Below are 576,716 nucleotides of genomic sequence, written 5' to 3' on the forward strand. Positions count from 1 at the left end.
CAGTGATGAGAGATCTATTTAAACTCACCAAGAATGAGGAGAGTTGTTCGAAAATAGAATGCTATTCCAGAGTAGTTGATTCAGAGAACCATTACAGTAAGGGGAAAAAATACTGGAGCAGAGGAAGATACAGGGCTGAGGAAAGAGGGCAGAGCAGTGGGATTAGTTTTGGATTTCTCTAGCAGGAGTCAGCACAAACAATGGTTCAATGGCTTCTTTCTGTACTATAAACTTTCAAGTGAGTGGATGCTTCAGATTTCTGATGTAGCACATGCTACCAACATTTGCTCCTTTCAAAACTCCATTACACATTCTGGAAAGGTAAAACACAGAACAGAATAATTTGTCCAATTTCCCATTTAGCACCAACTCCAAAATATCAATACCCTCTTAGAATCATAGAAACCTGAGCTCAAAAGGAGACTTCTCCCAGTGCTGTCCTTATCACAGTTTGTACCAGACCAAACCAAAGTCAGTGGTCCTTTCTTCATGACCTCCCTGCAGATTAGTACTTGACTTCTATATGACTAACTGACCGTTCAGGTTTTTATGTAAATAAACATTTGCATTAGTTACTAGAGTGAGAGCAATATTGGCCATGGCAGCCCATACTGACAGGAACAGTTCACCAAAATGGGACATCATGAAAAAGGAAGAAAATGGTGTTTCTGTAGCTCTGTTACACCATAAGTTGTGTCCCACCCCCATCAGTCTGAATGTGAGCCTGTGCAGCCACACAAGTCCAGCAACTTCTAAAGCAAATGTATCAGCTCAGACCCAAGAGTTAGTTTCTGGAACAAGATCAGTGAATGTTTTAATCCTTGAATATCCTTCCTTTTTGGCCTCCTCGTCTCAAAAGACAATGGGTAAGCGCCTAGAGGTGGTCAGTGGTTTGTGGAGCAGTGCCTGGAGTGGCTATGAAGGCCAATTCTAGAGTGACAGACTCTTCCACAGGCACTGCAGATAAAGTTGGTTGTCGGGGCTGGTACACAGTTGGCTCTCTCCTTACACTGCCTCTTTTCCTGTCAACTGCTAAGTCTCCTCGACTTGCCTCTCTTCAGCCCTGCCTTTATAGCCGTCCGCCAGCTCTGGCGATCGCTAGCAACTGGCTCCCACGACTTGTAGTCAATGTCACAGGACTTCATGTCACGTTTGCAGACGTCTTTAAAGCAGAGATATGGACGGCCGATGGGACTGATACCAGTGACTAGCTCGCTGTACAATACGTCCTTGGGGATCCTGCCATCTTCTATGCGGCTCACATGGCCAATCCATCAAGCACTGCTGGCTCAGTAGGGCGTACGTGCTGGGGATGTTGGCTGCTGCAAGGACTTCTGCATTGGAGATACAGTCCTGTCACCTGATGCTAAGGATTCTCCGGAGACAGCGAAGATGGAATGCATTGAGACGTCGCTCTTGGCTGACATACTTTGTCCAGGCCTCGCTGCCGTAGAGCAAGGTATTGAGTACACAGGCTTGAAACACTGACTTTTGTGTTCCCTGTCAGAGCGCCATTTTCCCCCCACACCCTCTTGGCCAGTGTGGACATAGCAGCAGACCCCTTTCCCATGTGCTTGTTGATTTCTGCATCGAGAGACAGGTTACTGGTAATGGTTGAGCCTAGGTAGGTGAACTCTTGAACCAATTCCAGAGTGTGGTCACCGATATTGATAGATGGAGCATTTCTGATGTCCTGTCCCACGATGCTAGTTTTCCTGAAACTGATGGTTAGGCCAAATTCGTTACAGGCAGCTGCAAGCCAGTTGAGTCATAAAGAATACAAGGGCGGCACAGTGGCGCAGTGGTTAGCACTGCAGCCTCACAGCTCCAGGGACCCGGGTTCGATTCCGGGTACTGCCTGCGTGGAGTTTGCAAGTTCTCCCTGTGTCTGCGTGGGTTTTCTCCGGGTGCTCCGGTTTCCTCCCACAAGCCAAAAGACTTGCTGGTTGATAGGTAAATTGGCCATTATAAAGTGTCACTAGTATAGGTAGGTAGTAGGGAAATATAGGGACAGGTGGGGATGTGGTAGAAATATGGGATTAGTGTAGGATTAGTATAAATGGGTGGTTGATGGTCGGCACAGACTCGGTGGGCCGAAGGGCCTGTTTCAGTGCTGTATCTCTAATCTAAAAAAAAAAAAGATGTACTATATTTCTACTTTGTAGATTTAGAATCAAAGATTTTCAAATCAAATCTGCAACCATTTTAAAAGATATTTCATAAGGAAGGAAACATGAGTAACCATTTGGTTGGAAGATGCACAATTTCTTCCAGTTCAGTTACAACCAAAGGACTGGATGATGGTCTGTCCCTAAACCTCTGAGCACCCTGAATAGAAGACATTGTGTGTCAGCCGTGGTTCAGTTGGTAACAATCTCACCTCTAACAAAAGGTTATGGGTTCAAGTCCCACTCCAGGACTTGAGACAAAAAAACAAAGGCTGATACTCCAGTGCAGCAATCCTTCAGTACTCCACTGTCAGAGGCACGGTCTTTCTGATGAGGCATTAAACCGAGGCCCTGTCTGCCCTCTCAGGTGGATGTAAAAGATCCCACGACACTATTTCAAAGAGCAGGGGAGTTCTCCCTGGTCTCCTGCCAATATTCATCCTTCAGACAACATCCCAAGAACAGATTATCTTGTTATTATCACATTGCTGTTTAGGGAAGCTTACTGTGCCCAAATTGGCTGCCACATTTCCTACATTACAACAGTGGCTACACTTCAAAACTACCCCATTGGTTCTAAAGCATTGAAACGTCCAGTGGTCATGAAAGTCACTCTTATAAATGAAAGTCTTTCTTCCTTCATAGAAAGAGCAGACTAGGAATGATTCTCTTGGTTTTCCATTTTCCAAGATGTTCGACCTTTGCAAAAGCCTCTCCACAGCACACTTAGAAATCAAGCTCGTGCTGCCCAAGATGTTATGTGCAGCATTTTCTTTCACCTATGTTCAGAGCCACCACCTCTACTCTTCAACAAAAAAGTTTTACAGACCGCATCACAATCCATCTTGATTTAAAATGTCAAGGTGGATTAAGGAGTGGGGTAGAAAACACAGCTGCGGTTCCCATTATCGATTAACATGCGCATGCTGGATGAGGACAGGATCAGGCTAGATATGACGACATCCCTATTGAACCATACCACTAAAAACAAATATAAATTGCTCAAGGGAAGATAGGAAGAGTAGAACATTTATAGAAAAGGGAAAACTCTAGTAGTAAAACAGTTGATTAAATCAATTAAAAGCAAAATACTGCGGATGCTGGAAATCTGAAACAAAAACTCCGCAGTTTCATCTCATCTTTCATCTCATCCGACGCATTAACAAAAAACTTTTTTTCTTCCTTTCAGGTGTTAAGGAACGCAAGCTCCAGCAGCTGATGGGGACTAATGCCCCTCCAGATCCTCCTTCCGCTTCACTTCCCTCTGACCCCACCCCTTCTGATCTGACCCCTTGCCGTGTATTCACTATACCCTCTGACCTCCCCCTCTCTGATGCTGAGCGTTCTGTACTCAGCAAAGGTCTCAGTTTTATCCCCTTACGCCCCCACCTCAATGAATTTCGTGCTCGGCATGACGTTGAGCTCCTCTTCCGTCGCCTCCGGGCTCACTTCTTCGACCAGGAGTCCTCCCCCCGACCAGCAGACCCATTCACCCGCCTCCAGCATTCTCCCTCTACCTGGACCCCTCCCCCTGGCCTCTTACCCGCTCTTGATCTCTTCATTGAAAACTGTCGGCGAGACATTGGTCGTCTCAATATCTCTGCCCCCCTCACTCACTCTAACCTGTCCCCCTCTGAACTTGAGGCACTCCGTTCTCTCAGGTCTAACCCCGACATGGTCATCAAACCTGCAGACAAGGGTGGTGCTGTTGTTGTATGGCGTACCAACCTCTACCTTGCAGAAGCTCAACGCCAACTCACGGACACTTCTTCCTACCTCCCTCTGGACCATGACCCCACCACCGAACATCAAGCCACCGTCCAAAGGACTGTCACTGACCTCATCTCCTCTGGAGATCTTCCCTCTACGGCTTCCAACCTCAGTCCCACAACCCCGGACAGCCCGCTTCTACCTCCTTCCCAAAATCCACAAACGGGACTGTCCCGGCAGACCCATTGTGTCAGCCTGCTCCTGCCCCACTGAACTTATTTATTCCTGTCTAGACTCTATCTTTTCCCCGCTGGTCCAGTCTCTTCCCACTACATCCGTGACTCTTCTGACGCCCTACGTCATTTTGACAATTTCCAGTTTCCTGGTCCCAACCGCTTCCTCTTCACTATGGACGTCCAATCGCTCTACACCTCCATCCCCCACCAGGATGGTTTGAGAGCTCTCCGCTTCTTCCTGGAACAGAGGCCCAACCAGTCCCCATCCACCACCACCCTCTTCCGCCTGGCTGAACTTATTCTCACATTGAACAACTTCTCCTTCAACTCCATGCACTTCCTTCAAGTAAAAGGTGTCGCTATGGGTACCCGCATGGGTCCTAGTTATGCCTGTCTTTTTGTGGGATATGTCGAGCATTCTTTGTTCCAGTCCTACTCAGGCCCCCTCCCCCAACTCTTTTTCCGGTACATTGATGACTGTATCGGTGCCGTTTCCTGCTCCCGCCCCGAACTAGAAAACTTTATCAACTTTGCTTCCAATTTCCACCCTTCTCTCACCTTTACATGGTCCATCTCTGACACTTCCCTTCCCTTCCTCGACTTCTGTCTCCATCTCTGGGGATAGGTTGTCTACCAATATCCATTATAAGCCCACTGACTCCCACAGCTACCTCGACTACACTTCTTCACACCCTACCTCCTGTAAGGACTCCATTCCATTCTCCCAGTTCCTCCGTCTCCGACGCATCTGCTCTGATGATGCTACCTTCCATGACGGTGCTTCTGATATGACCTCCTTTTTCCTCAACCGAGGATTTCCCCCCACTGTGGTTGACAGGGCCCTCAACCGTGTCCGACCCATTCCCCGCACCTCTACCCTCACCCCTTCCCCTCCCTCCCAGAACCGTGACAGGGTTCCCCTTGTCCTCACTTTTCATCCCACCAGCCTCCATATCCAAAGGATCATCCTCCGCCATTTTCGCCACCTCCAGCGTGATGCCACTACCAGTCGCATTTTCCCCTCCCTTCCCCTGTCAGCATTCCGAAGGGATCGTTCCCTCCGCGACACCCTGGTCCACTCCTCCATTACCCCCACCACCTCGTCCCCGTCCCAGGGCACCTTCCCCTGCAATCGCAGGAGGTGTAATACCTGCCCATTTACCTCCTCTCTCCTCACTATCCCAGGCCCCAAACACTCCTTTCAGGTGAAGCAGCGATTTACTTGTACTTCTTTCAATGTAGTATACTGTATTCGCTGCTCACAACGTGGTCTCCTCTACATTGGGGAGACCAAGTGCAGATTGGGTGACCGCTTTGCGGAACATCTCCACTCAGTTCGCAAGCAGGACCCTGAGCTTCCGGTTGCTTGCCATTTCAACACTCCCCCCTGCTCTCATGCTCACATCTCTGTCCTGGTATTGCTGCAGTGTTCCAGTGAACATCAACGCAAGCTCGTGGAACAGCATCTCATCTACCGATTAGGCACACTACAGCCTGCCGGACTGACCATTGAGTTCAATAATTTCAGAGCATGACAGCCCCCCATTTTACTTTCATTTTTAGTAATTTTTTCTTCCTTTTTACATTTTTTACAATCTTTTTTTGCATTTATTTCATTTCATCTTAGTTTGTTCAGTTTGCTTACCCACTGGTTTTTTTCAGGTTGTTTTTCTTCAGGTTTGCACTTGCTGTTCAATATTCAGTGTATTCACACCTAATCTGTACTAATGCTTTGTCTTTCAACACACCATTAACATATCGTTTGCCTGTTCTCCGTGACCTTTTGGTCAGCTATGTGGCCTGGTCCAATCTGCACCTTCTCCTTTGTTATCTCTTGCGCCACCCCCACCTCACTTGTTTATAATCTGTGACTTTTCTAATATTTGTCAGTTCCGAAGAAGGGTCACTGACCCGAAACGTTAACTCTGCTTCTCTTTCCACAGATGCTGCCAGACCTGCTGAGTGATTAAATCAATTCACTGGCTTACATCAGAAATCCTTAATTCATGTTAAACATCATTTGCATGATAGGGGTGACTGTAACTTAAATTATAAATCAGATTTTTTATTTTAAGAATAAATGCCTTCATGCCCAACCTATATTCAAATTGCTAAACAATAATTTTTAATAGAGTACAGGCGCCTACTGCTTTTCAATGCAATAAAACCTTGCTGACATTCTACCACATATGAAACATGTCAACTTTTATGACAAACATTCGTCTTGTGCTGCCACAATAGACTTAATTAGAATATACTAATGTTAAGTGTGTGAATAAAGTTTAAGGTTATATGCACATTGATTTTATCTCTGATCCTGTAAGCATCAGGTCATTCCTTGGTATCCCTTCCTCTCAAGCAACAGTGGGAACTCAATATGTAAGAAACATGGTGGACAGCAACTTATTACATCACTAAGCTACTACAATAAACCCCAATTGTCACCCATTATACACAAGACAGACTTGAACTGCTACTAATGGAATACATGATGCAGAATCTGTAATTCAGTGAGTAAAGTGTTTGTTTTAATAACCTGTAACTAACACGACAATTAAGTCAAGTTGTTTCAATCACCAGCTGTTAAAAAAAAGTTGATGTTTGAATCGCAAAAAAGTATAACTTTAGTTTTGTAGTTGTACATTAGGAGAAAATAATTCATCTTGTGGAATCAGGAAGTGCATAAATCCTTTGGCCTTATGAGCTACATTTATCTGACAAATAGTAAATTAGTTTTCACATTGCACCAATCCCTGAATTATACCAAAATATTTTCTTCACTTCTCTATTCCCAATTCTGCTGCAGCAAGCACTGCACAAGATGTTCCCTTACTATTTGCAGTGCTTGAGAACAGATCACAAGATAGTACAGTAGTGCATCGTCATTCTTTTCCTATGGACATCACCACCTTCAATATTGCAAACTTGCTATGAAATTACAAGTGCCAATCGTGGAGACCTCATCAGCTGTACTATAAATTCTATTAAACCAAATGTGAACCTTTTAACTTGATTGTCATCTTCAGCGCCTACCTCAAGCTCCAGGCCTTTGCCACCAAATGCATACTCCAGCCCAGCCAATCTGAGGTGGAACCAGATATCACAAAAATCAACATTTTATCTGACACCAAGCTGAGCTCCCAACACCTCATCACAAGGACTGTCCCTGCCTCAGCCCATGTGCAGCTGAAACTCTCACCCATGCCTTTGTCACCACCAGACTTGACTAGTCTGTTGCTCTCCAGGCCAGCCCCCCATCCTCCATCAAATTCAACATATCTAAACCTCTACCTCTTTCCTTAAATCCCACTTCTTAAACCAAGCTTCCAGTCACCCCTCCAAATAGCTCCTTCTTTGGCTCGACATCCATTTTTGTCTGATTACACCTGTGAAACACCTTAGGACAGTTACCTACATTAATGCAACTATATACATGCAAGTGGTTACTTCATCAGCACATGCAGCAGACCTGAACTAAACCTCAGCTCACCAAAACCTGCCCCTCTCTACATGAGGGTTTTGCCATTTCATGCTACAAACCCAAGAGCACCTACAATGAATCCTCATATAACCAGCCTTGTTTCTACATAATGCAAATGATCTCCTGTGCAGTTGTGTCAGCATATGTAGCAAAAAACCTTATGGGATATTTCCACAAAACTAATTCACCAGTGATGTTAGTTATTTCCCCAACTAGATTTTTCCCACATTCTACTGTTCCCAAGCCACAGGAGCAATTTATTTACATCACTTTGGTACAAAACAAGGAAGCAAAATGTTTGGGACACACCTGCTGGGTCCTAACAGTATTCTTAGTCCTCTATATTCCTATTTACAGCAAACCGTATGAGCCTGCCGCACCTTCAATGTACATAACAGCTGTTTATTTTGTTTAATCAGATGTTTCTGGATGGGCTATGGAAAATTTAAAACAAATATGAAATCAACCAAACCCATCCAAGCCTTGAACTTTCAATGAATACAAGACAATGTAAACCAATGCCTACCATTTAGCTTCCACTTATAAACCTTGCATAAGTTTTCATGGCTGTATGTGTGTGTGTGTGTATATGCATGCATATAGTAGGTGAGAAACTGGGAGTGGGTGTGTGGAGGAGACGACAGACTGGGGGTGGGGGTGTGCATGAGGAGACAGACAGCATTGGTGGGGGGTGGGGGAGAAGAGAAGGGGGGAGGTGTATAAGGAGACAGACCAGAGTGGGTGGGTGGGTCAATGTGTGTATGCGAGGAGACAGCTAAGTACAGTGATATGTGAGGAAACAGCCTGGGGTGGGGGCAGGGTGGCATAAGGAGACAGATCAAAGTGAATGGGTGGGTGGGGTTAATGTGTGAGGCGACAGCTAAGGAGTACAGCGGGTGTACGAGACGACAGACAGGGGTGGGTGTGTCTGTGCAAAGCTCCCCAGGTGTTTGGGGAACAGCTTCCCCCAGATATGGGCATAGGTGTTGGGGGTGGGGTACAGATCCCCAGGGGGTGGGGTTGTGGACAGACCCCCCCCCCTCTCTCCTTCCCTCCCTCCCCTCCCCCAGCTGTGCAGCCGCCCTACCTGCACCTGTAGCTCGGCCACCTCCAGCTGCAGTTTGCTGTTGCGGGTGGACAGCATCCAGTAGTTGAAGCTCAGGACGGCCATGAGCAGCAGCAGCCCGACCAGCAGCAGTGACGGCACCCGGCCCCCGCGCCGACTGTTCCCGAACATCACCACCGCCAAAACACCGAGACACAGGAGCGGGCGGAAAACAAAAAGCGACCTCGGCCTCACAGGTATGAAAATAATCTAAAGGATAATCAATCGGATAAGTACGCGGGACCCGCCGCCCACCTTTAAACCACAGAACATAAACCCGGGGCCTGAGGCGGTAGATGACAGAAACCTGACGCTCGAAATTACTTCATCTCCTGAAGGATAAACGAGCGATTTTAACCCTCCCAGGCGAGCGGGAGACCGGAGCCGGGGCCGAACCCGCCGCTCATCGCACTCCAACCGCCACTTGTCGAACAATCTCCTCAGCCTCGCGCCGACAATTTTTCCTCCCCCCCTTCAGTGCCCTATCGATTTGCCCCTAATAGTGATGTGATTTAAAAAAAATATATATAATCTCCCTCCCGACCCATCCGCTCCTGCTTCTCTGCTCTTGAATCGTCCAAGGCCCACCACCCACTCTCTTGTGCCCGCCCGCCTCCTTCCGACCTCCCCGGTTATAAACTGGGTGCAACCTAACCCAACCGCGCCGGGCATTGTGACGTCATCAAACGACCTGGGGGAGGCGGGGTTCGCATACCGGCTCCACCAATCAATTTCCGGAACCGTGCTTTGTTATTGGCTGCTCAACGCCCCAGGGGAAGGTGGGCGGGTCCGATGCCGTAGCAAGTTAGTGAGAGTGAGCAAGCAATACTTCCGCATTCGTCGAGCTTGGTTTGCTGTGAAGTGGCTCTTATTCCTGCGGGTATGATTGAGGCTACAGTGGCATATCAGCATTCATGTTCCGAAGAAGGGTCACTGACCCGAAACGTTAACTCTGCTTCTCTTTCCACATATGCTGCCAGACCTGCTGAGTGGTTCCAGCATTTCTTGTTTTTGTTTCATGTTTATACGGATGTGACACCTTGAATGCATGTCTCGCCAGCACCCAACCCTTTCTTACTTTGCATTTTGCAATTTTCTGCTTCCTTAAAATATGTGGAAGTTTGGCAGAGCATCCTTGCCTTAAGCAGGTGGAATCAGCAGGGATGTCATGTCTGGTGTAATTCATATATTTACATTCCCATTGCATTCGTTACTTAATCCTCAGTTATTTATGTTACACATTTTCAATGACAAAATTTTACCCCCCCCCCCCCCGATAAATTTAAGTATTGTTAATGCGGATTGATGAGAAATATTCATTCCTCCACTGAATGGATAATTATGAATAGTCTGTGGCACACAATCCAGGATCAGATTAAAAGGGATATCTCTTTCTCAAGCTGTTTGGTGCACTTAAATTTTGATTAAAATCCTTGAGTTACATGTTAACGAAGAGGCACCATAATCTTGATATATTCGTAATAAAAACAAGAAATGCTGGAACCACTCAGCAGGTCTGGCAGCATCTGTGGAAAGAGAAGCAGAGTTAACGTTAACTCTGCTTCTCTTTCCACAGTTGCTGCCAGACCTGCTGAGTGGTTCCAGCATTTCTTGTTTTTATTTCAGATTTCCAGCATCCGCAGTATTTTGCTTTTGTATTGATATCTTTGTATGTCTGCGGAAGCAGTTATAGTTCGATATCAAGATTAACAATCCATTCAACAGCTTCAGCTGATGCAGTGTGAGTGGTTGTGATGCCATCAGGAATGGTTCTCTCAGGGCATGAGTTCAATATGTGGTCAATGGTCTGACCTGGATGGCCACAGTCCCAATTTGAGTTGGTCCTCATGTTCCACTGTGGAGCAAGTGGCCACATCTTCCGTGGTCCGTCCTCAAGTGGTTGAGGGTTGACCAGATTTTCCGTGGGAGATTGAAACCTTGAACTTCACCACTCGGGTCAGTTACCAGGTTGCGGGTGGTGATGTTAGCAGTCGACCAGGAGGAGCTCCAATGAGCGGTGGGCTGTCTTTGGTTTGTTGGGTGTGGAGTGTGTTTCAGTAGGGGCTACAAGATTTCAGATGAGTGTGCGTGGATATTTATTTGAGGTCTGTATCATTGGGAGTGCTTCATTAGCTGTCAGCTAATGAAGTGTGTTCTTTGAAGAGAATGTTTTCCCTGCGGACAACAAGGGTTCAATGTGTGCTAGCACAGGAAGCCACTTGAGCTGTGTTGGTCTCAATATTCCAGAAATAATCCTCATGATTTCCTGGAGGTGGAAACACTTGCCCTCTTCTATATATATATATATATATATATATATATACACCAGCATCAGAAAATGGAGACTGACCAAATGCTGTCAAGACGGTCATTTCAACCTTCCTGGGTTTTTACTGTTTGAATGAGGAGCCCAGAGACCAGGGTTTGGTCGCCTTCTTAACAGCATTAGTTTGCAGGTTTTCTAGTTGGAAAACTTACTTTAACAGGAGGACCACATGAAGGTTGCTGTCACTTTAAAACCATTTGCTGTGGGAAAACCCTACAACTAATCAACTCCATCAACAACTGACAGTTCCATGTGCACCTTGGAGATAAAATCAGCTGTCCACATGTAACCAACAATGGGCTCCCATAGGGATCAGTTCTCACACCGACCCTCTTCAATATATATACCAGTGACCTCCCTCCCACAAAGTCATGGTTCTTCATATATGCTGACAACTTGGCCCTGGTTTTCCAGGCTAAAGAACTTCAGGACATTGAGAAAACACTCACTGAAGATCCATGTTCTCTGGAAGTCTACTTCAGAATATGGAGACGCCAAGCAAATGCCGCCAAGACTGTCATTTCCACCTTCCACCTGAACAACTCAAAAGGCCAGGGAAGAACGTCATAGCCAGAGAAGAACTTCACGTCCAGTTCTGCAACCGATCATTCACCCACAACCCAACACCAAAATACCTTGGCTTCACTCTTGACTGTACATTGACCTATTGGCAACACCTTCAAAACACCGGAGTCAAGGTCAAGTCAAGAGTGAATCTAATAATGTAACTGGCGGGTACCAACTGAGGCAGCAGAGCCAGCACACTACGCACTGCTTCACTCGCCCTGGTCTATCCATTAGCAGAGTACTGTTGCTCGACCTGGCACAGGAGCTGCCACACAAACATGGTAGATAATCTTGATGAAGGATGAAGATAACTTAAAATTGCAAATAAATAGAAGAAATTCTGAATATTCATCACCAAGAGGATAATATAACATTGATTTATTATTATTTACCGACTTCAGTCTTGGGTGGAAACTCAGTCTGACCGTGCGTGTCGTAGGAGCTAGGAAAGTAATGAATTCATGGCTCAATAGGACAGGGCTGTGGCTTATTCAATCTGCAATTTTAACAACAACAAAAAGAAAAACTTGCATTTCTGTCGTGTCTATCACAACCTCAGGATATTCAACAGCACTTTGCAGCCAATTAAAATACTTTCCAAAGTGTAGTCACTGTTGTAGGAAACATGGCCACCAATTCTGCACAGCAAGCTCCCACAAATAACCATGTGATGATGAGAAGATTTCTATTTTAATGATGTTGGTTGAGGAATAAATATTGGCCAGGACACCAGAGAGAACTCTGCTATTCTTCTTCAAAAGAGTGTCAAGGCATCTTTTATGTCCACTTAAAAGAGCAAACAGTCCCCTCTGCTTAACATCTCATTGAAAGACAGCACATCCAACAGTGCAGCACTCCCTCAGTAATGCACAAGGCATGTCAGCCTAGACTTGATGCTCAAGTCTCTGGTCTCTGGAGTGGATCTGACCCACAGGCTACTCACTGAGCCTGGTCAATAAATTCTGTTATGACATGTAACTTATGACAGCTGGCACGTATACCACACTTCTCTGTGCAGGAAGATCTTTCAAAATACTTTACAGTAATAAATAAAGGGATACAGTGAGCAGCAAACATATGGAAAAGGAAAAAGAGATAGAGAATCAATGGCACGGTTGAAGAGGAAAGTTTTGAGGATGTTTTGATAGCAGAGAGGGAGATAGTAAGATGGAGCATACTGAGTAGAGAGTTTCAAAGGGCAAGAGATTAGTGGCTAAATGAGTGGCCACCGACAATGGAGCCAGGGACCAAAGGATGAGATGTCCTTTTAGAGGATTGGACTGTGCATGTGGGAAATCATGAAGGTAGGTTGACATGAGTCTATGGAAGCACATGGAGAATTTGTTCAGTTTGATTTTGTTTCTTTATGAACATTGGAAAGCCAATTGTGGACTGAAAATAAGAATGACGTGCTCACTCTAGGAAAACAGATTGAAGCCAATTGCAACATCCTGCTGAATTAAAAGGACCTGAAAGCTTTGGATGACATGAGCAGCATTTACAACACAGTGAAATTGTGATCATTTTAACATGGCACATGGTAACTGCCTTTCAGTACATTTTAAAATGCAAGAACTCTAGGAAGCCACTGTAAACCTAGCTTGTGTGACAATCCAAAGCAGGCTGTGATAGTGGCTGGGAGTAAGTGAAGCGACTGCCCCTCAAAGACTGACAGTCGAAAGGTAAAAGATAAACATTTCAGTTTGCATCGAATTACACGGAATGTACAGCACAGAGGTCATTTGACCCAGTTGGTCCATGCCAGTGTTTATTCACATACAAGTCTCTTGCCACTCCTCTTCATCTAACCCTATCAGCATATCCTTCCATTCCTTTCTCATTCATTATGGTACAGAATATTGACACATTGTGCACCTTTGAATATTAAATAGCAATCAAGAACTGGGGTTGGAGAGGATGCAAGTATCTTTTCTTAATAAATTCAACTTGTAGCCTCCAAAAATGAATGTCATATCCCAGCTCCAACAATAGAGCAGCAGAAGGCGCAAGGGCAGGACAATGAAGCTATCAGTAGGCATTATACATGTATAACTTGCTCTCTGTGAATTATTGGGATCATTTTCAGATAATGAGCAATAGATGTTTAAAGAAAGGAACAAGGGAAACTTGCTGCTTCAAAGAATGGGCAGGCGATCAAAGAAGTTTAATTATGTAGCAAGAAACAAGTTGAAACAAAAAACAAATTGTTTATTGTTCTAATGGATAACCATAGCCATACATAATTCACTATGATAGTTGTTTTCTGTCAGGCTTGATACAGAACATTCTCTCCTGTAAAGTAACAAATCAACAACAGCTCGGATAGGCCGCACTGTCCATTGAATTAGTAATATTGCTGCAAGATTGTTTTGGAATTGTTACAGACTGTTTATCTTTTATACTGACTTTTGTTTAAGTGGATAATGATAGAACAGGATTTAAGCAGTTATGTAGAATGAATCCAAGGGACATGAAATAATAGACCCAATCTGAGGAAGGTTTTTATTTACCAAGTACCATCTTTGTTCAACAGTTGCACTTCTGCCTCTAAACCAGGACTTGAGCACATAATCTAGACTGATACTTCAATGTAGTACTAAATGGGTGCTGCACTGTCAGATGTGCTGTCTCTCAGATGAGGTGGTAAAATGGGGGCCTCACCTGCTAGTTCAGGTAGATGTAAGTTATTCCAGGGCATGACTTGAAGAGCAGAGGAGTTATCATAGTGTGCTAGTTAACAGGTATTCCTCAAGCAACACAAAAACAAATTATCTAGTCATTTATTTCATTGTTGTTTGTGTGATTTATGCTGTGGACAAATTGTCTGCACTTATTTCCCTACAAAGCAACAATTTCAGAAGTCATTACATTAAGACAGGTATAGTAGTGTAGCGTAGCAACAATGTCACTGGACTGGTAATCCAGAATGCTGGAATTTTATTCCAGAGAACATGAGTTGAAATCCCAACTTGGCACTTTGGGAATTTAAATTCAGTTTTAAAAAATCTGGAAATAAAAGCTTTTTTGTTCCCACAGGACTATTTTGAAAAAGAGCACAGGAGTTCCATCCGGTGTCCAATATTTATCCCTCAATCAACATAATTAAAACAGGTTATCAGGTCAATATCACCTTGCTTTTTGTGGGAGGTTGATGTGTACAATTTGACTGCCACTTCACCTAAATGACAACAGTGACAATACTTCAAAAGTGCTTACCTCACTTCAGGACCCCTACAAAAATACACACCTATTATTGATGGGATAGTCTTTCATTTGAGCATCTGGGATGGTGGGAAGGAAGTTGTTGGGGTGTGGCTAGGTTTATTGAAAGTCCAATCTTGGGCAGTGAACTAGATAGTTTAATTGATAGCCATGCTGGTCAATCCCTGGGCAGGGCAAGGGGCAAACCTCAGCTGCTAATTTCCTGTCCAGTTGAGGAAGGGAAAAGCTGAAAGACGGCACCTCCAACAGTGCAGCACTCCCTCAGTACTGTACTGGGAGTGTCAGTCTGGATTAGTAGGGCCACATTGTAATTCAGAGGCGTTTCTTATTATCTATTTTTGTGCTGCTTAGTATCATGCCTCCTGATCATCTTTAAGAGGAATACCACAGAGTTAGGGAACAAAATTATTCCATAATTCCACACCGTGATTCATAATCTCAACTGTGACCTCCTGGGGAAATGGCAAAGTTTAGTGTTTGTGAATGCCAACTGGGGACAGGATTGAAACTACTGGGAGGAGCATCATGGCCAAACAGATTGCTGACACATTCTCTAGGATCAATGAGAATGGCCACTTGAGAGGGGCAGCTATAAGCCCCCTACAGAACCATCTCAAATCAACATCATCCTAGGCAGGAAGGAAAAAAATTAGGATTAAGATTAGAGTTTCTGATGTTAATCCACCATTCTGGATACATACAGATGCATTTAAGGGGAAGCTAGATAAGCACACGAGGGAGAAAGGAATGGAAAGATATACTGATGGGATGAGATGAAGTAAAGTGGGAGGAGGCTTATCTGGAGCATAAATACCAGCATAGACAAGATGGGGCAATTGGCCTATTTCTGTGCACTAAATTCAATGACATTCTATGTACAGATGTTAAGTACTTAAAACCCTCAAATATGCTTTTTTCAAATAGGTGCATTCATTCCAATTTTGCACTTTCCCAGCTTCACCCTTTCATTAAGAGGTCAAGGGATTATGGAGGTAGGTGGCTAGCCATGATCTTATTAAATAGCAGAGCAGGCTCAAGGGGCCAAATGTCCTACTCTCCCACCTATTTCTTATGCGCTTGTCACAATGGAGTGGACTTTAGACCATTTCCCTATTTGAATATGCTCTTAGCTGGTTGTACATCACTTAGCAACTTACTAGCATACTTCTCAATAGCTACTTCATAAATTGTAATGAGGAGTAAGCTGCGAGTTAGGTGCGACACTACGAAGGTGCAGCGCAAAGGGTTACAGGTATTCTCCTGTTGCACACAACTTTCAAATAAGGAGCTGAGTTTGTATTTAATCTTCTACATGATAAAGCAAACATAGCATTTCCATAAAAAGAAAAGTTGTTTACAAATTGAGAAGTATTAAGTGGAGGGCCAAGACACCATCAAGGTTAAGAGTAAAAGAGAAGATTGGAGTAAATCAGAAAGCAGTAATTGTATTCTGAAAGGCTGCAACGTGCTGGAGGAAGGAAAGAGTTAGGAGGCAGAAGGAAAGAGTTAGGGAGGCATGAGAGTTTCAGATCTTTGAGACAAGTAAGTTATTCTTGATTTCAACAAAGTGAGGATGCAGGAAGGGGGAGAGAAAGCAGAGGGGATGTACAGGCATTGGTCACATACAACTGACATACGGGTCAACCAACATCCATACCATAGCTCAAGGGCTGTGTTGCCTGTGTTACTCGACTCATCCTTTCTTTCTGTGCTAAGCCATTATTTTTGCTTAGAATCTATCTCATTACTGTGTGTAAAAGCATGCTGAATAATTTTTGCCTCTATACGGGGCTATTAAAACCACTTTCAACACTTTTCAGTTTTAGTTTTCCAAAATTCCCTAGATTCGGGGAAGGTTCCGTTAGATTGGAAAATAGCGAATGTAACTCCTTTATTCGAAAAGGGTGGGAGACTGAAAGCAGGAAACTACATGCCAGTTAGCTTAACATCTGTCTTAGGGAAAATGTTAGAAGTTATTATTAAAGATGTTATAGCAGGACATTTAGAAAAATTCAAGGTAATCAGGCAGCATCAACATGGTTTTGTGAAAGGGAAATCATGTTTAACCAATTTATTAGATTTCTTTGAGGGAGTTACATATGCTATGGATAAAGGGGAACCAGTTAATGTATTGTACTTAGATTTCCAGGAGGCATTTGAAAAGGTGCCACATCAAAGGTTGTTGCAGAAAATAAAAGCTCATGGTGTAGGGGGTAACATATTGGCATGGATAGAAGATTGGCTAGCTAACAGGAAACAGAGAATAGGCATAAATGGATCATCATTTTCTGGTTGGCAAGATGTAACGAGTGGTGTGCCACAGGGATCTGTGCTGGGGCCTCAACTTTTTACAATTTATATAAATGACTTAGATGAAGGGACCAAAGGTATGGTTGCTAAATTTGCGTATGACACAAAGATAGGTAGGAAAGTAACTTGTACAGAGGACATAAGGGGGCTACAAAGGGATATAGATAGGTTATGTGAGTAGGCAAATACCAGGCAAATGGAGTATAATGTGGGAAAGTGTGAAATTGTCCACTTTGGCAGGAAGAATAAAAAGGAAGCATATTATCTAAATGGTGAGAGATTGCAGAGCTCTGAGATGCAGAGGGATCTGGGTGTCCTAGTGCATGAATTGCAAAAGGTTAGTATGCAGGTACAGCACGTAATTGCAAAAGCTGATTGAATGTTATCATTTATCGTGAGGGGAATTGAATACAAAATTAGGGAGGTTATGCTTCAGCTATACAGGGCATTGGTGAGACCACATCTGGAGTACTGTGTGCAAGGATGTAAATGCATTGGAGGCAGTACAGAGAAGGTTTACTCGACTAATACCTGGAATGGGTGGGCTGTCTTACGAGGAAAGATTGGACAGGCTCAGATTGTACCCGCTGGAATTTAGAAGAGTAAGAGCCGACTTGATTGAAATATATAAGATCCTGAGGGGTCTTGACAGGGTGGATGTGGAAAGGATGTTTCCCCTTGTGGGAGAATGTAGAACTGGGGGTCACTGTTTAAAAATAAGGGGTCGCCCATTTAAGACAGAGATGAGGGGAAGTTTTTTTCTCTCAGAGGGTTGAGAGTCTTTGGTATTCTCTTCCTCAAAAAGCAGTTGGAAGCAGAGTCTGAATATTTTTAAGACAGCGGTAGATAGATCCTTGTTAAGCAAGGGGGTGGAAGATTATCAAGGGTAGGCGGAAATGTGGAGTAATCAGTTCAGCCATGAACTTATTGAATGGTGGAGTAGGCTCAAAGAGCCGAGTGGCTTACTCCTGCTCCTAATTCATATGTTCGTATGTACGTTGTTGTTGTAGTTGTTGAGTTGGCGCATTCCCGTCCTTATTTTCTTGTTCTTGTGTTGTACAAAACTAATCTGCAGAACTGGTTCTGTTTCTGTACAGTGACTGATAGTATCACAGGATACATAATTGCCAGCTGTGTAATTGTCAAACGTTTCCTTCTAATTCCTGTTTTCATTTTGTAACATCCTGGATTTCAAAATAAAAATCTGCCTTGCTTGTTTCTCTTGCTGCCTCTTTTCTTGCTCACTACATTTGGCTTGTAGAAACCACAAGGTATCATTAATTTTCTATCCTCCAGCTAATTTGTTAAAATCTAACTGTATCAGCTCTCCTCTTACTGATGCACATGATGGTGCCAGTGAGATTTCCAAAGTCTCCATGCATCACTTTCAAGGTCAGACTTTAATTCATAAAATGACAGAAACAGTAGACAATGGCAGTGGGAGTGACATAAGACAAGGAAATTACATTTAAAGGATTGATACATCGAGAGTCTTTTTTTTAATTCATTCATGGGATGTGGATGTCGCTGGGTAGGCCAGCATTTATTGCCCATCCCTAATTGCCCTTGAGTAGATGGTGGTGAGCTACCTTCTTGAACCGCTGCAGTCCATGTGAGGTAGGTATACCCACAGTGCTGTTAGGAAGGGAGTTCCAGGATCTTGACCCAGCGACAGTGAAGGAACGGCTATATAGTTCCAAGTCAGGATGGTGTGTGTCTTGGAGGGGAATCTAGAGGTGGTGGTGTTCCCGTGCATTTGCTGCCCTTGTCCTTCTAGGTGGTAGAGGTCGCGGGTTTGGAAGGTGCTGTCTAAGGAGCCTTGGTGCGTTGCTGCAGTGCATCTTGTAGATGGTACACACCGCTGCCACTGTGCGTCGGTGGTGGAGGGAGTGAATGTTTGTGGATGGCGTACCAATCAAGCAGGCTGCTTTGTCCTGGATGGTGTCGAGCTTCTTGAGTGTTGGAGCTGCACCCATCCAGGCAAGTGGAGAGTATTCCATTCCTGACTTGTACCTTGTAGATGGTGGACAAGCGTTGGGGAGTCAGGAGGTGAGTTACTTGCCGCAGGATTCCTAGCCTTTGACCTGCTCTTTTAGCCGCAGTATTTATATGGCTACTCCAGTTTAGTTTCTGGTCAATGGTAACTCCCAGGATGTTGGTAGTGGGGAATTCAGCGATTGTAATGCCATTGAATGTCAAGGGGAGATGGTTAGATTCTGTCTTGTTGGAGATGGTCATTGCCTGGCACTTGTGTGGCACGAGTGTTACTTGACACCTATCAGCCCAAGACTGGATGTTGGCCAGGTCTTGCTGCATTTCTAGACAGACTGCTTCAGTATCTGAGGAGTCGCAAATGGTGCTGAGGATGACCTTAGTCAAAGAGATGAGTTTTAAGGAGCGTTTTAAAGGAGGAAAATGAGGTAGAGAGGCGGAGAGGTTTAGGGAGAGAATTCCAGAGCTTCGAGCCTCAGCAGCTGACGGCACGGCCACCAATGGTGGAACGATTAAAATCAGAGGGCACTAGAAGCCAGAATTGGAGGAGTGCAGATATCTGTGAGGGTTGTAAGGCTAGAGGAGATTAAAGAGATAGGAATGGGGGAGACCATGGATTTGAAAACAAGGATAAGAATTTTAAAATCGAGGCATTGCTCAAACAGGAACCAATGTAGGTCAAAAAGCACAGGTGTGATGGGTGAAGGGACTTTACTTATTTCTGATAAACCAAGCCATTATGAATTGCTTGTAACTATCTTATTTGTATCCCTTGGTGATTCATCTTCTTTAGGATTAGTTGAGACATTGAAGTAATTATCCAGGAGGACATAGCTTGTTTTCTTATAATTGTTTGATGCAGTTCTGTAACTATGTCAAGCAACAGCCTAGAATAGGCCTACTCACAGAATCATACATTTCATCCAACGTTCCAGACTCCTCCATCACCATCCCTGGATATGTCCCGTTCCAGTGGCATGATAGACTCACCAGAGATGGCGTCACAATGGTAATCAGTCGGGAGGGAGTGGCCATGAGAAACCTCAACATTGACTCTGGACCCCATGAAGTCTCATGGAATCAGGTCAAACATGGGCAAGAATTTGCAGGGCTATGGGGAAAGAGCAGAGGAGTGGGACTATTTGGATAGGTCTTTCAAAGAGCTCGCATAGGCACGATGGGCCAAATTACCACCTCCTGTGCTGTATCATTCTATGAAATGACATCGCACTGTTATCATTTAGTTGCGTTGACAAACTCAGCGCATGGGGGAGTGGGAAGTTGTCAGGTCGATCCATACTGCAAAACTTTTAGATGCTACCCAAACTGCTAATACCCATTTTAAAAATGGAATTATTAGTTGACCTGGAGAAAAGGGATGATGATGCAAGGCAAAAGGAGATGGTAATGGGACAAGTAAAGAAACAAAAGATAGGTATAGAGGAGGTGTGAATTGTGACAACAGAAAATAATTAGGAGCAGCTAACATGGATATCAGAAAGGAAGAGTTTGACAGACCTGAAGGACATCTTTGAGGAGGTGGATGGGGAATGCAGTAGATGTGGTGTGCATGGACTTTCAGAAAGCCTTTGACAAGGTACCACACAGGAGACTTTTAGAGAACATTAAGTGGTATGGAATTAGGAGGAGAATAGAAAAGTGAATCAAAAACTGGTTAGAACATGTGGAAACTGAAAGCGGGAGTTAAGGATGGTTTTTCTGAGTGGTTAGAAGTGGATAGTAGTTTCCTACAGGGTTCAATTCTTGGGATACTTCTGTAAATTGTGTATATCAATGAGTTGGATACAAGTCTAGGGGGAGTGATGTTGGAATTTGCAAATGATACCAAAATAGGAGCTATAGTTAAGGAAGCTGCAAAGAGATGTTCCTAGGGGTCAAATTTTGTTTGATAATGCTCCTGTAAAGTGCCTTGGGACATTTTACTATCTTAAAGGGGCATATAAATACAAGTTGTTTTTGAAGATTGAGGGATGAAGCCAAAAAACACATAGTGAGCCAGAAACAGAAATGAACCATGTACACTGCAACCACAAAAATACTTCTTGGAATTGCGTGGCATTAGTCTAATTTGTTTAGCATTTTTATACAGTGACTTATATGAGTTTACCAAAGCTATAAAACTAACCTGAAGCAAATGCGGACTCCATTTTATCGGATAAGGATATTAAAGGACTCAGTATTTTCCAGCTCCCTTTCACTGTCCAGGCAATAACACAGCAATAATTAGGAACCACAGTAAAGAACTAAAGGAAGTGAGAGTGGAAATTGTGGAGGCACTGGCCATAAATTTTCAATCTTCCTTAGACTCAGGGGTGGTGCCAGAGGACTGAAGAATTGCAAACGTTACACCCTTGTTCAAAAAAGGATGTAAAGATAAGCCCAACAACTACAGGCCAGTCAGTTTAACTTCAATGGTGGAGGAACGTCTAGAAAGAATAATTGAGGACAAAATTAATAGTTACATGGACAAGTACGGGTTAAAGAAAGCCAGCATGGATTTCTTAAGGGAAAGTCATGTTTAACTAAAATAAAAGCAAAATACTGCGGATGCTGGAAATCTGAAATAAAAACAAGAAATGCTGGAAATACTCAGCAGGTCTGGCAACATCTGTGGAGAGAGAAGCAGAGTTAACGTTTTGGGTGACCCTTCTTTGGAGCTGGCAAATATTAGAAATGTCAAAGGTTATAAGCAAGTAAAGCGGGGGTGGGGCAAGAGATAAGAAAGGAGAAGGTGTAGATTGGACAAGGCCACTGAATAGCTGACCAGAAGGTCGTGGAGCAAAGGCAAACAATATGTTAATGGTGTGTTGAAAGACAAAGCATTAGTACAGATAGGGTGTTAACAGACTGAAGATTGAACAGCAGCAAGTACAAACATGAAAAAAAACAGTGGGTAAGCAAACTGAACAAACTAATATGAAATGAAATAAACATACAAAAAAATGCAAAAAATGTAAAAAAGAAAAAATAACTAAAAATAAAAGTAAAATGGGGGGCCCGTCATGCTCTGAAATTATTGAACTCAATGTTCAGTCCGGCAGGCTGTAGTGTGCCTAATTGGTAAATGAGATGCTGTTCCTCGAGCTTGCGTTGATGTTCACTGGAACACTGCAGCAAGCCCAGGATGGAGATGTGAGCATGAGAGCAGACGGGAGTGTTGAAATGGCAAGCAACCGGAAGCTCAGGGTCTTGCTTGCGGACTGAGTGGAGGTGTTCCGCAAAGCAGTCATCCAGTCTGCGTTTGGTCTCCCCAATGGAGAGGAGACCACATTGTGAGCAGCGAATATAGTATACTACATTGAAAGAAGTACAAATAAATCGCTGCTTCACCTGAAAGGAGTGTTTGGGGCCTGGGATAGTGAGGAGAAAGGAGGTAAATGGGCAGGTATTACACCTCCTGCGATTGCAGGGGAAGGTGCCGTGGGAAGGGGATGAGGTGGTGGGGGTAATGGAGCAGTGGACCAGGGTGTCACGGAGGGAACGATCCCTTCGGAATGCTGACAGGGGAAGGGAGGGGAAGATGAGTTTGGTAGTGGCATCACGCTGGAGGTGGCGGAAATGGCGGAGGATGATCCTTTGGATATGGAGGCTGATGGGGTGGAAAGTGAGGACAAGGGGAACCCTGTCACGGTTCTGGGAGGGAGGGGAAGGGGTGAGGGTAGAGGTGCGGGAAATGGGCCGGACACGGTTGAGGGCCCTGTCAACAACAGTGGGGGGGAATCCTCGGCTGAGGAAAAAGGAAGACATATCAGAAGCGCTGTCATGGAAGGTAGCATCATCAGAGCAGATGCGTTGGAGACGGAGAAACTGGGAGAATGGAATGGAGTCCTTACAGGAGGCAGGGTGTGAAGAAATGTAGTCGAGGTAGCTGTGGGGGTCGGTGGGCTTATAATGGATATTAGTAGACAACCTATCCCCATGGATGGAGACAGAGAAGTCGAGGAAGGGAAGGGAACTGTCAGAGATGGACCATGTAAAGGTGAGAGAAGGGTGGAAATTGGAAGGAAAGTTGATAAAGTTTTCCAGTTCGGGGCGTGAGCAGGAAACGGCACCAATACAGTCATCAATGTACCGGAAAAAGAATTGGGAGAGGGGGCCTGAGTAGGACTGGTGCTCCAGCAGGATCATGTTTAACTAACCTGCTGGAGTTTTTTTGTGAGGTAGTATAGAGGGTTGGTGAGGGCAATGCAGTTGGTGTGGTGTACATGGACTTCCAAAAGACATTTGATACAGTGCCACACAACAAATTTGTGAGCAAAATTATAGCTTACCAAATAAAAGGGGCAGTGGCAACATGGATACGGAATTGGCTGAGTGACAGGAACCAATTCTAAAGGAGGTGCAGGAGCAGAGGGACCTGGGTGTATATGTGCATAAGTGGTTAATTGATGTTTTTCAGGATGGAGGTTTGTAGTGGAGTTTCCCAGGGGTCAGGATTGAGACCCTTGCTTTTCCTGATATATATTAATGACCTAGACCTTGGTGTACAGGGCATAATTTCAAAGTTTGCGGATGATACTTGGACGCATGGGGAATTGTGAGGGGGATAGTGTAGAACTTCAAAAGGACATTGACAAGTTGGTGGAATGGACAGACAGGTGGCAAGTGAAGTTCAATGCGGAGAAATGTGAATTGATTCATTTTGGTAGGAAGAACATGGAGAGACAGGATAGAATAAAGGGTACAATTCTAAAGGGGGTGCGGGAGCAGAGGGACCTGGGTGGCTCATCATCCACCAAGTCCTTCTCTTTGGTGAAGTACTCATTTAGCACCTCGCCCATTTCCTCTGGCTCCACACATAGATTCCCATCTCTGTCCTTGAGTGGGCCAACCCTTTCCCTGGTTACCCTCTTGCTCTTTATATATGTATAAAAAGCCTTGGGATTTTCCTTAATCCTGTTTGCCAATGACTTTTCATGACACCTTTTAGCCCTCCTAACTCCTTGCTTAAGTTCCTTCCTACTGTCTTTATATTCCTCAAGTGCTTCATCTGTTCCTAGCCTTCCAGCCCTTACAAATGCTTCCTTTTTCTTTTTGACTAGGCTCACAATATCCCGTGTTATCCAAGCTTCCCAAAACTTGCTAAACTTGTCTTTCTTCCTCACAGGAACATGCTGGTCCTGGATTCTAATCAGCTGACGTTAGAAAGACTCCCACATGTCAGATGTTGATTTACCCTCAAACAGCCGCCCCCAATCTAAAATCTTCAGTTCCTGCCTAATATTGTTATAATTAGCCTTCCCCCAATTTAGCACCTTCACCCGAGGACTACTCTTATCCTTATCCACAAGTACCTTAAAACTTATGGAATTATGGTCACTGCTCCCGATATGCTCTCCCACTGAAACTTCGACCACCTGGCCGGGCTCATTCCCCAATACCAGGTCCAGAATGGCCCCATCCCTAGTTGGACTATCTACATACTGTTTCAAGAAGCCCTCCTGGATGCTCCTCACAAATTCTGCCCCCATCCAAGTCCCTAGCACTAAGTGAGTCCCAGTCAATATAGGGGAAGTTAAAATCACCCACCACTACAACCCTGTTACCTTTACATCTTTCCAAAATCTGTCTACATATCTGCTTCTCTATCTCCTGCTGGCTGGTGGGAGGCCTGTAGTAAACCCCCAACATCGTGTCTGCACCCTTCCTATTCCTGAGCTCTACCCATATAGCCTCGCTGCATGACCCCTCCGAGGTGTCCTCCCGCAGTACAGCTGTGATATTCTCCTTAACCAGTAATGCAACTCCCCCACCCCTTTTACATCCCCCTCTATCCCGCCTGAAACTTCTGAAGCCTGGAACATTTAGCTGCCAATCCTGCCCTTCCCTCAACCAAGTCTCTGTAATAGCAACAACATCATAGTTCCAAGTACTAATCCAAGCTCTAAGTTCATCTGCCTTACCTGTTATACTTCTCGCATTGAAACAAATGCACTTCAGACCACCAGTCCCGCTGTGCTCAGCAACACTCTAGGGTCGGCACAGTGGCGCAGTGGTTAGCACTGCAGCCTCACAGCTCCAGCAACCCAGGTTCAATTCTGGGTACTGCCTGTGTGGAGTTTGCAAGTTCTCCCTGTGTCTGCGTGGGTTTCCTCCCACAGCCAAAAGACTTGCAGGTTGATAGGTAAATTGGCCATTAGCAATTGCCCCTAAGATAGGTAGGTGGTAGGGAAATATAGGGACTGGTGGGGATGTGGTAGGAATATGTAATTAGTGTAGGATTAGTATAAATGGGTGGTTGATGGTCGGCACAGACCCGGTGGGCCGAAGGGCCTGTTTCAGTGCTGTATCTCTAAATCTCCCTGCCTGCTCTTCCTCTTAGTCCTACTGGCCTTATTTACTATGTCCTCCTCATTTATTTCACTAGCTGTCCTACTGCTCTGGTTCCCTCCCCTCTGCCACACTAGTTTAAACCCTCCCGAGTGACGCTAGCACAACTTGCAGCCAGGATATTAGTGCCCCTCCAGTTTAGATGCAACCCGTCCTTCTTGTACAGGTCCCATCTGTCCCTGAAGAGAGCCCAATGGTCCAGATATCTGAAACCCTCCCTTCTACACCAGCTGTTCAGCCACGTGTTTAGCTGCACTATCTTCCTATTTCTAGCCTCACTGGCACATGGCACAGGGAGTAATCCAGAGATTACAACCCTAGAGGTCCTGTTTTTTAACTTACTACCTAAGTCCCTAAACTCCCCCTGCAGGACCTCATCACTCTTCCTGCCTATGTCATTGGTACCGATGTATACCACAACGTCTGGCTGTTCACCCTCCCCCTTCAGAATGCCCCCTGTCCGTTCAGAGACATCCTTGACCCTGGCACTAGGGAGGCAACATACCATCCTGGAGTCTCTTTCACGTCCACAGAAGCGCCTATCTGTGCCCCTGACTATAGAGTCATTGCTCTTCTGCGCTTTGCCCCTCCCTGCTGAACAACAGTGCCAGCCATGGTGCCACTGCTCTGGCTGCTGCTGTTTTCCCCTGATAGGCCATCCCCCCAAACAGTATCCAAAACGGTATACTTGTTAGAGAGGGGGAGAGCCACAGGGGATTCCTGCACTGACTGCCTGCCCCTTCTAGCGGTCACCCATCTATCTGCCTGCACCTTGGGTGTAACCAATTCTCTAAAACTCCTGTCTATGACGTTTTCCGCCACCTGCATGCTCCTTAGTGCATCCAGTTGCCGCTCCAACCGATCCATGTGGTCTGTGAGGAGCTGCAACTGGGTACACTTCCTGCAGATGTAGTCGTCCGGAACGCTGGAAGCTTCACGGACCTCCCACAACTCACAGGTGAAGCACTTCACCCCTCTAACTGACATTTCTAGCACTAATTAGTTAATTAATATAAAATAAATAAATACTTATTAAATCCTTACTAAATTGTTATAATTAACTATATGGTCCCTCGTGCTAGATTTCTACAATAAATACTAAATGCGAACTAAATACTGTAATCTCCTCCCTCTGGTTTAGTTACTCTACTTATTAATTAGTTAATTAGTGTTTTAATCAATTTTTATCAGTTTTATTTTCAAATTCGGTACAGATTCCCTACCAGCCAATCAGGTCACAGCTTTCCTGTGACGTCACGTTTTCAGTTTTTTTTTTCCCCACCTGAGGTAACTTACCACTCTTGAACTTCGCCCTCCGAGTCTGCTCCGAGAATCCCCGAGGTAAGTTTTTTATACTTACCGCTCTGGAACTCCGCCCTCCGAGTCTGCTCCGAGAATCTCCGAGGTAAGTTTTTTATACTTACCGCTCTGGAACTCCGCCCTCCGAGTCTGGAGTACAAGAGCAAGGAAGTTATGTTCAACTTATAAGACACTAGTTTGGCCTCAGCCGGAGTATTGCATCCTGTTCTGGGTGCAGCACTTTAGGAAGGATGTGAGGACATTGGAGAGAGTACAGAAAAGATTCACGAGAATGGTTCCAGGGATGAGAAACTTCAGTTACGAAGATAGATTGGAGAGGTTAGGACTGTTTTCCTTGGAGAAAAGAAGACTGAGAGGAGATTTGATAGAGGTATTCAAAATCATGAGGGGTCTGGACAGAGTAGCTAGAGAGAAATTGATCCCACTCATGAAAGGATTGAGAACGAGAGGGCACAGATTTAAAGTAATTCGTAAAAGAAGCAAAAATGACATGAGGAAAACTTTTTCATGCAGTGAGTGGTTAAGGTCTGGAATAGAGGCCTGCTCAGGTGATGAAAAAAAACCCGACCCGAACCCAACGGAACCACATTGGACCTGAGCCCGACCCGGCCCGAGTCCCTCCATTTTTTTCTTGCGCCCAGCCCGACCCGACCCAAGCCCGACCCGACCATCGGAATGTTTCCTTTACTAACCTTCAAACTCCCAATCTGCAGGAAGCTGCAGCATGAGCATGATGACGTCATAGAGACGCTCACTCACTCACTGCGCAGACTCAGAGTTTCCCTCTTTGACGTCCCGGACTCCCAGCTCAGGTAGGCTTTTTTACTTTTAATACTTCTTGCTGTGTGTGTCCGACCCGGGCCCGGCCTGACCCGAGCCCGAAAGCCAGACCCGGAAGAGCAACCCGACCCGACCCGGACCTAACGTGTCGTCGGGTCCCGTCGGGATCAGGTCGGGTGGCAGGCCTTTAGTCTGGAATGTGTTGGAGACAGATTTAATTGAAGCATTCAAAATGGAATTGGACTGTTATAGGAATAGGATGAATGTGCAGGGTTATGGGGAGAAGACGAGATGAATGGCCTTCTTCTGCACAGTAACAATTCCGTGATTCTGAGAACAATTAGAGTCATAGAGTCATAGCGTTTTACAGTACAGAAACAGGCCCTTCGGCCCAATGTGCCTGCGCCGACCATCAAGCACCCGTCCAAAACTAATCCCACTTTCCTGCACTTGGCCTGTAGCCTTGTGTGTTCAGGCATTTCAAGTGCTCATCTAAATACTGCTTAAATATCGTGAGTGTTCCTGCCTCTACCACCCCTTCAGGCAGTGTGTTCCAGATTCCAACCACCCTCTGGGTGAGATTTTTTTTCCTCAACTCCCCTCTAAACCTCCTGCCCCCTACCTTAAATCTATGCCCCCTAGTTATTGACCTCTCCTCTAAGGGAAAAAGTTTCTTCCTATCTATCCTATCAATGCCCCTCATAATTTTGTATACCTCAGTCAGGTCCCCCCTCAGCCTTCTCCTCTCCAAGGAAAACAACCCCAGCCTATCCAGTCTCTTCATAGCTGAAATGCTGCAGCCCAGGCAACATCCTGGTGAATCTCCTCTGCACCCTCTCCATTGCAATCACATCCCTCCTATAGTGTGGTGACCAGAACTGTACACAGTACTCCAGCTGTGGCCTAACTAGCATTTTATACAGCTCCATCGTAACCTCCCCGCTCCTATATTCTATGCCTTGGCTAATAAAGGCAATAGGCCCTCCTAACCACCTTTCTGCTGATTCTGCTTTAAGCTTTCAACATTTGTATATTCTTGAGCTGGGTGATATTTCAGAGCTTCCATATCTGGACTGATAGTGATGTCAGTCCAAACCAGTCCCTGGCAGCACCTGCCAGGAATATGGCATCATGCAGTTTATGTCAGAAGGTCAATTAATAACCCCATTCCTGCACCAAGTGGAAATCTTGGTGGAATGGGTCTAGCTCAATTGAGATCCTAGCTATGGATCTAACTGTTCAGGCAAACCAGTATGAACCCAGCCAGTAGCCCACTCCAAGAAAGGAAGAATTTGCATTTATATAGCGTCTTTCACATCCTCAGGACATCCCAAAGTGCTTTACAGCCAATAAAGCAGCCGATGAAGTTCTTTTGAAATGTTGTCACTCTTTGGCAGCAGCCAATTTGTGCACAGCAAGATCCCACAAATAGCAATGTGGTAATGAACAGATAACCTGTTTTTATTTTAGTGATGTTGATTGAGGGATAAACATTGGCCAGGACACCAGGACAAACTCTCTACTCTTCTTCCAAATTGTGCCGTGGGATCTTTTACATCCCCCTGAGGGCAGGCAGGCCTCAGTTTAATGTCTGATCCGAAAGACAGCACATCTGACAGTGCAGCAGTCTCTCAGCACAGCACTGGAGCATTAGCCTAGCTTTTGTGCTCAATCCCTTGTAATAAGTATTATAGTGCTCTTGAGTATAGACAGTGCTGAATGTTGATGCTCCAGTGGGATAAGATGTGGGATTGCACACATGATTCCTTACACATTGAACTTTGTCTGGGTGATGCTTTGTGCAGGAAAAATTTGAGCATAGGTCATGTAAACCCACCGCACACATCTTACTGAGAGCAAGTTCTAGAGCACCACTGACATAGGGAGGCTCTTGCAGAGTCTGGAACTAGGGGTCATATTCTCAGGATAAGGGGTCAGTCATTTGGAACTGAGATGAGGAGATTGTGACTTGTTGGAATTCTCTAACCCAGAGGTTGTGAATTGTCAATTGCTGAGTAGATTGCAGCTGGAGATCAATAGATTTTTGGGAATCAAGGAATACGGGGAGTTGAGTTTGAAGATCAGCCATGATCTTATTGAATGGTGGAACAGGCTCAAAGGGATCGTACTCCTGCTCCTATTTCTTGTGTTCTTAACTTCATTTGTACGGGTCAGCAGCTGATGGCAGGAGAGGAAGAAACCTAAAAGTGGGCATGAAAATAGAAAAAAAATGGAGAAGTTAATTTTGAAAAGAGCGAGCAAGCTGATATAGAGTAACAGACCATTCCAACACAATCACTTGGGTACATCTAAGTCCTTGAAAGGCACTCCTACAGAGTGTCATATTGATTTTATCTTCAGATCCTTTAACAGGTCAATTAACAGAATTTGTTTTTGTGCTCCTGGCAATCCTCCAAAACCTTTCTTTTGTTTTCTTTCTATTTCATCTTATCCTCTCAGCCTGAGAATCCTTCCTGCCAATGGAAAGAGTGATTTTCCATTGTGTTCCCTTTTCATTTTCTGTGCCTTTTGAACATGTCCACCAATTGACCTGCAGAAGCTGGGTCAGCACATACCATCAGTAATTGACAATATATTATGTAAAGGAGGTCCTGTTGCCATTCACTGAGTCAGTTGCTGCCTGAGATAATATAGTAAGTTAGAAAATATAAGGGGAGTTAATATTAACGTAACCCTCCCAGTGAGAAACTGGTGTAATCAGACTGATTACCCGCTTTAAAACCCACCTGATTTTATTTTCAACTAAAAAAGACAAAAAGAACTTGCATTTATATAGCATCTTTCACAGCCTCAGGATGTCTCAAAGTGCTTTACAGCCAAAGAAGTACTGCTTTTGAAGTGTAGTCACTGTTGTAATGTAGGAAATGTGACTGCCAATTTGCACGCAAGGTCCCATAATAATCAATGAGATAATTTTTTTTTCAATAATGTTGATTGAGGGATAAATATTGGCTAGAATGCAAGGGAAAATCCCCCCACCCCCATTTCTTTGAAATAGTTCCATGGGATCTTTTACATCCACTTGAGCGATCAGACAGGGCCTCAGTTTAATATTATCTCTTTCTTGTATGATCCTCCAAAAGCTTCTTTTATTTTGCTCTTTAGTGCTGCCGCCAGCTCTGACACACAGCCAGCAACGTACTAGCCCAATTCACCATGATACTGTAGTGATTGTGTGACAATCCAGTATTTCATTGACTGGGAAATGCCTCAGGAAGTGCTAAAGTCATGAAAGGCGCTTTATAAATGCAAGTATTTCTTCATGTGCATATGATATTTAATTTGCACTGAGGACACAGATCTAAAAGTACAAAGCTTCACACAAGTCATGGGATTAGAAGATCTTCCCATGTGCTACTGACTGAGGCACAGCTAACATCACATCCACATCAACTCTACCATATGGCATTAAATATTGGCACAAGGCTATTTTAAGCACCATATAACAATAATGTCACTCCTATTCACAGGAGCAACTGCTGGCTGTGACTTCCTTGCTGCCGCCACTTAAAACACAAAGAAAATCCTTTCAGACGCCAGTCATCAATTTGCTTTTGACAGTTCTAAGATTAGCCTCTGCCAACAACAGAGGATACTGTTTCTTTAATATTTATTTTTGGGATGCAGGCGTTGCTGGTAGGCCCCATTTATTGCCCCATCACCAATTGCCCTCAAGAAGATGATGGTGAATGCAACTGAGTAGCTTGCTAAGCCATTTCAAAGGGCAGTTGTGGGTCTGGAGTCATGAGGATGGCAGATTTCCTTCCCAAAAGGACATTAGTGAACCAGATGGATTTTAGGAAAATCCAGTACTTCCATGGTTACCATTACTAATTTGAGCTTTTTATTCCAGATTTATTTATGAACATAAGAAATAGGAGCAGGAGTAGGCCATTGGAGCTTGCTCCGCCATTCAGTAAGGTCATGGCTGATCTTCTACCTCAATTCCACCTTTCCATACTATTTCCATACTTTAATTCCCAAAAACCTCTCTTTTGAACATGCTCAAGGGGTCTTCTGGGGTAGAGATTCCAAAGATTCATATCCTTTGAGTGAAGAAATTTCACCTCATCCAAGTGGAGATGAGGAATAGTAGGGGAAAGAAGTCACTAGGGCCCCCTAATAGTAACCATAATGTAGGACGAAGTATACAAGAGAAATATCGGGTGCTTGTGATAAAGGGACAGCAGTAATCATGGGTGATTTTAATCTACATATAAACTGGAAAAATCTGATTGGCAATAGTAGCCTGGATGAGGAGTTCATAGAATGCTTTCGGGATAGTTTCTTAGAGCAGCACGTTCTGGAACTAACCAGAGAGCAGGTTATATTAGTCATGCTATTTTGTAATGTGACAGAATTAATTAATTACCTCAGAGTAAAGGCACCTCTCGGCAGCAGCGACCACAACATGATTGAATTTTACATCCAGTTTGAAAGAGCGAAGAGTGGGTCTAAGACTAGTATTTTAAACTTAAGTAAGGGCAACTATGTGGGCATGAAAGCTAAGTTAGCTGAAGTGAACTGGGCGTTTAGTCTAGGAGATGGATCAATAGAGAAGCTGTGGCAGACATTCAAGGGGATATTTCAGAATACTCAGGATAAGTATATTCCTACTTTAAAGAAAAATTCCAAGGGGAGGGCCCACCATCTGTGGCTTACTATAGAAGTTAAGGAAAGCAGCAAACTTAAGGAAAAGGCATATAACTGTGCAAAGATGAGTGGCAGGTCAGATGATTGGTCAGAATATAAAGAATGGTAGAATGACTAAAAGGTTAATCAGGAGAAAGAAATTAGAGTATGAGAGGAAGCTAGCTAGAAATGTAAAAAAAGATAGCAAGAGTTTCTACAGGTATTTAGAAAGGAAAAGAGTAAATAAAGTGAGTGTTGGTCCTCTAGGGAGTGAGAATGGGGAGTTAATAATAGATGATAAGGAAATGGCGAATGAAATTAACAAATATTTTGCTGCTCTCTTCACAATAGAGGATACAAAAAACATTCCAGTAATAGCTGTAAATCAGGAGGTGGAAGGAAGAGAGGAACTTGCTGAAATTACAATCACCAGGGAAGCGGTAGTGAGCAAACTGATGGAGCTGCGGGCAGACAAGTCCCCGGGTCTTGATGGGGGCTTCATCCTAGGGTCTTAAAAGAGGTAGCTAATGAGGAAGTATATGCGTTGGTGTTAATTTTTCAAAATTGGCTAGATTCTGGTAAGGTTCCATCAGACTGGAAAGTAGCAAATAAAACCCCTCTAGTCAAGAAGTGGGGGAGGCAGAAAACAGGTAACTGTAGGCCAGTTAGCATGACATCTGTCATGGGGAAGGTATGAGAATCGATCATTAAGGAGGCTATAGCTGGGCACTTAGCAAAACTCAAGGTAATCGGGAATAGTCAGCATGGCTTTGTGAAAGGGAGGTCATGTTTAACCAATTTATTGGAGTTCTTTGAAGGAGTGACATGTACTGTGGATAAAGGGGAGCCTGCTGACGTACTGTACTTGGATTTCCAGAAGGCATTTGCCAAGCTGCCACATAAAAGGTTATTGTGCAAAGTAGGAGCTCATGGTGTAGGGGGTAACATATTAGTATGGATAGAAGATTGGCTGGCTCACAGAAAACAGAGAGTATGCATAAATGAGTCCTTGTCTGATTGGCAGGATGTGACGAGTGGAGTCCCGTGGGGGTCTGTGCTGGGGCCTCAACTTTTTACAATTTATATCAATGACTTAGATGAGGGGAGTGATGGCATCAGGTCATACATGGGCAAGGAAACCTTCTACTGATTACCACCTACCGCCCTCCCTCAGCTGATGAGTGAGTACTCCTCCATGCTGAACACCACTTGGAGGAAACACTGAGGGTGGCAAGGGCACAGAATGTACTCTGGGTGGGGGACTTCAATATCCATCACTAAGAGTGGCTCAGTACCACCACGACTGAGCGAGCTGGCCGAGTACTGAAGGACATAACTGCTAGACTGGGTACGTGGCAGGTGGTGAGGGAACCAACAAGAGGAAGAACCTACTTGACCTCGTCTTCACCAATCTGCCTGCCTTAGCTGTATCTGTCCATGACAGTATTGGTAGGAGTAACCACCACACAGTTCTTGTGGAGACCAAGTCCCGCCTTCACATTGAGGATACCCTCCATCGTGTTGTGTGTCACTGCCACCGTGCTAAATGGGATAGATTTCGAACAGATCCAGCAATGCAAAACTGGGCATCCATGAGACGCTGTGGGCCATCAGCAGCAGCAGAGTTGTACTCAACCACAATCTGTAACCTCATGGCCCAGCATATCCCCCACTCGACCATTACCATCAAGACAGGAGACCAACCCTGGTTCAATGAAGAGTGCAGGAGGGCATGCCAGGAGCAGCACCAGGCATACCTCAAAATGAGATGTCAAACTGGTGAAGCTACAACCCAGGACTACTTGCGTGCCAAACTGCATAAGCAGCATGTGATAGACAGAGCTAAGCGATCTCATAACCAATGGATCAGATCTAAGCTCTGCAGTCCTGCCACATCCAGCCGTGAATGGTTGTGGACAATTAAACAGCTAACTGGAGAAGGTGGCTCCACAAATATCCCCATCCTCAAAGATGGGGGAGCCCAGCACATCAGTGCGAAAGATAAGGCTGAAGTATTTGCAACAATCTTCAGCCAGAAGTTGATGATCCATTTTGGCCTCCTCCTGAAGTCCCCAGCATCACAGATGCTAGACTTGAGCCAATTCGATTCACTCGCATGATATCAAGAAACGACTGAAGGCACTGGATACTGCAAAGGCTATGGGCCCTGACAATATTCCGGCAATAGTACTGAAGATCTGTGCTCCAGGATTTGCTGCACCCCTAGCCAAGTTGTTCCAGTACAGCTACAACACTGGCATCTGCCTGGCAATGTGGAAAATTGCTCAGGTATGTCCTGTACATAAAAAGCAGGACACGTCCAACCAGGCCAATTAGCACCCCATCAATCTACTCTCAATCATCAGTAAAGTGATGGAAGATGTCATCGACAGTGCTATCAAGCTGCACTTGCTTAGCAATAACCTGCTCAATGACACTCAGCTTGGGGTCAGCCAGGGCCACTCAGCTCCTGATCTCATTACAGCCTTGGTACAAACATGGACAAAAGAGTGAAACTCAAGAGGTGAGGTGAGAGTGACTGCCATCGATATCAAGGCAGCTTTTGACCGGGTATGGCATCAAGGAGTCCTAGCAAAACTGAAGTTAATGGGAATCAGGGGGAAAACTCTCCGCTGGTTGGAGTCATACCTAGAACAAAGGAAGATGATTGTGGTTGTTGGAGGTCAATTATCTGAGCTCCAGGACATCACTACAGGAGTTCCTCAGGGTCGGGTCTCAGGCCCAACCATCTTCAGCAGCTTCATCAATGACCAGCCTTCAATCATAAGGTCAGAAATGGGGATGTTCGCTGATGATTGCACAATGTTCAGCACCATTCGTGACTCCTCAGATATTGAAGCAGTCCATGTAGAAATGCAACAAGACCTGGACAATATCCAAGCTTGGGCTGATAAGTGGCAAGTAATATTCGTGCCACACAAGTACCAGGCAATGACTATCTCCAACAAGAGAGAATCTAACCATCTCCCCTTGATGTTCAATGGCATTACAATCGCTGAAGCCCCCATTATCAACATCCTGGGGGTTGCCATTGACCAGAAACTGAATTGGAGTTGCCATATAAATACTGTGGCTACAAAGGCAGGTCAGAGGCTAGGAATCCTGTGGCGAGTAACTCACCTCCTGACTCCCCAAAGCCTGTCCACCATCTACAAGGCACAAATCAGGAGTGTGATGGAATACTCTCCATGTGTCTGGATGGGTGCAGCTCCAACAACACTCAAGAAGCTCGACATCATCCAGGACAAAGTAGCCCTCTTGATAGGCACCCCATCTACAAACATTCACTCTCTCCACCACCGACGCACAGTGGCAACAGTGTGTACCATCTACAAGATGCACTGCAGCAACGCACCAAGGCTGCTTAGACAGCACCTTCCAAACTCGTGACCTCTACCACCTAGAAGGACAAGGACAGCAACTGCATGGGAACACCACCACCTGCAAGTTTCCCTCCAAGCCACACACCATCCTGACTTGGAACTATATCGTCATTCCTTCACTGTTGCTGGGTCAAAATCCTGGAACTCCCTTCCTAACTGCACTGTGGGTATACCTACCCCACATGGACTGCAGCGGTTCAAGAAGGCAGCTCACCACCAACTTCTCAAGGGAAATTAGGGATGGGCAATAAATGATGGCCTAGCCTGCAATGCTCACACCCCAATGAATGAATATTAAAAAATAATTTTAAAAGTTTGCACAGAACACCAACCACAGAGTTTAACCTAAACTTCTCTCCTGTCTATCAGCTCTCCTAATCTGCTGCATAGAATTACATAGAATTTAAAGCACAGAAACAGGCCATTCGGCCCAACTGACCTGTGCTAGTATTTATGCTCCACATGAGCCACCTCCCACTCTTTTTCATCTCACCCTATCAACACATCCTTCTGTTCCTTTCTCCCTCATACGAACATACGAATTAGGAGCAGGAGTAGGCTACTTGGCCCCTCGAACCTGCTTCGCCATTCAATAAGATCATGGCTGATCTGATTGTAACCTCAACTCCACATTCCCATCTACTCACGATCACATTTCACCCCCTTGCTTATCAAGAATCTATCCACCTCTGCTTCCACCACCTTTTGAGGAACAGAGTTCCAAAGACTCACGACCCTCTGAGAGAAAAAACTTCTCCTCATCTGTCTTAAATGGGCGACCCCTTATTTTTAAACAGTGACCCCCAGTTCTAGATTCTCCCACAAGAGGAAACATCCTTTTCACATCCACCCTGTCAAAACCCCTCATAATCTTATATGTTTCAATCAAGTCACCTTTTACTTTTCTAAACTCCAGCAAATGTACTTATCTAGCTTCCCCTTAAATGCATCTATACTATTGACCTCAACTACCCCATGTGGTAGCGAATTCCATGTTCTCACCACTTTCCGGGTAAAGACGTTTGACCTGAAATCCTTATTAGATTTAGCAGTGACTATATGGCCCCTAGTTGTGTTCTCCGTCACATGTAGGAGGCCTGACCCACCTCTGGGGCCTTCTGCAATTGCCTGGCCTGAGTTACAGCAGGACTGCTGAAGAATTTCCAATCTTCCTCACATGCCATTTAATGTTGTCAGTCCCAGATCCTGTGCAATTAGGTCCCTATAACACTGGGAGATGTTACATAGTGCTAAGATTGGCAAGCACTAAATGTACCAGCATTTATAACATTCTGAATAGAGTCAAAAGGTAAGTTAATAAATCAGGATTCATTTCTGGCACACCCAGGCAATTAGTCAGAACAGGATTTCTTGCCCTGGGAGGATGTGTTACAAGGCTTATTCCTTATGGCGTGACTTTTCTTTTTATGGTGGCAGCAATGACTCGACCTCGTGCCAGATTCTTGGGTAATTCTAACCCAAGTCACCAGGCAGGAAACCCACCCATGATAGCGGGTGGAATCCTGGTTTCACCACCCCCCAGTATTGCTCTCCGCGATGGAGAGTAAAATCAGACAGGGTGTAAAACCCCCGTTGCACCCAATCTTGTCAGCCAGATTGGCTGGGTGCAATATTTCAATGCTGTAATTTCTATGTAATCCTTGAACCACTGTTGTCCTTGAGATTACACAAAACAAAATGAGGAACAAACCTAGTAAATATTATAAAATGTTTGTTTAATAAAACTAACAAATTCAGGGTGATGATACTGTATTCAGTCACAGAATGAGAGCCATTCTACATTACAACAGTAACTACTGTACTTCATTGGCTGTAAAACACTTTGAGAAGTCCTGAGTGAAAGGTGCTACAGAAATGCAAGTTCTTACTTTTATCGGGCAGTGGACATTATATTGTCCTTTCGCTCTTGGTTTCATCACAATTAGCTACAGTAATCTTTTATGAGGTGCATGGTGAAGTTATTAATCCCACTGTTTGCTGCTATTAGAACCAATTTGTTTTGTCTGTATCTGTTCTGAGAATTTTATTTTTCAAATTCCTCGTTCACTCTTTCCATTTTACTTGAGTCCTTGACCTCCTGATTGCTGCCACTTGATGGCACTATGCAGGAGTGTGCTACATTGCGTTTTGAGTTTTCAGCACAGTCCCAGCCAGTGGCAGAACTGGAGAATTCCAGCAATAGGCTAACTTGAATTTTAAACGTTTAAAATTGTTGCAGTAATCCCCAGTAGTAAGAATTAATAGCCATCAATATAGCTAAACTCACTGAAACCTCAGGGGTTCAAAGAAAGACTCTTTGTTGGTCTGGACAACAAAACCATTAATCCAGGTCTTGGATTATAAAGTTATAGAGTCATTACAGCACATAAGAAAACCATTCAGAGCATTGAATCCATGCCGGCTCTCTGTAGAGTAATCCAGTTAGTCCCATTCCGCTGCTCTATCCCCGTAGTCCTGCAAGTTTATTTCCCTCAAGGGCCCATCCAATTTCCCTTTAAAATCATTGATCATCTCCGCTTCCACCACTCATAGGCAGTGAGTTCCAGGTCATGACAACTCACTGCATAACAAAAAGACTTCCCCACATCCCTCCAGCATCTCTTGTCCAAAACTTTCAATCTGCGTCCTGTAGTCCTTGTACCATCAGTTAATAGGAACAGCTTTTCTTTCTCTACCTTATCTAAACCTGTCATAATCTTGTAAACCTCTATCAAATCTCCTCTCAATCTTCCTTGTTCTAAGGAGAACAACCTCAGCTTCTCCAACCTAAGCTTGTACCTAAAATCCCTTTTCCCTGGAACCATTCTGGTAAATATCCTCTGTGCCATCTCCAGGATCCTCACATCCTTCCTAAAGTTGGTGACCAGAACTGAACACAATACTCTAATTGTGGCCAAACCAGAGTTTTATAAAGGTTCAGCATAACCTCCCTGCTTTTCTACTCAATACCCCTATTTATGAAGCTCAAGATCCCATATGCTTTGCTAACTACACTATCAATATGTCCCGCCACCTTCAAAGATCTTTGCATATGAACTCCCAGGTCCCTCTGTTCCTGCACACACTTTAGAATTGTGCCATTAAGTCTATATTGCCTCTCCCTATCCCTTCTGCATCACCTCACACTTGTCTGTATTAAATTTCATCTGCCACTTGTCTGCCCATTCTGCCAGCCTATCTATGTCCTGTTGCAGGCGATTGTTATCATCCTCACTATTTGCCACTCCTCCAAGTTTGGTATCATTGGCAAATTTTGGAATTTTACTCTATATTCCAATATCCAAGTCTTTTATATATATCAAAAAAGTAGTAGTCCTTGAAGTGAACCTTGGGGAGCACCACTGTTTTTTAATCTAAGCTGATACTGATGTTCCTATTCGTATGAGCCTTTATTTTGTGAAGCAGCTTTATATGTGGTACTTTGTCAAACACTTTCTTAACAACCATATGAACAAAATCCATTGCATTTCCTTCATTAATCTGCTCTGTTACTTGATCAAAATATTCAATTAGATTATTCAAGTATGATTTGCATTTTACAAATCCGGATCAATGGAGTTTTGACTTATAGGTTTTTTATATGTTCTATTGGTAAAAATAAAGTTTAATGGAAATGGAACTATTATGGAAACCAGAACTTTACACAGCACTTCAAGTGTTTTCTAACCAAGGTTCCACAAGAGTTTAATATAACTTACCTGCTTTTTAATTATATTCCATCCCATCCATCTCAACTGATGTGAGATTACTCCTATTAGCAGATAAATAATTCCCTTGATGCTGGGGCAAGATTATATTGTTACTGGATGTATCTTTTGTCAGATCCCTTCTAATATCTCCTTCTTTGGATCAGGATCCACTTATTTGATTGTGCCTTTGTGAAGCACTTTCTACATTAAAGGTGCTAAATCATTGTAATTCCCCATAGAATGTACAGCATAGAAACAGGCCATTTAGCCCATCTTGTCCATACTGGTGTTTATGCTCCGTAGGAACCTCCTCCCACCCTACCTCATCTCACCTTATCAGAATATCCTTCTATTCTTTTCTTCCTCGTGTGTTTCTTTAGTTTCCTCTTAAATGCATCGATGCGATTCATAGGAACATAGGAACAGGCATATGCCATTCAGCCCATCGAGCCTGCTCCGCCATTCAGTACAAGTATATATTCGCCTCAACTACTCCTTGTGTTAGCGAGTTCCACATTCTAAGCACTCTCTGAGTAAGGAAGTTTCTTCTGAATTCCCTATTATATTTATCAATGACTTTCTTATATTTATGGCCTTTAGCTTTGAACTCCCCACAAGTGGAAACATCATCCCTACGTCTACCCTAGTAAACCCTTTCACAGTTTTAAAGCCTTCTTTTAGGTCACCCACCAGCCTTCGCCTTTCCAGGGAAAAAGGAGTTCTTCTTTAATTTCCTTCCTGATGTTGTCTCTGATCAATGCACCCTCTGCCAACAGAGAGAACTGTTGTGTTATTGCTTTTATGTATCAATAAGGAACAAAACTATCTTAAGTTGAGTGGTCATAAACTGTGGATTCTTTATTTGTATGGTAACACATTTGTAAGAGAGCTCTGTCTTACACGTGCGACTAGATGTCTTGCTCAACTTCAACGAACTGATCACATGCAGAGTGACATCAGTTCTTGTGATGCTGTGTGGAGTACTTACATTGTTAAAGCAATATCACAACAAGAACAGCTGAAAGTCTGATCCTAGATCCTATGTTGCTCTGTAACTGAGCTGTTGGAAAATATACAAGAGTGACCTTGATTGTTTGGCACTCTGATTTTTCACAAATCCATTTAAGAAGCAGTGTCACAGCTGAGATGCATAGAAACATAGAAAATAGGAGCAGGAGTAGGCCATTCGGCCCTTCGAACCTGCTCCGCCATTCATTATGATCATGGTTGATCATCCAACTCAGTAACCTGTTCCCGCTTTCCACCCATATCCTTTGATCCCTTTTGCCCCAAGAGCTATATCTAACTCTTTCTTGAAAACATACAATGTTTTTGCCTCAACTGCTTTCTGTGGTAGCAAATTCCATAGGCTCACCACTCTCTGGGTGAAGTAATATCTCCTCATCTCAGTCCTGAAAGGTTTACCCCATATCCTTAGACTATGACCCCTGGTTCTGGATTCCCCCATCATCAGGAACATCCTTCCTGCATCTACCCCGTCAAGTCCAGTTAGAATCTTATAGGTTTCTATAAGATTCCCCCTCGCTCTTCTGAACTCCAGCGAATATAATCCTAACTGACTCAATCTCTCCTCATACGTCAGTCCTGCCATCCCAGGAATCAGTCTGGTAAACCTTTGCTACACTCCCTCTATAGCAAGAACATCCTTCCTCAGATAAGGAAACCAAAACTGCACACAATATTCCAGGTGTGGCCTTACCAAGGCCCTGTATAATTGCAGCAAGACATCTCTGCTCCTGTACTCGAATCCTCTCGCTATGAAGGCCAACATACCATTTGCCTTTTTTACCGCCTGTTGCACCTGCATGCTTACCTTCAGCGACTGGTGTACGAGAACACCCGGTTCTCGCTGCATATTTCCCTCTCTCAGTTTATAGCCGTTCAGATAATAATCTGCCTTCCTGTTTTTGCTACCAAAGTGGATAACCTCACATTTATCCACATTATACTGCATCTGCCATGCATTAGCCCACTCACTCAACTTGTCCAAATCACCCTGAAGCCTCTCTGTATCCTCCTCACAATTCACCCTCCCACCCAGTTTTGTGTCATCTGAAAATTTGGAGATATTACATTTAGTTCTCTCAACTAAATCATTGATATACATTTTGAATAGCTAGGGTCCTAGCACCAATCCCTGCCATTCAGAAAAAGACTCTTTGTTTCCTGTCTGCCAACCAATTTTCTATCCATCGCAATACACTACCCCCAATCCCAAGCACTTTAATTTTACATGCTAATATCTTATGTGGGACTTTGTCGAAAGCCTTCTGAAAGTCCAAATAAACCACATCCACTGGCTGTCCCTCATCAACTCTACTAGTTACATCCTCGAAGAATTCTAGTAGATTTGTCAAGCATGATTTCCCTTTCATAAATCCATGTTGACTCTGTCTGATTCTACCACTGTTCTCCAAGTGCTCTGCTCTAAAATCTTTGATAATGGACTCTAGAATTTTCCCCACTACTGACGTCAGGCTGACTGGTCTATAATTCCCTGTTTTCTCTCTACCTTCCTTTTTAAATAGTGGGGTTACATTAGCTACCCTCCAATCTGTAGGAAGTGTTCCAGAGTCTATAGAATCTTGGAAGATGACCACCAATGCATCCACTATTTCTAGGGCCACTTCCTTAAGTACTCTGGGATGCATACCATCAGGCCCTGGGGATTTATCGGCCTTCAATCCCATCAATTTCCCCAACACCATTTCTCTACTAATATTGATTTCCATCAGTTCCTCCCTCTCACTAAAGTCTGTGTTCCCCAACATTTCTGGTATGATATTTGTGTCCTCCTTTGTGAAGACAGAACCAAATTATGCATTTAGTTGGTCAGCCATTTCTTTGTTCCCCATAATAAATTCCCCTGTTTCTGACTGTAAGGGACCTACATTTGTCTTCACCAATCTTTTTCTCTTCACATACAGAAGTCACTGTGTCTGAACCTTGGCAACAAGCCTATGTCTTATGGTACAGTGCAGATTCACCAGAATGAGACCGAGCCTAAAAGGGTTAAATTATGAGGACAGGCTGCATAGACTAGGCTTATAATCTCTTGAGTATAGGCGATTAAAGGTAATCTTATTTCTTAATCTTCATTTGGCATTCAGGATGATTTTTAAAAATCTGGAATTAAAAGGAAGTCTAGTGGTGACCATGAAACTATTGCCGATTGTCGCTAAAGCCCATCTGGTTCACTAATGTCCTTTAGGGAAGGAACTCTGCCGTCCTTACCTGGTCTGGCCTACATGTGACTCCAGACGAACAGCAATGTGGTTGACTCTTAACTGCCCTTTGAAATGGCCTAGCAAGCTACTCAGTTGTATCAAAACACTATGAAGTCTAAAAAAACGAATGACACAGGACGGACCACCCGGCATCGACCTAGGCACTGGAAACGACAATGGCAAAACCAGCCATGTGGACCCTGAAAAGTCCTCCTTACTAACATCTGGGGGCTTGGTGCCAAAGTTGGGAGAGCTGTCCCACAGACTTGTCAAGCAACAGCCTGACATAGTCTTACTCATGGAATCATACCTTGCAGACAATCACCCGGACACCACCATCACCATTCCTGGGTATGTCCTGTCCCACTGGCAGGACAGACTCACCACAGGTGGCAGCACAGTGGTATACAGTCGGGAGAGAGTTGCTCTGGGAGTCCTCAACATCAGCTTCGGACCTCATGAAGTCTCATGGCATCGGGTCAAACATGGGCAAGGAAACCTCCTGCTGATTACCACCTCCCGCCACCCACCCCGCCCCTCGACTGATGAATCAGTGCTTCTTTTTTGAACACAAATTGGAAGAAGTACTAAGGGTAGCAAGGACGCAAAATGTACTCTGGGTGGGGGAATTCAATGTCCATCACGAAGACTGGCTCAGTAACACCACTACTGACCAAGCTGGCTGAATCCTAAAGGACTTAGTTTTGATTTAGATTTTTTTTTTTAGATTTAGATTTAGAGATACAGCACTGAAACAGGCCCTTCGGCCCACTGAGTCTGTGCCGACCATTAACCACCCATTTATACTAATCCTACACTAATCCCATATTTCTACCACATCCTCACCTGTCCCTATATTCCCCTACCACCTACCAATACTAGGGGCAATTTATAATGGCCAATTTACCTATCAACCTGCAAAACTCTAAACACAGTGTCCAACATTAGACGTGATTCTGCGATTGGACAACATTTGCCAAATAATCCACAGTGTGCTAAGAATTACGCTGACGACCAATTTAAGATTGTCAGTAGGGCTCGCAGTGTGGTGCATTTGCGTGTACTGGAAGCGACATATGTTAATACACAGGGCCCTATTCTTTGCAGACAGAAAGAATATATACAAACATTGCGCCTGTTTCAGCTGAATAAAATAAGTGACAGCCATTCGCTGGTTCATTCTTCAGGGCAATGCCTTGACCAATCAGAGTCAAGCTGCCTGGTTTAAATTTCAAACAAAGCTTGGCAGTTAACTATTAGTCACCATAAACTGGTGCATTCTCCGTGGCAAAGCCTCTACCGATCAGAGTTCACTTGCCAACCAATCAGCACTCTCTTCTCATGCAATATAAGTTTTTGTTTTCCCTTACATTGGTTATTCTTGCGGAGTGTCCTGATGAGTGCAAGACGAAAAACTTTGACCACAGGAATCTATTTTCAGCAATAATCTAATTAAATTTTGTTTGGAGCATAAATACTGGCATGGGCCAATTGGGCCAAATAGCTTGTTCCTGTCCTGTACCTTCTGTGTAATAGAGGAGCAGGCTGAATGGCTACCTCCTGATCCTATTTTCCTGTATAGAAATAAGCCTCGGACACCACTGCAAATAGGAAAACATTCCAAAATCCTCAATGTTCCTAGAACTGTCCTTTACATTTGATAGAAGTTTTTAGCCTGTTAAAAATACTTAGTGCCAAACTAATGTCTTTATACAGTTAATAACTGGCATGATTGCTTTTTCATGCATTGTTGGGTAAAGTACTGATATTTCCAGTAGGGGGAGTGTTTCTCACACTCTCACTATCTCGGTACCGGCTCACTGACAATGGGAGCAGGGCAGGTCTGAGTTCGATAAATTCCACTCAAATTATTTTTAGACCATGAACAAGGGTGTCCAAAGCGAAAGACTAAGCAAAAACAACCCAATTGCAAGCAGTAATTAAAGAATTTAGCAAACTTTATGTCTTTGAGCAGAGAAACAGTTGAAATAAACTAAAGACTGCCTCCCCCAGTAATAACTGGGTGAATTTCACTGAGTTCATCAAAAGAGCTGATTTGCTATTCTTTTTTCTTAAAACAGTAAATAATTTTCAGACTTAAGGGTACAGGAGCCTAGTGGTTGTGTTACAGGACTAATAATCCAGACAACATGAGTTCAAATCCCACCATAACAGTTTGAGAATTTGACTTCACTTTAAAACAGAATCGGAAATTAAAAGCTGGTATCAGTTAAAGTGACTGTGAATCTGTCAGATTATCCTGAAAGCACAACTGATTCATGAATGTCTTTAGGAAAGGAAACCTACTGTCCTTACCCAATTTGGCCTGTACGTGACTCCAGTCCCACTCTAATGTGGTTGACTCTTAACTGCCCTCTGAAGTAGCCTAGCAAGCCACTCAGTACCTTTTCAAGAGCAACAAGAGATGGGCACTAAATTACTGGCCTTGCCAGTGATGCCCACAGTCCAAGAATCTAAAAAACTGCCACAAAGTTCATTAAAATTTTATTTTTTTAAATTTAAGCACCTGGGAGAATCCAAATGCAATTCTTAATCAGTTTGCATCAATTGCCAAACTCTTGAGACTTGAGCACAAAATCCAGGCTGACAGTCCCAGTGCAGTACTGAGGGAGTGCTGCATTGTCAGAAGTGCTATCTTTCAGATGAGACATTAAACCGAGGTCCAGCCTGCCCTCCCAGGCAGATGTAAAAGATCCTATGGCACGATTTTAAGAGCCACCCATCTGCTCGGGCCAGTATTTATCCCTCAACCAACATCATTATCTAATTACTATTTGTGGGATCTTGCTGTGTGAAAATTGACTGCTGCGTTTCCTACAACAGTGACTATGCTTGAAAGGACTTCATTAGCTGTAAAGCATTTTGGATTTCCTGAGGTTGTGAAAGGTGCTATAGAAATGCAAGTGTTTCTTCCTTTGTTGTCCAGAATTCAGCCACACGCACTCAGAAATGAAATAATTGTGCCTCTATAGCACCTTGTCATATCATTAAGCATCCCTAATCACTGCACACTTTGAGTAACTTGTAGAATGTAGCAACTGTTATCATGCAGCCACCAAATACAGCAGCCAATCTGTGCCAGCAATGTTGCATTGACACCAATGAGATGAATGACTGACTAATCTGGGATTGTTTTGGTTGAACTCTCTATTCTTCTTTATCAATATTCAAAAATGACAGGCGGCAAAGGAGCAGCTGCTCCATCCAGCCTGCCCCACATTGTGATACCATGATAGCCAGAGAATTGTGACTAAATACTTCCTACTCAGCCCACTGCCCCTCCCCTCCCTCCAGCCGTGTAATCTCCCAGGAGAGGCAAAAACATACAGGGAAAAATCCAAAGCAAGTAAAAGGAACAAATACTCTGGAAAATACCTCTCTGATCCCTTGGGTGATTGAAACCAGTCGAAGAGATTGATAGTGAGTGAGTGCAATGGGATATTCAGCATGCAATAGACCTGGAGTGTCAGTCTAGGCTATGTACGTAAATCCCGACAGACACTGGGGGCAGAATGTTTGTTCCGATATGGGTGGGACAAGAGTGGAGGCAGGCAGCCGTGTAATTTCGCGTTGCCAGCCAGTGTGCCAGTTTGCCAGAACCATCCCACTCCTGAGCCATTTTGCTGGAGGCCGGTTCGGGTGCGGAAGAGCCACCTGCCCACAAACTGCAGGTAGCTTATTTAGATAATTTAGAGGAGAATTAAGGCCAACTATCAAAAGCCAACTGAAATTTTCCGGATGGTCTGCGGGGCCCCCCACGGCAGCGGGAGCACGGAGGCTGCTTTGAAGGCAGCCTTCCGGTGGCAGACCAGGGGGGCCAGTACTCCAGGATTTTTTTCCCCCAAAAATATACTTTATTCATAAAAATCTGTAAAAAAAATACATTACAAAACAGTTCAAAACAACACCAAGTTGACATTCCAAAAACTGCAAAGGAAATCAGTTTTCTTCAATGCAGGAGTGAGTTGCCTCACAACCCTTCCATTCCATTTTACATGCCATGTACATTTTACAGCAAACCCTTTGAGGCCACCGCATGCCTGGCCTCACAGCTGCGGCTACAGGTCGCCCTGTGGAGGAAATAACCCATGAAGGTGGAGGCGCCCTCTCTCCCTTAGCTGTAATGGCAGGCTGCAGCTTCTTTCATGCTGGGGGACCTCCTAATGGTCCTCCTGCTTCAATTGGACAGCGAGCGTGCCCTCTGGCCACTAATTGGCCAATTCAGGTGTTACGACCAGGTGAGGATGGGGTCTAGGGCTCCCCTCACAGACCATTCCTGGTTTGGCCATAACAGGGTTTAATTTTTAAAACCCCATGACCTCCTTGTTAGTTATTCTTTGTGACGCTGTCCTATCAACACCTTCCCTTTTGTTCTCTTTTGCCCCACCCCCGCTTCATTTGCTTAAAACCTATTACATTTCTAACCTTTGCCAGTTCTGATGAAAGGTTACCGACCTGAAACGTTAACTTTGCTTCTCTCGCCACAGATGCTGCCAGACCTGCTGAGTATTTCCAGCACTTTTTGTTTTTATTTCCGATTTCCAGCATCTGCAGTATTTTGCTTTTAATTTTTAAAACACCATGTTTTTAGCTTCCCCTCAGTGAATCCTTGCTCACTGCTTACTAATTTTAACGGCAAGGAAATCAACCAGACAGGTTTTCTTAGATTTAAACAAGAAAAGTGTATGTTTATTAACCTTAAAATTCTAATTCGGTTAAAACTATTAAAAGTATGCGACGCGACCATGCCAGCATGCATATGCGATAAACACACATGCAAATAGAGACAGAGGAGGAGAAAGAATTAAAGAGGAGAGTTTTGAAGTAATATGGAGTTCAGTTACTCATTTTGGGATTCAATGAAAAGCAAGTCTTGCAGTTCTCGTTGGGGCCCAGTGCACACTTTCACTTATTTAGCTGGTAGCAGAAGGCTGCAGGAGTCTTCTCTCTTGAGGCTGGAGTTACTTCCATGGGTCCCTGGAACTTTGCATGAGAGAGAGTGAGAGAGAGAGAGATAGGTGCTCTCTTCATCAAGTTCAGTTGCAGTCTGTTCTCCAACTGTGTGGCACAATTCAAAAAACTCCAAGTTGGTCAGCAGGTTAGTCATGTGACTAGCTCCTTATTTGGAACAACCTGCCTGGCGAGGTTTGTGGATTTTCCCCCAAGCTTGGCAGACACTCCACTCTCAGTATGGGGGGGCGGGGGTGTGGGGGTCAAATGCCTTTTACACATTCAATGTCTCTTGATCAAAATCCATCTGGTTAATTGAATCAGGGAGCAGTTCCATTGTCTCTCTTATTCAACTGTCTTTTCGAATGCAAATGTGCGGCCATGTTTTCAGCCACTACTGTGGTCTCTTTAAACAAGTTATTTCAAATTCAGTAACAGTTCAAAATGTTCCACATGATGAAATTAATATGTCCCATTTTTGGTAGGTCTGGTTTTTGTCACACCTCCACATCCAGCGGAATAAAATGCGATATTAGGAGAGCATTTCATTATAAAAATAGAAAGGAGTCAAAGTACAGGAAAACACACATGCACTTCTCTCATTCATTTTCATTCATTCAGAAATCCTAAAAATTGTTACTGCCTGTCTTTCCTTTGTAGCAGGGCTGCTTTAAACTGCCCCTTTTGACTTCCCAATAAACATGTGATTTTTGGGGAGGTTTGCAGTTTGCACATTTCCATGACTGCCTAGGGTGCCTTTGTTCCTGTTGATGTCTGTAGGGGGAGGGTTAGATTTAATTAGCCCTGGTTTGGAGTTCTGCTGATGTGAGTCCGCAGTGGGTGGATCCATCCTGAACACTCTCTTTCAGTGCTTTGATGAGTCATGCAAGGGCTTTTCACTTTAGGGGATGTTTGGTTCCCTTTTCTCCTGACTGTGGTGGGTGGGGTGGGGGGGGGGGGGGTGGTGGAATTCTTTGCTAATATTCCCTTTGTCCTCTGGAACACCCCTGTTTGCAGGTATTTGCAGACTCTACTGCACTCCACTGTGGCACTTCGACTAGATGAGGCATCAGGGTTTTTCTGCCCTCTTGAGGATTTTCTTTGTCTCTGCAGGTTTCTGTAAATGCTGTTAGCAACTCTGGTGGGGTGCTTCTGGTGTCTGCATTTACGTAGGAGGATGTAGGGTATAATTTTTCCAACATTTTGGGGTTGGCTGACCGGACAGTAGGGGTTTCCATTTGGGATTTCTCTCGGATATCCTTTAACCTGTTATCTTTGTCCCTTTTACCCCTTTCCTCTCTAATTTTTTGCCAGCCCTGTGTCTGTCTGTCCCCTTTTGTTCTCGGTCGGGGTCCCTTACAATTCACTAGCCCTCTGCTGGAGGGTCCTCCAAACGGCGGTACAGGACTTAGGAGTCCAGGTTTCACTGTGGGTTGGGGTATCCCCTCAACCTGGCACATGTGGCAACTCCTACAGTACTCCACCACATCTTTGTGGAGTTTTGGCCAGTCAAACTGCTGCTTTATGTGGGCTTTGGTTTATCATATACCGACATGTACAGCCATTGTAATCTCATGGGCCATTCTTAATATTTCTCTCCGGTACCTCTGCGGCACCACTAACTGGTGAACCACCGTCCACTCTTTGCCCTCAGGTCTGTGAGGAGAACTCCACTTCCTCATCAGTACCTAATTCTTTAAATAGTAGCAGTCAGGGACTCCCTCTGCTTCAATTTCAGACTGGGCAGCCTGTACTAACTCTCTCAGTCCTGGGTTGGCTTGCTGAGCCTCAAATAGGGGAGATCCATTTAATTCAGTACTTTCTAACAGGGAAAATCACTGTTGGGTGCCTGCTGGGTCGGGAGCTGCATTTGACCTGACCCAAAATGCTAAATCCTGTCTGAGGTAGTGTTTAGAGCAGATGTGGGATTATGCACTAATATTAATTCCATTATTCAGATGATCTTGGGGGATCATCTCTGTTAATTGTCATGTTTTGGGCTTTTGATTGGTTGAAAGACTAGCTCTTGGGACCAATAGAAAGAAAGTACTGCATTTATATAGTACCTTTCAAGACTTCAGGACATCCCAAAATGCTTTACAGCCAATAAAAGACTTTTGAAATGTAGTTGCTGTTGTAGGAAACACACAGCAAAATCCCATAAGTAGCAATGTTATAATGACTAGATACCCTATTTTAGTGATGTTGGTTGAGGGATAAATATTGGCCAGTACACCAGCTTAATGTCTTATCTGGATGCCAGCACCCCTGACAGTGCAGCATTCACTCAGTACTGTACTGGAGTGTCAGCCTAGAATTTGTGCTCAAATCTCTGCATTGTGGCTTGAACCAACAACCTTGTAACTTACAAACAAGCATGCTACCCAATGAGCCCTGGCAAACACTAATGAAAGACTGTGGTTTTGTAAGTTGTTCCTGTTGTATGTTTGGTTAGTCTAGCTAAGAGAGATTACTGAGTCTTGGGTAGGTTTTAACAATAACTAGTTTATTACATATTAAGGAACTATATACAGCTTTACAGAAGTATATTATGCTACTTCGTCTTCAAGTCTCTGTCTCTCATGTGATCTCTTACATCATCATAGTGGGAGGTATTACTCACACTGTCCCAAACTTTAACCCCTTCAAGCCCTTATACTACAGTTCCACACAAAAACAGATAGTTGGGCCCCGGGTGAAGAAGAAATGGGCTTATCTTTAGATGGACCAAATAGACAGAAAAGGCCAGCTTCGATCCCTGGTCTATGTTGAGTTACAGATCTCAGACAGGCTGCAGTAGGATTGGCCTCAATCATTGTCTTGTCTAGTCCTAACCTCTGCATCAAGTCTAAAGGATGTAGATTCGAGCGCACTAGTTTTACAGCTGATGAATTACTTTGGAAGTGCAGTCATTGTTGTCCTGGGATGAGAATGCTAAATCTAACACTCCCTACCACAGGCAAACATCAAGTACTTTTCCAGCACAGGTTGTATTTATTTCAAACCGAGCTTTATTCTAATTGAAGATTTGTGACTGTTTCTATAATAAACATTGAATATCTAAGAATGATTGAAAGCTTGCAATCAGTTAGAGTGGTTCCCATGACATCATATGTCACAGGCTTGAAGATTTTATAGTTTAGTTTCTAATAATTAAACGAACCATTTCTAATCATGCTCTGGTATTTGTTATAACTTACAGTATATCATTTTAATTAGATCTGTAGAGTTTATTTTGTTTTTAATCAAGCTATTGAACTGATGCAGGTACCAACCTGCTCACTCTTAGTGATGTGTGAAGATTTTCACATCAAGAGATGATCAGTCTGAAATACTCTGCATTTCCTTACCAGGAAACTCTAGGTCCAGGACAAAAATATATTTCTTAAATGCTAATTTTTATGTGTCTATCAAGTTCTCCTGCAGTGATGTTTGAATACAAAAAAGGAAGTCATACTAAACCTTGGTAAGCCCTGAGCAGCTGGAGTATTGTGTACAATTCAGGGCACCACACTTTTAGGAAGGATGTCAAGGCCTTGGAGAGGGTGCAGGGGAGATTTACCAGGATGATACCCAGGGATGAAGAACTTCCGTTATGTGGAGAGATTGAAGAAGCTGCAATTGTTCTCAACCTTGATCCTTGAAACTCCTTCCCTAACCTCTCTGCCTCTCGACCTCACTTTCCTCCTTTAAGACACTCCTTAAAACCTACTTCTTTGACCAAACTTTTGGCCATCTGATCTAATAACTCCTTTTGTGGCTCGGTGTCATACTTTGTTTTATCATGCTCCTCTGAAGCATCTTGGAACCTTTTATTATGTTAAAGGAGCTATATAAATATAGGTTTTTGTTGTTGTTGTTAGAGCAGCCAAGGTTAAGGGGAGACCTAATAGAGGTATTCAAAATTATGAAGGGTTTTGATAGAGCAAATAGGGGAGAAACTATTTGCTCTGTCAAGCAGGTTGGTAACCAGAGGTCACATACTTAAAATAATTGGCTTGAGCACGAGAGGGGAAATGAGGAGAAATTTCTTCACACAGAGGGTTATTATTATCTGGAATGAAATACCTGGAAGTTTGGTGGAATCAGATTCCATAGGAGCTTTCAAAGGGCAATTGGATATGTACTTAAAGAGGACTAATTTATAGGGCTATGGGGAAAAAACTTGGGCGTGGGACTAAATTGGACAGCTTTTTCAAAGAGTTAGCACAGGCATGATGGGTTGAATGGCCTCCTGTGCTGTAAGATTCTTCTTCTGGTGAAGTGTAAGGCTGAAGCAGAGATATATTGCGACAAATAAAAATGTTCATAATATAATATAACTACTTGATTAAAGACAATAAAAAGTTACTATTGTTAATAAAGTAAATGGTGTGCTGAGTTAATCCCATTATAACAGAATTATTTGGATTCCATATTATGGGATGGGGTAGGCAAGCTTGGGCCTGTGGTTGCCACATACTGTATCCCCAATCTCTACCATGCCAAAAGAGAGGAGCCGCCTCCCTATCTCTGTAATCACCTCCAGCCTTACAACCCTCCCGGATCTCTGCGTGCCTCCAACTGCATACTTCTTGGGCATCCCCTACTACTCCCTGCATCCTACCAAATGTGGGGGAGGAGAACTTAGAAGGGTTCCAAACAAAAACTTGTGTTGGAACAGATACTTTGGAAATCAATTAAGATCTGAAAGATTGAACAGGTTGGGGTTTTTTTTTAGAAAAGAGAAAACTTAGAGGTGAGTTGATAGAAGTTTTTGAAATTAGGAATGGATTGGACAGGATAGATGTGGAGAAAACATTTCCATTTGTTGGAGAATCCTAAAGTAGGGAATGTAAGTACAAGATAGTTACTAATAAATCCAATAGGGAAATAAGAAGAGATTTCTTTACTCAGATAGCGGTGAGAATGTAGAGCTTGCGACCACAGGAAATGATTGAGGCAAATAGCTTAGATGCTTTCAAATGGAAGCTAGACGAGTGCATGACAGAAAAGGAATAGAAAGATATGTTGAAAAGCTGAAATGAGGTAGGTGGAATGGGAGAAGACTCATGTGGACTATAAATATCAGAACAGACTTGTTGGACCAAATGGCCTGTTTCTTTCAGGGGTTGGCAACATGTCCGTACACGGGCACCAGTGTCCATGGTAAAAATTTTGATGGCAGTGGTAATTTAGTCATAAAAATTGAGACTTATTGTAGAATCTTAATGACATGGAACCAAAGAAGCTTTGTTATTCAATCAGACAAAACGTTAGCTCCGGTCACGTTTTTCCCGCTTTTATTCTTACCCGTGAAAAAACATGGTGTCGAATTTGAAAAAAAATCAAGCCCAGCTTGAGTGCAGCCATTGTTGGTTGTTTGGAAAATGACCAAAACAAGTATGCTGTAAAGAAAATTATGGGCTTTACATCAGATAGGGCATCTGTAATGCTAGCCCAGCTTGTAAGTGTTTCAAGGCGACTGAAAGGTCGTTATGGAGATTTATTCATTCAGCACTGTATGACCCATCGCCAAGTCTTAATGGCTAAAGATGCTGAATCAATCATACCTGACTTTGTGGAAGACAAGATCAAAGCAACACTGAGACATTTCAGTGAAGCTGCGAGAAAAAAGGAACTTAGACAGATTTGCGAGCTGAACGAAGAGGAATACTCAAACCTGGTTGGCCGCAAAAAATTTGCTGGTTAAACTTGGCTGCCTGCATTGAGAGGTTTGAGCTAATGTGGGATTCTCTAGTGCAATACTTTGAGAGAGAGGCATTTGAGAATGGGTTAACAAATTATAGAAAAAATTGCCAGAATATCCATGACATGTTACAATCTCCAAAATTCATTCTGTATCTCAGTTTCTTGAACTGGGTTTTGCCATTTCTCGCATCAATGAATTTGACACTGCAGAAAGAGAATTCTGATCTGTACAACGCATACTGCTCTCTGGAGAAGTACTTCAAGATCATTTTGAAGCCAATTAAACAGTCTTCAAATGAAGATTCTATGCTGGAATCTTACGTATCTCCAAGCTACCTGTCTGTCCCCAGTGCCAAGGTCACAGAGATGCTGTGGGAGTGTAACGAGCAGCAATACTTGCCAGAAACCAAGATTGGCCAGGCAAAAGCAACATTCATTGGATATGCAAGGAAACTTGAACAGGCATTCAAGGCCAGTTTTCCTGAAAAAGCGCTGGTGAAATGCATGCTTTACTTAGACCCCTGCAACCAAAAGCCACCAGTCCCAGAAATTCAAAAACTTGATGCAAGATTTACATAAGACATTGACTCCAGCAAAGTTGAAATGCAATATACATTGAACTGTGAAGATGAGGCTGTCAAGATACTTTTCAACTCAGACTGCTGTGGCAGTGATGTTACCAAATTGTGGTGTCTTTTGTTTAAGTGAGGTTGAATACAGTGAACTGGCAAGGCTATCACTTTTTTTTACTGACACTGAGCCCTGACACATATTGCTGCGAACAAGGGTTCAGCCACTTGAACACATTCAAAACATCCACAAGAAATTGCCTTGAGAACTGTCGGGGTGATGCCTGTCTACGTATTGCAACTGCAACAATGAGCACAAAGGACTTCGATGTAGCTGTGGTGGTGAGGTACATTTGAAAACATTATAGTGAGTTGAATTTATAATTATTATTAGCTTGCTAGCTAACTAGGCCAGCTAGCTAATCACTTTTTCCAGTGTGGAAAATTATTTGCTATTTTACTGGTCGAATGACATAAAGTTTCTTCTCTGTCCTGGTTTTTGTTGCACAATGGTTTAGCTTGCTGGCTACATGCTAATGCAATGTTAGCACATGGTGTAGCTATCTCTATTCTGTTTTGCTTGCTAGCTACAGTCGTGCTGCTCTCCATTGATGCTTAGCAACTTTATTTATAGGGAGAAATGTGTTTTAAATCGGTCTGTGTTTTGATGGCATTAGGCTGGCTACACACTTTATATACAGATTAATTGCCCCCATGTCCATGGCTGAATCCAATAATTTTGTCAAATGTCCCGTGGTGCAACATGTTGATGCTGATCCCTGGTTCTATGCTCCATATTGTATGTAATTCTATGTAACCAGAAACCCAAGCTCGAATATAACGTGTTTGAAATCTCTGGCTAAAACATGCAAGGTTTTGTCATAAATGCTTGGTTAACTGCTTGTTTAATTTTTGTTAATATTAGTTATGATTGTATGCTTAGTAAATCTGTGACATCTAACATTTAATGTTGTGGACCCAAGTATGTTGAAGAATGCGTTATAAGAACATACATCCTCTAACAAAGCCTACTGCGAGTTAAGTAATAGCATTGATTCTCTTGAAGCTAAATAAACACCCCTGGCAACATAGAAGGTTAAGATCTGAATGTTTGCTCAACTTTGATTTGAATATTTTAGCCAACATACTGACAAGAAGACTGGAGGATATGTTGAGAAATTTATCTAGAACAAGTACATTTCATGAAAAATAGATGATCAAGAAACATTCTCCACAGGAATTTTTTTCCTTCTATCTAATACAAAAGAAGGGAGGATATTCTTGCTGGTTAGCTTTTTAGATGTTGGGGGCCTTTAGAAGACTTGAATTGAAACCTATGTTTGACATATTGAAAGAATTGGGAGTTTAGACAAGGAATCATTCAATGGATTAACAAGTGTTCACAAAGCTCGCTCCCACCGAATGTTTTAATCAACTGCTTCCTGTTTTCTCTCTTTTTCAATTACAACAAGCCATGAAGCAGAGAACTGGGAAACTAGCTTCTTATGTAAGGCACTGGAGAATGGCCCAGGTGTCTGGGAAGATGGGCAAGGACGCCCTTGTACGCAATTAACATTCGCGCAATGAGCCATCTCTTTGTACGGGTTCTGTCCTCAAACTCTGAATTTAACTGGAGCTCCTGGCTGTTTATCAGAGCATAAAATTACAAAGAATGACAGAATGTTTAGCACTGAAACTGACCATTTGACCCAATTGCTCCATGCCCGCATTTATGCTCCACACGGGCCTCCTCTCACCCTTCTTCATTGCACCCTATCAGCATATCCTTCTGCACCTTACTCCCTCATGTGTTTATCTAGCTTCCCCTTAAATGCATCTATGCTATTCATCTCAACTACTCCCTATGGGTGCAAGTTCCACATATTCACCACTCTCTGGGTAAAGAGGTTTCTCCTGAAGTCCCTATTTAAATTTTGACTATCTTTTATTTATGGTCCCTAGATTTGGTCCCACCCATAAGTGGAATCATCTCCTCCGTGCCTACCCTAGCAAACCCTTTCATAATCTTAAAGACCTCTGTTAGGTCACCCCCACCTCCCCTCCCCTCCCCTCCCCTCCCCCCACCCCCCAGCCTTTCCTGATAAGTATATCCTCTCAGTTATCTGAATTGTTTGCACACAGAAACACTCTGTTAATTGAAATTGCATAAAGGCCTTGGTCAAATAGCTGGCATTCAGTGCAGAAGCCAGAATCAATAACATACATATGTACTCCTATCTCAACATGATCCACTGATTAATTTACAAGAACATTCTTATTGAAATGAAACTGAAAAGATGCCCCAGCAATCATTAGTGCCATATTTATAAGGTATTGTTTGCTTGATACAGCTGCCTCTGGCTGCTCCTGCCTGCTTGTTTAGTCACCAAATATGCAGCAAAGAACATATCTGGATAGCCATAAAATAACCTTGGGAGATATTGATATTAATAGATATTGGTAGCAGAAATAATTGAGGGAAGAAGCCACAGGGGACAGAATGAAGAACAAGGCATAGTTAGTTGCTATTGATGGAAGATGCTTTCCATAGACGAATTGTGGATATATTGTGCAATTGTGGAGTTTTCAGATATGTTCTGAAAAAAAGGCATTGGAGGAGGTTGCTGTGGTCAACTGTGTCAAAAACTGCAGACAAGTCGAGGAAGGATTGTTGTTAAAGGATTACACTGGAGCCAATCTTGCATTTATTTTACAAAGTAAAAAGATTACAAACATGCAGCTCCTCACTGAAACCTTCACCCAGTTTCAGTAAGTGTCTCCTTGTATGTACACAAGGAAGATCCTAATTAACACCCTCCACCTGCCTATGATTAAACACAATTAACAACAGTCACATAGAATGACGAAAAGATTGATAAGAAGGAGAAAATTAGAGTACGAGAGAAAGCTAGCTAGAAATATAAAACAGATAATAAGAATTTCTACAGATATTTAAAAAAAAGAGTTAACAAAGTGAACGTTGGTCCTATAGAAAGTGAGTCTGGGAAATTAATAAGGGAAAAAAAGGAGATGGCAGATGAATTGAACAGGTATTTTGCATCGGTCTTCACTATTGAGGATACAAGTAACATCCCAGAAATAGCTGTAAATCAGGAAATGGAAGGGAGGGAGGAACTCAAGAAAATTACAATCATCAGCAAAGTGGTATGGCTGAAAAGTCGCCAGGTCCTGATGGACTTCATCCTAGGATCCTAAAAGAAGTGACTAGTGAGATAGTTGATGCGTTGTTTTTAATTTTCCAAAATTCCCTAGATTTGGGGAAGGTTCCATTAGATTGGAAAATAGCAAATGTAACTCCTTTATTCAAAAAGGGAGGGAGACAAAAAGCAGGAAACTACAGGCCAGTTAGCTTAACATCTGTCTTGGGGAAAATGTTGGACGATATTATTAAATGTTAGTAGCTATAGCAGGGCATTTAGAAAAATTCAAGGTAATCAGGCAGAATCAACAAAAAACTTGTGAAAGGAAAATCATGTTTAACCAATTTATTTGAGTTCTTTGAAGAAGTAATTTGTGCTGTGGATAAAGTGAAACTGGTGGATGTATTGTAGTTAGATTTCCAGAAGGCATTTGATAAGGTGCCACATCAAAGGTTATTGCAGAAAATAAAAGCTCATGGTGTAGGGGTAACATATTGGTATGGATAGAAGATTGGTTAGCTAACAGGAAACAGAGGGTAGGCATAAATGGGCTATTTTCTGGTTGGCAAGATGTAATGAGTGGTGTGCCGCAGGGATCAGTGCTGGGGCCTCAACTTTTTACAATTTCTATAAATAACCTGGACAAAAGGATCGAAGGTATGGTAGCTAAATTTGCTGATGACACAAAGATAGGTAGGAAAGTAAGTTGTGAAGAGGACGTAAGGAGACTACAAAGCGATATGGATAGGTTAAGTGAGTGGGCAAAGATATGGAAAATGGAGTATAATGTGGGAAAATGTGAAATTGACCATTTTGGTAGGAAGACTAAAAAGAAGCATATTATCTAAATAGTGAGAGATTGCAGAGCTCTGAGATGCAGAGGGATCTGGGGTCCGAGTGCATGAATCGCAAAAGGTTAGTATGCAGGTTCAGCAAGTAATTAGGAAAGCTAATAGAATGTTATCATTTATTGCGAGGGGAATTGAATACAAAATTAGAGAGGTTATGCTTCAGTTATACAGGGCATTGGTGACACCACGTCTGGAGTACTGTGTACAGTATTGGTCTCCTTATTTAAGGAAGGATGTAAATGCATTGGAAACAGTTCAGAGAAGGTTTACTAGATGAATACTTGGAATGGGTGGGTTGTCTTATGAGGAGTTTAGGAGAGTAAGAGGCAACTTGATTGACACATATAAGATCCTGAGGGGTCTTGGCAGGGTGGATGTGTACAGGATGTTTCCCCTTGTGGGAGAATCTAGAACTGGGGGGTCACTGTTTAAAAATAAGGAGTCGCCCATTTAAGACAGAGATGAGGAGAAGTTTCTTCTCTCAGAGGGTCGTGAGTCTTTGGAATTCTCTTCCTCAAAAGGCGGTGGAAGCAGAGTCTTTAAATATTTTTAAGGCAGAGGTAGATAGATTCTTGATAAGCAAGGGGGTGAAAGGTTATCGGGCGTAGGTGGGAATGTGAAGTCGAGGTTACAATCAGATCAGCCATGATCTTATTGAATGGCGGAGCAGACTCGAGGGGCTGAGTGGCCTACTCCTGCTCTTAATTTGTATGAAAGAGGCCATTCAGCCCATCGTGTCTGCACCAGCTGAAAAACTAGGCGCTATGTTCGTAAGTTCATATAGGATGTCATTTGTGACTTTGATAAGGTTTCCTTTTCATTACTGTTGATGTTGCTTTGGCTGCAGTTTTCAAAAATAGATTTTTTATCTTATTTGTTAGTTCACAGAAAAATTTAATAATATCGTCAACCAACACTGATACAGACCAGTTATTGTATCATTACAATCCTGGCGGACTTTGCTCCTGTGTGTTAGGGTGGTGGGAAAGAATGTAACATCTGCAGGTCAATGCATTGTTTCCACCTACATAACAGTCACCAGGCTTCAAAGGTGAGAAAGCGGTCTAGGGTTCCCTTATAGTTCACCAGCCCTCTGCTGGAGGGTCCTCTGACACCGGTACAGGACTCGGGGTGCAGGTTTCACTGTAGGTGGGGTTTCTCCTCACCTGGCATATGTGGCAAACCGGCAGTACTCCACCAAACCTTGTGGAGTTTTAGCCAGTCAAACTGTTGTCTTTTGCGGGTTTTGGTCTTTCACATACCGGTATATACAGCCACTGTAATCTCATGGTCCCTTCTTAGTATTTCTCTCCAGTACCTCTGCAGCACCACTAACTGGTGAACCACTGTCCACTGTTTGTCATCAGGTCTGTGAGGAGAACTCCATTTCCTCATCAGTACTTCATTCTTTAAATAGTTGCAATCAGACTCCCTCTGCTTCACTTTCAGACTGGGCAGCCTGTGCTAACTCTCGCAATACTGGGTCAGCTCGCTGAGCCTCAGCTAGGGAAAATCCATTTAATTCATTCCCTGGGTCTTCTAACTTTCCAAATAAAGTCTCGGACAGGCAGACCTCATGGTCATTTGCCTGCAGTGCCAATTCTGTCTCCTCTGGGGTAGCTGGTTTGATCATGGCCTGATTCACTACACATTCAGGAAAACTGCAGGGGACCGTCTCCTGCCATTGCCCTGTCTCTCTGACCTCCTGCGGTCTTTCTTTCACTACTAGGGGGGGGGCTACCACCTTCACCCCCGCCAGATCATTACGTAGGAGCAAGTCAACCCCATCCACAGGCAAACTAGGGACAATCCCTACGGTCACCGGTCCCAAAACTAGGTTGCACTCCAGGTGTGCAGGTACAGGCATACACTGCCCTCCAATACCATTCACCACCATTTTGGTGTTCACGGCACTCTCTGGGGGAAAGGTCAGGCCTTTTCCCAGTAAAAGGGATCTGGTGGCCCTTGTGTGCCTGCGAATCACTATGGGCTTGATTGCCCCACTTGAGGGGTATGGGGCTACTCTCCTTCAGACACAATACCCTGAGAACCCTCAAGAACCCTATTAAATTTGCACTTGCAACGGTAGACTTCCTGGATCTCACTCTTAGTGCAGTTAAAGCCACAGCTTGTTCTGCTGTGCTTTCCATCAGGGTCTTTTCTCCTTCACTGAGCCGGTGTGCCCTGATTAACCCTACAGGTTTTCCCTTTAGTTTCCAGCAGTCAGCTCTTAAATGCCCTGCTTTATTACAATGGTAGCACACAGGTCTCCGCGTCTCACTCTTGCTCACAGCACCTTCCTTTTTAGCTAGTGGACGGCCCCCTGTGTCCCCTGCTTTCCTTTCTCTCCCAAGACAGCTTGGGCTCCTATCACCTTCCCACCCTTTGTCCCTTTCGGTTTTGTGGGGATGAGTATGAAAGGTTCTCCCCTGGGAAACCGACTTATAAATTAAAGCAAACTCATCAGCCAGGACGGCTGCTTGCCGGGCTTTCTAGACCCGCTGCTCGTCTACATGGGTCTTTATGGAAAGTGGAAGAGAGCGTTTCAATTCCTCTGACAGAATTACTTCTCTGAGATTCTCATAGCTGAGCTGTACTTTAACAGCCCTCAGCCACTGGTCAAAAGCCAGCTGCTTACTTCTTTCAAACGCTAGATAAGTTCGATTAGCTTGCTTCTTCAGGGTTCTAAAATTTTGGCGACAGGCTTCGGGTGCTAATTCATATGCCCCGAGGATAGCATTTTTGGTCAGTTCATAATTTGATGAACTCTCATCTGGCAACAGGGAATAAACCTCATGGGCTTTTCCAGTTAGCTTGCTTTGCAGTAAAAGAGGCCAGGTATCAGCTGGCCATTTTAGCTGTCTTGCCAGTTTCTCAAAGGACACAAAAAATGTTTCTACATCTTCCTCATTGAATTTTGGAATTAATTTAGCCTGTTTTAACAATTCTGTACCGAGCCCTGAATTACACTCCTCCATATTGGCCATGCTTTCACTGGGGTTACTCTTTCACCCCCGAGTTAATGCAAGCCGCTTCAGCTCTCTTTCTTCGCATTCTTTCTGGAATATTCTTTCTCTCTCTCTTTCTTCACTCTCTCGTTCCTTCTCCTGTCTTTCTCTCTCTCTGTCCTCTCTTTCTTTCTCTTCACGTTCCTTCTGTCCTCTCTTTCTCCCTCTCCTGTCTCTCTATTTCTCTTTCTCTTTCCATGTCTTCTAATTCAAGTTTCCTCTGTTCCAATTGTATCTTTGCTAACAGTACCCTGTCTGGGTCTGCTTCTAAACCTGTTTCTGCTTCTTCAGGTTCAAGGGAAAAATGGCTGGCCACTAGCCTTAGCAGTACTGACTTCCTAGCCTTGCCACATACAGTGATCCCACACTGCTCAGCCATTTTCCTCAACTCCTCCATAGACAGTTCTTTTATCCCAAGTTATTTCACCTGGCTTGGGGAGCTACTAGCTTCAGTTGCAAACATGTTAGTATTCAATCATACACAACCACAAGAAAACCTGTATTAATCTTGCTCTTTTTTGATTGGGAACAATTTGGCTTCCCACTTCCAATTTCTCTCATTTGTCTGTGGGTCAATTCCGGATGCTAGCACCCAAATCTCTGTTACGACCAAGTGAGAAAGAGTTCTAGGTTTCCCCTTCAGCCTTCACCTGGTCTTACTGTAACAGGATTTAATTTTTAACACACCGTGTTTTTAGCTCGCCCTTGATGAATCCTTGTTCACCGCTTTCCAATTATAAGGCAAAGAAACCAGCACAAACAGGCTTTCTTAGGTTTAAAGAAGAAAAGTTGAACTTTATTAAACTTAAACTCTAATTCGGTTAACGTCTATGGATACATGCCGCGCCCCATGCTAGCATGCATACGCGACACACACATGCAAATAGAGACAGAAAAGAGCAGAAGAAAAATAAAGTGGAAAGGTTTGAGACAATATCTGAAGAGTTGTTACAGTTCTTCGAGCTCACTGTAGAGTCCTTGAGTGTAGGTAGATCTTGCTTTTCGTTGGGGCCTAGAATTCTTGTTAAACCTTGTTCGCTGTAGGATACTTTTCTCTCTTGGGGTTTATGTGTCTTCAGTGGATTTGGGATTCCGTGAGAAAGAGATGGGAGCAGACAGCAGAGATCTTCTCAGTCCAGGAGCAAACAGCTTTCTGCCGAAACTGTTTGTACAAATTCAAAGAACTCATCAGGTCTGGCAGCATCTGTGGAAAGAGAAGCAGAGTTAACGTTTCGGGTCAGTGACCCTTCTTCGGAACTGACAAATATTAGAAAAGTCACAGATTATAAGCAAGTGAGGTGGGGGTGGGGCAAGAGATAACAAAGGAGAAGGTGCAGATTGGACCAGGCCACATAGCTGACCAAAAGGTCACGGAGCAAAGGCAAACAATATGTGATTCCAGCATTTCTTGTTTTTGTTTCAAAGAACTCATGTTGCCCAGCAGGTTAGTCATGTGACTAGCTGGTTTGACCATGTCCATTTGTGTATTCGGCCATCTTAGCAGTCAACCTGGAATGCAAGCTCCCCCACCTTCAATATCTGGTGAGCAAAAGTCCATTGTGGGTGAAATGTCAGGGAATGGCTGCTTTGGCCTTCCAAACACCGTCTGTTAATATGCAAATGTCTTTTCCAGCCACGGCTGATCTGTTTAACAAGTCCTTTCTTCACTCCAGTAACAGTTTAAAATCGATGTTCATGACAAAATTAATGTGCCTCATTCTTGGCGGGTGGGGGCCTAGCATGACAGTACAAATAGGCTGCTGTGTTTGCTAGATAACAGCAGTGACTACATTTTCAATGCTCGGCATCTCCTTGCTTAATACAATTGGGAATATGGACTTGAATTTACATCTTTCCACATTTTCATCTATTTCTTAAGGTCTCCTTGTACTTGTTTCTTGCTGGAAAGGAAAGGAAGGGAAGGTGGGAGGGGCACTTCTCTTTTATACTGTTAATACAAAATTAAAATGAAAATAAAATACACTTATGATTATAAATGGAAGTGCCAGCGATGCTTCAATGGCAACTCTCACCCAGGCTGTGGGTTCAAATCCTACCTGTCAACTTGAATACATAAACTAGGTTGACACTTCAAGGTATAGCGTAGGAGTACTGTGTCTTTCAGATGAAATGTTAAACTGAGTCCTCATCTGCTTGCTTGGATATAAAAGATCCAAAGGGTTTATTGAAGAGGAGCAGAAGATTTTTCCTGGTGTTCTTCCACCTTCAATGAACACCACCATTTTACTGGCTCATTTATCTCGTTGCTGTTTGTGCGATCTTGCTGCCCGCAAATTGATTGTTGTGTTTGTCTGCAAAACAACAGTGACCCCACTTCAAAGGTAATCCATTAGCTATGAAGCATCTTGGAACATCCTGATGATGCAAAGAGCACTATATAAAGTGCTGGGGTTTTTTGAACATTGAAATGTTGCATCTAACATCTACTCCAGCCATAAAACTACAGAGTCGCAAAACATGAATACAGAAAGATCCTCATTTTAGTGTGGTGTTTGATTTGGAGCTGGAAATTCAAAAATATCTGGCCATATGAAAACTTTCCTTTGCAATTAAACTCTAAGTAACCTCATGCTGCATTTACTTATTACAATTAGTCTTTTTTGGCCTGAAAATGAAAGACTATCTTAAACATGGCTCTACCTAGCAGCAGAATAATACATTGTGAATTATATCATACAACGTTCCTGTTAATTGAAAAACATGAATTTACCATGAGCAGTGCCATGGGAAATCAGCTAGTCAGAGAAAATATAGGGATGGCCAGAGATGGAGCTAATGTCTGAAGATTGGTGGGGTGTGGGATTGTGTCGAAGTCCAGATTTGGCCAATTTGGCACAGTGATGCCTCCAATGCCACATTGCCATTTGTGTCTGACTTAAAACGGCACTGCAATTGGGAATTTGAAAGTTAAGTGAATAAATTATTTTCCAAGTTTTGGAAGAGTCCTGACATACAAAATAAGCTGAATTTGTGGTGATTGGGGCAGGGGTCATGACCTCTCCCCCCCCCCCCACCCCCCATACCAACCCCACTGATGGAGCTAAGACATGCAGGAGGGTTAGTACCCATCGACACAGATTTGGGGTGAACAGAGAAAGTACTAGAGATGAGATAAGGAGAATGATTTTTTACACAGCAAATTGTTGTGATCGAGAATGCACTTCCTGAAAGGATGGCTGAAACAGATTCAATGATTACTTTTAAAAGAGAATTGGATAAATTGGATATTGAGAAGGAAAAAAATGCAGAGTTGTGGGGAAAGAACAGGGGGGAGAGGGACCCATTAGATAGATGTTCAGAGAACTGACTCATGGATTAAATGGCCCTCCTCTGTGCTGTATGATGCTATTTGGATATCTTTTATCAAGCTCAAAGCCAGGTTGTGGTCATTTTTGGGTATGGAGGGGGTTCCAGACCAGGTTGATTGGGCAGAAGAAGTTGGGGAACTTTTTAAGAATTGCATTAAGGCAAATGGTTATTTATTTATGTTTTATTAATATTTGAAAATGATTTTTTTTGGCAGACTCTACCACCCATGTTTGGCACCTCACACACTGCAATGTGCTTGGCATTGCCTTGTTCACTTTGATATGCTACAGGGGATCTGACTTTTTCTTTAGGTGAGATATTTCATGGTATTAGTAATCATGACGTCTCTGAGTTTCGGCTTGAGCTTTGTCTGCAGTTTGACTTTCCAGTCGAGTTCTTTATGCCTCCCCACCGAAATGATTTTGGGCATTTCGCTTTGCTCACTCAAGTCCGAATATATTTATGTATGTAAATTGATCTGCCTTTGGCTAGTGATTACCCAACGTGATAACTCATTCAAAGGCATCTGTGCGCTGTGCTGGAGCTGGTTGGAGCTCAGCCCGTTTGATGCTTCCTTTTTTTGGGATGTGGGTTTCTTTGTTTTGTCCTCTTTGCTGTTCTGCTCCCCCTCAGTGAGACCCTTACCCTTGGGGAGAGTTCAGGAGCTAACCCAGTGTTTGTGTGGGCTCCACCCCATCTTGCTTCGCTCTCTTTCACCCGGACTGTGTGCTAATAAAGGGAGATTTATGCAGAACAGTCACTGAGAGATGTACGGAGGCGCTGCAGAGAGACAGAGAACAAATTAAACCCAGTGCTGTCGGTGCTCTCATTATGCAGTATTTGCAAGGCAGTAAGCACAATAGGAAACAGGAAAAGCGGATAAAATGCAACGGACAGGTAAAAATCCTGGGATGCACAATGGGCAAATGAGTATTTATTTATTTGATGCACTGCATTTAAAGATTGTTGAAATTTGTCTCCATTATTAAATCCGCGCCTATTCCTCCCCAATGAATAGACTCCCTCTCCCGGGCCGGAGACCCGCGGGGATGCCGCCCAGCACCCGCCCCCTCTCACCGCCTATTGACTCATCCGCCGGAGCCTCAGGCCCCACCCACTCGCCACCACTATTAGCGCAGGTCCACGCTAGTCACAGAGGGCCGGGCGGTGATTGGTGGAATGGGCCGTCAGTCAGCGCGGATGAGGCTCCGCCCTCTCCCCCGCTGATCGGATACTTTCTCCCGGCTGCTGCTACTCGCTGCGATGTTCCAGCATCAGCTGCAGCGACAGACAGGGGCAATGAGGAGTCAGCCCTGGCACAGGGATCCGATCCATCCCAGAGGCAACAAGGGGCTGCAAACTGCAGCAGGAGGAGGAAAAATAAACCAACCATTAGAATAAAATCTTGAAAAAACCCAATAAAAAACAACCTTAAAATCCGCTCGCTTTTGTTCTGTTTCTCGCTATATAAATCCGGCGAAGATGCTGAGCAGGTTGAGGAGCGGCAGCATCAGGAACCTGGACCGGGAGTTCGACTGCACCGTTAGGCTGCTGGACGATTCCGAATATGCCTGCACCATCCAGGTCAGTGCCACCCTGGGAGCTGGGACAAGGGCATTCGCTTCTTCTTCATTTGCAAGATGCAACTGCATGTATCTGTGAAACACTTTGCACCTTTTGTAACTGCATGCATGTTTTGCTGCTCTCTGTGTGTGTATTTTGAATATATATTAGTTATTGTATGTACACAATACACTGTCTTGGCTGCACTGCCAAGAGGATAACCCACATTAAATGAATGAGATTATGGTCATCTCGAACCCTGATTGTATTCAGAAATATGCTTAACTTTTTTGTTAGTATGTTGGTCTCCATACCATCCTCCTAATAGTTGTTTTAATGATTGTTGACTAAAGTGGGCTTATCTTTTGCTTTAGTGCAGAACACCAGTGTTGTGGGAGAAGGAATTAACTTACATCAATTACCATCCGTGTAAAATGCATCTGTCGTAGCAAAGATCAGTTAATAATCCCTCTCTTCCTTGTCAGGCTGTAGATAACAGTGAGAAATAGAAGGTATACTGGCTGCCTTATCCCAGTGCTAGGGAATGGTGGGGTGGTCAGAACAGTGGCAACTCCTGGAAGATTGGATGGTAACGAGGAGCAAATTCAGCCAGGATGAGTAGAAAATCTTGATTTTACAAGTGTGGTGATTCCGATCCTATTAAGGGACAAAAAGGATGCATATCTTTCTGAATGAGTGCAGGCTAATTTAAGACAACTAGTTGAAGTACTGTTTATTTAATACTGAAACACCCAGATTTAACATGGTGAAATACAATACGTGTGTCCTTATGTTGCTCCTGTGATGTCTGTCCGCCAGCACTTTTTGCCACTCCTCTTACCCTCCCAAAAAGAAGCAGATGGAGGCTAGCAGTCTCATGAATGAACATGTGTGAACTACTTTAACCACAATTATTTTGATGAAAGAAACTTTTCTTTAGTGTGATGGGTCCCTACACATGTACCCACTGGTGGAGGAAGGACTGGTATCTTTCTGCATTAAAGAAGTATTGTTGCTGGATGAAGCATCTTGTGTAAGGTTTTACTGAGGAAATAGTAAAATGCCTGTGGTAGTGACATCAGGCGGCGCAGCTTAACCCTTTTGAGTACTGAATGTCTTTTGGAACTTGCATGTTTGTTAACTTTCACTGATGATATCTCCAGGTGTAAATGATTAAAATCTTGAGTGAAAACCAGGTGGAAGGCTGTGATGTAAAAATTGGCACTTCAGCAGATCAGGTTTGTGGTATTCTATAATTCAACAACAAAGTCTGCATTTATATAGCGCCTTTAACATAGTAAAATGTCCCAGGGTGCTTCACAGGAGTGTTATCAAACAAAGCCATATAAAGACACTGAGCCACATAAAGAAATATTAGGATAAGTGACCAAAAGCTTGGTCAAAGAGGTAGGTATAAGGACCATCTTAAATGAGGAGAGAGAGATGGAGAGGTTTAGAGAGGAAATTCCAGCGCTTTGGGCCGGAGAGCTAAAGACATGGCCGCCAATGGTGGAGTGATTAAAAGGGGGAATGTGGAAGAACGCACAATTGGAGGAGCACAGAGATCTCCGAGAGTTGTAGGTCTGGAGGAGATTACAGAAATAGGGAGAGTTGTACGGCTGGTGGAGGTTACAGAGGGAAGTGGGGGTTGTAGGGCTGGAGGGGTTTACAGAGATCTCGGAGGGTCATAGGGCTGGAGGAGGTTACAGAGATAGAGAGGAGTGTAGGGTGAGAGGAGATTGCCGAGATCATGGAGGGTTGTAGGACTGGAGAAGGGGATGGAAAGATGGATCCACCCCAGCAGGCAATGCAGTATCCCCCCCAGAAGAATTTTTGGAACATAGGAACAGGAGGAGGACAGTAAATCACTCAAGCCTTTTCCACCATTCAATCACATCATTTTACACCTATCCAACTGTCATGGCTCCATATCCTTTTAGAATCTTGGCTAGCAAAAATTTATTGATCTCAGACTTAAAATTATTAAGTGAGCATCTTTTTTTTTGTTGGAGAGTTCTACACTTCTACCAAACTTTACATGAAGATATGTTTCCAAACTTCTCTCCTAAATGGCTTGACTCTGATTTTTAAGGTTCTGTAACCTTGTGCTAGACTCACTTCACCAGCAGAAATAGTTTCTCTCTATCTACCCTATCAGTTCCTTTCAAAATCCTAAAAACCTTAATCAAATGGGAAGTATTCAGCCTGGAGCTCGGTGACCAGTGGTGTTCCGCAGGGATCTGTTCTGGGACCTCTGCTCTTTGTGATTTTTATAAATGACTTGAATGAGGAAATGGAAGGCTGGGTTAGCAAGTTTGCCGATGACACGCAGATTGCTGGAGTTGTGGATAATGTGGAAGGCTGTTGTAGGTTGCAACGGGACATTGACAGGATGCAGAGCTGGGCTGAGAAGTGGCAGATGGAGTTCAACCTGGAAAAGTGTGAAGTGATTCATTTTGGAAGGTCGAATTTGAATGCAGAATACAGGCTTAAAGACAGGATTCTTGGTAGTGTGGAGGAACAGAGGGATCTTGGGATCCACGTCCATAGATCGCTCAAAGTTGCCACCCAAGTTGATAGGGTTCTTAAGAAGGCGTATGGGGTGTTGGCTTTCATTAACAGGGGGATTGAGTTTAAGAGCCGCGAGGTTATGCTGCAGCTCTATAAAGCCCTGGTTAGACCACACTTGGAATATTGTGTTCAGTTCTGGTCGCCTCATTGTAGGAAGGATGTGGAAGCTTCAGAGAGGGTGCAGAGGAGATTTACCAGGATGCTGCCTGGACTGGAGGGCATGTCCTACGAAGAAAGGTTGAGGGAGCTGGGGCTTTTCTCATTGGAGCGAAGAAGGATGAGAGGTGACTTGATAGAGGTGTACAAGATGATGAGAGGCATAGATAGAGTGGATAGCCAGAGACTTTTTCCCAGGGCGGAAAGGGCTATCACCAGGGGGCATAATTTTAAGGTGATTGGAGGAAGGTTTCGGGGAGATGTCAGAGGTAGGTTCTTTACACAGAGAGTGATGGGTGCGTGGAATGCACTGCCAGCGGTGGTAGTAGAAGCAGATACATTAGGGGCATTTAAGCGACTCTTGGATGGATACATGGATGATAGTAGAATGAAGGGTATGTAGGTAGTTTGATCTTAGAGTAGGTTAAAGGTTCGGCACAACATCGTGGGCCGAAGGGCCTGTACTGTGCTGTACTGTTCTATGTTCTATGTAACCTTCTATATTCCAGGGAATACAAGCCTAGTTTATTTAATCTCTACATAAAAACTAACCGTTGGAGCCCTAATAATAATCCGATTATTCTGTGCTGCAGTCATCCCAAGGCAAACATGTCCTTTGTAAGTTTCAGTGCCTAGAACTGTACACATTATTCCAGAATGGGTCTAACCAGGGCTTTATATAGTTCTAGCAAAACTTCCTCCCTTTATATTCTAACCTTCTAGTTATAAAAGCTAACCTTCCATTAGCTTTCTGAATATTTTTTGTTTTCAACTACTATATTATAATTAACCATGTTGAACCTCTAAATCTCTTTGGACCTCCACTATTCCTAGATTTTCACTATTTAAATAATACTCGTATCTGTCTCTTTTTTTTATTTGTCAAAAGTGGATGATCTTTCACTTACCTGCCTTGAAATCCATTTGCCACAGTTTTGTCCACTCACTTAATCTAGCATTGTTGCTTTGTAATTCTCTGCTCCATTCCACATTACTTACTATACCACCACTCTTTGTGTTACCAATAAACGAGGATATATAGCTCTCTATTATGTTATCTATTGTGGCAATCATAGAGTATCAGCCTGATCACAACTCTCTTACAATGACAACAGGCCCTTAAAAAGAACGGCGACAGCATGTAATGTGGATAAAGAAGCCAGAAAAGGACCCAAGTGCAACCCAGAAGAATATTACCTTTGCTGTTATTATATTGCCGTTCATCTGTGTGATGTTGCTGAGCGAGTGTGTTATTGATCCATAGTTGACATTCTGATATTACAGTGCTCTTCCTGGTGCCTCAGTAAAGGCACTGCCAAGATTGAAACTCAGAAATGTCCTTAATTCAGCTTCTGGTCTTTGCTGAGATCCAGGAACATAGGAGCAGGAGCAGGCCATTCAGCCTCTTGAGCCTGTACCTCCAATCAGTTAGATCATGGCTGATCTGTATTTTAACTCCATCTACCCGCCTTGGTTCCATAACTGTTAATACCCTTGCCGAATAAAAATACTATTGACTTCAGTTTTAAAATTTTCAGTTGGCAGATAGCCTCAACAGCTTTTTGCAGGGAGAGAGTTCCAGATTTTCACTACCATTTGTGTGAAGAAGTGTTTCCTGACATCACTGCTGAACGGCCTAGCTCTAATTTTCAGGTTGTATCTCTGATCACAGGAGTGGTTTGATGATAATTGGCTTCAGTGTTGTGTTCAATATTTTGCCTGTGCTGACCAGCTTACTGAAAACCCTTCATTTATCTGGGCTGTGTGAGGAAAATAACTAGCACAGTCACAATGGATCCTTCTCATTGAAATTCCACCAACGCTCAATATCCAGGCACACATGTGTTATACTCCAGAAAGCCACTTGGCGAAGGATAGAACTGGAGCTAATTTGTACATACTTTTATAAGCATTTATTTACAGAGTTACACATTACAAGCATGCACCTCCTAACCAAACAACTACAGTTTCAGTCTGTGTCTATTTATAGGGGCGCAAGTGAATCTCCAGTTAATGCCCACCACTGGCATACAATTAAACACAATTAACAACACAGGGGAGGGCATGATCACTAGCACAAGACACAAGAGAACATTTTTCCCTGGAGAAAATCGGGGCTAAGTGGTGTTGTCATTGAACCATGGCCCAAGATTGTCACCAGGCCTCAACCTTCAAAAGTGGTGGAGACACAAGGACAAGGCTTCAGTTACTATTACTAACCCGCACCAAGTGCAGTTCACCCATCACTCGTGTGATTGCTGACCTACTTTGGCTCCCGGTCCAGAAGCACCTCCATTTTAAAATTCTCACTCTTGTTTTCAAATCTCTCTGTGGCCTCACCTCTCCCTATCTCTTTAATTTCCTCCAACCCCACAAACCTCCCAAGATATCTGTGCTCCTCAAATTCTGGCCTGTTCAGCATCTCCAATTTTAATTGCTCCACCACTGGTACTCGTGCCTTCAGCTGCCAAGGCCCTAAGCTTAGAAATTCCCTCCCTAAACATCTCCACCTCTCTACCCCTCTCTCCTCCTTAAGATGCTCCTTAAAGCCTACCTCTTTGACCAAACCTTTGGTCCTTTTGTGGCTTGATGTCAAATTTTGTTTGATAATGCTCCTGTGAAATGCCTTGGGGTGTTTTGCTACATTAAAGGTGCTATATAAATGAATGTTGTTGTTACAAACAAGAAAACAAATGCAAGAAAAAGAAATTGGGCACATTGGTGCCCATTTCATTTACTGGCTATTGTAACTCACATACTGACCTCTTCAACCACTGGTGATGTTGACCCTTGTAGGAGGTGCTGGAAGAGAAAAATGACCTGTGGTCAATTTCAGGTAAAACTGGAAAATTCTTTCCTAACTCCATAAGGCCTCCAGGAGACTAAGGTTGCTCCATGAATCTTCTCTAGGGGAATTTAACTAATATACCCTACCCTCTGATACGTACTCATGTACCTCCTTCTTCAAGAAGTTGTTCAATCCCTTATCAAAAGACTGTCGTCTGCCCATAATGGGCACTTTATTTCCTTAATGATAAGTACCTGATGAACTCATTGAGATGCTTGACAAACAGGTGCTAATTAATTGCACGCATTCTTGTGGGAGATTGGCAGGGGCTGAAATAGCAGCTACATAATTAAAACCCTAATCATATCAGTTTTCTAAAACTAATGATAAATGAATTGTAGAAATATTACAGTAGATTCCACCCCCACCTTAGGTGCTTACTGCATAGCTACTTGTTCAGTTTTCTATCATGATCACTGTTTTAGGGATTTTAAACAAATCACTGAGATGGGTGCCATTGTCATGAGTTTTACATGTCATTTGTATTGACATGTCCAGGAGAATCTCTCAAGGCTATTTGTTATACTGTGTATATCAGCATTGCAAGGACAAGTCAGAGACATTCTTTGTGTTAGAAACATAGAAAGTTTAAGGCACAGAAAGAGGCCACTTGGCCCATCGTGTCTGCACCAGCCGAAAAACGATCCGCCTATTCAGATCTCACCTTCCAGCATTTGGTCCGTAGCCCTGCAGATTACGGTACTTGAGGTGCATATCCAGACTCCTTTTGACTGAGTTGAGAATTTCTGCCTCAACTACCCTTTCAGGCAGTGAGTTCCAGACCCCCATCACCCTCTGGGTGAAAACGTTTTTCCTCCTCCCCCCCCTAATTTTTCTACCAGTCACTTTAAATCTATTCCCCCTCGTCACTGACCTCTCTGCTAAGGTGAATTGACCCTTCACCTCCACTCAGGCCCCTCACAATTTTGTACATTTCAATCAGATCTCCCCTCAGCCTTCTCTGTTCCAAGGAGAACAACCCCAGCCTATCCAATCTTTCCACATAGCTGCATTTTTCCAGTCCTGGCAACATCCTCGTAAATCTCCTCTGTATCCTCTCTAGTGCAATTACATCCTTTCTGTGATGAGGTGACCAGAACTACACACAGTATTCAAGTTGTGGCCTGACCAATGAGTTATACAGTTCCAGCATAACCTCCCTGCGCTTGTGTTCTATACCTTGGTTAATAAAGGAAAGGATTCCATATGCCTTTTAACCACCTTTTCAACCTGTCCTGCTATCTTCAGGGATTTGTGGATTCACTCCAAGGTCCCTCACTTCCTCTACACTTCTCAATATTATCCCATTAATCGTGTATTCCTTTGCCTTGTTTGGCCTCCCCAAATGCATCAGCTCACACTTCTCCGGGTTGAATTCCATTTGCCACTTTTCTACCCATCTGACCAGACCATCAATATTTTCCTGCAGCCTACAGCTATCCTCCTCGCTATCTACCACACGACCAATCTTTGTGTGTCTGCAAACTTCTTGATCATGCCCCCTACATTTATGTCCAAATCGTTTAATATATATACCACAAAAAGCAGGGGACCCAGTACTGAGCCCTGCGGATTGCCACTGGAAACAGCCCTCCAGTCGCTAAAACAGCCGTCAACAATTACCCTTTGTTTCCTGCCACTGAGCCAATTTTGTATCCACCTTGCTGCATTTTCCTGGATCCCATGAGATTTTTAATTTTTTAACCAGTGTTCCATGTTGGACCTTGTCAAAAGCCTTGTTAAAATCCATGTAGACCACATCAGCTGCACTAGTCTCTTTTATCTTCCTTGTTACTTCATAAAATTTGATCAAGTTGGTCAAACGAGATCTTCCCTTAACAAATCCATGCTGATTATCCTTGATTAACCTGTGCCTATTTAAGTGACAGTTTATCCTGTCTCTCAGAATCGATTCCAATAATTTGCCCACTACTGAGGTTAGACTGACTGGCCTGTAATTATTCGGTCTATCCTTCGCTCCCTTTTAAACAGGTACGATGTTAGCAGTTCTCCAATCCTCCAGCACCACACCTGTATCCAGTGAGGACTGGAAAATGATGGTCAGACCCTTTGCTATTTTCTCTCTTGCCTCTTTTAAGAGCCTAGGATACAGTTCATCTGGTCTTGGTGATTTATCAACTTTCAAGGATGCTAATCCCATTAATACTTCCTCTCTCCCTATGTTTATCACATCCAATACTTCTCACTCTTCCTCCTTAACTATAATATCTGCGTCGTCCCCCTCTTTTGTGAAGACAGACGCAAAGTATTCATTAAGAACCATACCAATATCTTCCGCTCCTACACATAGGTTACCTTTTTGGTCTTTTATGGGCCCTGTCACCAGGCTCGCTAAGTCATTGATGCCAACAAACTTTCGGAAAAAGTTACAGTTAAGGTAATATAATAAGGTAACTTCTGTGCCAAAGCAACACAAAATACGTTGTCGCTACCTCTCGATCCTCCTTTTAAGATCTTCCATACCTGGTTGACCAAACTTTTGTTCACTTGTTCTAATATCTCTAAGTGGCTGTGTGTCAATTTTTGTCTGATAAGGTCCTGTGAAGCCATTTGGGTTGTTTTACTATGTTAAAGGCATTATATAAATGCAAATTGGTGTTGTCAAGACGTTCTACAAAGGTGGATGCTGTACAAAGTCTTGTTTGGACCACACCTGGAGTATGTGTTGAGTTTTGGGCACCACACTTTAGGTCTTGAAGGGAATGCAGCACAGATTGACCAGAAAAAAACCTGGACTCCAAAGGTTAAATTACAAGGAGTGATTACACAAACTCGGGCTGTATTTAACATACCCTCTAATTTTTCTTTGTTATGCACAGCCTGTTTGTTAGACTGCATTGTCCTTTAAGATCGCTTTGCGACTGTGCTCATGCTCATCTTAAAGGAACCGTTGGTGTATTTGGCCAGTTTGTTACCCTGCATGATAAGTTTCAGATTGTTGTGCAAATGTGCACCCGTGCAGTTTAGAGGTAACATTGTTTGTATTCCCTGGAAATTAGAAACTAGGAATCACTTCTATACATAAAGGTTGGTGGAAGTTTGAAACTCTCTTCCGTAAATTGATACGAGATCAAGTGTTAATTTTAAATGTGAGATTGATAGATTTTTTTTGACCAAAGGTATTAAGGGATATGGGGCAAAGGCAGGTATGTGGAGTTGGGTCGCAGATCAGCCATGATCTCACTCAATGGTGGAACAGGCTCGAGTGGCTAAATGGCCTGTTCCCATGTTCCTGTGCTGGGAAGGGATATTCCCTGCTTTCTGGTTAAGCCTAAATTTATCCTATTAAATTGGATTTTTCTGTCATTTGCTATGATATGTTTCACGTGAGAGGTATAATATTTTTTCCACACCCTGAATTAACTTGCCCCTCGTGCGCTATAACTTTACATATTACTGCATATGGGACTTTCAGATTCCACCCTTAATCCTTGTTGTGATCTAACAGAAGAGTAATCTGTAGAAATGGATTGTCTGTTTAATAGATTTAGAGGAGCGGATTGCTGGCTGATATCCCTTGATGTAGCTCAAGGCCAAGATAGTTCTTGCTACGTATGTTTTACAATGGCAATAGATTGATTTATTGATCCTGCAATGAGACTCTTATGTGTGTAATTGTGGTTAGAAATTGCATAAAAATTATGACTTGCCAGTAGGCCACTTGGCCCAACTGGTTCATGTTGGTGTTTATCCTCCACACGAGCACTATCCTAATCCCGTGTTTCCAAATCCCTTTATCTCACTTTACTTCAACCACCTCTAACCTATTTGTAAATGTTGACTTCTTCAGTCACTAACTCCTGTAATGCATTTCACAGCACTCTAAAAGTACGTCTGTCCTGCTGTCTGTCTTAAATCTCTTACATTTAACCTTTCATCTCTGTCTCCTCCTTCTAGACTCCTCAAACCACTGGAGTGGATTGCCCAAGCTCTGTAGAACCTGCTCTGTTCCTGCTCTGTGAGGCTTAGTTGCTCACTCTTGCACAACCTCAGGACGTCCTGAAGCATTTTACAGCCAATGAAATACTTTTGAAGTGCAACCACTGTTGTAATGTAGGAAATGCGGCAGCCAATTTGCACACAGCAAGCTCCCACAAACAGCTAGGTCCAGATAATCTCTTTTAGTGATGACAAGTGTTTCCTCTTGTGAAGCTCCTTGGGATATTTTAGACCATTAAAGTCGCTATATAAATACAAGCTGTTATAGTTGGGCAGATCACTCACCAGACTCCTTTAGAAAGCCTGCACGTGTGGAGATTGGTTGAGAATAGGGTTAGTCTTGCCTGTGATGCTTTCCATGGGTGAATAACCTGCCAATACTCACTGCCTCGGCTTGCATAACAAATAGCCAAATGTTGGTGAAGTACTGAAAGTGTACCGGCAGCTGTGGAACCAGAGGCCATAGGGCCATTCCAGTTTGCTTTTTGAATCATATCCAGAAATTCCTTGGTTAAGACTTTTTGTGAGAGAATTTATTTTTGCAAGCCGTGTTCAATTCTGCTACCACCTGGAATCTGGGCTGTGTGTTTCCTCTACGTGTCCTAGATCATTTTGAGGTCAAAATTCCTCGTGAATTTTGCTCCATTATTAACTCTTTCCCTCTTCGCAACTCTTTCTCTCCAGCCAACCTCCCCCCTCCCCACCGCACCAACCTTCCACGCCATTGCAAACTGCAAAAGTAGCCCTCAAGGAAAGAGGTAAAAATATCACGAGATGTCTTCTGATTTTCACAAATGTTCCCCAAAGCTCCTTTTAATTTCACATTTTGAGCCCTTTTGTGCCCTAATCCCTTGAGTCAATCTATGAAGATGCAAGGAGCATCATTAGATTAGAAAACCTTTCCTCTAAGTAATGCCGTTCACCCCCTCCCCCACACATAGACCCTCCACTCCTCCCTGCCCCACCATCCCCCGAGCTGGAGATTTCACTGAGTCATTGTCTTGCTGTAATGCCTTTCCCCAGAGCTGCTGTCTCCGTGTCAGTGTTTTACTAGGATCACTGATCCCATTAATCCTGTCCGAGGCAATACATTGCAGTCTTCCTTCGTCTTAATAGCACAACTCAAGAAAGAAATCAAACTGGTAAACAGCTAGAAGGTGCAGTTATTTACTGTAGTCTTCGCCAGAATATAAATGAATGTTTTATTTTGAACAGAACTTGAGACAGATGATATTAGAAGCTAAGGGCAAACCTGGGAGGATGCTTTCCCGAATGATAGATAAGTTTGTCTCTTTCATTTTCCTGTTGTTCATGCCTTGTCTCAGACCATCTGGATCTCGGGATTTGCTGATGAATATGTAGGTCACCAAACATCTAGTGTTAATCAGTTAGTACAGCCTAATAGCCTTGAAGGTAGGGAGACACTCACCTATTCAAGATATTTAGCGATGAAAGAAAGATTTTGCATTTATATAACGCCTTTTCCGACTCAGGTCATCCCAAATTGCTTTATAGTCAACAAAGTATTTTTGAAGTGTGGTCCCTGTTGAAACGTAAGAAGCACAGCAGCTAATTTGTGCAGCAAGTGCCTATAAACAACAATGTGATAATGACCTGGTAATTTTTTTTTGGTTGAGGGATAAATTGGCCAGGATATCGGTGAAGCTCCCCTGCTCTTTTTTGAAATAGTGACCGTGGTATCTTTTACATCCACTCGAGCGGGCAGATGGGGCCTCGGTTTAACATCTCACCTGAGAGGCACAGGTGAAGTAAACGCCTATAAAAATGTGGGATTTAGGATTAAAAATGTGTCAAAGGCAAATGCATTTTTTGTCCGCTGCTACACCTTATTGTGACAGTGCAGGATAGCATGTTCCTGTAATGTCCCAGTTACCCAGTTACATTGTTTTATTTATGTAATCATTGAGGAAATCGCACGCAAACAAGCAATTGAACAACAGCATCAGTTCTTGTGGGGGTGGGCGGGAGGAGGAGGTGATGAAGGGAAATTAAAACTTAACGGTACAGTGTGTGCAGGCGGAGGGGGGGAATTTCTCCTTGTTGCACCTGTTTTCGTGGAATAAAATGGGTGTAATGGGCATCAATTATGAAGCCAGCGGAAAAGCCCCTGGGAAGGACGGCATTACCCCTGAAATAATCAAGAGTGCCAAGCCTGCTATACTCTCAGCACTACATGAACTGCTTTGCCTGTGCTGGGACGAGGGAGCAGTACCTCAGGACATGCGCGATGCCAACATCATCACCCTCTATAAAAACAAAGGTGACTGCGGTGACTGCAACAACTACTGTGGAATCTCCCTGCTCTGCATAGCGGGGAAAGTCGTTGCTCGAGTCGCTTTAAACAGGCTCCAGAAGCTGGCCGAGCGCGTCTACCCTGAGGCACAGTGTGGCTTTCGTGCAGAGAGATCGACCATTGACATGCTGTTCTCCCTTCGTCAGATACAGGAGAAATGCCGCGAACAACAGATGCCCCTCTACATTGCTTTCATTGATCTCACCAAAGCCTTTGACCTCGTCAGCAGACGTGGTCTCTTCAGACTACTAGAAAAGATCGGATGTCCACCAAAGCTACTAAGTATCATCACCTCATTCCATGACAATATGAAAGGCACAATTCAGCATAGTGGCGCCTCATCAGACCCCTTTCCTATCCTGAGTGGCGTGAAACAGGGCTGTGTTCTCGCACCCACACTGTTTGGGATTTTCTTCTCCCTGCTGCTCTCACATGCATTCAAGTCTTCAGAAGAAGGAATTTTCCTCCACACAAGATCAGGGGTGGCAGGTTGTTCAACCTTGCCCGTCTAAGAGCGAAGACTAAAGTACGGAAAGTCCTCATCAGGGAACTCCTCTTTGCTGACGATGCTGCTTTAACATCTCACACTGAAGAGTGTCTGCAGAGTCTCATCGACAGGTTTGTGGCTGCCTGCAACGAATTTGGCCTAACCATCACCCTCAAGAAAACGAACATCATGGGACAGGACGTCAGAAATGCTCCATCCATCAATATCGGCGACCACGCTCTGGAAGTGGTTCAAGAGTTCACCTACCTAGGCTCAACTATCACCAGTAACCTGTCTCTTGATGCAGAAATCAACAAGCACATGGGAAAGGCTTCCACTGCTATGTCCAGACTGGCCAAGAGAGTGTGGGAAAATGGCGCATTGACACGGGATACAAAAGTCTAAGTGTATCAAGCCTGCGTCCTCAGTACCTTGCTCTATGGCAGCGAGGCCTGGACAACGTATGTCAGCCAAGAGCGACGTCTCAATTCATTCCATATTCACTGCCTCCGGAGAATACTTGGCATCAGGTGGCAGGACCGTATCTCCAACACAGAAGTCCTCGAGGCGGCCAACTTCCCCAGCTTATACACACTACTGAGTCAGCGGCGCTTGAGATGTCTTGGCCATGTGAGCCGCATGGAAGATGGCAGGATCCCCAAAGACACATTGTACAGCGAGCTCGTCACTGGTATCAGACCCACCGGCCATCCATGTCTCCGCTTTAAAGACGTCTGCAAACACGACATGAAGACCTGTGACATTGATCACAAGTCGTGGGAGTCAGTTGCCAGCGATCGCCAGAGCTGGCGGGCAGCCATAAAGGCGGGGCTAAAGTGTGGTGAGTCGAAGAGACTTAGCAGTTGGCAGGATAAAAGACAGAAGCGCAAGGGGAGAGCCAACTGTGTAACAGCCCCGACAAACAAATTTTTCTGCAGCACCTGTGGAAGAGTCTGTCACTCTAGAATTGGCCTTTATAGCCACTCCAGGCACTGCTCCACAAACCACTGACCACCTCCAGGCGCTTACCCATTGTCTCTCGAGACAAGGAGGCCAAAGAAGAAGAAGAAGAATGGGCACCAATTATGAAGCGCAGCATTCCAATTTTGTGCCAAGGTTGGGGCATGTTGGTGAAAGAGGCTTCCCAGATCTCCATATTACCTGCTGCAAACAGCCATTTTAGATGACCGAAAGCTTGGACAAAGAGGTAGGTTTTTTGAGGAACGTCTTAAAGGAGGAGAGAGAGGTGGAGAGGTTTAGGGAGGGAATTCCAGAACTTAGGGCCCAGGCAGCTGAAGGTATGGCTGCCAATGTAGGAGTGAAGGAATTTGGGGATGCACAAGTAGCCAGAACTGGAGTGCAGAGATTTCAGAGGGTTGTGAGGCTGGAGGAGGTTACAGAGGTAGAGAGGGGCGAGGCCATGGAGAGGATTTGAACACAAGGATAGTTTCAGGACCTCTCTGAGAATCTCAGCAGTGCAGATCAGATCACAACGCTCCTTGTTTCTCTAAAGCACCACTGCAGTCTGTGCTAAGCCCCCATGCTCGACCCTTCCTTCCTCATCCTGCATAATGATGTGCAGCCAGGAGGATGGAGAACCTCAAGTTGGATTTTAGCAAATGGGTGAGCTGCCTGAGCAACAGGCAACTGCAACTCACCACCAATATTACAACGAGATCCAATATCCATTGAGCCCAGGCCTCCCGGTACAGAGGTTTTATTTATTTATTTATTTTTTATTTAGAGATACAGCACTGAAACAGGCCCTTCAGCCCACCGAGTCTGTGCCGACCATCAACCACCCATTTATACTAATCCTACACTAATCCCATATTCCTACCACATCCCTACCTGTCCCTCTATTCCCCTACCACTTACCTTTACTAGGGGCAGTTTATAATGGCCAATTTACCTATCAACCTGCAAGTCTTTTGGTGGTGAGAGGAAACCGGAGCACCTGGCGAAAACCCACGCAGACACAGGGAGAACTTGCAAACTCCACACAGGCAGTACCCAGAATTAAACCTGGGCCGCTGGAGCTGTGAGGCTGCGGTGCTAACCACTGCGCCACTGTGCCACCCTATCACAGGTTGTACATGGGCTGACTCGGGTTTCTAGCCCAGTTGTGCGAAACTTTGAATCAGGCGGGTATTAACCCCCTGAGCTTATTGGGTCAATCCTGTTGTGCTTTGAGCACCCTCAGTACATCTGTAAAACAGGAAGTAGGGTGTTAAGGTGTTTACCGTCTTTTTTATTGGCTTGAAGACAACACAGCTGGTAAAAAACTGCCATGAGAAGATTTACAAAGGAACCAAGGGAAGGGAGGACAGTGTAAAGCTGAATGCTGGCCAGCCTGCAGAATTTGTCAAATGCTAATAGCAGCTCATTTACACACATTCTTTCTCTGTAATCTGGGGTCTTGTCTTTGGCAGCTCGTGAGGACTTTAACCCTTTTGGTGCTGTGTGGTTAGCAGTTTCAAGAAAGATGTTGTTTTGATGAGGTTTTATTGTCTTGAAAGAGAGAAAAAGCCTTTGTTCGAGATGGCTTCTGTTAAAAACCATGCTTCTGAACAGACTGAAGCTGTGTCCAAAGAAATCTCTTTTCTTCAGAAACATTTTATGTGTGTTTGGCTTGAGGTTGTTTGAAATAAATGTAAATCAATGCAAACCAACATAACAACGATCACTGGACTCCAAAATATGTGAAGGGATTTGAGATGTTAACTGAGAAATGCAAAGACGAAAGAAGAATCTTGCAATTATATAGCACCTTTCACAACATCCTAAAGCGCTTTACAGCCAATGAAGTACTTTTGAAGTGTAGTCACTGTTGTAATGTAGGAACTGCAGCAGCCAATTTGTGCACAGCAAGCTCCCATGCACAGCAATGTGATAATGACCAGATAATCTGTTCCTTTCTGGTAGTGTTGGTTGAGGGATAAATATTGGCTGGGGCACAGGGAAGGAATCCCCTGATTGTCTTTGAATAGTGCCATGGATAGTGGACAAACCAGGCCATTGTTTAAATGTCTCATCCAAAAGACAGCACCTCTGACAGTGCAGCACTCCCTTAGTACTGGCTCTGGTGTGTTAGTCAGTAATGGACTTGTGTCTCTGGAGGGGAGCTTGAACCTATCACCTTCTGAATTTAGATGTGAGTGTGCTACTCACTGAGCCACAGCTGATACTTTGTTCTTTGGGTCATAAATACTTGTTCCTTCTGCCTTCCCTGCATGTCTGACAGACATTACTGAAACTGTTTATTAGCTGGGCTGGGGGAGGCCTTAGTTGGTGATATTTGGGCATCAATTGCACACTTTTATGAATCTGGATAGCAGTGACACTAAATCAGAAAGAGACAGCTTGGCAATTAGAAAATGAATTGGACAAAATATGCAGGTGGGCTGAACCAGAACAGATTAAATTTTACACAAGTGTATAGTACTGCAGTTTGGAAGGGAAGGAAAAAGATGAATGAAGTAAGTATTGCATGAATGGTGTTGAAATAACTGGTAGGTTAAGTTCGACACTCATTGTGTCCAACCAGTGAAGCCAATGGAATATTGAACTATAATCACAACAGGAGTGTGTGGAGGAAGTCATGCTCAAACTGTATAGTGCTCGGCTGAATCCAGGTGCAGTTTGAATGCCCTCATCTTGCGTTAACGGGACGGTAACGCCTTTCATTGGAGGTTGGTCGCCTTCCCGTCCTCATTAACACCGGCAATGTGACCAAACATCGTTTTGAAAGGGGCCTCCCATAGAGTCATTTACAGCACAGAAGGAGGCCATTCAGCCCATCAAGTCCATGCCGGCTCTCCAAGGTGTCCGAAGCGCTCACCTGTTTCAGGCAACGGGCCCTCGTTTAATATGAGAATTGGAGTCCTGTGATGTAAATAGGACTTTGATTCCCATTTTGCGTTGGAACTTCCTAGCTTGTGCCATTCCCACTCTGACCAGTCCCATGGCGATAGAAAAGAGACTTAGCTAAAAGTCATTGTCAGATTACTTTTCTGGATCCCGGGCTATTCCAGTGTTTCTTTTAGACCGACAACACTCCATCGTAGTAACGGATGCTATACAAAACTCAGATTCTGTTAATGTCAGCAATTTGTACATTGAGGCATTTGCAAGCTGGTGTGTAATGCAGTTGATATGTTGTTATCCGCTGTTAGTATTAATCCTCACCGACTTGCGCAGTCATTCCTACACAGTTTTAGCAAGCTGACAGTAGAGATACTGGTTGTCAGGTTGTGGGTATTGTGCGTTGAGATTCAGTGACACCTTTTACAGGATGATTGCGCACCAAGGCAAAGATGATTCAGTGTCAGGAAGACGGCCAATATAATCCATGCTGATCAGGCCCGCAGTGAGGCAACTGGTCAGACAGATCGAGCTTGCTGCTGATACAAAAAAAAACCTCAAACATTGGCAATCTAAAAATAAGCGCAGAAAGTGCTGGAGGTGCACAGCAGGTCTGAAAGAGAAGGAAAGATTAATGTTTTAGTTGGGAACCTTCATTAAACAACCCTCTTTTTAAATATCTGTAGCCTTTAGGGACCAGTGTCGAATGTTGATATGGAAACCAACAATAACAGCTTGCATTTATATAGTGCTGTTAACATAGTAAAATGTCCCAAGGCTTTTCAGAGGAGCATTATTAGACAAGATTTGACTCCGAGCCACATGAGATATTAGGTCAGGTGATGAAAAGCTTGGTCAAAGAAGTAGGTTTTAAGGACTGTCATAAAGGAGGAGAGAGGTGGAGAAGTTTAGGGAGGGAATTCCAGAACTTAGGGCCCAAGCAGTTGCAGAGATGGCCGTCAATGGTGCAGCGATTAAAATCAGGGATGCTCAAGAGGCCAGAATTGGAGGAGCGCAGATATCTTGGAGGGTTGTGGGGTCGGAGGAGATTAAAGATGTAGGGACTGGCGAGGCCTTGGAGTGATTTGAACACAAGAAAAAGAATAACAGCCTACAACTACAGGATTTCTTTCATTGGTCCTACACTTCCACCATCCCTCCCCCCACACCCCCTTCCCCAACACCTCCAAATGATTTGCCAATCATCAGGTAAATATGGATATTGGATGCCAGTTCTGCCCATGCTAAGGAAGAGCTGTGCCTAGCATCATGATCAATAAGTTACATACTTGTACCTGAGAGGGAGTTCTGTGCAGGGTAGGACTGGTCTGTTTCTTCTGACTCGCTACATACACTAGAGCCAGCAGGATGTTTCAGTTATGATAATCTATACTTGCATTTCTAAAGCACCTTTCACAACCTCAAGACGTCCCAAAGAGCTTCACAGCCGATGCAGCGCTTTTGAAGCATAGTTACTGTTATAATGTATGAAATGTGGCATCCAATTTGTGCACAGGAAGCTCCCACAAACAGCAGTGAGGTATTCCATTTTATTGATGTTGAGGGATAAATGTTGACCCAAGCACCAGGAAGAACTCCTCTGCTCTTCTTTGAATTGTTCCAACTGGATGAACATAAAAATTGGACAGCACTACATAATGGCTAGATATTGGCATTGTCGCCTTCACCTTGGGTGTATGCAACCATCTAACGTCAACAATACGTCAACACTGCAGTGAACAACCAACCACTCCAGTGTGTAAAGGACTGGAAAGTAGGGAAGGTGCATAAGAGCTGGAGCTGTAATGACGTATTCCTTACCTGAGGAATTCAGGTTGTTCGTGTGATAAATGTGTAATTCAATGACCAAGAAATGTTATGCTTGGATCAGGATTTCTACAAGGTGAAAAATAAAAATATGATTCAGAAATTCAGCATAAACAAAAGTCAAGAGATAGGTACTGAACAAATAAAAACCTTTTGCTTTTCACAAAACGCTGAGACTCCTAGAATGTTCTGCTGTCACCAGGTGAAATTTAACAGTGCGTCAACAATGCTGTAACTGATAATTAAGTGCTGAATAATTAAGGAATTATTTTTCACTTGATCAGCAATTCTACATCCTGAGTGTAAATGGATTGGATTTAGCCTACTGGGAGGCTGTGCAGTGGGAGTAAATTTGAAGGATCTGGTCATTTGAGAGCGAATAGGGAAGATTCTGATCCATTGGGATTACAAGCAATGGGACCGATTGGGATGGGATTTGGTTCATTGGGATTCTTTTGTAGTGGAATTAGATAAGCAGAGATGTAGCCTATTGGAGTATTGTCACCAATTCTGGGCACCACACTTTAGGAAAGATGAGAAGCCCTTGAAGGGGATGTAGAAGAGATTTACTAGAATGGTTCCAGGGATGGAGGACTTCAGTTACTTGGAGAGACAATAGAAGCTGGGATTATTCCCCTTAGAGCAGAGATGTTAAGGGGAGATTTTATAAAAATGTTCAGAATCATGAAGAGTTTTGATAGAATAAATAAGAAGAAACTGTTTTCAGTTGCAGGAGGGTCGTTAACCAGAGGACACAGATTTAAGACAATTGGCGAAAGAACCAGAGGGGAAATGAGAATGTTTTTTACACTGCGAGTTGTTGTGATCTGGAATGCACTGCTTGAAAGAGCAATGGAAGCAGATTCAATAGTAACTTTCAAAAGGGAATAAATACTTGAAAAGGAATACATTTGCAGGGCTATGGGGGAAAGAGCAGGGGGAGTGGGACTAATTGGATAGTTCTACCAAAGAGCTGATGGGCTGAATGGCTGTATCATTCTCTGATTTTATTGCAGTTTTGTACTTGAATATGGCCTATATTTTTGCAGTTCAATCTGTGTTTCCTTCAATGCAGGTTGGCAGGAGATTTCCATGACAAGGTGATGCCAATATCATCAATAATGATGGTCATGTGCTTACAGGTGGAGCTGGCTTCCTGTGCTCTGCCTTGGGATGTTATTGGCATGGTAATGTGTTTATTACTGGCTGTTGGCACACTGGCAAATCTAATCCCCCTGCACTCCCCACTTCCCATGAGTGTTCCCTAATTAATGGCAATGGGATTCTAATCCATCAGCGTAAAGCAGTTATGAGTAAATGGTGCTAAAGCATGCAGATCAGAGAGGTCCAGGTTTAATCCCCAATCTGGTCTGAATTTCAGCCACGAATCAGTGGCAATGAACCTTCAGTTTGAAATTGTCACTGAGAAAATGAGTTTGGAGTTTAGGAGAAATTTCTGATGTTGAAAGTTGTTCGGGGATGGGCTGGTTTTCTCTAGGGATTAGTTGAGGCAGAGACCATTACATCTTTCAAATGAAACATAGATAAACATTTGAAACAGAGAAAGATTCAGGGCCATGGAAAAGAGCAGTGCAGTGGCATTAGCTTTTGGATTGTTCCAGCAATGAGCCTGCACACACATAATGAACTGTGCCGTAAACCTCTATGGCAGAGGATGGTGTTCAATGGAAATGCTCGAAATTATGAGGGGTTTTGATAGAGTAGAAAAGGAGAAACTGTTTCCACTGGCAGGAGGGTCGGTAACCAGAGAACTCAAGAGTTAAGGTGATTGGCAAAAGAGCCAGGAGGAAATTAGGAGATTTTTTTTTAACACAGTGAGTTGTTGTGATCTGGAACACACTCTCTGAAAGGGTGGAGAAACAGTTTCAGCAGTAACTTTCAAAGGGAATTAGATAAATACTCAATGGAGTGAAATTTGCAGGGCTATAGGGAAAGAGAAAAATGGGACTAATTGGCTAGCTCTTTCACAGAGCCAGCACAGTCAGAATGGGTGGAATGGCTGCCTTCCGTGCTGTATCATTCTCTGATGGCAGTAGGTGTGTTATAATTGGCGTTGAGGCTTCTGGACTAGGCAGCAGGAAAATATTCAGTCACGTTCCCTGCTACTGATCTCCATCTTGTAGCCTCAGTCGGAACATGTATGTGTGTGGGTGGCTGGCGAGGAGGCGATTGCACTAAGCTCAGGGTCGCTTACGGCCAAGGAGCTTGTCAACCAGCTGGTGCAGAAGAATGGCCTCTTGATGAAAGATTCTAGTGAACCAGCACCCCAGGGTGACTCAGTGCCTCCAAGGCAGAAATTAAAAACATCCACAAAAGAACTAACAAAATAAATTGATGGTGAAAACTACACTGAGCAGGTTGGAAAATCATTGGGAGTGGAGCAGAATAAAACAGCAAATTCAGCAACAATTTTTAATCTTGAGCAGCGTGAGGCAGAAAATGAAATAAAAAGCACAATTGAAGAATAAAAATGAAATTACAAAATGGTTATATGTAGAGTGAATATTTAGATGAGAAATATCAATATATGATTTACTCTTGAATATAGCCAGTTGTTCAGCAGCATCTTGTATATTGTGTGGCTGTGAGTTGCAGCAAAGGGTTTGTGAATTTGCTGAGTCAACTCAAGTTTGGTGCCAAGTTTGTCACTGTTCCTATGTTGGGTGTTTGTTGAATTGCAATTTAAAACTGGACCTCAGCAAACAGAAAGCAGATCTGTGAAACAGTTTGGTACTTGAATTGTTAATTGTGACTTAGTGAGTAGCAATCTTGCCTCTGAGTTTGAAGGTTGTAGGTTCAAGTCCCAATCCAGAGATTTGAGTGTAAAATTTAGGTTGACATTCCCATTGCAGTACTGAGGGAGTGTCTTTAAAGTGAGGTCCTTTCTGTCCTCCCAGGTGGATGTAAGAGATCCCATGGCATTATTTTGAGGAGGGAGGGTTCTCCCTGGTGTTCTGGCCAATATTTATCCCTCTACCAACATCTCCAAACAGATTTTCTGGTCATTATCACATTACTGTTTGTGGGAGTTTGCTGTGAGCAAATTGGCTGTTGTGTTTCCTACATTACAACTGTGACTACACTTCAAAAAAGAGCTTTGGGACATCCTGAGATAGTGAAAGGAGCTATATAAATGCAAGTCTTTCTTTGGCTACAGTGTTGAACATTCATGGTTGGTGATTAAAATGCAGTTTCATACAAACAGTAGGGCCTGGCCTGTGAACCATCTTTTGAACTTTTGGCTCAACCATCTCTAATTGTGGTTACAGTAGGGAGATTCCACAAAGTTCACACAAACTAGGATTCAGCGCAAGGACTTATTTTTGGTTCTCATTTTTAAAAGAAATAACATATTTCTTATACAACATATTTCACATTCTCACTATGTCCCAAAGCAGTTCACAGCTAATGCATTACTTTTGATGTGTGGTCACTGTTTTGTAGGAAAATGCAGCAGCCAGATTGCGCACAGCAAAATCCTATAGGCAACAATGAGATAAATAACCAGTTAATTTCTTTGAATAATGTTGGATGAGGGATAAATCGTGGCCAGCACATGCGGCAACAATGTCAGTGCAGTAGGATTTCCTTCTGCTCAACTTTCAAGTATTTTTTGAAAGAATCTGTGGCGAAGACAGCACGGTCATTAATCATCTTGAGTGAATGTCAACACAGTATCAGTGAGTGGCTCAGCCAGTTGTCATTCACACTGATGGTCATTGGCAGCACAAAAATTGACTCAGGAAGGAATAACCAATCATTCCTCGACAAACCAAAATGCTTTATATTATCAGAACAAGCAACAAATCTGGCAAACTCCTTGCTGCACCGTGCACACACTGATCTGATGTCTGAGTACTGCAGTTTGACTACAAATGAGGCCGTGAAATAGTTTTTGAAGAATTTATTTCCTATTCTCTCTCCTCACTCTCAGTGCTGTTTTTGAATGAATGAAAGAACTTGCATTTGTGTAGCACCTCTTATGCCCCAAAGTGCTTTACAGCAATGAATTATGTTTGAAATGTAGTTACCATTGTGATGTAGGAAACGTAGCAACCATGTACACAGAAAAATCCCACAAATAACAAGGAAATAAATGACCAGATCATTTTTTTAAAAGTGATAGTTGAGGAATCAATATTGGCCAGGACACCAGGGAGAACATCCCTCCTCCTCTTCAAATAGCAGCACAGAGTCTTTTATATCCTCTTGAATAGGAAGATGCAGGCCTGGTTTAAAGGCTCATCCAAAAGCTGACACCTCTGACAGTGCAACACTCCCCCAGTGTTGCACTGCAGTGTCAGCCTAGATTATGTGCTCAACTCCCCAGAGTAGGGCTTGAACCCACAACCTTCTGATTCAAAGTGAGAGTGTTTCCAACTGAGCCAATGCTGACACCTATAAATGACTTATCATCATTGATTGTCTAATCAAAGTGAATAGTTTCTTCCTATTCACTCTATTTAAAAACCCTTCATACTTTGAAAAGCCTCGATTACATCTTCTCTTGGCCTTCTCTGCTCCATTAGGAATAGTCCCAGAGTATCTCAAGTCTCTCCTCATAACTGTAATTTCTCATCCCTGGTATCATATCTATCTACCAGATTTGTAATCCCAGAAATTCCAACCAAGAGTTCATTGAAAGTTATCTTGGCCTATGACACTGGCTTGTAATCATTCCCAACGTCAATTAATCATTGCTTAAACCATCTGAATCCTTTTATTAAATTACTGTCTATTATCTCTCCCAAGTATCTATTATTCTGTGGTTAAACTATCTGAATCTCTGGGTTAGATTACACCTTGTAACAACTCTTGGGTATCAATTATCCCCGGTCTACAATTTTCACTGTTCACTATATTGACAAATTGATGGCTATGCGCATTATTATATAGCATTGTCCATGTCGGCCTCACTGGAAAGGGATTCCATGGGCTTCATTTACATTGTCAGTTCTTGTTGCTGAATTGGTGTTGCTCAGAAACTGATTGAGGGGAAAAGGAGAACTGGGTGAAATGTGAAACCTGTCTGTTTTGGAGTTTGACCATTTTCATGACTGACTCTTCTCCCTGCCCAAGGCCTGTAGTGCAAAGTCTCCTCTCACAGATTCTCCAAAGACTTTTTGTCCAGTTGATTATTTGTTTTAAACACCTGCCCTTATTCCTGCCAACAGCTGGCAAACTAATCAGGACTGTTCCCTACGTCCTTGTTAGAGTAGCACAGCAGAGGTACAGATTTACTCACCAATATGGTAACTCACAGTCCATAGTGGCAGGACCAAAGCACGCTAGTCCAGTGTTGTCCAATATGTTAAACATGAGCTACATATGGATAATTGAATTTCTGCTTAGTAAATAAAAAATGATTAATAGAGACCATCGTTGGACATGTGATCTCAATACTCCTATTTGTGCATATGAAGTTTAACCTTTTTGTGTGTTTGCTGGTGAAACAGTAAGATTAAAAAGCAGAACATGCAAGTGGTTTTTCTGATTGTTCTGAATGCTTTACTTCTTTGTTTACTGAATGGTGGCAGTGGATTACATTTACCAGCGCTGTGTGTAAGGCAATACCGACTAAAACTAGTGCCTGTGGCTAATATGGTTGGCCGCACCGGGGGCTAGTCAACAATTTTAATGCAGCCGTTAATCTGTTTAGAATAAAAGGGCCGAGGGCAGCATAAAATTAGATGGAGTATGGACACATTGAACATTTATACATGAAGATCGCCATCAGAATTTCTCGTCTTTTATTTATAAACGAGACATGGTGACACAGGCATCATCTTCAGCGTTGTGCAGTTAGAATCATAGAGTGATGCAGCGCAGAGGAGGTTCTTTGGCCCATCCTGCCTCTGCTGGCTCTCTGAATTAGTCCCACTACCCCTGCTTTTTCCCTAAAGCCCTGCAAATATTTCCTTTTCAAGTATTTATCCAATTCTCTTCTGAAAATTACTATTGAATCTGTTCCTACCATCTTTTCAGGCAGCGCATTCCAGATCATCATAACTTGCCGCATTTAAAAAGCATTCTCCTCATCTCCCCTCTGGTTTTTTTGCCAATTACCTTAAATTGGAGCTGACAGGAACTTAGCATCGATGCATCAACATAGTATTTTACAAAGAGCACAGAGGGCAATTAAAACCTTTCAGGGTGATTTCAAGAAGCTTCTTAAAGTCATGAGGAAGAAATTTGACCTTGAAATATAGATTCTTTTTTTATTGGCTACTCTTTGCTAATATTGTCTTTTGCCATCGTTCCCATTTACTCCATCAGCAATTTTTGCCTGATTCAAGTCTTGTGCCCAATTCCCGAGGGACCTGCATGTTCACAGGACATGACACTCTGACCATCACCAACAGGGAATCTGCGAAATTTTTAAATGAATATTGTAACATAAAAACAGAACTAAATTAAATGAAAGCCCATAAATCACTCTCCTGCCATACTCATTGTAACGCTAAACAACCATTCTGGAAGCACTTTGATCATATGTCCTGATTTTAAGTAATATATTCCAATTACTATGGTGAGTTGCACTCAGTCAAATTACTAGGCACGTCATGGATACAGTTTGATGAATACTTCATCAATAAATAGTTCTGTTAAGAGAATAGCAATGGACTTTTCCAAGTGCAGATGGATTTTAATATGAAATGAGATGACGTCTGATAGCAAAAGTAGAGAAAGAAGAGGGTTCAGATGCAATGATTGATTTTTGAAGATTTCCAGTTTGTGTGAAGCTCTCATCAGCAAACTAATCAAATCCTGTGATCCAACTCAAGCGTATTTAGTGCCATAGGATGATATCGCACAGAAGGACCAGCTCTCTGAAAGCGTCCCAATTCACCTGCATTTTCCCAAAATTAAAACACAGAAACAGACATTTTGCCTAGTTTGGTTGCATGTGGAATGTTGTGTACAATTTTGCACATCCTACTTTAAAAGAAAATTGATCCTTTCAACATGGACCTGTGAAGAACAATGAGGATGATACCTGAGGCTTGGGGCTCTGAGGGCTGCGGATCGACTGCTGGGAGAAAAGAAAGAAAGACTTGCATTTATATAGCACCTTTCACAACCTCTGGATGTTCCAAAGTGCTTTACAGCCAATGAAGTACTTTTTGAAGTGTATTCACTGTTGTAGGAAATGTAGCAGCCAATTTGTACACAGCAAGCTCCCACAAACAGTAATGCAATAATGGCTGGATAATCTATTTTTATGATGTTGGTTGAGGGATAAATATTGGGCAAGACACCAGGGAGAGCTCTGTTCTGATGAAGGGTCACTGACCTGAAACGTTAACTCTGCTTCGCTCTCCATAGATGCTGCCAGACCTGCTGAGTATTTCCAACATTTCTTATTTTTATCTCAGATTTCTAGTATCTGCAGTATTTTGCTTTTATTACCAGGGAGAGCTCTCCTGCTGTGCTTCAAAATAGTACCATGGGATCTTTTACATCCACCCGAGAGAGCGGACAGGGTTTAATGTCTCATCTGAAAGACAGCATCTCTGACAGTGTAGCAATCCATCTGCACTGCACTGGGAGTGTTGGCCTGGATTTTGTGCTCAAGTCTCTGGAGTGGAACTTGAACCCACAACCTACTGATGCAGAGGCAAGAGAGTGCTACCCACTGAGACATGGTTGACTGTTTCACAGCTGAAGATTGAGAGAGACACAATTCAATTCTCAGCATACTGAGAGACGCGTGTAATGTGTGTGTGTGTGTGTGTAGTTTTTTTTATTCCTCCACACAGAATGGTAGACTTGTGGAATCAGCAAAAGCAGCAGAGGCTCAGACTATCAGCTCCTCAAATATAGGACTGATGCACAGGCTGAGATAATCAAATTTTACATGGATACAATGTTTGGGGCCGGGATGAATTGATAATTGTGGAATGCAGCAGGTTGGGGTGGAATGCTGGAGATGTGAAAATAGATAAATGTTGTGGAGATTGTGTGACTGTCTGCAGAGTGCAACCCATTCGTGGTTATGGTACTGGACTAGGACCCAGAACTTGTGCATTCCATTCCCACTGTGGTGAGTAATGAAATTGAATTCAATAAATCTGGTCATTTGGGGGCTGGTAATGGGAAAATGACCTTGAATGCTGCTGAATTGTGTTTAAAAACCCAACTGGATGATGAATGTCCTTGGGGAAAGGAAGCTGTCACCCCTGCCTGGCCTACATTTCAATCTAGTCCCATACCCTGTGGCCAACTAGGGATGGGCAATAAGTACTGCTAAATAGCAAGAACAAAATAAGTATTTGTGCAGGTTTATCCCTCAGGAGATTAAATAGGTTAGAGACTCTCCGTCTGCAGAAATAATAGGTTTGGAAATGGTCTACTATCATTGTGTGCTGTCCTAAAGACAGGACTCATTCGCTCTAATTGAGTAGTTCACTGTGTGTGAAAATTCTATGCCAGACTATCCAGTCAGGCCTATGATTGGAGTTATTTTCCAAAATCTTCCATTGCCGTTTTTAAATGTGTAAGTATTGCCCAGCATAATATTTTTTAATAAGGTGAGTTTCGAATGCAGAAATATACAATGAATAACTTAACACAAACAATGGGTGAGCTTTGCTGCACTCTGCTGGGTGACGAGGGAGAGGCTTGAAGGGTGAGACTACAGTGAGACTCTGCTTGGTTTTCATATTAAATCACAAACACAGGCCCAGTGTTTCAACACTTTCCCATTTCTGCCATCTTCCCTCCACTCATTGAGTTACATTGGGTTTACAGCACAGAAACAGGCCACTTGGCCCAACTGGTCTTTGCCGGCATTTAACTCCACATGAGCCTCCTCCCACCCGACGCTAACTCTTGCTTGAGGGCAGGGTGATTTACCGTGAGTTCTGACAGCCCCCTCAAAACCTTGCTCACCTGCCCATTCTTTAAGCATGAGCCTCGCCATTGAGCATTGGCAGCTGTTCAGTTACTGCAGCACATCACTGCCTGAGGTCCACACTCATACACTTTCCAGCAGTGAGCTTACTGAATATCAGTTGGGATTAGGAACCCTCATTAATTTTTTTTTACCTCATTCAAAGTTACTGAGGTACGGCGTTAGTTTTCACATGTATACCAATGACTCTCAGCTCTACCTCTCCACCACTTCTCTCCACTCCTCCACTGTTGATAAATTATCAGACAGCTTATCTGACATCCAGTACTGGATGAGCAGAAATTTTCTCCAATTAAATATTGGGAAGACTGAAACCATTGTTTTTGGTCCCCACTCCAAACTCTATTCTCTAGCCACCGACTCCATCTCTCTCCCTGGCAACAGTCTGAAATTAAGCCAGTCTATTTTTGACCCCAAGAAGAGCTTCCAACCTCATATTCGTGCCATCACTAAGACCGCCTTTTTCCACCTCTATAACATTGCCCGACTTCGCCCCTATCTTAGCTCATCTGCTGCTGAAACCCTCATTCATGCCTTTATTACCTCTAAACTTGACTATTCCAATGCACTCCTAGCTGGTCTCCCCCATGCTACTCTCTGTAAATTTGAAGTCATCAAAAACTCTACTTCCCCTGTCTTAACTCACACCAAGTCCCGTTCCCCTATCACCCCCTGTGTTCGCTGACCAACATTGGCTCCCAGTCAAGCAACGTCTTGATTTTAACATTTTCATCCTTGTTTTCAATTCCCTCCATGTCCTCACCCCTCCCTATCTCTGTAATCTCCTTCAGCCCCACAAACCCTCCAAGATATCTGCGCTCCTCCAGTTCTGGCCTCTTGTGCATCCCTGATTTTAATCGCTCCACCAATGGCGGCCGTGCCTTCGGCTGCCTAGGCCGGAAGCTCTGGAATACCCTCCCTAAACCTCTCCGCCTCTCCACCTCACTTCCCTCCTTTAAGACACTCCTTAAAACCTAACTCTTTGACCAAGCTTTTGGTCATCTGACCTAATATCTCCTTTTGTGGCTCAGGGTCATACTTTGTTTTATAATGCTGCTGTAAAAGGCACTATAATAAATAGAAATTGTTAATTAGTGCTCCTAACAACTGCACTAGCTGATTTCAGTCAACTGAACTCAAACTGAGGAAACTAATGGATTAACTTGACTGATCAACTGCTCACCCTGAGTCATTGTGGACTTGCATAGTTCTTTATTGTGCTTGTTAAGTTAAGGCTGAGGTTACAGCTAGGATATAGCCAGGACTGGGCAAGGCACCGAATGATGATCTACTGATATGTAAGGGCTTTCTCTTGTGAGCAATAGTGAGATCTAGCACAATGACATCTCACTCGGGTACATCTCACACCCACTACGTGACAAACGGGAATAAATTAAACAGGATCTGACTGTGGCAGGTTTTATAAATAAATATTAATGTGCTAATTGGCATCAGCTGCAGCTTTCATTGTGGCATTGTGCCAACTTGCTGTTGGTACATGTGTTTTTCAAGTAAGTTTGCTCTGCAATTGGATGATGCAAATCCTAATCACGGTCAGCTAAATACTGATATGCCTGCTTAAAATGGCCAGCTCCAAACACTGCTCACCAGTGCTTTCTTGGGAGTGACCGGTTGTCCAGTTTAACCGGCCAGTGAAGAGAAAATATAAATAAACAACAAAACACTGTGACAAACTCACAAGATAAAAAGAATCCAGATGTTTATCTTGGTCCGTCTGTGTTGATTACAAGCAAGGACCAGAATCTCAGAACAATTTGTCAATAAGCCCCAATTATAATTAAGGAAGAATATACTTGCATTGGAGGCTGTACAGCGAAGGTTCACTTGTTTGGTTCCTGGGATGTGAGGGTGGTCCTATGATGAGAGGTTGAGTAAATTGGGTCTAAGCTGTCTGGAATTTAGAAGAATGAGAGGTGATCTCATTGAAACATACAAGATTCAGAAGGAGCTTGATAGAGTAGACACTGAGAGGTTGTTTCCCCTGGCTGGAGAATCTAGAACAAGGTCACACAGCCTCAGGATTAGGGGGTCAATCATTTAGGACTGAGATGAGAAATTTCTTCATGCAGAGAGTTGTGAATTATTGGAATTATTTACACCAGAGGGTTGTAGATGCTTCATCGTTGAGTCTGTTCAAGACTGAGGTAGACAGATTTTTGGACTCTCAGGGGATATGGGAGCAAGCGGGCAAATGGAGTTGAGGCAGAAATCAGCCATCATCGCATTGAATGGTGGAGCAGACACGATGGGCTGAATAGTCTACTCCTATTTTTTATGCTCTTATATTTTTAATTTCAACAACCACCATAACGTGCTCTTATATAGTGTCTTTAATGTAGTAAAATGTCCCAAAGCACTTCTTTGTGCATAGAGAGTTTTGGGATGTTGAAGTCATTTGAATTGGAACACTTGTCCCCTTACTCACTCACAGTGGGTGTGAATTGTTACTCTTGTAGATTCCTAGCAGCTCTCTGAGAGTACTTTCACCACGTGGACTGCAACGGTTCAGGAAGTGGTCCCATTACCTTCTCAACAACATCTAGAGATAGGAAGCAACATAGGAACAGGAGGAGGCCATTCAGCCCCTCAAGCTTGTTGCACCATTCAGTTGAGTCATGACTTATCTGTATCTTAACTCCATTTACCTGCCTTGGTTCCATAACTCTTAATACCCTTACCCAACAAAAATCAATCAATCTCAGTTTTGAAATTTTCAGTTGACCCCCAGGCTCAACAACTTTTTAGGGGAGAGAGTTCCAGATTTTCACTCCCCTTTGTGTGAAGAAGTGTTTCCTGACTTTACCCCTGAACAGCCTGGCTCTAATTTTACGGTTATGTCCCCATGCTCTGAACTCCCCCCACCAGAGGAAATGGTTTTCTTTATTTACTCTGTCAAATCCTTTAATCATCTTAAACACCTCAATTAGGCCACTCCTTAATCTTCTATACTCAAGAGACTACAAGCCTCGTCTAGCAACCAGTCCTCATAATTTAACCCTTTTAGCCGGCTATCATTCTGGTGAATCTGCAGTGCACCCCCTCCAAGGCCAATATATCCTTCCTGAGGTGCAGTGACCAGAACGGAACGCAGTTACTTTGTTTTTATTCATTCATGGGATGTGGGCATCACTGGCAAGGCCAGCATTTGTTGCTCATCCCTAATTGCCCTTGGGAAGGTGGTGGTGAGCTGCCTTCTTGAATCGCTGCAGTCCATGAGGTGTAGGAACACCCACAGTGCTGTTAGGGAAGGAGTTCCAGGATTTTGACCCAGCAACAGTGAAGGAATGGTGATATAGTTCCAAGTCAGGATGGTGTGTGATTTGGAGGGGAACTTGCAGGTGGTGGTGTTCCCTTGCATCTGTTGCCCTTGTCCTTCTAGATGGTAGAGGTCGCGGGTGTGGAAGGTGCTGTTGGAGGAGGCATGGCGAGTTGCTGCAGTGCAACTTGTAGAATGTAGATGATACAAACTGCTGCCACCATGCACCAGTGATGGAGGGAGTGAATGTTTGAGGTGGTGGATGGGGTGCTGATCAAGCTGGTTGCTTTGTCCTGGATGGTGTCGAGCTCCTTGAGTGTTGAGTCTAACCAGAGTTTTTACACAAGTGTAGCATAACTTCCACATCTTTGTGTAGCATAACCCCATGAGATAAATTATATTAGCCTTTTAAATTAATTTTTGCACTTGTCCGCTAGTATTTACTAACTTAGATTCCTAAATCTCTCTGCTGCTTCACAGTTCCTAGCTTCTCACCATTTAGAAAGTACTGTGATCTAACTTTCTTGGGCCCAAAGTGGATGGGCAATAATTGCTGGCTTTGCCAGCAACACCCACATCCTGAGAATGAATTGGAAAGAAAGCAAGCTCCCTCTTGGTTTTCTAAAACAATCTTAGAAGAAAATAAACTGGAGCAAAGCATGCAAAGATAGAAGGTGAGAGTGAGTGCCATAAGGCACATCTGAAGAGTGTACTTGAGGCTGGTGTAAATACTTCCATCCATTAACAAAAGGGAAAAAGAGCTCATCATATCCGCTCCCAGTGACTTTGCATCCAACATTTTCCGTCAGCTAATTACTCCAAACAATTCTGCTGCAGCTGGCTTCTCATTCCCTGGAGTCTGACAGTGGATGGGACTAGATCATCCTGATTAGATTCTCAGGGCTGGATGACACTAAATTATATCTTGTATGGCTTAAATTCCTAATCAGCACACAGATTGACGCAAACTGCTGTTTGTCAGACCAGCATTTTAAAACTGCTTTTAATTAGAAGCCTTTTCGCCAGATTGGATGCATGAATTTCCCCATCAGTCATGCCTGGAGACCACACTGCTCTAAGTGGCTGGGATTTATTTTATGCACATCATTTATGTTATGTAACTATCCTCCACTGACTGCATTTTAATGGAGAAATAACCCTGCTTTTGTTGGGAGGCTTTGCTGTAGTTTCGGCCATGAATTCTTTTTGCTGTAGCTCATAACTAACTCGCATCAATTTCCATTTTCCCATCACCCCTGTGCTTGCTGACTTACACTGGCTCCCAGGTGCAAGTATGTAACTTACTGATCACAGGGTTTGCTGCTCTTTCCTCAGCGGGAGTGACATGCAGTATTAGCATTTACTCAACATTGGCAAATCATTTGGTGTGGGGGTGGTGGTGGGGGGGAAGTGAACCAGGGAAAGAAATGCTGTAGTTTTAGGCTGTTATTTTCATTCCTTGTTTCCAAATCCCTCCATGGTCTTGGCCCCTTCCTATCTCTGTAACCCTCTCCAGCCCTACAACCCTCCAAGATCTCAGCGCTGCTGTAATTCTGGCCTGTTATGTATTCCTGATTTTCATCCCTCCACCATTGGTGCCTGTGCTTTCAGCTGCTTGGGCCCTTAGCTCTCGAATTCCCTCCTTAAGCCTCTCCACCACTGTATCTCTCTCTCTTTTAAGATGGTCCTTAAAACCTACCTCTTTGACCAAGCTTTTGGTCACCTATCCAAATGTCTCCTTACTTGGCGCGATGTCAAATTTTGGTTGATAATAGTCCTTTGAAGCACCTCGGGATATTTTACTCTGTTGAAGGTGCTATTAAAGTAGGCATTTCCTACATTACAACAGTGACTGCACTTCAAAAGTACTTAATTGGCAGTAAAGCACTTTGAGACATCCGGTGGACATCAAAAGTGCAATAGTCCTTTTTCTTTATTGTATAAATGCAGGATTTTCTTGTAAATAGACTTTGCTGAGGTGCATTGTTGAAGTAGATGTTGTTTGCTGCAACACAAAATGTGTTTGGCGTAAATTCTGTATTGCCTTCAGCTGATTGGCTGCCACAGTGGTGTTAATACTCTCTTCATAATGGTCAACTGTAGCTTTGTTTCAATGCTGCTGTAATGAGCAGGTGGCTCAGGCCGAGGTACAGTAGCATTTACAGAAATGTAAGATAAACAAGGGAAATCATGAATGGAACCTTCTACAGCTGGGACTCGAACCCCTTCCGTTTCCTCAACAATTTTTTCCCTTTCTTTTCAGGGTTTATTGGTACAAACTGGCCAACGTCACTAACTGTACGGGGTGTCACTGTCTCCTGCTCCCAGCTGCAGAGAGTGCTATCCATTCGTGCGGAAAAGAAGCTGTTCTTGACATCTAAGACCATTTATTTCCCAGTGGTACACTTGCCCATTTAAGTACTGGTGTTTAAGGCATTGATAACATGATTAATATTAAAGTATGATTTATTGTGCACTGGTGCTTGTTAAAGTAAATTCAAGTGCAGTGTCAACAATCCCACAGGACCCCTTAATGCGATACATCGATAATAATTCAGGTGCTCGCACAGCATCTTGCTGTTGTAGTGATCAGACAATAATGATGCTTGAATTTGCACGGTGCCTTATCATGTCAGAACAACACGATGAATTACTTTTGAAATCCGGTGACTTGTAGACTTGCCAACTCTGATTGGACATATTTCTAGAGGTGTCATCATGTCACCTCTTCCCTCCAATCACCTCGCCTCCACACTCATGCCATTGGTTGCCTGACATGTCCATCCTCGCAGCGCTCCATTAACCCATGACCAATCGGAAAGCAAATACACTTCATGACCTGATTTGGTGATTCTGGACTGTCAGTCAAGCAGTCTTTTTCTCCCCAATGGCCGACATTTTTTTAACTTATAAACAAAAGTGTTTGAAGAATTTTTATAAAAATACAATTTTTAAAAAAATTCCCCAATGATTTTTCTCCCTGTTATTCTTTCTCCCGGCTTTTTGCTCACACTAGTGTGCTGAAAATTAATCTTTAATTCCTGGAAACTCCAGGCCAAAGGATTGACAACTCTAAGTGATGCTATGTTATTGTGCAGGGCGGAGGTTTTCAAACTAGGATCTCTGGATTTCAGGGCAATCCCAGGGAGTTTACAAAATTTCTATTTGCTAACTCACGAGCACATTATTTGTACTAATTTGAGGGAAGGTGGGGATGTGGTAGGGAACATGGGGTTAATGTAGGATTAGTATAAATGGGTGGTTGTTGGTCGGCACGGACATGGTGGGCCGAAGGGCCTGTTTCAGTGCTGTATCTCTCTATGACTCTATGACTATAATTAAACAGAAAACATTTTCTGCAATGTTAGCACTGTTTTTTAACACTATTTTTGGAAGTTAGGACAAAGCCTACATGGGAACGAGTGAATATTTGCATTTCAGGCAGAAAGGTTTGCACGCGTGTTAAGACTTCTTGATTTGCTAACTTGCAATCAGATTCACAAAAAGGAGCATGTTCAAAGTAAAGCAGCAACAACAACAGTGAACTGCAATAAAAAAAACACAAAACAAGTGTTGCGCCCCTCCCTCCATCACTGAAATGAAACAGTGCACATTAACCCTTTTGAGTACTTGATGTTATAGAACTTGCACGTTTCTTAACTGCCAAAATTATAAGAAAGTACAGCAGTTATTCTGAACCTGTAATATCCAGGAGATGAATGACAATCTGTTGTGAGCATGATCTTGGTTTAGGGAGGAATGTTGGCTAAGACAGATCAAACTCCTTCTGTTTGAAATGTGTCACAAGATCTTTGACGTCTAGTTGATACTGTGGATAAAGAGTTAGAAAGGAAATAAAAACTTGCATTTATATAGCACCTTTTATGATCTAAGAAAGCTCCAAAGTACTTAGCAGCATAGTGTAATGTCTGTTGTAATTTAGGAAACGCAGCAGCTGATTTGCACACAGCAAGCTCCACAAGCTGCAATGTGATAATGACTGGATAATCTGTTATTTTAGTGATGATAATGGAGGAATAAATATTGACCAGTACACTAGGGGGAACTTTTCTACTCTTCAAAACAGTGCCATAGGATCTTCTACAACTACCAGACAGGACCTTGCTTTAACATTTCACCTGAAAGGCAGTATCTCTGACAGTGCAGCACTCTCTTTGTATTGCACTGGGAGCATCAACCTGGATTTCTGTGCTCGGGTCTCTGGAGTGGGATTTGAACCCACAACCTTCTGACTCAGGGGTGAGAGTGCTGCCCGCTGAGCTGCAGTTGGTTAAATTGTGAGAGAGGTTTGCACAGACTAGGCTTGTATTCTCTTGAGCATGGATGATTAAGAGATGATCTTCACCATTCATGGATACGTTTGTGAAGTTTAGTCCTTGCTCCTCGTGTGGTTGCTTATAACTGTGCCCGTTTACTGCTCTGGTCCTAGGGATTTTGTGCAATCCAGATGTTGCGGGGGATGGTTAAAGGGAAGGGAAATGAAACTTGATCAGAATTAGGACAGGATGGGACTATCAAAGCCCCCCAATGAAATAGTTCTTTAATCAGCCCGGTGCTCAACGACCTACATTGACTTCTGGTCTGGCAACACCTTGATTTTAAAATGCTCCTCCTCTTGTGCCAATCTCTCCATTGCCTCGCCCCTTCCTATCTCTGCAACCTCCTGCAGTGCTACAACCCTACATTCCTCCAGTTCTGGCCTGTTGCACGTCCCCGATTTCCTTCGCTACAACATCGGTGGCCGTGCCTTCAGCTGCCTGGACCCTAAGCTCGGGAATTCCCTCCCTAAACCTCTCTGCCTCACTACTTCTCTTTACTCCTTTAACATGCTCCTTAAAACCTAAAAGCTTTTGGTCACCTGTCCCAATATCTCCTTATGTGGCTCAATGTCATTCTTTTTGTCAGATTGCTCTCCTTATGAAGCACCGTGGGATGTTTTACAACATTAAAGGTGCTATATAAATGCAAATTGTTGTTGCTGTATGTATGACCTTAAAGGAGAGAAACATTTGCTTCTTTTTAGAAATGTGGAGCTTGTCAAGGGAAACCCAGCCACAGCAAAGTGAAATCAGGTCACACCTGCTTGTGGCAAAGCCCTGGTGCTTTGTGTTCTACTTACATTCACATTCACTTTTCAAACTTGAAGCATTAGCTGGGAATCCCTCTGTTCAAAAGGTTGGCACACTGGCCTCGATCCATGGCTTTCAGTCATAAATTAAAAGCTGTGGACAACACTTATTCTCACAGTAGTGGTGGCACATCACTACTGAGTCAGCGGCGCTTGAGATGGCTTGGCCATGTGAGCCGCATGGAAGGTGGCAGGATCCCCAAAGACACATTGTACAGCGAGCTCGCCACTGGTATCAGACCCACCGGCTGTCCACGTCTCCGCTTTAAAGACGTCTGCAAACGCGACATGAAATCCTGTGACATTGATCACAAGTCGTGGGAGTCAGTTGCCAGCGTTCGCCAGAGCTGGCGGGCAGCCATAAAGACAGGGCTAAAATGTGGCGAGTCGAAGAGACTTAGTAGTTGGCAGGAAAAAAGACAGAGGCGCAAGGGGAGAGCCAACTTTGCAACAGCCCCGACAAACAAATTTCTCTGCAGCACCTGTGGAAGAGCCTGTCACTCTAGAATTGGCCTTTATAGCCACTCCAGGCGCTGCTTCACAAACCACTGACCACCTCCAGGCGCGTATCCATTGTCTCTCGAGATAAGGAGGCCCAAAAGAAAGGTGGCACATCGAAGAAAGAAAGACAGAACTTGCATTTATATAGCGCCTTTCACAACCTCAGGGCTCCCAATGTGCTTTACAGTCAGTGAAATACGTTTGAAGTTTTAACACTGTCACTTCACTGTGGAAAGTCCACTGACGTTTACTCTCAGAGCTCATGTGAGGAAAGGGCCACTTGGACACAGTACTCGAGGGTAGTCAGTGCATGTGGAACTTGCTCAGTGCAACTCAGTGCCTTCAGGAGAAGATGGCAGGAAATTGGAGAAGGAAAAAAATACCTAAGAAATCATCACAATTTTTGTGTATCAACCTATATTCATCCTTGATAATCTATCTCCTTTATGAAAGATTTTATATCTGTAAGGGAGTAAATAACTCAATGATACCAAGAGTATATTGTCTGTGATCAATAACACTATTAGCAGAATTTTATCCCCTCTGCCATTTTCTGGGTGTTGTTGCCCAACAAGCTGACCTGGAGTCCAGTTTCTGAAGGTGCAAATGGCAGGAATTCATCCAGGCCGCGTTGCCTTATTTTGCCTGTAGCTGACATTTAGCAGTAAGAAAACCAGATCCAATCCTCACTCCCCTGTGGACTCATTGTGGCGATTGTCATTAAATCCCTGGCCTGCTCACAATTTAAAAATTAAGGACTCTGATGCCACAGAGTGAACAGTTTCCAAATAAACATTCTTACTATCAGGCTTCAAAATTGCACTGTGGGAAGCTGGTTGGTGTGGCTCATGTGGGTAGCACTCTTAACTCTGATTCAGGATATTGGTGGGCTGAAGGCCCATTCCAAAGACTGAAGCACATAATCCAGATTAACACTCCTGGTGTCAGTACTGAGAGAGCACTGCACTGTCGCAGCTGCCATCTTTCAGGATGAGATTGTTAAACTGAGGTGCTGTCTGCCCTGTCAGGTGGTTGTAAGTTGTCCCATGGCATTCTTCAAAGAGCAGGGGAGATATCCCCAATGTCCTATCCAATATTTATCCCTTAATCAACATCACAAAAACAGATCATTATCACATTGCTGTTTGTGGGATCTTGCTGTGCGCAAATTGGCTGCTGTGTTTCCTGCATTACAACAGTGACTACACTTCAAAAGTATTTCATTGGCTGTAAAGTGCTTTGGACATGCTGAGGTTGTGAACGGTGCTGTAGAAATGCAAGTTCTTTGTTGTATCGCATGAACGCTTTATGTTTGTGTGTAATTCCATTGCCTACTATTTTACTGGTGGCATTAACACATTTACCTTAAACAGATACAAAGGGGATTGAACAGCATAGAGTCATAGAGTTATACAGCACAGAAAGAGACCCTTCGGCCCAACGCGTCTGCGCCAACCATCAACCATCCAATCTAATCCTATTTTCCAGCACTTGGCCTGCAGCCTTGTATGCTATGGCGTTTCAAGTGCTCCTCTAAATACTTCTTAAATGTTGAGGGTTCCTGCCTCTACCATCCCTTCAGACAGTGTGTTCCAGATTCCAACCACCCTCTGGGTGAAAACATTTTTCCTCAACTTCCCTCTAAACCTCCTGCCCCTTACTGTAAATCTATGCTCCCTGGTTATTGACCCATCCGCTAAGGGAAAAAGTTTCTTCCTATCTATCCTATCAATGCCCCTCATAATTTTGTATACCTCAATCAGGTCCCCCCTCAGCCTTCTCTGCTCCAAGGAAAGCAGCTACATCCTCTTTGTTTCTCAATGCCACCAGTTCTTTCACTCCCTGTCGCTGTGTTGTAAGTGATGTGTGATGTGTACCTCAGCCTGTGGGGCAACGTAGAAATGGCCTTTTAATTAAGTCCGACAAAGCTTATACTGTTCAATTTATTTGTTATTTGTTTTAAGAAGACTTAATCTTCTGCTCCAGCTGTGCCACCCTCCTAACTGAATTAACTGTGGATTATTCCTGAGAACCCAGAGGTATTTCATTTGAGTCCGCGCCTGAGAGGGGTGAATGTGGAGAATATGTATTCAGGACTATTTAATACTAATTTTACACTCCATTAACATTCACAATCAGAACTTAAGTCTGCGTTTCAACTAATTCCAGGCTTCCAGCAGTGTTGTTTTTAAAAAATTTCTCGATCCAGAAAAGGCTTTTGCCGTATTTGCCTATTTTATCTCTCTTCTCTCTCTCTCTCTCTCTATATATATATATATTCTGTCTGTCTGTCTGTCTCTCTCTGTCAGTCCATCTGTTTATCTCTCTTTGTCTATCTCACTCTTTCTGTCTATCTGTTGGTCTATCTCTCTGTCTCTATCTATTCTTCCCTCGATCCATCTAGTCTAATGGAAACCTCTTTTCATTGCACTTTTTAAGTGTGATGTTGGCATTTGCATGTATGACACCTGAAGTGTGATGGACCTGGTTCTAAATTTATAGAGGAGACTTTGGAAAGAAGGTCAGTCATTTCTATTTGTCAGTGAGAGTGTTAATACATTGCATTTGCAGCTGTGTGAAGTAATTGTTAATTACCACATTGGTGTTTATAGCTGTGTTTCTCCCACTGCTCGAATCTGTGTTGCTGTGTGGATCCTGGAGCGTGATGCTCCATCAGTGACCCACAGCCTACAAATCTTGCACCCCTCAGATGTTCCTTGCAGTGGACCATTGGTTCTTAACTGGGCCTTTTGAAATAACACACAATCCTCAGGAGCTTACTAAAGCATCAACTTCACATGCATTTACATTGAATTAGAGCCATAGAGTCATTTGCGGCACAGAAGGAGGCCATTCGGCCCATTGAGTCCATGCCTGCTCTCCGCAGAGCTATCCAGTCAGTCCCTCTCCCCCGATTGATCCCGTTGCCCTGCAAATTTATTTCCTTCAAGTGGCCATCCAACTTACTTTTGAACCACTGATTGATTGTCTCTGCTTCCACCATCCTTGTGGGCAGCGAGTTCCAAGCCATTAGCACCCACTGCGTATAAAAGTGCCTCCTCATATTCCTCCTGCATCCTTCAATATATGTTCCCTATTCCTTGTATCATTAGTAGTATTTACAGCACAGAAACACGCTTTTCAGCCCAATACATCAATGTCAGTGTTTATGCTTCACATGAGCCTCCTCCCACCATAACTCATCTCAGCCCATCAGTATATCCTTCCATTCCTTTCTCCCTCATGTGTTTATCTAGCTTTTCCTTAAATGCATCAACTGGTCCCTATGGTATCAAATTTCACATTCAAACCACTCTCTGGGTAAAGAAGTTTCTCCTGAATTCGCTGTTAGATTTATTAGTGACTGTCTTATATTTATGGCCCCTAGTTTTGGTCTCTCTCACAACAGCAGCCTTATCAAACACTTTCTTCATTTTAAAGACCTTCATCAGACCACCCCTCAGCCTTCTCTATTCCAGAGAAAAGAGCTGCAGCAAGAGCCCACGTTGTCAGTTGGGCATCGGCTGCAGTATAATTGCACCTGCCAACGGCAAATCGTTAATTCATTTATAGAGAGTTTTTACAACCTCTGGGCCTCCCAAAGCATGACTTGAGCCCATAATCTAGGCTCGCACTGCAGGGCTGCCACGTTGGAGGAACCGTCTTTCAGATGAGATGTGAAATCGAGGCCTCATCTGCCCTCTCGGGTGGTTGTAAAAGATTCCGTGACACTATTTCAAAGAAGAGCAGTGGAGTTCTCCCCATAATCCTGCCCAATGTTTATCCTTCAATCAACATCATTAAAGCAGTCAACTGCCTGAAAAGGTGGTGGAAGCAGCATCGATAATAACTTTCAAAAGGGAATTGAATAAATACTTGAAGGAAGGAGCATTGCAGGACTTAAATGAAGGAGCAGGGTAGTGGGGTAATTAGATATCTCTTTCAAGGAATTGGCAAAGATATGATGGGCTGAATGGCCTCCTTCTGTGCTGTACGATTCTATGATCATCACATTGCTGTTTGTGGGAGCTTTCCATGTTTAAAATTAGCTGCCATATTTCCTACATTACAACAGTGACTGCACTTTGAAACTACCTGATTGGTTGTAAAGTGCTTTGGGACATGCTGTGGTTATGAAAGACGCTATATAAATGCACTTCTTGTTTTTGGAGAGTCTAAACATGGCAGTAAAGATCCTCTTGAGATCATTGTTACTACACTCTCCATATTGTCATCGCAATAAAACTGTGCGTTTGAAGTTTTGTTTCAAAGTTTTCCCATACTCAGCACCACCATCTGGACAAGCGTGTGGGAAAGTGACCCACTTTCACTTCTGACCAATGCCTGTAGCAAACAAAGATCTCTGTCACAGTTGACTGTAGTAATCTACGATCTAATTTCCCTTTCCTTCTGGTGGGGAAACCCTCTGCCCTTAGATCCCCATCTTCCATGACAGCAAGACCAAGAACAGAAGCTCATTGAGTGGAGACTCACAAGTACTGACCCGTGTCCTACCACTTTATATTTAAATGGAAGGAGAAAGGATGAAACCTCCATCTGATCATCCCCAGTAAAGGTCGCCAGAGTTTCATACCAAACATGATACCAGGACTGGACATTAAATAGCAGATGTCACCTGCTCTCGGAGGCATCGCACCCATTTAAAGTAGATGGGGGTCCCACAAATTCTTCTTGTGATTGGCCATTTGGACCTCTCGTCATGTTTACAAATGTCTGCATTACATTTTGTGTTTTTGAGTCAGTTGGTACTCTGTACAATAAAAAAGAGGAGACTTTCATTCGTGTTCACAAGGGCTTTCATTACAGCATTGCCCATTGTGCAGACACACAGCTCAGCAGCTGTGATAGAAAGCTCCAACAATGCCAGCACCAATCTCTGCTGCCTGTGCTCAGTGCAGAGCCCAGTCCAGCTGCCTGTCTTGTTGGGAGTACTGCAACACTAGAGATGGGCTCGCCACTCTCACTGCACGGTCATTAAAGAATGTCTGCTCCCTACCAGAACCGTAGTACAAAACTTTATTCAGACACATGACCCACCAAGTTTGTAGCCTTTGGAACAACTGGTCAAAGATTAATCTTTATTTTCTCAGAATATATTGACATGGCCTGGAAGGAAGAAATCACAAGTGGAGAGGTGACCAGTGTTATGGTGTAAAGTATTAACGTGATCACAGGGCAGGCTGCAGGCTGAATGTTTGATGTGGTCTTCAGTTGGTGGGTGAGAGTTGTGGCCAGTGACATCTCTGCTGGTTTTTCCATCTGCCCATATGAGGAAATGTCTCAGTCCTGCTCACTCATTTCCACCCCCCCCCCCCCCCACTCACCTCAGCACCTTCTGACATCAGAAGATTTGACGCATAGGAATTGTCAGAATAAATGTCCTCACTGCATGGGATAACAGAGTATCGGAGCAGCACTGAAGCATCTGTCCTTCAGTTTGTTGTTTAATTCTTTAGTTTTTCATTCTTCATCCTTATTTTACTCACTTTCTCTCTCCCTCTGTGTGTGTGTGTGTGTGTTTCTCTTGCTCCCTGTGTATGTGTCTCTCTTTTATTCTTGCTCCCTGTGTGTGTGTGTCTCCCTCTCCCTGTATGTGTGTGTCTGTGAGGAAAACCACACCTGCCAAGAATGAGGCATATTAATTTCATCATATGGAATATTAATTTTAAACTCTTACTGGACTGAAAACATGGCTGCACCTGCATTCTAAAAGGACAGTGGCTGTAAATATTTGCATTCTAAAAGACATTGCCTGGAGAAGACAATAGAACTGCTCCCTGATTCAATTAACCAAATAGATTTTGATCAAAAGACATCGAATGTGTCAAAGTCAGCATTTCAGCCCCCTACTAAGATTGAAAGAATCCACAAAACCTCGCCAGCAGGTTGTTCCAAAAAAGGAGCTAGTCACATGACTGACCTGCTGGCTCAGGTTTGGTTTGAATTGTGCCACACAGAAAAAAATGTGACTGCAACTGAACTCGAAAAGAGAGCATCTCTCCCTCTCTCTCTCTCTCCCTCTCTCCCTCTCACACAAAGACAGGGACCCAAGGAAGAAACTAAGCCTCAAGACAGAAAACCATCGAAACAAGTTTGAAAGTGTGCACTGGGCCCCAGTGAGACAGCAAGATTTAACTGCATTCAAAGACTTTACATTGAACTCAAAGGACAGTAAATGAACTCCAGCTATTGCTTCAAACCTTTCCCCTTGATTCTTTCTCCTTTTTTGTCTCTATCTGCATGTGTGTTTATCGCATATGCATGCTAGTGTGGTTGTGTTGCTCATTTTTAGTAGTTTTAACCGAATTAGAGTTTTAAGGTTAATAAACCTACATCTTTCTTGTTTAAATCTAAGAAAACCTGTCTGGTTGATTTCTTTGCCATTACAATTACAATGCCTTGGGCGCTATGGCATTGGAAGGATGAATGAGAATGGACAGAGAGTGCTTGATTTGTGTACCTATCATAACCTCTGCATCACCAACTCGTTCTTTCATACTAAACCCTGTCACCAGGTTTCTTGGAGGCACCCAAGATCATGTCGTTGGCACCAGCTGGACCTCATCGTCACAAGGCGAGCCTCTTTAAACAGCGTTCAAATCACACGCAGCTTCCACAGTGCGGACGGCGACACCGACCACTCCCTGGTATACAGCAAGGTTAGACTCAAACTAAAGAAGCTGCATCACTCCAAGCAGAAGGGCTGCCCGCGCATCAACACTAGCAGAATTTCTTATCCACAGCTGTTACATAAGTTTCTAAATTCACTTGAAAAAGCCCTTCAAAACACTCCTACAGGGGATGCAGAGACCAAGTGGGCCCACATCAGAGATGCCATCTGTGACTCAGCAATGACCACCTATGGCAAACGTGTGAAGCCGAATGCAGACTGGTTTCAATCTCACATTGAAGAGCTAGAACCTGTCATAGCCGCTAAGCGCATTGCACTGCTGAACTACAAGAAAGCCCCCAGCGAGTTAACATCCGCAGCACTTAAAGCAGCCAGAAGCGCTGCACAAAGGACAGCCAAGCGCTGCGCAAATGACTACTGGCAACACCTATGCAGTCATATTCAGCTGGCCTCCGACACCGGAAACATCAGAGGAATGTATGATGGCATTGAGAGAGCTTTTGGGCCAACCATTAAGAAGATTGCCCCCCACCCCTCCCCTCAAATCTAAATCAGGGGACACAATCACTCACCAATGCAAGCAAATGGACTGCTGGGTTGAGCTCTACCTGGAACTGTACTCCAGGGAAAATGTTGTCACTGAGACCGCCCTCAATGCAGCCCAGTCTCTGCCAGTCATGGATGAGCTGGACGAACAGCCAACAAAATCAGAACCCAGTGATGCCGTTGATTCTCTAGCCAGGGGAAATGCCCCTGGGAAGGACGGCATTACCCCTGAAATAATCAAGAGTGCCAAGCCTGCTATACTTCCAGCACTCTACGAACTGCTTTGCCTGTGCTGGGACGAGGGAGCAGTACCACAGGACATGCGCGATGCCAATATCATCACCCTGTATAAGAACAAGGGTGACCGCGGTGACTGCAACAACTACCATGGAATCTCCCTGCTCAGCATAGCGGGGAAGGTCTTCGCTCGAGTCGCTTTAAACAGGCTCCAGAAGCTGACTGAGCGTGTCTATCCTGAGGCATAGTATGGCTTTCGAGCAGAGAGATCCACCATTGACATGCTGTTCTCCCTTCGCCAGCTACAGGAGAAATGCCGCAAACAACAGATGCCCCTCTACGTTGCTTTCATTGATCTCACCAAAGTCTTTGACCTTGTCAGCAGACGTGGTCTCTTCAGACTACTAGAAAAGATCGGTTAGCCACCAAAGCTACTAAGTATCATCACCTCATTTGATGACAATATGAAAGGCACAATTCAGCATAGCGGCGCCTCATCAGACCCCTTTCCTATCCTGAGTGGCGTGAAACAGGGCTGTGTTCTCGCACCTAGGCTGTTTGGGATCTTCCTCTCCCTGTTGCTCTCACATGTGTTCAAGTCTTCAGAAGAAGGAATTTTCCTCCACACAAGATCAGGTGACAGGTTGTTCAACCTTGCCCGTCTAAGAGTGAAGACCAAAGTATGGAAAGTCCTCATCAGGGAACTCCTCTTTGCTGACGATGCTGCATTAACATCCCACACAGAAGAGTGTCTGCAGAGACTCATCGACAGGATTGCGGCTGCCTGCAACAAATTTGGCCTAACATCATGGGACAAGACGTCAGAAATGCTCCATCTATTAATATCGGCGACCACGCTCTGGAAGTGGTTCAAGAGTTCACCTACCTAGGCTCAACTATCACCAGTAACCTGTCTCTCGATGCAGAAATCAACAAGCGCATGGGATAGGCTTCCACTGCTATGTCCAGACTGGCCAAGAGAGTGTGGGAAAATGGCACACTGACACAGAACACAAAAGTCCGAGTGTATCAAGCCTGTGTCCTCAGTACCTTGCTCTACGGCAGCGAGGCCTGGACAACGTATGTCAGCCAAGAGCGACGTCTCAATTCATGCCATCTTCGCTACCTCTGGAGACATCAGGTGGCAGGACCGTATCTCCAACACAGAAGTCTTCGAGGCAGCCAGCATCCCCAGCATATCCACCCTACTGAGCCAGTGGCACTTGAGATGGCTTGGCCATGTGAGCCGCATCAAAGATGGCAGGATCCCCAAGGACACATTGTACAGCGAGCTCGTCACTGGTATCAGACCCACCGGCCATCCATGTCTCCGCTTTAAAGACGTCTGCAAACGCGACATGAAGTCCTGTGACATTGATCACACGTCGTGGGAGTCAGTTGCCAGTGATCGCCAGAGCTGGCGGGCAGCCATAAAGGCGGGGCTAAAGTGTGGCGAGTCGAAGAGATTTAGCAGTTGGCAGGAAAAAAGACAGAAGCGCAAGGGGAGAGCCAATTGTGTAACAGCCCCGACAACCAATTTTATCTGCAGCACCTGTGGAAGAGCCTGTCACTCTAGAATTTGCCTTTATAGCCACTCCAGGCGCTGCTTCACAAACCACTGACCACCTCTTGGCACTTACCCATTGTCTCTCGAGACAAGGAGGCCAAAGAAGAAGAATAAGAAGACAATTGGAGAGCAGTGAACAAGGATTCACTGAGCGGGGAGCTGCTAAAAACATGGTGTTTTCAAAATTAAACCCTGTTATGGCCAAACCAGGAAAAGGCTGAGAGGGAACCTCTAGACCCATTTCTCACCTGTCGTAATCGTCTTTCTCGTTCTCCCTCCCATTTGTGTGTATCTCTCTCTCTTTCACTCATTCTCTCTCTGTGTGCAAGTGTGCATGGGTCTCTTTCAATCTCCCTGGCCAGTATTTTACTGAGCTCCCGACATCGGGCTCCAGGTGGGGGTGGGGGGGGTGGGGTGTGGTTGGTGCCGGAAGATTGTTCCGGCAGCAGCCCGCCACGGAGCCCGACGCCGGAGTGCCGGGCCCGATCTTCCCGGCGACGGCGAGACTCAGTGGCGGACCCCTTCCCCCCCCCCCCCACCGCTGCTGGGCGACTGCACCTGGATTAACCTATTTAAATTAATGAAATGAATACATTTAAATAAAATCGACAGCGATCTTACCTTGGGTCCGTGAGCTTCCGAGCAGCGGCCGGCACTCTGGAGAAAGCAGGTGCCACCATGGTGGGGAAGGGGGGAACTTATGGTTTTTACTGTAGCGGAGAGGTGAGGGGGGAATGGACTCTACTGCAAATTACTAGTGTAGGGGAGGGTGGGAAGAGGGACCTCTGCACTTTGATCGGTTTTGGCGGTGGGGGAGGGGGAAGATCAAGTGTTGAAGGTAAGTGTTTTGGGGAGCGGAGAGGGCAAATATTGAATTTAATCGTTACGAGGGAGAAAGGGGCAATAGATTTATCAATAGATAATAGATTCATTTCCCTCTGTGCTTGTGTGTGTGTGTCTCTCTCCTCCCCCCCCCCGTATGTGTGTCTCTCTCTCCCTGTGTGTGTGTGTGTATGTGTTTCTCTCTCTTCTTTTTCTCTCTCTTTTTCTCTCTCTCTCTCTCTCTCTCCCTGTGTGTGTCTCTCTCTCTCTCGCTCCCTGTGTGTGTCTTTCTGCTCCCTTTTCTCTCTACTGGTTCCTGCCAACTACTTTTGCTATAAAGAGGTTCAGGAATAATCTTCCTATGGTGGGACTGATGGAGCTGTGAAGATAATGCCTTTGGGGGAAGAAGGAAACAGCTTGACTGAGCTAGTGATAGTGGCCTGGCTGTAGTTCTCAAACTTTCGGTTTGGGCAAGCTGTTACAAAACGGCTGGAGGTCTGAATTCAACCAACTACTACAAAACACCCAGAACCAAGCACTGCCCCTGGGTTATCCCCTGGCATTCTAATTCTAATTCTAATTCTAATTCCCCTGATGTCAGGATTTTGATTTTTCCTTCCTCCGCATCCTCACACCCTTTCCCATCCCAAGTAAACAGCAGAATTTCTGCAAGGGCAAAAGCTTCGACAAGAGTTCGGCTCATGGCACTGACTCTGTAGAAAGAAAAAAAGAAGTTGCATTTATATAGTGCCTTTCACATCCTCTGGACATCCCAAAGTGCTTTATATCCAATGAAGTGTGGTCACTGTTGTAATGTAGGAAACGTGGCAGTCAATTTGTGCACAGCAAGCTCCCACAAGCAGCATTGACCAGGTAATGTTGCCCGGGACACCAGGGAGAACTACCCTTCTCTTTGAAATAGTTCTGCAGGATCTTTTACATCCACTCTAGAGGGTAGATGGGGCCACAGTTTAACACCTCATCCAAAAGATGGCATCTCTGACAGTGCAGCACTCCCTCAGTACTGCACTGCGAGTGCGAGCCTTGATTTTGTGGTCAAGTCTCAAGTGGGGCTTGAACACACAATTTTCTAATTCAGATGTGAGTGTGACCCAGTGAACCACATACTTCACCTCCTACATTCTGTCTTGTTATCTGTGTTATTTTCAATCTCGCTTATTAGAGCACCATCTGTGTAAAACAGAAACTTACAGAGTTAGTGGGCGATTTGCTTTATCCAGTAACTGGGCGGAGTTGGGAGTGGCCGCTCTATTGTGGGTGATAATGGAGGATAATTAAAAACATCACAGGATCAAAGTATCAAGTCATGGCAAAAAGAGCTTTAAATCCATTCTGTTTTCAAGAGATGAAGCTGTCATGTTTGTAAACAGAGGGCGTTGACTGAATTAGCAGCCCCAGTTCGACAGAGTAAATCGTACTCTGGATTAAGTCCAATGAGTATTTTTGTATTTGTAATCTGAGGCACTTTTGTTGAATGGGAATGAATATTATATATGAAGCCAAGCTGTCGTACAACTTCAAGCTTCAGGAAGGTATGGACTGAAGGCCTGTGTTTGACATATTGCTGCAAGTATCACGTCTAGTGAACCAGATTGCAGGCAAAATTCAAATTCCTACACACTGGTATGGAAAGAGGCTGTACAGTGTGGGATTGCTTATTGCTGGTGTGATGATATAGGCTGTCACATTTTCCAGGCATACTCCTGGGCTTACATCATTTGGTGCACATTCAGTCTTCTCAAATTTACCTGGAGAGCCCCATGCATGGAATTCCAGGATTGTAATGTCTTTTAATATGGTCAGCTGAATCATCCATGGATTGTCCAGAGATTCCCTCCCCTCCAACCCTTAACTTCCCTTCCCCAAACACACAGGAACATCACACACCCATGCACATTACAATCCTGGAATTCATGCTTTGCAATTAAATTCCACATTATACTTGTCTAACAAAGACGCTTCAGATTACAAATGCCAAAATACTCTGTGGACTGTTTTGGTTGTGACAATCTGCAGAGATTGTGTTCTGAACAGAATGTTACAAAAAGACACAGATATTAATTTTGCTTAAACAATTCCAGCTGTTATAAACCTGCAACCTGACTCTGTCTCCTCATCCTATTCTTTCTGCATTTACAACTGCTCATTGGTCAGAGGTAGCCTGACTCTGATAGTCACGTGACTGGAGGTGGCAAATCCTTGAGGGTAATTTTAACCCAAAGCAATGCAGAAATCTAGCCATTCAAAGGTAAAAGTCGCCTTTAGTGCCATTATTTATTTATTTGTTTATTTTTATTTATTTAGAGATACAGCACTGAAACAGGCCCTTCAGCCCACCGAGTCTGTGCCGACCAACAACCACCCATTTATACTAATCCTACATTAACCCCATATTAGATTAGATTAGATTAGATTAGAGATACAGCACTGAAACAGGTCCTTCGGCCCACCGAGTCTGTGCCGAACATCAACCACCCATTTATACTAATCCTACACTAATCCCATATTCCTACCAAACATCCCCACCTGTCCCTATATTTCCCTACCACCTACCTATACTAGTGACAATTTATAATGGCCAATTTACCTATCAACCTGCAAGTCTTTTTTTGGCTTGTGGGAGGAAACCGGAGCACCCGGAGAAAACCCACGCAGACACAGGGAGAACTTGCAAACTCCACACAGGCAGTACCTGGAATCGAACCCGGGTCCCTGGAGCTGTGAGGCTGCGGTGCTAACCACTGTGCCGCCCCTAAAGATATGACAGAGACACCTTATGTCATTTGTATTTAGATATCGGTCAATCTCGGCTTCAGACATACTCAATGACTGAGTTTCCACATTTCTGCAGAAATTATCCAGTGGGCATTTCTGGGCAAATTGTAAGTGTGTTATAAAAGGAAAAATGAAGGCCTTAGTGGAATCGCTACACTCCGAGACTTCAGAGATTTCGCTCTGCATTGCCAACTACTGGCCAGAGCCTGGAACTACCTCGTTACAGGCAACTGTTCACATACAGAATTTGAACATGATAGTTAATTGGACGTGGCTGGAATATTCTGCATATGGGGTTCTTAGAATTTTTATGAGTCTTTGAGTCTCACTTTATGTTGTTTAATTTGGCGGCACTAATTCCTACATTACAACAGTGACTACACTTCAAAAATTCATCATTGGTTGTAAAGCGTTTTGGAACATCCTGAGGTTGCAAAACGTGCTATAGAATTGCAAGTTCTTTTTTGCTCCTCTGTTTACAGACATCTTTTTTATGAACATTTATGCATGAGATATACAAGAATATAAGAAATGGGAGCAGGAATAGGCCATTTGGCCCCTTGAGCCTGCTCCGTCATTCAATTCATGGCTGATCTTCTACCTAAACTCCACTTTCCCACTCGATCCTCATAATCCTTAGTTCCTTTGGGTCCAAAGATCTATCGATCTGAACCTTGAATATACTCGATGACTGAGCATCCACAGATCTCTGGGGAAGAGAATTCCAACGATACACAACCCTTTGAGTGAAGAAATTTCTCCTCACCTCATTCCGAAATGGCCGGCCCCTTAGTCTGAGACTATGCCCCCTAGTTCTAGACTTTCCAGCCAGGGGAAACAGTCTCTCAGCATTTACCCTGTTGAGCCTTCTCAGAATCTTATATGTTTCAATTAGATCACCTCCCTCTCTTCTAAACTCCAGAGACTATAGGCCCATTCTACTCAATCTCTCCTCATTGAACAATCCTCTCATCCCAGGAATCAATCTAGTGAATCTTACCATTTGAACGTACCATTTGCCTTCCCAATTGCTTGCTGTACCTGCATTTTAACTTTGTGTTTCTTGTACAAGGACATCCAAATTTCTCATTTAATCGTTTCACACCATTTAAAAATCATAGAATCATAGAATGTTTACAGCACAGAAGGAGGTCATTTGGCCCATTACGTACATGCTGGCTCTCGGCAAGAGCAACTCACCTAGTCCCGCTGCCCTGTCTTTTCCCCATAGCCCTGCAAATTTTTTCTCTTCAGATAAAAATACTGTTTTTGTATTCTTCCTATCAAAGTGAATAACCTCACATTTCCCCACATTTTTCTGCACTTACCACCTTCGTGCCCACTCACTTACCCTGTCTACATCCCTTTGTAGCCTCTTTGTGTCCTCCTTACAGCTTACATTCCCACCTAGTTTTGTATCATTAACAAACTTGGATACATTGCACTCCATAGCAAGAACATCCTTCCTCAGATAAGGAGACCAAAACTGCACACAATATTCCAGGTGTGGCCTCACCAAGGCCCTGTATAATTGCAGCAAGACATCCCTGCTTCTGTACTCGAATCCACTCGCTATTGAAGGCCAACATACCATTTGCCATTTTTACCGCCTGTTGATCCTGCATACTTACCTTCAGCGACTGGTGTACGAGAACACCCAGGTCTCGCTGCATATTCCCCTCTCTCAGTTTATAGCCGTTCAGATAATAATCTGCCTTCCTGTTTTTGCTACCAAACTGGATAACCTCACATTTATCCACATTATACTGCATCTGCCATGCATTAGCCCACTCACTCAACTTGTCCAAATCACCCTGAAGCCTCTCTGCATCCTCCTCACAACTCACCCTCCCACCCAGTTTTGTGTCATCTGCAAATTTGGAGATATTACATTTAGTTCCCTCATCTAAATCATTAATATATATTGTGAATAGCTGGGGTCCTAGCACCGATCCTTGTACTACCCCACTGGTCACTGCCTGCCATTTGTAAAAAGACCCATTCACCCCACCTCTTTGCTTCCTGTCCACCAACCAATTTTCTATCCATCACAATACACTACCCCCAATCCCATGTACTTTAATTTTACATGCTAATCTCTTATGCAGGACTTTGTCGAAAGCCTTCTGAAAGTCCAAATAAACCACATCCACTGGCTCCCCCTCATCAACTCTACTAGTTATATCCTCGAAGAATTCTAGTAGATTTGTCAAGCATGATTTCCCTTTTGTAAATCCATGCTGACTCTGCCCGATTCTACCACTTCTCCAAGTGCTCTGCTATAAAATCTTTGATAATGGACTCTAGAATTTTCTCCACTACTGACGTCAGGCTGACTGGTCTATAATTCCCTGCTTCCTCTCTACCTCCCTTTTTAAATAGTGGGGTTACATTAGCTACCCTCCAATCTGTAGGAACTGTTCCAGAGTCTATAGAATCTTGGAAGATGACCACCAATGCATCCATTATTTCTAGGGCCACTTCCTTAAGTACTCTGGGATGTAGATTATCAGACCCTGGGGATTTATCGGCCTTCAATCCCATCAATTTCCCCAACACCATTTCTCTACTAATACTGATTTCTTTCAGTTCTCCTCTCTCACTAGGCCCTTTGTTCCCCAACATTTCTGGTATGATATTTGTGTCCTTCTTTGTGAAGACAGAACGAAAGTATGCATCTAGTTGGTCAGCCATTTCTTTATTCCCCATAATAAATTCCCCTGTTTCTGACTGTAAGGGACCTACATTTGTCTTCACCAATCTTTTTCTCTTCACATACCTATAGAAACTTTTACAGTCAGTTTTTATGTTCCCCGCAAGCTTGCTCTCGTACTCTATTTTCCCCTTCTTAATCAATCCCTTGGTCCTCCTTTGCTGAATTCTAAGCTACTCCCAATCCTCAGGTCTGTTGTTTTTCCTGGCAAATTTATATGCCTCTTCCTTGGATCTAATGCTATCTCTAATTTCCCTTGTAAGTCATGGTTTGGCTACCTTTCCCGTTTTACTTTTGCGCCAGACAGGAATAAACAATTGTTGCAGTTCATCCATGTGCACTTTAAATGTTTGCCATTGCCTATCCACTGTCATCCCTTTAATTAACGTTTCCCAATCCATCATGGCCAACTCGCGCCTCATACCTTCGTAGTTTCCTTTACTAAGATTCAGGACCCTTGTCTCAGAATCAACTACGTCACTCTCCATCTTGATAAAGAATTCTATCATATTAAGGTCGTTCATCCCCAAAGGGTCTCGCACCACTAGATTGCCAATTATTCCTCTCTCATTACACAATACCCAGTATAGGATGGCCTGTTCTCTAGTTGGTTCCTCAACGTATTGGTCCAGAAAACCATCCCGCATACACTCCAAGAATTCCTCCTCTACAGCATTGTGATTAATTTGTTTTGCCCAATCTATATGCAGATTAAAGTCACCCATAATTACAGATGTTCCTTTATCACATGCATCTCTAATTTTCTGTTTAATGCCATTCCCAACATCACCACTACAGTTTGGGGGTCTATATACAACACCCACTAACGTTTTTTGCCCCTTAGTGTTTCTCAGCTCTACCCATACAGATTCCACATCGTCAGAGCTAATATCTTTCCTCACTATTGTGTTAATTTCCTCTTTAACCAGCAATGCAACTCCACCACCTTTTACTTTTTGCCTGTCCTTCCTAAATACTGAATATCCCTGGATGTTCATTTCCCATCCCTGGTCACCTTGCAACCATGTCTCCGTAATCCCGACTATATCATACCTGTTTACATCTATTTGCGTGACTAATTCATCCACTTTATTGTGACTGCTCCGTGAGTTAAGGCACAAAGCCTTAAGGCTTGCCTTTTTAACATTACTTGTCCCCTTCCCACTATTTTTCACTGTGTCCCTGTTTGATTCTGGCCCTTGATTTCTCTGCCTATCACTTTTCTTATTCTCCTACTGTCTTTTGTTCTTGTCTTTGATTCCCCCCTCCTCTGTCTCCTTGCAAAGGTTCCCATCCCCCTGCCATTTTAGTTTAAACCCTCCCCAACCACTCGAGCAAATACTCCCTCTAGGACATCAGTCCTGGTCCTGCCCAGGTGTAACCCGTCCAGTTTGTACTGGTCCCACCTCCCCCAGAACCGGTCCCAATGCCTCAGGAATCTAAAATCCTCCCCCTCACACCATCTCTTCAGCCACGTATTCATCCGATATTTCCTGCTATTTCTACTCTGACTAGCACGTGGCACTGGTAGTAATCCTGAGATCACTACCTTTGAGGTCCTACTTTTCAACTTACTTCCTAGCTCCTTATATTCTGCTTTTAGGACCTCATCCTTTTTTTTTACCTATGTCATTTGTACCAATGTGTACCATGTGTACATAGGCACTGTCTATTCCCCTTACAATTGAATCCCCTATAACTATTGCATTCCCACACTTGTTACTCCTCCCCTGTGCAGCAGAGCCAACCGTGGTGCAACGAATTAGGCTGTTGCTGCTTTCCCCTGAGAGGCCATTCCCCCCAACAGTATCCAAGGTAGTATATCTGTTTTGCAGGGGAATAGTCACAGGAGATTCCTGACCTGCCGGCCTAGTCCTCTTGCTCTGCCTGGTGGTCACCCATTCCCTTGCTGCCTCTGGGTCTGAGCCTGCGGTACTCTCCACCTCGTGGATGCTCCACAGTGTCCCCAGCTGCCGCTCCACCTCCGAAACTCGGGCTTCCAGGAGCTGCAGCTGGAGACACTTCCTGCACACATGCTGGTCCCGGGCATTGGAAATGTTCCCGGTTTCTGACATGGAGCACGAGGAGCACACCACGGCTTTGAGCTCTCCTCCCATGACTTAACCCTTGAAATTAAATTAAACCTTCTGGAAGATCTTAATATCCAATAATATCAGTTACTCTAGGGCCCTTCTTCCCTGGTCCTCGTTACTACAGAACTCCCTTAAAAAAAAATACAACTTACTATATTTGAAATAAACTTTAAACTTTTAAGCTTTTCTTACCTGAGATACTTACCCAGCTATTTGGAGCTATTCCCTAACAGCAGTGATTCACCAACCAATCACCTGGCAGCTCTCCTGTGATGTCACTGTTGGCTTTTTTTTCAAAACTCCGGCCCGCTGCTGCTGCACTTTTAAACTGTGCCGGTCTTTCTTCATAATAATAATGAAGAAAGCTGTAGATTGCAGGAAGATCTCGATGGACTGGTCAGGTGGGTGGAACAGTGGCAAATCGAATTCAATCCGGAGAATTGTGAGGTAATGCATTTCGGGAAGGCTAACAAGGCAAGGAAATACACAATAAATGGTAGGATACTGAGAAGTGTCGAGGAACAGAGGGACCTTGGAATGCATGTCCACAGACCCCTCAAAGTGGCTGGACAGGTAGATAAGGTGATCAAGAAGCCAAACAGAATACTTGCCTTTAGTAGTTGAGGCATAAATTATAAGAGCAAAGTGGTTACGCTGGAACTGTATTGAACACAAGTTAGGCCACAGCTAAAGTACTGTGCTCAATTCTGGTGACTGCACAATAGGAAAGATGTACAGAGGAGATTTGCGAGGATGTTGCCTGGAGTGGAGCATTTTAGTTAGGCTGAATGGATCCTTGTCGGCCAATGTGGACATGATGGGTTGAATGGCCTCCTTCCATGTAAATTTCCATTTTCCTTTCAAGCAGTACATTCCAGATCATGACAACAGATATGCAGTGCCCTGGGCTATTGCTGTTTTTAATGATTTTACTCCAGAAATATGTGCTCAACTATTGTTCTAAATCCCATCTGTCCACTGTTTGTACAAATGGCTATTTCCTCAGTAGTTGACGCTGTTGACTGATTGAGGGCCATCACTACAACAAAACCAGTCTTCCTTCACCAACTATCGACAAATTATAATGACTCCCAGACTAGTAGCATTAAGTAATAACATGCCTGCTCACCACATCCAATTAAAAAAGATAGATGCTTTTAAACCTTTAATCATTGAAGTTGTCGCTTCAGATTGAGGTGTTCAGTGAGGTTAGTGATATTTGGAGTGATCTTCGCTGTTGGACAGCGGCTGTGCTCAGTACAGAAAGAATACATTTTGTTTGTTTATTCTTCCCTCCTCTCAGTGGTACCGACTGATGCTGAGTCTTGCTCGCCAATTGAACCACAGGGGCATCCCAGCCAAGCTCGAACCTATTCTCCATTCAATGTCCATACACCCATCAGTCATTGGCTGGAGGCATTGCTGGAGGTTTGATCACATGATGTTCTGACCAATGATATCTGCCCATGTGAAAATTGATGTCATGGGATCATATGATTATTGATCACATGACTTCTAAACTTATTGCATTTACCGTATAAGGGTTGGTTTCCCCGGGGTTGGTGCTCTTGCTCGTGGTTTCGCGTCAGCTGTTTTTGTGCGACAGGTTTCAAGAATCAGGAGACCACTCAAGGACAGGTGAAGAGGGGCTACCGGAGACCCCACCCACCATTTCAGAGATGCCTGAAGCATTGCTGACTATAATTTAACATTTTACCCGTCCTTCCTCCACAAATAAGGGATAAATATTAGCCAGGATACTGGGCTAACTCTCCTGCTCTCTTTAAAATAGTGCCTTGGAATAATTTACATCCGCCCCTCAAGAGCAGATAGGGCCTCGGTTTAACATCTCATCTGAAAGATTGTCCGTCTGACAATGCAGCACTCCCTCGGTACTGCACTGGGAGTTTCGGCCTGGATTTTGTGCTCAAATCTCTGGAGCGGGATTTGAACCATTAATTCCGCTGATTGGCAGCCCCTCAGAGTGAGGTGGAGGATAAGGTAGAAGGATGCCTGTTATTTTAACCTGGTTAATGACAGTTAAAATAGTCCATGCGGGAATTTCGGCAAGGTCCCACATAAGAGATTAGGATGTAAAGTTAAAGCGCATGGGATTGGGGGTAGTGTATTGCGATGGATAGAAAATTAGTTGGCGGACAGGAAACAAAGAGTAGGGATAAATGGGTCTTTTTCCGAATGGCAGGCAGTGACTAGTGGGGTACCGCAGGGATCGGTGCTAGGACCCCAGCTATTCACAATATACATTAATGATTTAGATGAGGGAACTAAATGTAATATCTCCAAGTTTGCAGATGACACAAAACTGGGTGGGAGGGTGAGTTGTGAGGAGGATGCAGAGAGGCTTCAGGGTGATTTGGACAAGTTGAGTGAGTGGGCTAATGCATGGCAGATGCAGTATAATGTGGATAAATGTGAGGTTATCCAGTTTGGTAGCAAAAACAGGAAGGCAGATTATTATCTGAACGGCTATAAACTGAGAGAGGGGAATATGCAGCGAGACCTGGGTGTTCTCGTACACCAGTCACTGAAGGTAAGCATGCAGGTGCAACAGGCGGTAAAAAAGGCAAATGGTATGTTGGCCTTCATAGCGAGTGGATTCGAGTACAGGAGCAGGGATGTCTTGCTGCAATTATACAGGGCCTTGATGAGGCCACACCAGGAATATTGTGTGCAGTTTTGGTCTCCTTATCTGAGGAAGGATGTTCTTGCTATAGAAGGAGTGCAGTGAAGGTTTACTAGACTGATTCCTGGGATGGCAGGACTGACGTATGAGGAGAGATTGAGTCGGTTAGGATTATATTCGCTGGAGTTCAGAAGAGTGAGGGGGGATCTCATAGAAACCTATAAAATTCTAACAGGACTTGACAGGGTAGATGCAGGAAGGATGTTCCCGATGGTGGGGGAGTCCAGAACCAGGGGTCATAGTCTAAGGATATGGGGTAAACCTTTCAGGACTGAGATGAGGAGAAATTTCTTCACCCAGAGAGTGGTGAGTCTGTGGAATTCGCTACCACAGAACGCAGTTGAGGCACTGTACCCGCTCTGGGTCTCACCGCGCTGTACCCGCTCTGGGTCTCACCACGCTGTATCCGCTCTGGATCTCACCGCGCTGTGCCCACTCTGGGTCTCACCGCGCTGTGCCCGCTCTGGGTCTCACCGCGCTGTGCCCGCTCTGGGTCTCACCACACTGTGCCCGCTCTGGGTCTCACTGCGCTGTGCCCGCTTTGGGTCTCACCGCACTTTACCCGCTCTGGGTCTAACCGTGCTGTACCCGCATTGGGTCTCACCGCGCTGTGCCCACTCTAGGTCTCACCGCGTTGTACCCGCTCTGGAACAACTTGATTCTGACATTGAGATTAAACTTTAGAAAAATGCTTCACTTCTTGGTGCTGACCTCCCCCAATTTAACAAGTATGAAACCGTTTGCATTAAGGAGAAAAGCATTTAGATTGAATCATGAACAAAGTGCATTATTAATTTAAAGGGTTTCTGTTTTAGTTGTAAACAGCCATTATATCCTGGATGATCTTCGGTCATGTAGTCACAGATGTTTTGTCAGTTCAACTTGCTGTTATTGAAATGTTTGACCTGTCAACTTTTTCCTGTTTTATTTCAAATAGTGAGAGACATGCTGCTGTCAGACACATTTCAATGGGAATATCAGTTGTGGGTGAGTGCAGTGATAGAAATCTGTTTGGGATTTTAGGTCGGTGGGAATTTACTGTAATTTTCGTGAATAGGTCCTACCTACCAATTCCCTTATTATTAACTGAAAAACAGGCCATGCAAGCATAAGGAAATCCCAAATGGAATATATGGGAGAAAACCAGTATAGCTACAATCCGGGAGGTGAATTAGGACCTTCAAACTAGGATTTTACAGAGTGAGTGGGATATAATTTAATACTTGTGAGACTGCCATTATCAATTAAAAACTATTTTTTTTTCTCATTTGACAATCAATTACTGAATAAATTTTAATATTCGGTCGTAAAATCGACAGCCTCAGCTGTGGCAAAATTATGTTGTCTGTCGCTGTGAAATGGATTGTTCCAAAATTACAAAAGGTGATGTCATTAATCGAAGTGTCCATTAAAGTCTATGGGGACCAACATTAATTTGATACCAAGAAAAGCAAGACTAAGGTTTATACTGAGCCTTATCATGCCTTTCAGAAATGCCTTTAAGCACCTCATGTATTGTGGATTACATTGAAGTGCAGTGATGGTTGTTGTGTGGACAATCTGTATGGTGCCAGGGACGAGGGACTTAAGTTATTTGAAGAGACTGGAGAAGCTGAGGTTGTTCTCTATGGAGAAGAGAAGATTAAAGATTTAACAGAACTGTTGAAAATTATGAATGGTTTTGATGGAGTAGATTGGAAGAAACTGTTTCCAGTGGCAGGAGGGTCAGTAACCAGAGGACACACATTTAAGGTAATTAGCAAAAGAACCAAATGTGAGAAGAGGAGAAATTTCTTTTACGCAGCAAGTTGTGATCTGGAATGCACTGCCTGAAAGGGCAAATTCAATAGTAACTTTCAAAAGGGAATTGGATAAATGCTTGAAATTGGGGAAAGAGCAGGGGATATGGGATTGATTAGATAACTTTTTCAAAGAGCCAACACAGACATGATGGGCCGAATGGCTGCATTGTGTGCTGTAACATTCTATGATTTATTTTTTACACACAAGATCCCACAAACATAATAAGATGAATATCCAGTTAATCTGTTGAGATGGTGTTGATTGAGGGAGGATTTTTGGCCAGAACATCCTTCCCATGCCATCCCATCCCGCTCTTGCAACCCACATCCCAACCTTTACAGAAACAATCTCTCCAGCCAAAGTAACTTTGTTCCGAAGAAGGGTCACTGACCCGAAACGTTAACTCTGCTTCTCTTTCCACAGATGCTGCCAGACCTGCTGAGTGATTCCAGCATTTCTTGTTTTTGTTTCAGATTTCCAGCATCCGCAGTATTTTGCTTTTATTAAAGTAACTTTGTTGTTGGGCTCCCCTTACTTTCCGCTGTTTGTGTCCTCCACCGACACCACCCCACCCACCCCTCTCCCACCAATTATTGGCAGCCACATGTGTGTCACGTGCTGTAGCCCTCCACGCACACCACCTATTTCCACGTGTGCAAGGCACTGCCCATCAAATAAACCCACCAACAGACGCGCCCCTTAAACTGACCAATCAAAACAGTGTCATGCAGGCCCCCACCTGCCAAGGATGAGGCACAGTAATTTCATCACATGGACATTACAATTCAAATTGTTGCCAGGAAGAAGAGAAGGCCTGTGATAAGGGGTTGCCAGGCCCTTGGCTGGAAAGACATTTTTGCATATTAACAGTGTGTGGGACAAAGGAGCTATTCCCTGCTCCAATTCAATCCACAAACAGACCTGGTCAGACCAGTTAGTCACATGACTAACTGGCTGTTGCAGAGTTTGAACTGAGAGTTTTAAATTGTAGAGACAGTGTTTGAACTGGCAGAAAGCAGAATGCTCCTGGACTGAGAACAACTCTCCTGGCTGGCTCGTCACAGCCTCTCCTGCCTGTCTGTCTGCTCCCATCCCTTTCCCATGGAATTCCAAAAATCCTCTGAAGACACATGAACCCCAAGAGAGAAAAGTCTCCTACAGTGAACAAGGTTTAAGAAGAATACTGGGCCCCAGCGAAAAGCAAGATCTACCTACAAGCACGGACTCTACAGTGAGCTTGAAGACCCGTAACAAAAACTCTTAGATATTGCCTGAAACTTTTCCACTTTATTTCTTCTGCTCTTTTCTGTCCTTATCTGCATGTGTGTATTGCGTATGCATGCTAGCGTGGGCGCGTCGTGTATCCGTAGGCGTTAATCAAATTAGAGTTTAAGTTTAATAAAATTTCACTTTTCTTCTTTAAACCTAAGAAAGCCTGTTTGTGCTGGTTTCTTTGCCTTATAATTGGAAAGTGATGAACAAGGATTCACCAAAGGGGAGCTAAAAACACGGTGTGTTTAAAAATTAAACCCTGTTACAGTAAGACCAGTTGAAGGCTGAAAGGGACCCCTAGACCTCTTTCTCACCTGATCGTGACAACAGTCTGGATGGACAAAAACTGAATAACCTAATCATTATAGATTTAAAATTGATTTAAAAATCACCATTTGTACCTGTTCTGAGAATGTTGTTGTATTCAGAAGTGCTTATTTTAAGTGATTACATTATATATTACATAGAATTACACAGAATTTGCAGCACAGAAACAGACCATTGGCCCAACTGTTCTGCGCTGGTGTTTATGCTCCACATGAGCCTCCTCCCACCCTACTTCATCTCACCTTTGAAATAGTGCTTTGAGATCTTTTGCCTTCCATCTGAAATGGGGCCCTTGGTTTAATGTCTCATCCAACAGTGCAGCACTCTGTCAAAATGGCATTGGGAGTGTTGGGCTGGTTATTTATTCAAAAAGGGAGGGAGACAGAAAGCAGGAAACTACAGGCCAGTTAGCTTAACATCTGTCATAGGAAAAATGTTAGAAGCTATTATTAAAGACATTATAGCAGGGCACTTCGAAAAATTCAAAGTAATCAGGCAGAGTCAGGTTTTGTGAAAGGGAAATCATGTTTAACCAATTTATTGGAGTTCTTTGAAAAAGTAACATGTGCTTTGGATAAAGGGGTGGATGTACTGTACTTAGATTTCCAGAAGACATTTGATAAGGTGCCACATCAAAGGTTATTGCGGGAAATAAAAGCTCATGGTGTAGGGGGTAACATATTGGCATGGATAGAAGATTGGCTAGCTAATAGGAAACAGAGAGTAGACATAAGTGGGCCATTTTCTGATAGGCAAGATGTAATGAGTGGTGTGCTGCAGGGATCAGTGCTGGGGCCTCAACTTTTTACACTTTATTAAATGACTTAGATGAAGGGACTGAAGGTATGGTCACTAAATTTGCTGATAACACAAAGGTAGGTAGGAAAGTAACTTGTGAAGTGGACATAAGGAGGTTACAAAGGGATATAGATAGGTTAAATGAGTGGGAAAAGATTTGGCAAATGGAGTACAATGTGGGAAAATGTGAAATTGTTCATTTTGGCAGGAAGAATAATAAAGAAGCATATTATCTAAATGGTGAGAGATTGCAGAGCTCTGAGATGCAGAAGGATCTGGTTGTCCTAGTGATTGAATCACAAAAACTTAGTGTGCAGGTACAGCAAGTAATTAGGAAAGCTAATAGAATGTTATTGTTTGTTGTGAGGGGAATTGAATACAAAAGTAGGGAGGTTATGCTTCAATTACACAGGGCATTGGTGAGACCACATCAGGAGTACTGTGTACAGTATTGGTCTCCTTATTTAAGGAAAGATGTAAATATGTTGGAGGCAGTACAGAGAAGGTTTACTAGACTAATACCTGAAATGGGTGGGCTGTTTTATGAGGAAAGATTGGACAGGCTAGGCTTGTAGTCACTGGAATTTAGAAGACTAAGAGATGACTTGATTGAAACATAAGATCCTGAGGGGTCTTGACAGGGTGGACGTGGAAAGGATGTTTGCCCTTGTGGGAGAATCTAGAACTAGGGGTCACTGTTTAAAAATAAGGGGTTACCCATTTAAGACAGAGATGAGGAGAAGTTTTTTTTTCTCAGAGGGTCGTGAGTCTTCGGAATTCTCTTCCTCAAAAGGCAGTGGAAGCAGAGTCTTTGAATATTTTTAAGGCAGAGGTAGATAGATTCTTGATAAGCAAGGGGGTGAAAGGTTATCAGGGGTCGGCGGGAATGTGAAGTCGAGGTTACAGTCAGATCAGCTATGATCTTATTGAATGGCGGAGCAGGCTCGAGGGGCCGAGTGGCCTACTCCTGCTCCTATTTTGCATGTTCGTATGCTCTTTTGTACATGCTCAAGTCACTGGAGTGGGGCTTGAACTCATGACTTTCTGACTTAGAGGGCACCTGATGCCAGTGGCAGCAGCTTCCTAAGTGGCGAGGAGAGAATTGAGGAGATTTGGGGAATTCCAGAACTAGCTGGAACTCTGTGTGTGTAAAGGCATCACAGTCATATGGCCAAATGAAAAATGATATATTAGCTCTTACAATAACAGGAAATGTATTGAATGAAAGGCTGCATACAATAATGCTTTAATAAATTATTTATTGATGAATGGATATCACCGATGTGGCTTTGAAACCAGGCTGGTTGTCAGTGCACATAAATCTGCACAGCGGTGAACAATAATAGCACAAGTTTAGAAGGACATATCAGCTGTCTTTCCAGGGCTGGCCTACTATTTGCCCCTTCCCTATCTGTGCATCCTCCTCCAGTCCAACTACCCTCTGAGAACTCTGCACTCCTCCAATTCTGGCCTCTTGTGACTCCCCAGTTTCCTTCATCCCACCATTGTAGGCCTCATGTCTGGGTCCGCTGTAGACTGACTGATTTCTGTGGTTAGTCAACAACTCCCATTATTGGTATATCAAGGCTACCTGTATGCTACCTATACTGTCTGGAGTTTAGAAGAATGAGAGGTGATCTCATTAAGATATGCAAGATTCTGAAGGGGCTTGACAAGGTAGACGCTGAGATTGTTTCCCCTGACTGCGGAATCTAGAACATGGGGCACAGTCTCAGGATACAGGGTGAATCATTTAGGATTAAGATGAGGAGAAATTTCTTCACTCAGAGGGTTGTGAATCTTTGGAATTTTTTTACCCCAGAGGGTTGTGGATGCTCCATTGGTGAGTTTATTTCAGGCTGGGAAAGACAGATGTTTGGTGTCTCGGAATCAAGGGATATGGGGAGTGGGTGGGAAAGTGGAGTTGAGGCAGAAGATCAGCCATGATGGTATGGACCAGTGGAGCAGGCTCGAGGGGCCGAATGGTCTCCTCCTGCTCCTGTTTTTAGTGTTCTGATAGAAAGTGAGTTAGATGGATGTTGGTCTTTTTGTCCAGAAGTTCCTCTGTCCTTATCCCTTGTTCCCAGAAGAACTGATGAACAGGGGCACTCAGTCCCAGTTACCCTCAAACCCAGTTACTTCTGATTGTCAATCTGTCCGTCAAATGGCCTTGAAAGTATCATACCTTCCCTCTCAGAAACATGTCTCCAGCTGACTGAGGGTGCAGTAGTGTAATGGTTATGTTACTGGACTATATTCCCAGAATGTGAGTTCATAATCTCATTTTGGCAGTTTTTGAATTTGAACTCAGTTTATAAAATTGTCACATAAACCTAAACTGGTTCACTAATGTCCTTTAGGGATGGAAACTTACCATCCTTACCTAATCTGGACTGGATGTAACTCCACTCCCACCTTGACTCTTATTCTGCCCTCTGATGTAGCCTAGAAAGCCCATCCCTGGAAGGCTCGCCATCACCTTCTCAGGCCATCTAGGGATGGGCAATAAATGTCGACCTTGCCAGTGACACCCACACCCCAAGAGTGAATTATTTCTAAAATGCGCACACGTCAATGCTGAATGAGGTCAGAGCAGGCTCTGATTAATGCCCTTCCATGGTTGAATATGCTGTCTGGTCTCAAAATCATCAAACAGCCACCTGCACTGTCACTGAATCATAACCCAACTCGAGGGGAAAAAAATGAGAGAAAAAATAAAATGCAGTACAATCGGGTTGCAGATCTGTGTCCTTATGTAATGGATGCTTTTAAATTTCTTTCAGATTGGTTTCATCAAATTTTAAATTAAATGCCCATTGATTGTGGCTTGCTCAGAATCAATTCAGGCAGTAAATCGATTACTGCAATAAGAATTAATCCGGTTTCCCGCTTGTTGTTCTTTCCTTGCACTTGAAGCTGCTAATTTATGGGACAGGGGCGCCAACAGATGCAGGTGCTGACTTAGTCAAAACCTTCTGAAGGAAAATGGATGGTTTTCAGTTTTAACAGGGAGCAGAGGAATGTGGGATTGATGTAAAGATAGGAGGCTGAGGAAAGATTAGAACATTAGAACATTACAGCGCAGTACAGGCCCTTCGGCCCTCGATGTTGCGCCGACCTGTGAAACCATCTGACCTACACTATTCCATTTTCATCCATATGTCTATCCAATGACCACTTAAATGCCCTTAAAGTTGGCGAGTCTACTACTGCTGCAGGCAGGGCGTTCCACGCCCCTACTACTCTCTGAGTAAAGAAACTACCTCTGACATCTGTCCTATATCTATCACCCCTCAACTTAAAGCTATGTCCCCTCGTGTTTGCCATCACCATCCGAGGAAAAAGACTCTCACTATCCACCCTATCTAACCCTCTGATTATCTTATATGTCTCTATTAAGTCACCTCTCCTCCTCCTTCTCTCCAACGAAAACAACCTCAAGTCCCTCAGCCTTTCCTCGTAAGACCTTCCCTCCATACCAGGCAACATCCTAGTAAATCTCCTCTGCACCCTTTCCAAAGCTTCCACATCCTTCCTATAATGCGGTGACCAGAACTGCACGCAATACTCCAGGTGCGGTCTCACCAGAGTTTTGTACAGCTGCAGCATGACCTCGTGGCTCCGAAACTCGATCCCCCTACTAATAAAAGCTAACACACCATATGCCTTCTTAACAGCCCTATTAACCTGGGTAGCAACCTTCAGGGATTTATGTACCTGGACACCAAGATCTCTCTGTTCATCTACACTACCAAGAATCTTGCCATTAGCCCAGTACTCTGCATTCCTGTTACTCCTTCCAAAGTGAATCACCTCACACTTTTCCGCATTAAACTCCATTTGCCATCTCTCAGCCCAGCTCTGCAGCCTATCTATGTCCCTCTGTACCCTACAACATCCTTTGGCACTATCCACAACTCCACCGACCTTAGTGTCATCCGCAAATTTACTAACCCACCCTTCTACACCCTCTTCCAGGTCATTTATAAAAATGACAAACAGCAGTGGCCCCAAAACAGATCCTTGCGGTACACCACTAGTAACTAAACTCCAGGATGAACATTTGCCATCAACCACCACCCTCTGTCTTCTTTCAGCTAGCCAATTTCTGATCCAAAGCTCTAAATCACCTTCAACCCCATACTTCCGTATTTTCTGCAATAGCCTACCGTGGGGAACCTTATCAAACGCCTTACTGAAATCCATATACACCACATCCACTGCTTTGCCCTCATCCACCTGTTTGGTCACCTTCTCGAAAAACTCAATAAGGTTTGTGAGGCACGACCTACCCGTCACAAAACCGTGCTGACTATCGCTAATGAACTTATTCCTTTCAAGATGATTATAAATCCTGTCTCTTATAACCTTTTCCAACATTTTACCCACAACCGAAGTAAGGCTCACAGATCTATAATTACCAGGGCTGTCTCTACTCCCCTTCTTGAACAAGGGGACAACATTTGCTATCCTCCAGTCTTCCGGCACTATTCCTGTCGACAATGACGACATAAAGATCAAGGACAAAGGCTCTGCAATCTCCTCCCTAGCTTCCCAGAGAATCCTAGGATAAATCCCATCTGGCCCAGGGGACTTATCTATTTTCACACTTTCCAAAATTGATAACACCTCCTCCTTGTGAACCTCAATCCCATCTAGCCTAGTAGCCTGAATCTCAGTATTCTCCTCGACAACATTTTCTTTCTCTACTGTAAATACTGACGCAAAATATTCATTTAACGCTTCCCCTATCTCCTCTGATTCCACACACAACTTCCCACTGCTATCCTTGATTGGCCCTAATCTAACTCTAGTCATTCTTTTATTCCCGATATACCTATAGAAAGCCTTAGGGTTTTCCCTGATCCTATCCGCCAATGACTTCTCGTGTCCTCTCCTTGCTCTTCTTAGCTCTCCCTCTAGATCCTTCCTGGCTAGCTTGTAACTCTCAAGCGCCCTAACTGAGCCTTCACGTCCCATCCTAACATAAGCCTTCTTCTTCCTCTTGACAAGCGCTTCAACTTCTTTAGTAAACCACGGCTCCCTCGCTCGACAACTTCCTCCCTGCCTCACAGGTACATACTTATCAAGAACACGCAGTAGCTGCTCCTTGAATAAGCTCCACATTTCGATTGTTCCCATCCCCTGCAGTTTCCTTCCCCATCCTACGCATCCTAAATCTTGCCTAATCGCATCATAATTTCCTTTCCCCCAGCTATAATTTTTGCCCTGCGGTATATACCTGTCCCTGCCCATCGTTAAGGTAAACCTAACCGAATTGGGATCACTATCACCAAAGTGCTCACCTACATCTAAATCTAACACCTGGCCGGGTTCATTACCCAGTACCAAATCCAATGTGGCATCGCCCCTGGTTGGCCTGTCTACATACTGTGTCAGAAAACCCTCCTGCACACACTGGACAAAAACTGACCCATCTAAAGTACTCGAACTATAGTATTTCCAGTCAATATTTGGAAAGTTAAAGTCCCCCATAACAACTACCCTGTTACTCTCGCCCCTGTCGAGAATCATCTTCGCTATCCTTTCCTCTATATCTCTGGAACTATTCGGACGTCTATAAAAGACTCCCAACAGGGTGACCTCACCTCTCCTGTTTCTAACCTCGGCCCATACTACCTCAGTAGACGAGTCCTCAAACGTCCTTTCTGTCGCTGTAATACTCTCCTTGATTAACAATGCCACACCCCCCCCCTCTTTTACCATCTTCTCTGTTCTTACTGAAACATCTAAATCCCGGAACCTGCAACATCCATTCCTGCCCCTGCTCTACCCATGTCTCCGAAATGGCCACTACATCGAGATCCCAGGTACCAACCCATGCTGCAAGCTCACCCACCTTATTCTGGATGCTCCTGGCGTTGAAGTAGACACACTTTAAACCAGGTTCTTGCTTGCCAGTGCCCTCTTGCGTCCTTGTAACCTTATCCCTGACCTCACTACTCTCAACATCCTGTACACTGGCACTACAACTTAGGTTCCCATTCCCCTGCTGAATTAGTTTAAACCCCCCCGAAGAGCACTAGCAAATCTCCCCCCCAGGATATTGGTACCCCTCTGGTTCAGGTGAAGATGGTGGCTAAAAGACTCTGGTGAAGGAATGGTGGCTCATCAGTCTTGTCCCCCTCTACCTCCTGATCTTGGGTGCTTATTCACCACAGTCTTCAATCATTGCATCACTCTCTCCCTTCCCTGTAGTTGTATGATGACACTGGGTGATATTCATCTCCATATGGAGCACCTTTATAGCATTTCCACCTCTGTAAAAGTGCCAGTCCTGGCTTAGTGGGTAACACTCTTGCCTCTGAGTCAGAAGGTCATGGGTTTAAGCCCCACTCCAGAGACTTGAGCACAAAATCCAAGCTGACGCTCCTGGTGTCAGTAATGAGGGAGTGCTGAATTTTGAACAGCTCTATCAAATCTTTTCTTAACCTTCTCTGTTCTAATGAGAGTGCCCCAGTTTCTCTTGCGTACCCTCTCCATATACTTGACAGCTTTCCAGAAGTAGAACTGGATGAGATAGCCCTGATTTTAACCTAATCCACCCATTAGGAATGAATTGCAAAATGAGTGGAGATGTAAAACGGCTGTTCAACTCAAACCTGCCCATTTCTGCCCAGTGCATTGGGTTAAAATTAGGTCCAGTATTCTCGCTAAAGTCATAGCAATCATTTGTACAGGTATAGCTTTATATCTTTGCTTTTGTGCCCTGTGCCTCTATCATATAAATCTTGGACTCAACTCCATTTTCCCACCCAATCCCCATATGCCTTGATTCCCCTCGAGTCCAACGATCTTTTGATCTCATCTTTGAATATACTCAGCAACTGAGCATCCACAGCTCTCTGGGGTAGAGAATTCCAAAGATTCACAACCCTTTGAGTGAGGAAATTCCACCACATCTCAGTCTTAAATGGCCGACCCCTTATCCTGAGACTGTATCCCATATTTCGAGCCAGGGGAAACAGTCTCTCAGCCTCTACCCTTTCAAGCCCTTTCATAATCTTATGTTTCGATGAGATCACCCCTTATTCTTCTAAAATCCAGACAGTATAGGCCCATTCTACTCAATTTCTCCTCATAGGACACCCTATCATTCCAGAAATCAATCTAGTGAACCTTCACTGCACTGCTTCCAAGGCCAGTATATCCCTGTATATTCCCCTGTTATAGGAGGAGGCAAGGATAGGAATGTTTGTTGGGTGAAATTTCTGATGTATCCCATCGATCCAGGCACCTAAAACAAAGCCAATTTATAATTTCCCATTTTTAAAGTTATAGTCCCCTATTCTATTGTAATTTTATCTGAAATGGCTGGAATATAAGATCCACATAATCCCCACACTTAATGTGGCATTGGTAATAGAATTTGAAAAATCTACAAGTCAAAACTACAAGTCAAAGCAATTAATTGATAAATAGGAAGGTTTTATTTTGTCTGCCCTGTGCTATTAATCTTCTCACTGCTAAGTCATCAAGGGTAACATCATGACTTGAGGCAACGTAGGAAGTGAAATATTGTTGGTATGTATTTATTCAGTAAAATAATCATCTGAACTCCATAATCTTACACAAGTAATGAGAAATGAAGAGAACCATAGGAATGTTGTTTGACTTAACACTTCATTTGACTTTGATCTATGATTTTCATTTATGAGGTTTGAAGCCAGTGACAGTTTCCAAAGACTTTGAGAGTATGTTGGCACCCCAGTGGAAGTGGCTGGTTATAATTTCCATCATTGCAGACCTCTTTGTCAATATAAGTGATTGTGAAAGTTTGAATGTCAGTGTACTATAGGAGGATGTAGAATAACTGTTAGGTAACGCTAAAGAAGGAATTGCTTCTGAAGAAACTGGAACGGATTCTCATCATATCACGGTGATGTTCATCTTAGGTTGAGCCAGTTGGGAGTTATCAGTGGCTCTTAGCACCATTTTTCAATCCTCTTTTGATATATAATTTGTGTCTGGGGATAGGAAGTCAGCCAATACAATATCACTGTTCTAAAAGGTTGAAGATGAACTAAGTATAAAGCAATTAATCTTGGGCCATTTGTGGGCAAACTCCCGGAGGATAATTTTGACTTTATATGATGGTATAAGATGGGTGATGGTGAATTGGCAGCCATTTTCTATCTCTACAGAATTTCTGTTGTATTCGATGGAAAAAGATATCAACAGAATCAGGAGAGTGTGAAACGACTGCCGATTCCCTGTTACCCCTTTCACACTATCCCACAAAGGCAACATTACCTCTTACAAAACCACAATTCAGGAGGAAATCAGTGAGCATTTAGAGATGCATGAAATAATCAAGGGCAGCCAGCATAGATTTGCTAAAATCTCAAGGCATGTTTGACAAGTTTAAGAGTCTTTATTTGAAGAGGTGACTGATTGTTTGTTTGGATAAAGGGAATGCAATGGATGAAGTTTAAACGGAATTTTAGAAGGTGCTCACTGAGATGTCTCACAAGAGGCTTGTCCCAGAAATCCAGACACATGATGTAAGAGGAAATGGTGCAGCAAGGATAGAAAACTTGTTAACAGAAAACAAAAGGTTAACCATCCTCGCTTAGATTGAAAAAGGATGGAAATGGTGTATCCCAGGTATTACGGTCAAGTGAGGAGGGGTCGAAGGGCTTCCCTCTTTTCCCTCTCCTTGTTAGACCACAACACATTTAATTCTTTCTTAAAGTGGATGTACTGGCCAATTTGGTAGGTGTTTGATTACTTACTTGCTGTAATCATAATAAGAACCAATCGGACAGCTTTTCTTGAGTCAACAAAGAAAGAGGTTCACTTTATTGTACCTAAACCGACTAATAAAATAATAAACAATGCGCTATTATTCACTCACACACACTCACACACTAAAGGTTACACGAACACGAATAGGTTACAGAGTGGGGAAAGGTAGATTGGTTGAGTTAGAGTCCAGAAAAAAAGGTATACAGTCTGTGGAGTTTGATGATTTGGCTAGCTTCTAGCTGAATTCGGTGGTCCTGAGGCTTTTAGTTTGAAGAGGTAAATGACTTGTTCAGTGAATCTCTTGGAGACAGTGATGCGGATGATTTCCTCCAACGGGGTTTCTGATTGTAGCCAGAGTATGCAAAGGTGGTTAGTCAACAAGCAGGATTTGAAAACTTTCAAGCTGGAATGGAGAGAGAGTGAGAGGGGCCCCCATTTAGGGTCTGCTTATGTCAGAGTCCCGTTGCTTCTCCTCTGCTGCAGAGAAAAACACCAGCTTAAAACCACAGGTGGGGGGGACTTGTCACATGACAGTCACTCAGTGATTCCAAACATAGCAGTTAGCAGTATTTCTCTCTTGCTAAAGAGAACAGGTAGTTCCTTTAAACTTCCTGGGTCTTGATTCGTGGTGGGATATGCAGCCATTTCGTCTCCCTCCTCACAGTCCGTTGCAGTATAGGATACAGTATTGTAAACTAGATAGCCATCTTAAGCTTCCAGCAAAATCATCCATTTAGCTGGTCTTTTTAAAGTGTCTTTTAAAAAAATATATAAATTCAGATCTCCAGTCAGTGGATCAAAAAAAAATTATTTGACAAAGCACATTGGCGTAACACAGGGTTGAGTGTTGGGTTAATATTTGTCCTCAGTATGGATGATTTGGAATTAAACATATATGCACAAAATTGAAATTTGCTGATGGCGGAATAGAGACACTGGTGGCAGTTGCAATTGCATACAGAGAAGTGCAAGGCAATGCATTTTAGGAGGAAAACTGAAGGCTGGGAATATAAACTCAATGGAAAGAGGCTAAAGGATTTGGATGAACAGAAAAACTCAAGGATTCAAATACACAATTTGTCAAAAGTCCAAATGCAGATCTGTAAAGTCACAAAAAGACCAGGAGCACTTTGGATTTTATAAACAGGGAAATAGAATACTAGGATAAAAATATTTATATACATTTGTGCAAGACCTTTGTTAGGCCACAGTCAGAAGGCTGTGTGCAGGTTTGGAGAAAGGACATAAACTCATAGAGAGCATACAGGATAAATTTACCAGGATGAAGCCAGTGATGGCAAATTATAGTTATGAGGAGAGACCTGAGATGCTGGGATGGCAGCAGAGAAGGTGAAGAAAAGAATTAATTGAGGTTTTAAATTTAAAAATATATATATATAAAATTCTCATGAAGGAAGTGAGGAGAGGGGTCAGGAGAATTTCTCTAGACAGAGAATAGATCATGGAATGCTTTGTCACTGTGAATAATTGAGGAAGAGACCGTTGCATCTTTTAGGGAAAAATAGATGAGGTTTGAGGCTGAGGAAATGCAGGGTTTGGAGGAAAGAGTGGGAAATTGGGATTGGATTTGGATTGCTCTGGCATAGGGACAGCACAACCTACATTAAGCCCACTGGCCTCCTTCTGTGCTACGATTCTATAGTTCTGACACAAAAAATACTGGAAACACAATATCTACAGCGTCTTCCTGACCTCACTCAGCGTTTACTTTATAGCATGTTTATTCATTTCTTCATGAAAATGGCAGCCTTGATTATTTAATTTATTTTTTTATGCCTGAATGTCACTACTTCTCTTTTCCTTCCTTTCATTCTCTCTCTCATTCTCTTTCTTCCTCTCTCTCTTGCGCTCGCTCTTTCTCCTCATTGCCAATTGATAGTCTCTGAATCAATTATGAGAATGCAGTATTTTCTCTGGACCATAACCAGTCTCTAAGTGAATGGACAGCTTGCAGCATCTTCTGTGGATCAGAGCCAGATTATGGCAGCACGTTGCCAGTTCAGTTATAGAGAGCAGACAGCTAAGCTTGAAATTGCTGTATCTTCAAGATTGGTTCAAGAAATCCTGCACCTGACCCATCCTATTCTCCCTTTGCTCCCCAACCTACATGAGGATCATTATTGGTAAGGTGACTGGCCCAAATTGGTCCTGGTCAAAACCGCAAGCTGCCTCTGGGTGCCTGCTGAATGCTCACGGCTCTCCAGAAATATGCGGATGAGGCCTGAGGCCCAGTGAACATCAGATGAACATCAGGTCTTTATCTTCTGGAGCGTGCTCTCAGCGCGTAGTTAATGCAGTATGCGGAAGTGGACCGTAGTGAGTTTTTAGCCCATGGTGTCTTCCCAGTGTTTTGTTAAAATCATAGAATGATACAGCACAGGAGGAGCCATTCAGCCCTATGCCACCCCATTGAAAGAGTTATCCAATTATTCCCCCTCCCCTGCTTTTCCCCATGGTCCTGCAAATTCTCTCCTCTTCAAATATTTATCTAATTCTCTTTTGAAAGTTACTATTGAATTTGCTTTCACAGCCCTTTCAGGCAGCGCATTCCAGATCACAACAACACACTGCGTAAGAAAAATTTTCCTCAACTCCCCTCTGGTGCATTTGCTAATTATCTATGGTTATGAACTGTCCTGGCAGTAGAAACAGTTTTTCCCGATCTACTCTATCAGAACTGAGCATCACTTTGAACATTCCTTGTTGGAATGAAAATGTTCAGAAGCCTGAATCATTGCTAGATCTCCTCGCTCAGCCATTAGTATTACAATTGATTATTGACAGACCAATTCACACAAGTGCAATCTGGGGACTATCCAATGCCATATTATGTTGTATTGGCGAATTTGATAGTATGGATAGTGATGATTAGAAGGAAGGCTGGCAATCAGTGAAAAGGAAAAGAAACATCTCAGCAGAATTGGTGCCAACACATGTGAAAACAGCGCCGGCTGTGGGGAATGAATCTTCATAAGCTGCCTGGTGCTTGTCCAACTTTTTGCCTCTCCTGCATTCTTCTCACTTCAGACTAATTTCACTGTTCAGAGGTTGAGGTTTGCAAGCACTTCGATCGCTGATTAAAGAAAGAACTTGCATTTTTATAGTGCCTTTCATGACCTCAGGACATTTCAAAGTGCAATACAGCTAATGAAGTACTCTTTTGAAGTGCAGTCACTGCTGTAATACACCAAAGAGACTAGTTAATTTGCACACAGCAAGATCCCGCAACCGGCAATGTGATAGTGACCAGATAATCTTTTTTTATTAGTGATATTGATTGAGGGATAAATATTGGCCAGGGTACCAGGGAGAACTCCCCTGCTCCTCTTTGAAATAATGCCACGGGATCTTTTACGCCCAGCAGTGTTTGTCCTCTGTGCCATTAGTATGTCTTCTGTAGCCGGTCCAGATCCTAACTCACACCAAATTCCATTCTCCCATCACCCCTATGCTTATAACCTACATTGGCTTCAGGTCTGGCAATGTCTCAGTCTTAAAATTCTCATCCTTGTTTTCAAATCCCTGCATGGCCTCACCCCTTGCTATCTATGTAATCTCCTCCAGCCCTACAACCCTCTGAGATCTCTGTGCAATTCTGACCTCTTGCTCATCCCTGATTTTAGCCACTCCACCATTGGCAGCCATGCCTTTAGCTGCTTAGGTCCTAAACTCTGGAATTCCCTTGCTAAACCTCTCCACCTTTCCATCTCTCTCTCCTATGTCCACAAATCATTGAAGGTGGCAGGGCAGGCTGAGAAAGCGGTTAATAAGGCACATGGGATCCTAGGCTTTACAAATAGAGGCATTGAGTGCAAAAGCAAGGAAGTTATGATGAACCTTTATAAAACACTGGCTCGGCCTCAACTGGAGTATTGTGTCCAATTCTGGGCACCACAATTTAGGAAGGATGTGAAGGCATTGGAGAGGGTGCGGAAAAGATTTACAAGAATGGTTCTGGGATAAAAGACTTCAGTTATGTGGCTAGATTGATGAAGCTGGAACTGTTTTCCTTAGAGAAGGTTGAGTGGAGATTTGATAGAGGTGTTCAAAATCTTGAGGGGTCAGGACAGAGTAAATAGGGAGAAACTGTTCCCATTGGCAGAAGGATCCAGAACCAGAGGACACCGATTTAAGGTGATTGGCAAAAGAACCAAAGGCGACGTGAGGAAAAACTTTTTTACACAGCAAATGGTTAGGTTCTGGAATGTGCTGCCTGTGAGTGTGGTGGAGGCAGATTCAATAATGGCTTTCAAAAGGGAGTTGGATAATTATCTGAAGAGAAAGAAATTGCAGGGCATGGGGAAAGGCGAGGAGTAGGACTAGCTAAGTTGCTCAGAGAGAAAGCACGGACGCAACAGCTGAATAGCCTCCTTCTGTCCTGGAACCATTCTATGATTCAATGTTCCTGGTTTACGGCGCTCCTTAAAACCTGCTTCTCCGACCAAGCTTTCGGTCACTTGACCAAATATTTCTTTGTGTGGCTTGGTGTCAGTATTTTGTTTGATAACGTTCCTGTGAAGCACCTTGGAATGTTTTTCTATGTTAAAGGTGCTGTATAAATTGTAGAATTAAGTTCACTTTGGTCCGAAAACACCCGTCTGGCTTTCGTCGATTGAGGTGTTTCTTAATGAGGAACAATGATGGTGAGAAAAGTGTTGGCCAGTTAGAACACTGACCCCTACGTAATAGGAGTTAAAATCAGATAGTCACTTTGTAGTTATCTTTTATTGAGGAGCTGAAGGGATCTTCCTTTACTCTGTTAGTTTTAACGAAGACTTGCTCCATTGGCGTAAGGCATAGGATTGTGTCCACAACAGCACACACTGTTACTGTTAGAATCCAATTTTTTTTTAAAATGGATCCATAATATTTTATTGTAGAATCTTGCTCTGTTTTACTGTATAACTTAGAAGTCTAGGAACAGGAAGAGGCCATTCAGCCCTTCAAGCCTGTTCCAACATTCAGTTAGATCATGGCTGATCAGTATATTAACCCTATTTACCTGCCTTTGCTCCCGATTCCTCAATACCCTTACCCAATAAAAATATATTGATCTTAGTTTTTAAATTTTCAAATGACCCCCAGACGCAACAGCTTTTTGTGGGGAGTTCCAGATTTCCAGTACCACTCGTGTGAAGAAATGTTTCCTGACATCACCCTTGAACACCCTAGCTCTAATTTTAAGGTTATGCCCCCTTGTTCTGGACTTCCGCCACCTCCTCACTCCCACCAGAAAAAATAGTTTCTCTCCATATTCTTTCTCCCGCACCCCCCATCACTGTCCCTCTCTCCCCTTTCCAGCCTTAGGAGGTTCAGTGTCTTGGGATCTTAGAGAAAAATGTATAATCTTTTTGCATGTTTCTGTTTTTTGGTGTAGAACAGTCCCTCAAAGAGTGTCTCAATATATTTGTTGCCATTCATCCTTTGTGCTAATCCTATTTTCAGGATCCATTTCACTGATTACTGGATTGAACTTGAAGTGATTACGGCACTGTTCTCAGACAGTGCTAGGATCTGCTGACTGCTGTTGGGGAGGATCCCAGTCTAGTCCCCTATATAGATCAGTGCAGCACACACAGTGATGCCTGTGACTCGAACACTGAAGCGTAAAGACTTCTTGAGAAGCCTTAAAGCAGGAGCCAGACTGATTTCACAGCTCATTGCTGGAGAGTTGGTTGTTTGAGGGCAGTGTCCCAGTGAGCTTTCCCTTGCCAAGAATCAGAAAACTGGTGAGAAGGAAAAATGCAAGCGGAGGAATGTAATAAGAACATAGGACAAGAACATTAGAAATAGGAGCGGGAGTAGGAAATATGGTCCCTTGAGCCTGCTCCACCATTCAGTAAGATCTCGGCTGATCCTCTACCTCAACTCCACTTTCCCACCCTCTCCCCATAACCCTTGAATCCCTTTGAGTCCAAAAATCTATCTATCTCAGCCAATGATGGAGCAACCACAGCCTGTGGTAGACAATTCCAAAGGTTCACAATAATCTGAGTGAAGAAATGTCTTCTGATCTCATTTGTGCTCAGCTCCTGGGTGGGGTTGGGAGGGTGAAGGTTGAACTCTGAGCTAAGTATGCTGTTAATGAGCCATACTGACTATAGGTCCAGTCCCAGTTGTATAGAATGGGGCTTTGCTGTGAGCGTTGACACTAAAATATTGATTCCTGGAATGACATAACTTAGATTTAAAAAACATAACGCATGAAACCATGGGTACAAACATTTTATCACCCCATGGTGCAATATGATGGAAGCCCACAGTGCTGTTCCTCTCATATTCCCACCTCATGTTTTATAGTGAGTTATAGTTGTTATATTCCAGAAAGCCGGTTGGCGACGGATAGAACTGGAGCCAATCTTTATACACTTTCATATTTATTTACAAAGTTACACATTGCAAGCCTACATCTCTTAACCCAAAAACCACAGTTTCAGTCTGTGTCTGTTTATAGGGGGCTCAGAGGACTGCAGTTAATGCTCACCACTTGCATACAATTAACCACAATCAATGTACAATTAACAATAGTGACGGATGAATGTGAGCTATAGTAACAGAATGTGAGCTATGGTGACGGGTGTATTGAGAGTCATGCTAGATAAACTCAGCTGACTCTTCAATGTGCGGTGATTTCATCGTGTTTATGCAATGGTGAAATGCTTATCGTGGACTCCAACGCAGCCTAATAAAGTCCAGTGCCCTCAAATGTCACACTCTTGGTACAATAACCTTTTGTTGTTGTCACTGTAAGGAGATTGTTCAACTGGTAAAGGGTTGGCACATCTGGATTGGAATTCCTCAGTCGTCCCTTGCATAACCCATCTGATTCATTGGGTTGTTCTTGTAAGAAAAACAAAAATAATTTTAACTACTTTGAGTCAATATAATTCCAGCCTTAGTCTTTACTTTTGAAGGGTGCAGGGGGAAATTGTTCTCCCTCAGTTTCTATTGCTCCACCTTTGGCAGCCATGCCTTCGGCTACCTGGGCTCTAAGCTCTGGAATTCCCTCCTTAAACCTCTTCGACTCTCTACCTCTTTCTTCCTTTAAAACCTGTCTCTTTGACCAAGCTTTTGGTGACGTGTCTTGGGATGTTTTTACAATGTTTTAAACACTTTTTATCAGTTCTAAAAATATTGGAGATGGAAAAGGAGGCTGTTTGACTAACTGTCAAGAATCATGCAATTGGGTAATCAAGAGTCTGTTCACTTTTCAATTGGCCATGGGAAGGCGGGCGCGTGAGGATGGACGTGTCAGGCAACCAATGGCGGGGGTGTTGCGGCGGGACAGTTGGCGGCAGGAGGTCATGTGATGAAACCTTCTGGGGTACGTCCAATCAGAGTTGGGAACCCTGGGTGTGCTCTGAGTCCAGTTCCCCTCTGGATGGGAATAAACAGCCTGCTTGGAAATTGAGGCCAAATCTGATCTTTCAAACTCGTGTGTGAGGTCTTAAAAAAAATTAAGCAGTACTAAGAACATAGCAAAGTGGAAATTCTGCACACAAAACTAATGAAATTGATCAAATAAACAACTTTAAGAGACCATATTGAAAGTAGAGGCCGGGAATTTCCCTGGAGCTGCTCCCAATCAGTTGCCGTAACTTCCCCATTTTGGAACCTTGGGTTCTGCATGGCACCTGAAAAAAAAAGTTCTAACCAGAGTTTATCTAGTATGAATCTCAATAGTCTTACCACTAGTAATATTATGGTTTCAATTATGAGTTTATTTTTGTTGAATTGGAGTTGATGCTTAATTATGTTAGTGAAGCCTCCTCAATTTGAGGGGCATTTGTGTAGTTGCCTGTCTGTAGGTGAGTCTGGGGCAAGCCCAATTGGTTTATTTTTGAATAGGAAACTTTTTTTTATTCATTTATGGGATGTAGGGGGTTACTGGCAAGGCCCAGCATTTATTGCTCATTCCTTGTTGCCCTTGAGTAGGTGGTGGTGAGCCACCTTCCTGAATACAACTGAGTGGCTTGCTCGGCTGTTTCAGAGGGCAGTTAAGAGTCAGCCACATTGCTGTGGGTCTGGAGTCACATGTAGGCCAGACCAGGTAAGGAGAGCTGATTTCCTTCCCTAAAGGATGTCAGTGAACCAGGTGGGTTTTTACGACAATCCAGATGTTTCATGGTCACCATTACTGATGATAGCTTTTTATTCCAGATTTATTTGATTGAATTTAAATTCCCCAGCTGCAGTGGTGAGATTTGAACACATGCCTCCAGATCATTAGTCCAGGCTTCTGGATTACTAGTCCCTTAACATAATTATGCTACTGTACCCTGGAAACTGAAGCTTCTCTGCAAACTCCTCATTTGAATAACAAAGTGAATGACAACATCAGACAAGGTGAAACCTCAGAAGGCCCGAGCGCAGAGTTAGATGATTGCAGTCAGTGATTTATTGCAGCGCTTCTCAAAATATTTGATTTTTTTAAAATTGCGTTTTCTGATCACCTGAGATGTGCAGCAGCCGTCAACACAAGTGAGATCCCAGCTGTTGGATTCTCAGTTCTGAAGCACAGAGCTGAAGCTAGAACTCACAGTTAAAGTATAAACTCAACTATTGTCAAACTACATCTTGGCACAGACTGCAGGGAGCAGTCGGACATCTTTAACGTTCTCGCTTATCCGCATCTCCCTTTTTCTATTTCTGTCTCCTGTTCTTTCTCTCTTCACTGCCTTTGTGAGTATTTTGCCTTGAAATTACAAAGCAATAACTTGAATTTATAAAGCGCCTTTACTGTAGTAAAATGTCTCAAGGTGCTTCACAGGAATGTTATCAAACAAAATATGACACTGAACCACATAAAGACATATTAGGTAAGATGATCAAAAGCTTGGTTAAAGAGGTAGGTATTAAGGAGTATCTTAAAGGAGAAGAAAGAGAGACATGGAGAGGTGGAGGGAGGGAATTTCAGAGTTTGGGGTCTAGACAACTGAAGGCACAGCCATCAATGTTGGAGCAATTAAAATTAGACATGTGCAAGAGGCCAGAGTTAGAGGAGCACAAATATCTCGGAGGGTTGTGGGGGCTGGAGGAGGTTACAGAGATGGCTGGAGGAGGTTACAGAGATGGCTGGAGGAGGTTACAGAAATAGGGAATGGCGAGGCCATGGAGGGATCTGAAAACAGGGATGAGAATTTTCAAATTGAGTCATTACTAAACCTCTGATGGCCCAGACAGCAGTCCGTGACAAAGCTACAGATTATGAGGATCTGGGAGCTATCTTTTCTGCACACAGTGGGTAATTTTCTGAGTACACTGCTGTGAACTTCACTCCCCTGAGGAATATTCCACCCTCTGTCTCCAGTGCAAATGGCATCTGCTGCAATCAAAGCAAGGGGCATTGAAGAGGAACAAGAAAAGTTGTAAGCATCTTATTGAGGTCTTTGCTACCTTCTATTATTATTCCATCAGTGAGCAGCACAGAGATTCTGGAATATGTAAATACTAGATCAATATTGGGAGGTTCAACCCATGATGCAATGTGACTATATCTCATTGTCTTCCGAGATAAACCAGCTGAAATGTCCTTGAAATGCTCTTTTAAGGATTAAAGCTGACCCCTTTGAAAGTGCTGCAATCACTGAGTTTAATATTTTTATTCGTGTAATAAACACACTGCAATAATGTCCTTCCAGGTGATGGATGATTGAGTGTTTTCTTGGTTATATTTCTTGGAAAGGAACATGGGGGAATGTATAATGGGCGTCCGATCTGATATTGTCCATTTTACACAATCGCAGGCAGTTCAAAGGCACCCACCCCCCCCCAACCCCGTGTGCTTTTAAGTTGCCTGAATAACTAGGTGAGTTAGTTGATGATCACAAGTTCTTTATTTTTGTAATTGTATGTAAACAGAAGTTATACTGATTGTACCTCATCATACTCATCTCTGTATGAAAGAAAGAACAAGATTGGCCCTATATTTGCAGCAGTTTCGAAGAGTGAGAGGTGATCTCACTGAAACATATAAAATTCTTAAGGGGCTGGACAGGTGCTGAGAAAATGTTTCCCCCTGCCCAGGGAATCTAGAACATAGAGTCACAGTCTCAGAATAAGGGCTCGACTATTTAGAATGGAGTTGAGGAGAATTCCTTTTACTCAGAGGGTTGTGAATCTTTGGAATTCTCTAACCCAGAGAGCTGTGGTTGTTCAGTTGTTGAGTATTTTCAAGACAGACATCAATAGATTTTTGGACACTAAGGGAATCAAGGGATCTTGGGACAGGGCCGGAAAGTGGAGTTGAGGTTGAAGTTCAGCCATGATCTTATTGATTGGTGTACCAGGCTCGAAGGGACAATTAACCTATTCCATCTCTTATTCCTAAATTCTTATGGATTTCTGTAGCACCTTAGGATGTCCCAAAGTGCGAGGTTGAGGGATAACTATTACTCAGAATACCAAAGAGAACTCCACTGTTCTTCTTTGCAATAGCACCATGGGATCTTTAACATCCATTTGAGAGAGAAGCTCTCAGCTGAAAGGCAGCACCTCCAACACTGCTGCAGTCCCTCAGTACTTCCATCGGCAGTGTTGGCCTACGCTGTGACGCATAATGCAGGAAATGTGTGTAATCAGTACGCTCACAGAAAGGTCACTGGCAGCTGTTTCCAGTCCGTGAATCGAATTCAGCTGTTTTCAAATGAGCTGGTAAGTTGCTGAACAGAAGAGCTTCGAGCACACCGAGCGAGTCAAAGCCACAATGCAGACGTGAGGAGATTTGCAAGGACAAGCATTGTGATAAAAGTCATGCTGAGCCACAAGGGACAGTGACGGTTTTACATATTAAGCCTGCGTGCAGCCTCAGGCTTCACTGCTGCTTGTCAGCCTGATGGTAGCACCAAGACAACCTAAACTGAGTACAAGAAACAGCCCAAGGCACCTTGTAGGGACTGATCAGCACACCTTTATTCCAAAAAGAATTTCAAACATTCAGCTGTTCATTCTTAACAAAGAAACTGAAATTTCTTTTAAAAGCTGAACATATTGAGCTACATTGGGGTCTATAATGAGTAAAGGTGGTTTGCTGTTTTGGAAGTGGACCCTCCATCATTACTGTGTTCATTTCTGGACACTGCAGCTCGGGGAGAATATATTGGCATTGGAGAGGATACAGTGCACATTCACCAGAATGATACCCGGGTTTCGAGGGTTAACTAAAATAAAAGCAAAATACTGCAGATGCTAGAAATCTGAAACAAAAACAAGAAATGCTGGAAATACTCAGCAGGTTCGGCAGCACCCGTGCAGAGAGAAGCAGAGTCAACACCTCAGGTCAGAGACCCTTCTGGTGTTCGAGGGTTAACTTATGGGGACAGGTTGCATAGAATAGGCTTGTATTCCCTCGGATATAGAAGATTGAGATGTTTAAGATGATTAAAGGCTTTGATAGGGTAGATAGACAGAAACTATTTCCTCTTTTGGGTGGAGTCCAGAACAAGGAGGCATAACCTTAAAATTAGAGCCAGGCAGTTCAGGGATGATGTCAGGAAACACTTCTTCACCCAAAGGGGAGTGGAAATCTGGAACTCTCTCCCCTAAAAAGCTGTTGAGCCTGGGGGTCATTTGAAAATTTCAGAACTGAGATTAATTGATTTTTGTTGGGTAAGGGTATTAAGAGTTATGGAACCAAGGCAGGTAAATGGAGTTAAGATACAGATCAGTCATGATTTAATTGAATGGTGCAACAAGCTCGAGGGGCTGAATGGCCTCCTCCTCTTATTTTGCTATTAGAAATTGGAAGGTTGGAAGCCCCTCTATAACACTGAGGATAATGAGGAATAGTCAACAATTCTGCCTTTATCCCATGGGAAACACAGCCAGGGATTGAATATAATAATGGAGCACAGGGAAACATAACTGGGGAATTTTGGATGCTTTAGTTAAGATTCTTAGATTAAATTAGATTAAAATCTGTAGCAGGAACTTTACACGATGAGATAGGTGGATGCAGCCGGTATATCAGAATTAATCTGTTACTGTCCAGTGATGGTTGGTAGTTATTTTTTATTTCTGAAGCACTGACAGCACCTTTAATTCTCTTGTGTGCAAATCTTCACGATTCAAGGAGCTGACACCAAGGGAGCAATGTTTGGACATAAAGCTAATGTGCTGTTTACTGAAATTGGTGTCAGTAGGAACACATGCACAGATACATACACACACACAAATGCTCAGATACATGCACGCAACAGCGGCACAGACACACGCACACATGCACAGATACACACTCACACAAAAGCACAGACACAAGCATGCACAGATACATATACACAGACACACACAGATACACAGGCACAGATAAATACACACAAACACACGCTCAGTGATACACATGCACAGATACAGACACATGCACATACAGATACGCACTCACATAAACAGATTCACACGCACACATAGATTCACACACACACACAGATTCACACGCACAGAGATACACACATACACGCACAGATACACATGCACGGATGCACATTCACACACGCACAGATACACACACACACACACACAGATACTGATACACAGATACACAGAGTCACTCATAGACACTGTCACAGACACATTCACACTCACAACAACAACAACTTACATTTATATAGCACCTTTAACATATTAAGAACATCCCAAGTGCTTCACAGGTGTGTGATAAAGCAAAATTCGACGCCGAGCCACATAAGGAGATATTTGCATAGGTGGCCAAAATCTTGGTCAAAGAACTGGGTTTTAAGCAGTGTCTTAAAGGAAGAGAGAGAGATAGAGGGGAGAAGAGGGAGCAAATTCCTGAGCTTAGAGCCCGGGAGGCTGAACGTACAGCCGCCAATGGTGGAGCGAAAGAATTTGCTGCGATGAAGCTATGTGCTACCTGGCCTGCCCCTTTAAGACCAGAGGTATTCTCTGCAGGGACATGGACTAAATAGGCACATCTTGGTGTTAATTAGAAGCTAATTACTGAGGGAAATTTCTGTAAGTTAGCATCTGCTTGTAAACTCCTGGCTCCTGGCCTGGGGAGAGGTCACTTATCAAGGTCAGAGAAACCAGCTGGAAATTACTGGATTTTTAAAAATAGGTCTCAGGCATTTTGAATTATGATTGATGCGCACTTAACTTGCATTTATATAAAACCATGTGAATAAACGTCTCCAGGCACAGCACAGAAGTGTAATCAGAAATAAATGACCACTGAGCAAAAGGAGGAGATATTAGGAGGGCTGATCCAGAACTCGGTCAGTGAGTTGTATTTTAACAAGGGCCTAAAAGAGAGGAAGCTGGAGAGGCAGAGGATAGAGTTTATAAAGTTGGGTATATTAAAGTGTATAGGTGCAGTACCCTAGTGCTTATAGAAATAGACTAGCAAATTGCAGGTGGTGAGTTCAAATCTCACCCTGGCTGGTTGTGAAATTTGCTGTTTGTGAACAGGTATATTTATATAATTTACCTTCTAGGTGAACACTTGAGTGCAGTACTGAGGGAGTGTTACACTATTGGAAGCGCTGTCATTCAGATGAGACATTTGAGGCCCCATCTGCCCTCTCAGGTGGATGTAAAAGATCCCATGGAACTATTCTGAAGAAGAGCAGGGGAGTTCTCCCCAGTGTCCTGTCAATATTTATCCCTCAACCAACATTACAAAAAACAGATCATCTGGTCATTATTGATTGTAGGAGCTTGCTGTGCGCAAATTAGCTGCCCCGTTTCCTACATTCCCATAGTGACCTCACTTGAAAAATAATTAATTGGCTGGAAAGCACTTTGGTACGTCCTCCGAATGCAAAAAGCGCTATAGAAATGCAAGTTCTTTCTTCTGACATCTCTCAGCAAAGTCTCAAATGGCTTCCTATACAATGAATTACTTCAAAATGCATTAATTTCTGTTGTGCAGTTTAAATCCCACTGGGGCGAGCAGTGAAACTTAATAAAATCTTATCATTGTGGAGCGACACTAGAAATAAATCGTCATTAGAAGCTGCAAATTGTTATGAAAACTCTCCTGGTTCACCAGGGGACGGCACCTGCTGCCCTTGCCCAGTCTGGCCAACATGTGAGTCCAGTCCCACACTTTGTGGTTGCCTCTTAATGCCCTCAGAGCAACCAGGGATGGACAGTAAATACCTTCCTGCTCCTAGCACTACCCACATCTCCAGAACAAGTATAAAAAGCTTGTCAATTGAGTGACTCTTCATTACCCATGGGATGATTCTTGACTTGCCAGTCAAACAGACACGTTGGGCTGGATTTTACCAACCCTTCGGAGACAGGCTGGGAGGCCTGATAAAATGGCGGAAAGTGTTGGGAGGGAAGACCGACGTCTTCCCGCCTCCACGGCATATTCCCAGAAGCGGGAGTGGCAGCGACTGGAGGTTGGCACTTACAGCTCCCGCGGCATTTTTAGCACTCAGCCTCTTAATTGGCTGCCGCTGGTAAAATCCCCCATGAACTCCCGCCGTCTGCCTGCGTGGGTTTGGGGCCTGCTTTAGATCTTGGCAGCAGGACTTCAGGCCTCCTGACAAAATTTCCAGCCGTTCCCCCGCACCCCCCCCCCCCCCCGCCCCAAAATCTCCAATATCCTTATTACGAATAAACAGAAGTGTTCAAAGAAAATGAAAAGAACTGTTAATTGTTTTCAATGCCCCTATGATTTTCCTCCCCTGCTCACTCTCAGCACTGTCCTGGAGTTTAATCTTCAGTTCCTGGAGACTCCTGGCCAATTCTGGAGGGTTCACAATTCTAATGGGAGGCCGAAGTTGGGGCACTGGAGCTTTTGGTAGAAACTGATTAATCCGCAAGTGCATAGAAATGTTGTACAAATGTGGTCATACAGGAACGTTCCACCTGATGGGCGCAGAGATTGTTCTTTGTTCAGTAACATTCGCACTAAGAGTCCTGGCTCCTTAATCAAACAGGCAAGAATGATCACTGGGCTTTGCTATCCTCGATTGACGGAGCCTCTGCTCTTACAGAAGAGGTAACTTTCCTTTGAAGTGACAGTGTGGTGATCTTTACATGCAGTCCAGTAAAGTCATTCAAGTGCCCTTTATCAGGCCAGGAGCAAATCATTTCCCATTCTTTCATTTCTTGTCCTACTGAGTATATTTACAGAGACAGTTCCTGTCAAGTAATATGTGAGTAATCATTCTTGGCAGTGGAGTTTTGCGTCAGAAGAATTAAAATTGGATTTTATGGATAAGGACACATTTTGTTCTCGAGTTGACCAGCTACATTGCAGACTTACTGAAGCATGATCCTAGCTTGCATTCATGGTTTATATAAATATCTCACAGCACCTAAAAGGGTTCTTGTTTTTCCTGTTTTTGCTTTGGTTGCTGCTAGTTTAAGTAATTCTTGCACAATTATCGAGTCTAGTGGCGGGCTGTGTTTATATTTTATGCTTTGCTGTTTGATGCTCTGGTTTATTGGAAGCATGGCTGGACATATTTCTGGAGGTTTCTTCACATGACCTCTCACCTCCAATCGTCCCACCCAGCCAACCAACCTTTCTCCCCCAGCTCCAATATTTCCGTAACTAATAAATGAAAGTGTTTGAAGAAAATGAAAAAAGAAACACTTTTTGCTTGCAGCAGTGTCTGGGAGATTAATTCCTGGAGGGTTGGCAACCGCAACCTCGAGCCAAATTCTGCCAGAACTGATGTTGATAGTGGTCGCTCAGGGTGAACGATGGAGCTCTTGTCGTGCTTGTTCAGGCCAGTGATGTGCCTTTGATCTTGCTGACTTATCTAGATTTTCCCCGTGACATTGAGAAGCTTCACAAGCCAGAAAAAAATAAAGTTGTGAACCTGATTTCCGGGCAGTCACAGCTTCGTGACGGTGCGGATGCCCAGTTGCTGCAGGTGCTGTGGATCTGCTCCGGGTTAGAATCAAGAGCGTTAATACACCTCATCCCACTATGGTCTTGGTAATGAGGAAAGATTCTTCCCTGCCCTGCCTTCTGATCACATAGTTGATGATTGGATTATTCAGTTAGCTGCTATTGTCAGGAGAAAACATTGCAGATGAGGCTAGCTGATTAAAAATATTTCTTTCTTTTCTTTCTTTTGGGCCTCCTTATCTCGAGAGACAATGGATACGCGCCTGGAGGTGGTCAGTGGTTTGTGAAGCAGCGCCAGGAGTGGCTATAAAGGCCAATTCTGGAGTGACAGGCTCTTCCACAGGTGCTGCAGAGAAATTTGTTTGTTGGGGCTGTTGCACAGTTGGCTCTCCCCTTGCGCCTCTGTCTTTTTTCCTGCCAACTACTAAGTCTCTTTGACTCGCCACAATTTAGCCCTGTCTTTATGGCTGCCCGCCAGCTCTGGCGAATGCTGGCAACTGACTCCCACGACTTGTGATCAGTGTCACACGATTTCATGTCACGTTTGCAGACGTCTTTATAACGGAGACATGGACGGCCGGTGGGTCTGATGCCAGTGGCGAGGTCGCTGTACAATGTGTCTTTGGGGATCCTGCCATCTTCCATGCGGCTCACATGGCCAAGCCATCTCAAGCGCCGCTGACTCAGTAGTGTGTATAAGCTGGGGGTGTTGGCCGCTTCAAGGACTTCTGTGTTGGAGATATAGTCCTGCCACCTGATGCCAAGTATTCTCCGAAGGCAGCGAAGATGGAATGAATTGAGACGTCGCTCTTGGCTGGCATACGTTGTCCAGGCCTCGCTGCCGTAGAGCAAGGTACTGAGGACACAGGCCTGATACACTCGGACTTTTGTGTTCCGTGTCAGTGCGCCATTTTCCCACACTCTCTTGGCCAGTCTGGACATAGCAGTGGAAGCCTTACCCATGCGCTTGTTGATTTCTGCATCTAGAGACAGGTTACTGGTGATAGTTGAGCCTAGGTAGGTGAACTCTTGAACCACTTCCAGAGCGTGGTCGCCAATATTGATGGATGGAGCATTTCTGACATCCTGCCCCATGATGTTCGTTTTCTTGAGGCTGATGGTTAGGCCAAATTCATTGCAGGCAGACGCAAACCTGTCGATGAGACTCTGCAGGCATTCTTCAGTGTGAGATGTTAAAGCAGCATCGTCAGCAAAGAGGAGTTCTCTGATGAGGACTTTCCGTACTTTGGACTTCGCTCTTAGACGGGCAAGGTTGAACAACCTGCCCCCTGATCTTGTGTGGAGGAAAATTCCTTCTTCAGAGGATTTGAACGCATGTGAAAGCAGCAGGGAGAAGAAAATCCCAAAAAGTGTGGGTGCGAGAACACAGCCCTGTTTCACACCACTCAGGATAGGAAAGGGCTCTGATGAGGAGCCACCATGTTGAATTGTGCCTTTCATATTGTCATGGAATGAGGTGATGATACTTAGTAGCTTTGGTGGACATCCGATCTTTTCTAGTAGTCTGAAGAGACCACGTCTGCTGACGAGGTCAAAGGCTTTGGTGAGATCAATGAAAGCAATGTAGAGGGGCATCTGTTGTTCACGGCATTTCTCCTGTATCTGACGAAGGGAGAACAGCATGTCAATAGTCGATCTCTCTGCACGAAAGCCACACTGTGCCTCAGGGTAGACGCGCTCGGCCAGCTTCTGGAGCCTGTTCAGAGCGACTCGAGCAAAGACTTTCCCCACTATGCTGAGCAGGGAGATTCCACGGTAGTTGTTGCAGTCACCGCGGTCACCTTTGTTTTTATAGAGGGTGATGATGTTGGCATCGCGCATGTCCTGGGGTACTGCTCCCTCGTCCCAGCACAGGCATAGCAGTTCATGTAGTGCTGAGAGTATAGCAGGCTTGGCACTCTTGATTATTTCAGGGGTAATGCTGTCCTTCCCAGGGGCTTTTCCGCTGGCTAGGGAATCAATGGCATCACTGAGTTCCGATTTGGTTGGCTGTATGTCCGGCTCATCCATGACTGGTAGAGGCTGGGCTGCATTGAGGGCAGTCTCAGTGACAGCATTCTCCCTGGAGTACAGTTCTAGGTAGTGCTCAACCCAGCGGTCCATCTGTTTGCGTTGGTCAGTGATTATGTCCCCTGATTTAGATTTGAGGGGGGTGATCTTCTTGATGGTTGGCCCAAGAGCTCTCTTCATGCCATCATACATTCCTCTGATGTTTCCGGTGTCTGAGGCCAGCTGAATATGACTGCATAGGTGTTGCCAGTAGTCGTTTGCGCAACGCCTAGCTGTTCTTTGTGCAGTACTTCTGGCTGCTTTAAGTGCTGCGGATGTTAAATCGCTGGGGGCTTTCTTGTAGTTCAAAAGTGCAATGCGCTTAGCGGCTATGACAGGTTCCAGCTCTTCATTATGAGATTGAAACCAGTCTGCATTTCTCTTCGCACTTTTGCCGTAGGTGGTCAAAGCTGACTCATAGATGGCGTCTCTGATGTGGGCCCACTTGGTCTCAGCATCCCCTGTGGGAGTGTTTTGAAGGGCTGTTACAAGTGAATTTAGAAATTTTTGTAACAGCTGTGGGTGAGAAATTCTGCTCGTGTTGATGCGCGGGTGGCCCTTCTGCTTGGAATGATGCAACTTCTTTGGTCTGAGTCTAACCTTGCTGCACACCAGGGAGTGGTCGGTGTCGCAGTCCGCACTGTGGAAGCTGCGTGTGATTTGAACACTGTTTAAGGCGGCTCGCCTTGTGACAATGAGGTCTAGCTGGTGCCAACGACGTGATCTTGGGTGCCTCCATGAAACCTGGTGACAGGGTTTAGTGTGAAAGAACGAGTTGGTGATGCAGAGGTTATGATAGGTACACAACTCAAGCAGTCTCTGCCCGTTCTCATTCATCCTTCCAACGCCATACCATTGCTTAAAGGGACATTGCTACCCTTGTTATTTAACTGTGGAGTTTGCAGAGAAGGACAAGCCTTCATTGCCTATTCTAAAATAAAGCAACAGTGTTTGCTCCAGCGTCACTTACTGTAAGGCAACTGCACAAATGCCCTTCAAACTGAGGAGGCCCCACTAATAACCATGCTTTTGTTACCTCCAGACTCGGCTATTCTAATGCTCTCCTGGCTGGTCTGCCACCTGGTACCCTGTGTAAACTGGAGCTCGTCCAAAACTCTGATGCCTGTATCCTAACTTGCACCAAGTCTCGTTCACCCATCGCCCCCTCTGCTCTCTGATCTACATTGGCTCCTGATCCAAAAATACCTAGATTTTAAAACTCTCCTTGTTTTCAAATTCCCCCATGGCCTCACCCCTCCTTATCTCTATAACTTTCTCCGGCCCCACAACCTTCCCAGATCCCTGCACTTATCAAATTTTGGTCTCTTGCACATCCTTGATTTTCATCGCTCCATCACTGGGGGACATGTCTTCATGTGCCTGGGCCCTAAGCTCTGGAATTCACTCCCTAACCCTCTCCATCCCTCTACCTCTCTCTCTCCTCCTTTAAGACCCTCTTTAAAACCTACCTCTTTAACCAAGCTTCTGTTCCATTATCTCTTTATGTGGCTCGGTGTCAAATATTTGTTTGATAACGCTCCTGTGAAGCACCTTGAGATGTTTTGCCGTGTTAAATGCACTATATAAATGCAAGTTGTTCGTAAACATAAACACTAATTAGATTAAAATAAACTGATAATTTGACTGACAAGGTGCAGTCTGTGTTGCATCCATTCACATTTTGTGTAACATTTCTACTTGCGTCTGACTTACTTCAGGTACCCAGACTTCCTTCTATTTTTCCTGTGGCCAGAGGGAGTGGTGTAGCTTCCCTGAGTAAAAACAAGAAATGCTGGAACCACTCAGCAGGTCTGGCAGCATCTGTGGAAAGAGAAGCAGAGTTAACGTTTCGGGTCAGTGACCCTTCATCGGAACTGCTTCCAGTTCCGATGAAGGGTCACTGACCCGAAACGTTAACTCTGCTTCTCTTTCCACAGATGCTGCCAGACCTGCTGAGTGGTTCCAGCATTTCTTGTTTTTATTTCAGATTTCCAGCATCCGCAGTACTTTGCTTTTATTTTAGCTTCCCTCAGTACTTCCCTGAGTACGTTGCCCTATATCTACTTGTGTGACCCAGGGGTGTAACAATCTCTGTGATCTAAAAACAGATATTTGTCTCATCCATGTGTATTTCTTCAATCTCTCCAAAGGCGGATTGAGGTCCCACTGGGTGAGGCAAGGCCAGATCTAAATTGTTCAGTTGCTTTATTTCACACTAAGGTGAACACACAGAGCAATAGTTATTAGATTCACTTTGTTCAATTTTAACAGCGATTCTTCATGTAATGATACAAAATAAAGGACACAGTGTACTTATCCTGCTTCAGTGGGATGTCTTTCTTGATTTAAATCTAATTTTCTAACTTGTGTCTTGTGTGTTTTCCTCTGTCTCTGTCTGCCTTTGTCTCCTTTGGCAGCCTCCCTCTCCTTTTTTAAAGGGTCAACTTTTCGTCAAAACTGACTCTAACCCACAGGCCCTGCCCCAGGAGCGGAATCCAATAGCCTAACTTGGCAATGACTCCTGCTGAGTTCAAATGAATAGGATTGTCATGGCAGCGATGTGTATAAACAATCATTGGAATGTTAAATTGTCTCTCATTGTCACATGATACTGGTTCAGGAATGCCCTCTGAAAGCTAATCTACACCAATGTGTGCTGCGTCCTGTGAATTTAGCCCCTTGAGAGCTAAGTTTTTACCTCAATGGTAGCATTCTTAACATACACTACACCAAGGTTCACCCCTCCCAATCTGTGGCAGCGTAGTCTGAGATACTGAAATGTGACACAAAAGTTTTCAAATCCACCATCCAAGCTGCTAGACTATTCAAAGAGTTGATCACTCGTTGTGTGAAGATACTCCTGGTATCTCTCATTTCAGCCTACGTCCCCATGTTGCAGTGACTTTATTTACATTGAAGTAGTTCCCTGGATTTACCAGTATACACCCAGAACCTTTATACAGTTCCCAGTGGCTTCTTTCAAGGCTAAAGATCCTGCATTTCTCCAGAAGTTAAACCAAAAAATGCTTGAAATACACAACATGCCTGTCAACATTTATAAAGAGAATAGACCAATGACCATTTGGGATCTAAGCCTTTGTTGAATCGCTTTATTTTGATGAAGGGTTAGAACCTGCAACATTAACTGGTCTTAGTACAGATGCTGATGGACTTGTCGTGATATTTCTGCTACTTGTAGTTCTTTTTCCTTGTTGTCTGGTTTGTAATCCAGTCCTTCAATGGTTCTGATCAGCTTTGTGGCTCTTCCCTGCATCACCTCTGTACTTTGAATGTTAAAATTGTCCTCAGATTGGAAGGACTGCCTTAATTGTGACTGGGGTCTTAATTCATGACGTCACATCAAAGGGAATATTACATAAAAAAGCTGCCGAGAGAGAGAGAGAGTTACTTGACTTGCTCTGACCTTCAGTTTAAAAACATAAAACACAGAGACAGCAAATGATGACTGAGAGATGCTGGTAAATGTGCTGATATCTCCTTTCAGAACTGTTCGACAATATGTGGCAATTTAGGAGAAAAGAAAACCTCTAACAAAAACTGTAGCTTCAGAAATTATTGCTGGTCAGTCTATGACTGTTCTCATTGCTCTGTTCTTTAACCTTTACATTTTGAAAGATAAATACAAGCTTTGTTGTAAGATATGATGCATCAAATAGGGAGAGTTCAGATTTTAAAAAATTCAAACATTATTACATAAAAGAATCCTTGATTGATACAATTGGGGGATAAAGTAGAATTATACAGCGCAGAAGAGGGGCCAATCGGCCCATCGTGTCTGTGCCAGCTCTTTGAAAGAGCTGTTCATTTTGCTTAGTCAGCTGTGGCTCAGTGGGTAGCACTTTATGCCTCAGTCAGTAGGTTGCGGCTTCAGGTTCCACTTCAGAGACTGAAGCACAAACATCTAGACTGACACTCGAGTGCAGTACTGAAGACAAGTAGAGGAGCTCACCCCAATGTCCTGGGGCTGGGGCCACTATTAATCCCTCAGCCAACATCACAAAAAGAACAGATTATCCAGTCATTAACACATTGTGGTTAGTGGGATCTTACTGTGCACAATTTGGCTGCCACGTTTCCTCCATTACAACAGTGACTACACTTCAAAGGTACTTCATTGGCTGTAAAGTGCTTTGGGACGTCATAAGGTTGTGAAAGGTGCCATAGAAATGCAAGTCTTTCTTAAACTGCATCTTTTGGATTGATCAATGTCTCCTCAAAAATAGACAATAAAGGAATATAACACAGACTCGAGCATGGCTACCCAACCCGAACCCGATGGGACCTGACGACATGCGTTGGGTTCGGGTCGGGTCACTTTTCCAAATCTGGCATTCGGGCTCGGGTCGGGCCGGGTCGGACATGATAGCAGTGCTGACCTTTGGTCAGGGAGGGAAAGGGAAGTAAGAGTAAGTGTCATTAATTTCTGGTAGCCGAGTCGGCTCGGGCGTGGGAAAAAACCAAAGGACTCGGGCCCGGGTCGGGTTCAGGTTAGATGTGGTCGGGTCAGGCCCCGGTCGGGTTTAAATTGCATACCTGAGCAGGCCTTTATTATAGCCACGTTTAGGATTCGCCACTAATATTGGGCACTTTCATTTATTGCCTAGTAACTTCTAACTATGATTGGAGGAGTTAAAGAACCAGAGACACTGAGGAAAAGCTCTTTTACAGTATAATTTGGAATGCACTGCCTGATAGGGCGATGGTTACAGATTCAATAGTAGCCTTTAAAGGGAATTGGATAAATACTTGAAGGAGAAAAACATTTCAGGGATATGGGGTATGAGCGGGGGAATGGGACTAACTCTTTAAGAGAGCCAGCACAGACCCAATGGGACGGGTGGTCTCCTTCTGTACTGTACTATTCTCTGATCCTGAGATCACTGGAGTAGTGATGTGAAACCAAAAAACTGGACTCTGAGGCTAAAGACAGAGATTTTCTGTCTGAAAGTATTTATTTGGTCTGCAAAGTGTACAATACTTTAATTAGATACAATACACAAAAATATATCAAAAAGCAAGATCTGTTCACAAGGCTGCTATTGATTAAGAATGAAAAGAGGTCGTTTCAACTTTGTTACCAAAGTTGACTTAAAATATATATTTAGAAAAGTTACACTGCCTGCAGAAATTGGTTAATGCATGGATTACTTTTCCTAAATTAAATGCACAACAGCCAGCAACAGCAAAGCCAAGTTGGCATGAAAATGTTTTGCAGGGTATCCTCCGGGGCATTTGTCAAAGGGCATCGTCAGAATCTATTTTTATGGCTTCCCAGAAAACGAATCACAAAGATATTCAGCATGCTCATTCAGTTGCCTTCGCTCGAAGTCAAAAGGGGGAGCTGAAGCTCCTATAGTCGTCAGAAACATAATTCCAGTCTCCAGTGATTGTTTTCCCAGTCCTGACCCTGGTTCTCTCAGTTTGCAAGCCTTTTTCTTACTTGCCCTCCGGCTAAATTTGACCATTTGACTTGCTTCTTTCTGGCCAATTAGGAACTTTCCCTGCAATACCGCTGTAGCTGTTTGAACCTGTTGTTTTTGGTTTTGGTTCTCTTGCAGTGACAAGATGTTGCACGCTGACCACATATTAAGCTAACACATGTCCCTTCAACACATTCATTTAGATACATTTTTCCAGGACTAGTTGTCCCCTTATGGACACTTTTGACTTGGGGGAATGGGGTGAGGATGGCAATGGTCTCGTCCCTCCCTATCGCTGTAACCTCCTGCAGCCCTACAATCCTCCCAGATCTTGGTGCCGCTCCAATTCTGGCCTCTTGCACATGCCCAATTTTCATCGCTCCACTATTGGCGGCCGAGTCTTCACCTGTCTGGACACTAAACTCTGGAATTTGCTCCCTAAACATCTCCACCTCTCTCTCCTCCTTTAAGACACTCCTTAAAACCTACCTCTTTGACCAAGCTTTTAGTCACCAGTCCTAATATTTCCTTATGGTGCTCGGGTCAAACTTTTTCTGATTACTCTCCTGTGAAGTGCCTTGGGATGTTTTAACTACGTTAAAGGTGCTATGTAAAACAAGTTGTTGTTGGACCTATCCACTGTGTTGCATTACAGACTGGAAGGTCAAACATTCATCCCTGCAGGTGATGACCTGATCTCCAGTCCATGTCCTTCATCTGCTTTTTGGATAAAATGTTAAATGAGGCATTGTCTGCCCCCTCAGGTGGACATAATAGATCCTACAGCACTATTTCATAGAAGAGCAGGGAAGTTCTGCCCCGGTGTCCTGGCCAATACTTATCTTTCAATCAGCAGCACAAAAACAGATTAGCTGGTCGTTGTCGCATTGCTGTTTGTGGGAGCTTGTTGTGCACAATTCTTTTGGTAACCTAGGAGAGAAAATTTGCTCACTTCCCAACAGAGAGGGTGTTTTAAATACCCTGTGCCTGGGGTGGATTGAGGTGCATTTGTTTTAGAAGATTGCAGCCAAGGTCAGAAGGTGGTTCTCCCACTAGCAATTGACCGTGTGAATTTCAATCTAATCATCAGTGTCTTGAAGACAGCGGAAACTCAGTTCTTTGTGGGCCTCGCGATCTTTCGTCTGGCCATTGTTCAATAGCAAAGTGCGGAGCTGGCTTCTCTCACCTTTATAAATAGGAATGGTGGTGGTCCAGCTGCTGAAGATATTTCCTTCAGAGCAACAATGCCAGGCAAAATAAACGGAGACATCCAGTGCCACTCCCAGGTCACAGGTCTCCTTTTGACTGGCGGACCATCTTGACATTTATTAGTAACAGGAGGTCTAGAGGTGAGGGTTAATTTTCTTAGTGATTGCACCATTCATCCATTCAAGCTGGAGTAAAGGAAGAAAGACTTGCATTTATATAACGCCTTTCACAACCTCAGGATGTCCCAAAGTTCTTCACAGCCAATGAAGTACCGCTGAAATGTAGTCACTGATCTAATGCAGGAAACGAAACAACCACTTTGCACACAGCAAGATCCCACAAATGGCAATGAGACAAATGGTATAATCGTAGAATCTTATCGCACAGAAGGAGGTCATTCAGACCATCTCATCCGTGCTACTACTTTGAAAGAGCTATCCAATTTAGTTCCAGGTAATGACCAGATAATCTGTCTTTTTAGTGGTATCAGATGAGGGAAAAATATTGGCCAGGACACTGGGGAGAACACCCCTACTCTTCTTCAAAGTAGTGCTGTGGACCTCTGACAGTGCAGCACCCCCTCAAGACTGCGCTGAACGGTCAGCATGGATTATGTACAGGTGGGGCTTAAAACCACAACCTTCTGCCCCTTTGCTGCCCCCTGAGGCAGGGCTGACACCTCATAGGCCTTCACTGGACAGAGATCCAGTAACACAGCTTCAACGAGTTATTGCTCCAATGCCCTTTTTCAAAGATGCTCTGATCCCACAAACTGCTTTAATTAGTACCGAAATTCAATCTTCACCCCCACAATAGTGAAAGCACTTTACCTTTTTTTGGTTTTCTAATGAACTATAGCATGGGTGTGTGATGAAATCATGTTACAGGTGACAGTCAGTTGTTCATTAAAGCTGGCGGGCAGCCATAAAGACGGGGCTAAAATGTGGCGAGTCGAAGAGACTTAGTAGTTGGCAGGAAAAAAGACAGAGGCGCAAGGGGAGAGCCAACTGTGCAACAGCCCCGACAAACAAATTTCTCTGCAGCACCTGTGGAAGAGCCTGTCACTCTAGAATTGGCCTTTATAGCCACTCTAGGCGCTGCTTCACAAACCACTGACCACCTCCAGGCGCGTATCCATTGTCTCTCGAGATAAGGAGGCCCAAAAGAAATGGATCTCAGTCAGGAAGAGGGTGGTTCATTAAAGTGAACACCCAGACTCCTACCAAAACTCTGCTAATATAACATCTTTCTGCCAGATTACAGTCCCTGCACTTTGGCTTTAGGTTCCACAGAGGTTATTTACTTCAAGGCTGAACTGCACAGTTTTCTCCTGTGTCTACTGGGAGAGTGAAACCTTAAGCAAGAAACCTGGTAAATCACAGTAATATTTGCAGAAGACTTTCTTAATTGGAATAAAAAGCTAGTCTCAGTAATGGTGACCATAAAACTACCGATTGTTGCAAAAACTCGCCTGTCTTTTAGGGAAGGCAATCTGCTGTCTTGCCCGTTTTGGCCCATATGTGACTCCAGACTCCCAGCAGTGTGGTTGCCCTCTTAATTGCCCTTTGAAATTGCCTAGTAAGCCACTCGGTTATATCAAACCACTACGATAAAGTCTAATAAGAATAAAACCTGATGGACTACGCAGCATCAGTCTAGGCACTGGACATGACAAAGGCGCACACAGCCCACTCACTCACTAACATAAGGGCACTTGTGCCAAAACTGGGAGAGCTGTCCCCCAGACTAGTCAAGCAACATAGTCACTGAATCACACCTTACAGCCAATGTCCCAGACTCCTCCATCACCATCCCCGGGTACGTCCTGTCCCACCGGCAGGACAGACCCACCAGAGGTGGTGGCACAGTGGTATACAGTCAGGAGGGAATTGCCCTGGGCGTTTTCAACATTTGACTCCTGTTGATTACCACCTACCGCCCTCCTTCAGCTGATGAATCAGCACTCCTCCATGTTGAACACCACTTGGAAGAAGCACTGAGGGTAGCAAGTGCAGTGAATGTACTCAGTGTCCATCACCAAGAGGGGCTCGGTAGCACCTCTACTGACCGAGCTGGCCATGTCCTGAAGAACACAGCTGCCGAACGGGGCCTGCGGCAGGTGGTGAGGGAACCAACACAAGGGAAACACCAACTTGACCTTTTCCTCATCAATCTAACTGTTGTAGATGAATTGGTCAATGACAGTATTAGTTGGAGTGACCACTGCACTGTCCTTGTGGAGACAAAGTCCTGTCTTCACACTGAGGACACCTTCCATTGTGTTCTGTAGCGCTACCACCATGCTGAATGGGATAGATTCAAACTAGATCTAGCAACTCAAAACTGGGCATCCATGAGATGCTGTGGGCTATTATCAGCAGCAGAATTGTATTCCACCACAATCTGTCAGTCTCTGTCTCACCCACATCCCAATTTCAGCTTTCTGACTAAGCTTACCAGCAATTAGTGGCTCTTAAAACAAGGACTGGTTTTGTTTGATCGTGAGTGTGTATTTGGGAACTAAATGAAAAACTAGGATAAGCAATTCCCCACATGCCCTTTCAAATCCTCCTGTGGCTTTTGATTTATAACAGGTCAAGGAGAGCATAAATGATTTGACCTCTTTTTCTACCTGAATTACCCGATATTTACAGCTGGATAATGTTGACTATATGCTTCATTGTCAAGGACATATTCCAGTTAAATTTTGCCTCTTTTCTTAAATTAATATAAATTAATATTAAGTGTGCCTTATTACAATACCAGGAGATACACCTTGCTGTCTTCAATAAGAAGCATTCACTCTTAGCAGCTGGACAGTGTGACAATAGACTATCGGGGAGTTTTCAGCCAGTGGCACCTAGTTGGGCTAGGTGAATGCACATTCCTAAATCCCTCATGAAGGATGTGCCTGCAGGACCATCCCATAGACCATTTAGTGTGTCCAGGGGCTGCGACAGACGCTAATGCAACAACAACTTGCATTTATATAGTGCCTTGAACATAGTAAAACATCCCAAGGCACTTCACAGGAGTGTAATCAGACACAACTGTGACACTGAGCCACATGGCAGATATTATGACAGGACACCAAAAGCTTGGTCAAAGAGTTAGGTTTTAGGGAGGAGAGAGAGGTGGAGAGGTTTAGGGAGAGAATTCCAAAGCTTAGGGCCTAGACATCTGAAGGCACGGCTGCCAATGGTGCAGCAATCAAAATCGGGGATGGGCAAGAGCACGGAATTTGAGGAGTGAGAGATCTCAGAGGGTTGAGGAGATGGAGAAGATTAGAGATAGGGAGGGGCGAGGCCATGGACAGATTTGAAAACAAGGATGTGAATGTTATAATCATGGTGATTCCGGACAGGGAGATCATGTAGGTCATTGAGCACAGGGGGGCGATGGGTGAACATGATATTGGGGGCGATGGGTGAACGGGACTGGGGGTGATGGGTGAACGGGGCATTGGGGGTGATGGGTGAACGGGACTGGGGGCGATGGGTGAACGGGGCATTGGGGGCGATGGGTGAACAGGACTGGGGGCGATGGGTGAACGGGACATTGGGGGCGATGGGTGAACGCGACTGGGGTGATAGGTGAACGGGACGTTGGGAGCGATGGGTGAACGGGACATTGGGGCGATGGGTGAATGGGACATTGGGGGTGATGGGTGAATGGGACATTGGGAGTGATGGGTGAACGGGACTGGGGTGATGGGTGAACGGGACATTGGGAGCGATGGGTGAACGGGACTGGGGTGATGGGTGAACGGGACATTGGGGGCGATGGGTGAACGGGACTGGGGTGATGGGTGAACGGGACATTGGGCACGATGGGTGAACGGGACATTGGGGGCGATGGGTGAACGGGACTGGGGTGATGGGTGAACGGGACATTGGGCGGGATGGGTGAACGGGATATTGGGGGTGATGGGTGAACGGGATATTGGGGGTGATGGGTGAACGGGACTGGGATGATGGGTGAACGGGACATTGGGGGTGATGGGTGAACGGGACATTGGGACGATGGGTGAACGGGACGTTGGGAGCGATGGGTGAACGGGACGTTGGGAGCGATGGGTGAACGGGACATTGGGACGATGGGTGAACGGGACGTTGGGAACGATGGGTGAACGGGATATTGGGACGATGGGTGAACGGGACGTTGGGACGATGGGTGAACGGGACGTTGGGAGCGATGGGTGAACGGGACATTGGGGCGATGGGTGAACGGGACGTTGGGAGCGATGGGTGAACGGGACATTGGGGGTGATGGGTGAATGGGACTTTGGGGGTGATGGGCAAATGGGACTGGGGGTGAATTAGGATTCAGGCAGCAGAGTTTTGGATGAGCTCAAGTTTATGCAGCTTGTCAGGCGGAGGCTGGCCAGAAGACCATTGGAATAGTCAAGTCTAGAGTTAACAAAAGGAAATGATTGAGGTTTGCATCGAGCATGGGAAAAGCTACACTTGGATACAATATCAACTGGCGAGCTAATTGGGGACTTATTTACTGCAGTCGTTTATAAATCCAAGTCCCCTCCGTTGTTACTGTCATTGGTTATTAGGGATTTGTATTTCTGATTATTTTTAATACTTTTGGGAGAGGATTTATTTTCCTGAGCTGGTTATTTTCCAAGGCTTAAAAGCCATGAAGTATCTTCCTTCCCTCAGCTTTCCTCATCTCCTGCTATCTCCAAGTTAGTAAAGCCTGAGCTGTTGACGCCGTCTGATATGTATTGGTACTTAGACATTGTTAGCTGAGTACTAGATGGACCCTTTATGGGAGTAACCACTGCTGTTAATCTCTGACAGAACATCCTGGTGGGTCTGGAAAACAAAAACTTTAGTTATTACCACACCGATATGAGTGTTCACCTAATTACTTCTTCGTGATTTATCTCAACCTTGCTCATGTCCTGCAAGATGCTCCTTGTCGCTCGGCCAAATTCCTCAATTCTAATGGAAGAAAATTCCATTTCTCACATTGGCCATTCCAGTGTAACCAAAGCCTGCACAAATCCCAGAATATATTCAAAAGCCAGATTTAAATTTCTATAGAGCCTTCCACAATGTCCCACAGCATTTTATAGCCAAAGAAGTAATTTTTTGAAGTGTAGTCACTGTTGTAATGTAGGAAACATGCCAGCCAGTTTGTGCACAGCAAGATCCCACAATCAGCATGTGATGATGGCGGCCAGATAATCTGTTTTAGTGATGATGACTGAGGGGTAACTATTAGCCACGGCAAACTCCCTGCTCTTCTTTGAAATAGTGCAATGAGATCTTCTACATCCTGAAAGGGCAGACAGGACCCCATTTTAACACCTCATCTCAAAGACATCATCACTGACAGTGCAGCACTCCCTCAGTACTGCAAGTGTTTGCTTAGATTCTACACTCAAGTCTCTGGAGTGGGACTTGAATCCATAATCTCTGACTTAGTAAGTAAGAATCCTACCCTCTGAGCCACAGCAGACACCTAATGGTTGGGAACTGGATTTGGATGTGAGAGAGGAGCCTTGTAATCAGTCCAGGAATAATGAAGGTGTCTTTTGAGGCACTGCCGATTGGAATGAAACTTGGGGCTGACTTTTACCCGCCACCGGATGGCAGGAACAGAGACACGGGTGGGAGGGTGGCTGGTTAAAGCGGGGAGCAGCATCGGCCCAGCTTCCCGATGTTGTCCTGCCATTGGAAAGTTTCCCAGCGATGGGCTGGATGCAGGCTGGGGCGTGGATCGGCTGTCCACTCCACGATTTGCATAATTAAGGCACCAACTAGAGGCCATTAAGCAAAATGCCAGCAGCGGATCTGCCCCTGCCACATGGGGAGGTCGCCAGCTTCATAGAGGTAGACTCTTCAGTCTGGGGAGGTCATTAGGGCCAGAGGCTGTAAGGCCCATGCGAGGGGCCGCAGGCAGAAATGCCAGCATCTGCACCCCCCCCCCACCCCCCAGCCCCAGCGATTTCCCCCGTGGAGGGCTTTCCCCTCCAATCAGTGGCCCTTCCATCCTCAGTCATCCTGAATATTTTACTTAAATTTCCTGTCCAAGGGTGCCTCCATTTTGAGGTGCCCCCAAGGTTGCCGACTTTCCTCAGCAGCGACCACCTTTCCCTGAGGCTTCAGAGCTTAATTGGACAGGAGGCAGCCAATTAGCCACCGCCTCTGGTAAAATTGCCAAGCAGGTCCCGCTGCCAGCAAGCGCGGGCTCGGGACTCCAATTTGATCCCAATGTCACGACCCCAAAGCCAGTGGGAAAATTCACCCCTAGGTTTTTGTGTATTTTCTGGTGTTTGCTCAGTGTTGTTTTGTCTAAACTTCAAATCGTACTGGTGTACCCAATAAATACTCTGAAATAATCTAAATTAGTTGTAAAATGAAACAGATGGGAGTCAATTAATCGACATTAGAAGCAGGCTCTGCCTTGTGTTTGCTTAGTGCCAGCTGACAGGGAAAGTGCAGCTTGGTGAATCACCTTTGGGCATTTTTCTCCCCGCAGAAATTAGCTGAGGAGTTGAAATTGAAAGTGGTGGCATTGGGTTTAAAAGCCTTATTTAGCTGTGTACTTGCTGTAGAGAGGATGGCAGTGAAATTGTCTGATATGATAGTAACATATAAACACACTCGTGTGAAATCTCTCTGATATTTTAATGAAAATACTAAAATGCCAAAGGAAGTGCAGTTGAAAGTGGTTCTCCATGTTTATATCCTATCATCACTACTGTGACAGTCAGAGAGTTCAGTGTGGGTTATGGCAATTATCTTTCAGCTCAGGAACCTCGGTTAAAATCCAGTCCAGATTGGCGGAATGAGATTCTCCACCTCTGCTGGCTATTTTATCTGTGTTGTTTCATACCTTAAATCGTTCCCTCTAAGTTCCCCAGGAATCATCGTCTCTCAAAACGTGTCAGCTCTGCACTCACGTTCCTTTCTTTTTGTCAGTTGTGGCTCAGTCAGTAGCACCCTCTTCCCTCTGAGTTGAAATTTGTGGATTTAAGTCCCACTCCAGAGACTGGTGAATAAAAGCTAGGCTGATGCTCCCAGTGCAGTAATGAAGGAGTGCTGCACTGTTGGAGGTGCCGTCTTTCTGAGATGTTAACCAGAGGTCCCATCTGTTCTCACAAGTGGGTGCAGAAGATCCCATAGCACTGCTTTGAAGAGGAGCAGGGGGTTTCTTCTTCGTGTCCTGGCCAATATTTATCCCTGAAGCACCATCACTGAAACAGATTATCTGGTCATTATCACAGTGCTGTTTGTGGGAGCTTGCTGTGCACAAATTGGCTGCCATGTTTCCTACATGACAATATGGCATACACTTCAAACTTAATTTACTGTAAAACATTTTTGGACATCTGAGGCACCATAGAAATGCAAATTCTTCCTTTATCTTTTGTTTTTGTCGGGAGGGCTGCAGCTCATACGTACAATGTGTTCCTTTGTTAAGAGCTGGTATGGTGACTCGGATCCAATCTGGGTGATCAGTGAGCTGCAGCAGCCTCCCCTCTGCAGCCTGTCCTGCTGACTGTAAATCCCATTAATCCACATTTTTTCGAGTGAGTATTGGGGAAATAAAATTGTGTTTGGCCTTGATTCATTCATTCCTGTAAACACGTACCTTTTGGATCTAAACTCCGGTTCACCTGCTGCATTGATACCTGCAAATAAAATTATTTTTGGTGTAAGTTGCTGTTAGACAGAAGGATGGAGGCTTTGAATCCACATCATAACATATAGAAGCATTTCAGTTTCCACAAAGAAAGAAAGGCTTACATTTATCTCGCACCTTTCATGACCTCAGGACATCCTAAAGTGCTTTACAGCCAAAGAAGTACATTTTGAAGTGTAGCCAACAGCAACAATTTGTATTTATACAGTGTCTTTAAAGTAGTAAAATACCACTCGGGAGTGTTATCAAACAAAACTTGACACAGACATGAGAGGTTAGGGCAGATGACCAACAGCTTGGTGCATTTTAAGGGGTTTCTTAAAGAAGGAAAGTAGAAAGGCAGAGAGCTTTAGCGAGGGAATTCCAAAGCCTTGGATGGCAGCAGCTGAAGACATGGCTGGCAGTGGTGGAGTGACTAAAATTGGGGATGCGCAAGAGTCCAGAATTGGAGGAGCACAGCAATCTTGGAGGGTTGTGGGACTCGAGGAGGTTAGAGATTGGGAGGGGCGAGACCGTGGAGGGATTTGAAAATAAGAGGAGAATTTTTAAAATTGAGGCATAGCTTGACCGGGAGCCAGGGTAGGTCAGCGAGCACAGTGGGTGATGGGTGAATGGGACTTATTGTGAGTTAGGACATGGGCAGCAGCATTTTGGATGAGGCTGGCCATGAGTACATTGAGTCACTGTTGTAATGTAGGAAATGTGACAGCCAATTTGCATACAGCAAGATTCCACAAACAGCAATGTGATAAATGCCCAGCTAATCTTTTTTTAGGGTTTGTAACTTAAAAATCTTGCGACACTTGAAAGGAAAGGAGATCATCTGTTGGCCCAGCCAACAGTCCTTCCTCAGTTTATGCCACCGAGTATTAATTGGTAACTGATCTCATTGCTGTATCTGGTTATTTATTGCTGTTTGCGGGTACCAGTTGACTGCTGCATTTGCTTTTGACTGGACACATAATTCATCTTGTGAAACACTTTAAGATAACTGATATAATAAGACAGCATTTAATTGCCAGTATTATTATCTTTTATTATGATAATTGACATAAGAAAGTGCCCACAACGTGGTAGTAATTTTAGATCAGAGTTTAGAAATGATGGTTGATGTTCCAGTGATGCAGTAGGAACAGCAGTAGGCCATTCAGCCCCTTGAGCCTGCTGCATTGTTCCAATACATCATGGATGATCCATACCTGTCCACGGTGTGGTCTTTTGAAATTTGTGTTTGGACACGCTCTTGCGACAAGAGTGAGTGTGAGCTTGCTGTGCCTCCTGCCTGAATTAAAACTGATTTGAGAGACAATGTTGATGACAGTAAGTGCAATAACAACAACTTGCATTTATATAGCATCTTTAATGTAGCAAAAACATCTCGAGGTGCTTCACAGGAGCATTATCAAACAAAATTTGACCCCGAGCTACATAAAGAGATATTAAGATAAGTGGTAGGCTTTAAGGAGCACTTTGAAGGCGGAGAGAGAGGCCGAGAGATTTAGGAAGGGAATTCCAGAACTTGGGGCCCAGGCAGCTGAAGGCACGGCCATCACTGGTAGAACAATGCTAAATTGGGATGTTCATGAGGCCGGAATTGGACAAACATGGAACAAACGTATCATTCCCTAGTTTTGACATGCTTGACTTTGAGAACAAAATAATCACGAAGATTGAGGGGGAGAACAGGATACTTTTTTTTGTATATTTCCCCCTTCTCCCAAACTGCTTCGATTCCATTGCAGTTTCCATTCTGGAACTAATTTGTCCCTTTGATCAGGAATTTTGAGAGATTGTTCATAAGTTGTTAAGACATTTAGAGAGAGTCTTCTCTAATGCTGCCTAGCAGCTGACAAACTCTGTTTCATAACTGCATTACCAGGCTGTCGGACAGCATTTGTCATTCAGTTGAAGATCTCTACAATGTTCACATTTTTGTCACATTCTTACGACAAAACAATAATCTGCATATCCTAAAATAAAGAGACTTGTCCTTGGGTCCATGAAAACTACAATCCAGGTCAAATAAGCCTGTCTAACTCAACATTGACTTAATTATTTTTCGTGAAAAGTCAAAGTCAATTTGTCAGTGTTCTTTTGGACCTAATTTCCTCTTAAAGTTCTTCACCTGCATCTTAACATCCTTCCGTGGCCTTTTCCCCAAGTCAAGCAATCAAAAATGAGCAACACACAGAGATGCTAAGAGGCTGTTTCTGCTGCCTGGTGAGTCTAGAACTTGGGATCATAGTCTTAGGATCAGAGTTTTGCCATTTAGGACTGGGATGAGGAGGAATTTCTTCACTTGGAGGGTTGTGCAATTTTGGAATTCTCTACCCCAGAGAGCTGTGGATGCCCAGTCATTGAGTATATTCAAGACTGAGCTTGATTGATTTTTGGACTCATGGAATCAAGAATTATGGGGATCGGGTGGTAAAGTGGAGTTGAGGTTGAAGATCAGCCATGATCTTATTGAATGGTGGGGTAGGCTCGAGGGGCCAAATGGCCTCCTCCTGTTCCTACTTCTTAATTTCCTATGAGGCAGCTCTGACTGAACCACTCTGCCTGTCTGGGAGATGCTAGTCTCGTTGGAAAGTTCTTCCTTTATGCAATCTTGGCAGCAGTAACTATGACTCACTTAAGACAAGGAATAGTGGGAGATTGTCAGAGTGCTGTAGCCAGAGGCTGCCCCTTAGCCATTAAGCTATATTTACCCATGATTCCATTCCTTGGCAGTTTTGCCATGAGGTTCCTTTACCCCTCTAATCTTCTAACCACTACAGTAACAGAGAATCCAGACAACTTTCACACACAGTTTACAGGTGCCAGAACCCAATGGCATAAAAGCATCTAAACCATTATGGCTTCTGGACTTCTCCCAGGTTCTGCTACAGGGTGTCATGTCAGACCCCTGCTCAATATGCAAGCTGCTTGCTGTCACATTCAGGGAAGCTGGAGACTAAACCCTGAAACTCCAACATAGATACTGTTCAACAAATATATTTGATATTGATTTCATTTCCAGTTAAAGTTGGTTTTTCCATCTTGTTTGACTGAATTGAATGTGAATCTGCGAGATTGATTGCTGTGAAACTAACCTACATAGAATGTACAGTACAGACAAAGGCCATTCAGCCCAGCTGGTTTATCCTGGTGTTGATGCTCCACACGAACTTCCTCCCACCTCTCTTCATCTCACCCTATCAACATATCCTTCTATTCCTTTCTCCCTCATGTGTTTATCTAGCTTCTCCTCAAATGCATTATCTGAGAACATCAAAGGTTAAACTCACTTAATGACTGTGTCTACTTTGTAGCTTTTAAAATGCACACATCCTTTCATTCTAAACAGTCTGTAAAATTTTATAGTGATAAATCTTAACGTATATTACAGGCCCACACTGGGCGAAACTATTGTAATAAATTATGGAAATGATACTTAAGCAATAAGGGGCACAAGGGAGTACAGCAGTTTGCAGCCGAGGAGAAACAGCTTTGCTGATAGCTCAAGTGCAAGCTGAGTTTGTTAATCAACTTTGCATTCCTCAAGAATAGCCTTCTCTGGGGCTATAGATTACTGTGTTGAAGGGGAACTAGCAACCAGTCAGATTTGAATGTTGTAATGGAGAATGATTGAATGTATTATGAACCAAATAGGACTCTGCATTCCTGTTATCAGACTGATATACAACTTATCATTCAGCCCAGTGTATAAGCCCCAAGAGCCTGTTCTACCATTCAGTTAGATCATGGCTGATCTGTACCTCAACTCCATTTACCCACTTTTGCTCCGTATCCCTTGATACCCTTACCCAACAAAAACCTATCAATCTCAGTCTTAAACATTTCAGTTAACCTCCAGCATCCACAGCCTTTTGGGAAAGGGAGTTCCACATTTAAATGTAATTGAAGTCTTTCCTGATTTCACTCCTGAACGGCTTAGCTCTAACTTTAAGTTTATTGCCCTTATTCTGCACTCCCCCACCCCACCAGAGGAAATAGTTTCTCTGTATCTACCTTATCGAATCCCTTTAATCATTATAGATACCTTAATATATTTTTCACAATGCGGTTGACTCTTAACTGCCCTCCAAAATGGCCGAGCAAGCCACTCAGTTAAGGGCAATCAGGGATGGGCAACAAATGCTGGCCTTGCCAGTTACGCCCGCATTCCGCGAATGATTAAAAACAGAATCAGGTCACCCCTCAACCTTCTAAATGAAAGAAATACAAGACAGGTTTGTGCAACCTGTCCTCATAATTTAACCCTTTAAGCACCAGTATCATTCTGGTCAACCTGCGCTGCACCCCCCCCCCCTCCAAGACCAATATATCCTTCCTGAGGGACAGGTGCGGTCTGATCAAGGCTCTGCACGACCGAAGCCTGACTTTTGAATTTCAATCCCCTTCAGATAAAGGCCAGCATTCCATTAACCTTTTTGAATACTTGTTGTATCTGTGCACTAGTCTTTAGTGATTTAGTATCTGGGCATTTAAATCCCTTTGCTCCTCCATACCTCCTAGTCTCACCATTCAGAAAATATTCTGATTTGTCTTTCTTGGTACAGAGTACCTCCCGGATTCAGTTTGTTATCCTCTTTAATGTCACTCTGTGCCACGTAAGATGACTCCACAAGTAAGCCTGACTTCTCTTGTACTTTGGAATCTTTTATATTAGTAATTATTTTCTGGACATTGTCTTCAGTATGAACAATTAAACCAGTCAGACACCCTGTGGGATATTCGTGGAGTCTTCACCCATAATGAGGAAAGAATCTAAAATGTAGATCAGAGTCTCTGCATTGAGTGCTCAGTTCCTCTGTCAAAGGCATTGTGGCCACTAGAAACTCTCACATGGACAAGGACTGGATTGAACATGGTTGTGGTTTGCCCACATGTTTGAGTAACATCTCCAAAGCCTGTAACATAAATGTCCAAGATTCTAAATACTTAACGAAAGCTGAACTTGAACGGAGTTCTACAGACTAGCTTTGGGCAATCTGAGAGGAAGCACTGTTAATTTTTTTATTCTTTCTTGGGATGTGGGCATCGCTGGCAAGGCCAGCATTTGTTGCCCATCCCTAATTGCCCTTGAATTGAGTGGCTTGCTGGGTCATTTCAGAGGGCATTTAAGAGTCAACCACATTGCTGTGGGTGTGAAGTCACATATAGGCCAGACCAGGTAAGGACGGCAGATTTCCTTCCCTAAAGGACATTAATGAACCAGATGGATCTTTACGGCAATCAATGATAGTTTCATGGCACCATTACTGAGACTAGCTTTCAATTCCAGGTTTTCTGTCCGTTACAAAGCTACACCTAAATCTGATCTGGATATTTTCCTTGTATGTTGCATGTTATTGCCCCTGTTTGGAATTCTCTGAAGCAAACTCATCAATAGAGAGCACTCCAATCAGAGCCTGCAGAAAGAATGTTAATTAAGTAAGGAATTATAGACAGTTGGAAGTAATGAAATGGTGATTAAAGCAATGTGTTCAGTATCTGAGAGAAAAGCAGCCACAGTTTTAGACACATCTGTTGAACCATTGAGATTCATTAAAAGTCTCTAACTCACTTCCAGCTCTCTGGTCTATTTAATCTACATATATATGAATAGATACACTTTTTGAAACATATTTCTTATGCTTCAGGTGTCACATCTAAGAAAGCAATTGCATTTACATAGCGCCTTTCACAATCTCAGGATGTCCTAAAGCACGTCGCATTGAAGAAGTGCTTTGTGAAGTGTAGTCACTGTTGTAGGAAACATGGCAACCAATTTGTACACAGCAAAATCCCACAAACAGCAATGAGATAAATAACCAGATTATCTGTTTTGAGGAATAAATATTGGCCAAGATAGTGGGGGAGGACTTCCTCGCTGTTCCTCAAATAGTGTCATGGGATCTTTTAGGCAGACGGGCCTTGGGTTACATCTCATCTGAAAGACAGCACCTCTGACAGTGCAGCACTCCCTCAGTACTGCACGGGAAGTGTCAGCCTAGATTTTGTGCTCAAGTCTCTAGAGTGGACCCACAACCTTCTGACTCTTGAGATGAACTTGTTATCCACTGAGCCTTGGCTGACATGTGCAAACATTTCTGCAATATTTTAAAAAGTATGAACTTCACCAGCGACGGGGGATAGCTTTTTTGTAACCTCAGGCTGTACCTCAGAGCAGTTAGCCTTGATTGACCTCAGGGTTTGATTATTTGCGGCATTAAGTCCTTAAAGGAAGTGGCAGCAGAAAAATAGATCACGCGTTACCGAGTATACCACTCTTGACTTAAAACAGTGCATATTCTGGAGAACAATGAAAAACAGGAGAGTGAGGGTATTTTATAAAACGTACAAGAGAGCTCAGTAAAATGAAAGCCGCATTGATTGAAGACTGCGCGATAATGTTGCCAACTGCAACCCCCTGCCCAGTCAAACATCCATTTTGTTCCCATCTCCAATATTTTTACAACTATTAAACAAAGGTGTTCAAAGGCAATGAAACACACTTTGTTTTAATGCCCCTGTGATTTTTCTCTTGGTTTGCTCACAGCAGAGTCCAGGAGATTAATCTTTAATTCCTGGTGTGTGAGCTCTCACTGCAGAAAATGATTTCCAGCTGCCCCATTGAGGGACCTGATGGCTGTATGAAGAATTGTGCTGCTTCCCATCAGCTGTCTGGGGCTCCATGAGACTGGGGTTAAACGAGGCTGTATAGATTCAGTTATTGATCTCCCAGTCGTACTCACAAGTTAAGGACCAATGCTTTTTCAAATTAAACATCCTTTGTGATTCTGGTTGTGTAAATATTGTCACACAGTTGCCTCTGACCCACAACACCTCCATTTTTGATTTTGTTTTCCTACCAGCCTCCTTTCTCAGATTTATTTGCTAAATGCCTGTTCTCTGAAGGTGTTACCTTGTGCTGGGTGATGGGTCCAGGTACCACCCAGGGTTGCCAACCCTCCAGGATCGGCCTGGAGTCTCCAGGAATCAAAGGTTAATCTCCTGGACACTGCTGCAAGTAAAAACCCCAGAGAAAAAAATCAGAGGCACGTTAACCATTATTGATAAATAGTTTGAAAAATGTTGGAGGTGTGAAAAATAGGCTGTTTGACTGAGTGGGCAGTTGGAGGTCACGTGATGATACATTCAAACAGAGTTGGCAATTCTAGTGCTACATTCCGATTCCTCGCTCTAAGTTGCCATTGTGTCTGGGCGAGACGGGACGGACAGTCCTGATTATATAGGAATGTAGAAATAGGAGGAGGCCATTCAGTCCTTCGAGCCTGTTCCGCCATTCCGTTAGATCGTGGCTGATTTATATCTTCAATCAATTTGCTTGCCTTGTTCCATATCCCTTAATACCTTTTACCCAACAGGAGCGACAAACAACACTGAACCCAGAAAAAATTTCACATAGGCCCCAAGAATCTGCAACAATCCTTGTATGATGTCTCTCAGAAATATCTCAAAGTACTTCACATGCAGAAAACTACTTGGAAATTAAAATTCTGTGATTCTATAATAATTTGCAAGGCTCTGGGGGGAAAAGCTGGGATGTGGAACTAAATTGGACAACTCTTTCAAAGAGCCAGCACAGATGCAATTGGCAGAATGGCCTTGTTCTGGTCTGTAAGAGTGTATGAAATGCTATGGCTGTCATTATGTAGACAAATTCAGCAGCCATTTGTACACAGCAAGATCCCACAAACAGCATCGAAGCACCATCTCATCTGTTTTTTGTGCTATTGGTTGAAAGAAAAATGCTAACCTGGACACTGCGAGAACGCCCTACTGTCCTTCACATGGAGCTATGAGATCTTTAACATTCTCCACAATCACTGCACCAGGCAGATGGGACCTCGGTTTAACTTTTCATCTGGAGAACAACACCTGTGAGAGTGTAACGCTCACCCAGTGCTGCACCCATGTCTCATGCTAGACCATGTGCACAAGTCCAGGAGGGACGGTAACCAATCTATGATTCTATGGTTCTCATCAACAACCTGTTGCAACAGATCCATAGAAATTTGTTTAATACAGGGCCTGGAATAGACCCAGTTGTTGTGGTTTATTACTAACACAAAACCACCATGTTTCCATCCTCCTTTATTTAGTTGACACATGTAGCAGGGACCTAAATAATTAATAAACATTTTGAAATTTGAGTTGAGTTGAGTTTGTACACAGGGTGCTCACAGTTTATGAATCAACAGGACACATAGTCCAGTGACAGATTTTCCTGATTGGTTCAAGCACAGCGTAGTGTCTGGTCAGTAAACCACACTGAGGGAGCATCATTTATACATTTTCTATATTGTCTGTAAAGAGAATGAGAAAGTGACAGTCCCTATCTCTCTACTCCCTATTAAATCAGCTTTTAACAGTTGTTAATTTGGAACAGACTTGTACTGGACTGACAAGTTCAAGAGCTTTCATCAACTGTTGGGTTTTTAGGTAAAACTGGTTTGCCTCCTGTGACATTGCTCCTGGATTGAGAAGCAGAGATTCATACGAGATAAAAGTTGGAAGCACAATGGTGCTGAAGCCTGCAACGGAAAAGGAGGCACAGGGAACAAGTGGTAGGAGGCCCAGGGAGTGAGGTCTGGGTGAGGTTTGTTGCTCCGTTACCATGACTGCCTACTTCCACCTCCATAACATCCCCTGCCTCTGCTCCCGCCTCAGCTCATCTCCTGCTGAAACCCTCGTCCATGCCTTTGTTACTTCCAGGCACAACTATTCCAATGCTCTCCTGGCTGGCCTCCCATCTTAGATCCTTCATAAACTTCAGCTCATCCAAAACTCTGCTGCCCCGTGTCCTAACTCGCACCAAGTCCCGTCCACCCATCTCCCCCGTGCTTGCTGATCTACATTGGCTCCTGGCCTTGAAGTTAAAATTCTCATTCTTGTTTTCAAATCCCTCCATGGCCTTGTCCCTCCCCAACTCTGTAATGTCTTCCAGCCCCACAACCCTTGGAGATCTCTACACTCCTCCAATTCTGGCTGCTTGAGCGTACCCAATTTTCATCACTCTACAGTTGGCAGTCGTGCCTTCAGCTGCTTGGGCCTTAAGCTCTCGAATTCCTCTCCCCAAACCTCTCCGCCTCTCTACCTCTCTCCAATCCTTTAAGATGCTCCTTAAAACTTACCTCTTTGACCAAGCTTTTGGTCACCTGCTCTAAAATCTCTTTATGTGGCTCAGTGTCCACCTTGATTTGATAATCGTTCCTGGGAAGCGCCTTGGGATGTTTTACAACATTAAAGGTGCTATATAAACGTGGGTTGTCGTTGCTATGTGCAGATTCACAGATGTTGATAAAATCTGAGCACGAAGCTTGAGTCATGAGCACAAGTGCACACAAATCATTCACCCCACCATAGTAATGCAAATGTAGCATTTGAGCCAAAATGCACAGAGACCACACACCACGTGTGTCAAGCTGCAGTGATACTAATTGATTTTAATGAGGTCTGTTTCAAGCGCGCAGGGCACATCAATAACCTATTCGTTCTAGCAAGAGGTCGCACATCACTTTCCACAAGATCCACTGGGTTGATTTTCTTCGACGTGCTAACCTGCCTTATTCCTCAAACAACATTAAGGCTTGAAATACATGTGCATTTGAGGAAAATGCAGTATTTGGCTGTCTTATCTTAATGACCATTGCCTCATCTCACACTCACAGCTTGAACTATTGCTGTGGCTGGGAGTGGAGACATTTGGACCGATGAAGTCCAGCCGCGTGATGCATGTTTTTCAGGCAATACCCAGCCTACTAAGCCTCCAATATGGCAGACAGGAAGCATGCGCATAGTTCCAGTCACAACTGTGCCGCTCACCATATTGGGAAAGGAAAATGTAACAACGGGCAGTGCCCATTCCTGAAACAGGCGATAAGACCTTTGCATGTATAAGCCTTTTGGTGATTTGCCCTGAGGCGGCCAGCACCATTGCACGCAGGAAAGCCTGTGGCCTAATGGCCGGTCCTTAAAGGGACCACTGTGGTCTGCTGCCAAAACCATTAGTGTTTAAAATATACTTACATGAAATTGGAGCCAGGAGCAGGAGGAATGCCCCCATGCTTATAGAATGAGGCTGCCACACGCCTCACTGCCACCACCACCAGCACCCATCCACCACCCCACCATCATCCAAACTCTTGCACCTGCACTTCCTGACCCACCAGGGAATCTAAACTAAAATTTAAACCTAGGCTTTCTGTGCTCCCCACTGGCCAAGGAACCCCATCCTGGCAGCTCTGGCCTGGGAGGGTGGGGGATGAAGCTGTCACTCTCTCCACCCCCACCTCCCCCCACCACCCACCCAGGCCTCTGACTGCAATCCCTGTCAATTCCCGATGGCAACGGTGGTCTATTTAAAGTCAGATCCCACTGCGTTACTGTGGGTGTCCTGCTCAGCTGCTGAGGATAGCAGTATAATATTGAGACACGGCTGGATCAGAGTGGGGTAAGTGACTGCCCGCACTTTATCTGCACCACCGACCTCCCGTTTTCCTCTATATGTGTTTTTACTTCAAAATCCTTGAGTGCTGTGAATGTTTCATTTTGTTCTTCAAGTGAGCGGCAGCATTCGCTGAAGGTTAGTTATTTGTCTTCACCTGACATGCTGCTGACGTTTAGTCCGTGTGCCATAAATCCCAGGGACACGGTGAAAGTCAGCACAGCCCTGGCAGCTGATCCTTCACTCCAGTGCGAGCTTGTCATTCCAGCTGTAGACAGCATCAAATCCAATTTACTGTCTGGACCACTGATGCTTTATATAAGCTGACCCAAGGAAAAAGCAAGCAACTTGTCGAGGAGGGTGGGGAGCATGAAACACAGGGAAATGTGAGACTCAATGGTTGATACTCTCCACATCAATATATTGATCATCTTTAAACGGCAATTATATTAGAATTTGTGTATCTTCTAAATAATAGAAGATATTTCGACAGCTGTTAATTAATTTGCATTTATTTGGCACCTTTCACAACCTCAGGATGACCCTAAACACTTTACAGCCAATGAAGTACTTTTGAAGTGTAGTCACTGTTGTAATGTAGGAAACACAGCAGCCAATTTGCGCACAGCAAGATCCCACAAACAGCAATGTGATAATGACCAGATCATCTGTTTTTCGTGATGTTAATTGAAGAACAAGTATTGGCCAGGGGACCAGGGAGAACTCCCCTGCTCTTCAAAATAGTGACATAGGATATTTTACATCCACCTGAGAGGGCAGACAGGGCCTCAGTTTAACATCTCACCTGAAAGACAGCACCTCTGACAGTACAGTGCTCCCTCAGTACTGCACCGGGAGTGTCAGCCTGGATTCTGTGCTCAAGTGAATGGAGTGGGGCTGGAACCCACAATCTCCTGACTTAGGGGTGAGAGTGTTGCCCACTGACATTCCATACACTCGGACACTGTTTATCATCACCATTCACCAAAAGGTTAAAGTTTATATGCGCTCACCGTGTGAAGATTAGTCTTGAGATCACATGACAAATGATAATGTCTATTACTCATTTTTTATTTAAGAATCAGTTCTGCAACTGGCCACATCTGGATTCCCAATTAACCTCCTGTGGCTAACATATTGACAACACTGCATTAGCCATTAACTGCATTCGGCTAATATCACTCTGTGATTTCACTGCCAGTGATTCAGAACCTTGAAGCTACGTCTGATGTGTGGGCAGAATATAAACTGATAGACTTGAATTAATCACATGTCAAATGGATAAGAGAGAAGAGTCATGACTTAGGACCAGTCCATAACTACATCAAACCTACCTCTTTAACCAAGCTTTTGGTCACCTGCCCTGATTTCCCCTTATGTGGATCAGTGTCAAATTTTGTTTGATAATCGCTCCTGTGACAGCCTTTGGGATGTTTTACTGCAGAAAAGGCACTATGTAAATAATTGTTGTTATATACCCAGATTTTCAGGGCCTTATACCAAGGCCTCTACTTACTTAAGTATATATGAAGCAGCTCCCATTAGGGTCCAGCTTCTTCCTCCAAATCAGTAAAACAATTGTGGGTGCTTCCACCAAGATTGTTACAATCAGTGCAGTTTCGTACTTTCATCTCTGCACCATTGGTGGCTGTGCCTTCAGCTCCCAAGGCTCTAAGCTCTGGAATTCCTTCCTTAAACCTCTCAGCCTCTCTCTCCTCCGTTAAGATGCTCCTTAAAATCTACCTCTTTGACCGAGCTTTTGGTCACCTGTCCTAATATCTCCTTACGTGGTTCGGTGTCAATGTTTGTTTGATGATCTCTCCTGTGTAACACCATTTTTATTAGATTAAAGGTGCTAGTTGTTGTTACATGGTGGATCAAACTGTGATGAACAGATGCACAACATAAGCTTGAATCTACTGATCTTCACATCAAGGATTTTAAATCTCCTTTGGTTTGGTTAATAAATTTACAAAGTTTCATCTTCTGAAATCTAGGTTGATTCATTTTAAAAGTGTGACTGTGGAAATAATTGCTGTTTGTTGATGGATTGTAGGGGTTCATTGCTGGATCCAGCACCACTGACGTGTAGAGGGGTAACGAACACTCTGCAGACTCTTGGGGCACTTTTGCTGTTGCTGCCCCTTGAGTCAGACGGCCTATAATTACCCTCCGTTGTAGCTGCGTGTGTGTCGGAGCGCATTCTGCAAATCACATGGGCTTGGTATTGAAGCGACAGAACAAATTCTCGTCAGCTGCCCTGCAGTCCAGTTTACTTGTGCAGAAAAGCTCAGAACGACTCAACCAGCAAATGTTGTCAGTGTGAGCAGAATGGTCCTTAACATTTATCAAACCCGAATCCAAAACTTCCATTAATTTGTTTGCCTTCTTTCCTCTTTGGTTGCCAGTCAGATCTCATTACTGGCACTGTCAATGATTTGCATATCCAACTTCTCATTCTCTTGGCCAAGGAGTTCTTGTTAATTAACATAAATTTTACACAATGTTGTTCTATTTTACAGTTAAATCTAATGGAGCAGTTTAAGGACTCTGTGGTCATTATGTTGACCATGTTATTCATGTTAATGGTAATGAAACCCTCAAGACATTCAAAACTCAGAGGTTTCTCTGGAATCCTGTTGCTTCCAGCTGCCATCCTGTATCTATGACTGCCGCATAACTTACCTGCTTTCTGTTTTTAAATGTGTTTTTCCCATAGATTCTCTCACTGATTGTGTTGGATAGAGCAGGCAGTATAATCTTTCATATTAGATACAGTGACATTATTGGTGTTAGGTACCTTCTCTCTAGCTGGCCCACTAACCAGATCTTGGTTGGGTATGAAAATAAAAATAGAATTATGAAGAGATTACAATTGCCAAAGTTCAAAAGTGAAGCCTCTGCACTGGTAAATTCAATGTGAATTAAACTCATTTAACTTGTTCTTGTTTTTAACAGCGGGATGCTAAAGGCCACTATCTAATAGATCTCCTCTGCCATCACATGAACCTGCTAGAAAAGGACTACTTTGGAATCAGGTTTGTGGACCCTGACAAGCAGAGGGTAGGTTCTGGGAGATGCTGTTGGACAGTAATGTTGTATTGCCAGACTGTAATTGGGGCCCTGGCTTTTTCCACAGGAACTCTTCCCCTTTTATACACTCATAACACAATTTGTTGAAGAATTGCCACGTAGAATGGTGCTTTTATCAGCAGTGATTCTTCACATTGCTGAATCCTTTCTTATAGCTGGAACAATGGCATTACTGTACTCTTCCATAAGAACAGGCGGAGGCCATTCAGCCCCTCGAGCTTCTTCTATCATTCATTTAGATCATGGCTGATCTGTATCTTAACTCCATCGACAAGCCTTGATTCTCTTAATACCCTTGCCTAACAAAAATCTATCAGTCTTAGTTTTGAAATTTTCACCAGCCTTAACAGCTATTTTGGGAGAGAGTGTTCCAGATTTTCACTCCCCTTTGTGTGAAGACGTGCTTCCTGACATCATCCCTGAACGACCTAGCTCCAATTTTAAGGTTATGCCCCCTTGTCTGGACTCCCCCCACCCCCCCTGCACTGCCCCCCCTCCACCTGAGGAAATACTTTCTCTCTCTCTCTCTCTTTCTACCCTATCAACTCTTTATAATCATCTTAAACACCTCAATTTAATCACTTCCACTGTTAATGAGCAATGAAAAGTAAGAGTGGAAGAGGTGATAGTTTACGGAGAAGCCAGCCCATGCTTGAAAAGGCAGCCTGTTCTTCTCTTGTGTGCACAAACGCTATTGTTGTATTCAGCGATTTATTCTGAAATTAATTACGGAGAACAGGCTGTGTCTTCAAAGGGAATAGTCATGATATTGGGCCAGACTTTACTGGAGTGGGACATCTCCCAGTGTGCCCCATTAGTTAGACTTGTTCGTACACATTTAGGTTTTTAAAACGCTTTGCCCACACAGTTGTGGGGAAGCTGGAACAACAGGCAGTGTATTTCCTTAATCAATGGGGTTTAAGATTGAGAAATAAACAGGAAGGACTGAGAAAGAAATTTGATAAATTAGAGTCAAATCAGGTACGGAAAGAGAAATAAAGAGAGGGAAACAAAGATTGGAATAGGAGCAAGAGAGAAAAAAGTGACAGAAAGGAAAAGTAAGAAAAAAAAGAAACATTTGACATTTTTAAAATCTCTTAAAGCAACCTCAAGGAATGAGACTCCACACTTGTAATAGTTCACTTTCTGGGCAAGAGAGATTGATTGGCAGTCATTAAAACTTATCGTGTTGTTAAAAGATACTTATGCTGTTAATTACTAGACTTAACTTTCTGTGACAAATTTTGTGGTTAATTAATGTGAAAATGTGCAAATTAATGTGCAACTTCATGAAACTCACAGGGAAGTACAGGCTGGGGAAGCTGCCATTTTCACAAAGGTCGTGGAGAAAATTGTCCCAGCAACTTGTGGCGATTCATCATTCACAGGTTATCTCTTCCTCGCCACAAGTTGCTTCAGATGCAGTTATTTCTACCAGTAAACTCTGGCCCATCACCTCTAATCGCAATGTTCCATTGTTATTGTGTTATATTTTACTATGAGTGCCATAAAATCTGGTCTTTTGTGTTGCATCTTCATGTCAATTTTTGAGGCTTTCAGAGCGAGTTAGTGGAGCTTCAAGTTGATACTAAAGTGTGCTTGAAACATGAAGAGTGACTAGAAATTCGTCAGTTGGATTATCTTTTAATAAAATACTGACTCCAAAAATATAAATGACTTCTTCACAAGTGTGAGCCACTGATTTTATGGTACAATGGGCAAACTCTAAACATTTGTTTTCTGTGCCAATGTTTGCAGAGACACAGCTCATTGCTTACTTTTATTATGATTAATTTATTAATACACCATTTTAGCCCCACTCTTTAGCACCTATGGGAGGCATCAAGAGTCTGCTGGTGACCTGCACCCTCTCTAGTGCCACTCTAGAGCTGCCAAGGCCGAGGATTGGTAACTGGATTTAACTCTTCCTCCCACTTGACATCTCTCATATGACTCACCATCTGACATTGAGAGCTCGATAAGTGAGGAATTGGGAGCCATGATCTAATGTCATGGCGCAGTGCGGCACACTCTGTTGGTACACCAGCATGCTACACTCCAGAGTGACCTTTATATGCCTCTTCAGTCAAAATGCAATGACTGGCATAGACTCAGTGGCTGCTCATTAAAGCTGTATCTCTTCCAAGTGCTTAATCAACAAGGGTTAAAGTCCCTGTGTTGCCATATTGGAGAGTCTTCAATCAGAATCAATTCTTCCAAACAGCAGGAGCAAGCTAAGCTGAAAGTTTCTCTCAGACACTGTGGTGCTGAGGGTTGGTGCATCAATGCCGTAACTGTGCGAGTGCAATTAAAAAAAAATTAACTTGTTGAATGTTTAATCTTAGTGTTTTATTTTTAAATTTTCATTTTTTATGGGTGATTCGGTACTCTCCAACGTGAGGGGTGTATGTCACTGTTGGGAAAGGGATCATTCTCTGCCTTTTGGGTGCCCATTCTCACCATTAATTAATTCCAGTTCAGGCACAGCACAGATTAAATATGGAGAAAATCTTTTCTACTCCACCCTGACACTGCAGTTTAACCCCAATCCCAGTAAACTCCTCCCTCACACTGCACCATAACACCAATTACCTCAGCTCTGGGTGAGATTGATAATTGTTGGTGCTGTTTTATGGGCAGTTTATGGAGGGGGCGCAGGTCTGTCATCGTGGAACTGGCAAAGACAAAAATAGATTTCTTCTTAGGAGTGGAGATTTTCATTCCATTGGATTAAAACTGTAGAATAAGAAGCGAGTGGACAGTATACTAACCTCTGCAGTGCCCAGATCCTTCTCAGTCCAAGTTTTCCTGTAAGCTTTCATTTATTTCAAAATAAAATTGTGACCGTCCCAGTTTTCACAGAAAGTAACTGGAGGTTCCTTATGAAATTAGGGTTGCCAACACTGCAGGCTTGCCCTGGAATCTCCAGGAATTGAAGATTAATCTCCAGGACACTGCAGCCAGTAAACGTGGAAGAACTATCATAGGGGCATTAAAATAAATTGCGTGTTATTTTTTCATTTTCTTTTGGCACTTTCATTTATTCATTATAAACATGTTGGGGATGGGAAAAGAGGCTGTTTATCTGAGTGTCAAGGTTCATCCAATCGGATAACGAAGAGTCTTTTCACTTTCCAGTTGGCCCTGGGAAGGCGGCATGCTGCAAGGATGCATGTGCTGGGCGACCAATGGCAGGAGTGTGGGGTGGGGTGGGCAGGGCACTGCGAGGATGGACATGTCATGTGACCAATGGCGGGCGGGTGGGGTGGGCAGGGCACTGCGAGGATGGACATGTCATGTGACCAATGGCGGGCGGGTGGGGTGGGCAGGGCACTGTGAGGATGGACATGTCATGTGACCAATGGTGGGCGTGTGGGGGGTTTCCACCATTGATGAGGTCATGTGATAAATCTGCAAAGAATACATCCAACCAGAGTTGGCAACTCAACATGAAATAGCTTGAATAAATTCAATAAGATTCAGAGTTTACTGGAGCAGAATTGCGATTCTGATGGGTTAGAATTGGATGATGAAACAGGTTGGAGGACAAAGGCTGGCCGTCAGTGAATGTTAGCTTAGTAACGCTGATGGTCAATCACAGAGGGCAAGCCGTGATGACATCATCCCAGTGTGACCCCTATTAAGGGAACGTTAATGAACTGGAGAAGCTGGGATTGTTCTCCTTGGAACAGAGAAGGTTAAGTAGGAGATTTAATGGAGGTGTTCAAAATCACAAAGGATTTTGATAGAGAAAATCAGTGGGAGAAGGGTCAGTAACCAGAGGATACAGATTAAAGATAATTGGCAAAAAAGACGGGGGAAAATAAGAATTTTTTTTATGCAGTGAGTTGTTGTGATCTGGAACACGCTGCCTGAAAGGGCGGTGGAAGCAGATTCAATAGTAACTTTCAAAAGGGAATTGGATAAATACTTGAGGGGGAAATATTTGCAGGACTGAGGGGAAAGAGCAGGGGAATAAATGCTAGCCTGGACAGCAACGTCTGCATTCCAAGAACGATTTTTAAACGTTTATTGCCTGTCATAACAGTGAAAGTTTTTATAAAGAATTTGCGCTTTTATGGCCCCTGGATCTCCCAAAGCGCTTTGCAGCCAATGGATTGAATGAAGTGTTGTCGCTGTTATTCTACATGCAAATTCAGCGGCTAATTTGTGCACAGCAAGATCTCACAGCAAAATTAATAAATGTCCCACTTTGGTGATGTTGGCTGAGGGATTAATATCAGCCTAGACACCATGTCTTATTCATACAGTGGTCTTGGATCATCTCTGTCCAGTAGCGCCCCAGTTTAATATCTCACCGAAACAATAGCACCAAGCATTGCAGCTTTCCTTCAGCATTGCACACAGAGAGCCATGCTGGATAACATTCTCAGATGCTGGAGTGGGGCTTGAACCCACAGGCGTCTGACTCAAAGGCAAGAGGGCTACCCACGGAGCCAGAGTGGTATTTAGTCACGGCTCTGGCAGCTTGTTATAAAAGAGATAGGCTGATAATGATGGGGACATTTTTTTAATGCAGTTACTTATTAAGTGTGAGGCAGTGTGCTCGCGCTCGTGTCTCATGTTTGAAATATGCACACATCACTTAAAAATGTCTGATTTATTCATTCCCTGACAGTCCACAAAGACTTGCTGTTGGATCTGACATTATATGACTGTCATAAAACATTTGCTTAAGACAAGTTAAAGATGTGCATTTGTTTGACTGAAAGCATCAAGCAGATGTGTTGGTGAATGTTGTGATGTAGCCATTGCAGAGTGCAGGCTTCAGCGACTACTGTAATCTTTCTGATCAGGTTAACTGTTAAAGAAACCAAAAGGAAGTCACAAATGCTGCAAAACAAGCCTCTGCTGACAGCACCTTGTGAGTGCAGAATGTATGGGACATTTTAGAAATAAAAATTGGGCAGGCGTCAAAACCAACCCTCATTAATGTCCCCTCCCATCAGTAAGGCAACCCCCAGTAATGCCCCTCCCAGTAATGCTCCCCAGTAACACTGCCAGTAATCCCTCCATGGATTTACCCCAATCTAACCTCCTCCAGTCTTGTGACCCTCCACGATCCCTGCGCTCCTTCAATTCTGGAATCTTGCGCATCCCCAACTTCCTTTACCCACTATTGGTGGCCGTGCCTTCAGCTGCCTGGACCCTAAGCTCTGGAAGTCCCTCCCTAAACCTCTCCATGTCTCCACCCCTCTCCCTTCCCTTAAGAGACTCGTTAAAACCTACCTCCTTGACAAGGCTTTGGTTCACTTGTCCTAATATCTCCTTATGTGGCTCAGTATCAAAGTTATTTGTCTGATTACATGCCTGTGATGCACCTTGGGACATTTTACTACGTTAAAGGTGCTATAGAAATGCAAACTGTTGGTGTTCAGGCCATGCTCAGCGGTGGTACAATTGGTGATTGGTATCCATGGGGCTTCACTCACTGAGGCAAAGACCAGTGCTGGGATACCAGTACCTCACAGTGAGGATACTGACCAGTTAGTCAGTCATTCTGAGGGGCTGCAAACTAAGAGAGAACCATTATAACCAGGATTAATGTACTGTGTCGTCTTCTCAAATATTAGTTGATTTGCTGTAGTAAGGAAAGGATTCATTCACTTTATAGAATCTATACAGGAGTTGATAGAGAGAATACTTGCCTCTTTACCCACCATACACTGTAGATGTACAGGACTTGATACATACACAAAGCAGGACGTCCCAAACATAAACCCATTGCCAATCTGATACCTTGGAGTGCTTGAGATTGTTACTGTGTAGAAAGAGGAAATTTATTCCAGTTCATAGTGCTTTCAAGCAGATGCATAGTTAAAAACTATTTAAGTGGCACAAACATATCTTTTAAAGCTGAGGGATGAATAGGGAGACTCTGAGCTACAGTGGGGTGACTTTGTAATTCGTTTGCTGATCTCTTCAATACAAGTGTGAAGTTACCCACTTTGGTTGGAAAATGTTGGAGGAGAGTCTGGTTAGAGGGAAGGGGGAGGAGGTAGTTAGATGGGGGCCTGGTTAGTGGGGAGGAGAAGGGGCAGGTCAGAGGAGAGGGGGAGGGGCTGGTTAGAGTGGGGGAGGGGCTGGTTAGAGGGGAGGAGCTGAGGGGAGGGGGAGGGGCTGGTTAGAGGGGAGGGGCAGGGCTGATTAGATGGGGAGGGGCTGATTATGGATGGGAAGGGCTGGTTGGGGGGAAGGGGCTGGTTAGATGGGGAAAGGGCTGATTAGATGGGGAAAGGGCTGATTAGGGAGGGGGAGGTGCTGGTTAGAAGGGAGGGGAGGGTGGGGGGGGGCTACTGGTTTGCTCCATAACTGGTTTCAAGTGTGGTAACTAGCGACAAGGGCAATGGAGCATTCGGGACCATGATGGTTCCAATGGTCTATCTCCATAACCAATGAGATTTAAAGAAACAGTAACAGTGGAGAAGGAAATGGGATGAAATGTTACAGAAAGAAAAATAAAGAAAGGGAATTAGAGGGAGTGGATTGAGAAAGAGAAGAGAAAGGGACAGAATGGAAAAGTAAGAAAAACATTTTAAAATTTTGAGGACCGCCTGAAACAATTTTACTACCTGCAGGATTAAGATTCCACAATTTTACTTGTTGAAGCTGATTATCATGTCAGGACCAAAAATCATGTCAGTACATGATCATGACTTTCCAATCCTAAATGACTGTGGTGAGATTGAGACATTAAAAATAGGAGCTGGAGGAGGCCATTCAGGCCTTCGAGCCTGTGCTGCGATTCAATACGATCATGGCTGATCTTCTACCTCAATTCCACCTTCCTGCACTGGCCCAACATCCCTTAATTACCTTTGTGTCCAAAATACTATTGCACTTTATCTTTATTATACTCAGCGACGGAGCACCCACAGCTCTCTTGGGGTAGAGAAGTCCAAAGATGCAAGACCTTTTGAGTGAAGAAATTTCTCCTCATCTCAGTCCTGAGTGGCCCGCCCCCTTATCCTGAGACTGTGACCCTTTGGGCAAAGTGTGAAGTTATCCACTTTGGTAGGAAAAATAAAAAAACAGAATTTTTTTTGAATGGTGAGAGACTGGGAAATGTTTGCATTCAGAGGGACCTGGAATTACTTTATATTGATGGTGTAAATCTGGCAATTTCATGGTATACAATGCACAGGCTCACTTCCAGTTGGCCATTTTTCTTGGTTTCAGTGAGGCAAATCACCCAGTGCTTTATGGAGAATGGGAACTCATGCCATTTCTTTTCCTCTTCTTCCTCGCTACCAATTACTGCACTTTTTTTTAATGCCCTAATAATGACTGGGCGTTGTAAACTCGCCATGAATTTTTCCAGCAATTTCTGGGCTGGTATAAACTCAGCGTGCTGCTGTATGTGAGAGGGGAATTAATCCTGATTACCCACCTGTTAAAGCTGACAGTGCCTCTCTCACTGAGAGGGATTTGGTTTCACAGAATACTACAGGAGTGAAAACTCATTACATGCTACAGTGAGAGGATGAAAACCATCGCCTTGTCTGAGAACTACTGACAGATGTCATCCAGTTTAATAAATTATCATCTTATTTCTCGAGTTCGTTTCTATTCTTGCTGCCTGTGGGAGTCTGCGAATGAAGTGAAAGGCGTTTTAATGCCTTTGTGGGATTTCAGATTAAGATGTTCTGAAATTTCAAAGTAAGCGCTTGAGTTTTCTGCTTTAAAAAAAAACCGAAATATTACACTGTAATCGATACCATGGCAACACTATGTATGTATTTAAATTACATAATCTGTTGGTGAAGGTCACTTTGGAAAGGGGGTTTGGGAAATGATTCATGGGTAAGGCCAGAATAGAATGACTTTTGGGAATCAAATAGCAGCTACTGAGTGACTCGGCCCCCAGAGCTTGATGCGGAGGTGATTTCAGACTGCTGATGACATTGATCGGGCAGACTTTACAGCCGAGGGAATATTTGACTCGGCCATGGAGACAAGCTGCATGTTCCTGGTTCATTGTACAAACTGTTGCCCTATTTGCAGTGGAGCACACTGCACCTTTGCTCTTAATTGGCATCCATGGAGGGGCCTAGCATGGAGGCGAGCCTACTTGAGGGTTGCCATGGTAGCGTTAAACCTGATGAATATTATTTTCTTCCTTTTAAAGAGGAGAGGCTTGTGATAACATTTTGTGAAGGAACTAGAGAAACTGGGATTGTTCTCCTTGGAGCAGAGGAGGTTAAGGGGACATTTAGTAGAGGCGTTCAAAATTATGAAGGAGGAAACTGTTTCCAATGGCAGGTGGGTTGATAACCAGAGGACACAGTTTTAAGGTAATTTACAAAAGGACCAGTGGGGAGATGGGAATTTTTTTATGCAATGAGTTGTTGTGATCTGGAACGCGCTACCTGAAAGGGCGGTGGAAGCAGATTCAATAGTAACTTTTAAAAGGGAATTGGAAATACTTTCAGGGAAAAATGTTTCCAGGGCTATGGGGAATGAACGAGGGGGGAAGAGTGGGACCAATTGGATTGTTCTTTTAAACAGCCAGCACAGACACAAAGGGCTGAATGGTCTCCTGTGCTACAAGTCAATTCTATATAAGTGAAGCAATGTCACTGCTGGAGAGTAGAGAAAATTTCCAAGCTTCTAAACATTCCAGGTAAGGCACAGCATGTGATACTGGGTGTGGTGGTTATGTTACTGGAGCAGACTCCTCAGACACTGAAGCAGCCCCTGTCCAAATGCAGCAAGACCTGGACAAAATCCAGGTTTAGGCTGATAAGTGATAAGTAACATGCGTGCCACACAAGTGCCAGGCAATGATAGTCTCAAACAAGAGAGAATCTAATCATCTCCCCTGGATGTTCAATGACATTAGCATGCTGAAACCCTCACCATCAACATCGTGGGGGGTTACCATTGAATAGAAACTGAATTGAACCAGCCACATAAATGCTATGGCTACGAGAGCAGGTCAGAGGCTGGGAATTCTGCGGCGAGTAACTCACTTCCTGTCTCCCCAGTGCCTGTCCACCATCTACAAGGCACAAGTCAAGAGTGTGATGGTATATTCTTCACTTGCCTGGATGGGTGCATCTTCAACAACCCTCAAGAAGGTCAAAACCATCCAGGACAAAGAAGCCCGCTTGATTGGCACCCCATCCCCCACCTTAAACATTCACTCCCTTCACCGTCGACCCACAGTGGCTGCAATGTGTACCATATACAAGATGCAATGCAGCAACTCACCAAAGCTGATACAACACCTTCCAAACCCGCGACCTCTACAACCTAGAAGGATAGGTGCATAGGAACACCACCTGCAAGTTCTCCTCCAAGCCACACACCATTCTGACTTGGAACTATATTGCTGTTCCTTCACAGTCCTTCAGTCAAAATCCTGGAACTCCCTTCCTAATAGCACTGTTGGTGTACCTACACCCCAGGGACTGCAGCGGTTCAAGAAGGCAGCTCACCACTACCTTCTCGAGAGCAATTAGGGATGGGGTTCCAAATATGGCAGTTTGAGAATTTGAATCTGTTCTTTAAAAAAAATTTTAAAACCTTGAAATGAAAAGTTGTTGCCAGTAACAGTGACCATGAAGCTTTTGGATTGTTGTAAAAACCCAACTGGTTCACTAATGTCCTTTAAGGAAGGTAATCTGGGCATCCTTACCCGGTCTGGCCTATATGTGACTCCTATCCACAACAGGGTGTGTTGAATCTTAACCTCTCACTGAAATGGCCGAGCAAGAACATCAGTTGTGTCAAACTCATGGGCACTAGGGATGGGCAATAAATGCAGCGATGCCCTTATGCCAAGAATATATTTTTTTGAAAAACTGAGAGATACTGAGTAGGGCTCCTTCTAATCTGCCTCAACGATATTCCTGAACTCTAAACTTGGCATTACTGCTCTGTGTGAAATGTCCATTTTCCACAGCAACAAACCTCACGGTCTCTGTGAGGGAACCTGACAGCTTCCATTGTTAATTGGCATTGAATAATGGGCACTTTGCTCTGCTGAATCACAGCGCGACTCTCCAAAACTCATTTAATGCAAGTTCATTTAAACAAAAGGAGATTTTGTCTTCATCCATTTGTCTGGTTTTAAGTTTAGGATTAAGAATGAGCAGGTTCTGATCTAACATCCCAGGAACACCGATTCACAGATTCAGCTGCTGCAGTATGAAAATAGCAAAGTCTTGACAGTGTCTAATGACATTTTAGTATGTGTTGTTGGACCCCAGGGTTGCCCTGGAGTCTCCAGGAATTAGATAGAAAGCAACCCAGGAGAAAAATCATAGGGGCATTTTAAAAAGTGTATTTTTCTTCATTCTGCTTGAACACTTTTGTTTACTAGTTGTTGGTGATGGATTTAAAAAAATTCTGTTTTACTGACAGTCAAGAATCATCCAATCTGGTATTGAAGAGTATCTGCTTTCCAATTGGCTGTAAGTGTCAAGATGGACATGTTGGGCAGCCATTCGACCAATGACAGGAACATAGGGGTGGGCCAATTGGAGGTGGGCAGGTCATGTGATGAAACCTCCAGGAATATGTCCAACTAGAGTTGGCAACCCTACCAGGCCCTAATATTTTAAGGCTCTATGTTGTCTGCCCTGTGCCCAAATTTAGCAAGGCCTAAAGGGATCTGTCAACAAGCTGTCTACTTACCCAGGTATCATTCCACCACTTTCCAAAGTAACTCCTAAGGTAGCTAAATGTCCCTGTGAGTTAACTAATGAAGATGAACTTTAAAATGCTGTTTACTTGAGTCTGGAGCGAGACGATTGGTAACATAAGGTGATATGGAGCATTAAATAATTCCTGCAGTAATAAAAGCCTTCATTAAAACTAAATAATAAATCAGTAAAAATGTAATTTAAGACAGGGCTTTCCAATATCTTGTGAAGGTAATGGATTTCCTTCATACAGAATTGCACAGGAGGAGGCCAGTCAACCCATCATGCCTGTGCTGGCTCTTTGAAAGAGCTTTCTGATTAGTCCCACTCCGCTGCTGTTCCGCCATAGCCCTGTAAATTTTTCCCCTTCAAATATTTATCCAAACCCCTTTTGAAAGTTATTGAATTTGCTTCCACTGCTCTTTCAGGCAGCACATTCCAGATCACAATAACTCAGTGTCAAAAAAAATCTTCAGTGCTGTAAGATTGTATGATTCCAAGTCGTGGATAGCCAAGTCTCATAGCATTTGTTTAATGGTCGCAACTTGGCACTTGAGCAACAGGCTGTCCTGCACGGAGGCTCCTAGTGTTGCCTGACATGGGGAAAATTACCCCACTTTTGATCATGATCCATCAATCTCTGCTGAAAGTCTGCATGCAGTGATGGGATTGATCATGCTATTATATTTCCCATGGTCTAACAGCCTGCCAAATCTCAGTATATAAAGTGACACGTAGCAAATGGCCACATGACACCAGAGGGAACCAGGAGAATTTACCTCAGAACAGAGTTGACAAGAACAGGAGAAAGAAGGTAAGAAGCCAGACAGTGCAATCAGGACAGCATTTACTACTGGCGTTTTGTTTTGTATCTTAAAAAATTAACACGGGAATAATTTGTTTTAAAAAATTAAAGCCTGCCCAAATATTTGAGGATAAGGTCACGTGAAGCTCCGTTTTGTCATTCTCCTTTAAGCATTCTACCCTCAACCAATATGATCATAAATAGACCTCTTGAGCATCCCTGATTTTAACCACTCGACCACTGGCGGCCATACCTTTAGCTGCCAAGGACTTATCTCTGGATTCGATCCCTAAATTTTCCACCTCTCTCTATCCTTTAAGATGCTCCTTAAAACCTACATTTCTGCCCAAGCTTTTGGTCACCTGCTCTATTATCTCCTTACTTGGCTTGGAGGCAAATTTTGTTTGATAATGCTTCTATCAAGCACCTTGGGACATTTTACTACATTAAAGGTGCTATGAAAATGCAAGTCGTTGTTGTAGATTAACATTTATCTTATAGCTGTTTGATGGACTTTGCTGTCAGTATATGGCTGCTGTGTCTAAATACCAATAGTGGCTGTACATCAGAGTAATTCATTATATGGGATATTACTCGGGTGTGATAAGACACTATATAAATCCAGCTCCTTCATTACTCATTGAATAGAAGTTAATGGGAATCATTTGTTCTTTCTATGCATGAAACATAGGAATAGAAGGAGGCCATTCAGCCCCTTGAGTCTGTTCCACCATCCAATTAGATCATAGCTGATCTGTAACTTAACTCCATCTACCCACCTTGGAATGTTGTTGAGATGCCTTTGTGATACAGGAGAGTAGAGGAACCCTCTTGTTAATGCTGCACATCAATTTGGACAGAAGATGAAATCATCCTGTGCCAATCAATAAGAGTCGTGGTGAGCGTCATATCAGACCTGTGTATGCATTGATGTTTCTAAGTTCTCAAATTCATCTTTTGGGGCTAATTATTGCATTTTATTGTACTAGTTCCTAAAATTGAGACTTACCCCTACATAGCTCGTGACTATTAGCTATTCCTCGTGTCCAGCTTCCCTATTCCACATCCTACGTTCTTTAGCAATCTCCGGTGATTCTATTAGTTGGATAACTAGAAGTGGCTTCAGATCGCTAACGTCTGCCAGGGCCCTAAAAACCAACATTATGAGCCATAATGGTCTTGTGAAGATGGCTGCCATGGGTAACTTATGCTGCGGAAACAGGAGTTTTTCTTGCAATTATGATGCTAATTGTATGCTAATTAAGGCCAATTCTGATGACAAAGTGGTGTCAGCCTATGTGAAGCCATCTTACCTAGGCACAAACCCGGGCTGATGAGCACCCTGTTAGATCCTCTACACCACTGCATTAATAGTCTAGAATACTGATTCCAGCTTGGAACCAATATGGAAAGATATTCTGGCTTAAGCCTCAGACAAGTACCTGCCGAGTGCAGAGATTCAGAATAAGTAGTATTGGTATTCCAGCAGCCTGGTTATAATAAGCAGGCAATAAGAAACTTTTCCTCTCCTCCTGGCTGGTGAGACTGGTGCTCTGAAAGGATAAAATCAGATGGCTTCTTTCTCAAAACCTATCCTGTAGACCCAATTCAGACTATTCACTTATTAGAGAGAACCTGTTATCAGCAGCACAGCCTCTGGTCTGATCAACAAACAGTGGCTCCCGAAATCTCCTAGGGGGCTCCGCAGGTCTCCTGCCCTAACTTTGTCAGGGCTGCCAACAAAACAACAGAAGCAGTGTTTCCGGAACATTCCTTGCTGTCTTGTGGTTACAGAGCAAATAATGGTGAATGGTGGGGGGGGGGTGCGGGGGTGTGTGGTTTGTGAGCCGAGTCTCCCTAAGCCAGGAGTTCCTGATGCTCCGGGGTGTAGCAGTAGAGGCTGAGAGACCTGGTGCATGGAGACCTGTTGGCCACAATACAGGCTTTTGTGAGTCCCACCTCAGGTACAGGCCATACTCATGACCTGGAATACCAAAGAGAGGAAATTTTACTTGGGGGGGGGGGTGGGGGGAGGCCTGGATATGCCACCCCTTAACCCCCCCCTTAACCCCTCAAATGGGCTTTTCTGTGGGTTTTGAGGCCAATGTTCCCTCTAAGATGTGTGCATGCATGACCACGCAGCAATCTGGAATGTACTGTGCATTGAAATAAACAGGCCACTCACAACTTTGTCAGTTCGTTGAGAGAAATTTCCAGCATAATGTAAGTCATGACTTTTAAAATGTAAACTGTGAAAATTTAGAGGGATCATGGATTGGGACAGGTGTTTGCAGATGTTCTTACAGTGGTCCTTGTACTCAGTGGCCTCATTGATACTTAGATACCCTGTCCCTGATCGCACAGACTCCGGAATGGACAGTCCATCCCTGTGGGAATCGCTGCATTCAGTCGTGGCTGTTTTACAGCCTGAGGAATTTCAGGGCCAGTGTGGCCAGGGCAAACTGTGATCTTATCAGCCAGGAATTACAGTGAAGAAACTGTTCAATGTTGAATATCTAACAAAATGGCTAATATGACTATTCCATTGCAGATGATTTTGAGCTTCATGGTTCATTTCTGTACTTGTTAGATGTTAATGACTTTGCTTCTGGGATACTTGCATTGCAGATTGGTTCTGTTGAGAGTAATCAGTTTAACATGACTGATTGGATAATATTTTAATCCTTCTGAGAAAGGATCAGAACTCACATACAATTATTTTGGTAGTTTCTAATCTTGTGAATTTTTACGCCAGTTAGTCTGTTTATTGACAAGAAATTGAATTTCAGGGCATCTGTCAACTTTATAGAACATCCAATTTTTGATGAACAATTAGTGGCTGAAACTCAAAATCTGGGAATCCTGAAGGAGGTTTTGAAAGCTTCTGGAATTCTCCGTTGCCTCTGGCTCCTGAACATTCCAGCTTTCAGGAAATGGAAGACAAGATCTCTGGTCTGGAATACGCTCCTGCAGCCAGAAAGCATTCCATTCTCTGGGCTGGTTTCTGAAAATGTTTGCAACAGTGTTCGAGGGCACTTCCTACACGTGCTGTGTTCCAGACATTCTTGGGTAAAGGTTGGGTTAGGTGAATTGGCGCAAAGTATTCTCGATCCAACAGCGTGTGTCGTTTAAAAAATCTTGTTTGCAGAAGGCAATCTGTTGACTGATTGTGTTTGTTTTATTCTCAGTACTACCATTTGTACCATGTGTTGTCCTCACCTTGCTCCAAGGCCATTGTCCGTTATATCCAGTCATGATGAAGGGGCAGGGAGACTCAGTACTCCCTCAGGCTTTCCTTTCCACCAGCTGGGAAATGCTTGGCCTGTTCTTGGCGTCGCTGAGACTGAAAGGCCATGATATGGCAATAGGACACTCAATCCCATATCCTCCTTTTTTCCCTTCCTGTGAGTGAGAGCTCCAATACACTGCACCGTTGAGTGACTGTGCTGGTTTTCCTTCCATTTGGTTCAAGATTCCAGACCAGGGATAAGGGGAGCAGCAGATCCCTCTTAACCATGAGACTCACCTTCAACTGTCTTATAAATGTGCATCTTTGGTGCGTTTCAAGGCTATGATCTGGTGGTGTTTAACCATGTCTATCTGTTGTTTTTACAGCATTGGTTGGATATCTCCAAGTCCATTATTAAACAAATGAAATGTAAGTTTCCTAGATTTCGGGAGCTATTTCTAGTTAAGACAACATGCAGTTAATAATTGTAAAATCTGATGAATGTGTCACATTTTCATCATACTCTTTTTTCCAGTCTTCGGGTCTTTTATTCTATTCTTTTTAACCTTGGCGGTGGCCTAATTGTAAGCCTTAATTTCTGAAATCACACATGAAAAGAGTGGAAGAAAATTCTAGATCTATATTCAGATCCATGCCATGCTGCATTGGGTAATGCCGTGCCCCATTCCATTGGTAACCTTGTGTCCCATTCCATTGGGTAACCCCATGCCCCATTCCATTGGTTAACCCCGTGCCCCATTCCATTGGTTAGCCCTGTGCCACATTACATTTAATCCCATGTCACATTCCGTTGGGTAATCCCATTCCATTGGATAATCCCATTCCCCGTTCCATTCCATTGGATAATCCCATGTCCCATTCCATTGGTTAACCCTGTGCCACATTACATTTAATCCCATGTCCCATTCCATTGGGTAACCCTGTGCCCCATTCCATTTAATCCCATGTCCCATTCCGTTGGGTAATCCCATTCCATTGGATAATCCCATTCCCTGTTCCATTCCATTGGGTAATCCCATGCCCCATTCCATTGGTTAACCCCGTGCCCCATTCCATTGGTTAACCCTGTGCCACATTACATTTAATCCCATGTCCCATTCCGTTGAGTAATCCCATTCCATTGGATAATCCCATTCCCCGTTCCGTTTCATTGGGTAATCCCATGTCCCATTCCATTGGTTAACCCTGTGCCACATTACATTTAATCCCATGTCCCATTCCTTTGGGTAACCCCTTTCCCCGTTCCGTTGGGTATTCCCATGCCCCATTCCATTGGATAATCCCATGCCCCATTGCATTGGGTAACCCCGTGTCCCATTCCATTTAACCCCATGCCCCATTCCATTGGGTAATCCCATGCCCCATTGCATTGGGTAACCCCGTGTCCCATTCCATTTAACCCCATGCCCCATTCCATTTATCTCCACAATCAAATAGCCTGATGAAACTCAGTCCCTTGGCCCAAACCATGAAGGATGACGACATGGCCAGGCTATATGGATCTGATTGTAACGTGAGTGTTCACTTTCATGGAAGGAGGGGAGATAATTGGAGAGGGGAGAATAACTTGGTGCAGTATCAGGCTTTTGGTATCGAGTCTTAGGCTTAGTGACAACTCGGAGTCAGAAGATGCAGCTTTTGATTTCCAGTTCTGGGAAGTGGAGACCGGAGCTTGAGTCCGGTGGGAGTGGATGGCCTAATCCTAATCTTAATCCTAACCTCCCCACCCTCATTGTATGGGTTGAGGAAACCTGTAAAACCTCCCCGTGTATAGGATTAACCCCCTTATTGGCTTGTGTAATGATGGTTAATCATCCTGTGAATCTTCACACTACTCTCCAAGGGAAGAGTGTGAAGATATGACAACTACAGTTTATAAATGATCATTGAGGGCAAGTTATCATTTCTCACTGGCGTGGTCTTATCACAAAAGAAGGCAGTAGGATCATTGGTTATTGTGGGATGTTGTTACATTGATCTGGATCATCTTAAACAGCCCGTATTTTACAGTGTAGACCCAGTGTTCATATAGTGAGCATTTAATTTCTCTCTGTTCTGTTTGGCAGCTCAGCCTCCCTACACCATGTGTTTCCGTGTCAAGTTTTATCCCACTGACCCTTCAGCGCTGAAGGAGGAGATAACCAGGTAAGTCGCCCGTTACTGGGCTAATTGTTCGCGAGTCTTTGCTCTGAAAGGCAGCTCTTGGTATAATAGTTCCCTAACCAGAGAGAGAGGTTGTATCTCATGAGCTGAAACAGCAATCTTAAGAGCCAGCACTCAGAAGGCTTTTTAAAGCCTTTAACCAATAACTGGATTCCTGCCTACATCCACTAAATCCGCTGAGGTTTATTTTCAATGTAATACACTGTTCAGACCAATCAGCAGACACTACTGTCCTTGCAGTTTTAGAAGCCAATTCTCGTCTGGCTTTTAACTGTAAATTCTTCTGTGATGAAATCCAGCAATCCTTTCAGTAATTTGAACTTATACAAACCCTGGTGATTCTCTGAGCCTCTGTAGTAGTTGCTGCTGATACTGACTGACGTGATGCATATTTCCATCCTTTTCAGTTTTAATTTCAGATCTGCAGCCTCTGCAGCTTTTCAGTTCTATTTTAGCATGAGAGTGTGAATTTCCAGCAGTTTACTGGGAAGATCCCATTGTCTGTGCTTGTTCCAGCAGTAGGGATGTATTACAGATCTCCAAATTTTGGGAATGAAATGGAAAATGAAATCTGCAGATCAGAGAGATGAGTAAAGAAAGCAGAACTATTTCTTGGGAAGATTTCAGTTCTGAGCTTATTGATTGGGAGAGAGGGAGGTAATAGAGGAAAGGAATGGAATTCCTGCGATATGTACAGGACTCCTTCCTCATGTTCAGACACCTACAAGGGCAGAGGCTTTGCTAGATCTGGGTCTGAGTAATGTCATAGATCAGGCAAGTGAGCTATATGTGAGTGTTAATGATATAATAAGCATTAAGATGAAATTAGAACAGGAAAAAGTCACTAAGTTGCCAGTGCTTACATCACCCATGCTTTTGATGGGCAGCCATTTATACCAGACAATTCACACTCAATCTTCGTCATGAGCATAGAAATCCATTTCAGACATCAAGCTTACAACACAGTGAACCCGTCTTCTGTTTCATTAAACTCTACCCACCTTTGTTGCCGATGGGGAGCATTTGAAATCTTCCAAAGATATCCCGATATCTCAGTAGCAAAATGCTTTAAACAAAAGAAACTGTAATTATTCATTTGGCCAATTGTTCTGTTCATTCTCAGAGTTCCTGAACTGCCACCATCCCATTAGTGTCTTTCAGAAATTAACATTTAATAAATGAAGGCTGATTCAAATACACTAAAATTAGCTGAAGTGGCAGCACTGGTTTGTGTAACTTTTAATGATAGAAGATTTGGAGTTGAGGTTCCTACTACCCATGATGGTTTTACCGTCCAATGCTCATAGTGAGCAAATCGCATTAACACCAGTGCGCCCGTTGTAAGTAGTGCAGACTGTATCCAAAATAGAGGAGCAGGTTGGATCAGGAGAAAGATGAGGAGTGAGCTTGCTGAGGTGAACAGGAAGGGGAAATTGACACACAGGATTGTAGAGTAACATTGAGATCAAGAGATTATAGCAGTAACCCTGTGATCCCCCTTCACACTCAATGCTGAGGTTCTCCCGGTTGTATCAGCCTGTGCTAGTACTTTGGGTACATGTAGCTCGAGCTGCACAGTGTGGCCTCGGAGGGAGGTTCAGGTTCACTCTGTTCCTCCTATTCTGTGAGAAGAGACTAGAGCAGGTTCTTACTTTTGAGCCTCAGTGAATCTGATGGCAGCACTGTCATTGTCCACTGCCCTCTTTGGCGATGCTGAGCTCAAGTGTGTGCTTGTCGAAAGGTCATTCAGGACAGTGCCACACAAAAGGGACAGTGGGGTGCCATCCTTGACACATGCATCCTCCAGCTTTGCCATCCATCTCTCCTTCCATACCATCCCTGCCCATGATTTATGAAACCTAATTGCTGATAACCATCTCTAGTGTGCATCTTCCACCCTCTGTAAACCTGAGGTCATCCAAACTCTGCTGCCCGTATCCTTAGTCAAACCAAGTCCCATCACCCCTGTGCTCACTGACCTATGTTGGCTCCCAGTCTGGTAACACCTCAATTTTAAAATTCTCATCTTTGTATTCAGATTCCTCCATGGTCTCGCCCTCTTCCTATCTCTGTAACTTCCTCCAGTCCTACAACTTTCTGAGGTCTCTACGCTCCTCCAATTCTGGCCTAGTATGCTTTCCCAGTTTTCGTTGCTGCAGCATTGGCGACTCTGTCTTCACCTGCCTGGGCCTAGAGCTCTCCGCCTCTCTTTCCTCCTTTAAGATGCTCTTTAAAAGCTACCTCTTTGACCAAGCTTTTAGTCATCTGTCTTAATATCTCCTTATTTGATAATGATCTTGTGAAGCATCTTGGGACATTTTACTATATTAAAGGGGCTATATAATTGCAAGTTTTGTTGTTGTTGCATTAGTTGACAGCAGTTGACATCGTCTAGTTTATTTATTTATTTATTTAGAGATACAGCACTGAAACAGGCCCTTCGGCCCACCAAGTCTGTGCCGACCATTTAGTTCTAGGAAGATAGGAACAGGAGGAGGCGATTCAGCCTTCGAGCCTGTTTTGCCATTCAATTAGATAATGGTTGATCTGTATCTTAACTCTATCTACCCTTAATACCCTTGCCTAACAAATCTCTATCAATCTCAGTGTTGATATTTTTAATTGCCCCTCCAGCATCAACAGCTTTATTTTTTATGTAGCCAGAGCAGTATTGATAGTGCGAATATGTAGAGCACATGGCATTTCCCCACTTTACCATTACCATCAAACTGGGGGACCAACCCTGGTTCAATGAAGAGTGTAGGAGGGTATGCCAGGGGCAGCACCAGGCATACCTCAAAATGAGGTGTCAGCCTGGTGAAGCTACAACACAGGACTGCTTGAATGCCAAACAGCGGAAGCAGCATGTGATAAACAGGACTAAGCGATCCCATAACCAACAGATCAGATCTAATAGATCAGATCTAAGCTCTGCAGTCCAGCCACATCCAGTCGTGAATGGTGGTGGACAATTAAACAACTGACAGGAGGAGGAGGCTCCACAAATATCCCCATCCTAAACGTTGTGGGAGCCCAGCACATCATTGCAAAAGACAAGGCTGAAGCAATTGCAACAATCTTCAGCCAGAAGTGCCCAGTGGATGATCCATCTCGGCCTACTCCTGAAGTCCCCAACATCACAGATGCCAGACTTCAGCCAATTTGATTCACTCCACGTGATATCAAGAAATGACGGAAGGCACTGGATACTGCAAAGGCTATGAGCTCTGACAAAATTCCAGCAATAGTACTGAAGGCTTGTGCTCCAGAACTAGCCGTACCCCTAGCTAAGCTGTTCCAGTACAGCTACAACACTGGCATCTACCTGGCAATGTGGAAAATTGCCCAGGTATGTCCTGTGTATAAAAAGCAGGACAAATCTAACCCGACCAATTACTGCCCCATCAGTCTACTCTCAATCATCAGCAAAGTGATGGAAGGGGTCGTCAACAGTGCTATCAAGTGGCACTTGCTTAGCAATACCCTGCTCAGTGACACTCAGTTTGGGTTCCACCAGGGCCACTCAGTTCTTGACCTCATTACAGCCTTGGTCCAAACATGGACAAAAGAGCTGAACTTCAGAGGTGAGGTGAGAGTGACTGCCCTTGACATCAAGGCAGCATTTGACCGAGTACGGCATCAAAGAGCCCGAGCAAAACTGGAGTCAATGGGAATCGGGGAAAATTCTCCGCTGGTTGGAGTCATACCTAGCGCAACGAAAGATGATTCTGGTTGTTGGAGGTCAATCATCTCAGTCCCAGGACATCACTGCAGGAGTTCCTCAGGGTAGTGTCCTAGGCCCAACCATCTTCAGCTAATTCATCAATGATCTTCCCTCCGTCATAAGGTCAGAAGTGGGGATGTTCACTGATGATTGCACAATGTTCAGCACCATTCACAACTCCTCAGATACTGAAGCAGCAAGACCTGGACAACATCCAGGCCTGGGCTGATAAGTAGCAAGTAACATTCGTGCCACACAAGTGCCAGGCAATGTCCATCTCCAACAAGAGAGAATCTAACCATCTCCCCTTGACGTTCAATGGCATTACCATCGCTGAATCCCCCACCATCAACATCCTGGGAGTCACCATTGACCAGAAACTAAACTGGACCAGCCACATAAATGCTGTGGCTACAAGAGCAGGTCAGAGGCTGGGAGTTCTGTGGCGAGTAACTCAACTGCTGCCTCCCCAATGCCTGTCCACCTGTCCCCAATGCCTGTCCAAGGCAAAGGTCAGGGGTGTGATGGAATACTCTCCACTTGCCTCGATGGGTGCAGCTCCAAGAAGCTCAACACCATCCAGGACAAAGTAGCCTTACCTCATCTACCACCTTCAACATTCACTCCCTCACCACCGACGCACAGTGACAGTAGTGTGTACCATATACAAGATGCACTGCAGCAACTCACCAAAGCTCTTTCGACAGCGTCTTCCAAATCCACGACCTCTACTACCTTGAAGGACAAGGGCAGCAGATGCATGGAAACACCACCACCTGCAAGCTCCCCTCCAAGCCACACAACATCCTGACTTAGAACTACACCGCCGTTCCTTCACTGTCTCTGGGTCAAAATCCTGGAACTCCCTTCCTAACAGCACTGTGGGTGTACCTACCCCACATGGACTGCAGCGGTTCAAGAAGGCAGCTCACCATCATCTTCTCAATGGCAATAAGGGCTGGGCAATAAATGCTGGCCTGGCCAGCAACGCCCGCATCCTCCGAACGAATACAAAAAATGTCAGGGAGCAGGAGAGATTGCCTCACGTACTGGACTTCACATAATGGACTCCAGGTGTCTAAAAATGGGTGTTCTAAATTTCTGTTGTGCACACAAGTTCATATTAAGTTACCATAGTATCTGCTCATTCCCTTCTAGATTGCATCTTTCCTACACTTATTCTTCAAATTCATATCAATTATTGATCACTTTTGTGGTCTTCGGGCAAAATTTTGGACAGTTTAGTAAAAGTTTTTTGCTCTAATTTCACTCATTTGCGGCCCTTTGAGGAGGCTGTTAAAATGAAACTTTTTTTTAGGCCCAAGGACACTAATAGGCACCTTTTCAAAGCTTTAAATATTTAAAAAAAATTAACTTCCTAAGAAACTGACTACTGCACACCAATGAACTAGGAAATGGTTCCATATAATTGTTTTTAAAGTCACAAAGTTACTTAGATTTGGGTTATTCACAAGTGGCGGATTGGGTACTGATTTTGTGATGGGGTCTAGCATCAATAAAATATACAGAATATTATGAGGAAAATAGCTCACACAGTACAAATTAAAGGGATATATGTGATGTTATTTCTAGATGTCAGTTGCTGTGGTTTATGTGCGGTATTTTGTCTTATTTTGCTGAAGAAAATTAGCAGACTACTTATAGTTATCAGGAGACACAGTGCAGCTGTGCTGCTTATTATAAATCTGAGCAGATAAAGGAAGAGCCATGAGATCAGATAGCGAGTAAGAGCAACCTCAGCTGCCTTCTCCCATGCTCGTAATTGATTAAAAAAAAATACAGGAAATGGAGCGATTCCATGTGTCTGGCACTGAGTGCATCTGGCATGTGCTGGCACGCCCTCCTGTAAAGAAGGAACAGTAAAAACTGCATTTATATAGCACCTTTCATGACCTCAGGACGTCCCAAAGTGTTTCACAGCCAGTGAAGTACTGTTTGAAGTGTTGCAACCGTTGTAATGTAGAAAATTGTAGTTGAAAGTGGGAACAAGATGTGGAGGTGTTACTTTTTAAGGAGGTAGGAGAGGAGCCACATTTAAAGAGGCTGTTGAATTAAACTCAGTGATTGTTATTGTAGAGTTAGATACAACAGTGACATATGATTGGTATGTCCTAATGTTTTGGTTTGATTGAGGGAAATTATATTGGCCAGGACACCAGAATTCCCTGTTCATCTTCGCTTGGTGACATGGGATTCCCAACATCCATTTCAAAGGTAGACGAGGCCTCAGTTTAACTTCACATCCCAAAGGAGGAGATCTTCACTAATGCTGCTTCCTCTCGGTACTGCACTCGATGGTGATCAAGTCACGCAGTCGGGTTTGAACCCACAACCTTCTTGACTCAGAGGTGAGAGTGTTAGCCACTGAGACAAGCTGACACTCAGTCATAGAATGGTTACAGTACAGAAAGAGACCATTCAGCCCGTCGTGTCCGTACTGGCTCTCTGCAAGAGCAACTCAGCTAGACCCACTCCCTCGGCCTTTCCCCATAGTCCTGCTTCGGGTGCTTATTGAGTTCCGTTTTGAAAGTCCCGATTATATCTGCCTACACCACACTCTCACTTAACTGGAGCACCTTGTGCCTTTTTAAGATTCAGTATCATTCAAGATAGTGACATTTTAAAGTCAAAATGAGTGACTGTCACTCTAAATGAAGGAGACTGATGGGTCTGTGTTGTTTCAATGGAGCAACACTGAGAGTGTGATTGTACCAACGGTAGCAAGTACTTCATGGAGCAGATGGCATGTGGTGATAATCCAGTGTTATTCATCACTGAGGTAGCTACTTTACATTGAAGCTGAAATAGTATAAGTCACCGAGGACTGGAAGCACAGACTGGGGTCGATAATGTAGGGAGAGCACAGGTACCGATCGATAGATGGCATCACGGGCAGCGCAGTGTGAAATTAGCTTTAGAAAACACACAGTACTCAGGGGAGATAATGAAAATAGTAGAACCTTGTCCTAAAAGTACAACTTACCTTCTTAGGAAAAGGAGATTTTTCAAGTGAAAAGTTTCCTTGAGCTTTAAACCTCACTACGTGCAGCTAATAATCAGATGCAGCCCAAGAGATGCTAAAAACACCAGAGTTTCTGTAAACAGGATAAGGCAGAATTTTCATTCCGAGTCAGAGGTGGGTTTGGAGGCGGGTGTGCCAGTGATATCTCGCTACTGGCCGGCGTGCTAGTCTGCCAGCATGTTCCTGCCTCTGGCCTATTTTCAGGGACATGGCTTCTGGGAGGCTGGTGACAGCTACCTGCCCATGAGCAGTGGGTAGCCAATTAGACCAAGTAAAGAGGGCACTTTTCATATGCTGTCTAGTTTTCCAGACGCCAGACAAGCCCCCCCCAATGTGGCCTGAACCGTAGACAGAATGGCGGTCGCTTCAGGGCAGCAGGCCGGAATGCGGGGGGGGGAGGGGGGACGATGGTCAGAGGTGCATCCTGCAAAGCAGCCCAGCATGGATGCGCTGGGTTGCAAGGGTCACGTCCACAGCTGCAGGACATCCTCTGGACGGGTTTCACCTCCACAATGATGGTCTGGCAGCTGTGGCCACATTATATTTTGAAACATTTACAAGTCTTCAGTGAGCGCCTCAAGATGGAGGTCTCTTGGTCTCCCACCTACAGTGGCAGCACTGACACTGCCGGTGGGGCTGTCGGCCTCGGGCACTCCCATTTGTCCTCCTGCCTGCAGAGCCTGCCCGCCATCCTTAATTGGACAGGGCTCCCGGAGGCGGCCTCTTAATTGGCTGCCTCCTGGAAAATCCCCTCCAGGTTCCCGCCATGGCCCCCGACCCAGAATTCAGCCCAACATCGGGATCGAGACCCTGGAACTAAAATTCAGCCCAGTGAGCTCAACAAGGTCAAAGGTTATGTTTGTGTGAGTGATTGACAGGGAAGGTGTTTTATTGACATGTGCAGCTCGATGTGATGACGTTCCCTCTTGTAGCCAACTCTCTGGCATCAGCAGCAAGATTTCTTCTTAGTTCCACCTGAAAACAGGTATAATAACAAATATATACCCAGTCTGAGCCTCCCAGTGCAGTACCGAGGGAGTGCTGTACTGTCAGACGTGCCATCTTTCAGATAAGACGTTAAACCGTCTGCACTCTCAGGTAGACATAAACAATTCCATGGCACCTACTTGACGAAGAGCAGTGGGGTGTTTCCCCTGATGTCCTGGGACAGCATCACTAGAACAGATGATCTGGTCATTATTACATGCTTTGCGCAAATTGGCTGCTGCGTTTCCTGCATTACAATAGTGACTACACTACAAATAAGTGCTTCATTCGTGCTGAAGTGCTTTGGGATGTACTGAGGTTGTAAATGGCTCTATATAAATACAAGTTCCATCTTTTTTATGTTTATCTTTTGAAAGCCCCCTCGACAGGAACATGAGAAAAAGAATTTGCTTTGCTCGTTTGGGAGCGCAGGCTCTGCCCTACAAACGGGAGGCTGGAAAATTCCAAAACATTGGAGTCCCAATGCGCCGAGCCCTTCCCAACCATCGGAAAACAGACTCTGACTGGATTTGATGATTCTTGACTCTCAGTCAAACAGCCTTTTATGCCTATCTCTCAATATTTTTATAACTAAAAAAAGAAAGACTTGCATTTCTGAGGCACCTTTCATGACCACTGGATGTCTCAAAGCACTTTACAGCCAGTGAAGAACTTTTCAAGTGCAGTCACTGTTGTAATGTAGGAAATGCAGCAGCCAATCTGTGCACAGTAAGCTCCCACAAACAGCAATGTGATCATGACCAGATAATCTGTTTTAGTGATATTGATTGACGGATAAATATTGGCCAGGACACTGGGGAGAACTCCCCTGCTCTTCTTCGAAATAGTGGCCGTGGGATCTTTTACATCCACCCGAGCAGACAGATGGGGCCTCGGTTTAGTGTCTCATTGGAAAGATGGCACCTCCGACAGTGCAGCACTCCCTCAGTACTGCACAGAAATAATAAATTAAAGTGTTCAATGAGAATTTAAAAACACACAATTTTGTTTTTCATGCCCCAGTGATTTTAATCCTGAGTCTTTGCTCACAGCAGTTTCAGGAAATTAAACTTCAATTCCTGGAGACTCCAGGGCAATCCTGGAGGGTGGGTGACTTCTCCGTTGTAGGGACGATCTGTTAATATTCTAATGTAACATTGAAAAGTTCTATAGAGGGAGCAGAATTAATGAAGGTCACTCTGCAGAACCATTGACAATTGTTAGTAAAAAGCAATCCGATAGCTCCACCCTGAGCTCTGGCCACTTTGAAACACTGAGCTATTTTAGCAGAGATATTCATTGTTCTATCCCTCCCAGAGGCCCAAAGCAGTGACAAAGCAAATCATCTGTAGGCTGATGCCTTCTCCTGTCTCCTCATTACAGGCCCTGCATGTAGCAGCGATCAGGTGTTGCCAGTTACTGAACAGTCAGCTGCAAAGTCTGAACCCATCTGAAAACCTGGTCCTGTTGGTGATACCGGTGTTGATGATGCTGGTTCCTGAACATCGGGATAGGAGGAGGCCATTCAGCCCCTCTGGAGCCTCTGCTGTTGCCATTCAGTTAGATCATGGCTGATCTGTATCTTAACTCCATCTACTCACCTTGGTTCCGTAACCTTTAATACCCTTGCATTGAAGTTTTTAAACCACTCACGTTCAGCAAGATCTCAGCAAATAATTACTGTTTTTACAATGCTGCTTACAAAGTTATTACAAACTGGACTCCTGCAGAATCTGCCTGAACAAGAGAGACTGTGTGAATATTGCTTAAAAACATCCTGTTGTTGTTTTATAGGTTCGTGATGAATAATTGCTGTTGCCAGGGATCAATTTGTAGCAGGAAGTATGTTTAGTTAGATGATTCCTTAGTGTGTTCAAAGAAGCCCCACTCCTGCCCCCATCTGTCTCTGAACCCCTGTTCTCGCGAATTCCTAACCTGTCCTCAACAACATCCTCACATCCACAAGGCTTGCATCCAGTGCTGGTGTTGGCAATGGTGGTATTGGTGATGGCAGTGCCCCTGATGGCAGTGATGGTAGTGTTGGGTGTCGGTGCCAGTGATGGTGTTGGTGATGGCAGTGCCCGCAATGCCAGACCCAGTGATGGCATTGCCAGTGCTTGTTCAGATGAAGTATTTCTGTATTTCTGAGAAAGATATTGACCTGGACTAAAGTAATTGACAAATGAATTTCTTACGAGCCAGTTACAGGAATTTTTTACAAGCTAGTTACTAATACCAAGCAGTGCACTTTCAACTCAATATTCTAAATCTCTCGAATAAACTATTAAATTTAAAGAGAGTTCTGCCAATAACCCTTCCTCTACTTTCTTCTGCTTGCTCCCCTGCTTCCTGAATGCACTGGAAAGCTTTGCTAATGATGGTAGCTATTTCTTTTGGGCCTCCTTATCTCGAGAGACAATGGATACGCGCCTGGAGGTGGTCAGTGGTTTGTGAAGCAGCGCCTGGAGTGGCTATAAAGGCCAATTCTGGAGTGACAGGCTCTTCCACAGGTGCTGCAGAGAAATTTGTTTGTTGGGGCTGTTGCACAGTTGGCTCTCCCCTTGCGCCTCTGTCTTTTTTCCTGCCAACTACTAAGTCTCTTCGACTCGCCACAATTTAGCCCTGTCTTTATGGCTGCCCGCCAGCTCTGGCGAATGCTGGCAACTGACTCCCACGACTTGTGATCAATGTCACACGATTTCATGTCGCGTTTGGTAGCTATACTGGTAATTGTAGCTGGTTTGAATGGTTTGATGAGGCACCATGGAGCACGTGTCTCCCCCGAGCCTGACTGCATCATTTATAATCAATATATCCGAGTGACCTGGAAAAAGGGAACAGCCCCTGTGCAGGAACAGGTGGAAGAGAATACCAGGGAAATCAGAAACCAATGAAGCCAATAGATTTTATCTGAAAAGGCATTTATGGTTTAACTAAAAATCCTTTTCTCATGTAAATAAATTCAATAGGGAATTCAGGAGAAGATTCTTTAGGCAGAGAGTGTTTAGAATGTGGAACTTGCTACCACAGTCGTTGAAGTGAATGGCATAGAACTTAAGGGGAATCAAGTTAAGTATGTGAGGGAGAAAGGAATAGAAGGATATGGCGATAGGGTGAAATGAAGATGGGGTGGGAGGAGGCTCATGTGGAACATAAACAACATCATGGACCGGTTGGGCCGAATGGCCTGTTTCTGTGCTGTAAATTCTATGTAATGTATTTTCCCAAGTGATTCTATCCCTATTGCCCACTCTGCTTCATTACAGAATCATTAAATCATGGGATTTACAGCACAGAATGAGGCCATTCGGCCCACCGTGCCTGTGCCTGTGCCAGCTCTTTGAAAGAGCTATCCTGGTTAGTCCCGTTCTCTGCACTTTTTAAAATTGTTCTTTTTGCAAATACATCACCGCTTCTTATTTTAAAAAACTATTCTGGATTCTGTTTCCACCCCTGTTTCTGATGGAACATCCCGGGTCATGTCTGAATAACGATCTGTGTAAAAGGTATTTTTTCTAACCTCTCGTTGGAGTTTCTGTCCCCAGTCACTGACCTCTTGTATTTTTCTCCAGATATTTGGTCTTCCTTCAGATAAAGAGAGATCTGTATCATGGGCGTCTGCTCTGCAAGACCTCTGATGCAGCATTGCTGGCAGCCTACATCCTGCAAGGTAACTGCCGATAATTAAGACTTTATTTCTATTACTCTCTTTCACTACAACAATGACTCGCATTTATATAGCACCTTTAAAATTGTAGAACATCCCAAGGTGCTTCACTGGAGTGATTATCAAACACACTTTGACACCGAGCTACAGTAGGAGATATTAGGACAGGCGACCAAAAACTTGGTCAAAGAGGAAGGTTTTAAGGAACATCTTAAGCGAGGAGAGGCGGAGAGTTTTACGGAGGGAATTCCCGAGTTCAGGGCCCAGGCAGCTGATGGCACAGCCACCAATGGTGGAGCGATTAAAATCAGGGATGCTCAAGAGGCCAGAATTGGAGGAGTGCAGAGATCTCAGAGAGTTGTAGGGCTGGAGCAGAATACAGAGATAGGGAGCAGCGAGGCGATGGAGGGATTTGAAAACACGGATAAGAATGTTAAAATCGAGGTGTTGCTGGACCGGGAGCCAGTATAGGTCAGCGAGCACAGGGGTGATGGGTGAACAGGAACTGGTGCGAGTTAGGATAGGGACAACAGAATTTTGATTGAGTTGAAGTTTACAGAGGGTATAAAATGGAAGGCAGGCCAGGAGAGCTTTGGACTAGTCGCGTCTGGATGGGGGTTTCAGCCACAGGTGAGCTGACACAGGGCAGAGATGGGTGATATTACAGAGGTGGATGCAAGCAGTCCTTGTGAAGAAGTGGATATGAACCCACAACTGTCAGACCCTTGCTGGGAACACTAACACGGAACCAAGGCTGACTCAGATATGGTGCCGTTATGGTGCTGGATAAATGCAACCTAATTTAATAATTCATGATAGACAATGAGTCAATGAGGAAGTACCTATGGCATTGAGGGTCTGTGTGCCAGGCATGTCCCAGGCTCATTAAAGCCTAAAAAAATGATTATTGAAGTTACAGGCTTATTGAATGCTTTTGAAGCACAATGCCTTTTTAATGGACGGTTTCCTTCCCTAAAGGACATGGGTCATTTTTTTTTTATGCCAACACACAATTTACTGGATTTTATTGAGTTTCATTTCGCAATTTGCCCTGGTGGGATTGTAAACTCTTTGAGTTCATTATAGCAGCCAAGACTTTGAAGTGATTGAATAGCACATTCAGACATTGCTGAGAGATGTGATAAGGCTCTTTATAAATACAAGTCCTTCTTTATTTCCTTCTTTTTTTCATTGAATTCCCACACCAGCCCAGCTCCAACGGCTGATGTATTTCTTACAGGACAAAGTAATCTTGAAAGTTCTGAGGAGAAATGGCAAAATGCGCACGGGGAATCTGTGGCTCCATCCATCGAGTGTTCATGTTGAATGCCCCATCTGTTCAATGGGCTCCAAATGCTGCCACCTTTTGGTCATTGGGGTCAATGACAACTTTTTCAACATTGGCAACAGCGAGTGACTCCACTATTCCCAGCCAGAACGGAAATGATTGGATAATTCCACATCACCAACTCATTGGCTGACACAGTGGCATCAATGGACATTTCATTGAAATATATCTTTCCATTAATATAAGATAGTCATCAATAGATCCAACCGGGAATTCAGGAAAAACCTCTTTATCCAGAGAGTGGAACTCACTACCACAGAGTAGCTGAGCCGAATAGCATAGATAAATAAGCACATGAGGGAGAAAGGAGTAGGTTATGCTGATAGGGTGAGATGAAGAGGGGTGGGAGGAGGCTCGTGTTGAGCAGGTGGGGTTGGGGGTATAGGGGTGGGGGCAGGGATGGGGTGTAAAATGGGACCCCTTCAGTTTCCCATTGGGCAGCTTAGGTTAATCCTACCCCACAAGGTCTTAATCTTCAGGGAGTTGAGCAGGGTGGGTCACTCATTAATACCCATATCTGTATTCCACTTTATGGAATCAGATGAACCAAGTTTTTGATGACGTTTTCACTGTTTACAAACCATGTTCTCTTCCTGTCTCTCCTTTTTACCCTTGTCTGTCCATTTTCTTTCACTCTCATCTTTTGACATTCCCTACACTCTCTCATTGCACGTGAGTCTGTCTCTCTCTCTCTCATTCTTCCTCTCTGTCTCTATCTCATTCTCTGTCTCTCTATCTCTATGTTTTTCTATCTCTGTCAATTCTATCTGTGTCTCTGTCTCTCTCTCATTCTGTCTCTTTCTCTCTCTGTCTGTCTCTCCCATTCTTTCTTTCTCTGTCTCTCTCCCTCCTTCTGCTGTCTCTGGCTCACTCTCCCAGTTGAGCACAGAGTATTCTGCACTAACTAATTGATAACCCAACATCGCACAAGGTGAATATTGATGTTTCTCAGAGCATGGTCTCTTTTTTGAAACTATTTTGTTTATTTTAAGATGTTCTCAATTCTAGCTGAAATCGGTGACTACGACGCAGGAAAACACCCTGAAGGATACAGCTCCAAATTCCAGTTCTTCCCTAAACATTCCGAGAAGCTGGAAAGAAAAATTGCTGAGATTCACAAAGCTGAACTTAGGTACGAAAAGCAAATTAGTGTTAATGGGAATTTATGGACAAAATCTGTTGAGATAGTTGCGCAGTGTGTGAGTGAGAAACAGAGAATGCAAGAGAGATAGAAAGGACTTGCATTTGGATTTCACAACCTCTGGGCATCCCAACAGCTCTGCGAACAACAAAGTGCTTTTTGGAGTGTAGTCACTGCTGTAATGTAGGAAGTGGGAAGCCAATTTGCACACAGCAAGATCCCACAAACAGCACTGAGATAATCACCAGATAATCTGTTCTGTTGACATTGGTTGGTTTATAAATATCAGCGAGGACATCAGGGAGAACTTCTTCAAAATACAGGATCTTTTACATCCACCTGAAAGGGTACACAGAGCCTTGTTTCAACACCTCATCTGAAAGTCGGCACCTCTGACAGTGCAGCACTCCCACGTGGCTGAATAGCTGCCCATTACTCACTTTTTAGCCTCACACATGAGATGCGGCTGTTCGTGCTCATGGGATGGGATATCGTTGTGAGCTGCAGCTTTAGTGCGGAGATCCTCTTTATGTAAGTGAGTTAGCAGTAAGTGTGTGGTTGTGAAGTTTAGAGTTAATGTTTTTCCAGCTTAGAGGAGGGGTCCTAATGAAAAACCGGATTTCAGGTTTATAGTTGATTTTGCGGATTGCAGGAACAGTTTCTGATTCTAAAAATGGGCCAGAAATCTTCAGCGACGAGGCATGAGGATCTGAAGATGCTGCCGGGAGACATTTCTGGCTTCTTAATCGGAAGGAACACTGAAAAGGAGGCCATTCAGCCCCTCAAATCTGTTCTGTATCTTGACTCCATTTACCCACCTTGGCTTCATACCCTTTAATACCCAAAAATCTATCAATCTCAGCTTTGAAATTTTCAGTTGACCTCCCCCCCGCCCCCCCAGCTTCAACAGCTTTTTGGGGAAGAGTGGCTTTAAATGTTCGAGAATGTATTAACACTGCTTCTCCAGTACAAGGCATTAGACTCAATGTTAAGGATTACATCTGGCAGCACATGCTGGAGGAATTATTTTCTGAATTCCTGTCGACTTGGATCTTTCCAGTTGGGAATCAGTTCAGGAAGAATTCTGAATTTGAGGAGCTGATAAATTGGATAGAAAGAGGGATTAAACTATTTGAATTGAAATTCCCTTGAAGTTTAAATCAATTGAGCAGTACTGGCAGTAAACAAACCTTAACGCATTTACCGACATTTGAAGAGCAAAAAGGATTAAGTTTTCTGGATCCATTTTGATTCCTGTCCATCTCCTTTGTATGTTCTCTTCCAATTTTTCAGTTTATTTTTTTCCTTCTCTTCACTTTGCAACAAGAAAAGCAACGTCAGATAAAAAAATATCAGATTAGGTGGCTCTGGGGATGGAGCTAGCACAGGCCTGGGAATGAAGGACCACTGACAACCTCTTGCGCTGTAATCTTCATCAAAGGTACAGAAGAGTCCTAGTGAGACGACCAGTTCTAATATCAGAACTCCGGGGTGGGGGAAGGATTGGAGGTCTGTGATTAAGTCCTTTAATTACCTTAAACACCAGAATCATAGAATCTTGCAGCACAGAAGGAGGCCATTTGGCCCACTGCCCCTGTGCTGGCCCTTTGAAAGAGCTATCCAATTAGTCCCTCTCCCCCTTGCTTTTTCTCCACAGCCCTGCAAATTTCTCCTTTTCAAGTATTTAACCAATTCGCTTTTGAAAGTTACTTTGAATCTGCTTCCATTGCCCTTTCTGGCAGCGCGTTCCAGATCAGAACAACTCACTGTGTAGGGTGGGAAGAGACTCTTGTGGATCATAAAGGCCAACATGGACCTTTTGGGTCAAATGGCCTGTTTCTGTGCTGTAAATGAGCTGTGGAGGAGCATTTTGATTCTTGATTGCCATCCAGTTATCACAGTTGAGTAGCCTGCCAACATTTAGCATTTGGACTTGTACATGACTAACAGTCAGCCAGATGGGCTGTTGGAGGACTGTCCGAATTGGTGACTCAAAGCACAGTAGGAGAGAAAAGGGAGGAAATCTGGAGCTAATTGCTAAAGCCAGTACATTGCCAAGGCCCTTCAGTATGTCAGCTGTGGCTCAGTGAGTAACCCTCTCACCTCCATCTCACAAGACTGTAGGTTCAAGTCCCACTCCAGAGACTTGGGCACAAAATCTAGGCTGACACTTGCAGTGAGGGAGTGCTGCACTGTCAGAGGTGCCATCTTTCAGATGAGATGTTAAACTGAGACCCTGTATGCCCTGTCAGTTGGGTGTAAAAAGATCCCACAGCATTATTTCAAAGAAGAGCAGTGGAGTTTGTCCTGGTTAATAATTATCACTCAACCAACACCACAAAAACAGATTATCTAGTCATTATCTTATTGCTGTTTGTGTGAACTAGCTGTGTGTAAATTGGCTGCTGTGTTGTCTACATTACAACAGTGACTACACTTCAAAAGTACATCATTGACTGTGAAACGTTTGGGACATTGAGATTGTGAAAGGCGCTATATAAATGCAAGTTCTTTATTTCTTTTCATTCTCAACTCTGGGTCATAAGGTTGTGAATTGTGCACATAATCAAACACTCTCCAGTGCAGTGCTGAGGGAGAGCTGCTTTGTCAGATGTGCCAAAGTCTGGTTTCTCTGGTTAAAATTCCCATGGCACTGGTGAATAGCATGGAATTCTCAACCAATAACAGACAGACTCTTCCGATTGCTACATGTGGGATCCTGTTAGAGACGGCAGTCAGTGCACTTCCTAAAGTCATTCACTGTGTGACACATGTCATTCATTGGCTGTGAAACACTTCAAGATGAATGGAGGGTGTAAAAGGCACTATTATAAATGCAAACCTTTTTTTAAAGCAAGCTTAGCGTCAGTTAGTTGCTGTATTGTTCCGCCAATCTCTCACGCACCATCTTTCCAGTTGTACGGGAATGTCCTCAGCGACTGACTTCTCTCCTGTTTGGTTTTTTCCATGCAGTGGGCAGTCTCCTGACACAGCGGAGCTGAATTTCCTGAAGAAAGCGCAGTCATTGGAAACTTACGGAGTCGATCCCCATCCCTGCAAGGTACAGCACAGCAATAGGAAGAGGACTTTCCCAGGGACATGGAGTCCCTGAGTGTCTGTAATCTGTTCTGTCCTGGCTATGGACATTTACACTGTCACAGACTGTGGGCCATCACCTTCCAATCAAGTCTTAACCCTGCAAATTCCAGTTTTAACTCATTTGGTATAATTCAGATTCAGTCCGAGCAAGTGCTTTAGGTCAGTGAACATCTTCCACTCCCTCTCCTCCCTCTTTCCTCATCCTTTCCCCCCTCTTCCCTCCATCCTTTCCCCCCTCTTTCCCTCCAACCTCTCCCTTGCCCCTTTACCTCTTCTCCATTTCACTCTTGCTCTGCCTTTCATCTTCCTTGCTTTCTCTCCCCACCCTCTCCTCTCTCCCAACCCCCTCCCTCTCTTTTTTTAACCCTCTCCCCTCTCTCTCTCTCTCTCTCTCTTCCTCCCTCAAGTCAAGGATCACATTAACTAATAGTGGGAGCTGGATATTGAACCTTCACTGATGTGTAAAATAAAAGCAAGATACTGTGGATGCTGGAAATCTGAAATAAAAACAGAAAGTGCTGAAAATACTCAGCAGGTTTGGCAGCATCTGAGAAGAGAGAAACAGAGTTAATGTTTCGAGTTGGATATAAAAGGATCATATCTGATTCGAAACGTTAACTCTGTTTCTCTCCACAGATGCTGCCAGATCTGCTGAGTATTTCCAGCACTTTCTGTTTTTACTTCACTGACGTGTGTTTGGGTTAGTATTGACCTGGGGAGTAGAGAGAGATGGGTTTATGATAACCATGTGTGTCACAGTGCAATCATGCGAGGAAATATGAAGGACACGAGTTGCATCTTGTGCCGGGAAAGAGCAGACAACACAAACAATATCATAGCTTATTGAAGATCTCAGCGGAAAATCCCTGGATTTCTTAATGTGAACATTTCTCCCATAGGATGTCTCAGGAAATGCGGCATTCTTAGCCTTCACTCCGTCGGGATTTGTGGTGTTACAGGGAAACAAGAGGATTCATTTTATAAAGTGGTGAGTGCACAGTGCCCTGGTATAGTGCAGTATATTACCCTATACATAAAATACAACACTACTGTGGTTCTGGGCCAAAACCCACAAGCGAGTTAGCTGTTGCTAAGCTAACTGGCTGTGCCACCCCCTGTTACAAACTGTACGCATTGTCCTGCAGTCTGGAGACCAGAGACAGTTAAATCCCTGTTGCCTATGTGTCAACAAAAGCCTTTTCTAATTTAATTAATCCATGATGGGTCTTCCACTGTCACTGACAGAAAATTAAGGGGACTCTGTGTTGGTGACTGGAGAGGTTTGCTTAGTGAACTATTTTAACTAACTGACTGTATGGAGGCCACAGTAATAGGCAAAAATATGTAGAGTCTAATGGTTGACCTATTTGTCTTTGAGAAGCACTGTAACACTTTCAAGCACCCAGGACTCCTCCTATTGCATCTTATTTAATGTTCTAAATGATTGTGGGAATGGGTTAGACTTCACATTGACTGGCTTTGGATGTCAGGTCGAAAGATCTATCACTAAGAAGTTGTAAATCTTTGCAAACCGAATCTCTGCAACATGATTGATGTAAATTAAAGGCCAATCACATGTAGACTGAAATCCCAAAATGTTCCATTTAACACCTACATTATTTTCTTTCTTTCAGGGCTGAAGTGAGCAAGATGAAGTTTGAAGGGAAAACATTTAACTTATATGCAACTCAGAAAGAGGTGAATGCTGACACTGTTAAACACCGAGTACCAGTTACATTTGAGAGTTAGCTCTGGCTCAGTTGGTAGCAGTCTTGCTACTGAGTCAGAGTTTTAGGTTCAAGTATCACTCCAGGGCTTGTGCACAAAAATCAAGTCTATCACTCTAGTGCAGTACTGAGGGAGTGCTGCACTGTTGGAGGTGCTGTATTTTGGATGAGATGTTAAACCGAGGCCCCATCTGCCTGCTCAGGTGGATGTAAAAGATCCCATGGCCACTATTTCAAAGAGGAGCAGGGGAGTTCTCCCCTGGTCAATATTTATCCCTCAATCAACATCACAAAAATAGATTATCTGGTCAGTGCCATTGTCACGTTGCTGTTTGTGGGATCTTGCTGTGTGTAAATTGGCTGCTGTGTTTCCTACATTACAACAGTGACTACACTTCAAAAAGTACTTTGTTGGCTGTAAAGTGCTTTGAAATGCCCAGTGGTCATGAAAGGCGCTATATAAATGCAAGTCTTTCTTTTAAAACTGATGTAGTTCTATATCCAATTTGGCATCAGACACTGCTGAAATATTTACACATTGACCTTCTGAGATCAGTAGGTTCTGTATTCAATATCTGACACAATGTGCAGTTGCAAACAAGAACCAACCAGAATTATATTGAATATTTTCTAAAAATTTATTTCTGGGATGTGAACATCGCTGGCTCGGCCAGCATTTATTGCCCATCCCTAACTGCCCTTGAGAAGGTGGTGGTGAGCTGCCTTCTTGAACTGCTGCAGTCCATATGGTGTGGTTACACCCACAGTGCTGATAGGAAGGGAGTTCCAGAATTTTGACCCAGTAAAGGGTCAAAAAATTACATAAAATTTACCGCACAGACACAGGCCATTCAGCCCAACTGGTCCAAGTAACACTAAGTTCTGCTCGACTGAGTGATGTCAGACAGAGAGCTTAACTCGGGAATTTGATAAGTGTGGGAATTCAGTGCAGTGAGGGAGGAGGTGCTGTTCTGGTCTTCTACAGAACAAGCAGTGATTCAAGAGAGGGAGCTGAGACAGTGAGACCTGAGAGCTGAAGCCCAGAGGCATTAATCAAGTGAGCAGGTAGGTGAGTTTTAAGACTTTTTTCCCTTTCTAAACTGGGGCAGTAGTTTAAACTGATACTGGGGAAATATAAGTATTGTATTAAATTTGTAGCTTAACTAGTTAAACTACTTAATATGACTACAAATTATCCGTAATATTTCTAAATTTGAAATGTAATTAGTTGAATAAAACACAATAGAGATGGCAGAGCAGGTGATGTGTTGCAGCAATAGCATATGGGAACTGGTGGACACCAGTGTGATTCACTGCAACCACATCTGCATTAAGTGTCTGCAGCTCGAGGAACTTTGGCTCAGAGTCGATGAGCTGGAGTCCGAGATTCGGACACTGTGATGCATCAGGAAGGAGGAAAGATACCTGGACACTTTGTTTCAGGAGGCAGCCACTCCCCTTGGGCTGGGTACTTTAGATTTGGTCCGTGGTCAGGGACAGGAGAGTGTGACTACAAATGAGGCAGTTATGGGGATCCAGAGGGTAGTAATGGAAGAGCCACAGCCCTTGCACTTGTTCAACAGGTTCGATGTTCTTGCAGCTTGTGTAGATGAGAGCAGTATAGTTAGGGGGATAGATACTGTTCTCTGCAGCCAAGAGCGTGAGTCCCGAAGGCTGTGTTTCCTGCCCAGTTCCAGGGTTAAGGACAGCTCCTCAGGGCTGGAGGAGAACTTGGAGTGGGAGAGGAAGGAACCAGTTGTTGCGATCCATGTGGGTACCAATGACATAGGTTCTGCTGAGGGAGTATGAACAGTGCGGGGCTAAATTTAAATAAGGAATCATAAAGGTAATAATCTCTGGATTACTACCTGAGCCACGAGCAAATTGGCATAGGGTAGGTAAGATCAGACAGTTGAATGTTAGACTCAAAGGTTGGTGTGGGAGAAATGGGTTTCAATTCATGGGGCACTGGCACCAGTACTGGGGAAAGAGGGAGCTGTACCATTGGGACAGCCTTCATCTGAACCATGTTGGGACCAGGGTCCTGGTGATCATATAACTAGGGATGTCGAGGGGGCTTTAATCTAAATAATGGGGGAGGAGATTCAGGTGAGGGGAAATTTAGAAAGTTCATGAGAAATCTTCTTTGGTCTCCTTATCTCGAGAGACAATGGATACACGCCTGGAGGTGGTCAGTGGTGTGTGGAGCAGCGCCTGGAGTGGCTATAAAGGCCAATTCTAGAGTGACAGGCTCTTCCACAAGTGCTGCAGAAAAATTTGTTTGTCGGGGCTGTTACACAGTTGGCTCTCCCCTTGCGCTTCTGTATTTTTTCCTGCCAACTGCTAAGTCTCTTCGACTCGCCACACTTTAGCCCCGTCTTTATGGCTGCCCGCCAGCTCTGGCGAACGCTGGCAACTGACTCCCACGACTTGTGATCAATGTCACAGGACTTCATGTCGCGTTTGCAGACGTCTTTAAAGCGGAGACATGGACGGCCGGTGGGTCTGATACCAGTGGCGAGCTCGCTGTACAATGTGTCTTTGGGGATCCTGCCATCTTCCATGCGGCTCACATGGCCAAGCCATCTCAAGCGCCGCTGACTCAGTAGTGTGTATAAGCTGGGGATGTTGGCCGCCTCGAGGACTTCTGTGTTGGAGATACGGTCCTGCCACCTGATGCCAAGTATTCTCCGGAGGCAGCGAAGATGGAATGAATTGAGACGTCGCTCTTGGCTGGCATACGTTGTCCAGGCCTCGCTGCCGTAGAGCAAGGTACTGAGGACACAGGCTTGATACACTCAGACTTTTGTGTTCCGTGTCAGTGCGCCATTTTCCCACACTCTCTTGGCCAGTCTGAACATAGCAGCGGACGCCTTTCCCTTGCGCTTGTTGATTTCTGCATCGAGAGACAGGTTAATGGTGATAGTTGAGCCTAGGTAGGTGAACTCTTGAACCACTTCCAGAGCGTGGTCGCCAATATTGATGGATGGAGCATTTCTGACGTCCTGTCCCATGATGTTCGTTTTCTTGAGGCTGATGGTTAGGCCAAATTCGTTGCAGTAGGCACAAACCTGTCGATGAGACTCTGCAGACACTCTTCAGTGTGAGATGTTAAAGCAGCATCGTCAGCAAAGAGGAGTTCCCTGATGAGGACTTTCCGTACTTTGGACTTCGCTCTTAGACGGGCAAGGTTGAACAACCTGCCCCCTGATCTTGTGTGGAGGAAAATTCCTTCTTCTGAAGACTTGAACGCATGTGAAAGCAGCAGGGAGAAAAAAATCCCAAAAAGTGAGAAAGAGCAAGGCAATAGTGCAGGGTAAAGATACGGGGTAAAGCCTGGCTACCTGATCCGAACCCGACTACATGTGTCAGGTTTGGGTTGGGGTGGGTCTGTATTCTGTGTCCAGCATTCGGGCTCAGGTCGGGTCGGGCTGGACTGTACTGTTTTGTTTTGCATTGTTTTCGTTTTAATCTACGATTTTTTCTGTTCCATTAAAATGTTTGTTATTTTCGGGTCAGGTCGGGCATTTAAAAAAAATTAACGGACTCGGGCCCGGGTCGGGTTTGGGTAGGCTGCTGTCGGTTCGGGTTTTAATTTTATACCTGAGCCAGGCTTTAATACGGGAAATAATAACCAGTGTGTGACAGGAAGAGACAGAGCTTACAAACATAAGAATACACCAGCAAATAACGTCAGAATAGGGAGATAAAGTCTCTTTCTCTGAATGCACGCAGCATTTGTAATAAGATGGATGAATTGATAGCACCAATAAAAACAAATGAGTATGATATGATTGTGATTACAGGGACATGGTTGCAAGGTGACCAAGGCGGGGAACTAAATATTCAAGGGTATTTGACATTTTGGAAGGATAGGAAGAAAGAAAAAGGAGGTGCGGGTAGCTGTGTTACTAAAGCATGAGATCAGTACAGTTGTGAGAAATGATTTTGGCTCTGAAGATCAAGATGTAGAATCGGTTTTGGTGGAGATAAGAAATAGCAAAAGAAAGAAGTCGCTGGTGGGAGTAGTTAAAAGGCCCTCGAACAGCAGCTACACTGTATGACAGAATATAAATCAAGTAGTAATGGGGGCTTGTAGGAAAGGTGCTGCAATAATCACAGGAGCTTTTAATCTTCATATTGATTGGACTAATTAAATTGACAAAGGTAGCCTGGAGGACGAGTTCATGGAGTGAATTAGGGACAGTTTCTTAGAACAATACATTCTGGAACCAACCCGGGAGCAGGCTATTTTAGACCTGGTGTAATGAGACAGGATTAATAAATGACCTCATGGTAAAGGATCCTCTCGGCAAGAGTGATCATAACATGATAGAATTTCACATTCATCTTATGGGTGCGAAGTTTGGGTCTAAAACTAGTGTCTTAAACTTAAATTAAGGTAATTATAAGGGTACAAAGACAGGCTAAATGGACTGGGACAGTAGAGAAGTGGCAGATATTTAAGGAGATATTTCATAACTCTTAACAAAGGTATATTCCATTGAGAAAGAAAGACTCAGTGAGAAGGATGCACCATCCGTGGCTAGCAAAGCAAGTAAAGGATGGTATCAAATTGAAAGAAAAGGCGTACAATGCTGCAAAGATTAGTGGTAGGCCAGATGATTGGGAAAATTTTAGAAACCAGGAGAGGACGACTAAAAATAAAAAGGGGGGAAATTAGAGTGAGAGAGTAATCTGGCAAAAAATATAAAAACAGACAATAAGAGTTTCTACAAATACATAAAAAGGAAGCGAGTAGCTAAAGTAAGTGTTGGTCCCTTAGAGACTAAGACTGGGGAATTCATATTGGGAAACAAGGAAAAGGCAGAGACTTTGAACAAGTATTTTATATCTGTCTTCACAGTAGACACAAAAGCATCCCAAGAATATCAGAAAATCAAGAGGCAAAAGGGAGGGAGGAACTTAAAACAATCACTAACACTAGAGAAAAAGTACTGGGAAAACTAATGGAACTAAAGGCTGACAAGTCCCCTGGACCTGATGGCCTGCATCCTAGGGTCTTAAAAGAAGTGGCTGCAGAGATAGTGGATGTATTGGTTGTAATTTCCAAAATTCCCTAGATTTTCGAAAGGTCCCAGTGGATTGGAAAACCGCAAATATAACACCTCTATTCAAGAAAAAGGGAGGGGGTTTGTGGAGGGGGTAACAGAAAGCAGGGAACTGTAGGGCAGTGTGGCTAACATCTGTCATTGGGAAAATGCTAGAATCCATTATTAAGGAAGATGTAGCATGACATCTAGAAAATCATAATGCAATCAAGCAGAGTCAGCATGGTTTTGTGAAAGGGAAATCATGTTTAACAAATTTATTAGAGTTGTTTGAGGATGTAACAAGCAGGGTGGATAAAGGGGAACCAGTAGATGTAGTGTATTTGGATTTCCAAAAAACATTCAGTAAGATGCCACATAAAAGGTTACGACACAAGATAAGAACTTATGGTGTTGGGGGTAATATATTAGCATGGATAAAGGATTGGCTAACTAACAGGAAACTGCAAGTCAGGATAAATGGGGCATTTTCAGGTTCACAAACTGTAACTAGTGGAGTGTCGCAGGGATCAGTGCTGGGGCCTCAACTATTTACGACCTATATTAATGACTTGGATGAAGGGACCGGTCTCCTTACTTAGCAGGGATATACTTGCATTGGAAACAGTTCAGAGAAGGTTCAATAGGTTGATTCCTGGGATGAAGAGTTTGTCTTATGAGGAAAGGTTGAGCAGGTTGGGCCTATACTCATTGGAGTTTAGAAGAATGAGAGGTGATTTTTTTGAAACATATAAGATCCTGATGGGGCTTGACAGGGTAGATGCTGAGAGGATGTTTCCCCTTGTGGGGGAATCTAGAACTTGGGGGCAGTTTCAAAATAAAGGGTCTCCCTTTTAAGACGGAGGTGAAGAGGAATTTCTTCTCTCAGAGGGTCGTTAATCTTTGGAATTCTCTTCCCCAGGGAGCAGTGGAGGCTGGGTCATTGAATATATTCAAAACTGAGTTAGACAGATTTTTGATCTACAAGGGGGGGTCAAGGGTTATTGGCGGGGGAGGGGGCAGTGTGGGGTAAGCAGGAAAGTGGTGTTGAGGCCACGATCAAATCAGCCATGATGTTATTGAATGGCAGAGCAGGCCTGAGGGGTTGAATGGCCTACACTTGCTCCTAATCTTTGTGTTTTTATGCTCCACATGAGTCTCCTCCCAATCTACTTCATTTCATTCTATCAGCATAGCCTTCTATTCCTGTCTCACTCGTGTTTACCTTACTTCTCCTTAAATACATCTGGAACTCCCTGCCTAACAGCACGGTGTCCTGTGAAATTATTCAGGTGGGGATGCATAAGATTAGAATTCTCTTCTTAGGGTCTTTTAACCAGCAGTTTTCATATTCTCTCCGTATTCAGGAATCAAAGATTGTTCTGACATACTTCGCACCAACACCTGAAGCTTGCAAGCACCTGTGGAAGTGTGGAGTGGAAAATCAAGCCTTTTACAAGTGAGTGCCTTTTATTACATCATATTTCCAGCACAGAAACAGGCCATTCAGCCCAACAGGTTCATGCTCCAAATGAGTTTCCTCGCACCTGACTTCATCTCATCCTATCAGCATGTCCTTCTATTCCTTTCTCACTCATGTGTTTACCATACGCGTTAGGAGCAGAAATGGGCCATTCAGCCCGTCAAGCCTGCACCTCCATTTTATAAGATCATGGCTGATCTGTTCCTGTCTCGAATTCCGCACTCCCATCTACCCCCGATAATCTTAGATTCTTGTTAGGTAAGGGAATCAATCGACCTCCACCTTAAAAAATTCAATGACCCCGCCTCCACCACCTTCTGAGGCAGAGAATTCCAAAGTCGCACAACCCTCTGATAGAAAAAAAATTCTCCTCATCTTTGTCCTAAAAGGGCGACCCCTAATTTTCAAACAGTGCCCAACAGATTCTATCGAATCATCACCATTTCATGCTGCTCCACTGATTGTGTTCTGCATCTCCAGAATCTATTTTATTTATAGACGGGTGCTTAAATGGATTTGCATAACTCTCATTGTTGCAGATTATAGGGAGCCAGTGCTGCTCAGCAAAGGATCACGTACCTGACTCAAATACAAAATAATATTGCAAAGTGACAGAAGATGACATCACTCCCACTGGGATTTCACTGTAGTGTAACTGTTAAGTTCTCCTCAAGCACTCCTTGTAATAGTGAGATTTATACTCCAGCCACCCTCTGAGTGAACTGTCCTGTAGGTTAGGCAGTTGCTGCATTGCTGCCTTGTTTTACATCATGGCACAGGGAAGAGCAACTGCCAGCAACACACTAAATTTTTAAAACTATTTGCCAGCTTGGGTATTTTGTTTTGAAATGTGTTGTGTGAGTACAGAGAAGGACGTGGCTGTGGTCTCAGTCACAGCAGAAACACAGACACCACCGCCAATAGCACAGCATTCCCTCAGTACTGCACTGGCCGTGTCAGCCTGAAATTTGTGCTCAACTCTCTGGAGTGGAACTTGAACCCACAACCTTCTGAGTCAGGGGCAAGGGAGCTACCCATTGAGCCATGGCTAACAACTTGGAAGCACAAGCAGATGGGAGAGTTTTAATATCTTCTGGGTATTATATGACAGGTGAATATCTCTGGTCACTGTTTATCATAAATATATTCAAAAAGAATGTTTTTCTAATGTTGCCATGGAAAATGACCAGAATATTTCTTCCCTTCTAATGGTTATATAGAATCAGTATTGCTCTCAATGTACATTAACGTTGCTATTATAGATTTACAGAACCAGACTGTTTGCAACCTTGGTGTTCTATTTGACCCTTAGCTGACTTTCCAACTCCATATCTTTTCCATCACCAAGACCGCCCATCTCCCTCGCCATAACATTGCCTGACTCCGCCCCTGCCTCAGCTCATTATCTGCTGATACCCACATCCATTCCTTTGTTACCTCCAGACCTGACTATTCCAATGCTCTTCTGGCTGGCCTCCCAGTTTGTACCCTTAATAAAGTTGAACTCAATCAAAACTCTGCTGCCCATATCCTAACTTACACCAAGTCCGGTTCACCCATCACCCCTGTGCTCGCTAACCTACATTGGCTCCCGGTCTGGCAATGCCTTGATTTTAAAATTCTCTTCCTTGTTTTCAAATCCCTCCATAGCCTTACCCCTCCCCATCTCTGAAATCTCCTCCAACCCCACAACTCTCCAAGATCTCTGCACTCCTCCAATTCTGGCCCTTGAGCATCCCTGATTTCCATCGCTCCACCATTGGCGGCCGCACCTTCAGCCGCCTGGGCCCTAAGCTCTGGAATTCCGTCCCTAAACCTCTCCACCTCTGTCCTCCTTTAAGCCGCTCCTTAAAACCTGCCTGTTTGACCCAGCTTTTCGTCACCTGTCCTAATATTTCCTTATGTGGCTTGGTGTCATTGGTGGGGGATGGGGCTTCCCTGGGGGGTCTTTGAGGATGCAAAGTGGCTGTAACCGATTTGAAGATTTTATGCTCTTTCTGCCCTTGACCAGGTTTGAAAAATCCAGTCAGGTTCGGACAGTTTCGAGCAGCAATCTGTTCTTCAAAGGAAGTCGGTTCCGATACAGGTAAATAGTCAGAGTAAGTAGAGGCTACTGAAAACTAACACTTCATTTAGGAACAATAATGGAAGGAAACCCAGAGAGTAAAGTCACCACAGAGATGAGAAAGAAATATTTTTGATCTTACATTGTGAATATGTGGATCAAAATGATCAGGAGACATTCCCATTTGGGCAGTTTGTTGGCTAGTTTGGAGCCAAGGCTGGTGGTCACTTTGCCATGGCATTAACGTTGCAGGCTTTAATTTTGTCTACAGGCCTCACAGTCTCTGAATCGGAGTTAGGGATGGAAGGGCAGATGGCAAAGGAGAATTTACAGTTGGTTTAGGACAATTCATTCACAAAAAAGTGACATCTTCTAATAGCTTTGCAACTAGAGGAATCTCATCGCATCTTTCAAAATGACATTTAATTGGCATTAGTTACAAATGGCCATTGGAAGCTGCTTAGTTAACCGTGGAGATAATTGAAGGCAGTTATTATGGTATGGCTGATTAGCCTCACACAGATCTCCATCTGCAAAAATATAGGTCATACCTCTTCATTCTGTGCCCTAGGATAATGGCAGGGAATGATGAACATCTGTATCTCTATGTCCCAGTGTAACAGGTCAATGATAGAAGGAATTAGTGTCTAACTGTTATTTCCCATCCACTGACACTGTATTGTTGCTGCTTTCAGTGGGAAAGTTGCAAAGGAAGTGATTGAGTCGAGCGCAAAGATTAAAAGGAGCCCTCCGGAAATTCACAGGTAATAATGTTCACTCCACTGATTCCAAGTTAAACATTTACTTGAAGCACTTACCTCAGCTCAGCCTGAATATTGTACAGATAAATCTGGAGGGAAAGCTGCTCTTTCATCACCATTTCTACACACCGTTTGAACGCCCTTTGTATTCTCTATTTTGTCTTTAATATAATCCATGCTGACTCTGATATATTTGCTTTGTTCTGTGATGGTCTGTATCCTCTTCTGCTAAGTGATCCCACCATTATCTTCTCCTTATTCTATGTCCTCTCTCTGCTGTGTCCTTTCTTTGCTTTGTGATTTCCTTTTACCCACTCCCTCCTCTGCACTCTCCTTCTGCTCTGAAATCTCTCGCACATTCCACTTGCTACTATCTCTCCTCTGCACATCTAACCCTTGTCAATTAAAACTTAAATATCAGTAATTGCCTCACTCACAATTCATCACCAACTTAAAGCTCCTTCACCAGCTTCCTGTATTAGTCATTGTTAGGCTGTAGTAATTATCCTGGTCCATAGAAGCTACCAACAGCTCATAATAATTATCATTAACCCACTGTAACCACCATTAATCTACTGTAACTACTGTTAACCCACAGTGGCTGCCATTGCCAGCAGTAACTATTGTTAGACCACAGTAATCACAATTAACTCACTGTAGGTTCCCTTAACCCCCAATAACTACCAATTTCCTGCAGTAACCACTGTTAGGCTACACTAACCATGATTAACCCACCACAATGACCATTAACCCACTGTAGGTGCCATTAACTCCCAATAACTACCTGCCGTAACTACCCATTGACCATTTCCACAGTTAATATTACATTTGTAAACCACCAGGTTATAACCTCAGCAAGAGGTGACGTCAAAACCTGGCTGTGAGCAGAGAGCAAGCGTGTGAAATATTTTGTTACTGTTGAAGAGTCCTCAGTGTGTTAGTGACCAGGGGGAATACTGGAGGAGTTAGCCGCCCTCCTCACCATCTGAAATGTGACCTGCCACATTATTGTTCTGGGATTGCTGTGCACCCAGTGATTCCAGAGCTTACAACTAAATCAAATGATCCGAAACAAAGCTTCAAACCCCTCAGCCATGCACCAATGTAGGTTGCCACAACATGACATCCCCAGGGAGCTCGGCACCACCAGCGACATCTGGAGGACGTGGTAAGATTATGCCATGACTGGCCAAAGCCCACCACAGCACCACCTGCTGCTGAACATAAGAAAATACATAGGAGCAGGAGTAGGCCATTCATCCCCTCATTCAATACTGCTCCATCATTCAGTACGATCATGGCTGATCTTCTGCCTCACCTCCACTTTCCCACCCACTCCCCAGCACTGAGAATCCAGTGCTACAACCAAAACACTAGACCTCCATCAGAGGGACTGAATTTCCCAGGATTGGAGGCTCAAATTTGGAGTGGGACCCAGCTCTGTCAGATCTCTGCCCCTTTTCTTGCCAGATGAGAAATTCTAGCAGGAGTGAGGACGGGCAACTTGTAGCGTTTGTTCTTCTGTCCTTCTAACCCCGTAATGACACCAGACCAGGAGGTGGGAGAATCAGGATGAGGTCACCTGACAGATCCCTCCTGAGGTCCCCATGTATGATGTAGGTGCTCGGATGATATCCTAGTGGAAGTGGAGCCCATAATGGTGCTTTCAATTGTACAGCTTTGGTCATCTCTAGATTCGAGTATTGCAATGCTCTCCTGGTCAGCCTTCCACCTTCAACCCTCCATAAACGTGAGCTTATCCAAAACTCTGCTGTCCATATCCTCGCTTGCACCAAGTCCCATTCACCCATCACCCCTGTGTTTGATTGCATCCATTGGCTTCTGCTCTCGTCCGAATGTATTAGCAGGACAGCACAGTGAAATGCGATGACCCAGTAACAGTGCAGGTATATAAAAGGTGCCTTTGCTTCAAGGGCTATGCTGTACAGTCATTGAGAAGCAGATACAGATCAGCCATGATCTCATGGAAACAGGATTGAGGGGTTGAATGGCCTCTTCCTGTTGTTATACTTTTTCTGACAGTGCTGATGTGGTAACAGCCTGTCGGGAGCAACATGAGAATCCTCCGGTTTGGCGTTTGCTGCATTTAATCTCTGCTCACTGCCTGTCTTCAATGGGCTGATTGTGGCGGAGAGATTGGCAGCCACAAAGCCTTCCTTTACGGACCTGCTCCCAATCTGTTGGTGTATAAGTGTTCGAATGCGCCAGGTGGTGTTGTCAACTTACATTCAAAAACTAATCGTAATAAAACCCCTTCAAACTGGGCTTCTGTCTCCCCCTCCACAGGTCAGGTCTGGTCCCCAGTCGCAGTTGCCCCTCCATTTCTCATGGGTCAAGATTGAGCAGTGTGCCCAGGACTCGCAGGAGAGCAGTGCATATCTCCATCATGGAAGGTAAGGTCCGTCTGAATGCAACAGGTTTGGACCAGGTCACAGTGAGTGACAAGTCCCTGGATGAACGGATTAGGTCAGAGGTCTGGACTTCTCTGGTCAGAGCTTTTTTTTAAATCCTTTCATGGGATGTGGGCGTCACTGACAAGGCCAGCATTTGTTGCCCATCCCTAATTGCCCTTGACAACTGAGTGGCTTGCAAGGCCATTTCAGAGGGCAGTTAAGAGTCAACCACATTGCTGTGGGTCTGGAATCATGTAGGCCAGACCAGGTAAGGACGGCAGATTTCCTTCCCTAAAGGACATCAGTGAACCAGATGGGTTTTTATGACAATCGATTCATGGCACCATTACTGAGACTAGCTTTCAATTACAGATTTTTGTTAATTATTGAATTTGAATTCCACCAGCTGCCGTGATGGGATTTGAACCCGTGTCCACAGGGAATTATCCTGGGCCTCTGGATTATTAGTCTAGTGATATTAGCCACTACACTACCGTCTCCCCTTTGGGCCAGGAGGCTGTGCTGTTATGGGCGGGGCCAGAGTGCGATTGGGGAAATCTCACCAGGTTTTACTGAGGTGAAGTTCTGCCAAAATGCCACTCAAACTCATTTGCATAAATCCAGACATGAAATCCACCATCGAGGGCCATCAGGCAAGCAATTGTAATCGGTTATTGACAAACATGGTCAATGGAGCTTCAAGATAACAGATTTAAATTAATTTAAAATGAAAATGTGTTCAAATGACTGCTGCAGCTAAAGAAACAGGCCAATCACTGGTTTCAATTGACTGCTGACCGTAGCTCTGATGTTCCAAGAGGAGGTCAATTGGCTGAATTTTGAACTCATTTAAACTGAATTTAAAGTAATTGTATTATCAGAATGAGCAACAGACAGGGGTGAGGTTTCAATTCACCGCTGATCAAGGCAGGGTACAAGTGATTAGTGCTGGAGTCATGTGACCACAGCCGTCTGTGCATCCAAAGTTTTGGGCGCGATGTGATGAACCCGCCAGACAGGTGCCGTTGGTGGAAACTCACCATGGCAACCTAGGGTCGTGGCCTGGTTTTGTAGGCAGGTCTACTTCAGGCAAGTTGACTCTTGAACCAGCGGAAAACATGAACGTAAGTAGTTTTGGGCTAAGTCACCTACGTTTAAAACTCCCCAGATCATTTGTGCTTGTATTCCGCTGCTATAACTCACAGAAATTTGATTCCTCCAGATCTTTAAATCCATTCTGTGATCCATCAACTTGAATGTGGATGGTGATGGAATAATATTACGTCAGATTCCTAAGTCACCTCCACAGTTTGACAGTAAGCTTTAGAGTGAAGACTCACCGAAACTGGCATTGATCCCAGAGTGTCAGGATGGATATAGTGCTCAGATCTCAGGAGTGGGACTTACACGCATGAGCTTCTGACTCAGAGTGCAGAGAGCTATGCCACTGAGCAACAGCTGACACCTCCACTGAGTACCACTCCATTGTCAGACTGTCCAGCGAGTGCACCCTGATATGCAACAGCATTGGCACGAAACTGTATTTACAAACTCACGGTTCCCAAGCGATTGGCTAAAAGGATCAGTCCAAGCACCCTGTGGGGGCTGCCAACGAATGCTCACAGCTACAGAGTCAATAGCACCGGCATTATTGAGACTGTTCGCAGTCAGGCTGTGCTGCACATGTCAGTGTCACTCAGCAGAATCTATTTAAAATCACATTCACAGACCATTTAACAGCTGCTTCTCCAGTTTATTACAAGCAAAACACTCCTTAACATGAAGAGCACAAATACAGGCGTGATCTGTAACCCTACACATCAATTTAATCTTACCGTAACACAGTTAAACTCCACCTGTGCTGTGTCAGAGAATGTTGCTGAATGTGAAAAAACAACTTTCTTGCCAGCCTCATTAAACTAGATGCTTAAATTATTTATCTCACTGCCATTTGTGGGATCTTGCTGAGCCAAAACTGGCTGCTGGATGTACCTACATTACTATAGCAATTATCCTATTATGCATCAGCTGTGGCTCAGTTGGTAGCACTCTTGTGAGTTCATAAAATCTAGTCTGAGGCTCCCAGTGCTGTACTGAGGGAGTGCTGCACTACCAGAGGTGCTGCTTTTCAGATGAGAAGCTAAACCAAGGCTCCCACTGCCCCCTCAGGTGGGTGTAAAAGCTCCCACGCTGCTCCTCTGAGGAAGAGAAGGGAGTTCTCCCCGGTGTCGTGGGTAGTATTTATTCCTGTTAACATCACTAAAACAGGTAATCTGGTCATTTAACTTATTACTGTATGTGGGATTGTACTGTGTGCAAATTGACCTCTGCATTTCCTACATTGCAACAGTAACAAGACTTCCAAAGAATCATAAAATGATACAGCATAGACAGGAGCCATTCAGCCCATTGTGCCAGTGCTGGTTCTTTATCCTTCACTGGGTTTCTCTGTAAAATAAAAATCTCTCAAATATTTTACAAACAAAAACCATACTGTGAGCAGAATGCTGAGATTTTGCTGTTTTATTAATAAGAACTGTTAGCAAATTGCTCCCACTAGACTGGCCTCACTTCACCGAGACCTGCTCTATGAATGTTAATCCCAGGAATTGAATCTGAAAGAGAATTTAAATACCTCTCTTGTACAGACAGGGATTTTACCAGCTGATGAGGAATAGCTGAAAGGCAAAGACGGAGAGAGACTGATGAGGAATCAGGCATGGGGCAAGGGGAAATCGATACAGCAGTATAGGTAGTACAAGTTTGGCTCTTGCCTCATCCTTGACGAGTTGGTAAATGGAACATTCCAACCTGGACACGGATACACTTGTGATTAATTCGATAAACACAACTGTGATAAAAACAGAAAATGCTGGAAATACTCAGCAGGTCAGGCTGCATCTGTGGAGAGAGAAACGGAGTTAACGTTTCAGATTGATGACCTTTCATCAGAACTGGGTAAAGTTAGAAATGTAATATGTTTTAAGCAAGTGAAAGGGGGGAGGGTGGGAAAGCGAACAAAACGAAAGGTCTGTGATAGGGTAGAAGACAGGAGAGTTTAAATGACTAAAGAGTTGGTGGTGCAGGGCCAAAGGGAGTGGTAATGGGACCAGTAAAGAAATAATATCTAGAGGAGCTATGAATGGCAGAATGATGAACAGCTGTCATCTAAAAGCAAAACCAAGAGAGAAATAAATTAAAACAAAACCTGCTAAGAAAAGGAACAAAATGGAGGCAGAGGTTATAGTCTGAAATTATTGCAATTCACTGAGTCCAGAGGACTGTAAAGCGCCTAATCGAAAGATGAGGTGCTGTTCCTCGAGCTTATGTTGAGTTTCATTGGAACCGTGCAGCAGGCCGAGGACAGAGAGGTCAGAGTGGGAGCACGGTGGAGAATTAAAATGATCTGCGACTGGAAACTTGGGGTTACGCTTGCGACCTGAATGGAGGTATTCTGCAAAGTGATCACCAATCTGCATTTGGTCTCCCCACTGTGGAGCAGAGCCCATTGTGAGCAGTGAATACATGATACTAAATTGAAAGACAGACGTAAATCGCTGTTTCATCTAGAAGGAGTGTTTGGGGCCTTGGGCAGTGAGGAGAGAGGAGGTAAAACACAACGGTGCTGGATTGGACAGTCATGAGAATCTTACAACAACAACTTGTATTCATATAGCATCTTTAACGTAGTAAAATATCCCAAGATGCTTCGCAGGAGCAATTATCAAACAAGATTTGATATGGAGCCACATAAGGAGATAGTAAGACAGGTGACCAAAAGCTTGTTCAAAAAGGTAGATTTTATGGAGGAGAGGGAGAGATGGAGAGGTTTAGGGAGGGAATTCCAGAATTTAGGGCCCAGGCAGCTGAAGGCACAGCTAACAATGGTTAGAAAAATACTTGCATTTATCAGGTTGAGACAGCGGTTAATAAAAGCACAGTTTCCTGGCCTTAATTAATAGGAGCAAGGAGGTTACGTTGAACTTGTATAAAACACTGGTTCGGCTTCAACTGGAGTATTGTGTCCGGTTCTGGGTGCTGCACTTTAGGAAAGATATGAAGGCATTGGAGAGATTACAGAAAAGATTCTCAAGAATGATTTTAGGGATGAGGAACTTCAGTTATGAAGATAGTTTGGAGAAGTTAGGACTGTTTTCCTTGGAGAAGAGAAGGCGGAGAGGTGATTTGATAGAGGTATTCAAAATCATGAGGTGTCTGGACAGAGTAGATAGAGAGAAACTGTTCCCACTCGTGAAACAAAGAAGAACAAAGAACAGTACAGCACAGGAACAGGCCATTCGGCCCTCCAAGCCTGCGCCGATCTTGATGCCTGCCTAAACTAAAACCTTCTGCACTTCCGGGGACCATATCCCTCTATTCCCATCCTATTCATGTATTTGTCAAGATGCCTCTTAAACATCGCTATCGTACCTGCTTCCATCACCTTCCCCGGCAGCAAGTTCCAGGCACTCAGCACCCTCTGTGTAAAGAACTTGCCTCGCACATCCCCTCTAAACTTTGCCCCTCGCACCTTAAACCTATGTCCCCTAGTAACTGACTCTTCCACCCTGGGAAAAAGCTTCTGACTATCCACTCTGTCCTTGCCGCTCATAACTTTGTAAACCTCTATCATGTCGCCCCTCCACCTCCGTCGTTGAAGTGAAAACAATCCGAGTTTTTCCAACCTCTCCTCATATCTAATGCCCTCCAGACCAGGCAACATCCTCTTCTGTACCCTCTCCAAAGCCTCCACGTCCTTCTGGTAGTGTGGCGACCAGAATTGCACGCAATATTCTAAGTGTGGCCTAACTAAAGTTCTGTACAGCTGCAGCATGACTTGCCAATTTTTATACTCTATGCCCCGACTGATGAAGGCAAGCATGCCATATGCCTTCTTGACTACCTTATCCTTGCTACCCTTCTTAAACAAAGGAACAACATTGGCTATTCTCCAGTCCTCTGGGACCTCACCTGTAGTCAATGAGGATGCAAAGATTTCTGTCAAGGCCCCAGCAATTTCTTCCCTTGCCTTCCTCAGTATTCTGGGGTAGATCCCATCAGGCCCTGGGGACTTATCTACCTTAATGCTTTGCAAGACACCCAACACCTCCTCCTTTTTAATAATGAGATGACTGAGACTATCTGCTCTCCCTTCCCTAGACTCATCATCCACCAAGTCCTTCTCTTTGGTGAATACTGATGCAAAGTACTCATTTAGTATCTCGCCCATTTCCTCTGGCTCCACACATAGATTCCCTTCTCTGTCCTTGAGTGGGCCAACCCTTTCCCTAGTTATCCTCTTGCTCTTTATATACGTATAAAAAGCCTTGGGATTTTCCTTAATCCTGTTTGCCAATGACTTCTCATAACCCCTTTTAGCCTTCCTGACTCCTTGCTTAAGTTCCTTCCTAATGTCTTTATATTCCTCAAGGGATTCGTCTGTTCCCAGCCTTCCAACCCTTACGAATGCTTCCTTTTTCTTTTTGACTAGGCTCACAATATCCCGCGTTATCCAAGGTTCCCGAAACTTGCCTAACTTATCCTTCTTCCTCACAGGAACATGCCGGTCCTGGATTCTAGTCAACTGACGTTTGAAAGACTCCCACATGTAAGATGTTGATTTACCCTCAAACAGCCGCCCCCAATCTAAATTCTTCAATTCCTGCCTAATATTGTTATAATTAGCCTTCCCCCAATTTAGCACCTTCACCCGAGGACTACTCTTATCCTTATCCACAAGCACCTTAAAACTTATGGAATTATGGTCACTGTTCCCGAAATGCTCCCCTACTGAAACTTCGACCACCTGGCCGGGCTCATTCCCCAGTACCAGGTCCAGTACGGCCCCATCCCTAGTTGGACTATCTACATATTGTTTCAAGAAGCCCTCCTGGATGCTCCTTACAAATTCTGCCCCATCCAAGCCCATAGCACTAAGTGAGTCCCAGTCAATATTGAGGAAGTTAAAATCACCCACCACTACAACCCTGTTACCTTTACATCTTTCCAAAATCTGTCTACATATCTGCTTCTCTACCTCCCGCAGGCTGTTGGGAGGTCTGTAGAAAACCCCCAACATCGTGACTGCACCCTTCCTATTCCTGAGCTCCACCCATATTGCCTCGCTGCATGACCCCTCTGAGGTGTCCTCCCGCAGTACAGCTGTGATATTCTCCTTAACCAGTAATGCAACTCCCCCACCCCTTTTACATCCCCCTCTATCCCGCCTGAAGCTTCTAAATCCTGGAACATTTAGCTGCCAATCCTGTCCTTCCCTCAACCAAGTCTCTAATAGCAACAACATCATAGTTCCAAGTACTAATCCAAGCTCTACGACTGAGAACGAGAGGCCACAGATTTAAAGTGAATGGCAAAATAAGCAAAAGCGACATGAGGAAAAACTTTATCAAGCAGCATGTGGTTAAGGTCTGGAATGCAATGCCTGAGAGAGTGATAGAGGCAGGTTCAATCGAGGTATTCAAAAAGGAATTCGACGGTTATCTGAAAAGAATGTGCAGGGTTATGGGGAGAAGGCGGGGGAATGGCATTAGGTGAACTGCTCATTCGGAGAGCTGGTATGGACACGATGGGCTGAATGGCCACCTTCTGCGCTGTAACAATTCTGTGATTCTGCGATTTTATATTGCCTTTCACGACCACTGGACATCTCAAAAGCGCTTTACAGCCAATGAAGTACTTTTTCTGAAATGTAATCACTGTTGTAGGAAACAGCTCCAACAATGTGATAATGATCAGGTAGTCCTTTTTTGGGATATTGAAGGATAAATATTGGCCAGGACACTGGGGATAACTCCCCTGCTCTTCTTCAAAATAGTGCCATGCGATCTTTTACATCCACCTGAGAAAGCAGTCGGATCAGTTCCACCTCTCATTCAAAAGATAGCACCTCTAACAGTGTAGCATTCTCTCAGTACTGGACTTGATTTTTGTGCTCAAGTCCTTGTAAGCCTTTTTGTTTTAAAACACGCACTCAGCTTTATAGTTTGTTTTGACCCACGAATTCCAAGAGAAAAAATTGATGACTCACTCAAAAGATTGTTATGCTTTTAATGGGCTAAGTTTATTTGTACCCACGATTACAGATTTAAAATGATTACAGAAAATGAATACAGATTTAACAGGTTGAGAAAGCAAAGAAAACAATTTTAAAAACTGCTTTGTTACTCTACTCCCAGTCGATAAATGCTTCAACAACATCTAGCATCCAAATGCTCAAATATGTTACCAGTAATCAGTCATAAAATCATCTGAAGTGGCCAGCTCCTGTTGATTGCAGATTCTATTTCCGATGTTCAGCCAGGATCCCTCCTCTTGACAGCACTAAAGATCTCCGATGTTTTCAATCTTTTATACCCCTTTTCATGGGATGGATTTGGATTACTATACTGACAGGGCCATACTGTACAATGCCCAATCATATTCCAAGATCTTTGTTGAAACCACCCAGAAAGTTGCCCATCTTTCTTTCGCTTTCTTTCAGTAATTTTCCTTCATGTGAAGCCCCTTGTAGTCAACCTTCCAGATAAAGATTTTGTAGAATTTGTTGATGGAACACTAGGCCTCATCTTACCTCAGTCTGCAAGGTCTGTTCCTCATAAATCCAAATATTAATGTCTTTGCCTGCACGACCTCTGTTCCCTCCCGGTAGCATTGTTTAGTTTAATAGTTCGGCGAGTTTATTGATAATAGGAAATTCTGCTCTCAGCACCGTCCACAGTTCCTAACGTGACATTTAATGTGGTCAAGCTTGTGCAGTAAATTAATTTAAAATTTCCATTTCTGTCCTTTATTCTGGAGTGGGACTTAAACCCTGACTCAGAGGCAAGTGTGCTACCCACTGAGTCACAGCCCACAATGGTGAAGTCGTTTAGTTTGAGGATGCTCAAGCGGCCAGAATTGGATGAGCGCAGAAGATCTTGGAGAGTTATGGAGGCTGGAGGAGATTGCAGAGATAGGGAAGGGATGAGGTAGTGAAGGCGTTTGAAAATATGGACGCGGATTTTAAAATAGAATCTTAGCACCATTTGTTGGGACAGCTGAAATCAAGGAGTATATGTGGGTGTTGATGAGGCACGACTGTGGGGGGGGGGGGGTGGGGGGGAGGCGGGAGGTGGGTGGGGGTAATCAGAGAGGGAAGAATAGCATGATCTGTCCCTGGGTTACTAATCTGTGCAACACCATTGAGCTGTGCTGTCTTATCCTCAGTGAAATTGTGATTTTAATAAGACAGGCACATTGTTAAAGAATTATTTGAGGATCAGAGAAGGATATGAGGAGAATCTGGGCGTGCAGGTTTGTGGGCTTTATCTGCTGAAACCTGATAACCTGCACAAGAATCATTTATAAATCGTTACGGCAGCATTGATATAAATAGCACATTTGCAAATAGCACAGGGGAACTGATGTCACAGATTCACTGGCCATTTATGTCTCCTTATTGCTGGCGGACTAGAGATTCTACATTCCAGCTGCTCTCGTCTGCCCAGTGCTTGTCCAGCATGTAATCAAAGAGCTTTACAAGCAGAGCTTTCAAGACGCACCATTTGGATAGATTTTTTACTTTTAATAATTGTGTTTGACGGGGAGCCATGGTTAAATGTTTAATCAAGATTAAAACCAAAGTCAATGTCCACCTACGGATGATAAACCACTGCTATCGTGATGTCAAGGTGCGGATTCTCAGCCTCGGCCCACGGATCCTCAGCAAGGCCCTCGGTGCTCTGCCCCTCTTTCCCGCGTTGACTGGGGGAAGCCAACAGGAGAGGCAGTTTTCCAACACGTCAGCTATCTTAAGAGGTAACGAGGAGTCCTTTCTCTCTATGGAAGCTGCCTTGCTTTTCAGACATAATATTTATGTCCTTTAGGGGCGAAAGGAGCCTGTCACCTTTACTCGGTCAGGCCCACTTGTGACTCCAGCCCCATGTGGCTGACCCCACTCCAGGACTGAGTACAAAGTCCAGGCTGAGGGGGTGCTGCATTGTCAGAGGGGCCGTCAAATGAGACATTAAACCGAGACCTCGTCTGCCCTCTCAGGTGGACATAAAAGATCCCGTGGTATTATTGGAAGAAGAGCAGGGGAGTTTCCCCGGTGTCCTGGCCGATATTTATCCCTCAATCAACATCACAAAAACAGACTATCTGGGGTCATTATCACATTGCTGTTTGTGGGAGCTTGCTGTGAGCAAATTGGCTGCTGCCTTTCCTACATTACAACAGTGACTACACTTCAAAAGTACTTAATTGGCTGTAAAGTGCTTTGGGACATCCTGAAAGGTGCTATATTAATGCAAGCCCTTTCCTTTTCTTCCTGTAATGCCCTCAGGATGGCCAATAAATCCTGCCCTGCTGGTGTTGCCCATAAAAAATAATTGTTTTTCAGGATGGGGGGGTGGGGAGAATTTATTTTTAAATGTTCATTCTTGGGATGTGGGCATCACTAGCATTTATTGCTATCCTCAATTGCAGTTGAGAAAATGGGCCTTCTTGAACCGCTGCAGTCCATGTGGGGTAGGTACACCCACAGTGCTGTTAGGGAGAGAGTTCCAGGATTTTGACCCAGTGACAGTGAAGGAACGGCAATATAGTTCCATGTCAGGATGGTGTGTGACTTGGAGGGGAACTTGCAGGTGGTGGTGTTCCCATGCATCTGCTGCCCTTGTCCTTCGAGGTGGTAGAGGTGGCGGGTTTGGAAGGTGCTGTCTAAGGAGTCTTGGTGCGTTGTTGTAGTGCATCTTGTATATGGGACACACTGCTGCCACTGTGCGTCGGTGGTGGAGGGAGTGAATGCTGAAGGTGGTGGATGGGGCGCCAGTCAAGCGGGTTGCTTTGTCCTGGAAGGTGTCAAGCTTCTTGTTGCTCCTATGAAGCACCTTGGGATGTTTTACCACATTAAAAGTGCTAAATAAATGAATGTTGTTGTGGCAACATCATCAGTACATCATGGTCTCTCCCTGTGATCAGTTTTTCTGCTGAAATTGAAAAGCCATTCAAAAAAACTAGAAATATTGACAGGAGGAAATCTTTACAACAAAGAGAAAGGGATTGAGGAGCGTGAGAGATCGAGGGGTACAGGGAGATTATGTGTATATATATATATAATAATATACTTATAATGTATGTATGTCTGCGGAAGCAGTTATAGTTCGATATCAAGATTAACAATCCATTCAACAGCTTCAGCTGATGCAGTGTGAGTGGTTGTGATGCCATCAGGAATGGTTCTCTCAGGGCATGAGTTCAATATGTGGTCAATGGTCTGACCTGGATGGCCACAGTCCCAATTTGAGTTGGTCCTCATGTTCCACTGTGGAGCAAGTGGCCACATCTTCCCTGGTCCATCCTCAAGTGGTTGAGGGTTGACCAGATTTTCCATGGGAGATTGAAACCTTGAACTTCACCACTCGGGTCAGTTACCAGGTTGCGGGTGGTGATGTTAGCAGTCGACCAGGAGGAGCTCCAATGAGCGGTGGGCTGTCTTTGGTTTGTTGGGTGTGGAGTGTGTTTCAGTAGGGGCTACAAGATTTCAGATGAGTGTGCGTGGATATTTATTTGAGGTCTGTATCATTGGGAGTGCTTCATTAGCTGTCAGCTAATGAAGTGTGTTCTTTGAGGAGAATGTTTTCCCTGCGGACAAGGATTCATTCAATGTGTGCTAGCACAGGAAGCCACTCGAGCTGGGTTGGTCTCAATGTTCCAGAAATAATCCTCATGATCTCCCGGAGATGAATACCACCATACAAACATACGAATTAGGAGCAGGAGTAGGCCATTCAGCCCCTCAAAACTGCTCCGCCATTCAATAAGGTCATGGTGGATCTGATTGTAACCTCAACACCACATTCCCGCCTACGCCCGATAACCTTTCACCCCCTTGCTTATCAAGAATCTATCTATCTCTGCCTTAAAAATATTCCAAGACTCTGCTTCCACCGCCTTTTGAGGAAGAGAGTTCCAAAGACTCACGACCCTCAGAGAAAAAATTTCTCCTCATCTCGGTCTTAAATGGGTAACCCCTTATTTTTAAACAGTGACCCCTAGTTCTAGATTCTCCCACAAGAGGAAACATCCTTTCCACATCCACCCTGTCAAGACCCCTCAGAATCTTATATGTTTCAATCAAGTCACCTCTTACTCTTCTAAACTCCAGCGGATACAAGCCTAACCTGTCCAACCTTTCCTCATAAGATAACCCACCCATTCCAGGTATTCATCTAGTAAATCTTCTCTGAACTGCTTCCAATGCATTTATATCCTTCCTTAAATAAGGAGACCAATACTGTACACAGTACTCCAGATGTGGTCTCACCAATGCCCTGTGAAGCACAACCTCCCTACTTTTGTATTCAATTCCCCTTGCAATAAACAATAACATTCTATCAGCTTTCCTAATTACTTGCTGTACCGGCATACTAACCTTCTGTGATTCATGCACTAGGACACCAAGATCCCCCTGCATCTCAGAGCTCTGCAATCTCTCACCATTTAGATAATATGTTTCTTTTTTATTCTTCCTGACAAAATGGACAATTTCACATTTTCCCACATTATACTCCATTTGCCAGATCATTGCCCACTCACTTAACCTATCTATATCCCTTTGTAGCCTCCTTATGTCCTCTTCACAACTTCCTTTCCTACCTATCATTGTGTCATTAGCAAATTTAGCAATCATACCTTTGTTCCCTTCATCCAAGTCATTTATATAAATTGTAAAAAGTTGAGGCATTGATCTCTGTGGCACACCACTCGTTACATCTTGCCAACCAGAAAATGACCCATTTATGCCTACTCTCTGTTTCCTGTTAGCTAGCCAATCTTCTATCCATGCCAATATGTTACCCCTCCCCCTACACATGAACTTTTATTTTCTGCAATAACCTTTGATGTGGCACCTTATCAAATGCCTTCTGGAAATCTAAGTACAATACATCCACCAGTTCCCCTTTATCCACAGTGCATTACTTCTTCAAAAAACTCCAATAAATTGGTTAAACACGATTTCGCTTTCACAAAACCGCATTGACACTGCCTGATAACCTTGAATTTTTCTAAGTGCCCTGCTGTAACATCTTTAATAATAGCTTCTAACATTTTCCCTATGACAGATGTTAAGCTAACTGGCCTGTAGTTTCCTGCTTTCTGTCTCCCTCCCTTTTTGAATAAAGGAGTGACATTCGCTATTTTCCAATCTAATGGAACCTTCCCTGAATCTAGGGAATTTTGGAAAATTAAAACCAACGCATCAACTATCTCACTAGCCACTTCTTTTAGGACCCTAGGATGAAGTCCATCAGGACCCGAGGACTTGTCAACCCGCAACTCCAACAATTTGCTCAGTACCATTTCCCTGGTGATTGTAATTTTCTTGAGTTCCTCCCTCCCTCCCATTTCCTGATTTGCAGATATTTCCGGGATGTTAATTGTATCCTCTATAATGAAGAATGATGCAAAATGCCTGTTCAATTCATCTGCCATCTCCTTATTTTCCATTATTAATTCCCCTGACTCACTTTCTATAGGACCTACACACCCTTTGTTAACTCTTTTTTGAAGTATCTATAGAAACTCTTACTATCTGTTTTAATATTTCTAGCTAGCTTTTCCTCAGACTCTAATTTTTCCCTCATTAATCTTTTAGTCATTCTTTGTTTTTTTAAATATTCTGTCCTATCTTCTGACCTGCCACCCATCTTTGCACAATTATATGCTTTTTCTTTAAGTTTGATACTATCTTTAACTTTTTTAGTTCACCACGGATGGTGGGTCCTCCCCTTGGAATTTTTCTTTCTCGTTGGAATGTATTTCATTGGCTACAGGTGAGGTCCCAGAGGACTGGAGAATAGCCAATGTTGTTCCTTTGTTTAAGAAGGGTGGTAAGGATAATCCAGGAAATTATAGGCCGGTGAGCCTTACGTCAGTGGTAGGGAAACTATTAGAGAGGATTCTTCGGGACAGGATTTACTCCCATTTGGAAACAAACGAACTTATTAGCGAGAGACAGCATGGTTTTGTGAAGGGGAGGTCGTGTCTTACTAATTTGATTGAGTTTTTTGAGGAAGTGACGAAGATGATTGATGAGGGAAGGGCGGTAGATGTTGTCTATATGGACTTTAGTAAAGCCTTTGACAAGGTCCCGCATGGCAGACTGGTGCAAAAGGTGAAGTCACACGGGATCAGAGGTGAGATGGCAAGGTGGATACAGAACTGGCTCAGTCACAGAAGACAGAGGGTAACAGTGGATGGGTGTTTTTCTGAATGGAGGGATGTGACTAGTGGTGTTCCGCAGGGATCAGTGCTGGGACCTTTGCTGTTTGTAGTATATATAAATGATTTGGAGGAAAATGTAGCTGGTCTGATTAGTAAATTTGCAGACGACACAAAGATTGGTGGAGTTGCGGATAATGATGAGGATTGTCAGAGGATACAGCAGGATATAGATCGGTTGGAGACTTGGGCGGAGAAATGGCAGATGGAGTTTAATCCGGACAAATGTGAGGTAATGCATTTTGGAAGGTCTAATGCAGGTGGGAAGTATACAGTAAATGGCAGAACCCTTAGGAGTATTGACAGGCAGAGAGATCTGGGCGTACAGGTCCATAGGTCACTGAAAGTGGCAACGCAGGTGGATAAGGTAGTCAAGAAGGCATACGGCATGCTTGCCTTCATCGGCCGGGGCATAGAGTATAAAAATTGGCAAGTCATGTTGCAGCTGTACAGAACCTTAGTTAGGCCACACTTAGAATATTGCGTGCAATTCTGGTCGCTACACTACCAGAAGGACGTGGAGGCTTTGGAGAGGGTACAGAGGAGGTTTACCAGGATGTTGCCTGGGCTGGAGGGCATTAGCTATGAGGAGAGGTTGGAAAAACTCGGATTGTTTTCACTGGAACGACGGAGGTGGAGGGGCGACATGATAGAGGTTTACAAAGTTATGAGCGGCATGGACAGAGTGGATAGTCAGAAGCTTTTTCCCAGGGTGGAAGAGTCAGTTACTAGGGGACATAGGTTTAAGGTGCGAGGGGCAAAGTTTACAGGGGATGTGTGAGGCAAGTATTTTACACAGAGGGTGGTGAGTGCCTGGAACTTGCTGCCAGGGGAGGCAGTGGAAGCAGATACGATAGCGACGTTTAAGAGACATCTTGACAAATGTATGAATAGGAAGGGAATAGAGGGATATGGGCCCCGTAAGTGCAGAAGGTGTTAGTTTAGGCAGGCATCAAGATCAGCGCAGGCTTGGAGGGCCGAATGGCCTGTTCCTGTGCTGTACTGTTCTTTGTTCTTTGTGTATTCTGAAATATCCCCTTAAATGTGTGCCACTGCATCCCTATTGACCTATCACTTAACCTAATTTACCAGTTCACTTTAGCTAGCTCTGCTTTCATGCCCTAATTAAATGCTCTTATTTAAGTTTGAAATACTAGTCTTAGACCCACTCTTCTCTCCCTGAAACTGAATGTAAAATTCAATCACATTATGATCGCTGCTACCTAGGAGTGCCTTCACTATGAGATCATTAATTAATCCTATCTCATTGCACAATACCAGGTGTAATATAGTCTGCTGTCTGGTTGACTCCAGAATGTGCTGTTTGAAGAAACTATCCTGAAAATATTCTATGAACTCCTCATCTAAGGTACCTTTACCCATCTGATTTTTCCAGTCTATATGTAGATTAAAATCCCTCATGATTATTGCCATACCTTTCTGACAAGCACCCATTATTTCTTCCTTTATACCCTGTCCTATTATGTGGTTACTGTTGGGGGGGCCTGTGCACCACTCCCACAAGTGACTTCTTGCCTTTATCATTTCTCATCTCTACCCAAACCACTTCTACATCCTGGTTTCCTGAACTACCATGTTTGTATGGTGGCTCCTGTGCCAATTTGAGCAACAGTACTCTGCTGTTGGGTAGACCAGGGTGAGTGAAGCAGTGCATAGTGTGTTAGCTGCCAGTTTCCTTATGAGATTCACTCTCGTCTTGACCTTGGCTCTGGTGTTCTGGAGGTGTTGCCAGTAGGTCAAGAGTGATGCCAAGGTATTTTGCTGTTGGGTTGTGGGCGAGTGGTCAGCCACAGAACTGGACATGAAGTTCTTCCCTGGCCTTCGAGTTGTTCAGGTGGAAGGTGGAAACAACAGTCTTGGCAGCATTTGGTCGGAGTCTCCATATCCTGAAATAAAAACAAGAAATGCTGGAAATACTCAGCAGGTCTGGCGGCATCTGTGGAGAGAGAAGCAGAGTTAACGTTTCAGGTCAGTTAACTACTTTTCTCTCCACAGATGCTGTCAGACCTGCTGAGTATTTCCAGCATTTCTTGTTTTTACTCCATATTCTGAAGTAGAGTTCCAGAGAACATGGATCTTCAGTGAGTGTTTTCTCAATGTCCTGAAGTTCTTTAGCCTGGAAAACCAGGGCCAAGTCATCAGCATATATGAAGAACCATGACTTTGTGGGAGGGAGGTCACTGGTATATATATTGAAGAGGGTCGGTGTGAGAACTGATCCTTATGGGAGCCCATTGTTGGTTACATGTGGACAGCTGATTTTATCTCCAAGGTGCACATGGAACTGTCAGTTGTTGATGGAGTTGATTAGTTGTAGGGTTTTCACAGCAGATGATTTCAGAGAGACAGCAACCTTCATGTGGTCCTCCTGCTAAAGTAAGTTTTCCAACCTGAAAACCTGCAAACTAATGCTGTTAAGAAGGTGACTGGACCCTGGTCTCTCGTTCAAACAGTGAAAACCCAGGAAGGTTATCATGCTGGTTGGATGGAGCACCGTATGTGCTACCAGTCCTGGATGTTCTCATTGTGTTAGAACTTAAGCCAACCTGAGAAGAGGTACTCCAGTGAGCAACTGTGATTGATTTTTATCCACCCTGGGTGGAATTTTATGCCCCACCCCCCCCACCCTGAGATGGGTTTGGAGGCAGTAGGAGGGGAGGGAGGTGCCACAAAATTGTGACGGGGGGCAGAGGGCCCGTCATCTTCCTGTCTCATGGGAATTTTGTCAGGGGCGGGATAGGCCAACAGTGGCCTTCCTGCCCAGAGACCACTTGAGGCTTTTAAGTGGCTTATTACTGGCCACTTCAGGGCCTCTTCCTGCTGCCTCTGGGATTTAACCTGCGGCAGGAATGGCCTCTGCCATGTGGGAAGGCCACCCAGTAAAGCGAGGCGACCTCCCCGTGGGCTTGGTGGGGTCAGGGCCCCTCCTCCATGCCAGGAAAGCCTGTAATTCCTTGAACTTCCGCCTCCCCCTGCACTAAACACCCACCCTTTCCTCCCCTCTAGACGGGGGCTGCCGGTCTGGCCCTGGCTTCCTCACCTCGCTTACCATGTGTCCGGTTTTCCAGTGCTGAGCCTGTACCGGCAATGGCCACTGCTCCCGATGGCGCTGCCGATACTGCTGAGCTGCCAGCCTTCTGATTGGGCCAGCAGCTATTGGAGGTGGGATCCCCGTCTTTAAAGGGAGGGGGATTGCAGCATCGCGCACTTAATTACCGGAGCGCCGTTAGATCGCCGGCGCTGCCTTTTCAGCCAGGTGCCAGGAGCCTCGCCGCGGCGACAAAATCCAGCCCAATGATCTGGCAGAGTCAGAATGGAATGAAAATTACTCGGGTTCTATAATGGGTGGGTGATCGCACTGTCAGGTGGGGTGTGGAAGGTTACTTGGAAATGTGGAGTAATCACTTCAGCCATGATCTTATTGAATGGCGGAGCAGGCTCGAAGAGCCGAGTGGCCTACTCCTAATTTGTATGTTCTGCCCAGGTGACAAATTTATCCCAATATGTATGTTATTTTACTGAATCATAGGATCTTACAGCACAGAAGGCCCATCGTGTTTATGCTGGTTCTGAAAGAGCTATCCAATTAATTCTACTCCCTCGCTCTTTCCTCATAGCCCTGCAATTTTTCCATTGCTCATATTTATCCAATTCCGTTGTTGAAAGTTATTATTGAATCTACTTCCACCGCCATTTCAGGCAGCGCATTCCAGATCACAACAACTCACTGTGTAAAATATTTCTCCTCATCTCCCCCTGTCTTTTTTTGGCAATTATCTTAAATCTGTGTCCTCTGGTTACCGGGCTTCCTGCCACTGGAAACCATTTCTCCCAATTTACTCTATCAAAACTGCTCATAATTTTGAACACTTTATTAAATCTCCCCTTAAGTTCCTTTGCTGTAAGGAGAACAATCCCAGCTTCTTCAGTCTCTCCACATAACTGTCAGTTGTTGATGGAGTTGATTAGTTGTAGGGTTTTCACAGCAGATGATTTCAGAGAGACAGCAACCTTCATGTGGTCCTCCTGCTAAAGTAAGTTTTCCAACCTGAAAACCTGCAAACTAATGCTGTCAAGAAGGTGACTGGACCCTGGTCTCTCGGCGCAGTGGTTAGCACTGCAGCCTCACAGCTCCAGGGACCCGGGTTCGATTCCTGGTACTGCCTGTGTGAAGTTTGCAAGTTCTCCCTGTGTCTGCGTGGGTTTTCTCCGGGTGCTCCGGTTTCCTCCCACAAGCCAAAAGACTTGCAGGTTGATAGGTAAATTGGCCATTATAAATTGTCACTAGTATAGGTAGGTGGTAGGGAAATATAGGAACAGGTGGGGATGTTTGGTAGGAATATGGGATTAGTGTAGGATTAGTATAAATGGGTGGCTGATGTTCGGCACAGACTCGGTGGGCCGAAGGGCCTGTTTCAGTGCTGTATCTCTAATCTAATCTATAACTGAAGTCCTTCATCCCTGGAGACGATGATGGCTAGTTCTTCGCTGGTACCACTCTAATAAATCTCCCCTGCATCCTCTCCAGGGCCTTGACATCCTTCCTAAAGTGTGGTGCCCTGAATTGAATCACAGTAGCTATCACTATAAGTATTCATCGTGGCTACAGTGCCTGTTATTATCTGCTAGCACTAGACTGTTCTCTTGGGTTTGTTGTGTGCTTTGAGCTGGTGCCTCAATGGAACTTCGCTCGAACTCCTCATATCTTCCCTCCTCGCTACACTGGCTCTCTCGGGCACCTTTCCAGCCATGTAGTGTAATGGTTGGTTTGGGACACAAGAGAACTTGGGATTATGATTGGACGCTTTTTTCCATCATTCAATGTGAAAAATTTAGCTTGCCACAGTTACGAGAATGAATAATAAATTATTCGGTAAAGTGTGAGTGTCGACATGTTTTATGAGACAACACAGTTGGATTGTAATGGATATGAGCAGGGATTAGAGGGATGGAGTTGGTGACAGGATAAAGAGCAAGACCGGAACTGAGAAGATTGAGCATTGAGGCGAGAGAATGACGATGTCATCAGGGAGAATTGGAGGACAGTGGAAGAATGTATGATGTCACCACTGTTTATTTTCTTTCCCTTACCTCTCCTCTTCACCCCTTTCTGCGTCACACACTGTTCCCCAGTTAACCAACCGCCATCTAGACCCTCTGCTGCATCTTCTCTGTAACTGACTGATGGAAGCGGTTCATTCTTTATCTTCCCTTCCCTCAATGTCTCTTCCACAAATCCAGCAAACACCAGAAAATGTGAGCGGGAAGGACTCAGGCCTGAATCCACGGAACTCTGGCACAATACTAATTTAATATGCCACTTATTGGAAAGCAAGTTCTTAAATATACCATCTCTATGGTTATCAAATACTGTGAAAGAGATTTCCTTTCTCATCGCTGGGTCAAAGTCCTGGTACTCCCTCCCTAACAGCACTGTGGGAGCACCTTCACCACATGGTGCTCAGCCGTTTAGGAACATGGCTCATCACCACCTTCTCAAGGGCAGCAAGAGATGGGCAATAAATATCACAGCCTTGGCTACAACGCCCAAATCCCTAGGCCTTCTTTGGCCTCCTTATCTCGAGAGACAATGGGTAAGTGCCTGGAGGTGGTCAGTGGTGTGTGGAGCAGCGCCTGGAGTGGCTATAAAGGCCAATTCTAGAGTGACAGGCTCTTCCACAGGTGCTGCAGAAAAATTTGTTTTTCGGGGCTGTTACACAGTTGGCTCTCCCCTTGCCCTTCTGTCTTTTTTCCTGCCAACTACTAAGTCTCTTCGACATCCCTAGTATGAAGCTTAAAAACATAGACAATCACTGGACAGAGCACTGTGGCTGCTGTCATGTTGGGACCATGAGAATGTTATAGAATACAGTGAATTAGAGTTTTAAACAACAATGCACTGATAGCGTTGATTCATGGGTTTATGGTTAGATTGATCAGAGATCACTCTTGTTAAAATGTTACCCCTGGTTATTAATCTTCCTCAGGAAACTAAATGAATTAAGAGTGGCTCATTAAAACAAAGAGACTTTGTGGGTCGAATTAGGGTTTGACAGAATCCTTCCCAGAGTAAATATACATCTGATATGTGGGTTAGTAACTGGTACGGTATAAACCAAGCTTCCCCACATCTTGCTGTATCTGCAGTCTGGTGATGTTCCTTTGACAGAGAATCATAGACTCCAATGTGTGACCGCCCAAGATGGAATTCCCGGCAGCACCAGACTGCAGAGTGACAGAAACAACACCGAGAACAACTTGCATTTAAATAGCGCCTTTAATATAGTCCAAATGTCCTAAGCTGCTTCACGGGGGAATTATGAAACAGAATTTGACACAGAGCCACATAAGTAGATATTCGGACAGGTGACCAAAATCTTGGTCAAAGAGATAGGTTTTAAGAAATGTCTTAAAGGAGGAGAGGGGCGGAGAGGTTTAGGAAAGGAACTCCAGAGCTTAGGATCCAGGCAACTAAAGGTGCAGCCACCAATGGTGGAGTGATTAAAATTGGGGATGCGCAAGAGGCAGGAATTAGAGGGACACAGATATCTTGGAGGGTTGTCGGGATGGAGGAGATTAGAGATAGGGAGGGGCGAGGCTCTGGAGGGATTTGAACACAAGGATGAGAAAACACAAAGTTCAGCAGCTCTCGGAATTTCGGAAGGTGCCAGACCGTTCCTTATCTATTAATACATTCTTGCGTGACGCACATTTGTAGATGGAAATATCGTGGTAGAATCTCTTGGGAACCAGGTGCCTGTGCATACAGAATTGATTCACTAGTTACAGTTTAAAAGGAACCTGAGTCAGCTATGTGCTGTGCAAGGCTCCATCCATCGCTCTCAAAGGCTTGACACTTCCTAACTTGCTTTCACAATGCGCATTTGGTGGAACGGTACAAACTAGTCACAGAATCACAGAATAATACAGTGCAGAAGAGGCCCTTCGGCCCATCAAGTCTGCACCGATGCATTAAAGACACCTGACCTGTCTACCTAATCCCATTTGCCAGCACTTGGCCCATAGCCTTGAATGTTATGACGTGCCAAGTGCTCATCCAGGTACTTTTTAAAGGATGTGAGGCAACCTGCTTCTACCATCCTCCCAGGCAGGGCATTCCAGACCGTCACCACCCTCTGGCTAAAACAGTTCTTCCTCAAATCTCCCTTAAACCTCCCGCCCCTCACCTTAAACTTGTGACCCCTCGTAACTGACCCTTCAACTAAGGGGAACAGCTGCTCCCTATCCACCCTGTCCATGCCCCTCATAATCTATTACAGCTCAATCAAGTCTACATTAGCTGTTCTCCAGTCCTCTGGCACCTCCCCTGTGGCCAGAGAGGAATTAAAAATTTAAAAAATAGTCCCAAGAAAAGTGGTGTCAATCCTGGCAGAAAGCATTCACAGTATTGTTTGGTGAATTACCATGGATTGTAAATGTCCCAAGTTTTAATTAAATACTTTGAGATTTTGAGAATTTCTCTCTTGTTCAGTTTCCTGTTCCGAATGGCCTGGGATACCATTCCACAGGCACCAGCAGTTCTCCAAGCAGCCTTTATTCACAGTGAGCTTAGACTGAGAAGATCCACCTGCTGTTCGACCGTGTTGGAGGTCGGAGTTCAGCCTAATCTCACTCCTCTGAGCCAGCAGTTTATAGGTTTGAGTCCCATTCCGGAGACTTCAGCACAAAATCTAGGCTGACATTCTGAGCTGAATTTTCCCGGCACACTGGGGTCAGATTTAGAGGCAGGAGGGCAGGCAATATGGTGGGGGGCGGTGGGTTCAGTCCAACATCTTCCTGTTGCCATAGCATATTGTTGGGAGGCTCCACTACCGCATGGGGCGACCGCCAGGTAAATACCGCAGCATCCCAGCAGCTTTCTGCGGGGGCAGGGGGAGGGACGTCCTTTATGGGCATTCAGTGGCCCACCGGGGGGTCCCCATCACAATGGTGCCGCTGGTGCACCACGACCACCAACCTGTCCCTCAACCCCCCCGGTCGCCAGGGCCTGCCTGCCTCGCCCGGCTTCCCCAAAAATAACCTCACCTTCTCGTGAGGCGCCTCATCCTGGAACTGCAGCCTCAGCATTGGACACTGCTAGTGCTGAGGCTGCTGGCAAACCAACTGATGTCAATGTCCCCCCTAAAATTCAGCCCTCCCACTGCAATACTGAGGGAGTGTTGCACTGTCAGAGGTGCAGTCTTTCAGATCAGATGTTAAACCAAGACTGCGTCTGCTCTCACAGGTGAGCACGCAAGGTTCCATGATACTATTTTGAAGATGAGCAGGGGAGTTTCCCCGGTGTCCTGACCAATATTTATCCCTCAATCAACATCAATAAGACAGATTATCTGATATTTATCACATTGCTGTTTGTGGGATCTTGCTGTGTGTAAATTGGCTGCTGTGTTTCTCACATCACAACAGTGACTGCAGTTCAAAAGTACTTCATTGGATGCAAAGCGCTTTGAGATGTCCTGTTGTGAAAGGCGCTATATAAATGTAAACTCTTACTTTCTTTCCTTGCCCAACATCCACACTTTGCAGCAAGGATGATTGGACTGTGATGGAGGCTGAAAATCCTGTTTGATTCCTTCCCCTCCCTGATCCAGGAGGTGCTAAGTTTGATTGTTGAGTACCTGGTGCAACGTAGCTAAGATCAGTTAAGTCAGCACAAACTTACACCACAGACAGGACATCCATAGCTTGTATGACTCACAGTGTCACACAGGGAGGTAGAATTACTAATGGAAGCACTGGGGAGCCCCAGAGTATTTTCAAGGATTGCATTTATACCCTTTAATCTCATGGATCCCAGTGAGCAGGGCGGAATTTATTTAGGGAATACCATAAAGGATTTACTCACTGTCCCTCATTGTCATTGAACATATTCAAATCAGAGATTGACAGATTTTTGGGAATTGCGGGATATGGGGATAATGTGGGAATGTGGAGTTGAGGTAGATCAGTCATAATCTTATTGAATGATGGAGGAGGCTCGAAGGGCTGAATGGCCTGCACCTATTTCTTATGTTCTTATTTTGGTTGCATGGGAAATAATATACAGAGTTTGTTGAAACAGAAAATGTTTTCGTTTGCAATATGGACCTTAAAGATAAGTGCTACCCAGTGCTTCTCTCTTAGCAGTCTGTAGTTAGATCACGTTCTATTTTCTAGTCTCTCAGCGTTCCGACACTCCAGTGACCTCGTCGGGAGCTTTGGTTGTTCACACCAAGCCTTGAGCCTATGTTGCCGGGAGCTGGGATATTTCAGTACTGCTGACGCTACCTAAATTACTTCCCTTGCTGCAGATGGCAACAGAATGAAGTCATGAAAGCTGGGCCTCTGCGTTAACTATTACAGTCCCTGCTCAGTTTGAAGCCACCAGAAGAAGCTGAGGTGCTCAGCATAGGAACAGCAGGAGGCCATTGAGCCCCTCAAGTCTGTTCTGCCATTCAGTAAGATCACGGCTGATCTGCATCTCAACTCCATCTACCCGCCTTGGTTCTGTAACCCTTAACACCCTTACCCAACAAATATCGATCAGTGTCAATTTTCATCTCTTTAATCGACCCCTATCCTAAGCAGCTTTTGGAAGGGAATTCCAGAGCTTAGGGCTCAGGCGACAGAAAGCACGGCCGCCAATAGTAGAGTGATGAAATTCAGTGATGCGCAAGGGGCCAGAATTGGAGGAGCGCAGAGACCTTGGAGGGTTGTAGGGCTGGAAGAGGTTACAGAGAGGGAGGGCCGAGGCCATGGTTGGATTTGAAAACAAGGTTGAGAATTTTAAAATCGAGGTGTTTAGTTTAGAGATACAGCACTGAAACAGGCCCTTCGGCCCACCGAGTCTGTGCCGACCATCAACCACCCATTTATACTAAGCCTACACTAATTCCATATTCCTACCACATCCCCACTTGTCCCTATATTTCCCTACCACCAACCTATACTAGGGGCAATTTATAATGGCCAATTTACCTAACAACCTGCAAGTCTTTTGGCTTGTGGGAGGAAACCGGAGCACCCGGAGGAAACCCACGCAGACACAGGGAGAACTTGCAAACTCCACACAGGCAGCACCCAGAATTGAACCCGGGTCGCTGGAGCTGTGAGGCTGCGGTGCTAACCACTGCGCCATTGTGCTGCTGGATTGGTAGCCAAAGTAGATCAGGGTTGGTGGGTGAATGGGATTTGTTACGAGTTAGGACATGGCAGCAGAGTTTTGGATGAACTCAAGTTTACAGATGATACAAGAATTTTATCTGTATCCCTGTGTTACTAAAACAATAACACAACGTTTCACCAATTCTCTTGGTAATAGTAAATCTGTATCAGCGCCTGTATAATTTTGGGGTTTTGTCAGACTCATGGGAGGGGTGGGGAGGGGTAGGATCTCATTTCCCAGGCCGGAACCCCAACGTCACAATGACTTCTCGGTCTCAACCCTGCACGGACGTGGAAACGTGCACGCGCCACTATTTAGTTATGCAAAGTGGTTAATTAGCCACAAGTCGCATTCGCCACCCAATTAGCGGCAGCAGGTGTGGGAAGGAGGTGGGACCAAGCCAGAAACAGGCCCAATTTAAAAGGCAAGTGGCAGCCATTGCTGAGGCTGCCGTTCATCCACAAAGTGAAAGCACAACCTGGGCAGTGGGCATGGAGCAGTGGGCAGGGGGCAGGGAGGGTCCCAGGCTGCAAATAGGCAGTAGGTCCATAAACCTCCCCAAAGGGAAAAAACAGATTAACATCTCGGGTGCAGATCTAGTCAGTTGTAACAGTACCAAAAACTTTCATTTATGTATCGCCTTTAATGTAGAGAAACCTCCTAAACAGAGGAGTGAGGACAAATAAACACTAAGTCAGAGAATGAGAGCGAAGGAAGGATGCCCATTAAAAAGGGCCTGCACTTTAAGTGTTGGCCTGTGCTTTCTTTTTTCAGATGCTAATAGACTTTCCAGCGTGTTACCAGAGCATTCTGTTTTTATTTCAGTCTGTATTGAATCCTATCTCTCCAGTGTACTTTGGCAATTTGCTGTTGTGAACAACTCTGCATCATTTCCGCTGTTAATACAGTGAGGGCCATCTCACAGTCTTGTCTCTTCAGCGCTGCCTTTTGTTTCTGTTCCACCGTTGCCGATCGCTCTCCGCTATGTCACTGCTTCCTCCTCCATGTCATGGTTCTGATGGCGCATTGAACTCAACCCATGAAATAAAAACCCAAATCTGCCCCGAGTGAGCTAACAACAAGCTCGTTAATGGCCATAAGTGGTCATTTTAGGAAGCTCGGGCAAGTTGCTTCTTCTGGCTCCTGTTGGCGCATTCCGAAATCTAAGCATGCCACTCTTGCATCAGGAAACCAGCATGCCGACCCGGGGTGTTGGTGGGGGTGGGGGTGGGGGGGGGGGCTTGGTTTAAGTGGCCGCCGCCCCCGCGCTCACCCTGTCTAACAATCCAAAATCCTCCCCATGGGAGTCTCTACTTCCTACTTTGGCTGAGAAGAACAGTCCCCTTTGATATTAAACTAGGAGCAAAGGGAATCATATATTTATCTTTCACAGATTGCAATAGTCTACCAAACATCCAAGGATTTAAAACACCAAACTAACACCACCACTGTGTCAGCCAGTGAGTTTGACAGGACTCACAGCAAATGGTCTACAGCATCGATGTAAAAAGAGTCTCTACGAACTACAGCAAATAGAAATCATGATCGAAACTACAGCAATTTCTCCAGATAAAACAGGATTATTTTGCCAGTAAAATGCAGTGAGTGGGGATAGTTACATAATACAAATGATGTGTGTAAAATCAGACTCAGCAGTGTGGTCTCCAGGCATGATTGATGGGGGAATTACCTAATCATCTCCATTCTGGCTGGGAATAGTGGGATCACTATTTATAGCCTTAACAGACAGCGGGACGCTTGCTAGCTGCAATTAACCGCAATCATCACGCTTGACAATAAAAGCTAATGTAGAGGAAAGTCAAAGACGTTTTTAACGGAAAGAGCTTTAATCATGTAATGTTGGAGCGAAGTTGGTTTCCTGAACTTCCTTCAAATACAAGATGATTTGTATGGGACCAAGCACTTTAATCTCAATATGATAAATTTCAGACCAAAGCCAGCAGCATGAGCCAAGTGTTTCCTACCTATTTTGCATATCAATAGTGTCTTTGAAGTGACCTTTTCCTTATCAAACACTAATGTGCATCTCTACAGTCCAGGTCAACAGTTTTTAACAATTAAAATGCTCAGTCACAGTTTACATGGATATTAAAAATACATCAACTCTTATGGTTAGAATTTTTCATCACAGATTACTGGATCGTAGGAGCCAGTACAGCAGAGTCTCTTGTCCATGTGGGTTACTGGGCAGTGATCAGGTGCAGGAATCCATGTCTATTTTTCCAATTCTTGTATGGAGATGCTGAAGCCAATAATAGTTTATTGCTGTGCCAGCTGAGGTCAGATCCCACAGCGCTCTGCATAGTCCATGGATTGATGAGGGGTGTGTGTGTGTGTGAACAGCTGCACGAAGGACTCTACAGTCCTCGTCACTCCAGTTTACTGTGGTTCAAATGAAAACCTGTTTGTTACAAAGTTAATTATCAATAATGAGGATAATGTACAACATATAACATATTTTCTGTAGGTGGATCTGGTGTAGTTATAACTGTAGAGTGTACATTTTAGATGGAGACGTCTGGTTTCCATCGCTCCACCATTGGCGGCCGTGCCTTCAGCTGCCTAGACCCTAAGTTCTGGAATTCCCTCCTTAAAGCCCTCCACCTCTCCATCATTTACGACGCTCCTTAAAACCTGCCTTTTTGACCAAGCTTTTGTCCGCCTGTCCTAATATCTCCTTATGTGGCTCAGTGTCTAATTCAGAATTATTTATATTCGAGTAATGAGTCATAAAGAGCAGCAAGATGCAAGGATCCTCGTCATGGTGGAAGAATCTTCGTCATGGTGGAGCCACTATAATTAGCCTCAGCACCACTGGGTTTGGAGGGTCTTGTTTGCTGTCCATCATAATTCATTCTTGGGATGTGGGCATCGCTGGAAAGGCTGGCAACAGTGCCACCAAGTGGCAGTTGCTTAGCAATAACCTGCTCAGTGACGCTTAGTTTGGGTTCCGCCAGGGCCACTCAGCTCCTGACCTCATTACAGCCTTGGTTCAAACATGGACAAAAGAGCTGAACTCAAGAGGTGAGGTGAGAGTGACTGCCCTTGACATCAAGGCAGCATTTGACAGAGTATGGCATTGAGGAGCCCTAGCAAAACTGAAGTCAATGGGAATCAGGGGAAAAACCCTCCGCTGGTTGGAGTCATACCTAGTGCAAAGGAATATGGTTGTGGTTGTTGGAGGTCAATCATCTGAGCTCCAGGACATCACTGCAGGGGTTCCTCAGGGTAGTGTCCTAGGCCCAACCATCTTCAGCTGCTTCATCAATGACCTTCCTTCAATCATAAGGTCAGAAGTGGGAATGTTTGCTGATGATTGCACAATGTTCAGCACCATTCGCAACTCCTCAGGTACTGAAGCAGTCCTGTAGAAATACAGCAAGACTTGGACAATATCCAGGCTTGGGCTGATAAGTGGCAAGTAACATTCGCGCCACACAAGTGCCAGGCAATGACCATCTCCAACAAGAGAGAATCTGACCATCGCCCCTTGACATTCATTGGCATTACCATCGCTGAATCCCGCACTATCAATATCCTAGGGGTTACCATTGACCAGAAACTGAACTGGAGTAGCCATATAAATACCATGGCTACAAGAGCAGTTCAGAGGCTAGGAATCCTGCGGCAAGTAACTCACCTCCTGACTCCCCAAAGCCTGTTCACCATCTACAAGGCACAAGTCAGGAGTGTGATGGAATACTCTCCACTTGCCTGGATGGGTGCAGCTCCAACACTCAAGAAGCTTGACACCATCCAGGACAAAGCAGCTCGCTTGATTGGCACCCCATCTACAAACATTCACTCCCTCCACCATCGACGCACAGTGGCAGCAGTGTGTACCATCTACAAGATGCACTGCAGCAATGCACCAGGGCTCCTTAGACAGCACCTTCCAAACCCGTGACCTCTACCAACTAGAAGGACAAGGGCAGCAAATGCATGGGAACACCACCACCTGCAAGTTCCCCTCCAAGTCACACGCCTGACTTGGAACTATATCGCCGTTCCTTCATTGTCACTGGGTCAAAATCCTGGAACTCCCTTCCTAACAGCACTGTGGGTATACCTACCCCACATGGACTGCAGCGGTTCAAGAAGGCAGCTCACCACCACCTTCTCAAGGGCAATTAGGGATGGGCAATAAATGCTGGCCTGGCCAGCGATGCCCACATCCCATGAATGAATTAAAAAAAAAATTACTGCCGTCCCTAATTGTCCAATAGTAGATTGCTACAATTGAGTGGCTTACTCTGCCATTCCAGGGCACAGTTAAGAGTCAACCACATTGGTGAGGGCCTGGAGTTACATGTTGGCCCAGACCAGCCAAAGACATCAGGTCTCTTTCGCTAAAGGACATCAGTGAACCAGTTGGGTTTTTGCAACAATCTGACAGCTTCATGTTCACTTCTACTGACAGCAGCTTTTTATTTTCCAGATTGTTTAAACTGAGTTAATATTCTCAAACTGCCTACAGTGGGATTTGAGCTCCTGTTCTCATTAGTCCAGTAACATAACCACGATGTCATTATTTCCTTAAAGAAACAAATACAACTTCCTGCTGAGCTAAACAATGTGTTTCTCTTGAAAATACATATCCAGTTTGAACTTGTAAAGTTATGAACTACTAGTCTCTGCAACCTCTCTTGATTGGCACCCCCATTCAGCACCTTCAACCTTCACTCCCTCCATCACCGACACACAGTGGCAGCAGTGTGTACCATATAGAAGATGCACTGCGGTCTCATTCGACAGCACCTTCCAAACCCATGACCTCTACCACCTAGAAAGAAAAGGACAGCAGATGCATGGGAACACCAGCACCTGAAAGTTCCCTTCCAAGCCACACACCATCTTGACTTGGAACTATATCACCATTCCTTCACTATTGCTGGGTCAAAATCCTGGAACTCCCTTCCTAACAGCACTATGGCTGCACCTACACCTCACAGACTGCAGCAGTTCAAGGAGGCGGCTCATCACCACCACTTTCTCATGGGCAATTGGAGATGTATAATAAATGCCATTCTTGCCAGCAATGCCCACAGTCCAAGAATAAATTAGAAAAATATTTTCCTTCGGCTCAATCCAAATTGGCACGTTTTCAGCTGCTACGTGTGCCCCCACAATGAATCGAATAACCTTGACTGATCCTTAACATGTATGAGTCTAATTACTTTGAATACTGCCATTGCGTCCTCCCTCAGTCTTCTCCAACATTGGATAAGCCTCACAATGCTCATCATCAAGGCTTGTACTCAAAGTGTTCCCTTGTCCAAGGTACCAGAGTGTGCCCATGCCCTGGGGAACCCTGTGCCAGTACACAGTCAATGTTAGTGGGAGTGGAAGGGAGATTAGAACTTTGCATTGTATTATCAAGTGAGTAAATCTGTCAGGGAATTGTCGGAACATGTGTTCTGCTTAATCATCCGAACCTTGCCACTGAATGACTGCCTTGGAACTCCTTGCCTTCCTTCTGTTATCCTATGTGGATACCCCATTTCCATCCACTGCTCTCGACATATGTGCTCTCTTGCAACACGTTTACTGAATCAAATCCAGGCAGCATTACTAGGTCAGGCACCTGCTGTGGCTCTCTGCGAGGTAGGAGGGAGGGAGTGTACCATCAATGGTAGCAGAGCACTGTTCTTGGTGCTTCTCAGGAACCAGCACAATAGACTCAGAGCTGCTGGTTACTGGAGCAGAATTGTTGAACTGCAGACATGCAAGATTGAACATGCTGAAATTCACATTCTAGGCTGTATTAGAGAAGTGGAAGGTTGTGATGGTTTCCAGGACTCAGCTTATTTCAAGTGTAAAATATATACTGCACCTGTGGGAGAGTTCAAAAGCATCACAATTTCTCACACACAAAACAGCTCAAGCACTCCCTCTACAGATCTTATAGCTTACTATAGCATTACTGTCACCAGATACACACACATACATACAAAGACAGACATATACATAGTCACACAAATATACATATTCTCTCACACTCATTCAAACCGATAATCGGGCAGTATTTCACAGCACTCACATGGGGTCAATCAGGTCAATTACTAAAATTCATGAATCTACAGCATAAATCTGGCAACAAATTAAAAGCCCCTGTTACCTGGCCCAGTGCTAAAAATCAGAAATAAAAACACAATGTTGGAGAGCGCTTATTAACCTCTCTCATTCAGACACTGACCTGCTGCAGTTATTGAAAATTCCAGACACAAAAGCCAGGATTTAGTTTCCAACCTACACTAATGTCCACTGCCGCTCCCTTCCATTTGTTTAGGTGCTTTAACCCAGGCTTTTGAAGAAGGGGGGGAGGGGGCCAGGATTTGATGATTCTTTATTAACATTTTTTCCTCAATAAACGCCACCCAAACATCCCCCCGTAATTTTCGCATTTACCCGATTGCTGGTTCCATGACAAATCAACGTAATTCAGAGGGTATCCACTCTGAGACACTTAAGTAAAGTTGTAAAGTTGCAACGTAAGTGCAAGTATTATATTACATTTATCCACCTGCACAGTAGCTTACTGAATACTGTGCATTTTCTTTGTCACTGGGTTCTGTAATCTACAAACATTGACAGTGAGGCAACTATGAAGTTATTTGAGTTGAATTAAACAAGTTACACACTGAGCTCAAAGGAACAAGAGACAGGAGCACACTTGTTCCTGAAGTAGATTCCTGTTTGTGGTCTGTGTCACAGACAGTTCTATTGATCTTCCTTTTGCCCGACCACCGAGTGCCAAATAATGTCTTTCTTGCATTTCAGTCCCAATTCTCTCTTCCAGGTTTAGAATCGCTCCGAGACAGCGCTCATTCTACCCCAGTGCGATCCACCTCACACACGGACACTTTTGGTACCCGCGCAGGCAAGACCACCTCCGCCGAGGGCAGCGAACCGACATCTGTGATCGCAGACGAGCTGTATAGCCCAGCTGACAGCGTCCTGCCCACCCCAGTGTCTGACCCTAACCTGGAATCAATTCTCCCCCGTCAAACCAATGGCAGCACCAACAACTGTGGCATCGAGGAGGAGTGTGACATCGGCGCCCCAACAGAGCCCGAGGAGCCTGGCAGGGGGGCTAGTGCCTTACCTGAAGGTGTTAGTGACAGGGCCGAGAGGGAACAGGTGAATACATTTGTTTTAAGTGTGGTCCGTTTGCTGCTTGTGACAGTTGGGCTCCTCTTTGCCTTGCTCCTCCTCCTGATAGGTCTTACAGAGTCAGATATTGACGTTGCTTTTTTACGTGATATACGACAGACTCCTGAGTTTGAACAGTTCCATTATGAATACTTTTGTCCCCTCAGGCGATGGTTTGCCTGCAAGGTTCGGTACCTGCTAAGCCTTCTCATTGACACCTGACATCATTCAACCTGAGCTATCGGCCCAGGGACATTGAGACGACAAGATGGCATCAAGTATCCAACAGTCTGGGCTCCCCTTCTCCCCTCTCTGTGGCACCATCGGGCATGTAAAGCCACCTTTAATGGGTGAATTCAACCACTACTGGGAGACTCTGTGAATCATCAAGATGTCAAGAAGGAATTTTAAACAAGGAGGGAAATCCACATTCAACATCCCCTGCCCCTTTCACCCATAACCAATATGAAGCTGTTGAGACTGTTTTGCTGTATAAAGTCTGTTAGAATAAGTGAATAACTATTAGTTGCCCCCAGGAACTGAGTAACAAAGTGTGGAGTTTTGTTATTGTGATGTTAAAGAGATGTCCTGTCTCCTGACTTTAATAAAAGTAGAGACTATCCCGTGATATTAATATTAGTAACAGCCACAAGCCTCCATGTATAAATATATCCAGTATCCTGGTTTAGTGATGAGATTTTTCTTCAGAATTATTAAGACTTTCAATGTTTGTTAATCATTTCCTTGTAATATTTTAACAATCTGACAAAAAAGTTATTTTGTTTATTGAACGCTGTACAGCTTCATGGGACATCCCTAAAAATCCCTGAATGGATTCCCTGGAAGGCTTTTTCCACACTGACTAGAGTAATATCTCTGCAAACAAATTAGACTGAAAATGGAAGCATTGTTAAGGATGTAGACTGTTCAACTGTTTTTTAAGATTGGAATAAAGAGAAGGCAGGGAGCAATGAAGAGTGATTGTGTTGTGTACATGTTCATCAAGATATAATTTAGAAGACATTGTTGTGCAACAGTGGAAGCAACAATCCGACAACACAAGACATCAAGAGTGCCTTGCTCGACTGTGTGAGGATTGAGGAAACTCGGGGGGTTCCATTCATACAGGGACATTGGGGATCTCCATCAGCAAACCATCTTTTTTCAGAGAGTAGTGCCTCACTCCATTGCTGATTAAATGGACAACCAACTCCTACAAGAACTGAGCTGGCAAAGAAAGAAATTGCAAGCGTGAAAGGCCCCATTATTTAAAGGCTTAAAAAGATTAAATGTGTACAAATGTGTGCATCAGGTAAGGAGAGTCCTGTGGGTTGAAGTCTGCTACTGTTTGCAACAATTGGTGCAGCTGATACATGAGTCTGCCAGGCAACAAGGATCTGAGGGCTGCCATCATTTTTTTTTTTAAACGTGAAATAACAATGAGAATATTTGTGCCAAAGGAAAATGAGCAGTTTTCTTGGTTCTAAAACGTGTCCCTTTCTAGCCTCAGGTCGAGACTGCTGGTGTAAGTAGCTCCTCACTTCCTGCTAAATACAGTAGCTCTGAGAAATGAGTGTGCAGTCATATTGTACACAAATCCACAACATACACACCTCCTCTCATTCACTTTTCTCCATAAATGAGAAGACTGTGGGGTGACCTGATAGAGAGGTCTTTACGATTATGAAGGGGTTTGATAGGGTAGATGTAGAAAAGATGTTTTCATTTGCAGGTAAGGTCAGAATTAGGGGCCATAAATATAAGATAGTCACTAATAAATCCAATAGGGAATTCAGGAAAAACTTCTTTGCCCAGAGGTGGTGAGAATGTGGAACTTGTTACCACAAAAAGTAACTGAGGTGAATAGTATAAACACATTTAAGGGGAAGCTAGATAAGTACGAGGGAGAAAGGAATAAAAGGATATCTTGATGTGAGATGAAGTATGGTGAGAGGAGGCTCGTGTGGAGTATAAACACCTGCATGGATCAGTTGGACCGAATGACCTTTTTCTGTGCTGTAAATTCTGTGTAATTCTATTTAAATGTCAAGAATGGCTCCTGTGAATTACTGCAAACAGGGCACCCGACTAGGCAGCATAGTGAGGGCTTTGCTTCATATCTGCAAAACAAAGCCCATGACTGTACATTATTGTTTGGTGTGTAAAAATATTCATTTTCTAGTATTTTCATCTTTGCAGAGAATTAAATATTCAAAAAAGTAAACAAATGAGAAGTATATGAAATTTAGTGTTTACACTTTCTAATTTAATAGGTGCTAATTGGAGGTACAGCCCACTCCCTCGCTGTCTTAAAGGTATTTATATATTAAAAGTCTTGCTTGTGCGGGGAGGGGAGGGGGGGGGGGGGGTGAAATACTTCCATAAGCATTACCACAATGTTGGTTACACTCCTGTCAACATTTCCCATTTGAAAGATGGAACTGGATCAATTGTAGGGGTTTCCAAGCCTCCACTGAACTGATTCCAAACCAGTACAATTGTTTGTGTGTTCAAATCTCATGAAAATAGTTAAATGAATTGTTGCATGAAGCCATTTACATTGAATAAAACTCAACTATTGCAGGTGACAGTACCCGTACAGCTGAAATGATCGCAGCGTGACTTTCTGATACTCATTGTGGGTCAGTAGGTTACTCACATTGAAAATTATTCCACTTTTTAGTTTGGTCATTTTCAGGATGTGAGCTTCGCTGGCATTTATTGCCCATAGCCTAGTTGCCCTGAAATGCTTTCTGAGGCACTTCAGAAAGCAGCTAAGAGTCGACCACATTGATGTGAGACTGTAGTCACATATGGGCCCAGATCGCATAAGGACAGCAGGTTTCCTTCCCCAATGGGACACGAGTGAACCAGTTAGGGTTTATAGACAACCCAACAGCTTCTGGTAACTTGTATAGATACCAGCTTTTTATTTCCACATTTAAAAAAAATGGGATTCAAATTCTGCTGCAGTGGGATTTGAATTCATGCACTCTGGAATATTAGCTCAATAACATAACCACCACACTACCATACCTTACTCTGAACATTACTTTACAAAACAGGCATTCAGTAATGCTCATAAATGGAATGATTTTTTAAAAAAAGAAAACTTTATTTGAACCATATTTTTAAAATTCTTTGAGATATTCCTGTTACCCTTCTGGTAACATTCGTCTATGCACTAAGAATGCTTGATGTCTTTGCGTCCAAATAGAAAATATTGCTCCCAAGTTCTGTAGAGGCTTTAGAGTTTGCACAGGGTTTTAAAAAAATAACATTTAACACTCTTTTGAAAAAAAATTAAGCATAGCATTCTGATCAGTGGGCTCTGCAGTAAGAATACACTCCACAATCTGCTTGTACGTCCCTTCCAGACCCCGAGTAACCACTCCCTGCCTGCTGATCACTACATTTTATGCACACATGCAAATTTGGACCCACAAAATCTGTGGCTAAGCTATTGCAAAGGGTTGCTGGTGAAGAATACAGTAGTGATCAGCATAGTTTGGGGCGGGGAGAGAGAGAGAGAGGTGCCACAACAATGGGAGGTACAGGAGAGGAATTTCAAACATAGTGGTCATTAAAGCCTCATTATGAGTAACAGCAGAATCTTTACTGAAAATATAGCATTGGACAGACAGAAAATAACTGAATTGCCCATTGGAACTGTACTTGACCTTGCAACTGAAATACAATGGAAAATATCAGCATACTGGGAAGGGTGGGGGGGGGGGGGGGGGGTGCGGTAATGGAAGGAAGATAAAAGAAGATAAAATTGCCACACATTTTTCAGCAGTTCTTTTATCTGAGCCAGTGGGAGGGAAGGAAAGAAATGTTTTTCTCAAAACACTTCCTCCCACAAAAACAAATGCTTTATAATTTTCTTAATTCCCACTTTCACAGCAAGAAGATCCTACACCTCTTTTATAGGTCTGAACAGACAAGACTTACTTTACTAGTGTAACAGTGGTTCTGTCGAGACTGGTTTTCAGCACGTGGAGTGAGCATTGTGTCCTTGCTCTACCCAGGCATCAATTCTGGTTTAAAAGGTTCCATGAGTGTCAGGCTCTGCCCTAATTGCATTCAGTGTTCCAAGTTAATGACAGCAACCAGAAAAAATGTCCTGAGCCATCCAAACAGGTCTGCTCAAGTCTGGGTTGCTAACATGGTCAGTCTGCAGCAGACTACATAGCACAGGATCAATAGGAAGTGCAGTTTGGAGTCTCAACTGACCTATATTTCCAATCCAGTGTTCCATAATTACTGGGAATGACATTTTAACATAGCCTAATAGTGGCCATAACCAAAGTGGAAAACTATCAAAAGTTCTAATTTCTCCTCTCAGGTGAGAGAGACAGATGTCATTCTGACCCATTCAACTGTGATTTGAGAAGTGGCAATAAAACAGATTAAAAGCACCTCCTTATTCCATCTCCCTATTCCCATTCTCCCAGCCTCGAGAGATTTGTGATTTTTTTTTAGTTTGGAATTTTGTCTGTTCCATTCATTTTGTACATGTCATTTGATCGACTCTGTGCTGTTGTACTTAAGATGTTTACGTACTGGTTATATTTTATAAATGAACAGGGCTGAGAAGATATGCAACTCCTCCAACCTATGAAGCATATCCTGGCAAGACTCCTACTTTCCTGTTACAATGATTGTGACCATTGGCCCTCAGATTCTGCAGGAAATTCCACTAATTACCCAATTAATGAGTAGTCCATGAAGACATGAAGGCGTCCACTGGAGTTTCCACCGACCAAGACATTCTTCGTCGGGTGCATCACATTAATGGAGCACACGGAGCCGAGCCATTCTGCATCCCGGAATTCATGCACTTTGGACCCCGTACAGTGGAACACTTCGATCTGCCTGGGCCTGACCATACTACCCACTACGAAGCAGTCTTCCCTTTTAGGGTCCCATACAGCTCGGAATTTAGTCAACCAGCGCCCACTGTAATTGTTATGGCTGTTTAAAACAAAAAAGGTTAACAATCTAGTTACATTTTACATAGTATTTACAGCACAGAAACAGGCCATTCAGCCCAACAGATCCATACTGGTGTTTATGTTCCACACAAGCCTCATCCCACACCCCCCCACCCCCTCCCTTCATCGCACCCTTTCAGCATATCGTTCTCTTCCTTTCTCCCTCATGTGTTTCTCTAGCTTCCCCTTTTATGCATCTACACTAATAGCAGATACAATCAAAACACAATGACATTGAGCGAAATCAAGAAGGAATGAAGCAGGTATAATGAGAATCTGGTCCCTTCACCTCTGGAACCTGGGTTTTGAGTCATGTTCTGTTTTCTGCAGATGGGATCATATCCATCTGCCACTATTTTGGAATTTGCGCACATGGCCCACAAGTTCCTGACCCCTCCCTCCCCCCTCCCCAACTCCAGTCCACATAACTACTCCTGGAAGGAGCCAACACTTGTGCCAGCTCTATTCCAGGTGTTCACCACTGGGCCACAGGCCATCCACCCTATATGGCCAGTTGACCATGGACCTCCCCACTTTCAAATCTTCATGCCAGTCTCCTGTTCTGGTCCTGTTTCCAGCCTCCAACACAGCTCCTTGAGCAATTCACCTCCCCACTGCACAGTTAGCTTTGTTTTTTTCTGATGGCACTGTTCGCTTCAATTCTACATTAGCAAAATGGCTTTTAGCTTTTAAGGCATTAGCTGGCTGCAATAGTGAGAGGGGGAGAGAGAGAGACAGAGAGAGGACAGCGAGAGAGAGGGGGGGGGAAGAGCGAGAGGGGGGGGGGAAGAGCGAGAGGGGGGGGGAAGAGCGAGAGGGGGGGGAAGAGCGAGAGGGGGGGAAGAGCGAGAGGGGGGGAAGAGCGAGAGGGGGGGAAGAGCGAGAGGGGGGGAAGAGCGAGAGGGGGGGAAGAGCGAGAGGGGGGGAAGAGCGAGAGGGGGGGAAGAGCGAGAGGGGGGGAAGAGCGAGAGGGGGGGAAGAGCGAGAGGGGGGAAGAGCGAGAGGGGGGAAGAGCGAGAGGGGGGGGAGAGCGAGAGGGGGGGAGAGCGAGAGCGAGCGGGGGGAGAGCGAGAGCGAGCGGGGGGAGAGCGAGAGCGAGCGGGGGGAGAGCGAGAGCGAGCGGGGGGAGAGCGAGAGCGAGCGGGGGGAGAGCGAGAGCGAGCGGGGGGAGAGCGAGAGCGAGCGGGGGGAGAGCGAGAGCGAGCGGGGGGAGAGCGAGAGCGAGCGGGGGGAGAGCGAGAGCGAGCGGGGGGAGAGCGAGAGCGAGCGGGGGGAGAGCGAGAGCGAGCGGGGGGAGAGCGAGAGCGAGCGGGGGGAGAGCGAGAGACGAGCGGGGGGAGAGCGAGAGAGAGCGGGGGGGAGAGCGAGAGAGAGGGGGGGGAGAGCGAGAGAGGGGGGGGGAGAGCGAGAGAGGGGGGGGGGAGAGCGAGAGAGGGGGGGGGAGAGCGAGAGAGGGGGGGGGGAGAGCGAGAGAGGGGGGGGGGGAGAGCGAGAGAGGGGGGGGGGAAGAGCGAGAGAGGGGGGGGGGAAGAGCGAGAGAGGGGGGGGGGGAAGAGCGAGAGAGGGGGGGGGGGAAGAGCGAGAGAGGGGGGGGGGGAAGAGCGAGAGAGGGGGGGGGGAGAGCGAGAGAGGGGGGGGGGGAGAGCGAGAGAGGGGGGGGGGAGAGCGAGAGAGGGGGGGGGGAGAGCGAGAGAGGGGGGGGGGAGAGCGAGAGAGGGGGGGGGGAGAGCGAGAGAGGGGGGGGGGAGAGCGAGAGAGGGGGGGGGGAGAGCGAGAGAGGGGGGGGGGGGAGAGCGAGAGAGGGGGGGGGGGAGAGCGAGAGAGGGGGGGGGGGAGAGCGAGAGAGGGGGGGGGGAGAGCGAGAGAGGGGGGGGGAGAGCGAGAGAGGGGGGGGGAGAGCGAGAGAGGGGGGGGGAGAGCGAGAGAGGGGGGGGGGAGAGCGAGAGAGGGGGGGGGGAGAGCGAGAGAGGGGGGGGGGAGAGCGAGAGAGGGGGGGGGAGAGCGAGAGAGGGGGGGGGGAGAGCGAGAGAGGGGGGGGGGAGAGCGAGAGAGGGGGGGGGAGAGCGAGAGAGGGGGGGGGAGAGCGAGAGAGGGGGGGGGAGAGCGAGAGAGGGGGGGGGAGAGCGAGAGAGGGGGGGGGAGAGCGAGAGAGGGGGGGGAGAGCGAGAGAGGGGGGGGGAGAGCGAGAGAGGGGGGGGGAGAGCGAGAGAGGGGGGGGGAGAGCGAGAGAGGGGGGGGGAGAGCGAGAGAGGGGGGGGGAGAGCGAGAGAGGGGGGGGGAGAGCGAGAGAGGGGGGGGGAGAGCGAGAGAGGGGGGGGGAGAGCGAGAGAGGGGGGGGGAGAGCGAGAGAGGGGGGGGGAGAGCGAGAGAGGGGGGGGGAGAGCGAGAGAGGGGGGGGGGAGAGCGAGAGAGGGGGGGGGGAGAGCGAGAGAGGGGGGGGGAGAGCGAGAGAGGGGGGGGGGAGAGCGAGAGAGGGGGGGGGGGAGAGCGAGAGAGGGGGGGGGGAGAGCGAGAGAGGGGGGGGGGAGAGCGAGAGAGGGGGGGGGGAGAGCGAGAGAGGGGGGGGGGAGAGCGAGAGAGGGGGGGGGGAGAGCGAGAGAGGGGGGGGGGAGAGCGAGAGAGGGGGGGGGGAGAGCGAGAGAGGGGGGGGGGAGAGCGAGAGAGGGGGGGGGGAGAGCGAGAGAGGGGGGGGGGAGAGCGAGAGAGGGGGGGGGAGAGAGCGAGAGAGGGGGGGGGGGAGAGCGAGAGAGGGGGGGGGGAGAGCGAGAGAGGGGGGGGGGAGAGCGAGAGAGGGGGGGGGAGAGCGAGAGAGGGGGGGGGAGAGCGAGAGAGGGGGGGGGAGAGCGAGAGAGGGGGGGGGAGAGCGAGAGAGGGGGGGGGAGAGCGAGAGAGGGGGGGGGAGAGCGAGAGAGGGGGGGGGAGAGCGAGAGAGGGGGGGGGAGAGCGAGAGAGGGGGGGGGAGAGCGAGAGAGGGGGGGGGAGAGCGAGAGAGGGGGGGGGAGAGCGAGAGAGGGGGGGGAGAGCGAGAGAGGGGGGGGGAGAGCGAGAGAGGGGGGGGAGAGCGAGAGAGGGGGGGGGAGAGCGAGAGAGGGGGGGGAGAGCGAGAGAGGGGGGGGGAGAGCGAGAGAGGGGGGGGAGAGCGAGAGAGGGGGGGGGAGAGCGAGAGAGGGGGGGGAGAGCGAGAGAGGGGGGGGAGAGCGAGAGAGGGGGGGAGCGAGAGAGGGGGGGGAGAGCGAGAGAGAGGGGGGGGAGAGCGAGAGAGGGGGGGGGAGAGCGAGAGAGGGGGGGGGGAGAGCGAGAGAGGGGGGGGGGAGAGCGAGAGAGGGGGGGGGGAGAGCGAGAGAGGGGGGGGGAGAGCGAGAGAGAGGGGGGGAGAGAGCGAGAGAGAGGGGGGAGAGAGCGAGAGAGAGGGGGGAGAGAGCGAGAGAGAGGGGGGAGAGAGCGAGAGAGAGGGGGGAGAGAGCGAGAGAGAGGGGGGAGAGAGCGAGAGAGAGGGGGGGAGAGAGCGAGAGAGAGGGGGGAGAGAGCGAGAGAGAGGGGGGAGAGAGCGAGAGAGAGGGGGGAGAGAGCGAGAGAGAGGGGGGAGAGAGCGAGAGAGAGGGGGGAGAGAGCGAGAGAGAGGGGGGAGAGAGCGAGAGAGAGGGGGGAGAGAGCGAGAGAGAGGGGGGAGAGAGCGAGAGAGAGGGGGGAGAGAGCGAGAGAGAGGGGGGAGAGAGCGAGAGAGAGGGGGGAGAGAGCGAGAGAGAGGGGGGAGAGAGCGAGAGAGAGGGGGGAGAGAGCGAGAGAGAGGGGGGAGAGAGCGAGAGAGAGGGGGGAGAGAGCGAGAGAGAGGGGGGAGAGAGCGAGAGAGAGGGGGGAGAGAGCGAGAGAGAGGGGGGGAGAGAGCGAGAGAGAGGGGGGAGAGAGCGAGAGAGAGGGGGGAGAGAGCGAGAGAGAGGGGGGAGAGAGCGAGAGAGAGGGGGGAGAGAGCGAGAGAGAGGGGGGAGAGAGCGAGAGAGAGGGGGGAGAGAGCGAGAGAGAGGGGGGAGAGAGCGAGAGAGAGGGGGGAGAGAGCGAGAGAGAGGGGGGAGAGAGCGAGAGAGAGGGGGGAGAGAGCGAGAGAGAGGGGGGAGAGAGCGAGAGAGAGGGGGGAGAGAGCGAGAGAGAGGGGGGAGAGAGCGAGAGAGAGGGGGGAGAGAGCGAGAGAGAGGGGGGAGAGAGCGAGAGAGAGGGAGGGAGGGAGAGAGCGAGAGAGAGGGGGGAGAGAGCGAGAGAGAGGGGGGAGAGAGCGAGAGAGAGGGGGGAGAGAGCGAGAGAGAGGGGGGAGAGAGCGAGAGAGAGGGGGGAGAGAGCGAGAGAGAGGGGGGAGAGAGCGAGAGAGAGGGGGGAGAGAGCGAGAGAGAGGGGGGAGAGAGCGAGAGAGAGGGGGGAGAGAGCGAGAGAGAGGGGGGAGAGAGCGAGAGAGAGGGGGGAGAGAGCGAGAGAGAGGGGGGAGAGAGCGAGAGAGAGGGGGGAGAGAGCGAGAGAGAGGGGGGAGAGAGCGAGAGAGAGGGGGGAGAGAGCGAGAGAGAGGGGGGAGAGAGCGAGAGAGAGGGGGGAGAGAGCGAGAGAGAGGGGGGAGAGAGCGAGAGAGAGGGGGGAGAGAGCGAGAGAGAGGGGGGAGAGAGCGAGAGAGAGGGGGGAGAGAGCGAGAGAGAGGGGGGAGAGAGCGAGAGAGAGGGGGGAGAGAGCGAGAGAGAGGGGGGAGAGAGCGAGAGAGAGGGGGGAGAGAGCGAGAGAGAGGGGGGAGAGAGCGAGAGAGAGGGGGGAGAGAGCGAGAGAGAGGGGGGAGAGAGCGAGAGAGAGGGGGGAGAGAGCGAGAGAGAGGGGGGAGAGAGCGAGAGAGAGGGGGGAGAGAGCAAGAGAGAGAGGGGGGAGAGCAAGAGAGAGAGGGGGGAGAGCAAGAGAGAGAGGGGAGAGAGCAAGAGAGAGAGGGGGAGAGAGCAAGAAAGAGAGGGGGAGAGAGCAAGAAAGAGAGGGGGGAGAGAGCAAGAGAGAGAGGGGGGAGAGCAAGAGAGAGAGGGGGGAGAGCAAGAGAGAGAGGGGGGAGAGCAAGAGAGAGAGGGGGGAGAGCAAGAGAGAGAGGGGGGAGAGCAAGAGAGAGAGGGGGGAGAGCAAGAGAGAGAGGGGGGAGAGCAAGAGAGAGAGGGGGGAGAGCAAGAGAGAGAGGGGGGAGAGCAAGAGAGAGAGAGGGGGAGAGCAAGAGAGAGAGGGGGGAGAGCAAGAGAGAGAGGGGGGAGAGCAAGAGAGAGAGGGGGGAGAGCAAGAGAGAGAGGGGGGAGAGCAAGAGAGAGAGGGGGGAGAGCAAGAGAGAGAGGGGGGAGAGCAAGAGAGAGAGGGGGGAGAGCAAGAGAGAGAGGGGGGAGAGCAAGAGAGAGAGGGGGGAGAGCAAGAGAGAGAGGGGGGAGAGCAAGAGAGAGAGGGGGGAGAGCAAGAGAGAGAGGGGGGAGAGCAAGAGAGAGAGGGGGGAGAGCAAGAGAGAGAGGGGGGAGAGCAAGAGAGAGAGGGGGGAGAGCAAGAGAGAGAGGGGGGAGAGCAAGAGAGAGAGGGGGGAGAGCAAGAGAGAGAGGGGGGAGAGCAAGAGAGAGAGGGGGGAGAGCAAGAGAGAGAGGGGGGAGAGCAAGAGAGAGAGGGGGGAGAGCAAGAGAGAGAGGGGGGAGAGCAAGAGAGAGAGGGGGGAGAGCAAGAGAGAGAGGGGGGAGAGCAAGAGAGAGAGGGGGGAGAGCAAGAGAGAGAGGGGGGAGAGCAAGAGAGAGAGGGGGGAGAGCAAGAGAGAGAGGGGGGAGAGCAAGAGAGAGAGGGGGGAGAGCAAGAGAGAGAGGGGGGAGAGCAAGAGAGAGAGGGGGGAGAGCAAGAGAGAGAGGGGGGAGAGCAAGAGAGAGAGGGGGGAGAGCAAGAGAGAGAGGGGGGAGAGCAAGAGAGAGAGGGGGGAGAGCAAGAGAGAGAGGGGGGAGAGCAAGAGAGAGAGGGGGGAGAGCAAGAGAGAGAGGGGGGAGAGCAAGAGAGAGAGGGGGGAGAGCAAGAGAGAGAGGGGGGAGAGCAAGAGAGAGAGGGGGGAGAGCAAGAGAGAGAGGGGGGAGAGCAAGAGAGAGAGGGGGGAGAGCAAGAGAGAGAGGGGGGAGAGCAAGAGAGAGAGGGGGGAGAGCAAGAGAGAGAGGGGGGAGAGCAAGAGAGAGAGGGGGGAGAGCAAGAGAGAGAGGGGGGAGAGCAAGAGAGAGAGGGGGGAGAGCAAGAGAGAGAGGGGGGAGAGCAAGAGAGAGAGGGGGGAGAGCAAGAGAGAGAGGGGGAGAGCAAGAGAGAGAGGGGGGAGAGCAAGAGAGAGAGGGGGGAGAGCAAGAGAGAGAGGGGGGAGAGCAAGAGAGAGAGGGGGGAGAGCAAGAGAGAGAGGGGGGAGAGCAAGAGAGAGAGGGGGGAGAGCAAGAGAGAGAGGGGGGAGAGCAAGAGAGAGAGGGGGGAGAGCAAGAGAGAGAGGGGGGAGAGCAAGAGAGAGAGGGGGGAGAGCAAGAGAGAGAGGGGGGAGAGCAAGAGAGAGAGGGGGGAGAGCAAGAGAGAGAGGGGGGAGAGCAAGAGAGAGAGGGGGGAGAGCAAGAGAGAGAGGGGGGAGAGCAAGAGAGAGAGGGGGGAGAGCAAGAGAGAGAGGGGGGAGAGCAAGAGAGAGAGGGGGGAGAGCAAGAGAGAGAGGGGGGAGAGCAAGAGAGAGAGGGGGGAGAGCAAGAGAGAGAGGGGGGAGAGCAAGAGAGAGAGGGGGGAGAGCAAGAGAGGAGGCAGAGAGTGAACAGGTGGAAATCGCAAGGAGCCCATGGATACTGCAGCCAAGAGTAGTACTGTATGGGGCTGGGTGGGGTGGGGTGGTGGTGAGAAGGGTAACATCGGGGAGATGATGAACATAAGAGTGACAGGCTCAGGACACAGGAGTAACAATGGGAAGAAATGAACCTGCATTTTATACAGTCTCATTAACATAGTTAAGCATTGCAGGAGTTGCTTCACAGGAGCATTCTCAAAAAATCTGACACCAAGCTACACAAGGCAATATTTCAGGGTAGATGGCCAAAGGCTTCAAAGGGATAGGTTTTACAGGAGAATCTTAAAGGAAGAAAGAGGCGTAAAGGTTTAAGAAGGGAACTGCAGAACTTGGGGACCCAGGCAGCTGAAGGCATTGCCACTTTGAAAACTGAGGATGTGCAAGAGGTCAGAATTGAAGGAGTGCAGAGATCTCAGAGGGTTGCAGGAGGTTATCGAGATGGGGAGGGGTAAAGCCATGGAGGAATTTGAAAACAAGGATAAGAATTTAAAATTGAGCTGCTGCTATACCAGAAACATTATGTCAGTGAGCACAGGGGCGATGAGTGAACGGGACTGAGAGCAAGTTAAAATACAGACAGCAGAGTTTTGGACAAGCTCAAGTTTAAGGAGGGTGAAAGGTGGGAGGCTGACCAGGGCAGCATTGGAATAGTCAAGTCTGGAGGTAACACCGGCATGGATGTGGATTTCAGTAGATGAGCTGAAACAATGGCGGAGACGGGTGATGTTACAGAGGTGGAAATAGGCAATCTTAGTGATGGCACGAATATGTGGTTGGAAACTGATCTCGGGGTCAATATGACACAAAGGTTGTGAACAGACTGGTTCAGCCTCAGACAGTTGCCAGGGAGAGGGATGGAGTCAGTGGCTGGGGAACAGAGGGAGGCTGAAGACAATGGCTTTGGTTTTCTCAATATTTAGTCAGAGGAAATTTCTGCTCATCTAGTGTCGGATGTCAGCCAAGCAATGTGACAAATCAGAGGCAGTGAAGTGGTCAGGAGATATGATGCTGAGGTAGCACTGGATGCCATCAACATACATGTGAAACCTGACGTTTTTCAGATGATGTCGCCAAAGGGCAGCATATAGATAATAGGAGGGACCAAGGATAGATCTTTGGGGGACTCCAGAGCTAACAGTGTGGGAGTGGGAAAAGAAACCATTGCAGGTGATTCTTTGGCTATGACTGAACAGACAGGAACGGAACCAGGCAAGGTAAGTCCCAATCAGCTGGGATGATGCAGGGGAGGCTTTGAAGGAGGACATGGTGTAGTCCTGATGTGATGATGATATACAGTCATTTAGAAGCCTGAAGGACAAGGCAGAAGCACTAAACACTCCACTGGTTAGTGAGTGTATGTGCACACAGTCAAGCACTGCCATTTCAACACAGTAGCAAACATTCCCTGGACAGTCAGACACAGAAATGAAAAGCTCGTGGTTGTAGAAAAATAAACAAAATGTCAGTGGTTCGGGGCATAAGGAAACACACAGACCAGCTGGGTCCTCCTTTAATCTCCAATATCTGCTGTGTGACCTGATCTGAGCCTGGATGGTAGGTAGAGCACAATAATCAGTGTCACCAGGCAAGGAGCAAAAACTCAATGAGGGGTTACACTCCCGAGTTCTATCCCATGACACCTATCAGATATTGCAAGCAAATGGATGCTGAGCAAGGAGAGAACTGACTGCAGGACCTATGCAGCCATAGAACTGCACCCCAGTATTAGTTGGGGTGGGTGAACAAAAGTAAACCACAGCACACCAAAACACAGGAGAGTTTCAGGAACTTGAGTGGATTTCAGAAGGAGCTCATTTTAACTTCAACATCACAAGTTAATCGATTATTTCTAAAATCTTTCACTTACATTATTGATGCCACAACAGGAATCTTGGGAGTTATGGCACTTGTGTCAAATATTCTGCAACAAATTATTTAAAGACAGTTAAAAAGATTCGACTTAATATGAATACTACTGCTTTAATTGTCAAAACTAATAAAACTCAAAGGCATTTTTCACAGAAATCATTCTACTTTCTTATTTTAAGCAAACAAATCAATGCACTCCCTTAAAAGAGTGAGATGGTAGTGGTGAGAGGGGCACATGTGGAGCAAAAACACTGGCACGGACCATTTGAGCTGAATGGCCTGTTTCTGTGCTGTAAATTGTGTGTAATTCTATATCCATCACACTTACTCTAAAGAATCATAACACACAAAACACATTCGCAATCAGCCAGTCCACAAAATTCATAAAGTGGAAAACAATTCATTGCTTATTCATATTTCAGTGTTCTAGCACACAGAGTTGCCTACTGTTAGACAAGAATCTCAACTGCACACCCTCCAGCTCCCAGGCTGCAGTCCGGGCCCCTTAAAATGGCAATATTAAGTCTGTAGCACCCTCCTCAAGACAGCTTAGGAGACAGCAGATATTGGAAATGTACTGGGTGGGGATGATGCTCTCAAGGCGGACTAGAGTCAATGTAGGGAACTTCGCCATTGCATCTAATACTAGAACTGATCTAGGAGGGCTGATAATGAGAGAAATCACATCAAAACATTCAAACTTTAGCCTTTGGTTCTCTTTAATGGTATTAATTAAATTTTTGAATAACTGCTCAGATATGCTCACTCTGAAGTTTGTTGCCATTACCTGATCCTGTTGGTTCTCTTTAATGGTATTAATTAAATTTTTGAATAACTGCTCAGATATGCTCACTCTGAAGTTTGTTGCCATTACCTGATCCTGTCATCCATGCTGATGGTCACCACTCTATTACCAGTAACCGGTGAAAAGTAGGCCGAGTTTACATTCTTTCTGTGTTCATCCAAGTGAGCTACAGCATTTTTGGGCGATGCTTTTAGATTTCGAACATCATAGATAGTTACACACCTGGCATAAACAGAAGAGGTCAGGTTCTTTTTTTCAACCATTAACTCTTATTCATTTAGCATTTGGAGTAGAAATTCCAAATCAGTGATGATGGGATCAGGAACAGGCCATTCAGCCCCTCGAGCACGTTCCACCATTCAATGAGATCGTGGCTGATCTTCAGCCTAACTCCGTATATCCACCATTGCCCCTAAATCCCTTTGGATATCAAGAATCTACCAATCTCAGATTTAAAATTAACAAATGATCCAATATCAATTGCTGTGCATGGAAGAGAGTTCCAAACTTCTACCACCCTTTCCATGAAGAAATGTTTCCTAATTTCACTCCTGAAAACTTCAGCCCCTCGAGCCTATTCCGCCATTCAGTTAGATCATAGGTGATATTTATCTTAACTCCATCTATTCATCTTTACTCCCCATCCCTCAATACCCTTTCCCAACAAAAATACATCAATCTTAGTTTTGAAATTTTCAACACCCCAGCCCTACAGCTGTTTTGGGGAGAGAGTTCCACATTTCCACCATTCTTTGTGTGAGAATGGTATAAAAGTTTTTTTTAATATTAAACTGTTAAACAGGTTATAGAAAAGTGGTGAGCAGAGAAAAAAGCATTGCCAGTAACAATTTCTGTTAAGTGAGCTTACCGTGCTCCAGCAGTTACAAAGTATTGTCGATGCACCGGGTGAACACTGACTGTCCGTAAACGGTTCATGTGCAGATGTGCATTCAGTTCTCCTGAAGTGCTGTGGAAATTTTAATTCCTGTTAACATTGAACATCCTTCTGTAAACATAATGGAAAAACTCCACTAAACAGGAAGCATTCCGCTAACATGCTTTGCTGATGAAGCGAATCACTCAAACTATCTTTTGGAGTAGCATTTCATGCTTTTCTTTTCCAGTTAGCTGAAATTTCACACATCCACAGTAAGATTTTAAACAATTGAAATATTCAAAATTACATATTTTACAATAATATGATTATTTTGAGTTTTTACTTTAAGGCTTTAGCTTGGGCCCAGCAGCTAATGCAGTGGTGATGGTGCTAGCTGGATGCAGACCCTGCAACCTGAGCATAAGCAGTTCACACTTTCTACACCTCTATGTATAGATGCCTCTTCCACAGCAAAACCAATCCAAGCGACCTCCTTCCCCACATCATGGTGCAACATGTAGAAAAAAGCCCCCTCAGTAAAGATTTTCACAGCAGTGCAAAGAAGAACATGCATTCATTTAGCACATTTCACATCCAAAGTGCTTCACAGCCAATTATTTTAACAAGTGCAGACAATTAATACATGGCAAAAACCCACAAACAGCAATGAAATAAATGACCAGTTAATTTGTTTTGGTGATTGGTTTAGGGTCAAATGTTGTCCAGGACACTGGATCCACCTCCTCTGCTCCTCTTCATATGGTGCCATGGAATCTTTCACATCCACCTGAACAGTCAGTCAGGCTCTTTTCATGTGTTAACCTGCACTGTCAGTAACTGTGCTCACATTGCTGCTGCAGCAGATGTCACAATATCCTACCCAACATCATTCTGCGAACACATTCTAATGCCACAAGGACTGGAGCAGCCTGAGAAAGCAAACCACCAAATTCTCGGGGCAACTAGCGATGGGAAATCAAAGTGACCTTGCCAGCACTGGCCACATCACAAATGTAAATAAAATAAAACCTGAACAGTCAACGCCTTCGGATAGCAAGAAAGGTAAAAGTAATGAATTGTTGGAAGTGACTAACATCACTAATTAAATAAAGGGTTCAAATTGTTAACCTAAGGGTTTATGAAAAACGAGACATGCCTTTACTAACAGCTGCTTACCTTGGGGTCCGCCTGTCTACCACTGCCACATCTCCATCCCAGTGACTGACTATCAATGTGGAGCCATCCTCAGCCAAGAAGTCAAAAGAAGAGGTATTCCATGTATTGGACATATACACCTTGGAACAGATTAAGAGCAAGGGACGTTGTTGAATGTAACTGAATACTAGGAAATGCAGAGCACCAAATCAAGTCAGATGCACCAATTTCCTCAGATGCCATTTTAACTTGAGATGTTTCTTTATAGTCCAGACATCTTTGAGCAATGAGATAAAAGCAACTCAGAATTCACAGGTTAGAACTGAACAAGAAATTCTAAAGGAAAGATGACTCCAGACCATTCCTTCTGGAGACAGCATCAGCCACATCCCAAATGTAAATAAAATAAAACTTGAACAGTCATTGCCTTCGCATGGCAGAAAAGATAAAGAGTAATGAATTGTTGCGCATGACTAACAGCACTAATTAAATAAAGGGTTCAAATTGTTTACCTAAGAGTTTATAAAGAACAAATTCTGTTTTTACTAACAGGTGCAGAACACGACAACTTATGGCAAGAGAAAGGAGGGCTGATGTGTCGTGATGACTGGTGAGGTGTACAGACTATTAATTTTAAATCATTCCATTTGAATTATTGGATGACTGAAATTTTTTAAGCGCAAAAAATAAATGAATTAACATTATTCTGAAAATACAGGTGATTTGGGGCGGCACAGTGGTTAGCACCGCAGCCTCACAGCTCCAGCAACCCGGGTTCGATTCTGGGTACTGCCTGTGCGGAGTTGCAAGTTCTCCCTGTGACCGCGTGGGTTTTCGCCGGGTGCTCCGGTTTCCTCCCACAGCCAAAGACTTGCAGGTTGATAGGTAAATTGGCCATTATAAGTTGCCCCTAGTATAGGTAGGTGGTAGGGGGAAGGTGGGGATGAGAGAGGGTAATGGGATTAATGTAGGATCAGTATCAATGGGTGGTTGATGGTCAGCACAGACTCGGTGGGCTGAAGGGCCTGTTTCAGTGCTGTACCTCTAAATAAAAAAAAACTCCTATAGGACTTTGTTCTTGCATTTCACCATTGAATAATTTGTCTCTTCTAAAATATATATAAAAGATGCTATGAATGAATGAGTAAGAAGCACGATTGCATGGGAGCTTCCCACTTCAGTGCTGATACTTTTAACTCCATGTTTTCCAGTCTGTTTTCAAGTTTCCTTCTTGAAAATCATGCTTCTGACCAACAGTGCTCTAAACTCTCAGAGCCTGAATGCCATACGCAGCAAAATACTTCATTTCATGGGAGGCAACACTCCAGCAAAACAGCTACTTGGGTTCCCAGTGTAACTGCAACTAGAGAATTCCTATTTCCCTGTGTGATATTTGTTCCCCTGTACTGAAGGTGTCCAGAACAGCAGGGCTTAAACCAACGTCATAGAGAAGCTGCACAGTACATTTTGTGTAGCAGAATACCACACCAACACATTCCAGGCTCCCTGTTAATGTAAAGCTCACAAGAAATGAATAAGAAATGAGATAGTTCAAAGATCTTTAGTGCACTTTACCTCATCAAAGACAGCAGCAGCTACATTTCCACAGCGAACACTCCCATCATTGCTTAGTGACAGTAGCTCAGCAGAGTTAGAAGGTGAAAAGTGCAAACAGTTAACAGTGCTGCAGTGTAGCTTGAATTGATGGACAGCAAGCTCGTCAGCCTGAGAACTCTGCAAATAAAACATGAGCAAAAGGGTTCAAAGTTGGATCATAAAGAAACAAGAAAGACTTGCATTTCTATAGCTCCTTTCACAACTTCAGGATGTCCCTAAGCTCTTTATGAAGCTGAGTAACTATTGTAGAAAATGCAGCAGGCAGTTTGTGCACAGCAAGCTCCAGCAAACTGCAAAATGATAATGGTCAGATAATCTGTTTTAGTGATGTCTGTTGAGGGACAGATATTGGCCAGGATACTGGGAATAATTCCCTTGCTCATCAAATTCAACAGGATCTTTTACATCCACCTGAGGAGGGCAGACGGTATCTTGGTTTAGCGTTTCATTTGAAAGACAGCACTCTGACAGCACAGCACTCCCTCAGTACCGCACTGGGCTGTCAGCTTGGATTTTGTGCTTATGTCTCTGGAGTGGGACGTGAAACCACGAGGCAAGAGTTCCAGGCTTAGTTGACAAATGTTTGCACTGTAAACAGAAACATTCCCATTTCTGAGTAAACCTGGAATCACTACCATCTGCTGCTACCCCCTTCGAGAAACTGCCCATCTACATTTAAAGCATCTTCCCCAACTGCTTAGGAATCCATCTTGTAGGAGGTCACAGACACAAATTCAGCTCACATTCATTCCAAGGCATAGGTTGGTTGTAACAATAAGGACCATTTCTAGACAACAATTATAACTGTTATTATAAAACAGATGTGGATTAGAAGCATTATTTCTGATGGCTGTAGTAATAATGAAATGGCAAACTTACTGTCGACATGTATTATATATGTAACTCACTGCAGTATCTAAATTTCAAAACCAGTTAATGACCAGGAAATTCTGAAGAGAAAGAAAGCATTTCTTACAGACAAAGATATCTCAGGTGAACGTAAATGAGCCCCAAGTTTTATTCAAAGAAGAGCAGAGGAGTTCTCTCCAGTGTCCTGGACAATTTTTACCCCTTAACCAACTTCACTGAAACAGAATATCTGGTTACTATCATAGTGCCATTTGTGGGAGATTGCTGTGCAGAAATTAGCTGTCCTGCTTTTTACAACAGTGACTACGCTTCAAAAGTATTTCATTGGCTGTAAAGCGCTTTTAGATGTCCTGAGGTCATGAAAGGCACTATAGAAATGCAAGTCTTTCTTATATCCCGAAAGTCAAAAACCAAATGCTCACTGACCAGATCCCAAAGCCCAACGTATCCAAAAGTGCTCCCAGCAGCAACCAGGAATCTGTGCTGAGACGGATGGAAAGCTAGTGAGCAGACTCGGTTTGTTGTTACTTTTGCAACAAAGCCTTCTTGGATAGTCATCCTATTCAAACTGGACTTGTACCTAATTAGAGGAATAATGGTGAAGGTAAGGGTTTATAGAAAATAAATACTTAAAAAATGGAAACAGTTTTTATTTAACATCAATCTTATACTTAAAAAGAAACTTACTTTTTCAATTCTACTGGTTGCTTTTCTTCAATGTGCGTCTCACCCTGTGACGACAGCGTAACAAGTGTTAAGTTGGTGACAAAAACCTCTGTTTTCATATTAAGTAAAATCTACTGGCCATGTTATTAATTCTTGCTGAAGGATCATTCTGTCCATATACAGAGCCTGAAGCCATTTAAATGACTGAATGACTGACATTTAACAGCTAAGTTAAAATAAGACTTAAAAACTGGATAGAGTTAACCAAAACAGGAGTCAGTTAAATCAGTGTCATAGTTCAACAATAAATAGAATACCTGGCTGATCTCCAGCCATGTGTTCATCAGGTTCTCAGTTACTTTGCTTTCCTCTTCATCATTTGTAATCATTTTCAGAGGTCCAGAAATCTGTGGAAAAGAGCAAGAATATAACATAACCTACAGAATATGCAGCACAGAAACAGGTCATTCAGCCCAACCAGTCCATGCCGGTATTTATGCTCCACCTGAGCCTCCTCCCTTCCCTCCTCATTTAGCTCTGCCGGCATAACCCTCTACTATTCCCTTCTCCCTCATGTGCTTATCTAGTTTCCCCTTAAATGTATCTATACTGATAATAGAGACATGTTATCAAAGCTTTTCGTCTTGCACTCATCAGGACACTCTGAAAGAATACCAATGTAAGGGGAAGCAATAACTTTATGCTGTATGAGAAGAGAGTGCTGATTGGTAGAGGCATTGCCATGGAGAATGCACCAGTTTAGGGTGACTGACAGTTAACTGTCAAGCTTTGTTTGAAATTTAAACCAGGCAGCTTGACTCTGACTCAAGACAATGCCTTGACCAATGAACCAGTGAATGGCTGTCACTTGTTTTGTTTAGCTGAAACAGGCACAATGTGTGTACATGTTCTTTCTGTCTGCAAAGAACAGGGTCCTGTGTATTAATATATGTAGCTTCCAGAACATGCAAATGCGCCACACTGTGAGCCCTACTGACAATCTTAAATTGGTTGTCAGTGTAATTCTTAGCACACTGAGGATTATTTTGCAAATGTTGTCCAATCACGGAATCACATCTAATGTTGGACACAGTGTGTTGAAAACTTAATGCTCCTATATAAATCACAACTCCCACAATGAAAACAGGCAATTTACAAACCTACCCACCCCCTACCTAAGCAGACTCCACTGCAACAGTGAAAATATTAGCTAATTTTTTTGCATGTTTATAAATATATTCCAAATAACATTACTTTTCAAGTGTAGAAAACATTGGAAATATTTAGCTGGTCTTCTAATATTTGTAAAGAGGTTAGCAGCCTGAGCAGAGCCTTACTGGTTCCAAAGATTCTCTTTATCCAAACATTAACCTAGATTTTCCTCTTTACAGATGTTGATGGACTTGCTGCTGCTTTCCACATGTGCAGTTTTTCCAATTGTTATCTTTATTTTGAAGGTTTCTAGGGAACCTAATAAAAATATAGGATGCGGATTGAAAGTGACTTTTCATCTCTCAGGCTTACAATCCAACTAACAGGCAATGGAAGCATCGCACTGTAGGGTATTGTACTATGGTGTGCAGGAACAGCAGGACCTGGGGGATGCATGTGTGTGGATGTTTGAAGGTGGCAGGAAATATTGAGAGAGTAGTTAGCAAAGCATATGGGACCTTGGGATTCATACATATAGGCACTGAGTACAAAAGCAGGGAAGTTATGCTGAAACTTTATACAGCTCTGGTTAGGCCCCAACTGGAGTATTGCTTCCAGTTCTGGTCACCACACTTCAGAAAGGATTTAAGGTTCCTTGACAGGGTGCAGAGGAGATTTACCAGAATGGTTCCAGGGATGGGAGATTTTAGTTACCAGATTAAATTGGAAAAGCTGGGTTTGTTCTCCTTAGAACAAAGGAGACTGAAGGGAGATTTAATAGAAGTGTACAAGATTATGACAGGCTTAGATAAGTTAGACAAGGAAAAACTGTTCCCATTAACAAATGGTACAAGGGCTAGGGAACACAAATTGAACGTTTTGGGCAAAAGATGAAGGGCAAATATGAGGAAGCGCTTGTTTTATGCAGCGGGTGGTAATGATCTGGAACTCACTGCCCACAAGGATGGTGGAAGCGGAGACGATCAATGGCTTCAAGAGGAAGTTGGATGGCCACCCAAGAGAAATAGACTTTCAGGACTATGGGGATCGAGCCGGGAAGTGGGACTGACTGCATAGCTCCATGGAGAGCAGGCATGGACCTGATAAGCCAAATGGCTCCTTCTGTGCCATAAATGACTGTCTGATTCTGGTTCAGGTGCACAGAGCAGAGTGATCTCTACCCTGCATCTACCTGTATGGTGCTTAAAGTATCCCGTAGCACTAACACCTCCACCACTATCCCCCCAAAACTTGACGAGCAAGAAAGAAAATCTGAATGGTCAACTTGGAACAAATCCTGGATTTAGAATTACAAGAATAGTGAGGCCCACCCGCTCTTCTGTGTCTTCTGACTTCACTTGTGTTTCTATCGGTACCTCTGGCATTGGCGTGCCTGTTGGGCTTAATCTCAGCAGGCGCATTGAGCGTCGAACTATAGGTTGCTCTCCAGAGCTTTTAAGCTTCTCTCTAAGAGACAAAAAAAAGTATCAAACTTGTAAATAAGCTGCATACAATATTATGATAACAAAAGTAAATTAAACATACAGTTAAACACCAGCAGAACAATGATTACCTTTTCTTGTGAAATTTCTGCCACTTACACATTTGTCAACTTCATTTTATATTTCCTGAAATGCCTCCTAACAATCAACCCTAGCTTGGCATCATCTGCAATCTCGTCAATTCACAGTGTTTCTGAATCTCAAGTCATCAATTTCAATTAGAAACACAAGTGGCCCTAATACTGATCCCTGTGGCACCTCCTCACCACATAGCACCACAATAACTCCTTTAACAAGCACCTATTTTCAGCCACAAGAAATGCTGGAATCACTCAGCAGGTCTGGGCAGCATCTGTGGAAAGAGAAGCAGACCTGAAACGTTAACTCTGCTTCTCTTTCCACAGATGCTGTCAGACCTGCTGAGTGATTCCAGCATTTCTTGTTTTTGTTTCAGATTTCCAGCATCCGCAGTATTTTGCTTTTATTTACCTATTTTCAGCCTACAGTCTGGAGATTTACCATGAACTCCCACATCTGTGAATCTTTTGTTTTCCTTGGGAATTTCAGAAGCTCCTTCGCCAAATTTTCCACTGTAAAGTCACTCTATAAATGTGAGCTGATGTCAAGAGATAGGGCAGGGAAATGGAGTTGAGGTAGATCAGCCATGATCTTATGGAATAGCAGAGCAGATTCGAAGGGCTGTGTGGTCTACTCCTGCTCCTATTATGTTATGATGCCTTTTACTAGGTTATTACAGCACAGATAATCAGGTGTTGTACAATGCAAAAATACTTAATACTAAACATTACAGATCCTTTAATTGCAGCATATTTATAAACATACCTTTTGGGTGTAACCTGTCTCCTTATTGACTGTTTTTTACCGATTTCCCGGAGCTTTTTGGCAGTCTGTAAAATAAGAGCAGCAAATTCCTTTCTGGATCAGCAGATTGCATTTTGTTTTGATATCCAATACACGTAAAACAGTTTGAGCTTTGTCAAAGACAGGCTGCATGAGAGGAAGCACTATACCAAGGGTCGCTGAACACTCCCGGTCATCACTCTTAACAAAGCAGTAGGGATATTAAAGTAAGGACAGCAACATTTGTTTTAGCCAAGTGTATCCTTAACACATCCTCTCTCTGCGCTTAGTCCAGGATATGCTGGAGTGACAGATTCAGCAGTGTTATCTTGGCCTCCTGTGGAACAGTCAAGCTACATACTGGCCATTATGCACAACTCTGCCCACCAAATACATTGGTGATTTGAAGCATTTGGTTGTTAAATATGGTGAGTTGATAAATGCTAGATCATAGAATTATACAGCACAGAAGGAGGCCATTCAGCCCATTGTGCTTGCGATAGCTCTTTGGTATAGCTATCCAATTAAATCCACTCCCCTGCTCTTTTGCATTCAAGTATTGATCCAATTTCCTTCTGACAATTACTATTGAATCTGCTTCCATCACCCTTCTAGGCAGAGCGTTCCAGATCATAATTTGCTGTGTTAAAAAAAGAAGTTTCCTCATGTCGCCTCTCATTCTCTCGTCAAATACCTTGAATCTGTGTCCTCTGGTTACTGATCCTTCTGTCACTGGAAATAGTTTCGCCTTATTTACTCTAAGAAAACCCTTTAATATTTTAAACACCTCTACTCTGCTCTAAGAAGAACAATCCTAGATCTGCCCATACCAACACTATAGAATGTCACACTTTTTTTATTCGTTCACGGTTTGTGGGCGTTGCTGGCTATGCCAATATTTATTGCCCATCCCTAATTGCCCTTCAGAAGGTGGTGGTGAGCTGCCTCTTGAACTGCTGGAGTCCAAGTGGGGTAGGTATGGGGTAGTGCTGTTAGGAAGGGAGTTCCAGGATTTTGACCCAGTGACAGTGAAGGAATGGCGATTTAGTTCCAAGTCAGGATGGTGTGTGGCTTGGAGGGGAACTTACAGGTGGTGGTAATCCCATGCATCTGATACCCTTGTCCTTCTAGGTGGTAGAGGTGGCGGGTTTGGAAGGTGCTGTCGAAGGAGCCTTGGTAAGTTGCTGCAGTGTATCTTGTAGATGGTACACACTGCTGCCATTGTGCATTGGTGGTGAAAGGAATGAATGTTTAAGGTTGTGGATGGGATGCTAATCAAGCGAGCTGCTTTGTCCTGAATTGTTTGAGCACCTTGAGTATTGTTGGAGCTGCACCTATCCAGGCAAGTGGAGATTATTCAGTCACATTCCTGACTTGTGCCTTGTAGATGGTGGACAGGCATTGCAGAGTCAAGAGGTGAGTTATTCACCACAGAATTCCCAGCCTCTGACGTGCTCTTGTAGCCACAGTATTTATGTTGCCGGACCAGTTTAGTTTCTGGTCAATGGTAACCCCCAGAATGTTGATAGTGGGGGATTCAGCAATGGTAATACCATTGAACATCAAGGGGAGATGGTTAGATTCTCTCTTGTTTGAGATGGTCATTGCCTGGCACTTGTGTGGCACAAATGTTACTTGCCACTTATCAGCCCAAGCCTGGATATTGTCCAGGTCTTGCTGCATCTGGACATGGGCTGCTTCAGTATCCGAGTCGTCGCGAATGGTACTGAATATTGTGCAATCAGCAAACATCCCCCTTCTGACCTTATGATGGAGGGAAGGTCATTGATGAAGCAGCTGAAGATGGTTGGGCCTAAGACACTACCCTGAGGAACTCCTGCAGTGATGTCCTGAGACTGAGATGATTGACCTCCAACAACCATCTTTCTTTGTGCTCGGTACAACTCCAACCAGCAGAGAGTTTTTGCCCTGATTCTCATTGATTCAGTTTTGCTAGGGCTCCTTGATGCCAAACTCGGTCAAAGGTTGCTTTGATGCTTCAACTCCTAGAAAGCCATTGGCCACCTAAGTATAGTTTTGACAGGAGCAAATTTCAATGTGTGTAATGCCAGCTGATACACTCTTCAGAAAACAACTAATATTTTGAGCTCAACTCAATTAAATCACAACCAGGATTAGCTCAACTCCCCCAGCTACATGCTAGACAGCAATATAATGAGTGTCTGAAATGACCAACTTTATGTTCTAACCCCAAGTTACAGATTCAGAATATTAAAATCTGACCATTTACTGTCAAAAATAAATAAAAACTGAAAATACTGAACTTCATTAACAGCAGAGAATACTTCGAAGAGTATTACTGATGAAAGTTTGACCTATACACTCGATGTTAAATGATTACACATTAAGCAGGCTGGGTATAACCAAGAAAGGTCAGTTATCATTTGGTCAGAAGATTGGAGAGAATATAAAAAACAGCAAAGAATGACTAAAAGAATACTGAGAGAAATTAGAGTATGAGAGAAAACTAGCTAGAAATATAAAAATGGATAGTAAGAGTTTCTACAGGTATTTAAAAAGAAAAAGTAAGTAAAGTGACTGTTCATCCTCTAGAGAGTGAGTCTAGGGAATTAATAATGGAAAATAAGGAAATGGCATAGGAATTAAACAGATTTTTTGCATCTGTCTTCACTGTAGAGGATACAAATAACATCCCAGAAATAACTGTGATTCAAGAATTGAAAGGGAGGAACTTAAAACCAGGGAAAGGGTACTGAGAAAATTATTAGGACTAAAAGCTGACAAGTCCCCAGGTCCTGATGGACTTCATCATAGGATCTTAAAAGAAGTGGCTGCTGAGATAGTAATTGCATTGGTTTTAATTTTCCAAAATTCCCTAGATTCTAGAAAGGTCCCACTAGATTGGAAAATAGCAAATGTAACTCCACTATTCAAGAAAGAAGAAAGACAGAAAGCAGGAAACTACAGGCCAGTTAGCTTAACATCTGTCATCGGGAAAATGATAGAATCTATTATTAAGGAGGTTAAAGCAGGTCATTTAGAAAATCTCAATGCAATCAGGCAAAGTCAACATGGTTTTGTGAAAGGGAAATCCTGTTTGACTAACTTATTAGAGTTCTTTGAGAAAGTAACAAGCAACTGTGAATGTGGTGTACTTGGATTTCCAGAGGGCATTTGACAAGGTGCTGCATCAAAGGTTACTAAACAAAATAAGAGCCCATGGTAGCATATTAGCATGGATAAAGGATTGGTTAGCTAACGGGAAATAGAGAGTAGGCATAAATGGGTCATTTTTGGGTTGGCAAGCTGTAACTAGTGGAGCGCCACAGCGATCAGTGATGGAGCTTCAACTATTTACAATCTATATCAACGACTTGGATAAAGGGACAGAATGTATAGTTGCTAAAATTGCTGATGACTCAAAAATAGGTAGGAGACTAAGTTGTGAAGAAGACACAAGAAGTCTGCAAAGGGATAGAGATAGGTTAAGTGAGTGGGCAAAGATTTGGCAGGAGTATAATGTGGGAAAGTGTGAACTTGTCCACTTTGGCCAGAAAAATAGAAAAGCAGTATATTATTTAAATACAGAGAGACTGCTGAACTCTAAAATGCAGAGGAATCTGGGTGTCCTAGTACACGAAACACAAAAAGTTAGTATGCAGATACGGCCAGTGATCAAGGCGGCAAATGCAAAAATGCAATGTTGTCATTTATTGCAAGGGAATGGAATATAAAAGTAGAGATGTTTTGCTACAGTTGTACGGGACATTGGTGAGACCACATCGAGAGTATTGGGTATAGTTTTGGTGCCCTTACTTGAGAAATTATATAATTGCATTGGAAGCAGTTCAGAGAAGGTTCACTCGACTGATTCCTGGGATGAGGGGGTTACCTTATGAGGAAAGGTTGGACAGGTTGGGTCTGTATTCGTTGGAGTTTAGAAGGATGAGAAATGATCTGATTGAAACATATAAGATCCTGAGGAGACTTGACAGGGTGGATGTTGAAAGGATGTTTCCCCTTATGGGAGAGACTAAAACTAGGGGGCGCAGTTTAAAAATAAGGGGTTTCCCATTTATGACAAAGCAGAGGAGAAATTTTTTCTCTCAGAGGGTTGAGAGTCTGTGGAACTCTTTTCCCCGGACAGCGGAGGAGGCAGGTTCATTGAATGTTTTTTTTAGGTAGAGGTGGACAGATTCTTGACAAACAAGGGAGTCAAAGGGTATCGGGGGTAGGCAGGAAAGTGGAGTTGAGTCCACAAATAGATCCGCCATGATCTTATGGAATGGCAGAGAAGGCTCGAGGGGCCAAATTGCCTACTCCTGCTCCGAGTTCATATGTATGTTCGTATGATCTGCAGACCAAACACACTACCACCTTCTCAAGGGCAATTAGGGATGGGCAATAAATGCTGTCCTAGCCAGCGATGCCCACATCCCATGAAAGAATGAAAAAAAGAATCCTGGTTATTCTTACCTCCAGCATGTTTAAAGATGCGAAGAACTGGGCATTTTCCTGAATGTTTTTCAGTCGCTTCTTTTCATAAACTGACAGCTCCTCAGATTGTCGATGAAACTAAAAGGAATGACAACAAAAGGGTGTGAGCTCCACTGGGAAATAAGATTCCTGCCCTACACACTATCCAGATATTGGAGTAGTACACCTAAGTAAGATTGCGTGAATCACTACCCGTTAAACTCATATTTCAATAATAAAACCAAAATTAGTTCGAAAAGCTTAAAGCCTTGGTTGATCTTCTGATCACCCTAAATAGGGTAGAATCATAGAATCTAACAGGCCAGAGCTGGCGGGCAGCCATAAAGGCGTGGCTAAAGTGTGGCGAGTCAAAAAGACTTAGCAGTTGGCAGGAAAAAAGACAGAAGGGCAAGGGGAGAGCCAACTGTGTAACAGCCCCAACAAACAAATTTTTCTGCAGCACCTGTGGAAGAGCCTGTCACTCTAGAATTGGCCTTTATAGCCACTCCAGGCGCTGCTCCACAAACCACTGACCACCTCCAGGCACTTACCCATTGTCTCTCGAGATAAAGAGGCCAAAGAAGAACAGCACAGGAGGTCATTCGGGCCATCGTACCTATGCTGGTTCTTTGGTAGAGCTATCTAGTTAGCCCCTCTCCCCCTGCTCTTGCCCCACAGCCCTGCAATTAATTCTCTTCAAATACAATAACAAATTGCATTCATATAGAGCCTTATACATAATTAAACATCCCAAGGTGTTTCACAAGACACTGTAATTAGACAAAAGTGACACCGGAATAAAAGCAAAATACTGCAGATGCTGGAAATCTGAAATAAAAACCGAAAGTGCTGGAAATACTCAGCAGGTCTGGCAGCATCTGTGGAGAGAAGCAAAGTTAATATTTCAGGTCTGTGACCTTTCATCAGACACCGAGCCACATAAGGAGATACTAGGACAGGTGAACAAAAGCTTGGTGAAAGAGGTAGGTTTTAAGGAGCATATTAAAGAAGATGAGAGAGGTAGAGAGGCAGAAAGGTTTAGGGAGGGAATTGCAGAGCTCAAATAAGTTAAATAAATAAATTAATTAAAGAGAGAGTTAAAACCAAAACCCAACTCGAAGTTTAGCAGATTTCTTACCGCCAAAGGCAACTCATTGTCGCTGCTATAACCATCCGAGTCACTTTGGCTTGAAGAGTCATCGCTGTCTGTCCCTGCGACACTCTGCTCAGGGGAAGTCAGACTGGCGTCAGAAGTTGCTGGTGGCAATTCAAGAGGGTTACCTGGGGCACCGGCTGCCACCTCTGTTGCACGGGTTTGCAGCTGACCACTTTTGGCCCTGTTCATTCTCCACTTCAGCCTCTTTGACAGTGACTCCGTGCCCACGGCTTCTTTGTCAGTCAGCTCAGGAAAGGCATCTTCCAGTGGGCGCTTTTGGGCCATCTCTTTTGCATCAGAGGCCACTCCTGGCTGCTGACTCCTCAGAGCAGCAGAATGGCGCAGCGAGCGCCTGTTCCTGATCTCCTCACTGGCTGGCTTCATCTGCAAGTGAGAAGTGCACACAGGTCAGGCTCGATTTTAAGCAAGGTCAGAACTCAGAGTAGCAACTTCTACTCTCACTTCCACACACAGTAGCTTCCCCTCCCTCTCAGTTATATAACTTGTCTGGTTAAGTAAGTTGGATTTAGTTACGTAAATAATTTTTGGTTACATAAGTTACATCATTGTGTTTGCTACTGCCCCACCCCCCACCAAACACACACCGGTACCAGCTAACCCCCTCTCTCTCCCTCCCTCCCCCCCCTCCCCTCCCCCACCGGTACCGGTTAACCCCCTCCCCTCCCCTCCCCTCGTAACCGGCTAACCCCTTCACTTTGGCCCCTTCCCCTCACCCCCGGTACCGGCTAACCCCCCTTTCCCCACCCTTACCTCCACCTCACCCCCTCACTTTAACCTTCTCACCTCCAGTACCGACTAATCCTCTCCTCTCACCTCCGGGCTCCGGCTCCGCGCGCTCTTTTCCCGCGCTTTGGGCGACCGTTAGCCGCTGCCGGGATAGGGCAGATTCACAGCCGCCATCTTGGACTCGCAAAGCCCGCTGGGATAGCCGGAAACCGCTCCCTCCACAGGAGCCGCCTGCAATTCCATACACATATTAAACTCAGTCACACCAGGTTAGTAACATTTCACTCGTCCTTTATTGGAACAGGCATTTTCTACAAGGATTCACTGTTGATGTAATCTAGACTTTATGGAAGTTGAATTCACACAAAAATCATACCACTTGTGATCGGGAACGCGCTGCCTGAAAGGGCAGTGGAAGCAGATTCAATAATAACTTTCAAATGTAAGTTGGACAAATACTTGACTGAGAAAAATTGGAAAGGATATTGAGAAAAAGCAGGGGAATGTGACTAATTGGATGGCCCTTTCTAAGAGCCAGCACAGGCACAATGGGCCAAATGACCTCCTTCTGTGCTTTTATATTCTGTACGCTGATGGATTTGATTCAATGGCTACAATCTGCACTATGCAGGGGAAATAAAGCAGAACAACACAACCAAATTGTCAAGTTTTGCCTTGTAATGGTTAATGTGTACATCCACTAGATCAGATCTTTCAGTTATGCCCTTTCTATGTCAGGACTCATTCCACCAGGCTGTGTAATCATGAGATTAAACTGATCATGAGGACATTCACATCAGATCAAACTCAAACCGTTGGAAATTTTGGGGGGAATCCCACTGAATTCAGAGCTTGTTCAGTAGACCCCACTCTAAAAGTATTTTCATTGTGTTTTTTAGTTGCTGCAAAGACGATGGTATTTTAGACTCTGAAATGTTCAATTTTCTGAAAAACTCATTTTTATCATACTCCATTCTATACAGTCCAAACCAAAGATTAATTTCAGCCTTACTGTGATGGAATCTGTGGTTTGTGAGACCAGTGGAGGAGAGCGTACAAGCTGCTGTCTGAATAGATGACTTGTTGGATGTTCTGTTAAGTGCACAGACTCTGGTTTCAAAGCTTGCTTTTTTTGAGGCAGTCCCTAACCAGAAGTGAAATGAAAACCTTCAGGGTACTGGGGAGACAGAACTGGTTGAAACCAGCTAAGAGACAGAGTCATCTGACCAGGGTCATCCCCAGATCTCAGAGTTCAAGCAGGCAGAATCCGGGAGCTGGCCATTGGCAAAAGAGTTGCTGCAGCTGTTTCAGTATACTGGTGGATCCATCAAGACGGTCATGAGCAGAGCTGAGGCGGTTCTGGAGTAGAGCGCAGTTTTCAGTGGAAACCATACCAATGGAGTTTAGGATTGAGGGAAATTGCTGCCGCATGAGACTCGATGGCTGCATCTTGGAAGATAGGATTTGGAGATTTACCCAAGGAACTTCAGAGCTTTGAAGGACTTTGTGGCTGTAATTGGGGCCCTGGAGGCTGAGTGACGGCCCAGTAAATCCATGAGATCTATCTTTGTTGTATTTGGAAAATATATATTGACCATGATTTGTCTGTTAATTCATGTTTAATTTATGTTGATTTTGGTTTGATTGTTAGAGTAAAAGTTATAAAAGTGAAATCCTGTCCATTTGTTTTTTTTTATTGGGGGTTGTTTGGGAAATTTGGTTCTTTTGGTTTGTTGATGTCCACCCATATACAAATACATATCTAAACTCCTTCTCAGTCATGCATGGGTTGTAAAAGTTCACCAGCCCTTTGTTGGAACATGCATGTTCTGTAAGGATTCACTGTAAATGTAATCTAGACTTTATGAACATTGAACTCACTAAAACTCAAACTGAAAATCCAGTTTTGAAGTAATGAAATGCAGAAATTCAGTTAGAAAGATGTATTTTGTAACTTTTAAACCTCTCGGTAAATGGAACTCAATTTGTTTAGGAGTACTTAACATTTGTCAATCGAGCTTATGGATAAGCTGCAAGAGTAAGAATGGCATCTTAAACAATAGCCTGAAATAACACTGTGCCTGTCCTTCTGAATTCACTGTACAATCCAGGTCATTACTTTATTTTCAGGTGCAATTTTGATTTTAAAATTCTGTACAGAATAGGTGTAGCACATTAAATATGCATGCAGCAGGTATTACTGTATATGGACATGAGCAGAATATCTGCAGCAGGCGGTGTACAGGTAATGGATAACATCACTATAAAGTCAAAATCTGGGTCCTCTAAACACTGTCACAAACTTAATCCAGTTTCACAACAAGTCACAGGATCTAGAGGTTCTCTATTATTTAAACGTAGTCCAGGGAGATTGGGAAAAGTGAAACCTTATATTTGTGGGACAATTAAAAAAAAAGTATCCTTATGGACTGGTAATATATCACGTTAGTGAAAATGATACTCTTGGCACTATATAGAATGAGATTTCTCACTGTAATTTTCTGGGAGAGGTGCAAGGGGAAGTGGGAGAGGAGAGAAGAGGGGGTGAGAAGAGGGGAGGGAAGGTAAAATGGGATCAACAACCTGTGACAGCTGCAGCCACCATATCTCTCAGCTAGGTCTCAGGGTGACCTCCTGCAAACTTGGTGAAGGAATGGTATGTGACACGCTGAGAGTGGGTGAAGGTACAGAATATTCAACAGGATGAGGAATGAAGATCGGGGGAAATAATTCTATTAAAAACCCAAAAAAACACAGATTCTATCGAGTTTTCCAGCATAAGTACAATTTCTAAATATGGCAACCAGGCTTCAAGAATTAAAATGAATATAATTTATGTTTGCTATATTTAATCAGAAATACAGTCACTATGCGCAGTGTTTTAAATAAAAACATTAGCAACGAACTTATCAAAGCTGAATGCTAAATTTAACCAACGTTTGTAATTACAGTCAGTTAGAAGAACAAGGCCTGTTAAATAAAATAACTTTATGGGGACCAGATATTGTGAATGCAAAAAAGAAATTACTGTACAAGAATTCCACCATGGTACCACAAAGTCAAATATTCTTCAGACAGAACATAGCTTACAGGTTCAATTCCTTTTCCAAAGTCAAATGTTACACCTCCAAGCCACTTTTGTGTGAGTGAAAAGCAGCTTTGAGTGCCGATCAACGCAAGTGGCAGTATAACTTAGGAGATTCCTGAGTGCAGCAATACACTGAGGGGCCAGGAAGCTGTCTCAGACTGATCTGAGTTCCCAAAGTGCTGTAAAAATGCAGGTGGAGTCTCTTTAGTTGGATGATGTAGATTGGATTCAGCAGTTTAAATCTGTAGCACCTTTCCAATCCTAGTTCAGCAGTCCTAGAACTCAAATTCGAAAGAAAATGCTTTGGATTTCATTTTCTTTGTGAATGCAGACTGGAACACATCCATTTGCTTATGTCAGAGTTGTCACAATCATTGTGCACATCCAGAAGTCTGAGCAGAGGCAGCTTAAAATCAATGGTCAGCTGAATGAGTACGATGGCTTGAGGAAGGGTCGTTGACTGGTGTTGCTGCGAGGAACAGGCAGTGGCATTACTCCTGGTCGTCGGCTGCCTGCGGCTGGTCTGGGGCTGAAATGTTTTGAAGTTGTTGCAAACTTTGTGTTAGAGCTGCATTAGACAAAAGAAGAATCAGTTATTACACAGAATAGAAATTTACAGCTATATAAAACAGTTAAATATATACTGAAGATGGTCATCCCAGAACAGAGTAACATATACTATCTTCCAGATAATGTTAAACCAAAGCACCGTTTGCGAATTCAGGTGGATAAAAAAGATCCCAAGACATTGTTCTGAGCTGCTGGGAATTCTCCTGGTGAATATTCCACCCTTGATCAACATCACCAAATGGAGATTAACTTGCTGTTCATCGCTGGTTGTGGGGCTTGGCTGATGTATTTACCTACATGATGGCGAGAAGGAACAGGAGGAGGCCATTCAGCCCCTCCAGCCTGTATTGCCATTCAATTAAGACCATGATTGATCTGTATTATAACTCCATTTACCCGCCTTGGTTCCGTAACCCTAAATAGCCTTGCCTAACAAAAATCCATCAATCATAGAAATTTACAGTGCAGAAGGAAGCCATTCGGCCCATCATGTCTGCGCCAGCTGACAAGTAGCCATTCAGCCTAATCACGCTTTCCAACTCTTGGTCCGTAGCCTGTAGGTTACAGCACTTCAAGTGCATTTCCAAGTATTTTTTACAAAAAATTGTGATGAGGGTTTCTGCATCTAGCACCCTTTCAGGCAGTGGGTTCCAGCTCCCCACCACCCTCTGGGTGAAAAGATTTCCCCTCAAATCCCCTCTAAACTTCTTACGCTAAATCTATGCCCCTGGTTATGGGCCCTTAAATAAGGGGAATAGGGCCTTCTTATCCACCCTCTCTAGACCCTTCAATTTCTATTATGTCTACTAAGTCTCCCTTCAGTCCCCTCTGTTCCAAAGAAAACAACCCTAGTCTATCCAGCTTACAATAAAGTTTGTAAAGTTAAGGTATGGCAGGGTAGCTCGACCAAGTGGAATGTGCATCTTGTGGCACGTGGGAAGTCATGGACCATACCATGTGTCCTAGACAGACACAGCTGCAGGAAGTGTTACCAGCTGCAGAAACTTGAGCTCCGGGTTTCAGAACTTGAGCGGCAGCTGGAGTCATGGTGGTGCATCCGCGAGGCAGAGATCTATGTGAATAGCACATTTAGGGAGGCGGTCACACCACAGGTTAGAAGCATGCAGGCAGAGAGAGAGTGGGTGCCTGTCAGGCAGTCTAAGAGAACCAGGCAGGTAGTGCAGGAGTTCCCTGAGATGAGCTCACTCGCTAATTGGTTTTCCATTTTGGATACTGGTGAGGGCAATGATTCCTCAGAGCAGTGCAGCCACAGCCAAGTCCCTGGCACCATGGGTGGCTCAGCTGTACAGGAGAGGAAAGGAAGAAGAGTGGAAGAGCAATAGGGATAGATGATTCATTAATCAGGGGAACAGACAGGTGTTTCTGCGGCCGTAGACATGACACCAGGATGGTATATTGCCTCAAATAAAAACAAAAAGTGCTGGAAATACTCAGCAGGTCTGGCAGCATCTGTGGCGAGAGAAGCAGAGTTAATGTTTCAGGTCAGTGACGTTTCATCAGAACTGGCAATGGTTAGAAATGTAATAGGTTTTAAGCAAATAAAGTGGGGGTGGGGCAAGAGATAACAAAAGGGAAGGTACTGATAGGACAGAGAGTCACAGAGAATAACTGACAAGAAGGTCATGGAGCAAAGGCAAAGGGTGTGTTAATGGTGTGCTGAAAGACAAAGCGTTAGTAGAGAGAAGGTTAGTTGACAAAAAAATGAACAGCCCTGGCCAAAAGCACAAACATGAAAAAAACAGTGGGCAGGCACATGGTTAAAAAACATGAATGATGAAACAAACTAAAATAAAATGAGAAAAGAAAAAATATAACTTGCCCCACCTCCGCATTATTTGCTCAAAACCTATTACATTTCTAAATTTTGCCAGTTCTGATGAAGGGTCACTGACCTGAAATGTTAATTCTGCTTCTCTCTCCACAGATGCTGCCAGACCTGCTGAGTATTTGCAGCAATGTTTTGTTTTTATTTCAGATTTCCAGCATCTGTAGTATTTTGCTTTAATTTTATGGTATGTTGCTTCCCTGTGCCAGGGTCAGGAAAGTGACAGAGCGGCTGCAGGACATTCTTCTGGGGGAGGGTGAACAGCCAGAGGTCGTGGTCCACTTTGGTATTAACGATTTATGTGGGAACAGGGATAAGGTCCTGAAAACAGATTTTAGGGAGCTAGGAAAGAGATTAAAAAGCAGGACCTCAAAAGCAATAATCTCAGGATTAGTCCCAGTGACAGTGTAGGAATGGGAGGATTGAGCAATTGAACACGTGGTGGAGAATTGGTGTAGGGAGGGAGGGCATCAGATTTCTGAGGCATTGGGACCTGTTCAGGAAAGTGGCATTGAGGTAGGTGATCTGCCATGATCTAATTGAATGGTGGAGCAGGCTCGATGGGTTGAATGGCCTACTCATGTTCCTATGTTCCTATCCAATCCTTCCTCATAACTAAAATTCTCCAATCCAGACCACATCCTTGTAAATCTCCTCTGCACCCTCTCTAGTGCAATCACTTCTTTCCTATAGTGTGGTGACCAGAACTGCAAACAGTTCTCCAGCTATGGCCTAACCAGTAATTTATACAGTTCCAGCATAACCTCCCAGCTCTTATAATCTATGCCTTGGCTACTAAAGGCAAGTATCCTGTATACCTTCTTGACCACCTTCAGGGATCTGTGGACATGCATGCCAAGGTCTCTCTTGCCGAATTATCTTATGAGGAGAGATTGCATAAACTGGACCTGTATTCTCTAGAGTTTCGAAGAATGAGAGGTGATCACACTGAAACTTACAAAATTCTTACAGGGCGTGAAAGAGTAGATGTGGACAGGATGTTTCCTCTGGTTGATGAGTCTAGAACAAGGGGACACAGTCTCAGAATAAGGGGCAGGCCATTTAAGACTGAGATGAGGAGGAATTTCTTTATTCAGAGGGTGGTGAATCTGTAGAATTCTCTACCCCAGAGGGTTGTGGAAGCTCAATCATTGAGCATGTTCAAGACAGAAATGTTTGAATGGCGGAGCAGGCTCGACAGGCCTACTCCTGCTCCTATTTCCTATGATCACCCCTGAATGACCTAGCTTTAATTTTAAGGTTATGCCCCCTTGCTCTAGACTCCCTCACCAGAGAAACGTTTCTCTCTATCTCTTCTGTTACCTCCTTTTATCATCTTACATACCTCAATCAGATCACCCCTCAATCTTCTATACTCGAGGGAATACAAGCCTAGTCTATGCAACCTGTCCTCTTACTTTAACCCTTTTAGCTCTTGATATAATTCTGGTGAAGCTGAGCTGCACCCGTTCCAAGGCCAATATATCTTTCCTGAAATGCGGTGCCCAGAACTGAACACAGTACACTAAATAACTGAGTACACTTCTGAGGTGATGAATTGGCAAGAGTGACGAGGATGTTATATAAGCTGCCGTAGAAATACAAGTTTTTCTTGTAGGTGACGCTTTTAAAAATCCGTTCCAACTTCAAAAAGCTATGAAATGGCTCCCTCCAGTGGCTAAGTTGGTAACATACTGATGAGTGTGCGACAGGATCACAGAAAGTGAGGTCCGAGGTGTGGGTCCTGGTCTGCTGGGAGCATTGGAGATGCTATATTATTAGCCTTAGCACTTCTATTTTGGGGCAGGTAAGAGGAAAAATGTGACTGTGATCCTAAGATTTGTTTTGCAAAATATGCCTTGTTCCTGCTACTTCACTGGATGAAGGGTCCAAAGTTGCCAGTGCAGGGACAATTTGGAAAGAGTATGGGCTGGATTTTCCCTCTGGGGGCAGGAAACAGAGGTTGGGACTGTTTCTGGGTCCTGACCCCACCCCCGGGGGAGGGGGAAAATAGTCACTCATTATGATTTTCACAGGGATGCCTCATTAAATGGCCTGGAGAGCAGGCGCTCAAAGCTGGAGGGCCAATCAGAACCTACAAGCTTAAAAGGAGCAACAGGCTGCAAAAGAGGGTAAGAGAGAGGATGCTTCAAAATGGTGCAGTGCAGAACACGATGGGCTGAATGGACTCCTTCTGCACTGTGATTCTATTGTGGCATCCTCTCTCCAACTTTTTAAAATTTAAATAAAAAAATGACTTTTGTAGCCAGGCCACCACTGCAACAGGGAGGGGAGCCCCTCTACAGCGCGGCATGTGACTGCTCCTGCAGCCAGGCAGGCAGGCAGGGTCTCTACGCCACCCTGGTACACCCCACCCCCTGCTGTTGTGCGGCCTCCAGACACCTAAACTGGCCCCCGCCACTTGTGGAAACTTGACTGGAAAATCCCAGTAGGCCTCCTTTAATTGGCCTCAATTGGTCTTAATGAGTCGTATGAATTACCTGCTGCCTGTGGGTGGATAGCCCTGCTGCCCCCATCTTTCTGCCTCCGCAGAAATGGCCTGAAGGTGGGATGGAGCTGGGGATCCGGAATGCCAGCAGGCAGGGCTATTTTTAGTTCCTGCTGCCTCCGATCCCAGCCCTGGCAGGGGCTGAAAATCCCGAAGAATGAAGAGGAAATAAAAGAAGAAGTAAGGCTTACGTAACATCTAGCTTGGCTTTGAAAACACATGTTTATTCCAGTTTTGAGGCAGTGGGAAAGAATGGTCAGAATGACAGTTGCACAACCTTTGGGAGTTGAGTTTCGATACAAGCGCGAATGGGCAGAAATGGGAACCCCTCCCAAACACAGTAAATCCAAACACTCCAGATTTAAAAAAAATTCAACCCCTGCCCCCCACCCCAGGACGCGTGCACACAAATAAATGTCATCACCTCAATACAAAAATACTTGATGCCTCACACTGTTCAGTTTTTGGAATCTTACCGTGCATATAATGATTGCCCTGTTTGCTACAACAGTCAATATACTTCAAAATAGATCATAGTATGTCAAACACAGAGGTGATAAGGCACCATGCTTTATTTAACAATGAAGCTACATTGTGGACTGGGCAGTAGATGATCTTCTGGAAGACGTCACATACCTTTTTGAAGACTGCTGGTTGTTGAATCCAGTTTTCCTTTTCTTTGTCTTTTTGTAATACGAGCCTTTTTTCCGTTTTCTGGTGCTGGCATCTTTGTTTCCGATAAAGTACACCGAGGTTTCCGTACACTGCTCCTCCTCATCCTGGGATCTTCTGCAGTCTATCCAACTGTTGGAAGCACCAGCTTCAACTGCTTCCTCCTCTGTTATCACAAAGGCGACATTGTGAAGTGTGAAGTGTGAAAGGGGAAGAAGCTTACAAAAGCAAAATGCCACCAACAATATCTTTCAAACATACTTCAGGAGCAAGAGGTCCCAAGTTCAATCTTTCACCTTGCACCTTCCATAAACCTGAGCTCATCCAACACTCTGCTGCCTGTGTCTGAACTTGCACCAAATCCCACCCCTGTACTCACTGACCTAAATTGGCTCCCGGTCCATTAACACATTAATTTTAAAATTCTCATCCTTGTTTTCAAAACCCTCCATGACTTCGCCCCTATCTTTGTAACGCCCTCCAGTCCCTATAATCCTCCAAAATCTCTGTGCTCCTCCAATTCTGGCCTCAATTTTAATCATTTCACCATTGGTGGCTATGCTTTCAGCTGCCTTGGTACCAAGCTCTAGAATTCCCTCTCTAAACCTCTCTACCCCTCTCTCCTCCTTTTAAGATGCTCCTTAAAACCTATCTCTTTGACCAAGCTTCTGGTCACCCATCGTAATATCTCCTAATCAAATTTTGTCTGATAATGTTCCTGTGAAGTGCTATGGGACATTTCACTACATTAAGGGCACTATATAAATGCAAGTTGTTGTGATTCCTGCTGGAAAGAAAGTTGAATGAGAACATCCAGCACCATCAACATATCCTTCTATTCTTTTCTCTCTCTTGTGTTCATCTAGCTTCCCCTAAATTGCATCTGTGCTATTCACCTCAATTACTCCTTGTTGTAACAAGTTCCACATTCTAACCACTCTCTGGTTAAATAAGTTTCTCATGAATTCCTTTTTAGATTTACTTGTGACTATCACATATATGACGCTTGGTTTTAGATACCTCCACAAGGGGAAACATTTTCTCTACGTCTATCCTATTGAACCCTTTTATACTCTTAAAGACCTCTGTCAGGTCAGCCTGAAAAAAGAGCCCCAACCTGTGTAGGTTTTCCTGATGTTTATAACCTTTCAGCTCCGGCATAATCCTTGTGAATCTTTTTTTATACCTTCTCCTGTGCCTCTATATCCTTTTTATAACTTTGAAACCGGAACTGCACTGCACTCTAAATGTCTTCTAACCAAGATTCAATGCAACTTTAACATAACTCGCTTACATTTCAATCCTATCCCTTAGAAATAAACTCCAGTTCTTTTTTAAATGGCCTTACCAATCTGCATTCCTACTTTTAGTGATTTGTGTATCTGTACCCCTACTTCCCTTTGCACCTCTACCCCAATCAGTCTTGTTATTCAAGTAGTATGTGGCCACCCTATTATTCCTACCAAAATATACCACCTCATCTAGATTGAAATTAATTTGGCAATTACACACCATTCTGCAACTTTATTAAATGTATTTTTGTATTTTGTTGCAGTCTTCCTCTGTATTAACCACACCACTCCCCCGCCCCCTCCCCCACCCTCCTCCAATCTTGCCTCAACATGAAGAATGGCTATTTGGATGAGGCTTTGCAGGGCTAGTAGCACCTGTGGAACTGAAACTCAGCAGCAGTCAGCACCTGGAGCAGGAGTACCCTTGGCCGAGAGGTTGAAAGGCACCTCTTTCCAGTGTCTCTGCTAAAGATTCTTTATATATGGCAAGAGGGAGAGGCTTCCATTACCTGTCAGCTGCCACTCAGAGTACTTCTGGAGAACGTCGATGAGTTCACCTCCATATTTATCCAGCTTGTCCTCGGTGACTCCATCAATCTGCAGAAGGACCTCAGGGTCCGACGACAGTGACTCTGCAGCAGACACATTTAGCTCATTAACATCCTTTGAAAGGAAATCAGGACATCAGTGCTGAACCAATTGTTCTGGAAGTGGGATCTGCACATTTTCCTGGCATAATCTCAATTTGTGTAATTATTAATTGTTTTGCCTCACTTTTTTTATTGCAGTTTCCACTTCACCATTTTCTTTTGTAAAAAGAAATAGGCTCACAGAAAGTTCAGCTGCTATTTTGTGGGGGTGCACCAGAACAAATTAATAGCTCAGATCAATGTTCAGCACAGTCCCTGCCCTGCCCAGCAATCTTCTTGAAACCCTACAACCAAAATCCAAAACAATTCATCCAGTACAGTCAACTCAGCACTAGGAGAAACATGAAAGTTCAAGGCTTTTACACCGGATGTCAGTATTACCTCATTACCCATTAAAATTTTGTTATTTTGGTGGAGGAAATACCCCAGAGACTTGAGCACAAAATCCCAGCTGACACTCACAGTGTAATACTGAAAAAAAGACTTAATATAGCGCTGTTCATGATCACCAGACATCCCATAGCGCTCTACAGCCTTTAACATGTAGTCACTGTTGTAATGTAGGAAATATGGCAGCCAATTTGTGCACAGCAAGATCCCACAAACAGCAAAGCGATAATGACCAGATAATCCTTTTTGTGATGTTGATTGAAGGATAAATATTGGACAGGATACTGGGGATAACACTACTGCTCTTTAAAACATTGCCCTGGAATCTTTTACTTCCATCTGAGAGGGCAAACAGGGCCTAGGTTCAATGCCTCATTCGAAAGACAGCACCTCTGACTGTGCAGCACACCCTCAGTAGTGCACTGAAATGTCAGCCTTGATTTTGTGCTTAAGTCCTGGAGTGGTACTTGAACCCACAACCTTCTGACTCCGACAAAAGTGTTACCAACTGAGCTACAACTGACACACTGAGGGAGTGCTGCACTATCAGAGGTGCTGTCTTTCAGATGAGATATTAAACCAAGGCCCCACCTGTTTGCTCAGGTGGATATAAAGGATCCTATGGCATTAATATGAGGAAGAGCAGGGGAGTTCTCCCCGGTGTCCTGGGGCCAATATTTATTCCTCAACCAATGTCACAAAAACAGATTATCTGGTCATTATCACATTGCTGTTTGTGGGAGCTTGCTGTGCACAAATTGGCTGCCATGTTTCCTACAACAGTGAATGCACTTCAAACCATATTATGTGGAAAGAGAAACAGAGTTAACGTTTCGGGTCAGTGACCCTTCATCGGAAGGGTCCGATGAAGGGTTACTGACCCGAAACGTTAACTCTGCTTCTCTTTCCACAGATGCTGCCAGACCTGCTGAGTGGTTCCAGCATTTCTTGTTTTTATTTCAGATTTCCAGCATCCGCAGTATTTTGCTTTTATCAAACCATATTATGTTGGTTTTAAAGTTCTTTGGCACATTCTGTGGTGGTGAAAGGTGCTATATAAAAACAAATCCTTCTTTCATTAGAACCTTTATCAGGAATTTCATTGCAAAACAAGTGATTGACAGGTACTTCCAGGTGGCAGCAAAGGCAAAATCCTGGTCTAATATTGTGATTGGGGAAACCAAAGTCACTTTGATAATGAGCCAGACAGCCTCCCCTCATACCATTTTTCAAAAATACCTGCAATCCTTTTGATGGTGGCAGTGTTAAAAATGTTGAAGTAATGGACACCATAGATTTTACCCAGGCGCTTGCAGAGCTCGGTCAGCTCAGTAAGACACTGCTTAACCATCTCCTCCCGTTTAGAAACATTCTTTGCCACAGAGCTCTTCTGCTTCCGGATGCTGCTGGCATTATCTGTCTCCTGAAAGTCCACCTAGGGTCAAAGAATAAACACTCGCAGTTATTTAGTGCCTCATCATATCAAAACATGTTAAGGCTCTTCCAGCAATAAAGTACTTTTTGGAATGTAATAGGGAGACCAAACATAAATAAGAATGTAAATATCAATGCAGAAGACCAGACACATGGCGCCACATTATCCATCAGCTGCAGAGGTGGGATCGGGACCACAATTTCCCATCATCAACCTGCATGCCAGTATATTCCTGCCTTCGGGCCATTTTCAAAGAGGTTGGGGGTTTGATGGCTACTTGCCCACAAGCAGTTGGTAGTCAATTGAGACCCTGAAAGATCCTATCAAGGTCATTGTGCAGACGCCGACTGGAGATTTCCAATCAGCAGTCAGGCACTCCACTGAGGCCAAATCCCAGCCAAAGAATGGAGGTGGCCTCCCAGCGGCAGACCTGGGGGAGACACTCCATATAAAATTGTTAAGCCCCCACCGTGGCCATGATTGTGAGCCGGACAGAGCTGTGGCCGCAGGCCGTCCAGTCGAGGGGTTCCCTCTCCAAGAAGACAGCCTTGTGGCTGTGGCCTCTTTTTATTTTTAGGTTTTTATAAAGTCTTCAACGGGGGCCTCCATCTTGAGGTGCACTCTCTCTCCTATCTACACTGGCAACTCCCAACTTTGACAGTGGGCCTCCTATTGGCTCTGCAGCCTCGGCAGCTCGTCCGCCATCCTAATTGGATGGTGAGCATATACCCTGGCCAATAATTGGCGAGCTCATTAAAAATCACAGCGAGTGTCAAGTGTCAACATGCCAAGGGGTCAGGACCCAAAAATGAACCAGACGTCAGGGTCCCACTCCCAAAACAAAATTTTTGCCCATGAATTCAAGATATAAAATTAACGCACCTGAAGAAAACCCATCAGAACTTGCTGTGCCTTGTCTCCGGCAGTTACATAAGCAACCGCTTGATCATTGGCCGTGATGTACAAATCCTCGCTCAGAATTCGATCCAGCACCAACTTTCGAAACAGGCGTTCTACATTGTGACGGGAATAGGCAGCTCCTGCTCCAAATATACCAGATTGGATTCTGGCATTTTTACAACCTGTTGGGAAAGTTCAGTTAGCTTTTGGGCTTATTAGGTGTACCGAGAATAAGCTCTCACAGAACCTTGGAGAAAAGACTTGCAACTGATCACACCTCTCAAAGATGTTACAGTGTCACTCACAAGGGGAAAGAAAGGGAATGCAAGTGTGCCCACAAAATTCAGAATACAGCCCTTGTTTGATTTTTTGACAAGAGGGTTCAAAGGTTAATATTTTCTCCTCCCCCTTGCTTTTAGTCTTGTCTTGGTCCGGTGCTGCTTTAAGAAAAACAGGACTTGCATTTATACAGCACCTTTCAAGATCTCAGGGCAGTCCAAAGCTTTTTACGGTCAATGAAGTAATTTTGAAGTGTAGTCACTGTTGTAATGTAGGAAACATGGCAGCCAATATGCTTACAGCAACTCCCACAAACAGCAATGAGTATAATGACCAGGCAATCTGTTTTATGATGTTGGTTGCTTGCTTTAAGAAATGCATCCTATGGATTTTCCCTTCCCTCCATCACCCACCACCCCCCCATCTCCCAGAGAAAAAACAGGTTTCTCGGATCCCATGGCACTATTTGGAGGAGGCAGAGAATTCCACCAGTTTTTTAACCAAAATCCTCCCTTAACCAACACCAGACTTTTGGATCATTCATCCTTGCACAGGAGATGGAAACCTTGTGTGGAAAACTGGCTCCTATATTTACCCATGTAAAGCACTTTGCGATGCACCAAGGGATGATAAGATACAAAGGTGGGAGAAAGCACAGGAATAAGAGCAATAAAGTGAGCATGAAGTAATGAATGAGAAAAAGCAGACAAAAAGGAAGAGAACTCCAAGAAGGAAAGAAAGAAACCACCTTGATCCCAAGATGAAAGGAAAGTACTGTTCTAATTAACAATGCATCACAAAACCCCAAACGGTGCCATATGGGATGCTACATGGGAGACTGAAAGCAGACTGGGTGACCGCTTTGCGGAACACCTCCATTCAATCCACAAGTGCGACCCCGAGCTTCCTGTCGCTTGTCATTTCCATTCTCCACCTTATTCCCACTCTGACCTTTCTGTCCTTGGCCTGCTACAGCATTCCAATGAAACTCAAAGCAAGCTCGAGGAACAGTGCCTCATCTGGGCACTTTACAGCCTTCCAGACACAAGATTGAGTGCAATCATTTTAGATCATAATTTCTGCCCCCAATTTTTTTAGTTTTAAGTGTTTCTTTTTTCTGGTTTATTCCCCACCCCGACCCTATCCCTTATTTCTTTCTTAATCCCTTTACTTTGTACTCGGACAGCTGCTATCCTGTCATTTACACCTCATCCAGACACATCTTTTGTTTCTTCACTTGTCCCATTACTACCCACTGTGGCTTTGTACCATGAAACCTTTTGTCATTTAATCTCTCTTTCCCTCCATCCCATCACAGACCTTCCCTTTTGTTTTTTTTCCCCTTCCCACCCTTCACTTGCTCATTTCTAACTTTTGCCAGTTCTGATGAAAGGTCACAGACCAGAAACTCTGTTTCTCTCTCCACAAATGCTGCCCAACCTGAGTGTTTCCAGCATTTTCTGTTTTTGTTTCAGATTTCCAGCATCTGCAGTATTTCACTTTTGTGTTCTATATGGTGCTACCCCAGCTCATCATTTGGTGTTCAAATACCCTCTTCCCCCACCCTGTCCTCCCCAAGTAATTGAGAAACAGAAAGATCCCTGTAAATAATCTGCACTCACCCAGGAAGATATCGACCAGCATGTTCAGGGTGAGCCTGCAGGAGGGCTGGCCTGCATTGTATTTTCTTCCATTGGCACTAGCACAATGCTCCTGAGCAAATCTCACAATGTTTTTCACTTCATCTGTGACATTTCTGGTCCTGTAATTCTACAAACAAGGAAGTGGGGAGGGGGGGGGGGGGGGGGTTTAAAAAAGTAACAGTAACAGTAACATTTCAGGACTAGTTGACAGCAACTAGCATTTCAGTTGAACTTACTTTCTTCCTGAGGCAGTTGTCACAAGTTACTTCTGGATGTTCTTTGCAAAACTGGGGGTTGAAGCCATTTTCCCCAAAGTAGGCTAGCAGTTGAGTCCTGCGACACTCCACCAGGTTCTCACAGTAATGGACCATGTTGTACAGGTTGTTGAAGTGGGTCTGCTTGGTGAACTGGTTCCCGTCCTTCTCCACTGCAGAACATACATCTCACTTTTTAGATCAGATTAATTGAAACCACAACAATGTGTCAAAGCGACAATGGCCTGAAATTTGCTGGAGTGCGGCATCTCATAGCCTGCCGGTTTGTTAGATGGTTTTCCCCCCACCCTTCAGCTTGAACAATTTCTGTGCCACAAAAATGCTGGATGTGCAAGCTGATAACGAGGTCAGACAAGACCTCAGTGAATGATGAAACCAATAGTCTATCTCCATAACCAATGAGATTAAAAAATCAAAAAAGAAACTGAGGAAGGACTGAGACAGAAACTGGGTGAAGTAGCCAAATCAGGTACAGAAAGAGCGAAAGAAAAATTGGATTAAGAGAGAGGGAGGAAAAGAAAGACAGAAAAGGAAAAGCAAGATTTTTTTTTTAGATTTTGAATTTTTAAAACCTCGAAGAACAATTTACTAGCTGCAGGAATGGGACTCCACAGTTTCATCTGTTCTCTTTCCGGGCCTCCAAGGTTAAGTGACATTGCAGAAGCATAAACCTCATCTTCAAATAGGTTCTTAAATCATTAAATACCAGCCCAACTCTGTGGCACCTTTAATTCATATTTACGGTGCAAATAACTTGATTTCTTGAAACACGTGGTGGGATTGTGGGCAAGCTCCTGAGGCCAACAGCGGAGACGAAACTCGCCTTTAGTTCTCCAGCAGATTCTGGGCCATTGTGACTGACTTGTGCTTTTAAATGCTTCTCCCCATTCCTCCAGTGTTCTTTTTTCCCATCCTCGTGGCACTGATTTACCCTGGGGCACAGTGGCTATGCTGTGGCTACTGCGCATGTGTTCCTGGGACATGGATTTGTTACTGGATTATTCCACTGTGGCAGGCACCATGGCCTAGCCCGATGATATTTGCACACCCATGCCACACATGTGCATTCTCACTGGATTACAAATAAAAAAAACAAACTTTCATTTATATAGCACCTTTCACAACCTCAGGACTTCCCCAGGTGATTAAAGCAAGTTCATTGGCTGATACTTTCTACAACTTAGCCCTGGAGGCACTCAGCGCCAGCTGGAGCACTCCCACTCATGTCCCAGCTGAGATCAGCTCACACCGTACAAACCCAGATTCAAACCTGGGCTCTGTATGTTTGTGTGTGTCAGTGCTAAACCAGAGCCTTGAAGCACCAGCACAGTGCAGGAGGCACAAGGATGGAGTTTAGTCACAATCACAATAGTACAAAAGGTACAATTTATTACAGTGAATGGAGATTCTAAGAGGCATTTTCTCCCAAATTGTGTTAACTAAATTCCAGAGCGACCCATGAATCTACGACATAACACTGGACTATTCGACTGTGATAGGCAGCATGACCAAGCCTGCTGATTTGCTCTGGCTGCAAAGACACATTTTTGTTTCCACAATCCGCTCAGGCACTACGGATGCCGATTGCTCACTTACTTTGGATAATGCGCCTGATCCTGGTGACATCACTGTAACTGTAGAAAAGGATACAATGAGATGTTTCCCCGTCCCTCCCTGCACGGCCAGACTCCTGGTAGTATCCTTCCATGGACTTGGGTAGCGTAGCATGGATCACATAGCGAACATCTGGCTTATCAATCCCCATACCAAAGGCAATGGTAGCACAAATCACCTGGCGGGAACACACAGGTCAATGGTGAGCCTATATAACCATTAAATTCCAGAGAGACCCATGAATCATGGTTGCTCATTCTGACAGCCTCCAAACCCCATCACCACCCCTTTATACCACAGACTGGCACTTCCCTTTTACACATTATTAGTATTTTAGCAAAATCCTGCAAATAAGCCTAACAGTGAAATAGGAAGGGAGCAACTTTTACACCAGGTCTCACAGGTATTTCCTTGGCCTCTGCAAAAAATTCTATTGCACAAGATAAACTTGCTTCTTCAAATAATAATTTTACTGGCAATTTAGGTTTAATAGAATGGTACAAACATTGAGAGACTTCAGTTATGTGGAAAGGCTGGAGAAGCTGGGATTGTTCTCCTCAGACCAGAGAAGGTTAAGGGGAGATTTAATAGAGGTGTTCAAAATCATGAGGGCTTTTGATGGAGTAAATAAGGAGAAACTGTTTCTTGGCAGAAGAGTCACTAACCAGCAGAGCCAGATTTAAGGTAATTGGCAAAAGAACCAGAGAAGAAATAAGGTGAATTATTTTTACACAGCAAGTTATGATGATCTGGAATGTGCTGCCTGAAAGTGTGGTGGAAAGAGATTCAATATTAACTTTCAAAAGGGAATTTTTTTAAAATCTTAAAAAAGGAAAAAAATTGCAGGGGAGTGGGATTAATTGAACAGTGCTTTCAAAGATCCAGCACAGAAACGATGGGCCGAATCCTTCTATATTGTATCATTCTACAAAGTACAGTCACTGGTTGAGGGAGCAGGCTGCAGATTGTTCTTTATCCAGACACTAAAAGACATGCACATACTACACTAACGTAGAACCAAACACACCCATCGGGGGAAGATAATTGTGCCTTGGTTTTTAGGGCGCCTTACCTGGCAGCCATCTTGGTTAATCCACTTGTTTTGCACCAGATCCCTGTCGGTGTCCTGCAGGCCAGCATGATAGGCCAATGCAGCAATCCCATTTCTCTTCAGCGTTTTAGTCACCGTGTCACATTCGTGCCGTGACAGACAGTAAATAATGCCGGAGTCGCCTGTCAATGATGCAAACAAGGGAGTTAGTACAGCACAGAATTGTTTCTTTTAAAAGGATAAGGTGCCATTGTCTGCCGAACACATCAAGGTTAAAGGAAGCAAAAGAGGTGATACAAATCAGGAACTAAACATTAGATGACACTAGCATTGACAACCCTGCAGGATTTGACCCCCAGAGTCTCCAGGAGTTTGAAGATTAAGACCAGGGATCATTCTTACACCTAAATGCCTGATCGAGTGGGAATGTCACTGAACGTTTGATTGGCCACATTCCTGCATTTATACAACATTTCTATACATTCGGGTGTTAACCAATTTCTACTTAAAGCTCCAGAGCCCCAAATTCGGCCTCCATTAAAGTTGCCAACCCTCTAGGATTGGGGAGATGGGGCTCCACAAGGATGGATATCTCAGGCGACCAATGGCAGGAGTATGGGGGTGGGGTGGTTGGAGGCAGGTGGCGATGTGATGAAATCTCCAGGAATACATCCAACCAGACTTGGTAACTCTAGGTAACATCAAGTTTTGGTTTTAAAAGCTTGGTAACTGAGGAAATAGAGACTGAATTAGGACTCCCATGCTTTTGTGATTGTACACTGGGCATCAATCTCAACACACTTCAAATACACGGGGAGAGGAAGAGCAGAATGCATGCCATGTTTTGCCCTCATCACAACACTGACTGAGCTTCAAAGGAACTCAGTGTATGGGAAGTGCTTGTGACATCTGAGAGGAGTCGATGTATCATATAAATCTATCTAAGCACCAACTGTGGTAGTATCAATAAATAGAGACTTTAGACAGGCTGTGAGAGAAGAAGGAAAATTGATTGAATTATAAATGTTTCCTCCTCTCCTGTTTGGGAGTGAGTGAGAGATGTTAGCAGCACCTCGCCAGATGACAGTCTACCTGTAAAGTCTTATACTTGGGCGGGAAGGGGCGCGGGAGAAACAAATATACTTTACCACAAGTGCAAGCTAAGCACAGGTTAATTAAAAGAGATTTCTCACAGGTCATTCAAATATATTTCTCAGAATGTACCTAATTTCATTTATTGATATTGGGTAACAAAGATACAGAAATGTCACAAAGGATAGTACACAGGCAGTAGTGTGTCAGCACTGAGAAACTAGTTTGGTTTATCATTGTGTTATTGACTGGAAACATATTCCTCTGCCCAATTCAATAAAATGCTTTTACTTACAAACGTGCAATCCAAATGAAGTTGGGTGGTAGTTTCCCCAACAACAGGTGCCGTGTGACTCGCACTGCATTGCTACTGACTTTCATTTCAATGATCAAAGCAAAATAACATACCACTGTGTAAATATGGAGTACCAAAGTTCAATGTCATGACTGACACACACACACAGCGCAGAAGAGAGCACGCAAGAAAGTGAATTATTTTATAGCACATCACTATTTTGAATATGGCAGCTATTTTGCATATAGCAAAATCCTACAGTAATCCAGTGAATAACTAGTTAATTTAAATATCAACAAACAAATGGATGCCAAAGCTAAGAGAGGACAATACTGTTTAAAAAAATTTCCATGCAGATAGTTACCTACACAAAGGTTGGCAGGCTCCCCGTTACTTTAAACAAGCTACCGTTTCCCTCTCTCTTTCTCTCAAGATGTGACTAGTCACAAGCCCTAGGTGATGATCTACTAGATTCATAGGGCCACTGCAGCCCAAAATACATCAGTGAGACATGTAGTCCTACAAATATTTAGCTCCAACTATAGAAACGAAGAGTAAACTGTCAAAGGTCATTAGGTTCCGTACAGAAATGATCAGGTCTATACAGGTAGCCACAGGCACAGCAGCGTGCAACCCGATTAACACTTACGTGGATAATTCCTCTGGATCCATTCGATACAGTCTTCAGCGATCTTTCTGGGTTTTTTTGGTAGGACCTCGTACTTCAGGTTGTGTCTGTTGAAGCTCATGGTGAACCTGCAGAAATTAAACATGAAGCCTCGGTATGTGGCCCATGCAGAATCTACAGGACTGTAGGCATACTGCAGATTGAACAATTTGCTACACAGCCCACTTCCCACCATCAAATTACCTCATGGGAAGTGCACAGCAGAAACAAGGCACTTCCTACACCAAAATGAGAGGGGAAACTGGAGGTTTAAGTCACCTTGGCTACCCCTTCATGTATGTTCACAGCCAGATATACTGCTAGACCATGCACAGCAGGGAGACTAGAGGCGAGGAAGGTGCAAGAGAAAAGAAGGAGCTGGCAATTATATGGCACTGTTCAGGTCCTCAAACACTTCACTGTCAATTAATTATTTTTGATGTAGTTATGTCGGCAAAAGTGGTAGCTAATTTGCAAGCAGCAAGCAAGATAAATGACATTTTAATCTGTTTTTAGTGGAGTCGGTTGAGTGATAAATATTGGCCAAGACACTGGGGGAAAACTCCCTCATCTTCAAATATCATCATTGGATCCCTAACGTTCACCTGTGAGGGCAGACAGGACTTTGGTTTAATAGCTTTACTGAAAGATGGCATCTCAGTCAGTGCAGCACTCCCTCAGTACAGTACTGGAGTGTCAGCCTGCATTATGTGTTCAAATCCTGGCGTGGAGCTTGAAACAACCACCTTCTCACTCAGAGGCACGAGTGCTGTCACTGAGACAAGGCGCCACACACAGGAGAAAAAAAAAGTAACCTATGTCAAATCAACAAACCCCATTTTAAGGAAAATTACCTTTAATATAACGGATGTGTCGCTTTGTTTCAGCACTTGAATTATGTAATACTGCTCAGTGCAACACAATGACTCCGTATGATTTATGGTAATGTCAATGACTCCACTTCTGCAGTCTGGGGTACACTTTGCAGTAGTGAGGGAGGGCTGCACTGTCACGGGCGATGTCTTTTCAATGAGATATCAAAATGAGGCTTCGTCTGCTCTCTCAATGTAAAAGATCCCGTAGCACTATTTCGAAAAAAACAGGGGAGATCCCCCCAGTGTCTATGGACCAGCATTTATCCTCTAACACATCACTAAAACAGATTATCTTGTCATTATCAGATTGCTGTTTGTGAGAGCTTGCTGTGTACAAATTGGATGCCACATTTCTTACATTACACAGTGACTACACTTCAAAAAGTACTTCATTGGCTATATAGTGATTTAGGATGCCCTGAGGTTGGAAGAGGTGCTACAGAAATGCAAGTCTTTCTTTCTTTATTTACAGTTTTTACTTATAAAAGTGCCCAGGAGAATCACAAGAGGTAAAATAGATTAAACTTCGATCCAGAACCGGGAGGTAAAGATTGACATTGCTGATGACCACTTTTTTGTCTGACTGAAACATTCTAACAAAAAAAACAGTGCGCCTGTAAATCTTAAAATATGATAGTTACAACAGTCCTGTGGCATTACTCACAGTAAGTCAGAAAATCAAGGTTTAGGACAACAGGAGCATTATACTGCACAATGGTATAATTCTGCTGTTAAGATGGAACTGTGTATCTCTAAAGCCACAGATCCAATTGGTGGGGAGGTTTGTCCCTAGATTGGCAAGTGCCTTTTAAATCCCTGGATCTTCCCCACAGTCAAATGAAACCATCAGGAAATAACTGGCTCTCTTTTTTTCTTAAAAAAAAACAGTAAAGGGCAGCACAGTGGCGCAGTGGTTAGCACTGCAGCCTCACAGCTCCAGCGACCCGGGTTCAAATCTGGGTACTGCCTGTGTGGAGTTTGCAAGTTCTCCCTGTGTCTGCGTGGGTTTCCTCCGGGTGCTCCGGTTTCCTCCCACATGCCAAAGACTTGCAGGTTGATAGGTAAATTGGCCATTATAAATTGCCCCTAGTATAGGTAGGTGATAGGGAAATATAGGGACAGGTGGGGATGTGGTAGGAATATGGAATTAGTGTAGGATTAGTATAAATGGGTGGTTGATGGTCGGCACAGACTCGGTGGGCCGAAGGGCCTGTTTCAGTGCTGTATCTCTAAATAAAATAAATAAAAAAATAAAGTGTGACAGCTGAAATGTGACAGACACATTTCGAGAGGCACATAGATGAATGTATGTAATAATTGTTTATTAATCTAATCATAAATACTCTTCCTCACCCTCACCCTCCCCCAAGAAATGAAGTTACGTACACTTGAGGTTTCAGCATCTTGAGCTGGTTGAGGATATCTTTCTGAACTCGTGGTGTGGCTGTGGCCGTCAGGGCCATCATCGGGATCGAAGGAAACTTGATCCGCAGCTCATTCAATCTCTTGTAATCAGGTCGGAAATCATGGCCCCACTGAATAGGGATAGAACAGCAAGAGTTAACTTCTGACGGCCATAAAATGAGGAATGAATGCACAGAGCTGACAAAAAAAATGTCTGCCCGGAAAAACCATGACTGCCACCAAGGTGTTGGAAATAAGGGCATTGGGATAACCAGCTGCGATACTGCAACCAACAACATGCACTTCTTATAGCATCGCTCATGTACAGCAAAGTCTCAGAGCACTTTAGAAAAAGGAGGAAAAACACAAAGTACAATTAATGAAATTGATTTTAAGGTAAGGGAAAAAGGTGACAAAACAAAGTGCTCCTGGAATGTAGCAGGGGAATAATGAATGAAGAAATAGCTTCCCAGTTGGGAAGGATGAAGGGAGAGAATGAAAATGGGAAAGAAAACCAGGGTTGCATAGTAATTTGAACCTGGTACAGCAAAGAGATCAAGCTGGGCATTCAATGGGTATGGTCCTGAAACCGATTCTTTCAGGTAGAGATTAATTATAAAGGGTCCCACCGTCCCAATAGGCCATTAAATCCCTTCACCTTTTCCACAAGTTGCACATCTCTGCTATCCCTATTTCATCAAACCTCAGCATATGAACAGTCTGCTCAGAATGACATCTTGCAAGTCAGGATTCTCTTCAACTGTTGCCACCACAGAGATCTTAATAGAAATTTTTTGTTTGTACAAGCCACTGCGAGCTGTGATATGCATTGTCAACTGCAGCCTACACTCATTTGGTATTAATTTACAAGATGAATCATGGTATTCAGCAGCAGGTATAATATTGAAAAAGATATTGCTCTCTGCTATTCCCATGGGTGTTTGTCAGCTGAGTGCATACACCCACTCAAAACACATTCCTCTGATGACTGCGGAACTAGAGTCAGTTTAGAAAAACAACAGGAAGCTCGCCACTACCAGTGAAACAGCACACTCTCGGTGCACTTCCCAGTCTGTGCTGAGTTAACTGCTCTCAGTTGGGATGCTACAATTAGCTTCAGCACCCCTAGAATAGGGAGGGAGGAACGGAAATAAAACAGTCAGCATTTCTGTTCCTAATCTGCATTCAGTGACACACCGCTGGAAAACAGAAGTGTGGACATTGGTTGTTAACAGTATCAGGCTTGGCTATCACTCAGTTAGTGAGCATGGGCTAGAGGGAGAGGCAAGCAGTCATATTAGTGGCAAATAGGACAGAAAGCGCTTTCATTTCCCATCCCAGTCTGCATACAACACATGATGCTCTCAGACCCAACCTTTTGTGTACAAACAAAAAGAAGTTGCATTTATATGAACTGCTTTAAAGACTTCATGACATCACAAAGCACTTCACAGCCAATGAAGTGTGGCTACACAGCAAAAGATCCCACAAGCTGCAATAAGGTAACGGACCAGATAATCTGTATTAGTGATGTTGGTTGAGGGATAAATATTGGCCAGGACACTAGGGAGAACTCCCCTACTCTTTTTCAAAGACTTCCAAGGGATCTTTGCCATCTACTTGAAAAGGCAGACTAGAACTCGATTTAATGTCTCACCCAAAACTCCTGGTAGTGTTTGATACTACGACACTCCCTCAGTACTGCACTGCACCATCCACAAAGGCTATGTGCACAAGTCTCTGGAGTGCGATTTGAACCTAATACCTTCTGATTCAGAGCACCACCATTGAGCCAAGGTTGAAATCTAGAAAAAGAAACATAAATAGTCCAGCATGTTACCTGGCTGACACAGTGAGCCTCATCGATAACAAGGCGAGCCAGAAGCTTCCTCTCGTATAAATTTACCAGTGCCGCAATCAGTCGGTTACTGGCGCTGACCTGGATTAAAGAGAGGAGAATCAAGGTTACTAGAACCAGAGAAATCTTTCTTAAAAGTTCATTCTTAGGATGTGGGCATCACTGAGATCTCTAGTTCCCTGAGAAGACAGTGGTGAGACACCTTATTGAACCATTGAAGTCGCTGTTTGGTACAACCAAGTGACTGGATGGCCCACTTTGGAGCATAGTTAAGAGTCAGCCACATTGAAATTATAAATCTGCTAGAGATTTTGGTACTTGATAAAATCTCAAAATTTTCACAAACTATGGAACAGGGTTTAGTACAATAAATACTATGTCGCAGTATACAGTTCCAACACCTCTTGTGTATACAATGTGCAGTGATAAAACTCAGATTGTTCCTCTGAGATGGGGCTACTTTTTCTCACCCCCTAATTGTGTGTGTGATGTGCATGTGTTTTTTTTGTACGAAATCCCTGAAGTAAACGTGTTCAGTTATGAACATCATAATTATTTGATCAGTTATGATATAATTAGCACTGCATCTTCAGCTTTTATTGCTAATAAAAATGTTCGGGATTATGTCGAATCTTTCAAAACCAGTAAATACCAGTGGAAGAGAGTAAAACCCGTCCAGCAGTCCCAATTTCACTAAAGGGATATATTCCTACAACACTCCCTATCTACAATTGCATTGAGAGGGGTGTGTGTAACCAGGAAGCAGATTTCAAATTATGGGCCCCTCATACACAGCCCACAATCTTAGACCTACCAGAGAGAAAGAGAACTACTTCAGTCTGTTAAGCAAGAAAAATAGGGAAGGGGAAACAATTTACTAATCTGACTAAAAAACATATTTCAGGCTCACCTTCTCAGGTGTGCAGTACAGCAGCTTCACAACAGGATCCTTCTTGGACAGTTGCATATAGGTACTGGCAGCTTCAGAGTCACTCTTGTTCCCAGTCAGATGGGTTGCTGGGATCTAATAATGGAAAATAAAGGAGACATTTTAAATATGCCCGCAGCTCTTCCCTTCCTCCACACAAGTTTCTCGATAGTTTGCTCCTGCTCACTGGATCTATTCACACTCTTCAGGTTTTCGGGCCTATGGGGGGGGCGTCAGACTGTGGCTCATGCTCACTAGTCCTCAGAATCAGGCCCCTTTTCCCTTCCTTTGGGGGTTGAGATTGGCCTCTTCTCAGCACCACCATCAGAACAGAGCTGTGACCAGGGATTCAACATGCAGGTAATTGCAGGGTTTAAGTCCATCTCTTATAACCAGTGAATCATGTCAGTGTGTGTAAGTCAAGGGACCTCCTTCCCTTTCTTGGACAGTTGCATATAGGTACTGGCAGCTTCAGAGTCATTCTTGTTCCCAGTCAGATGGGATGTAATGCACATTAAATTCTGTAATTCTCTGGTCTCCCTGTTTTAATCCAGAAAGCTTGTTGTTGAAAGATTATGCTATAGCCAATCTTTGCTCAGTCTTGCATTTATTTTACAAAGTAAAAAGATTACAAATATGCAGCTCCTCACACAGTTTCCTTATATATTCTCAAGTAAGACCGTAATCAATACCCTCCACCTGCATATGATTAAACACAATTAACAGATTCCCTTCCTTTTTAAAGAAAAGAGTTTAACATGCATAAACACTTCAAAACAAATCAAAATAAATTTCATATTCTATACACAGCATTACAATGCGAGACGTCCCTCCTCTAGGATCCCTAACAATTTCTTTGTACAAGCATTTCTTTTCGTAAAACAGATAGTTGATGACTTACATGTAACCATTTAATTTGAGATTTTCTTTCTCTTCAGCATGTTTCAATCCAGCAAGGTCAATCTGTGACCTTTATTCACTCTCATTTTTTGTAGAGTGTACATTATCCTTCAAGGAACAATTATTTACATAACATTCAATGGGTAGCTTATCTTCAGTAAGCCCCTTGTACAGAATCTCACCTAAAATATTTGACAAATAAAACTCCATATCCACTGCATCCATAAGAGCCAGTATTTCTGCAGCTAAAGTACTTTTAACAACCCTTTTTATTTTCTTAGCTTCTCAAGCTAAAAGGACAACATTTCCCATTTTCAGCCATCAAAAATATTACGAAACCAGTGCACTCGAATAGCCATCAGCAAGATTAACACGTGAAGTATAACTGAAAATGTCTAGTTTCATATTCTTTGGGTCACCTAAGGATAGAAACTTAATTACACATTACTCCAGATTTAATTTTTTTAATATTTTATTTGCCCTGAAAACATTCTCAACTTTTGGGTGTTTCATTGTAGTACTTAACTCCAACACATCAAAACTAGCATCAGGTCTAGTCTGAGTGCACAGTTTAATTGACCAACCAAGCTTCGTAATTGCTCTGTCTCTTTAGATATATCATCTTTCTGTGATGACCTAGCACAATTAACCGGGATAGGAGTAACAATCTCTAAATAGGATTGTTGATTTAAAGTTACTCCAGATCTACTCTGCTTAATATCTAAACCAATATATTAAAAAGACCAGCAAGCCTGACTCCCAATCTTAAATTCTCTAATCTTATTAATAACACATTTCTCAAATACTGTAGTACTAGCCCATAAGAACTCATCAAAGTGCATCATGTAGATGCCTGAAAGTTTCCCTTTATGATACCAATGAAATACCATACCCCGGAAAATCACGACAGCAATAGATGTATTTGTTCATTTTTCATAGTTTTGATCTGCATCTGCTACCTCTTCATGCGGTTTCAGAAACACTGCTTTCTGAAAAGTATCACCCTGCAGAAACGCGGCTTTTATGTCAATTGATCCACACATCTCCCATGAATATGTAACCAAAAGAGCTAAAAAGATTTTCAAGATTACTTTTCTAGCTGTGGGAGAGTCCACTCTATTATCTGTATCCCCCCCGTCACTCTTCAAAACCCCTCGCAACTAGCCTCACTTTAGCCTTTTACATCCCTTCTTTAAGGACTTTTTCAGTACAAATCCATACATGCAATATAGAGCATTCAAATGTGCAGAAAAAATTGGAACTAACAGTAGTACCCTGTAGAGCAGGACTGTCACAAAGCACAGAAGGCAATTTGTGATTTCGCCCAAAGTCCAATTTATAGGGACTATACCGTCCAACCATCTGGTACCTCAAAATAAACACCAAACTCTCTCCAATTCTTTAATTTCTTTTGTTTTGCCTTTCTTATTAGTTTATTGTTGGCAGCCACCAAAATTTCAGTCATGAGAACTTCTGCTTCTAGTTCTATTGCAAGAATGTTCTTCAGCCTTCATTTCATCGTGAAGTTATTCAACTACGGTCTCCACTAGCACTTTGATGTCTTTCAGGCCTACTCCTGTAAGATCTCCCTCACACATTATCGGAGGCTCTTTCTCCAGTACGTGATTGTTTCCTGATGCAAGAGTCATTTCCAGATGCACTATTAGCACTTGCACTGAGCTTTCATACTCTCCACTCTTTCACTCCATTCTGCCAGTCCATGGACCTCACGGCTTGGCCATCATCTTGAACACTCAACCAATATTTAAACTTGCCAGTAGATTTTGCTGCTTGTCCCACAATTTCCACATCCTTCCATTCACTAGACCCCTCTGGAATATATGTCACCCGAGTACTTACTCAGGGCAATTGGCCTTTGGATGTGATAGCTCTGTCCTGCATGTCATGATCTCTCACATTACTACTATCCAACCCTTGATCTACCGTATTCTGTTCATCACAAAACACATGAGCATTTGAGGTACAAGGTGCCTCATTTCCTTCTATTGGCTGCTCAGATTCTGAGATTTTGTAATCAATTCTGATTAATCATGAGCAATGAACCTTAACAGTTTGATTTCCATGTTTGATAACTACTGTCTGACCATCACAACCTATTACCTTACCAGGGCCTCTCCATTCCCCATGACTCCCTCTTTTATACTACACCACATCTCCTGAATTATATTCTGTCCCAGATGGCCTTATACGATGCCTCAGAGCTCTAAATTTTCTCAGAGATCTTCTCAGCCTTGATGAAAGCCCATCTCCCTGCAATACAGCATTCAAATGTGCAGACAAAAATGGAACCCTGTAGAGCAGGAGGACTGTCACACAGCACAGAAGGAAATTTGCGATTTTGCCCATAGTCCAATTTATAGGGACTGTACCATCCAACCATCTGAAGTAAATTTTTCACATGAAGGCAGTTGTCAACTTGCAGTTTGGTTGGTCAGCTAAGATTTTATGCAGCATTTCATTGATCACCATGTGATTCTTTTCACATAGCCCATTGCTGAAAGGACTGGGTTACTAGGCTTGGAGACAGATCAATAGAGAAGCAGTGGCAGACACTTAAGGGGATATTTCAGAATAGGTATATTCCTATTATAAAGAAAAATTCTAAGGGGAGGACCCACCATCTGTGGTTAACTAAAGAAGTTATGGAAAGCATCAAACTTAAGGAAAAGGCATATAATTGCGCAAAGATGAGTGGCAGTTCAGATGATTAGTCGGAATATAAAGAACGGCAGAGAATGACTGAAAGGTTAATCAGGAGAAAGAAATTAGAGTATGAGAGGAAGCTAGCTAGTAATGTAAAAACGGATAGCAAGAGTTTCTACAGGTATTTAAAAAAGGAAAAGAGTATCTAAAGTGAGTGTTGGTCCTCTAGAGAGTGAGAATTAGGAGCTAATAGTAGATAATAAGGAAATGGTGGATGCAATGGACAAATATTTTGCTTCTGTCTTCACTATAGAGGACACAAAAAACATTCCGGCAATAGCTGTAAATCAGGAGGTGGATGGAAGAGAGGTACTTGGTGAAATTACAATCACCAGGGAAGTGATATTGACCAAACTGATGGAGCTGCAGGCTGAAAGTCCCCAGGTCGTGATGGACTTCATCCTAGAGTCTTAAAAGAGGTGGCTAATGAGGTAGAAGATGTGTTGGTGTTAATTTTTCAAAATTTGTTAGATTCTGGTAAGGTTCCATCAGACTGGAAAGTAGCAAATATAACCCCTCTATTCAAGAAGTGGTGGGGGGGGAAGGCAGAAAACAGGTAACTATAGGCCAGTTAGCTTGACGTCTGTCGTGGGGAAGGTGTTAGAATCGATCATTAAGGAGGTTGTAACTGGGCACTTAGAAAAACTCAAGGTAATCAGGAATAGTCAGCATGGTTTTGTGAAAGGGAAATCATGTTTAACCAATTTGTTGGAGTTCTTTGAAGGAGTGACATGTGCTGTGGATAAAGGGGAGCCCGTTGAGGTACTGTACTCGGATTTCCAGAAGGCATTTGACAAGGTGCCACATAAAAGGTTATTGCGCAAAGTAGGAGTTCATGGTGTAGGGAGTACCATATTAGTACGGATAGAAGATTGGCTGGCTAGCAGAAAACAGAGTATGCATAAATAGGATCTTTTCTGATTGGCAGGATGTGACAAGTGGAGTCCCGTGGAGGTCTGTGCTGGGGCCTCAACTTTTTACAATTTATTTCAATGACTTAAATGAGGGGAGCAAAGGCATGGTAGCTAAATTTGCAGATGACACAATGATAGGTAGGAAAGTATGTTGTGAAGAGGACATAAGGAGGTTGCAGACCAATATAGACAGATTGAGTGAGTGGGCAAAAATCTGGCAGATGGAGTATAATGTGGGAAAATGTGAAGTTGTTCACTTTGGCAGGAAGAATAAAAAAGCAGAGTATTACTTAAACGGAGAATGACTGCAGAATTCCCAAGTGCAGAGGGATCTAGGTGTTCTAATGCAGGAATCACAAAAAGTTAGTATGCAGGTACAGCAGGTAATAAAGAAGGCTAATGGAATGCTATCCTTTATTACAACAGGAATTGAAAATAAAAGTAAGGATGTTATGCTTCAGTTATACAGGGCATTGGTGAGACCACATCTCAAAAACTGTGTGCAGTTTTGGTCTCCTTACTTAAGGAAGGATGTAAATGTGTTGGAGGCAGTTCAGAGGAGGTTTACTAGATTGATACCTGGAATGAGCAGGTTGACTTATGAGGAAAGGTTGGACAGACTGGGCTTGTTTTCACTGGAATTCAGAAGAGTGAGGGGAGATTTGTTTGAAGTTTATAGGATCCTGAACGGTCTTGACAAGGTGGATGTGGAAATGATGTTTCCTCTTGTGGGTGAGTCCAGAACTGGGGGGGGCACTGTTTTAAAATTAGGGGTTGCCCTTTTAGGACAGAGATGAGGAGAAATTTTTTCTCTCAGAGGGTTGTGCGGTTTTGGAACTCTCTGCCTCAGAAGGTGGTAGAGGCGGGGTCATTGAATATTTTTAAGGCAGAGGTAAATAGATTCTAGTTAGGCAAGGGAATCAAGGGTTATTGGGGGTAGATGGGAGTGTGGGATTCGAAACACAAACAGATCAGCCATGATCTTATTGAATGGCGAAGCAGGCTCAAGGGGCCGAGTGGCCTACTTCTGCTCCTAATTCGTATGTACTTCAGTTGCGGTATTCATAACCATAATGTTCATGTTTTCACACATGTCTCTGAACTCGTCATTGGCAAATTCCCCTCCATAATCAGTCAGAAAATTAGCCAGTGCCCCAAGTCTGGTCCCTATTCATTTCTCCATGATTTTACCTATAATCAACCTTTTGTCCTTGCTCTGTATTATTGTAGAAAGAATAAATCTGGTTGCCAGGTCTATAAAATATAGAATGAAAATATCTCTGTCTTTGTTCCATACCTTTAAATCCATGGCAACTACCTTGTTAAAGTCATGTGCCAATGGAAGGCTTACAATAGGATGCGACTGCGTCCTCCGATACTTTTTATAAATTTCACACTCCTCACTAATCTGTTATCCTTGTAGACTCTTCATCAATCACTTCTTCATCAATGCATCCTTTAGCAAGGTTTTTGACAAGAAAAGTAAGCAAATTGTCTGAGCAACTTATAAGACAATTTGCTTTTTTTCCCTCACTGATTCTGATCACCTGATGCCATTAATATCTCTCTAACACCCTGACTAGAAACATCAGGTTTTGTTAAGGGGATACAATAATGCCCTGACTGGGTAAAGTGCAAATCCACTGACTTTCCAAAAACAATTATCTGATCATGCTCTATACCAAGTTTCATTTGTACCTTTTTTAGAGAAGGTTTACTCAACAGTGAGACAGTACTAGAGACTACTCAGTACTGATAAAGTTGCTTACTCCAACTATTTTGCATGGGATTACAACACTCTTTAGTAACTTCAGTGCATTGTCACCACCAAACCTAATGTTAGTAGTACTTTTATACTCCTTAACCTTGCATCCAAATAACATTTTAACCAATCTGTTCCACACACTATCGATGTGCAAGCACTATCGCAGCACAGTTGAATGAATTCGCAACTAACAGATTCGTCACAGGACTAAAACTCCTTGTCACTTTGTACAATTTGTTCAGATTCATCATTATCTTCCTCTTCTGCATCAGAATTCTCTGTGTCATGTGTTATTCCAAGAACCTTGCCTTCTCTGCTTTGGGCAGTTCATTGCATAATGACACTTCGAGTCATTACCTATTAACTATTCCTTGGGCATTCCTGGGATTCTTTTGCCTATGATTGCTGTTCCAATTCTGTCTTCTGCTGTAATAGCCAAACCTGCTAAAGGTGCTTTCATTCTCATTCCTCCTGTCTTTAACTTTTCCATTGTACTGCTGCCTGCATCCAGTATCGAGACCATTTCGAACTTTGGCAATCATTGAGTCTTTCATTCTTTGTGTCACCACAGAATATCAGAGTCATAGAGAGATACAGCACTGAAACAGGCCCTTCGGCCCATTTGTTCTACCCAGACTGCAGTAATCTTTTTAAGGCAACAGACATTTGATCAAAAGGGAGCTTTTTTCCAAGAACCGAACCCCAGTTAGAACCAAGAGCCTGTCTGTACGCGACACCCTAGCACAATCTAGCAATTTAAATGCTAGCATTGAACCAGGAATCTCCAAATTGAATTTCCTCAATCTTCTGTACAGTCTGTTAAAGTCCATGATATATATCCTCCATTGAATAACCAACTGTTTTCTGAAATCTATCAAAGTCTGACCATGCCTTATAGGCATTTAATAGATCATCTTTCTTGTAAACCTCATCCAAGAATTCTAACAGAAGATCCAAACCTTCTTCAGTATCCAACTCACAAAATACTTTACTTCTGATTCTACTTTTGGTAAGAAGTGACAATACCAAGGCCATACCTTGGTATTTCTTCTTTGGTAGGAACACAACCCACGTCCACATATCCACTTTATTCTTCCACTGGTCATATGGCTCAGACTCTGAATATTGTAAGGTAATCATACCCTGAAAATTTACACTTGCTTTCTGCCATTTTCTGCAATAGCCACTGAGATTTTAATTTTCTATGTGAAAATTGTTTTTTAGTTTCCAACCTTCACTTTCAGGCAACCATTCTCTGCTACCATGTTTTAATCCAGAAAGCTTGTTGTAAAAGGATTATGCTACAGCCAACCTTTACGCAGTCTTGCATTTACTTTACAATGTAAAAAGATTACAAACATGCAGCTCCTCACTCAAACCGTCACAGTTTCAGTAAGGATCTCCTTATATGAGACCCTAATCAACACCCTCCGCCTGCTTATGATTAAACACAATTAACCATCTTTGGGATGCATTAAAGACATACATCTCTCCAGTTTGCCACATTTCCCCCAATAATATCAAATGATAAAGCACAGGAGGTGGCTATTTGGCCCACTGTGCCTGTGCCAGCTCTTTAGAACCATAGCAAAATTACAGCACAGGAGGCCTTTCAGCCCATCGTCGGCTGAAACATCTAGCTGCTCAATCAAATCTCACCTTCCAGCACCTGGTCCATAGCCTTGCAGGTTACAACACTTCAAGTGCATGTCCAGGTACCTTTTAAATGAGTTGAGGGTTTCTGCCTCCACCACCATTCCTGACAGTGAATTCAGACTGCCACCACCCACTGGGTGAAAAAGTTTTTCCTCACGTCCCCTCTAATCCTTTTACCAGTCACCTTAAATCTGTTCTCCCTGGTAACTGACCTCTCCGCCAGGGGAAACAGGCCCTTCCTGTCTACTCTAAGCCCCTCATAATTTTGTATACCTCAATTAAGTCACCCCTCAGCCTCCTCTGTTCCAAGGAAAACAACCCTAACCAATCCAATCTTTTCTCATAGCCGCTACTTTCAAGCCCTGGCAACATTCTTGAAGATCTCCTCTGTACTCTCTCCAGAGCAATTATGTCCTTCCTGTAATGTGGTGACCAGAACTGTACGCAATACTCCAGCTGTGGCCTCACCAATGTTTTATACAGTGCCAGCATTACATCCCTGCTTTTGTATTCTATACCTCGGCCAATAAAGGATAGCATTCCATATGCCTTCTTCACCACTCTATCTACCTGTCCTGCCACCTTTAGGGACCTGTGGACATGCACTCCAAGGTCTCTCACTTCTTCTACCCATCTCAATATCCTCCCGTTTATTGCATATTCCCTCGCTTTGTTTGCCCTCCCCAAATGCATTACTTCACACTTCTCTGGACTGAATTCCAAATGATACTTTTCTGCCCACGCAACCAAACCATTGATACAATTCTGGAGTCTACAGCTATGTTCTTCACTATCAACTACATGTCAATTTTTGTGTCAGCAGCAAATTTCCCAATCATGCCTCCAACATTCAAGTCCAAATCATTAATATATACCACAAACAGCAAAGGTTCCAACACTGATCCCTGTGAAACACCACTGGAAACTCGCTTTCCATTCACAAAAACATCCGTCAACTACTACCCTTTATTTCCTGTCACTGAGCCAATTTTGGATCCAAGCTGCCACAGTCCCCTGTATCCCATGGGCTTTCATTTTTCTGACCAATCTGCCATGTGGGACCTTGTCAGATGCCTTATTAAAATCCATGTAGACAACATCCACTGCACTACCCTCATCAATCCTCCTTGTTACTTCCTCAAAAACCTCAATCAAGGTAGTAAGACATGACCTTCCCTTAACAAATCCATGCTGACTATCCCTGATTAATCCATGCTTTTCTAAGTGGCAGTTTATGCTGTCCCTCAGAATTGATTCTAATAATTTACCCACCACTGAGGTCAGACTGACCGGCCTATAATTAATTGGCACCCTCGCACCTTTTTTAAACAATGGTATAACGTTCGCAGACCTCCAATACTCTGGCACCTCGCCCATATCCAGTGAGGATTTGAAGATGATCCTCAGCGCATCCACTATTTCCTCCCTGGCCTCCTTTAACAACCTGGGATGCAATCCATCCAGTTCTGCCGATTTATCCACTTTCAAGGATGTCGGACCTTCTAGAACTTCCTCTCTCATTATGCTTATCGTATCTAATATTTCACACTCCTCTTTTACTACAATGTCTGCATCATCCCTCTCCTTCGTAAAGATAGAGAAAAAAACATTCAATATAAACCCTGCCCACATCTTCTGCATCCACGTGCAAGTTCTCTTGTACATCTCTGATAGGCCCTATCCTTTCCTTAGTTATCCTCTTGCTCTTAATGTACTGATAAAACATCTTTTGGTTTTCCTTGATTTTACTTGCCAATAATTTTTCATGTCCTTTCTTTGCTTTTCTAATTTCCTTTTTAACTTCACCTCTTCACTTTCTATTAAAGGCCTGCTACCCGACCCGAACCCGACGGGACCCGACGACATGTGTCAGGTCACACTTCCGGGTCCGGCATTCGGGCTTGGGTCGGGTCGGGCAGGATCGGACACGCTCTATCACCACCTCAGGTAAGTGACTCTAATGTTAATTTACTTTTTGGACTTTAAAGGTGGTTTTGTTACAGTTAGAAACATAGAAAAATAGGAGCAGCCATAGGCCATTTGGCCCTTCGAGCGTGCTCCGCCATTCAATACCATCATGGCTGATCATCCAAACTCAGTAACCTGTTCCCGCTTTCTCCCCGTATCCCTTGATCCCATTAGCCCTAAGAACTATATCTAACTTTTTCTTGAATATATTTAATGATTTGGCCTCAAAGGCTTTCCGTGGTAGTTATTTTAAGCTTGTGCAGGTAAGGAACAAAGTGAAAAACGGAAGGTAGGTTAACTGATGGTCGGGTCGGGTCGGGATAAAATGGAAGGACTCGGGTCGGGCTCGGATGAGGGTTCTGTTGGGCTCGGGTCGGGTCTCATTTGTCTTTCTATACTTTCTATATTCCTCTCAGCTTTCTAAAGTATTGAAAGTTCTTTGAAAGAACTATCCAATTAGTCCCACTTTTTTCCCCATAGCCCTGAACATTTTCCCCCTTAAAGTATTTATAGTCATTGGCCACCTCCTATGCAGTCATTCAGCCCATCAAGTCCATGCCGGCTCTCTGCAGAGCTCTCCAGTCAGTCCCACTCCCCCACTTGATCCCCGCTGCCCTGCAAGTTTATTTCCTTCAAGTACCCATCCAATTTCCTTCTGAAATCATTGATCGTCTCTGCTTCCACTACCCTCATAGGCAGCGAGTTCCAGGTCATTACCATTCTCTGCGTAAAAACATTCATTCCCCACCCTGCATCTCTTGGCCAAAGCCTTCAAGCTGTGTCCCCTAGTCTTTGTACCATCAGTTATTGGGAACAGTTTTTTCTTGTCTAACTTACCTAAGCCTGTCATAATCTTCCACGCCTCTATCAAGTCTCCGCTCAATCTCCTTTGCTCCAGGGAGAACAAGCCCAGCTTTTCCAACTTAACCTTGTAACTAAAATCGCCCATCCCTGAAACCATTCTGGTAAATCTCCTTTCCAACCTCTCAAGGACGTTCACATCCTTCCTAAAGTGTGGTGGGTGACCAGAACTGGATGCAATACACCAGTTGGGGCCTAACCAGAGCTTTATAGAGGTTCAGAATCTATTTATCCAATTCCTTTTTGAAACTTATTATTGAATCTGCTTCCACCAACCTTTCAGGCAGTGCACTCCAGATCACAACAACTTGCTGTGTAAAGAAAATTCTCCTCATCTCCCTTCTGGTTCTTTTGCCTTAAATCTACCTTAAATCTGCATCCTCTGCTTAATGACCCTTTTGCAGGAAACAGTCTCTCCTTATTTACTCTATCAAAACCCCCCTCACATAATTTTGAATACCTCTACTAAATCTCCCCTCAATCTTCTTTGCTCGAAGGAGAAAAATCCTCGCATCACATGCACTGAAATAATCCCGCTTATTCTGTAGTCATTTTGCTACAACCCTCCTGAGAAATTGGAGATGCATTTCAATTGCTGAAGGGAGCAAGATAATGTTTAAACTCACGTCAAACAAGGTCAGTTTTTGCACCTGATCCAGGATCAGTGATCGGAGTGGGGAAATCACAACAGTGACTCCTGGGGTGAGACAGGCTGGCAGCTGGTAACACAGACTCTTACCACCACCTGAAACAGATAGACAGGACAAATCATAACAGAGAAACACAGGCCAGCCAGCTGAAGCAGAGCAAGAGAATAATCTGCATCACAGTACTGCTGTGTAATTATCATTTGTTCTCCAGTAGACCAAATGGTTTTTCGACCTTTTCTTCTGCCACATGTCTACCCTCCTCTGCAACCCTGATCAAAGGAGAGGGATTGCTCCTAGTGATCGTGCCAACATTCAGTCCCCTACTACCACCACGAAAAATACAGATTACCCTGTCATTATCTTATTTTTTGCTTGTGGGATGTTGTTGAGCGCAAACTGACTGCTGCACATGGTTACATAATAACAGTAACTACACTTCAAAAGTAATTGATTGGTTGTGAAGCACTTTGGGACATTCCGACGGTGTGATTAAGCTTTCGTTCTTCATCCTTCTCTGCTAAACGCACCAGCTCCTGCTCGCAGCCAAGCAACTGTTCTTGACGCGAGGTGCCAGCCAGTGAACATCAGCTGCATATTTAACGTAAGAGATTGCAGCAAACCTCGATTCCCCACCTTCACCCAACACGCACATCCTTATCAGGAATGGGGGTTAGGGGGGGTGGGGGGATAGTGGAGGGTAGCAGAGGAGGTGTCACTGGACAGTAGAGAGGTAGTGCGCTTTCAACAGCAGTGCCTGTACCACCACCTAGGCTAGAGTCAGCTAACTTAGAGCAGACCAGGGCACAAAGCAGGGGCCCTGCTGTTCTGTAAGGCTCAGTTACTCACTTGTTAACACTCATAGCCATTAGGGGCTCCCCATAACACAATAGTGTCAGGGCATCAGGGGCAAAGAAGGCCTTCATCAACTTAGCCATCAGGGGAGATATACATTTTAATTATTATAAGGAGATACTACAAAAAAAACAGACCCACACAATATACGAAGAGAAGGAAAACACCAGCTTTCACTGGAAAGCACTGCACTGATATCGGTCACCTTCGGGAATACAATACATCAGGTAAGGCAGTGAAACTGAAGAGACAAAGCTGCTTGTGAGCAGCGCAGACAGCAATGATTTGTAGTCATAGTACAGACACTGTTATAACTTGCAGCCATACTTGGCCCTTGTATGTTTTACAACAGAAGCAATCTTTAAATGCAATCAACTAATTGAATGTTTCATTTGGCAATCCGTCTTTTGGATAAGATATTAAATACAAGGCCCCATCTGCCCTCTCAGGTGGGCATAAAGAATCCCATGGCACTATTGTGAAGAAGAGCAGGAGAGTTCTCCCCACTGTTTTGGCCAATATTAATTTCTCAACAAGTATCACTAAAACAAATTACCTGGTCATTATCACATTGGTGTCTGCGGGAGTTTGCTGTGTGCAAATTGTCCGCCAGGTTTCCTACATTATAGCAGTGACTACACTTCAAAAGTATTTCATTGGTTTTGAAGTATATTGTAATACCCTGAATTCATGAAAGGCTCTATAAAAATGTAAGTCTTCCTTACAATTAGACTCCACAGCGTGGATGCAAGGACAGGCTGTTAATGGGGTGGTTAAACATTTCCTATACATCACTGGTGCCTTCAGCAATATTTACACAGGACACTAGAAGCACAGCGTCAGAACTTATTGCAACACAATTTTCCCACTTTGAGCCCCTGAATAGAACATTTCCTCCAAACTAGCCATTTCTAGTCATAGCGATGGGACTCTTAATTTAAATTGAGACACCCAGCTGAAATGCAATAGCCCACAGTGAAGATTGGAAAGAGCAGGAAAGACGTTGGGAGGTAGTGATTAAGTGGCACTGAGCTCAGGTTTTCAAGAGCATGTAGACGAGATGTGCTCAAGTTGTGTACACAGAATTACATAACTACAGCACAGAAACAGGCCATTCAGCCCAAATAGCATGTGATGATGTTTATACTCTCCACGGGTCTCGTCCCATTCCATGCATCAGTCTGTCTATTCATGTCAGTCTGTATTTTAGTCTGTGCCTGTTTTTGGCATGTCATGTAAAATCATTTGGGGCATAATTTCTGCTAGGAATAAAGTTTAAGAAATACATTTTTATAAAGGAAATTGTCAACACAAAAACCTGTAACAGTTTATGAAAAACGTATTCTTCAACTTCACACACAAGGATATTAACGAACGTATATACGAATTAGGAGCAGGAGTAGGCCACTCGGCCCCTCGCGCCTGCTCCGCATTTCATTAAGATCATGGCTGATCAGATTGTAACCTCAACTCCACATTCCCACCTATCTCCGATAACCTTTCACCCCCTTGCTTATCAAGAATTTACCTACCTCTGCCTTAAAAATATTTTCAGACTTTGCTTCCACTGCCTTCTGAGGAAGAGAGTTCCAAAGACTCACGACCCTCAGAGAAAAAAACTTCTCCTCATCTCGGTCTTAAATGGGCGACTCCTTATTTTTAAACAATGATCCCGAGTTCTCGATTCGCCCACAACAGGAAACATCCATTTCACATCCACCCTGTTAAGACCCCTCAGGATTTTATATGTTTCAATCAAGTCGCCTCTTACTCTCCTAAACTCCAGCAGATACAAGCCTATCCTGCCCAACCTTTCCTCATAAGACAGCCCACCAATTCCAGGCATTAGTGTGATATACCTTCTCTGAACTGCTTCCAACGCATTTACATCCTTCCTTAAATAAGGAGACCAATACTGTACACAGTACTCCAGATGTGCTCTCACCAATGCCCTGTATAACTGTAGCATACTCTCCCTACTTTTGTATTCAATTCCCCTCGCAATAAACAATAGCATTCTATTAGCTTTCCTAATTACTTGCTGTACCTGCATACTAACCTTTTGCGATTCATGCACTAGGACACCCAGATCCCTCTGCATCTCAGAGCTCTGCAATCTCTCACCATTTAGATCACTGTCACTGGGTCAAAATCCTGGAACTCCCTTCCTCGTGGACCTACATCCCAAGGATTGCAGCGGTTCAAGAAGGCAGCTCACCACTACCTTCTCAAGGGCAATTAGGGATGGGCAATAAATGCTGGCCTGGCCAGCGATGCCCACATTCCATGAGCAAATAAAATGAAAAATGATGGGAGGGGAGGAGTTCCACAGCTTGAAGATCCTGTGAAAGAATGAGTGAGTATTGGAGATGGTGAACCCTGCCATCAGGCTCAAATGGGGGTCAGAAGCCCACACCGTGTGGGAAACAGTCACTGAACATGATTTTCTCCCCAGTGGCCAATTAATGGCCAAAGGGCGGGCTTGCCTTCCAACTGGCAGGTGAGCTTGGAAGTGGAGGGCCAATCAGACACCTTCCAGCTTGAAAGCAGCAGCAGGATGCTATTGCAGGCAAGTGAGGGTGCTTCAAAATTTCAAACTGTAAATTAAAAATGGCTTTTGCAGCAAGGCCACTGTTTGCAGGTGGTGGGGGAGGAGGGAGGAGGGGGTGAGGAGGCGGGAGGAGGGGGGAGGGGGGAGACCCCCCCGCCCCCCCCCCCCCACAATCACAGGGCAGCCTGCAGCTGCTGCTGCACCCAGGGAGGGCCTCCAAGCCTGCCTGGAGCATTGGTTTCCAGGTTTACCGCCATGAGGTCAACTGTAAAATCCCACTTGGCCTCTTTTACAGGCCTTAATAGGCCTTTAATTGGGTCAATTGGCTACCTGCCACTTGTGGACAGGTAGCCCTGCTGCCCAACCCCCATCCCACCTCCGAGAAAATGTCAGGGTGGGATGGAACCGGAGGACCAGCATGCAGGCCGGCGACATGGCACTGATAAGGAACAGCTCCAGAGGCACAATCAATAATGAGAGAGAGAGACAGACAGACAGACAGACAGACAGAGAGAGAGAGAGAGAGAGAGAGAGAGACTGACATCCATACAGTCATTTAAAATCAGTAATTATAAGCAAAATACTTGCAATTCACTTGAACTTTAACTTAGGAAATGGTCCCAAATTATGAGGCACCAGTTCCAGGATGCCTTGGGTACATACCTGTGGGCATCAAGATGAAGCAGTCTTCGCCCAACAGGCCCGCATTGATCGCTTCCAACTGGTTTGTTCGGAACTGGTGCAGCCCAAACTTTTTGTGAAAAATATGCATCATCTCCTTGGAGTGTGGGAAATGGAAGCCCCGGAAACGGGCCAGCACAGGGTTTTTAGGAAATTCTTGCTCACAGGAAGTCGCTGATGGAAGAAAATAAACACACTTTCACACCATTCATTTTTAAAAGACATTTCACTGGTGTTGTTGTATGTTTCCTGGTGCTGTTAGTGTCTCAGTACCTGAAGCTGTGCAGTGGTCAGCTTGGCAGTGAGCACAACAGTAACAGACTTCAGGAGGCCACAGACTGGTGAAATGAGCAGACACAATTTAACGCAGAATCGTGTGAAGTGTTGCACTTTGAGAGAAACAACATGGAGAGCCATTTAGTTTGATCTAAATGGTATTATTTGAAAGGAGTGCATATTCACAAATCCTTGAAGCTAATCAGGCAAGTTGATAAGGCACCTAAGAAAGGGATGGAATACTTGGCATCGTAAATAGGGGCACTAAACATGAAAACAAGGAAGCCGTGCTCAACCTTTACAAATCACTGGTTCGGCCTCAGCTGGAGTATTTTGTGAGCACCACATTTCAGGAAGGGTGACAAAACCTGGGAGAGGGTAGAGAGGAGGTTTACCAGGACAATATTAGAGATGAGGGACTTTAGTTAAGTGGAAAGATTGGAGAAGTTAGGATTGTTCTGCTTAGAGCAGAGAAGGTTAATGGCAGACTTAATAGAGGTGTTCACAATTATGGGGGGTTTAGAGAGAAACTGTTTCCTCTGGCAAGTGGGTCAATAACCAATAACCAGAGGTCATATTTCACAAAAGAACTAGAGGGGAAATGGGGAGAAATTACTTATCCCTACAGATAGTTGTTAAGATCTGGAAAGCGCTACCTGAAAATGTGGCAACATCAGATTCCATACATATTTTCAGAAGGCAATTGGACATGCACTTGAAGAGGATTAATTTGCAGAGTTATGGGGAAAAAGCTGAGCAGAGACTAAACTGGACAGCTCTTTTGAAGAGCCAGCACATGCATGACAGGCCGAATGGCCGCCTTCTGTGCTGCAAGATTCTATGATTCTAGAACACAGATTCATGTTTGGGTTGTACTATAGGGGGGACAAACATTGAATAAAGACCAGATGCTACTTCACAGGTGAGGTGCACAGAATCGGGTAAATATGGGGAGCACAGGCCTTCGCCCTATCTCCTTCGCCATAGAATATAGAGAATGATTTCAAGAGAAAAGTACATTTTAAAATAGGTATTGAAGGCGTGACTGGAAATTATTGGAGGATGATATGGAGATGGACATTGTTTTTCTTTTAAAATGGGATTCCATTCAGTTTAATGATTTCATGTTAATGGCAATTCAACTTGTGCGTGCATCACACTCACAACCCTATCCAGTCATTATTCCATATCCTCATACAGGAGATACTGGCCATCGATCAGGAGTCAGGGCACTAAGCAACAGTTTCTTTTCATTCCTAGTTCAGAACTTTGAGGCTGATTGCAGAATCCTCATTGCAGCCAGAGTCAGGCTAACTAGTTCTGCACAAACCAAACACGGTACACCAAGCCTGAAGTCTTGGTGCAATATTCCAGTTAAAAAACAAACCAACATAGGTCCCTAGATGGAATAATGGGTAAAGGCACCAACCGATATATTACAAAGACAAGCAAACAAAAGATCCCAGGTTCGATCCCTGGTCTGTGCAGAATTAGCTGATCCCAGTCACTGCAATTGGTCTCAGTGCCCTGGGCCAGGCATGGAAAAAGTCAATCAGGGCTCTGCAATCCAGCAACCTCTGCTGCAAAGTACAAGGTACAGTAACGTAGTGGTTATGCCACTGAGATTAGTAATCCAGAGAACGCAAGTTCAAATCCCCTCATGGCAGTTTGAGAATTTGAATCCAATTCAAAAATATAGAAATAAAAAGCTGGTACAAGTGAACATGAAACTGTTGGATTGATGTAAAAATCAAACTGGTTCACTAACGTCACTTAAGGGAAGGAAAGTGACTGCTCGTACCCAGTCTGGCTTCTCAATGACTCTAGAACCACACCAAACATGTTTGACACTGAGTTGTGTCAAACTGCTAATGCAGCAGTTTAAGCAGAGTAACTAGCGATGGACAATCAATTGCCAGCGATGTCCATATCCTGAGAAAGAATTCAAAGAAAAATGTGGGCACATGGTGAGCTGTGGAGGATTGGGATCAGCTGTGATGGCACATGGGTGCAGTAGCAGAGGGACTACCTGCAACAGTGTGTCTGTGCCCAGCATGAGTGAACACTCTGAGAAGATACAAGTCCCAAACCTGGTCACTGAATTACTCAGAAGACTATGTATTTATTTACACAGTCATTGGTTCTATTAGCCACCCTGGTTACCTGAGGAGCCCAGCATCGTTTGAGATCTTTTGACACTAGCAGTTGCAGCAGAGGGACGTGATGTGTATTCGTCATCACCTCGTGCTGGAGTTCTCTTTTCCCAGGGCGTCTTGGCTCCTCCCTCCCGGATCAGCTGAACTGCCCCAAGTGATGACAGGTTTGCTGCAGGGCGACTTGGCGAATTCAGAAAACACTCAGGCACTTCCTCCTCATCCAAATCATCGATGTCAAAGTTATCAATATCGAAGCTATCATCAAACACTGAATCCTCTTCAATCCTGCAGCCCTCGCCATTGGTGCTGAGCAGTTTCTGATCATGAGCTGTGCCTGTGATTGTAGCTGACACATGCGAGAGCTCGTTTAAGTCACTTGCACCGTCCGCTTTGGGGGATCCATACGGGATGCAACGAATTGGGGAATACTTGGACTGAGAGGCATTTGGTGAGGAGGCCCCATTCCCTCCTATTGAAAGATCCAGCTTGCCCCTTTGGAGATGTGGCTTACTCTGCAAGCTATTGCTGCGGGTAGCAGATAAAGTACTGTTCCTTCCTACTTGTGCAGAGGTTGGATCCATTGCAAAGAAATCTGTGACGCTGAAAAAATTATCCCCATGTACGGATGAAGTGTTCAAGGAAGATTTTTTGAACGTAAATGTTTTTGGAGAACTCAGTCCCTGGGTTGAATTGAGAGAGACGGGAGGGAGAGCAGAATCTGTAGAAATATTACTCTTCAAAGTGCTCTGCTTGGGCAGTGTAGCAGCCCTCGAGATACCTTCATTTAGTATGCTGTGTGTTTCATTCTGATCAGCCAGAAGTTTCTTCCTGGAAGAAAATACAAGCATTTTTAGTTACCCCCCCCCTCCATCAGACTTTCTGTAAGTGGGCTGTGTGAAGCAGGAACTGACTATCTGTAGGACGGACAGTTGCCAAATGCTGCACTGTACAGCTCCTGGTTTTCTACAGACAATGAGCACGGATAATAAACAGAATCTCTGCATTACTCCTTTGTACCACCGGAGGGAGATCCAGTCATTGAGCACTTCAACTGGCTGAACATGTGTGTGAGCAGGTCCTGGTGAGTTTGTGATGTTGTAACTCCCATTCTTGCCAAGTGTAGATGAAGCAGGGTTAGAAGTCAGGAAATAACTGATCCAAGGTGGACAGACAATACTCAGCCCCCAATTTTATAGCCATACATCTGTCCTTATTTTTATATTTCACTGTAAATGCCTAAGTCTATATTAATAGGAAAAGTTGTCAGGAAGTGCATGCAAAGACACGATTCTAACTGCTTGGTGTCATAGTAGCAATAGGAAATATTAACAACTTTTATTTGTATCGCGCCTTTAATGTAGTAAAACATCCCAAGGCGCTTCACAAAAGCGATATCAAACAAAAACTGCCACCGAGCCAAAGGAGACATTAGAATAAGTGGCCAAAAGTTTGCTCAAAGAGGAAGGTTTTAAGGAGGAAAGTGTGGTAGAGAGACGAGAGGTTTAGGGAGGGAATTCCAGAGCTTAGGGCCTCGGCAGCTGAAGACATGGCCGCCAATGGCAGAGCAAAGGAAGTGGAGGATGTTAAAGAGGCCAGATTGGAGGAATGCAAAGACTCGGAGGCTTGTAGGGCTAGAGGAGGTTAAATAGATAGGGAGTGTTAATTGTGTATTAATTGTATTTAATTGTATGCAGGAGTTGGGCATTAACTGGGTTTTCACTTGTGGCCCCAATAAAGAGAGAATTTGATTTGTTAAGTCTCCTTTAAAGTTTTTTTGTTACTGTATATTACTGGTATCCCTTCAATAGGGGTACTTAGTCCTTCCTTTTAAGTTAACATTGGTTTCAAAAGAAGTATAAATAGAGACAGACTAAAACTGTGGTTGTTGGGTTAGAAAATGTATATTTGTAATGTGTAACTTGTTATAGGATTTCCTTTTTTTTTGTATTAAAACTTGGTATTCCATATTTTTTAAAACTGCAAAAGATTTCAGCAGACATTGAGACATCTGGAGATAGCAGAATTTTATGGATGTTCAACTAAAGTTGAACTGGTAAACAAGGACTGGAAAGCAGGTAATTTCAAGGAAACCACCAGGGTGTTTGACCTCAGAGCTACCTTCTGTTGTGACGAGAGAATTTATGACTTTGCATGTGACTTGTTTCTGGAAGGTTTTGGTTTCATTTTTGGACTTTAAAAGCCAGTGGGTTTGGGCAGAAGCTGTCAACTGAAATTTTAGTTTGACCTGCCTGGAGATCAGAAGAACCAGAAAAGTATTACTTCTCTGTAAAGAATCCTTGCTGTTGAAAAGCAAAAGCTTGTATGAAGTGGTACTGTTGCCTCCTGCATTTTCGAAGAAACCCTGAATTTGCAGAAATATTGCATCTTTAAAAAAAGGACTTTTGCATCAAATGTGAGAACTGCCACCTGTTGCTACACCCCTGATGGAAGATCTATGAGAAGCCTTCTACCATTGAAGTTCTGTGAACGCCTACTCATCACAGACTGTTCATCAACCTCACCTGGAAAGACTCCGAGTGGCATCCAACTATTCGACTTTGGGACACCTTGCCAAACTGAAGACCTTCCTTCCAGATCATGACAGTCTAAGTTTTTTATTATTCCTTTCATTCCTTTGAAACAGCTGTAAAGCTAAATCCCTTTTTTCCCAGTTAACCGGTTTTTGGATGTATGTGCGTGTGCAAGAGGGCTAGGGAAAATAAGGAGCTTTAAGATCTCAATTCGTATATAGATTTACTTCATTATTGGTTAGGAGTTGGTTTTATAATAGACGGTTAATTTTGTAGTTGAATAAAGAAACCTGGTTGGTGTGCTTTATTCTGGGAACAAATAGAATATCTAATTGGCTGTTTCGGTAAGTGGGAAAATTTATTGATATGTTGTGACCTGTGCAGAAGTGGGACTGAATTAACAGTGCACTCCTCAGGCCTTGGTCGGTGCAAACTCTATAAATAAATGTAAAGATTGACTTCGGTCTATCCTTCACCATCTGGCTTTCTGGAGTAAAACAGGGAGGGGTGACACCTTGGGGGGAATTGAAAAGCAAAATGAGATTTTTAAATTTGAGGTGTTGCCGGATCGGGAGCAGGTCAGCAAGCACAAGGGAGATGGGTGAATGGGACTTGGTATGAGTTATGATACGGTGAGCAGAGTTTTGGATAAGTTGCAGTTTATAGAGGACAGGAGATGGGAGGCCAGCCAGGAGAGCATTGGAATAGTTGAGAGCAGAAGTAATGAAAGACTGGACCCTTAACTAAGCATCTCACTGTAGTGGTTCAAAGGTTCATGAATATAATGCAAGCTGCTGGGGAGGGCCAGCACCTACCGGAGCTCTCTTTGCTGAAGCAGCTGGCTTGCACAGGACAGAAGCTGCAGTTCACTCACAGGAATCCGGTCAACCAAGCTACAGATATCTTCCATTACTTGGATCAGCTGTTCACTGTACCCTGTTGACGTATTGGTTTCATTACAAAATGGACAAAGTTGGCCTCTTAATTGACACAATTTCTCAGTTTAAAATATTCAGAAATACAACATGTGCATCTGAAATCTATCAGGTAAAAAGCGCCCTTTTAACATGCTGGACAAGGCTGATCAAACACAAATAACACTGAAATACGCATCAGGTAACTATGGGCAAATTCTACATCTCATGTTTCATGTGGAACTTGCTACCATGTGGAGTAGTTGAGATGAATAGCACAGATGCATTCAAGGAGAAGCTGGATGAATACATGAGGGAGAATGGAACAGGATATATTGATAGGATGAGATGAAGTAGGATGGGAAGAGGCTCGTGTGGAGCATGAACCTTTTGTGCTGAATGGCCTGTTTATGTGCTGTAACTACTATGTAATTCTCACCACTCTCTGGGTAAAGCAGTTTCTCCCAAATTTCTTATAGGATTTATTACAAAAAATTATCAATAATCTTACTAGTTGATTTCCTGCGACATTTCTATGTCCAAGTTTATAATGGAAACTACCGCTGGAGGGAGGGTGCAATTATCATGACCATTTACACAGGCAGTTCCCATTATAAATGTGGACATAGTAATTTATAATGGAAAATATTAACAGCAAGTGAATGTAAATATGAAGATATTTTAATATGGAATCATAGAATAATTACAGCAGAGAAGGCCATTTGGTTCTTTGTGTTCATGCTGGCTCGCTCTAAGAGCAACTCAGCTAGCTCCACTCCCCCACCCTTTCTCCTTCAGGTGCTTCTCCAATTCCCTTTTGAAAGCCACCATTGAATCTGCCTCCACCACACTCTCAGGCAGCGCATTCCAGATCCTAACCACTCGCTGCGGAAAGAAGAATTTCCTCATGTCGCCATTTTTTTGCCATTCACCTTCAAGTGGTGTCCTCCGGTGCTTGACCCTTCCACCAATGGGAATAGTTTCTCTCTATCTACTCTGTCTGGACCCCTCATGATTTACAATACTTCTATCAAATCTCCTCTCAACCTTCTCTTCCCCAAGAACAACACCAGCTTCTCCAATCTACCTTCATAACTAAAGTCCCTCATCCTTGGAACCATTCTCATAAGACTTTTCGGCACCCTCTCCAAAGCCTTCAGATCCTTCCTAAATGGTGGTGTCCAGAACTGGACACAATACACTCCTATTGAGTGTTTTATAAAGGTTCATCATAACTTTCTTGCTTTTGTAGTCTATACCTCAATTTATAAAGCCCAGGATCACGTATGCCTTTTTAACCAGTTTCTCAACCTGCTCTGCCACCTTCAACAGATTGTGCACATATACCTATGTACAAACACACGTACACACCTATATCTTCTAGATATAGATTTATTATACATAGTGACCACAATTTGAAACATTTTACTCCTTTAGTACAACCTACAAAAGAAGGGAACCTCAACTAGTCACAACTCTTACCCTTATCTTGTTTATCATTTGATATACACATTGCTCCTTTGGTGGGTTCCCTTTCTCGCGGCCGTGAACAAGTCGAGGAGGCGGATTTTTCCCTGGAATGCACAGTTTCTGCTGAGTCACTGTGGACAGAGATTGTATCAATAAAGGATTATAGTTAATTCAAATCAAATGCTTCTGGTGAACAAGCTACAGCGCAGAGAGCTTAATGTTTAAGGTGGAGGGAGTGGAGAACAGGTATCAGCAAGTAGTGGCCATAAAACATCATGCCATATTCTTCACTTTTAAAAAATATATAGTCACAATATTTCAATTCCACCCCATCACCCTGGCCCACTATTGCCCAAACTCATCATTCTTCTGACCCCACCCCTTTCGTCTCAACATTGGTGGCTGTGCCTTCAACTGCATAATCCTTGCACACTGGAGTTTGCTCTCCAAATCTCTCTTACTCCTCCTTAAAATGGTTCTCCGGGGGTTCAGTGTTGATATTTTTCCCCTTATGCTTCTGTGAAGCACTGTGGGATGTTTTTTACATTTATTTATTTATTTAGAGATACAGCACTGAAACAGACCCTTTGACCCACCAAGTCTGTGCCAACCAACAACCACCCATTTATACTTAACCCTACAGTAATCCCATATTCCCTCTAACCTCCTACACTGGGGGCAATTTACAATGGCCAATTTACCTATCAACCTGAAAGTCTTTGGCTGTGGGAGGAAACTGGAGCACCCGGCGAAAACCCACGCGGTCACAGAGAGAACTTGCAAACTCCGCACAGGCAGTACCCAGAATCGAACCCGGGTCGCTGGAGCTGTGAGGCTGCGGTGCTAACCACTGCGCCACTGTGCCGCCCTGTTTAAGGCACTCTTATAAATGGCAGTTACAGTTGTTATCTACATCATTACAGATGGAAGCAGCTTAGGAACATAACAATGCCCAGCACTGAATTACTCCCTGAGATGGGAATCCTCACTCTCAAAAAACACAACAAGTTTCTGGCAGTATAGTTTGTTTGACAGGTTCTCACACTGCCTGATATGGTACTAAGCTATAAATACCAGACGTCCCCAGGTTTAGTTTGTGGTCTGCAGTATGTTAAGTGATCTTAACTGGAATAGCAGATAGAGAATCAACACTTCCTCAGCACTGCTAGGCTCTGGGTGTGTGTGGGGGTAGGGAGGGTTCCTGTTTCTATTATTTCCACCCCCATGTGACAGTGCATGTGAGGACACTGAGGACTGGGCTCAGCTGTAATGCCCTCTGCAGGGACACATCCTTGGAAAGACTCACTGCCCTGCTTCACACATAAAGAATGGGCACTTGGGTGAGGTACGAGGGTGCTGTAGGCACTAGACTGTGCCCCTGTGACGGGAGCTGATGCCTTCAGGAAAGGAAAAAAAAGAAAAGGATATTATTTCAAAACTAGGAGTTGAAGACATGTTTTGGCTTGGAAGAGTCCTCGAGCTCAAGGATGTGCAAGGAGGCTGCAAGAACTTGCACAATTCACCCTGCAAGAGTACAGGAGCAAGGATGTTTTACTGCAGTTATACAGGGCCTTGGTGAGACCACATCTGGGGTATTGTGTGCAGTTTTGGTCTCCTTATCTGAGGAAGGATGTTCTTGCCATGGAGGGAGTGCAAAGAATATTTACAAGGCTGATTCCTAGGATGGCAGGATTGACATATCAGGAAAGATTGGGTCAACTAGGCCTATATTCACTAGAGTTTAGAAGAATGAGAGGGGATCTCATAGAAACCTATAAAATTCTAACAGGACTAGGCAGGCTAGATGCAGGGAGGATGTTCCTGATGGCTGGGGAGTCCAGCACCAGCGGTCACAGTCTCAGGATACAGGGTATGCCATTTAGAACCGAGATGAGGAGAAATTTCTTCACTCAGAGGGTGGTGAACCTGTGGATTTCTCTACCGCAGAAGGCAGTGGAGGCCACGTCATTCAATATATTCAAGAAGAAGATAGATATATTTCTTAATGCCAAAGGGATCAAGGGATACGGGGAGAAAGCGGGAACAGGGTACTGAATTAGACGATCAGCCATGATCTTTTTTGAATGGCGGATCAAGCCTGAAGGGCCTACTCTTGCTCCTATTTTCTATGTTTCTAAGATGTGGGCGATACACCACACAAAGTGGCAGCTTGGCAAAGTAAGCAACGCTCACTAGAGTCAGCGGCTTGTGAGTTCAAGTCCCACGCCAGGACTTCAGCCTCTAATCTCAGTCAACACTCCAATGCAAGGCTACAAGGTCGGCAGTGTGGTCTTATATAGGAGCAGGTCGAGGCCATCCAGCCCCTCAAGAATGTTCTGTCATTCAACATGATCATGGCTATGCTGTTTCTTACAGTGCCTAACTCAGCATTCCTTCTTCAAACAGCACCACTGCTTGTGGGATCCTGCCAAGAAGTTTAGGTAATGTCAGCAAGGCTCCACTTATTGCCAATTATGAGCTACCCTGGGGTGTTGGTGGGCCTGCTCCTTAAACCAGCTCAGTCTATGTGACAATGATCTTCTTAAAGTAATTCACTACACAATGAAGCAGGTTTGAGACATGATACAGCACTGTATAAATTTTATTTAACACTGTTGAAACTGCTCCCTACTGGGCTTAGTAAGTCCTCCCAATGGGATTCCTCGTGAAATTACCAACCTGAGCCATTCAAACACAATGCAGAAAAAAGTGAAAGAGAGGGAAAACAGGAATAATAAAGTCATAATTCTTTTGACAGCATGGTTGTGAAACCCATGACAACGTGGAGTGACAATGTAACAAAAATGCTGGAGGTAAATACTGGCCCAGATTTGGCTGGAGCAGAGCTTCGTATCCTGATAGTTAGATTTTTTTTCCTACACCCTTCAGTTTGAAACTTGCTTGCACCATAATTTGCTGGAAGTGGGAGCTGATAACAGTGCAGCCAGGGCAACAGAACATCTGAGACCTAGGTGAATGATGGGACTAACAGTTTATCTCCTTAACCAATGAGACATAAGGATTGAGAAAGAAACAGGGGAACGACAGAGAGGAAATCGGGTGAATTGGAGTCTAATCAGGTTCAGAAAAAGAAATAAAGAGAGAGGAAAAAAGATTGGATATAAGAGAGAGAAAAAATGGAGACAGAAAGGAAAAGCAAGAATTTTTTTTAGATCTTTAAGAACAATTCACTAGCTACTGGAATGAAACTCCACAGCTTAAATTGTTCCCTGTCTGGGAGGGAGAGGTTGAGAGGCATTGAAGGAAAATTAATGCTTATCCTGCTAAGTACCAGTCCTGACTTTCAGTGGCGAGTTTAATGGGTAATTAATGCACAAATTCAGCAAATCTTGAAACTCAAGGAGAAACTGAGGGCAAGCTGTTGTTTTCATGAGGCTAGCAATGGAGCAGTGCAAATCATCAAACAACTTATGGCGATTCATAGTTCATGGGGTACCTCCTCCTCACCACGAGTTGCTGGACAATTTATACAAGTGGCATTAAACTCGCAGGAAATTGGCAGCAAATTCTAGCCTATTAAACTTGGGAAAGTCTCTCCATGGAGAGGGCCAAAAAATTACACTTCCAACCACAGGATGGCATCAGTCTCTTCCCTTGCAATCTGTACTGTAAAAACAATTGTTTGTATAAGGCAAACCTGAGACATTTCAGAAATGATGGCAGAGAGAGCTGATCACTTTCAGGGGATGGCGGAATAAAATCTAACTCGCAATCCTCGTTCTCCAGGTCTCTAGGTTGTGGACAGTCCGTGGGGATGGCATCCAGATGTGCCTGCGGCTGGCTGCTTAGGAGGCTGTCGGCATTTGTCAGGTTAACTAAACAAATCACAGAAAGTTAACATGCAGGTACAAGCAAACAATTAGGAAGGTGATTAGTATGTTCTGCTGCAACCCCTTGCAATAAAGGCTAAGAGAAAGGTAACATTGCTGCAATTGTACAGGGCTTGGTGAGACCACACCAGGAGTACTGTGTAGATTTTTGGTCTCCTTACCCAAGGATGAATATACTTGCCTTAGAGTGGGTGCAATGAAGGTTCACTAAATTGATTCCTGGGTTGAAACAGTTGTCCTATGAGGAGGGATTGAGTAGGATGGGCCTATACTCTCCAGAGTTTAGAAGAATGAGAGGTGATCTCATTGAAACATTTAAGATTTTTAGAGGTTTTGCCAGGGTAGATGCTGAAAGGCCATTTCCCCAGCTGTCAGGTCTAGAACTAGGAGTCATGGTCTCAGAATAAGGAGACTGAATGAGGAGAACTTTCTTGAGTGTTTGGAATTCTCTGCCCAGAGCTGTGGATGCTCAGTGATGGAGTATATTCAAGATGGAGATCAATAGATATTTGGGCACTAAGGAAGTCGCGGGATAGCAGGATAGGGCAGGAAAGTGGAGTTGAGGTCAAAGATCAGCCATGATCTTACTAAATGACAGAGGAGGATCAAGGGGCCATATGGTCTATTCATGCTCTAACTGACACACAGAACACAATAGCAACACCTCTATAAAGCAACTTTAATGAGAAATGGATTGGGACAGATAGAGACAGAGACAATAACGACAACTTGCAATTATACAGCAACTTTAACAAAATAAAAACATCACAAGGTGCTTCACAAGAGCATAATCGGACTAAATTTGACACCAAGTCACATAGAAGATTAGTAGGACAGGTGAACAAAAGCTTGGTCAAAGATTAAGCATCTTAAATGAGAAGGAAAGGCACAGAGAGGTGAAGGGAGGAATTCCAGAGTTTAGGGCTGAAGTCGCTGAAGGCATGGCCGCCAATGGGGAAATGATTAAAATCGTGGATGCGTAGAGGCCAGAATTGGATGAGTGCAGAGATCTTGGAGAGTTGTAGGACTGGAGGAGGTTATAGAGATAGGGAGGAGCGAGGCTATGTAGGGATTTGAAAATTGAGGCGTTGCTGGACCAGGAGCCAATGTAAGTCAGTGAGTACAGGGTGATGAGACTTGACACGAGTTAGGAAGCAGAATTTTGGATGAGCTCAAGTTTAAAAAGGATTCAAGGTGGGAGGCCGGCCAGGAGAGCACTGGAATAGTCAACAGACCAAAATTAGGAGGGGCAACCAAAAGACTGGTCAAAGAGACGGGATCTTAGAGGAGGAGGAGAGTGACATGGAGAACAGAATTCCGGGGAGTGGATCCTAGGCAGAAACTAGGTGACTGTGGGGAGGGAAAAGATATGGAATCTCTAGGACGCATTTACACGCAGAACAACCAGCCAGATAGCAGAAATGGAGAGGTACGGGCCCTTTGGGCCAACAACAGTGTGTTAGACCTAGACCAGTAAGAACCAATGAATAGCAGGATTCAGCTTGACAGGGCCAATCACATGCAGGTGCCCAGCAACCACAGATACAGGGCAACTTGTTACAAAAAACGTGTATTTTTTTTTAAAAACTAAATACAAAATTCTCCATGTGAAAGTTAAGCAATGACAGGTTAGATTTCACAGCCGAGGCGAGCTTGTAAATATTTTGCTTAGTGTTTTTGGATTTGTGACTAAAGTAACCACCCAGCTGTTTGAAGGTCAGCAATCTTTAAGTCTTTACTGGAGCCTCTGTGAAGCAATTCATTAACTTTCAACAACTTAGAATAAAATAAATCTTACTTTTCTCTTCTTTATCCTCCCTCCCACTGCCATCTGACTCATCGTCGCTCAAGATGATCCTTGCACCTGAAGAGAAACTTTTCTTCCTTGGAGGGAAAGACTCGATGCAGTCTTCATCTTCACTATGAGGAAACTCCTTCTGGGAGCTGTCCAGGCAGATTACAAGATCATTCACGCCCTTTAATTCTGTACAGAGTTCACTTGGAGTCACTCCACTTGTACTATTCTTGGTTTCTTCGCCATTGGTATTCTTCAAATGAAGATCGTTCCCAGTTGGGTTTTTGAGAGAAGTCAGTCTGCTGGTATTTATATTCTTCAGTTTACTAGGCTTTTGTGCAGGCTGTTCTGTGCTTGAAGGCGAAGTTACTTTCAAACTACTTCTTTCTTTCCATGGCGTTTCAAAATCATCCAGATCATCCCAATCATCCAGGCTAATAACAGAGGCAAACGACTGATCTGGATCAAGCTTCTTAGAAACAGGGCAGGTTATTTCAGCCTGCCTCAGAGGTGGGGAACTGTGTAACAAAGGAGGAGCCGTTCTTGAGCTCGACTCCGACTGCTTGGCAGTTTGTTGCAAAAGGTTGCTGATTTTTGGCTGCTGCTCATCAGGTTTTGTTGAGCGCAGGGTCGATTGTGACTTACTCACGGTAACATTTTTAAAAGCATTCACATCCCTGTCCTTCAGAGCGCAAGTACCTGTTACCCTTTGGAAACTGGGTGTTCCAACAGTGCCTGGGAGAATCTTCTTGAACGTAAACGTCCTGTCAATAATGAATTAGGTTCAAATGTAAGCCCAGCTTGGAGATGTGCTGATGTTTCATTGTATTAATTCTAGACACACTTAAAAGGGCCAGAAAAGATATCGCTTCCATTTTACATTCACTTCTCTTTTCAAAAAAAAAAATTCAGTTGCGGGATGGGGGTAAAGTAGCATTTATTGCCCATCCCAAGTTGCCCTGAGAAGCAGCCTTCTTCTCAATCCACTGAACATGATTTGTTGTACATTTGATGCAAAGAAATATCTTACTTGGCCACTGCAGAGGGTAACAATCTGACAGCTTTATGCTTTTTATTTCCAGATTGTTTTTAGAAAACTGTCACAATGGGATGAACTCACGTTCTTTATATTATTAAACCAGGCCTCTGCATTACTAGTCCTGTAACTTAATCACTACGCCGCCATAACCATGGTTACTGGGGCAGTACACTTTCAATTCCCGTCACCATATGACAGTGGGAACATCCTGCTACTAGAGGGTACAGTGAAAGCAACTAAATGATAGAACCATAAAACAATACAGTACAGGAGGTTATTTGGTCCATTGTGCCTGTGCCAGCTCTTTGAAAGAGCTATCCAATTACTTCCACTTCCCTGCTATTTCTCTATAGCCCTTCAAATTTTGCCTTTTCAACTATTTATCCAGTTTTTTTTTAACGTTATTGAATCTGCTTCCACCACCCTTTCAGGCAGTGCATTCCAGATCACAACAACTTGCTGTATAATTATTTTTCCCTCATGTCACCTCTGGTTCTTCGGTAATCATTGTAAATCTGTGTCCTCCGACTACCGACCCTTTGCCACTGGAACTAGTTTCTCCTGATTTACTTTATTAAAACCCTTCAAAATTTTGAATGCCTCTATCAAATTTCCCCTTAACCTTCTCTGCTCTAAGGAGAACAATCCCAGCTTATCCAGTCTCTCCACCTAACTGAAGTCCCTCATCCCTGGCACCATTCTAGTAAATCTCCTCTCCAAGGCCTTGACATCTGTCCTAAAACATGGTTCTCAGAATGGACAGCTTGGATTGAGCACCCGAGTTATAAACAGGGACTAGGGAATCAGGGAATATTTACGCTGGAGAAAAGACAACTTGGAAGAATGAGGCATTCTGCTTTTAAGGAGTACAGATAAACTGAAACCCATGGATGTGTTGGCCAATCATGAGCTCTATAACAAGAGGTCAAGGACTCACAGACAATGGAAGACAGCTAGCGAGTAGATTTAAGTACATTACACAAAACTTAGATGCAAATACTGCTTCAAATATGAACTCTTATAAAGAGATACAAGGAGCATGTCATCAATTCACATTTTAATGTTATATCTACGGTTAACACAACTAGCAAGTAACAATGTTTCTTTTGGGCCTCCTTATCTCGAGAGACAATGGATACGCGCCTGGAGGTGGTCAGTGGTTTGTGAAGCAGCGCCTGGAGTGGCTATAAAGGCCAATTCTAGAGTGACAGGCTCTTCCACAGGTGCTGCAGAGAAATTTGTTTGTTGGGGCTGTTGCACAGTTGGCTCTCCCCTTGCGCCTCTGTCTTTTTTCCTGCCAACTACTAAGTCTCTTCGACTCGCCACAATTTAGCCCTGTCTTTATGGCTGCCCGCCAGCTCTGGCGAATGCTGGCAACTGACTCCCACGACTTGTGATCGAGCAAGTAACAATGTACTGTATATAAAAACAGCACATGTTCGCTACACAGTATTGCATTACCTCACTCCAACCAGATGTTTAGTACGTACCCTTGCTTGTTTTTCCCAAGTGAAAGCTTGTTGTGGACTCCCTTCTCTGTGTGAAGCTCCAGCTGTTTCTGGAGGTTGTTCTGTGGTAAACAAGTCATTCTGCAGAACAGCCAAGCTAGAACAAGCAACATTCTGTGTTAGTATAAATGTTCAGTGACAGCTTAATCTATATTTTTTTAAAATGTGTTTTACCCCCTCCATCCCAGATTTCTGCCCATGCTGCAATGCAACGATTTACGTGGAGTGACACAAACATGATCCAAGACAACCCCCACTCTGTTCTTCTTTCATTCCCCAAGTGTCATATTTCTTCAGTATGGTTCACACAGAGTTAGAAGATTGTGGGTTCAAGTCCCACTCCAGAGACTTGACACTCTCAATGCAGTACTCAGGGAGTCCTACACTGTCAGAGGTTCCACCTTTCAGATGCAATGTTAAACCGAGGCTCCATCTACCTTCTCAGATGGACGAAAAGATCCCATGATACAATTTCAAAGAGCAGGGGAGCCCCCACCCCACAGAGTACTGGCCAATATTTATTCCTCAACTATCATTAAAAAGAAACAGATAACCTAGTTATTATCACATTACTGTTTGTGGGAACATGCTGTGCACAAATTGACTGCTGCATTTCCATTACAACCGTGACTAAACTTCAAAAGTACTTCATTGGCTGTAAAGTACTTTGGGAGATCTTGAGGTCGTGAAAGGTTCTATATAAATGCAAGTTTTTCTATCTCAGACAGATTAGGAATCCAATAGGATGCACCTTTTTTTGCAGAGACAGCAGTTTGCAGCTGCTAATTAATCCTTTGACTTCTGCCAGAAATAGATGTTTATGAAAATGCAGTTACCCTCAAATTCACCCAGGCCTGTAGCAGACTCTGAGTTCCCAACTTAACAGTGCTGCATTGGAAAGAGGCATTAAGACTAAAATGTCACCAAAGCCTCTTTGAAAGAATTATAACCATTCTAAACCCAGTGCTCATTTTTGCATTCGTTCAATTTTACCCATGGAAATGGCCAGAATTAAACCCCATGTCCAAAGATAACAGGAATTTCAAAGAAAAAAAACGTTCAACTAACTCAATCCCTGGAAATGAGTCCCCTTACTTAAGGAACCCATAAACCCAGCACAGTCACTTTAAGGGGGTGGGGGGCCTATGTAAACCTGATCCAAAACCTTTAAAGGGCCTGTAATCATGTAACCATTGCAATCCAGTCCCGGCCCCTTTAAAGAAACTGTAACCATTGCAATCCGATCCCAGCCGTTTTAAGAGGACTGTAACCATTGTAAACTGGTCCCAAAACCTTTAAAGGACCTTTAATCATTGCAATCCAGTCCCAGCCCCTTTAAAATGCTGTAACCATTGCAATCTGGTCCTGGTCTCTTTAAGGGGACTGTAATCATTGTAAGCCTGTCTCGAAATGTTTAAAGGGACTGTAAACATTCCAGTCCAGTCCAGTCCCAGACCCTTTAAAGGAACTGTAGCCACTACAATCCAGTCACAGCCCCTTTGAAGGGACTATCACCATTTCAATCCACTCCCAGCCTCTTTAAAGGGGCTGTAACCATTACAATCCAGTCAGGCCCCTTTAAGGGGACTGTAACCATTGCAATCCAGTCACAGCCCCTTTAAGGGGACTATCACCATTGCAATCCACTCCCAGCCTCTTTAAAGGGCCTGTAACCATTGCAATCCGGTCTCCGGTCCCTCACCCGCTCCCGCTCCCGCTCCCGGGTTGAAGTTGCCGCGCAAAATGCGCGGCTAAGCCGCCGCCGCCGCCGCCGCCGTCTCCAGGAAGTGCGTCAGAGGTCAAGGATCCACCTCCGCTGCTGGTCTCTATGCCAACAGCCTGAAGCTACTCCTTAAGCAGGTTTAAAAATAATGTGCAATTTAGACCATTGACGCAATGAAATCAAAAGATTTGGGAAAGATTAGCACAAAAACTAATATTACTACCATTTTTACTGAACATTACCATATTTCCACAGAATACAGTTGGAGAATGAAAAATTGTTGGATGTAATTGTGATGGTTAGTTGCAGCCAAAAAATCCCTTGGTAGTTGGCACAAACTTTGAGGCCGAACAGAAAAATGTAATTGTGGAAACTTAGAAATGGAAGAAAAGTTATTAATAAGACAATTAAAGAATGAGTTTACATTTATCCAGCACCTTGCACTCTTCAGGATGTTACAAAGTGCTTTACTATGAATTAACTATTTCTTAAAATGTAGTCACTGGTGTTTTGTAGGCAAATACAACAGCCATTTACGGGTTTACAAACAGCAATCAGATCAATGACCAGTTAATTTATTTTGGTATAGTGTTGGTTGAAAGATAAATGTTGACCTGGATAGGAGGAGAACTCATGCTCACATATCTGTCCTGGGATTGCTGCAGTGTTCCAGTGAACATCAACGCAAGTTCTAGGAACAGTATCTTATTTACCGATTAGGCATGCTACAGCCTGCCGGACTGAACATTGAGTTCAATAATTTCAGAGCATGACGGGGCTCCCCCTTTTTATTTTTTTGTTATTTTTTCTTTTTTGTGTTTATTTTATTTTAGTTTGATCAGTTTGTTTCTACTGTGCCTACCCACTTTTTTTCATGTTTGTGCTTGTGGCTGTTCAGTTTTCAGTCCATTAACACCCTGTCTGTACTAATGCTTTGCCTTTCAGCTCACCATTAATATATTGTTTGCCTTTGCTCCACGACCTTCTGGTCAGCTGTTCTGTGACCTTGTCCTATCAAAACCTCATTTGTTATCTCTTGCCCCACCCAAGCTTTACTTGCTTAAAATCTTTTATATTTCTTATATCTGCCAGTTCTGAAGAAGGGTCACTGACCTGAAACATTAACCCTGCTTCTCGCTCCAAAGATGCTGCCAGACCTGCTGAGTACTTCTAGCGTTTCTTGTTTTTATTTCAGATTTCCAGCATCTGCAGTATTTTGCTTTTATTATAGGAGGACAACTTCCCTGCTATTCTTCACGTAGTCCCATATAATCTTTTATATCCACTTAAACTGATAGAGGCTCCATTTAATGTCTGTTACAAAATTCAGCAACCTCAGTAATGCACTGAATGGCCAGTCTAGATTATGTCCTCAAAGTCACTGGAGTGGGACTTGAACCCATGAGCCTCTGAATCAGAGTGCTAGCACTGAGCCTATGAGGGGCCTGGATACAGTAAATAGGAAGGACCAATTTCCCCCATGAGAGAGGTCAATACCAATTTAAAGTAATTGGTAGAAGGATTAGAAGGAAGTTGAGGAGAATTTTTTTTCATCCAGAGAGTGGTGGGGATCAGGAACTCACTGCCTGAAAGAGTGGTAGAGGCAGAAACCCTCATCACACTTATAAAAACACTTGGGTATGCACTTGAAGTGCTGTAACCTACAGGGCTATGGACCAAGAGCCGGAAAGAGGGATTAAGCTGGATAGCTTTTTTGGCTGGCACAGGTCACAAGTGGCCTCATTCTGTGCAATAAATTTTCTACATTTTAATGAGCCAAAGCTGACAATTGACAAGATTGACATAAGTTGATAATTTCTGTGATGCTTTGATTGCAGGTTTAAAGGAATTCAAATTAAAGGAGTTCTGAAGAAGGGTCACCGACCTGAAATGTTAACTCTGCTTCTCTCTCCACAGATGCTGCCAGACCTGCTGAGTCCAACATTTCTTGTTTTTATTTCAGATTTCCAGCATCCGCAGTATTTTGCTTTTAATTTATTATTAAAGGAATTCATAGATGGATATCAGGATTCTTCACTATAAATCAATCCTTATTTATGTCATCTAATTCAGTTCATCACAATCAACAACATACTGAGAAAGAACATAAGAGTGTGGGAAATGATAAAGTCTCACGGGTACAATAGGGAATTCTCTTTGGAGATTGGAACTAAGATGAGTTGTTGGGATGGATCGGAAGGAACTTTTCTTTGTGTGTAACTCATTGCTGTAGAGAAATGGGAAAACGTTCCCATTCCCTGGCACCACAAAAACATAAACATAAATTGTAAAAATAACCATGTGCCGGTAATACTGAGTTAAACATATCAAAATGTCAATATGCCCCTTATGCATGAAAGAGAAAACTAGACATTTGATCACAAAAGGATAGAACCTTTATTGCAGTTATAAGAAGCTTAAGTGAAAACTAAACAAAAATGAAATACAAGGGTAGAAATGATGATCCACACTATTCTCGTACAAATGCATAACACTTTTTAAATTAATTCAAACTCAGCTTGTGTGTAGATAGCACTGAGAGGAATTTGAGTGCATTAAGCAGGTAGCAGAAATCTGGAACATCCTCCCCCAGGAAGCTGTTGAGGCTGGGGATCAACTGACAATATCAAAACTGAGATTGATGGATTTTTGTTAGGTATATTTATTAAGGGTTATGGAACCAAGACGGGTAAACAGAGTTAAAATATAGGTCAGCCATGATCTAACTGAATGCCAGAACAGTCTCGAGGGGCTGAATGGCTTCCTCTTTGTTTCTAAGTTCTTAAGCATTTGTATGAAAGCAGACTGATTTATGTTTCCAGACTATAACCTTTCAACTAATATCACTAATAAAACTAACATCTACCAGATGTAAGAGTGTCCTGCCTGATTGATGGAGGCTGAAATTGAAACCAAAAAGTGAACTTGTTTTAAGTATCAAATTACAGCAGATGTAAGCCGACCAGCCTCACTCACATTGGAACACACAGCAAGAGTCTTCTCAAAGTGATTCAAAATATAAATCTATTTCACACATTATATTTAAAATAAAGGCAGCAACCGCAGGAAATCCAAGCAGATCGATCAGCACCTGATAAAAGGCCTGTTCCTGGGCCTGGCCAAGGCAGCCATCCAAAGGTCTAGGTGGAACACAGCCCGTAGAGGCTGTTGGTCGCTCTGCCAGCCTGCCCCTGTTCCGCAGCCTTGTCCACAGCTGGGTAGCTCGGGAGAGGGAGTGTGCGGTGTCCTCCAGTATGCTTGAGATCTTCTGCAACTGGTGGGCACTGGAGGGACTGGAGTGCGTCATCAGCACCAGTAGCAATATTATTATTTAAGTTTATAATATAAAGTTTCTTTTGTTTTTACGGTTAAGTTCTTTATTAGTTGTGAACCTTTAAACTTTTGTTTGTTTATGATGGCGCAGTTTCGCTTTATTGGTTATTGTAGAAAAGGCAACTGAAAAAAGACAGTTTAAAATTTGAAATTGCTGCCTCTTTGTCTTTAGCGGTTTGCAATTCTATACTCCGGTCCCATAGCCGTCAGTTTCTGTTAATTGTGTATCAATTGTGTTTAATTATATGCAGGTGGAGAGAATTAATTGGGATTTTACTTGAGCACATATAAAGAGACACTTACTGAAACTGTGGTGTGTGGATGAGTTAGGAGATGCATGCTTGTAATGTTTCACTCTGTAAATAAATGTTATATTGAGTAAAGATTGGCTCCGGTACTATCCTTCACCAACAGGCTTTCTGCATTATAATTGTTTCTGCTCCACTGTTAGTTTTGCTAACTCTAATAGAGGGGATCTCCTGCCTCTCTTTTCCAGCCCTGACGACAGGTCTGAACCTGAAACTTTAACTGCTTTTGCCCTTTTCAGATGTTGATGAGATTTCTCTGTACTTCAAACATATTTTGCTTTCATTTCAGATTTGCAGCATTTAGTTTTTTAAATTTAATCTTAAGGTTTTACTTCTTAAAGTTTTGCCACTGAATTCTGATGTGTATGAAGTTCATTGACAGAAATGTTATGTTTAAGTCTTGAGCTCTGGATAAAAATTATCAATTTGCATCTCTTTGCAGCTGAGTTTTTAGCATTTGTTCAGCAATCCAATCAACACATTAATTGAAAAAACATTCTTTTGACACAAAATAGATTCATTTTATAAAATGTGAACTTGCCTCTAGTTGAAATTTGTCACTAGTTTGACTGGATTTAATGTATGAGCATTTAAAACTGGTCATCAGAGATCAGATTATGCTTAGAGTGTTTAAATCAGAAATTGTACACACAGTAAGTGTGTGATTTGATCTCAGTGTAATTCATATTAAGAAGCGATTTGGAAAGCAGATACATAATTAGTATTTTTTAAAGCAGTAATCAGCATTGTGAATGTTTCCCTTGTGTCACATCAACCTTGTGAATCAATAAGGTCTCGGCCTGGGATTCCATTGTAGCTGAACACCCCCATCACCTCAGAGCAAAGGTATGGGGTAGGAAGCACATGCAGCCACACCACACATGTTCTTTCCTCGTTCAATGTAGAAATATCTAAAAAAAAAGAGAAAGAAAAAACTTACATTTCTATAGTGCCTTTTACAACCTCAGGACACCCTAAAGTGCTTTAAAGTACTTTCTGAAGCGTAGCCACTGTTGTAATGCAGGAAATGCAGCAGCCAATTTTGCGTACAGCAAGATCCCACAAACAGCAGGATAGAGAGAGACATTGGTCTGTGGAAAGTTTCGATTAACTGTACTTTAGAGTTAATGTTACAGTGACAAGGCTATTTCTGGTAGTTGAGTAGCTTCGTTGCTATAAGATGTGATCAAGTGGCTCTTATCTCAGGATGGCCAGCATCTGTATCACCACTTTGTGTCCTCAAAATCCACTCAACCAAAGGTAGTTCATCTCCTGTGCACTTTAGTTGTTAGATCACCAAACAAAACAGACTCACCCGAAACTGGTCACACACTGATGCCTCGAGAGTGTTACATGAAGCAGTCCGTACAAATAACCTTTTAAGTCACCTTCATGCACTCTCAGGCTGCCTGTAATTTTTGCAGCCTTGCATGTGTCCTTGCTCTATATTTATACTGTGTGAGAGGTTGCAGCTTTGTTCCACTATTTGAAGGGGCAGCTCCTTAGCTCCTGGTTCCATTAATATTATGAGATCAATAGATTTCTGGACAGTAAGTGAATCATGGAATATGGGAGTAGGGTGAGAAAGTGAATTTGAAGTAGAATAACAGCCATGGTGGAGCAGGCTCAAGGGGCCTTACTCCTGCTCCTCTTTCCTGATGTTCTTATACTGAGATGTAATGGACCATGAAAAATTACACTTAAATCTGTGTAGTGTGGTCGATGTTTTTACTTAATAATCAACACATAGGGGCAGGAAGTTAAAGGGTATCTCAACGTACACCAAATATTCAGCTTGGGTCTTTCTGTCTTCATGACTCAGCTCATAAACTATGTTAACCAGCTGAGCCATTGGTGCAGCTCATTATATTACCTATTAAACAGTACCCTCCAGGATTCACATACTTGCTCTTGAAAAAATAAATCTAATTGTAATACTTTGAAGAAAATATACAGACCCATCAATTCCCCAGTACGGGCCCCAGGAGTTCTTCACAATCCAGTACTTAGTCCCATTGGACACTCCATAACCCACAGCCAGTACAGCATGATTCACTTTATCCGGGGTCGAACTGCAGTTTGGGCTGTTGAAGAATTAAATTTTTAAAAACATATATTCTAATATCTATTTAATAGATTACAATTCTTAAATTTGTATGTAGGTCCTGTCAACTTTTCCCATTATAAATTCCTATGTCAACATTTATCATGAGAACTGCCTCTGTGTACTTGTCTCGCTCTAATTACAAACGAGGGTGTAATTGTGGTGTGATAAGTTTACACAGACACTTTTCATTATAAATACAGACGCTGGAATTTATAACAGGGATATAAAAGTAAGGATTGAATGTACGACTTTGAAATAGGGACAGAATTACAATTCTCTGACCTGTTCTAATCATTCACCAGTCTCTACCCCACTTAGCTGAAGACTTAACCTTGACTCTTGGTGTGCAACACCATTGAGAAATCAACTCCAATTTCCAACAAGAAACTTTGGGCAAAGCAAATCTACAAGAAGTATTCTGAAATATATTCAAAGATTTAAAAATTGAGAAATCACAGGTTAAGATTTAGAACACTGAGATTAAGACAGTTGTGAGGGAGAATCTTTTTAACCAATGAGTAGTAGAGTTATTGGGGAAGGAGATTGAATTGGACGATGTAAATGGGTCCACAAGGCAATTGGATGAGTTTCAGGAGAGACGAGGGTTTGAGGGGTACAGAGAGAAGATATGTTTATGCGGTTTATCACTGAAAATGAATTCATTTGTTGGGTGTTCACTTCATAAAAATCCTCCTTCATGGAATTCCTGATCTGTCTCTAAAAAAGGAGACTGAGGAGTGACCTGATAGAAATCTTTAAGATTATGAAAAGGATTCAATATGGCAGACATAGAGAAGATGTTTCCACTTGTGGGAGAGATCAGAACGAGGGGCCATGACTATAAGAGAATCAATAATAAATCCAATAGAGAATCAATAATAAATCCAATAGGGAATTCAGGAGAAACTTCTTTACCCAGAGAGTGGTGAGAATGTGAACTTGCTACCACAGGGAGTGGTTGAGGTGAATAGTATAGATACATTTAAGTGAAGCTGGATAAACACATGAGGGAGAAAGGATTAAAAGTTTATGCTGATGATGTTAGATGAAGTTATGGCAGCTGGAAGCTTGTGTGGAGCAGACACATTGGCATAGAACTGTTGACAAATGGCCTGATATGCTCTGTTCATTCTATGTAACCCAATGCATGTTAATAATTGGAAACCCATGCAAATGAATAAAAGACACAGAGCCCAGATATCAACCCTTGCACTGGTTACTTCATGGTTCTGCGAGGATTGTGCACCATGGAGAGAAAGCCAGGAAGTGATATTAGTATATTAAATGAATGGGCAAAACTGTGGCAAATGGCTTTCAATGTAGGCAAATATGAGGTAAGCCACTTTAGACCTAAATAGGATAGAACAGGGTACTGTCTAAATGGTGAAAAGCTGCAGACAGTGGAGATCCAAAGAGACTAGGGGGTCCAGGTACACAGATCATTAAAATATCATGAACAAGTACAGAAAATAATCAAAAAGCCTAATGGAATTTTTAAAAATTCGTTCATGGGATGTGGGTGTCACTGGCTAGGCCAACATTTATTGCCCATCCCTAATTGCCCTTGAGAAGGTGGTGATGAGCTGCTTTCTTGAATCGCTGCAGTTTTTGGGGTGTAGGTATACCTACAGTGCTGTTAGGAAGGGAGTTCCAGGATTTTGACCCAGCGACAGTGAAGGAATGGCGATATAGTTCCAAGTCAGGATGGTGTGTGGTTTGGAGGGGAACTTGCAGGTAGTTGTGTTCCCATGCAACTGCTGCCCTTGTCCTTCTAGTTGGTAGAGGTTGCAGGTTTGGAAGGTGCTGTCTCAGGAGCCTTGGTGAATTGCTGCAGTGCATCTTGTAGATGGTACACACTAATGCCACTGTGTGTCACTGGTGAAGGGAGTGAATGTTGAAGGTGGTGGACGGGGTGCTGGCCTTTATATCTAGAGGACTAGAATATAAGGAGCAGAAATCATGCTTCAGCTATACAAAGCCCTACTTAGACCACAGCTGAAGTACTCTGAGCAGTTCTGGGCCCCACACCTTAGGAAGGATATACTGGGTTTGGAGAAAGTGCAGCATTGAGTTACTAGATTTTCACGATATTAAGGGGAACAGATAGGGCAGATAGAAAGAAACTATTTCCACTGGTTGGAGAGTCTAGGACTAGGGGGCATAGTCTAAAAATTAGAGCCAGACCTTTCTGAAGTGAAATTCAGAAACACTTCTACACGCAAAAGGTGGTAGAAGTTTGGAACTCTCTTCTGCAAACAGCAATTGTTGTTGGATCAATTGTTAAATTTAAAACTGAGATTTAAGGGACATGGGACAATGGCGGGTATATGGAGTTAGGCCACAGATCAGCTATGATCTCATTGAATAGCAGGGCAATCTCAAGGGGCTTAATGGCCTCCTCCTGTTCCTATGTTCCTAAGTTCTGGTGGGATGGGCCATTGGCAGATACCCCACCTGCATCCCCCATAGTGAAGCAGCCTGGCTTGGGGAGGGAATTCTGGAATTTACCAGGATAATCCACACAGTAAGGCTCTTACTAAACCCATGAGAACCTGGACTTGCTGAGAGCCAAGAACAGGCACAGATTTCACTACAGGCTCAGCAAAGGCCCCAGATCAAGGGAGAGACCAGTTCACCGACCTCGGAGGAGATCAACTACTGGCAGATCCCTTGGGAGCTGCTGTGATTCTGGCCACCCTGTGCCTGTGAGGCTCTGACAGGAACAATTGCTTTACCGTGCCACACAGACCTCGTTTTGCAAGCAAATCCTATATTTAAAGCAATTTTTAAAAATTTGTTCATGGATGTTGCCGTCGCTGGCAAGGCCAGTATTAATTGCCCATACCTAGTTGCCCTTGAGAAGGATTTGGTTAGCCATCACCTTGAAAGTTGAGGACTTACTTGGAATAAACACCTTCTTTGTACTGTAAAAAGTCATCGGTCACTTCAAAAGCAAAACTGACTGGATTCAGTTTCGCCACAGCATCCATCATTCCAGCTTCATCATACTATAAAACAAACAGGGTGTTAGATGGATGTATTGCCTCAGGAGTGAGCAGTGAGTGCAGCATTCTCAGTGAGATTTAATAACACCCGCAAGACTCAGAATCATAATTTACGCAGTTCTAATTAATTTCAAATAAAATCAGGAGCTTTGATACTGTTTAGATTCATTGAGTTTTTTTTCCAAACTACTTTCTGTATTTAGCTCAGTAAAGTACAGAAATGGCTGGGATTACTGAATGAGCACTGAATGCCAGTGTTGTAACAGTTATTGAAAGATCTGCAACCTACCTCAGTAATGTTTACTACCTCTTTGACCAATGCAGCAGCTTTGCTGGGCTGGAACCTACAAGATCCATCCTGAGAGAAACACAGAAAATAAATCATTACAGGACCATTAATAGCTTCAATATCATGCTGGTTGGGCAGACTCATTGCTCGTTAAGAGGTCACTGCTGAGGTATTTATTTTATTTAGAGATACAGCACTGAAACAGGCCCTTCGGCCCACCGAGTCTGTGCCAACCATCAACCACCCATTTATACTAATCCTACACTAATCCCATATTCCTACCACATCCCCACCTGTCCCTATATTCCTCTACCACCTACCTATACTAGGGGCAATTTACAATGGCCAATTTACCTATCAACCTGCAAGTCTTTGGCTGTGAGAGGAAACCGGAGCACCCGGCGGAAACCCACACAGTCACGGAGAACTTGCAAACTCCGCACAGGCAGTACCCAGAATTGAACCTGGGCCGCTGGAGCTGTGAGGCTGCGGTGCTAACCACTGTGCCGCCCCAGGTAGTCCAGACTTTCTAAAAGATTTTGGGACTGTGTCTCAGCCTCAAGATTGTGAAGAGAAATCTAGAACATTACTTTAAATTAAATTGTGAGAGTAGGACAAGGAGGCTTTGTGTGATAGTGTCAAATGAGTCACAGCAAATCGAAGGCCAATGGAAGTAAAAGTGGGAAGGGATGTAAAATGGTCTGTCACAATCTCTCAGTATTCCCTGGAGTGGGATTTGAACCCACAACTTTCTAACACTGAGGTAAGAGTGCTACCAATTGAGCCACAGCTGACACAACATAAAGAACAAACAGAAGATTGTCAGAGGATTAATTTAAGAAGCGACTGGATGTTGGACTGGAAGGACTTTCATAGGATCTTTCTGGATGGATGAATTAAGATGGGTTGAATAACGTTCCTTATCCACAATTATCTTGTAATGAGATGCTGCCACTTTACACAGGTGTGACTTTCTCATTTTCCACATCAGCCACCCTTATTTCTCCCAATTTATTCAACCAAATTAGTCCCAGAATCGTGGGTTGTCCTTGTGGACTGGTACCCAGTGGGAACTGTGTTGTGGCAATCGAATTTCCCATAGGACTCTCACACTTGATCAACGATTTTAACACCAACTGGCCAGTTCAACGACCATTTCACATTATGCCTGATTTTATGTTCCATTGATTTCACTGGTGCTGGCATGTGGTTCTATAGGCAATGCCAAACCACTCACACCCTTCCAGTTTGGCCATCTTCGTCTGTGAGATATTACCCCAGATTTTGCATTAAGAATAACAGTGAGGCAATCAGCGCTCACCATAATGAAGGAGTAAACTGGACAACAACTTCTGGCATCCACATGTGCGCAGTTAAATACGGAAATCAGGATGTTGCTGTCTGAGTTACCCTGAGTTACTCCACAAACTTCAATACGCCAGTACCTTGCCAAGAAACTCAGCATTCAAACACATGATGGCCATGAGGTGCGGCTAGTTACCAAGTAGATACCCACTAAACAAGCCAGAAAAATTTGCGTCATGTCCATTCAAGTCTGGGTGAATTTTTAATGGCGTGATAAATCCTATTTACTGCCACATAACCTCTCTGGCCCTGAAAATTAATTTTTAAATATGTGGCATCTCATTTCTTTAAGTTTTAATTATTGTTAGATTTTCTAAAAACTAAAATGTAATTTTTTAAAAACTTTTTCCTTCTCTGTCTTCTCTCACAATCCCATCTTCCTTCCCCACTTTTTATTTCACGTTCTGTACACGAGTTGACATTGAATTAAATATTGTAACTTACACTTCCTGGTTCAGACTCTGCATGCCTCAGTGAGGAGTCTTCAATCTGATTGATTGAACACACTGTTTCTTGCCCTGTTCACACACAGGTCCCGGATCCCCTGTTGAGGACGCTGCACTGTTTTGGCTCTCTAATTAGTGCAAGTCACTGTGCAAGTGCTCCTAGAGAGTCTGCAGCCAAGTGTAAGTGTAATCAACAGCTGATGCTGTTTGCTTGTCGCTGACTGCAAAATCAGGCAAATAAATGTCATCAGAGTATACATTCATGGAGGCCGTCCCAGTTGAGGGCAAATTACGGCCTCTTGTGACATCCCTACATCTACTGGCACCAGGAGAACCATTATCTAACAATTAGAAACAGGAACCCTTAGTTTTTGCCTTCATCTAGTGCCCAGGGATGCTGAAGCTTATTGTACGCTTTGACTGAGATCAGCCAAATTAGCACAGGTGTGGATGAAATTTGGGATTTTCCTGTGAATTATAGCCCTGTTTTCAATTATCTGCTACAGTCTTCCTGTGTTGTTTGTGCCTTGTGTTGTCATTACAGCTGTCACATTTAGCTGAGTTTACTGGAAAAATAATAACGGCAATTTTGCCACATGATCAGAAGGGAACTGCTGGGCTTGTCTGCTGATATCACAGAGGTGCACTTACCCTCTGGAGCAGGGTCAAACACAAAACACTTCTTTGCCTAAAGTGCTTAAGTACACACTTTGTTTTAGTGTTTTGAGTTTTATTTGCATATTCCCCAAAAAATCACAAGTATATGTATGGATACAAGTAGGAATTGTTTCCAACAGCTCAGAGTCCTGTTTGCCGTGACCCCTATCAGTCTGCTATTTTGTAACATTTGTCCACTATCTTATCTGTTCATTTGCAGAAAGCCTTCTGATAAAAACACTGCACCCTTAAGCAAGACAAACTCTACTCTTATTGGAAAGTTAAAAATGTAAAGTCAGACCTTTCCTTCATAAGGATAATCTTGTTCAGTTTCCAGCCCACGGTTGTACTTAATATATTCAAAGGCTTGGCTTGGAAGTCCCCTGAAAAATGTTAAAATAGTGTAAAATGGGAAATAGATACAGGAGTGTTACACAGAGCAAGTTACTACTTTAAGAGCATTATATCTTTTATAGCAGAATGTATTACAATGAATGTTTCCTATTGGTGTGGAGGTGAACTCCTCAATTGTAGAAGTTTCACCCACCGGAAGGTACTGTGATGAAAGGGTAAGAGAAAAAAACTGAGCATTATTATATCCATTTTGGGGAAATGACGCCCTAATGATCACCTCTTCCTCCCATGTTCAAAAAAGTCATATTTGGAAATTCATAGTGTGCCACCGATTCACTCACCCTGCACATCCATGGTTTTTAAAGTTCTGAGCACAGTCTACAAGTTGTTGTTCTGCCTATGGAAAGATTTAAAATATCAAAATCTCCTACAGTGTTAAGACGGATGTGTAATAACAGCTATGATTTCAAAGGTTACCAAACTTTTGCCCAACACTCACCAGTGAAAGAAGTTTTCCTGAATTTATTGCAATCACAGATTCCAAGCACCCAGTGGTTGAAAAGGTCCAGCAGCTTCCGCATGCGCCCTGTGTAGAATGCAATCCAGAAGTAACTCTGAGACTGGAAACAGGAGCAAAATTGGCAATTGTGTACGATTCCCAGCTTAAATCAATCGGTACACTGATACCTGGCAATATGGTGCCATTATCTGAGGTCACAGGAACAGGAGGCGACGATTCAGCCCCGAGACTGTTGTGCCAATTCATGGCTGATCAGATACTATGGGGGAGCCATTGGCCTGCGTCACGCCCATTTTGGGAGCAGAAATGAGTGATTAGGAGTTGAATTTCAGTCAGCGTTTTCATAGATATACAGACATATGAACTTACAAACCCGCCCCACAGCATCATGATTAAGGTTAGTTACTCAGATAGGCTTAAGCAGCAGTTTCCATTTAATTTGGTCATCCTGATTTCCTTCCTTCCACCATTGGTGGCTCTGCCTTCAGCTGCCTGGGCCCTTAAGCTCTGGAATACCCTCCCTAAACTTCTCTGCCTCTCTACCTCTCTCTCCTTCTTTAAGACAATCCTTGAAACTTATCTCTTTGACCCAGCTTTTGGTTGCTGTCCTAATACTTCATTATGTGGTTCATATTTTATCTGATCATGGTCCTGTGAGGTGCCTTGCGACATGTTACTCTGTTAAAGACACCATAAAAAGCATGTTGTTGCTGTTGTTAGAGGACCGTAAACTTAGTGATGACCAGCTATCAATGTTCCCTGTAAGTTGCATGGCTGCACAGCAACCCATAAGTCCCCATGCAGGCCACGCACAAGTCGGCCTCTTTAAGTTACCACGCATGCATGGCCATGCAAAAAAAATTTAAAGGATCCACACACTTAAATAAATCACCTGTGCACTCCAAAGAAATTGGGGGGAACATTGCCTGCATCAACTCTATAAAATAATTAAAGTGCAAGATAGCATCCCTATTGATAGATTATTACAATTTAACAGATTGGGGAGGACCAGGGGTTAAACTATGGCCTCCTCCTGTCCCTTTGACCTCAGATAATGGCACCATATTGATGGGTATCAGTGTAACAATTGATGTGCATCTCGTGGATTCGTGCAAATGCATTTTCAACCACCCACACCAGGCTACGAGAATCGTCTGATATTCTGTCTATGCACCAGGTCAGATGATACAAAACAGCTACAGCATCTGTGTGGGGTGCATTGTTCAGTCAGACAAGCAAATATTCAAGGGGAATTCAGTGACCCAGCACATTCTGGATCACTCTCACTTGACACAAGTAACTGTGAAAACTGAGGATAATCCTACATTTGGTATTTCAACCATAGACTTTTGTTGGGAGAGGATTTTTTTATTCGTTTCATGGGATGTGGGCATCCCTGGCAAGGCTGGCATTTATTGCCCATCCCTAATTGCCCTTGTGAAGGTGGTGGTGAGCTGCCTTTTTGAACAGCTGCAGTCCTTGGGGTGTAAATACACCCACAGTGCTTTTAGGGAGGGAGTTCCAGGATTTTGACCCAGTGACAGTGAAGGAATGGCGATATAGTTCCAAGTCAGAATGGTGTGTGACTTGGAGGGTAACTTGCAGGTGGTGGTGTTCCCATGCATCTGCTGCCCTTGTTCCTTCTAGGTGGTAGAGGTTGCAGGTTTGGAAGGTGCTGTCTAAGGAGCCTTGGTGCATTACTGCAGTGCATCTTGTAAATGGTACACACTGCCTCTTGCTTTGGGAGTGAATGTTGAAGGTTGTGGATGGGATGCCGATCATGCGGGCTGCTTTGTCCTGGATGGTGTTGAGCTTCCAGAGCGTTGTTAAAGCAGCGCTCATCCAGGCAAGTGGAGAGTATTCCATCAATTGTGCCTTGTAGATGGTGGACAGGCTTTGGGGAGTCAGAAGGTGGGTTACTCGCTGCAGAATTCCCAGCCTCTGACCTGCTCTTGTAGCCATAGTATTTATGTGGCGAGTCCAGTTCAGTTTCTGGTCAATGGTAACCCCCAGGATGTTGATAGTGGGGATTCAGTGATCGTAGTGCTGTTGAATGTCAAGAGGAGATGGTTAGATTCTCTCGTTGATATTAAGGATTATGGAACCAAGGTGGGTTGAATGGCAGGAACAGGGTCAAGGGGGTGAAGGACCTCCTCCTGTTCCTTCATCCTCTGTAAGACTTCTGGACCCTCTAAACAGCACAACTACTGTCCTGTGTGCTACCTGCCAGTAAAGGCCTGCTACCCGACCCGAACTTGACGGGACCTGATAACATATGTCGGGCTCCAGTCGGGTCGCTCTTCCGGGTCCAGCTTTCAGGCTCAGGTCGGGTCTGGGCCGGGTGAGATGCAGAGACCAGGACGGTCCTGAGTGATTAATTATTATAAAATATACAGTATTTATATAAAAAATATAAAATGATCACTGTCAGGACTCTAATCTACACACATACACTACTGTATATTTTATAATAATTAATCACTCAGGAGTTTCCTGGTCTCTGCATCTCAGCTGCTCACTGGATAAACTTGCAGCAAGTATTTCAAACTGAAAAAGTGAAAAACGGATTCGGAATCGGAAGATAGGTAAAGTGAATATTCCTGTGGTAGGGTCAGGCGCGCGAAAAAATGGGAGGACTCGGGCCGGGTCGGGCTCGTGTCTGATTTCGTTCTGTCGGGTTTGGGTCGTGTTTTTTTTTCAGACCCGAGCAGGTCATTACCTGCCAGTTCTTTCTTCATATGCCCTCTTAATCATTCTATTTATTTGTTGCTGCCCCTCTATATTCTCTTATCTTTGCTTGATTTTCTTTTCTATTATTATCCCCAACAGCGAGGTATGGCCGGCTGTTCCTCTGTAGAGGGCATCGCAGCCAAGCATGATCCAGTCGCTCCCTGATGACTGCATCTCCCAGCTCCAGCTGCTGGACAGTGAACGCAAATGTTTGCTTTTCCCTTTCCTCGGGCAGGGTTTCTTAGTCCAACCACAGTGGCCCCAACCGATAGCCTGGCCTGGGGCCTCCTGTTCTTTGTAACTCAGTGTAGGTTGCTATTGTTTCATTATCAATTCCCTTATTGCCTTGCACAATCCTCCCTTTTGTCATTGAATTGCTCTTGCCCTCCACCCTTTCACAGCCCTCGACCTTTTGATCTTTCGTTGCCCCCTTTTCTAGCTGCCTATGATGACACTGGTATTCCTGGCTCGAATGGAGTTGATTGGGTAATTCCTCTATCAATCATGCTTTGAGACCACACTGCTGTAAGTGGCTGGGATTTTTTTGTGTGCAGCACTCGTATTATGTTACTATCCTCCACTCACTCAATTTTACTGGAGAAATAATCCACTATTGTCAGGTGATATTGCAGTAATTCGGTCGTATGTCTGTTTGCTGTAGTTTGTACAGACTCTGTTTAAATAGACTCTGTAGACTGTTTGCTCTTTAAACAGACTCTGTTTTCTGAGTAAATAGACTTTGCTTGTTGTAAAATAGACTGTTTGCTGCAAGTCCTGCTGTCAGCCCCACCTTCTCCAACTCATTGACTGATGCAGTGGTGTCTGCCCTTTTCCCTAGCTCTACACTTGTTTAAAAGCTGTTAAATCTCGAACATTGTCCAGTTCTGATGAACGGTCATCAACCGGAAACATTGGGCCCGATTTAACTCTCTAAGTGAATGGGTTTTGTGTGAGTTAAAACCGTGCCCAATATTAACTGTATTTCTCTCTCCACAGATGCTGCCTGACGTGCTGAGTGTTTTCCAGCATTTTTCTGTTTTTATTTTGGATCTCCAGCATTCACAGTATTTTGCTTTTCAGTTAGATTGGTATTCCTTGTGCTCAATGCAGTGACTACAAGTCGATTGCTTTACCTGATTCTTCACAGGAGTGACGAACTTTCCTTTTTGTCTCCAGTCTACAAACTCGGGGAGCTGCCCGGCACTGCTGTAATGGTTCCCTTGTGTAGCTGAGCAGTTCTATTGGGTAGGGTAGAGGAATAAAAAGTGTTTAAACGCAGAACTATTATGGTCTTGGATGCTGGTATTCTGTCTCAGACTGGGACAAAACTGTAAATTGTCTCGTTACCTTTATGGCCCAAAGGTGTTGGGATACATTATGTCAGCAATTTGAGACATGACATGTGGTAAGTGTAGGGAAGGACCCTCCACAATACCCTGGTCCACTTTTCAACACCCCTCCCCATCCCACGGCACCTTCCTGTGCAACACTTATCCTTTCCCTTCCTCCTTTCTCATTGTCCAGGGCCCCAAATACTCCTTCCAGGTGAAACAGCGATTTACTTAAGCTTCTTTTAATTTGCTGACCACGATGTGACCTCCACTACAGTGGGAAATCAATTGCAGATTGGTTGATTGCTTTGAGAACACCTCCGTTCAGCCTGCAAGCGTGACTCCGAGTTACTGGTCACTTGCCATTTTAATTCTCTGCCTCATTGCCTCCCACTCTGATCTCTCTGTCTTTGGCCTCTTACACAGTTCCAATGAAGCTCAACAGAAGCTCAAGGAACAGCTCCTCATCTTTCGATTAGACACTTTACAACCTTCCGGGCCCAACATCAGGTTCAACAATTTCACATGATAACCACTGCTCCCATTTTACTGGACAGCAGGTGCTGGCAATGGTTCAGCTGTCTTTGAGAAGCTCAGTATCACCATCGATAGTCAACTAGTAGTCATGCAAGACTCCCCTGCCCTTCTTCAAAATGGCGGCCGTGGGATCTTTTACATCTAACCGAGTGGGCAGATGGGGCCTCACTTTAATGTCTCATCAGAAAGACGACACCTCCGACAGTGCAGCACTCCCTCAGTACTGCACTGTGAGTGTCAGCCTGGATTCAAATCTCTTGTGGCTTGATGATATCTTAGAACCACTCAATTAAAAGCACTGGTGCAACACAGATATAGTTCCCCTGCCCAACTGTTACTTTATAGATATTTTAAACAAATTAGAAAACATATTTGTATAACACTATGCAAAAAGAATTTTTATAAAATTAAACACAGTTCAGTAAGTGCCTATTGGTGCTGTGGAAAATAAACTGTTTATTAAAGCAGTAAATGGTTAATTTAGTTTCTTTAAATAAAGACACTGGATGAGTCACCTGACAGGATTCATTGACTCATGAATTCTTATGTTTTCGAGAAAATTCTGTTAGTTTTAAAGAGCTCCCTGCTCGTGACTAGGAGTCTGAGTCCAAAGTTTGTTTCAGTCACAGAGCTGCAGAGATCTCTTTACTTATATTAAGTACATAATTGTCAAGCTTCAGGGCTTTGTTTAATCTTGCTGGTTAGTTATGGTTGGATGAACACAAGGTGCTGCTGTAACCAGGCAACAGGAAAGAACGAAGAACTAAACTGAACTCTCGTAAAGTGCACAGAATACCACGGCATAAGACACAAATGAGCATGGGAATAGAGAACACTGTGAAACTCAAGCACAGGGCAAGGAAACAAGAAAAGAAAGACTTACATTTATCTAGCGCCTTTCATAGCCTCAAGATTCCCTAAGCTCTTTACAGCCAATCAAGTACTTTTGGAGTGTAGTCACTGTTGTAATGTAGGAGACACAGCAGCAAATTTGCACACAGCAAGATCCCACAAAGAGCTATGTGATAATAACCAAATAATCTGTTTAAGTGGTGTTGAGTAAAGGATAAATATTGGCCAGGACTCTGGAAATAACTACCCTGCTCTTTTTCAAAATAGTGCTATGGGATTTTTTATATCCGCCTGAGACAGCAGACAAGGCCTTGGTTTAATGCCTCACCCAAAAGACGGCACCTCTGACAGTGCAGCACTCTCTCAGTACTGGCATTAGGAATGTTGGCCTGAATTATATGTTCATATCCCTGGAGTGGGACTTGAACTCACAACCTCTGACTCAGAGGTAAGAGTGCTACCACTGAGATAGCACTTCAAAGGAAGAATATAGAACTCCGAGGGTATGGACACGCAAGTAGCTGAGAATAAGGTTTATAACAGGGTAATTTACACTGTCAAGCCCCATTGGACCCTAACCCTAACCCTTCCTCTCTGCCTCTTCAGTATTATTTTTGCACCTTTTTTTAAATTGGGGATCTGTACTCTATTGGCCTTGACCTTTCACTTTTGCTGACTGAGTTTTAACAGAAAAGCACGGGCGAGGGGCACAGAGATCCAGCAGGAGTGAGATAGCACCTACTCAGCCAAAAGGCCAGCTGATAGAAGTTGTTACCTGTGGTTTCTTCATCAAGTACAATGACTTAAATTCACTGAAGGTCAAATCAGAAAACTGGTTGATTCCCACTGTAAGAACGGAATTGACAAAAACGATATATTAGATCCCTGTGATGCTTGTATCCATGGGTGATTGTGCATTACTGCACTGTCTCTTCTATATTTTACGGTAAATGTTAGATCTTACATATTGTGGGCTTAAGGGTGACTGAATGTTACAGTGAGTATCACTTGACGAGTGTAATTTTAACAAAATGTAGGGTTCTAAGTCACTCTCTACGCTATTAGTGATGTATGTATTACCAGGGCTGTGAAATTCCTTTGTCTGTATTCCAGTGAAAGTAATAAATGAATGGGAATAAGACTGCACAAAAGCAGCTCAACCCTGATGCTTTATAAATAAATAAAAATAATTAGAAATGTTACTTCTGGTCTGCTGAGAGAAACTATTTCTGCTGGTTGGGGTGTCTAGGATTAGGGGGCATAATTTAAAAACTGGGACCAGATGGAAACACTTCTACACACAAAGGGCTGGATTTTGTGCTGGAGACGGGACTCCCGGTACCAGCCCGAAAAGGCAGGGGAAGCCCACCTCGGCTTTTCACACCTCCCCCCCCCCCCCTCCCCACCACCACATGTTCCTGGCTATCTTGATCTTCTTCATCCACCTTTTCATCTTCTTTATTTAACCTTGTATTAACAGGCTATTTGAAAACATAGGAACAGGAGGAGGCCATTCAGCCCCTCAAGCCTGTTCTGTCATTCAACTGGATCATAGCTGATCTGTAGCTTAACTCCAGCGACCCGCCTTGGTTCCGTAACACTTAATACCCACTTACCTAACATAAATCTATGGAATTCAGTCTCGAAATTTTCAATCGACACCACCCCCAGCCTCAACAGCTTTCTGGGGCTGATTTCCACTCTCCTTTGTGAGACCAACTTCACGGCACAAGTCAGGAGTGTGATGGAATACACTTGCCTGGATGGGTGCAGCTCCAACAACACTCAAGAAGCTCAACACCATCCAGGACAAAGCAGCCCACTTGATTGGCACCCCATCTACAAACATTCACTCCCTCCACCACCAACGCACAATGGCAGCAGTGTGTACCATCTACAAGATGCACTGTAGCAACTCACCAAGGCTCCTTAGACAGCACCTTCCAAACCCACGACCTCTATCAACTAGAAGGACAAGGGCAGCAGATGTATGGGAACACCACCACCTGCAAGTTCCCCTCCAAGTTGCACACCATCCTGATTTGGAACTATATCACCGTTCCTTCACTGTCACTGGGTCAAAATCCTGGAAATCCCTTCCTAACAGCACTGTGGGTGTACCTACCTCACATGGACTGTAGTGGTTCAAGAAGGCAGCTCACCACCACTTTCTCAAGGGCAATTAGGGATGGGCAATAAATGCTGGCCTGGCCAGCATCCCATGAATGAATTTTTAAAAAAGGGCTTCTTGACATCACCCCCTAAAATAGCGTAGCTCTAAATGGGCGGCGCAGTGGTTAGCACCGCAGCCTCACAGCTCCAGCGACCCGCATTCAATTCTGGGTACTGCCTGTGTGGAGTTTGCAAGTTCTCCCTGTGACCATGTGGGTTTTCGCCGGGTGCTCCGGTTTCCTCCCACAGCCAAAGACTTGCAGGTTGATAGGTAAATTAGCCATTATAAATTGCCCCTCGTATAGGTAGGTGGTAGGGGAATATAGGGAAGGTGGGGATGTGGTAGGAAAATGGGGTTAGTGTAGGATTAGTATAAAGGGGTGGTTGATGGTCGGCACAGACTCGGTGGGCCGAAGGGCCTGTTTCAGTGCTGTATCTCTAAATAAATATAAGGTTATGCCCCCTTGTTCTGGACACTCCCTCATTGGCCACCATGCAGCTCTTGGGACATCTGAGGGAAGAGGGGCCAAAAAGCCAGTTGTAAAAATACTCAAGTGAATTTACTTTGAAAGGAGTGTCCACCATTGTTGTGAGCTTCAATCTTTCTCTTGTTCTGGATAAAGGTTCGTAGTCTGTGATCGTACTCTTCTGAGTTATAGTTTTTGTTGTGCTGTTTGCAAAGAATGGAAATAAGTAAAATATCATTTAGAATCAACAACAACTTGCATTTGCATAGCATCTTTAATGTAGTAAGATGTCCCAAGGTGCTTCACAGGAGCAGTTATCAAACAAAATTTGACAACGAGCTACATAAGGAAATATTGGGACATGTGACCAAGAGCATGGTCAAACAGGTAGGTTTTAAGGAGTATCTTAAAGGAGGATAGAGAGAGGCAGAGAGGTTTCAGGAGGGCATTCCAGAGCTTAGAACCTTACAGCACAGAAAGAGGCCATTCAGCCCATTGTGCCTGTACCGGCTCTTCAATTTTTTTTTAATTCATTCATGGGATGTGGGCGTCGCTGGCTATGCCAGCATTTATTGCCCATCCCTAATTGCCTTTGAGAAGGTGGTGGTGAGCTGCCTTCTTGAACCGCTGCAGTCCATTTGGGGTAGATAGACCCACAGTGCTGTTAGGAAGGGAGTTCCAGATCCACTCCCCTGCTCTTTCCCCATAGTCCAGCAATTTTTTTCCCTTTAAGTATTTATCAAATTCCCTCTTGAAAGTTACTTTTGAATTTGCTTCCACTGCCCTGTCAGGCAGCGCATTCCAAAACACAACAATTGTCTGCATAAAAAAAATTCTTCTCATCTCCCTTCTGGTTCATTTGCCATTTACGTTAAATCTGTGTCCTCTGGTTATCAACTCTCCCAGCAGTGGAAACAGTTTCTTGTGCAATACAGGTAGAACTAGACACAGTCACATATAATATAGAATTATATAAAACATACAGCACAGAAACAGGCCATTCAGTCCAACTAGTCTGTGCTGGTGTTTATGCTCCCTGAGTCTCCTTCCATTCCAGCTACCTCATCTCAGCCTTTCAGCATATCTTTCTATCCCCTTTTCTCTCATGTACTCGTCGAGTTTCCTTTTGAAAGTATCTAAGCTATTTGCCTAAACTGTTTCTTGTTGTACCTTGTGGTACAATTTAACACACTTCACAAACAAGGGGGACATGCTTTGCAGTTCAGTGACTTGTATTTTAGGCAAATATGTCAGATATTTTGTGCACAGTAAGATCCTTGAAAAAGCATTGATCTGATTTTTGGTGATGTTAGATTGGGGGAGTGGGGGGGTGGTTGGTGGTGGTGGTGGGGGGAACAATGGCCAGGAGACTGGAAAACTCCCCTGCTCTTCTTCCAGTAATGCCATCACATCAACCTGAACACCAGAACAGGAAGACAAGGCCTCGATTTAACAATTCTTTAAAAGGGCAACACTCCTTAAGAACAAAAGGTGGGGTGGACCTTGAAACCACCAAATTGATTCGGTTACTTTGCCAGATTTCGGTTCCCCACACAGTGAGTTCTTGATCTCAACTCGTACTTCCTGAGGAAAAGTCCTCTCAACATTTACCAGCAGGAGGGGAAGCTGAGGGGAGGGAATCAGCAAGCTCTTAACCCTTTCACAAAAAGCAAAATACTGTGGGTGTTGGAAATCTGAAACAAAAACAGAAAATGCTAGAAATACTCAGCAGGTCAGGCAGCATCTGTCTGAGAGAAAAACAGAGTTAACAGTTCAGGTCGATGACCTTCCATCAGAACCCTTTCCCCTGTCTTCGTTGGATCATTTTCCATTCTGAGGCTTTTTCTGATTCCCACTCGTGTGCTTTTTCCTTTGAAACCCTACAGGAGGAACTTGTCTACGCTCAGGATCTACAGAGAGTTCTGAGGTGGGCAGCACATCCCAGTAATTACTTTGTGACTGAATCAAGAGGAGTGGGAGAAAGTCACCAAATACAAACAGCGTCCCAGCACAGCCAAACAGAACATGTCTGATACCAAGAGAAAGAAAGGTTGTTTCCAACAGGAAAACACTGCCCAAAAAACCCCAGAGAAGAAATATTTACCATTGTCATCCATTCCTTGAAAGAACTTATTTCTGAAAAATAAACAAGAAAGTTATCCACAGTGAACAGATTTTAACCATTTTCTTCCCTCCTTTCCGGTAGGTGCTGACTCTTGCTGATCCACTCAATACTATCCCACTCCGATCAATATTCTCCTGGTCAATACCGTCCCTATGGCTACTCTTATGTATGGGCCTAGATGGTGAGAGGAATCTATTGGACTATGAAGGTCGTCACAACACAGTCTCATCTCGTGTACCTATCCAGGGGTGCTACGGCCGCTGTAGATTCCCTATTGGTGCCACAGCTGAGACCAGTTAATGGCCCTGAGCGACGCGATCACATGAGGGCTTCAACATTCATCTGGAGATTGACTCCCAGCTTTGTTCCTGCATTCTTCCACATGCCTCTTTTCGGATCTATGCTCTGTCACAATGGGAAGGTACAGAATGAAGGTCAAACATTCCCCAATGGGGTCAGAGGGAAATATCATCAGGAGAGTCACTCCGACCTGTGCTCCGCCAGCTTATACTTTATATAAAAGTATTTATATAACAAATATAAAATGATCACTGTCAGGACTCGAGTCTACACATACAGTACTGTATATTTTATAATAATTAATCACTCAGGAGCATCCTGGTCTCTGCATCTCAGCTGCTCACTGGATAAACTTGCAGCAAGTATTTCAAACTGTAAATCAGGAGTCTAGGCAATGTATAATGATATTTTCTGAGCCTTCGGGCAATTGCTAAGTTTATTTTAAGCAATACAGATACTGGTACAATGTGGCAGAACCTGTCTGGGTACAACTCCATGGGTTTCTGTTTAACTTGTGACCAAACAATCACTGACTTTGTGGCTCCAATCTTCATCTTTTTAAACAACCTTTTAAGTCCAATTAATACTGTGTGTGTCTGACCCGGACCCGGCCTGACCCAACCCGAGCCCAAAAGCCGGACCCAGAAGAGCGACCCGACCCGAACCCGACACATGTCGTCGGGTCCTGTCGGGTTCGGGTCGGGTAGCAGGCCTTTACTTCGCACAACAGAATGTCCCAAAGCGCTTTACAGCTGATAAATACTTTTGAAGTGTGGTCACTGTTGTAATGTAAGAAACGTGGCAGCCAATTTGTGCACAGCAAGCTCCCACTAACAGCAATGTGATAATGATCTGTTTTTTATTAATATTGGTTGAGAGATAAATATTGGAAAGGACACTGGGGAGAACTCCCCTGCTCTTCTTCAAAATAGTGCCATGGGATCATTTACCCAAGACAGGAGAGGAGACCATATCTCATTCAAAAGACAGCATAGTACTGCAGTGGGAGGCTCAGCCTACATTTTGTACTCAAATTTCTGGAGTGAGACTTAAACCCACAACCTTCTAATATAGAGGTCGAAGTGCTAGCCACAGAGCCACAGCTAACACTTGAGTTCTAACGACCCCAGTCCCTAGTTTTACACTGTCTCTAGACACAACATGGGAAAATGGGATGGGGTAGAGGTGGGCGAAGATCCATTGTAATGGAAAACCTGGATTCACGATCTGGATGCACACATGAAGCATTTGTAGGAGAGAAAGGAGGAAACTGGGAGACAGTTGAGACTAATGCAAATTCTTTAGAGTGTTTTACATCCTTGGATTAAAGCCAGATGGTCTGCGCGCTTGCAGTGGTGTGAGTTTAAAATCATAAAATGGTACAGCACAGAAGGAAGCCATTCGGCCATCATGACTGTGCTGACTGTCTGAAAGAGCTATCCAATTAGTCCCACTCTCCTGTTCTTCCCCCAAAGCCCTGCAAATGTTTACTTTTCAAGTATTTATCTAATTCCCTTTGTGAAAATTACTATTGAATCTGGTTCTATCATCCTATGGTGCATTCCAGATCATGACAACTCACAGTTAAAAAGATTCTCCTGATCAAAATCTCTCTTGCAGCACAAATGCAACGTTGTGCTCTCGAGGTTGAATGGAACAGACATCAGTTTCCTGCTCCCTGAGATTCCAAAGAAAATTTCTGCTTACCTTTGAAAGAAAATTCTGACAAGCTGCACACAGCGTGCAAAAGAAAGAAGATTGGGGTAAGTGCCTGTAGCAGCTCCATTTCCAGTGAGGTCTTTGGCTGAATAGAACAGAGGCTGGAATTCCCCTTCTTCCTGCTATAGCTCACTGCTTTCACTTCCTGTTACTGCCAGGCAGCTGTTAAATTATAATCAGACGTGAAACTGCAACAGAGTGCTCTAAGTGTCCGAGCTGAGTAACAGTCTTATTTCTAATTGTCAGTGACAAGAGAGGAGGAGACCAGCAAAGGAATGTAGTAAATGGAGGATTGTGCCAACCATGGTGTGTGTTGTTTTTGAGGTAAAGTTTGCCAGTTTGGAATTAGTACAGTGTTAAGATTTTGAGATTGTTTTTCCTCGACTGCTATTGGTGCCACCATGTGGCGTGAAGGACAGATTGCAGCATTAAATCTGAGCTACTTTACAAGGTCACCTGTAACGTTGAGAAAAGTTGGATAAACACGGCATTATTCCAGAAGGGTGGCAGGGATAAACCAGGTAATTACAGGCCGGTGAGTCTAACATCAGTGGTAGGGAAACTATTGGAAAACATCCTGAGGGACAGGATTACTCTGCACTTGGAGAGTCAGGGATTAATCAAGGATAGTCAGCATGGCTTTGTCATGGGGAGATCATGTCTAACAAATTTGATTGAATTTTTCGAGGGGGTGAATAGATGTGTCGGTGAGGGTAAAGCAGTTGATGTAGTCTACATGGACTTCAGTAAGGCTTTTGATAAGCTCCCGCATGGGAGATTGGTTAAGAAGGTAAGAGCCCATGGGATCCAGGGCAATTTGGTAAATTGGATCCAAAATTGGCTTCGTGACAGGAGGCAGAGGGTGATGGTCGAGGGTTGTTCTTGCAATTATACCGCAAGGATCAGTGCTGGGGCCCTTGCTGTTTGTAGTGTACATTAATGATTTAGACGTGAATATAGGAGGTATGATCAGTAAGTTCGCAGATGACATGAAAATTGGTGGTGTCGTAAATAGTGAGGAAGAAAGCCTTAGATTACAGGACGATATAGGTGGGCTGGTAAAATGGGCAGAGCAGTGGCAAAAGGAATTTAATCCTGAGAAGTGTGAGGTGATGCATTTCGGGAGGACTAACAAGGCAAGGGAATATTCAATGGATGGTAGGACCCTAGGAAGTACAGAGGGTCAGAGGGACCTTGGTGTACTTGTCCATAGATCATTGAAGGCAGCAGCACAGGTAGATAAGGTGGTTAGGAAGGCATATGGGATACTTGCCTTTATTAGCCGAGGCATAGAATATAAGAGCAGGGAGGTTATGATGGAGCTGTACAAAACGCTAGTTAGGCCACAGCTGTACACACTGTGTACAGTTCTGATCGCCACACTATAGGAAGGATATGATTGCACTGGAGAGAGTGCAGAGGAGATTCACCAGGATGTTTCCTGGCCTGGAGCATTTCAGCTATGAAGAGACCCTGGATAGGCTAGGTTTGTTTTCCTTAGAGCAGAGAAGTCTGAGGGGGGACATAATTGAGGTATACAAAATTATGAGGGGCATAGATAGGGTAGATAGGAGGAAACTTTTTCCCTTAGCGGAGGTGTCAATAACCAGGGGGTGTAAATTTAAGGTAAGGGGCAGGAGGCTTAGAGGGGATTTGAGGAAAAATTTTTTTCCCAGAGGGTGGTTGGAATCTGGAACACACTGCCTGAAGGGGCGGTAGAGGCAGGAACCCTTACAACGTTTAAAAAGTATTTAGATGAGCACTTGAAACGCCATAGTATACAGGCTACAGGTCAAGTGGTGGAAAATGGGATTAGAATAGATCGGCTTGACGGCTGGCACAGATACGGTGGGCCGAAGGGCCTGTTTCTGTGCAGTATAACTCTATGACTCTAATTACAGAGAAACAGTACCAGCAAGTTTATTGCGATCAATTAAACCCAAAACCAGGAGCCAGGTTTCGAACTTTAAATAAGTTAATTACATAGAGTTTCCAGAAACAGGCCCATTCTGCCCAACTTTCCATGCTGATGTTTATGCTCAATGTGAGAATCCTCCCCCCTTACTTCTCACTGCATCAACATCCTTCTATTCCTTTCTCCCTATTAAATACAAAAGGAAACGAGAGGATGTTTGAGACAAAAGGATTGTTGGAGGATGTTCATAAACATTTCAGCAGAAGACAAATGGATCACCTTTAAAGGAATATTGCTGGGACAAGGACGTGCCTTCTTTCACTGAAAAGTCCTTTTTTGTGCTACACCAACGAGAGAATTGTCAGAGAAGAGGTGGGAACATTAAAAGATGCAAATAGCTTTGCAGCTGACGATAAGCACATGATCTGACACTAACTTGCCCTTTTCTGCTCTAATATCACTGTTCAAAACCCCATTAAAAGTTGTCTTGTTCACTGAGGTTTAACTGGGCTTTTGATGGCAATCTGAATAACAACCACTACTGAACAACTGATCTGATCCTGAAAAAGTAGTGAAATGTTGTTAAATTTCTCCACTATGATTAGTTACCAGATTTTTAAAACTAGATTTTTAAATTTTTATTTCAAGTTTGTTTGTGATACCTTAACCCCAGGTGTATGTCTCAATCTTTATTTTGCTCTCTGGAAAATCTTTAAAAAGTGGATTGATTAAAGCGCTTTCTGTTTCCTGATTTCCATTTGTGAAAATTCTTTAATGTGATAGGCTGCTTGGACATCTTGATGACATCACTGCAGCTCCTGACTGGAATCCCCATTAAGCAACACTACAGTCAATTGCACGACGAGTGAGGTTAAGTTCTCACCATGAAGATCACTCGGTCTCTCAGGGCAGCTTTCTTCAAGGTTAGTGCTGATCACCGGCGCTTCATCATTAACAGAACATTATGGCCCTTGAATTGCAGGAATATATGGAACTGATTTGGAAGAACAGGTCTCTCCATCCATAACCTGCCAGAGATGAATCAAACACTGAACAACACTGACAATCACGTGTATCACCCTGAGGTAAAAGATATTTATTGTCGAGGGGTAATCAGGAAATGTGTGTTGATACAAAATGCGGAAACTTAAAAAAAAGTTGCTGAAAATATTCAGGCTTAAAAGTGTCACCACTACATCACAAAATATCATGTTCAGCTGAATGCTTGTAATTTTCTGAATGGGCCCTTTTATTCTCCATATCTGCCACTTGAATATAACTGAACCTTATAATGATTCAGAAATACAAAAGTTAATGCTATTGCTAATATATTCATATTATTTGCATTAAATTTGATACTCCTGTCTAAAATATTTAAGCAAAACTACATATGATGAAGAAATGCTTCTGATTTTTGTCCCACTTTTTATCTACTCTAGTTTCTATTTTTCATCCTTTGTTAGTATTTAATATATATGTTCAGCTTGTGTTTCATTGCTTGCAGTGATCATGAGATCATTAGAAATAGGAACAGGAGCAGACCATTCAGCCCCTCAAGCCTGCTTCACCTCTCAATAAGATCGTAGCTTATCTGATCGTTGCCGTAACTCCACTTTCCTGCCTTCCCCCTATAACCCTTGACTCCCTTGTCGATCAGAAATCAGCCTCGAATATATTCAACGACCCAGCCTCCACTGCTATCTGGGGAAGGAATTCCAAAGATTAATGACCCTCTGAGAGAAGAAATTTCTCCTCATCTCCGTCTTAAAAGGGAGACCCCTTATTTTGAAACTGTACCCCCTAGTTCTCGATTCCCTCATGAGTGGAAACATCCTCTCAGCATCTACCCTGTCAAGCCCCCTCAGAATCTTATATGTTTCAATAAGATTACCTTTCATTCTTCTAAACTCCAATGAGTGTAGGCCTAACCTGCTCAACCATTCCTCATTAGAAAAACCCTTAATCCCAGGAATCGGTGTAGTGAACCTTCTCTGAACTGCTTCCAATGCAAGTATGTCCCTCCTTAAGTAAGGAGACCAAAACTGTACACAGTACTTTATGTGCAGTCTCAACCATGTCCTGTACAGTTGTAGCAAGACTTCCCTACTTTTATACTTCATCCCCCTTGCAATAAAGGCCATCATTCCATTTGCCTTCCTAATTACTGCTGTACCTGCAAGCTAACGTTTTGTTAGTCATGTACAAGGACACCAGGTCCCTCTGTACCACAGCATTCTTCAGTGTCTCTCCATGCAAATAATATTCTGCTTTTCTATTCTTCATGCCAAAGAGGACAACCTCACATTTTCCTGCACTATACTCCATCTGCCAAATTTTTGCCCACTCACTTAACCTATCTATATCTCTTTGCAGACACTTTGTGTGACGTGCCAAGAGTGACGTCTCAATTCATTCCATTTTCGCTGCCTCCGGAGAATACTTGGCATCAGGTGGCAGGACCGTATCTCCAACACAGAAGTCCTCGAGGCGGCCAACATCCCCAGCTTGTACACACTACTGAGTCAGCCGCGCTTGAGATGGCTTGGCCATGTGAGCCGCATGGAAGATGGCAGGATCCCCAAAGACACATTGTACAGCGAGCTCGCCACTGGTATCAGACCCACCGGCCGTCCATGTCTCCGCTATAAAGACGTCTGCAAACGCGACATGAAATCCTGTGACATTGATCACAAGTCGTGGGAGTCAGTTGCCAGCGTTCGCCAGAGCTGGCGGGCAGCCATAAAGATGGGGCTAAAATGTGGCGAGTCGAAGAGACTTAGTAGTTGGCAGGAAAAAAGACAGAGGCGCAAGGGGAGAGCCAACTGTGCAACAGCCCCGACAAACAAATTTCTCTGCAGCACCTGTGGAAAAGCCTGTCACTCTAGAATTGGCCTTTATAGCCACTCCAGGCGCTGCTTCACAAACCACTGACCACCTCCAGGCGCGTATCCATTGTCTCTCGAGATAAGGAGGCCCAAAGAGAATACTCCATCTGCCAAATTTTTGCCCACTCACTTAACCTATCTATATCTCTTTGCAGACACTTTGTGTCCTCCTCACTGTCACTGTGTGACAGTAAGTAACCCACAACTTTCTTTAGTTGCTTCACCTGGCAATGCAGGTTGAAACTACAGGCTCCTGTGTCTGAGAGACGATAATGTTCCAGGCTCAGTGGAGTAGCCACCCATCAAGCCTTGCCCTGGTTTTCAAACCACAGCCTGCCCTGTTGGGTAGACCATCTCTAGTGATACATCCCTGCCTAACCCTGCAACGCTCCTATCTAGTCTATTGCTGCTCAGATGCACTCCCTCCAGTCCACTATCCTATTCTGCTGCACTTTGGAACTCTCTTCCAACACCAATATCTGCTTTCCACCTGCCTTTGCTCCTTATCAAAGCCTCTTATAAACCTCTCCTCACCTGTCCTTTCAATTGCCTCACAGAGCCCCCACCAATCTTTCTCCACTTCTGCTTGACATCCTCAACCCCTCTACATGGTGCTGACGCATGGAGCAATAGATCAATGCAGGTTGGTGTTGTTTTGGACCCAACAATTTAACAAGTAACAGCACCTGCTTTTCACTTACTTAGGAACATGGAAGCAGGCCATTCAGTGCCTCGAGGCCATTCTGTCATCCAGTTACAACATGGCTGATCTACACCTCAATGCGGCTGAAAGGTTGGTGCCTGATGGTGATGTAGAGGGAGTGCAGGATGAGCATTAACCCGGAGCTAGAGGAGTGATGGGTGAGGACTGGGAGATAACAGCAGGAGAAAATTAATTCCAATATGGTGCGACATGGTAATGGAGCAAAATGAAAATCAGGATGAGAAGCATGAAGCTGATGGTTTGGGGCATAAACTGCCAGGGCAATGGCTGGGTGGGGACTCTGTGTGGGATTGAATTCATGCTACAGAGTTTGTATTAATGGGAGGTCTGGCAGGAGGACACTTGAGTAATCAATCTCCGCAATGAAGATCACGTGGATGGAGATTTTGGGAGAAGAAAGGTTAAAGCAAGGACATCACATTTCCTTTCTAACATTACGAAAACATTAATTTGGAAATGTTTGTATAAGATATATACGGCACTGGCCGTAAGTACATGGAGTATCAAAGTGTTATCACCTATTCAAAGTATTTCATGGACATGGATCATGCAAAGATAAAGTATACCTTTTTCCCTGCCATTCAACTTAAAAACATTGCTCACTGCCTATTAACTGTAAAGCCCAGATGCAAGGCACAGCAATTCTGTTGCCATAACAACTGAAGATTCTGGTTCTTGGAATGTATGGATAAGTTGAAGCGAGGGACCTATCTGTAGAGTCAGCATATGATATTGCAGAGTTTGTCATTCTAAACCTGGGAATTCTTATTATGTACAGGAATGTATCCCTGGCACTAGATTTACTGTATCTCCTCTTTCATATTATGTATGTGTTTAGTAAGATACTGGGCAGTCCAGGACAGGTTACAAAATTCAGATCAGCAGATAACGTACAAACAGCTATCGAGAATTACAATACACTCTGCAGTGTTTTCACAGCTGGGGATTGACACTGAACTCCAACTGCAGTGATAGGAAGCAATACTTTGCATTTAAATCTTCTCCACAAGTCCCACTGCATTATTTAACATACTCATGTCTACCCTCTAGAAAGAAAGCACGCTCCAGACTTTGTGGTTGAATTTCTTAACCCTTCACTTTTTATCCAAGAGTTGGGATTGGTTATTACTTTATGATTTAAAAAATTGTAAACAATATTTATTTTTAATTGGCAGTACAGTCGGGCTAAGTAGAAAATGGTGCGGAAATGTTACCAATTCAACAAGCTCAGGTACATGATTGGTCTCCTTATTTAAGGATGGATGTAAATGCATTGGAAGCAGTGCAGAGAAGATTTACTAGACTTTTACCTGGAATGGGTGGGTTGTCTTATGAGGAAAGGTTGGACAGGCTAGGCTTGTATCCGCTGGAGTTTAGAAGAGTAAGAGACGACTTGATTGAAACATATAAGATTCTGAGGGGTCTTGACAGGGTGAATGTGGAAAGGATGTTTCCCCTTGTGGGAGAATCTAGAACTAGGGGTCACTGTTTAAAAATAAGGGGTCGCCCATTTAAGACAGAGATGAGGAGAAATTTTTTTCTCTCAGAGGGTCGTGAGTCTTTGGAACTCTCTTCCTCAAAAGGTGGTGGAAGCAGAGTCTTTGAATATTTTTAAGGCAGCGGTAGATAGATTCTTGATAAGCAAGGGGGTGAAAGGTTATCGGGGGTAGGTGGAAATGTGGAGTTGTGGTTACAATCAGATCAGCTATGATCTTATTGAATGGCGGAGCAGGTTCGAGGGGCCGAGTGGTCTACTCCTGCTGCTAATTCATATGTTTGTGTGTAGGAAACAATAGTTTGTTGGGATTTGGGAAAATGCATTGGCTTGCCCAGTGTCATCAACCCTAATAAAAATAATGTAACAAAAGTGTCCCCTTTTCAGAGGGGCGCAACAATAAATACCCAAATCACACAAAGCAAAAAGGAAACTTAACAAATTAAATAAGAGTATTATCACCCATATCATCTAAACACTCCAGTCCTTGTGGTGCCCACTGGCAGCAGAAGTGAGGCAGACAGCCAAGCAACCACCCCTATGGAACTTATCCAACCTGGACCTGTACATGGCCACCTTGGCCAGGTTTAGGAGCAGACCTATGAGCAGGTCCTCCAACTTGCCCACTTGCCCTCCCCCCCGGGCGTTCAAACATCAGGGGCTAAATTTTACAGAACACCCCTGATGACGGGGGTCGAGGCGAGGGCCGGAAAATGCCTCTGGGAGAGGGTTGCCACGCGCCACGTACCCTGCGCCAGGAGGCTCCGGCCGATATTGCCGGCGGCAGCGAGGCCTTGTGGTGTCCCCTGGGGGGAAAACAGGGTCAAAGAAACATCTTTGGTGTCAGGGATGGCGGGAAGTGTTTTAGGTTAAAGATGATGCACTTTGGAGGCGGGGAAGGTCAGGTTGTCAAGGTAAGTGTTTTGGAGGGGGGAGAGGGCAAGTAATTAATTTTATGGTTATTGGAGGCGTGGGAGAGGGGCAAAATAAATGTATTTTTTTTACTCACTGTTTCTTTAAATGTTTAAATGTAATGGTAGGGCTCAAAGCCCCTTAAAAACTGGTGTCAAGGCCTGCACATAGGCAACTGTTGCTATTGCCGGGGATGGCCAGCCTACCCCCTCCACGTGATCAGGGCGGGGTGGGGGCGCCCAAACTATTTAAATGAACCGCATGCTTAATCCCGCTGTGGCTCAGTGACGTGTGGCCCGCACAGGGGGGCCGCCATTATTTTCGCCAACACCAATGATTTCAATGGCAGGAGTATAAATTTCAGCCCCAGGAGTGTGGGTCTGATTTATTGGCCTGAGGGGCTGACATTAGAGCTCTTGCACTGAGGCTGCTCAAAGACCCTTAGTTACAGAAAAGACTAAGGTCATACAAACAAACCAAGATCCCCCAGTTTCTACACTGACTCGTTAAGAGGTTGTTAAATGATAATGAGGGAGGCCATTGATGGAGCTGTTGCCCCTGTGCTGCTATACATGGTAGACATATTTCAATAGGTTTCCTCATCTCTTGTGCTGTTTTAACTAGTCCAGTGGTTCTCAAACTGGGTTCTGCCAACATGTGGGGGTCCAGAGACACTTTCCAGGAGGGTCCCCGAATTAATGCGAAAGTTTACTAAACAGGACTGGCGTCTCTGCTAGGTGACGTGGATGGCCAGAGACAGACTTCGTGCAAGGCAGGAGCGGAGTGCGCCAACCACACGAGCAGCACGGAATGGGCTGGCTGTCTCACCTCGGAGGGGAGGGTGCATGGAGGAGCGCTGAGAGCAGCACGAAGATCGCTGGAAGCAAATATCGGTTTTCTTAAAAACATTATTAAACACCCTTTACATGCTGCACTTTCATGTTATGATGATTATATAGTATAATTTAATGGGGTGTCCACGATCACTGACCCATTTGAAAAGTGGTCCTTTGAGCAAAAAAGTTTGAGAACCACTGAACTAGTCTATCAAACAGGACCTGATTGTTGTCCACTTCATAATAACAACAACAACTTGTACTTATATAGCACCTGTAACATGATAAAACATCCAAGGTGCTTCACAGAAACATTATCGAACAAAGGCCATAACACCAGAACATAGGGACAGGATGATGCTATTCAGCCCCTCCAGCCAGAGCTATGGTTTGGAAAATGGATTTTGATGCTGTACAAGTCCAATGGCAGATTATAATCACTGATTCCTGTTTCCGCAGTTGAAAAAAGGTGTTAGTTGGTTTTGTGATGCTGGTGACACCTGTTCATTGAATTTCCTGGAAGGTTTTAACAATGGAGGAGATGAAAGTGGTCACTTTAACAGAAGTTGTTGGTGGGAAATAGCAAAAATGATACAACAGCGCAATTAGCTATCGAACATTAACTGACCACCTCCAACAGGGCTGTAAAAAGACACAGGCACCAAAGACAGACCTCTTTTTAAACAATGGCTTCCTGTTATCGCTACACTCATATTTTGAGGTGGTGGAATTAACAATAATGATTATGTGTTTTAAGTTGAACAACATTGGGAACATAGGAATACAGGGACATGGGAAGCCATTCAGCCTTTTGAGCGTGTTCCACCATTCAGTTACATATGGCTGATTTGTATCTGAAGTCCATTTACCGCCTTGGTTCCATAACTCTAGAAAAGAGAAGGTTGAGGGTGACCTGATAGAGGTCTTTAAAATGATGAAGGATTTGATAGGCTAGATGTAGAGAAGATTTTTCCAGTTGTAGAGGATTCAAAAACTTGGGGCCATGAATATAAGATAGTCACTAATAAACGCAATAGGGACTTCAGGAGAAACTTATAGAATCATAGAATGGTTACAGCACAGAAGGTCATTCGGCCCTTTGTGTCCATGCTGGCTCTCTGCAAGAGCAACTCAGCTGGTCCCACTCCCCCACCCTTTCCTTATAACCCTGCAAATTTTTTCTCTTGAAATAATCATCCAATTACCTCTTAGGCAGTGTGTTCCAGCTCGTAACCATAGGCTGCATTAAAAAATTTTTCCTCATGTTGCCTTTCGTTCTTTTGCCATTCATCTTAAACTCGCGTCCTCTGGTTCTCAACCCTTCTACCAATGTGAACAGTTTCTCCCGATCTACTCTGTACAGGCCCCTCCTCTGAAACTTCTCTTCTCTAAGGAGAATAGCCCCAGCTTCTCTTATTGATTCACATAACTCCAGTTCCTCATCTCTGGAACCATTCTCGTAAATCTTTTCTGCACCCTCTCTAATGCCTTCACCTCCTTCCTAAAGTGTGGCGCCCAGATTTGGACACATTTGATATGTTAAATTCAGTATCACCAGCACCTGGTTATTTTTATGTTCTTTACCCAGAGTGGTGAGAATGTGGAACTTGCTACCGCACGGATTGGTTGCGGTGAAGAGGATAGATACATTTAAGGGTAAACTTGACAAGTGCACAAGGGAAAAAGGAATGGAAGGATATGTTGATTGGGTGAGATGAAGATGGGTTGGAAGAGGCTCATGTGGAACATAACAATGACAACTTGCATTTATATAGTGCCTTTAATGTGGTTAAAACACCCCAAGGCACATAAATGGCGGCATAGACAGAATGACTTGTAGTCTCGATGTAACTTGATTTTAAACCAGAGTTCACTTGCCTCACAAAAATCTATCAATATCTGTTTTGAAATTTTCAATTGACCCCCAAGCTGAAGTTTTTTTGGTTAACAGTGTTCCAGATTTCTACTACCCTATGTGCTTTTGGACATCAGCCATGAATGGCCTAGCTCTAATGTTAAAGATATGCCCCCTTCTGGCTTCTCCCCATGCAGGAGCAAGTGTCAGTCCAGAGAGACAAACTGAAGCCCAGGCCTGGTATTCCCTTGTATTAAACAGCTGTGGCTACAACACGTTGCACCATGCCAAATCGATACTTAGGCCTATTTGGAGAGTTGTGGGTGCTATGGATGATAGTAGCAGGTAATCATGCTGAAAACCTTACATTAATTGCCTGCAGGGTAGGCCTCTGACTGAATCCTGTTTGTACACATTTACCAGCCGGTCGATAAATGAACGGTTAAAATAAAACAACTTCTGAGAAAGTGTTAACAGATTTGTGAAAAATGTCTTTACTCATAAAATAATGTTAAATACACGTAGAGCAAAGCTCTAGCCTAAGCTTCACGGTTCCCATCACTGCTTGGGGTCTCTAACAGGTGAACCAAAGCCTCCGCGAAGTTAACAAAACAGATCTCATTCTACACATTGTGATTGCAGAGCATCTCATACCAGTCAGAGCAGTTCGTTCCTGTGAAACTGAAAGCAGTTTTGAGATGTACAGAGAAGTATTAGCCTGGAGATGAGCTTCAACATAATTTTGATTCCAGAATTGTTTCAAAAGGAGTTTTGTTTGGGACAGGGGAGAAAATTTTATTTGTGCTCATAAAGATGAGAATCTATAAAGCTAAGGAAGTATTAATGTTCAGTGTTCTGCAATTAGATACAGCATGGGGTAGGTGCAGGTTAATGACCCCTTTATACCACCTTAGAGATGTACCTTAACCTCAGAAGGGATCCCCTACTGCACCAGCTCCCACACTAATCATAGGTGCTAACTGGTCATTGATGCCACATCCAGAGGACTTTTATTGTGTAGACTTATGTCTGCCAAAATTAGATTGAGACTACCCAGACTCATTTTACCTAAGACCCTTAACATCCAAAGAAAGGGCCAGGGTGGGCACATTTCAAACCAAGGTCCCAGAGGGGCTAACCCAGCCTTTACCAAAGAAAGGAGACATTTGACTGATCAGTGTGAACTTAATTTGAACCCAGAGATGGAAGGTTAGTGAGCTAAACACTCAGCGGCCAGAGAGGAAGAAAACCTTCATCTGATCATTCTGGGATATGAACTCAGGTCCTCTCGGAAAGGATGGTGCGCTGATCAATTATATCACACTGCCCTTCATCAGTGGGAAGAAACTTTCACATCACCAGTCAGGGAAGATGAAACATCAGGGATTCAACCTTTTACCCAGTGGTAAAAGGACAGTGTGTGGATGACTACATCACACAATCCTTCATCAGCGAAAAGGCGCCTTCATCCCATCAAACTGAGCTGGATTAAAAGGAGGTCCCAGAGATGAAAGGACAGTTAGCGAACCTCCTGCACCAGAGAGATGAGACATTCACATCATTCCTCTGAGACATGAATGCAGGTCCCAGTGGTGAAAGGAGTCTGCTGATCATCTACATCACACAACCCTTCGCCAGAGAGGAGAGGCTTTCATTTCCAGAATTCTGGGCTGGATTGGAAACCAGGTCCTAGAGGTGAGAGGACAGTGTTCTGGTCCATTATGTTGTCCATTCCTAGATATTTTTAAATAATTTTTTTTAGGTTTTCTAAAGATTGCTGAAATGACTCAGTTGGTATCACAAAAAACCTACAACTGCTATGCTGTTTTGTTTGGAAAAAAATTGCTTTACAGTAAAAGTGCAGCAGCTAGTTATTGACAAATTCCCCTGCGAAGCAGGTGGGTGGTTGGTGCACTCCTCGGGTTTTTTTTGGTAGTGTCTACTCTTCAGCGATGGCCCCATGCACAGCACTTTGGAGGAGAGCAGTGATATCATCATTTATGCAAGGTTTCTGATGCAAGGGATGGTTGGCATTCAGGTCGGAAGCTTTGGTTCTATCCTCAGGGATGCTTCATAAAGACTTTCTTCATCCATGACATTTGACTGGACCAGTAAATAGCATGCCACCTGATTGAAACAGAACAAGAAGGTTCCTGTCAGAGCTTGGTGATTTTAAAATGGAGTGTAGTTGTTCATAGCAGTTAACAAGAATGCAGGTGAAGTCTTTCTAGAATCTACAGCCCGACCAGAGTTGAGTTCAGCGTTGCAATTTGATTATATTTGAAAACATGTAGCTTATCCAAAAACCAATTTACAGCCTCAGGCCCAAATTCATTGCTTCCCTGAGAAACCTTATAGACAGCCGAATATTGTCCATTGTTGCCTCTTCTATTGGAAACCACACTTACATAGGTAATTGGAATTTACTTTCCCACAGTTTTTTCTTAGGTGTGAACGGCATTGGCAAGGCATTAAGAGCCATCTAGGCCAGACTGGGAAGGGTGACAGGGTCCCTTCCCTGACGGACATCAGTGAAACATTTGGGTTTTTAACAACAATCCATGAGGGATGAGGTATTTCAGCTTCAAGGTTAGGTTGGAGAACAGCCCATGAAAATTGACAGGTTTATTGGGTAATTCAAGGTTGTGATCATCAGAATATTTTCGTCCATAAACTCTCCTCCATTTTGTAATTTAATCCTTTAAGATTCCTCTATCTGCATTTTTCTCCCCAGTCAACAGCGTGCCTAGACCAACTCTTTCCAGACTCCTCCTAATTAAAAAAAATCATTCTCTGGATGTGGAAATTGTGGGTAAGATCGGCATTTATTGTCCATCCCTAGTTGCCCCTTGAGAAGGTGGCGTTGAGCTGCCTTCTCGAGCAGCTGCAATGCATGTAATGAAGGTACACCCACAGAGCTGTTAGGGAGGGAATTCCAGGATCTTGGCCCAGTGACAGTGAAGGAAGGGCTGATATATATCCAAGTTGGGATGGTGTATGACTCAGCGGGGAAGCACTGGCTTAGTTGTGGGAACAGTCTGCATGTCTAGCCTTTCAGCAGCAGATAGTGAGAGCAGGTGGACCCGAAAAATAGGAGATAATTTGGAAGGAAATGAGTTTAAAATAAAATCTCAAAATTGGGCAAATGTAAAGGTGAGTAATAAAAGGCTATTGGTCCAGTTGTGAGGGAGTGCTGCAATGTCAGAAGTACCAACCTTTGAATAACACATTAAACTGAGGCCCCGTCTGCTGCTCAGATGGATGTTAAGGATTTCCTGGTGCTAAGCAAGCCCAGAGCAGGGAGTTCTCCTGGTGTCCTGGCCAACATTCCTCCTTCAACCAGCTCCATCCAAAACTGTTTTCATACTGTCCATTCAGGAAAAGATATTGCAAATCCTTTTAATTTACATAGAAGTTAAAATGAACCAACCTTGGTTTGTTGCTCTATCTTATAGGCAGTCTGTTGGAATTGTCTGATTTCTCGGATTATGTGAGATATCTGTTAATATAAACACAAGATGAAAACAGGCAGAGCAATCTATTGCATTGATGGAGCCTTCCAGCCACATGTCAAACACAGATATAGCTGAATAAACACATCACTGTGAATCTAATCTGAAGTACTTGTATAGAATAACACAGTTGCATGACAAAGGGCCATTTGGTTGCCTATATTTTAATCCTGTATAAGAACAGCTTTTATTGATTTATGCCAAGTACCTACTGCCCTGTTGCATTAAAAATTTGTCCATTTCTTTGTGCTCTCAGTCATGAGTATCTGCTCTCTAGATTTTGTGTTTGGAGATTCCTCAGCTTCTAACAATTTTCTCTGCTCTTTGAAATCTCTGCGTAATTTAGAAAGCTCACACCATGTACCTCCGTTCATTCCCCAATTCAGTTTCATTAAGTAAAATTCAACTGAATCTAATCCACAGTTCATTTTCTCCCATTGTACAGAATTTCAATGAAATTATGCGAAGGTTCTTTCTCTTTCATTCCCATTGTATAGAATTCCAGATCCATGTGTAACACTGTCCTACAATCCAATAATTAGTGTTCAGTGTAGGAGCTGGTCAGATACGAAAGTTCCCAGATCTGAAAAGGCAGGCAATGCACAGATTAAAATATCTCAGGATTAAACAAAAGATTTTCAGAAATATCCTGCATCCACAGCTCTTCATCAACACAAATGGAATAAATGAAAGTCCATCAACATTTAGACACGGTTTGACAAACACAGTCAGTCTCAGTAGCAGTGGAGTGGCATTAGGTATGATACAATTAGCTAGGCAAGGGAAGGGAAATATCCTGATCGAGAAAGCTATCGACCGACCATTGCTGGAAGTGAATGTATCATCAAGTAAGGATAGGATCAGGCTTTAGCGCGATGCTCTATATGGTCAAATAGTCTCTACCACACACTATCCTGTATCACATATGAAGAGTGGTCGAAGTGAGGTACCAGAGAATAGTTAGTGTCCATCAGGGTCTCTGGCTGCAGCAGAGGAGAGCATAACTGGTGGCAGATACGATATGTTCATTTTCCGTCACTGCCTGAGTCAAATTCCGCCCCCGTTATCACTTGGAAAAAAAGATTTGGGGAAGTCTGGGAACAGGTATCATGTTGTGTTCTTGGGCGAGTGGCCATGACCCGGATCTGCATCATGGATCAGACTATGTCCTACTGCACCATTGTGCAGTAAAGCACACCTCAAACTCTCTGTCAGAAAATGGTGTGTGGCAGAGGAGGAAAAATGGTTAAACAAAGAGAAAAGTGACATTCCAATCACTATGGACCTACCATTCTCATCTTGGAGAAGTTAACTAAACCATCTTCAGTATAATTTGGTGTTCCCTCCTCAATGAAGGCCAGGTCTGTTAGGTACATCCCCAAATAAGGAACACACGGAGGGTCACAACTTCAGGCAACAAAGAGAGAGAAGTTATTTGTTGAACATTAAACCTTTAATTGCCAAAGCCAGACACCCGGGCCGGGAGTGTGCATCCTGTGCTTCCTGCTATCTCGGCAGAGCTGGTGGGTGGAAAATGGGTTGGGAAACTTACACCAAGTGCACAATAGTTCTGCTCGTGGATGGGCAACCATCTTGGATTGACGTTCAAATGATAGAAATATGTCAGCACACTTTAGGAAGGATGTCAAGGCCTTGGAGAGGGTGCAGAGGTACCAGGGATGAGGGACTTCAGTTATTTGGAGAGACTAGAGAAGCTGGGATTATTCTCCTTAGAGCAGAGAAGGTGGTGGGGAGATTTAATAGAGGTGTTCAAAATTATGAAAGGTTTTGATAGAGTAAATAAGGAGAAACTGTTTCTCTTGGGAGAAGGGTCAGTAACCAGAGGACACAGAGTTAAGGTAATTGGCAAAAGAACCAGAGGGGAGATGAGGAGATTATTTTACGTAGTGTGTTGTTATAATCTAGAATGCGCTGCCTGAAAAGGTGGCGAAGGCAGATTCAATAGTGACTTTCAAAAAGGAATTGGATAAATACTTAAGAAGGAAAAAAAAATCACAGGGCTATACGGAAATGGCAGGGGAGTGGAACTAATAGGATAGCTCATTCAAAGAGCTGGCATAGGCATGATGGATCAAATGGCCTTTTCCTGTGCTGTATGGCTCTGATTCTATGGATGAGATTGAATGGGCTAAAGGCGCTTCTTTAACTGAACCAAGCTTGTGAAAGGGTTAGGTCAGTGACCTATTCTGGAAATGTGCCCCAGGATGGTTAAACCAAAGTCAAGGGTGTCTTATGAGGAAAGGTTGAGCAGGTTGGGCCTATACTCATTGGAGTTTAGAAGCATGAGAGGTGATCTTATTGAAACGTATAAGATTCTGAGGGGGCTTGAAATGGTAGATGCTGAGAGGATGTTTCCCCTCATGGAGGTATCTAGAACTAGGGTCACAGTTCAAAAATAAGGGTCTCCCATTTAAGACATAGATGAGGAGGAATTTCTTCTCTCAGAGGGTCATTAATCTTTGGGATTCTCTTCCCCAGTGAGCAGTGGAGGCTGGGTCATTGAATATATTCAAGGCTGAATTAGATAGATTTTTGATCTACAAGGGAGTCAAGGATTATGGCGGGGGGTGGGGGGAGGGCCGGCAGGGAAGTGGAGTTAAGGCCGCAATCAGATCAGCCATTATCTTATTGAATGGCAGAGCAGGCTCGAGAGGCTGCATGGCCTACTCCTGCTCCTATTTCTTATGATCTTATGCTTGTGCTGATGAAGGAGGACAGGAGTCTGGACAGAAAGTAGGTCTGGCTTTGGCAGTGATTGTTTAGCATGAGGCAAAGGCCAATGCCAAAACAAGATATGGCAGAACCCATGATCTATGCTGACTCTGTCGCTTACTGTTACTGTTCAGTCTTGCTCTCTGAGATTCTATGGGGTAGAAGTTGATCTTGGACAGTCATGCATAAATGGTGGAATCGAACCAGCCTCCTGTTACACTCCCTGCCTGATAGTCAATCCCATTGCCTGCAATATCGGGAGTGATGTGTAACAGGCAGCCCAAGAATCAGTGCCCATTTAACACAACCACCCAAGATTGATGTCTACTCCTATAGTTCTATGCAGCATCTGCTTGAGCAAATTGAAACGTACTTCTTCAAAGCCTCTCGGAGGTTTTTGAATCGTCCTTCAGAAGACACCAGTTTTTGCAACTTGTCGATTAATGCCTTGGTCTGAAACAAAAGAGAGAGGAAGAGAAAGTGATCTGAGCGCAGACCAATTCCACCTGAGGGAGGTTTAATTGAAAGGCTGAGAAAGAACACCCCAATAATGGCCACATGCTCCACCCACCTGCTTTGATACTTTCAGCCACGTCTTCTTCAACCGGAAAATGGCGCTTCGGTTCAACGCTGAGGTTATCACCAGCACGGCATTGTAGTTGTGCAGACACTTGCAGATGTCCGCCACCGCCACCCATTTCTCGATGGCTGCTGTTCTGACGTTCACATCATCGCTCTTCAAAATCTCTGAAGCTATCAAGTTGCTGATCTGAGAGGGTCAGAAAGAAAACGCAACTTTGTCATTCAACTATTGCATTCAATTCCAGGCACCGCACTTTAGAAAGTGTGACATGGTCTTGGAAAGGGCGCAGTGGAAATTTACTAGAATGGTACCAGGGACGAGGGAGGTCAGTTACCTGGAGAGACTGGAGAAACTGGGATTGTTCTCCTTAGAGTGGAGAAGGTTAAAGGGAGATTTAATAGAGGTGTTCAAAATTAAAAAGGGTTATGATAGAGTAAATAAGGAGAAACTGTTTCCAATATAACCTGAGGACACAGATTTAAGGTGATTGACAAAAGAACCAGAGGGGGAGATGAGGAGATTCTTTTTTTACGCAGTGAGTTGTTGTGATCTGGAACGCGCTGCCCGAAAGGGCAGTGGAAGCAGATTCAATAGTAACTTTCAAAAGGGAATTGGATAAATACATGAAAAACAAAGAATTGCCGGGTTATGGGGAAAGAACAGGTGAGTGGGACTAATTGGATAGCTCTTTCAAAGAGCTAGCACAGTCAAGTTGGGCCGAATAACCTCCTTCTGTGCTGTAAGATTCTAAAATTTTATGAAGTAGGACATTATCCTGTTCCTGTGTCAAGTAGCTGAGCATTCCAATAGAAAACAGTTGGAACTCTAAAACCTTCTGGATCGTTCAGAAGGAAGAAGATTGTGAAACAAGGAGGAGAGCAGGTTGAAGAGCAGGCTCACTTCTGGGTGTAGGGTACTGACAGTAAGAGACTATCCAAAGTTGGGTGGGTTGGGAATCAGTACTGGTTGACAGGTGTAAAACAGGCACCAGGCAGACCAATTTAGGAATGGGATGATCTATCCCACAATTTGCACAGCCTCTGGTCCCATTGCTGAACTCTTGAGGTCCATCTCATCCTGATGGATGCCTAAATCAGGTGTGAATTTCCCTTGAATGTATAAATTAGAAGGGCCCAACTACTGTTGAGGTCCCCTTTCCGGAATCTTCTCAAATCCTGCCATGCTCAGGAATCTTCAGCGTCCTCCCTGTGGCTCCCAAATCAAACCCATCTTATGGAGACAGGAGCAGCAGGATTGTTCCCTGACTCCACAGGACTCACAATCAACCCCCACCCCCATCCCCCGAAAACAGGCCAAAGTCTAACCTTATATCTTTTATTTTACTTTAAATTGGTTAATAGCTGTGTCAAAATAGCCAACAAAACAAAACTGAAACATGTTATCCACCTGGAGAAAATGAAGTGCATTGGGCTGATTTTCATGTGGGGTGTACATCAGGTATCCAGTTATTGCTGGAAACCGTGAGGCAGGAATGGAACGGACTGATCCAAGCTGATACCCAAAGATTCCTTTTATAAAGCTTCGGAACCACAGATAAAGCACATTATTGGAGGGTGTTATTAAAGGTGCGATTCATAATGGATTTAGAAATCCTTACTTCTGGACCGCTATAGAAACAGGAGTAGGCCATTCAGCCCCTTGAGCCAGCTCTGTCACTCATGGCTGATCTGTACCTCAATTCCATTTACCTGCCTTCGATCCATATCTCTGACCCAAGGAAAATCTGTCCATCTCAGTCTTGTAAATTGCAATGTGCCTTACTCTAAAGACTGAGGATACTTTAGTTGAAGAAACACAACAACTTGTATTTATATAGTGTCTTTAATGTAACAAAATGTCCCTAGGTGCTTCACAGAGGCATTATAAAACAAAATAGGACACTGAGGAACATAAGGAGATATTAAGGTAGATGACCAAAATCTTGGTCAAAGAGATAGGTTTTGAGGAGTGTCTTAAAGGAGGAAAGTGAGGTAGAGAGTTGGAGAGGTTTCGGGCAGGAATTCCAGAGTCCTGGGCCTTGGCAGCTGATGGCACAGCCACCAAGGATGGAGCAATTAAAATCGTGGATGGTCAAGAGACTGGAGTAGGAGGAGTGCAGATATCTCAGAGGGTTGTAGGGCTGGAAGAGATTACACAACATGGTTCCTCAGCTGGTTTGTACTCACATCATTGAAGTGTTTGGTGGTTTTCATAATGTACGGGGCTCTCTCATTCTTCTCAGGTTTCATCCAGCCCTGTCCAAAAAACTCCCTGTGGGGAGAACAAACCCGTTAACATTTAACCGTGTGAAAATTTCGCTTACTAGCACCATCTAGTCTCCTGTGAGTTTAGTTTAGAGATACAGCACTGAAACAGGCCCTTCGGCCCACCGAGTCTGTGCCGACCATCAACCACCCATTCATACTAATCCTACACTAATTCCATATTCCTACCACATCCCCACCTATCCCTATATTTCCCTACCATCTACCTATACTAGGGACAATTGCTAATGGCCAATTTACCTATCAACCTGCAAGTCTTTGGCATGTGGGAGGAAACCGGAGCACCCGGAGGAAACCCACGCAGACACAGGGAGAACTTGCAAACTCCACACAGGCAGTACCCAGAATTGAACCCGGGTTGCTGGAGCTGTGAGGCTGCGGTGCTAACCACTGCGCCACTGTGCCGCCCTAAATGGAGATGGAAAGACTAAACAGGCTGGGATTGTTTTCTCTAGAAGAGAGAAGACTGAGAGGTGACCCTAATAGAAGTCTTTAAAATTACAAAGGGGTTTCCATACAGTAGGCATAGAAATGATATTTCCACTTCTGTGGGGGGGGGGGGGGGGGGGGGAGAGACCAAAACTTGGGGTCATAAATATTAAATTTTATTCACAGGATGTGGGTGTTTCTGGCAAGGTCAGCACTTATTGCCCATCTCTAATTGCACTTGAGAAGTTGGTGGTGACAACTGAGTGGCCTGTTAAGCCATTTCAGAAGGCAGTTAAGAGCTGTGGGTCTGGAGTCACATAAAGGCCAGACTGGCTAAGGTCAGTAGATTTTCTTCCTTAAAGGACATTTGTGACAGTTTTATGACAATCGAACAGCTTCATGGTCACCATTACTGAGACTAGCTTTTTATTCAATTAACTCGAATACCAGTCCCATACATAACCACTATACTGCCATTCCTAATAGTCTCTAATAAATCCAACAGGGAATTCAGGAGAAACTCCTTTACCCAGAAACTAGTTAGAATGTGGAACTTGCTACCGCAGGGAGTAGTTGAGGCTAATAGTATAGATACATTTAAAGGGAAGCTTGATAAATGCATGAGGGAGAAAGGAATAGAAGGATATGCTAATTGGGTGAGATGAAGTAAGGGCGGGAGAAGGTATAAAGACCAGTTGGGCTGAATGGCCTGTTTCTGTGCTGTACATACTGCGTAATCCTAAAATAGATATTCACCCCTGGTGGATTAAACAGTGACTTACTCGTACGGAATACACCCGAAGACTAGATGATCCAACAAAGTCAACTCCTCAGCAATCTCCAGGGCGGAGAGGTTTTCAAATGTCTCTTCCTCTGCCTTTCCAAGGGAGAGGAAAGAAGATGTGACTTTAAAAAGAAAATTTCTTAAGTCACGGCTCAAATAAAAACTTCAAATAAAAATAGATACCAACCATGTTCATTATCCCTTCCAATGTTGTTTGATTGTCCACTGAGTCTTCTTGGCTCAAAGTCCTGGAGGTTGGAAACACTCTGCGTTATTAAGCATAGGGGAGATATGACATAGGTCTTTAAAATACTGGAAGCTGTAGATAACATTGAAGTAAGCAAACTATTTAACTGGGACATTCAGCACAGGGCTAAAGCACACAGGTACAAAATTCACAGGCAGTGAGCAAAGTTAGAGCAGATTTTTAAAAAAAAAATGTTTTCCCCCACAAATATAAACAATTTACTGACCTGATATTCACATTAGCGATTTCCATGCAGCCTCACTTACTTGATTCCCATGGGCAATACTAGAACAGTGGCCTTAAAGGCAGAGACCAGGTAAGGATCCACATATCAACACCATGTTCCAGATTCCCTGAGTAATAACCATCAGGAAAATAGGCTGGGGCTCTTTTCTCTTGAAAAGAGAAGGCTGAGGGGTGACATGATAGAGGTCTTTAAGATTATGAAAGTATTTGATAGGGTACATTTAGAGAAGATGGTTCCACTTGTGAGGCAGTCCAGAATTGGGGACCATCAATGTAAGATAGTCACTAATAAATCCAATAGGAAATTCAGGAAAAACTTCTTTATCCAGAAAGTGGTGAGATGCGGAACTTGCTACAACATGGAGTAGTTGAGGAGAATAGCAATGATGCATTTAAGGGGAAGCCAGATAAACACATGAGGAAGAAAGGAATAGAGAGCATGCTGATAGGGTGAGATGAAAAGGGGTGGGAGAAGGTTTGCGTGGAGCATAATCATCAGCATGGATCAATTGGTTCGAATGGCCTGTTTCTGTGTTGTACATTCTATGGCATGCCACAGCAGATCAGTCTGAACAAATACTTCTTGTGTCTGTGGTTAAGATTCTGAATTTTTGCCCCTGTACATTTTTGTTGGAGAGTAAGCTTGCTCAGGAAAACTTGCCTGATGATGTTGGCTGCTGCTTTCCTCTCCTGTGTTAGCAGCTCAGGGTCATGAATGACTTCCTCTAGAAAGCCAATCACTTTACTTTTCAGTTCAATGTTTGCTTCAAAATCCTGTGGATGAAGGAGGATAACAATTAATATTCCTAATAACCCAGTAACATTCCCAATACTCTCGGCTAACTGAAGATATACTGGTCCCTCATTCCAAGGCTAGGCTGTTTGTAACCTTGAAGTCAATTTGAAAAACCACATCCTCTCCATCTGCGGGACCACTTACATCCACCTCTGTAACATCACCTGTCTCCACTATTGCCTCAGCTCGTCTGCTGCTGAAACCCTCATCCATACCTTTGTTAGCTTCAGATTGCTCCTCCAATTCTGGCCTCTTATGCATCCCTGATTTTCATCGCTCCACTATTGGCGGCCGTGCAATCAGCTGTCTGAGCCCTAAGCTCTGGAATTCCTTCCCTAAATCTCTTTGCCTCTCCATCTCGGTCTCTTTCTTTATGACCCTCGTTAAAACCTACCTCTTTAAACAAGCTTTTAGTCATTATCCTAATATCTCCTTATGGTCATCGGTGTCAAAGTTTGTCTCGTAACACTTCTGTGAAGCACCTTGGGGTGTTTTACTACATTCAAGGCACTATATAAATGCAAGTTGTTGTTGTTAACCCATTGACTTGTATTGCTCAGAAACTCAACTCACTGAAATCACTTGCAATCCATTCCATTATTATATCCTGAAAGCACCTTCCACATTGTTAGAATGTCCCAATGCACTCCTCAGCCCATGGAGTACTTTTAAAGTATAGTCACTGTTTCATTAAAAGAAACACAGCACTGAAATTGCATGCAGGAAGGTCCTACAAACAGCAATGAAATAAACGATTAGCCAATCTAATGTTTTAGTGGTGTTGGTTGATGGATAAATTTCATCCGGGACCTGCTGTTCTACAAATAGTGCTGAGGATCTTCAACACTGGCCCACATAGATGGATCTTGGTCAGCATTTCATCCAAAAGACTGGCACTCTGAAATTACAGAATTCCCTCTGTACTGCACTGAAGTATCAACCTAGAACTATTGATTTATATCTTGGAATGGGACTTGAATCTAGGATTTTCCACCTGAGAGAAGAGTGTACTACCACAGAACTAAGCTGACACCAACAGAAACACAGTAGTCTACAGTACCTCTAGAAGCTAAGTGGCAGCAAAGGGAATGATCATCACCATTTTCACAGGGATCATAGGGCTCCATGAAGTGATACTTCATTTATCTGTAGTTAGTTCTATGATCAACATGGTGGCTCCTCATCAGAGCCCTTTCCTATCCTGAGTGGTGTGAAACAGGGCTGTGTTCTCGCACCCACACTTTTTGGGATTTTCTTCTCCCTGCTGCTTTCACATGCGTTCAAATCCTCTGAAGAAGGAATTTTCCTCCACACAAGATCAGGGGGCAGGTTGTTCAACCTTGCCCGTCTAAGAGCGAAGTCCAAAGTACGGAAAGTCCTCATCAGAGAACTCCTCTTTGCTGACGATGCTGCTTTAACATCTCACACTGAAGAATGCCTGCAGAGTCTCATCGACAGGTTTGCGTCTGCCTGCAATGAATTTGGCCTAACCATCAGCCTCAAGAAAACGAACATCATGGGGCAGGATATCAGAAATGCTCCATCCATCAATATTGGCGACCACGCTCTGGAAGTGGTTCAAGAGTTCACCTACCTAGGCTCAACTATCACCAGTAACCTGTCTCTAGATGCAGAAATCAACAAGCGCATGGGTAAGGCTTCCACTGCTATGCCCAGACTGGCCAAGAGAGTGTGGGAAAATGGCGCACTGACACGGAACACAAAAGTCCGAGTGTATCAGGCCTGTGTCCTCAGTACCTTGCTCTACGGCAGCGAGGCCTGGACAACGTATGCCAGCCAAGAGCGACGTCTCAATTCATTCCATCTTCGCTGCCTTCGGAGAATACTTGGCATCAGGTGGCAGGACTATATCTCCAACACAGAAGTCCTTGAAGCGGCCAACACCTCCAGCTTATACACACTACTGAGTCAGCGGCGCTTGAGATGGCTTGGCCATGTGAGCCGCATGGAAGATGGCAGGATCCCCAAAGACACATTGTACAGCGAGCTCGCCACTGGTATCAGACCCACCGGCCGTCCATGTCTCCGTTATAAAGACGTCTGCAAACGCGACATGAAATCGTGTGACATTGATCACAAGTCGTGGGAGTCAGTTGCCAGCATTCGCCAGAGCTGGCGGGCAGCCATAAAGACAGGGCTAAATTGTGGCGAGTCGAAGAGACTTAGTAGTTGGCAGGAAAAAAGACAGAGGCGCAAGGGGAGAGCCAATTGTGCAACAGCCCCAACAAACAAATTTCTCTGCAGCACCTGTGGAAGAGCCTGTCACTCTAGAATTGGCCTTTATAGCCACTCCAGGCGCTGCTTCACAAACCACTGACCACCTCCAGGCGCGTATCCATTGTCTCTCGAGATAAGGAGGCCCAAAAGAAAAGAAGTTCTATGATCTACACTATAATCCTCATGGATGCCGAAGATGGAGCTATGATTACCTCATCAACTCCCCCAGTTTTTACTAATCTGGAGGAGGTTAATCTGATTGATTAATTGAATGACAATCAATCCATGCATCAATCTTTCTTTCTCTGATTGTCAATGCAATGGCCTGGATGTTCCAATTAGCGCAGCAACAATAACTGATTCATTTTAAATGGGTTACCATCAACATTATGATTGGGACTTGGCTCTGTATCTGAGCTACATCATTCTCCTGATGTGTGAAATATGCTTCAGTGACCAGAATCTGTTGTCAGCAGTATACTTGAAGCAGTAATTGGAATTCCAAACCAATTCACTGTGTCAGCTGCATTGAAACATGAAAAGGGAATTCTTGCTTGGAGCCTTAGAACTACTGTTTAATGTGAGTTCTCCTTTCTTGCAACATAACCTCGAGCTTCTGTCCAAAACCCTGTTTCAACTTAAATCTCACTCGTTATCTTTCATGTTCAGTATCATCAATAACCCTGGATTACAGCTTCTGAGAGAAAAGTCATGGAATAAATACAGACGAGGAAGGCCATTTGGTCCATTTCTGTTCATCCATCATGCCAGACTGCCATCACAGTGTCCAATTGTTCTAAAATAATATATCTATATGTATTCTTGTGATGTGGGTGAAATGGATGAGGCTATATTTATTGCCCATCTCGACCAACCCTGATAAGGTGGTGGTGGTTCTTCTTGAATTGCTACAGTGCTTGTGGTGATGGTGCTGCCAAAATAACGATAGATCAGGAATTCCAGGATATTGGCCCAGCAATGATGAAGGAATGACAATATCTGCCCAAGTTAGGATGGCAGTGACTTGGAGTTGATGGTGTTCCTTCAACACTGTTGCTCTTGCCTATCTTAACAGTAGAGGTCACAGGAAAGGAAGGTCCGATCAAATCCTCGGTGAGTTGCTACAGCACATTGTGTCGAAGGTAGTGTAATGTGATGCAACTAGAGAAACTATTGCAAGGACAAATGCTTCGCGAAGTGAACCTGCTGGTTGCTGAGAATAGAGGCCTGGAGAAATTGTACTGGGATCTCCTTGGGAAGCTCATAGATTCCTCAAAGGATTGTTAGTAAAAAGGATTTAGAGGATTATAGAACTGGGTACATTTTTGGCTTTGTTTGCGAATTTCAGTGCTCATCAAGATGAGGGATCTTAATGTTACTTTTTGAACCGAATTTACTGGCCAACATTCATCCTCAAACGTCACTAAAACTGATGCTCTGGTCATTGTTACATTGCTGTTTGTGGGAGCTTGCTGTATGCAAATTTGCTGCTGGGCTTCCTAGGTTACAACAGTGACTGCACTTCAAAAAAACACTTCATTAGCTGTAAAGCACTTTGGGATGTCCTAAGGTTGTGAAAGGCGCTATATAAATGCAAGTCTTTTTCATCTTGGGTGCTTAGTGCCTGCATCAAGCACTCCCAGGCCACATATAGCACAAGCATTGACAGAGCACAGGTCTATTTACTCTGCCCCAGCAATGGACACTGGCCCCAATTTCAAATAGAGCTTTGGTTTGCCAGTCCCATTTTCTACACCATATACGAATGTGACGCCTGCGTGAGAGATTGTTAAATTAGGACAGGTTTTACATTTAGACACACTGGGTTTTATATAAAGGTGTGAAGATGGATAAATTGTTCTGGATAGGCCTTTGGAATTACTTTTAGCATCATGGAGTATTTATGTCGAAATTATCACCCAAAAGTTTATGTGAAGAGTAGAGTTCAAAAGAGATGAGACTTTGGTCCTGTGGGCTGAATTTAACCCAAGTTTTGAAATTCAAAGGACAATGTTCTGAACTGATTCCACCACCACAACAGGAACAGGAGGAGGCCATTCAGCCCCTTGATCCTGTACCACTATTCAATTAGACCATGGTAAATCAGTATCTTAATTCCATTTACCTGCCTTGGTTCTGTATTCCCTTAATACCCTTATCCAATAAAATCTTTCAATCTCAGTTTTGAAATTATCAATTGACCCTCAGCTTTAACAGCTCTTTGGGGAGAGAGTTCCAGATTTTTACTGCCCTTTTGTGCTTCCTGACATTACCCCTGAATGGCCTAGCTCTAATTTTAAGGTTAGGCCCCTTTGTTCTTGACTCCTGCGCACCCTCACACCACCACCGCCCACCCACCCAACCAGAGGAAATAGCTTCTATCTACCCCATCAAATTCTTTAATCTTCTTAAACACCTCAATTGTTCAAATCAGCACATTTATTATTGTTTTGTCATGCTAGGCCCCCACCTGCCAAGAATGAGGCACATTAATTTTGTCATGAACACTGATTTTAAACTATTACTGGAGTGAAGAAATGACTGTTAAAGAGATCAGCTGTGGCTGGAGAAGACATTTGCATATTAACAGATGGTGCTTGGAAGGACAAAGGACCATTCCCTGACACATTCAACCCACAATGGATCTTGATCACCAGGTATTGTGTGAAAGAGGAACATTCCAGAGACAGCTAAGGTGAGACAATCCAAGATGTGGTCAGACCAGTTAGTCACATGACTAACCTGCTTGGCAACCTGGGGTTTTTTCTGAATTGAACAAACAATTTGAACTCAGAAAGACTGTTTGCTCCTGGATTGAGAAGATCTCTCCTGTCTGATCCCATCTCTTCCCCACAAGCCTCTGAATCCACTGAAGACACATGAACCCCAAGAGAGAAAAGTCTCCTACAGCGAACAAGGTTTAAGAAGAATACTGGGCCCCAACAAAAAGCAAGATCTATCTACAATCAAGGACTCTACAGTGAGCTCGAAGAACTGTAACAAAACTCTTAAGATATTGCCTCAAACTATTCCACTTTATTTTTCTTCTGCCCTTTTCTGTCTCTATTTGTATGTGTGTATCGTGTATGCATGCTAGCGTGGGTGTTCCGTGTATCTGTAGGCGTCAACCGAATTAGTTTAATAATTTTCAACGTTTCTTCTTTAAACTTAAGAAAGCCTGTTTGTGCTGGTTTCTTTGCCTTATAATTGGAAAGCGGTGAACAAGGATTCACCAAGGGGGAGCTAAAAACACAATGTATTAAAAATTAAACTCTGTTACAGTAAGACCAGGTAAAGACTGAAAGGGAAGCTTGACCTCTTTCTCACTTGGTCGTAACAGTTTACTGAAATTGTAGAGTTACGATTACCATGGCTCGTCACACACTTGAGTCAATGATTACAGCATGATAGGGGATCAGCCAATTCGTGTTGGTGTGGGATGCACACTCCCAGTAGAAGCTAGTTTTGTTTCCAAAGAAACAGAGAGGAATTGATGTTAATATCAGTCCTATTAGCCGGGCTAATGTTCATGGCCGAACTCTACCTGGGAATGCTTTGAGACCCAATGTCGCAACACATTAAGCACACGATTCGTTGCTGCTCTTCGAATGACAAACTCTTTGTCACAAATTCTCTGGTCAGCAGGAAAGCCTAGAATCGATAGCAGAAAACTCAGAAATAAGTAAACAGAGAAAGATACAAATGAGATAAGCACATCTTATAATGATATGTTAGCACCCCCCCTTTTGAGTATATGATTATATATCTGAAAAACCTCTCACCAAATTTCCTAGGATTCTGCTGAAATCAATAAGTAACATAATTTCGAGTGCAGTTTGTACCTAGATTGCCAAAAGTGGAAATACTATCCCATGTTTAGGGAGTTTAATCACTAAAGTCTTACATCAGACCTATTCTGATATGACATTGCAAAGGTTATTGTTAGACTCCCTCCTATTACCAGGGAGATTGTAACATATGATTTCAAATATATTGTATGTTCATGATTAGTTGTTTTTGCATTTGACTAACTATTCCTTTCTGAGATAACAGACATTGAAAATCCAAGATGTTCTGGTAATTTCATTCTGGAAGAGATAGTTCTGCTTGAGCAGAAGATGAGGGAACAGTCGGTTGGAAAATCCCATTCACTGGAAGTTGTCTTATAGATCAAATGATTCTACACGAGAAGCATTTTCAAAATCTTTATAAAAACAGCCAAGAGACAGTCGGAAAGAAATTGGCAAATTGGAATTCTTCAAAGAAAGGTAAAAAATCACTGTTCATTTAAAATAAGTTACCAAGGATTAGTTCAGTTCCCAGAGTTGCAATCTCTTATGATTCAACCTTTTGTTATTTACAAAGGATGTCACTTTTACATTACACTCACTGTCTGTTACATACATTTACTCTGTGTTAAACATAAGAACAAGGCGTAATGTGGTGCCCTAACACCTTCAAAGACTAATATGAGATTTTATGTTAATTGTACATTAGTTATGTTTAATTGTATTCAGGTGATGGGCATTAACTAGGGATTCACTTGTGATCCTATATAGGAACAGACTGAAACTGTGGTTGTTGGGTTTGGAGGTGCAAGGTTGTAATGTGTATCTCTGTAAATAAAAGCTTATAAGTGTATAAAGATTAGGCTGCAATCTTCTCCTTCACTGCCTGTCTTTCAGAGATGTAACATAGATCTGATATAACCATAAAATTGTCCAGTACAGTTACACAAAACAGGGTTTGCTATTGATGGATGGAAGGTTATCGGGGGTAGGTGGAAATGTGGAGTAATCAGTTCAGCCATGAACTTATTGAATGGTGGAGCAGGCTTGAAAGGCGGAGTGGCCTACTCCTGCTCCTAATTTGTATGTTCATGTGTAGCCGTTTGCATTACTGAAATTTCCCCTGCATCTCAAGTCAAGGAGACACATTCCTGAAGATTTAGGGTGTTGGGATTCACCAATGAGAGTGATGTGTGAACTAATCTCTGGCATGTTTTAAAAAGAGCCCTGCAAATAACAGAGACACATGAGAATGACAACTCCAGAGGGTAAGGTTTAACTTTGGCAGAGATAAACACTGGGGATATTGGATCAGCCACCCATTATACAAGATGCCCAACCTTTGGAAAGAGAAATCGGGTGAGGATATACAACGGGGGTGGGGGGAGATCAGATACCGACAGCTTTTGGCCTTTGCCAAAGAATAGTTACCCCCTCTGCCTCATGGAGCACATCTCTCTCTCACTCTGGGGAAAAATTTTCATAGGATTTCTCCTGCTTGACTGCCATAACTTCATCAACGGTGGAAAAAAACTGTTGGTTATGCCGTTTTTCCAGGGTCTCCGCAGCTCTTAGAAATTGCAGCAGATTTGCAGGAGAATCTCAAGAGAATTTCATTCCCTCCATCCCTGCACTTTAGGGTGATTTTATAAAACAGAAGGGTAGATCCTGACTTTGTGCAATAGTGTGAAATTGGGGATGGCAAGTCAGCAGCAGATTTACATCTCTCCCCATTTCTAGTTCCATTGACTTCAATCTCACCAGCTCGCAATCACCTGTTTTACACTTTTGCACCATCAGGATCTACCCTGTGCTCTCTATTGCACCCTTCACACAATGGGACATTTACACTCCAAGACTGTCTCACCAACAGGCAAATGAAGCTTTCTGTAGCATGCCCCTCTTCAAAATATTCACTGATATAAAATACTGTTTGTGAGAAAACCATAGTGTGATATATCCCACACTCCCTTATTAACAACCACATATATTATGCTGTGTATAACACAGACCCCTCTACAACACCCCTTCAAAGAGCTGGCACAGGCACGATGGGCCAAATGAGCTCCTTCTGTGCTGTATGATTCTATGATTCTAACACTGATACACTGCAACCTCAGATATAATTCACTGTGTTACCTTCATTAATAGAGAAATTATATCAAGAATAGAATTCCATGGGGTTGCTTGACCCATTATCCCACAGGATGCACTGATTAATCTGTGGAACTTTATGGGATGTACTCCACAGTTTGTTTCCTTCATTCATACTGTTCCTGCTTGTTTTATAAATTAAAAAGACAATTCCTTGTATGTCAGTCCCCACAGCCCTGGCTGAGATGAACTAACTGCTCAAATCTGAGACCTCCCTTCTCCTGGTTCAGTACCGCACCATTGACATTTATAGAATCAGTTACCAAGAATTATTATCGGTAAAACTCCAGCGTAGAGCTTGGCTCCCATGTGCCAACGTGCAATATGTACCTGCAGTGGCCAGGGACATCCGCCTGAACTTCTCCTTGGTTGGAGTGCCCTCGTTGGCTCCTGCTGTGGCAATGGCAAAAGCTGAGGTTGCTGAGAGCGCGCTGCGATTATTGTCCATCTCCCGGCTGGATGTGACCACCACTCCATTATTGTAGGAAAACAAGGAGAATTCTGCAGAGTCACAACAGATCATTCAGGTGATCCCAATTCCACAACACCTGGTCATTTTCAGTCATTATTTCTATATATGGTGCAGCTTATAGTGGCTGTGCCAATCTATGTAATATTCTCTAATATAGAGACAGTCATACTCGATAGTACAGCAACTGTATGATTTTCTATATTAATGACATTATCTTTTTCCATATAATAAAGCAACTATATAATTATAGAGTGTCATTCTGTGTGCTAGTGGCTTTATCATTCACTACAGAACACAGTGACTGTGATTATACAATATAGCATCGTTCTCTGTACAATACAGTGACTGTGATTTTAGAAGATTGTGGGAAGGGAGTAGAAATAAATAAATTGAAACAAAAGAAATATATCAATAATCCTCCCTGATTTCTCTAACTGCAGATGTTTGAGATTTTGGAATTACGGTATATGAATATTAAGGTATGAATTTTATTGCCTATTATAAGATGCCCTTGCCTGTGATTTTCAGGCCAATATTAACCTAATTATTTTAAACAGGTTATGCCTTCACTAAGATAACAATTTTATTCAATTGAATTAGTGGTCACATGTTTATTTCAAGAACTTTGTTACTTAAACATAAAATGAAGAAATCAACAAAAACAAGGGTCTCCAATCTATCCCTGCTGAATGGATTGGTAAGACTTATAAAGAAATACAATATTCTGAAAAAGTATTAAGGGGATATACAAAAATATTCTCGGAGATGGAGAAATAATATCTGAATATGTTTCAGTAAAGTAACAACAACAACTTGCATTTAGAGAACACCTGGACCATAGTAAACCATCCCAATGTGCTTCACAGGAGCATCATCAGACCAAATCTGACACTGGACCACATAAAGAGATATTAGGGCAGGTGACCAAAAACTTGGTCAAAGAGGTAGGTTTTAAGGAGCAGATTAATGGAGGAAAGAGGTTTATGCAGGGAATTCCAGAACTTTGGGCTCAGACAGCTGAAGGTACGGCCAACAATGTTGGCGTGATAAAATTGGGGATGTGCAAGAGGCCAGAATTGGAGGAGCGCAGAGATTTCAGAGGTTGCAGAGCTGGCGGTGGTTACAGAGATTGGGAGGGTGGTAGATTTGGAGTTATGCTCCTGGTGAGCTGGAAACATACCAGGGTCCTGGATCCTTACCTGAAGAGTTCTTGCCTTTCAGTTTTTTTGGTGTTGTTGGAGATTTTGTTGGTGATGTTTCTGTCTCAGCCTCATCACTAAGAGCCTGCTCATTCTCAGAATCCTCCTTGACTGTCTTGCCTGCACCTGATTACAACAAGAGATTAATTAAATGTTTGGAGGGTTGAATGCTCTTTGTCCTTTCAGCTCTTTGGCGCAGAGTCCTGCCCAAATCCAGGGAATAAAACTGGATAATAGGAAATAGGAGCAGAAGTAGGCTATTCGGCCCCTCGAACCTGCTGTGCCATTCAACTAGATCATGGCTGATCTTCTACCTCAATGCCATTTTCCCGCACTATCCCCATATTCCTTGATATCTTTAATATCTAGGAATCTATCGAACTCTGTCTTGAATATACTCAATGACTGAGCCTCCACAGCCCTCTGGGGTAGAAAATTCCAAAGATTCTCTGAGTGAAGAAATTCCTCCTCGAGTCCAAAATGGCCTACTGTTATTCTGAGACTGTGTCCCCTGGTTCTAGACTCACCAGCCAGGGGAAACATCCTTCCTGCATCTACCCTGTTGAGTCCTGTAAGAATTCTGTATGCTTCAATGAGATCACCTCTCATTCTTCTATACTCTAGAGAATACAGGCCCAGCCTCCTCAATCTCTCTTCATGAGATAATCCCACTATCCCAGAGATCAGTCTGGTGAACCTTCATTGCACTCCCTCTATGACAAGTATATCCTTCCTTAGATAAGGAGACCAGAACTGTACACAATACTCCAGGTGCAGTCTCACCAAAGGCTCTATACAATTGCAGCAAGACATCTTTACTCCTGTACTCAAAACCCCTTGCAATAAAGGCCAACATACCATTTGCCTTCCTAAGGGGATATGAGGATAGTGTGGGAAAAAGGCATTGAAGTGGATGATCAGCAATGATTATACTGAATGGCGGGGCAGGCTCGATGGGCTGAATGGCCCACTCCTGCTCCTATATTTCTAATTGGTTGCTGAACCTACATGTTAGCTCTCAGTAACTCATGAACAAGGACACCCAGGACCCTTTGGACATCAACACTTCCCAATATCTCACCATTTAAGAAATGCTCTGCATTTCTGTTCTTCATAGCAAAGTGGATCACTTCACATTTCTCCACGTTATATTCCATCTGCCATGTTCTTGCCCACTCACTTAGCCTGTCTAAATCTCCTTGAAGCCTCTTTGCATCCTCCTCAGAACTCACATTCCCACCTAGTTTTGTGTCATCAGCAAAGTTGGAAATATAACATTTGGTCCCTACATCCAGATCATTGAGAGAGATTTCTCTCTTCAACTGGGAGCCATGCTAGAATAATTGGCCTCTCATTGTCAACATTTTTCAGTAAAAGACTAACTTTATTGTCCATACAGATGCCTGGCGCTAAAGGTTGACTGTAAATGCAATCTGTTTACGTAAATACATTTTTTAGATGATAAGCTGGGATGAGTTGTCCTTTTTCCAGCACTTGCCGGCCAATTGCTTTAAGAGAAAGGTCATGACGTTTGCACACTTCAGCTAATTATTAACTATTCCTGCAGCATAAACAGATTGGTCTGTTATTTGGGTGCTAAATGGCATTCTAAGCCATATGGCAGACAGGAAGTACAAGCTCATTACAACCTGGAAGTGCACTGTGCACCATTTTGGTACCAACCATAAAATTCGGAGATAGGTTATAGGAGGTAACACAGTGCAGCTGAGAAATAGAAATAGTGAAAGGCTGTAATGTATTGCTATACAAGCAAGAGCTTGGAACTTCCACTGAGATAGCACAGAGAGGAGTTTCAGACAAGTGCATTAATCATTCATATGCTGGTATCCATGAGATAATTTCAGGGTGTGATCCTCTACCTGGGCTTGATGTTCCCTGGGATTCTTTGGCTGATATCACCTCACTTCAATGCTCGGCAATGAGAATCAACTTTGCAATGAAATTATTTGTTAATTTATGGTGACGCACTATGAGGAATGATTTGTCATCACTGATCTCACTCGTACAAATATGGTCACATTTAAGTAGTCTTGAGCTAGCTAACCAGGATACTGGGGCATATTTCTCAAAAGTGGGACTGTTCCAGGTAAGTTGGAATGCTTGGTCAAAAATCTGCAAATGACTGGGCACATACAATTACTAACATCTACACGACTGAAATGAATTATTTCCTATCACCTGGTGCTCACTGTACATCAGATGAATGGGAACACCACTACCTGCAGGTTCCCTCCAAGTCACTCACCTTCCTGACTTGGAAATATATCGCCGTTTCTTCACCTTTGCAGGGTCGAAATCCTGGAACCCCCCCGAACTACCAGCAATGTGGGCGCACCTGCACCACATGGACTGCAGCAGTTCAAGGTGACTCATTACCACCTTATCAAGGGCACTGTCCTCTTTCCTCACCTGTACTCATCAACACACTATTTGTGTTGTGCTCTGTAAACGCATTAGTAGCTCACCTCCTTTGCTGGGCCCAGCATCTTCAGGTTTGTCCAATTTGGTTTCTGGCTCATCAGGGAGTTTATTGGAATAAGTGCTTGACACGTATAGCTTATTGATATCCAGGGTGGTCTTACTGAAGGGAGATGAGGAAGAATACATGCCTGCATAGCCGTTGGCTGAGCAAGTCATTGTGGCCAGATCCAAAGCCTTCCCTCCAGTAATAATTGGGATGTTCAGGGAAAGTTTCCTCCTCCGAATTGGTGATGATGTCTTGGAAATGGATAGAGGTGGTGGGGAGGAAAATTTCCGACTGGCTCGAGGAGATTTCGGGGGCTCCCTGTACAGAAGCTTATTATTTTGACTGCTTGCAAGAAACAATTCGAGTGACCTACATTTGAGAGGAAATCAAACATAAATATGACTGCTGAAATATAATTACTCTATTTTATTTAACTGACAGCATCATTTCATGAATAGGTTGTACTGTGAAATGAAACACACTTTGCTTAGAGGGAAAGTTTCATCAGTGTTACCTCTTCAGATCAGATGATGATTAACATTCTAAATTTGTTTTTGGAGAAGTTGGTTGGAAAGATTGACTGGAGTAGAAATTGGACATTGTTGCAGCTTATTTACAGGCATCAAATGGGGGCAATGGACATGATGTTTGAATAGCCTCCTTTTGTTCCCTAAACTTTTCTGTTTCTAAATGTAAAGGCCCTAACATGCATGGTAAGCCTCCGCATGGGAACTGGTCTGCGAGTGGTGGGCGGTAGTCGGATGTGGTCAGCTCTGGCTTTTTCAGCCGTCTTCACCCAAAGAAAACTAGTTTCACAAAGAGCTTGTGGAGCCAGGAGGAGTAAGAATGAGGGGCTTCTGCCAGCCTGTGACTCCACCATTTCTCCCTCTCTTGGCACTTCCTTGAGGACCTCTGCCCGTGAAGTAGATGGCCCAAGATTTGAACTGGCAGAAGCATGATCAGGCTGCAGCTCATCCATAACATGTAAATGGAGGCTGGGGTACAATATTGGGCCAGACTCAGGCCGATGGTGTGGGCACACCTTGCGGCTTCAATACCTGAAATTGGGCACCAATGAACTGTCATCCCATTGTGTCCAACAATGTAAAGAATTAAATGAATAAATAATCAAATCACCAGAGCATGTCAGGTTTCTAACAGACAATTCTGGTCACAGGCGATTGGCTACAGGAGTGAAATGGTTGTAGTCCCTATCTCACATGTTCACTCGGCTCACTCACACTCTTGGATCACTCACCGTAAAACATTCTTTGGTTTTAAATTAGAGAAACATGATAGAAAAATTCATCATCAATAATTTATGCCTGGGAATTGTACTGTGCAATTATATCAAATGTATCCTTTATCTAGTTGTATCGCTTGCTGATTTAATAAAAATATTCATAAATGCCCCCATTGAAACAGGAATTTGATGATTTTGTTCATGATATTGAGTGATCACAGTAAATCTGCCTCTTTTATTGTTTGATTCATTGAATGGTGGATAAACTTTAATTGGTCCCCCTCTTACTCACTCACACGCCTTGAATGTGTTACACATGAACAGGGAAATGTCCCACAAATGGACTTCACCTTGCAGGTATTGCACTTATTGGCTTCTTGTAGATGGTGATGAGCTTGTCCAGCACAACATCAGCTGTAGTGAAAACTCGATATGAATGCAAGAACGTGTTGAGGAAGTCTATACTCAAGAAGCGCAGATCAGTCAGCCGTTCCAACAAGCGTTCCACACTTGCATAGCGAATCTGGAGAACTTTGCAGGAATTGAGGGTTTTGCTGAACCGTATATCAACATCATCACAGTACAGGCTCGTGTCAGACCTGCCAATCACAGTAAAAATAGAATCAGCAACGTATTCAGGGAAGCGTGTTAAGATTATCTGTAGAATTTATGAAGACATTGATCCTGTAGTGTGCACACCTGGATGGAGCCAGATAAAGTTTGATAGGTTTTTGTTAGGCAAAGGTATTAAGGGTCACAGACCAAGATGGGCAATGAAGTTTAGGTATAGATCATCCACGATCTAATTGAATGACAGAACAGGGTCAAGGGGCTGAATGGCCTCCTCCTTTTCCTATATTTCTGTGTTATGTTAATATTGAAGACGTGGGCAGTGGGTGGTTAAAGCATCCTCCTTTAAATTCTGGGTCTTGGGTTTAATTGAAGCCCAGATTCGTCATTCGCCATAGTGCAAACTCATGGAGGAATATATGAGGTGTGATAAGTCCATCCATTTTGGTTTCTGCAATGGTTATGTCCCCTTCTCCCCATTCACCAAATACTGAAATTTTCTCTAATGACCTCTATCCCTAAATCTTTATAGAGTCTCAGTGGTTGCATCTCTGCCTTTTGCACAAGAAACACAAACCCAATTCCCAGTTCAGCCATTAATGTAGCTCTCGGAGGATAGCTGGAGGAAAGGAAGACAGCTGATACAGCAGGAGATCACTATTTACGTGTTTTTACACAGTTAGTTGTGATCTGGAATGCATTGCCTTAAAGGTTTATGGAAACAAATTCAATAGTAAATTTCAAAAGGGAACTGGATAAATACTTGAAAGGAAAAAAATTTACTGGACTGTGGGGAAAGAGCAGGGGAGTGGGACTAATTGGATAGTTCTTTCAGAGAGCTGGCACAGGCATGATGGGCTGAATGGCCTTTCTCTGCTGTATGATTCTATGGTCCAAGGATGGATGGCTTGCTGTTGGATCACTGTAGCAGGAGAACAGTATTGCACAAACCCACCACATGTGGGACCTGGGAATGCTGAATGTTAATAGCAGGGAAAATTATCCAGGAATTCACAGGAAAAGGTACATCCCATAGTTTATCACTGGTAGAGAGTGGACAATATTCCATTGGGTACAACAGGGAGAGTTTGTGGGTCCTATGGGGAATTTATTGGGACAGATTGTGTTTACCCGACGAGGAGCAGGAACACGGTTCTCTTCACAGTGCTTTAGTGAGATGAATGGCACAGCCGGGGGAATGTTACAGCAAAGTGTACTTACTTAATCATCTGAGGAACTGTGACTTTTGAATTCTCTTCAAATGCATTCATCATCAGACCATTACATCGAATGTTATCTATGCACTAGAAAGAGTGAAACAATTCAGTAAGATGTGTAGAATTCTGGTGCGGTCTAAGAATTGAAATTACTGTTAGCAATGTTATCACCTGAAAATTGTGGAACAAGCTCGAGGGGCTGAATGGCCCAATGCTGTTCCTATGTGCCAACACCTATGCACACAATTCATCTCCCTGATATTTTATTGGAAGTGTTAACCCACTTATTTTATTTTAAAGGGTTATAATGTCCAACTTGAGATGTTTTCACATTTTTACAACCTCGGTGCTGTACTGATGGAGTGTGTCATTGCCAGAGGCACCATCTTTCAGAAAAGACATTAAATCAAGTTCAGCAGATGAACAAGATCCCATGGCGATGCAAAAGAGAGTAGGGAGTCACTGTCCAACAAACTCTTCCTCAACCAATACCAATTAACTAGCTGTTCATCTCATTAACTCTTTGTGGGAGAAGCTGTGTGAAAATTGGCTGCTATGTTATTTATTCTTCATTCTCAGGATGTGGGCCTTGATGGCAAGGGTGACATTCATTGTCAATCTATGGTTGCCCTGACTCCATGTGATGAAGAGATCCTGGGGCAACAGTCACACACAGTAATGAAGGAGTAAGACTCAGAATTGGATAAATACTTGAAGCGGAAAATGTGCAGGGTAAATGGAAAAGATGAGGGGGAGTGGGCCTAATTGGATAGCTCTTTCAAAGAGCAGGCACAATAATGATGGGCCGAATAGCCTCCTTCTGTGCTGTATGATTTTATGACGATTCACTCACCTGGCTGATGTCACTTGTCCACGCTGCTTTCTCCTGACGGGACGAGGCCACCAGGATCACGGTGAAGGAAGGAGAATCTTTTGGTTCCACAACGATTTTGAAGTCGAGGTGTTCCATATCCTGTCCTAATCCCCGAGCTGACAGATTTAAACAAGAGAGAAGCTTTACAACAGAACAGCACCCAGATTACTCCAGGACTCCTCTTTTTGGAATCAGCCCCAGTCAGACACCATCCTGCTGCTTGATCGTTCCACAGCGTCCTGTCAGGAACTGTCAACTTTAATTGGTTTCCCAACCCTTTCTCCCCAAGGAACTCAAAAATGGATTATTAATTGAAATTGAGATTGAGGGTGATCTGATCGAGGTTCTTAAAATATCAAAAGGATTCGATTGGGTAGATAGGGAGAAACTATTTCCTTTGGTGGGGGAGTTAAGAGCAAGTGGACATAATAAAATTAGAACTAAGCCATTAAGGGGTGGTGTCAGGAAGCACTTTTTCACACAAAAGGTAGTGAAAATCTGGAACACTGTCCCCCAGAAAGGCTGTGGATGTTCCAGGAGACTGAGATCAATACATTTCTGTTGGGTAAGAGCATCAAGAGATATGGAGCAAAGGTGAGTAAATGGAGTTGAGGTTCAAGACACATATCTTGCACGCAGGCACACACCCAGACACAGACACACACCCCACCCAGACACACACCCCACCCAGACACAGACACACACCCCACCCAGACACACACCCAGACACACACCCCACCCAGACACACACACATACCCCACCCAGACACACACCCAGACACACACCCCACCCAGACACACACACATACCCCACCCAGACACACACCCAGACACACACCCCACCCAGACACACACCCCACCCAGACACACACACATACCCCACCCAGACACACACCCAACCTCTCCCCCTGCCCCCCCCCCACCCAGACATACACACAGACATTCATTCAAACACACATGGACGCACACACAAAACCATGTAAATATCTTAACATTTTTGACATACACTCATCTTCTGCGGCTTCTGTGTCTTCCATCAAGGTGCAGTCAATGAGTGAAAGTACTCCATTCTGCAAGGCAATTACAAACACATTATAAGGGAACCAAAATTCTACTTTGTAATGTATTCCTATGTTATAAGCATGCCCATTGTTTGAGACATCATCATGCACTGGGCATGCTCATAGCATAGGAATGCATTTCATAATTAAACAATTGTTATGCTCCTTCTCACACCTGAGTTAATCTCTCACACACATTCACAGCAATGGTGAAATGGTCACATACACGGCAGATGAAATTTAATGCAGAGAAGTGTGAAGTGATGCATTTCGGGGGAAGATTAAGGAAAGGCAGTATAAATTAAATGGTACAATTTTAAAGGGGGTGCAGGAACAGGGAGACCTGAGGGTTCATGTACACAAATCCTTAAAGGTGACAGGACAAGTTCATCTCCTTTAGTGGGTAAATACCTTCACTGGTGTGGAGCTGAGCCACAGAAACTAGGGAAGGCGCTAGATTACATTGGTCATTGGGTTAACTGATATTAACTAGCTGAATACTAAACCTGCTGTTGTTAGCCTGAGTTCCACTTAGTTAAGGAGAGAAACTCTGTTTACCGATCAGGAATGCTGGCTGACAAGGTTCGCCTGGGTTGTGATACATTCCACAGTGTACCAGCCTAGCAACATTCCATGCAGGACTTCCCGAGGCTCTCTGAGGCTCTATGTGTACCATTTCCACTAAGTAGCTTGTTATGTGCGTGGTCTGTAGGCGGCACAGTGAACTGTTCTGCCCTCGCTGAGGTTACTGGGGAAGGTACAGGAGGGAAGCCAGGAACTGAATCCCAGTGAGAGTCGACACTGCTAGAGGGGGGAACAGCTGGGTCTGTGGCAATGTCCTGTCTAAGCTGCATGGGTGCATGGCTGGGCAGCAAGTTTGAATGTACTGCGCAGTGCAATAAATATGTTGCGCACAACGACAAAAAATTAGAAGAAACATTGGTCTGTGGGTCTGAACCCCAGTGAGAGCCAGCACCTTCAGGGAAAAGGGGAAAGAAAGGAAAAGAAATGGGGGAGGTCAGGAAGCAATACTCTGAAGGACACCCTTGCAGAAAAACTCTACATATTCTGAAAAATACAGGGTTAAGGACCTCGGTCACAACCTCTCATTTTCCCTTAAACCTCCCAACCAACCTCCCCAATGGTCAGAGACATTTCACCCAGGGAGTGAGTGCTGGTGCACTTTGTAACTTCTGATATACTCACACGTTTACTGTCAAACAGCATCTGAAAAAGACAATAAAACCACAGTTAGTATCGCAAGGCAATTAAATCTCTGAATGGGTCAAGTGAATTTTCTCATCACAACATCAGAAATGTACTTGTGAGGAATTCCTCAGACTGAAATCACATACACGACAATGATTTTGTTAGAAATAGCGACTGAAGGAAATCTTCACAGATGCATTTTCTCCGTCACAAACCAATCTATCCTGGGCACTACTCCAGTGATCTTGGCCTCGGCTAGGGCGCAGAGGAGATTTACTAGAATGGTACCAGGGACGAGGGAGTTCAGTTACCTGGAGAGACTGGAGAAGCTGGGATTGTTCTCCTTAGAGTGGAGAAGGTTAAAGGGAGATTTAATAGAGGTGTTCAAAATTAAAAAGGGTTATGATAGAGTAAATAAGGAGAAACTGTTTCCAATATAACCAGAGGACACAGATTTAAGGTGATTGACAAAAGAACCAGAGGGGGAGATGAGGAGATTCTTTTTTTACGCAGTGAGTTGTTGTGATCTGGAACGCGCTGCCCAAAAGGGCAGTGGAAGCAGATTCAATAGTAACTTTCAAAAGGGAATTGGATAAATACATGAAAAACAAAGAATTGCCGGGTTGTGGGGAAAGAGCAGGTGAGTGGGATTAATTAGATAGATATTTAAAATAGCTGGAAAATGCACGATGTGCTGAATGGCCTCCTTCTGATTCTATGATTCTCTGAATATGAATGTTGGGGAATGGAACGTTTGAGTTAAGATGGGCTGAATGGCCTCTTTTGTCCATATTTGAACTTGTCTCTCTCTTATTCCAACACTGAATTTGACAAATTATTTCCAGACTTTTATTAAATGCCTAAAGTACAACAAATCATGGGATGCAGCGGAATTGCACAATGGGACACCTACTTTTGTTAAATGGAGTTTTCCGCCAGATCCTCTGGTGCATATTATCAAGTGTTTGGAGAACAGAAAGCACTGCTTTTCTCCTTCTTTTTTCAGGGATAGCGATCCCAATCGACCTCGCGTGATTTTCCCTTTTTCAGTCATTGGTACTTGGATAAGCGATCCTGTTCAAAGGAAAAATCAGGTCATTACCAGCCTGACTGCATTAGCCAGGAGAAACATGTCACTGTCAAGGAGAGATGTCGCACTGAGATAGTAACTTACAACTTGCTTCAGCTTCCCTCACAAGCTTCTAGTTCAACCGCAGCAGAAGCTCAGTCAGACGCTGTTTGCATCATGTGAATCTGGAGAGGAGGATGGGGGTCACCTGCTGGGATCTCCACACACTGAGACCACAGCAGACATCCACCTGTAACTTCATAAAACATCTCAAAGCCGCAGTCTTGTAGTGACATTGAATCTCCAATATGCCAATCAAGCGCTATATATAAAGAGTATGTACAAATAAAGATCTTTCACCTCAACACCTCTCAAAGTTCTTCAGAAACCAAATCATTTTCAGGGTGTAGTGACTGTTATGCAGGCAAGTTCGTCAGCCATTCTGGACAGCAAGATCCCGAAAACAGCCACACATTGAATGCCTGGTAGTTCTGGTGTTTGGTAACATTGGCAGGGGAAGGGGCGGCACAGTAGCACAGTGGTTAGCACCACAGCCTCACAGCTCCAGGGACACAGGTTCAATTCTGGGTACTGCCTGTGTGGAGTTTGCAAGTTCTCCCTGTGACCGCATGGGTTTTCATCAGGTGCTCCGGTTTCCTCCCACCACCAAAGACTTGCAAGTGATAGGTAAATTGGCCATTGTAAATTGCCCCTAGTGTAGATCAGGAATATGGGATTACTATAGGGTTAGTATAAATGGGTGGTTCTTGGTCAGCACAGACTCAGTGGGCCAAAGGGCCTGTTTCAGTGCTGTATCTCTAAATAAAAATAAATGCATGTTAAACATCAGGATATCTCCTTGCTTTTTTTCCAGATTGTCCCATTACTTCTTTAACCTCCATCCAAACAAATAGGTGAGACTTTAGTTTAACGTTTCATCTAAAGAATGCCACCTCTGATGATGTGTAACTGCTTCATAGGGTGGGAAGCAAAATTATACTGAGGGAGTGCTGCACTGTCGGAGGTGCCATCTTTCAGATGAGACATTAAACCGAGGCCCCGTCTGCTCTCTCAGGTGGATGTAAAAGATCCCAAGGCCACTATTTCGTGGAAGAGAAGGGTAGTTCTTTCCGGGGTCCTGGCCAATATTTATCACTTAACAACTCACGAAAACTCATTTATCACAAGGCTGTTTGTGGGATCTTGCTGTGCACAAATTGGCTGCCGCGTTTCCTACATTACAACAGTGACTAAACTTCAACAAGTCCTTCATTAGCTGTAAAGTGACCGAAGTGCATCTAAATACAGACACTTTCACTCAGCAGGTCATAACAGAATCCAATTTTTTGACAACCAATGTGCATTTGAATGTTGCATGATCCACTGGATTAGTTGTTTCAACATTCAATCCATCTAAACAAGTTCAACAAAGGACATCGTGCCAGTGGGATTCAGATCTCACTGTAAACTGGTACAAGTCCATCTGCTGAACATGATCAGGTGTGAGGCATGTGGAGTGAGGTATCAGTCTGACATTGAACCAAACTGAGACACACCCTGTGACTTCAGAGTAATCCTGGAGATTACAATCTCTCAGTACCTTGTCGTACAAACGTCTGGCTGGTGTCCAGAAGGATCTCGCATCCCTCCACAATCATCCGTTCGATGGCGAGGTTCTTCCGAATGTTTTCTGTTTCACTCACTTCATCGTGCATTATTCTGAGGAGAGTGTAAATAGGGTGAATCTCCTACTGACACATAGCATAACTTCACAATGAAATGCAGCTGGAGCTTCATCCAGTCACTTTCAATGATCATAAAATCCAACCACATTTGTCTCTCTCAAATTAGAAATATGTTCCCTGACGGCCAAGCTGCTTTAGGCAGTGTGATGGTCTCAGGTTTGATCCCTCAACTGTAATGAGTTAGTTCATCTCACTCAGGGCAGGGATGGGACATCACAAGTGGACAGAGCACCCCTAGACTGGAAAGAGGAAATAGTTTTGGGTTCCTCACTCTGAACACTATCCCCTGACCTCTACTGGAGGTGCAGGTGTATGAAAGACACTGTGAGGCCCCTTTGGTGGAATAGCCTGTTGTAAATTCAATGTCATATGATAATGAAGTCTGGAATGTGGGCATGGCAACCAGCACTAGTAAATAATCAACTCCTTCAGAGGAAGAGGAGATGGGAGTGGTGGGAAGGGGTGGGGAGAGAACAGGTGGGGAGGGCAACAGAAAGGAGCATGGGAAGGGGGGGGGGGCGAGTCATGGGGAGGGGAGAGGAGAAAATTGGGAGAGAAAAACTGTCAAGGAAAAAGTTAAAAGCATAAAAATAAACAATTTTCATTTAGAGAGACAGATCATGGAAGAAATGGGCAGATGCTGCACTATAAGATGTCTGGAGAAATCCTGCCTTCAAAATCAGCCACGGCTCCAGAGGCTACTCAGACAGTGGAGCAATTTTCTCATCACTGCTGTGATGGAGCAGCTCGCCTTGTTATTGAATCTGTCTAATTTTTCATTGCATCAGCCACAGTTATCCTGAGCAGTGATGGTGAAGATTACCCCCCATCTACCCCCGGAACCCCTCTGGTTGGGCCACCTGTGACCAGTTATAGAAATATCACAGACAAGGAGATCCTTGTAACTCTTGCTGCAGTCTCACAACAGACAAGGGCAGTAGAACTGACAAACCATCAGCCAAACAGCAGGTTCTCCTCTATCTCATCATTTCTCTGAGCTCCTAACATCCATTCCTTTTCCCCGTCGTCTACAAGCTACCAAACTTGGCATCACTTCACTATTCATTTGTGATTTTGTTTCCCTTTCCTATTCTTCTTTACCTTCCTGTGTCTTGTCCAAGGGAAGTTGGCTCTTCCAGCTACAGTTTTAATTAAAGAAAGATAAGTGGGCAGGTTCCCTTCTGCAGGAACGGGCTCTAACACCACAGCAGGGCTGAAAAGCTTAAAAAACATGCAGTAAGTGTTGGATTAGAAAGACCAAGAACGTCAACTTGAACTGTGGGGATCTATGACAGGCATCTCAAGCCTCTGCCAGTGGTGACCATTGCCCAGCGCTGCTCTATGACACTACTAACCGTGAGAGTTCCTCCAGCTTCGACTTTGCGTATTCCAGACTCTTCCTCTCCACGTGTTCATGAGGTGTGTGTGCCAGCAGTTCATGTAAGGTCAGGATGTATCTGGGGATCTGACGGGGAAAGGCAGAGAAAACAGATCAGGGATTGGTTTAGAAATACATGAGTAGATGTTTCACAGACGGACCACTTATTGGAGGTGGCCAAGCTTGTGTTGCCTCCACGTAAGAGACTTTGGGAGTGAAATTAGTCTTTGGTGATAGTGCAACATGTTCGACAGTGAATCAGCAGCCTGTTTACACCCTGCCCAATTTAAGTTCAATGGAAAATCAGATGGGGTGTAAAATGAAGCTGCTGATTCACTAATGCTCATTTTGTGTTACTGCCCAAGACAAATTTTGCTCCCTGTGTATTAAATTTGTCGATACTGTAAACATTCTCATTTCTCTCAACACACATTCTCCATTTTGATGATTCAATGATCTGTAGAATGCAACCACGAGAGAGTGGATGGTCTTACTGAAAGAGTTGAGCTTTTCCTTGTTTACAAGGTTGACCTTAACGACTTCAGGAGTTTGTTATGTCACTCATTAGCCTTTCCTTTGGAGATAGTTATTATAAACTGGTGCTGGTCATGACATGGCTATTGAAGGAATGGGACTCTTTAATTGGCACAGCTGGGAGTAACGTTGCCAAAAGTTCCATTCTACCAACATAGCCATGTCAGATTTACACATATTATATAATCTTCCATCTAATCTTTGTGTTTTTTGCCACAAAGTATCCTCCTTGACCACTTGAAAGTGTCATAAATGTAAATTATCTATCATTTTAATAAAATAGCAACAATTTAAACCAATCAACAAATAGCACCATAAAATAAGTCCAAAAATAGAGTCCGAAAGCCAGTCATTTGCTACCGACCGTGATTTTCCTGACCGTAATGACCTGCCTTCTCTCCAAGAAGCCAAGCCCTTGATTTACAAGCTACTGTCAATCTAGAGACAAACGTCACCCAGCATCTGCATTAAGTCAATATTTGACCAACTTGAAACAGGTAAGCAGGTGGAAGATCAGATTTCTGCTCCATCTCTGTTAGACCTTAAAAATAAAGGCCACGTTTAAACAGAGATCCATCTCAGCATTAAACAGTTATCCACCAGGAAAGGACCATTAAGATGTAAACAGTGCCCTATGTATTACTGTGATCTTGCACCACAGCCCCTACCCCGAGACCTGCTCCTTCACCTGAAACATCGGGTAGGTTAGGAATGTCTCCAAAGTCCTCTCTTCGCAGTCCGGCTTCGCTTCATATTGTTTCAGCAGTTTATCAAAGTCTCTGTTCTGCTTGCAGCTGGCCAGGATCTGTAGGCTGTACTGGTGATTCCTCACAAACTCCTGGTAGATGTTCAGCATTGGGAGGAGAATGTCGAACAGGTCAGCTGTAAGAAGGTCCAGAATAAGTAGGGTCAACAACTTGCTTTAGGCACCACTGTTAACTCTCATCATTTCACAAGAGCACAGAGCGTACTGGAAGGGAAGGCGTTAAAACTCTCGTTATGCCTTCCACATATACACCTGTCAGATGAAAAGACTCGATCACTGAGTTAGTAAAGAAAAGAAAGACTTGCATTTATATAGCACCTCTTATGACCTCAGGACATCTCAAAGTGCTTTACACAATTAAGTGTTTTTGGGATGTAGTTACTGGTGTAATGTAAAAAATGTGCCAGCCTGTTTGTGCACAGCAAGCTCCCACAAACAGCAATGTGATAAGAACCAGATGATCTGTTTCAGTGATGTTCGTTGAGGGATAAATATTGGCCAGGACACCGGGGAAACTCCATCACTCTTCTTCAAAATAGTGCCATGGGATCTTCTACATCCACTGAGAGAGCAGACGGGATCTTGATTTAACCTCTCATCTGAAACACGGCACCTCCAACATCATAGCACTCCTGCCTGGTATGGAACAGAGCTAGACTGACCAGGAAGATCCTAAGTTCCATACTTTACATCATCAATAGTTTCTAGCAGAGAATTTCACATTCGAACCATCCTCTGTGTAAAGACATTTCTTTCTAACTTCGCTCTGTGATTACCTTGAATTTGTCCCACCTTGTTAGTGTTTTTGCAACCAGTGGAAACAATCTATCACTGTTTACCTTCTCATAAACTTTCAGAATCTCAAAGACCTTTATCAGGTCACCTCTTAAACCTTCAACTTCAGTGAAAAAAGCCCACACTTCACATGTGTCTCTTCATAACTGTAACCGTTCATGCCTGGTAATATCCTCATGAATTTACATTGCAACTTTTCCATTACTTTCACATTCTTCCTATAATGCGTAGCAAACACTATACACAACACTCCAACTGTTGCCTAACTAAGGTCTGGTACAAGTTCAACATTACCAACTTGCTTTTGCATTCTGTGCTTCTAGATACCAGAACAAGAATTCCATTTGTTTTTAATTTATAACCTTATCTACTTGCACTGCCACTTTTAATGACCTTTACAAATGCACAGGAAGATTCCTCTGCTTCGCTACTTCATTCAAAATTGTACCAATTAAGAAGTACTTTCTTCGCCATTTCTTACTTTCCAACTCCATTAATTCACGTCTATCTATATTGAACTTCAGCTGCCACCTATCTGCCCATCTTGCTCACCTATCTCTGCACAACTGCAGTCCTTTACAATTCTGGTCACAATTTGACACCCCTAAAATGGGGTGTAATCAGCAAATTTCGATATAGTTCCCAAGTCCTAATCATTTTCATATATAGTAAATGCAAACAATCCCAACACATCACTTGTGGAAATCTACTAACCAGATCATTCCCTTCGGAAAAGCCTCCCTTTAAACCTATTCTTTGATTTCTTCCCAAAATTCAACCTTCTATCCATATAGCCACATTCCTTTTCATTCCCTGTGCAGTTATATTTGCTAAATATCTCTTAATTGGTACCTCATCAAAGAGTAAAACAACCAGACAGTTTATCCTGGATGCAGACTTACAGCTAGAAGAAACATATTGAAACATATAAGATTCTGAGGGGTCTTGACAGGGTGGATGTGGAAAGGATGTTTCCCCTTGTGGGAGAATGGAGAACAAGGGGTCAAAATTTAAAAATAAGGGGTCGCCCATTTAAGACAGGGATGAGGAGAATCTTTTTCTCTCAGAGGGTCATGAGTCTTTGGAATTCTCTTCCTCAAAAGGCGGTGGAAACAGAGTCTTTAAATATTTTTAAGGCAGAGGTAGATAGATTCTTGATAAGCAAGGGGGTGAAAGGTTATCGGGGGTAGGTGGAAATGTGGAGTTGTGGTTACAATCAGATCAGTCATGATCTTATTGAATGGTGGAGCAGGCTTGCGGGACCGAGTGGCCGACTCCTGCTCCTAATTCGTATGTTTCTATGTAAACTGAACTCTGATTGAAGTGAAGCTTGTTCAATTTGACCTTCTACTCTTAAAGGGACACAGCTCCATCTTAACAGCAGAACAATACATGGTGCATTAAACGTTATAACATTCATGCGCTTGTGAAGGATCCCATTACCCAGTTTAACACTGGTGATCATCTGGCTGTAATCAAAGATATAGCCTCCATACTTTACCTAATACTAATGTGGGCCAACTGGATACTCGTGCTTTGAGTCCTTGGTAAAATATTTGGTGCAAAAACATGATTGTTTCACTGTAAGAGAGAAAAAAAATTAAACAGAACAGAAAGAGAATAGAACTTGTATTTATATAACCTTGCTCTGGGATTATTTTGTGAGTGTCTTATCAATCAGTGGAAACAATCTATCAGTTTTCTTTAAAACTTTCATAATCTCCAAGACCTTTATCAGGTCACCTCTTAAACCTTCTCAACATCAGTGAACAAAGCCCACACTTCACAAGTGTCTCTTTATAACTGTAACCCTTCATGCCTGGTAATATTCTTGTGAATTTACACTGCAGCTTTTCCATTACTGTCACACTCTTCCTACAATAGAGTCATAGAGAGATACAGCAATGAAACAGGCTCTTCAGCCCACCGAGTCTGTGCCAACCAACAACCATCCATTTATACTAATCCTACATTGATCCCATATTCCTTACCACATCCCCACCACCTACCCACACTAGGGGCAATTTACAATGGCCAATTTACCTATCAACCTGCAAGTCTTTGGCTGTGGGAGGAAACCAGAGCACCCGGCAGAAACCCATGCAGTCACGGGGAGAACTTGCAAACTCCGCACAGGCAGTACCCAGAACTGAACCCAGGTCGCTGGAGCTGTGAGGCTGCGCTGCTAACCACTGCGCCACCCAAATAAGGAATGCCCAACGTGGGGCTCAAACCCACGATCCTGGGATTAAGAGTCCCATGCTCTACCGACTGAGCTAGCCGGGCTAATGATAAGAACATAAAAACTAGGAGCTGGAGTAGGCCATTTGGCCCTTCCAGGCTGCTTTAACAGGATTATGACTGATCTTCTACCTCAACCCCACCCTTCTCTTCTATCCCCATATCCCATAATTCCTTAAGTTTACCCAAATCTCTGCTTTAAATATACTCAATAACTGAATAAGAATCTAAGAAATAATTAAGAATGTAAGAAATATAATGGTGCCCAAAACTATACACAACACAACAGTATACACAACACTCTAACTGTGACCTAATTAAGGTCTGGTACATGTGCATCTCAGAAATATCCTAAAGCACTTCACAAATAAAGAGTTACAGCCGACATCCTTCCAGAATGTTTCAAAGTCTTAAAGAGCTTTTGCTAATGCTTGGCTGAATACCTGTTTAGAAAGATGCTGCTGACATCATCGTGGGCAATCGGAGGCTTTTTGGAGCTGGCGGCCATCCTGAGCGGTCGGAGGAAGCAGTTGACAAGGATGTGGAGCTGCTGCACGTACTCAGCTTCAGCCTCCAGCATGCTGAACACCACTTGGTTTCTCTTCCTCATACTCTCTGCATGAGGGGATCGGATGTAGTCCTGAATGATGGTCTTCCATTTCCTTCTGCATAGCCATCCTCGCAAGAAGCTCTGCACCTATTTGGGGGAAGGAGAGCACACAGTCAGCCAACCTCACAAAACTCTGCTGGATGGGCACAGGCAAAACTCACTCCCATGATGGGTGAGAGGACTGAACTGTTGGTCATGTCACTTGTCAGAAAGAAGGATTTGCACTTATATATTCACAATTTCAGGACATCCCAAAGTGCCTTACAGCCAATGAAACACTTTTTGAAGTGTATTCACTTTTGTACTCATAGCAAACGTGGCAGCCAATTTACACACAGCAAGATCCCACCAACAGCAATGAGATAGTGACCAGATAACCTGTTTTTAGTGATGTTGGTTGAGGGATATATATTGGCCAGGACACCAGGGAGAACTTCCCTTGCTCGTCTTTGAAATCGTGGTCATGGGACCTTTTACAGCACCTCAGAGGGCAGATGGAGCCTTGGTTAGCATCTCGTCTGAAACACGGCACTTCTGACAGTGCGGCACTCCCTCAGTACTGCCCCTTGACAGCGCAGTCATTGCTGATTCCAGCACAAATTCTGTCCAAAATTGTCACGTTTTGAAAAGTTTTTTTTTTAAGCTCGGGTTGCCGCTCAAACTCATTTGCATATCACCAATGCAAGCTCTGCAATGAATCAGTGCAACTGGGCAGCATTTTAAAACAGAATCTTTCAAAATTTTGCTTGAAAAAATTTCCTTCAAAGGTTTAAAAGTGGTAACTTGGTGTCCCAAAAAGAAAGTGTAACCAAGCAGAACCTCCAGGTCAAGATGTCTCGGTGCTGCTATTGGATCATCCGTAGATCTGCCGTACCTTTTTGATTTTCCTTATGTCGACATCTTCATCATTCTGTGCCACGGGCTGTGTTAATTGGATGCGTTCGTTGTTTTTAAGCAGTGAAGCAATCTGTTAACAAAAGGGAAAGGATACGGAGTAAATTCCGTGCTCCCGTTTTGCTGGCATTCAGCTGTACTCGGAAAAGGCGTGGACTGGAGTGGGGGATGGAGTGGGGGGGGGGGGGGGTCACTGTTACGGAGATGGACACACTGACTGAAGTAACGTGTGGGCCAGACAGATTAAGGATGGCAGGTTTCCTGAAGAACATTGGATTTTAACGACAATCCAACATCTTTCAGGCCTAGCTTTCAATCTCACAACATGTTATGGTGGGATTAGAACTCAAACTCATCCAAAATCATCTCCAATTCAGTCCTGAGAAATGTCATGCAGAGGGGGTGAACATTCATCCAGTAATATCAGAGACTTCTACAGCTCCTTAGACTGGGAAAGCAACTAGTGGGAGTGGGTAGGGTTCAGGGTGGGAAAACCCATTCTAGAATAATCATCAATGGGATAGAGTGGGTTTGATGGGTGGAGCGGCCTTTTTTGGCCCAGACTTTCCTGTTTTCTTAGAAATATTAACAAATAAAAGATGAACTAAAAATGTTTCCTTGCAGTTAATGTACTATTTTAATGTGTCTGTTCCTCTCCTAAAGGTGCTGACTCTCGGTACAGCACTGAGGTAAATTCAATACTCCTGCACTCTCAGCTCGGAGCCACCCTTGAAGAGGGTGAAGATCTGACAATAGCCCCCAGAGTGTGGTAGCCCCTTCTGCACCCAGCCAGGATAGTGCAGGATTACTGAATTTACCCCCACTGTTCCATAGCGAAGGATCTTCTGCTGGTACCTCCACCAAATGATGATCCTTTATGTGTGAATCGAGAGTTGCCAGGCTATTTGACATCAGGGGCATCACAGTTGAGCCCAATCCCATTCCCACCCACCCAATATTCCCAAATGTGCACTTTCCAACAGGGTTCACTGCATCGCAATTGGGAATGAGACTCCTGATATAACTCCTGGTTTAAACCATTCTCTACTGAGATTGTGGAGTAAACCTAAAAAATAAAACAACTTTCCCACCCTACTCAGTACTTCATTTAAAAGTCCCAGAACAATGTTCACACAGAACTCCCAGAAGTGACATCCTCACATCAGTGATCCCAAAAGGAAAGAAACGCGCCTGTTTGGTATCTTGCCCCACCTCAGCTTTTAATCGCTCCACTTCAATCTCCTGGTCTTCAATTTGGTGTCGGAGTCGTTTAGCGACTGTTTTCTCAGTCTCTACGATCTGCAGAAGGTGCAGGTATTTCTGCATCAGAGACTCATGTTCTGTCGCAAGATTCCTGTAACTGTTCAAAGAATACGGTTGTTAACAGATCGAATAAAAATGAAGGTGAAGATTGGGGTTTCTGATATAAATCTATCAGAATGACTCCATTACACCATATGGATTGCCAGTCTAGAAAAGGCTGAGGTTCACCCAGTTTATCTTCTACCACCTTGCAAGTCACATGAAAGAAAGAAACACTTGCATTTATATAGCGCCTTTCACACCTCAGGACATCGCAAAGTGCTCTACAGTTAATGAAGTGCTTTTGAAATATAGTCACTGTTGTAATGTAGGAAATGCAGCTGCCAATCTGTGCACATCAAGCTCCCACAAACAGCAATGTGATTGAAGGATAAATAATGGACAGAACACCGGGAATAACAGCTCTGCTCTTGAAATAAAGGAGCAGGTTGTGAGGTGATACGATTGCAGCTTTTAGAATTCATGACAAGCTGGTTCATCAGCTGTAGAACCAGAGGACGTGATCTGCACGTGAAGCAGGGAAAATCAAAACTAACCTGTAGAAACAGTGTTTCAGTGAGTGAGTGGTTAACCTAGGGAGAGGGTGGGAGCAGTCAGTATTAATTCATTCAAAGGCAAATTAGTTTTCTTTCAGAAAATAACATTTTGGGATCCAGTCTATGAGTAATTTGAGACATGATGTGTGGTAAGTGGTGCGAGCTTGGGAGGAACGGGTGACTTTGGACCTAGGGTTCCCAGAGCTCTCCACCACTGGGGTTTTCTGGGTCTATTGTAGACCAATTAATAGAGATTGATCACTGTGATTGGACAACAACTCCATTATCATTGGATCATGTGGTTGCCAGGATAGATTCATAGAATGAAACAGCACAGAAGGAGGCCATTCAACCCATTGTGCCTCTGCTGGCCCTTTAAAAGAGCTATCTACTAAGGATGATAGATGGACCTTGGCTTTTTTACATTTAGCAATTCCTATGTTGTGTTGAACCAGCAATTACTTTCTATGGCAGGGTACGAACAACCAAGCAGAAATGTGTAGAGCAACACATCACCTCATTATAACACTGCCATCCTCACACTCTCATCTAATTTACACCTACTGGTGGCTGCATTCAAAGCTGCTCTCAGGCTAGTCATCAAATTCACACAAATATTAATTGTGCTAATTATAATCCTCATACAGACAATATTGGCACATTAACGACCCATATGTTGCAATCATCCTGCCACCTGCTGGATTGCTCTCACTGATTTTCAATAAAACGACTTTATTTTATAATTTTCTCCCCTCCTGATGGTGCTTCAGCAAGCCCCATAGTTACCCCCCTCCCCACCCCGATATCTCTCCCCGGTAACCTACAAGTCATGGTGTTAAGGAAGGAAACCTGCTGTCTTTACCCGGTCTGGGCCTATACATGACTCCAGTCCCACATATGGTTGATGTTTAACTGACCCTCTGGATTGGCCGAGCAAGCCAGTTTTCACAAACAATTCAAGAAGACGGCCAATTGCCACCTTCCCAGGGCAACTAGGGGTGGGCAATAAATGCCAGCCTTGCCAGCAATACCCACATCCCAAGCATTCACCTCAATTTTTCATTTTCAATACATTTAAGAATTTGTTTAATCACTGCATTGAGTGAGATTTAAGAAGCTTCAGCCAAAGGTTTGTAAGTCACACGGAGGGTTGATTGACACATGGAGTTAAAGTCACTCCTTAAGGTCAGTGCCAGTTTCCCCTTCTGGAATGTACTCTATTTAGTCAAGTGGCCAATTATTTTGCAGATATGACTAACAATATCCAGAAAGGCTTTTAGTAGCCATAGAAACCAAAGTCCATCAAGGTCAGGTCCCAAAGGTAGGCCAGCACGGTTTCATAAACATGTCTAATGGCCTTTCTGCCTAAACCAATCAGAACCCTACACAGCTGGAGTGCTAATTGTTGTAACAGTTTTCTGTGATATTTCGAGAGGCAGAGGTTGGTGTCGAACTGTGAAAGCAAAAATTGAAAAGGTTTAACTGAAGTGCTTGGGACTAACGACTTTAACCATTTTTTGTGCTCTTTAAGAGTATCAAGCACTTTAAGATTAGCTTAGAATGGGGCAGAGATGCACAGAAAAGCTTCTCCTGGTCTGTCCCAGTGCTATATACAACATTATTGGTGTCTCCACCCCCCCAAGGAAATTTGTAAACCAGCCATGCTCTCAGCTTCTTTAAATGAGAGCAACTCTCCAGTGCTTCACATTAAGAGGTCATACTGAATCAATGAGTCTTTTGAAGGTGAGTCCTGGCAAACTATTTGTCTGTGGTGGCTATCACATCTGAGCAACATTCCCTCCTCACTCAAAAATCCAGTACAACTGTTATTTTCCATATTTGTCTCGGGATGAAGCTAATGACGCATCACTTGTTACCAAACTCTAGTTCATCCAAGAAGGACCTTCTTGGACTGTTAATGTTCTTATGCTATGTCTCGGTGTGGAACAGAAGGAAACCTTTCATTGGAGCACTAACATTCCTTTTGACTCCTTGAATCATGAGGAACTGATTAGAGTTCAGAAGGTCCGTTATATAACACATTTCAACTCTCTACTAATTGGCAAATGAACTGGGGTTGGGGGTAATGAGGAAACAGCTTTTTACGCAGTGAATGCGCTGCCTGAAAGGGTGGTGGAAGCAGATTTAATAGTAACTTTCAATAGGGAATTGGATAAATACTTGTATTTACTGGGCTATAGTGAAAGGGCAGCTGAGTAGGACTAATTGGATAGCTCTTTGAGAGCCAGCCACAGGCATGATGGGCTGAATGGTTTTCTTCTGTGCTGTATGATTCTGTGATTCTCTATAAGTACTGCCCAGTGTACATCATACAAACCAGCATGTCCTGGTTCCACACCCACCAATTGCCTAATCTCAGCTGGTGTTCTAACTGAGTGAGGGCAGGATCAGGGATTGGCTGTGATAATTCCACTGCCAAACACAAACAATGGGCTTATGGCTGAGGTACAGGGTGGGTTCAATGTACCTGTGGGACATAAACCATCAGGTTGGGAGGGGAGAAAACTCAGAAAATGTAAAATATTTTGCATTTATGTCCAGTCCAACAACTCCTTGCTTGTCACTTTCCCTGATGTTGTTCAAACTTACTTTGATTTTTAAATATTGACATGCCCATAATGTTTGACAGTCATTGTTTCTATTTAATAGAAATTTAACAGGGCAGCACAGTGGCGCAGTGGTTAGCATCGCAGCCTCACAGCTCCAGTGACCCGGGTTCAATTCTGGGTACTGCCTGTGTGGAGTTTGCAAGTTCTCCCTGTGTCTGCGTGGGTTTCCTCCGGGTGCTCCGGTTTCCTCCCACCACCAAAGACTTGCAGGTGATAGGTTAATTGGCCATTATAAACTGCCCCTAGTATAGGTAGGTGGTAGGGAAATATAGGGACAGGTGCGGATGTGGTAGGAATATGGAATTAGTGTAGGATTAGTATAAATGGGTGGTTGATGGTCGGCACAGACTCGGTGGGCCAAAGGGCCTGTTTCAGTGCTGTATCTCTAAACTAAACTGAAAACTAAACTTAATGAGGATACGACACCCTCGATTTTTCACTCATGTCTTACTTAGTTTCACATTTATTGTAGTCAAAGAGTGCAGTTGCTCAGCCCACCCTCAGAGTGGGCATGACCACAAAGACAGAGGTTCTCCCCCCACACCCCTATGGGCACATGCGATTCTCCCCTATTCACATCGCAACGTAGTGCACTTGTGAACAAAAGGTTTGCCAACACTTATTAATAAAGGCCACACTCCTCAAGAAAAGCCACAACGACAACCACTTGTATTTCTATGGTGACTTTAACATAATAAAATATTTCAACACACGTCATAAGAGTGTTATCAGACAAAAATTGACACAAAAAGGTGACACACAAGTCACATAAGGAGACGCTTCGTCAAAAATATAGGTTTTAAAGGAGCATCTTAAAGGAGGAGAGAGAGGCAGAGAAGTTTAGGGAGGGAATTCCAGAGCTTAGGGCCCAGGCCGTTGAAGGCATGGTCGCCAATGGGGCAGCGATTAAAATCGGGGATGCTCAAGAGTAGATTAGAAGAGGAGATTACAGAGATAGGGAGCGGTGAGGCCATGGAGGCATTTGAAAACAAGGATGAGAATTTTAAAATTGAGGCATTGCTGAACCGGGAGCCAATGTAGGTCAGTGAGCACAGGGGGTGATAAGTGAATGGAACTTGGTGTGAGTTAAGACAGAGACAGCCAAGGTTTAGACAAGCTCAAGTTTATGGAAGGTGGAAGATGTGAAGCCGGCCAGAGGAACATTGGAATAGTTGAGCCTGGTCCTACCTTGCATGACCGATTGCTGCCACCCAGTCATCACAATCCTTCACATCCTCCGTCCTCAGCTCCAGGGCTTTCTGAGCATCGTGACCAAAGTTAATTGTGAAGTAATACTGTGGAAAGCAAAAGTAACAAAATATTTCAATGAGGTAATGGTCTAGCACTCTGGTTGGACGTATTCAAGGAAGTTTCATCACAGGATCTCCCACCACCAATCATTTGACCCACACTGCGCCATTGGTCACCTGATATGTCAACCGTCATGGTGCCCTGTCTTCCCACTGCCAATCAGAAAGCGAACTGACTCTTCATAATCTGATGATTCTTGACTATCAGTCAAACAGCCTTTCTTTCCCCTCCTCCATCTCCGATAAATAAAAATGCTAATTGAAAATGTAAAAAGAAACTTTTCTTAATGCCCTCTGATTTTTGTCCCTGGTTTATTGCTTGCAACATATCCTGTAGATTAACCTTTAACTCCTGGAGACTGCAGGACAATCCTGGAGGATTGGGAACCCCTATAAGGACCAGTGCAACAATCCGGGGGGATCAAAGCAAGCAAGTTAGGAATTAAAAGAGAAATCATGTGAATTCACAAAGGAGTAAAGATATAAAATAAACGACCACAGAAAACCATTGAAGCATACAGTATAAATAGGTTCAAGAAACAATTACAGCCTCTGGGTAAAGTCAAAGACAGATTCCATTACTAAATTAACCTCATCTCCCAGTATGGCTCCATTGTCCTAATGGAGGTGTTACTTTGAGTTGTTCTGAAAGCCGAATCTGATAAATGCTTTACTGGCTGAATTATTTTGAACAAAATCTATTCCTCTTCCTCTCCCACCCACGGACTTGCCTTGCTCTTCAAGTGAAATGTGTTTGGAACAGATGCAACTTGTTTTTCAGCAGGTGTGAATACATAGCCCAAACTAGTTATAATTCTGCATTAAAACATCAACAAGATGAGGAGAACAACTGGGAAATGGAAGTTGTCACCGGCTTGTTAAAATGGCTTTTCTGTCACTGGGGAGTAAATGAACTCTGGGGGCAATGCACACAAAGGACCATTCTGCAGCTAACTCATGCTCTTTCTGATGCCTGGCAGTACATGGATAAAGGGTTCCACTCCCCAGCACTGAAACCTTCACTTTCATCAACACACATTCATTCCCATCAGAGAAGGATAACAGGCTCTCAGTTGCAGAACTTTATACATCAAAGGTAATCCTACAACCATCAGATACCAGTCATACACATCACATGTCTGCAAGACCTAACAGCAATATTCCCTCATAAGTGTAGACAGCAGAACTACATAAAGCCAATCAGAGAAAGAAAGTGACTGTATTAATTCAACTAGAGAGAAACGATGACTGTATGGATCTAACTGAACAGTGTGAAGGAAGAAGATCAGTGCTTTTACATAGGATTACATAGAATATACGGCACAAAAACAAGCCATTCGGCCCAACCAGTCCATGCTGGCATTTATGCTTCACTCAAACCTCCTCCTATCTTTCCTCATCTAAATCTACCATTATAACCCTCTATTCCCTTCTCCCTCATATGCTTGTCTAGCTTCCCCTTAAATGTATCTATACTGTTTACTTCAACCACTTTGGCCTAACCATCAGCCTCAAGAAAACGAACATCATGGGACAGAACGTCAGGAATTCCCCATCTACCAATATCGGCGACCACACTCTGGAAGTGGTTCAAGAGTTCACCTACCTAGGCTCAACTATCACCAGTAACCTGTCTCTCGATGCAAAATGTTAAAGACCTCTATTAGGTCACCGCTCAGCCTTCTATTTGCAAGAGAAAAGAGACCCATCCTTTCCTGATATGTACATCCTCGCATTTCTGGTCTCATCCTCGTAAATCTTCTCTGCATCCTCTCCAGTGTCTCCATATCCTTTTTATAATATGGTGACCAGAACTGCACACACTACTCTAAGTGTGGTCTAATCAAAGTTCGTTACAGGTTTGGCATAAGCTCCCTACTTTTCAATTCTACTGCTCTAGAAATAAAGTCTAGTGCTTGGTTTACTTTTTTTAATGGTCTTGCTAACCTAGTGCAACTTCTAGTGATTGGTGTATTTACTCCGAGATCCCTTTGTTCCTCTAGCCCACCTAGACTCACACCTTCCAAGTAATAAATGACCTCCCTTTCTTCCTACCGAAATGTACTACCTCATATTTATCTGTAATGAACTTTATTTGCCAGTTATTTTCCCATTCTGCAAGTTTATTAATGTCCTACTGTAATGTGTTGCAGTCCTCCTCAGTATTGACTATCCATGCCCAATTTGGTGCCATCTGTAAATTTAGAAATTATGTTTTGATTCCAAAGTTAATGTAAATTGTGAACAGCAGTGGTCCCAGCACTGATCCTTGTGGAACACTACTTTCCCACTTCTGCTACTCTGAATAACTACCCTTTACTCCAACTCCATGCTTTCTGTCTTGAAACCAGCTAGCAATCCATTTTGCCACTTGTCCCCTGACTCTGCATTCTCTGACCGTATTAATTTGTCTATTATGGGGCACCTTATGGAAGGCCTTTTGAAAATCCAGATAAATTACATCATCTACATTACCATTGTCTATTCTCTCTGTTACCTCCTCAAAAAAAATCAATAAGATTCGTCAAGCAAGATTTTCCATTTTGAAATCCATGCTGTCTACTCATTATATTATTAATTCCTAGATGTTCTTCTATTTGCTGCTTTAGTAGGGATTTCCATTATTTTTCCGACCACGGATGTTAAACGGAATGATTTATAATTCCCTGGGCATGTTCTGTACCCCTTAAATATAAGAATGATGTTAGCTGACCACCAGTTCTCTGACACTACATCTTTTTCTAAGGAATTATTAATTATGTGTAGTAATGCTTCTGCTATCTCTTCCTTAGATTCTTTTAAAATGCATGGATGCAATCCATCCAGACCAGGGGCTTTATCCTCTATAAGTTTTATTACCTTATTCAATAAATCCTTTTTAAAAATGTTAAATGCACTTATCTCATTACTCATCTTATCAGTCAATGTCATGTCTACCTGTTCTATCTCCCTGGTAAATACCAAAGTTAAATAATTATTTAATATTTCTGCCATCTCTCTGTGGTATTATCCTGTCTATCCCTTAATGATCCAATTCCCATCCCAGCCTTCCTTTTTTTATTGATGTGCCTGTAAAATATTTTACTATTTTGTTTTATGTTCCTTGATAATTTAATGTCATAGTTCCTCTTTGCCTTCCTCCTGCTGTACAGTATTACCGAGTTAATGTGATCCGGCAAATAGGCTTCTTTGGGAAGAGCTTCTGGATAAATAGGCGTTAGAAAATGCACCATTGATGGTATGAGATCACCACATTGTGGATTGAATTGCTTTCAGTTAGTTAAAGAATGTTATTGGGAGAAACCAGCTGTCGTCTTGTCGCAAGGGTTTCCTCCAGTACAAGGAGGGGATGGAAGGAAGAATGGAGGTGAAAGGGGAGGAAGAACGATTAAAATTCCACAAGGATCAGAGGTCATCCAATAGTAGCAGCAGTTTTTTAACATGTTGCGAGGGTACTTTGCGAATCAAATGACAGGAAATATATTTTGTGTCATGTGAGCAGGCCAGATAGCCAATGGGAGCAGAGATGACCATACTTCCTCTGCTTATCAATTTTATATTCTGTGTCAATGTGGCTTAAATTGTCTAAAATGAAAGCAAATTACTGCAGATGCTGGAAATCTGAAATAAAAACAGAAAGTGCTGGAAATACTCAGCAGGTCTGGCAGCATCTGTGGAGAGAGAAGCAGAGTTAACAGTTCAGGTCTGTGACCTTTCATCAGAACTTAAATTGTCCCTAGATAATGTTAGAGGAATCAACAGGGGAACCCTCATCTCTCCCAGCAAGGTGGTTTATGTGAGGTTTGTGCTAGACAGTATCTTCACATATCGGCCAGCACTCTCATCACCCATGAGCTTATGTTGGCTCCACTTTTAACACACTTATCCTTCAGTGGGAGAGACAAACTACAACAGCAGGACCTTCATTTATATAGCACCTTGAACATAGAAAAACATCCCATGGTGCATCGCCGGAGCATAATCAGACAAAATTTGACAACAAGCCACATAAGGAAATATTCAGACAGGATCTTGGTCAATGAGGTAGGTTTTAAGGAGTGTCTTAAAGGAGGAGAGAGGGGTTTAGGGAGGGAATTCCAGAGTTTAGGGCCCAAGAAGCTGAAGGTATGGTCACCAATGGTGGAGGGATTAAAATTGGGGATGCGCAGAAGGTCAGAGTTGAAGGAATGGAGGGTTCTTGAAGGGTTTTCGGGCTGGAGGTTACAGCAATAGGGAGATAGAGACTATCCCTGAGTGTCCTCATCCTTGGCTTAAACCCTCTTATGGCGCTTGAGGATTCCCAATGATAATTATCTTAAGAAATAGCACAACCTGAAAGAGCTTCTCTGAATTTATTTTTTTCCTTTCAATCATCATAGAAATCCATAGATTTATTTAAGCTGTGAGAGAAAATTCCACCAATATAATTTTTTCTCCAGGAAAGTTGATATACGAGCAGTTGAAAAGCTGTGAGGAAGAAGAGTAATGCTGATAGATGGAAAGGAAGGTGTGCAGAGAACATTCTTGGTTATATTGTGGGTTTTCTGTTGAGAAGCCTGCTATTTTCTATCAATAAAGTGTGCACTGATTCATGGTGCGAATACAAAGGCTGAAGGGGCTTTTTACAGAAAGGGATAATGGGAGACTTCAGTCAGGGCAGATAATATTTATAGCACAAGGCGACACACTTTGTGAGTTAGTGACATACAAAAGTAAGGAAATCATGAATGGGTAAAGGGATTGTTACATTAGCAACAGAGGTGCTGGTTCATATTTCCTCATCAACAATGGCCGATATCTATTACAGTTGTACCACAACCATTACTCTAATTTGACAATAGCCACTTGTGGAATATTCTACAAAAGAATATTAGAAATAGGAATAGGAGTAGCCCATTCAGCCCCTCGAGCCTGCTCCACCATTCAATAAGATCACGGCTGATCCTCAATTTCAACTCCACTTTCCCGCACTATTCCCATATCTTCTGATTTCCTTAGTTTTCAAAGAAATTGGCAAAGCTCATATGACATCCCTTTTTCTCTCTCCACCCACACCAATGTCATACAATCTCTCACTGGCACTTGGACATTCAGATGAGACGTTAAACCGGGGTCACCTGTCCAGGTGGATGTAGGCGATCCCATGCCACAACTTGAAGATCCCAGGGGCACCCTCCTCCTGTCCAGCACACCATTCCTTCTGTAACCAACACGACCAGATGTAACTGGCCATTTAACCTCATTGCTGCCTGTGGGATCTTGCTGTGTGTAAACAGTCTGTGAGTTTACCTCCATTACATTTATGGTGGCACAGTGGCGCAGTGGTTAGCACCGCAGCCTCACAGCTCCAGGAACCTGGGTTCGATTCTGGGTACTGCCTGTGTGGAGTTTGCAAGTTCTCCCTGTGACCACGTGGGTTTTCGCCGGGTGCTCTGGTTTCCTCCCACAGCTAAAGACTTGCAGGTGATCGGTAAATTGGCCATTGTAAATTGCCCCTAGTGTAGGTGGGTGGTAGGGAATATGGGATTACTGTTCTTTCTTTTGGGCCTCCTTATCTCGAGAGACAATGGATACGCATGGGATTGGATTACTGTAGGATTAGTATAAATGGGTGGTTGTTAGTCGGCACAGACTTGGTGGGCCGAAGGGCCTGTTTTAGTGCTGTATCTCTTAAAAAAAAACAACAGTGATTACACTTCAAAAGTAACTCTGGTTTTACAAATTATGAAGCAATTTCAGCACTGTATCAGGCCATTTGGCCCAACAGGTCTATGTTGGTGTTTATACTCCACAAGAGCCTCTTCTCACCATACTTCATCTCACCCTGTCAGCATATCTTTCTATTCCTTTCTCCCTCATGTGTTTATCTAGCTTCCCCTTAAATACATCTATACTATTCACCTCAATCACTCCCTGTGGTAGCGAGTTCCACATTCTCACCACTCTCTGGGTAAAGAAGTTTCTCCCGAATTCTCTATTGGATTTATTGGTGATTATCTTATATTGATGACTCCTGGTTCCGTTTTTTTGAAGGATGTTCTCAAGATGTGATTGACTGTACATCAGAGACGCCATCTATGAGTCAGCTTTGACCACCTACGGCAAAAGTGCGAAGAGAAATGCAGACTGGTTTCAATCTCATAATGAAGAGCTGGAACCTGTCAAAGCCGCTAAGCGCATTGCACTTTTGAGCTACAAGAAAGCCCCCAGCGATTTAACATCCGCAGCACTTAAAGCAGCCAGAAGTACTGCACAAAGAACAGCTAGGCGTTGCGCAAACGACTACTGGCAACACCTATGCAGTCATATTCAGCTGGCCTCAGACACCGGAAACATCAGAGGAATGTATGATGGCATGAAGAGAGCTCTTGGGCCAACCATCAAGAAGATCACCCCCCTCAAATCTAAATCGGGGGACATAATCACTGACCAACGCAAACAGATGGACCGCTGGGTTGAGCACTACCTAGAACTGTACTCCAGGGAGAATGCTGTCACTGAGACTGCCCTCAATGCAGCCCAGCCTCTACCAGTCATGGATGAGCTGGACATACAGCCAACCAAATCGGAACTCAGTGATGCCATTGATTCCCTAGCCAGCGGAAAAGCCCCTGGGAAGGACAGCATTACCCCTGAAATAATCAAGAGTGCCAAGCCTGCTATACTCTCAGCACTACATGAACTGCTATGCCTGTGCTGGGACGAGGGAGCAGTACCCCAGGACATGCGCGATGCCAACATCATCACCCTCTATAAAAACAAAGGTGACCGCGGTGACTGCAACAACTACCGTGGAATCTCCCTGCTCAGCATAGTGGGGAAAGTCTTTGCTCGAGTCGCTCTGAACAGGCTCCAGAAGCTGGCCGAGCGCGTCTACCCTGAGGCACAGTGTGGCTTTCGTGCAGAGAGATCGACTATTGACATGCTGTTCTCCCTTCGTCAGATACAGGAGAAATGCCGTGAACAACAGATGCCCCTCTACATTGCTTTCATTGATCTCACCAAAGCCTTTGACCTCGTCAGCAGACGTGGTCTCTTCAGACTACTAGAAAAGATCGGATGTCCACCAAAGCTACTAAGTATCATCACCTCATTCCATGACAATATGAAAGGCACAATTCAACATGGTGGCTCCTCATCAGAGCCCTTTCCTATCCTGAGTGGTGTGAAACAGGGCTGTGTTCTCGCACCCACACTTTTTGGGATTTTCTTCTCCCTGCTGCTTTCACATGCGTTCAAATCCTCTGAAGAAGGAATTTTCCTCCACACAAGATCAGGGGGCAGGTTGTTCAACCTTGCCCGTCTCAGAGCGAAGTCCAAAGTACGGAAAGTCCTCATCAGAGAACTCCTCTTTGCTGACGATGCTGCTTTAACATCTCACACTGAAGAATGCCTGCAGAGTCTCATCGACAGGTTTGCGTCTGCCTGCAATGAATTTGGCCTAACCATCAGCCTCAAGAAAACGAACATCATGGGGCAGGATGTCAGAAATGCTCCATCCATCAATATTGGCGACCACGCTCTGGAAGTGGTTCAAGAGTTCACCTACCTAGGCTCAACTATCACCAGTAACCTGTCTCTAGATGCAGAAATCAACAAGCGCATGGGTAAGGCTTCCACTGCTATGTTCAGACTGGCCAAGAGAGTGTGGGAAAATGGCGCACTGACACGGAACACAAAAGTCCGAGTGTATCAGGCCTGTGTCCTCAGTACCTTGCTCTACGGCAGCGAGGCCTGGACAACGTATGCCAGCCAAGAGCGACGTCTCAATTCATTCCATCTTCGCTGCCTTCGGAGAATACTTGGCATCAGGTGGCAGGACTATATCTCCAACACAGAAGTCCTTGAAGCGGCCAACATCCCCAGCTTATACACACTACTGAGTCAGCGGCGCTTGAGATGGCTTGGCCATGTGAGCCGCATGGAAGATGGCAGGATCCCCAAAGACACATTGTACAGCGAGCTCGCCACTGGTATCAGACCCACCGGCCGTCCATGTCTCCGTTATAAAGACGTCTGCAAACGCGACATGAAATCGTGTGACATTGATCACAAGTCGTGGGAGTCAGTTGCCAGCATTCGCCAGAGCTGGCGGGCAGCTATAAAGACAGGGCTAAATTGTGGCGAGTCGAAGAGACTTAGTAGTTGGCAGGAAAAAAGACAGAGGCGCAAGGGGAGAGCCAACTGTGCAACAGCCCCAACAAACAAATTTCTCTGCAGCACCTGTGGAAGAGCCTGTCACTCCAGAATTGGCCTTTATAGCCACTCCAGGCGCTGCTTCACAAACCACTGACCACCTCCAGGCGCGTATCCATTGTCTCTCGAGATAAGGAGGCCCAAAAAAGATGACTCCTGGTTCCGTTTTTTTGAAGGATGTTCTCAAGATGTGATTGACTGTTATTTAAATCCAATTCTTTCTTTTCTCACTGTGATACTGGCCCTTTGTAAACAGAATAAAACACCTAAAACCAAAACCGTCTATCTTCCCTTCATCTAAATATTTACTTTAAAATTTAATTTCAATTTGACTCCTGTTCGGACCCCTTTTTCGCACTTATCCATGTTCAAAATCTTTTCCTTGTCCATTATTTCTCATCTCTGCAGAGCAACTGTTTATCTTTAATTTGGAATTTCATTGGGTGAGAGTTGGCTTTTCAGAAAACTTACCAGCCAATGATATGTGTGCATTGGGAAGAGTGACATGCCTGGATCCTTGAAGCAACCAAATAAATCCTTGATGGGATAAATTGTGCCCAAACATAAACGTTGCAGCCAGTGAGTAAATGTTGGCAGCTCCCGGACAGCTGGAGCTGAATGTTCAATGGCCTGTGGAGGCGGTTCTGAAGGTGGAGGGGCCCGAAAGTGACATGTTCTCACCTCCATAAGAATATGCAGGAGTCAGGTTGACAGTGGATGACCAATGAAGCCCCTTGAGGGCTTAATTAATGGCACTCCCCCAATGCCGACTGGATTTTCAAACAACTTGTTGTGTCAGGAGGCTGTCTGTGAAACGGTGGCAGTTTCCGTGGCTGCCTGGGTAGCCATCAGAGATGGAGGCTCCATTAAATGTGAAAGGTACCGCTCCAAAAAATCGACTGCAAACCACGGTAGTGCCCATTAAAGTGAGGGGCTTCCCCCCTCATGTCCAGCAGCCCTACTAACCCTTTTGGTCCTCTAATTTACCCCTTTTGTAACTGGCGACCGAGAATGGAGGCACCCTTGCACCTCCCTTCCTATGTCAGCAGCTCCCACCTCTAACGATGGGGCTGCCCATCTCTGACTGCTGGATTGCCCCCTATTGGCTCTCCAGACTCAGAGCCCGCCTGGACGGGGCTACAGGAGGTGGCCACTTAATTGACCACATCCTCCAAAATCGCCCCTGGGTCCTGCCACCGGCATTTGTGGGTTCCTTACCCACACTTCATCCCGACAGTGGGATTGGAACATAGCAACGAAAATCTTGCTCACAAATTCATTGGTAGCCACCATAAAGAAAGAAAGACTTGCATTTATATAGCACCCTTCATAACTTCAGGATGTTCCAAAGCGTTTTATAGCCAATGAAGTGCTTTTTGAAGTGTTGCAATATAGGAAGGTAGAATAAATCATCTCATTTGAAGGGTTTTGGACACAGACAGAGCTTCGATGTTTGCCATTGACTCAATGAGTCACACACTTGCTTTAATGCCAGAGGTTGTGAGCTCACGTTCCACTCCAGTGACTTGAGTGAAAAATTCTGCCTGACACTCTGCAGAACTGCTTTGAAGTAGTTCTGTGGAATTATCTTACATCCACTTGAAAGGGCAGATGGGATCTCAGTCTAACATCTCGTCTAAAAGACAGCACCTCTGACAGTGCAGCACTCCCTCAATACAGCAATGGGAGTGTCAGCCTAGATTTTTGTGCTCATGTGTCTGGAGTGGGAAATGAACCCACAACTTTCTGAGCAAAAGGCAAGAGTGCTGTCTATTCAGGCACTTCTGAAGAGTCTGTTACTGGCCTCTGAAAAAATAATTGTTGATGATCAGCGAATGACCTGTTTTATATTTACATAACTTATGCAAAGAATGGGAAGAGAGTCACCATAGTCTGAATCCATTAATGACATCAGGGTACGAGAAAACAGCTTGAAGTGAGTATTAGGTTGGCTGTGTTTCTTTTGTGGCAGAAATGATTTCCAGGAACAATGTACACTGAACACTGCGGTACTTATGTTCTTGGCAATTTACTTTAGCTGTTTATGGTGCAATTATTAACTTGTTCACTCATTCTGGAGACACAGTTTGAAATGAGGCAGTTAAGTGGCATCACCATATGTAGTTATTAGACTTTGTGACTCTGTTGAGAATGTTTGAGGAGAGGGGACAGCCCTGTACAAGCAGCAATTTGGTACAAGGGCATGCAATGCCCACAGGGACTTGATCTTCAGTGAGCCCGCGTCATCTCCCTGGAAATGAGACCCGATGCCCAGTGTCGGGGGAGTCTCGAACCTCATCATTCAGGCACAGGGAATACACCCTGTTCCCCTCACACACCCAAAGTTGGGCACACCCAAATTTCTAAGCCCATGCTTCCCTAGGCTCTCCAGCACTGGGGGTTTTCCTCATCTCATGTCTGGGTTTGTTGTAAACTCATTGATAGAGATTGATCGCTGTGATTGGTCACAACTCCATTATCATTGTATCATGTGACTAACATGATGGTTGAAGGTGAACTGGATGGAGCTTAGTCTTTGTGATTGGTAAGTTAATCCATCAACATGGCACAGATTTGTTGGTTGATAGTATTCCTGTTCCTAAGAATTCTTAACTACCAATCATTGTGTTGCAGAATAACTCATTGTATGTGAAGCACCTTAGGATATTTTGGAGGGATGCTTTAAAACACTATTAAATGTGCCTGGTGTGGCTCTGTGCGTAGCATTCCTACATCTAAATCAGAAGGTGTGGGTTCCAGCCCCACTCCAAAGACTCCAGCTGACATTCCCAGTGCAGTACTGAGGGAATGCTACACTGTTGGAGATGCTGTCTTTCAGACGAGTCATTTAAACTAATATTTATCTCTCAACCAACATCACTAAAACAGATTATTTGGTCATTATCACATTGCAGTTTGTGGGAGCTTGCTGTGTGCAAATTGCCTGCTGTGTTTCCTACATTACAACAGTAACAGTACTTCATTGGCTGTAAAGTGTGTTGGGACATCATGAGGTGGTGAAAGGTGCTATAGAAATTCTTTCTTACCTTCATTTAAAGAGCTTCCACTGCACGTGGCCAAATGCTCAAACTGTTTCACTGGGGCAATAGTGAGAATATCCCTCAGAGCCCAGCCACTTCCTCACACTTGTGCAGCCTGCTTTACTTTACACACTGATCTGTAGCAGCTTTAATCTTTCTCGATCAAAAAATTGATCAAACAAGTAAACAAGGGAGAGAATCAAATGGACAGAAGCAAAATGTGGATTTGTTCCCAAGAACTGCTTTTAGCTTAACTATCCCTGTTTTGTAGTTTAGTGTGTAAAGTGGTTGAATTATACACAAGAGCTTTTGATTCTGTTAAAAATGCATTATTATCATTTAACTAGTTGATTCCCCGTGGCATTGCTCAATGGTAGTCTGGGGTCTAGCTTGTAGTTGTCATGTTTACCTAAAATAAATACAGAAAGTGCTGGAAATACTCAGCAGGTCTGGCAGCATCTGTGGAGAGAGAAGCAGAGTTAACGTTTCGGGTCAGTGACCCTTCTTCAGAACAGGTCATGTTTACCTATTAAGGTTGAGCTGATTTTAAAGTGTCATATCCTCTTAAGGAGACTGCTGAGGCGGGGGGGGGGGAGGGGGGGGTGGAGGGGGAGGGGAGGAAGGGGGTGGGGCGGGGGGGAGGGTGTTTTTATTCTTTTCATGCAGCTGGCAGTAGAGGCCGGCTTTAGGTCGGGAAAAAGAAGCCAACACTAACCCGACTGAACCACAGCCGGCCCGAGCCCGACCCGACCCGAACCCGCCACTAGTCGGCCTGACCCGAGCCCGACCCGACCATCCCTTTACTTATGTTCCTGACATCGAACCTGTAAGAAGCTGCAGCGCATGCGCGAGACGTCATAGCGACGTCACTTGTTCACTGCGCAGACTCAGTTTCGTCCCAGACTCTCAGCTCAGGTAAGTTTTTTTATTTTTAATATTTACCAGTAGAACACTTACCGTGTGTGTCTGGCCCGACCCGACCCGACTCGATCTGGACTCGGCCCAACCCGATCTGAGCCCGAAAGCCAGCCCTGGAAGATGGGCCTCACCCGAACCCGAACCCCGTCGGATTTAGGTTGGGGAGCTGGCCTCTAGCTGGCAGGAATAGGCTGAAGCAGAAAAACCAGTATAACCGGTGGCCAGTCACAGGTTTAGCAGGAGACTGGAGTCTCTCAAACACAGCAGTGTTGATAGAAGGGCAGTGAACTGATCAAAGTTACTTTAAATATCACAATAGAGCAGCAATTCAGAGACAAAGTTGGGTCTTATGTTGTAAGCAGTGTAGTCCAGAGCAAAAGCGTTTTCTTGATGTTGAGATAGGTCCAGAAATTTGAAGCTAAGTTTCAAAGACGATCTAGATCTAGATTTATCCAGATCTTTTCCACAGCTCACAGATCAGAAAAACAAAAAAGGCAGCAGATTATAGACCGATGCAGAGCCTTACATTTTGTAGTCCAGCACAGAAACATGATCTTGATGTCAAGTGAAGCCAGGAATTTGAAGCCAGATTTGAGAGAAAAATCACATCCAGATCTTTACCAGAGCTCACAAGCTAAGGTCAGGGGATGGGGTTTGTACCATCAGACAGAGGCTGTTTAAACTAACAGATAACTTGAAGTTTGGGCTAAAAATGCACCCACTGTTAGAATCAGGGGAACTTAAACAGCAAAAGAGCTGAACTCAAGAGGTGAGGTGAGAGTGACTGCCCTTGACATCAAGGCAGCATTTAACCGAGTATGGCATCAAGGAACCCGAGCAAAACTGGAGTCAATGGGAATCAGGGGGAAAACTCTCCGCTGGTTACAGTCATACCTAGCGCAAAGGAAGATGGTTGTGGTTGTTGGAGGTCAATCATCTGAGCTCCAGGACATCACTGCAGGAGTTCTTCAGGGTAGTGTCCTCGGCCCAACCATCTTCAGCTGCTTCATCAATGACCTTCCTTCAATCATAAGGTCAGAAGTGGGGATGTTCGCTGATGATTGCACAATGTTCAGCACCATTCACAACTCCTCAGATACTGAAGCTGTCCGTGTAGAAATGCAGCAAGACCTGGACAATATCCAGGCTTGGGCTGATAAGTGGCAAGTAACATTCGCGCCACACAAGTGTCAGGCAATGACCACCTCCAACAAGAGAGAATCTAACCATCTCCCCTTGACATTCAATGGCATTACCATCGCTGAATCCCCCACTATCAACATCCTAAAGGCTACCATTGACCAGAAACTGAACTGGAGTAGCCATATAAATACCGTGGCTACAAGAGCAGGTCAGAGGCTAGGAATCCTGCGGCGAGTAACTCACCTCCTGACTCCCCAAAGCCTGTCCACCATCTACAAGGCACAAGTCAGGAGTGTGATGGAATACTCTCCACTTGCCTGGATGGGTGCAGCTCCAACAAAACTCAAGAAGCTCGACACCATCCAGAACAAAGCAGCCCACTTGATTGGCACCCCATCTACAAACATTCACTCCCTCCACCACCGACGCACAGTGGCAGCACTGTGTACCATCTACAAGATGCACTGCAGCAACGCACCATGGCTCCTTTGACAGCACCTTCCAAACCCGCGACCTCTACCACCTCGAAGGACTAGAGCAGCAGATGCATGGGAACACCACCAGCTGCAAATTCCCGTCCAAGTCACACACCATCCTGACTTGGAACTATATCACCGTTCCTTCACTGTCGCTGGGTCAAAATCCTGGAACTCCCTTCCTAACAGCACTGTGGGTGTACCTACCTCATATGGACTGCAGCGGTTCAAGAAGTCAGCTCACCACCACTTTCTCAAGGGCAATTAGGGATGGGCAATAAATGCTGGCATAGCCAGTGACACCCACATCCCATGAATGAATAAAAAAAAGAGAGGATTTAGTTACCTGCCCTCCTGTATGCATCAGAAACAGGGACACTGTACAGCAGACACCTCAAAGCCCTGGAGAGATATCACCAGCAGTCCCTCTGCAAGATCCTGCAAATTCAGTGGCAGGACAGGTGCTCCAATATCAGTGTCCTCTCTCAGGCCAACATCCCCAGCATCGAGACACTGGTCATGGCTAGTCAGTTACGCTGGGCAGGCCACATCCGCATGCCTGACACAAGACTCCCAAAACAAGCTTTCTATTCTGAGCTCCATCACGGCAAGAGGCTACCAGGAGGGCAGAGGAAACGCTACAATGATGTCCTTAAAGCCTCCCTGAAAAAAAGTGACATCTCCACTAATTCGTGGGAATCTCTTGCCCAAGATTGCCCAAAATGGAGAAGCATCCATGAAGGCATCGTATATTCTTGTTAAGCAAGGAAATCAAAGGTTATTGGGTGCAAATGGGAGTGTGGATTACTAGTCCAGTGAAATTACCACTAGGCCACCGTCTCTGTGAGGGTGTTTTTTAAAATTCGTTTTCATGGGATGTGGGTGTTGCTGGCAAGGCCAGCATCTGTTGCCCATCCCTAATTGCCCTTGAGAAGATGGTGGTGATCTCTGTGAGTGTGTGTTGAAGCAATGCACCAGTTCTCTCAGAATTTAACTTGCCTCACATTGCACAGTGCAAGCTTTGCAGCATTTGCTCAGTGTGTAACTCATGAGATCAGATGAAGATGTTTTGGTTTATTTGATCTCTGCCTTCCTGAACAGCAGCCTGCCCCTTTTGCATGACAGACTTTTAACATCCACCTGAACAGGTAGACAGGACCTGGGTCCAGAGGCACCTCTGACAACGCAGCCCTCCCTTTGTTCTACACTCAATCCCGGTGTGGGGTTTAAATATACACCTCCTGGCCTGGAAATGAGTGTCTGAAACTGAGCTGAGCTGGCACCTCAACACACCCAGCCTGTTAGTCAAAGAACAATCACAATGACTGCTCTGTACAAAAGGTGCAGCATTACAGGGTCAGATTTCCAAATTGCAACCAGTTCAAGCGATTTCTCCTTATTGAAAAAATTATGAACACTATTTATTGTAGTTGTGGAAATATTAATGAGCACGTTGGTTAAAAACTATTTATTTCAGTTACAGGATGTTCTAGTTAATTATAGCACTGATGGTTGGTTTCCCTGGTAACCAATTAAAGATTTCCCGCATGTACTTCTTTGTAATGGAGTGTTTTCTTCTGAGTCCCATCGAGTGAATAATACAGGTAGAGTGTTCGATGATAATGAAATAATGCTGGAGCTTTAACACTGATGGCGGTGGGAGAGGTTAGAGCAACATTCTTCAACGAGACCGTCCAGCCTGGAATCCAGTTGCAGCATTGTCGGAGGATCAGTACCGAGGGAGTGCAGCACTGTCAGAGGGTCAATACCGAGGGAGTGCAGCACTGTCAGAGGGTCAGTACCGAGGGAGTGCAGCATTGTCGGAGGGTCAGTACCGAGGGAGTGCAGCACTATCAGAGGGTCAGTACCGAGGGAGTGCAGCACTGTCAGAGGGTCAGTACTGAGGGAGTGCAGCATTGTCGGAGGGTCAGTACCGAGGGAGTGCAGCACTGTCAGAGGGTCAGTACCGAGGGAGTGCAGCACTATCAGAGGGTCAGTACCGAGGGAGCACTGCACTGTCAGAGGGTCAGTAGCGAGAGAGTGCTGCACTGCCAGAGGGTCAGCACCAAGGGAGTACTGCACTGTCAGAGGGTCAGTACCGAGGGAGTGCTGCACTGTCAGAGGGTCAGCACTGAGGGAGTACTGCATTGTCAGAGGGTCAGCACCAAGGGAGTGCTGCACTGTCAGAGGGTCAGTACCGAGGGAGTGCTGCACTGTCGGACGGTCAGCACTGAGGGAGCGCTGCACTGTCGGAGGGTCAGCACTGAGGGAGCGCTGCACTGTCGGAGGGTCAGCACTGAAGGAGCGCTGCACTGTCGGAGGGTCAGCACTGAGGGAGCGCTGCACTGTCGGACGTTCAGCACTGAGGTAGCGCTGCACTGTCGGAGGGTCAGCACTGAGGGAGTGCTGCACTGTCGGAGGGTCAGTGCTGAGGGAGCACTGCACTGTCGGAGGGTCAGTACTGAGGGAGTGCTGCACTGTCGGAGGGTCAGTGCTGAGGGAGCACTGCACTGTCAGAGGGTCAGTACTGAGGGAGTGCTGCACTGTCGGAGGGTCAGTACCGAGGGAGTGCCGCACTGTCAGAGGGTCAGTACTGAGGGAGTGCTGCACTGTCAGAGGGTCAATACCGAGGGAGTGCAGCACCGTCAGAGGGTCAGTACTGAGGTAGTGCTGCACTGTCGGAGGGTCTGTACTGAGGGAGTGCTGCACTGTCGGAGGGTCAGTACTGAGGGAGTGCTGCACTGTCGGAGGGTCAGTACTGAGGGAGTGCTGCACTGTTGGAGGGTCAGTACCGAGGGAGTGCTGAACTGTCAGAGGGTCAGTACTGAGGGAGCACTGCACTGTCGGAGGGTCAGTACTGAGGGAGTGCTGCACTGTCGGAGGGTCAGTACTGAGGGAGTGCTGCACTTTCGGAGGGTCAGTACTGAGGGAATGCTGCACTGTCGGTGGGTCAGTACTGAGGGAATGCTGCACTGTCGGAGGGTAAGTACTGAGGGAATGCTGCACTGTCGGAGGGTAAGTACTGAGGGAATGCTGCACTGTCGGAGGGTCAGTACCGAGGGAGTGCCGCACTGTCAGAGGGTCAGTACTGAGGGAGTGCTGCACTGTCAGAGGGTCAATACCGAGGGAGTGCAGCACCGTCAGAGGGTCAGTACTGAGGGAGTGCTGCACTGTCGGAGGGTCTGTACTGAGGGAGTGCTGCACTGTCGGAGGGTCAGTACTGAGGGAGTGCTGCACTGTCGGAGGGTCAGTACTGAGGGAGTGCTGCACTGTTGGAGGGTCAGTACCGAGGGAGTGCTGAACTGTCAGAGGGTCAGTACTGAGGGAGCACTGCACTGTCGGAGGGTCAGTACTGAGGGAGTGCTGCACTGTCGGAGGGTCAGTACTGAGGGAGTGCTGCACTTTCGGAGGGTCAGTACTGAGGGAATGCTGCACTGTCGGTGGGTCAGTACTGAGGGAATGCTGCACTGTCGGAGGGTCAGTACTGAGGGAATGCTGCACTGTCGGAGGGTAAGTACTGAGGGAATGCTGCACTGTCGGAGGGTCAGTACTGAAAGACAATTGAAGAAACAATTCATCCTTATTGGCACAATTTCAAAGTTTGTGGATGATACGAGATTTGGAAACATTGTGAACTGTGAGGAAGACAGTGTAGAACTTCAAAAGGACACAGACAAGTTGCTGGAATGGGCAGACAGGTGGCAGATGAAAGTCAATACAGAGAAATGTGAAATGATTCATTTTAGTAGGAAGAACATGGAGAGACAATATAAAATAAAGGGTACAATTGTAAAGGGGGTGCAGGAGCTGAGGGACCTGGGTGTATATGTGCATAAGTTATTGAAGGTGGCAGGACAGGTTGAGAGAGCGGTTAATAAAGCATACAGTATTCTGGGCTGACGGGCAGCCATAAAGACAGGGCTAAATTGTGGCGAGTCGAAGAGACTTAGTAGTTGGCAGGAAAAAAGACAGAGGCGCAAGGGGAGAGCCAACTGTGCAACAGCCCCAACAAACAAATTTCTCTGCAGCACCTGTGGAAGAGCCTGTCACTCCAGAATTGGCCTTTATAGCCACTCCAGGCGCTGCTTCACAAACCACTGACCACCTCCAGGCGCGTATCCATTGTCTCTCGAGATAAGGAGGCCCAAAAGAAATTCTGGGCTTTATTAATAGAGTACAAGAGCAAGGAAGTTATGTTGAACTTGTATAAGACACTAGTTCGGCCTCAGCTGGAGTATTGCGTCCAGTTCTGGGCGTCGCACTTGAGGAAAGACGTGAGGGCATTGGAGAAAGTGCAGAAAAGATTCACGAGAATGGGTCCAGGGACGAGGAATTTCAGATTGGAGAGGTTGGTCCATGATCTTCTGGTCAGTTATTCTCTGTGACCTTGTCCTATCAGCACCTTCTCTTTTGTTATATCTTGCACCCCCCCACCCCCCCACTCCCCGGTTTACTTGCTTAAAACCTTTTACGTTTCTAATATTTGCCAGTTCTGATGAAGGGTCACTGACCTGAAACATTAACTCTGCTGCTCTCTCCACAGATGCTGCCAATGTCTTAATAAAGTTATAATAAAAGCAAAATAATGCAGATGCTGGAAATCTGAAGTAAAAACAAGAAATGCTGGAAATACTCAGCAGGTCTGGCAGCATCTTTGGAGAGAGAAGCAGAGTTAACGTTTCAGGTCACTGACCTTTCATCAGAACTAATGAAGGGTTACTGATCTGAAACATTGACTCTGCTTCTCTTTGGGCCAGACCTGCTGAGTATTTCCAGCATTTCTTGTCTTAATAAAGTTACCTACTTTCCATAGTTCAGTTTGTACAGACTGATTGCATTTACAAATGAGCAAAGTTAGTTAGCATCTGATCAGGTTGGTTCCATTTCTGCTGACAGCATCATGGAATCTGGAAGAGCTGAGAACGAATTCTCTTGTACAAAATGTTGGGGGCACATGAGAGATTTATTCTGATTCCAGACCATGTTGGGCGCAGTGGGGTAGTGGGGGGGGGGGGGGGGGGGGGGTGGTTGGCAAGTGCTGCTGGCAAATGTTTTATCCCCTAACTCTATCATTGCTCACTTCAATGATAATAAGCACTTCCAGGAACATAAGAACATAAACTTAAGAAAAAGGAGCAGGAGTAGGTCATGTGGCCCCTTGAGCCTGCTCCAACATTCAATAAGATCGTGACTGATCTTTGACCCCAAACTCACTTTCCTGCCCTATCCCCATCTCCATTGATTCCATAACAATCCAAAAATCTATTGATCACAGGATTGAATCTCAACCACTGAGTATCCGCAGCTGTCTGAGGTAGAGAATTCCAAAGGTTCACAACCCTCTTTGCCTCTATCTATATAAAGACCAGTAGAATCAGGGTGGGGGAGGGGAGCCCGACAGGAATTCCAAACGCTACAATTAGTGTGGATTTGAACTGACAGTTACACAAAACGTTCAGCCTTTTGTTTTTTTAAAAAGCTCTATCATGCAAAACTAATTCTTTATAAATAGAATAAAATGCTCCATAAATCAGAGAGTAGTGGTGAACTGTTGTTTTTCAGACTGGAGGGAAGTATACAGTGGCCCCCAGGGGTCAGTATTACGACCACTGCTCTTTTTGATTTATATTAGACTTGGGCGTGCAGAGCAGAATGCCAAAGGTTGCAGATGATACGAAACTGGGAAATGTAGTAAACAGTGAGGAGGATAGCAACAGACTTCAGGAGGATATAGCAGACTGGTGAAATGGGCAAACACATGGCAAATGCAATTTAACACAGAGAAGTGTGAAGTGATGATACGAAGAATGAGGAGAAACAATATAAACTAAATGGTACAATATTAAGGAACAGAGAGACCTGGAGAGGTGTACGGACACAGATCTTTGAAGGTGGCAGGACAAGTTGAGAAGGCTGTTAAACATACATATGGGATAATTGGCTTTATTAATAGAGGAATGGAGTACAAAAGCAAGGAAGTTATGCTAAACTTTTATAAAGCACTGATTGAGGCCTCAGCTGGAGTGTTGTGTTCAATTTGGGGCTCCACACTTTAGGAAGGAAGTCAAGGCCTTAGAGAAGATGCAAAGGAGATTTACTAGAATGGGACTAGGGATGAAGGAACTTCAATTTTGTGGAGACTGGAGAAGTTGCGATTGTTGTCCTTAGAGCAGAGAGGTTAAGAGGAGATTTACTAGAGGTGTTCAAAAATATGGGGGTTTGGATAATATAAACAAGGAGAAAATGTTTCCACTGGCAGAAGGTCGATAACAGGAGGACACAGATTTAAGATAATTGACAAAAAAAAAACAAAGGAATGCGCTGCCTGAAAGGGCAGTGGAAGCAGATTCAGTAGTAACTTTCAAAAGGAAGTGAGATAAATACGTGTAGGTCTATGGGGAAAGAGCAGGGGAGTGAGACTTTTTCAAAGAAGCAGCACGGGCACGATGGGTTGAATGGCCTCCTTCTGGAGTATGAAATTCAGAGGAGACATGTCTGACTTTTGCAGAAAATGAAGACTGCAAAGACGATATATGTGAAAATTTCTAATTTGTTGTTATATGGTTGTTGCACACATAATAAACATTGATCTGTACAGCTATACATGGGCAATCGAAATCTAATTTACACAGATCAGGTCTTATCCTTTTAGTCTGATGGTACTTAATGGGAGATTTACTTTGGCTGCTTTGTCTGTCCTCAGTTTATCGGGCCAAAGGGATCTCTTTCCAGGCAAGAGGAAGCTGGGACAGAATCTACATCTTCCCCGGTTTAAAAGTCCACCGTGTGTTTGGAAACTTTTTTCAATATGTTACTTTTCATTAGTTTCAAGCATCTGTTGGAAGAATGATACCTGGATGTGCACCCACACTGGAGGACATCACATCCCGGTCTCAGCCTGTTATCACCTATCACCACCCCCTATCTCAGCTCATCTGCTGCTGAAACCTTCATCTACACCCTTGTTACTGCTAGGCTTGATCATTCCAATGCTCTTCTGACCAATCTCCCATCCAAATCTCTGTTGCCCATCTCCTAACTCGCATCAAGTCCTTGTTCGCCCATCACCCCTGCACTCACTGACTTACATGTACTTCCAGACCAGCAATGCCTCGATTTTTTAAATTCCCATCCTCATGTTTAGCTCCTCCAAGGCCTTGCTCCTCCCTATCTCGATGACCTCCTCCAGTCCTACAAACCTCCGACATCTCAGCTCTCCTCCAGTTCCTGCCTCCTGTGCATCCCTGATTTTCATCGCCCCACCATTGGCAGTTGTGCCTTCGGCTGCCTGGGTCCTAAGCTCTGGAATTCCCTCCCTAAACCTCTCTACCTTTCTACCTCTCTCTCCTCCTTTACAGCGCTCCTTAAAACCTACCTCTAAGACCAAGCCTCTATCCACCTGTCCACTAACTCTTCATGTGGCTCAGCGCCAAATTTTGACTGATAATCACTCCTGTGAAGCGTCTTGGGACAGTTTTACTATTTTAAAGGCACTTTTTAATGCAAATTGTTGTTGTCTTCATTTGGAGCATGCACTTTCTAGCAGTGTTGGTGTATCAGGAACGCTGAATCATCTTTCTATTAACAAGATTAAGTGAGCCTGAGGCCAAATGTAGTTATTTCCAAATCCTCCCCTAACAGAGGTGAGCTAACTCAGTATATTATTAAAAAAATAGAAGATTCTGCACTGACACTCAATGTTCCCTCTAAGCTGCACAGCCACAGGGAACTCAAATGTTCCTACACAGGTCGCACAAAGTCAGCCCCTTTAAGTTACCGCATGTGCGCGGCTGCACAACAAAATTTAAAGGGGCCGCCCACTTAAACAAATCACCTGCATATTACAAAGAAAAATTACAGCCTTCATTGCTGACACTGCAGCATAAACCTATCAGTACTATGGAAATCTATGGGGGAAAAAGCAGGAGAGTGGGACTAATTGGATAGCTCTTTCAAAGAGCTGGCAGAGGCATGATGGGCTGAATAGCCTCCAACTGTGCTGTATCATCCTATCTTAACTCTCATTTTTTGACAGTAGGCTTCAGTGCAGAAATGAAGAAACTTTGGAATTCCTGCCTCCCATTTACTCGAATCTTATAACTACTATGCTAACAGATCAGTTAACCAGGGCTCTGTGGTGAGAATGTTAATCTGACTAGTTTATTTTAATTACATCCAGTACAGTGTAACCCATGTCATTGTGGTTGCCATGGTGAAACACGTATAGGAACCCTGCACAGCAACAGTCTAATTCAATCCAGTGTCCTCCTGTTTTATTATTCTGCAGCAACTCAGTGATGTTTTTGTGACAACACCCACTCCCCTGTACAAGCTACATATTGAGAAGGACCAGAGCACCAACTTTGTGGGAACACCACCACCTCCAGGTTCCTCCCCAAAGCTCAGCCCAATCCTGACAATGGCCAGATTTTCCTATCAAATGCCCTCTGAAGCAGCTTGGCCAGCCTGTCACTATCAAATCACTAGGAAGAATACCACACAGACTGCAGCACTTCCAGAAGGTAGCCCACCACCACCTTCTCAAGGGGTATTGGGGTTGGGTCATAATTTTTGGCTTTTTCAGCGATGTCCACATCCCAAGAATTTTTTTTTAAATCAGTGAACTCGTCACAGATTGGGAATCAATCATTGGACATTCCAGGCCCCTTTTCCTAAGTATCTCAATAGGTGGTTAATCATCTACTAAACCACATAGGGACCTTTTAACATTTGTATTTAACAAAGGTAATGAAATCAGCTAAAAATAACTGATGATAATGCACATCGACCATTTGAAGGGTAATCACAGCTGGTCAATATTTGATAACACCACAATCTATAATCCCTTGGTGATGGTATCACTGTCTGAATGATGTGTATCCTGATATTTGCAATGACAACAAAAGTGTAAAATTCCGGTATGTGCTATTTTCATACAGGTAACATGCAAGCATTTGATACTACTAGTGCAAAGTATTTCACTCCCATAAAGAATTAAACCATTGACTATATTACAGTAATTAATAATATAAAAACAAACAAGACAAATACTTGTATTTCTATAGCGCCTTTCACAATCTCAGGATGTCCCAAAGCAGTTTAAAACCAATGAAATACATTTGAAGTGTAGTCACTGTGGTCATGTAGGAAACGTGGCAGCCAATTTATACACAACAAGCTCCCACAAACCAGCAATGCGATAATGAGCAGATAATCTGTTCTGTGACGTTGGTTGTGTTTTCACTCCACTTTGTGCTACACGGTGAGGGGACAGACAAAGTAAACGTCCCTGATCGATTAGGCAGTGATCCCTGATCGGAAGCACCATCATTAACTCATGCTGGAGAGTGTGTGTGGATGTCAGAGGTGAAAGGACATCCCTCATTGTCCAAGAGCCTTCCCACATTGTCTCGGTTCACCCATGAAGAATGATCAGGCGGGCACAGTCAGCACTATGGTTGCCAACTCAGCTTGGATATATTCCTAGAGGTGTCATCACATGATCTCCTTCCTCCAACTGTCCCCCCACCCCCGGCAACACTCCCACCATTGGTCGCCCAACAGGCCCAACCTGGTGCCGCCCGGCCTTCCCACAACCAATTGGAAAGTAAATAGACTCTATGTTAACTGACTGGTTGATTCTTGACTGGCAGTCAAACAGCCTTTTCTCCTCATGTCCAACATTTTTATCGCTAATAAACAAAGGTCATAGAGAGATACAGCACTGAAACAGGCCCTGCGACCCACCAAGTCTGTGCCAACCAACAACCACCCATTTATACTAATCCTACATTATTCCCTACCATTCCCCTACCTACACTAGGGGCAATTTACAATGGCCAATTTACCCATAAACCTGCAAGTCTTTGGCTGTGGGAGGAAACCGGAGTACCCAGCAGAAACCCACTCAGTCACAGGGAGAACTTGCAAACTCCGCACAGGCAGTACCCAGAACCGAACCCAGGTTGATGGAGCTGTGAGGCTGCGGTGCTAACCACTGCGCCACTGTGCCGCCGAAAGGTGTTCAAAGAAAATTGAAAAAAACAATGGTAATTTTAATGTCTCTGTGGTTTTTCTCACAGCAGTGTCCTGGAGATTAATCTTTAATCCCTGGAGACTCCAGGGCAATCCTGGAGGGTTGGCAACACTAGTCAAAACTTGTGGAGCCATGTCGCAGCCTGAGTCTTTGAGAAGGAGAAAAGGGAGGCAAAGAACAATCGAAGGGAAAAAAGACAACGAGTCAGGCTTTGTGTTCAGTGACAAGTTGGAGGAATGTGTTAATTGAAAACAAGTCCTCTTCAGAAGGAGGAGTAAACAGATTTGGTGAGATTGAGCACTGAAGAGAACACCATCTGGTACCACAGCGAGCAAGTCACACAACATATCATTTATAGCGGGGTAACAGTGCACAGGCTGTGGATTTAACCCAGTTATAGGCAATACCTACAGTTAAAGGGAACTCTACCTGTAAATACCACAAATAATCAGCACTCCTTTCACAAGATGTGCCTTAAGTTTTAGTGCTTTGTTTTTGAGCAACTCTTTTACTCAATGTGATACAAAACAAAAGTCACAAATCCTGGAAACCCGAATAGAAATATCAAATTCTTCCAGGTCTGAAAGGAGACAAGACCAGGTCCAATCTTTCAATTCCTGATGAAGGATCAGCAGTTGGAACATTTACCATCTTTCTCTCTTTTGGGATGTTGATATACCTGATATACAGCAAGTATATTCCCACTGATTACAGTTCTTTTTCTTGATAATCCTATTTGCAGAGTTTTTCTCTTGAGGGAGCAACAAAAATCTCACCTTTCAAATCATTGTTTGCAATATTGGCACACACACCCTTAAAGTGTAGGAATGGTATGTGTGTGTGTCTGCTATTTTAACAGGATTGTAAATCAGTTTCATGTCTTTGCTAATATAGAAGATAGAGAAATGTTAGAGAGATGTGTTAGAGAATTTCTGCACTGATATGTATGTTAGACTTTTGTTTCCTTCACTTCTTCAAATTCAGTGTTTTAATCTCTCACAAATCTAACCCAACCACCTCAGTTACATGCATCACTTCACTCTCACTATCTCCTCTGACCTCACATGGAATTCCCACATCTCCTCCAGTGTTAAACCAACCTCAATGTTTGATCTCCTTTCTGTTGCCAAACTCTGCTCATGTTCACTCAACAAAGTTCAAGTTTGTTACACTTTTGAAAACTGCTATCACATCTGGAGAGGCTCCTCAAACACATGTCTCATACTCCTAGAGAGTCACCTGAAGGTTATCACTCCCTCACCTCCATTTCCAATCTCTCCTTATTGCTTTCTATCATTGATGTCACTGTTACCTCCTGTACAATCCTGCTCCTTCTTCTCCCTTCCTCCCTCTGTTGTTATTCCAATTTAACGCTGCCTTCTCCTTCAATTCACGTTTCCCCTGGATATCCAAAGTGGATCTCTTCCTCTCCTCGAACCATCCATCCTCCTACAATCTTTAAACCCAAGCTTGCTGTCTCTAACCACGAATTCCTGATCCAGCGTGACCTTTTATTCCTTTCAATCTTGTACTGCACTGTGACTTGTCTCGCAATTTAAAAAAAGATACACGCTGTTATACAGCAAGTACTGCTATCTATAACTATATTAACTATTTTACTTCTGCATGCACCACTCTTTTCCATTATAAATTCCTATGTCCATATTTATAATGGGAATTGACTATGTAAACTGGTCACGCTGTAATGACACTTTCCTTTCCCGGTGGAAGTGCTGCAGTGCTGCTACTGGTGAGAGGATGTAATTGCAGTGCGATGTTTACAGAGCCAGTTTCCAGGATCTGTATTTTACTGATGGGTGAGTCGCTATCATGTCAAGACTTTTAAATGACCACAGTAATGATTTCCTTCAGTTTTTCTGCCCTCGAAAATTGTCCTCGCCCCAAAACAATTGCAATTAACCTCGAGTTGACCTCAAGTCTACACGCAGCTGAAATTACATGGATTTGCCCAGTTACACACTTACCAATTAATTATTTTATATTCACCAATCATATTGCACAAAACCTCGACCCCGCCCCCCCCCCCCCACCAACCCCCAAAATAATTCTGTGCAATCAGATTGCTACAAAACAATTCCCTGACACCACTCTTACCATCAAAAAGAAAAATGGTGGGAAAGCTTTTAATAAACATTTAGTCACCAGTGCAGCCAATGATATGTGTTTATAATTCACAATGACCTTGTGTTGTTTATAATATTAAAACCTCAGGTGGTGGAATTAATAAGGAAAACTAAAATTCAGTTTTGTTTGAAATATATGAGAGATAAATAAGGGTTGCCAACTCTGATTGGACATACTCCGTAGGTTTCATAACAAGACTTTCCGTCTCCAAACGCCCCACCTGGTCAGACAACCTTTTCTTTCCCATTGCCAATATTTTTGCAACTAGTAAACAAAATTGTTCAAAGAAATTGAAAAAACAAACACGCAATAAACGCCTCTGTGCTATTTCTCCCTTTTTTTTTGTTCAGAGCAGTGTCCGGGAGATTAATCTTTAATTCCTGGAGGGTTGGCAACCCCTATGTACGAGAAAGACTGGAAGAAACACAAAGAAGATGTGCATGAAGGAATTTATCCTTCGCATTGCAAATATTTACTGACGGTAATGAAGTAAAACACTCAATATCGGATCAGCCGCTTGTTATACACTTCTCCCTATTTTATTCTCATTAAAGACACTATTTCCCGAAGTCAAAATTACCCCATTATCTTTCCTAATTGTCTCCCTTCCACTATCAGAGCCTTTGACTCAGTCTGAGATTCTGCTTCATCTGAGAGGTTTGATACTTTGAAGAGATCATTTCCACTTTGACGGGAGCTCTTGGCCAATATTACCCCCTGCAACATCATTGGCCAATATTACCCCCTGCAACATCATTGGCCAATATTACCCCCTGCAACATCATTGGCCAATATTACCCCCTGCAACATCAGTGCACTTGATGATAGTGCAATGGTTTTCTTTTGAACAGAGCGGCTCTTTCTGGCGGAGCAATCAAAGCTCGGAGACGGGAGACATTGCTGCCAGATACTTGCTGCTGCCCAGAATCTTGGATCACAATTCACACCAACCGCCATTTATTTCATGAACAGAATTCACATCCTGGCCACTGATAATTTCCAACAAAATCAATTTTAAAACAATGAAAATAAAGTCCCTTCATCCTGATTTTAGTCAAAAATGAGTCACATTTTATTCCTGATACAAACCCAAGGCTGGAAATCTTAAAATGTGCGGGTGATAATCTGAACTTTTTGTGGTAATGTAAAATGCCGGTATCAAGTTAGCCTCCTAATGTCATGTACCTGCGTTCAATATCCAGTTACATAGACTAATTAATGTGTTAGCAGGCAGTGAGGTCTTTGAATTTCTCCAATTCCCCTCTGAAAGTTACTATTGAATCTGCTTCCACCACCAGTGCATTCCAGATCACAACAACCTTCCTTGGCTCCTTTTGCCAATGACCTTAAATCTGTGTCCTCTGGTTACTGAGCCTCCGCCACTGGAAACTTTCTCTTTATTTACTGAATTAAAAGCCTTCATGATTTAGAATGCCTCGGTTAAATCTCTTAGTTTTCTTTGCTCTGCGGGAAAAAAAGCTTCTTCAGTCTCTGCAGATAACTGAAGACTCTCATTCCAGCTACCATTCTAGTAAATCTCCCCTGCACCCTCTTCCAAGACCAAATGGTGGAGAAGATTTGCCCAGACTGCTTTGACCACTGATGCAGGAAATGCATTTGTGAATACTTCCTTCAAAACCTTTCACATTACCAAATTTTTGGTAATCCAGTTGACCTAGCAGCAGAACACATGTATTGATTCTGACAATTGCCCTGCATGTAATGGGCAGCGCTGGGGGGGGGGGGGGGGTGGAGACTGGAAGTCTGGAAGGATTCCAGCTGTCCCACTCCTTGTCAATTACTTTGGAAAGCCTGCACAGACCGAGGAAAGACTCTCATTTCTGTAGCACCTTTCGTGACTTCAGGACGCCCCAAAGCGCTTTACGTATCTAAATGAAGAAAATACAACAATTTGCCCACAAACAGTGACATGTAAATTAACATATAATCCGTTTTAGATGTTGGTTGAGGGAGAAATATTGGCCGGGACACTGGGGAGAATTCTCTTCTTCAGATGAGCCCATCCTGGTGGAAAAGCCATTTCACTTCGGAGGTGGAGGGCCCCTTGGTGACTCGGTGATTAATTTCATCACCAGGTAACGCTCCAAGTTGGTGCAGATCTGGGTGACCTCTCGACCTCAGCCGAAACAATGCAAGAACGATAATTGGCCTCAGTACCTTGGCTGGCAAGAAGAACCCGGAAGGAACTGCGGCTCTCACTCCTGACTGCTAACCAGTCCCTACTGGAAGATGGGCAGTGGGCAGGAAGAGCCTTGTAGAACTGTACCCCATGTACAGAGTGAGGAGGCCATTCAGCCCCTCAAGCCTGTTCCAGCATTCAATTCGATCATGGCTGATCTGTTAACTCCATTTACCTTTCTTAGTTTCGTAATCCTAAATACCTAACAAAAACTTATCAATCTTAGTTTTGAAATTTCCCCCAGCCTCAATAGCTTTTTTGGGGAAAGAGAGTTCCAGATTTCCATTCCCCTTTGGGTGAAGAAATACTTCCTGACATCACCCCTGAACGGCCTAGCTCTCATTTTAAGGTTACGCCCCTTTGTTCTGGTTCCTTCCGGGTTCTTCTTGCCAGCCAAGGTACTGAGGCTAATTGTAGTTTTTGCATTGTTTCAGCTGAGGTCGAGAGGTCACCCAGATCGGCACCAACTTGGAGCGTTATCTGGTGACGAAGTTAATCACCGCATCACCAAGGGGCGCTCCACCTCAGAATTGAGATGGCTTTTCCTGCAGGATGGGCTCACTCCCTGGAAAAGCAGAATTCTGCCAGTGTCCCGGCCAATAGTTATTCTTCCACCAGAGGAAATAGTTTCTCTCCATCTACCCTATAAACACCTTTAATCATCTTAAACACCTCAATTGGATCACTTTACTCGAGGGAATATATGCCTAGTCTGTGCAGCACAGTGGGTGTACCATGGACTGCAGTGGTTCAAGAAGGCAGCTCACCATCAACTTCCCAAGGGCAGTTAGGGATAAATGATGGCTTGCCCGTGCTGCCTAATCCCATGAACAAAAACAAATATATCTACATCAAACCATTCTTTGTCAGTTTGATTCTCATTGCACAGGATTGCATTACTGATAACTAGACCTCTGGGCAGTTACAGCATTGCCGGACAGTCACACTGCTGAACCCCACTCCTCATTCTGTTGCACCAGCCCCAAACCCCAACAATCCCAGTCCCCATTCCCACACCCCAACGATCCCAGCCCCCATTTCCCATACTCCCACATTCCCAGCCCCCATTCCCCACATCCCCACATTCCCAGCCCCCATTCCCCACATCCCCACATTCCCAGTTCAGCCATTCTTCCAGTTTCTCGGATTCCGATGCCTGATTAGTGTCCAAACTTTCATGTTGTTACAGGGACATTTATATCTCTGGTGCATTTCGCGTTTTGTCGTTACTGGGGAATTTCCTATCTCTCACACCCACTGTCATTCCCAGGCCTGAGGCACTCCAGTCAGATATAGAGTGAAGCTCCCTCTCCCGCAATAGCACAGAGCGCTGGAGCGCTGATCCGAGAGAGAGAGAGAGATCCCTACTGCACCAACGCAACAACCCAGTCATCCTTGTAGCTTCACTAGCTAAATGCAGATTGCGCTGTAGGGCAGGCGGCTATCCAAATCCTCAATCTGTGTGTGTGTTTTTATGTGCACCTTGAAGAAGGGAGCTTGAAACCCCTTGAACGTGTTGCCCTGTTTTGCTCATTTAACCTTCCCAGGACCGTTTCATGTTGACTGGCCCATTCCTGCAGTGATCTGAAATCTCCCTGCACTCCTTTCTATTTGCCTGCAATCTTCACGCTGACAGTTCACTCTCAGTTAACTCAGAACATATTTTAAGTTATATATAAAACACATGCAAGTTGAGTCCATTAGATTTAAAAAAACATAGTTTTGAACTGTATGAAAATGAATAGCAAGGCAAAGCAATCCATGAGTGGCAGATGGTGCAGGAGGTAGTTTTGACTATTTCACTGATACTGCGGGACATTAATGTCAGATATTGACATAAATGTTGCAGGATGAAATAAGGAGATTACTTAAATAATGATGGACACCAGAGAAAAGAGGATGGTTCATTCAGGACACCTTTTACACGCTTAGTAACACAGTATTGAGGCAAGGGCATCACTAATATTTAATCTGTGACAAAGGGACATTCACCTGGATCTATGAATATCTGGGGATCGATCAATTTCCACACAGTGACGTTTTTGGCATTGTTATTCCCCCCTGTGTAAACAAACTGCAGGAATTCACCCCCTTGAAAAAAAAAACAGCCGCTGGGTTTGTTTTACGTGGTTTGATATCAGCAAAAATTACTGGAAAAACAATGATATTTAAAGCAGTGAATTCTACAGATGCCACAGAAATAGCTGGAGAGCGAGGAGGCCTGCAGTTTCCTTTCGATACGCGGGGCGGCGACATTGAGTCTAGAAGGTCCTGGAGCCTTTTCCCTGTTACAAAAATAACCCAGAGCGACACTCAAACAGACAGACCTTCTCCACTGATCACTAGTTCTTCCACTTTGTTCAAGCAACGGTTAATTAACTTTGTCTAGTTTGATAAACTAACGCATCTGGCATGTTGCATAATTTATTGACTTGTGAGTTCGTAATATTGCTATCTCTGCAGGCAATGACTTTACTTCAAAGATCAGTTAAAATCTGAGAGGAGCAGGGATCTGTCTCTCGCTTCCCCTTTGCTTTGTAACGGTTCGTGTTGTGACTGATTAACTGTTAAAAATAGAATCACATATCGCCTTGAAAAAGCCAACTACCGATTAATAATTTAAACATCACAGATCCGAGCAAAGCAGGAGAAATATAAAGACTTTTTTTTTGCAAAAATAAGTTGTTTTTAATGGTGATATTAAATGTGAATTTATCACTACTCGAATTTTCTCTTAGGTTCAACATTAACGATTCATGAAATCTCAATGCACCAAAATGGATTTCGTCTCAATTTAAAATATTCAATTTTCCATCCTTTCCTCTCCTGGTGAGATTGATCTGCAGTACTTGCACTGGGATTACTTCAAACGCCGTGTGGTCAAGTTGTGGGGCTTTAAATGGATCAAAATTGCAATAACCAGAAACCGCTCTCGGATTTATCGTGTGAGGATTGAACGCATTTATAATTTGAAAAAAAAAACAAAGCCTGTAGCATGTGGAGATCTGGTTGAACCCTGATCGGACACTGGATATTGGACACTGGATATTGGACACTGGACACTGGATATTGGACACTGGATATTGGACACTGGATATTGGACACTGGACACTGGATATTGGACACCAGACTTTCTGGTGCACTCTCTCTCTCTCTCTTACCTGCTTTTCCAGGGATTCCTTGGCAGAGAGCGATGGTTTAGGGGAAGGTGCCCGCTCGCACACGCACCCCTCCAGCAAGTAGAGACCGGAGGCTTTCGTGGTGGAATCATTCTCAAAATAAAACAACATATTCTGGAGCAGGGAGAACCACTTGTTGTGCCATTTGCTGTTGTCCGAGCTCCGCTTGCTCAGGTAGCCCTTCCTGGTTCCATCTTTCTTGGCCAGAACCCCCAGGTATGAAAGGTGCCCATCATTCAGGCGGATTCCTTTCTGCATCTTTGCCGCAGCAGCAGTGTCAATCCTCACATCTCCCTCAGTCTCGATCCACCGTCAACAGTAAGTTACAGAGACACAAAACTCGAATTAAATCCCCAACCCCTTCCGAAAAATATCAAGCACAAAAATCCTGCCTCTACATCATTTTCTTCTATCTCATTTCAAGCATCTCGCACCACGTCCTGCCCCTACCCTGCTCTATTTATAAACAGTACATAATCTGCCTTCACTGTGGCGGCGAACAAACTCCAACAGATCGTCAGCCTCCGGGATCGGGGCAGGCGCGTCACGTGGCGCTGCCTGCAAGTCAATTTCAGCACCATGGACAGAGAGAGGGGGAGAGGGAGGGAGAGGGAGGGAGGGAGAGAGGGAGGGAGAGAAGGTGGGAGAGAGAGGGAGGGAGGGAGAGAGGGAGAGGGGAGAGAGAGAGGGAGGGAGGGAGAGAGAGAGGGAGGGAGGGAGAGAGGGGGGAGAGAGAGAGGGAGGGAGGGAGAGAGGGAGAGGGGAGAGAGAGAGGGAGGGAGAGAGGGAGGGAGAGAGGGAGGGAGAGAGAGAGGGAGGGAGAGAGGGGGAGGGGGAGAGAGGGAGGGAGAGAGAGAGGGAGGGAGAGAGAGAGGGAGGGAGAGAGAGAGGGAGGGAGGGAGAGAGGGGGGAGAGAGAGAGGGAGGGAGGGAGAGAGGGAGAGGGGAGAGAGAGAGGGAGGGAGAGAGGGAGAGGGGAGGGGGAGAGAGGGAGGGAGAGAGAGAGGGAGGGAGAGAGAGAGGGAGGGAGAGAGAGAGAGGGAGAGAGGGGAGAGACAGAAAGAGGGAGAGGGACAGAGAGGGAGAGGGATAGAGAGGGAAAGGGACAGAAAGAGTCAAAGAGAGGGAGAGAGAGAGACAGAGAGAGAGGGAGAGACAAAGAGAGAGGCAGAGAAACAGTGAGAGAGAGAGAGTGACAGAGAGAGAGAGCGGCTGAGAGACTGAGACGGAGAGAGGGACAATGAGGGAGAGGGAGAGAGAGGGAGAGAGATAGGGAGAGAGAGAAAAAGGGAGGGAGGGGAGGGAGAGAGGGGGAGAAAGAGAGGGAGAGAGAGACAGTGAGAGAGGGAGAGAGAGACAGTGAGAGAGGGAGAGAGAGAGAGACAGAGAGGGAGAGAGACAAGAAAAAAGGAATACTTGTATTTATACAGGACCTTTCACAACATCCCAAAGATCTTTTTACAGCCAATGAAGTACTTTTGATGTCTAGTCACTGTTGTAATATGGGAAACATGGCAATTTGCACACAACAAGCTCCCACAAACAACGTGATAATGACTAAGTCATTCATTTTTGTTTGTGTGATGTTGATCGAGGGATAAATATTGGCCAGGACACTGCAGATAGCTTCTCTGCTCTTCTTTGAAATGATAACATGGTATCTCTTATGACCACATAAGAGGGCAGATGGGACCTCGGTTTAACGTCTCATCCAAAAGACAGAGCCTCCAACAGTGTAGCACTCCCTTAGTATTGCGGCAGAGTATCCTGGAGTGGGATTTGAACCCATAACCTCTGGTCAGAGGCAAGAGTGCTACTAACTGAGTCACAGCTGACACTAAAGACAAATGGATGAGAGAGAGAGAGATAGGGACAGAAACGCAGAGAGAGAGAGATACAAGGAGAAGGACAGAGAGTGAGAGAAAGAGAGATAGAGGGAAACAAAGTAGGATCTTTCTTTGGCCTCCTTATCTCGAGAGACAATGGATACGCGCCTGGAGGTGGTCAGTGGTGTGTGGAGCAGCACCTGGAGTGGCTATAAAGGCCAATTCTAGAGTGACAGGCTCTTCCACAAGTGCTGCAGAAAAATTTGTTTGTCGGGGCTGTTACACAGTTGGCTCTCCCCTTGCACTTCTGTCTTTTTTCCTGCCAACTGCTAAGTCTCTTCAACTCGCCACATTTTAGCCCTGCCTTTATGGCTGCCCGCCAGCTCTGGCGAATGCTGGCAACTGACTCCCACGACTTGTGATCAATGACACAGGACTTCATGTCGCATTTGCAGACGTCTTTAAAGCGGAGACATGGACGGCCGGTGGGTCTGATACCAGTGGTGAGCTCGCTGTACAATGTGTCTTTGAAGATCCTGCCATCTTCCATGCGGCTCACATGGCCAAGCCATCTCAAGCGCCGCTGACTCAGTAGTGTTTATAAGCTGGGGATGTTGGCCGCCTCGAGGACTTCTGTGTTGGAGATACGGTCCTGCCACCTGATGCCAAGTATCCTCCAGAGGCAGCGAAGATGGAATGAATTGAGACGTCGCTCTTGGCTGACATATGTTGTCCAGGCCTCGCTGCCATAGAGCAAGGTACTGAGGACACAGGCTTGATACACTCGGACTTTTGTGTTCCGTGTCAGTGCGCCATTTTCCCACACTCTCTTGGCCAGTCTGGACATAGCAGTGGAAGCCTTTCCCATGTGCTTGTTGATTTCTGCATCTGGAGACAGGTTACTGGTGATAGTTGAGCCTAGGTCGGTAGGATAGAGACAGAGAAAGTGACAGAGAGAGGGACAGGGCCAAAGAGAATGACAAGGACAGGGAGAGAGTCAGGGGTAGGGACTGGTAGCAGGGGCTCATCCACAAATGGGGTCTCCTCATCCACTCTGTCAAATGTCTTCATAATTTTAGACACCACTATCAGGTCTCGAGAAAAGAGCCCCATCCTGCTCAATCTTCCTGATAGTTGCATCCTCTCAATTCTGGGCACATCCTTGTAAATTGTCTCTTCACTTTCTCTAGTGTTTTAATACCCTTTATGTAACATAGAGACCATAACTGTGCACACGATCAGCCTCAGGTTCAGGGAACTGGACAGTGAGATAGACTGTCTCAGCCCCAATCCAAGCACAACATCAGCTCCAAGGACAGCACCAAGTCTAGGATCATCCCTGCCCCAGGGGCAGGATAAAGGACATCATCAGTGAATAAACTCAAGGACCAAAATCAAGATTGGATCATCATGGAGAAATCAAAGGTAGGGGATATAGTCGACCCCAGGGATTAGAATGAACACCTGAGACAGAATGAAGATGAAATCAGCTGGAAGATACAATCAGCTTTGGGGCCCTATATATATAAAAAAAATCACTCATCAGGGGAGGAGGCAAAACTTGATTTCAGCACCAAGGACAGAGACACAGGATGGAAGGATTATTCAAAAGCAAAGATTTTGGTGAAAGGTCACAGATCTGAAATGCTAACTCTGTTTCTCTCTCCAAAGATGCTGCCAGTCCTGCTGAATATTTCCAGAATTTTCTGTTTTTATTATGGAAGAATTATTCCACGGAAATCTCTGCACTCCTCCAATTGTGACTTCTTGTGCAACCCCTATTTTTATCATTCCAACATTGGTGGCCATACCTTCAACTACCTGGGCCTTAAGCTCTGGAATTCCCTCCTTAAACCTCTCTTTCCTCCTTTAACACACTCCTTAAAACCTACCTCTTTGACCAAACGTTTGGTCACCAGTCCTAATATCTCTTTATGTGGCTCGGGATCAAATTTTGTTTAATAACGCTCTTGTGAAGCACCTTGGGATATTTTTACTACATCAAAAGGCGTTATATGAATGCAGGTTGTTGTTTTTCACTGAATCACAGAATTGTTACAGCACAGAAGGAGGCCATTCGGCCCATCGCATCTGCACTGGATCTCCGAGTGAGCAATTCACTTAGTGCTATTCCCCCACCTTCTCCCCATAACCCTGTACATTATTCCTTTTCAGGTAACTATCTAATTCCCTTAATTGAACCTGCCTCCACTGCACTCTCTGACAGTGAATTCCAGATCCTAACCACTCGCTTTGTGAAAAACATTTTCCTCATGCTGCCATTGCTTCTTTTGCCAATTACCTTAAATCTGTGACCTCTCATTCTCGATCCTTTCACAAATGGGAACAGTTTCTCTCTATCTACTCTGTCTAAACCCCTCATGATTTTGAATACCTCTATAAAATCTCCTCTCAGCCTTCTCTTCTCCACAATTTCCACTCTCACTTCCCTCAGTATCCTTTGATGCATTTTATCTGGTCCTGTAGCTTTATAAACTTTAAGTATAGACAGCCTATCTAATACCTCCTTCTTATCAATTTTAAATCCTTCTAGTGTATGAATTACCTCCTCTTTCACCATGGCCTGGGTAGTTTCATCTTCTTTGATAAAATTTACAGCATGTGTGAAGATCAAACATTCAACTGTCATCACCTTCTGGAGATGTTGGTGTGAAATAAAACATTTTCAATTTACTTTATTGCACAGTGAGTTTATCCTCCATTCCATAAAAAAGTAAAAAATTTCCCCTTTTCTCTTCCCTTTTGTTGGGATCTGGGAAAGCAAGTCAGATTTGTAAGAAGTGTTGAATCAGCACAAGACCTCACTGGGGAAGGGCATTGCTGAAATTCCTAATTCAACAGGAAATTGCTCGAGTAGGAACCTATGTCACCTCAGGTAGAAAGAGTAGGAGGCCATTCAGCCCCTCGAGCCTGCTCTGCTGTTAAATTAGATCATGGCTGATCAATATTACACAAGATCAGGGTTAAACAGCAGTTGCAATCTATAAAGTCACTGATTTAGAACCCTAGCTCCTGCATCATGGTATAATCCAAATCACCAATTCATTTTTGTTATTCTGTCCAATTTAACATCTAAAATTAAGCACAACTTTATTAATTAAAGTCCATTTAAAGCAAATGGGCATTTGCTGCTGTTGATTGGGGAGATTAAGGAGATGGTGAATTGCACATTGCACATTGCACATGACACAAGCATCCCAGCATCTTGACAGAAAACACCCGTGTAATGGGTTGAGATGGGAAAACAAAATGACATTGGTGGAGAAATGTGACAGATAGAAGCAAAGAATTGTTTAAACATGTCTGAAAAACTAAAGGATCACCATAGGAAATAATGAATGAAAAATAAACCACATAATGAATATTAGTATTGATATGTGGTGTGGCTACATGGACTTGGCTTGTATTCCTTTGAATATAGAAGATTAAGAGGTGATCTAATTGAGGTATTTAAGATAATTAAAGAAGTTGATAGAAGAGAAACTATTTCTTCTGGTGGGTATAATTTTAAAATAGAGCTGGGCCATTCTGGCCTGATGTCAGCAAGCACCTGTTCACACAAAGGGGAGTGGAATCTGGAACTGTCTCCCCAAAAAGCTGTTGAGCCTGGGGGTCAACTGAAAATTTCAGAACTGAGATTAATTGATTTTAGTTGGGTAAGGGTATTAAGAGTTATGGAACCAAGGCAGCTAAATGGAGTTAAGATTCAGTGTGACACCAAGGAGCTCTAATAAACTGAAGTTAATGGAAATTGGGGGAAAGCTCTGCAGTGGCTGGAATCACACCTGACACAAGAGAAGATAGTTGTGATTATAGGCTAATCATCTCAGCCCCGAGACAACATTCAGGCTTGGGCTGATAAGTGGCAAATAGCATCCACGCCATACAAGTGCCAGATAATAATCATCTCCAACAAGAGAGAATCCAACCACCTTGCTTTGACAGTCAATACCATTCTTATCGTCGAGACACCACCACCAACATCCTGGGGGGTCAACATTGACCAGAAACTCAACTGGATCATTCCCATAAATGCTGTAGCTACTTGAGCTGGTCAGAGGCTGAGTATTCTACAACGAGTGATTCACCTCCTGACACCCCAAAGTCTCTCTGTCAGCTAGAAGAGAGAAGTCTGGAGTGTGATGGAATACTCTCGACTTCAGTGGATGATTGGAGCTATAAAAATGCTCAACACTATCCAGGACAAAAGAGTCCACTTGATCAGCAGCTCATCCACTAGACCAGACACCCACCTGCTCCATCACTGGTGTATTGTAGTGTGTATGATCAACAGGACTGCAGCAAAACCCAGAATCTTGAGGTTGGAGGTCAAATGAAAATTGGGAAACTGAGATTGATAGATAAGGGTATTTTGGGATATGGAATCAACTATCAAATATAATTAACTGATAGGATTGGCATTGTCAGTGTGATCTCCTGGATTGCTTACAATTGCCTGAAAAATGTTCCAGCATTTACTTTACCCTTAGTGTCCCTGAGTTTTTGTTTTTAACCTCTCCCAGGAGATTACTAGGCTGCAGGGAGGGAGGGAGAGTTTGGTAATGATGCCCTGCCCATTGTCGGATGTGGAGCAGGCTTGACCGCCAATGTCATGTTTGTATGCTAATCACAGGATATAAAATCTATTTGTTGAATTACCTGTTTAGTTGGAAAATAGCAATGATTTCTTGTCTTTAAATAGGGTTTTCAGCAATTATAAAATTGCTGCTATTGTAAAAATAAGCTACTCATTACTAATAAAGCACATATTAATTTCAACTGTAATCATGAGACCTGAGGACATTTACACATAACAATCAGGCTTCACACCAGGTTACAGAGAAGCAGGAATATTTTCTCACAGTTAGATGGTGTGTGGGAAGAGACTTTTAAAATGAGCTGAATGAATATCTGGCGAGGGATAGGATTGAAGATTTTAAGGGGAAAATTCAACACAGATAATTAAAGTGCTGAGACAGCAGAAACAAATCATTCCAGAAATGCTGATAATATCCCATGGATGTTTGCAGTTTTAGTTCCTTGGAAATTTTGCCCATCGGAGGACTAGACTCCACGTGCCATAAGGACATTTCCTACTCTGCATGTATCCACTGTTCTTATGTAGGGCTAAACAAAACCAGAATGTCAATCATACAGGGGCGAGAGGATTAAAGAAAGAGTAAAACAATCGTTATCTGATGCACAACCTGTTTACACGCTGGTTGCTAACATGTAACAACATGTGGTCACACTTCAAAGCAATTTATCATATGGGAAAGATGTTGTGTCTGTCTTGGATATTTAATAAAGATAAGTTTTTCTTTCTGATCATTATCCAGTGTTAGTGGAATTATTAGGTGCAGTTACAACCTCAGTTGTGATCCAGCTCTCTGGCAGTGACCAGGAAGATGCCCTTCCCTTAAATACTGTTTCTATATCACTGTCCAATGAGATGTTTAACTTGAATGTTTAGAATTTAGAATTTAGAACATTACAGCGCAGTACAGGCCCTTCGGCCCTCGATGTTGCGCCGACCTGTGAAACCATCTGACCTACACTATTCCATTTTCATCCATATGTCTATCCAATGACCACTTAAATGCCCTTAAAGTTGGCGAATCTACTACTGCTGCAGGCAGGGCGTTCCACGCCCTTACTACTCTCTGAGTAAAGAAACTACCTCTCACATCTGTCCGATATCTATCACCCCTCAACTTGAAGCTATGTCCCCTCGTGTTTGCCATCACCATCCGAGGAAAAAGACGCTCACTATCCACCCTATCTAACCCTCTGATTATCTTATATGTCTCTATTAAGTCACCTCTCCTCCTCCTTCTCTCCAACGAAAACAACCTCAAGTCCCTCAGCCTTTCCTCGTAAGACCTTCCCTCCATACCAGGCAACATCCTAGTAAATCTCCTCTGCACCCTTTCCATAGCTTCCACATCCTTCCTATAATGCGGTGACCAGAACTGCACGCAATACTCCAGGTGCGGTCTCACCAGAGTTTTGTACAGCTGCAGCATGACCTCGTGGCTCCGAAACTCGATCCCCCTACTAATAAAAGCTAACACACCATATGCCTTCTTAACAGCCCTATTAACCTGGGTAGCAACCTTCAGGGATTTATGCACCTGGACACCAAGATCTCTCTGTTCATCTACACTACCAAGAATCCTCCCATTAGCCCAGTACTCTGCATTCCTGTTACTCCTTCCAAAGTGAATCACCTCACACTTTTCCGCATTAAACTCCATTTGCCATCTCTCAGCCCAGCTCTGCAGCCTATCTATGTCTCTCTGTACCCGACAACATCCTTCGGCACTATCCACAACTCCACCGACCTTAGTGTCATCTGCAAATTTACTAACCCACCCTTCTACACCCTCTTCCAGGTCATTTATAAAAATGACAAACAGCAGTGGCCCCAAAACAGATCCTTGCGGTACACCACTAGTAACTAAACTCCAGGATGAACATTTGCCATCAACCACCACCCTCTGTCTTCTTTCAGCTAGCCAATTTCTGATCCAAAGCTCTAAATCACCTTCAACCCCATACTTGCGTATTTTCTGCAATAGCCTACCGTGGGGAACCTTATCAAACGCCTTACTGAAATCCATATACACCACATCCACTGCTTTACCCTCATCCACCTGTTTGGTCACCTTCTCGAAAAACTCAATAAGGTTTGTGAGGCACGACCTACCCGTCACAAAACCGTGCTGACTATCTCTAATGTACTTATTCTTTTCAAGATGATTATAAATCCTGTCTCTTATAACCTTTTCCAACATTTTACCCACAACCGAAGTAAGGCTCACAGGTCTATAATTACCAGGGCTGTCTCTACTCCCCTTCTTGAACAAGGGGACAACATTTGCAATCCTCCAGTCTTCCGGCACTATTCCTGTCGACAATGACGACATAAAGATCAAGGACAAAGGCTCTGCAATCTCCTCCCTAGCTTCCCAGAGAATCCTAGGATAAATCCCATCTGGCCCAGGGGACTTATCTATTTTCACACTTTCCAAAATTGCTAACACCTCCTCCTTGTGAACCTCAATCCCATCTAGCCTCGTAGCCTGAATCTCAGTATTCTCAACAACATTTTCTTTCTCTACTGTAAATACTGACGCAAAATATTCATTTAACACTTCCCCTATCTCCTCTGATTCCACACACAACTTCCCACTACTATCCTTGATTGGCCCTAATCTAACTCTAGTCATTCTTTTATTCCTGATATACCTATAGAAAGCCTTAGGGTTTTCCCTGATCCGATCCACCAATGACTTCTCGTGTCCTCTCCTTGCTCTTCTTAGCTCTCCCTTTAGATCCTTCCTGGCTAGCTTGTAGCTCTCAAGCGCCCTAACTGAGCCTTCACGTCTCATCCTAACATAAGCCTTCTTCTTCCTCTTGACAAGCGCTTCAACTTCTTTAGTAAACCACGGCTCCCTCGCACGACAACTTCCTCCCTGCCTCACAGGTACATACTTATCAAGGACACGCAGTAGCTGCTCCTTGAATAAGCTCCACATTTCGATTGTTCCCATCCCCTGCAGTTTCCTTCCCCATCCTACGCATCCTAAATCTTGCCTAATCGCATCATAATTTCCTTTCCCCCAGTTATAATTCTTGCCCTGCGGTATATACCTGTCCCTGCCCATCGCTAAGGTAAACCTAACCGAATTGTGATCACTATCACCAAAGTGCTCACCTACATCTAAATCTAACACCTGGCCGGGTTCATTTCCCAGTACCAAATCCAATGTGGCATCGCCCCTGGTTGGCCTGTCTACATACTGTGTCAGAAAACCCTCCTGCACACACTAGACAAAAACTGACCCATCTAAAGTACTCGAACTATAGTATTTCCAGTCGATATTTGGAAAGTTAAAGTCCCCCATAACAACTACCCTGTTACTCTCACCCCTGTCGAGAATCATCTTCGCTATCCTTTCCTCTACATCTCTGGAACTATTCGGAGGTCTATAAAAGACTCCCAACAGGGTAACCTCACCTCTCCTGTTTCTAACCTCAGCCCATACTACCTCAGTAGCCGAGTCCTCAAACGTCCTTTCTGTCGCTGTAATACTCTCCTTGATTAACAATGCCACACCCCCCTCTTTTACCATCTTCTCTGTTCTTACTGAAACATCTAAATCCCGGAATCTGCAACATCCATTCCTGCCCCTGCTCTACCCATGTCTCCGAAATGGCCACTACATCGAGATCCCAGGTACCAACCCATGCTGCAAGCTCACCCACCTTATTCCGGATGCTCCTGGCGTTGAAATAGACACACTTTAAACCAGGTTCTTGCTTGCCAGTGCCCTCTTGCGTGCTTGTAACCATATCCCTGACCTCACTACTCTCAACATCCTGTACACTGGCACTACAATTTAGGTTCCCATTCCCCTGCTGAATTAGTTTAAACCCCCCCGAAGAGCACTAGCAAACCTCCCCCCCAGGATATTGGTACCCCTCTGGTTCAGGTGAAGACCATCCTGTTTGTAGAGGTCCCACCTACCCCAGAAAGAGCCCCAATTATCCAGGAAGCCAAAACCCTCCCTCCTGCACCATCCCTGCAGCCACGTGTTCAACTCCTCTCTCTCCCTATTCCTCGCTTCGCTATCACGTGGCACGGGCAACAACCCAGAGATAACAACTCTGTTTGTTCTCGCTCTAAGCTTGTTGGAGCCCAGAAAACATTATGGCACCAATGGCTGAACAGCAGAGAAATCATTCTGAATGGACCACATGTTAAGCTGCATTCCGATTGGCTGGGTTCTTTCGGAAGGAATGTACCATCTACGGGTTGTCTAAAATGGGAAAAACAAGCACAAGGTATAGTTTCAAATGACAGTGGGTATTGGAGCCAATAAAACAGCCCCGGGATTAATAAACTGCCATAATCTTTCTTACCTTTCTCACGACAAACTATCCTGACTGCCTCACCTTACCATTTGTCTTCCTTTGTCTATTTTTTCTCTGCTTGAATTAAGATGAAGTAGAGGAGGAGATTGTCTTTCCAATTTATTCCTCATTCAGCAATTCACCAGTTGGTTTATCAATGAAACCAGCTTCCTCCCCCTTCCACCCCCAATGACTGGATTCTAAGCAGACCCTCTCCAATAATCTGTGAATATTCATAGAAAACCTAAGACAAGGTAACTGATTAACTATTGTTCTCCTTTGCTGTGGAAAGACATCTTCAATTTCTGGCTCATTACTATTTAAATTCATTCTTGTCTCAGCCACTGCATCTCATGTCTAACAGGAGAATTTTAAACCTCTCTAAACCCACTTTAATTTAAAACACGTCACTTAAAACAAAGTCGTTTCCAAACTCCTTTCTGTGGAAAAATATTCTGAAATGTGACACTAAAGCTCCCGTGAAGCAGAAACGTCCTGGTCCATCTCTTGCCCTGAAATTGTTCGCTCGGCTTCACCATTAGACTTCTAGAAGGTACCAAGGAACTAGCTGGTTCCAGGCGTTGGTGAGTTCTTGAAAAGATTGTGCACCATGAGACTAAAGCAAACATATTTTTCAGGTATCATGTATAACCACAATGTGAATCTTAAATTGGAAAAATAAACACTTAAAGCATAATTTCAAATGTGTGAGTATTGCAGCCAATATGGCACCTTTAGGACTAAATTCAATGCAAATGGGGATACAGTTTTAGTAATAATTATAATCAGTTTTTATTAGCCATGTTAAGTTGTGCAATGATGTGTAGCTATTACAGTTTATGGCACATTAAGTTTTTTGAAGTGTTTGCATAATTCAAGTTCAAACACTACCTGATCAGGCCACTCTCTTCACTGAGACTGTAATATAATGTAATATAGGGTTATTACTGAGCAGTTATTAGAATATTACTGAGACCAAATGGGGTAATTAATATTGTTGCAGTGTCAGAGGATCCTAGGCCTGATGTTGCTGTTTGTCTCTCTCCCTGATAAAAAGCTAAAGGAGACGATTTTGACATTGACCCTTCCAGCAGAAATCAGGCATGTGATTGGCTAAAAAGCCGCAGCGATTTGCCCACTGAGGAGTGGCTGCCTTCCCGTGGGTTGTGTAATTTTAACCCACACTTTCAAGCAGCTGAGCTGCAAGGTGTATGGGTCTAGTTTTCAATATACAAATGCACATGGATACAAAATTAACTAAGGAACAGAAAGCAAAGTGCTGCACGGTTGTTTTTCAGACTAGACGGGTGAATGCAATGGTGTCCCCTATGGTTTGGTATTAAACCACTGCTCTTTTTGATATATATTAATGACCTGGGTTTGGGTATACAGGGCATAATGTCAATGTCTGCAGATGAAACAAAACTTGGAAAAGTGGTAAACAATGAAGAAGGTAGGAACTGGTTCAGGAAGACATAGACAGACTGGAGAAATGGGTAGACAAGTGGCAGATGAAATTTAACACAGGAAGTATGAAGTGATGCATTTCATTAGGAAGAATGAGGAGAGACAATGTGAACTAAAAGATGCAATTATAAAGGGGTTGCAGGAACAGAGAGACCTGGGGATGTATGAACACAAATCTTTTGAAGGTGGCAGGACACGTTGAGAAGACTGTTAAACATACATATGGGATCATTGGAGGAATGGAGTACAAAAGCAAGGAAGTTCTGCTAAATCATTATAAAGCACTGGTTAGGCCTCAGTCGGAGTATTATGTTACATTCTGGGTGCTGCACTTTGGGAAGAATGTCAAGGCCTTGGAGAGGGTGCAGAGGACATTTACTAGCATGGTACCAGGGACAAGGGATTTCAGTTAATGTGGAGAGACTGGAGAAGCTGGAATTGTTCTCCTTGGAGCAGAGATAGTTAACGGGAGATTTGTTCAAAATCATAGAGTTTTGAAAGAGTAAATAAGGAGAAATTGTTTCCAGTGGCGGGAGGGTCAGTAACCAGAAGACACAGATTTAAAATGATTGGCAAAAGAACCAGAGGTGACTAGAGGGAATTATTTTTTACGCAGCGCATTGTTGTGATCTAGAATGCATGGCCTGAAAGGGCAGTGGAAGAAGATTAAATTGTAACTTTCAAAAGAAAATTGGATAAATACTTGAACAGAAAAAAAAATTACAGGACTATGGGGAAAGAGCAGGGGAGTGGGACTAATTGGAAAGCTCTACCAAAAAGCCAGCAATGACACAATGGGCCGAAAGGCCTCCTTCTGTACTGTATCATTCTCTGTTTCTGTGGGTCCTGATGACATCACCTGGGCCTGACTGCAATTTGAACCTTAGACCTAAGTGGGGTAAGCTGCCTTTGTTCCCCTGCCAAGCCAACCTAGTGGCAAACAGGAGGCTGGGCAAGAAGAGGCCCAGAAAGATGAGTAATTAATTTGGTTTCCTGGTAGGGCAGGGATGGGCGGGGGTTGCATGTGGGACTCCCTGTGGCAAATCCATAATCTTTTTGCTGTGTCCAAGGAGGAGGATAAATCCTCCATCAGTCTGAACTGGATTGGAAGTCTGGTATTAGTCAATGTTCCCCCTGATTGACAGACTCTGAGCTGTCCTGGGCACTGGAGCAAAAGCTTCAGCTATTGGTATTCAGAAACTTGTAGAACTGTGCTTTCTGAGTTCATGTCTACTTGACTGTGCGCAGTAACAGAAAATATTAAACACAACTCTGAAATAGCAACTTAAGTGTTTGAAATTTCTATTTACAATATTACATTGGTGTAATTATCCAAATGCATATTAGATGGTAATTAGAAACATTAAAGGAATAAACAATTAACATTAAAGAAATTGTACGGATTATTTCCAAGTGTGTATGGAAATAAGAGGGATTGAGGCCTCACAGGAACATTACCTGGGAGAAGAGGTGAAGTGAGGTTGTTCCCAGTAATATCAAGACAAGATCATTTCAAAAAAAGAACTTTCCCATCTTCAGTACTGCTTCTCAGACAGTGCAGCACTCCCTCAGTAATGACCCTCTGACAGTGCAGCACTCCCTCAGTAATGACCCTCTGACAGTGCAGCACTCCCTCAGTAATGACCCTCTGACAGTGCAGCACTCCCTTAGTACCGACCCTCTGAGTGCAGCACTCCCTCAGTAATGACCCTCTGACAGTGCAGCACTCCCTCAGTACCGACCCTCTGACAGTGCAGCACTCCCTCAGTAATGACCCTCTGACAGTGCAGCACTCCCTCAGTACCGACCCTCTGACAGTGCAGCACTCCCTCAGTACTGACTCTCCAACAGTGCAGCACTCCCTCAGTATTGACCCTCTGACAGTGCAGCACTCCCTCAGTACTGACTCTCCAACAGTGCAGCACTCCCTCAGTACTGACCCTCTGACAGTGCAGCACTCCCTCAGTACTGACTCTCCAACAGTGCAGCACTCCCTCAGTACTGACCCTCTAACAGTGCAGCACTCCCTCAGTACTGACTCTCCAACAGTGCAGCACTCCCTCAGTACTGACCCTCCGACAGTGCAGCACTCCCTCAGTACCGACCCTCTGACAGTGCAGCACTCCCTCAGTACTGACTCTCCAACAGTGCAGCACTCCCTCAGTACTGACCCTCTGACAGTGCAGCACTCCCTCAGTACTGACCCTCCGACAGTGCAGCACTCCCTCAGTACTGACCCTCTGACAGTGCAGCACTCCCTCAGTACTGACCCTCTGACAGTGCTGCACTCCCTCAGTACTGTATTGAAGTGTCAAATGAGATTGGGCAAAGTGCCACATGTCTAAAACCAGCAAAATGCCATTACATCATTTAAAAGGCCTGAAATAACAGTCCACCGTCTGGTGAGCCACCTACAATCACCAGACAGAAGTAACCTCAGTAGATGACAACTAGAATTCAGAATGAGAGCTGCAATCCCCACTGACTAGAGTATCTGGCGCAGGAATTGACCCTGGCTCAGAGGCAAGTGTGCTACCACTGAGTCAGATGCTTGGCTCCATTTGCAGAGGTACAATGTCAGCAATCATACCCATAGCACTACTGGGATTCAGTGAGCCAATATTCTCGCAGGGTTTTCCAGTTGCTGCTACAATACCCGTTAAATTGAATTTCAGCTGGGACACATCCCGCCCCTAATGACAGGCTTTCACTGTCTTGCAAAGTTGAATAGCAATGAACAGCTAAAATTACCTGGATTAATTAAAGACAATTAACATAAGAAAAGGAGATGAATGGAGAATTTGCAAAAGCAAAGCACATGATCAAGGACCACAGGCAGATCTGAAGCTGAATTGGAAGATCAAACGTAAAAGGCTGGCTTGTGGAATTGTTTGATATTATCTTAACTCTCAAAGCTCATTTGATAAATATAAATCTTAGCGTTTTTAACAATGAAATAATGAATTGCTAACACTACCTAACAAAATAACAGCATAGGCACAAATCAGAGCTTCTACCTCAGTTCTGTTCTCCAGTATCACCAGCAAGATTGATAGAATTTATAGAACATGGGCTCGAGGTGGGGTAGCACTTGGGTATAAAATTGTGATGTATTTCTCAGATGCATATTATAGAAGATTAATTTACATTCACACAGGACAAGAGCAAAATACTGCAGATGCTGGAAATTTGAAATGAAAACAGAAAATGCTGGGACTACTCAGCAGTCTGGCAGCATCTGTGGAGAAAAAAACAGTTAACGTTTCAAGTCAATAACCTTTCGTTACATTTATTTCCTAACTTATATTAGAAATTATTTATTCATTAATTTCAGTGCCTAGGACAAGAATCATGTAAATTCCTGGCGATAGCATTCCAACCCTTCAGCTCAGTTGGTAGAAATCTCACCCCAGGGTGGAAGATTATGGATTTGAGCCCTGGGCTCCAGAACTTAAATTATATGGCACAGAAAGAGGCCATTTGGCCCATCATGCCTGTGCAAGCACTTTGGTAGAGCTACCCAATTAGTCCCACTCCCAAGCTCTTTCTCCATAGCCCTGAACAGCTTCTTTTTTGAAGTGTACATCTAATTTGAAGATGTATCCTTGGCTGTGAACTCTAGGCTCTGCCTGGGTGAATAAACTGAAAGTTCGTCTTCATCTGCACCTCGTATATTCCCCAGTGAAGAGCAGTACCGAGGGGCCTTTTGGAGTCAGTTCTGTGATTGTCCTTTTAGTAAATGAAAAAGAAACAAAGACTTGCATTTCTATAGCACTTTTCACAACCTCAGGATGTCCCAAAGTGCTTTTCAACCAATTAAATATTTTTTCAAGTATATTCACAGTTGCAATGTAAAAAACATGACAGCCAAATTGTGCACAGCAAGCTCCCACAAACAGCAATGTGATAATGACCAGATAATCTATTTTAGTGATGTTGATTGAGGGATAAATATTGGGCAGGACTCTAGGGAAAACTCCCCTGCTTGTCTTTGAAATAGCGCCATGGGATCTTTTACATCCGCTGAGGGCAGTGATTGGTGTGTCCAGACTTAAAGAATTATATGGAAAAATATACAAAACAAGACTTAAAAATTGCGGAGCGAGGAATGAGTCTAGAAATGTTGAGGGTGAGAGACGATTGTCATAGACATGAGAGCTTCAAAACAAATCCATGGGCTGATACTTGTCCACATGTGGAAGAATAAGGAAGAGAGAGGAGGAAGGTGCAGGAGGGAGGAGGGGAGTGGGAGGAGTGAGTACGGAGGACAGTGGAAAGAGTGGAAGGGAGGAGGGGTGGATGCTGAGGGGAGTGTGAGTATGGAGGAGGGTGAAGAGAGGGATGGGGAGGTGAGGAGAGGGGATGGTGGGGGAGAGAGGAGAGAGAGTGAGTGATGGTTCATTTTCAAATCAGTTACTTTAATTTGAAATGTCCTTGTTTGGAAGATTGATAGCGGGAGAAACACAAGATTAGAGATTGTACAAAGACAGTACCAAAATCACACCAACCACTCCTTTAAGCATTTTCAAGCTGACAAGTTGTTCATCATTTTTGTAATATGTTTTCCTAAAATGATGAGATGATTGCTGTAAGAGTTAGAGACAGCTTATTTAAAGCAATTATTGGTGACAGAGGCAAACTGAATAAATTCCCATTGCTTGGAAGCTCAGTCTGTGATATATCCAATTGTTTGTAGGCGACTGGTTGGTGATGGTAAGGTGCTGTCTTTTCACAGCGCAGTTCAGATCTACACCAGGTCAATGATAGGAACATAGGAATAGGAGGAGGCCATTCTGCCCCTCAGGCCTGTTCTGCCATTCAGTTAGGTTATAGCTGATCTGTATCTTAACTCCATCTACCTGCCTTGGTTCCATTGCCTTAAATACCCTTATCTATCAAATTTTCAATAATTAGCCCCCAGCTTCAACAGCTTTTCAGAGGAGAGATTTCCAGATTTCTACTATACTTGAAGTGAAAAAGTGCTTCCTGACATCATCCCTGAAGGGCCTAGTTCTAATTTTAAGGTTTTGCCCGCTTGTTGTAGACTTCCTCGATAGGGCAAGCGAACAAAAGCTGGAGGAAAAAGTAATGATGAAAATCTCATTACTCTGCTGAGTTGGCTGGACAACACTTGGAATAGATCCTGACCTTAGACAAATAGTGTGAGACGGATGATGGTGGGTCAGCAGCCTGATTTACATCCCCCTCATTTTTATTTTCAGCAATGTCACTCTTGCCAGTTCGCTATTGTCCATGTTACACTATTGCAGTCAGAAATAAACCTCCAATTGTGGCCTCTTGCATAATCCCAATTCCCATCGCTCCACCATTGGCAGCCGTGCCTTCAGCTGCCTGGATCCTAAGATCTGGAATTCCCTCCTTAAACCTCTCCACCTCTCTTTCCTCCTTTAAGACATTCCTTAGAACCTGCCCCTTTGACCAAGCTTTTGGCCACCTGTCCTAATATCTCCTTATGTGGCTCAATATCAAACTTTGTCTGATAACGCTTCTGTGAAGTGCCCTGGAATGTTTTACTACATTAAAGGCGCTATATAAATACAAGTTGGTGTTGTTGTGATAGAATCTGGTGTGGATTTTCACCTTAAGGAGTGAAGGTACACAGTTAGTGACAGATTATCTGCCTGTTACGCACTCCCCCTGAACATCCTGTCCAGTAAGATTGCCCCATTGTTGTTTCTAACCACAATGCCTAGGGTGTGAAAGGGTCGCTATGTAAATGCAAGAGCTTCCTTATTTTTCTCTAGTTGCTCATTGAACAGAAACTGAGTCAAATCTCAAAAATGTTCAAAATCCTTGTCGGTGTCAAAACCGTTGGAGTTCCGATTTTCCGATGTCATCAATTCATGACCTCAAACCGTGAACTCTTATCTTTCAGTTAATCCACTAAAACCCATCCAGTAAAACTGGTGAAATTAAAGTGTAATGTGGAAGCATTTTATGGCTGTTATTGGACCTCGTTGCATCAGTTTCCCAGACAGAGAATGGGTGCGAAGTGATCCAATAAAGGGGGCCTCCCGTCTGCATCACAATAGTATCAGGACCCCACGTCTGGTGTTATGATGACTCAGGGGCTATAAAGGCATTGCTGACTGCTGTCTAAAACAGGTGTTAGACCCCTTCAATATCCTAATAATGTGGAATGTGAATGTGGAGCCAGTGAGAGCAGGACAGCCTCTCCAAACCTTGCATTGAAACTGTGGGCCTCTGCTGACCACCACTCACCACCCCCTCCCGATTGCCTACACATCCCACCCTGGACTCACCTTATGTCCTCGGCCAGTGTCTGAGATATCACCCCCCCACTCCCCCAACTCCCGTCCAGAGAGTTGCCTCCAGGGCCATGACTGACACCCACAGACTGGGGACGGGGTGTGGGGGGGTGGTGGGGGGTAATTTGACAGATTTGCCACTGTCCTGTCGCCATTCCAGTTTGGTGTATGCCACATACACTGATCCCGAATCACATCCCGATATTCAGGTGCGATCCAATTTCTGGGATGTGAAGTTCACGTCGGAGCTTCAATACTCTGTTCCCTTCATGGTTAATGCATCAGCAGAACTGAAACCCAATGATCTAATAGAGGTCTTTAAAATCATGGAAGGGTTTGATGGGCTAAATGTAGAGAAGATATTTCCACTTGTGGGAGTCCAAAACAAGGGGCCATAAATATAAGACAGTCACTAATAAATCAAGAACAAAGAACAGTACAGCACAGGAACAGGACATTCGGCCCTCCAAGCCTGCGCCGATCTTGATGCCTGCCTAAACTAAAACCTTCTGCACTTCCGGGGACCGTATCCCTCTATTCCCATCCTGATTGGCTGGCAGCTCTGAGGGCGGGGCTTCCGCCGCAGGGGTCCTTTATCCTAGGAAAGGCCTGGCGCTGTCCACTTAAATGCCTAATTGGAACGTAATTGGGTGGGCCTTCCCCAGAGGAGGTGACACGGGGCTCTTGCTGGTAGTCGAGACCATGTTGCCAAGATAAAATCCCGGCCTGTAATTCTAAGTGACCTCCTTAATGAAATTACTGCTTTGTCGGTGTGATCCCATGCTCTGTTGTCCTCTATGTTGTCATTAGTTTTACACTGTGTACTAGCTTGCTATTAGGAAGCTAGGAATAGCAAATTGCAGCCTTTCATCAGAATGGAACTGTTCTGATAAACAGTGGTTAGCAGAGTAGGCAATCCATTTTTATTTCTGTGCAAATGAATGAAATGTATATTTGAATATACCCATCATTGTCAGAGGGGCTCTGAGGGAATTGTTGCTTTCAGGAAAGACACTGGGACAATGTGTTCTTTGGCCTAATTATAACAAGATTCATCGGCAAACTACTTAATGATGGGTCGGGAATTGTTTGGAACTCTTTGTCTGGTGTCAGCCCTGGCTCAGTGGGTAGAAGGTCTAAGGCCCAACTCCATGAGACTTAAGCACAAGATCTGGGCTGATACTCACTCTGGTGCTGAGGGGTGGGGACCTCGAGAGGGTAAGGAGAAAGAAATCAACCATCACCAACTCACAATTCAACCAGCACAGCCATGGATGCTGTGCAGCCCATTATGCTAACGTTACAAAGTGGTTGTAAATGTTGGTGAGGTTGCCACAGCCAGTCGACACCAGGCACAGTACCAAATTCTGCCATCAATGTGAGTTCAGACCTGGTGCAATTTATTTAGCTTGATGCAACCTAAAAACAATTTCATTGAATCATAGAATGATACAACACAGGAGGCCATTCAGCCCACTGTGTCTGTGCCAGCTCTTTGAAAGAGCTATCCAATTAGTCCCACTCCTCCCTGCAATTTCCCTATAGCCCTGCAAATTTTCCCCTTCAAGTATTTATCCAATGCCCTTTTAAAAGTTACTATTGAATCTGCTTTGATTGTCCTTTTAGGCAGCGTGTTCCGGATCACAACTCACTGTGTAAAAACTATTTTCCTCATGTTGTCTTTGGTTCTTCTGCCAATCTCCTTAAATCTGTGACTTCTGGTTCCTGACCGTTTTGCCATTGAAATCAGATTTCTATCAAAACTCTTCATGATTTTGAACACCTCTATCAAACCTTCTCTGCTCCAAGGAGAACAAACCCAGTTTCTCCAATCTCTCCACGTAACTGAAGTCTTTCATCCCTGGTATCATTCTGGTAAATCTCCGATGCAATCTCTCAAAGTCTTTGACCTCCTTGCTAAAGTATGGTGCCCAGAACTGGACACAATGGGCTGAATTTTGCTGCGGCCTTCAAGACCCCGACATCAGGCTGAAAAGCAGATCCTGAGCCCAAACTTGCCGGGAGTGGGACTGGCTCAGCGATTGTACTGCAGGCAGCCTCCTAATTGGCCACCTGAGGGCCCACTGTCCAATAAGAGATGGTGGGCGGGCTTCTAATGCTGCTGGCTCTATCAGAGGTCCAGCAGCTCTGAAGCCTTAGCAGTGCCAACAGGAGAGCTGGGCACTTCTGAAGCATGTTGGAGACTGCGAGGGTGCATTAAAATGGAGGCACCCTCTGATAAGTAAGTACAAATTAAAATTTAGGGGGCCGAGGTCGGTTCCGCCAATCAGAGGCAAAACCTCTTTGGGGCGATTTTTGGGACTGGGATGCCTTTCCTGTCCACTGCCCCCTCTATGGTCAATGGAACCTCTGGCTCCGATGGCCCCCTGGGCTGCTGCAGGGATGCTGCCTGGTGGCTCCCCCATGGGGCAGAAAATGCTGCGGGCCCTTAAAAGGACCTTTAATAATGCAAATCTCCATTGCAGCCTGTCACTGGGAAACCTTCCCAGCAGCCAGACTGCATCAGGGAACCATCCCAATGTGGCTCCCCGCTATTTTACCGCCACCAACCCCCCCCCCCCCCCCACGCCACCTGGGGGGGAGTAAAATTCAGCCTAATGCTCAAGCTGAGGTCTAACCAGGGATTTATAAACCTTTAATGTATCTTCCTTGCTATTGTACTCTCAACTTCCATTTATAAAGCCAATCCCATGTGCTTTTTAACACCCTTCTCAACTTGTCCTGCCACCTTCAAAGACTTGTGTCCACATACCCCCAGGTCTCTCTGTTCCTGCATCCCACAAAGATAGGTATGAAAGTAAGTTGTGAAGAGGACATAAGGGGGCTACAAAGGGATATAGATAGGTTAAGTGAGTGGGCAAAGATCTGACAAATGGAGTATAATGTGGGAAAATGGGAAATTGTCCATTTTAGCAGGAAGAATAAAAAAGAAACATATTATCTGAATGGTGAGAAATTGCAGAGTTCTGAGATGCAAAGAGATCTGTGTGTCCTAGTGCATGAATCGCAAAAGATTAGTATGCAGGTACAGCTAATAGAATGTTAGCGTTTATCGCGAGGGGAATTGAATACAAAAGTAGGGAGGTTATGCTTCAGCTATACAGGGCATTGATGAGACCACATCTGGAATACTGTCTACAGTATTGGTCTCCTTATTTAAGGAAGGATGTAAATGCACTGGAGGCAGTACAGAGAAGATTTTCGAAACTAATACCTGAAATGGTGGGCTGTCTTATGAGGAAAGATTGGACAGGCTAGGCTTGTATCCGCTGGAATTTAGAAGAGTAAGAGGTGACCTGTTTGAAACATAAAAGATCCTGAGGGGTCGTGACAGGGTGGATGTGGAAAGGATGTTTCCTCTTGTGGGAGAATCTCGAACTAGGGGTCACTGTTTAAAAATAAGGGGTCGCCCATTTAAGACAGATGAGGAGAAGTTTTTTCTCTCAGAGGGTCGTGAGTCTTTGGAATTCTCTTCCTCAAAAGGTGGTGGAAGCAGAGTCTTTGAATATTTTTAAGGCAGAGGTAGATAGATTCTTGATAAGCAAGGGGGTGAAAGGTTATTGGGGGTAGGTGGAAACGTTTTTTTTTATTCATTCATGGGATGTGGATGACGCTGGCAAGGCAAGCATTTATTGCCCATCCCTAATTGCCCTTGAGAAGGTGGTGGTGAGCTGCCTTCTTGAACCGCTGCAGCCCATTTGGGGTAGGTATACCCACAATGCTGTTAGGAAGGGAGTTCCAGGATTTTGACCCAGCGACAGTGAAGGAACGGTGATATAGTTCCAAGTCAGGATGGTGAGTGACTGGGAGGGGAACTTGTAGGTGGTGGTGTTCCCATGTATTTGCTGCCCTTGTCCTTCTAGTTGGTAGAGGTCGTGGGTTTGGAAGGTGCTGTCTAAGGAGCCTTGGTGTGTTGCTGCAGTGCATCTTGTAGATGGTACACATTGCTACCACTGTGTGTCGGTGGTGGAGGGAGCGAATGTTTGTAGATGGGATGCCAATTAAGCGGGCTGCTTTGTCCTGGATGGTGTCAAGCTTCTTGAGTGTTGTTGGAGCTGCACCCATCCAGACAAGTGGAGAGTATTCCATCACACCCCTGACTTGTGCCTTGTAGATGGTGGACAGACTTTGGGGGTCAGGAGATGAGTTACTTGCCTCAGGATTCCCAGCCTCTGACCTGCTCTTGTAGCCACGGTATTTATATGTCTACTCCAGTTCAGTTTCTGGTCAATGGTAGCCCCTAGGATGTTGATAGTGGGGGATTCAATGATGGTAATGCCGTTGAATGTCAAGGGGAGATGGTTAGATTCTCTCTTGTTGGAGATGGTCATTGCCTAGCACTTGTGTGGCACAAATGTTACTTGCCACTTATCAGCCCAAGCCTGGATATTGTCCAGGTCTTGCTGCATTTCTACATGGACTGCTTCAGTATCTGAGGAGTCACGAATGGTGCTGAACATTGTGCAATCATCAGCGAACATCCCCAATTCTGACCTTATGATTGAAGGAAGGCCATTGATGAAGCAGCTGAAGACGGTTGGGCCTGAGGAACTCCTGCAGTGATGTCCTGGAGCTCAGATGATTGACCTCCAACAACCACAACCATCTTCCTTTGTATTAGGTATGACTCCAACCAGCGGAGAGTTTTCCCCCTGATTCCCATTGACTTCAGTTTTGCCAGGGCTCATTGACGCCATAGTCGGTCAAATGCTGCCTTGATGTCAAGGGCAGTCACTCTCACCTCACCTCTTGAGTTCAGTTCTTTTGTCCATGTTTGAACCAAGGCTGTAATGAGGTCAGGAGCTGAGTGGCCCTGGCGGAACCCAAATGTGGAGTAATCAGTTCAGCCATGAACGTATTGAATGGCGGAGCAGGCTCAAAGGGCTGAGTGGTCTACTCCTGCTCCTAATTCGTATGTTCGTATGTTTATAATTGCACGTTTTAGTTCATTTTGCCTGAAATGCATCACATCACATTTCTCTGCGTAGAATTTCATCTATCATGTGTCTGCCCAGTTCGCCAGTCTGCTTCTGTCCTCCTGAAAACTGTTACTATCCTCCTTATTCTTTGCTACAATTCCGACTTTCGTGTCATCTGCAAACTTTGATATTATATATATCAAAAAGAGCAATGGTCCGAATACTGACCCCTGGGTGTCACCATTGTATACCTCCCTCCAGTCTGAAAAGCAATCCTGCACAGCTACACTTTGCTATCTTTGCCATAATCCACTTTAAATAACGACTAAGATTTCACACTCTCATTAAGAAGGTAACTCAGCCAGCTCCAGAGTAATGGAAATGTAATGATTCACTAACATTTGATAATCCCTGTAGTAATTCATGACTCCTTTTTAAGATGTGGCCTGTTTATAATACATCACGTTCCTCATTTTCTAGTGATGAGTACAATTCCCTGACAGATATCTTGACTTTTTGTACTGACTGATCAGTCCTCAGGTGAGATCTCAGTGTTAATTCAAACACAATGGAAAGCAGTTTTCAGCATCACCTGATCACTGAAGTGTGCATAATTAAGATAATACAATCAACAACCTGCGCAGACTATTTAACCTTTAATCAATTATGTCTCCTGATTCATTATGCCAGCCAACGAACAACTACTTTATAAACAATCATGTATCCACTAACACCTCACTTGAATATAAATAACTGACTGGGGAAAGGGACCCGAACAGCAAATTAACTTCTCAAAAAGTATTGGTAATTATTTTAGTGGATTTTGCACTATTTGAGGTAAGGGATGTCAATGATGGGAAACAGCATCGAGTATGCCAAGATCTTCTCAGGCTCAACCTGTCCCAACCTCAGCAGGGCAGTCCACACAGCTGGCTGATGTGTGTGTCAGCCATGGTTCAGGGTAGCACTCTCTCACATCCGAGTCAGAAGGTTGTGGTTTCAAGTGTCACTTGAGTGATGAGTACAATATCTCGGCTGACACTTCTTGTGCAGTACTGAGGGAGTGCTGCACTGATGGAGGGTCAGTACTGAGGGAGTGCTGCACTGTCGGAGGGTCAGTATTGAGGGAGTGCTGCACTGTCGGAGGGTCAGTACTGAGGGGGTGCCACACTGTCGGAGGGTCAGTACTGAGGGAGTGCTGCACTGTTAGAGGGTCAGTACTGAGGGGGTGCCACACTGTCGGAGGGTCAGTACTGAGGGAGCACTGCACTGTCAGAGGGTCAGTACTGAAGGAGTGCTGCACTGTCGGAGGGTCAGTATTGAGGGAGTGCTGCACTGTCGGATGGTCAGTACTGAGGGAGTGCTGCACTGTCGGAGGGTCAGTATTGAGGGAGTGCTGCACTGTCGGATGGTCAGTACTGAGGGAGTGCTGCACTGTCAGAGGGTCAGTACTGAGGGAGTGCTGCACTGTCGGAGGGTCAGTACTGAGGGGGTGCCACACTGTCGGAGGGTCAGTACTGAGGGAGTGCTGCACTGTTAGAGGGTCAGTACTGAGGGAGTGCTGCACTGTCGGAGGGTCAGTACTGAGGGAGTGCTGCACTGTCAGAGGGTCAGTACTGAAGGAGTGCTGCACTGTTGGAGGGTCAGTACTGAGGGAGTGCTGCACTGTTGGAGGGTCATTACTGAGGGAGTGCTGCACTGTCGGAGGGTCAGTACTGAGGGAGTGCTGCACTGTCGGAGGGTCAGTACTGAGGGGGTGCCACACTGTCGGAGGGTCAGTACTGAGGGAGTGCTGCACTGTTAGAGGGTCAGTACTGAGGGGGTGCCACACTGTCGGAGGGTCAGTACTGAGGGAGCACTGCACTGTCAGAGGGTCAGTACTGAAGGAGTGCTGCACTGTCGGAGGGTCAGTATTGAGGGAGTGCTGCACTGTCGGATGGTCAGTACTGAGGGAGTGCTGCACTGTCGGAGGGTCAGTATTGAGGGAGTGCTGCACTGTCGGATGGTCAGTACTGAGGGAGTGCTGCACTGTCAGAGGGTCAGTACTGAGGGAGTGCTGCACTGTCGGAGGGTCAGTACTGAGGGGGTGCCACACTGTCGGAGGGTCAGTACTGAGGGAGTGCTGCACTGTTAGAGGGTCAGTACTGAGGGAGTGCTGCACTGTCGGAGGGTCAGTACTGAGGGAGTGCTGCACTGTCAGAGGGTCAGTACTGAAGGAGTGCTGCACTGTTGGAGGGTCAGTACTGAGGGAGTGCTGCACTGTTGGAGGGTCATTACTGAGGGAGTGCTGCACTGTCGGAGGGTCAGTACTGAGGGAGTGCTGCACTGTCGGAGGGTCAGTACTGAGGGGGTGCCACACTGTCGGAGGGTCAGTACTGAGGGAGTGCTGCACTGTTAGAGGGGTCAGTACTGAGGGAGTGCTGCACTGTTGGAGGGTCAGTACTGAAGGAGTGCTGCACTGTCGGAGGGTCAGTACTGAGGGAGTGCTGCACTGTCAGAGGGTCAGTACTGAAGGAGTGCTGCACTGTTAGAGGGTCAGTACTGAGGGAGTGCTGCACTGTCGGAGGGTCAGTACTGAGGGAGTGCTGCACTGTCAGAGGGTCAGTACTGAAGGAGTGCTGCACTGTTGGAGGGTCAGTACTGAGGGAGTGCTGCACTGTTGGAGGGTCATTACTGAGGGAGTGCTGCACTGTCGGAGGGTCAGTACTGAGGGAGTGCTGCACTGTCGGAGGGTCAGTACTGAGGGGGTGCCACACTGTCGGAGGGTCAGTACTGAGGGAGTGCTGCACTGTTAGAGGGTCAGTACTGAGGGAGTGCTGCACTGTTGGAGGGTCAGTACTGAAGGAGTGCTGCACTGTCGGAGGGTCAGTACTGAGGGAGTGCTGCACTGTCAGAGGGTCAGTACTGAAGGAGTGCTGCACTGTTGGAGGGTCAGTACTGAGGGAGTGCTGCACTGTTGGAGGGTCATTACTGAGGGAGTGCTGCACTGTCGGAGGGTCAATACTGAAGGAGTGCTGCACTGTCGGAGGGTCAGTACTGAGGGAGTGCCGCACTGTCGGAGGGTCAGTACTGAGGGAGTGCTGCACTGTTAGAGGGTCAGTACTGAGGGAGTGCTGCACTGTCGGAGGGTCAGTACTGAAGGAGTGCTGCACTGTTGGAGGGTCAGTACTGAGGCAGTGCTGCACTATCGGAGGGTCAGTACTGAGGGAGTGCTGCACTGTTGGAGGTGCCATCTTTTGGATGAGAAGTTAAACTGAGGCCCCGTTTGCCATCTCATGAATGCAAAAGGTCCAAGGCCATTATTTTGAAGAAAAACAGGGGAGTTCTTCCCTGATGTCCTGGCCAATATTTATTCTCAACCAATATCATTAAAACAGAATATCTCATCATTATTATGTTGCTTTTTGTGGGAGCTTGCTGTGTACAAATTGGCTGCTCCATTTGCTACATTACAACAGTGACTACACTTCCAAAGCACTTCATTGGCTGTAAAGCATTTTGGGACATCCTGAGGTCATAAGAGGTGCTATGGAAATGAATGTCTGTCTTTCTTTTCCACTTCGAAGGGACAGTGTGACAGATCCCCAGCGCGATCTCATTACGCCGGTGGACTTTGTGATTTTAATATTTTGAGGAAGGTACTCTAAAATGAGGTAACCTTTCTATTCTCTAAAAAATTAAATAACTTTAGTTTATGATTGAATATAGATTTGTTTAGTTCAACTACCATAACTTTCAAATCTATAAATGACTGTGATCCAACTGGACAGAAGCTAAACATTTCCCTATTGCATTCCTCTTTCAGTTAATCAATTTTAGATAGATTTGCTCTTCTGTTAAATAGTCATGTAGAGGATTTCCACTTGAATGTATTGGCTGTTCATTAACTGATAGGAACATTAAGAACAAGGGGCCATTCGGCCCCTCCAGCCCACTCTGCCATTCAGTTAGATTGTGACTGATCTGCAACTCACCTTAGCTCCATATCCCTTAATACCTTTTCCCACCAAAAATAACAATTTCAACAACATCTAGGACAGAGCAATTCTCTGGATCTGTGCCCCTACCACTGGATTCAGTATCTATACCTTTTGCACTGGACACACTGGCTATGGTGAGTACTATCTACCAAACTCAGCAAGCTTCCTGCAGTAGAAACCTCCCTTTCCTGAGACCTCCACAACCAAGAAAAACCAAGTGTTCACTTCATCACCTGCAAGTTCCCCTCCAAGTCACACATCATCCTGACTTTAAAAAAAAGATTAATCATTCATGGGATGTGGGGCATCGCTGGCCAGGCCAGCATTTATAGCCCATTCCTCAATGCCTTTGAGAAAGTGGTGGTGAGCTGCCATCTTGAACCGCTGCAGTCCATGTGGTGTAGGTCCACCCACAGTGCTGTTAGGAAGGGACTTCCAGGATTCTGACCCAGCAATGGTGAAGGAATGGCGATATTGTTCCAAGTACGGATGGCGTGTGTCTTGGAGGGGAACTTGCAGGCGGTGGGATTCCCATACACCTGTTGCCTGTGTTCTTCTAGGTGGCAGAGGTTGTGGGTTTGGGAGGTGCTGTTGAAGGAGGCTTAGTGAGTTGCTGCAGGGCATCTTGTAGATGGTACACACTGCTGCCACTGTGCGTCAGTGGTGGAGTGAGTGAATGTTTAAGGTGGTGGATGGGGGGCTGATAAAGGGGGCTGCTTTGTCCTGGATGGTGTCGAGCTTCTTGAGTGTTGTTGGATCTGCACCCATCCAGGCAAGTGGAGAGTATTCCATCACACTCCTGACTTTTGCCTTGTAGATGGTGGACAGGCTTTGGGGAGACAGGAGGTGAGTTACTCGCCGCAGGATTCCTAGCCTCTGACGTGCTCATGTAGCCACAGTACTTAAATGGCTGATCCAGTTAAGTATCTGGTCAGTGGTGACCCCAGGATGTTGATGGTGGAGATTCAGTGATGTAATATATTGAATGTCATAGGGAGATGGTTAGATTCTCTTGTTAGAGATGGTCATTGCCTGGCACCTGTGTGGCATGAATGTTACTTGCCACTTATCAGCCCAAGCCTGGGTGTTGTCCAGGTCTTGCTGCATTCAGGCACAGACTGCTTCATTATCTGAGCAGCTGTCACATATATCAATGTTCCTTCATTGTCACTGGCTCAGAATCCTGGAATTCCCTCCCTAACAGCAAAGTGGGAGCACCTTCACCACATGGACTGCAGTGGTTCAAGGTGAAGGCCCATCACCACCTTCTCAAGGGGCAACTAGGGAAGGACAAGAAATGCTGGCTTGTCAGCAACACCCACAACCCAAGAACAAAGCCAGGCACAAACCCTAGGCCAGAGAGTGGCCTGATAGTAAGAAATATTAAATCGTAACCTTTTTCAAGCAAGAGGATCTAGAATCCACCAATCCCTCGCCTTTATGTAAGTAGCTCATATCATTGTTCATAAAATATAAATAATCATTATCAATAACAAACAGAAACACATCCTGAACTCGGTGAGAAGATGATCAATATAACAAGCCCAGAAGTTCTTGAATGAGAAACATTTATGAGAGGGCAGCACACGTATAGATTACGGCTTTTTAATGAAAAATATGAAAAAGGAGTAATTAATGACTCAGTGACAGGAGCCTCAGGCAGAGGTCCTCAGAAATGTGCGATTCCTGAGAGTGCAATTTATTTTTTTAACAGCTGTGATAAGCTGCCAGCCAATCACAGCACACCTGCAATAATGACCCTTCAACACATCTGAAGCAATTAATTGGGCAGTAAACACATATAAATATTGGGAAGAATGTCAATAAAGCTGGGGAGTGAACTATTAATAAGAAAAACAGCTGAACGGTAATTTCAAACAAAAAATGTGCATATGGCTGCCAAGCTCAAAAGGGGCTACTTCATGAGCCTTTACTGCTGATCAAAGACCTTGCCTGCAAGCAGTGCTTATCCATCAATTAATGAGACAAGGCAAGGACCGAGAGAGGTTGAGATGTGCCATCAGCCAAACAGGCACTGGTTAAGGAATCTCTGCAAACCTCCAATTCCAGCCTTGTGTGCATCTCCGATTTCCATCGCTGCTCCATTGGCTGCCAAGGGCCTAAGCTCTGGAATTTCCTCTCCACCTCCATGTAACCTTTTAAGGCATCATTAAAACCTACGTCACCTGTCCTAATATGTCCTTCATTGTATTTCCTAATGCCAATTTGAAGGTGTCTTTGGCATTTTTGCACATCTGAAGGCGACAGTACTTGAGAGCTAGGAAGCACTTACAATGCCAGCCAGCAAAGTGGGGGATGGGGGTGCAGGAAGAAATCAGAGTGCGTCAAAGAAAGAAACACCTGCATTTATATAGCACCTTTCTCAACCTTAGGATGCCCCAAAATGCTTTACAGCCAATGGAGTATTTTTTGAAGTGTAGCCGCTATTGTAATGTAGGAGACATAGCAGCCAAGGAGGGAAATTCCTGCTTTAATCACTGATATAACCAACCAATAAAATCACTGGCTAATTATTTGTAAAATGGCCGATTGCAGCATATTTAGGAATCATTTGAGAGGATGTTGAAAGTTGTTTTTTTTTATACACGGGTGAATTATTAGCTGACAGTAAAGGTGGCAGGGAGTAGTACATATGTCTCCAAGCTGTGACTCTTGGGTTATTTTTTCTGGATTGTTCCTCTAATTGGCTCATCCTCAGGTTTCCTGAGAGTATGTCAGCTGTCGCTGATGGGTACAGGCTCACTGCTTGTTGCCAGTATCGCTGTATACACTGGTGATGTTGGCAGAACGTTTGATCCCAAGAATGATCCAATGACGATTTGTCACCTTGCTAATTGGCTGCTTTCCGTGGACCACCGTGACCCAATTTTCTCTGTCACTCAGATCCACCCTTCCATTCTTCACAATGAGCCCAGCTTTGCCTGCAGCACTGCCCAAGGTACAATGTCAACATTCATCACTGTGAAGACTACCTGCAGTCACAACCAACCTGACTCCTCCACTGACAAATAAAACACAACGGTTACTCTCTGTCTGCATGAGTAGGTTACCCAGTGTAATAAAGGATCAAGAGCTTACTGGCACACAGAATACTCACAGTCTTTACATTTCATATTCCATATTACAGTTAATGCAAAGTGTTTGATGCCCTTTGGGTAGAAAAATATGTGTAAAAATGCTCCATGTTCACCTCAAGATTGCTTTGGCCCCCTCTACAGATGTTGGCTCAAAAACCACGATAAAAGAGTATTTTTGATTCATAGAATCTTACAACACAGAATGAGGCCATTTGGACATTCATGTCTATGCCAGCTCTTTGGTAGAGCTATCCAATTTGTCCCACTCCCCTGCTCTTTCCCTATAGCCCAGCAAATTTTTCTCCTTCAAGTTTTTATCCAATTCCCTTTTGAAAATTACCATTGAATCTGCTTCCACTGCCCTTTCAGGCAGTGCGTTCCAGATTGCTGTGTCCAAAAAAGATTTTTTCTTTGTTAAATGTTTGTGCAGTTTTCCCCCATTAGCTGGTGGGACAACCCATGACTGTCTTCTTGCACCCATTCTGCCAATGGTTTGGTGTGGTTACAGGCCATATGGCTGGTCGTGGCAGCTCCCAGCTTAGCTCTGCTCTGCAGGAGGTTATGTTACGAGGTTATAAAAGCTGAAAGATAACATAGCATAAGAACTAGGAGCAGGAGTAGGCCATTTGGCCGCTTGAGCATGCTCAGCCATTCAATAAGATCATGGAAGATGTTGGATTTGCAGCCTTCGATTCCCACTGGGTAAATTCATGGCCTCAGCTAGAAGAGAGATTGAAAAGCAGGGCTTCAAAGTTAATAATCTCCAGATTACTCCTGGTACCACGTGCTAGTGAGTACAGAAGTAGGAAGGTAGAGCTGATGAATACATGGCTGGAGAGATGGTGCAGGAGGGAGGGCTTTAGATTCCTGACACATTGGGACTGTTTCTGGGGGAGGTGGGGTCTCTACAAGCCAGACAGGCTGCACCTCAACAGGGTCAGGACCAATATTCTTGCAGGGGGTTTTGCTAGTGCTGCAGGGGAGGGTTTAAATTAGCTTGGCAGAGCAATTGGAACCTGAGAGTTGATTCAGAAGGGAGAAAAGAAAAGTTGAAAATGGAAGGCAGAAAATTAGTAAGCATGCTTGGAAGGCAGAAGAAACAAAGGCTAGAATCCTGTCTGAGAGACAGGATTTATGATTATTTGGAAAAGCATAGTTTGATTAGAGACAGTCAGCATGGCTTTGTGAGGGGCAGGTCATGCCTCACAAGCCTTATTGAATTCTTTGAGGATGTGACAAAACACATTGATGAAGGAAGAGCAGTGGATGTGGTGTATATGGATTTTAGCAAGGCGTTTGATAAGGTTCCCCATGGTAGGCTCATTCAGAAAGTAAGAAGGCATGGGATACAGGGAAATTTGGCTGTCTGGATACAAAATTGGCTGGCCCAGAGAAGACAGAGGGTGGTAATAGATGGAAAGTATTCAGCCTGGAGCTCAGTGACCAGTGGTGTTCCGCAGGGATCTGTTCTGGTACCTCTGCTCTTTGTGATTTTTATAAATGACTTGGATGAGGAAGTGGAAGGCTGGGTTAGTAAGTTTGCCGATGACACAAAGGTTGCTGGAGTTGTGGATAATGTGGAGGGCTGTTGTAGGTTGCAACAGGACATTGACAGGATGCAGAGCTGGGCTGAGAAGTGGCAGATGGAGTTCAACCTGGAAAAGTGTGAAGTGATTCATTTTGGAAGGTCGAATTTGAATGCAGAATACAGGCTTAAAGACAGGATTCTTGGCAGTGTGGAGGAACAGAGGGATCTTGGGGTCCACGTCCATAGATCCCTCAAAGTTGCCACCCAAGTTGATAGGGTTGTTAAGAAGGCGTATGGTGTGTTGGTTTTCATTAACAGGGGGATTGAGTTTAAGAGCCGCGAGGTTATGCTGCAGCTCTATAAAGCCCTGGTTAGACCACACTTGGAATATTGTGTTCAGTTCTGGTCGCCTCATTATCGGAAGGATGTGGAAGCTTTAGAGAGGGTGCAGAGGAGATTTACCAGGATGCTGCCTGGACTGGAGGGCATGTCTTATGAAGAAAGGTTGAGGGAGCTAGGGCTTTTCTCATTGGAGCGAAGAAGGATGAGAGGTGACTTGATAGAGGTGTACAAGATGATGAGAGGCATAGATAGAGTGGATAGCCAGAGACTTTTACCCAGGGCGGAAAGGGCTATCACCAGGGGGCATAATTTTAAGGTGATTGGAGGAAGGTTTAGGGGAGATGTCAGAGGTAGGTTCTTTACGCAGAGAGTGGTGGGTGCGTGGAATGCACTGCCAGCGGTGGTAGTAGAAGCAGATACATTAGGGACATGTAAGCGACTCTTGGATAAGTACATGGATGATAGTAGAATGAAGGGTATGTAGGTAGTTTGATCTTAGAGTAGGTTAAAGGGTCGGCACAACAGCGTGGGCCGAAGGGCCTGTACTGTTCTATGTTCTATGTTCTATGTTCTAATATAGGCAACAAGGGAGTTTGGCAGTGTTAAATGGTATATACTTCAATGCAAGAAGTCTAAGGGATAAGGCAGATTAGCTGAGAGCACAGATTGACACGTGGGAGTAGGACATTGAAGCTATTACTGAGACATGGCTGAAAGAAGGGCAGGAATGGCAGCTCAGCATTCCTGATTACAGGGTTTTCGAAAAGATAGAGAGGGGGATAAAAAGGAGGGGGGATCACAATATTGATTAAAGAAACAATTATAGTTGTGAGGAGGGATGATATGGTAGAAGGAACGTCAAATGTGGCCATTTGGGTTGAACTGAAGAACAAAAAAGGGGGACTCACACTACTGAGCCTGTACTATAGACCCCCAAAGAGTCGAAGGGAGATAGAGAGGCAAATTTCTAGACAAATCTGAGAAATGCACAAACAATAGGGCCGTAATATTGGGAAATTTCAACTACCCTAGTATTAACTGGGATAGGATTAGTGTGAAAGGCACAGAGGGAGCAGAATTCTTAAAGTGCATTCAGGAGAATTTGTTGAGCAAGAGTGTAGCAAGCCCAACAAGAGAGGGGCAGTTCTGGACTTAGTTTTAGGGAATGAAGCGGGACAGGTGGAAGGGGTATCAGTTGGGGGATCATTCAGTTAGATTTTGGGTAGTTATGGAAAAGCACAAAGACAGACCAGGAATAAAAGTTCTCAATTGGGGAAAAGCTAATTTTACTGAGCTGAGATGTGATTTTGCTAAAGTGGACTGGAAACAGCTACTTGAAGGTAAATCGGTGCCAGGTCAGTGGGATGCATTCAAGGAAGAGATAGTGAGGGTTCAGAGCAAGTATGTTCCCTTAAAGAAAACGGGTGGGACTAACAAACTCAGAGCCCGCTGGATATCAAGGGACTTAAAGGAGAGGATAAAGGAAAAAAAATGGAAGCTTATGACAGATACAAAGGGCTCAAACCTGCAGAAAACCAAGAGTATGTAAAGTAAAAGCAAAATACTGCGGATGCTGGAAAGAGTATATAAAGTGTAGGGGCAAAAATAAAAAGGAAATTGGGAAAGCAAAGAGAGGGCATGAAAAAATATTGGCAAGTAAAATTAAGGAAATCCCCAAAGATATTTTATAAATACATAAAGAGCAAGAGAATAACTAAACAGTAACCCCATTAGGCACCATAAGGGTAACCTGTGTGGAGATCTGAGTATGGTTCTTAATGAATACTTTGCATCTGTTTTCACAAAAGAGAGGGACAATACAGACATTGCTATCAGGGAAGAGGAGCATGAAATATTTGATGAAATTAACATAGTGAGAGAGGAAGTATTAAGGGGTTTAACATCTCTGAAAGTGGATAAATCCCCATGATTCTAGCTGCGGCCCCCAGTGTGGAGATGGTGTTATTGGGGCAACGAGGAGGGTGCAATGCAGTGTTATTGGGGCAAAGATCAGGGTGCAATGCAGTGTTATTGGGGCAATGAGGAGGGTGCAATGCAGTGTTATTGGTGCAATGATCAGGGTGCAATGCAGTGTTATTGGTGCAATGATCAGGGTGCAATGCAGTGTTATTGGGGCAATGAGGAGGGTGCAATGCAGTGTTATTGGGGCAATGAGGAGGGTGTAATGCAGTGTTATTGGTGCAATGATCAGGGTGCAATGCAGTGTTATTGGTGCAATGATCAGGGTGCAATGCAGTGTTATTGGTGCAATGATCAGGGTGCAATGCAGTGTTATTGGTGCAATGATCAGGGTGCAATGCAGTGTTATTGGTGCAATGATCAGGGTGCAATGCAGTGTTATTGGTGCAATGATCAGGGTGCAATGCAGTGTTATTGGTGCAATGATCAGGGTGCAATGCAGTGTTATTGGAGCAATGATCAGGGTGCAATGCAGTGTTATTGGGGCAATGATCAGGGTGCAATGCAGTGCTATTAGTGCAATGATCAGGGTGCAATGCAGTGTTATTGGGGCAATGATCAGGGTGCAATGCAGTGCTATTAGTGCAATGATCAGGGTGCAATGCAGTGTTATTGGGGCAATGATCAGGGTGCAATGCAGTGCTATTGGTGCAATGATCAGGGTGCAATGCAGTGTTATTGGGGCAATGATCAGGGTGCAATGCAGTGTTATTGGGGCAATGAGGAGGGTGCAATGCAGTGTTATTGGGGCAATGAGGAGGGTGTAATGCAGTGTTATTGGGGCAATGAGGAGGGTGCAATGCAGTGTTATTGGTGCAATGATCAGGGTGCAATGCAGTGTTATTGGTGCAATGATCAGGGTGCAATGCAGTGTTATTGGGGCAATGATCAGGGTGCAATGCAGTGTTATTGGGGCAATGAGGAGGGTGCAATGCAGTGTTATTGGGGCAATGAGGAGGGTGTAATGCAGTGTTATTGGGGCAATGAGGAGGGTGCAATGCAGTGTTATTGGTGCAATGATCAGGGTGCAATGCAGTGTTATTGGGGCAATGATCAGGGTGCAATGCAGTGTTATTGGGGCAATGAGGAGGGTGCAATGCAGTGTTATTGGTGCAATGATCAGGGTGCAATGCAGTGTTATTGGGGCAACGAGGAGGGTGCAATGCAGTGTTATTGGGGCAAAGATCAGGGTGCAATGCAGTGTTATTGGGGCAATGAGGAGGGTGCAATGCAGTGTTATTGGTGCAATGATCAGGGTGCAATGCAGTGTTATTGGTGCAATGATCAGGGTGCAATGCAGTGTTATTGGGGCAATGAGGAGGGTGCAATGCAGTGTTATTGGGGCAATGAGGAGGGTGCAATGCAGTGTTATTGGTGCAATGATCAGGGTGCAATGCAGTGTTATTGGTGCAATGATCAGGGTGCAATGCAGTGTTATTGGTGCAATGATCAGGGTGCAATGCAGTGTTATTGGTGCAATGATCAGGGTGCAATGCAGTGTTATTGGTGCAATGATCAGGGTGCAATGCAGTGTTATTGGTGCAATGATCAGGGTGCAATGCAGTGTTATTGGTGCAATGATCAGGGTGCAATGCAGTGTTATTGGTGCAATGATCAGGGTGCAATGCAGTGTTATTGGTGCAATGATCAGGGTGCAATGCAGTGTTATTGGTGCAATGATCAGGGTGCAATGCAGTGTTATTGGGGCAATGATCAGGGTGCAATGCAGTGCTATTAGTGCAATGATCAGGGTGCAATGCAGTGTTATTGGGGCAATGATCAGGGTGCAATGCAGTGCTATTAGTGCAATGATCAGGGTGCAATGCAGTGTTATTGGGGCAATGATCAGGGTGCAATGCAGTGCTATTGGTGCAATGATCAGGGTGCAATGCAGTGTTATTGGGGCAATGATCAGGGTGCAATGCAGTGTTATTGGGGCAATGAGGAGGGTGCAATGCAGTGTTATTGGGGCAATGAGGAGGGTGTAATGCAGTGTTATTGGGGCAATGAGGAGGGTGCAATGCAGTGTTATTGGTGCAATGATCAGGGTGCAATGCAGTGTTATTGGTGCAATGATCAGGGTGCAATGCAGTGTTATTGGGGCAATGATCAGGGTGCAATGCAGCGTTATTGGGGCAATGAGGAGGGTGCAATGCAGTGTTATTGGGGCAATGAGGAGGGTGTAATGCAGTGTTATTGGGGCAATGAGGAGGGTGCAATGCAGTGTTATTGGTGCAATGATCAGGGTGCAATGCAGTGTTATTGGGGCAATGATCAGGGTGCAATGCAGTGTTATTGGGGCAATGAGGAGGGTGCAATGCAGTGTTATTGGTGCAATGATCAGGGTGCAATGCAGTGTTATTGGTGCAATGATCAGGGTGCAATGCAGTGTTATTGGGGCAATGATCAGGGTGCAATGCAGTGTTATTGGGGCAATGAGGAGGGTGCAATGCAGTGTTATTGGTGCAATGATCAGGGTGCAATGCAGTGTTATTGGTGCAATGATCAGGGTGCAATGCAGTGTTATTGGGGCAATGATCAGGGTGCAATGCAGTGTTATTGGTGCAATGATCAGGGTGCAATGCAGTGTTATTGGTGCAATGATCAGGGTGCAATGCAGTGTTATTGGGGCAATGAGGAGGGTGCAATGCAGTGTTATTGGTGCAATGATCAGGGTGCAATGCAGTGTTATTGGTGCAATGATCAGGGTGCAATGCAGTGTTATTGGGGCAATGAGGAGGGTGCAATGCAGTGTTATTGGGGCAATGAGGAGGGTGAAATGCAGTGTTATTGGGGCAATGAGGAGGGTGCAATGCAGTGTTATTGGTGCAATGAGGAGGGTGAAATGCAGTGTTATTGGGGCAATGAGGAGGGTGCAATGCAGTGTTATTGGGGCAATGAGGAGGGTGAAATGCAGTGTTATTGGGGCAATGAGGAGGGTGCAATGCAGTGTTATTGGGGCAATGAGGAGGGTGCAATGCAGTGTTATTGGGGCAATGAGGAGGGTGCAATGCAGTGTTATTGGTGCAATGATCAGGGTGCAATGCAGTGTTACTATGATGATGCTTAGCATGAGGAAGTACAAATACAAAGAAAGATTTGAGAAATAGGAGATGGGAAGGGCTTCCAGATTTTTCGTCCACATTTACCTCTTGCTCTGCTCTGCTGCTGTAACTATTTACACCTCCTCTCGACCTGTCTCTTGTTTCTTTACTTCTCTCAATATCATCCCCTTTTGCCTTGCACCATCTTCCCTTTTGTCATTTAATCTCTCCTGCCTTCTACTCTATCATAGATCTTCCCTTTTTAACCTTTTTCTGCCCCTCTTTTCCCTGACTCTACTTTTGTAACAGCTGTTTATCTCTAACCATTTCCAGTTTTAATTAAAGGCCATCAACCTGAAACTGTTTCTCACTCCACAGTTGATACCAGACCTGCTGAGTATTTCCAGCATTTTCTGTTTTTATTTCAGATTTCCAGCATCCAGTATTTTATGCGTTTGTTTTAGGAATTAAATTTGCTTACTGCACTGTGAGCAAAGCTGATTTCTGCAAGATGTATTATTATTGAGAGCTATTTAGCATGAAGCATCTTTCACTTGCAATTAGACTGTGATGTATCATCTTTAAGGTGTGCAAGCGTGTCTCTACACTGCACTGACAGCCAATGGAGAACTCCTTTAGCCAATGCTATAGTGCCTTCAACTTTTTCATTTCATCATCTTTCCTCCTTTGACCAACCCAGACCAGCCCCTCAAGAGCATAGAGCCATAAAATGATACGGCACAGAAGGAGGCCATTCAGCCCATCATGCCTGTGCTGTCTGTTTGAAACATCCAATCAATTAATCCCACTCCCTTGCTCCTTCCCCATTGCCCTGCATTTTTCCCCTTCATGTATTTATACGAACATATGAACAGTGATGGACAGGTAAAGACTGTATGGTCTATCCAGTTTATCTCACCCCAGCCAAATCCACGTGATCTCCTGTGTGAGATGAAAAACCGGATCAAACTCAGGCCAATCTGGGGGTGGGGGAGCGCAGGAAATTCTGGGAAATTCCTCTCTGACATATTAAGGTGATCGAAATTAGTCCGGGAGATCACTCTTCCCCAGAATTCCCTGAAATGCCTACCTTTTGTTGTCCTCCATAACTGGAATTAATCCAATTCTCTGTTGAAAGTTGCCATTGAATCTGCTTCCATCAGCCTTTCAGGCCATGTATTTAAGATCACAACAGCTCACTGTGTAAGAAAATGCTTCCTCATGTCACCTCTGGTTCTTTTGCCAATTACCTTAAATCTGTATCCTCTGGTTACTAACCCTCCTGCCACTGGAAACAGTTGCTCTTTAGTTACTCTATCAAACTCATTCATGAATTTGAACACCTATCAAATCTCCCCTTAATCTTCTCTGCTCTAAGCAGAACAATTCCAGCTTCTCCAGTCTTTCCACATAACTGAAGCCCCTCATCCCTGGAAGCATTCTAGTAAATCACCCCTGCAGGGCTCTCCAAGGCCCTGACATCCTTCCTAAAGTGTGGTGCCTAGAATTGGACATAGTACTCCAGCCAGGGCCGATGTTTAGTGAGTTAATTTGCCCTCAGCCTATATGCCTAGTAGGTAATATTAAAACAGAGGCCTTTCTGAGATCAGTATTGGGACAGTAAGTTTGGGCAGTCTCTCCAGTTTGAGGGCTGTAACTGACATTCCCATGTCTACAGAAATACCTACACATCACAGTGAGCAAAATATATTCAAGACTGAGAAGAAAACAGCAAAGACATCAAATTGGTAAAAGTTTATACTCTATTGTTTAGCTTCCAATTCCATAATGACTTTCTTTGCTTTCAAGAATGTAAAATTATGCGTATCTTCACAATTAAATATTGGCAGAGATGGATGCAGACACTTAACAGAATGCATTTGTTTAAACATATACGGGTCATGTACTGAATTCTGTACCAAAAGCACATTTTTCTTACCTAAGGAAAAAATAAACCTACAATCAAGCTAATTTATTCTTTTCTTATAAAAAAGACCATAAAACAGTCCAGAGGCATCTCTGTCTTAAATTCTACCTGCATAGGTCTGCTGTGGTGCCACGGGTTATGCACTCTACTATGAACAGTGGCTACTGACTTCCCATGGAACTTTCTAATCTGTCACATATTGTAACTGCATATTGCTTTCTGCAAAATTACATTTTTTAAATACACAGCTTTGGCTGTACTTAGCAACACAATTGGATTGTTCTGTCTCCATGGTAGCACCTACATTTGTATAATTTCATAGAGAATTTAATCGTATTCATAAATTTCTTTGTCACGTTTTTCACTTATGGGTATACTACGCTAAACAAGGAAGATAAAGGACACACCTAATCATAATCTGAGAGCATTGCTAATGGGCCAGGGATGCTCTATAAAGAGTTCCTGCTCCAGATTGCTCAAAGGAGATTATCACCATCATGGGATCAGTCACTTGTGCTATTTTCTGCTTCTGCTGTAACAAGTAGATCTGAATATTTCTACCTCACTCTGTTCTGATGGTGTTTCTATTTCCACTTTTTTAGGTAAGGGTATTAATGGTTACAGAGCCAAGGGTGGGTGGATGGAGTTAAGATAAAGATAAACTGAGATCTAATTGAGTGGCTGAACAGGCTTGAGGAGCTGAATGGACTCCTCCTGTTCCTATGTTCCAAGTCCTTCTGCTTAAAACATCGGTTCACAGTTCAGGAGTCTTTCATCCCTCCTCCTACTCTATTCATCACAGTTGTGGCTCAGTTGGTGGCACTTTTGTCCCTGGGTTTGAAGGTTGTGGGTTCAAGCCCTATTCCAGGGATTTGATCTGAGATGAAAAAGAGGGGAAAGAAAAGATTACAATATCAAAGCAGGCACCAAGTCCCTCCCAATCTTACTGTCCTGAAATTCACGGGATACTCCTGGTTCCATGGCTGTTCTCTTTGTGCTGTTTTCATTCTGATTTGTTGGAACCCATCCAATGCTTTATTAAAGAAGGCAGCGGATAGAGGCACTCAGTAAATATTCTGATCAAAGAATTGCTGCTGAAACACTCATCTATGCCTTTGTTACCTCTAGTTTTGACTATTCCAACGCACTCCTGGTCGGCCTCCCATCTTTCACCCAACATAGACTTGAACTCATCTAAAACTCTGCTGCCAATTTGCACCATGTTCCGTTCACCCATTGCTTGCTGACCTACATTGGTTCCGGACACTCCATGTTAGATTACCTATCATTCAGTTACTTGTCCATAACCTCTTTAACAAATATCAAGGTACGTGAATGAATAGGGAATCTCTTTCTGACAGGTTTACACAAGTGTCTCCAATTTAACCATCACTAAACTTATAATCAAACATTTGTTTCTATTATTAATATTGAGTGGAATCACCTAGGAAACATCTCGCTTCATTCAATCCCATAGCAACACTGTGGTAACCCTCCTGAAACCAAAAGATAGCAGAGTTTGAAATGACCTAATTAATTGTCTGAGGAGTGCAGTATGAATTTTACATCATTATTAGAAAAAAAAAAGCCAAAAACCCACAAGCTTTTCAATTTATTCAGAGAATCTGTGTAATAAGGAATTGCTGCCTCTGGTCCCTCACTTTATCCAACAGCATTCAGCTTGATGTACTGGCAAGTGGCTGATGGCAATGGGAATTCCATTCAAATTTGGCAGTCATAATAATAATAGACAATCTATACCTCCTTTCACATTCTGTCTCAAATCAATAGTACATATTGTATGAGCTTTTGAAGAGCAGTGTTAGTTACTGTGTGGGTTAAGACAATGGTTTAATGAAAAGGAGGCTTAGGGGTAGACATTTATAAACAATTGCAATCATCACAGATAAGAGAGACTATTCAATCCATCTAACTCCTCAACAACAACTTGCATTTATATAGCACCTTTAACATTATGAAACATCCCAAGGCACTTCACAGGAGCGTTATCAGACTGAAAGTTTGACACTGAGCCACATAAGGTGATAGTAGGGACCAGTGACCAAAAGCTTGGTCAAAGAGGTAGGTTTTAAGGAGCATCTTAACGGGGGAGAGAGAGGTAGAGAGATTTAGGGAGGGAATTCCAGAGCTTAGGGCCAAAACAGCTGAAGCCACAGCCATCAATGGTGAAGCGATTAAAATCGGGGATGCGCAAGTGGCCAGAATAGGAGTGCAGATATCTTGGAGGGTTGTGGGGCTGGAGGAGGCTACAGAGATAGGGAGGAGTGAGGCCATGGAGGGATTCAAAAAGAAGGGTGTGAATTTTAAAATTGAGATGTTGTCGGATCAGGAGCCAATATAGGTCAGTGAGAACGGGGGTGATAAGTGAACAGGACTTGGTAGCAAGATGGGAGGTCTGGGGGTAACAAAGGTATGGATGTAGGTTTTATCAGCAATTCTTTAATCAGAATATTTACTGACAACCTCTATACTCTGCTGCCTTTAACAAAGCATTGGATAGGTTCCAGCATGTCAGAATGAAAGTAGCACAGAGAAACCCTTCACATGTACCTTGTGTATGCAGGCTCTGGGGTTAGGCTGAGTGCTAGATTCAATGTTATATCTTTTCTCTCCCCTCTTTTTCATCTCAGATAGTTACTGTGTGTTTTTCAGCTCCTGTAAGAAACTCTGAGCTCTTCGCAGGCCTCCCACAGGGAATGGATTAGATGTTAAAGAGGTATCTGTTTGCTGCAGTGACAATGGTATTTGCATTTCAGAGTTCCTGGACGCTGCTTGCAAATTTGTATTGTAATTAGGATGTCACAGTGACGAAATTTGAGACCAATGGTGATTGGATTGAATCTGTCCGTGTGGACCTATGAGGGCATGCAGGCAGAGATTAATCATTGACCGTTTGTTTTATAAAGGCATTACAGATCAAGCAGACCCCAGGTTTGATTGCCAGTCTCTGTAGATTAAGCTGATCCCAGCCAGGGCAGTAGAAAGTGTTAGGAGCATCCCTCGACATCCCAGAATCGGGGACACAGGAAGTCAACCCAGTCACTCAAACCTCCTCCTCACCGCCTGGTGACCTATGAGGATAACTGTATCTGGCGATGTTGGTTGTGGTCAGGGTTGGACAGACCAGTGGTTCATGGTAAATTTAGCTAGAATTGGGATGAGGGATTAGAGTTACATGGAGAGACTGGAGAGAATGTTAAGAGGAGATCTGATAGAGGTGTCCCAAAGCACTGCACAGGATTATTATGAAACAAAATTTGACACCGAGCCACATAAGCAGATATTGGGACAAGTGACAAAAATCTTGGTCATAGAGATAGATTTTAAGTAGCATCTTAAAGGAGGAGCAAAAGGTAAAGAGGTGGAGATGCCAAGAGACTGAGAATGCCAGAGTTTGGGAATATTGGAAACAGTGCTGAGTCTAGGTTTTATCGCAGTGAGGGTGTTGTGCTGGTGGGTATTACGAAAGGGCTGTCGTATGGTTGCTATCACTCTACTCCAGAGTGATAATACAACCTGCAATGCATGTTTGATAGCTGCAATTAATGTGGCAATTGCTGATATTAATAACAATGGAATTAGGGAAACATGAATGAAACTGAGTGTCAGACTCAGGCTCTGTGCTTTGCAATAAGTTGTGGTGCAATGCACTGCCTGGAAGCAGCCACAGCAGGAAATTGCAAACACGCAACCATTGCCTTGTTGAACTCTACAGTCTAACCCAACACAAACCTCAGTGTTCCATCCATTTCCTGTGATATAATTGGGTGAGCTTTCAAACAATCAGGCTTTCTAATTACTGGTTGTCAAAAGCAATGAAGCTTCCATTATGCCAGCTCCGTCTATCACTGTCGTGTGACACAAGACCCTTGGACATAGGGGAGATAACTCCATCAAAATCTGCAAATGGTACATTGTCCAAATGATTGTCATGACTTGCCTGTCATCAGCTCATGAGCCCTATTGCCTCAAGAAAGGAAATAGAGGGTAAACATTGGATGGAATAAAACTTTCTTTCCCCTTCTTTCTGCAATCTTGCTCCTACTGTTCTAAAGCCCAGTCAGGGGCCAATTTTGTAATGAGAAGCTTTTTATGTTGTCTGATGCATGGAGTCCAGGTTGTTGAAGATCTCAAACAGGTCTATTAACAGCTAACAAGTATGGACAGTGCAGATCTATCTATTTACAGGACTTGCCTCCTGGTGTTAGATGGCAGAGCAGAGTAACTCTGGCTCCGGGTCACATGACTGCATCCTGGTACTTGGCACATTTGCATACTAAGATCTTAAAGGGACATCACTCTTAAAGGCAATCACACAACATCCTCCTTCTTTCCAAAGATAAGTTCCGTATGCTTAAAGCAAAAACATAAAATTGGATAGCACCAAAATTATTTTCATAGGTATAGAGGTTATAAACGTTACAAGTATAGAGGCTCCAAAGTCCATATACCGTCTCAATGGTTTGACAACGCTTGCTCGGGGACTTTGTGTCTCATCTGTTACTGTTCTTTCTGAAGTTTCTCCCTCCCTGATGCTCTGCCTTCAGCCTGCTAACGTACTCTGTTGCTTTTCTCCAAATGACCACTTTTGAGGCCTTGTCATTCTTGGAAAGCTCTGGGACTTCATCTCAAAGAGCCAATAGACAATGCTTCAACTTAAAACTCCTCTGCCTCTTCAGGACATCGTGTGTCCTTTGCATTTCCTCACCTTCGCATCTGAAGGCTTGGGGCTGCAGGTTGAGGACTTGTTGGGGAAGAGTACTTGGTCATGGAGATACCTGTCTGTTCTGGTTCGTTGTGGTGCTGGCGATTCTCTAGAGAGCATAAGTGAAGGCGTGGCATAGTTGTGCTGTTGCTAGGTTTCCAGACTGCACAATTTGATGCTGGCCAGCGTCTGCGAGCAGATTCCAGTCCTTGGAGGTTTCACCTTGGCAATTCTCTTGTGGATAGTTATGTTAAGGTCCTTACATGCTGGTAGTCCTGCCACTGCTGGTCCACTTGTGTCTACTTGGTTGAACGTTTGTAGTTTCCATGATGACTTGCCATACTGCATTTGCAGTGTTAATGTGCCACTGCACGGGATGGGTGATCCATTGTATGCAGATAACTTGGCAGGTTTCGGTAGTATCATTGATTTCCAACAACTCTGGTACATATCTTTGAGGATTCAGATTGGTAGGATATTTGCCCTAGCACCGGTGTCAATCTTGACCCTGAGTGTATGTTTGCCACCTTTCTTTGGGCACATGATGTTAAAAGTAACGAAAGCTTCCACTTGTTGGACTTCATCAATGTGATGTGTAAGGTTCACAATGTGAAACGCCTGATCGTCTTCTGATTGAATTTTTTTTCTCTCTGGGTCTTGTCTCCGGTCAGTTTTGCTGTGGTCCTCATGTATCGGCTTGCATTCATGCGGGTCTCTGGCATTTTCCTTGTTGCTGTTGCCCTGTTTTCGGTTTGCTTGTGTTCTACCGTGACTTCTGGCTGTGTCTTTGGAGCCAGAATTCCTGCATAGGTGGGCCCAGTGTCCTTTTACACTGCACACTTTGCACATATCTCAAAATGCAGGACAATTTCACCATGAGTGGGACAGACCACACTTACCACAGAGCTTGCTTGCTCTTTTCAACCTGTTTATAGTGCTGATACTGTTGGTTGCACCTAATGCTTGCAAATGCTGTTCTCCAGCTACAATGGCTTCATATTTCCTGCCATCTTCCAGCAGTGCATCAATGCTGTGACCTTTCTTTTTCCCCAAGATATGCTTCAATGGGTGTTGATACAATCACCAACTCCATTACTGGGTCGGACAGCTCAACTTCTGAAAAATTGCACTCATTGCTCTTGCTACGGCATCTACTGATGAACTGATTGATTGATTCCTGTGGCTGTTGCCTGTAGGACATCAATTCTAAGCAATGATTTCTAAAATTCACTCTTAATCTGAGTTGATCTTCCAGCACTTTCCATATCTGATCTTTCTGGTCCTCTTCAGATATGCTTGAGGTATTGATTCTGTGTAATCCCTCATTTCCAATTGCTATCATTATTTTACAGCTTGCTCTTCTGGTTCTGTAATTACTTGGTCAATGAAGCATAACTGCATTTGTTGTTTGAACAACAGGTAGGATATTAATGGCCTTCCAGTTCATGCTAGGAAGTTTGCTATCCATCTTTCTGCTATTCCTTTGCTTAAAACTTGCTTTAAGAACTTGCTTTATGACTCTGTACTGTTTCCCTTTAATAAAAACTCTCCTGGCTGCTTTGATTGACAGCAACAGGTATTTAGCAGTGCTTGTCTATTTATCTAGCTTCCAGCACTCTAGTCTGGTTGTTTACACAGCTGAACAACAGGCATTTCAAGTACACTTTTTTCTCTGCTAGAGTTTGTTTATGCAGCCGTTCAATTGGCAATTCTTCACACTTGAGTGGTTTTATGGTTTTTAAAAAATTATAGCTGAGTGAATGAAAGCTCTTTATGCTTGAGTGATTTAATGGGTTTCTTTTTATAGCTTTAGCTGCGAACTGAGTGAATGGAGGATTCTCACACTTTTTACTGTCAGGGGCCTCCTGTGATGGCGCCGACCTCAATCAGCCTGGAAGGGGAGTTGGATTTTCTCTGTTTTTTTTAACAGAGGCTTTGCAAAAGATCAATTTTTAAGACCTTCAGAGCTTTTTGAACAAAAATCTATCTTCTGAAGGACATAAAAGCTTTTTTTTAAAAGCAGTACCCTCGACCGTCAGCCCAATAACTCACCCGATTTCCTTGCAGACTGTCGTTCTGTGTTCTGTCCTCTACAGCTAGAGGTAATTTCTTCATTTTTCGCTGTTTGAGCCAGTGTTTTTTCTAACTTTCTCTCTTTTAGCTGTAGGAATGTAGTTTTTAAAGCTGTTTTCCCTGTGGTCTTCAATCTTAAATTCTGTCTTCTCACCACAGCTGCCACCATGCAATGAGTTCCTTTTTATGTTGTCTGATGCAACATAAATGAGATGCATGGAGTCCAGGTTGTTGAAGATCGCAACAGGTTTATTAACAGCTAACAAGTATATACAATGCAGAGCTAACTATTTACAGGACTTGTCTGTTGGTGTTACAGTAGCAGAGTGACTCTGGCTCTGAGTCACATGACTGCGTCCTGGTACTTGGCTCATTAGCAGACTAAGATCTTAAAGGGACATCACTCTTAAAGGCAATCACACAACAAGTTTAACTTTGGGCAATAATTAAAACGGGTTATTTCAGAACAGCTGCCTGTTATACACCTCTCCCAGTTCCCGCAGACTTCAAAATGAAATCAAAAATAGCCCCAGTTACTCATAGTTGAGTAGGAACATAACAGCTATTGGGACAGGTGACCAAAAGCTTGGTCAAAGAGTTGGATTTTAAGGAGCATCTTAGAAAGGAGAGAGAGGCAGAGAGATCTTGGGAGGGAATTACAGAGCTTAGGTCCTTGGCGGCTGAGGACTTGGCCGTCAATGTTGGAGTGATCAAAATCGGGGATGCGCAAGAGGCCAGAATTGGAGGAGTGCAGAGATTTCAGAGGGTTGTAGGGCAGAAGGTTACAAAGACACGGAATGCTGCCATACTCTGAGAATTTTGGCTCATGCTATCCCACATCAAGTCCCACTAACGCTTGTTCTTGCACACCTACATAGCTCACCCGTCACCTCCAGTCTCTTCATGGCCTTGTCTCTCCATAACCTCCTCCAGCCCTACAACACCCCCAGAACACTCTGTTCATCCAACTCTGGCCTCTTGTGCAATCTCCATCCCTTTCCTTTGCTCCAGCATTGACAGACATACCTTCAGCAGTCCAGGCCTAAATCTCTGCAACTCTTTACTTAAATCCCTCCACTTCTCTACCTCTCTCTCCTCCTTTGAAATGTTCCTCATAATCCAGCTCTTTGACCAAGCATTTTGATTGATGTGGCAGCTTTTAGTTGCTCATTGTAATTGTTGTTGTTACAATTGGTAAAATGAGGAGCAGTGTTGCAGGACATGAAGTGATTTTTATACATTGAATAGATGGGACTGTACTGAAACAACTCCACCAAAGTCAGAGCAGAATTACATTATTTTGTTCAATTGCTGAATTATCCCAACCTAATGTGAGTCTTCCACAAACTCAGAGAGGTCAAGTCTTACATCACCTTCAATCATTAGCACATTAAAAAAAAATGATGCATGCAAAATATACAAGTTTCAGAATAAGGATTACCATCATCGCTATTAGTGGATAAATACTTAATGTTCAAATTTTTATAATTTGTTCTCGGGTTAAGTCATCATGAATTTGTGAAGGGCAGGTCATGTCTGACTAATCTAGGATATTTAGGAGTGAAATCAGAAAGCATTTTATCGCATAACAGGCAGTGGAAATCTGTAACTCTCTCCCCTAAAAGGTTGTAGGTGTTAGTGGGGGAGGGGAGGGGGGGTCAATTGAAATTTTCAATACTGAACTGGATAGATTTTTTTTGGGTAAGTGTATCAAGGGATATGGATCAAAGGCAGTAAATGAAATTGAGGTACAAGTCAGCCATGGTCCAGTTGAATGGTGGAGCAGATTGAGGGGTTGTGTGGCCTCTTTCTGTTCTTATGTTCCAAAGCATTTATTACCCATCCTCAGCTACCATGAGAAGTTAAGTCATAGAGTTATACAGCACAGAAACAGGCTCTTCGGCCCATCATGTCTGTGCAGGCCATCAAGCACCTATCCATTCTAATCCCATTTTCCAGCACTTGGCCCACAGCCTTGTATGCTATGGCATTTCAAGTGGTCATCTAAATACTTCTTAAATGTTGTGAGGGTTCCTGCCTCTACCACCCCTTCAGGCAGTGTGTTCCAGATTCCAACCACCCTCTGGGTGAAAATTTTTTCCTCAAATTCCCTCTAAACCTCCTGCCCCTTACCTTAAATCTATGCCCCCTGATTATCGACCCCTCCGCTAAGGGAAAAAGTTTCTTCCTATCTATCCTATCAGTGCCCCTCATAATTTTGTATGCCTCAATCAGGTCTGCCTGTAACTCCCTGTAATATAAGGATTTCTTCCTCACTATTCACGACACCACCAATTTTTGTGTCATTTACGAATTTACTGATCATACCTCCTATATTCCCGTCTAAATCATTAATGTACACTCCAAACAGCAAGGGTCCCAGCACTGATCCCTGCAGTACCCCACTAGTCATAGGCCTCCATTCACAAAAACAACCCTCGACCATCACCCTCTGCCTCCTGTCACTAAGCCAATTTTGGATCCAATTTGCCAAATTGCCCTGGATCCCATGGGCTCTTACCTTCTTAACCAGTCTTCCATGTGGGACCTTATCAAAAGCCTTACTGAAATCCATGTAGACTACATCTACTGCTTTACCCTCATTGACACATCTAGTCACCTCCCCGAAAAATTCAATCAAGTTAGTTAGACATGAACTCCCCCTGACAAAGCCATGCTGACTATCCCTGATTAATCCCTGCCTCTCCAAGTGGAGATTAATCCTGTCCCTCAGAATTTTTTTCAATATTTTCCCCAAAGGAGTCCAACAGAGGAATAATTCACAGATATATTTGAAATATTGGTGCTTTGGGGGACGATGAGCTGCTGAGGAATGCCCGCACGATGACAAGTGCAATGGATCACTACCTTATAATTAGCTTCCAGGCACTCGGCTGGTTATTCCTGAGTTCACTCACAGAGCTGAATTCTTGCTTAATTTATCTGATTTAAAAAAAATCTTTCAGCATTAAAAATAGAGCTTGGTGTGTTTTACAGTGGCAGAATTTTAATGATTGTCACCACTCCAACTATTAGCTCAAGCTGAGAAAACTAACTTTAAACCATTGAAGCTAATTACCACCCACTGGGCTCAGTTATATTGTTGTTGTTCTGTGTGATTCATTGTAAGGAGGGCACTCTGACCACACTGAGTATTTTTTTGAATGATTTGATATTCCTGGAATAGCCACAATAAAACCTCTTTTTCAAAGCATCTCTTTCCATTAGGTAAGCACTCCATCTGGCAGAGAAAGTTAAAGGGAGATTTACCAGGATGGTACCAGGGGTGAGGGACTTCAGTTATGTGGAGAGATTAGAGAGGCTGGAATTATTTTCCTTAGAATAGAGAGGTTAATGGGAGATTTAATAAAGCTGTTCAAAATTATAAATAGTTTTGATACAGTAGATAGGAAGAAACTGTTTACTGTGACTTGCAGGCCAATAAAGAGGGAACGCGATGTAGGGCAATTGACAGTAGAAGCAGAGGGAAGAGGAAGATAAATGTTTTATGCAGTGAGTTGTTGTGATCTGGAACGCGCTGCCTGAAAGGGCGGTGGAAGCAGATTCAATAGTAACTTTCAGAAGAAAATTGGATAAATACATAAATGTAAGATAGTTACTAATAAATCTAATAAGGAATTAAGGAGAAACTTCTTTACGCAGAGAGTTGTGAGAATGTGGATTGAAGTAGTTGAGGTGAACAGCATAGATGCATTAGGGGGAAGCTAGATAAATACGAGGGAGAAAGAAATAGAAGGATATGCTAAGGGTGAGATGAAGCAAGGAGCGAGGAGGCTCATGTGAAGCATAAACACCAGCACAGATCAGTTGGGCCGAATGGCCTATTTCTGTGCTGAACTCTCAAGGCAATGCAAGTGGAAATTAAGGTATCACTTTATGCCTGTTGCATGCAGCTGCCCATTTTAAACATGGATGTTTTAAGTGGGGGGGACTCTGTTTGGAATTCCTAATAATAGATTGATATATCTGACTTTAAGCTATGTCTCTCTTATGAAAGGAACAGTAGGATGCAGGGATAACTTAGGGCCTGTGGTGATCTGTGGCTCCAATGTTATTGAAATGGATGCTTTCTGTGGGATACGACTGGTTAAGACTGAATAATATTAGACTGATGTCCTGAAGTTTTCATTGATTACCTTTGGGGCTCAGGGAGAGATCTCAGAGTTTTCTCTTCCTAGCAGCGGTGGTTAGTCTCTCTGAGAGTTTCAGTAACTCAGAGAGATCAGGGAGATGGAACATATTACACATTGCCCTGTCAAACAGAGCAGGCACAGCAGGCTGAATAGTCTTTTCTTAAGCAGTTCTTTCTCAAGTCTTATCCTCAGTAACTGGGCACAGTACAATCCTACATCCTGGGTTATGTTTTACACTCTGGAGTGTTACTATCTCTGGGTGGTAGAATTCTGGAACTCTCTCCCCCAAAAGGCTGTGGAACCTGGGGGAAATATGGAGCTTTCAAGACTCGGATAGATACATTTCTGTTGGGTAAGGGGACCAAGGGGTGTGAAACAGAGGTGGGTAAATGCAGTTGAGATGCAGATCAGCCCTGATCTAATAGAGCAGCGTCGAGGGGCTGAATGACCTCCTCCCATTCCTGATGGTCTTCATGATGAAGCTGGTCTTCTATTTGTGATATGGTAGTAAATTATATTTAATGTGATTGGTGGGGTGGGTTTGAATGCTATGAGGTGCCACAATCCCCTGCGCTGGTGAATAAACGCCTGGTTGATGGGTAGAGTGAGTTTGTTGTTCTTACATGTTGGCTCATTCTTTTGGGATTCCCACCAGCTTCTTTCCCCAGGGATCCCTCTCACTGTACAGGCCTGGCCTGTGAGTCCATCACAGTTCATCAGAGTCTTTGATACCAGAATGTCTTAGAATGCAATGTGTCTTCTTGACCTGACACAGTCAACATAAATTTTCTTCTTACAGCTGTAGGCACTCCATGTGAAACTACTGCCATGAAGATTATCAAGAAGGTCCTTGTTATTAACTGTGACAGCTGTTATAAATGATAGGATTTAAGATGCACATCAAATCATTATTTGCTATGTTGTAAGGAAACAATTAATCAGCACACCTTGCAGTTTACTAATTGCTATTTCCTTTATGTCGTAGTAATGTCAGTTTTTAGCTTTTGCCTGTTTAGTAAGGAATTATGAATCAATTTAGATGCAGTGACCACTGAACCGTCCAGTTAAGATGGACCTTAAAGCTATGGTCAGTTTAGACAATAAATCTAATTAGAAGACATTCCAGTAATTATTTAATAAGGTCCGCAGCAGGGAGCACATCATCCTTCGGAGAGCAGGAGATTGTGTTGGAACGATACTGATTTATCTCAAACACAGAACAGAGAATCTCCCATTGCTCAAAATGAGAAGGAAGCTCTTGAAGATAAGGACCTGCCTGAGAAAGGGAATGTAATTAAGTAGGAGGGTTAAGTAGAGTCTATGGAAAAAGAATTGCTAAAACAAAAGTTATTGATCAGGGCCGATGGATAGGGCTAATTATATCAAGTACTTAAGAAACGTGCAGTTTGTCATGTAGAAGGGTTGGAAATAAAGGTGTGAAAATGTGGATATCGAAACAGATACTTTGGAACTTGCTTAAGATCCAAGCAACCTAAAACCCAAGCTTGAGAATATAACGGTGTTTGAAATTCCCAACTAAAACTCGCAAGTTTTCTTTGTAAGTGCTACTGTTAATTATTGATCATAATGCTTGACATTAATGATGCGAATCGGATTATTTTGAAGAGTAGATTGTAAGGATATTGATCCTCTAACAGTGCGAAACTATTTTAAAGGTGGAGTTTTGAAGAAGGGTCACAGACCTGAAACGTTAACTCTGCTTCTCTCTCCACAGATGCTGCCAGACCTGCTGAGGATTTCCAGCGTTTCTTGTTTTTATTTTAAAGGTGGATTTTTGCCAAAACATTAATAATAGACAGAGTGCCATGGGAATGAGAGCATTAGCTCCTGATGGGGCAACAGGATTGCCACTAACATTGGCCTAAGTACCTGTGAGTTAGTGAGGGGAACAAAACTAATCAACCTCGGTTTGCCATCTTGACCTTTGCTGGAGAGTGTGGGCATCAGGTGAGGTCAAATTTGGGATCAAATGTGATACCCTCCAAGTTGAATAGCATGGTAAGCCTCAGGCTGGGACTTTCTTGTCACCTCTGAGCTGGGAATTGGTTCATTTACATTGTATTTTCTTATCAAGGATGCTGCATTGGGGGTAGCTGAATACACCTTGTTAATGGCATTAAAAGATCTGAATCTTGCAGAGCTGGGGAGTTGAACCAATGACCCCCAACTGAATACTGTTTAAATTCCCTTTATACCCAGTGTCTGAGCAGAAGCTCTCAGTCTGGTAATACACAGAGAGGATACAAGGGGTTCAAATTGTGCCATGCGATATTAGTAATGAATACATTAATGTATGTGTGAAACTCCTCTGTCCAACCATTTCAACAGATTAACCTGCCATTCACCTCATTGCTGTTTGTATACTCTTGCTGTGTGAAAAATGGCTGCTACATTTGCTTACATAACAACAGTCACTGCACCTCCAATTCATTTGTTGTGTGAAGCAGTTTAAGACGTTTCTGAGAGCTGTGATAAAATTCAGGTCTTGCTTTTTCTCTGCTGGAATTGTTAACCTGTTTATTTTAAACCGGTTAGTGTCTTTGTTAAAACGACAGATAGAAAAATTGGTAATGTTAATGCACCATCATTACTAACATCAATCTCAAGCTGAGCTGTTTCAAACCTAGCTTCAAAATAGCACTCCTACTGTACCAGTGTGACTCTGTCCTTCACCTTCGTCGATCTGTGTGATTACCATCAGAGAAACTTGTTTCTGCATTTTTACCATAAACAATATTACAACGTGCCAGCGTGTGTCCCAAATTAGCCAGGGTTTTGTTTTTCAGCTGTTCAGATGCTGATCTGCAGTAGGAGGAGGGATTTCCCTGTGTGTTACTGACTCCATAAACATTGGGCAAAATTTTCCGTCATTTCTACCTCCAGTAGAATTGCAAGCATATTCTTTTACCATGAGGCAGAAATAGGAAATGTTACATTATTTAAAAAAAAAAGACTTGCATTTCTATAGCGTCTTTCACAACCTCAGGACGTTCCAACATGCTTTACAGCCAATGAGGTATTTTTGAAGTGTAGTCACTGTTGTAATGTAGGGAAAGCAGCAGCCAATTTGTGCACAGCAAGCTCCCACAAACAGCAATGAGATAAATGATCAGATAATTGGTTTTTTGTGATGTTGATTGAGGTATATATATTGACCAGGACATGGGGAGAACTCCCCTGCTCTTCTTTAAAATAGTGCCAAGGGATCTTGAGAGGGCAGATGGGCCATGGTTTAACGTCTCATCCAAAAGACGGCACCTCCAACGGTGCAGCACTCCCTCAGTATTTATAAACACTCAAAAGTAAGGACAGGACAAGACCAACAGGCATGGCACAGTTTACATGGACCATTAACAAAACCCCAGTCACATAACATTCTAGAAGCGGCAAAATAAATTTGACGTCCCTGAAGGTGATCCAGGAAAGCACAGAGAGTGATAGCAACATTTATATCTGCCCCTCCCAAGCTGAGATGTTTCCCACTCAGTGGCTCGTTCAGTTCCTTTCAAAGGCTTATAGCAGATCTGAAGATGGAGTGGTGACTGATTGAGCTCTTTAAAATGATGAAAGGTTTTGATAGGGTAGGCATTGAGAAGATGTCTCCACTTGTGTGTGAGACCAAAACTAAGGGCCATAAGCATAACATAGTTACTAATAAATCCAATAGGGAATTCAGGAGAAACTTCTTTACCCAGGGAATGGTGAGAATGTGGAACTCGCTACCACAGGGAATGGTTGAAGCGAGTAGCACTGATACATTTAAGGGAAGCTGCATAAGCGAATTGAAACGTATAAAATTCTTAAGGGTAAATACTGGGAGGCAGTTTCCCCTGTCTGAAAGTCTAGAACTAGGAGTTACAGTCTCAGAATGGGGTCGGCCATTAGGACTGAGATTTGTTCACCTAGTGGATTGTGAATCTTTGGAATTCTCTACCCCAGAGAGCTGTGGATGCCCAGTCATTGAGTATATTCAAGACAGAGATCGAAAGATTTTTGAATACTAAGGGAATTATGAGATATGAGTACAGTGGATGTAGAAGATCAGCTGAATGGTGGAGCAGACTCCTAATTCTTGTGTTATTATGTAGATAAGTATACGAGAGAGAAAGGAATAGAAGGATACATTGATAGGGTGAGAAAAAGAAGGGTGGGAGGTGGCTCATGTGGAGCATAAACACCAGCATAGATGGGCTGAATGGCCTGTTTCTCTGCTGTAATTAGTGTATTACTCTATGAATTGTATTCATTGAAAGGAAATAGAAATAAAAGTCACGTTTGATTTTTTTAAAAAACAAACTGCAATAACTGTGACACTGAATAAGACTGGCAATTGGGGAGCCTTGTACACCACAGGGTATCTGATGCCTCTGTCCTTTAAATCAGCTTGCATTAAAAATGTATGTTGGTTTATTCATAAACAAATCATACAGTTATATAATCTGCCATTCTATACACATTTCAGGTAAATGGAAAACTTCTCTAGTCAGTGCTTACTATGTGCTTCTCACAAACCCTAAGCCTTTGTATATAGAAACATAGAAAATAGGAGCAGGAGTAGGCCATTCGGCCCTTCGAGCCTGCTGCGCCATTCATTATGATCATGGCTGATCATCCAACTCAGTAACCTGTTCCCGCTTTCACCCCATACCCTTTGATCCCTTTAGACCCAAGAGCTATATCTAACTCCTTCCTGAAAACATACAATGCTTTGACCTCAACTGATTTCTGTGGTAGCGAATTCCACAGGCTCACCACTCGCTGGGTGAAGAAATTTCTCCTCATCTCAGTCCTGAAAGGTTTACCCCGTATCCTTAGACTATGACTCCTGATTCTGGACTCGCCCACCATCGGGAACATCCTTCCTGCATCTACCCTGTCAAGTCCTGTTAGAATTTTATAGGTTTCTATGAGATCCCCCCTCATTCTTCTGAACTCCAGTGAATATAATCCTAACCGACTCAATCTCTCCTCATACGTCAGTCCCACCATCCCAGGAATAAGTCTGGTAAACCTTTGCTGCACTCCCGATATAGCAAGAACATCCTTCCTCAGATAAGAAGACCAAAACTGCACACAATATTCCAGATGTGGCCTCACCAAGGCCCTGTATAATTGCAGCAAGACATATGATCTGAATGATTGAAATCCGCCAGTGAATTACAAGGATCAGTACACTTGAGTACAATCAACCACCATAAGCTATGAAGTTGATACAAGAGGCACTTTAGATTCATCATCCATAAGCCAGAGATTCTATTAATGCAAAAAATATCACCCACTGTAGCCCGTTCATCTTGTTTGATCCAAGTCGATTGGTGAAGGGGAGCTGATCGGCCAGGTCATTGATTTACATCTGGAATCCAGGATCTGGGATCAATCTGTGCTGATGTCTCTTTGCTCTGCTGCCTGTGAAAGTCTGGAGCAGAATGAATTGGAGTAGCTTCCAAACCAGTTCCTACTGGCCTGTGACCAGTAGGAAGTATCAGCAATGTGTCTGGTGTGGAATGAGAAAGAAATTCTCCTAGAGCAGTGAGATTGCTGCTTGATGCTGGAATTGAAGCACATTGTTGAGCACTGTATGAAGATGATTTAAATGATTCTAACTCCAGATGCCGAGAGAGGAAAAATTATAAAAATTTTAACCACAAAAATTATAAGTTTAGATCCAGAGTTAATCTGGAAAATCTATAATATATTAAAAATCTTACACCTGTCATCTTTTCTGTTGAAATTCCTTCTTTTTGGGCCTCCTTATCTCGAGAGACAATGGATACGCGCCTGGAGGTGGTCAGTGGTTTGTGAAGCAGCGCCTGGAGTGGCTATACAGGCCAATTCTGGAGTGACAGGCTCTTCCACAGGTGCTGCAGAGAAATTTGTTTGTTTGGGGGGAAAATCTATAATATATTAAAAATCTTACACCTGTCATCTTTTCTGTTGAAATTCCTAAGTCCATATTTATAATGGAATTTGTCTACGTAAACTTGTCACGCTGTAATTACACCCTCCTGCCAGTGGGGGACACTGCAGCACCACCACTGCCGGGAGGGTGTAATTCCAGCTTGACCAGTTTATGTAGACAAATTCCATTACAAATGTAGACATAGGAATTTATGATGGAAATACTAAACTGCGTAACTTTAAAATGGGCACTGACTCACATCTACTTGCCCAGGGCCAATCTACCGTCATCCTCTAACCTCAGCTGAACACCACACTTTGTCTTAACTCCATTTTTAACACCATGGGGATAGAAAAACAATAATAAAAAAAAGGGGTGATATTGGGTACTGCCTGTGTGGAGTTTGCAAGTTCTCCCTGTGTCTGCGTGGGTTTCCTCTGGGTGCTCCGGTTTCCTCCCACCACCAAAAGACTTGCAGGTTGATAGGTAAATTGGCCATTATAAAATTGCACCTAGTATAGGCAGGTGGTAGGAGAATATAGGGACAGAAGGGGATGTGGTAGGAATATGGGATTAGTGTAGGATTAGTATAAATGGGTGGTTGATGGTCGGCACAGACTCGGTGGGCCGAAGGGCCTGTTTCAGTGCTGTATCTCTAAATAAAATAAAAATAAGAGTAAATAAAGAGAAACCAGTCCAGTGGTAGAAGTGTCATTAACCAGAGGACACAGATTGAAGTTGGTTGGCAAAAGAACCGAGGGGGGAGGTGAGGAGAAATTTCTTTACGCAGTGAGTTGTTGTGGTCTGGATGCACTGTCTGAAAGGGCGGTGGAAGCAGGTTCAATAACTTTCAAAATGGGAATTGGAGAAATACTTGAAGGGGAGATATTAACAGGGATATTGTGAAAGAGCAAAGGGGTGGGACTAACTGGATAGCTCTTTCAAAGAGGCAGCATGGGCTCGATGGGCCAAATGGCCTCTTCCTGTGCTGTAAGATTCTACGTCAACTGCAGCATAAATTGGAGGATTTCTCCCTCCCTTGGCAACGTTTGGAAACTCAGGGCAGACCATAAATCAAAATTGCAATCCTACTATTCTGATCAACTCAGATACCCTGACACTTTTGCTTCTGTCCATTTTTATATTTCTCTTTTCGCATTTTGTACTAATCTTTGCACTCAATCTGAATGAAGTAAGAAAGAGTTTCATGTGTCAAAGCTTTGTGAGAAAGCTACATAGATTTCTTGTCACAGTGAGCTTCAGTTTAAACGATTGCTGAAATATTAAACAGAGCACAAGGTGCAGGTTCTGTGTCAATAGTTATTTCATTACAGCTGAATTGATTTTTTCCTCCTATACAGAATCTTACTCCTGGTTTAGATGGAGTGAGGCAGATACTGCAACACTTGGACATCAATAAAAAGAGAGACAGATTCACTGGCTTGTTAGATTAATTGCTAACTGTTGTGTTTTTGGCCATTTTGCTTTCTGAACTTTAGCCTCTTTTCTCCTCTTCCTCTCCCTTCAGATAGTCAATCTCCCAGGGGATCAAGCGGTGTACTGGTTATGTGACTGGAACTAGTAATCCAGAAGCCTAGATTAATAGTGGTAAACTTGAGTTTAAATCCCACAATGACAATTTGAGAATTTGAATTCAGTTTAAAGTTCTGGGAATAAAAAGCTGCTTTCAGTAAAGTGACAGTGAAGCTGTTGGATTGTCATTAAAACTCAACTGGTTCATTCATGTCCCTTAGGGAGGAAACCTGCCGTCCTTACCCGGTTTGGACCAATATGTGACTTCAGTCCCTCACCAATGTGGTTGACTCATAAGTGGCCTCTGAAATAGCCCAGCAAGCCACTCAATTATATCCCAGGACAACTAGGGAGGGCCAAATGAATGCTGACCCTGCCAGTGGTGCCCGCATCCTGAGAATTAATGCATTTTAAAATGTGTAGATTAAACTGGGGTTAAAGGGCAAAGTTCATTGGAGCAAGATTGGCCAATGGGAAACGTGACTAGTTAATTTTTTTTTGGTTCTTCTTCATTGGAATCTTTTTCTATTGAGTGAACTAAATAAACGATCATGGGCCAGGGTGCAAGAGGTAAAAGACCAAACTGTTAGTGTAATGTGTCATTTAACAGCTCCCCGAGCCAACCTCTAAGAAAATCTTCGCTGAGAAGCAGCATGTTGATGTTCATCTCCTTCTGTGCCACCCACCATCCTATTACAGTTTTTAATGTTTTTTCTGCCACCATCATAATCCCATCTCTTGATGTTTTACATGACTCCCTGGCCAAGAGATAGTCCTTAGAGTCATACAGTCATAGAGAGATACAGCACTGAAACAGGCCCTTCGGCCCACCGAGTCTGTGCCGATCATCAACCACCCATTTATACTAAATCCTACATTAATCCCATATTCCCTACCGCATCCAAATTACCAAAAACGTGAAATTCAATTACAGTTTGAACAATGGAGGTTGTGCAGTTTTCAGGGTCTCCATGGTAACAGTTCTTTTCATTAATATAATAGGTAATGAATAGATTTTATTATGCAATTAATGACAGGAGACTATTCATTCTGTCACGGAGACGAGCACAATATAATGAGCGTTGGGTGTGAGGTGGGCTTGAAATAAGCACTTTTTGTGTGTGAGTGATATTTGTGAGAGAATGGAACACTTTCTATTTCTGGACTGAAATATTCTTAGGTCAGGTACACCCATTTAGATAGAAAATGAAGTCCCGGCCTAGAGTTCCCCAACCCCAACCTCAAACCCTAATCTCACCCCACCCAAAGAGTCATGTCCAACTGCACCAACTTCACATTTCTCCATCTCACACATCAGGGCAGCATTATGCTGGGTTGCCAACTCTGGTTGGATATATTCCTGGAGGTTTCATCACATGACCTCGCAACTCCAACAGCCCCACCTCACCCTCCTGCCACTGGTCACCCAGTACATCCATCATTGTAGCATCCTGTCTTCCCACAGCCAATTGGAAAGGGAACAGAATCTCCAGCACCTGATTGGATGATTCTTAACTGTTAACCTTTACCCCTTAGAGGCAATATATTTATAACTAACAAACGTATTCAAAGAAAATGAAAAAAATGCTTAATTTATTTACTGTCTCTCTGATTTTTCTCCTGGGTTTTTGCTCACATCAGTGTCCCAGGATTAATCTTCAATTCCTGGAGGGTCTTAGAGAGCTAAGCACTGAAACAGGCCCTTCAACCACTGAGTCTGTGCCAACCATCAACTTATACTAATCCTACATCAATCCCATTTTGCCCCTCTTACATCCCCACCTTCCTCCTACTACACTAGAAGCAATTTTTTTTACAATGACCAATTTACATATCAACCTACAAGTCTTTGGCACGTGGGAGGAAACCAGAGCACCCAAAGGAAACCCACACAGTCACAGGGAGAACTTGCAAACTCCACACAGGCAGTACCCAGAACCAAACCCAGGTCGCTAGAGCTGTGAGGTTGCAGTGCTAACCACTGTGCCGCCCATAAATGGTTGGCAACTCTAGCTTTATGCTGTGGCTTCATTCCCTCAGGTAGGGCACTAACAGCAGTCAAAGAGCAGAGACCTCCTGCCTAATAGTTCAGAGTGGACTTGAGGTCATGTCCTAGAGGTGAGAGGTCACGTCCATATCTTCAGATTCTCTCTCGCTACCTTTTTCTAAGATCTAACTGAAACGGAGAGTTGATTCATCATCAGTTGGGAAGCTGAGAGTTCATCAAAAGGGCAGTTGAAATCTGTGACTAAGGAACATGAGCAGGTCTCGGGTGAGGAAATGCTACACAGTATATCAAGCCTGTTCCATCTGTGTGTGTGTCAAAGCGTGTGAGAGAGAGTCTGACAGAGAGTGTGACAAAGTGTGAGTGTATATAATAGTGTGTGTGAGTGAGTGTGTGGAAGAGTGTGTGTAAGTGCGTATGTAGGAGTGTTTGTAGGAGTTTGTAGGAATGTGAAAAAGTGTATAGGAGTGTGTGAAAGGTTGTGTGTAGGAATGTGGATTCAAGTGCTTAGGAGTGTGTCAGAGTCAGTACAGACTTTGCACAGTCACTGGAGAAAGCTTGATAGCCAGATATAAAAGTGAGAATCATGGCTCTATGTTACAGCAATCAGCAAAATAATTGAGGTGGACTCCATCCCACCAGCAGCCCAGCTGAAACAATGCTCTGGTATGAAAGACAGCACAGTGGCGTGAATGAGAGACACTAGTAAGAGGACAGAGAGTTTCTGAGGATGGGCTGGGTTTTTCTGGTGTTTTCCCATTGTGTGAGCTTGTGACAGTAGACCCCCCTGACTGAGATCCAGTTCAATGATAGACAAAGCATGAGGCACAAGTCACTATTTCTTTTCCAGCTATACTCAGAGAGCTTTCCACTTTGAAGGAATCATGTCCATTAATACGGGAAATCTATTAAGACAGTGGAAGGTTGAAGAAGTTTTGTGTGTTGCTTGGAAGGTGGAAAACAACAGACCTAGGTTTTTTTGAACAAATAGGCACATTCTACTCGGGAAACCAATCATGTTCAAAAAATGACAGTAATTAAAAAAATACAATTTGGTCTCTAAAATCAAAATTAGAACATAAGTAAATAGTGTTCTGGTTTATTAGGGTTATACCTTAGTTTACAAAGAGAATTTTTATTAATGAATGCTCCGCATTTCAATTGTGAATTGTGGTGCCTCAATTGAGAGAGAAATTGATTCTAATGGTTTACAAATTAAATTATCTCCAGCAAACCTGAGCTACACAAGAGAAATTAATGTTCTCTGCAGTGAAGCCATTGTCGCAGCTTCTGTTGAACATGATGCGTCCATAAATAATGAGCTTACATAAACCTGTACTCACAGCCCTTCAACACGTGCACCTATCAGAAAAAAAGACTTCCATTTAATACAGAGCTTTATCCCAGCTCAAAAATATCTCAGTGATTGACAGACGATGGCTTACTCTCAAGTGCAGTGACTGTCTTTATGTAATCCAGTGCAACGGCTGTTTGAGCACAGCATCATCCCACAAACAACGCCTGAGAAAAATGAACTCCTGTGTTTCTGGAAGAGATAGATGAAGGTCTTTAAGATTATGTAAGTGTTTGATAGGGTAGACATAGAGAAGATGTTTCCACATGTGCGAGTAACTCGAATTGGGGGTCATAAATATAAGGCAGTAACTAATAAATCCAACAGGTAATTCAGGTGAAACTTCTTGACCTAGGAGTGGTGAGAATGTAGAACTCGCTACCATGTGGATTAGTTGAGGCAAATAGCAGAGATACATTTAAGGGGAAGCTGGATAAATACTTGAGGGGGAAAGGAATAGGATGCTGATAGGGTGAGATGAAAAAGGGTGGGAGGAGGCTCATATGGAGCATAAACACCGGCATGGAACTGTTGGGCCGAATGGCCTGTTTCTGTTCTATAAATGCTAATCAAATATTATGTATTTGGGCTGTCAGCTTAACGCCTTATCCGAAGGACATCTCCACCCCACCATGCTTCTCAAGGGGTTTCAGGACCTACCCTATCCTTTCCAATCTCACAATCTCCAGATTCTGAGTTTCCTAGCATCTTCCATTTATACAACACCCTCATTCACTGAGTGAAGATATTACCTACCTGAGCAGACACATAAGTTCTGCTGTTAATTGTATATTAATTGAGTGTTTAATTGTATTCAGGTAATGGGCATTATCTGGGGATTCACTTGTGCTCCTTTATATAGCAGCAGACTGAAACAGTGGTGTTTGGGTTTGGACATGCATGTTTGTAATGTGTATCTCTGTAAATAAAACCTTATAAGTGTGTAAAAATTAGATTCCCATTCTCTCCTTCACCACCCGGTCCTCAGCACCTCATTGCTAGGCCAGACCTACTTGTAACACCACATCCGAGTCCAGCTCTCACCAATCTCTGGCCCTCAGCAGACGTGTTGCTGCTTGTCCAACTGAGAGTCCATATTGGAACAGGTGGCTGAAAAGCTTGGTCAAAGAGGTACGTTTTAAGGAGCATCTTAAAGGAGGAGAGAGAGGCGGAGAGGCAGAGAGGTTTAGGGAGGGCAATCTAGACTGCTGAAGGCTCAGCCGCCAATGCTGTAATGATTAAAATTGGGGGATGTGCGAGACACCAGAATTGGAGGAGTGCAGAGATCTTATAAGGTGAAAGGGCCCTATTAGCACAGAGCTATTGATGTGAAAAGTGATATGAAAATATTCCAAAAACCTCCCTCCCAATCATTCCTTGTTTAGCTGCTTCAGGAGATCTGGCTGCTTCAGAACTACACTATTAAAACAGAAATGGGGGGAGGCTAATGTTCCATTTATAGACTTGGATTAAAGGTTCAACAAACTCATTTTTAAATTGTGATCCATGGGAAAGAAGAGGGTCAGAAGGGAGGGCAAAGGTTCCTGAGGACAATGGTTCTTTCAGTCCTTGCACAGTCTGTATTTGGATGGCATTATTGATTTAATAGAACATAACGTTTTTGGCAGATAATTGTGGGTGGTAATATCTTGCAGAAAATACCGCAGGAGTGTGTCAATATTAAGAGGGATCCCCAGGACTGGGTCAAAATTGAGAGGGATCCCCAGGACTGGGACAATATTGAGAGGGATCCCCAGGACTGGGACAATATTGAGAGGGATCCCCAGGACTGGGACAATATTGAGAAGGATCCCCAGGAGTGGGACAATATTGAGAGGGATCCCCAGGACTGGGACAATATTGAGAGGGATCCCCAGGACTGGGACAATATTAAGAGGGATCCCCAGTACTGGGTCAATATTGAGAGGGATCCCCAGGACTGGGACAATATTGAGAGGGATCCCCAGGACTGGGACAATATTAAGAGGGATCCCCAGTACTGGGTCAATATTGAGAGGGATCCCCAGGACTGGGACAATATTGAGAGGGATCCCCAGGACTGGGACAATATTAAGAGGGATCCCCAGTACTGGGTCAATATTGAGAGGGATCCCCAGGACTGGGACAATATTGAGAGGGATCCCCAGGACTGGGACAATATTGAGAGGGATCCCCAGGACTGGATCAATATTGAGACGGATCCCCAGCACAGGGTCAATATTGAGAAGGATCCCCAGGACTGGGTCAATATTGAGAGGGATCCCCAGGACTGGGTCAATATTGAGACGGATCCCCAGCACAGGGTCAATATTGAGAAGGATCCCCAGGACTGGGTGAATATTGAGATGGATCCCCAGGACAGGGTCAATATTGAGAGGGATCCCCAGGACGGGGTCAATATTGAGAGGGATCCCCAGGACAGGGTCAATATTGAGAAGGATCCCCAGGACGGGGACAATATTGAGAAGGATCCCCAGGACTGGGTCAATATTGAGAGGGATCCCCAGGACTGGGTCAATATTGAGAGGGATCCCCAGGACAGGGAATATATTGAGAAGGATCACCAGGACTGGGTCAATATTTAGAAGGATCCCCAGGACTGGGTGGGGATTTAGAGGGATCCCCAGGACCTGGACAATATTGAGAAGGTTCCCCAGGACTGGGTCAATATTGAGAGGGATCCCCAGGAATGTGTCAATATTTAGAGGGATCCCCAGGACTGGGTAAATATTTAGAAGGATCCCCAGGACAGTGTCAATATTTAGAGGGATTCCCAGGACAGTGTCAATATTTAGAAGGATCCCCAGGACAGTGTCAATATTTAGAAGGATCCCCAGGACAGTGTCAATATTCAGAGGGATCCCCAGGACTCCGTAAAAATTTAGAAGGATCCCCAGGACAGTGTCAATATTTAGAAGTATCCCCAGGACAGTGTCAATATTTAGAGGGATCCCCAGGACTGTGTAAATATTTAGAAGGATCCCCAGGACAGTGTCAATATTTAGAAGGATCCCCAGGACAGTGTCAATATTTAGAGGGATCCCCTGGACTGTGTCAATATTTAGAAGGATCCCCAGGAATCCATCAATATTTAGAAGGATCCCCAGGACTGTGTCAATATTTAGAAGGATCCCCAGGACAGTGTCAATATTTAGAGGGATTCCCAGGACTGTGTCAATATTTAGAATGATCCCCAGGACAGTGTCAATATTTAGAAGGATCCCCAGGACAGTGTCAATATTTAGAGGGATCCCCAGGACTGTGTAAATATTTAGAAGGATCCCCAGGACAGTGTCAATATTTAGAGGGATCCCCAGGACTGTGTCTATATTTAGAACGATCCCCAGGACTGTGTCAATATTTAGAAGTATCCCCAGGACAGTGTCAATATTTAGAGGGATCCCCAGGACTGTGTAAATATTTAGAAGGATCCCCAGGACAGTGTCAATATTTAGAGGGATCCCCAGGACTGTGTCTATATTTAGAACGATCCCCAGGACTGTGTCAATATTTAGAAGGATCCCCAGGACAGTGTCAATATTTAGAAGGATCCCCAGGACAGTGTCAATATTTAGAGGGATCCCCAGGACTCCGTCAATATTTAGAAGGATCCCCAGGACAGTGTCAATATTTAGAAGGATCCCCAGGATTGGGTCAATATTTAGAAGGATCCCCAGGACTGTCAATATTTAGAGGGATCCCCAGGACAGTGTCAATATTTAGAGGGATCCCCTGGACTGTCAATATTTAGAGGGATCCCCTGGACTGTGTCAATATTTAGAAGGATCCCCAGGACACTGTCAATATTTAGAAGGATCCCCTGGACTGTGTCAATATTTAGAAGGATCTCCAGGACACTGTCAATATTTAGAGGGATCCCCTGGACAGTGTCAATACTTAGAGGGATCCTCTAGACTGTGTCAATATTTAGAAGGATCCCCAGGACACTGTCAATATTTAGAAGGATCCCCTGGACTGTGTCAATATTTAGAAGGATCTCCAGGACACTGTCAATATTTAGAGGGATCCCCTGGACAGTGTCAATACTAAAAGGGATCCCCTAGACTGAGTCAATATTTAGCAGGATCCCCAGGACAGTGTCAATATTTAGAGTAATCCCCTGGACAGTGTCAATACTTAGAGGGATCCCCTAGACTGTGTCAATATTTAGAAGGATCCCCAGGACAGTGTCAATATTTAGAGGGATCCCCTGGACAGTGTCAATATTTAGAAGGATCCCCAGGACAGTGTCAATATTTAGAAGGATCCCCTGGACAGTGTCAATATTTAGATGGATCCCCTGGACAGTGTCAATACTTAGAGGGATCCTCTAGACTGTGTCAATATTTAGAAGGATCCCCAGGACAGTGTCAATATTTAGAATGATCCCCAGGACAGTGTCAATATTTAGAGGGATCCCCTGGACTGTCAATATTTAGAAGGATCCCCAGAACAGTGTCAATATTTAGAAGGATCCCCAGGACTCTGTCAATATTTAGAAGGATCCCCAGGACAGAGTCAATATTTAGAAGGATCCCCAGGACTCTGTCAATATTTAGAAGGATCCCCAGGACAGTGTCAATATTTAGAGGGATCCCCTGGATTGTATCAGTATTTGGAAGGATCCCTAGGACAGTGTCAATATTTAGAGGGATCCACAGGACAGTGTCAATATTTAGAAGGATACCCAGGACAGTGTCAATATTTAGAAGGATCCCCAGGACTCTGTCAATATTTAGAAGAATCCCCAGGACAGTGTCAATATTTAGAAGGATCCCCAGGACTCTGTCAATATTTAGAAGGATCCCCAGGACAGTGTCAATATTTAGAGGGATCCCCTGGATTGTATCAATATTTGGAAGGATCCCTAGGACAGTGTCAATATTTAGAAGGATCCCCAGGACAGTGTCAATATTTAGAAGGATCCCCAGGATTGGGTCAACATTTAGAAGGATCCCCAGGACTGTCAATATTTAGAAGGATCCCCAGGACAGTGTTAATATTTAGAAGGATCCCCAGGATTGGGTCAATATTTAGAAGGATCCCCAGGACTGTCAATATTTAGAAGGATCCCCAGGACTGTCAATATTGAGAAGGATCCCCAGGACTGTCAATATTTAGAAGGATCCCTCGGACAGTGTCAATATTTAGAAGGATCCCCAGGACAGTGTCAATATTTAGAAGGATCCCTAGTACAGTGTCAATATTTAGAAGGATCCCCAGGACAGTGTCAATATTTATAAGGATCCCCAGGACTGTCAATATTTAGAAGGATCCCCAGGACAGTGTCAATATTTATAAGGATCCCCAGGACTGTCAATATTTAGAAGGATCCCCAGGACAGTGTAAATATTTAGAAGGATCCCCAGGAAAGTGTCAATATTTAGAAGGATCCCTAGGACAGTGTCAATATTTAGAAGGATCCCCAGGAAAGTGTCAATATTTAGAGGGATCCCCTGGACAGTGTCAATATTTAGAGGGATCCCCTGGACTGTGTCAATATTTAGAGGGATCCCCAGGACAGTGTCAATATTTATAAGGATCCCCAGGACTGTCAATATTTAGAAGGATCCCCAGGACAGTGTCAATATTTAGAAGGATCCCTAGGACAGTGTCAATATTTAGAAGGATCCCCAGGACAGTGTCAATATTTAGAGGGATCCCCAGGACAGTGTCAATATTTAGAGGGATCCCCTGGACTGCATCAGTATTTAGAAGGATCCCTAGGACAGTGTCAATATTTAGAAGGATCCCCAGGAAAGTGTCAATATTTAGAGGGATCCACAGGAGAGTGTCAATATTTAGAAGGATCCCCAGGACAGTGTCAATATTTAGAGGGATCCCCTGGACTGTATCAGTATTTAGAAGGATCCCTAGGACAGTGTCAATATTTAGAAGGATCCCCAGGAAAGTGTCAATATTTAGAGGGATCCCCTGGACTGCATCAGTATTTAGAAGGATCCCTAGGACAGTGTCAATATTTAGAAGGATCCCCAGGAAAGTGTCAATATTTAGAGGGATCCACAGGAGAGTGTCAATATTTAGAAGGATCCCCAGGACTCTGTCAATATTTAGAAGGATCCCCAGGACAGTGTCAATATTTAGAAAGATGCCCAGGATTGGGTCAATATTTAGAAGGATCCCCAGGACTGTCAATATTTAGAGGGATACCCAGGACAGTGTCAATATTTAGAAGGATCCCCAGGACTCTGTCAATATTTAGAAGGATCCCCAGGACAGTGTCAATATTTAGAGGGATCCCCTGGACTGTATCAGTATTTAGAAGGATCCCTAGGACAGTGTCAATATTGAGAGGGATCCCCTGGACTGTATCAGTATTTAGAAGGATCCCCAGGACTCTGTCAATATTTAGAAGGATCTCCAGGACAGTGTCAATATTTAGAGGGATCCCCTGGAATGTCACTATTTAGAAGGATCCCCAGGACAGTGTCAATATTTAGAGGGATCCCCTGGATTGTGTCAATATTTAGAAGGATCCCCTGGACTGTGTCAATATTTAGAGGGATCCCCTGGACTGTATCAGTATTTAGAAGGATCCCCAGGACTCTGTCAATATTTAGAAGGATCCCCAGGACAGTGTCAATATTTAGAAGGATCCCCAGGACAGTGTCAATATTTAGAGGGATCCCCTGGAATGTCTATATTTAGAAGGATCCCCAGGACAGTGTCAATATTTAGAGGGATCCCCTGGATTGTGTCAATATTTAGAAGGATCCCCCGGACTGTGTCAATATTTAGAGGGATCCCCTGGATTGTGTCAATATTTAGAAGGATCCCCCGGACTGTGTCAATATTTAGAGGGATCCCCTGGACTGTGTCAATACTTGGAAGGATCCCCTGGACTGTATCAAGATTTAGAGGGATTTCCTGGACTGTCAATATTTAGAAGGATCCCTAGGACTGTCAATATTTAGAAGGACCCCGTAGACTGTCAATATTTAGAGGGATCCCCAGGACTGTCAATATTTAGAGGGATCCCCTGGACTGTGTCAATACTTGGAAGGATCCCCTGGACTGTCAATATTTAGAGGGATCCCCAGGACAGTGTCAACATTTAGAGGGATTTCCTGGACTGTCAATATTTAGAAGGATCCCCAGGATTGGGTCAATATTTAGAAGGATCCCCAGGACAGTGTCAATATTTAGAAGGATCCCCAGGACTGGCAATATTTAGAGGGATCCCCAGGACAGTGTCAATATTTAGAGGGATCCCCTGGACTGTCAATATTTAGAAGGATCCCCAGGACAGTGTCAATATTTAGAAGGATCCCCAGGACTGTCAATATTTAGAGGGATCCCCTGGACTGTCAATATTTAGAGGGATCCCCTGGACTGTGTCAATATTTAGAAGGATCCCCAGGACACTGTCAATATTTAGAAGGATCCCCTGGACTGTGTCAATATTTAGAAGGATCTCCAGGACACTGTCAATATTTAGAGGGATCCCCTGGACAGTGTCAATACTAAAAGGGATCCCCTAGACTGAGTCAATATTTAGCAGGATCCCCAGGACAGTGTCAATATTTAGAGTAATCCCCTGGACAGTGTCAATACTTAGAGGGATCCCCTAGACTGTGTCAATATTTAGAAGGATCCCCAGGACAGTGTCAATATTTAGAAGGATCCCCAGGACAGTGTCAATATTTAGAAGGATCCCCTGGACAGTGTCAATATTTAGATGGATCCCCTGGACAGTGTCAATACTTAGAGGGATCCTCCAGACTGTGTCAATATTTAGAAGGATCCCCAGGACAGTGTCAATATTTAGAAGGATCCCCAGGACAGTGTCAATACTTAGAGGGATCCTCCAGACTGTGTCAATATTTAGAAGGATCCCCAGGACAGTGTCAATATTTAGAAGGATCCCCAGGACAGTGTCAATACTTATAGGGATCCCCTAGACTGTGTCAATATTTAGAAGGATCCCCAGGACAGTGTCAATATTTAGAGGGATCCCCTAGACTGTGTCAATATTTAGAATGATCCCCAGGACAGTGTCAATATTTAGAGGGATCCCCTGGACTGTCAATATTTAGAAGGATCCCCAGAACAGTGTCAATATTTAGAAGGATCCCCAGGACTCTGTCAATATTTAGAAGGATCCCCAGGACAGAGTCAATATTTAGAAGGATCCCCAGGACTCTGTCAATATTTAGAAGGATCCCCAGGACAGTGTCAATATTTAGAGGGATCCCCTGGATTGTATCAGTATTTGGAAGGATCCCTAGGACAGTGTCAATATTTAGAGGGATCCACAGGACAGTGTCAATATTTAGAAGGATACCCAGGACAGTGTCAATATTTAGAAGGATCCCCAGGACTCTGTCAATATTTAGAAGAATCCCCAGGACAGTGTCAATATTTAGAAGGATCCCCAGGACTCTGTCAATATTTAGAAGGATCCCCAGGACAGTGTCAATATTTAGAGGGATCCCCTGGATTGTATCAATATTTGGAAGGATCCCTAGGACAGTGTCAATATTTAGAAGGATCCCCAGGACAGTGTCAATATTTAGAAGGATCCCCAGGATTGGGTCAACATTTAGAAGGATCCCCAGGACTGTCAATATTTAGAAGGATCCCCAGGACAGTGTTAATATTTAGAAGGATCCCCAGGATTGGGTCAATATTTAGAAGGATCCCCAGGACTGTCAATATTTAGAAGGATCCCCAGGACTGTCAATATTGAGAAGGATCCCCAGGACTGTCAATATTTAGAAGGATCCCCAGGACAGTGTCAATATTTAGAAGGATCCCCAGGACAGTGTCAAATATTTAGAGGGATCCCCTGGACTGTATCAGTATTTAGAAGGATCCCTAGGACAGTGTCAATATTTATAAGGATCCCCAGGACTGTCAATATTTAGAAGGATCCCTCGGACAGTGTCAATATTTAGAAGGATCCCCAGGACAGTGTCAATATTTAGAAGGATCCCTAGTACAGTGTCAATATTTAGAAGGATCCCCAGGACAGTGTCAATATTTATAAGGATCCCCAGGACTGTCAATATTTAGAAGGATCCCTCGGACAGTGTCAATATTTAGAAGGATCCCCAGGACAGTGTCAATATTTAGAAGGATCCCTAGTACAGTGTCAATATTTAGAAGGATCCCCAGGACAGTGTCAATATTTATAAGGATCCCCAGGACTGTCAATATTTAGAAGGATCCCCAGGACAGTGTCAATATTTATAAGGATCCCCAGGACTGTCAATATTTAGAAGGATCCCCAGGACAGTGTCAATATTTAGAAGGATCCCTAGGACAGTGTCAATATTTAGAAGGATCCCCAGGAAAGTGTCAATATTTAGAGGGATCCCCTGGACAGTGTCAATATTTAGAGGGATCCCCTGGACTGTGTCAATATTTAGAGGGATCCCCAGGACAGTGTCAATATTTATAAGGATCCCCAGGACTGTCAATATTTAGAAGGATCCCCAGGACAGTGTCAATATTTAGAAGGATCCCTAGGACAGTGTCAATATTTAGAAGGATCCCCAGGACAGTGTCAATATTTAGAGGGATCCCCAGGACAGTGTCAATATTTAGAGGGATCCCCTGGACTGCATCAGTATTTAGAAGGATCCCTAGGACAGTGTCAATATTTAGAAGGATCCCCAGGAAAGTGTCAATATTTAGAGGGATCCCGAGGACAGTGCCAATATTTAGAGGGATCCCCTGGACTGTGTCAATATTTAGAAGGATCCCCAGGAGAGTGTCAATATTTAGAAGGATCCACAGGACAGTGTCAATATTTAGAGGGATCCCCTGGACTGTATCAGTATTTAGAAGGATCCCTAGGACAGTGTCAATATTTAGAAGGATCCCCAGGACTCTGTCAATATTTAGAAGGATCCCCAGGACAGTGTCAATATTTAGAAAGATGCCCAGGATTGGGTCAATATTTAGAAGGATCCCCAGGACTGTCAATATTTAGAGGGATACCCAGGACAGTGTCAATATTTAGAAGGATCCCCAGGACTCTGTCAATATTTAGAAGGATCCCCAGGACAGTGTCAATATTGAGAGGGATCCCCTGGACTGTATCAGTATTTAGAAGGATCCCCAGGACTCTGTCAATATTTAGAAGGATCCCCAGGACAGTGTCAATATTTAGAGGGATCCCCTGGAATGTCACTATTTAGAAGGATCCCCAGGACAGTGTCAATATTTAGAGGGATCCCCTGGATTGTGTCAATATTTAGAAGGATCCCCTGGACTGTGTCAATATTTAGAGGGATCCCCTGGACTGTATCAGTATTTAGAAGGATCCCCAGGACTCTGTCAATATTTAGAAGGATCCCCAGGACAGTGTCAATATTTAGAAGGATCCCCAGGACAGTGTCAATATTTAGAGGGATCCCCTGGAATGTCTATATTTAGAAGGATCCCCAGGACAGTGTCAATACTTGGAAGGATCCCCTGGACTGTATCAAGATTTAGAGGGATTTCCTGGACTGTCAATATTTAGAAGGATCCCTAGGACTGTCAATATTTAGAAGGACCCCGTAGACTATCAATATTTAGAGGGATCCCCAGGACTGTCAATATTTAGAGGGATCCCCTGGACTGTGTCAATACTTGGAAGGATCCCCTGGACTGTCAATATTTAGAGGGATCCCCAGGACAGTGTCAACATTTAGAGGGATTTCCTGGACTGTCAATATTTAGAAGGATCCCTAGGACTGTCAATATTTAGAAGGACCCCGTAGACTGTCAATATTTAGAGGGATCCCCTGGACTGTCAATATTTAGAAGGATCCCCTGGACTGTCAATATTTAGAGGGATCCCCTGGACTGTCAACATTTAGAGGGATTTCCTGGACTGTCAATATTTAGAGGGATCCCCTGGACTGTCAATATTTAGAAGGATCCCTTGGACTGTCAATATTTAGAGGGATCCCCTGGACTGTCAATATTTGGAGGGATCCCCTGGACTGTCAATATTTAGAGAGATCCCCTGGACTGTCAATATTTAGAGGGATCCCCAGGACTGTCAATATTTAGAGGGATCCCCAGGACAGTGTCAATATTTAGAGGGATTTCCTGGACTGTCAATATTTAGAAGGATCCCCAGGACTGTCAATATTTAGAAGGATCCCCTGGACTGTCAATATTTAGAGGGATTTCCTGGACTGTCAATATTTAGAAGGATCCCCAGGACTGTCAATATTTAGAAGGATCCCCAGGACTGTCAATATTTAGAAGGATCCCCTGGACTGTCAATATTTAGAGGGATCCCCTGGACTGTCAATATTTAGAAGGATCCCCAGGACTGTCAATATTTAGAGGGATCCCCTGGACTGTCAATATTTAGAAGGATCCCCAGGACTGTCAATATTTAGAAGGATCCCCTGGACTGTCAATATTTAGAGGGATCCCCTGGACTGTCAATATTTAGAAGGATCCCAAGGACAGTGTCAATATTTAGAGGGATTTCCTGGACTGTCAATATTTAGAAGGATCCCCAGGACTGTCAATATTTAGAAGGATCCCCTGGACTGTCAATATTTAGAAGGATCCCCAGGACTGTCAATATTTAGAAGGATCCCCTGGACTGTCAATAGTTAGAAGGATCCCCTGGACTGTCAATATTTAGAAGGATCCCCTGGACTGTCAATATTTAGAAGGATCCCCAGGACTGTCAATATTTAGAAGGATCCCCTGGACTGTCAATAGTTAGAGTGATCCCCTGGACTGTCAATATTTAGAAGGATCCCCTGGACTGTCAATATTTAGAAGGATCCCCAGGACAGTGTCAATATTTAGAGGGATCCCCTGGACTGTCAATAGTTAGAGTGATCCCCTGGACTGTCAATATTTAGAAGGATCCCCTGGACTGTCAATAGTTAGAGTGATCCCCTGGACTGTCAATATTTAGAAGGATCCCCTGGACTGTCAATATTTAGAAGGATCCCAGGACAGTGTCAATATTTAGAGGGATCCCCTGGACTGTCAATATTTAGAAGGATCCCCAGGACGGTGTCAATATTTAGAAGGATCCCCAGGACAGTGTCAATATTTAGAAGGATCCCCAGGACAGTGTCAATATTTAGAGGGATCCCCTGGACTGTCAATATTTAGAAGGATCCCCTGGACTGTCAGCATTTAGAAGGATCCCCAATCCAGTGTCAATATTTAGAAGGATCCCCTGGACCGTCAATATTTAGAAGGATCCCCTGGACAATGTCAATATTCAGAGGGATCCCCTGGACTGTCAATATTTAGAGGGATCCCCAGGGCTGTCAATATTTAGAAGGATCCCAAGGACAGTGTCAATATTTAGAAGGATCCCCTGGACTGTCAATATTTAGAAGGATCCCCTGGACAGTGTCAATAGTTAGAAGGATCCCCAGGATTGGGTCAATATTTAGAAGGATCCCCAGGACTGTCAATATTTAGAAGGATCCCCTGGACTGTATCAATATTTAGAAGGATCCCCAGGACAGTGTCAATATTTAGAGGGTACCCTGGACAGTGTCAATATTTAGAGGGATCCCCTGGACTGTGTCAATATTTAGAAGGATCCCAAGGACAGTGTCAATAGTTAGAAGGATCCCCAGGATTGGGTCAATATTTAGAAGGATCCCCAGGACTGTCAATATTTAGAAGGATACCCAGGACAGTGTCAATATTTAGAAGCATCCCCTGGATTGTATCAGTATTTGGAAGGATCCCTAGGACAGTGTCAATATTTAGAAGGATCCCCAGGACAGTGTCAATATTTAGAAGGATCCCCAGGATTGTATCAGTATTTGGAAGGATCCCGAGGACAGTGTCAATATTTAGAAGGATCCCCAGGACTGTGTCAATATGTAGAAGGATCCCCAGGACAGTGTCAATATTTAGAGGGATCCCCAGGATTGGGTCAATATTTAGAAGGATACAAGGAAGAGTGTCAATATTTAGAGGGATCCCCAGGACAGTGTCAATATTTATAAGGATCCCCTGGACTGTGTCAATATTTAGAAGGATCCCCAGGACTGTCAATATTGAGAGTGATCCCCTGGACTGTCAATATTTAGAGGGATCCCCAGGACTGTCAATATTTTGAGGGATCCCCAGGACAGTGTCAACATTTAGAGTGATCCCCTGGACTGTCAATATTTAGAGGGATCCCCAGGACTGTCAATATTTAGAGGGATCCCCAGGACAGTGTCAATATTTAGGAGGATCCCTAGGACAGTGTCAATATTTAGGAGGATCCCCAGGAGAGTGTCAATATTTAGGAGGATCCATAAGACAGTGTCAATATTTAGGAGGATCCCCAGGAGAGTGTCAATATTTAGGAGGATCCCTAGGACAGTGTCAATATTTAGGAGGATCCCCAGGAGAGTGTCAATATTTAGAAGGATCCCCAGGACAGTGTCAATATTTAGAGGGATCCCCAGGACTCCGTCAATATTTAGAAGGATCCCCAGGACAGTGTCAATATTTAGAAGGATCCCCAGGACAGTGTCAATATTTAGAAGGATCCCCAGGATTGGGTCAATATTTAGAAGGATCCCCAGGACAGTGTCAATATTTAGAAGGATCCCCAGGACTGGCAATATTTAGAGGGATCCCCTGGACTGTCAATATTTAGAAGGATCCCCAGGACTGTCAATATTTAGAGGGATCCCCAGGACAGTGTCAATATTTAGAGGGATCCCCTGGACTGTGTCAATATTTAGAAGGATCCCCAGGACACTGTCAATATTTAGAAGGATCCCCTGGACTGTGTCAATATTTAGAAGGATCTCCAGGACACTGTCAATATTTAGAGGGATCCCCTGGACTGTGTCAATATTTAGAAGGATCCCCAGGACACTGTCAATATTTAGAAGGATCCCCTGGACTGTGTCAATATTTAGAAGGATCTCCAGGACACTGTCAATATTTAGAGGGATCCCCTAGACTGTGTCAATATTTAGAAGGATCCCCAGGACAGTGTCAATATTTAGAGGGATCCCCTGGACTGTCAATATTTAGAAGGATCCCCAGGACAGTGTCAATATTTAGAGGGATCCCCTGGACAGTGTCAATACTTAGAGGGATCCCCTAGACTGTGTCAATATTTAGAAGGATCCCCAGGACAGTGTCAATATTTAGAGGGATCCCCTGGACGGTGTCAATATTTAGAAGGATCCCCAGGACAGTGTCAATATTTAGAAGGATCCCCTGGACAGTGTCAATATTTAGAGGGATCCCCTGGACAGTGTCAATACTTAGAGTGATCCTCTAGACTGTGTCAATATTTAGAAGGATCCCCAGGACAGTGTCAATATTTAGAGGGATCCCCTAGACTGTGTCAATATTTAGAATGATCCCCAGGACAGTGTCAATATTTAGAGGGATCCCCTGGACTGTCAATATTTAGAAGGATCCCCAGAACAGTGTCAATATTTAGAAGGATCCCCAGGACTCTGTCAATATTTAGAAGGATCCCCAGGACAGAGTCAATATTTAGAAGGATCCCCAGGACTCTGTCAATATTTAGAAGGATCCCCAGGACAGTGTCAATATTTAGAGGGATCCCCTGGATTGTATCAGTATTTGGAAGGATCCCTAGGACAGTGTCAATATTTAGAGGGATCCACAGGACAGTGTCAATATTTAGAAGGATACCCAGGACAGTGTCAATATTTAGAAGGATCCCCAGGACTCTGTCAATATTTAGAAGAATCCCCAGGACAGTGTCAATATTTAGAAGGATCCCCAGGACTGTCAATATTTAGAAGGATCCCCAGGACAGTGTCAATATTTAGAGGGATCCCCTGGATTGTATCAATATTTGGAAGGATCCCTAGGACAGTGTCAATATTTAGAAGGATCCCCAGGACAGTGTCAATATTTAGAAGGATCCCCAGGATTGGGTCAACATTTAGAAGGATCCCCAGGACTGTTAATATTTAGAAGGATCCCCAGGATTGGGTCAATATTTAGAAGGATCCCCAGGACTGTCAATATTTAGAAGGATCCCCAGGACAGTGTCAATATTTAGAAGGATCCCCAGGATTGGGTCAATATTGAGAAGGATCCCCAGGACTGTCAATATTTAGAAGGATCCCCAGGACAGTGTCAATATTTAGAAGGATCCCCAGGACAGTGTCAAATATTTAGAGGGATCCCCTGGACTGTATCAGTATTTAGAAGGATCCCTAGGACAGTGTCAAATATTTAGAGGGATCCCCAGGACAGTGTCAATATTTATAAGGATCCCCAGGACTGTCAATATTTAGAAGGATCCCTCGGACAGTGTCAATATTTAGAAGGATCCCCAGGACAGTGTCAATATTTAGAGGGATCCCCAGGACAGTGTCAATATTTATAAGGATCCCCAGGACTGTCAATATTTAGAAGGATCCCCAGGACAGTGTCAATATTTAGAAGGATCCCCAGGACAGTGTCAATATTTAGAGGGATCCCCAGGACAGTGTCAATATTTAGAGGGATCCCCTGGACTGCATCAGTATTTAGAAGGATCCCTAGGACAGTGTCAATATTTCGAAGGATCCCCAGGTAAGTGTCAATATTTAGAGGGATCCCGAGGACAGTGCCAATATTTAGAGGGATCCCCTGGACTGTGTCAATATTTAGAAGGATCCCCAGGAGAGTGTCAATATTTAGAAGGATCCACAGGACAGTGTCAATATTTAGAGGGATCCCCTGGACTGTATCAGTATTTAGAAGGATCCCTAGGACAGTGTCAATATTTAGAAGGATCCCCAGGACTCTGTCAATATTTAGAAGGATCCCCAGGACAGTGTCAATATTTAGAAAGATGCCCAGGATTGGGTCAATATTTAGAAGGATCCCCAGGACTGTCAATATTTAGAGGGATACCCAGGACAGTGTCAATATTTAGAAGGATCCCCAGGACTCTGTCAATATTTAGAAGGATCCCCAGGACAGTGTCAATATTGAGAGGGATCCCCTGGACTGTATCAGTATTTAGAAGGATCCCTAGGACAGTGTCAATATTGAGAGGGATCCCCTGGACTGTATCAGTATTTAGAAGGATCCCTAGGACAGTGTCAATATTGAGAGGGATCCCCTGGACTGTATCAGTATTTAGAAGGATCCCTAGGACAGTGTCAATATTGAGAGGGATCCCCTGGACTGTATCAGTATTTAGAAGGATCCCCAGGACAGTGTCAATATTTAGAGGGATCCCCTGGACTGTATCAGTATTTAGAAGGATCCCCAGGACAGTGTCAATATTTAGAAGGATCCCCAGGACTGTATCAGTATTTAGAAGGATCCCCAGGACAGTGTCAATATTTAGAAGGATCCCCAGGACTCTGTCAATATTTAGAAGGATCCCCAGGACAGTGTCAATATTGAGAGGGATCCCCTGGACTGTATCAGTATTTAGAAGGATCCCCAGGACAGTGTCAATATTTAGAAGGATCCCCAGGACTCTGTCAATATTTAGAAGGATCCCCAGGACAGTGTCAATATTTAGAGGGATCCCCTGGAATGTCACTATTTAGAAGGATCCCCAGGACAGTGTCAATATTTAGAGGGATCCCCTGGATTGTGTCAATATTTAGAAGGATCCCCTGGACTGTGTCAATATTTAGAGGGATCCCCTGGACTGTATCAGTATTTAGAAGGATCCCCAGGACTCTGTCAATATTTAGAAGGATCCCCAGGACAGTGTCAATATTTAGAAGGATCCCCAGGACAGTGTCAATATTTAGAGGGATCCGCTGGAATGTCTATATTTAGAAGGATCCCCAGGACAGTGTCAATATTTAGAGGGATCCCCTGGATTGTGTCAATATTTAGAAGGATCCCCCGGACTGTGTCAATATTTAGAGGGATCCCCTGGACTGTGTCAATACTTGGAAGGATCCCCTGGACTGTATCAATATTTAGAGGGATCCCCAGGACAGTGTCAACATTTAGAGGGATTTCCTGGACTGTCAATATTTAGAAGGATCCCTAGGACTGTCAATATTTAGAAGGACCCCGTAGACTGTCAATATTTAGAGAGATCCCCAGGACTGTCAATATTTAGAGAGATCCCCTGGACTGTCAATATTTAGAGGGATCCCCTGGACTGTCAATATTTAGAAGGATCCCCAGGACTGTGTCAATATTTAGAAGGATCCCCTGGACTGTCAATATTTAGAGGGATCCCCTGGACTGTCAATATTTGGAGGGATCCCCTGGACTGTCAATATTTAGAGAGATCCCCTGGACTGTCAATATTTAGAGGGATCCCCTGGACTGTCAATATTTAGAGGGATCCCCAGGACAGTGTCAACATTTAGAGGGATTTCCTGGACTGTCAATATTTAGAAGGATCCCCAGGACTGTCAATATTTAGAGGGATCCCCTGGACTGTCAATATTTAGAAGGATCCCCAGGACTGTCAATATTTAGAGGGATCCCCTGGACTGTCAATATTTAGAAGGATCCCCAGGACTGTCAATATTTAGAGGGATCCCCTGGACTGTCAATATTTAGAAGGATCCCAAGGACAGTGTCAATATTTAGAGGGATTTCCTGGACTGTCAATATTTAGAAGGATCCCCAGGACAGTGTCAATATTTAGAGGGATCCCCTGGACTGTCAATATTTAGAAGGATCCCCTGGACTGTCAATATTTAGAGTGATCCCCTGGACTGTCAATATTTAGAAGGATCCCCAGGACAGTGTCAATATTTAGAGGGATCCCCTGGATTGTATCAATATTTGGAAGGATCCCTAGGACAGTGTCAATATTTAGAAGGATCCCCAGGACAGTGTCAATATTTAGAAGGATCCCCAGGATTGGGTCAACATTTAGAAGGATCCCCAGGACTGTCAATATTTAGAAGGATCCCCAGGACAGTGTTAATATTTAGAAGGATCCCCAGGATTGGGTCAATATTTAGAAGGATCCCCAGGACTGTCAATATTGAGAAGGATCCCCAGGACTGTCAATATTTAGAAGGATCCCCAGGACAGTGTCAATATTTAGAAGGATCCCCAGGACAGTGTCAAATATTTAGAGGGATCCCCTGGACTGTATCAGTATTTAGAAGGATCCCTAGGACAGTGTCAAATATTTAGAGGGATCCCCAGGACAGTGTCAATATTTATAAGGATCCCCAGGACTGTCAATATTTAGAAGGATCCCTCGGACAGTGTCAATATTTAGAAGGATCCCCAGGACAGTGTCAATATTTAGAAGGATCCCTAGTACAGTGTCAATATTTAGAAGGATCCCCAGGACAGTGTCAATATTTATAAGGATCCCCAGGACTGTCAATATTTAGAAGGATCCCCAGGACAGTGTCAATATTTATAAGGATCCCGAGGACAGTGTCAATATTTAGAAGGATCCCCAGGACAGTGTCAATATTTAGAAGGATCCCTAGGACAGTGTCAATATTTAGAAGGATCCCCAGGAAAGTGTCAATATTTAGAGGGATCCCCTGGACAGTGTCAATATTTAGAGGGATCCCCAGGACAGTGTCAATATTTAGAAGGATCCCCAGGACTGTCAATATTTAGAAGGATCCCCAGGACAGTGTCAATATTTAGAAGGATCCCTAGGACAGTGTCAATATTTAGAAGGATCCCCAGGACAGTGTCAATATTTAGAGGGATCCCCAGGACAGTGTCAATATTTAGAGGGATCCCCTGGACTGCATCAGTATTTAGAAGGATCCCTAGCACAGTGTCAATATTTAGAAGGATCCCCAGGAAAGTGTCAATATTTAGAGGGATCCCGAGGACAGTGCCAATATTTAGAGGGATCCCCTGGACTGTGTCAATATTTAGAAGGATCCCCAGGAGAGTGTCAATATTTAGAAGGATCCACAGGACAGTGTCAATATTTAGAGGGATCCCCTGGACTGTATCAGTATTTAGAAGGATCCCTAGGACAGTGTCAATATTTAGAAGGATCCCCAGGACTCTGTCAATATTTAGAAGGATCCCCAGGACAGTGTCAATATTTAGAAAGATGCCCAGGATTGGGTCAATATTTAGAAGGATCCCCAGGACTGTCAATATTTAGAGGGATACCCAGGACAGTGTCAATATTTAGAAGGATCCCCAGGACTCTGTCAATATTTAGAAGGATCCCCAGGACAGTGTCAATATTTAGAGGGATCCCCTGGACTGTATCAGTATTTAGAAGGATCCCTAGGACAGTGTCAATATTTAGAGGGATCCCCTGGACTGTATCAGTATTTAGAAGGATCCCTAGGACAGTGTCAATATTGAGAGGGATCCCCTGGACTGTATCAGTATTTAGAAGGATCCCCAGGACTCTGTCAATATTTAGAAGGATCCCCAGGACAGTGTCAATATTTAGAGGGATCCCCTGGAATGTCACTATTTAGAAGGATCCCCAGGACAGTGTCAATATTTAGAGGGATCCCCTGGATTGTGTCAATATTTAGAAGGATCCCCTGGACTGTGTCAATATTTAGAGGGATCCCCTGGACTGTATCAGTATTTAGAAGGATCCCCAGGACTCTGTCAATATTTAGAAGGATCCCCAGGACAGTGTCAATATTTGGAGGGATCCCCTGGACTGTCAATATTTAGAGAGATCCCCTGGACTGTCAATATTTAGAGGGATCCCCAGGACTGTCAATATTTAGAGGGATCCCCAGGACAGTGTCAACATTTAGAGGGATTTCCTGGACTGTCAATATTTAGAAGGATTCCCAGGACTGTCAATATTTAGAGGGATCCCCTGGACTGTCAATATTTAGAAGGATCCCCTGGACTGTCAATATTTAGAAGGATCCCCAGGACTGTCAATATTTAGAGGGATCCCCTGGACTGTCAATATTTAGAAGGATCCCCTGGACTGTCAATATTTAGAAGGATCCCCAGGACTGTCAATATTTAGAGGGATCCCCTGGACTGTCAATATTTAGAAGGATCCCAAGGACAGTGTCAATATTTAGAGGGATTTCCTGGACTGTCAATATTTAGAAGGATCCCCAGGACTGCCAATATTTAGAAGGATCCCCAGGACTGTCAATAGTTAGAAGGATCCCCTGGACTGTGTCAATATTTAGAGGGATCCCCTGGACTGTCAATATTTAGAAGGATCCCCAGGACAGTGTCAATATTTAGAGGGATCCCCTGGACTGTCAATATTTAGAAGGATCCCCTGGACTGTCAATATTTAGAGTGATCCCCTGGACTGTCAATATTTAGAAGGATCCCCAGGACAGTGTCAATATTTAGAGGGATCCCCTGGATTGTATCAATATTTGGAAGGATCCCCAGGACAGTGTCAATATTTAGAAGGATCCCCAGGATTGGGTCAACATTTAGAAGGATCCCCAGGACTGTCAATATTTAGAAGGATCCCCAGAACAGTGTTAATATTTAGAAGGATCCCCAGGATTGGGTCAATATTTAGAAGGATCCCCAGGACTGTCAATATTTAGAAGGATCCCCAGGACTGTCAATATTGAGAAGGATCCCCAGGACTGTCAATATTTAGAAGGATCCCCAGGACAGTGTCAATATTTAGAAGGATCCCCAGGACAGTGTCAAATATTTAGAGGGATCCCCTGGACTGTATCAGTATTTAGAAGGATCCCTAGGACAGTGTCAAATATTTAGAGGGATCCCCAGGACAGTGTCAATATTTATAAGGATCCCCAGGAATGTCAATATTTAGAAGGATCCCTCGGACAGTGTCAATATTTAGAAGGATCCCCAGGACAGTGTCAATATTTAGAAGGATCCCTAGTACAGTGTCAATATTTAGAAGGATCCCCAGGACAGTGTCAATATTTATAAGGATCCCCAGGACTGTCAATATTTAGAAGGATCCCCAGGACAGTGTCAATATTTATAAGGATCCCCAGGACTGTCAATATTTAGAAGGATCCCCAGGACAGTGTCAATATTTAGAAGGATCCCCAGGAAAGTGTCAATATTTAGAGGGATCCCCTGGACAGTGTCAATATTTAGAGGGATCCCCTGGACTGTGTCAATATTTAGAGGGATCCCCAGGACAGTGTCAATATTTATAAGGATCCCCAGGACTGTCAATATTTAGAAGGATCCCCAGGACAGTGTCAATATTTAGAAGGATCCCTAGGACAGTGTCAATATTTAGAAGGATCCCCAGGACAGTGTCAATATTTAGAGGGATTCCCAGGACAGTGTCAATATTTAGAGGGATCCCCTGGACTGCATCAGTATTTAGAAGGATCCCTAGGACAGTGTCAATATTTAGAAGGATCCCCAGGAAAGTGTCAATATTTAGAGGGATCCCGAGGACAGTGCCAATATTTAGAGGGATCCCCTGGACTGTGTCAATATTTAGAAGGATCCCCAGGAGAGTGTCAATATTTAGAAGGATCCACAGGACAGTGTCAATATTTAGAGGGATCCCCTGGACTGTATCAGTATTTAGAAGGATCCCTAGGACAGTGTCAATATTTAGAAGGATCCCCAGGACTCTGTCAATATTTAGAAGGATCCCCAGGACAGTGTCAATATTTAGAAAGATGCCCAGGATTGGGTCAATATTTAGAAGGATCCCCAGGACTGTCAATATTTAGAGGGATACCCAGGACAGTGTCAATATTTAGAAGGATCCCCAGGACTCTGTCAATATTTAGAAGGATCCCCAGGACAGTGTCAATATTTAGAGGGATCCCCTGGACTGTATCAGTATTTAGAAGGATCCCTAGGACAGTGTCAATATTTAGAGGGATCCCCTGGACTGTATCAGTATTTAGAAGGATCCCTAGGACAGTGTCAATATTGAGAGGGATCCCCTGGACTGTATCAGTATTTAGAAGGATCCCCAGGACTCTGTCAATATTTAGAAGGATCCCCAGGACAGTGTCAATATTTAGAGGGATCCCCTGGAATGTCACTATTTAGAAGGATCCCCAGGACAGTGTCAATATTTAGAGGGATCCCCTGGATTGTGTCAATATTTAGAAGGATCCCCTGGACAGTGTCAATATTTAGAGGGATCCCCTGGAATGTCACTATTTAGAAGGATCCCCAGGACAGTGTCAATATTCAGAGGGATCCCCTGGATTGTGTCAATATTTAGAAGGATCCCCAGGACTCTGTCAATATTTAGAAGGATCCCCAGGACAGTGTCAATATTTAGAGGGATCCCCTGGAATGTCTATATTTAGAAGGATCCCCAGGACAGTGTCAATATTTAGAGGGATCCCCTGGATTGTGTCAATATTTAGAAGGATCCCCCGGACTGTGTCAATATTTAGAGGGATCCCCTGGACTGTGTCAATACTTGGAAGGATCCCCTGGACTGTATCAAGATTTAGAGGGATCCCCAGGACAGTGTCAACATTTAGAGGGATTTCCTGGACTGTCAATATTTAGAAGGATCCCTAGGACTGTCAATATTTAGAAGGACCCCGTAGACTGTCAATATTTAGAGGGATCCCCAGGACTGTCAATATTTAGAGGGATCCCCTGGACTGTGTCAATACTTGGAAGGTTCCCCTGGACTGTCAATATTTAGAGGGATCCCCAGGACAGTGTCAACATTTAGAGGGATTTCCTGGACTGTCAATATTTAGAAGGATCCCTAGGACTGTCAATATTTAGAAGGACCCCGTAGACTGTCAATATTTAGAGGGATCCCCTGGACTGTCAATATTTAGAAGGATCCCCAGGACTGTGTCAATATTTAGAAGGATCCCCTGGACTGTCAATATTTAGAGGGATCCCCTGGACTGTCAATATTTGGAGGGATCCCCTGGACTGTCAATATTTAGAGAGATCCCCTGGACTGTCAATATTTAGAGGGATCCCCAGGACAGTGTCAACATTTAGAGGGATTTCCTGGACTGTCAATATTTAGAAGGATCCCCAGGACTGTCAATATTTAGAGGGATCCCCTGGACTGTCAATATTTAGAAGGATCCCCAGGACTTTCAATATTTAGAAGGATCCCCTGGACTGTCAATATTTAGAGGGATCCCCAGGACTGTCAATATTTAGAGGGATCCCCTGGACTGTCAATATTTGGAGGGATCCCCTGGACTGTCAATATTTGGAGGGATCCCCTGGACTGTCAATATTTAGAGAGATCCCCTGGACTGTCAATATTTAGAGGGATCCCCAGGACAGTGTCAACATTTAGAGGGATTTCCTGGACTGTCAATATTTAGAAGGATCCCCAGGACTGTCAATATTTAGAGGGATCCCCTGGACTGTCAATATTTAGAAGGATCCCCAGGACTGTCAATATTTAGAAGGATCCCCTGGACTGTCAATATTTAGAAGGATCCCAAGGACAGTGTCAATATTTAGAGGGATTTCCTGGACTGTCAATATTTAGAAGGATCCCCAGGACTGCCAATATTTAGAAGGATCCCCAGGACTGTCAATAGTTAGAAGGATCCCCTGGACTATGTCAATATTTAGAGGGATCCCCTGGACTGTCAATATTTAGAAGGATCCCCAGGACAGTGTCAATATTTAGAGGGATCCCCTGGACTGTCAATATTTAGAAGGATCCCCTGGACTGTCAATATTTAGAGTGATCCCCTGGACTGTCAATATTTAGAAGGATCCCCAGGACAGTGTCAATATTTAGAGGGATCCCCTGGATTGTATCAATATTTGGAAGGATCCCCAGGACAGTGTCAATATTTAGAAGGATCCCCAGGATTGGGTCAACATTTAGAAGGATCCCCAGGACTGTCAATATTTAGAAGGATCCCCAGAACAGTGTTAATATTTAGAAGGATCCCCAGGATTGGGTCAATATTTAGAAGGATCCCCAGGACTGTCAATATTTAGAAGGATCCCCAGGACTGTCAATATTGAGAAGGATCCCCAGGACTGTCAATATTTAGAAGGATCCCCAGGACAGTGTCAATATTTAGAAGGATCCCCAGGACAGTGTCAAATATTTAGAGGGATCCCCTGGACTGTATCAGTATTTAGAAGGATCCCTAGGACAGTGTCAAATATTTAGAGGGATCCCCAGGACAGTGTCAATATTTATAAGGATCCCCAGGAATGTCAATATTTAGAAGGATCCCTCGGACAGTGTCAATATTTAGAAGGATCCCCAGGACAGTGTCAATATTTAGAAGGATCCCTAGTACAGTGTCAATATTTAGAAGGATCCCCAGGACAGTGTCAATATTTATAAGGATCCCCAGGACTGTCAATATTTAGAAGGATCCCCAGGACAGTGTCAATATTTATAAGGATCCCCAGGACTGTCAATATTTAGAAGGATCCCCAGGACAGTGTCAATATTTAGAAGGATCCCCAGGAAAGTGTCAATATTTAGAGGGATCCCCTGGACAGTGTCAATATTTAGAGGGATCCCCTGGACTGTGTCAATATTTAGAGGGATCCCCAGGACAGTGTCAATATTTATAAGGATCCCCAGGACTGTCAATATTTAGAAGGATCCCCAGGACAGTGTCAATATTTAGAAGGATCCCTAGGACAGTGTCAATATTTAGAAGGATCCCCAGGACAGTGTCAATATTTAGAGGGATTCCCAGGACAGTGTCAATATTTAGAGGGATCCCCTGGACTGCATCAGTATTTAGAAGGATCCCTAGGACAGTGTCAATATTTAGAAGGATCCCCAGGAAAGTGTCAATATTTAGAGGGATCCCGAGGACAGTGCCAATATTTAGAGGGATCCCCTGGACTGTGTCAATATTTAGAAGGATCCCCAGGAGAGTGTCAATATTTAGAAGGATCCACAGGACAGTGTCAATATTTAGAGGGATCCCCTGGACTGTATCAGTATTTAGAAGGATCCCTAGGACAGTGTCAATATTTAGAAGGATCCCCAGGACTCTGTCAATATTTAGAAGGATCCCCAGGACAGTGTCAATATTTAGAAAGATGCCCAGGATTGGGTCAATATTTAGAAGGATCCCCAGGACTGTCAATATTTAGAGGGATACCCAGGACAGTGTCAATATTTAGAAGGATCCCCAGGACTCTGTCAATATTTAGAAGGATCCCCAGGACAGTGTCAATATTTAGAGGGATCCCCTGGACTGTATCAGTATTTAGAAGGATCCCTAGGACAGTGTCAATATTTAGAGGGATCCCCTGGACTGTATCAGTATTTAGAAGGATCCCTAGGACAGTGTCAATATTGAGAGGGATCCCCTGGACTGTATCAGTATTTAGAAGGATCCCCAGGACTCTGTCAATATTTAGAAGGATCCCCAGGACAGTGTCAATATTTAGAGGGATCCCCTGGAATGTCACTATTTAGAAGGATCCCCAGGACAGTGTCAATATTTAGAGGGATCCCCTGGATTGTGTCAATATTTAGAAGGATCCCCTGGACAGTGTCAATATTTAGAGGGATCCCCTGGAATGTCACTATTTAGAAGGATCCCCAGGACAGTGTCAATATTCAGAGGGATCCCCTGGATTGTGTCAATATTTAGAAGGATCCCCAGGACTCTGTCAATATTTAGAAGGATCCCCAGGACAGTGTCAATATTTAGAGGGATCCCCTGGAATGTCTATATTTAGAAGGATCCCCAGGACAGTGTCAATATTTAGAGGGATCCCCTGGATTGTGTCAATATTTAGAAGGATCCCCCGGACTGTGTCAATATTTAGAGGGATCCCCTGGACTGTGTCAATACTTGGAAGGATCCCCTGGACTGTATCAAGATTTAGAGGGATCCCCAGGACAGTGTCAACATTTAGAGGGATTTCCTGGACTGTCAATATTTAGAAGGATCCCTAGGACTGTCAATATTTAGAAGGACCCCGTAGACTGTCAATATTTAGAGGGATCCCCAGGACTGTCAATATTTAGAGGGATCCCCTGGACTGTGTCAATACTTGGAAGGTTCCCCTGGACTGTCAATATTTAGAGGGATCCCCAGGACAGTGTCAACATTTAGAGGGATTTCCTGGACTGTCAATATTTAGAAGGATCCCTAGGACTGTCAATATTTAGAAGGACCCCGTAGACTGTCAATATTTAGAGGGATCCCCTGGACTGTCAATATTTAGAAGGATCCCCAGGACTGTGTCAATATTTAGAAGGATCCCCTGGACTGTCAATATTTAGAGGGATCCCCTGGACTGTCAATATTTGGAGGGATCCCCTGGACTGTCAATATTTAGAGAGATCCCCTGGACTGTCAATATTTAGAGGGATCCCCAGGACAGTGTCAACATTTAGAGGGATTTCCTGGACTGTCAATATTTAGAAGGATCCCCAGGACTGTCAATATTTAGAGGGATCCCCTGGACTGTCAATATTTAGAAGGATCCCCAGGACTGTCAATATTTAGAAGGATCCCCTGGACTGTCAATATTTAGAGGGATCCCCAGGACTGTCAATATTTAGAGGGATCCCCTGGACTGTCAATATTTGGAGGGATCCCCTGGACTGTCAATATTTGGAGGGATCCCCTGGACTGTCAATATTTAGAGAGATCCCCTGGACTGTCAATATTTAGAGGGATCCCCAGGACAGTGTCAACATTTAGAGGGATTTCCTGGACTGTCAATATTTAGAAGGATCCCCAGGACTGTCAATATTTAGAGGGATCCCCTGGACTGTCAATATTTAGAAGGATCCCCAGGACTGTCAATATTTAGAAGGATCCCCTGGACTGTCAATATTTAGAAGGATCCCAAGGACAGTGTCAATATTTAGAGGGATTTCCTGGACTGTCAATATTTAGAAGGATCCCCAGGACTGCCAATATTTAGAAGGATCCCCAGGACTGTCAATAGTTAGAAGGATCCCCTGGACTATGTCAATATTTAGAGGGATCCCCTGGACTGTCAATATTTAGAAGGATCCCCAGGACAGTGTCAATATTTAGAGGGATCCCCTGGACTGTCAATAGTTAGAGTGATCCCCTGGACTGTCAATATTTAGAAGGATCCCCTGGACTGTCAATAGTTAGAGTGATCCCCTGGACTGTCAATATTTAGAAGGATCCCCAGGACAGTGTCAATATTTAGAGGGATCCCCTGGACTGTCAATAGTTAGAGTGATCCCCTGGACTGTCAATATTTAGAAGGATCCCCTGGACTGTCAATATTTAGAGGGATCCCCTGGACTGTCAATATTTAGAAGGATCCCCAGGACGGTGTAAATATTTAGAAGGATCCCCAGGACAGTGTCAATATTTAGAAGGATCCCCAGGACAGTGTCAATATTTAGAGGGATCCCCTGGACTGTCAATATTTAGAAGGATCCCCTGGACTGTCAATATTTAGAAGGATCCCCAGGACAGTGTCAATATTTAGAGGGATCCCCTGGACTGTCAATATTTAGAAGGATCCCCTGGACTGTCAATATTTAGAAGGATCCCCAGGACAGTGTCAATATTTAGAGGGATCCCCTGGACTGTCAATATTTAGAAGGATCCCCAGGACGGTGTCAATATTTAGAAGGATCCCCAGGACAGTGTCAATATTTAGAAGGATCCCCAGGACAGTGTCAATATTTAGAGGGATCCCCTGGACTGTCAATATTTAGAAGGATCCCCTGGACTGTCAGCATTTAGAAGGATCCCCAATCCAGTGTCAATATTTAGAAGGATCCCCTGGACCGTCAATATTTAGAAGGATCCCCTGGACAATGTCAATATTCAGAGGGATCCCCTGGACTGTCAATATTTAGAGGGATCCCCAGGGCTGTCAATATTTAGAAGGATCCCAAGGACAGTGTCAATATTTAGAAGGATCCCCTGGACTGTCAATATTTAGAAGGATCCCCTGGACAGTGTCAATAGTTAGAAGGATCCCCAGGATTGGGTCAATATTTAGAAGGATCCCCAGGACTGTCAATATTTAGAAGGATCCCCTGGACTGTATCAATATTTAGAAGGATCCCCAGGACAGTGTCAATATTTAGAGGGTACCCTGGACAGTGTCAATATTTAGAGGGATCCCCTGGACTGTGTCAATATTTAGAAGGATCCCAAGGACAGTGTCAATAGTTAGAAGGATCCCCAGGATTGGGTCAATATTTAGAAGGATCCCCAGGACTGTCAATATTTAGAAGGATACCCAGGACAGTGTCAATATTTAGAAGCATCCCCTGGATTGTATCAGTATTTGGAAGGATCCCTAGGACAGTGTCAATATTTAGAAGGATCCCCAGGACAGTGTCAATATTTAGAAGGATCCCCAGGATTGTATCAGTATTTGGAAGGATCCCGAGGACAGTGTCAATATTTAGAAGGATCCCCAGGACTGTGTCAATATGTAGAAGGATCCCCAGGACAGTGTCAATATTTAGAGGGATCCCCTGGGCAGTGTCAATACTTATAGGGATCCCCTAGACTGTGTCAATATTTAGAAGGATCCCCAGGACAGTGTCAATATTTAGAGGGATCCCCTAGACTGTGTCAATATTTAGAATGATCCCCAGGACAGTGTCAATATTTAGAGGGATCCCCTGGACTGTCAATATTTAGAAGGATCCCCAGAACAGTGTCAATATTTAGAAGGATCCCCAGGACTCTGTCAATATTTAGAAGGATCCCCAGGACAGTGTCAATATTTAGAGGGATCCCCTGGATTGTATCAGTATTTGGAAGGATCCCTAGGACAGTGTCAATATTTAGAGGGATCCACAGGACAGTGTCAATATTTAGAAGGATACCCAGGACAGTGTCAATATTTAGAAGGATCCCCAGGACTCTGTCAATATTTAGAAGAATCCCCAGGACAGTGTCAATATTTAGAAGGATCCCCAGGACTCTGTCAATATTTAGAAGGATCCCCAGGACAGTGTCAATATTTAGAGGGATCCCCTGGATTGTATCAATATTTGGAAGGATCCCTAGGACAGTGTCAATATTTAGAAGGATCCCCAGGACAGTGTCAATATTTAGAGGGATCCCCTGGATTGTGTCAATATTTAGAAGGATCCACAGGACAGTGTCAATATTTAGAGGGATCCCCTGGACTGTATCAGTATTTAGAAGGATCCCTAGGACAGTGTCAATATTTAGAAGGATCCCCAGGACTCTGTCAATATTTAGAAGGATCCCCAGGACAGTGTCAATATTTAGAAAGATGCCCAGGATTGGGTCAATATTTAGAAGGATCCCCAGGACTGTCAATATTTAGAGGGATACCCAGGACAGTGTCAATATTTAGAAGGATCCCCAGGACTCTGTCAATATTTAGAAGGATCCCCAGGACAGTGTCAATATTTAGAGGGATCCCCTGGACTGTATCAGTATTTAGAAGGATCCCTAGGACAGTGTCAATATTGAGAGGGATCCCCTGGACTGTATCAGTATTTAGAAGGATCCCCAGGACAGTGTCAATATTTAGAGGGATCCCCTGGACTGTATCAGTATTTAGAAGGATCCCCAGGACAGTGTCAATATTTAGAAGGATCCCCAGGACTCTGTCAATATTTAGAAGGATCCCCAGGACAGTGTCAATATTTAGAGGGATCCCCTGGAATGTCACTATTTAGAAGGATCCCCAGGACAGTGTCAATATTTAGAGGGATCCCCTGGATTGTGTCAATATTTAGAAGGATCCCCTGGACTGTGTCAATATTTAGAGGGATCCCCTGGACTGTATCAGTATTTAGAAGGATCCCCAGGACTCTGTCAATATTTAGAAGGATCCCCAGGACAGTGTCAATATTTAGAGGGATCCCCAGGACAGTGTCAATATTTAGAGGGATCCGCTGGAATGTCTATATTTAGAAGGATCCCCAGGACAGTGTCAATATTTAGAGGGATCCCCTGGATTGTGTCAATATTTAGAAGGATCCCCCGGACTGTGTCAATATTTAGAGGGATCCCCTGGACTGTGTCAATACTTGGAAGGATCCCCTGGACTGTATCAATATTTAGAGGGATCCCCAGGACAGTGTCAACATTTAGAGGGATTTCCTGGACTGTCAATATTTAGAAGGATCCCTAGGACTGTCAATATTTAGAGGGATCCCCAGGACTGTCAATATTTAGAGAGATCCCCTGGACTGTCAATATTTAGAGGGATCCCCTGGACTGTCAATATTTAGAAGGATCCCCAGGACTGTGTCAATATTTAGAAGGATCCCCTGGACTGTCAATATTTAGAGGGATCCCCTGGACTGTCAATATTTGGAGGGATCCCCTGGACTGTCAATATTTAGAGAGATCCCCTGGACTGTCAATATTTAGAGGGATCCCCAGGACTGTCAATATTTAGAGGGATCCCCAGGACAGTGTCAACATTTAGAGGGATTTCCTGGACTGTCAATATTTAGAAGGATCCCCAGGACTGTCAATATTTAGAGGGATCCCCTGGACTGTCAATATTTAGAAGGATCCCCAGGACTGTCAATATTTAGAGGGATCCCCTGGACTGTCAATATTTAGAAGGATCCCCTGGACTGTCAATATTTAGAAGGATCCCCAGGACTGTCAATATTTAGAGGGATCCCCTGGACTGTCAATATTTAGAAGGATCCCAAGGACAGTGTCAATATTTAGAGGGATTTCCTGGACTGTCAATATTTAGAAGGATCCCCAGGACTGCCAATATTTAGAAGGATCCCCAGGACTGTCAATAGTTAGAAGGATCCCCTGGACTGTGTCAATATTTAGAGGGATCCCCTGGACTGTCAATATTTAGAAGGATCCCCAGGACAGTGTCAATATTTAGAGGGATCCCCTGGACTGTCAATATTTAGAAGGATCCCCTGGACTGTCAATATTTAGAGTGATCCCCTGGACTGTCAATATTTAGAAGGATCCCCAGGACAGTGTCAATATTTAGAGGGATCCCCTGGACTGTCAATATTTAGAAGGATCCCCAGGACAGTGTCAATATTTAGAAGGATCCCCAGGACAGTGTCAATATTTAGAAGGATCCCCAGGACAGTGTCAATATTTAGAGGGATCCGCTGGAATGTCTATATTTAGAAGGATCCCCAGGACAGTGTCAATATTTAGAGGGATCCCCTGGACTGTGTCAATACTTGGAAGGATCCCCTGGACTGTATCAATATTTAGAGGGATCCCCAGGACAGTGTCAACATTTAGAGGGATTTCCTGGACTGTCAATATTTAGAAGGATCCCTAGGACTGTCAATATTTAGAAGGACCCCGTAGACTGTCAATATTTAGAGGGATCCCCAGGACTGTCAATATTTAGAGAGATCCCCTGGACTGTCAATATTTAGAAGGATCCCCAGGACTGTCAATATTTAGAGGGATCCCCTGGACTGTCAATATTTAGAAGGATCCCCAGGACTGTGTCAATATTTAGAAGGATCCCCTGGACTGTCAATATTTAGAGGGATCCCCTGGACTGTCAATATTTGGAGGGATCCCCTGGACTGTCAATATTTAGAGAGATCCCCTGGACTGTCAATATTTAGAGGGATCCCCAGGACTGTCAATATTTAGAGGGATCCCCAGGACAGTGTCAACATTTAGAGGGATTTCCTGGACTGTCAATATTTAGAAGGATCCCCAGGACTGTCAATATTTAGAGGGATCCCCTGGACTGTCAATATTTAGAAGGATCCCCAGGACTGTCAATATTTAGAGGGATCCCCTGGACTGTCAATATTTAGAAGGATCCCCAGGACTGTCAATATTTAGAGGGATCCCCTGGACTGTCAATATTTAGAAGGATCCCAAGGACAGTGTCAATATTTAGAGGGATTTCCTGGACTGTCAATATTTAGAAGGATCCCCAGGACTGCCAATATTTAGAAGGATCCCCAGGACTGTCAATAGTTAGAAGGATCCCCTGGACTGTGTCAATATTTAGAAGGATCCCCAGGACAGTGTCAATATTTAGAAGGATCCCCAGGACAGTGTCAATATTTAGAGGGATCCCCTGGACTGTCAATATTTAGAAGGATCCCCAGGACAGTGTCAATATTTAGAAGGATCCCCAGGACAGTGTCAATATTTAGAAGGATCCCCAGGACAGTGTCAATATTTAGAGGGATCCCCTGGACTGTCAATATTTAGAAGGATCCCCTGGACTGTCAATATTTAGAGTGATCCCCTGGACTGTCAATATTTAGAAGGATCCCCTGGACTGTCAATATTTAGAAGGATCCCCAGGACAGTGTCAATATTTCGAGGGATCCCCTGGACTGTCAATATTTAGAAGGATCCCCTGGACTGTGTCAATATTTAGAGGGATCCCCTGGACCGTCAATATTTAGAAGGATCCCCTGGACAATGTCAATATTCAGAGGGATCCCCTGGACTGTCAATATTTAGAGGGATCCCCAGGGCTGTCAATATTTAGAAGGATCCCCTGGACTGTCAATATTTAGAAGGATCCCCTGGACACTGTCAATATTTAGAGGGATCCCCTGGACTGTATCAATATTTAGAAGGATCCCCAGGACAGTGTCAATATTTAGAGGGTACCCTGGACAGTGTCAATATTTAGAGGGATCCCCTGGACTGTGTCAATATTTAGAAGGATCCCAAGGACAGTGTCAATAGTTAGAAGGATCCCCAGGATTGGGTCAATATTTAGAAGGATCCCCAGGACTGTCAATATTTAGAAGGATACCCAGGACAGTGTCAATATTTAGAAGCATCCCCTGGATTGTATCAGTATTTGGAAGGATCCCTATGACAGTGTCAATATTTAGAAGGATCCCCAGGACAGTGTCAATATTTAGAAGGATCCCCAAGATTGTATCAGTATTTGGAAGGATCCCGAGGACAGTGTCAATATTTAGAAGGGTCCCCAGGACTGTGTCAATATGTAGAAGGATCCCCAGGACAGTGTCAATATTTAGAGGGATCCCCAGGATTGGGTCAATATTTAGAAGGATACAAGGAAGAGTGTCAATATTTAGAGGGATCCCCAGGACAGTGTCAATATTTATAAGGATCCCCTGGACTGTGTCAATATTTAGAAGGATCCCCAGGACTGTCAATATTGAGAGTGATCCCCTGGACTGTCAATATTTAGAGGGATCACCAGGACTGTCAATATTTTGAGGGATCCCCAGGACAGTGTCAACATTTAGAGTGATCCCCTGGACTGTCAATATTTAGAGGGATCCCCAGGACTGTCAATATTTAGAGGGATCCCCAGGACAGTGTCAATATTTAGGAGGATCCCTAGGACAGTGTCAATATTTAGGAGGATCCCCAGGAGAGTGTCAATATTTAGAAGGATCCCCAGGACAGTGTCAATATTTAGAGGGATCCCCAGGACAGTGTCAATATTTAGAAGGATCCCCAGGACAGTGTCAATATTTAGAAGGATCCCTAGGACTGTCAATATTTAGAAGGACCCCGTAGACTGTCAATATTTAGAGGGATCCCCAGGACTGTCAATATTTAGAGAGATGCCCTGGACTGTCAATATTTAGAGGGATCCCCTGGACTGTCAAAAATTAGAAGGATCCCCAGGACTGTGTCAATATTTAGAGGGATCCCCTGGACTGTCAATATTTGGAGGGATCCCCTGGACTGTCAATATTTCGAGAGATCCCGTGGACTGTCAATATTTAGAGGGATCCCCAGGACAGTGTCAACATTTAGAGGGATTTCCTGGACTGTCAATATTTAGAAGGATCCCCAGGACTGTCAATATTTAGAGGGATCCCCTGGACTGTCAATATTTAGAAGGATCCCCAGGACTGTCAATATTTAGAGGGATCCCCTGGACTGTCAATATTTAGAAGGATCCCAAGGACAGTGTCAATATTTAGAGGGATTTCCTGGACTGTCAATATTTAGAAGGATCCCCAGGACTGCCAATCTTTAGAAGGATCCCCTGGACTGTCAATATTTAGAAGGATCCCCAGGACTGTCAATAGTTAGAAGGATCCCCTGGACTGTGTCAATATTTAGAGGGATCCCCTGGACTGTCAATATTTAGAAGGATCCCCTGGACTGTCAATATTTAGAGTGATCCCCTGGACTGTCAATATTTAGAAGGATCCCCAGGACTGCCAATCTTTAGAAGGATCCCCTGGACTGTCAATATTTAGAGGGATCCCCTGGACTGTCAATATTTAGAAGGATCCCCAGGACAGTGTCAATATTTAGAGGGATCCCCTGGACAGTGTCAATATTTAGAAGGATCCCCTGGACTGTCAATATTTAGAGTGATCCCCTGGACTGTCAATATTTAGAAGGATCCCCAGGACAGTGTCAATATTTAGAGGGCTCCCCTGGACTGTCAATATTTAGAAGGATCCCCAGGACAGTGTCAATATTTAGAAGGATCCCCTGGACTGTCAATATTTAGAAGGATCCCCAGGACAGTGTCAATATTTAGAGGGATCCCTGGACTGTCAATATTTAGAAGGATCCCCTGGACAGTGTCAATATTCAGAGGGATCCCCTGGACTGTCAATATTTAGAGGGATCCCCTGGACCGTCAATATTTAGAAGGATCCCCTGGACAGTGTCAATATTCAGAGGGATCCCCTGGACTGTCAATATTTAGAGGGATCCCCAGGGCTGTCAATATTTAGAAGGATCCCCAGGACAGTGTCAATATTTAGTGGGATCCCCTGGACTGTCAATATGTAGAAGGATCCCCTGGACAGTGTCAATATTTAGAGGGATCCCCTGGACTGTCAATATTTAGAGGGATCCCCTGGACTGTCAATATTTAGAAGGATCCCAAGGACTGTGTCAATATTTAGAGGGATCCCCTTTACTGTGTCAATATTTCGAAGGATCCCCAGGACAGTGTCAATATTTAGAGGGTACCCTGGACAGTGTCAATATTTAGAGGGATCCCCTGGACTGTGTCAATATTTAGAAGGATCCCCAGGACAGTGTCACTATTTAGATGGATCCCCAGGATTGGGTCAATATTTAGAAGGATCCCCAGGACTGTCAATATTTAGAAGGATACCCAGGACAGTGTCAATATTTAGAAGGATCCCCTGGATTGTATCAGTATTTGGAAGGATCCCTAGGACAGTGTCAATATTTAGAAGGATCCCCAGGACAGTGTCAATATTTAGAAGGATCCCCAGGATCGTATCAGTATTTGGAAGGATCCCGAGGACAGTGTCAATATTTAGAAGGATCCCCAGGACTGTGTCAATATGTAGAAGGATCCCCAGGACAGTGTCAATATTTAGCAGGATACAAGGGAGAGTGTCAATATTTAGAAGGATCCCCAGGACTGTCAATATTTAGAAGGATACAAGGGAGAGTGTCAATATTTAGAAGGATCCCCAGGACAGTGTCAATATTTAGAGGGATCCCCTGGACTGTATCAGTATTTAGAAGGATCTCTAGGGCAGTGTCAATATTTAGAGGGATCCCCAGGACAGTGTCAATATTTATCAGGATCCCCTGGACTGTGTCAATATTTAGAAGGATCCCCAGGACTGTCAATATTTAGAGTGATCCCCTGGACTGTCAATATTTAGAGGGATCCCCAGGAGTGTCAATATTTTGAGGGATCCCCTGGACTGTCAATATTTAGAAGGATCCCCAGGACTGTCAATATTTAGAGGGATCCCCTGGACTGTCAATATTTAGAAGGATCCCAAGGACAGTGTCAATATTTAGAGGGATTTCCTGGACTGTCAATATTTAGAAGGATCCCCAGGACTGCCAATATTTAGAAGGATCCCCTGGACTGTCAATATTTAGAAGGATCCCCAGGACTGTGTCAATATTTAGAGGGATCCCCTGGACTGTCAATATTTAGAAGGATCCCCTGGACTGTCAATATTTAGAAGGATCCCCTGGACTGTCAATATTTAGAGTGATCCCCTGGACTGTCAATATTTAGAAGGATCCCCAGGACATTGTCAATATTTAGAGGGATCCCCTGGACTGTCAATATTTAGAAGGATCCCCAGGACAGTGTCAATATTTAGAGGGATCCCTGGACTGTCAATATTTAGAAGGATCCCCTGGACTGTCAGTATTTAGAAGGATCCCCAATCCAGTGTCAATATTGAGAAGGATCCCCTGGACCGTCAATATTTAGAGGGATCCCCTGGACCGTCAATATTTAGAAGGATCCCCTGGACAGTGTCAATATTCAGAGGGATCCCCTGGACTGTCAATATTTAGAGGGATCCCCAGGGCTGTCAATATTTAGAAGGATCCCCAGGACAGTGTGAATATTTAGTGGGATCCCCTGGACTGTCAATATGTAGAAGGATCCCCTGGACAGTGTCAATATTTAGAGGGATCCCCTGGACTGTCAATATTTAGAGGGATCCCCTGGACTGTCAATATTTAGAAGGATCCCAAGGACTGTGTCAATATTTAGAGGGATCCCCTTTACTGTGTCAATATTTCGAAGGATCCCCAGGACAGTGTCAATATTTAGAGGGTACCCTGGACAGTGTCAATATTTAGAGGGATCTCCTGGACTGTGTCAATATTTAGAAGGATCCCCAGGACAGTGTCAATATTTAGATGGATCCCCAGGATTGGGTCAATATTTAGAAGGATCCCCAGGACTGTCAATATTTAGAAGGATACCCAGGACAGTGTCAATATTTAGAAGGATCCCCTGGATTGTATCAGTATTTGGAAGGATCCCTAGGACAGTGTCAATATTTAGAAGGATCCCCAGGACAGTGTCAATATTTAGAAGGATCCCCAGGATCGTATCAGTATTTGGAAGGATCCCGAGGACAGTGTCAATATTTAGAAGGATCCCCAGGGACTGTGTCAATATGTAGAAGGATCCCCAGGACAGTGTCAATATTTAGCAGGATACAAGGGAGAGTGTCAATATTTAGAAGGATCCCCAGGACTGTCAATATTTAGAAGGATACAAGGGAGAGTGTCAATATTTAGAAGGATCCCCAGGACAGTGTCAATATTTAGAGGGATCCCCTGGACTGTATCAGTATTTAGAAGGATCTCTAGGGCAGTGTCAATATTTAGAGGGATCCCCAGGACAGTGTCAATATTTATCAGGATCCCCTGGACTGTGTCAATATTTAGAAGGATCCCCAGGACTGTCAATATTTAGAGTGATCCCCTGGACTGTCAATATTTAGAGGGATCCCCAGGAGTGTCAATATTTTGAGGGATCCCCAGGACAGTGTCAACATTTAGAGTGATCCCCTGGACTGTCAATATTTAGAGGGATCCCCAGGACTGTCAATATTTAGAGGGATCCCCAGGACAGTGTCAATATTTAGGAGGATCCTTAGGACAGTGTCAATATTTAGGAGGATCCCCAGGAGAGTGTCAATATTTAGGAGGATCCCTAGGACAGTGTCAATATTTAGAGGGATCCCCTGGACTGTGTCAATATTTAGAAGGATCCCAAGGACAGTGTCAATAGTTAGAAGGATCCCCAGGATTGGGTCAATATTTAGAAGGATCCCCAGGACTGTCAATATTTAGAAGGATACCCAGGACAGTGTCAATATTTAGAAGCATCCCCTGGATTGTATCAGTATTTGGAAGGATCCCTAGGACAGTGTCAATATTTAGAAGGATCCCCAGGACAGTGTCAATATTTAGAAGGATCCCCAGGATTGTATCAGTATTTGGAAGGATCCCGAGGACAGTGTCAATATTTAGAAGGATCCCCAGGACTGTGTCAATATGTAGAAGGATCCCCAGGACAGTGTCAATATTTAGAGGGATCCCCAGGATTGGGTCAATATTTAGAAGGATACAAGGAAGAGTGTCAATATTTAGAGGGATCCCCAGGACAGTGTCAATATTTATAAGGATCCCCTGGACTGTGTCAATATTTAGAAGGATCCCCAGGACTGTCAATATTGAGAGTGATCCCCTGGACTGTCAATATTTTGAGGGATCCCCAGGACAGTGTCAACATTTAGAGTGATCCCCTGGACTGTCAATATTTAGAGGGATCCCCAGGACTGTCAATATTTAGAGGGATCCCCAGGACAGTGTCAATATTTAGGAGGATCCCTAGGACAGTGTCAATATTTAGGAGGATCCCCAGGAGAGTGTCAATATTTATAGGGATCCCCAGGACAGTGTCAATATTTAGAAGGATCCCCAGGACTGTCAATATTTAGAGTGATCCCCTGGACTGTCAATATTTAGAAGGATCCCCAGGACTGTCAATATTTAGAGAGATCCCCTGGACTGTCAATATTTAGAGAGATGCCCTGGACTGTCAATATTTAGAGGGATCCCCTGGACTGTCAATATTTAGAGGGATCCCCTGGACTGTCAATATTTGGAGGGATCCCCTGGACTGTCAATATTTAGAGAGATCCCGTGGACTGTCAATATTTAGAGGGATCCCCAGGACAGTGTCAACATTTAGAGGGATTTCCTGGACTGTCAATATTTAGAAGGATCCCCAGGACTGTCAATATTTAGAGGGATCCCCTGGACTGTCAATATTTAGAAGGATCCCCAGGACTGTCAATATTTAGAGGGATCCCCTGGACTGTCAATATTTAGAAGGATCCCCAGGACTGTCAATATTTAGAGGGATCCCCTGGACTGTCAATATTTAGAAGGATCCCAAGGACAGTGTCAATATTTAGAGGGATTTCCTGGACTGTCAATATTTAGAAGGATCCCCAGGACTGTCAATAGTTAGAAGGATCCCCTGGACTGTGTCAATATTTAGAGGGATCCCCTGGACTGTCAATATTTAGAAGGATCCCCAGGACAGTGTCAATATTTAGAGGGATCCCCTGGACTGTCAATATTTAGAAGGATCCCCTGGACTGTCAATATTTAGAGGGATCCCCTGGACTGTCAATATTTAGAAGGATCCCCAGGACAGTGTCAATATTTAGAAGGATCCCCTGGACTGTCAATATTTAGAAGGATCCCCAGGACAGTGTCAATATTTAGAGGGATCCCTGGACTGTCAATATTGAGAAGGATCCCCTGGACCGTCAATATTTAGAGGGATCCCCTGGACCGTCAATATTTAGAAGGATCCCCTGGACAGTGTCAATATTCAGAGGGATCCCCTGGACTGTCAATATTTAGAGGGATCCCCAGGGCTGTCAATATTTAGAAGGATCCCCTGGACAGTGTCAATATTTAGTGGGATCCCCTGGACTGTCAATATGTAGAAGGATCCCCTGGACAGTGTCAATATTTAGAGGGATCCCCTGGACTGTCAATATTTAGAGGGATCCCCTGGACTGTCAATATTTAGAAGGATCCCAAGGACTGTGTCAATATTTAGAGGGATCCCCTTTACTGTGTCAATATTTCGAAGGATCCCCAGGACAGTGTCAATATTTAGAGGGTACCCTGGACACTCACACTGAAGAATGCCTGCAGAGTCTCATCGACAGGTTTGCGTCTGCCTGCAATGAATTTGGCCTAACCATCAGCCTCAAGAAAACGAACATCATGGGGCAGGATGTCAGAAATGCTCCATCCATCAATATTGGCGACCATGCTCTGGAAGTGGTTCAAGAGTTCACCTACCTAGGCTCAACTATCACCAGTAACCTGTCTCTAGATGCAGAAATCAACAAGCGCATGGGTAAGGCTTCCACTGCTATGTTCAGACTGGCCAAGAGAGTGTGGGAAAATGGCGCACTGACACGGAACACAAAAGTCCGAGTGTATCAGGCCTGTGTCCTCAGTACCTTGCTCTACGGCAGCGAGGCCTGGACAACGTATGCCAGCCAAGAGCGACGTCTCAATTCATTCCATCTTCGCTGCCTTCGGAGAATACTTGGCATCAGGTGGCAGGACTATATTTCCAACACTGAAGTCCTTGAAGCGGCCAACATCCCCAGCTTATACACACTACTGAGTCAGCGGCGCTTGAGATGGCTTGGCCATGTGAGCCGCATGGAAGATGGCAGGATCCCCAAAGACACATTGTACAGCGAGCTCGCCACTGGTATCAGACCCACCGGCCGTCCATGTCTCCGTTATAAAGACGTCTGCAAACGCGACATGAAATCGTGTGACATTGATCACAAGTCGTGGGAGTCAGTTGCCAGCATTCGCCAGAGCTGGCGGGCAGCCATAAAGACAGGGCTAAATTGTGGCGAGTCGAAGAGACTTAGTAGTTGGCAGGAAAAAAGACAGAGGCGCAAGGGGAGAGCCAACTGTGCAACAGCCCCAACAAACAAATTTCTCTGCAGCACCTGTGGAAGAGCCTGTCACTCCAGAATTGGCCTTTATAGCCACTCCAGGCGCTGCTTCACAAACCACTGACCACCTCCAGGCGCGTATCCATTGTCTCTCGAGATAAGGAGGCCCAAAAGAAACCCTGGACAGTGTCAATATTTAGAGGGATCCCCTGGACTGTGTCAATATTTAGAAGGATCCCCAGGACAGTGTCAATATTTAGATGGATCCCCAGGATTGGGTCAATATTTAGAAGGATCCCCAGGACTGTCAATATTTAGAAGGATACCCAGGACAGTGTCAATATTTAGAAGGATCCCCTGGATTGTATCAGTATTTGGAAGGATCCCTAGGACAGTGTCAATATTTAGAAGGATCCCCAGGACAGTGTCAATATTTAGAAGGATCCCCAGGATCGTATCAGTATTTGGAAGGATCCCGAGGACAGTGTCAATATTTAGAAGGATCCCCAGGACTGTGTCAATATGTAGAAGGATCCCCAGGACAGTGTCAATATTTAGAAGGATACAAGGGAGAGTGTCAATATTTAGAAGGATCCCCAGGACTGTGTCAATATGTAGAAGGATCCCCAGGACAGTGTCAATATTTAGAAGGATACAAGGGAGAGTGTCAATATTTAGAAGGATCCCCAGGACAGTGTCAATATTTAGAGGGATCCCCAGGACAGTGTCAACATTAATCAGGATCCCCTGGACTGTGTCAATATTTAGAAGGATCCCCAGGACTGTCAATATTTAGAGTGATCCCCTGGACTGTCAATATTTAGAGGGATCCCCAGGAGTGTCAATATTTTGAGGGATCCCCAGGACAGTGTCAACATTTAGAGTGATCCCCTGGACTGTCAATATTTAGAGGGATCCCCAGGACAGTGTCAATATTTAGAGGGATCCCCAGGACAGTGTCAATATTTAGGAGGATCCTTAGGACAGTGTCAATATTTAGGAGGATCCCCAGGAGAGTGTCAATATTTAGGAGGATCCCTAGGACAGTGTCAATATTTAGAAGGATCCCCAGGACAGTGTCAATATTTAGAGGGATCCCCAGGACAGTGTCAATATTTAGAAGGATCCCCAGGACTGTCAATATTTAGAAGGATCCCCAGGACAGTGTCAATATTTAGAAGGATCCCCAGGACAGTGTCAATATTTATAAGGATCCCCTGGACTGTCAATATTTAGAAGGATCCCCAGGACAGTGTCAATATTTAGAAGGATCCCCAGGACTGTCAATATTTAGAAGGATCCCCAGGACAGTGTCAATATTTAGAAGGATCCCCAGGACAGTGTCAATATTTATAAGGATCCCCTGGACTGTCAATATTTAGAAGGATCCCCAGGACAGTGTCAATATTTAGAGGGATCCCCTGGAATGTCAATATTTAGAAGGATCCCCAGGAGAGTGTCAATATTTAGAGGGATCCCCAGGACAGTGTCAATATTTAGAGGGATCCCCTGGACTGTATCAGTATTTAGAAGGATCCCCAGGACAGTGTCAATATTTAGAAGGATCCCCAGGACAGTGTCAATATTTAGAAGGATCCCCAGGACTGTCAATATTTAGAGGGATCCCCAGGACAGTGTCAATATTTAGAAGGATCCCCTGGACTGTCAATATTTAGAGGGATCCCCAGGGCTGTCAATATTTAGAAGGATCCCCAGGACAGTGTCAATATTTAGTGGGATCCCCTGGACAGTGTCAATATGTAGAAGGATCCCCTGGACAGTGTCAATATTTAGAGGGATCCCCTGGACTGTCAATATTTAGAAGGATCCCAAGGACTGTGTCAATATTTAGAGGGTACCCTGGACAGTGTCAATATTTGGAGGGATCCCCTGGACTGTGTCAATATTTAGAAGGATCCCCAGGACAGTGTCACTATTTAGATGGATCCCCAGGATTGGGTCAATATTTAGAAGGATCCCCAGGACTGTCAATATTTAGAAGGATACCCAGGACAGTGTCAATATTTAGAAGGATCCCCTGGATTGTATCAGTATTTGGAAGGATCCCTAGGACAGTGTCAATATTTAGAAGGATCCCCAGGACAGTGTCAATATTTAGAAGGATCCCCAGGATCGTATCAGTATTTGGAAGGATCCCGAGGACAGTGTCAATATTTAGAAGGATACCCAGGACTGTGTCAATATGTAGAAGGATCCCCAGGACAGTGTCAATATTTAGAGGAATCCCCAGGATTGGGTCAATATTTAGAAGGATCCCCAGGACTGTCAATATTTAGAAGGATACAAGGGAGAGTGTCAATATTTAGAAGGATCCCCAGGACAGTGTCAATATTTAGAGGGATCCCCTGGACTGTATCAGTATTTAGAAGGATCTCTAGGACAGTGTCAATATTTAGAGGGATCCCCAGGACAGTGTCAATATTTATCTGGATCCCCTGGACTGTGTCAATATTTAGAAGGATCCCCAGGACTGTCAATATTTAGAGTGATCCCCTGGACTGTCAATATTTAGAGTGATCCCCTGGACTGTCAATATTTAGAGGGATCCCCAGGACTGTCAATATTTTGAGGGATCCCCAGGACAGTGTCAACATTTAGAGTGATCCCCTGGACTGTCAATATTTAGAGGGATCCCCAGGACTGTCAATATTTAGAGGGATCCCCAGGACAGTGTCAATATTTAGGAGGATCCTTAGGACAGTGTCAATATTTAGGAGGATCCCCAGGAGAGTGTCAATATTTAGAGGGATCCCCAGGACAGTGTCAATATTTAGAAGGATCCCCAGGACAGTGTCAATATTTAGAAGGATCCCCAGGACTGTCAATATTTAGAAGGATCCCCAGGACAGTGTCAATATTTAGAAGGATCCCCAGGACAGTGTCAATATTTAGAGGGATCCCCAGGACAGTGTCAATATTTATAAGGATCCCCTGGACTGTCAATATTTAGAAGGATCTGCAGGACAGTGTCAATATTTAGAGGGATCCCCTGGACTGTATCAGTATTTAGAAGGATCCCCAGGACAGTGTCAATATTTAGAAGGATCCCCAGGACAGTGTCAATATTTAGAGGGATCCCCTGGAATGTCAATATTTAGAAGGATCCCCAGGAGAGTGTCAATATTTAGAGGGATCCCCTGGACTGTATCAGTATTTAGAAGGATCCCCAGGACAGTGTCAATATTTAGAGGGATCCCCAGGACAGTGTCAATATTTAGAAGGATCCCCAGGACTGTCAATATTTAGAAGGATCCCTAGGACAGTGCCAATATTTAGAAGGATCCCCAGGACAGTGTCAATATTTAGAGGGATCCCCAGGACAGTGTCAATATTTAGAAGGATCCCCAGGACTGTCAATATTTAGAAGGATCCCCAGGACAGTGTCAATATTTAGAAGGATCCCCAGGACAGTGTCAATATTTAGAGGGATCCCCAGGACAGTGTCAATATTTATAAGGATCCCCTGGACTGTCAATATTTAGAAGGATCTGCAGGACAGTGTCAATATTTAGAGGGATCCCCTGGACTGTATCAGTATTTAGAAGGATCCCCAGGACAGTGTCAATATTTAGAAGGATCCCCAGGACAGTGTCAATATTTAGAGGGATCCCCTGGAATGTCAATATTTAGAAGGATCCCCAGGAGAGTGTCAATATTTAGAGGGATCCCCTGGACTGTATCAGTATTTAGAAGGATCCCCAGGACAGTGTCAATATTTAGAAGGATCCCCAGGACTGTCAATATTTAGAGGGATCCCCAGGACAGTGTCAATATTTAGAAGGATCCCCAGGACCGTGTCAATATTTCGAAGGATCCCCAGGACCGTGTCAATATTTAGAAGGATCCCCAGGACAGTGTCAATATTTAGAGCGATCCCCTGGACTGTCAATATTTAGAGGGATCCCCAGGGCTGTCAATATTTAGAAGGATCCCCAGGACAGTGTCAATATTTAGTGGGATCCCCTGGACAGTGTCAATATGTAGAAGGATCCCCTGGACAGTGTCAATATTTAGAGGGATCCCCTGGACTGTCAATATTTAGAGGGATCCCCTGGACTGTCAATATTTAGAAGGATCCCAAGGACTGTGTCAATATTTAGAGGGATCCCCTTTACTGTGTCAATATTTAGAAGGATCCCCAGGACAGTGTCAATATTTAGAGGGATCCCCTGGACTGTGTCAATATTTAGAAGGATCCCCAGGACAGTGTCACTATTTAGATGGATCCCCAGGATTGGGTCAATATTTAGAAGGATCCGCAGGACTGTCAATATTTAGAAGGATACCCAGGACAGTGTCAATATTTAGAAGGATCCCCTGGATTGTATCAGTATTTGGAAGGATCCCTAGGACAGTGTCAATATTTAGAAGGATCCCCAGGACAGTGTCAATATTTAGAAGGATCCCCAGGATCGTATCAGTATTTGGAAGGATCCCGAGGACAGTGTCAATATTTAGAAGGATCCCCAGGACTGTGTCAATATGTAGAAGGATCCCCAGGACAGTGTCAATATTTAGAGGAATCCCCAGGATTGGGTCAATATTTAGAAGGATCCCCAGGACTGTCAATATTTAGAAGGATACAAGGGAGAGTGTCAATATTTAGAAGGATCCCCAGGACAGTGTCAATATTTAGAGGGATCCCCTGGACTGTATCAGTATTTAGAAGGATCTCTAGGACAGTGTCAATATTTAGAGGGATCCCCAGGACAGTGTCAATATTTATCAGGATCCCCTGGACTGTGTCAATATTTAGAAGGATCCCCAGGACTGTCAATATTTAGAGTGATCCCCTGGACTGTCAATATTTTGAGGGATCCCCAGGACAGTGTCAACATTTAGAGTGATCCCCTGGACTGTCAATATTTAGAGGGATCCCCAGGACTGTCAATATTTAGAGGGATCCCCAGGACAGTGTCAATATTTAGGAGGATCCTTAGGACAGTGTCAATATTTAGGAGGATCCCCAGGAGAGTGTCAATATTTAGGAGGATCCCTAGGACAGTGTCAATATTTAGAAGGATCCCCAGGACAGTGTCAATATTTAGAGGGATCCCCAGGACAGTGTCAATATTTAGAAGGATCCCCAGGACTGTCAATATTTAGAAGGATCCCCAGGACAGTGTCAATATTTAGATGGATCCCCAGGACAGTGTCAATATCTATAAGGATCCCCTGGACTGTCAATATTTAGAAGGATCCGCAGGACAGTGTCAATATTTAGAGGGATCCCCTGGACTGTATCAGTATTTAGAAGGATCCCCAGGACAGTGTCAATATTTAGAGGGATCCCCAGGACAGTGTCAATATTTAGGAGGATCCTTAGGACAGTGTCAATATTTAGGAGGATCCCCAGGAGAGTGTCAATATTTAGAGGGATTCCCTGGACTGTATCAGTATTTAGAAGGATCCCCAGGACAGTGTCAATATTTAGAGGGATCCCCAGGACAGTGTCAATATTTAGGAGGATCCCCTGGACTGTGTCAATATTTAGAAGGATCCCCACGACTGTCAATATTTCGAGGGATCCCCAGGAGTGTCAATATTTTGAGGGATCCCCAGGACAGTGTCAACATTTAGAGGGATCCCCAGGACAGTGTCAATATTTAGGAGGATCCTTAGGACAGTGTCAATATTTATCAGGATCCCCTGGACTGTGTCAATATTTAGAAGGATCCCCACGACTGTCAATATTTAGAGTGATCCCCTGGACTGTCAATATTTCGAGGGATCCCCAGGAGTGTCAATATTTTGAGGGATCCCCAGGACAGTGTCAACATTTAGAGTGATCCCCTGGACTGTCAATATTTAGAGGGATCCCCAGGACTGTCAATATTTAGAGGGATCCCCAGGACAGTGTCAATATTTAGGAGGATCCTTAGGACAGTGTCAATATTTAGGAGGATCCCCAGGAGAGTGTCAATATTTAGGAGGATCCCTAGGACAGTGTCAATATTTAGAAGGATCCCCAGGACAGTGTCAATATTTAGAAGGATCCCCAGGACTGTCAATATTTAGAAGGATCCCCAGGACAGTGTCAATATTTAGAAGGATCCCCAGGACAGTGTCAATATTTAGAGGGATCCCCAGGACAGTGTCAATATTTATAAGGATCCCCTGGACTGTCAATATTGAGAAGGATCCGCAGGACAGTGTCAATATTTAGAGGGACCCCTGGACTGTATCAGTATTTAGAAGGATCCCCAGGACAGTGTCAATATTTAGAAGGATCCCCAGGACAGTGTCAATATTTAGAGGGATCCCTGGAATGTCAATATTTAGAGGGATCCCCAGGACAGTGTCAATATTTAGAGGGATCCCCTGGACTGTATCAGTATTTAGAAGGATCCCCAGGACAGTGTCAATATTTAGAGGGATCCCCAGGACAGTGTCAATATTTAGAGGGATCCCCAGGACAGTGTCAATATTTAGAGGGATCCCCTGGACTGTATCAGTATTTAGAAGGATCCCCAGGACAGTGTCAATATTTAGAAGGATCCCCAGGACAGTGTCAATATTTAGAGGGATCCCCAGGGCTGTCAATATTTAGAAGGATCCCCAGGACAGTGTCAATATTTAGAGGGATCCCCTGGACTGTCAATATTTAGAGGGATCCCCAGGGCTGTCAATATTTAGAAGGATCCCCAGGACAGTGTCAATATTTAGTGGGATCCCCTGGACTGTCAATATTTAGAGGGTGTCCCTGGACTGTCAATATTTAGAGGGATCCCCTGGACTGTCAATATTTAGAAGGATCCCAAGGACTGTGTCAATATTTAGAGGGATCCCCTTTACTGTGTCAATATTTAGAAGGATCCCCAGGACAGTGTCAATATTTAGAGGGTACCCTGGACAGTGTCAATATTTAGAGGGATCCCCTGGACTGTGTCAATATTTAGAAGGATCCCCAGGACAGTGTCACTATTTAGATGGATCCCCAGGATTGGGTCAATATTTAGAAGGATCCCCAGGACTGTCAATATTTAGAAGGATACCCAGGACAGTGTCAATATTTAGAAGGATCCCCTGGATTGTATCAGTATTTGGAAGGATCCCTAGGACAGTGTCAATATTTAGAAGGATCCCCAGGACAGTGTCAATATTTAGAAGGATCCCCAGGATCGTATCAGTATTTGGAAGGATCCCGAGGACAGTGTCAATATTTAGAAGGATCCCCAGGACTGTGTCAATATGTAGAAGGATCCCCAGGACAGTGTCAATATTTAGAGGAATCCCCAGGATTGGGTCAATATTTAGAAGGATCCCCAGGACTGTCAATATTTAGAAGGATACAAGGGAGAGTGTCAATATTTAGAAGGATCCCCAGGACAGTGTCAATATTTAGAGGGATCCCCTGGACTGTATCAGTATTTAGAAGGATCTCTAGGACAGTGTCAATATTTATAGGGATCCCCAGGACAGTGTCAATATTTATCAGGATCCCCTGGACTGTGTCAATATTTAGAAGGATCCCCAGGACTGTCAATATTTAGAAGGATACAAGGGAGAGTGTCAATATTTAGAAGGATCCCCAGGACAGTGTCAATATTTAGAGGGATCCCCTGGACTGTATCAGTATTTAGAAGGATCTCTAGGACAGTGTCAATATTTATAGGGATCCCCAGGACAGTGTCAATATTTATCAGGATCCCCTGGACTGTGTCAATATTTAGAAGGATCCCCAGGACTGTCAATATTTAGAGTGATCCCCTGGACTGTCAATATTTAGAGGGATCCCCTGGACTGTCAATATTTAGAGGGATCCCCAGGACTGTCAATATTTAGAGGGATCCCCTGGACTGTCAATATTTAGAAGGATCCCCAGGACTGTCAATATTTAGAGTGATCCCCTGGACTGTCAATATTTAGAGGGATCCCCTGGACTGTCAATATTTAGAGGGATCCCCAGGACTGTCAATATTTAGAAGGATCCCCACGACAGTGTCAATATTTAGGAGGATCCTTAGGACAGTGTCAATATTTAGGAGGATCCCCAGGAGAGTGTCAATATTTAGGAGGATCCCTAGGACAGTGTCAATATTTATCAGGATCCCCAGGACAGTGTCAATATTTAGAGGGATCCCCAGGACAGTGTCAATATTTAGAAGGATCCCCAGGACTGTCAATATTTAGAAGGATCCCCAGGACAGTGTCAATATTTAGATGGATCCCCAGGACAGTGTCAATATTTAGGAGGATCCCCAGGAGAGTGTCAATATTTAGGAGGATCCTTAGGACAGTGTCAATATTTAGGAGGATCCCCAGGAGAGTGTCAATATTTAGGAGGATCCTTAGGACAGTGTCAATATTTAGGAGGATCCCCAGGAGAGTGTCAATATTTAGGAGGATCCCTAGGACAGTGTCAATATTTAGAAGGATCCCCAGGACAGTGTCAATATTTAGAAGGATCCCCAGGACTGTCAATATTTAGAAGGATCCCCAGGACAGTGTCAATATTTAGAAGGATCCCCAGGACAGTGTCAATATTTAGAGGGATCCCCAGGACAGTGTCAATATTTATAAGGATCCCCTGGACTGTCAATATTTAGAAGGATCCGCAGGACAGTGTCAATATTTAGAGGGATCCCCTGGACTGTATCAGTATTTAGAAGGATCCCCAGGACAGTGTCAATATTTAGATGGATCCCCAGGACAGTGTCAATATTTAGAGGGATCCCCTGGAATGTCAATATTTAGAAGGATCCCCAGGAGAGTGTCAATATTTAGAGGGATCCCCAGGACAGTGTCAATATTTAGAGGGATCCCCTGGACTGTATCAGTATTTAGAAGGATCCCCAGGACAGTGTCAATATTTAGAAGGATCCCCAGGACAGTGTCAATATTTAGAGGGATCCCCTGGACTGTCAATATTTAGAGGGATCCCCAGGGCTGTCAATATTTAGAAGGATCCCCAGGACAGTGTCAATATTTAGTGGGATCCCCTGGACAGTGTCAATATGTAGAAGGATCCCCTGGACAGTGTCAATATTTAGAGGGATCCCCTGGACTGTCAATATTTAGAGGGATCCCCTGGACTGTCAATATTTAGAAGGATCCCCAGGACCGTGTCAATATTTAGAGGGATCCCCTTTACTGTGTCAATATTTAGAAGGATCCCCAGGACAGTGTCAATATTTAGAGGGTACCCTGGACTGTATCAGTATTTAGAAGGATCCCCAGGACAGTGTCACTATTTAGATGGATCCCCAGGATTGGGTCAATATTTAGAAGGATCCCCAGGACTGTCAATATTTAGAAGGATACCCAGGACAGTGTCAATATTTAGAAGGATCCCCTGGATTGTATCAGTATTTGGAAGGATCCCTAGGACAGTGTCAATATTTAGAAGGATCCCCAGGACAGTGTCAATATTTAGAAGGATCCCCAGGATCGTATCAGTATTTGGAAGGATCCCGAGGACAGTGTCAATATTTAGAAGGATCCCCAGGACTGTGTCAATATGTAGAAGGATCCCCAGGACAGTGTCAATATTTAGAGGAATCCCCAGGATTGGGTCAATATTTAGAAGGATCCCCAGGACTGTCAATATTTAGAAGGATACAAGGGAGAGTGTCAATATTTAGAAGGATCCCCAGGACAGTGTCAATATTTAGAGGGATCCCCTGGACTGTATCAGTATTTAGAAGGATCTCTAGGACAGTGTCAATATTTAGAGGGATCCCCTGGACTGTGTCAATATTTAGAAGGATCCCCAGGACTGTCAATATTTAGAGTGATCCCCTGGACTGTCAATATTTAGAGGGATCCCCTGGACTGTCAATATTTAGAAGGATCCCAAGGACTGTGTCAATATTTAGAGGGATCCCCTTCACTGTGTCAATATTTAGAAGGATCCCCAGGACAGTGTTAATATTTAGAGGGTACCCTGGACAGTGTCAATATTTAGAGGGATCCCCTGGACTGTGTCAATATTTAGATGGATCCCCAGGATTGGGTCAATATTTAGAAGGATCCCCAGGACTGTCAATATTTAGAAGGATACCCAGGACAGTGTCAATATTTAGAAGGATCCCCTGGATTGTATCAGTATTTGGAAGGATCCCCAGGACAGTGTCAATATTTAGAAGGATCCCCAGGACAGTGTCAATATTTAGAAGGATCCCCAGGATCGTATCAGTATTTGGAAGGATCCCGAGGACAGTGTCAATATTTAGAAGGATCCCCAGGACTGTGTCAATATGTAGAAGGATCCCCAGGACAGTGTCAATATTTAGAAGGATACAAGGGAGAGTGTCAATATTTAGAAGGATCCCCAGGACAGTGTCAATATTTAGAGGGATCCCCTGGACTGTATCAGTATTTAGAAGGATCTCTAGGACAGTGTCAATATTTAGAGGGATCCCCAGGACAGTGTCAATATTTATCAGGATCCCCTGGACTGTGTCAATATTTAGAAGGATCCCCACGACTGTCAATATTTAGAGTGATCCCCTGGACTGTAAATATTTAGAGGGATCCCCAGGAGTGTCAATATTTTGAGGGATCCCCAGGACAGTGTCAACATTTAGAGTGATCCCCTGGACTGTCAATATTTAGAGGGATCCCCAGGACTGTCAATATTTAGAGGGATCCCCAGGACAGTGTCAATATTTAGGAGGATCCTTAGGACAGTGTCAATATTTAGGAGGATCCCCAGGAGAGTGTCAATATTTAGGAGGATCCCTAGGACAGTGTCAGTATTTAGAAGGATCCCCAGGACAGTGTCAATATTTAGAAGGATCCCCAGGACTGTCAATATTTAGAAGGATCCCCAGGACAGTGTCAATATTTAGAAGGATCCCCAGGACAGTGTCAATATTTAGAGGGATCCCCAGGACAGTGTCAATATTTATAAGGATCCCCTGGACTGTCAATATTTAGAAGGATCCGCAGGACAGTGTCAATATTTAGAAGGATCCCCAGGACAGTGTCAATATTTAGAGGGATCCCCTGGAATGTCAATATTTAGAAGGATCCCCAGGAGAGTGTCAATATTTAGAGGGATCCCCAGGACAGTGTCAATATTTAGAGGGATCCCCTGGACTGTATCAGTATTTAGAAGGATCCCCAGGACAGTGTCAATATTTAGAAGGATCCCCAGGACAGTGTCAATATTTAGAGGGATCCCCTGGACTGTCAATATTTAGAGGGATCCCCAGGGCTGTCAATATTTAGAAGGATCCCCAGGACAGTGTCAATATTTAGTGGGATCCCCTGGACAGTGTCAATATTTAGAGGGATCCCCTGGACTGTCAATATTTAGAGGGATCCCCTGGACTGTCAATATTTAGAAGGATCCCAAGGACTGTGTCAATATTTAGAGGGATCCCCTTTACTGTGTCAATATTTAGAAGGATCCCCAGGACAGTGTCAATATTTAGAGGGTACCCTGGACAGTGTCAATATGTAGAGGGATCCCCTGGACTGTGTCAATATTTAGAAGGATCCCCAGGATAGTGTCACTATTTAGATGGATCCCCAGGATTGGGTCAATATTTAGAAGGATCCCCAAGACTGTCAATATTTAGAAGGATACCCAGGACAGTGTCAATATTTAGAAGGATTCCCTGGATTGTATCAGTATTTGGAAGGATCCCTAGGACAGTGTCAATATTTAGAAGGATCCCCAGGACAGTGTCAATATTTAGAAGGATCCCCAGGACTGTGTCAATATGTAGAAGAATCCCCAGGACAGTGTCAATATTTAGAGGAATCCCCAGGATTGGGTCAATATTTAGAAGGATACAAGGGAGAGTGTCAATATTTAGAAGGATCCCCAGGACAGTGTCAATATTTAGAGGGATCCCCTGGACTGTATCAGTATTTAGAAGGATCTCTAGGACAGTGTCAATATTTAGAGGGATCCCCAGGACAGTGTCAATATTTATCAGGATCCCCTGGACTGTGTCAATATTTAGAAGGATCCCCAGGACTGTCAATATTTAGAGTGATCCCCTGGACTGTCAATATTTAGAGGGATCCCCAGGACTGTCAATATTTTGAGGGATCCCCAGGACAGTGTCAACATTTAGAGTGATCCCCTGGACTGTCAATATTTAGAGGGATCCCCAGGACTGTCAATATTTAGAGGGATCCCCAGGACAGTGTCAATATTTAGGAGGATCCTTAGGACAGTGTCAATATTTAGGAGGATCCCCAGGAGAGTGTCAATATTTAGGAGGATCCCTAGGACAGTGTCAATATTTAGAAGGATCCCCAGGACAGTGTCAATATTTAGAAGGATCCCCAGGACTGTCAATATTTAGAAGGATCCCCAGGACAGTGTCAATATTTAGAGGGATCCCCAGGACAGTGTCAATATCTATAAGGATCCCCTGGACTGTCAATATTTAGAAGGATCCGCAGGACAGTGTCAATATTTAGAGGGATCCCCTGGACTGTATCAGTATTTAGAAGGATCCCCAGGACAGTGTCAATATTTAGAGGGATCCCCAGGACAGTGTCAATATTTAGGAGGATCCTTAGGACAGTGTCAATATTTAGGAGGATCCCCAGGAGAGTGTCAATATTTAGGAGGATCCTTAGGACAGTGTCAATATTTAGGAGGATCCCCAGGAGAGTGTCAATATTTAGGAGGATCCCTAGGACAGTGTCAATATTTAGAAGGATCCCCAGGACAGTGTCAATATTTAGAAGGATCCCCAGGACTGTCAATATTTAGAAGGATCCCCAGGAGAGTGTCAATATTTAGAAGGATCCCCAGGACAGTGTCAATATTTAGAGGGATCCCCAGGACAGTGTCAATATTTATAAGGATCCCCTGGACTGTCAATATTTAGAAGGATCCGCAGGACAGTGTCAATATTTAGAGGGATCCCCTGGACTGTATCAGTATTTAGAAGGATCCCCAGGACAGTGTCAATATTTAGAAGGATCCCCAGGACAGTGTCAATATTTAGAGGGATCCCCTGGAATGTCAATATTTAGAAGGATCCCCAGGAGAGTGTCAATATTTAGAGGGATCCCCAGGACAGTGTCAATATTTAGAGGGATCCCCTGGACTGTATCAGTATTTAGAAGGATCCCCAGGACAGTGTCAATATTTAGAAGGATCCCCAGGACAGTGTCAATATTTAGAGGGATCCCCTGGACTGTCAATATTTAGAGGGATCCCCAGGGCTGTCAATATTTAGAAGGATCCCCAGGACAGTGTCAATATTTAGTGAGATCCCCTGGACAGTGTCAATATGTAGAAGGATCCCCTGGACAGTGTCAATATTTAGAGGGATCCCCTGGACTGTCAATATTTAGAGGGATCCCCTGGACTGTCAATATTTAGAAGGATCCCCAGGACAGTGTCAATATTTAGAGGGTACCCTGGACAGTGTCAATATTTAGAGGGATCCCCTGGACTGTGTCAATATTTAGAAGGATCCCCAGGACAGTGTCACTATTTAGATGGATCCCCAGGATTGGGTCAATATTTAGAAGGATCCCCAGGACTGTCAATATTTAGAAGGATACCCAGGACAGTGTCAATATTTAGAAGGATCCCCTGGATTGTATCAGTATTTGGAAGGATCCCTAGGACAGTGTCAATATTTAGAAGGATCCCCAGGACAGTGTCAATATTTAGAAGGATCCCCAGGATCGTATCAGTATTTGGAAGGATCCCGAGGACAGTGTCAATATTTAGAAGGATCCCCAGGACTGTGTCAATATGTAGAAGGATCCCCAGGACAGTGTCAATATTTAGAGGAATCCCCAGGATTGGGTCAATATTTAGAAGGATCCCCAGGACTGTCAATATTTAGAAGGATACAAGGGAGAGTGTCAATATTTAGAAGGATCCCCAGGACAGTGTCAATATTTAGAGGGATCCCCTGGACTGTATCAGTATTTAGAAGGATCTCTAGGACAGTGTCAATATTTAGAGGGATCCCCAGGACAGTGTCAATATTTATCAGGATCCCCTGGACTGTGTCAATATTTAGAAGGATCCCCAGGACTGTCAATATTTAGAGTGATCCCCTGGACTGTCAATATTTAGAGGGATCCCCAGGACTGTCAATATTTTGAGGGATCCCCAGGACAGTGTCAACATTTAGAGTGATCCCCTGGACTGTCAATATTTAGAGGGATCCCCAGGACTGTCAATATTTAGAGGGATCCCCAGGACAGTGTCAATATTTAGGAGGATCCTTAGGACAGTGTCAATATTTAGGAGGATCCCCAGGAGAGTGTCAATATTTAGGAGGATCCCTAGGACAGTGTCAATATTTAGAAGGATCCCCAGGACAGTGTCAATATTTAGAGGGATCCCCAGGACTGTCAATATTTAGAAGGATCCCCAGGACAGTGTCAATATTTAGAGGGATCCCCAGGACAGTGTCAATATCTATAAGGATCCCCTGGACTGTCAATATTTAGAAGGATCTGCAGGACAGTGTCAATATTTAGAGGGATCCCCTGGACTGTATCAGTATTTAGAAGGATCCCCAGGACAGTGTCAATATTTAGAAGGATCCCCAGGAGAGTGTCAATATTTAGAGGGATCCCCAGGACAGTGTCAATATTTAGAGGGATCCCCTGGACTGTATCAGTATTTAGAAGGATCCCCAGGACAGTGTCAATATTTAGAAGGATCCCCAGGACAGTGTCAATATTTAGAAGGATCCCCAGGACTGTCAATATTTAGAGGGATCCCCAGGACCGTGTCAATATTTAGAAGGATCCCCAGGACAGTGTCAATATTTAGAAGGATCCCCAGGACAGTGTCAATATTTAGAAGGATCCCCAGGACAGTGTCAATATTTAGAGGGATCCCCAGGACAGTGTCAATATTTATAAGGATCCCCTGGACTGTCAATATTTAGAAGGATCCGCAGGACAGTGTCAATATTTAGAGGGATCCCCTGGACTGTATCAGTATTTAGAAGGATCCCCAGGACAGTGTCAATATTTAGAAGGATCCCCAGGACAGTGTCAATATTTAGAGGGATCCCCTGGAATGTCAATATTTAGAAGGATCCCCAGGAGAGTGTCAATATTTAGAGGGATCCCCAGGACAGTGTCAATATTTAGAGGGATCCCCTGGACTGTATCAGTATTTAGAAGGATCCCCAGGACAGTGTCAATATTTAGAAGGATCCCCAGGACAGTGTCAATATTTAGAGGGATCCCCTGGACTGTCAATATTTAGAGGGATCCCCAGGGCTGTCAATATTTAGAAGGATCCCCAGGACAGTGTCAATATTTAGTGGGATCCCCTGGACAGTGTCAATATGTAGAAGGATCCCCTGGACAGTGTCAATATTTAGAGGGATCCCCTGGACTGTCAATATTTAGAGGGATCCCCTGGACTGTCAATATTTAGTGGGATCCCCTGGACAGTGTCAATATGTAGAAGGATCCCCTGGACAGTGTCAATATTTAGAGGGATCCCCTGGACTGTCAATATTTAGAGGGATCCCCTGGACTGTCAATATTTAGAAGGATCCCAAGGACTGTGTCAATATTTAGAGGGATCCCCTTTACTGTGTCAATATTTAGAAGGATCCCCAGGACAGTGTCAATATTTAGAGGGTACCCTGGACAGTGTCAATATTTAGAGGGATCCCCTGGACTGTGTCAATATTTAGAAGGATCCCCAGGACAGTGTCACTATTTAGATGGATCCCCAGGATTGGGTCAATATTTAGAAGGATCCCCAGGACTGTCAATATTTAGAAGGATACCCAGGACAGTGTCAATATTTAGAAGGATCCCCTGGATTGTATCAGTATTTGGAAGGATCCCTAGGACAGTGTCAATATTTAGAAGGATCCCCAGGACAGTGTCAATATTTAGAAGGATCCCCAGGATCGTATCAGTATTTGGAAGGATCCCGAGGACAGTGTCAATATTTAGAAGGATCCCCAGGACTGTGTCAATATGTAGAAGGATCCCCAGGACAGTGTCAATATTTAGAGGAATCCCCAGGATTGGGTCAATATTTAGAAGGATCCCCAGGACTGTCAATATTTAGAAGGAAACAAGGGAGAGTGTCAATATTTAGAAGGATCCCCAGGACAGTGTCAATATTTATCAGGATCCCCTGGACTGTGTCAATATTTAGAAGGATCCCCAGGACTGTCAATATTTAGAGTGATCCCCTGGACTGTCAATATTTAGAGGGATCCCCAGGACTGTCAATATTTAGAGGGATCCCCAGGACAGTGTCAATATTTAGGAGGATCCCCAGGAGAGTGTCAATATTTAGGAGGATCCCTAGGACAGTGTCAATATTTAGAAGGATCCCCAGGACAGTGTCAATATTTAGAGGGATCCCCAGGACAGTGTCAATATTTAGAAGGATCCCCAGGACTGTCAATATTTAGAAGGATCCCCAGGACAGTGTCAATATTTAGAGGGATCCCCAGGACAGTGTCAATATCTATAAGGATCCCCTGGACTGTCAATATTTAGAAGGATCCGCAGGACAGTGTCAATATTTAGAGGGATCCCCTGGACTGTATCAGTATTTAGAAGGATCCCCAGGACAGTGTCAATATTTAGAAGGATCCCCAGGACAGTGTCAATATTTAGAGGGATCCCCTGGAATGTCAATATTTTGAAGGATCCCCAGGAGAGTGTCAATATTTAGAGGGATCCCCAGGACAGTGTCAATATTTAGAGGGATCCCCTGGACTGTATCAGTTTTTAGAAGGATCCCCAGGACAGTGTCAATATTTAGAAGGATCCCCAGGACAGTGTCAATATTTAGAAGGATCCCCAGGACTGTCAATATTTAGAGGGATCCCCAGGACCATGTCAATATTTAGAAGGATCCCCAGGACAGTGTCAATATTTAGAAGGATCCCCAGGACAGTGTCAATATTTAGAGGGATCCCCTGGACTGTCAATATTTAGAGGGAT

General features: G+C 44.0%; 6 protein-coding genes, 1 long non-coding RNA gene and 1 other non-coding gene across 16 annotated transcripts; 3 read left to right on the forward strand and 5 right to left on the reverse strand.

Moving 5' to 3' along the window:
- The first annotated feature begins 8,481 nt into the window (after window positions 1-8,481).
- Window positions 8,482-275,681, forward strand: LOC137352572 (novel FERM domain containing protein). 8 transcript variants are annotated; one of them, XM_068018220.1, is made up of 18 exons: window positions 8,482-8,897; window positions 64,379-64,475; window positions 65,658-65,748; window positions 180,365-180,469; window positions 195,590-195,632; window positions 197,291-197,369; window positions 208,714-208,811; window positions 211,165-211,288; window positions 214,271-214,358; window positions 215,296-215,384; window positions 216,031-216,094; window positions 222,542-222,633; window positions 224,669-224,743; window positions 225,418-225,486; window positions 227,791-227,897; window positions 258,188-258,528; window positions 260,814-260,855; window positions 275,619-275,681. In XM_068018220.1, exons 1-18 carry the CDS (start codon window positions 8,765-8,767, stop codon window positions 275,658-275,660), a joined length of 1,779 nt encoding a protein of 592 aa, XP_067874321.1. In that variant the 5' UTR covers window positions 8,482-8,764; the 3' UTR covers window positions 275,661-275,681. The 8 variants fall into 8 exon arrangements, with proteins under 8 accessions (XP_067874321.1, XP_067874322.1, XP_067874320.1 ...); XM_068018221.1 differs by lacking the exons at window positions 260,814-260,855; window positions 275,619-275,681 and adding an exon at window positions 258,708-259,515; XM_068018219.1 differs by lacking the exons at window positions 260,814-260,855; window positions 275,619-275,681 and having other exon boundaries at window positions 258,188-259,515.
- LOC137352573 (WD repeat-containing protein 76-like) lies at window positions 261,632-288,285 on the reverse strand. Of its 2 annotated transcripts, none has more exons than XM_068018228.1 (14): window positions 288,183-288,285; window positions 287,331-287,732; window positions 286,193-286,291; window positions 281,717-281,781; window positions 280,703-280,838; window positions 278,537-278,626; window positions 278,241-278,284; window positions 277,980-278,133; window positions 276,642-276,800; window positions 275,088-275,206; window positions 273,903-274,001; window positions 273,104-273,256; window positions 272,228-272,281; window positions 261,632-263,517 (listed from the first exon to the last, which is right to left on the reverse strand). In XM_068018228.1, the coding sequence occupies exons 2-14, from the start codon at window positions 287,730-287,732 to the stop codon at window positions 263,247-263,249; spliced, it is 1,845 nt and encodes a 614-aa protein (XP_067874329.1). In that variant the 5' UTR covers window positions 288,183-288,285; the 3' UTR covers window positions 261,632-263,246. The 2 variants fall into 2 exon arrangements, with proteins under 2 accessions (XP_067874329.1, XP_067874328.1); XM_068018227.1 differs by having other exon boundaries at window positions 288,153-288,285.
- Window positions 288,286-290,176: 1,891 nt separating this feature from the next.
- blm (BLM RecQ like helicase) lies at window positions 290,177-346,281 on the reverse strand. The gene is made up of 22 exons (XM_068018218.1): window positions 346,193-346,281; window positions 344,473-344,587; window positions 341,947-342,707; window positions 339,956-340,133; window positions 336,310-336,428; window positions 334,729-334,849; window positions 331,390-332,210; window positions 328,933-329,124; window positions 324,843-324,961; window positions 313,411-313,524; window positions 312,483-312,581; window positions 310,625-310,773; window positions 308,346-308,452; window positions 306,331-306,491; window positions 305,241-305,436; window positions 303,606-303,796; window positions 303,349-303,496; window positions 301,430-301,629; window positions 300,352-300,547; window positions 298,582-298,704; window positions 296,745-296,946; window positions 290,177-291,751 (listed from the first exon to the last, which is right to left on the reverse strand). The coding sequence occupies exons 2-22, from the start codon at window positions 344,568-344,570 to the stop codon at window positions 291,604-291,606; spliced, it is 4,443 nt and encodes a 1,480-aa protein (XP_067874319.1). The 5' UTR covers window positions 344,571-344,587; window positions 346,193-346,281; the 3' UTR covers window positions 290,177-291,603.
- Window positions 346,282-348,586: 2,305 nt separating this feature from the next.
- Window positions 348,587-371,068, reverse strand: ctsh (cathepsin H). The gene is made up of 12 exons (XM_068018229.1): window positions 370,819-371,068; window positions 368,791-368,822; window positions 366,784-366,889; window positions 364,823-364,893; window positions 362,461-362,565; window positions 358,577-358,663; window positions 358,419-358,474; window positions 358,025-358,106; window positions 355,256-355,324; window positions 354,863-354,969; window positions 351,813-351,938; window positions 348,587-350,765 (listed from the first exon to the last, which is right to left on the reverse strand). Exons 1-12 carry the CDS (start codon window positions 370,895-370,897, stop codon window positions 350,690-350,692), a joined length of 996 nt encoding a protein of 331 aa, XP_067874330.1. The 5' UTR covers window positions 370,898-371,068; the 3' UTR covers window positions 348,587-350,689.
- On the forward strand, window positions 370,878-381,901 carry LOC137352575 (uncharacterized). The gene is made up of 3 exons (XR_010969737.1): window positions 370,878-371,154; window positions 373,728-373,830; window positions 375,119-381,901. It is a non-coding gene; the product is annotated as an uncharacterized lncRNA (long non-coding RNA).
- Window positions 381,902-383,486: 1,585 nt separating this feature from the next.
- rasgrf1 (Ras protein specific guanine nucleotide releasing factor 1) lies at window positions 383,487-459,003 on the reverse strand. The gene is made up of 27 exons (XM_068017650.1): window positions 458,728-459,003; window positions 427,290-427,396; window positions 422,825-422,972; window positions 421,593-421,685; window positions 420,552-420,805; window positions 419,369-419,448; window positions 416,995-417,188; window positions 415,750-415,859; window positions 414,250-414,368; window positions 412,494-412,654; window positions 410,317-410,380; window positions 409,290-409,426; window positions 408,441-408,523; window positions 407,000-407,248; window positions 405,405-405,775; window positions 402,919-403,044; window positions 401,578-401,748; window positions 398,850-398,956; window positions 392,933-393,045; window positions 391,966-392,026; window positions 391,777-391,871; window positions 390,467-390,551; window positions 388,269-388,466; window positions 388,071-388,150; window positions 386,254-386,371; window positions 384,883-384,951; window positions 383,487-383,579 (listed from the first exon to the last, which is right to left on the reverse strand). Exons 1-27 carry the CDS (start codon window positions 459,001-459,003, stop codon window positions 383,487-383,489), a joined length of 3,762 nt encoding a protein of 1,253 aa, XP_067873751.1.
- trnak-cuu (transfer RNA lysine (anticodon CUU)) lies at window positions 420,081-420,153 on the reverse strand. The gene has a single exon. It is a non-coding gene; the product is annotated as a tRNA-Lys (tRNA).
- A 60,950-nt stretch (window positions 459,004-519,953) lies between the features above and the next one.
- LOC137352633 (uncharacterized) lies at window positions 519,954-522,456 on the forward strand. Its single transcript, XM_068018365.1, has 3 exons — window positions 519,954-519,968; window positions 520,690-520,773; window positions 521,500-522,456. Exons 1-3 carry the CDS (start codon window positions 519,954-519,956, stop codon window positions 522,454-522,456), a joined length of 1,056 nt encoding a protein of 351 aa, XP_067874466.1.
- Window positions 522,457-576,716: the final 54,260 nt, after the last annotated feature.

The sequence above is a fragment of the Heterodontus francisci genome, chromosome 38 (assembly GCF_036365525.1).
Source record: "Heterodontus francisci isolate sHetFra1 chromosome 38, sHetFra1.hap1, whole genome shotgun sequence".
Lineage (NCBI taxonomy): Eukaryota > Metazoa > Chordata > Chondrichthyes > Heterodontiformes > Heterodontidae > Heterodontus > Heterodontus francisci.

Coding starts and splice junctions, on each gene's coding strand:
- LOC137352572 (XM_068018219.1), top strand. CDS start 8,765: ATGAGCAGCAGCAGCCCGACCAGCAGCAGTGACGGCACCCGGCCCCCG. Junction 222,634..224,668: donor GAAAATCAAGCCTTTTACAA/GTGAGTGCCTTT, acceptor GCCCTTGACCAG/GTTTGAAAAATCCAGTCAGG. Junction 227,898..258,187: donor GCATATCTCCATCATGGAAG/GTAAGGTCCGTC, acceptor TCTCTCTTCCAG/GTTTAGAATCGCTCCGAGAC.
- LOC137352633 (XM_068018365.1), top strand. Junction 520,774..521,499: donor GTTTGGGTTTGGACATGCAT/GTTTGTAATGTG, acceptor CGTTTTTGGCAG/ATAATTGTGGGTGGTAATAT.
- ctsh (XM_068018229.1), bottom strand. CDS start 370,897: ATGGAGCTGCTACAGGCACTTACCCCAATCTTCTTTCTTTTGCACGCT. Junction 366,890..368,790: donor TCAAGGAATGGATGACAATG/GTAAATATTTCT, acceptor CTTTGCAAACAG/CACAACAAAAACTATAACTC. Junction 358,475..358,576: donor CAGGAAAACTTCTTTCACTG/GTGAGTGTTGGG, acceptor ATCTTTCCATAG/GCAGAACAACAACTTGTAGA.
- blm (XM_068018218.1), bottom strand. CDS start 344,570: ATGACTTGTTTACCACAGAACAACCTCCAGAAACAGCTGGAGCTTCAC. Junction 329,125..331,389: donor AACGATGCTGGGCTCCTCAG/GTAACCAGGGTG, acceptor TTCTTCCATCAG/CGACTTCCTGTGAGCAAGAA. Junction 300,548..301,429: donor TTCTGATGGGTTTTCTTCAG/GTGCGTTAATTT, acceptor CTTTGACCCTAG/GTGGACTTTCAGGAGACAGA.
- LOC137352573 (XM_068018228.1), bottom strand. CDS start 287,732: ATGAAGCCAGCCAGTGAGGAGATCAGGAACAGGCGCTCGCTGCGCCAT. Junction 280,839..281,716: donor AGACAGGTTACACCCAAAAG/GTATGTTTATAA, acceptor TTTGTCTCTTAG/AGAGAAGCTTAAAAGCTCTG. Junction 278,285..278,536: donor CATGGCTGGAGATCAGCCAG/GTATTCTATTTA, acceptor CTGTCGTCACAG/GGTGAGACGCACATTGAAGA.
- rasgrf1 (XM_068017650.1), bottom strand. CDS start 459,003: ATGCAGAAAGGAATCCGCCTGAATGATGGGCACCTTTCATACCTGGGG. Junction 388,467..390,466: donor CCACCAAACACTTCAATGAT/GTGAGTACAAAC, acceptor TGACCCTCTCAG/ATCAGCAACTTGATAGCTTC. Junction 388,151..388,268: donor GGCTGAAAGTATCAAAGCAG/GTGGGTGGAGCA, acceptor CTTTTGTTTCAG/ACCAAGGCATTAATCGACAA.